The sequence below is a fragment of the Phyllostomus discolor genome, chromosome 15 (genome assembly GCF_004126475.2).
Source record: "Phyllostomus discolor isolate MPI-MPIP mPhyDis1 chromosome 15, mPhyDis1.pri.v3, whole genome shotgun sequence".
Taxonomy (NCBI): Eukaryota; Metazoa; Chordata; class Mammalia; order Chiroptera; family Phyllostomidae; genus Phyllostomus; species Phyllostomus discolor.
Window position 1 is genome coordinate 10,093,143 of NC_040917.2, and position 474,095 is coordinate 10,567,237.

The window sequence follows — 474,095 nt, forward strand, 5'->3', positions numbered from 1 at the left end:
TCTGTTTCTTTTTCTGAAATACGGTACCCCAGACTGGGCAGAGGGGGAAGGAAGGACTGTATGTTTGTGGGTATTTTAAAGGACTTCGGGATCTCAATGAAGACATTAGGTTATTACTCTTAAGTTTGTGTAACTCTTTAAACAAATAATCCCTTCCCCTTTCACCCATCTCTGGCATTGAGAGACATCTTTCCCTGGTGGCGGGCAAGGTGAACCTAGTATGGGGTGGGAGACCCCCAGACCACAAGTGTGGGTCCCTTCGGTAATGGTGTATCTTTCAACACCATTGAATGAAATAATACTTGGTACATAATAAATACTCAGGGGGTCTGTCTATGTGTCGGCAGGGGAAGCTGACACATAGACAGACCCCCGCCCTCACCCCGGGTCTGTCCTGGAACAAGGGCGCATCCAGGAATCAGCCAATGAAGGCACAAATAAGTGGAACAACAAACTGATGTCTCCTTCTCTCTCTCTAAAATAAATGAAGTTAAAAAAAAAGAATTGAAACTTATTCCATCATTTCAGAAAGAGTTTACCATGTTAAAAGTGTAGTTAACTTTCACTGAGTATTTATTATGTACCAAGTACTAGTTCATTCAATAGTCAAAATAACACTCTGTGGGTATTACCACCCACGTATGACAAAAGATGGTGGGGGCTTAAAGAGGCGGTGTCACATGTCCAAGGACAGCCAGACAGTAAAAGCCAGGGCCAGAGTGCAAACGCCTGTCGTCGGCCTGGATTCGGAGCCCGCGTCCAAGGGACCATACTGGTGGCCTGCCCGTGAGACCTGACGTGAAGCCTGCCACACGTGTGAGTCAGTGCGGATAGGTGCAGGAGATGAGATTATTCCGCGAGTTAAGGGCAAGGCAGGGAGCCCAGCCATAGATCCTTCCCATGGGCCAGAAGTTTAGAAATTCTCTGACTCCTACAATACTTGTGAAATGAGGTAATTGCCCAAACACAGTCAGGAGATCCCCAGGGTTTATCATCACAAAAAAGGTCAACTCGAGGTGCCCACCCATGTGAACGCTGTCCAGGACAACAAGGGCCGGCTTCCACCCACGGATAGAATCATCCGCCCCTGGAGTCGGAGGGGGAGGGACAGGGTCAGATGGGGGGCAGAGTGGTAGGGGCACCACCTAGTCCTTCTTACAGGACACGCCTGAGGCCCTCTGGCCTCAACCCAGGGCTCCCTGGGATACAATAAAACAATAGGGAAATTTTTTCCCAATTAAACAAAAATTAAATTAAGAGAGAACATTCTCAACTTTCAAATTCCTCTCATAAAGTGTTCCTGAAACTGGAACATCTCCTACCTCTTGTGTGCTAAGAGGCACAGAGAACAAAGCCAATGGAAAGGAGAGTAATTGAATACACGGACAGCATCGTCAGCAGCGGATTATGCTCGTTTAAATAGTTTAGTTTTATGTGTTCCTCTGCTTATGATTTCATAACAGATACTTAAAATACAGGCATGCCCTCTGACTGTGCTTTTACTCCCAGCTCACACACGGGGATTAAAAACGGGGGGGGGGGGGTGTTGATAAAGAGGAAGAAACACCGGCTGCAGCGGTGACTCGTCGCTGCCAGGGACCCAGCCTCACCGCCGACGATCAGCTGTGTGGCTCCTCGAAGTCACTTTGCCTCTCGCAGCTTTGGTCCCCTCGCTGTAGAATGAGGGTCAATGGTGCCCACCTGGTCACGTTGTTGCGAAGATCCAGGTGGATGAGGAAGGCACCTGGACCAGGAGCAGGTGCTCAAAGGTGGCTCTGGAGATCACTGTCTTCCAGAGTGGCCCAGAGAGAAAACGGCTCTGCGATTTTCGGTTGCTAGCGACCGGAGTACGTTTGATGAAGCCTGCCACGGGCATTGTTGCCGTCCATATTTGAGCAGATTTTTATGACTCTTCAGAGGAAGGGTCTTTTCTTCTGCCTACGGAAGGGATGTGACAGGACGTGAAATCCACATCTCCACTCGCTGTTCTTCACGTTGCCATCACCATCCAGACATCATGACATTATTCTGGGGAGCTGAGGCTGTGTGTGGGTACACTCAAGGTCAAGCTCACGGTGGCTTCTAAGAACACAAGTCTGTTTTTCACTCATTTTATACGACCAAGGTGGAAGGGCGGGGCTTCTGTTTTGCAGAAACAGAGGAGGCAATCTGTGCACTGGCTTTGAAACCTTCTCCCTTGAGGAAATACACGGCTCTTCCACCCACACGTCACAGGCCAAGCCAGTCCCATGGTCCCACTTCACCTGAGAAAGGGCGGGGGTGCAGCCCCCTGAGCCTGGGCAGCTGGAGCCAGACACACCTGATGAACAGTGCTTACGACCGCCAGAGTCACCCCTCGCTCCGGAGCGCCTCCCTCTACGGAGCATCTGTCCGTGGCAGCCACCAAGCCCACACAGGGTTGCAGGACTGACCTCAGCAAGGGCCAGCCAGTTGGTTGAAGGGGCTGGGGTGGGCAGGGGAAGCTGACACACAGATAAATCTGATAACACATAGTCACTGTTTTACCACTTGAAAGGCAGTAAGGAGGCACGTCAGATACCAGATACGCCTGGGAAGGAGTGTTACAGGGTCTGCACGTCGAGACGACTTTAGGGAGAAGGAACCTGAAATAGTCATAAAGAAAGCTCAGCACTAAGGAGACTGTGAGAAGAAGGAAGAATGCTCTAGGCTGGGGAGCAGTGGGGCAAGGCTCAGAGACAGACGTTGCCAATGCATTCTGATGGCTGGGCGCAAACCCATGACTGTAGATCAGGTTGCGAAAAGTAAAACCATAAGGTTTCTAGAACGTGACATCAGAGAATGTCTCCACGACTCTGAGGCAGAGGCAGACACAGGAAGCACCACTACTGGTAGAGAAGATAAAGAAATTGAACTGTATTATTGAACTATTTTAATTATGCTTGGCTGCTGTTGATCAAAATACCCCTTTAAAAGAATGAAGGCAGCTGCCACATGTGAGAAGAAAGCTTATACGGAAAATCTGTATAAGGGGCCCTTCTGATCCAAATGAAAAGAACAGAGAAGTCGGCAAACCATCTGAGTAAGCAGCTCGCAAATGAGATTATCCAAATACCCAACAGACACATGGAAAGGTCCTAAACCTTATTAACCAGGTGGGAAATTCAGAAGAAAGCTGTAATGAGGTACCACCTCACCACCGAGAGAATAGTTAGTGAAATACTAAAAAAAAGACCGACAATGCCCGAAACGGGTGAAGCTATGGCGTAACAGGAACATTCCTATAGGGCTGGGGGGAGTATGGGTGGGGTGACCCACCCTGGAGAACTGTTCATCGGGCACGGAACACCCATTCACCCCGTGACCCAGCAATTCTGCCACCCCCTGCCAAACGTCGCCCTTGGCATCCATTGCAACAGTTGAAACCAGAAAGAACCCAAACGTCCCTACAAAGGAAAGATCCCTACAAACGATGAACATATGCTGGGTGCAATGACAAACGTAATGTGGAGCAGGAGAGGCCAGGACCAGCAGCACATACCGTACGATTTCATTTATCTAAAGGTTCAAGTGGGCAAAAGTAACCCAGGGTGTTAGAGGGGAGGACAGCGACAGTGGCTCCTTTTGGAAATAAGTAGCCCCACCCTGGGGGTGAGGGGGGGGACGAGGCAGTCGGGGGCCCGCTTCTCACGCTTCTTCGCCTTCTGTTCTGTGTGCAACACCTGGGTGGGGTCACCATGTGAAATGCATGGGCTGTGTACACTTACGGCTTGTGCATTTTTCGAGTGGACCTGCTTTATGTCAACCAAAGTTTTAAAAAAGGAAGAGGTGAACTTCAAGAAGTGTGTGTATATGTAACCACATACATTCGTGATGTATTTTCAATGTTCATGTAACAGGGTGCAGCCAAAAGGGGAGCCCCAAATAGGGACTTGTAACAGGGTCCAGAAGAGCTTGGAGATGATTGGCTCCTCACCACAGGGCCACACCTGCCCGGGATGCTGGCAGCTGTGGCCAGTTGTGGGAGGAGCCGGAAATGGGGCTGCAGAGGAAGATCGGTGCTGGGGTTTGAATGGAGGTGCAGCAGCCATTGGGCGTCTCTCTTTTTGGGGACCACGCATCTGTTTAGGACCATGTAGCTTTGGTGTCTTGGTTGGGACCATGTGGCTTGGGTGAGAGTCAGGACCACAAGGCTTTGGAAATGCTGCCTTTTGCCACGTGGAGGGTGCCGGGAGGACTGTGTGCATTTGTGGAGAACTTCAGTTTGTATAATTTCAAATAAATAATAAATTCCTTTCCTTTTCACTGATCTCTGGCATTAAGAGATGTCTCTCCTCAGGTGGTGGGCAAAACGAACCCAGTAGGTGGGGAGGAATCCCTGGAGGAAAAGGGGGGTCTTTTATATCGTTTAGCACCCCCATGTCTGTTCTGTAACATTCATATGTAGAGAAGTCACGCTTTTCATAGCCACCCCTCCCCACCACCACACACAGAGCACACAACGAGTTTGTGCATGATCTCATTTAAAAAATGCTATTAAATGTCCCGGTTTGATTCCCTCTGGGAAGGTAGGGCCAAGGCCAGTAGTGCATCTCCCAGCATCTCAGCGCCACCGCATTGCCGCCAGAGCCTGCAGAAGCGGACTGCTCACAGCGACCACGTGAGCAGAGCATCGCTGCTCCCCTTTCCACGCTGGGCAACCGGAGGCTCAGCGACCCCTCAGGGCCTGGCACAGACCCGGGCTGGCGGTCACCCCTCCCCTGTGCTTTTTGTCGGGGGCCCACTGCCTCTCCTTGGGCACCAGGAGCGCCCTTCCTGGGAATATTTGTGTACTCACACACAACAGCTGGGTTTACAGGTAATGGGATGTGGCTGTCGAAGCTGTCCCTTGGTGTGTGAGGAGGGGAGAGGGCACTCGGCCACTCTGAAGTAAGGGACACGGTCTCTCCTTTCTCGGCAGCCCCCCTGCCAGGCCCACACGGGTGGGTTGAGCAAATATTTCAGGAAGGTGCTCCTTTGGGTTTCGTTGTCTTTTTTTTTCTTTTTCGTTTGCGTTGGGTGCTACGTGGCAGAACCTGAAGCGTCCCACCCCAGAGTTCGAGCTGGAAGCCCCCGAGCAGATTTCTCCCTCTCGCAGCGCTCAGTGCACGCCCTCCTCCCCCCACATCTGAACCCTCTGAACTGGACAAGCCCACATTCCTTTTAGGTGAGCCAGCAAGTTCCAAAGGATGAAAACAGTGTGTAACAAATGTGCTAGCGTGTTTGGAACATGGTTTGTACTTGAAGGAACGCAGGAGGGCGAGGCTTTCAAGGCCAATCTTTGCCTGGAGAGAAGACCTGCCTTCCGTCACGCTCTGAGATGCCTCCGTTCAGTCCCGTACAGATGGGCACTGGTTTTTGCTTTCAGGAGGAAATGTCACTGCAGGGAAGGGAGGGGGCAGTCCTCCCTGCCCTCTTACTTCCGTCCCGTGTGCCTCCAGGGGCCAGCCTAGGTGTGGCCTCCAGCCCCAGTCTCGTTCCTCCCTCTGAATCCCTTACTGTCTGTGCATTTCCTTTGATACTTGCTCATGTAAGTTTTTGTGTTGCATCTGCTTATCTCCCAAAGGAGATTGTGAGCTACTAGAGCACTCACAAATTTGAAATTAACACAGCGCCACAAACATTTAGTGACTAGATTAATGTTTATATGGGTTGTATAATTGCACGCATGTCAAATAAAATTTGAAAATCCTAAGTAGGATGCTTTTGGCTGCAAGAAACAGAAAACTTTGACTCGAATGTCTTCATCGATTAGAGATGTAGGATCTCATGTGACAAGATGTCTCAAAGTGGGGCAGCTCTAAGCTTGGCTTATCTGGTAACTCAGTAATATCTTGGGGGGCCAGGGACCTTCCTTTTCCTGCTCTACTCTCTTCTACAGGTTGGCTTTGTCTCCAGGACAATGACCCTCATGGTGGTAACATGGCTGCATAGTTCCAGGCATCTCATCAAAACCCACAATGTCCAGAAGGAAAAGGGCTACCTTTTCCTTGCATACTTTTTAGTTGTATACAAATCTTTTCCAGGAGTCCCTTAGCAAACTTTCTCTCACTTGCTTTCTCTCCTTGGCCAGAACTTGCCCATCCTAAAACAATCAGCAAGGGAGATGGATTGCTGTGGCTCGTTTGTAGACTGGAATTTAGGATTTGCCCTCAGCCTTGGACAAGGTCACCTTCCCAGAGTGGGGAGGCCTGCACAGACCTGTGGTTCTGTTAGCAAAGGAGATGGGGCACCCTTAGGGATAAGGCACAACAGTGCCTGCCCCCGGAGGCCTGGAGGATGCACAGTAAAACAAATCCTGGCTACACTTTAAAACAGGCTCCCAGAGAACCTGCCTGTGGACTTCCAGGGGTTTGAAGAACCCTGATGTCACAGGGAGAACATGGCCCTCGCAGCCAGGAACAAGGGTCAGTGTTCGAACCCTGTCCCATCCTAACTCCAGCCGGCACCCCCCACAGGGAATTAAAAGAGATAAAAGCACTTGTGGAAGCTCCTCATGAGTTGCTGGGGCTTACCGAACACTGATTTTCTTGCTGAGACTGCGTGCCTCACCTCTTGCTGCGAGGAGAAGGCCACCTGGTCATGCTTTGAGGTTCCCCTGCCCCCATGTCACAGATCTCCCCCATCAGTCCCAGGCTCGACTGGACTAGCCGCCTGGGGCCCATGCATGAAGATGGTGGGTGGCATGCCATCAGATTCAAGGACATCCCCATCTGGGGAGAGGGCTCAGGCTGCTGCTAAAGTCTTCTAGGGAAGCTCTGTATTTTCAAAGTGACACGACAAAGCCCCTCTCGCCCACAGAACAGGAAACTCCGCACCATCCATTCTCACCCTGCATGTCTGAAGGGTGGGACATTGGAGAAAAGCTTCACGAAAATGCAGCAGCTTAAGAGGAAGGCGTCTGGGTCACCCCATACCTTGAACGCAGCCCTTGGTCCTCAGTCCACAGCTGGCTCCTCTTTTCCCACTGGCCGGTGGCTCTGCGGGGACAGAGGCCGGTCTTTCTCTGCTCGTTCTTCTCAGCATCCCCCGCCTTTGAGAGGCCAGGGACAGGGAGGTCAGAACATGAGGCAGAAAGTGAATGTTTTCCATGTTAATATTTATTAAAAGTAACACACATACATAACAGGAAATAAAGAGGTTATCAATAATGTTTTCTATACTTAAGATTAATATAAGAAATACTTATTTTACAATTAGTTTCCATTATCTTCCCCCCCCCCCGCCCATGTATCATGTTTTATCTGCTAAAGATTTTTAGGCTCTTCCTTTCACTTCAACATATTTGTATAATAATTTTGCCTTACTCCAAATAATTGGAAGATTGAAAGCCCCTTCCTTCCTTCCTTCCTTCCTTCCTTCCTTCCTTCCTTCCTTCCTTCCTTCCTTCCTTCCTTCCTTCCTTCCTTCCTTCCTGTTTTTAAAGTGCTGTCTCCTATTCAAAGTGCTCTTATTTTTAGTTTCAAGTTGTTAACTCCTGACTCCTTTGGACTCCATGGTGCCAAGAGTGGACTCCCATGGTCTGATGAACTTGACCTCACCCTCACCCAACTTGCTGATCGGAGGGAAGGCTCCTTCTCAGGGTCTGTCCTGGCACACAGGGGTGTCCAGCTTGAGCTTCCCCTGAGACATCTTCGCCCCAAAGACCTGTTGAGTCTGCTCCCCGCTGTCAGAGGCTGAGGGGCAGTTCAGAGGCGAACCCCACTGTCTTCAGTTTCCAGTCCTCGTCCCTAACTGTCACTGTACAAATGCTTTCCCACTCTTGCCTTCTTCTTAACCTCTTTCCTACCTCCCAGCCATGTGCACTTTTAGCGTCCTCGATGGGAGCCAGTGGACACTGAAGCAAAAATTCTGAAAAGAGAAAAACGGAAGCAAATTCACATATACAAAAATAACAGGTTTAGGGGAGGGATTTGTGCCCATTTGTGCTCCTTGAGCTTAAGTAGCACGTGGATTCCAAGAGCCAGCGTGCACCAGACTTGGCTGTGTAAACAGAATGGCGTGGCGGCAGGTCTAGGTGGGGGGAGGAGGGAAGAAGCAAAGGGGGTCTCACTTAGAGAAGCACTACAGCCCCTCCGCCGGAGGGAGCCGGGCTATTGGAGCGGACTTCCTCACCGACTGCTCGGCGCATCTCTGATGGCTTCCAGGAAACACAGCTGTGTGGGTTTTCCATAATTGATGATGCTTCAGGGTACCACTTCCCGGCCCCGGCCTGGGCCTCGCTCCTTCTCTCAGCCCGGGTCACCGACTCCTTTTAGTGAGCGCGAGAAGACCTTCTGGGCAGGGCATTCCTCGGGGACTGTGGTACTGCTTGGGTCTTTGGCCTCACGTTTCGTTCAGATCAGCGGCTGAAGTCATGGGTAACGGACCAGAGATGCGTCTTCTGTCGGGTCCCAGACAGCAGCTTTCAGACCTGCGTCCCATCCCGGCATGTAGTAATGTCTCAGCTCCCAGCCCCGCCACCCAGGTGGCCGAAGGAGAATCCTCCTCTTCACCCAGGAGGCGTGGGCACGCGTTTGCTGCCTGAGCTGATGGGAATCGGAGCCAAAGCAGGTGCCGAGGCAAGGAGCTCAGGAAACAGAACTTCAGCCTTCATCAGCGTCTTCTTCCTCCGGGCGCTCCTGCCCTCCCTGCCCCGCCCAGGCGCTCTGCTTTCCGATCAGCCATCTCTCCCACATCCTGGGAACAAAACCACAGCCTTGGGGAATCGCACTGAAGCCTGAGAACATAACTCCTGACAGGTTGGGGGTGTGACTGTTAGTTACAACAGGCCACGTCTCTATCACACGATTCACCCTTGAATTTCATTTTACATTTTTCCTTCAGTTTCTCATGTGTGTGTCTTATCTCCACAACTACGTGTTAAGATCCCGGAGGGCAGGGACTGGGCTTATCCTTCACATGCCCCCCACCTCCACCCTGCACCCTGCACCCCAGCTCTGGTCCGGAGCTGACCGCAGGTGTTTGCAAAGACTGGCTGTTCGCCTGAAAAACTATCTTGCATTTCACTGGAGCTTAACAAATGATCAAATAAACATAGAAATATCTTTTCTCTGGCATAACCTTTCCACAACCCACAACCTCCACTGCATTTAAGAAACTTCTTCCTGTTGAGATAAAGGGGAGAGGCCCAGCCTCACCAGATGTTCAATCTTAAGTGTTCGGAGGAAGGGGAACCACTTGCTAACGTACAGGGGTGATCATTATCACCTCTAATTGAGCCCACTTAGTAAGAGGACACTTAAAAAAAATCAAAACGCAAGAGCAAGGTTCAAAATGTTCTCCGGCTTCCCCAGGGGAACGGTTGTTCTTAGACACACTTGGGGTCCCTTTCACAGTTAGACCTGCACCCGGCACGCAGGGGCCGGAGCTGGCGGCCGAGAGAAGAGCTGAGACGCGCCAGCCTCCGCCCGCGAGTTCCTTCTTACACGGTGGCGCTGAGGGTGGGACGTGAGCCTTAACTTACCAATGCAGCTGTCATTTTCTACTTCTGTCATTGTCACTGCGATCGCGGTGATCTGGAAGGTGATTTTCACTCTGGCTTTGAATGCTTTGCGGTTTGTTTTCTCCAAAATCCCTCAGAGTTTCATCAATAATTCATGACCCATTAACATGTTAAGGACCCCTCACCATTACTTATTAATCTAACATTGCAAACGATGGCCTGTCCTGGGGGCAGCGGTGGCAGCATCCCTGTTGCGGGCCGTCACTGGGCTCCAGGAAGTGAGAGGCAGCACGTGCTCTGCCTCCCCATTGCCCCATTGCCCTGGCGTCTTTCTTACACAGCAAGCTGAGCTTTGGGAACTGCAGCCGGGAAAGCATGAGGCTGTGTCTCAGTTCAGCCTGGCCTGTACTCCAAAAAAAAAAACACTGCACATTTAGGTCTGAGCCTGGAATTGTCAATTTATGAACTTCCACTATATTCTAAAATCTTTTCATTTTAATTTGTTTATTTATTAATTTGAGAGAGAGAGAGAGAGGCATCATTTTGTTGTTCCACTCATTGATGCGTTCGTTGGTTGCTTCTTTTATGTGCCCCGACCGGGAATCAAACCTACAACCTTGGCATATCAGGACAACCGTCTAACCATCTGAGCTACCCAGCCAGGGCATTGGTAAAGACCAAAATCTTATGAATTGGGTAGGAGAAGAGCTCCTGCTCTACGATCCCCATGAACGCAGCCACGGTTGTGTACTTAGCGGAAGGACCACCAACATGGGCGAACTCCTCCTCTCGGACAAGGAACTCGGGCCTCCAGATCCAGGTACACACGGTTGCTTCCTGTGAAAGTGGTTCTGGACTGAGGAGGCTTTAACTCTTCTTCCCAAACCCTGTCTGTGTGTGAGAGCTGCCACTGACGAGGCCAGTGCCCTTGGGGTTCTTTCCCAGGTGTCTGGCTGGGATGTCGCAGGATCTCATTAATGACCCAAACGCCCAGCTTCCTTCCTGCCAGGCACGTAAACCTTGAGGACACCCTTCTCTGCTCCCACAGCATCTGATTTTTCTAGTCCGTTTGGCAAAGTGGTCTTCATTCCCCGAGTTGCTTGCATTACAGCCGCCTTGATGAGGTGGTCCCCAGGGTCCACCTTTGCTTTTCCATCTGTAGTTCTCTTGGGTCTTTGGACCTAGCGCCTTCAGGTAGAGCTAAGCGCTGTGTGCAGAGGAAGATGGAGGAAGAAAGCGGGAAGGAAGTCCATCTCAACCGGGGCCACAGGTCACCCTGCAAGTGCGCCCAGGGCCATCTCTCTGCCACCCACAGAGATAGTCCCCTGATTCTCTGACCCCAAAAGGAAAAGAAAATGAGGTTTTCTAGATGGAAACTTGTCCTTCAACACAAGAAACCAGTTACCTGTTCCATGAGGCTCTAGAATCTTTCTGCTTGGGCCTAGTACTGTGGCTCAGGCACAGACAAGCAAATGACCCACCCTCAGCCAGCTGTGGCTTCCTCTTGTTGGAGGATGAACATAATGAGGGTTCTTATTGCCCCAGGATCACTAGGAGACATGAATGAAACAACATACTGGAAGCACTTAGGGCCAGACATAAAGCACTCAATAATTAATACCCAAGATTCCAAGTCATTAGTTCCAATTAAGCTTTTGTGTAGTAGTTGAAATTTTCTGCACAATTTCTATGCCCTTATCCCTATTGGTGAGTAAGGGTACACGTGTGAGCATCACCTAGACACATGTGAGCATCACCCAGACAGGTGTGAGCATTACCCAGACAGGTGTGAGCATTACCCAGACAGGTATGAACACTATCAGACACATGTGAGCATCACCCAGACAGGTGTGAGCATTACCCAGACAGGTGTGAACGTTCACCAGACAGGTGTGAGCATCACCCAAACCAGTTAGGAAGATAATTCGTTGTTATCATTCTCCTAACACAGTCCAAAGCCCAAACAAATGGAGGTGGGATCACTCCCTCCCCCTGTGGAAGTGATAGTCCCCGAGAAGCTCTGCTGGGAGGCCAAGTCGTGCATTTTGTGGGAGAGGGAGGAAGCAGGGTCACCCGTGTACACAGGGCAGGCCTGCTGGAGGCAGGGGTATGGGGTGGGGGTGGGGTGATGTAGAAGCCTGGTGCCCTTCCTCTTTGGAGTCAGAAAAGGTCCAGCGTGAGGTGCAGTCTCAGAGCCTGAGTCTGAGTCACCGAGGGGACTCAGCAAGTGCCACGGCCCCACTCCACTCAGCCTTGGGCATGCGCTGTCTCTAGCAGGGCAGGAAGGGCACCGAGGCTTGGCGGGCTCCGGGTGGGCTGAGGCCATGGCCCTTCCTCTGGGCTCCTCCCTGCCCCCCCATGGATTCTGGGACCCCTCCCTGATGTCCTAAGCCACCAGCCGGGGCCCTGCTTTCAGAAGGCAGACCAGGAGCCCCACCCACCCTGGCTTATCTTGATTCACATTCCACTTGGTGCTGTGAGCCCCATGGAACTTGGAGGGAGGGGCCACGGGGCTGCATCAAATTGGCAGGCTCCCCCAGGCTCAGCGGTGCAGCTGCCCTTGTGGGAGCTTTCGTCAGCCTGTGTCTCATCTGCTGCCCTCTCCCCTTCACTGCCTGCGGGCTCTTATGGTACTGAGCATGTGACTCGGGCTGAGTCACAGAGCACCGAGTGGTCCCCGTGAGTGAGTTGGGGTGTGATCCTTGGGAGTCAAATCATCTGCTGGGACGTTGCCTCGGTGAAGCCTTGGGGAGCGGCAGAGCCTCGGGTGTCACAGCTGGCTGCCGTTCCTGCAAGGTGCTCGCTCCCACTCGCCTTCCTTTCGCCCTGCGCTACAGCCTCCTGGTCCGACACACCGACACATCGACACAAGGAGAGTCGGCAGTTGCACGTGTTGAGAAGCAGAGACGAGACACAGAAACTGACAAAAGAATTGGCCCGTGGCACGCAGTGTCGGGATGTGTTGGCTTTTGACCACAGCTGCGTGCAGGCCGTTGGGTTGTGAAGCCCGGCCCCTGGCACGTCCTGGGCTTGGTCCTCCGTCTTCGGTGTTTGACACGAGCCCCACTGCTGTGCCTTATCCTGGCCATGGTCCGATAGATTGGTGGCTTGAGAGAAAACTGGACTCAGATGCCCAGCCTTCCTCCTGTCTCCCTCCTAAGGGCTAATTGTGTCCCTCTGAAATGAATCCAAACATTGAAGCCGAACCCCCAGTACCTCTGAATGAGACTACGTTTGGAGACAGGGCCTTGAGAGAGCTAATTAAGTTAAAATGAAGTCACTGGGGTGGGCCCTACCCGATATGCCTGGTGTCCTTATGAGAAGAGGAGATTAGGACACAGACAAGCACAGAGGGAAGACGGGTGTGAGGACACAGGGAGAAGACGACCATGGACAAGCCGAGGAGAGGGGCTCGGAGGAAGGCCGCCCAACGCTGTCAATCCCTGATCTACGGCAGCTTGATCTAGGAAACAGATGCATTCCTCCTAAGTGAAACTGGGAGATACCTGACACGTGTAAGGAAGGGTTAAAATGTTTTCAAAGGAACGTTTGGTAAGTCATTTTCTTTTGGGTCCTTACGACAACCCTAGGAGATAGCGTGCCTGTGGGACAGATGGAGGAACTGAGGTTTGGGAGTGTGGTGCAGGCACTTGCTGTGCGGGCAGTGACTAGAGGGGCTGGGGGACCGAGCCAGCCCACCCTCCTCTGTTAGCTGGCTCTCTCTCGTCCGTTCCCTTTCATGAAGAAACCCACTCAGTGCGAAAATCCTGGGCATCTGTTCTCTCCACAGGTCACTATGGGGACAGGGAATGTTTACAGGAATATCCTGTAAGGGCTGGAGCCCTACTGCTTTTTATTCTGTACATTTTTGCCTGAATCCATTGTTCTCTCTGCTTGTGGACCTGTGTCACAGCTGGAAATCTCCGTGGTGATGGAAATGAACATGCAGAACACGCATTCATAAAGACCAGGTGTCCGCGACCACAGCCCCTCCGGGACAGACAGGGGCATCAAAGCTGCGTCTCGCGTGGCAAGTCAAGTGTGAGAGGCTGGATGGGAGCGTTAAGATGCCTGTGCACTTGGGGATGCTGGGGAAGCGTGTTATGGGCACCTGGAAGAGATGGACCTGCCGAGACGTGATTCACGTAACTGGACCACCCACTTGCTCTGGGGCGTCGAAGCTTTAAGGACAAATACTGCCTGCTTTATTCCACCCAAGTAGTATTCCCCAATCTGCAGGTTTTATGCATGATTTTGCAAAACAGCTTTATGGATGCACAATGAACAAAATAATATGCTCATATTTAAATGTACAATTGGGGACTTTTGACTTTGTGTGCACGTGGGAAACTCTCACCGTGAAATCAAGACCCTGAACATACCCATCGGGCCCTGTGTCCTCAAACCCTTCGTAATGCCTCCTTCCTGCCCCCCGCCCTCCGACTCCTTCCCAGGCCATCAATCACCGATTTGTTTTTCGTCACTATACCTTAGTTTGCATTTTTTAGGATTTCACAGAGATGGAATCACACTATAGGTATCTTTAGTCCTGTCTTCTTTCACTTAGGACGATTACTTTGACAGTCACCCACACTTTTGCACATATAACTAGCTTAACCCTTGGATTGCTATGTAGTATTTCCGCTGTCTGGAAATGCCTTAATTTGTCTATCCATTCATCTGCTAAACACTTCTGCGTTGTTTCCTGCTTGGAGTTAGTACAACGAACCTGCTACAAATATTCATGTTCAAGTCTGCGTGAGGATAGATGCCTCGCATCTGTAGGGTAAAATACTCAGTGGAATGGCTGGAGCCAATAGTGGGTGTAGAGTTAACTTTAATAAGCTGTCAGGCTAGTTTCCGAGTAGTTGTGCCATTTTTCTATTCCTGCCAGCAGTGGAAGAGAGTTCCAGTTGTCCACATCCTTGCCAGCACTTAGTATGGCTCGTGTTTGCGATGACAGCCCCCATAGTAGGTGTGTAGTGACTTCTCATTGTGGCTTTACTTGCTTCTCCCTAATGACTAATGACGTTGAGCATTTCTCCCTGTGCTGATTTTGCCATCTGTATATCTTCCTCGGTAAGATGTGTTTAAATTTGTTGCCCATTTTTAAAAATTGGATCATTTGTCTTTTTGTAATTGAGTTTTGTGTTCATGATACATCTCAGATCCAAGTCCTTTGTGTAATGAGTGTTTTGTATTTAATTGAGTATAATATATAGACAAGGAAGGCTTATGGAGAAGAGCTGAACCACACTGTGAAGTGAAATATGCACCATTTATTCAATTATTATTGTGGGTATGAATGATGCACGCAAACGCTGCAAATAGCCCAGAGATGGATCACTCATGGGCTGGAGGGAATCTCCCCGGGTTGGCCTGTCCGGGTCTCCTTTATCTCCTTCCTCTGGTCTCAGGCCTTTTCTGTTTCCACTCTCCCCTCTGACTAACGCGTCAGGCAAATCACCTGCAGGATCAGAACCACCAGATAGTCATCTTAGTCTTTCAGGCAGAGGCTGCATTAGCCACCTCCCTGCGACCCTGGCTCTTCCTGCCAGCTGAGGTCAAGGAGGGTCAGCTGTGTGGGGACATCTGTGTTCTCCTCACTGAGCCAGGGTGACGGCTTTTCTAGGTTCTCCCAACTTTCCGCAGGAAAAGACCAATGTTTTGGTTGTGTGTTACCTTAGAGACTTGTCCCCCTGATTAAAATGTAAGCCTCCCTTTGCTACTAAATGCCCCTTCGTGGTGGCGCCAGCAGGGAGGTCACTGCTTCAGCCCCTCTTCTCAGTAGGGCAGCATTGTCTCTCTGGGCCTGATAGGTGGCATGTCATGAAATGCACTGGTTGTCTGTCGCTCCCCAGGAAAACACAGGCCTTATGAGGGCAGACACTTGGCCTATTTTGTCTATGGTCGTATTCTTCAGCCTTAGAATAGGGCCCGGCACATAGGAGAGGCTCGGTGTGTTTGTTGAATGAATGAATGAACAGAGTGCCTAGCCCTGACTGGTGAATGCAGGGCTGAGAATGAGAACTGTTTCCACTAAGACCACCGGCTAATAATATAGACAGTAGATGCAGACCCCGGACATGCCTGCCGGGCAAGGGGACATTGCAGCGGATGCAGGAGGGAGCTTCCCTGGGGGCATTCTGCTGGGCCCCGATGCGGGAAGAGCCCCGCTCCCGCCTGAAGGGGTCAGAGAGACTTCATGGAGCCGGAGACGCTGAGATTAGCAGCAGTTTTCGACACACACCAACTAGGGCGGAGCAGGAGACGCCTGTGAGTGGGAGGAGCCCCGCAGATGGCCCAGATCCGCCCCCTGCCCCCCCGCCCCAGATCTTGGGGAGCTGCCTCTCATGCCTGCGGAGTCAGCCATGGTTTTTCTCTCCGCCGCTACTTTCCCTGGCGTCTCCCCCGCGTGGTGAGTTACAAGTGAACTCTTCTTAAAACACCCAAAGTAATGGGGAAATTGCAAAGGATATTGAGAGAGCTTATAAACTCATGAAAAGGTTACCCTTATGGTGAGTTTTAAGAATCCTGTAAATCTCGTGCTTTTCTGTGGTCCCCTTCTGAGCCCCTGCCTTCCCACTTCTCTGTCTGCCTGACGCCTCCCCTCGAGTTGCTCCCTGTGTCTCCACTCAGCAGGGAACCCGCCCTGCTGGGACCCCCTGTTCCCCGGCCAAGGTCCTCTTCACCACTGGCCAAAACTCCCACTGGTTCCTGATTGGCCCGAGCCCACCCTCTGTCGGGTCCACACAGCTCGCTTAGTCTCTCTTTTTAACAATTTTTAAAAACTTTGTTGGTTTGTTTATTTATTTATAGAGAGAGGGAGAGAAACATTGATGTGAGAGAGAAACATCAGTTCCCTCTGGTAGGGCACCCTGACTGGGGGCGGAACCCGAAACCCAGGTGTGTGCCGGGACCAGGATTGAACTGGCGACCTTTCGGTTTGCAGGATGACGCCCAGCCCACTGAGCCACACTGGTCAGGGCTCTCGCCTCGTCTCCTCACAATGCTTTTTCTGCCGGGCCATTTCCCTGCTCACAAGCTATGTCCCAGAAGGGTGGGAAAACCAGCTCTTTTACGGTCTCACCTGAGTCTTCTCACACACACACACACACACACACACACACACTGGCCTGAAAGCAGTGTGAGACAGTGAGCACTGTGGTTTCACTCTGTGCTTACAGCCTAGGTGTAGGAGGATGCGCCACTTAAGAAATAATCATCCAATGAAAAAATGTCAAACGGTGGCAATGCCTTCAATGACCTTGACAAAGGGCACTGTAGAAGATGATTATGAGATTAGTACAAGAGACCATATTTAAACTGGGGGGTAAGAAGAGGGAACACTTTTTCTGAGGCAGTGCCATTTACCTTCAGCTGGAGGATGAGGAAAAACCAGCCAGGGAAGGTCGCAGGGACTAAGGGGAGAGAGGTGCAAGCCCCAAGGCGGGAGACCTTGGCATGTGGAGGAACGACAGAAACCTGGGTGGTGGGGGGTGTGGTCAGTTTCCAAAGAGACTGGAAAGAGAAGCCTGGGTGAGGACCACACCAAGCCTTCCGGACTGTGCTGGGAGTTACGGATCCTGCTCTCTGCTGGAGGGACGTGACTGGGAGCCGAGACTCTTAGCAGGCGCCTGCAGCAAGGGAGGGAGAGCAGAGGTTGGCCCCAGTGGGGGGGCAGGAGATAGGCAGACGAGATGCCTTTGATGTGGCATCAACAGGACAAGTAGGACGGGGCTTAGGTGCAGAGGGGGTGGAAAACGATGTCGAGGAGGCCCCCGGTGTCAGACTGGTGAAAGGTGTCGTTTCCAGAGTGTGGAAGAGAGGGAGGGAGGAGCACGTCTGTGGGGCACGGTCCTCAGCTCAAGCTTCGGGCAGAGGAAAGCTGAAGGGAGCGTTCCAGCTCTACCCCCGATGCCTTAGTTACCTCAGACCTCCAGTTCTGAGATCTGAACTCTCTATCCAGCGTATCTGTGTGCTCTCTCCCAAACAAGATAAAATGCCCTGGGAAGCAGGCCACGGGTCTGACAGTCCTTCAATCGCTCGTGCCGTCTCATCTGTGCCATGCAGTGGGCACTCTGCGTGCCCCTCAGTGCCCACGACTGCGGGACCCAGGAAGAAACGACCTTGTCATTCACCCTGATGAACACTCCCCGGGCTTCCTCAGCATCGACAAACCGAGCAGCCGTTCCGTGCTTGCTGTCAAGAACAGATGCTCGTTCTGGCTGATACGGTGCTGGAGGGGTACGAAGGAAATGTCACAGGTGATCTCTCCCTGAACCCACTCCTCACTCCAAAACCACAAGTTCTGTCTTTTGCACATGGTTTGAATTTGCCATTGAGACAAACCAACTTCATCCAATTAAAACAAACCTCGGGAGAAATCAGGCCACACAGCCAGTGGTGGGACAGTGGTAGCTGAAACGGGTCGCCCGGTTGTGCATGGTAACACCTCACCCTACGGAAGTTAGTGCCGTGGGGGAAGGGAGAACAGCTGGCCCCAGCCAGACAGCGGGGTTCAGTGAAACCTGGGGGGAGCTCTGCGGGAAGTTCCACAGCTGACAGACTTCTGCAGGGAGTGGATTCGCCAGCAATTTCACGAATGAGCCTCACACAAAAAGATACAGCAAGTGCCTCTTTTCACCTGCCCCAGGGCTGCTCCTCGTGGGCAACCCCTTCCTTCCCCCTGAGAGCTGAGCGTCGAGAAGTTTCTGTTTCACTAACCACCGTGTGGGCACCTGAGGGAAGACCCTGTCCACCTCCCAGGGCCAGATAACCCACGGCTTCAGGAGTCCCTCCGCCTCCCTCCCCGCTGAGGCGGACGCCTAAGGCCCTTTAGCAAGGCTTCCTGTGGCGTGGCCGGCCAGATGGCCCGTGTCCAGTCGCTGGTCTCATAGCAGTGTGACCAGCTCCTCCCGTCTAAAAACTTCTGCAGCATCCTTGGTGTTCTGGTTTATTCCTTCACCCATCACTCAGCTGCTTTACCTTCCACACCCTGGCAGAGAGGACTGGATCCCACCTGCAAGGGGTGGTTCTAATGCAGAGAAAAGATTTCAAGACAGATGTGAGAACACAAGAAAAATCACAGCGATTTAAACAAAATAACTAGTAGAGATTTGTTATTGCAATCACATTCTTCATTTTTTTAAAAAAGTCCTCACCCAAGGATGTGTTTATTGATTTTAGAGAGCAAGAGAGCAAGGAAGGGTGTGGGGAGGAGAGAGAGAGAGAGAGAGAGAGAGAGAGAGAGACGTTGATGTGGGAGAGGAACATTGAATGTGCCCTGACTGGGAATCGAACCCCTAACCTTTCGGTGTACAACAACGCTCCAACCAACTGAGCCACTTGGCCAGGGTGCAATCACATTCTTCACTTGAACCTGTGCCTGGCCGGGGAGCAGCCGCAATCAGCCAGCCGAGCACGAACTGGGTCACGAGACAGAGAGGCTTTCCCAGGGGACTGGCCGCCCAGTCCCAGCGCCCAGCGCTCTGCCCCGCCCTCTTTGGTCCACCCAGTTCCGAGGGCTTTGACAGCAGCCCGGCTGCTCCAGGCGTCTAACGTGACCCCAGTGAAAGCCATCTCCTTCATAACCGGGGAAACGGGGAAGGCAGCGTTTGTCTTAGTGTCTCATCTGGTTTTCTCAGGGGATGTGGGGGAAATTATTATTTCAAATGGTCAATGGGCAAACACGTGGGTGAAGAGACTGGGCAAGGGATGCGGGCAAGGCGCAGGGCAGGCTGGGCTCAGCACAGGAGGGCTGCTGGGGCTCGCCCCTGGGGACCCCACCCTGGGTCAGCGGCCCTGGGGGGAGTGTGTTAAGATGTAGGTTTGATCACTAGTCAGGTACGGTGAGGCCAACAAATCAGGACATGACCGCCACCAAACGGGGAGCTTGTTACTCAGTTTCCAAGAGGATGAGGTGCCCCATGTCATGGGGGAAGGGGCCGCACCGGGAAGCCCCAGGGTTGGTGGGGAGGCAGAGGAAGTGAGGGGGCAATGAGGGCACGAGGCTTTGCTGTGGTTTTCACAGGAAGGAAGGGTGAAGCAGGGCCAGCAGACTGAGGACCGGTTGGTGGGAATAATTTCAGGGCTCCAGGGCACAGAGCTGTCCCTGGTTGTCTTGTCCCCGGCCCTGGGTGATGAGGGTAGGGGGCACAGTGGCTCTGAGAGTGAGAGCCCAACGAAGGGGGGTGGGGCTGGTTTGCCTTTGACAGGTGTGCTCTCAGGTGAGTTGTGTCTCCAGAACTGTCCAACCTGAGGACGGGCAGTCCCTCCAGGCGCAACAAGGCCCCAAGAAGTCACAGCATCAGAAGAGAAATAAGACACGCTTAACAGTGAGAGGCAGGCTCTTTGATGAAGCTTCTGGGATAAAATATGAACTGACCAAAACTTTACTGAAAATCCTAAGTCAACCAGCTTTTGCATCTGAAATTTGCATTTAGCATGTTTCTTCCTTCCCTTTTGTTTCTCCTTAACGTGCAGAAATCCCGTGGTTAGGAGCCCAGGAAAACCATGACGAAGTTCTCTGTTGGCATTGTTGCTGGCACAAAAGAGAGAAATGACCCCACGTGGGTTTTCGTGCATCCTGAAATCTGTCCCAGTTCCACAGCGGCACATAGAGAGGCGCTAACCTGTCACCATGTGCCTCCACCCCACCCAGAAGCGCTGTGCATCCACACTTCCCAGGCATCCCCGCGGCTCGGGATTGACCGGTCCATCTGGTCAGTGTTACCGCCTCCTCAGCTACACCACGTCACACCTTTCTGAAAGAGTGAGCAAGTCACGGCTCCAACAGGCGTGACAGCGTGAGGCAGAGTGTCACTGAGGCTTTGCAGTGTACCCTAATGGGACAGCCCCGCCGTGGGTCATGTCTGTATAGGATTGCTTCCCTGAGGACACTCCCTCCCAGCTCCCATCCTGTCCTTTTCCTGCAGGGCGGAGGAGCTCCACAAATCCCGGGATTGTGTATCCTGGCTTCTTTGCTAAATAAATACTGGAGTCTAATAGCAGACCCTTGCTTGGTCTCACTTTGCAGGCAGAGGTGACAACCCACATTCAAAACTGCAGCCAGCACTTCCCACAGTAGCAACGTCGCACCGCCCGGCCCACACTCGTGGAAGGCTGTGAGGCAAAACACACGCCCGTGGGGGTCATGAAGGGTCTGGGCATGCGCACTGTAAGCATCGCCTTCCCCACTGTGTGGCCGGAAAGATAGCGGATAGAGGCCCTTGTCCGCCCCAAAGAAATAAGCCTGCATTTCATCTCTCCCTGTGCTCCCCACCCAGCCCCTCCCAGTCGGCGGCCAGATGGGCCCTGATGAATGTCATCCCATTATCAACGGTCCCCCACTGTGAACAAACCTCAACCCATTCTATTCTCTGGTTGATGCATTTTCAGTAAGTGTGATGATTAAACAAACAAGTTAATGGGAGTGTAAGAATCTGAGTGAGTTCATTGGAAACGTCTGTGGATAGATATGGTTGAAGTACATTCTGTGAAGAGAGGTGCCGAGGCACCGAAGATGAAGAGCGAGGATGAAGGGGGCCCAGCACAGACACCCCTACCCGGGTCAGAGTTCTCGCCTGGAGCTGGGCCATCGCAGGGACCCACACCGCATCTACCGCACAGTCATCTGGGGCGCACCCGGGAGAGTGGTCAGACATGCCCCCGGCACCCTGGTCCACGTGTGCGCTCACTTCAGGTTGTGGTCCCTGCCCGATCCTGGGCCCAGGTCAGAACTCTTGTCCCCTGGTCTCTGTGCCCTGTCAGTGCTGGGCCCAGTGCACTTGCTGTCAGTCGCCTTCCTCGTCTCATGCTCTCGCCCTGGAGGCGGCCATAAAACTCTCTTAAATTGTCACTTTTTCTATGTCCACACTGCCTTCTCTTGCTGGCTCTGTGCTGTATGATCCTGTCTATTATTGCTCTCCAAATTTTCAATGTCTTCCCCAGTACCCGCTTTCTTTACTATCCCAAGTTCTACCTCGGACCATTCTTCTGCTTAGAAGGGACACTAGCCTAACTCGGTCCGCTCAGCTCAGCATGGCTCTGCTCTGTCCCCATACGCTTTCTGAGAGGCACCGGACAACAGGGCATCCTTGGATCCCTAGCCCACCCCTGGAGGCTCCTCCGTCCAAGGTGGCTGGTGAGGACGACGCTGCATCTGGAGAGAATGACCCATGATCCCTCCTCTTCCTTCTCTGCAGTGCCACTGTGTGAGCGACCGTTGCTCTGTGTGGATGAAGGGGGCCGGGTGAAAACGTGTGTTCCTTCAGGCTTCCCGACCACGGCACACACTGTGTCCTCCGCCAGCAATGCCCCCTTTCAGGTCTTTATTTAAGACTTGGATCCTCTTGACGGTTTAAGTTCTGTTTCATTTTGATACCCAGCTAATATCTCACCTACTGTGCGCAGACAATCTCTCCACCTCCTCTGTGGCCCCATAAGAACTTGTCGATGCTCCTAGGCCCTCTGGGTCTGCCTCGACTGTCATTGTGCGTGGGTCCCCATCTCGTTCACTAATCTGTGAGGGCCTCCAGGCCATCCTGTCTCCATTGCTCCGCTTCCCCAGGGCCTTCCCCGGTGCCCTGAATACCCGAGTCCTCAACTGCTGTGTGTGGGGCCCATGGATGGGGACAGAGAAAGCAATGGTATCAGCGGTGTGTGTGTGTGTGTTTGGGGTAGTAAAGAAAGAGAAACTTGACTCCCCTGTGCCCCTGTTTTCTCATCTGTAAAGTAGGTGTGATGATGACGATATGTATGTTTATGTTGTGAGGGAGGCTGTGAGAATTAAGTGAGTTAATATCCATAAAGCACTTAAATCCCTGCCTGGAAATGGCTCCTATAAATGATCCGTAAATGTTAGCCGTCATTTTCTTAGTGAGAGGAGCCAGCTTTGACTGCTCACCGTGATGAGGAGAGGAAAGTAGTGTGGCATCTCAAAACTCTAAGGCTCACCTACCGACGTTTCAATATTTGTTTTTCAAACCCTAGTGAGCCCTGCCCTCCCACTCTCCTGTTCTCCAATGGTGAAGGGATCAAACGTGGGCTGGGGTGAGCTGGGGGTTGGGGTAAGAGTAAAACAGAATCAGAATAGCAACAAAGCTGTTTGGGCAGCCCCTGAGTCATAGAATACTCGGTACTTGTTAATTTGTTCCAGGACATGGGACAAGTGCGGAAACGGATGAAGCATTTTCTCTTGCAGGGTGGTGTTGTAACTCATACACGTTCTAGTGTGTGTGACCAGTCCCGAGCAAGCGCTGGGTGCTGAAACATTTGTTCCTCATCGAAATGCAGTGAGTACAGGGTTCGACGAGTTCTGAAGCTGACGAGTACCGGGGTGTGACCGTACGCAGAACAAGGCATAGTAGGAAATGAGCCAAGAGAGACCTAATGGCTCTAAATATAATTCTGCACATATAGTCATTCCATCCTAGAAAAACAACAAAGGTTTTATTTATCTTACCAGCAGCCTTGGAAGTAAGCAAACTTGTAAAACAAACAAAGCAAAAAAATTTTTTTAAGATAGAAAAGAACCCCAGAACAACCCAAAAGTCAACCTTGACCTGGACTAAGAAGTATTTTTACATTATTTACAAAGCTATTCTTACTTTCATAATAAAATATGTATTATATGTCATGTCTTATTTTATAGGTAGAAATGTACATAAATGGTTATATGGGTCATGAATATGCATGGGTAATGGTTTTCATAATGGTCTCTTACCATCACATCATTTTATTTATTTATTTTTTATTAATTTTTTAAAAATTCACTTTGCTATTACAGAGAACCTGCAAGTCATTGCATATTTGTATTATTTTTTCATTATTCCTATACTTTTATTTATTTATTCTTTAAATGAGATGCGTAAGGTTTTTTTTAAGATTTTATTTATTTATTTTTAGAGAGAGGGAAGGGAGGGAGAAAGAGAGAGAAAAGAGAAACATCAATGTGCGGTTGCTGGGGGCCACGGCCTGCAACCCAGGCATGTGCCCTGACTGGGAATCAAACCTGTGACACTTTGGTTCGCAGCCAGCCTGCGTTCAATCCACTGAGCTACGCCAGCCAGGGCCCATCACATCATTTTAAATGGACATCGGAACTGGGCACATTATAGAACCCTGCACCCAGTTCCAGGTCATCCATCTGCAAGAGCTGATGCTCAGGGAGTAGATGGCCCCAAGCCTGGGAGAAGCATAAGCAGAAAGCAGCCAGTTTCTGAACAACTCCAGCTTGGATTTTCACTCTTTTGGGTCTCAGTTGCTCAGTGTCTGTGTGTGGCTCAGATGCGGGGGTGTGCAAAGTGACCAGGACAGAGCCAGATCGTGGGTGTTGCAAAAAACGCCTTGCATTGTGTCATGCCTGCCACCAATGAGTCCCTGGGGTAGCTGGAGGGGCAGGGTGCAATTAACCCTGACCCAGATTTATGGTTGGGGTTGGGGAGAAGGAAGTGGCCGTCATTCTGCCACCACGAGCAGCAGGCCTTTCAAACCTCGGAGCACACAGCTGCGTCCCAGAGGTCTGCAGGCTCCCTGCTGCCTGTGTGGATTTACTCCCTTGGAAAGGAGCCGCCCCCCTCCGGATCCTGTGTGTGCCTCTGCGGCTGAACCCGATTCGGGGGTCCTGTGACTACTTCTTGATCCCTTGAAAGAAGAAGTCTTTGGACTCTTTCTGCAGTTTAAACAAGGTTAACCACAGTTTGATGTCCCCAAGCCAGAGAGAAGTGCGTGTCTGAAATGTTCCATGTTTGAGGATGTTTTCTTTGGAAAGGTCTGAGCCGGCAAGGAATTGTTTTTGGAAAACCTCCCTCGGCGAGGAGGCGGTAAGAACTGTAGCTACAAAACCCTCTTGCAATTTTTACAATTGTGGTATATATATATATATATATAACATATAAATTTACCATTTTAACCATTTTAAACTGTACAGCTCAGTGGCATTTACGTTATTGTACAACCGTCACCTGCCATCCATTTCCAGAATGCGTTCATCTTGCAAAACTGAAACTCTGTCCCCATTGAACACCAGTTCCCCGTGTTCTCCCCCACCCTAGCCCCTGGCAACCACCCTTCCACTGTCTGTCTCTGGGTTGGACTCCTCTCGGTACCTCATGTGAGTGGAACCCTCCAGAATCTGTCCTTGTGTGACTGGCTCATTTCACTCAGCACAATGTCCTCAAGGTTCATCCATGTTGTAGCATGTGTCAGAATTTCCTGTCTTACAAACCTGAATAATATTCCATTGTACAGGTGGAACACATTTTGTCTATCCATTTATTCATCAGTGGACATTGGGGTCACTTCTCTGGCACTTTTAAATGAGATATTTCCTACTAGCATTTCCTTTCAAATACAAATTTCAGTACATTTTATTCCCACAGCCCTTAATATATGCCAGCAAAACGATGGTTTTCTTTTGTTTTGATAAAAAAAACATTAAAACCCAAAATGGGTTAGTAATTGGATTAATACTTTTCAATGGCTTAAGGCCTTTGATTTTTACATCGAAACCAACTCAGGAATCCCTCCCCTCACTTCTGCCCCCAGCGGCTGCATGGAGGGTGGGGCATGATGGAGACCGGAGTCCACCGGGATGTTTTTAAAGAGGCAGGTAAGGTGGGAGAGGGGCCGGCCCAGGATGTGCATGGGTTGAGAAGGGAGCAGGGGCAAATCTGAGGGGAGCTTCGGGACTAAGACGTCGGTTGGTAGTGGGAGTGAGGGGGACCAGAGAATCCAAGGTGGCTCAGGTGGGCACCAGGAGCCAGGTATTCCGGATGATCAGGAGTGCATCAAAGAGTGTGAGGTCAAGGGGGCTCTTCCCGAGTCTCCAAGCGAAGCGCATGCCTCATGCAGCACACAGCCCCGGGGCTTTTAGACCAAATCAAATAACTGGATTTTGTGGCTTCCATTTCCCTAAGAGCTTTTTCTTTTTTCCTGGCTATATCCTTGTGTTGTGCTGTTTTTGAAATGGTGGAATTAACAAATACTTGTCAGTGGGTCAGGGTACTTACTCTGTCTGTACATTACCACCGCTTAGACTGCACCACACAGTCTGTCTGCAAATCCATCCTAGATGATCCATTTACTTTATATACGACTATTTGTAATACAACACTGCGTAGAATTTTCTCCTTTGACAATGCAAGTGTCCCGGGAGTGAAGGCATTACTATGAAACTAATGATGCTAAGTCTCCAACCTCCCTCACTTTCTCCAATCCTTTCCAGGGCCCCGAAAAGGGACCTAGCAGTTTCGTAGTCATAATTCTTTTCTTTTTTAAAATGAAGGTCCCCTGAGTTTATATGCTTTAAGTCCTTCAAAATCTAGACGTGCCCTGTCTGTGAGTCAGGGCTGAGCTGGAAACCAGGAGCCTGAGTCACCTTTGCCCAAGGGTTTTGAAAGGTTTTTCCATCTGACAAATGGGAGAACGTTTGTCATTAAGTCAACGGTTCCATTTACGGCCGACCAGCTACCCACCCTCCATACCCCCAGGCCCCTTTCCAGATCTTTTCCACTCTTTATGGAACGTTTTTGCAAATAGGTTTGCTGAGCAAAAATGAAAACACAGCACCAGTGTAACAGATGACTGTCTCAGTTGAGAGGAGAGTCTGTGGTTGGATTTTAAAACTCGGCTTAATTTTTCCCGAAGTCACCCCGATTCTAGTGGTCTCCCCCACCTCGCCTGGAAAAGCAGCACCCCCCCCCCGGGCGGGGCCACATGTGTGCCGCTGGCAGTCGCAGAGACGTGAGGATGAATCAGATCATTCCATTTACAGAGAAATTGGGTTCTGAGCAGCAAACCGATGGATAATCCATGTGCATTTTTAATGTCCTTTCCTCCCTTTTAACACGTCCTTCCACCCAGACCCACTCCTCTGAACAAAGGGAAACAAAAGCCCCTTCCCCAGCCCGGCTGGTTGTCTCCCAGCAGTTGGGCTCTTCAGGGGAGCAGGAGGAGCAGCTGGCAGAGACAGGCTGGGATGGGGGAGGGAGGCTAAGCTCTCCCCCCAAGGGGCGGGGGCTGGATTTTGGTGACAGATCACCATCATCACTGCCCACACGGAGAAGGAAGGGCAAACAATAAAAATCTATTTTTTGATGAATAAAACATGGCCAGATTCACTTGGGGAAAGGGAAATAGCGAGGGAGTCCTCTGTGGGTTTGCGGACTGATGTGTTTCTCTTGCACAGGTCTCTGGATTGCTCTGAGTTGCCCGGTGATATGAGACCCTGGTGCTGAGTTTTAGAGTTGGGGTGGTGCTTCCCCAATGTTAACTACCACGGAGCCCAAGAGCCATTTGGGGAAGGATTTTGTACTTTTCTAGATCCAAAAACTGAACAGCCTGGGCTGGTGTGGCTCAGTGTATTGAGCGTAAGCCTGCGAACCAAAGGGTCACTGGTTGGATTCTCAGTCAGGACACATGCCTGGGTTGCAGGCCAGGTCCCCAGTAGGGGATGGGTGAGAGGTAAACACAGATTAATTTTTCTCTCTCTCTTTCCCCTTGCCTTCCCCCCTCTAAAAATAAATAAATAAAATCTAAAAAAACATACAATAAAAAAACAAAAACAAAAATTGAACATAGTTTCTTAGGAAAAATAACATTCAACTTTGTGTTATAATTTTGAAACTTTTAATTAAAATATAAGATACATAAAGTACACAGATCATAAATACACAGTTTGATATACACTCACAAAGTCAGCACAGCAGAGAAACCAGAACAGTACACAGAAAAGTGACTCAGAGAGGGAACCTAGAGCCCTCCCCTGGCCCTCTCCACTCATTTCTTGCCCCCTCACCACCCAGCCCAACGTACCCATGACCCTGACTTTAATACCTCAGAGTAGTTTTGCTTTTTCTTCATTTTTATCCAAATGAACCATGTTATGGACATTCTTATTTCTAATGTGTTGTGCTCATACTGTATTTGTGAGACTCCTCTGTTTTGCATATCACAGGAGCTTAGCCTTTTTCGTGCGTGTATAGTATTCCACGGATGAACACAACGTGATTTACTTTTCCATTCTGCTGTTGATGGCAATGTGAATCGTTTCAAGTCCTGCTACAAACATTTTGTCCATGTCTTCTGGGACATAAATGAGCATTTTGGAGGGATGGTCCTAGGAGTGAGATGATCGGATCACAGGGCAGATCTACATCAGCTTTAGTAAACACGAAAATCAACCAAACCAACTTGTTTTTCAATAGGTTTTTCCAACAGTTCTGAAGTATAGCACTTTTTGACTATGAAGGAAATACAAAGAAAGAGAGGAGAGAGAGAGAGAGGGGGGAGACGTAGCCCCACCCTCCCAAACTTACAATCTGGTCAAGGGACCTGCTGTGAAAGAGTGAAGAAATAGTACAACTCATTTGCCTGGGCACCACATTGAGGTTATTGATGCCAAGCACCATAAGGCCAAAATCACAGGTGGAGGAGAACACCCAGGCCTCTTTCCCCAACGGCAGCAGGAAAACTATCTTTGCAGGGAAGTACAGGCATGGGTTTATTGAGTCATCCCTTTTCTGATAGCTACTCTGTAACCCCCAAAGGGGCTTGCTCTTGTACCCACTCTTTCTCTGTAGCCACCTCGCCTCTTTGCCTTTAATTCTCACGCCATCATCAGATGGCCACAATACCTACGGATGAGGTAATATAGCATAGAAAACCAATGATAATATAGAGATTTCTCATTATGGAAAGCTCAGCCAAGTTTTTTGAATCTATCTTCCTCCCCCAAACAATCCATATTTTAATATTCAAAACATCCCTTTATCAACATGGAATAACTGACCGAATAGGAAAGACCCAGCAGACCAAAGCCTCTGGTGACAGGGAACTCAGAGCCCTAAGGGGAGTGCCGAGGCCACTTTGGCCCATGGTTCTTTGCCAAGGCAGCTATGCTGGGCCTGTGGATTTGGAAGCTTTAAAGCATGAGAAGCCAGAAGTGAAGGTTCAGAACTGACCCAGGTGGGCAGGCTAACAGGCCACTTCCTCCACACAGACTGGGACTTCAGAGATCCATAGCTTCAGGGTAAAGGTGAGCCAGAAGTAAAACCACCCCGGCTTTCCACCTCTCAGAGACTGCAGGTAACATTGCCTTGGTGCCAAGCAGAACTCAAGGAAAAAGAAAAGGAAAGGGAAAGCAGTGAACCGCCCTTCAGAAGTCTGATGGCAAGTTGACTCTCACAAAGAAACGCATCATAACCTCATGCTGCCTGGGTGGTACAGGAAACCTCCAGCCACGAGTTTATTTTCATGAGGTTCCAGGCTGGTAATGCCTGGGAGGCTCCTGGGAGAGTCAACCACAAATCCTTTCTGTATAAATGTTTCCTCCACGTGGGCCTGTAAGCACTTTTACAGGAAAAATGAGCAGCACACAGTCAGAAATAACTAGTCACACAGGGAAGGAAGGCATCATAAGAAAAAAAAAACAAGCAAAACAACAAACAGAACAAATGTGCCTTTACTATTTGGATATTGGAATTACCAGACAAAGATGATTAAACAACTATGCTCCCTGTATATAAAGAAGTGAAACAGACTTGAACATATCTGAAGGCAACAGTAATCTATAAAAGCTGACCCAGCATATTTGAAAAAGAACCAAATGGAATTTCTAGCAATAAAAATAAAATGCCTAAGATTTAGAATTCCTTTGGTGGGTTTAATAGAAGATTAACACAATTAAAGAGGGAGTGATTCGATTTCATAACTGAGATACCTCAAGGCGCATCATTATTTTGTGAACAAAAAAGACAAAATGTCACCAACTAAACAGTGGCATTCCCTTCACCTCTTAGAATTTTAAATTTATTCTTACTGAAAGTGCTCTTTTAGACTTATTTTGTTTAACAAATCTATACTGACAGATCCCATTTTGTGTAGCCATAGAAAGGAAAATCTGATTGAAATAATCTGGTTATAAATGTTCCTAAAACTCCTCTGCAGTCAGGATCTGATTCTTCTAGGTCCTTATAACTCAGTCCTTGACTGTGGGTTTCCCAAGCTCCTGATGCAGCATTTCTTATAAAGTGTTTCCAGGATCTTCCTCCAAGCCCTTAAGACCCACCCCCTTTTCTTCTTCTGGTGCTTCCATGACCTTACCAGGAATGATCAATTCATAAAAGGCTTTTCACTGAAGTTCAATTCTGTGCAAAGGTTTTAGATGACGACTGAGACTCCTATTCCTTCCCCGAGTCACCTTGCCCGTTGTCTGGAACATAGAAGATCTTCAGTGGTCCCGTCCTACCGCCAGCAGTACCCGTCCCATTCACACCTAGACAGACAGTGGTTATAAAACACCATCAGTCATAACAAAGTCCCATTCCAGGATGTTAAAATGTGAAAAGAGTATGAATCTCAAAGAGGATAAAATATGGTGGATGGAGGAGCTGTTAGAGGCCAGACTGTGGGTTTGGGGACCCTTTTGCTTTATATTCCCACCTCCCTTTCTCACCTCCATGGCTCCCCTGGACCTGGGCTGAGCCCTGGGCACTCTGAGCAGAAGCTGTGTCCACTGTGTGGAGGAAACCCAGCCTTTCCTCTCCTCCCTCGCTCTCTCCCACACCTCCTCTTGCTTCTCTTGCTGTGGCTCCTTGCCATCTGAGCTCCCTGCTGTTGCCACTGCCCAAGCCTCATCTCTTGCTCTCGTGGGTGATGCTCCTTTCCATTTTCTCAGCAGACCTCCTGCCCCTTGGGAAGCTTCACTAATGCCTTAGTACCGACGACAAGACTTAATGCCTAGACACAGGTTTCATGAAGCGATAGTCACACATGGAGCGCCTTTGAGCCAACAAGTATTTCTGAAATTTCTGCTCTTGGGCCCTGTGAACGGAGGTTCTAAGGGGACCATCAGGAGCTCAGTTGCCTGGACCTTGTCCTCCAGGAATGGTGGTTAGAGTGTGTCCTTGACCATGAGAACAGTGCATGATGGCCTAACAGGGCTTTGTGAAGTCCTAGTGAAATGTTTGAAATACATGTACATGTTAATACTACATCTGGTAGGTCAGAGCAAAACAATTCATAACTGCATTTCTGCTGACATTTTTGCTCCCTCACCACTGATCTAGACTTCATTTTGTTGTTTTTTTTTTTTAAACAACAGGACAGTTTATCTTCTTATCTTATTACAGATCCTATAGAACTAGGATTCAAAGTGAGACTCCTTTATATAGAATTATACATAAATTGTGAGGATTTTTTTACACGTCATTCACACATCATTTCCATTCAACCAAAGTTATTAAAGAGTTTCATTCATAACTGGGGAGGGGAAACATAGGTTTCCCATTGGCCTGTCCTTTCACGAATAGAACATTTATTTGTAAACTCTCTCAAGGCAGCTTTCTTAGCTGTGAGCTCACTCGGTGTTTGATGGTTTTGCATGAATGCAAGTCTTAAGGTTTGTGCATTCTTTTCTGACTCCTGCTGTAACACATTTTCTCAAACCTGGTGGCTTAAACAATATAAATGATTACTTGCAGTCCCAGAGGTCAGGATCTGACACAGTTCTCACCAAGCTAAAATCAAGGTGTCACCAGAGCTGCATTCCTTCTGGGGGCTCTCGGGGACACTCCATTTCCTAGCCTTTTCCAGCATCTAGAGGCCACCGGCATTTCTTTGCTTGTGGTCCCCTTCCTCCACCCTCAAATCCAGCACTGTCTTATCTCTCTGATTTTTCTTCTGTTGGTTCATCTCCCTCTTCACTTTTTTTTTTAAAGATTTTATTTATTTTAGAGAGGGGAAAGGAGGGAGAAAGAGAGAGAGAGAATCAATGTGTGGTTGCCTCTCACATGGCCCCCACTGGGGACCTGGCCTGCAACCCAGGCATGTGTCCTGACTGGGAATAGAACCTGCGATGCTTTGGTTCACAGCCCGCACTCAGTCCACTGAGCTACGCCAGCCAGGGCTTCCCCTCTTCACTTTTAATGACTTTTGTGATTACACTGGGCCCACCCAGACAGGCCAAGATACTCTTCCATCTTAAGGTCACTTCATCAGCAACCTTAATACCATCTGCAAATGGAATTCCCCTTTGCCCCGGAACAGAACATACCAGTATTCACGGGTCCTAGGGGTCAGGATGTGGGTTTCTGTGGGGTCATTATTCCGCCTCCTTCCGTCTGGATACCGTGCAAGCAAACTGGCAGACCGTAAAGAAGGGAGCCTTGACCTGAACTGCTTCCTGACCCAGGCACCACGCGTGGGGAAGAACTGGGCCTGGAGAACCTACGTGAGTGAGAGTGACAGGAGTCGTAGCTGTCAGTGGTCTTTGTTGGCGACAAGAGTGCCAAGGCCCTATTGGCCCCAGAACATTTCTATCACCAACAGATGTACCAGCTAAATGTGGCTTATACTTTCAGCATAGGTTAGCATTTCAAGCATTTTTTTTCTGTGCTTGCAATGACTATTTTTTTTATTATATTTGATTGTTTATGCTATTTCAGTTGTCCCCATTTTTTTCCCTTTGCCTGCCTCTATCCAGCCCCACACCAGGCAATCCCATGTGGTTGTTCGCATCAATGGCTCATGCATCCATGCTCTTTGGCTCATCCCGGCACCTCCTTTCATCCATTCCCCCCACACCCTCCTCTCTGACAGCTGTTGTGGGGGGTTCCCCCTGGATCTCAAAAGGAGGTAAATATTAGGATTAGTGGGAATTTTTGGAACTGGGGAGGTGGCAAAGTTTATAAGCTCTCTTTTATCATTCAAATTCTGTGTAAGTCCAGCAACTTACCAAAATCACCTTGGGCCTCCATGCCATCCTATTCAACGTAGAGCGAAAATGGCATATCCATTTTATTCTCTGTATAACCATGGCTAGCTGCAGAGGAGCACAATGCACCCCCTCGCTAGTTTAAGCAGAGAAGACTTTCTAAGTTTAAATGGCTTACCCAAATCACTGGGGAGAGCTGAGGAAACAGCCTGGGGGTTACACTCTAGGATGAGCCCCAAAATTGTACTGCAGAACTGGCCACCTGAGTGGCTGCTGTTGCTACCGCTTTTTGGGGGTGTTGCTCACTGAACCAGGATGCCACCCCCAGAGCTGCTGTTTCCGGAGCTACCCACCTGGGCTTCAGGGGAAAACTGCCTCCAGGAAATCAGAATGCTGCGTGGGCCACGGCTGCGAACTATACGACCATGACCTTTCAGCTACCATCTTGCATCTCAGAGTTGCCTGCCTTGTGTCCATTCTCTTGCCTTAGGTAACTCAGCTCTGAAGTCGGGCCTTCCAGGAAAGACTTCGCTTGAACAACCCCATCCCATCGGGAGCCTGTAGTCTGGGAAGTGTGGGGTTGAGCTTTCTAGGGCCTGGGCAGAGGCAAGCTCTCTAGGAGAGCTGGGAGAGATGCTGAGGAATGGGCCCATGCCACCCATCGTCACCATCAGTGAGAGGATGGAGGAGATTTAGTCCCTGGAGGCTGGAAAGGACCGCCATGGGAGGTGATTTCCTGGCCTGTCGATCACCAGTTGGAGTCTGCCTCATCCTTTTCCCACCTTCAACATCTCCTGGGCTCCTGTTGGTGCCGTGTTTCGGCTGGCCTTGTTTTAGCTGAACAGATTCACTCTCTGCAGCTCTACGGCTTGCCCCTGGGAATTGCACACATATTTTGCCTGTGCACGACTCTCTTTTCTTCTGTCCTTCAGGAAAGATACACCAGCGTAGAAATACACCATGGCACCAGTCCAGACGGGACAGCATGACAAAATGGCTGCCACCGCCGCTGGCTGGCTCGAGGGAATGGGGATAATGACGAGTGCAAACAGTGGAGCGTGCCAGCGGAGGCTGTCTTGTAGCAAGTAGTCTCCCGCGACATGGGAAAGAAGAGGCTGGGAAAAGCCCAGCTGTGGGCACTTGCCATTTGCTGCTGCTAGCTCCTGCCATATACCCAGGGTGCAGTGAACGCAGTTTTCTGTAAACAACCCTTCCTGCTTGCTTTTCCGATGGCCTTCCCTGTGGCTGAGAGTCACCTGTAAGGCTTCCCCCACCTGTCAGGCTTAGGCCCATTTGCCACGTTGCAAAAGGGTCGCCAAATTCCTCACCAGTGAGAGAGGACACCCTGGCATCCCTAGAATGCTACTTTTACTTGCACATGCTTACCAGCAAGACCCTCAGCCGATCTCCCCTGACCAAGGTCAAAGATGGGTGATAAATAGGCAGATGAAGGACAGATATGGTAGATATAGATACATATGACATGAGAGATAAAGATGAAAGCTAGGTAGGTAGACAGATAGATGATGGATGGATGGATGGACAGACAGATAGATAATGCATAGACATCATGGCACCAGTCCTCCAGGGAGCCTAAGCATTCACATACATGCTCACCATCACGCATCATTTCATACCTCAAAGCTTTCCTCTCTGGCCCCCAACAGGGTCCTCCGCTCATCAGCTGCCAGAGTCATCAGGGACCATGCAGGGATGCTGCAGCCCTTTCTCCCCAGTTAGTGCCCTCTTGGGGCCCCTTCTGAGTGTTCCCGAAACTGAAGAACCTCCAGGGCACCGAAAGACACAACATCTCCTTCTAGTCTCTCGGCCCCAGGGGGGGCTGTGCGCCATGCGAGAGTGAGGAGATGCCCCCTTTCTCAACTCTGTCACACGGTCTCATCGGAGCCCTGCATCAAGGTGGCCCGCACCCAGACTCTTGCAAGACCTTCCTGAAAACAGCCCACTTCACACTGCCTGTAGCTCCTCTTTCCAGGACTCTAACGGTGCCCTGGGCACAGGTGAGCTCTCCGCCAGGGGTACTGGTCCCCAAGTCTTTCTCCGCCAGCGCCCTCCCATCAACTCCGGCCAACCCACCTGCAGGCATGCGCACCTGTGAGTGGCGTGTTGAGCGTGATTGTGTGCTAACATGTTGGGAAGCCCACTTCAGGCTTATTTGGAAGCCCCTTATTCGCTTAGATGGAGGAAATCAAGAGACTGAAGACTCTTGGCAAGCTGGGGGAGCCAGGAACAGCTGTAGAGGGGCTGTGGGGAAGAGCTCACCTTAAATGACAATAGTCTCCAACCGTGCCAAATGACATCGCCACACTCCTAGGTTCCTACTCTTTGGAATATCTTTTCTGAACCCCAAACAAGACCCATGGTCTAGTCCTGGGACCATGACACGTGGGGACTCAGGCCCTGAGTTTGGGCCTGTAGGCCCAAAGGGGTCAGGAGTGTTTCCAGCACCAGCTTGACCCCGAGCCCCCAGGGTGGGTGAGAGGACCACCGCACCTCTGCCGGTCCCACTATGCCAGAGGACTGGCCACTTGGTCAGAGTGGAAGGGAGGGGTCCATCCAGGAGAAACTGACACCGAGCCGTGCTCACATGCCATTGAGAGCATGGTGCCACCTGAGATAATGGGGCAAGAAAGACCAGGTGCGAACAGGAGTATTTGCTTGCCCACGCAGGGTTTTTTTTTTTAATTTTTCTGGGAGGCTACATGAAACATGAAGCCCAGCGTAAATCTCAAGTGTGGTGTGAGTACATGAACCGAGGGAAAGTTCTAGAGCTGATGTTGTAAGGCCTTTGCTCTTGCCGCCTGTAGGGGCCTGGGATGGACCAGGCCCTTCTAATGTGCAGACCTAACCTGTGAACCAGCTCCCATGGTTGTCTGGCCCGGCCCGGCCTCCACCCACACCTCACAGGCCACGGCAGTGGAGAGGGGCAGAGCCACCCACTGGGGCAACACCTTGCACAGGCCTGTTGGGAATCTACGATGCTGTGTAAAGGCTTTAGACCATGCGTAGCAAATGCTTGGAGCCAGCAGGCAGGACAAACACACAGAATGGCTAAGAAAACATCTCTCAACTGTTTTTTTTTTTTTTGGCTGATTTTTGCTGCTTGTTCTGTGTGGACGCTTGGAGACGAGGCCACAGATCAAGCAGAGCTAGTGACCCAGGCTTCGGACACAACCCTGTCATTCTTTCCCAAGTCCAAATCCAGACTTTACAAAAAAGCAAGAAAACCCAGCTTCTTTGTGTCCTGAGAGGAGAAATTCTCAATACGAACTGTTTGGGGTTTTCAGTTTTTATTTTTTCCTGGAGGCAGAGGATGGGGCAGGCTGTGTTATACACGAAGTCACACAAAGTCATCCTATCTACTTGCAGCAGCCTAGCAAAATATAATAGGATTTCAGTAACTGGTGTGTATCGCCTGGATGCCTGAGCCTCCCTAAAGTGAGAACACGGTAATGTTAGGGAGGCAAAGAAACAAACTCCTATTTCAATGACAACAATAGTCTCCCAAGTCAAAGCAACCCTCACATTCTGGATTGCCAGAACGTTCTCTTTCTCTGCACCCTCCTAGTCCCATGGACAATTTTTATAGCTTAGCTAGATGTTGACCAGAATTGTCATATATAGTCATGACCCTTTTATGCGAACTGGTTTCTCATCAGGAAAGGGGTCGTTCATCACTTCAGGAACCTGGTCAGTGGTCTCCCCGGTGACTCGTACTGTTAGATAGTGATCTCGTGCCCCCCCCGCCCCACGCATGAAAACAGCCTGACTGCTAGGAGGAGGCCAATCCCCACCCTACAGGGTCTGGGCCCTCAGTGCCCAAGTGGGGTGCCAGCAGACAGAACCCACAGAGTCCAGAGAAGCCTCTGTCTTTGTGGAACCAAGTCGGCCACGCCCACCGCACCGCCCGCCCGCCCAGGAGTGTCCTTGAGGACGAGGACACCACGGAGCAATGACGGCAGAGTGACTTTTAAATCAGGCGTCTATTTGCATTAATGATAGCTCAGGAGGTAGCGGAGAGCTGCGTGAGGCAGCTGTTTTGGAAGCAGAAAGAAAGTGGGCTCCTTGGGCTGGCGGCCAACGGCCCTGCATAATGATCCTTACCCCCCGCCCCAGGGGCTGAAGCCGAGGAGAGTTGGCCTGTGCACCCAAGATCCACAGTGCTCGTTTTCACTCCTGTGTGTTTTCTAAATCTTCCACAGTGAGCATGTCTTTCTTTTCCTTTCACCCTGAATCGGCCCGAGTTCTGGATCACGGGAGGGTCAGGCGGCTGGAGTATCCCAGAGTGGGTGACCCTGTGGGGACAGGTGGCATGCCTACCTCCAGCCAGTTTAGTCCCAGAGCCCGTGGGGGTGTGCCTCCCCCCACCTTTCATCAGACCCCAAGGGTGGACGTCCAGAAGCTGCTGCTTCACCTTTGCAAGCCGGACTCGCTCTAGCTCAATGGCCCCCAGAAGCACTTCCACAGACTCTGGCCTCAGGGCCTTTGCACCAGCCCCTCCCTCCTTCCTCTGCTCCGGCTGGTCCTCCCCAGGTACTTACAAGCTCCCGCCCTCCCCTGCAGGCTCCCCCGCAGCGAGGCCTTCCTGACGCCCTGCCCCCACCTCCACGCCTCATCCCACCTCCTCTTATATTTCTCTCTAGCACTTAGGCCACCTCACACCCTCTCCAGTTGCCATTGCTGTTTTACCCCCACCAGACAGCGGTCTCCCGGAGGGGAGGGATTTGGGTCTGTCTTCTGCACCGCTTCCCCCAGAGTCTGCACTCGGAGGAAAATCTGTTTCTGTGCAGAGAGATTCAACTGCATATTCTGCTTCTCCATCCAGCCTTCAGTCACACCACGTTTCTTATTTCCATGTATGTATTGAACACTTTATGAACCAGAAAAAACATCTATAAACATGTATAACAGTCTCACTGGGCAGAGCGCTCTCATGGTTTGTGGTAGTCCAACTCCTCTTCACGTTTCGGTCTAGAGCCCCTGAGGAGTGATTACAACTATGAATTGCCTCCCCAGGAAAAAAAAGTGTGCTCATACCTCAACGCATGTTTCCCCACCCAATTTCAGGGAGGTCCCAGACCCCTCCTGCCCTGGAGACTGTGAACCCAGGCTTCAGATCAGGGACCCTTGTCCCCTCACGTCATTCCTCCCCAACACAGACACCTCAGGACTGGTGGGGATATCAGTAAAATGATGTCTCCATCTTTGTGTTGAATGGCCTGCCACTGTGCCTACCTCAGTTACCCACTGCGGGAATTTCCCACAATCCTCCTGCCTGCCCGCCCCACCCTGTTGGAAGTATAAACATGCAACCTAGCTATGTTTCCTCGAAACAACCTGGAAATAATAGCATCTGTTACGGACTAAATGCCTGTGCCCCCTAAAATTCATGTGTTGAAGCCCTACCTCCCCCCCGAAGTGTAACTGTATTTGGAGATAAGGCATCTGAGGATGTGACAAAGGTTAAATGAGGTCACCAGGTGGGGCCCTGATCCAATAGGGCTGGTGTCCTCATGAGAAGAGGAAGTGACACTGGTGCTCTCTGCCACGTGGAGAAGCAGGGAGAAGGCGGTCACCTACAAGCCAGAAAGAGCGCCCTCCCGAGGAACCAACCATACTTGACCTTGATCTTGGACCTCCAGCTTCTGGAACTGCAAGAAAATGAATTTCCATTGGTTAAGCCATCCAGCCTGTGGTCTTTGGTTACAGCCCCCAAGCTGATTAATACAGCATCCTAGACCTCAGAGAGTATTTATTTGCTACCTCCAAGTTTGATAACAAGGAAACTGAGGCCCTTTCAAAAGAAGGCATTTTAAACGCAAAGCTAAAGCCATCTCAGCAGACCGGTGAAGGAAGGGGGCTTTTTGTCTGGAGGTCTGGAAGTCCCCTGGGAAAAAAAAAGCTCTAAAGGGTAGAGTTTGTTCAGGAGGCCTGAGTGCCGCCGAGGGGGCACCCCATGCTCCTCAGACACCCTTGTGCCCGCTCCAAAGACTCTGTCCAAACAGGGCGGCCGAGGTTAAAATAGGGACAGCAAGGTCGCCAAGGTCTGAAGCCAGACACAGTGCAGGTTTCCACAGATTGGTGGTTTGCCGGAGGAGGGGAGTGGGGATGGGGTGGGAGCAATGGATGAGTTGATTTTGTTTAAATAAATTGCATAAAAGCAGCTAAATAACTTTTTAAATGAAAAGCAAGAAGCACCGTGAGACACACCTGGGGTATGGGGTCCCTCAGCGTGTGGGGCACCCTCCCCTGGGGCAGGTGCCGCAGGAGGGGAGATGGATGCGGTAGGCAGCCAGGACACAGCGTTAGCCAGCACGTGGGAGGCCTGGGAGGGGCCTACGGCTGCACCTGGGGCTGAGCCAGCCAGCAGGCAATCCGCGGGAGCAGCTGAGCCCAAAAGGATCTCATCTGCTGAGATTCTGCTCCCCAGGAGGGAAGGATGGTGTCTGACAACCCCCTTGCTTCCTTCCGCACCTGCATCAGCTTCAGAAACCGGCCGTGTATGCACAAGCCTGCGCCATCCTCCGCTGCACAAAACGCAGACGCGGCAGGGAGGCGAAGTCTAGGCTCTTCCGTGACAGACTGGAAACCGGGCCAACCGGCACCCTTTCAGGAAGGTGGGTGGTAAATAAACACACATGTGAAGAGAAAGAAAAGGAATTTCTATTGTCCGAACACCCCCACGCCCAGCAAGTTAGAGTCACAGCAGAACTTCAGGGAGGATGACTCCCTTTTGCAGAAGAGCGGGCTTGGGGCTCCCCTGAGGATGGACACCTGCTCACTGCCCTCCAGCTGTGCCGAGGTCCCTCCTCTTCCTCTCACCTGCTCTTTCCCGGCCTCCGCTTCCTGGGCGCCCACTGCCCATGACCCCTTGCTGTCAGGGCCACGCCCCACCGTTTACTGGACACCTTGGAGCAGTTGCAGATGAACTTTTCGTTGCCAGATGTGGTTTTTAATGGAATTTACTGGGGTGACATTGGTTAATAACATTATATACAGGGTTCAGGTGTGTAATTCTAAATACATCATCTGTATATCACATTGCGTGTTCCCCATCCCACGCCAGATGCAATTTTTGAGGCTCTCTCCTTGAAAGCTCCTTCACTTCCCATTCAGTCCTCTCGCCTGCTGCCTCTGCTCTTACCTGCAGCGCAGTGTGAGTTCTTTATCACACATCCTTGGCCCTCTTTTCCTTCTCCCCTCTTCTGTCTCCTTGGTGATCTCACCCACTCCAGACGCTTCTCTCTCACAGCCAGGGCCTCCCAGCGGACCTCCCTGGGGTGAACATCCCTCCCAAGTTGGGGGTCTGCATTTTTGGCCATTTGAACATCATTTATATACATCCCCTAGTCACTGTCCAGCGTGTCTTTTCCAGGTATTTGACTCAAGAGCTTGGTACTTTGAAAAACCCCCTTTATTCTGAAGCAATACAGTGTGGGGCAAGAGTAGGTTTACAGTTGTTCATTTGGAAAATAATGCAATAATGAATAAATAATAATACAAGAATAAAGTCCTTGCTTCCCAGGCTCACAACTGGAAGTCTACTTCTGCCCCGTCCTGTATTGTACTCCTTTTATATCCCAAAGGAATCAGTTTCCAAGTTCTCATTCATTGTCCTTGTGACTCTGCCTTCAAAAACCTCTGGCCAGAAATCTCACTTCTGACCGTGTCAGAGTAAACAAACAGGAATCCGGGCCAAATATTTGGAACAGCTGTCTTCAGACCCGGGCCAACAGGCAGGAGAAAGGCTGTGGGTCTCTGGTGGAGGGGAGGCTGATGGGCTGCCCAGCTTTCTGTCTGAAGGCACTTCCTGCCCACAGCTGATGGGAAGGATCCAAGGAGAGATGAGACCTCAAGAGATCAGAATATAAAGCAGTTAGGGTGGCTCTAAGTTGTGGGGGCAAGGGATAAGGACAGGAGGGAGTGACAGAGAAAGAGTCTGTCCATTTGTTACTGAGCAGTAATCAGAGAAAATGTAGAAAGAACTTCATGAACAAGGCTGAGAATCCCAAGGGTGCTGTAAACTGAGTTCACCCAGGCCAGGACGTACTGAAACCCCGGCCAGACAGAGAGGAGAGATTTGTTAATCCCAGAAGGTTGCCAGGGACCTGCTGGTCCCTGTTTCTGAATCAATTGAGTTAAATGCACAGTTTTTCACATAACGTGTTGCTAATACATTGGTAAAGACTTTTTTTTACATCTTTGTCCAGTTTCGGCATTGGGGTGATGCTGGGTTGGCAACACTCCCTCCTCCTTTGTTTTTAGAAAGAATTTGTGTAGGCTTGGTTAATACTTCTCCCTTAAATGTCTAATACAATCCAACTTGGAAGCCTTCTGGGTCTGGAGTTTTCTTTATGGGAAGGTTTAATTCTAAATTCAACTCCTTTACTAGATAGAGGTATATTAAGTATTTTCATTTTTTCTTTTTTAAAATATATTTTATGGATTATGCTATTACAGTTGTCCCATTTCCCCCCTTTACTCCCCTTTACCCTGAACACCCCTCTCCCACCCACATTCCCCCACTTTAGTTCATGTCCATGTGTCTTACATATAAGTTCTTTGGCTTCTACTTTTCCCATACTATTCTTACCCTCCTCCTGTCTATTTTCTGCCTACCTTCTATGCTGCTTATTCTATGTCCCTTTTCCCCCTCTCCCCCTCCCACTCCCCACTGATAACCCTCCATGGGATCTCCATTTCTGTGGTTCTGATCCTGTTCTAGTCGTTTGCTTATTTTGTTTTGTTTTAGGTATGGTTGTTAGTAATTTTGAGTTTGCTGTTATTTTACTGTGCATATTTTTGATCTTTTTTTCTTAAATAAATCCCTTTAACATTTCATATAATAAGGGCTTAGTGATGATGAATTCCTTCAACTTGATCTTATCTGAGAAGCACTTTATCTGCCCTTCCATTCTAAATGAAAGCTTTGCTGGATAGAGCAGTCTTGGATGTAGGTCCTTGCCTTTCATGACTTGAAATACTTCTTTCCAGCCCCTTCTTCCCTGCAAGATCTCTTTTGAGAAATCAGCTGACAGTCTTATGGGCACTCCTTTGTAGGTAACTGTCTCTTTTTCTCTTGCTGCTTCCAAGATTCTCTCCTTATCTGTAATATTGGGTAATGTAATTATGATGTGCCTTGGTGTATTTCTCTTTGGGTCCAACTTCTTTGGGACTCTCTGAGCTTCCTGGACTTCCTAGAAGTCTGTTTCCTTTGCCAGAATGGGGAAGTTCTCCTTTATTATTTGTTCAAATAAGTTTTCAAATTGTTGCTCTTCCTCGTCTACTTCTGGCACCCCTATAATTCAAATATTGGAATGTTTAAAGATGTCTTGGAGGTTCCTAAGCCTCTCCTCATTTTTTTGAATTCTTGTTTCTTCATTTTTTCTGATTGGGTGTTTCTTTCTTCCTTCTGGTCTACTCCATTGATTTGAGTCCCAGTTTCCTTCCCATCACTATTGATTCCCTGTCCATTTTCCTTTATTTCACTTAGCATAATCTTCATTTTTTCATCTAATTTGTGACCAAATTCAACCAATTCTGTGAGCATCCTGATTACCCAGTGTTTTGAACTGTGCATCTGATAGGTTGGCTATCTCTTCATCGCTTAGTTGTATTTTTTCTGGAGCTTTGATCTGTTTTTCTGTTTGGGCCATTTTTTTGCCTTGATATGTCTGTTATGTAGTAAGGGGCGGAGCCTTAGGTGTTCACCAAAGTGGGGTAACCCGAGTCACTGGGTTGTGACGTTGTATGTCGGGGAGGGGTCCAAGGGGGAATCATGGCACTTGCTCCGCTCTCTGCCGGATTTCAGTCACTTCCCCCACTTCCCACAAGCCAGTTGGGCCCTCCTGGTGCTGATTCCCGGGTGGGTGGGCTTGTGTATGTTCTAGGCCCCTGTGGGTCTTTCCAACGAACTCTCCCGTGAGGCTGGGAATTCGAGCTCCCCCTTTGTTTCACCTGGTTTATCTGCACTCGAATGTAGGGCCGCCCATCCGCCTGCTGCCGCCTTGTGCGCCCCGCTCCACAGTCCGCTGCCTTGCCGGGTCCTCCAGTCACCACCCAGCTGTGAGTCCTCTCTGCCCAGCTGCCCGACTGTGCCCTTCCTGTCGGTCTGAATGAATGGGTCCTCCTTAGCTCCTTGGTTGTCTGACTTCCATACAGTTTGATTTTCCATCAGTTCTGGTTGTTTTTTGTTTTTTAAATTGTTGTTCTTCTTCTTTTGGTTGTGTGAGGAGGCACAGTGTATCTACCTATGCCTCCATCTTGGCCAGAAGTCCCACTTTTTCTTTTCGCAGCTTTGGTACTATGTCATCTTTCTAAGAATTGTTTATTTTGTTGAAGTGGTTGAATTTATTGGTGTAAGTTGTTCATATTATTCTCCTGGTATTCTTTCCTGAATTTTTTTTCTCTCTCAGTTACAGATGACATACGCTATTATATAACTAATATATATGATCCCTCCGATAGGTCCAGGGCCCACCTGGCACCACACCTAGTTGCTGAAACATTATTGACCACATTCCTATACTGTACTTTACATCCCCATAACTATTCTGTAACTACCAATTTGTACTTCTTAATCCCTTCCCTTCTTTCACCCAGCCCCCAACCCCCTCCCATCTGGCAATCATTAAGATGTTCTCTGCATCTTCAAGTGTGTCTGCGTGCGTGCGTGCACACACATAGATTAACACAGAGAGAAAGTGTCAGCAGGATGTGCCTAATCTATTAAAAGTGAGATATCTGGGTGGCGAAAATATAGCATTTTATCATGTTTTTATTTTTAACTGAAAAGACTTATTTAAAACACACACACACTAGCTCGTATGAAAAATAGCATGGTTGGGTACTGGGGAGGGCTCTGCTACACACAGTTGCTCAAAGATCTGGCTTCTTTCATCTTGGGATACCACCCCCCCGCCCCCCCCCCCAACACCTGGCCTTCCAGGTTATAGCAGAAGGGGTTTTGAAGGAAGGAGTCTGGTTTATGGGCCAGACTTTTCTAATAATGAAAGGTTATTTTTTCAAAAAAAGGTTTTTATTCTGACCATGCTCCTGTGTTCTTTCAGTTAGTCCCCAGTTCATGCCCTCACTCCACCTTTCTCAGATACTGTGGTAGACCCCTGCCCTTAGCATTGACCCGCCCATCCTCCTCCTACAGATCGCTATCATATTAATTACTACTCCTAAAACGGAAGTGCTGATTGGGCGATTCCTGTGTTGAACGTATTTCAGGGGTTCCTGCCTACACTGTGAAGTCCTCACTTAACAGCCTGATGGGCTCAGAACCGGGTCCCAGCCCACATCTCTAAGCTCAGCAACTGGTGTCCCCTGTGCTCTGCTTGGCCTGCTCACCACCTGACTCCAGCTTTCCCGGCCTCTGCTCACAGCCTTGCTGGGACACCACCCCGGCAGCTGAAATCCCACCTGCCTTCCCATGCCCACCTCCATTTCCCCCATGCCCCACCCCATAAACGCCTTCCTCTGAAGTCTATTTATAAGGTCTAGTGTCAACAGTAATGTGTACGGTCCATCCCCCTCCTCGGTTTCAACCTTTTTGGAAGCAGAAATTCTTATTTAGCTTTTTATCATTCTCAGAACTGGTTTCATCTCTTGCATCGAGCAGTTCTATAAAATATTACATAAATAAATGAACACACACAATAAATGATGTCATTTATTGGCTACCCTCACTCAAACATTTTATTCAGGGCCTAAAATAAGGACCTGAAGGATATCCAATTGTACTTTTTTGCTAAAAGAGGTAGCATGTACCCCCCTTCCTCACACATTTTTCTGAAACTAAGATCAATTAAATGAGTGTGGACGATATTCTGTAATCCACAGTGAAGGGTCCGTATCAACATCAGGCTCAGAAGACACATTTATTTCTCTCCTTCGGAGACTGCGCTCGGAGCACCCGGCGGATGAGGTGGAGCAGCCGGGCTCTCAGTCACGTCCCTTGTAACCACGGTGCTGCTGCGCTGCCTCGCCTCAGCCTTGCAGTCCCCTCAGCTTCAGAGATTAGGGCTCACAGGGGCACGGAAGGAGCCCGGCCTCAGTCACAAAGGGCTCTTTTTCCTATGGAGCGGATTGAGAAAGTGGACCTGCAGGGATGCACTGGTGGCAGGAGTTGCAGGGGGTGTGTGTGTGTGGGGGCACTAAAATAAAAACTCTTAACCCCAGTCAGGCAAATACAATCTCTCTGAGTTTCCTTTGGGGTGGGTTGGGGGGAGCTCAGACTCACCTCCTGGAGTTGTGGCTACACTCAGTATGAATTCCAGACAATTATCCAGCACATTCTGCCCACAGGGCCAGACCTGCAGAGACAAAGGGGGTAACTGCCCCCCATCTACCTACCCAGCCGGGACTCCAGGGCAGGGCCAGGTATCTTGATGGGTAACGCCGCATTAGGAAGTAGGGCGGCCACCTGAGGTAGGCACTGAGTGACGACCACTTTGCAGATGGGAACAGACCTAGAGAGGTACTGTCAGGGGCTGACTGGTGTCCCCCCTCAAACCCAGTACCTGAGCACTTGACTGTGTTTGGAGACGGAGTCTTTAAAGAGGCAACTAAGGTAAAATGAGGCCCCGAGAATGGGCCCTAATCCGACCTGACCGGTGTCCTCATAAGAAGAGGAGATTAGGACACAGACATGCACAAAGGGATGACCATGTGAGGACACAGGGAGGAGATGGCCATCAACACTCCAAGGTGACAGTCCACAGAGGAAACCAACCCTGCCAACATCTTCATCTTGAACTTCCAGCTGCAGAAGGGTAGGGAAATCCGTTTCTGCGGTGCAGCACGCCCAGCCCCAGCAGACTCGCTCAGGACTGAACACTGGGGAGCTGAGAAAGGGCCTGGCCTCTGCCCTGCACCCTAGCTTTTCCCTGCCAAAACCCCTGGGTGGTAACTCGGGAGGTGTGGCCCTGCTCCTGTGGCTTTAAGAAACTCCCAAGAGGTCTTGTAAAGATGGGCATAAGACTGCCTCTCTAGGCTCCTTTCTTCTGAGAATAAGCTCAGTAGGTCAAGAGACAAAGGAAAGCCCAGGGGACATATGGGAGGAGACACTTCCATCCTCCTCTTGTGTCTGGGGCTGCACCAGCTGTGACTGCTCTGGCCCATCTTGGTCCCTATGTATCTCACACTGCCTGTAGGGGACTTACTCTTCCAAGTCTCGCCCCTACCATGCAGGGAAGCCTGGCCTGGCCTCCCCATGTCTGAGACTGGCCAAGAAGGATGACTGATTGTCACATTCCATTAGTTGCACATTTCACTCTTGCAATCAAATGAAAGCCCCGGATGAACAGTCCACACATACAATACGCCCCCAGGTGACGATGCGTGTCAAAGTTTGAGAAGCCCTGTCCTAGAAAATGTGCGTGTTCTTTTATCCCAGCTCGTTCCCAACCACTGAGAGAGATGCTGAGCAGCACACTTCAATAATACAGTCCTCCCGCCCCCTCTGGCCCTGAGAAGCGGCTCAGTGACATTGTCCCACGCCGTAAACTCTCAGACTTTCTTCAGTGGATTTTCTTCCACTGGGAAACCTTCAGCTGAGGTTTCTAAGGGTCCTTCGGCTGACTCTCAGAGCCTGGTCTCCAGCAGCAGCAGCCGTTTCTGAGGAACAAAGTGTGCAGACACCAAGAAGACACCCTGTCCTTTGTGTGGCTTATGATGTCATTGGACAGAAGACAGAACACACGGGAATACAGGGACAGCGCAGTGTCGGCCAGGACCGGGGGGGAGTCTTAGACTACAAAAGCTCCCTGAGGGGAGCGGGAAGTCCAAGGACAAAGCAGTCAGGGCAAGTTCAAGGAGAAGACAATTAGCCACCCAGGTCAATGTCATGGCCCTGGGAATACTTTCTTACAGAGACAAGGAGAGACAAAGGGGTCTCCTTCTGCCCCGCCACCCTGACCACCTTGAGTCATGCATTGCCTCTTAGTTTCAGCTTTTGATAAGAAAAAAATTCACCCACACCCCTAGAGAAAGCTTAAAATACTTAACATTCTCATCGTCACTTGGTATCCCCACAGCATGCTTTCCTTTGAGTTTTGCAACTACTGTGAGTGGACGGGAATGTCGTAAGGAAAGAAATGCCATACGGCAGAGGAAAGCTATGGTGTAGGATGATGTGCGGCTCAGGACTCCAGGGCACAGAGCTCACACCCACGTCACTGTCTGGTTCTCTGTCTCACCAGCCCCGGATCCTGCTCAGCAGTCCCCGTGGGAAGTCGTGGGACTCACCAATTCCAGGTTTCCCTAGGTGGCATTCTGAGATCAAGCAGAACTCTTCTTTTTTTAAGATTTTATTTATTTACTTTTCGTGTGGGGGACGAGAGAGAAAGAAAGGGAGAGAAACATCAGCGTGTGAGAGGTACATGATCAGTTGCTTCTCGCACACCCCCAGCTGGGGACCTGGCCTGCAACCCAGGCACGTGCCCTGATTGGGAATCGAACCGGCAAACTATCCGTTGGCAGGCCGGCCTGAGCCACACCAGCCAGGGCTCAAGTAGAACCCTGGCTACTTGAATTTGTCTGCTTCATACTTTGCGGTGCCCAGCTCCTCCGTCGTAGAGGAGAAGGGCTGTTTCCCCGCACAATCCCTAGCAACCGTTGGCAGGAGCAGCCAAGCTGAGGCAGCTCCATCGCCATCAATCATCATTATCATTCTTACCATCTTATCTTCATCCGGAGTAAAAGGGGCTGTATGCTCTGTACCAGCTGACTGACAGATCCATTTACACAATTGTCTAAACAGGACCGAAAGGAAAACACTCGTGAGCTTTGAACAGAACCAGAAAAACCACAGACTTCTTAAAATGAGCTGAGCTGCTGATTTTCTTCTTAAAATGTGGAGTTAAGGCTGCAACGACTGGGTAGGGATGGCATATGGCGTGATACGGAGGGGTCCCCAGTGGGACGCCCTGGGGTCATAGTGATGAGAGTGTGAGTTTCTCTCTCCATTGTCTTTCAACTTATTCTTCCAGACCCAGATGTCTTTGATTTCTCACACCCATCATTTGCACATGAATGGAGAGTCTGGGCAGCAGGGTGACCTACATTAGACACACCCAGGCTAACACAAGGACGGGTAGGACTCACAACAATTCGGAGGAGAGGGTGAGATTACAAGTCATACAATGATGAGTTCTTCACTACTCATCGTGAAACTTCCTCAGCAACTTCCAATCCCAGGAATTAGGTAGAACTCTTCAAAACGAGGGTATGTTCCCCCTTCAGGGCAGTGAAGGGGGAAATCAAGGCACGGAGAGAGGAGGAGGTGTGTTCAAACTCTCAATGAAAGACACATTTGCGGGGGTCTCACGCCTTAGAATCCACCTGGTAGTGGTAACCTCAGTAGGCAGCTCACTGGGTGAGTAGCAGTCTGGCTTCTTGGGTGCGGAAATTTATCACAAGTTCATGAGTAGCTCACAGAAGCCCTAGGAAGGCCATGCATCTAAGAACACGGCCCAAAAATACAGCACAGAACCCCACTAGGGAAGCCCCTTCTGAGCTTTTAAAGAGGCAAAGATAGGTGGGACCTTGGACGGAATCATCTCTTTCAAGGAAATGACTCAGGTGCCCCATCCTTTACTCCAGTGCTCCAGTCTGGACCACTCATTGTCCCCAAGGATTTGGGGCCCAAACCGCCCCACAAATTTTGTCTCTTGTTTTTGTCGCTCTTAACTTGATTATTTTCTGTATGATCAAGCCTGGCCATGTCTGCCAACATCACCCCGGTCATATACCCATGCCGGGAGTGCTTTGTGTGTGCTTCTCTGAGGTCCTCCAGGGTCCCTCCAGTGCTCCAGCCCGAACTTCCCCAGTCACATGGCTGCTCCCATTGTCCCTCCTTTTTGACAAAACCCAGGTGAGTCCTCAGAGTCCTGCTCTTGGGACTATCGGTTCTTACTGTAATTTCTCTCAAATAACATGTCTCCAAAAATAACCTGCCTAGAAAAAAAAAAGGGGTCATTTAGAGCCTAGGATTACTTGGCTGCAATAGTCTGGGATTTAAACCAGAGGCAGGCAGGTGAGCTTCAGGTGCACAGGTAAGTTTCACAGTTGCACAGGTACAGCTACAGAACCCACGGCTGAAAACGACCTGACCTAACTCATGGTGGAGGCGCACAAACATCTTTTCTCCTACCTTTAAGTTCTTCTGGCTGGGCTGCGAATCAGATTCACAGGAGAAAAGTGTCCAAAGTTTATTATACAGACGTGCATTCGGGGATGTCATAATGAGACCCCGCCCCCCCAAAGAGATTGGGCAGTTGCAGCTTATACGCCAACCTGGAACTAAGGAGGACAGAGATCAGGTATTTAGACTGGAACATAAGCAGTTCACAAGTAGCCAAGAAAGAGCAGAACACCTGGTTTTAAAAAAACCCTGCTAAGCAACCGAGCAGCAATGGGACAGAGGGAAGAGACGGGCTTTGCCAGATTTCCTCCTGTCTGGCTCACACGTGCTAAAGCGAACATCCTAAGGTTGTTCTGCTAAGGTTCCTTCCTGAAGCCAGTTTTTCTATCTGAATCTTTTTAGGCGGAAAAGGGGGGAGCTAACAAACCCTTTCTGAGTCTTGCGTTTCTTCATAGCCAGCTTAAAATCAATCTCTCAAAAACCACTGGGGGTGGCAAGACTTCGGTCTCTTTCATTATGGATGTAAGGAACGCCCAAACCTGTAGAGAATTTTTGCAAGAGTTTATTTGAGTCAAACAGAGGCTACGCCGGGATCTCAACAGATGGAGAGACGTGCTTCCAAGAAATGACAGTTTGCAGCATTTGGAATTAAGGAGGGAACGTAAGGAAGGTTCCAGGGAGGTGGGAGGAAGCTACTGCCTTATTTCACTGAGCATCCTATCCTCCAAGTTCATGTACGCTGTGCCATGCGTCTGGGTGGCCTCCATGAATAGCGCTGCTGTTAACATGGTGAACAAGGGTCTCCAGACCCTGCTTTTGATTCCTTTGAGTCTGCACCCAGAAGCGGAATTGCTGGATTGCAGGGAATTTTCTGAGGAACTGCCATACTCGTTTCTACAGTGGCTGCACCATTTTACACTCCCACCAGCAAAACACCAGGGTTCCGGTTTCTCCACTTCCTCCTGACACTTGTCAGTGCCTGTTTTTTTTTTTTAGATTTTATTTATTTATTTTTAGGGAGGGAAGGGAGGGAGATAGAGTTAGAGAGAGAGATAGAGATAGAGAGAGAGAGAAATATCAATGTGCGGGCTGGGGGTTATGGCCTGCAACCCAGGAATGTACCCTGGCTGGGAATCGAACCTGGGACACTTGGGTTCCCAGCCCGCGCTCAATCCACTGAGCTACGCCAGCCAGGGTCACTGCCTATTTTTTATATGGGGGGGGGGGTAGTTTAATTTTATTTTTTGTTCTTGTTTGTTTGATAGCAGCCATCCTCGTGTGTATAAGCCTCCTTTAAAGCAGGAAACATTTAACATTATACAAAATATATGAAGTTAAATTGCAAGTGTTAACATTTTTCAAAAACGGTATCTTTTTAACAGTTTGAAGTTTGTGGAATACTTTAAGATACATTAACTGATCTTTATCTTCACAACCATAAAACAGGGCTGGTCCTTATCCCATGTTACAGATGAGGAAACTGAGGATCCTTGAAGGAAACTAACAGAGGAGACACCGCTGAGATCTGAATCCTTTCTCCTCCGTGTTTCTTACAGGGTGCGTTATCACAATGTTTGATGGGTTTCAGAATTACTTCCCTGTACCTGAACTTCAGCCTCAGAGACCTTCAGGCTTCAGTGGGTCCTTCTGTCTCCCACCCCAAAGCTCCCTTCTGTCTTCACCCCCTTCCCCAGGTGCCTGCAGAATGGGCGGGACTCAGGCTTCAGAGGAGGCTGATGGGACTTGCCAACTGTGTGGCCTCAGACACGACCCCGTGTCCCCTTAGCGGCAGAATTAGGGTAACGAAAGCTTCTCTGAAGGACACCTGAGGCCAGGAGATGTCAGTGCCCCACTGCCGTGTGGTGTGTCCTCGCTGGCATGGTGCCTGGTCCAGCCCCAACCAGGAACGGAGTGGCTTTGCTCTGCCCGCAGAAATCACGTACTTGGGCAGACCTGAGCCTCTGCCCTGGGGGCTCGGCCTGGAGGTGACCCCCACGAGTCACCACAACTTCTGCTTGTCTCTCGAGTGCTCCTCAACCTCCCCCTGCCCACCCTCATCCACACCATAGAAATCCCAACGAGCCGGCACAGAACGGCTCCGCTACCGGATATCCTGTCTAGGCCCCCACCCCCAGTCCTGTGCCGCAGACACGAGTGCCAGGGCTGGAGAGCCAGACCCACGCGTGTGACCCTGTGGTCCACGCATCCTCTTCTGCTCTTACAACCAGGTGGCCTCAGGCAGGCCCCTGAACCCTCCCAGGCTGTGGGGAGGATCGCGCGGCATACTGTTTGGAGAGTGCTCTGTACCACCCTGTACAGCCTTGCACAACCTCAGCGGTTATTGCAGAGGATCCAGGCTGGAATCCCTATGCAGGCGACAATGCTTTCCCCGGGGTCATGGTCTCTCCAAGAGGGTCTGTGCGAAGTACAGAGGGAACTCCCCACCAGCGCTGCTCAGACACTGCTTTCGGGGCTGGCCGCGTGTGCAGACTGAGAACATGGGCCAGACCCCCGGTCAGCTCTATTTTTCCAAGGCGCAGAGAGTACAAATACCCAAAACCACATTTGTGCAATCGTATACACAGCCTCAGACATGGAAACGTGTATATTCGAGCCATCTGTTAAATCCCGATTCGCTAAGCAGGAGCTCATGAAGATGCCTGGACCATATGTAATTTTATAGCTGTTTTCCCTCAAATGCTCAGACTTCAACACTCCCGGGAATGTTTTCCCTGCTGACCCGGCCCCTGGGGTGTGGGTGGGGGCGGCAGTGAGTTCAGCGAGCCCCAGCCAGCGGGTCAGAGCTGTGCGCATGCTCCGGACCTCTGAGTGTTCCCGGTTCTTATCAGGAGCAACTGGTACCTCTCTCCCCACGTAAACAGTCAGGGAGAGGGAAGGAAGAAGCCTTAAATATTTGCTTTCCTTTAGAAGACCACCTACAAACTGTTGTTGAGACCCGGCAGGCAAAATAATCTGTCATGATTCCAGCGCCGGGCGAATATAAACACCTAGAGTGTTTTGCAGGGAGCAGGGGGTTCCAGATGTTTTCACAGGTTTCCTGGGGGAGAGGAGGGGGTGTTGCCTTGCTCTACTTCTCCTGGTCGCCCCCTGTTCTTCTTCTTCTTCTCTTTTTTTCTTCTTTTCCTTGGTGAAATACTTGACCCAAGATAGTTTGGATTAGAGATGGTATATGTGAACCAGAGGAGAAGGTGGCTCTTGCCACAAAGCTGGGTCCCTTTTCTTTTCCCATAAAGGACACCCATGCTGAAATGGTGGCCCGCAGGCTTCAGGAGGCTGTCAGAGAGAGAAGTCCCACTGACTCAGTCTCCACGAGTCACCTGCGGCCCGGTGGGTGAGCCGTGGATGTGGGAGTGGGGTCCTGGGGAGCCCCCGAACCAGAGCCCCCCTCATGCTGCACCAGGAGTTCAGGTCACACTGTGACCCCAGGGCAGAGACGACTCACTGGGAACCATTTCACAACGTGGATATGTGTTCCTTGTTGCCCATGGCGTTTCCCTCTTGCTCTCTGGCGTGGCCTGGCACAGTGGGAGGGCTGGGTGCTCAGGGGGCTGGGTGGTGGGGAGCGGGGGAGTGGGGTGCCAGGGGTGGGGGTCTGCAGGTAAGGGTCTGGGGAGCTGGGGGATGGAGGGCTAGGAAGTCGGGGGGTGGGTGCAGCCCCTGAGGAGGCTGCTTCAGGCGAGGTTCTCAGAATTTGGGGTGTTAGTTTCCTCAGCTTTAAAGTGTGAGGTGTGTGTGTGGAGTCTTGCAGTTTCTCCCCACCCTTTCCCTGTAGGAGTCCCGGAGAGCTTTCACAGAGGCAGCGCTGCAGAAGGTAGCCCTCTTCTAATCGTGGGACGGCCAGTGACTCCCGGAGCAGGAAAGGGGGAAGTGACCTGTGTGCTCTGTTTTAGACCAGCTGCCCTGCAGGCTGCCCTGCAGTCGAGGTGCGGTCAGGGTCCCCCTTGGCCAGCCGTGAGGGGCTGTGGGAAGGGGAGGCCTCTGTCAGGCGACCGGGGCACAGATCACCCAGTGGGGGTGGGGGGTGGCGGGCAGGGCAGGGTCCTGCCCGGCCTGGCCTGGTCTGGGTTGGCAACCCCACCCCGTGTCCTCCCTCCTTGGGTCCAGAGCCCCGAGCAGCCTCCTCCTCTGGTGATTTCCCAGGAACCTGCCCCGACAGCGGCCCGTGACGGGGGCCTGGTCCCGGCAGTGCGCTCTGCCCAGGCACGTCACCCCTGCGAGGCCACCTTGGGACCTAAGAGCTTCACTTGTGGATGCTGCTGAGGCCGTGACACCTCGACTTTCTTCACGTCCCCCGACACCCCTGGGAGGCAGGAGCGAGTAAAGGTTATCACGCTCTGAGCCTCAGTTTCTCAGTGTTAACAACTAAATTATTTCGCATTAAAAGCGTGATGGTAAAACGGACCTTTTAGAGTGGGCTATGATAGGGAAGAGGTTAGCAGGGTCTGGCACCTGCAAAGTACTTGTTCAATGTTAACAAGGAAAACCCACCAGCCCCGAGAACAACTAAAAAGCACTTGTAGATCTCAGCGTTTTTAAGAGAACTTGGTCCGAGTTTCTCATTTTACCAGCTCACCACCTCCATGGTGCAATTATGGGTTTGGTTGGGTTTTATCCCAAAATCCAAACCCCGGGTCTGTGATTAAGTTGTTAAGAAGGGTTTAAACATGAGGAATAGGGTTGGAATACAGTGAGCTCATGGAGGGTTTTAGGTTCCTGTCCATCTTCCCCCACCGCAGGGGACTCCCCTGTAATCCAGCCCCACCCCCATGCCCAGGGCCGGCTGAGTGACTATGGGGGAGGGGGGTGCAGAGGGCCAAGGGCAGAGCTGGCCCGGCCAGCCTCCCTTGGCAGGGCTGGGACACGGGCTGGGACACGGGCTGGCACGGCTCTTCCTGCACGCTGCTTGCTCGGGGACAGCCTCACACCTTCGGGCGGACCCGAGTTTGCGTTCCTGAGCTCGGCCCTGGGGAGCACGTTTGACCAGCAGAACTCCCTAACCAGGAGCACAGATGCTGCTCGGACCACCTGCGGGACGCGGGTCCCCCTTCGAGCCACCACGGTGTCTTGCGCACACCTGAGCCCCTGCACTTGCCCTGGCCACAGCGCTGGGGGGTAACTCCCTCTTCATGTGAGCTCCTTAAAGAAGGAATCTGGCCTCCCTGAGCATGCAAACCCCGGGCTCTGGCAGAGCACTGGGCATACCAGAGGGACTCGTGAGATAGCTGCTGCGTGGAGAAATGACTGGAGGATTAATACGTGCAGCCCCATCTCCTCCTCGAGCTGCAACTGCCTGCTCGTGCTGCTGTCTCCTGTGTTAGCAGACGGAGCCCGTGAGAGCAGGGAGGTCTGACTGTCTTTGCCCCTCCTGTGCCCAGACGGCCGGCCCGAGGCACTTGTTCTGGCTACTCTGGTATTTGGACAACTTCCAGCCACCCTTTGTCTGAGATCCTAACAGCCAGGGACCACCTCAGGGGAGGCTGGGCAGGCAGTGCTGGGCAGTCCAGACTCACTCGCCTCACACCTGACTTCCCACTTTGGAGGGACCTGCCAACAAATCCAGGGCTCAGCGTAAGGGGTGGGGGAGCCACAAGGCAGGTGTGCGCCCCTCGTGGGGGCTGTTCCCTGGTGGTGCGTGTGCACACACTGGGGAAGGGAGTGGGGCTTTCAGGTGGCTGGGGGGATGAAGTGTCAGCACAGAGCAGGCGTGACAAACAGGACAGTGGGGCCTGAGAGAGAGCCAGCTGGCTGCCGGGCAATAATAAGTGCAGATCAAAATCCGGGGCTCAGACCCTCACGAAGCTCCTGTCCAGGCCCCCGCACGGAGCCCTCTGAGCTTTGCTCTGTGACTCTCTTACTCTTTGATCAAAAGGAAAGAAACACATTAAAAACAAAGTGAAAGCTTCTGTGCTCCATCAGCTTTTAGGGAAACCATGCAGTCACCCGCAGGAGTCAGAGGACTTTCTCCTCCAGGACCAAGGCGAACTTGGGGTTCGCGACAGTCATCTTGCTACAGAAATGTGTGGCCTGAACCTTTGTCTGCTGGAGACTTCACATGGTAAACCGATTGGAAGACTGAGCCTGGAGTCTAAGCCCTGGTCCATGGTGACTCAGTTTCCTCCCCTAGAAAGCAACCGACCCCTTGCTCCATGAGGCAGCACCATCCCACAGAACTTTCTGGGGTGAGCGAAAGGTCCTAGATCTGGGCTGCCCAGTGAGGTCACCTTGTCACATGGGACTGGAAAGGTGGCTAGGGCGACAGAGGACCTAATTTTTAATTAAGTTGATTAGTATTTAAGTGAGCATTTAATTAACTGGCCCGTGTCCCTCTAAGGTCTAATCTGGCTCTGACATTACGTCCCTTCCCACAAGTCCACCCTTTCTCTTGTTCTCACAACCATCTCCTCCACGGAGTGATAACTGGGCTTATTCATTCGATGGGGCCTGTAGCTCTAGGACCAGGGTCAGGACGGGCAGCGAGTGCTGTCAGAGAGACAGTTCCCTTTGAAAGTCAAGGACAGCGCTGAAAAGGATGCCCTGGACATTAACGCCACAAGCCCACCAACTCCCCTTTTTGATGATGCTGAGATGACCCCAAATTGTAAATCAAGGTCAGCTCTCAGGTGGATCCGGGCAAGAGCATGCTTTCATTATCTTCTTCCTTCTGCGGACACCCTCCTGCCTGCTCCTTGGGATCTGTACTGATGCTCCTGATTATAGACGCTGTGCCAAGACAGATGGCTTCCTAGGACAGACAGCTTCAGGACGGCAGGGCTGCCAGGATGCCCAGAGGACCCAGAACGCCAGCAGGCTCAGTGAGAGCAGGAGAGCAGGGCTAAGCCCACGTACTCCTGCACCCAGGGCCCTGCGTGGCCAGCTCAGACCTTGCTGTACTTCCACCTGCTTGGCCAGCACCAGTGACTGATTTATGAATCCAGAACCGAGGCAAGAATGCAGTTAGCTGACTTCCCTGCCTTATCAGTCTAGCAGGCAACCAGGGTAATGGGGCTGAATCCAAATTGCTTGATGAGGCTTTTGTGGTTGTTCTTACTACTTACTACTGACTCCTGTATCAGAAAGCCCTGTGGGGAGAGCCACACTCCCAGCAGACTCTGCTCTATGGGATTCGAGAGATCGCACAGAGGGAGGCGGCGTGAACATCATGGAGCAAGCACGTGACAGCACGCCACGTCAGTGCAAAGCTCAGGTGCGTGGTGTGCAGAAGCAGTCGGATTGGAGCGTGTGTTGGGGCAGGTAGCCAGGACACACCTGTTCTTCTCTGCATTGACAATTCCTCTCGGCACATGTTTTTTCTCTCCCAGCTGCTCTAGAAGGAAGAAAAGTGCAGCAATAGCGCCTCTGCTTCATGGGCCAAATGGGGTCTGATGCGGGTCTGGACGTTGTGAGTGCCGGATGCACACAGACTGCAGGGGGCCTGGCAGCTGGAATCTGCCTATCTTGCTGCCCCACACAACGCCTGCTTCTGGGCACCGCTGCCTTCCCCCACCCCCCAAGCAAGCCACACACCTGAGTGGTGGGTCCACTGTGGAGGAATGGGGTCGCCTTATCTCATTGCCTCTATTCAGTGAGTCCTGTGTTGCATTACAGAGACAGAGGGGAAGGGATCCCTGGTCCTTGGGGTGACACAGCTACTCTCAGGCCCAGAGGTCACTGACGCCTCCATGTGACTCCTTATGTCACTCACAGCTGGCCCAAAATGGGACTGAGGCGGAATTTGGAGAACCCTGCCTAGATGTCTAGCCATCAGCAGTTGTCAACTTTGTTACTCCACCGAGCACTGCTCGTAGCTTGCTTAGAGGCAAAACAGAACATACAACACCTACGCTCCAATGAAAGGTTCAGCTATTTCCAGAAGCAACAATAAAGGTCGATAAGCTAGATGACTCTGTCCCTGAAGACCACTATTTTCTGAAGACCGCTATTTCCTATAAGACCCCCAAGTATAGCCCATGCCGATTCACCGGCTCACATTAATCCCTCACTGGTTTTTCACTATGTCTGTCTTTTCTACCTGCCCAGGCCACCCGCTCTGGAATATCCGCTGTTGTTAGTGGTGGCCACAGCTTTCTTGACTCAGGTGCCTGTGGCAATGACGATCACTCCAATCAATGAACAGTGAGCGATGAAAGAGGAGCTGGGGGAGGGGGCTGGTCAAGCCGCAAGAGACTCTCGCTGCTCCGGATCCCCAGGCACAGGGAGGGATGACTGTCGCATACGTGTGACCGTCAGGACTGGCTTCGTTAACTGCCCCAGAAGCACATAAAACCTCAGGGCCCCTGCTTGAAAGGCAGGATAAAACTGCTGTTGACTATAATGAAACACAGTAGTCCCCCCATCCAAGGTTTCCCTTTCCGCCGTTTCAGTTACTCACGCTCAACCTCGGCCTGAAAATATTAAATGGCAAATTCCAGAAATAAACAATTCACACATTTCCAACGGCATGCCATTCTGAGCAGTGTGGCGAAATCGCGCTCCATGCCACCCACCCAGGACATAAATCCTCCCTTTGTCCAGCATCTGCACGTTGCACGTGCCATACAAAAAGGTATTTTGAGGGAGAGACAGCATTCACATAACTTTCATTGCAGTATATTGTTATGATTGTTTTATTTTATTAGTAGTCTTTGTTGTTAACCTCTTCCTATGCCTAATTTAGAAATTAAACTTTATCAGAGGAAGGTATGTATAGGAAAAACCATAGTCTATATAGAGGGGTCAGTAAAATCTGTGGTTTTAGGCATCCACTGAGGGTCTTGGAATGCATCTGCCATAGATAAAAGGGGGCGTTACTTACAATAGCCAAAAGGTAGAAACAACCCAATGTCCGCTGGTGCATGAATGAATGAATGAATGAATGAATACAATGTGATGGATATGTTCAATGGAGTGCTATTTCCCTTAAAGAAGAAGGAAACTCTGACATTCTACTGACAGAAGACACCTAGGAGCCCAGTTCAGACACAAAAACTAGAACGGTGGGTGCCAGGGGCTGGGGAAGGGGGATGGGGAGTTAGCATTTAACAGGGACAGAGGTTGAGTTTGGGAAAATGGAAAAGTTCCAGAGATGGGTGGGGGGGATGGCTGCACAACAATGTGAATGTCCTTAATGTTACCAAACGGTACCCTTACAAATAGTCAAAAGGTAAATTTTACACGTATGCTTTACCACAATTCTTCAAAAGTAAATAATTTAAAAAATATCTTCCATTTTTGCTAACAGTGACCGATATGATTGATTCCTGTGTGCCAGCTGGGTGCTTCTCCATGCGGTCTACCCGTGTTACTTTGTTTAATTTCCATAATAACCTTATGAAGCCAGTGCTGTCTTCCTGTCTACTGTTCAAGATAAGAAAGCAGAGGCACAGAAAAGGTTAGTATCCAAGGTCACGGAGCTTGTTGGTGGTGGTGGATGTGAGGTTCGAGCCCAGGCAATATGATTCCAGATTCCTCATTTTTAGCCACTGTGCAATAGTACTTCTAAAATGAATGAGCAATGAGTATGTTATACATTATTGTTGATTTGATTGTCATCTTGTGATGGTCAGTCAGTTGCTTTGCAACTCTCTCCTTGAATATAAAACTGGAATTCAGACCTCCTTCAGGTAGCTGCAGCCTTTCTCCACAAAGCTGTAGTAGGCGGTGGCATAGCCCGATCCGAGTGAAATGATCTCCCAAATAAAGGGTGAGTCCCAGGCTTGCCCGCTCAGAAGGTCTTTTAAGATTGCCTTCCATGACATTCAAAGTCTCATTTGTTCCAATGTCAACTCTATTACTTACTGGCTGTGTGACCTTGGACAAGTACTTTGACTTCTCTGAGCTCCTGCTTCCTTATTTAAATAAATGGAGATCATAACGCTTTTCTTGCGGGATTGCTGTGTGACTCAGATGTCCTGAGCCCTCATTGGCCTGTGGATATAAATACAATCACATCAACATTAATGTGCAAACATCACTGGCTCAGGGCCCCGCCAGCGCATCAGACAACCCAAGCTCTGAATTCATTGCACAGTCACCAGAGACTGAATATCACAGTATGACACGCACACACAGGGGATCTATAAAGCCATATGTATGCTAAGTAGATTGTAGCTATTATTTTTATTGCTTTAAAAATAGCACATCAGGTCAAGGTGGAATAATGTCTATATTAACAATTTTCTGACTAATCCTCACCCATTTTGAAGAGGGAAATTAGGGGAGCCATCTTTGAATTGCAATATGCATATTCCTGGGGGAAAAGGAAGACTTTCCAAGCACTACATAAGCATGGAATCATTTTAAAGGTCTCTAATTTTTCAGACTCCCAATTTCCATAAGGACTCTCCCTTAAAATGGATCTGCCTGAGAGTGTGCCTGTAGGGGAGGCGGGGTCCTCTTTTTCCACCACCCGACACAAAGCCACCACCCTTCCACCATCTTATCATGGTGCACTGTTCCCAAGGAACATAAGCTTCCTAGGCACCCAGGAGACCATTTAAGGGAATGGCTGTGAAGGCTGGGTGATGGAGTGAGGGGAGCATGCAATTCTTTTCTTTCCGAACACAATTGAAAGAGGATCTTATCCTGTATGCTCATAGGTCACTAAACATAATTTTGATGGGTTAAGTTATTATGTAATCATTGGCATGTAACTCAGAAAGAGTGCAAAGAATTGAGGGAAATTTCCAATTCCATTGTCATCCATTTATACGATCAGCGTTTGTTTCTCTTTACTTGTATCAAGAAGAAGCTTAGGAATAGATTTAATGCTGAACTGTGCCTCATTCTAATGTAGCATCATGCGTGGATATCTGTACTAATAATTTTTTAGATGTTCTAATCTTTTATTAAGAAAAATATTTTGAATTAAATTTTAATATCATGTTTTATTTATGTTTGTCAAGATGTGTGCTCTGTTATTGTGTTGATCAATTATAACAAGAATGCAATCTAGAAGAGAAAACCATTTAACCAACAGAGCTTCATGGTCACCAGGATTATTAAAATCTTTACATTTCAATGTATATACATTTGTCAGAGAGCTATGGTAGGATGATTAATAAATTATTATAATTTTTAGGATTGGAATTACAATATGTTTGGGAAACTAAATAGAAATAGACAAAAAGAAAAGTAAGCCGTGTAAAATTTCCAACTACTGAATAAAATTTGGTCATGTATCCATGAAGGTATCGGGTATTGGGGATTATCTAAGAACTGTGATTACACTGGACTCCTTGAAAAGAAAGATGTAATAGGTGTATTTTCAAATAACATTCACAATATATTGAAAACCTCCTTTTGACCACTTAAGTGTAGGTGAAAAGCTTTGGACAGCAACTCAAAAATATGTGAGGGAGTTCAAAATGTCATGGAAAAAAAAAAGATAAGGAATATGTGAGGAAAAAATTTGAAAACCATTGACCATTCATGACCCAGCAAATGACCCGAGAAGGATAGAATTGAATTTGCATTTAGTCCATCTTTACTGTGAAAAGATAAACTGGAGCATATTAACATGTTTAAGAGTTTCTTTTAGCAAAAATTGATTAGAATCAAGCAGTGCCAAACCAGAAATGGTTAAGCGCATTCCGCCAACAGGATCTAGGGGCAAGACTTCCATAGAGAAGGTGCGGAAGCAGAGAAAGGAAATATTTGATTAGCTACAGCTTAAAGCCCGGTTGTCTATATGCGATTGGTTGTCCTTAGGTTTTGATTTAATCACCTTTCAGGCTTAGATTTTAGTTTGCTTAGTAAGCTGCCGTAGCATTAGACTCACATTAGTCTAATGGCCTCCTTGTTTAATTAATTTTACACTCCCCATGGCCCCCGGCCAAGGAAATGTGCCAGGAAGCCTGGTCGGGCCTCCGAACAGTGCTTGGAGTGTGTGTGTGTGTCATGGTGTGTGTGTGTGTGTGTTGGGGGTTGTTGGGAGGTGTGTGTGAGTGTGTGTTGGGGAAGGATTACATGTTAGTCTGTGTGCCTGTGTGTTGGCGTGTGTGTATGGAGCGTTGAGAGGTGTGTGTAAGAGTGTGTATGAGTGTGTGCTGGTCAACGTGCCAGTGTGTGGTCGGGGAGTTGCCATCTTGTACTATGGCCATAAGTCTCCCCGCACCAGGCCCCCTGGCCCGCTCTGCTCCTGGACGACCCTCATGTCTCACCCACGTGCAGATCAGACCCCGGCTGATGTCTGACTTCCAGTGTCACCTCCGGTTGTCAGGTCTGAACGTGGCAGGGGAAGGGAGGATGACATGAAAATAAGGCTTTGGGAATTGTTTCATCATCACATCACAACTGCTGAGGAGAACCGTGGCTTCCCTTATGGTGAAAGCAGGAAAGTATAAAAATATCAAAGTGAGGAAAGAGTTCTAAACTATGATGCTGTCTTTAAACCACTTTGGTTTAATAGCACCTCGCGAAAAAACACGACGACCGTGCAAGCTGTCTCAAGCATCAAGGAGCACGGGAACCCAAGAGTGTCCTCCTACATATGGCTGAAGCCCCGGCAGGGCAACTGTATCTTTAAATCCTCCTCAGACTAACTGAGTCAAGAGCAGCATTCCTTGTGGAAGAGAGTAGAAAGAACCACCCAAGGAATTTAAAAGCCTAACAAGAAATCCTTTAAATTAGCAAGGGGCTGTTACAACTGTGTAGTTGATGTCTCAGCAAATTTTATTCTTACCTCCAACCCCTGTCACCGGGGTGGAGAGGAGCTGTCCTTTGCTACAGACTTCAGGAAGGAAGGAGGCCAGCCACAGATGGCATCTGTGCTGGGACAGCAGCTCCCCCCGCGCGCTGCCTGCATGGCCACCGCAAGGACATCCGAGAAACCCGCGACACAGGACAGGCCAAGTCGAGTTTTTAACATCACAAAAGGGTTCTCTGCTTTACAAGGGGTCCCAGGACAGTTTATTTCAATGGAGAGTTCCTGGCTAATACTCCCTTTACATTCCAGTTTTTAAGACAGGAGAACCATAATTAGAAATTAAATGCTGACTACACGTAGGAAAGTATTCATTCCATGAGATGGAAATTCCTTGAAACGCTCGGTTTTATTACTGCAGTGGAGAACAGTGCAATCAAGAATGGTGTTCTCAAGCCCCGGCTGGCGTAGCTCAGTGGATTGAGCGCGTGCTGCGAACCAAAGTGTCGCAGGTTCAATTCCCAGTCAGGGTACATGTCTGGATTGCAGGCCACAGCCCCCAGCAACTGCACATTGATGTTTCTCTCTCTCTCTTTCTTCCTTCCTTCCCTCTCTAAAAATAAATAAATTAAAAAAAAGAATGGTGTTCTCATATTTTAACCAATACATGCAGAATTTAATCTATAGCCATGTATTACTATATAAATAAATTGCATATACCAGAAGGTTTAAAGATTTTATAATCTAAACACTGACTACCAAAATGTTTTCCACATTAAATGACAAAAGTGTAAAACTGGAATCCTCGCTCATTGCAAATTCTTCCAAGTCTGTTACGTAGAAAGGTCTTCAGTGAAAGAAGGTCATGTGAGTTATATGACAAAAGTCCGATCAGACATTCGGCTGTGACTATGGCAGAAGACGGGTCACATGGACACAAAAGCACACATCGCTGCTGACCCTAAAAGAAAAAATAGAAAGTTCCTCTGCTGCATGTACACAGCTTCTGCTTACAAAATATCCATGAAGAGTAAAACCCCTGCGACCCAGTTTTGTAAACTAGATGAAACCCACCGCTGCTCAGTGTGAACCGCTGGCTCCTCGGTGGAGATCACATCATTAAAAGACGGTGGTGAGGGCACAGGATGAAACAGTGAGTTTTAAGATGATTACAAAGAAGGCCAATAGATCTGCCAGGAAAGGAATCGCAGTCCGACATTTAGCCCCGAGGGGCAAGGGTACGGGCAGGCCGCGCAGGGCGGTCCGGACTTCTGTAAGAAGGGGGTGCGCAGCTCCCACCCAAATCCCGCTTTGCCACGTTCACATCTGCCCCTTCCTCGCGCCTGCCGTCCAGGGGAACACGGGCACCTTGGGTCAGGCAGCAAGAGCCAACTGCCCAGGCTTCCCCCAGTATAACCAGAGCCTGAGCCAGCTAATATAAAATCCAGAAAAAGGTGCTTTTCCCACGATAGTGCAGTTTTATTAAAATAAGAGTGTATGTATCTACAAGAGCAACGACTGGGAGCTTTCCTATGTTTTACAGCAAATGCATACCTCAGGAGTCTAAAGGTAATGGGGGGAAACAGAAATACTATCCCGCCACTCTGACACATACTCAGAAGGTAGGTATTTCTTGGTTTAAAAAATGTAATTGAGCCCCTGCTCCTGGCGACCTGGCCATTTTAATGCGCTGGCTGGTTGTTGTATAGCTGCGGGAAAATCCCTTCAGAGTTGTAGGACTCCATAAAAGGCTGGTTTCTCATTCGTGAGAGACCCCGGGAGGAACAGCTGGGAAAGGGGGGAGAAGGAGGGAAATAGGGGGAACAACAGTGCGAAGGCTCAGCTCCTGAGTGAGCTGGGAGCGATCTGGCAGATTCTGGGGCAATCCGAAAAAAGATTCTCGTCTTTCTCAGAAGTGTTATCTCAACATGGACCGAAGTGCTATCTTTCCAGCTTCGTAGAAAGGCAGCCTCGCACCGTGGGAAACACGCAGGCGCTGGAAGGGTGCGCCCCGCGCCCCAGCGTGAGGACAGGGTGAATTTCTTGACACCTGATGCAGTTTCCCCAGCTGATAAGTGGGAGCCATAGCCATCCCTCCGCCTTGGCCCGTGGGGAGGATGACATGAAACAACACTCTTTTCATGTTTAGCACAGGACCTGGCCAACAGTAAACACAGTCTGTGGCCGCTGCTATTAATAGATGTTGTTATTAATAGGAACATGCCCCTGCTAATCTTCACCTGTTATTTGTTATTCTTTCATATGTGCGTGGTTTCAGTTCATTTGCTTTTCACTTACTCTCTGTTCTATTAGTTGCCTTCCTGCCTGTCCCAACTGTCCTTTGGACCTGCACGTTTTTCAGCAGGCAAGAGAAGGGTTCTCACCCCAGGCGAGCTCCTCTCTTCGGGAGGTCCCGCTGAGAGCAGTTTATCAGGGGAGGGTGCGACTCTCTCACCCCAGGCTCTGTGCCTTGAAACTGACATGAGTCACCCACTGCAAGCACTTAACGGGAAAGGATGTTGTCACCCAGCTTTGCATTTTCCCATCAAGTTCAAAAACGTCCTTCGGAGGAAAGAAGCCTTTCCTTTAATGGTCATTTCAAAACCTTTGGACAAAATAGTCCTACAAATAGGAACCAAACAAACAAACAAAATGTCATTCTGTAGACACAGCCTGGAGAGCTAGCTGTCTATGACACTGTGAAGTTTGAATGGTGTCTATGGGTAGTAGGAAGCTATAGGGGGTTTTGCCCAGGGATCGGTGTGATCTGTCTCATGGGTGGGAAGGCAGGGGACCTAAGGGGGGAGCTGTGAGGAGCTGCAGCCACACAGCAGAGGCTGCCAAGGGCCCCACGTGCAGGCAGGATCTGAGGCTTCATAGGCAAATTCTACCGAACACTTAAAGGAGAATCATACCCAGGCTTCTCCAACTATTCCACAAAATTGAAGGGGAGGGAAAGCTTTCAACTCATTGTATCAGGCCAGTATTATCCTGATACAAAAACCAGATAAAGACCTTATAAAAATGAATAAAATTATAAAACTATAGGCTCATACCCCTGATGAACATAGCTGCAAAAGTTCTTAGTGAAATACTAGCAAACTGAATTGAGCAATACATTAAAAGATAATATGCCGTGATCAAGTGGGATTTATTCCAGGGATGCAAGAATGGTTCAATAACCGCAAAATAGTTAATGTGATACATCACATCAACAAAACCAAAGATAAAAATTATAATAATCTCAATAAATGCACAAAAAGCCTTTGACAAAATTCAACAATCATTTATGGTAAAAACTCTCAACGAAGTGGGTATATGAGGAACTTACTTTATCATGATAAAGGTGTAGCATTATACTCAATGGTGAAAAGCTGAAATCTTTTCCTTTAATATCAGGAACTAGACAAAGATGTTCACTCTAATCACTATTATTAATTGTGGTTATTGGGAATCCAAACCATAGCAATCAGAGAAGAAAAAAAATGGAAGACATCCAAATTGGAAAGAAAGAAGTATGACTGTCACTATTTGCTGGTGGCATAATGTAATCATAGAACACCCTAAAGAATTCATCAAGAAATAGACTTAATAAACAAAGTCAGTAAAGTAATAGGTTACAAATTTGATATACAGAAATCCATCATGTTTCTATACACTAATAACAAATGAGTAGAAGGAGAAACTAAGAAAGCAATCCCATTTACAACTGCATGAAAAAGAACAAGATAGGAATACATTTAAACAAAAAGGTGAAAGACCTCTGTAAACTATAAAACATTGAAGAAATAAAGTGAAGAAGGCAAGAATAAATGGAAGGATATACCATGCTCATTGAAATGATTAATATTGTTAAAATATCCATACTATCTAAAGCAATATGCAGATTCAATTCAATCCCTGTGAAAATACCAGTGTCAATCCTCTTGAAACTAGACTCAGTAATCCTCAGATTTATACAGAATCACAGAAGACCATGAATAGCCAAAGAAATCTTGAGGAAGAAGAACAAAGTTGGAGGTATTATGCTTCCTGATTTCAAACTATTACAAAGCTATAATAATCAAAACAGCATGGTTCTGGCAGAAAAACAGACATATAGATCAATGGAACAGAAATAAACCAGAAATAAGCCCTTACATATATGGTCAAATAATTTACAATGAAGGAAACAAGAATATACAATGGAGAGTTAACAGTCACTTCAAGAAGTGGTGTTTGGAAAACTGGACAGATATATGCAAACAAATAAAACTGGACCACTCTTTTAGACCACATACAAAAATAAACTCAAAATGTAAGACTTGAAACCATGAAACTCATGGAAAAAAAACATAGGTAGTAAACTATTTGACATTAGTCTTACAACATTTTTTGGATATGTTCCTTTGAGCAAGGGAAACAACAGCAAAAATAAACAAATGGAACTTCATCATACTAAAAAATCTTCTACAGTAAAGAAAACCATAAAAAATGCAACAATCTACCGAATAAGAGAAGATATTCATAAATGATATATCCAAGAAGGAATTGATATCCAAAATATATAAGGAACTCATACAACTCAATAACATAAAAATAAACAATCTGATAATAAAATGGGTGGAGGAGAGACATGAAGAGATGTTTCTCCAAAGAAGACATACAGATGGCCAGCGGACATATGAGAAGATTCTCATCCTCACTAATCATCAGGAAGATGCAAGTTAAACTACAAAAAACCCTCATAGGCACAGACCAGAGTATGGTGGTTACCAGAGGGAAGGAAGGTTGGGGGAGGTAGAAAAGGGCAAAGGGGGGGCAAATAGTGATGGAAGGAGACTTGACTTTGGGTGGGGAGCACAATACAATATACAGATGATGCATTATAGAATTGTACACCTGAAACCCATGTAATTTTATTAACCAATGTCATATCCATAGACTCAATACATTTTTTAAAAGTCAACAAATAAAATGTGTTGGCAAAGAGGAAAAGGGAGCCCTTGTGCACTGTTGCTGGACTGCAAATGGGTGCAACCACTGCGGACAACCATATGGAGTCTCCGCAAAAAAACTAAAAATAAAACTAGCATATGATCCAGCAATTCCACCTCTGGGAATTTATCTGAAGAAATCCAAAACACTGCTTAGGAAAGATAGCTGCTCCACCATGCTCATTGGAGTATTATTTATGACAGCCAATATATGGAAGCAACCCATATGTTCATTGATGGATGACTGGATGAAGAAGATATGGTACATACACACAATGGAATACCATTCAGCAATAAGGAAGAATGAAACCCTGCCATTGACAGCAACATGGGTAAACCTAGAGGGTAGTTCATTAAGAGAAAAAAGTCAGACAGAGAAAAGACAAAAGCAGCACGATTTCACTCACAGGTGGACTTTTAAAAAAATCAAAAACAAACAAACAAACAAACAAACAAACAAAACAAAACCTAAGCAGAGTCATGAGGAGAATACCGGGCCAGCGGTATCCATCGCGGCTGCGGATGCTCGTTGAAACATGAGAAAAACATACACACAGACAACCGAGTCCTGTGGGGAAATAGGTACGAAACTGCCACTCTCTCTAGTGGAGAGCGCCCCGTTCCCCCACCCGAGCAGGCTTTTATTGGGTTCATTTACACAGGAATTCAGGTAAAGTTCATTAATCATTGCCAGGAAGTAAGGATCAAACAATAGATAACAAAGAACTCTGAGGGCTTATTTTGAGTCAGGGTCAGATAGCTAAAGAGCTGTAAAACTTTGAGGAACAAACTTACTTCTTGTTTGGACCCTTATCATTTAATTGAGTGCATTCTAAACAAAGGATTTTACATATTCTTTCTCAGGCCTGACCACCCGGGGAACCCGCCCTTTCCAGCACAGGGCTGCACCACCCTCTGTCATTGTTTCAGGCTTGGGTGGAGCAAGGGAAGTAAGGCAGCCAAGAGATCAGGAGATTTTCACACAGACAATGAGGACTCAGGTTTTGTCAAAGCCGAGGGGTGAGGGTCCATCACCCCCTTTTGCCGTAGTCCCCAAAGTCCTTCCTTGGGGGCCTCCCACATGATCGTGCCTGTCTTAGGTCATTCCCCCCTTGGGGAATCTTACCCATCATTGGCTAACTGACCAAGCATTGGGGGCCAGTTATGGGTGAAGTAAAAGGAGCAGAAGTGACGCTCCTGCCAGGGAGATACACTTTTGTCTCCTCAGTGGCTTATGGTCCCAAGGCCTCTCATCTAGCCTTAGCCTTGGCAGGGGTTACAGCTTCTGATACCAGGCAGGGCGGTTCCCAACAGAGTCATAGAAACAAAGAAGAAATGGACGGTTGCCACAGAGGAGGGGTGGGTGAAAAGGTGAAGGGGAACATAATCAATAATAGTGTGATCACTTCGCACAGTGACAGGCGGTTCCTGGATGAAGTGCGGTGAGCACAGTGGAAGACATGGAAACGTCGAATTGCTATGCTGCACACCTGCACCTAATATAATATGGTATGCCAACTACACTATAATAACAATACAAGTGATAAACATATTTTTAGTTGGGGAGAAGGCTGTATACTCTTATAGTATGGGTGCTTTTTGTAAGCATGAAGAAAAGATTAGACATATATGATTACATACAAATGACAGTTTTTTTTATGATTAAAAAATGTAAACTGAGATAATGGTAAAAATTATTCTACTGGGAAAATACTTTCAATACTTAGCGTAGGAAACTGTTTAGAATGTCTCATATTCAAGGAATTCTACAAATTCAGAAGAAAAAAACAAGCTCACTGAGAAAGCGGTGAGAAGACACACAGATTTCCCACAGAGGGATCCAAAAGGTCAGCAACTGTAGGAAAAGATGTTCAACTTTGCTGATAGTCAGGAAAGTGTAAAATAAAGTGACGTGACAATGTAAAATAGTGTGGCAATGGAAGATAAAATAACGTTAAAATATGCAACTGCCGTTTAAAAAAGAACAAAACAGTAACATCTAACACTTTCAAGAATGCAAGAAACAGGTAGTGGGCCACAGTGCTAGGGGTGTGGGGATTACTCCAGCTTGGGAAAGTAATACATCAATCACTGTTTTTTTTAAAAAGATTTTATTTATTTATTTATTTTTAGAGAGGGAAGGGAGGGAGAAAGAGAGAGAGAGAAACATCAATGTGTGGTCGCTGGGGGTCATGGCCTGCAAACCCAGGCATGTACCCTGACTGGGAATCGAACCTGCGACACTTTGGTTCGCAGCCCGCGCTCAATCCACTGAGCTACACCAGCCAGGGCTCAATCACTGTTTTTAAAATTGCCTATATGCTCTTACAGATCTATCTCATTTTTTATGAGCCTATTCTACAGAAATAAAAACACCAATATATAAGTATACACACATGATACTAAAGACAGCATTTCTAACAGTCGCAAACCAACCAGTGAACATGGACTAGACTCAGGCCTGACACTGTAAGGGGAGAAAGGTTTGGAAGCTGGGTCCATTGTTGGGAACAAGGAAATTAAGAACTAAATTTAACCTTAATAGACAAGAACCACATTGCAGCTAAAAGGAAATGATAAGGGAGACACAGGGCAGTTAAGCAAACATCCCGTGTCTAGCAGACGCTCTCCCCTGGATAGGCTAGATAAGCAATGCTGTGTAGTTTTTAATGAGAAAATAGAAAACTAGCTAGCTAGAGCCAGGAGATGACTAGGTTAATGAACAAACAGCCCGCCTTCCCGCCTTATGCAAGAATGCTTGGTTTGAAATTCCTGCGCGTGGTCTTTGTAAGCGAATTGCTAACTGCCACGTCTGCTTCTGTATAACGCTTGCTTGCCTGCCCCTATATAAGAACATAGTTGTAAGCGCTTGGGGCGGCTCTCGTTTGCAGCTCCTTGTGGGCACTGTGTCGCTGGACACTTTGAGAGTTCGCCCCTGCGCAGGTTAAACTTGGCCAATAAAATAACACCTTTGAATCCCTGAAAGTCTCCGATGCTCATTCCTCGAGGATATTGAATGCAACATCCATCTGCACCATGAAATCATAGATGACTTTTAAAGAGACCTCGGTAGTGGGTAGTGCCATATATTAACCTGGATGTCGTGATAGGAGGGGAAAGCATTTGCAGAGTAATCTATACAGCACTATTTCGTTTCTGTAAAAGTGCACAATATGACTTTTTCTCTGTATGCGCATCTGTGTTTGTGGGATGATGGAGAAGAAGTGGCCTGATAGACAGCAGTGCTGTCACTTGTGCGATTTTAAGATTCACAAATCAAATGTATTCCAAAGGAGACAGTCTTTCTCACACCTTTCCCAGATTCTCAGGCCCCGTTCTGTTTGAGCAGGTGGACGCGGAGCCTTGGAGACTGCATTCTGACGAGACGCTCAGGTGACCTTGGTGTGGTGGCACAGACCACCCCGACCACCCCTGTGGAGGCGCTACAGGACACATTCCCTGTGACAGTGTGGGCAACACAGGAGGGAAGACAGAGAGCTGGCACTGGGGGGTTTATGCCAGGAGGTTCGGAGACGTTCCCAAAGGTAGACAAAGAATTCAGGGAGTTCAGGTGAAATGAAGAACCTGGGGAGAGACCATGGGGTGCTGGCTGCGCTCATGATGGGGTCTGCACTCCAGCAAAGCCGCAGGTTGTGGGTCTCACCCCAGCACCAACAGGGCCAGAGAAAGCACACAGTGCCTTCTTCTCCCCAGAGAGGGTGAGGCCGGGAGTTGGGGCAGGTGACTGCGCATCTCCCCGGGCGTGATGGGCCCAGATGGTGATTTGTGGCATGCAGTATCAGGAACCCAAATTAAGTCAGATTTCTCCCCGCACCTCCCTTTATTAAGTGCTGGATGCTGTACAGAACATTTCTAATCTGTCAACAACTTCTTGAGGGAAATGTTACTATACCCACTTCCAGACAAGAAAACGGAGGTTTAGGAAATTGGAGAGCTTTGCCCAGGGTTCCTTCCATGTTTGTTGGGTGAGTGGCAGCACTAGAACTGGCATCTCCACCCCACTCCCTAGCCCCCACCCCTCCACCCCCACGGTAGCTCAGCTTTTCTCTGCCACCACCGCAGAGGGTCAGGGAAGGAGCTGCCCGACCAGCCCAGAACCCCAGGACCTGGGAGAAGGAGCCCAGTGGGTAATCACAGCCACTTGTCTGTCTCCAGGCACAATGAACAGACTGGTCTCAGCCCCTCAGACTGAGCTGGTGGGACTTTGGCTCTTTCTGGCACCTTCCTTTCTCAGCCTGCTCCCCGAAGCTTTGTTGCCCCCACTGACACACCTGGTCACCTTTCTGATTCACTTTCAGATGCAGAGCAAAGCAGGGGTGAGGGCAGCGAGCCAGGCTCCTCCCTATGTTGGGAACCGCCCTGACTGGTTTCAGAAGCTGAAACCCCCGCCTAGGCTAAGGCTAAGGGAACGCCCTTGGAACCGTAAGTCAGCAAGGAGACAAAAGCTTATCTCCCTGGCAGGAATGCTGCTTCTGCTGCTTTATTCATAACTGAACCCCCAAAAGCTTGGTCGGTTAGCCAAAGACGGGTAAGATTCCCCAAGGGGGGAACGACTTAAGACAGGCATGATCACTTTGGGAGGCCCCCCAAAAGAAGGACTTGGGGGGCTGCAGCAAAAGGGGGTGATGGACCCTTGCTCCTCGGCTTTGACATAGCCTGAGTTCTCGTCGACTGGGAGAAAATCTCCTTATCTCTTGGTTGCCTTAATTCCCTTGCTCCACCTAAGCCTGAAACAATGACAGGGTGGTGCAGCTCTGTGCTGAAAAGGGCGGATTCCCCGGGTGATCAGGCCTAAGAAAGAATATGTAAATTACTGTGAAGCCTGCTTTGTTTAGAATGCTCTCAGTTGAATGAGAGGGGTCCAAGGAGGAAGTTAGTTTGTTCCTCAAAGTCTTACAGCTCTTTGACCCCGACTCAAAATAGACTGGCAGAGTTCCTTGTTTTCTATAGTTCCTTACTTCCCCCTAATGAGTACTGTACTTTACCTGAATTATTATGCAAAATGAGCCTAATAAAAGCAGGTAGGGACGGTAAATCGGCGCGCCCCCCACTAGAGGGGATGGCCATTTCGTCCCTACTTCCCCAGAGAAACTAGTTTGTCTCTGTGCAAGTTTTTTCTCGTGTGTTTTCAGCGAGCCATCCGCAGCGTTCCATGGTCACTGCTGGCCGGTGACCCCCGCATCATCCCTAGAGCCCCAGGGCCAGCTGGGAGCTTTACAGTTAGACCAGAAAAGTGGGTCGGTCGGTCCTCTCCGCTCTCCTCTCCTCCCCTCCTGCTGGGACAGTAGTGTCCCTTTTCCCTGTCTGTCCTCAGCCCATCCTTTGGGCAGACGGTGGCCCGGGCTCCAGGCCCCCAGCTCAGACACGAGTGCTGAGAGGAGTTGGGGCCAGGAGCTGGCTGGTGAGGGCTCGCCCAGGACCACGGTGTGAGGACCCGAATCTCCTGTGAAAGGAAGGTCTGAGGTGGGGAGAGCAAAGCCGAAGTGTGTTCATCTTCTGTCCTTTCATTCACCGAGTGCCTGCTCCGCGCCAGCCCTCTCAGTTCCAGGGACACACCGTCAGCCGAGAGGGTTCCCTGCAGAATCCCGGAGGAGTTTTGTTCACTCTGCGTCCCCAGCATGGGGAACAATGGGTGACACGTGCAGGCTCTCAGAAATCATCTGTCGAGGAAAGGAACAACAGGCCTGGCCCCAGCCCTTCTGACATAGTCTGGAGAAGCAGACGCCAAATGAGTTCACCGTACAACCGACCAGCCCTGATTGCGGGAACGGTTGTGAAGGATTGTGAAGTTCAGGAAGAACTTGCAATAATTTTGGAAAGCTGGAAAAATGCTTTCCTTGAGTTAGGTTTACGTTTTGGAGTGCTCTGTTTCAACGTGGGGAACTTTTTTATTTTTTTCAAAATTAGAATTAAGTCTTAGGCAGAATTGCTGCTGTAGAAAGGAAAAATAAATTCTTGGTGGTGGCAAGAACAAAACACAGAAAAACAAAGCAAAATAGGGTGTGTCGTGTGTGTATGTTTGACCATCCCAGCCTCCACATCTGCCCAGAGGAAGGGTCCATGGGCTTCTTCAACGGCATCCCTTGGGGGTTGCGTATCAGGTGTTTACCATCCATAACTCGGCCCCTCCCCTTCGAGCTATGGAACACTTGACAAGCCTTTAGGCTGGGATGCTCTAAAGTGTCACTCCTCCCTTGCCCTCATTCCCTAGTCCCACAGTATGGTCAGAGGCTGTCTCACCCAGTCCCTGTTGACCCCAGGCATCGGACCATTTTCCGCTGGGGTCGTTCCTCCCTACAGGACGGGCTTAGCTGTCTTCCTCTTGCCCCACGAGCCCCCTGTGAAGAGCAGCTGTCTTCCATGGCTTGATTGCCCGAGGATCTTGGTAGGTCCTTGATCATTGAAAAAAAAATGAGCAGTAGCCCTGGCTGGTGTGGCTCAGTGGATTGAGCGCAGGCCTGCAAACCATGTCAGGGCACACGCCCGGGTTGTGGGCCAAGTACCCTGTAGGGGGCGCTCTAGAGGCAGCCACACATCAATGTTTCTCTCCCTCTCTTTCTCCTTCCCTTCCCCTCTCAAAATAAACAAATAAATGAAATCTTTAAAAAAATAAGCAGCAGATGGTGGCCTCAGTGAGAGGCAACACATTTTGCAGCAAGAAGACCTCACACCTCAGACTGTTTTGCAAAACTGTAATCTTGATCAAGTAACTTAACCTTCCTAAATCTCTGTTTCCCCATCTGCAAACTAGGACTGATAATGGTGTCAACCTGACCTGGTTGTTGCGGGGCAAGAACAAGTGAGATCATGTATCTAGGGCTGTCCAAACTTTTGGCGCCTCCGGGCCACACTGGAAGAAGAATGTGGTCTTGGGCCACACATTCAATACACTGCGGCATGTCATCACACACAAAAAACCTCATAATGTTTTAAGTAAATTTATGATTTTGCGTTGGGCTGCATTCATAGCTACCCTGGGCCGCAGGTTGGACACCCCTGAAAGAGCCCAGGAATGAGGGGAGACCGTGGCGATGACCTGTGGGAGCCTGCCCACCTCACCCCCTGCCAGCAACGCCCAGCCCGGGGTCCCAGGAGAAGGCTGAGATCGCCTCTTTTCCAAGCGCCTCCTTTCCTGGGGAAGTGTCTGCCTGGGAGGCCTCTGCACGTGTGGCTTAGTCCTTTGCCATTGCCATGAAAAAGCATCATAGATCGAATGGCTTAAAAACAGCAGAAGTGTGTTCCTCACAGTCCTGGAGGCTGCGAGTCCAAGATCCAGGCAGCAGCATGGCTGGGCGAGGGTCTTCTTCCTGGGTCATTGTGGGAGCCTCCTCACTGTGGTCACGTGGTGGAAGGGGTGAGGGTGCACTGTGGGTGCTCTTTTAGAAGGGCACCAATCCCACCCTCACACCCTAGTCACCTCCCACAGGCACCGCCTCCAAACACCATCATCCTTGGGGATCAGACTCCAACATACGAATATGGAGGGACCCAACATTCAGACCCCAGTGGTGTGAATGGATGAAAACAAACAAGACAATGGAAGTGACTGGCAAAGTTTGGCCCAGGGCGCCAAGCCCAGTCTGGGACCCTCCCCGAGTGTGGCTTCCTGAGGCTGGGGGTGGAGGCCAGACCAGCGTTTTTGTCCAGTTAGAGCTTCGCTGCCGCTCGGAGAATCCTTTAAACTCTTGAGTGAAAGCAACTGGGTTTCTTCCTGCCCAGGATCCTAGAACCCTGAGCCCACAGGACACGCCTACTTTTAAATCTCCGAACAAAAGCGCACAGACTGTTTATACCTGCGGGAGGGTGACCAGAACCACCCCTTCCCTCTGACGGTGGATACGCTTCAGGTGATTGTCCCTGGGTTCTGTTCTCAGAGGCCAAGAGCATGAGTCACTGACCCATGAGGAAATGTTGGCTCCTAGTCAAAGCAAACAGAAGCCTGATTCACAGATACAGGTAAGAAGTGAAGGGAAAAGAAACAACCACAGCTAAGAAGCCAAAAGCAGCGGCTCCACCCTCTAGCTGGGGCTGGGCTCTGTCACCGTAGCCCTTGCCAGGGCTGCTGGCCGCCACCCAGGCCCAGTACAGCAATGGCACGAGGCCTTTGGACTGTGTGTGATGTAATCCCCACAGCTCAGCAGCTCGCTAGAGGAATGGCGAAACTGCTGGTTATGAGCAGATAAGCGGAGGGTATGACGGGTGTCCCGGCCCGTGATCCCCACCCCCGACTTCCAGCTCTGGAGCTGGCACCTGCTTTTCCGTCTGCTCATCTCTCCTACCTGGTGATGATCATCCTTCCAGAGCACAACTCACAGCGGAAGTTGACACCCAAGTCCACCTCCCTGCATTCAGCTCTTCATCTATGGATACAGAGCCGAATCCATAACTGCAGCCTCCCCAGAGGCCGGAGGAGTCTCTCCCCACCCCTCGTGAGACACGAACAGGCAGGAGGCCTGGCCCGGCCCAGCCCGGTGGGTGCTGCCACCTTCACTCCAGGGTGATGGCGCTGTCGGGGGGCCCAGCACCCCCAAAGAGACCAGAACAACAGCCACAAGACCCAGAGGCTGGAGGCCAGCATCAGACCCCAGGTCCCCTCACCTCTCGGGCCCCTCAAATTCTCCAGTGTAAAATGGGCAAGTGGACCTGACCCCCCACGATGCCTGAGAGGGGGCACCAAGGAGAAGGCAGTCTGTGAGGGCTCTGGGGTGGGGCCAGACCCATTGCTGCTGAGCCCCTAAACCCTCCTGCCCCGCAGCCCCAATGTCAGGGCTGCCCTGGGCAGGCATCGGAAGAGGAGTCACCCCTGCAGAGCACTCAGCCAGTCTCAGTGAAGCCCTGCGGGTCAGCCAGACAGAAGATGGGGTTTGGCCTCACGCTGGGGAGTAACGTAGACAGTGGTTTATGTTCTGTGGGAAGTTTCACTGCTTTTGATGAGAGGCTTTGCGGGAATTCCTACACTCGAACGTACTGGATCCTCGACCCCGCAATAAGCCATGGTGAGGTGGCACCTGAGTAACTCAGAAATGCAGCCTCTCACTCAGGCGGCATGGGAAGCGTCGGGCACTCACAAGCCACCAATCCGTTTTCATTCAGGAAAATACACAAACACACCATGCCCAGCAATTTCAAGAGCTGCCTCTTCAGGGTTAAAGTGGTGGGTGTCTACACCAGTCTTGACCACTTTTTCCTTTCTCTAGTCGCCACGGCTTCCACTATATACAAAATAAACTTGGGCCTGGAAACGCGGGCTCATCATTTTCTGTTCTAAACAGGTGGAAGCTTCTCACTGCTGCTGTGTGGTCCTGGCACCCCCACCACCCCCACCAGTTAAAAACAAATAAAAACAGAAACAGCCCTCGCCCCCCCCAACACCAAATAAAACACCACATGTCTTCGTTGGCCCAGTCACCCCGTCCGACACGGGCGAGTGACGGCTGTCGACACCTGGGCCTCCTGGATGCTGGGTAACCGGAGCAGACCCCAGGCCGCCCGGCCGGGCCGCGCTATAAATACACTGAAACCCGAGGAATGAATGCAGGTCTTATTCTCAGCGTATTCTTCCACGGCCTTGATCTGCACTCTGGTTCATTAAAATGCTTAAGTCACCCTGTGGATCAGGGACCTTCGAACGACAGAATGCTCTCAGGGGCTGTGAGAAGATACGGAAGAAATGTTTTAAAAACTGCGTTCCTGCCCCGAGGAGTCTCCCTTCCAAGGAGCAGAGTAAACGTAAACAGGTTCTCTGCGGTGACGTGCAGGAAGGAATGCAAAGTCGCCGAGGTGAGCAACCTGCCCAGCCGTGGGGATCCACGAAGATCGTGGCCAGGGGACTCGCCGGAAACGTGGTCGGGTAGTAAATCCATCACAGGTCATCAAATAAGATCACAGGTGGTTGGCTTCCAGACAGTCCGGTCAGCACAGGTCACATCCTCCAGCGTGACTAGTAGGTGCAGGCACCCAGATGGAGGAGGTGGCAGCAGGTTGCTTGAGAGTAAAGTGCAGGAAAGGGACATCCCGGAAGACGAGCCACGTGGAAGGACCTCTCCATGTGGACCGTCGCCACCCACGCACACATCTGTCCATGAACACACGAGCACCTGTGCTGGCCAGGGCCCTCCCCCTGCACCCCTTCCTGCGGCGAAGGCTGGCCGGCTGTGACGGGCAGGCCGGAACCCACCCACCCACCCAGCCGCATTGGAACAAGAGTGTTTTGGGGCCAAGTGAAGGAATGTTTATAGGATAATAGAGGCTGGAGGGGAAAACACATAAAATAACGGGACTTGGGAGAGTTTGATTTAGAAAAAAACTTAATTGATGACACAAAACTTGTAGAATTTTGGCCTCATTGTCTTGGGATCTTTCCAATCCAGCCTAAACAGCAGTACGCACAGAGCATGCTGCCATAAGAGCAGAGGGATAAGGTGAGTATTCGTGAATGTTCGTTGATTAAAGTCATTGTTTTCCATCAAATTCAACAAAATCTGTAGGTGAAACAGCTGGACACTATAGATATGTTCAAATACTACTTCCCTAAAATGGTCAGAGATGCCACCAGCTTTCCACCCACCTCCCAACTCCCACTTCTAGTTCTTCTAGCAGCCTTAAAAGCAAAGGAAACAAAGACAATAAATAGCTCCTGGCAGACCAAAGAGCCAGCTCTGGTGTTTGGAGCCTGGTGCTGAGCATTCAGAAGAACCACGGGGCCCACATTTCACGGCACTGTGATAAATACCCTGGGCTCTTCTCCCAGAGCTCTCGCAGCTGGCTTCCTACAGCCTCCCTTCCCCGCAGGTGAGCTTAGCTTCTGCGCTCCCCATGGGTATGGGTACCCCAGGCCGACCCCCCAGCATCAGCTCCTGCAGGGAGGGGGGCTGTGCCCTCGGGAGGCAGCCTCTTCCTGCCTTTGTAAGGTGTTGCTTCAGACACTCAAGGGTGTCTCAGTCAAGGCAGCTGTCTCTTGCCCTGTCTGGGCTGCCGTGTTCTGAAACAGGCTGGCCAAGAAGCAATATACTTATAAATGTCTCACGGGGCCCTGTAAGCTTGCCAACTGCAAGAAAATACAACAATATTGTAACAGGCTAGCTAGCCAACAGGGGTCCTGGGACTTTTATATTAGGACTCCAGGACTAATCCTGTCAAAACTAGCACAGGGTAGAACAATATTTAGCCAGGGAAAACTGCTGGGAGATGCTAGTGTGTGGTCCTCTGTTTATTAGAAGGGGATCGAAGGGCCGGCTAATAATGATTTCTCGGGTTATTAGGCTGGCCCCGGGGTTTGGGGAGGAGAGGGCGGTTCAGAGAATGTTTACCTTCCATGGAGCAATTCCTGATGCATTCCAAGAAAAACCCCATTACTGCTCTCACACCCCCAGAAGCTGGGCCGCACATTTACGGGGCTCTTTCAGGCACTCGCTTTGCAGAAGGCCAAACGAGGTTTCCCATATAACACATTATTTTTATTCTTATAGCTGTGGGGTTGGCAGCTGTTTCTGTATCATCTGCCAAGAACCTGAGCTTTCTCCCTGAAGCCCGAGAGGGAGGCCAGCTGGGAGGGGCCGTGGCCTGCCCCTGACCCTGGCAATGGCCCCTGCAGATGGAGTCCACTCTGAGCGCTGGAGGCTGGGGCCAACTCTCCGAATGTGACCCTCGAGTCCAGGTAAGTCCGATGGGAACTCTGACCACTGCGCCCTCCACCTCCTTTTCCACGTTTTCTCCTCTCCATGTCACGTGCTTGCATGCTCTGAACACACACACGTGTGCACGCACCCATGTGTACATGCACTCACACAAGCAAACACACCTGTGTGCACACACGTGCTCGCACGAGCACACGCACAGCCCCCTGGGAAAACGGCAGGGGCAGGCACGCATGCGCGGAGCCAGAAGGTGGAAGCGGAGCGGTGGGCTGGGTGCAGGAAGTCGTGTTTCCGGGCAGCTCACGTGGAGATCTGGGTCGGGGGACGTCAGAATCCCAGCGCCACCCCCGGCCAGCTCCATAGTGCTGGGGTCGGGACTTAATCCGAGGCCTACTTTCTTTTTCTCTAGAATGAGGATAACGCTGTCTACTCAAGATATTTTTGTTTTTCAGAATTAAATGAAATGATACATACTAAAGTTTCTTGTAAGTCGAAATGCCATGAGGAGTCCTATAGCAACAAAGAAAAAAGAAAATGTATACCTCTCTATGTACACCTATCAAAATGCTCACTTATTTTGAATCGAGGGCAAAAAGTTAATTAAAGCTCTATGATTAAAAACCATGACTCCATCTACAGCCACAGCGTTGTCATGGTCATCATCACCTGTGTTCCTCGCCTGCCGGGGAAGACGGGACTACCCAGGCCTGGGGGCCCGGGGCTGATTGGTAGCTGCTGTTCCACAGCACATTAACAGAATTATAAGACTAGTAACTTACACTTTTATTTACAGTTTTGATAATTTGTTCATCATGGATTTGTTGCATTGAGTTCCAAGTGTTGCACTGAAATATTATTCACTGGGGCTACTGAGCTCTTTGGGGCTCTTTGAATTTTGCAGGGGTGGTGCGGGGGTGGGGGCACACTGTGTCCCTTGCTTCCCCAGCTCCAGCCCCAGGAAACTGGAAATAGACGTTACCCATTGTTGCCATTGGTGGGTCCTCTGTGCGCTCCTGGCCAAGCCGCTGTACCTTGCCTCCCTGTGTGCCCGATCTAGAACACAATAGAGCTACTGTGAAGGCTCTAAAAGGAGTCATGAAGCTGGTCCTTGATGTCAAGGACCCTTCAGTCTGGGGAGCCAACCCGATACAGTCTGGGGACAGTCTGTGTTGCTGAGTGACACGAGACAGTGTGGCACATCCTGTTGTTCTAAGTTCTGTAGGAATCGGAATAGGAGGAAGACTTTCAGGAGCCATGACCCCTCTGCAAAGGATTCATCCATGTGAACCTTAAGTGAAATAAAAATTTGCACTAGCACAAAAAAGACGAGAGCCATTTCCAACAGAGGAACATTGCATGGGTCGGGATGGTGCATGTCCCCCCTTCCTTTCATCTGGCTCGTGGGGCAACTCTCAGTTCCGAGTAACCGGGTTACGCAGACCCTATGGGAGTCGTAGCTCTCTCTCTGAAGAAGGGCTCAGATCCTCCTCCCTCCCCCATTGCTCCTAAAAACGCACAGCACCTGACGATCGTTTTTGACCATTTTGGCCATTTCAGCACCAAACTTTAAAATGGGCCTTAATGACATATTTATCCACATCACCCCATACAGAAATTCAAGGTCATCAGGAACAAAGGAAGCCCGAGGAACTGTCACAGGGCAAAGGAGCCTGAGGTGTCCTGGACGGCATACTGGCACAGAATAAGGGCATCTGATGGAAACCAAGGAGATGTGAATGGAGAACAGACTTTAGCTAATGATGTGTCAATATTCATTCATCAGCACTGTACTAATGTAAGGCGTTAATAACAGAGTGAACTGTTGGGCACAGGAGGGCCCCAAAACTATTCTAAAATAAAAGGTTAATGAGAGCGAGGTCTTTATGGCACAGTCAGATTAGAATCAGGAAGAGAGATAAAGATAAAAATCTGAAGATGTCGAAGGTCAAAGTCACTTGAGTGGCAGGTTCTTTTCGGAATGTCCTCAAAGGGGCAGCCCTTGAGAGGGCCCGTGGGTAGGTGCTGAATTCTGATAAAAAGGTCGGAGGAGGGGTCCAGAGGGCTCAGGGTTCCTTCAGCCAATCAAACCTCCCGTTGGTCACGGCAGCCTGGGCGTCCGGCGCTGAGAGAGACTCATATGAACATCTTCCGGGCAGAGGCACCAGGCACCAGACGGAATCACGCTCCAGGTGGCTCGGGCTTGCTCTGCCTGCTGGGCCTCATCCTGGGTAGCTCTGTGGTCGGGGCCACCGTGGCCAGGTGCTGCACAAGAAGCTGGGACTCCAGGCCCATCCTTGTCTGTCCAGTGGCTCTCCTATGGCAGTCTGGACGCCCGTTCATCAGTCTACTGCTGTCTCTGTCACCCAGTCCCAAAGCAGAAATGGTGCCCAGAGGATGAGAGTGATGAAGGTAACAGTGTGGTCCAGGGAAGTTCTGCAGACACACGGTCCCAGCCCTGCTTCTGGGCCCCTTGTATTCAGCTGCTCTTGGGAAACTGAGGCCAGTGTGGAGAATGAAACACAGAAGGTCTTCTTGTTTTGCACACACTTGCACGCTTGTGCACACACGCACCCACTGCCAGGCCCAGCACTCTCGGTGAACAGGATCAGACAAGCAGGAGAGTCCTGTGAGCCCACAGTCCCCTCAGGGGGCTGCCTTCCTCCCCCCACAGAGGGTCAGCCCTTCTGGGCTCTGCTCAGACTTCCAACCCCAGGTCAGATAATGGCGCATCCCCTGCATTTGCCTCCTCATGTTCAAAACCATAGAGGAACCGCAGAGCTCTGTCCTTCTGATGTCTTGTGTTTCTGCCGCCTGCCTAGGAGAATTCCTGCATGCCACACCAGGCAGTGCGACCTCGGGAGCAGTCAGAGAAGGGGACGGTGATCTGTGTGGGCACAGAGTCCTGTGAAATGGTGACTTCACAGCAGCAGGACCGAGACCAGCCACCTCACTCAGCAGGGAGCCTGGCCAGGGGCCCATGCATGCTTTGCTGATCTAGGTGCAGACAGCCAGCTGAACTGTCCCCAAAGCAGGCACTTTGGGCGCCATGTGGTCAAAACCCACGGAACTGCATTCATTGGGCCCCGGCCTGGCTCCGTCAGGGCCCCACCTCCTCATTTTGGGGACACAGTCTCAACATCTTGGTGTTGGTGGCTCAGTGTCCTTGCTGTCACCCAGCGCCTGCCTCCCACGCCTTCCAGGTCTGTCTCCAGCGCTAAACAAAGCCTTCCTTGCTGACTTCCCAGATCATCTGATCCTTCATTTCTCTAGCCTGGCTCCGCTGTCCGTGAGCATGTCACATATAGAATTGCCACCACTTTGGTAAACTGCTGCGGACACCCTGCGTTACCACCACCCCTTAAAGAGCAGCACTCTGTTCTCAAGCGCAGTCTGGGGTTCAGAAAGAAATGAATGGCAAGCTGTTTGATCTATCTGTTTCCAACTTTTTCCTGTCTGACATTATTGGGTAAAAATTTCATTAGGGGTTTCAATGCTTCTCTAGCTCTATCAGTCCTTCTACATGTATTGCCTAGCATTTCTCTGCAAAGGAGAGCTTTCCTTTATCAACGGAAGCTACTTGGCCAGCAGCACGGGCCAAACGAACCAGTGCTGTGCTTTAATGACCTTCAGATAAGATGTTGATCCTTTGCTGCAGCAAATAGAGAAAGTGGAGGACCTCCCTGCCCCCACCTCGGATCATTATGAGTTCACAGATCTCCATTTCAGAGTCAAATAATTAAAGCCCAGCGGAAGCTTCCTTTTTCAATGTTATGTAGCTGATAAGTGACAGAGTTAGGACATCCTATGCCCAGTCTTATACTCAGACCCAGCTCCTAACTATCATATTCTCCTGCTTCCCTACGATCTGTGGTTTGTTAAAGTTTCCAAACACTCATTTGGAAAGCACAGACTCCTGCAGCTCCCTCGGTCCCTCCCGGATTCAGACACTCAGTTAGCGTTGCTTGGTGGTTTCTGCCTGTCCTGGGATTTGACTTGCTCTTCATCATCCTTCTCCTCTTCTCTGTTTTCAAGATTGTTCTGGCTCACAGAGACAGTAGTGGCAACACGGAAACTGAGGGACTCTGTTTTTCTTGCTAGCATTACTGTTCTTCCCCAAGCGGTGGCCTGCCCCTTTGTCATTCATCTTTTTTTCTATAAACAAAGCTATAAACGTCACACATGCAGTCCAGAGAGCTCCGAGAACTTCCAGATGAAACACATTTTCTTCTTCCTTTTTCCTGTTATTCTTATCCGAATATTCTCCACTGCAACCCCACCAGCGGTTTTGTGTTTTTTCCGAGCCCCGAACTCCTTTTCTCTTCTCTATTCTGTTTAATTTTTTGAAGCAGGTATATCTTCCCTATTTGGCTCACTTCATCCTATCTACTTTGTCTTATGTAGAAGCTAGGACCCTATCTCATTCTATATCTGAACATAAGATACACTACCTCCCAAATCAATAAAGTCAATTTACGTATTTGTGGGTTAAATGAACTTTTATATTAACTGACATAAACCTATCATTTAGAACATTGGTATTAAGTGAGAGCCAACAATTTTGTCCTCATTGATCACGTGTTAGGGAGGGCATTAAGTGCTTTACTTGTAGGATCTTTTTTTATCCTTGTGACAACCATCTAAGGTGGGCATTTCATCATCTTCCTGTCACCGATGAGGAAGCCGGGGTTCAAAAGTCTAACAAGCGACCCATGTCAGTGAGTGGCGGAGCCAGCATTCTAAGCCAGACCTGTGACCTAGGAGCCTACACTTCCCTCCGCTCTCTGTGACACTCGGAACCCCTCTGCCACTTGGCATACGCCAGCCAGCGAAGGCGTGGCTTTGACCTCAGGTCACTCATGTGCACGACTGTTGCATGACTTCTGAGAAGCAGGCTCCCACTTTCAGGTATGATGGAGAACCCTGGGGCAGATCAATGTTCCTTCCAAAAATAAAAGCTGGGTAAAAAATGTTTAAATAAGTCCCCGTGCATCAGAGAGCCACCGAAGCAAACAGGAAGAGAGGGTACTAATTCCAAGGACAAAAGAACCATGAAGAAGTGGGCAGACTTTGTGTCGCTGTGCCAGCTCTTGGGGCACGGGCCGAGTCTGAGAAGCAGGGCCCGCCAGGCCGGAGGTTGTCGCTGAGGACAGAGGCTCAGCAGAGCCTGGGGACTTGCTGTGCACACTCGAAGGACCCAGTATTTCCATGAGAATGAAGGGGCGAAGAAGTGGATTTATCCCGTTGCCAGGTTTTCTCTCAAGGAATTTCTCGAAATCTAAAGTTAGGCAGAAGAGCAGGTTAGAAGTAAGCAGAAACCCAGGGAGATGGCCTGGATGTCCACTGAGCTCTTATCCCCACCAAAAGCCTGGGCAGTGCTCAGAACACAAACCTCGAAGACATCGGAAGGGGGAGAAAGGAAAATAGGCTGGGGGCCTCGGGGCCTGGCGAATGACAGGGTGCGGAATTCTCTAGGCGTGCTTATCGGTTTGGGTCTGCTTGCCTTACAGACCCAGCCCTGGGGCTGAAGAGGCCAGAACCCTGGAAGCTGCCGTGGGTACAGGCCCGCAGAAGGGTTGACACAAGCTTGCTGTCTTTGGCCCAAGGGCCAGGCAAGGGCAGCCTAGTAAAACAGAAGACTTAAAAAAAAGATTTTATTTATTTATTTTTGAGAAAGGAGAAGGGAAGGTGAAAGAGAGGAAGAGAAATATTTGCATGAGAGAGAAACATTGATCAGTTGCCTCTCGCATGTGACCCGACCAGGAATTCAACCAGCAACCTAGGCACATGCCCTGACTGGGAATCGAACTGGTGACCTCTCACTTTGCTGAACAATGCAGCCACACCGGTCTGGGCAAGACAGGAAACTTATAGGCAATAAATGTCCTGGTCCAGCCAAGCACTGAGGAAAAGACTGTGGTCTCACCCCCACCCACACCAGGCAAGGCCGAGGGAGGAGCCTAGACTTCCGCCCTCATCATGTCAACACAAGGTCCCAACACCCCTCAGGAGAGTGTCAAAGAAGGCCAAGTTCAGGGCTAGGATCTCTCATCCACGCCGGCTGTTGGGAAGCCTCCTTCCCCTCAGTGTGGCTGGAGACCACGTGGGGAGCCTGGACTTCCAGCCCCACCAGCAGTATTGAGGCAGAACCCTCTTCCCCGGCCCGAGCAAAGCCAGGGAAAAGAGCAGGTTTAGGGAGACCCACAGCCTCATAATAGGAAACCATGTAGGTTTCCACAGAAAATACCTGGTCATACTGACAACCAGGATGATTTCAAACTGAATGAAAACAAGGCAGTCCCTAGATGCCAGCCTGGAGATGAGAGATGCTCGCGGGGTCTGACGAAGACTTTAAAACAGCCGTGATGGAGTGCTTTAATAAAGCACGGCAGTGCGAATGCACTTACTGCTCCCCAAGTGTCCATTTCCTGGCGGTTAAGATGGTGAATTTTCTGTTATCTGTACCTTATCACAGTTAGCAAACTTTTAAGTGTGTCAACAAGCAATTATGAACTCGCTCGAAAGCAGTTTTGTAAAAGCCTCAGCAACAGAAGATGGAAGGGAGACGCAAATGGATATTTTCAAACTGAAAATACAATAACCGAAATGAAAAGCTCAGAAAACAGGCTCAAAAGGAATGGAATGAGGAATGAATCACTGAACTGGAAGGCAGACCATAAACACAAAATACTCGATCTTCACAGGACAGAAAATAGACTGAAAAAAAAAATGAACAGACCCCTCAGAGACTTATAACAAAATATCTAATGTTCACGTCATTGGAGTCCTGGAAGGGAAGACAGAGAGGGCAGGGCTGAAAAGGCACTCAGAAAAAACAAAGGCTGAAAGCTGAGCAAACTTCAAACTAGATAAACCTAAAGAAACCCATTCCGAGACATCTCCAATCAGAAACGAGGGAGGCCAGGAGGAAGTGGCACATTATTTTTCAAATGCTGGAAGAAAAGGACTGTCAAACTAGAATTGCGCCCATCAGATTTCCCCTTCAGGATTGAAGGGAAAATCGTGACACTCTCAGATGAAGGAAAACGGAGAGGATTGGTCGCCAGTACACCTACCCTAAAAGAATGGCTAGAGAAAGTTCTCCAGACAGAAAGAAAAGAAAAGTAGAACCCTTAAAACACCAGGAAGGAAGAAAGAACATGGCAAGTAAAAATATTAGCACCTACAACAGACTTCCCCCTTCCCTTGAGTTTTCTAAATCATGTTTAACAGTTGAATAACAACAACAAAAATAAAACAGCAAACTTACGCTTTAATGCATCAATAGCTACAATAAATTCAAATTGTCTCAATATACCTATGAAAAGACAGAGATGAACAGAATGGATTTAAAAACAAGAGCTGGTGTAAGATGCCTAAAAGAAATTCACTTTTAATACAGGTACACCTCAGAGATATTGCAGGTTCAGTCCAGGCCACGGCAATCAAGCAAAATTACAATAAAGTTGTAATCTTTTGGCTGATGAATCTTGTGCCTTCCACGTGTAAAAACGCAGCATCTGCAAAGCACAGTAAACAAGGTGTGCCTGTATAACTGTATAGCTTGAAAGTTAAAGAATAAAAAAAAGATAATCGTATAAACATGAATCAAAGGAAAGCAGGAGTGGCTATATTAATATCAGATAAAGGGGACCGCAGAGCGAATGAAATGGCCAGAGGCAGAGAGGGATGTGATATAATGATGACAAGGTTGGTCCACCAGGGAGACAGAGTGATTCCAAACGTAAATGCCCTAAAACAGCAGAGGGGCAACTGATGGGACAAAAAGGAGGAACATACCTGGCTGGTGTGGCCCAGTGGATTGAATGCCATCCTGTGAACCAAAGGGTCACTGGTTCGATTCCCAGTCAGGGCACATGCCTGGGTTGTGGGCCAGCACCCCAGTAGGGGTTATACAAGAGGCAATCACACATTGATGTTTCTCTCCCTCTCTTTTTCCCTCCCTTCCCCTCTCTCTAAAAATAAATAAATGAAATCTTTTTTAAGAAAGGAGGAACAGACAAACCCACACTTATAACTGAAGACTTTGATATCCCTCTCTCAGTGGTTGTTAGAACAATTCAATGGAATGTCGGCAAGAATACAGAAGAACTCAACCACACTATCCATCAAAAGGATCTTTTATAAGTGACAGTTATTGACTCTCCTTTCAATATCAGAAGACACATCCCTCCCAGGTGCCATGCAATATCTACCATGATAAGCTGGACCCTGAGCCATAGAATAAGCCTCAGACGATTTGTAAGAATTGAAATCTTACAGAGTGTTTTCTAACCACAATGGAATCCAACTGGGGACAGAAGCAATAACAGGAATCTCCTCACACGCTTGGAAACTAAACACACTTCTCAATACAAATGGAAATTAAAAATTGTGGGGCACAGCTACAGCAGTACCTAGAAGGACATTTGTAGCACAAAACATATACATTAGTAAAGAAGAAACGTCTCAAATCAATCATCTAGGCTCCCATGGTAAAAGCTAGAAAGAAAAAGGCAAAATAAGTGTGAAGCCAGCAGAAAAGGGAAACAGCAAAGATTAGAACCAAAGGCCATGGAACTAAAACCAGAAAAAATAACAGGGAACATAAATGAAACAACAAGCTAGTTCTTTGATAAGATCAATAACATGGACAAACCTCTCATAAACTGACAAAGAAAAAAACAGAGAAGACACAGACTACCTTCTATCAAGGAGGAAATAGGGGAGACCACTGCAGGCCCCGCAGACACCAGGAATGGAGCAAGAAAATCCTATGACCACTCTACACACACAAATTTGACAGCTTAATAAAATGGACTAATTCCTCAGAAAATACAAACTGCCATAACTCATCCAATATGGAATAGCTAATGTGAATGACCCCGTAAATATTAAGGAAATTAAACTCATGATTTAAAATCTCCTAAAGAAGAAATCTCTAGGTCCATATGGTTTCTGTAGAGAATCCTGCTAAAGCTTTCCAACTGCATGAAATTTTTTTCCAGGAAGTGGAAAAGGAAGGAACACTTCTGAATTCATTTTCCGAAGCTAATATTATCCAGGCTCATAATCAGACAAAGGTGGTACAAAGGAAACTACACAGTAATATTCCTTATGAGTATAGGAGCAAAAATCCTTCACAGATATTAGCAAATAGAACTTTTAAAACTCCACAATTGAAAACGAACAGTCCGGTCAGAAGATGGGCAAAACGCATGAGGAACAGCGAGGCTGAGCTGCGAGACTGACTGGTTTTGCCCAAAGGGCTCTGGGCAGGAGTCACCGCCAGGCAGACGGAGGAGTTAAGGGGTGCAGTGAGCTTCCCTGTGGTCTTCCCTCCCCCTTCCCGGGAGCCCTGCATGGAGACGGTGGCGCCAACAAGGGGCGGTGGCCTCGGTCTCGGATCCACTGCATGGAGGAGAGATTCTCTGGTGAGTTCGTTGCCTCGCATCCCACAAACAAGAGGCAAAACCTCGGTGTGTTAGAGGCTGCAATTTCTGGAATTATTGGTTACGGCGACCATAACCTGTTCTGTGTGACAAATGCAGTAGGTGAACTATAGTGGAACAGCTTAATACCTAATTCACGTGGCTTACGTCTCGCTATCATCGAGCAACGATGTGGCTTCCAGTTGTTCCTGTGTGTAATCCAGGACGCTGCAGGGACTGGCTTTGTTTCTGTGCTCACTTCGCTCGGGATTTTCTTGGAGTAGGGTAGGGGTGAGGATTGTTTCCCAGAATATTTCTGAAAGCGGTATTATGGGATGAAAGAAAAGAAAGGTTTCTATTATTCTGTATAGTAGTGCCTTTCTTAGCATCTGCTATACAAAATTCGGCCATCATAACGTTGATGAATGAATCATTTCTAATGCTTGCCACTACCAATCTTGCCAGCTTTCACTAGTACCATGGTTTTGGCAAAAAGAACGGGCACAAAGGGATTCTTTCCTAATACTTCAGTTTGCATGGTGTCGGTGAGAAGTGAAATGAAGCGTCTCTTCGTGTGTTTGTCTACTAATTGTGATTCTTCTCTTCTGAAGTCTAGAACAGAGGCATTTGTAATTGAGGAACAACACAGTGGCTTTGTCTGGTTGAAGCTCTTTCTTTGTTTCCTCCCGAAATAGCATCCATTACACTGAGAGGTGAAAATATACCATCACTTTCCCTGACTGCGGCTCCTTGTACGGAACAAACTCAGCTCAGCTGACAAGAGCTGTAACTAACTCTTGCAAGCTGAGATTCTCGAATGTGCTTTCATTCTGTTCATCCAAATGTTTAATTAATTTCGGTGATGATTAATTAATAAACCCCATTTTTTTTGCCATCTGGAATCAGCTCCCTCTCTACCTCCTGACTGTATTGTTTCTCCAGTTCAGTTCAGAACTTAGTGAATGCACGTGCCCCCTTTTCGTATGGTCTTTCTGCTTTTCTTTTTGGATGAGTAGTGTTTCAGGAAACTCAGGTCAGGAAAATTGCTGGTTCTAGAGGAAGCCTGGGAGAATTCGCCTTAGTTTTCTGTATCAGTGCTACAAACTTCTGTTGCATTTATTGGCTTCGTTTGTCTATAGAGCCTAGCAAGTTGTTCACTAGCAACTTGGATAAAACACCCCAAAACTCAGAATAACAATTGGGCTTTTCGGGTCTGGCCACCGCGGCCTTTCACAGTTCCCTTCTGAACACAGCGCTGGACACTCTTATCATGGGAAAGGGCTCACCCTCCTAAGGTGGCCCCTCCTCTGGCGGCCCTGCGTGTCCCTGGCTGTGCTGTCCCCTTGGCCCTGGCTGCCCTTTCCCAGCTTTTCCACCTGAGAGTTCCTCTCCTCTGCTCTCGCCATGTCGGTGTGTCTGTGGAGGCTCCTCTGCCACCTCGGGCAAGAGCTCGTCAGTCTCTCGCCACGTCTCCTCCGCAGGACGCGTCATCACGGTCACACCTTCCTCACGGCACAGCTCTGTCCCCGTTCGGATTCGGAGTCCTCCAAAGCATCTCCCTCTCTCTCTCTCTCTCTCTCTCTCTCTCTCTCTCTCTCTCTCTGTCTCTTTGTTCCCAGTATGCACTGCAGTGGAGAGGAAGACGCCGTTGTTCAGTGAGCAGCACCAGGTCAAACCATTTAGCAGCGCTTTCTCCTTCCAGCGACTGACTGGGCCCCACGCTGTCCCTGAGTGGACATCTGAAGGGGAGCTGGAGCGGCTCCTTTGAGCAGAAGCATCCAGATGAGCATCATAAAGCCCAGGGGCACATTGTAAGTGCTGGGATTCAGGGCTTGGCGTTCCAGACCCGGTGGAGTCTTCGCTCCAGCCACCTCCCTCACTCACCATGACCTAGGGCTGTGAAATACTCTCAGTATACATGGGGCAGGGGTCAGCCCACGTCCAAGCACATGGGTTTACAGTTAACTAGTGTTGGACATGGGAGCCCAGAATGCTTAATGGATAAAACACAGTCTTTGCAATAAATGATGCTGGGAAGACTGAACATTCACATGTAAGAGAATAAAACTGAGCCCCTATCCTATACCATTCACAAACATTAACTCAAAATGACTAAAGGCTTAAATGTAAGACTGGAAACCATAAAGCTCCTAGAAGAAAACACAGGACAAAGCTCCTTGACATTAGTCTTGATGATGGTTTTTTTGGGCACGACACCCAAAGCAAAGGCAATAATGAACAAGTGGGGTGACAGCAAACTAAAAAGCTTCTTCACAGCAAGGAAAACCATCGGCAAAATGAAAAGACAGCCTACAGAATGAGAAAACACATTTGTAAACCTCGTATCTGATCAGGGCTTGATATCCAAAATATCTGAAGAACTCACACAACTCAATAGCAAAAACAAATGATCCAATTTAAAAAGTGGGCAAGGTACCCGAGTAGACATTTTTCCTAAGAAGACATACAGATGGACAGCAGGTACACGAAGAGGTGCTCAGCATCCCTAGTCACTGGGGAAATGCACACAAAACCACAATGAGATTATCACCTCACACCTCTTAGAATAGCTATTATCAAAAACACGAGATAACAAATGCTGGTGAGGATGGGGAGAAAAGGGGACTCTTGTGCACATGGAAAACAGTATGGAGGGTCCTTAAAAAATCAAAACTAGAACAAACCATAGGATGCAGCAATTCCACTTCTGGGAATATGTCCAAAGACAATGAAAACACTAGGTCCAAGACATGTCTGCACCCTCACATGCATAGTAGCATTGTTTACAATAGCCAAGCCGTGGAAACAGCCTAAGTGTCCATCAACATGGATGGCTGGATTAAAACGCTGAGATGTATTCACAGTGGAATTTTGCTCAGCCATAAAAAAGAGGGAAAGCCTACCACTGAAGGCATTATGCTAAGGGTTGTAAGTCAGAGAGAAAAGGACAGGCACTATACAGTATGAGCTCACTTGTATGTAGAGTCTAACTCCAAGATAAAAGAGATCAGATTTGCGGTTGTTGTGGGTGGGGGTTGGGATAGGGAATCGGATGAAGAACAAATTTCCAGTTTTAAGCTAAATAAGTACTGGGGATGGAATGTACAACATAATGACTACACTTGACACTGCTGTATATGGTATATTTGAAAGCTGTCAAGACCCTGGCTGGGTAGCTCAGGTGGTTAGAGTGTTGGCCCACTACACTAAGGTTGCCAGTTCGATCCCCAGTCAGGGCACATAAAATAATCAACCAATGAATGCATAAACAAGTGGAACAACAAATAGACATTTCTCTCTCTCTCATTCTCTTTCTCCCTCTCTTCCTTCCTCTCTCCCTCCCTTTGTGTCTCTCTCTAAAAATAAAAAAAAGAGGTGTCAGCAGAGTAAAGAATTCTCATCACAAGGAAAAAAACGTTTCATTTTTCTTTTTGTATCTGTATGAGATGGTGAATGTCAGCTACACTTAACGTGGTAACCGTCTCACAACATCTGTAAGTTAAATCATTATGCTGTAAACCTTAAAATTCTGTAGTGTTGTATATCAGTTATATCTCAATAAAACTGGGGAAAGAAGTGTTCATTCCAGGATTGGGCTGATTCTACCCCAGGTGGTAATCCTTACAAATTTCGAAGAGCTTTCTAAAAGGTAAGGCTGATCTTCCATAGGCATACCTTGGAACACGTAATTGCTCTTTTCAGTTAAAATTACACGTGTTGTAGGACTTTGAAAAGCTGGAGTGTTTCTCTCCAATGAACCTGGTTGAGAGCCTTGTTGCAACACTTGCACAGCCCGAGGCAGCTCCACGTGACCCACATGTGGGCGGGGCTTTCATTCGGGGAAGGTCCCCGTGCTGTGGGCCGGCCCCGCTGTTCGCTGTTCGAAGGGGACAGGTGCGGACTGCGGCTCAGTCGAGCTCCTTAACTGCTTGGACTCCCAGGAAGACTATCGGCGATGGAAGGTGGACTGGAGGAAGGCAAGCAGGAAAAAGGGCGACATTTAACCCCTTTGCAGGGTCAATGTGAAGGTCATTTTCTTATGAGCAAATCACCATGAGAGATCCAAGTGTCAAAAATGATTTAACATCCTTGCATAGTGTCATCAAAAATCCCCCCCCCCCCCCCCCCCGTTACAAGGTGAAATCTTCACTTCGATGTTGATGAAGACACTGCCTTCCAGAGGCCCCTCCTCCCGCCCCCCAAAGGGGCCTGCAAAGCACAAACCTGTCTCCTAGCCTAAGGGAGGAACCTGGGTTCTGTGGCTTCTATCTCATCCTGTGGTCGGGTTTTGACAGCTCCAGTCATTGGAAGTGAGGCTTCCAGGAGCCTTCCACTGGAAATGGGGTATGTTAAGTTCCAGACAGTTCAGGTTGTAACAGGGTGCAGCCAAGAGGGGGCCGCAAACAGGGACTTGTAACAGGGTCCAGGAGAGCTTGGAGGTGATTGGCTCTACACCACAGGGCCACACCAGCCGGGAATGCTGGCAGCTGTGGCCAGTTGTGGGAGGAGCTGGAAATGAGCCCGCAGAGGAAGATTGATGCTAGAATTTAAACGGAGGCACGGCAGCCATTGGGTGTCTCTCTTTTTGGGACCACGTGTCTATTTAGTACCAGGAGGCTTGGGTGAGAGTCAGGACCACGAGGCTTTGGAAGTGCTGCCTTTTGCCACGTGGAGGGTGCTGTGAGGACTGTATGCGTTTGTGGAGAACTTTAGTTTGCATTATTTCAAATAAATAATAAATTCCTTTCCTTTTCACTGATCTCTGGCATTAAGAGATGTCTGTCCTCAGGCAGTGGGCAAAACAAACCCAGTAGGTGGGGAGGAACCCCCGGAGAAAAAGGGGGAGTCTTTTATATTGTTCAGCAACCTCCTCCAGTCTGTTCCATAATAAGGTCAATATTATGGACCATTACTCCATGCTTTTGCTTAAAGATGAGTGAGAATTAGTAAGTAATGTCCTTCCACCAGGAAGTTCCCAGAACACAGGGTGCAAGGGGCGTTCAGAGCCCTCCCAGCCGGGGACTCATGTGAGTCAGCTTCATTGTGTCTCTTCCACGGTGGACTTCGGGTTCTCAAACATCTGTGGCCTGAAACATTTGTGTCATGGTAGGGGGAGAACACATTCTTTTTTAAATTTTCACCTGAAATATACTTAGTGATGAGAGGGAGAGAGAGAGAGAGAGAGAGAGAGAGAGAGAGAGAGACAGAGAGAGAGAGAGAGAGAAACATAGATGTGAGAGAGAAACATCAATTGGTTGCCTCCCGAATGCACCGTAACAGGGATCGAACCCAGGACCTTTTGGCGTATGGGTCGATGCTCCAACCAATCGAGCCACCTGGCCAGGGCCAGCACATTTAAAGAAATATAAGAGCTGAGATGAGGAAACTTTACAAAAGTAACAAAACATTTTCAAGTTCGCTGGCAGCAGAATGTTCAGTTAGCAAAAATAGCTCTAAGGGGCAGGGCCCAAGAGAACAATGAAGTGACGAAAGAGCACGGACCGCGTGTGGGAGAATCTGAGGACAGGACAGACTTGAACATTCAAGGCCCTAACTGTGTCGCTGTTCGAATCTCAGACGTTTGAATACCGGGAAGAAAATTAATCTAGCCTCCGGTTCACATTAGCAAAAGGCCACATGCAGGGGTCCGACCACCCTAAGAAGAGGGTCCCCTGTCTCCCCACCCTGTCTCGCTGCCACATTCTTCCCTCACGCTGCATCTCAGGCCCCACCACACCAGCTGTGACCCACACCTGCCATAAATAGCTCATCTCCCTCTGGAGTCCCCAGGGACCTTCAGACATTACTCAAGCCAGCGTCTTAGCTTCCTTCCCGCCTCCTGCTTGGGCTGAGTGGGAAAAGGACTCCCCAGGGCGAGGGCACCCTCGGGGGTTTTGCTGCTCATTCCAGGAAAACCACTTTCCCATCTAGCAGCGAGTCCAGCTCGCAAAGAAGGAGCAAGTCATGAGCTGGCAGGCTTTCCTCCCGGGAGGTGGCTGCAACGTCATTCAACTTGAACCCACTTCTCCGTGACACAAGGATGAGAAGTACTGTTGGCTTTGATTTCCAGAGAGTTTAGAGAGAGCTGGGAGGTTTTGGGGCCAAGAGTCTCTTAGCAAGAGGGGAAACACAAAAGTGGCTTGGACACTTTCACGGTGTTGATCAGAGAGGCCAGCTTCACCATAACAAAGAGGCACAGAGGGAACGGGCCGGCACAGCCAGGCGAGTCCAAGCCAGTAGGGGCTCTGCCCAGCCCTGCTCTAGGGTGATCCCTCCCTTTGGAGCACGACGGTGTAGGGAGAGGAGAAAGGGATTAAGCGGTCCTTTTGTTACAGGCAGACGAGAAGACCAGGGCTGAGGGGGAGGAGACCAGAATTTCAGAGTTTCCAAATTTTTTTCATTGTAAGATGCCATCCAAGCCTGGATCCTAGACTCACATCCACAGGTACCTTCTGAGAGGCCCAGGGCCATTTCCCCAAACCCTTGCTGCTCCCCACGAACCATCCCACCCTGCCCCCCACCTCAGAGGGCACTGCCATTTGTCTCATGGGCCCCATGCGGCCGGAAACTCACTGGGTGTCTCTGCTGTCCTGGGCTCACCATTTCGTAAAATGCCGCTCCTTCGTGGCGGATGGTGTTGGACAAGGCTGCCTGTCAGCTCCCTCGCTGCTGTCATCTGTGGACCTTCTGGTCCCTCAGCCCTGCCTGAAGACTTTGGCACCTGACTCACAGTCATCCTGTCCCTCTCCACCTGGTACCAGCCTCCCCTTTGCTGCTGTTATCCTCGGTGACTTTGCCATGTGTGTGTGATGACTCAGATTCTTGACCATCGAATCCTCACCTCCACATAACAGATGCCCAGATGCCCACGTAACATGGACATTGTGGCCTCGTGGGCAGCTCCACCTCCTAGCTTCAGGTGCCCTGCTCCCTCCCCCTCGTCCTCCCGTCTCCCTCTCCCTTCCTAACTGGCTTAGATGCCACGCCCATTCCCTGCAAACGTCTCCGACCCTCCGCCCTCTGTAGCCTCTCCTGGGGGTGAGCGATCACAGTGGGCTTCTCGGAGCTTAGCCCGAGGCTGCTGGGGGAATTACGCAGCCTCTGGAGCTGCTGTTTCCCTGCAGGCACGGGAGAACCGAACTTGCTGCTAGTCTCTTGGCTGCCCTGCACCTGTTCCTGCCCTGAAAACAGAGGTAAGGCCTGCACCTGTGGCAGCTGGGAGAAAACCCCTGAGAGAATGGTCCAGATGCGAGCTCGGACGTCACCAAGCCTCTGAATGAAAGGCAGCCCCTGTTCCTCAGCTGGAATCCTGACGGCTTGCCACATTTTCTTCAGATGTACACATTTCAAGCGGATGCAGGGATCTCTTTAAATTCACTGTCATCTGTCTCACTTGAGTCCTCATTCAACAATAAATACCTGTTTATTGGGCCTGCAAAACGACTCTGAATGATCTCCCCGCTTTCCTTCCCAGCCCAGGCTACGCGATGCCAGGATTGACCGCTGACCCTAACTGGCATTCCTCCTTCCTCTGTGTCGTTCGGAGGCCAGCAGAGCCCTCCTCCCGAAGTGTGAGCTGACCCCTATGACTCCCCTGCTTAAAACTCAATTGTTGTTCATTGCCTTTAGGTGGAGTCCAAACATCCTTCTTTTCCTCTGCCCCTTTTGCTTTTCTGTGACGTGAAAGTAATAGCACTTGACCTGCATGGAGACAGGAAGCTGGGTCCTGTAATTTCTTGACATTCCTTCTGGCTCTGAAGGGATGCCCTTCCTTTCCCTTCCAATCACAGGTGGGAAGACGTCCCTCTAGGTGGGTCTTTGTATCTTTCCCCCTCTCTTGTGCTGTCCTCCCCCTCCTCCTTTTCTTTCTCAGCCTCTTCCACTCCATTTTCAGCCAACTATCTTCCTTGCACTCTTTCCAGAGGGGCCTCCTTCAGTGCCTCACTCATCAGTCCAGCAAATGTCATTGGTTAAGTATAGACGCTTGCAGAGCTAGGCTGAGGAATTGGTGGGGCCTTTCCATTTTGCCCAGCACTGTGGTAAAAACTTTACATGTGTTATTCCTTTCAATTCCCACAAGGACAGTATCTTTCTTTATGAAAAGAATAATATAATCCACACATTATAGATGAGAACACTGAGGCTGAGCTCAGTGAAGTGACGCGCTTGAGGTCAACAGGTCAGTGAGTCGCCACCACGGTGATGCACCGAGCTCCGTATTTATTGAGTTTCTGCACGCAGAGGCTGTGCACTGGTGGTGGGCCCTGCCAGTTACCTAGCCTCTCGTGTCTGGCGGAACAGAACCCAGCAGTATCAGTGAAACACTGCTTCAGTCTTTAGTTTCCTTTCTTATCAGAAGGCGTAGTAGTCAGAGGTTTCCATAGAAACAGAACCAATAGGAGATATTTATGTGTATATTTAGGAAGAGATTTGTTTTAAGGAATTGGCTCACTTGATTGTGAGACCTGGTAAGTTTGAAATCGATAGGATAGGCCAGTGGGTCAGAAATTCTAACAGGAGTCGATGTTTCTGTTAGAAGGCTACCTGGGGACAAAATTCTTCTTTTCTAGGGGGACCTCAGTCTTTTCTCTGAATGTCTTCAACTGATTGGATGAGGCCCACCCACTTTGTGTAGGGTAATCTGCTTTACTCCAAGTCCACTGCTTTAAGTGTTTATCTCATTGAAAAGGTACCTTCCTGGGGATGTCTAGATGAGTGCTTGTAGCTGACACATGAAATTACCCATCACAAAAGGTTGAAAATAAAATGAAAACAAATCTCTGGGAGCCCGAAGTGGCAGGACAGCACTTTGGGCAGAGTCGAAACACAGAAGCACCTTCAGTGATGCCCTGCACTCAGGCCTGCTCTCTCCCTTGTCCTGCTGAATCACAACAACGTCCTAGCACCCATGTGCTCATTGGGTGGTTGACGGCCTCTTCCCAAATTAGGCATGCCTTCCCTCGAGCAGTACCTACCACCTGGCACAGGAGTGCTCATGGGTCAGCCTATGGATGTTTGGCATGAGCCCCATTCCAAAAAACACCTATGGCTCAGAGGTACAGTTCAACAAACGACTCTAGAATCAATAGCTATAATTACACGACATTCTGTTAGCTTCTGGTAAGTCTACCTCTTGCTTCTTTGAATCAAGTTAGGGAATGACAAGGTGGTATTGGGATGGTGGAAGCATCTGGAGAAGCAAAAAGAGAAAAAATTCTAAGATACCAAGCCACCTCAGCTAGCTCCTGCTAGTTAAATGGGTACGTGTTGGTCCTACTCCAGGTATGGATAACTGAGATGAGCAGGGTTATTGACAGATTATTTCATTTTCTTCCTGCCCACCATTGGCTTGGAATTTGGGGAACATTCTGAGCCTGCTTCTTAGAAGCTGTCTGTCCCATACAGGACACAGCTTTGTCTAGAAAAAGCTTACTTTATCTTCTGTTGGGATCAGGTTCAACTGTGTATGATAGAAAACTTAAACAATAGTGGCCTAAACACACAATGATGTATTCTACCACGTAAAGGAACTCTGGATAAGGCAGCCTAAAGCTCTTCTTCCATCCTCAGCACTTGGCTGCCAACATCAGGGTGATTACAAGGCCCAGCATGGCTGCTGGGACTCCAGACACCAAATCCACCTTTGGAAAAAAAGACGAAAAGTAAGAAGAATAGAAGTCTTCTTTAGATTTCTGGCCCTCTTTAAGAAGCCTTCTCGAAGGCCTTCTCAACAACTTTCACTTAGGATGTGCTGGTGAGAACATAGTCACATGACCATCACTAGCTGCAAGGCAGGATGGGTATATCATCATCCCGACTGATACAGGAGTTGTTTCAATAAAAACAACAGTAGACATGGATGGATGTTGGGGAGCAGCGACTGGCAGCCTCAGCCATACTTTCCTCCCTTCATTCACCGCCCACAAACCCTACCTCCCAGTCCCACGACACTACGTTTATTTCCACACCTCAAACCGTCCCATGACTGAAATACTATGGATGAAACAATATGATGCCAGACATTTGCCAACCAATGAACACCCAAGGCTGCAGGTTGGTGTACTGGGTGAGTGTACAGAGGACACAAGAAGCAGTTGATCCTTGTTGAATCTGGATGGCAGACACATGGAGCTGTGTCTGACTACTCTAGTTTTATGTGTGCTTGAAATTTTCCATGATACATAGTTGTTATAAAAAACATACACTCGCCATGTTGTCTTACGTTGTGCACATGCCCACACTTCACGCTGCTGTGCTCCGTGAGGGCTGAGTCCCTCTCTCTTTTTGCACACCTTTTACCTCACAACGAGAGCCTCATACCTATTCATTCAACGAATGAACGGATGCTCTTTCTCCTTTCTGAAAAACCTCATCCCCCATCTTGTCTGGCTGAAATCCTTCATCCTCTAGAGCCCAACACAAATGCCACCTCATCCACACAGGCTCACCTCATGCGGCAACCTAACACCGAGTTACCTGCTCCTTCCTCTTTGGCCCCCGGGCATATGACCTCATTGTTCTGGCATTTATCACACGGGTGGTCATTAGTAAGTCATTGGATCATCACTGGCCATCACTGGGTTGTCATATTTAAATTCATTAGCTACTGTGTGTCTGTTTCCCCAACAAGTGAATTCTTGAAGGACAAACACCATTTCTTAGCCATTGTATGCCTCCTTTGGCCAGCACAGTGTCTGGTCTACACGGAAGCCTCTGATAAATGCCTGGATCGGACACAAAATCTAAGATGTATTCGGGCTTTAAAGTTAGTCCAATCTGCGAACACAATGCATTCCTATTTACAGTGAAATTTAGAATTATAGTGTAGGGCCCGGAGGCTTTGCTTACTCAGTTCCAGACACTGCAATGAGGCTGAGAGTCAATCACCAAAAGGAAAAGGAAAGAGCATGTAAGAGAGAGGCAGTCAGCCAAGAAAGGCCAACCAAAAGGGAGAAAAGGGCTCTTAGAGTTCTGGGAACGGACAGCGTCAGGAAAAAGCACAGAGTAAAGACAGAGAGAGATGGAGCCGGCCGTGGGTAAATGATCTTTTTATTGTTTCAGGGAACACTTTATGCCTGAGCGTTCCAGGAAAAAGCATCAGCGAGACTGAAAGGGATATTGATGTCCGGCTGGCCACTTAGCAGTTTCACAGCCCACGCTGCACCTTCCAGGAAGTGGTGTCTCTCCGTGTCATCCGCAGCACCGCTGGTCTGGGGCCCTGATTTTGTGACCATGACCTCCTTAGAGCTTCGCACAGATACTAGCCTTCTGTGAGAGAGACTCAAACAGGTTCATTCTTCTTAGGGACGTCCTGTGTCCTAAGCAATCTTCTGTGGCTTACCCCAAGTGTCTGTGGTTAAGACTCTTGGATGGGCAAAGGAAGAAAAAATGGAGATTAAGCCCTGGCTGGCATAGCTCAGTGGATTGAGCACTGGCTGGGAACCAAAGTGTCCCAGGTTCGATTCCCAGCCAGGGTACATTCCTGGGTTGCAGGCCATAACCCCCAGCAACTGCACATTGATCTCTCTCTCTCTCTCTCTCTCTCTCTCTCCCTCCCTCCCTTCCCTCTCTAAAATGAATAAATAAAATCTTTAAAAAAAGAAAAAAAAAAGAAAAAATGGAGATTAGCCAGAAGCCCAGCCTGTGTTTATGCAATGAAGCCCATTGCCCAGCTCCTTGCTTGAACCCTCTTTCCTCCCCACCAAAGATGAAGAAAAACTAACTTCTGCAGTAGGTCTGGCTTTCCTGACTCTGGGTGGCACTCAGGACACTGGGGGATGAAGGAGGTCCCAGGCAGGGAGGTGAGTGCCCACGCGGGTATGGAGGTGAGGAATGGAAGGGGAAAGAAGAGTGAGGAATAGGGGTGTTGGTGTGGCCCACTTTGCAGCTGGCCCGGGTAGAACTGGCCTGAGGAGCAATGACACAAAATGACTTCCGGTGTGGGAGACGGGTGTGGGAGAAGCACCCACCATCCTGGAGATATTTCCACCCCTCACTTCTCTCTCATCCTCTAACCCTCGGTGGCGATGCTTTCAGACCTCCAGGAGGAAAATGACTGTTATTGTGGTGGCTGTGGACATTCACTGTCGCAGGCAGCCCTGGGGCAGGTGCCTGACTCAGCTCACAAACAGGTGACCTCGCAGGGGCAGCCTTGATGAGCCAGAAAAGAAGGAGGCGCCGTAAAGCCACCTGCCTCTCGGTTATAAAGGCCTTTTCGCTTCTCCATGTCAAAACTCACTGCTCTGCTTTGGGAAAGAACCCACGTTCTTCATGTGTCTGTCCCTGAGGGCAACTCATGAAAAACACAGTGAGTTCAATTAGCTCCTGACCCTGAACTTGAGGAGAGAGGGCTGTTCACTGCGACAGGGCCACATTGTCGGGGCACATGGCTCGCCACTCCCAGTGCAGGTCTCGGTGGATTTGTTCAGGATGAGAAGGCAAACTGGAGGATGGAGATGGAGCAGTATGCAAATGCACATCGTTTCTCCTCCCCATTAAGCAGTCTCTTCATGTCTTTCGTTCCTCCCAGTGCAGCCCACATCAAGCTGTGGTGCTAACCGCCTTGTTTTTACTCTGAGCAACAGAAAGCTGCGTTTGGGGGGAGCAGCCACGGTGAGGGGAGCAGGGAGGCCAGCCCTGTGCTCTGATCACAGGGTGGCCCAGGTCCAAAGTCAGGGCAGCCCTGAGCCGAGGTGCAACAAACACAGTTCAAAGTGTTCTTTGCTGTGTGGACATGAGGGGCAGGGGTGAACGGGGACGGGGGGAAGCTGCTTGACTGTGATGATAACCTCATGGGGCAAAAGTCGCCCTGCACTGATAGAGAAAAGGGTATCAAAGCCATTTCTTGATGGGGTTCTCTTGGCACGAAACAGAGCCGTGTTGCACAATCCACTTCAATTCCTCAGGGCAGGCGAGGTCTGAGCCTTGGCTCGCTGGCTCCCTGTCTCAAGGGAGAAGGTGTTTACTCCACTTCAAAGCCAAAGTCACAAAGCCTGGTCTGAGGGACAAACTGGTGAGGTGGCTCACTGCGGTCCCCGAGGCCCAGAGGCTGGTGGGCAGGTGTGAGAATGTGGGACAGCTGTTTTCCCTTCTGAAAATGAAGATTCATGCCTCATCGGTAGATGTTCCATTTGTCCTGATAAGCAAACGACATGTCACATGTAGAGAATGATCCCTAAGTTGGGTATCCGGAAGCTTTTTCCCTTTGCCCAATCATCTCTGGAGGTCTCCTTTATGGTGCACGAGGCAGTGAAGTCCATGAAGCCCTAATGACAAGGCCATCAGCCCAGTGCATTACTCTGAAGCCCAGCTGCACCCCCCCTTCTCAAATGGAACTCTAGAATTGGAGAAGAGGAGAGAGGGGGTCCTTTATTGGCCCAAAGATCACAGAGAACAGAGGTTTGGGTCAGACCAGGCACCGTGATCTGCTGGCAGGTGACTCTGCCCCAAGGGAGGGTGTGGTGTCTGTGGCGCAGGACCTCCCAGCGTGAGCGTGGGCTTGAACCCTTTTCTTTTGCTTGCATGTGACTGTGAGCAGGCTATTACACACCCTAAGCCTAAATGTCTTCTTTTGAAAAAAGAGGCAGTAAGAGGGTCTGCATATAGGATTGTGGGGGCAGTTACTGGAACAATGACGTGCATGTAACCAAATGATACGGGGCCTCTTCTCGCCTTCCTTCTCCTTGTGACCGTCTCAACAGGGTGTCACAGACAAGGAAAACACACACTCTCACACCTGTGAAGAGGGCCTGTCCTTATAGTCCTCCATAACCTGAGTTTCTTCCTCTCTTAACATCTGCCCCATCTGTGGTCTCTCTTTGCACAGCTCTTGTCTCAAACTCCCCTTTTCCCGCCAATGAAAGAACAGATCAAAGGGGTCAAGAATTGCTGCAGGCTGACCATACAGATCAAGCCAGAGGAGATGGTTTGTTGGGAGGTAGGGAAGGTATAGATAAAAAATGGAAAGATTTTAAAAGTATGAACAATACAAAACTCGTAGGGCTGGTGATTGTGGATGGAGTCAAATATACAATTGCTTATTATTCATGCATTCTGTATTCGCGAATTTGCCTACTTGCGAAATCTTATTTGTAACCCCAACATCGACACTCGCTGTGGTCGTTCAAAGACAAGGGCACGGTGGTGGGAAATTTGAATCTGAAGACACTCTGCATTCTTGTCTCAGCTTGAGGACAGTAAACTGTCATGCTTGTCACAGTCTGTTTAGTACCATAGTTTATGCATTTTTGTGCTTCATGCTGGTGATTTAACTATTTAAAACAGCCCCCAAGTGGAGGGCCGACATGATGTGTAGTGTTTCTAAGCACAAGAAGGCTGCCATGTGCTTTATGTAGAAAATGTATCCTTCATTCAGGCTTGAGTTATAGAGCTGTTATTTGGTGCTAATGAACCCACAATGTACAGGGGTGGACAAATGTAGGTTTACAATAGTCTGTAAGGAAAATAATACAGTAATTAACACATAATAGTATGAGAATAAACTCTGTTTCATGTACTCACAACTGTAAACCTACTTTTGTCCTATGCTGTATATTAAATGAGGCGTCTTCAGCCCTGACCAGTGTGGTTCAGTAGGTTGGGTGTCATTCTGCAAAGCAAAGTGTCACTGGTTAGATTACCGGTCAGGGCACGTGCGTGGGTTGTGTGTTTGGTCCCCAGTCAGGGCGCACTCGAGAGGCAACTGATCGGCGTTTCTCAGGTCAATGTTTTCTCCCTCTCTTTCTCTCTCACTTCCCCTCTCTCAAAAAAGAAATAACTCCTTAACATTTGTTTTGGGAAAAAAAAAATAAGATGTCTTTAAATAGAAATGCACACAATACAAGATTATGTATGAATCATTTGACCAAAATGTTGTGACGGGAGAGCCTAACTCTATATTTCCCTAGGAGCAACGGGTCTGGGTTTGCAAATTCAGCGTTCACGGCGACTTCACAGCACATCGCTGCGAATGATGAAGATTGGCTGTGACTCCCTCCCAGGCTGCTGGCCTGAAGAACTGGGGGGACTGAGGTGTCATTTGCTGATCCAGAGGCCCCATCTGGGGAGAATGTGATTACTGGGCAGGAAACAAAAAACCCTGGAGCCTTCCTCTTCTCCTGCGCATTGTTTTGATATCACGAGCTACGGCTGGACAGGTGTCACTCTATCTTGTGACCTTACCTGAATCCACTAAATCAGAAGACCATTCAAGGCACTTCATTCGGTCCAGTATTCCATATAGTTGCTCCTGTGTTTCCTGTGCATTCTGAAATTTAGCCCACTCCTTTCCTAAACTGTGAAGTCCTTATGGGCATGGTACAAAGAACCTATTTCCGACACAGTATTCGTCACATAGTGGAAGACTACTGAATGCGTTAATGCTTTCACGTTTATATAAAATTACTCCCATGCAACAGTTTTATGCCGATGCTCACTGCTTCCTTCTTCACAGTTGCCTCCTCTGGCCTCTGGCACCCCTGCTCCCCCTGCCCACTGTGACTACAGTAACTGTCTCTCCTCATTCTCCTTCACTGATTTATGTTGGCATTGCTGAGATGCCAACCTTCAGTCTTTCTTCCCTTTCTTCTACCCCGTTTACAACCCCCTTGCAGAGTGATTTTGGCCATTCCGCTCTGTGCTCGGCTTCCAAACACACTTCCCTGCCTCTTCTGAAGGCGTTCCCCTCTGCCCACTGGGGATCGCTGCACAGATATCCCGACAGACCCTTCGTGCCTAACATGTCAAAAGCCATTTTCTTCTCTTTTTCCTTTGCTTATTCATCTGGACAGGCAGGGCCCCTGGGCTGAGGTCTTGAAGCTGACGCAGGGCACAGGGAAGTGGAGGACCAAGCCCGGCAGGAGCTGGAGTTCTCAAAGTCAAGGGCACCCAATGTCAGTATCCAGAGGGGACTTGAAATGGAACTTCCATTCAAAAGGGCTCTGTGGAAATGCAGAAGCCAGATGTGAGACCCCAACCAGCACCACAAAACAGGCTCGGAGGAAGAGGCTTCCGGGAGGGAGGCTGCCCGTGGAACCAATGTGCAGAAGCAAAGATGTCACTTTGGATAACATCCACTCCTACGTTTCCTTCTTCCTTTCACTCAGCTGTCCCAGCTAGAAACCTCAAAGTCATTCTTGACCTGCCCCTTGCCTGTAGCCACACCGGTTAGTGGTCCTGTTGAGGGGAGCTTCTGGGACCTCCCCCCAGTGTTTTCACCCTGTCCCTGGGGCCTCTGGTCTGAAGCACTTGCAAGGCCTCCAGAGCAAACCCAGTGTCTGCAGCCTCTCTCCACATCCATCACTCCCAACCTGCCACCAACATTCATCAGTGGCCTTTTCAACTCTAGGATAAAATCTGAACCCCTGAGCAGGACACCTGAAGTCCTACACACACATGCCAACCCTCGTTTGTCCTCAGCCTAGTCTGCTGCCGATCACTCTTGCTTTAAACCCAGTCCTGCCCGGACATGGGAGGCCCTCAACACACTGCATCACACCTTGGAACATACGTATGGTCTTGCGTTTTCTACCTGCAAATTCTGGCTCACCTTTCAGAACTCTTTCTGACGCCACTTCCTTCCCGAGGGCCTTCTGGCCAGTCCCCGTTTTCTGGGCTCCTGTGTTGCTCCACACTCACCTTTTTGATCACGTACCCCAATATTCCGGGATGCCCGTTTCCACACCCACACCCCCCAAAACAGATGATCTTTCCCTCTGCAACCTTCCCATCTGCTGCTCATGCCCAGGAGGGAGGGTTTGTGTGCCAGGGACAGGGAGAGGGTACAGCTTAAGTGCCCAAGAGCTGGGCCCTGGACTGTTGGGCTCCATGACTTACTAGCTGTCTGCCCTGCCCACTCCCCCACCACCCCCCAGTCCCGGGCTGTTGCTTGTTTCTGCCCGGTGTTAACTGGTGCAGAGCCCTTTAGAGCTGTGCCAGGGTTAGGGCTCACGGGGCATGCGGGGTCTGTGCTGGGCTCTCATTCTCTCCCACAGACCTGGGGCCAGATTTTCTGGTCTCCCCCTACCAACTGCAGTTCCTACCCGCCTTTCCAACCTCCAAATGAACCCTGATTAGAGTAGAAATCAGATCATTTTCAACTCCAGTTTGATTTCCTCGTACAGACATTTCCTTGACCTGACATGCTAGTCCGTGAACTGAAGGCAGCCTGCCCCACATTCAGGCCCCGCATGTACACCCGCTTCCGTCTTATCCTCCGGGTAACACTGACAGCAGTGAAAATGATGGTCCACCTTGCTGCCAGGATTCTCGGGTGACTCATAGGAGTGAAAGAAATTCCAAGACTAATTCAAATGAATTCATTACCTCAGTATTTTACATATTTTTATGTTGGGCAATATGAAATTGTGGTTCTTTGACCATTCTGACCTACAAAAAGACAGATTCTTCTGGTCCAAGTTAATATTTAAACCACTGAGGGAATGCCTACTGATGCAGATGGGCTGGGGAAAGCGTTGGTGCCCAGGAAAACAAATAAGAGTTCTCTTTGGAGGGAGCTCTCTTTCCTTTGGGGAAATCCCTAAATAAAAAGCTTGATGAAATCCCTTAAGAGGAGATTGCCCTTAATGGGAAGACTAAAGGGAGCTGAAGCTGCTCCGCGTAAGCAAACTGGGAAGTTCTTCAGGTTTTTTGTTTGGTTTTTATTTTTTTTCTCTGTTGTCTCAAACAGAGGTGGTTCACCCTTTGTTGGAGGGAGAGTAAGATGAGGGAAGGCGAGGCCCCAGGAGAGCAGACCCTGGTGCTAAGGAAGAGAATGAAGAGCAACGGTCCTCAGTGCGGCACTTGGCCTGGGAATATCCAGAACAGAAATGCCCCAAGGCCAGTGTGAAGGTGAATCTCTCTCTCCGCCATCTCCACCCAGAGCCCGAGTTACTTACTGGCCTTGTGTTAGCGGTGTTTGGAGAATGTCCGGGCCAGAGCACACGTGCACTGGAGCAGAAAGGAAGGACCCCCTGGGGTCAGGAGAGGAGGGGAGGGGCTCTGGCCCAAACCACCTCTTGAACAGAGGTGACGGGGGCACACCCAAATGCAGGCATCCCGTGGGGCCTCTCGGAAGTATTGCACAGCTGGGCAGGCGTCGGTGGTCCTGCAGTTTCAAGTGTGGGACTGGAAGTCTGGAGGATTGGGGGGCACGAGGGACCCTTCATTCTGAGGGCCCTCCACGTCATGTGCACCCTCACGGCTGACTGTCCACATGAACACTCCTTTGCTCTTTCAAGAAACTCTTGCCCTGGAAAGTGAAAGTTCCAAGTAACTGTGTTCTAGGAGCTTCCTAGAAAAATCCATTCAAAGGAACATCACGTGGTCATCCGTAGATAGCATCGGTGGCTGTTTTATACCCTATCCCCTTGACTCAAAACCCTCACGGTGCTGTCCGCGCTCGCCAATCCTAAACTCGAAACTCTCGTGTCCTGAACTTTACCCAGTCTGAACTAACCCTCCAACCCTGCTGCACTGAGAGACCATCTTGCCCTGGCTGGTGTAGCTCAGTGGATTGAGCACAGGCCTGGGAACCAAAGTGTTGCTGGTTCCATTCCCAGTCAGGGCAGAAGCCTGGGTTGCGGGCCAGGTCCTCAGTAGGGGGCATGTGAGAGGCAACCACACATTGATGTTTCTCTCCCTCTCTTACTCCTTCCCTTCCCCCCCCCTCTAAAAATAAATACATAAAACCTTAAAAAAAAAAAGAAAGACCACCTTAAACCCACTGACAAAGCCTCATAAATGCTCTGACTTTGATACGTATTCTGAGATGCTATTAAAACAATCAAGGTCAAGCTGTCCTTGACCATGATGAGCCATGGACATCGCTTATCAGCAGGTTATGCAGTGGAATTTATTCAGAAGAGCTGTGGCGGGTGTTGGGGGTACAAAGTCAACAAAAACTCATCACAAGTACGCGATTCAATAATTTATCGTGATTCTTAAAACACAATTGTGGTAAGTACAACAACAACAAAAGGAAATGCAGAGTCCCAAACAGGCGCTGCTGGACCCATCTCGTGGAAGCAGGGGCGTGTGGAGGAGCCACAAGGGCGGAATCTGCCCAAGAAGCCAGCGAGGCTGGAGCTCAGCCCCATGCTTCGCCACATCACTCACTTTTCGTGGTGGGGCAGGGCCGGGTCTCAGGCTTCCTTAATAGGGGCCTGAACTTATGAACTGAGAGAAGTGCACCCTGGCCCACAGTGAAGGGATTTCAGAAGCCAGCTGTGCACAGCAGCACCTTAAGTGGGACAAGGCGAGGGCAGGGGCGGGGATGGGCACTGATGGGAAGTCAGACGGCAGACGGGAAAGAGGACTGGAGGTGAGCCATCGGGAAGTGTGGGGAAGACGTACTCCAGAGCCCTTGCTGACGTGGCTCAGTTGCTTGGAGTATAGTCTCACACACCGAAGGGTTGGGGGTTCAATTTCTGGTCAGTGCACATACCCAGGTTGCGGGTTCAATCCCCGGTTGGGTTGCTTATGGGAGGCAACCAATTGATGCTTCTCTCTCACACCGATGTTTCTCTCCCCCCTTCTTCTCTCTCTAAAGTCAACATATTTTTAAAAATTATTTTAAAATATATTTTATTGATTGTGCTATTACAGTTGTCCCATTCCCCCCTTCACTCCACTCCACCCTGCACACCCTCTCCCATGCACATTCCCCCCACGTTAGTTCATGTCTATGTGTCATACTTATAGGTTCTTTAGTTTTTACATTTCCCATATTATTCTTACCCTCCCCCTGTTTATTTTCTACCTACCATCCATGCTACTTATTCTCTGTACCTTTTCCCCTTCTCTCCTCCTTCCACTCCCCTGTTGCTAACCCTTCATGTGATCTTCATTTCTGTGGTTCTGTTCCTGTTCTAGTTGTTTGCTTAGTTTGTTTTCGTTTTAGGTGTGGTTGTTAATAATTGTGAGGTTGCTGTCATTTTACTGTGCATATTTTTTATCTTCTTTTTCTTAGAGAAGTCCCTTTAACATTTCATTATAATAAGGGCTTGGTGATGATAAACTTTAACTTGACCTTATCTGAGAAGCACTTTATCTACCCTTCCATTCTAAATGAAAGCTTTGCTGCATAGAGCAGTCTTGGATGTAGGTCCTTGCCTTTCATGACTTGGAATACATCTTTCCAGCCCCTTCTTGCCTGTAAGGTTTCTTTTGAGAAATCAGCTGACAGTCTTATGGGCACTCCTTTGTAGGTAACTCTCTCCTTTTGTATTGCTGCTTCCAAGAGTCTTTCCTTATCTTTAATATTGAGTAATGTAATTATGATGTGCCTTGGTGTGTTCCTCCTTGGGTCCAAGTTCTCTGGGACTCTCTGAGCTTCCTGGGCTTCCTGGAAGTCTATTTCCTTTGCCAGAATGGGGAAGTTCTCCTTCATTATTTGTTCATGTAAGTTTTCAATTTGTTGGTCTTCCTCTTCTCCTTCTGGTACCCCTATAATTCAGATGTTGGAATGTTTAAAGATGTCCTAAGCCTCTTCTCATTTTTTTGAATTCTTGTTTCTTCATTCTTTTCTGATTGGGTGTTTCTTTCTTCCTTCTGGTCCACTCCATTGATTTGAGTCCCAGTTTCCTTCCCATCACTATTGATTCCCTGTCCATTTTCCTTTATTTCACTTAGCCTGGCTTAGCCTTCATTTTTTCATCTAATTTGCAACCAAATTCAACCAATTCTGTGAGCATCTCGATTATCAGTGTTTTGAACTGTGCATCTGATAAATTGGTTATCTCTTCATTGCTTAGTTGTATTTTTTCTGGGGCTCTGATCTGCTCTTTCATTTGGGGCTTTTTTTTTGTCTTGATGTGCTTGTTATGCAGTGAGGGGCAGAGCCTTAGGTGTTTAACCCAGTGGCTGGGTTGTGATGCTGTATGTGGGGGAGGGGTCTGAGAGGGAACAATGGTGCTTGCTCTTCTCTCTGCCGAATTTCAGTCACTTCTCCCACTTCCCCCAAGCAAACTGGGCCCTTCTGGTGCTGATTCCCATGTGGGTGGGCTTGTGTATGTTCTACAACCCCATGGGTCTCTCCAACAAACTCTCCTGTGAGGCTGGGAGTCTCTCCCGGCACCTCAACCCCACAGTGTTTTCAATTGGTGTTTTGAGGTTTTATTTCCCCGCACTGTGGCCCTGGGTTGTGCAGTCCGTCTCGTTCCCCAGTTTCACCTGGTTTATTAGTGCACGAATGTGGGAACATCAGGTCTGCCAGCCGCCTTGTGCACTGCGCTTCTCCACAATCCACCGCCTCACTGGATCTGCCTTGCACCCCCGGGGTCCGCCAGCCACCACTTGGCCACCTGACTGGCCCCTCCTACTGGTCTGTATGAGTGTATCTACTTAAACTCCTTGGTTGTCAGACTTCCATACAGTTCAATTTTCTGTTGGTACTGGTTGTTTTTTGTTTATAAATTGTCCTTATTTTGGTTGTGCGAGGAGGCACAGTGTGTCTACCTAGCCTCCATCTTGGCCAGAAGTCGTTTTAAATTATTCTGAAAAACGTAATCCAGAGACCTGGTTGGGGGAATGAATGACTGAGGAGAGTCGTTCTCGAAGACAAGTGAGGAGCCTGTCCAGTCCTTCAGAGAAGACTTCACAGAATCCTGAACTGGCTGGTGCCGTGGGAGGAGGACTCTTGAAGAGGAGACAGACTTGAGGATACAGTGCAAGTGCCTCCTGCTGTCCTGTGATAAGACGTGGGAAGACAAGGGCAAGGGAGAGAGTGTTTTTTTAAGGGACCTTAAGTCAGGTCTAGATTCCAGACTCCAGACAATTATAAAGGTAGTGCCGGGTGCCCTGGAACATGAGAGGTAGTCATCGCTATGGCATACCACTCACCCCACCACATACTTACACGTGTAAATAACACTCACACCCCCTCTACAGAGTAAGCACATATATGAACAAGCCCACTGGCAAGATGAGGAGTTTAACAGCTTCTCCAGCAAAAAGCAGCAAAATTGGACTTTACACCCACAGAGATTTGGGACGCTCCTGGCTGTGGTGCTACCCGGCTCTGAGTGGGCAGGGGGAGGGGGAGTTAGGGCAGATCGTAAATCCCCAGAACAGTGCACAAGTGAAGTGCCAGCTCTCCAGCAGGGAAAGGCAGGAAAACAGAGCTGTGAGCTGACCCTTATGCACCTCCCCTCCCCCGCAGGGGTAAAAGAAGTGGGAGAAAATGTAATTCTTTCCTCTCCTCTATCCCCACCCTTCATCGGCAGGACGGGACTGAGGGAGCTATCTCACTCCTTAGGAATTAGATCCTTAAAAGGGCCCCCAAACTGGGCAGCATTATTGAGCGCTTATCCCGGGTGACTCATCGGGGCTCTAGGACAGTCAAAGTCCGAGGTGCTGAATGCTAATTTGTTGAACTTTTGAGCTTTGAAATGAATGACAATACATCATCATCCCTATGGAGGCGATCTTCCAAATGTCTGTCTACACACACTCTCACACACACACACACACACACATACATGCATGCACACACTTGCACACATACCTCAAGAATTCTGGGAGTAATGATCAGAGGCCAAGAAGTCTCCTGGCCTCTGGGAGGAGCTGGCTTCTCTCTCTGAAATGTAAGTTTTGTTCAGGATTTCTACCCAGCCCCTTGCTTTCCTCTCCTGGGGACATTGGGTCTTCAGGCAATTGCTGGATGAGCAGGGCCTGCCCGAAAGCAGATGTCCCAGGCCACCGTCAGTAATGCGTGACATTTAGGCACAGCTAATGCCTCCCAAAGAACAGGGAACCAACAGCGTTGGAGCCCAGTGAGGATAAAACCAAAAAATCCAAATTTCCCTTCGTACCCTTCTATGCCACTTAAATCACAACACAGAGGCTCGCTTAGAACTAGACAGGGGCTCTCTTGAGGGGTCTCGTTCTATTTTATCCCATCTACTTAAGCAGTGGCTTCTCCCAGGACTGTAGGGGCATGGAGAGCCGCTCACAGCTCACCTGGCCCGGCCCGGGCCCAGCAGGCTGCATCCCCAGAGAGCTGACATTCTTAACAAGTACAGCAGCTCACCTGATCAGGTTATTTGACACAGAAGAGGAGAGAAACTTCTGAGACACAGTAGGCTTTCTGTGGAGATAAAGAGCCTTTTGTGCTTTGTGATCTGACTCCAATTTGGTAAGTGTTTTTGCCTCAGCCTACAAGTGACCTCTAAGAGGAGCTGACGTTTGCACAGGCCCACCTTGTCAATGTCAACAGCTTCCCCCCGTTTTAAAACACAGCCTCAGATTGTATCTTCTAGCCACCTGGCTGCTGACTATGACATTGCCCAATTAAGGAGTCACTTGTCGAGAGCCCCACCAAAGGCAGGGCCCTACATCCCTTGAAGGGGACTCAGGGCACAGGAGCAGGGTCCAGTGACACGCAGCTAGTAGCTAAGAACCCCTTCTTCCCACCCCACCCCCTCTTGCCGGGACATCCCGATCTGACCCCCAGACATTCAGGGCTGGTTTTCCGTGTCCTTGTCTAAGTCTCTGCTCCGTCTTGGCCTCCCCGCTTGCATTGGACATACCCGTGCAACCGTACAAATGGACTTGCTTCCTTTCTCGTTGTTTTGCCTTTGTTATCACCCCGCTTGCCTCATCCCATGCCCCTTTGGCTCCTACTTAATGCCCAGCTCCTTAGAGCCGGCCACCCGACCTGGTCCTCAGCCTGGAGGGATTCAGCACTTCCTTACACACCAAACACCCCTTAACTGGATTCCCCCCGAATCTTCACCCACAAAGGCGGGAGGAGATCTTTCAAAACACGGTTTAACCTAGTAAGCGATTTTTCCCGGGTTTGCTTAGAGTAGAATGCTCCACAGTGAGGACCACAGAACAAAGCACCGGGGTTTCCTTGCATGCCTATGAAAAATGCAGATTCCTGGGCCCCGCTCCAGACTTCCTGAGTCAGCGCTCTTTGGAGGTGGAGCCAAGAAAACTGCATTTGTGCAACCGCACGTGGCGTGTCCGACACCTACGGAAGTCTGGGGACAGGCAGGGCGAAGCGCAGGGGAGACCGCGTCTCGGGAAGCCTGCCGTGTTGAGGGAGTGGAAAGCATACGGAGCCGAAGCGGACAGCAGTTCCTGCTGTTTCCCCAGCGGAGAAACTGGGGGGCCCTTCCGTGCCTCAGGGCTCCCAACTCCATGGTCTCTGGCCTCCAAGTCGTAGCTGGTGGCCGGCCTAGGTGTGTGATTGTCTGCTGCTGAGAGAGAATTGTTTCCCATACATCCTTTACTCATTCACCCCAACACTTATCAACTGCCTATTGTTTGTGAGCTCCTGCCTCCCTCAGGGCATGTGTCCTAGAGCAAAAAAAGGGGGGGGATTAGAGTTTCTCTTGTCAAAACTTCTCATTTTATAGAGAAAACCCCCCAGAAGTCCAGGAAAGGAAATGACTTACCCCCAGTCCTATAACCCTAGGGACAGATTGGGTCTTGTGGCTTCTGGGACTGGGAAGTAGGAGTGGTTTAGAATCGGGCTTGTGACTCGGAAACCAGGATTTAAAACCAGGCTTTGGCAATAAACTTGGTATCTAAAAGCCTCCATACCTCAGTTTTGTCATCTGTGACCGGGGCAGGAACATAGCTGTAATGTGTCACAGTTTGCAGGAGTGTTAATGAGCACACGTACCTGAGAGTGAACTTCGATCAGCGTCATCATCCCGGATCAGCGCAGGGCCCAGAGGGCACCTGGCTCTCAGCTCCCTGCCTGTGCCCACTCACAGCTGGGCCCTAATTATAATTCACGCCTTTCTCGAGTGCAGAGCCAAACCCAGACCCGCACCCAGGCTCACCGTGGAATCCGACTACCACTATCCCACTAAGACTGGGCGTCTGGAGCACACTGAGGCCAAGAACCCGTTTCTGCGTCTGCCTGGAAAACAACGTCAAGAATCAGAGGATGAGCCCTGGCCAGTGTGGCTCAGTCGGCTGGAGCATCATCCAATACACCGAAAAGTTGTGGGCTCCGCCCCAGTCCAGGCACAGACAATCCCTGGTCCGGGCGTGTAGGAGAGGCAATTGATCAATGTTTCTCTCTCTCTCCACCCCCCCCAATCCCTCCCTTCCTTTCTCTCTAAAAGCAATGAAAAAATGTCCTCTAGTGAGGATTAAAAAAAATTGAGGGATGAGTTCATATCCCGAACATTGCTTTTCTCTCTCTCATTGCTCCCATGTTGCAGATGAAGAAGAACCCTTTGAACTGCTGATGAGTTGTCAATCCAATCTTCCTTTTTACTGGACATCTGCAGAAAACTAGCAAGTTTTTTTTTCCCTGGGAGGTGAGCCTCAGAGATTCATAGCTGAATTTCTGTGTCTGGTTCTAACCATATCCACGCCAGGCTAACGTTATTCACATAGGCAGAGAAGCCAGAGGTGACAGATAAGGCCACCGCAGCCCAGCCCTCTGAGAGACAGGCTGGCAGGAGACGGTTCTCAGGGGCAGGGGCCCTGGGCATCGGGGCTGGTCACACAGCCCGGGAGGCTTTGCACCTGGTGCCTGCCACCCAGCCCCACACAGACACAGGACCTGCAGGGGTAGCCTGGCTTAGGCCAGCCTCTGGCATCTAAACACACAGAATTCGGATCGCTGGCTGAACACAGACAGCCCTTAGCATAGAACCTAAAGTCAGAGAGCAAGGGAGAAGCACAGGATGACCTTGAGAGACTCTCATTTGGGCTGAAAGCCGCTGAGCAGACAAAGAAAGTGTGAATTTCGAGATCAACACGAGAGCCCCCAGCCTGTCTGCCTGGGGGCCGGATCAGAGCCATCCAGGCTGGGGCTGGAGGTGCGTCAGGTGCATGGGCGCGAGGCTCTGTGATTGGGCCCCCAAGCTGGCACAACTGCATGTCCCGCAGGTGGCTAGCAAATTTGAACCAGTAGACACCAAAATCAGGCAATTCCATTCAAAGTACCCCCCATTGAAATATTGCATGTTTTTTACCTGAACTAGCTGGAATCACTTACACAATCACCGTATGCCACTACTTAACGACCTCCGGGTATAGGTAGCACTTTCGGCTACTGACTTATCTAAGCGACTCGTCCCCAGGAACTCAATGATTCTGGAAGAAGAAAGACGGGGCCTCCAGGAAGTGCAGGTGCACCTCGCCGAGGCAAGTGTGGCCCCGCTTCTCGTGTGGCCCTAACCCTTGACCGGCCCCAGGGTGTCATCCGTCCGTGGTGAAAGTCGTCAGGGCTTCTGGCTCACACACGAGACGTCTCCCCTGTCTGCGGGCTGGGGCGCAGCTGCTCTGACAGCAGCAAAACCTTAATGTTACTGACATTTTCAATTTCCGTTCTTATCAAAGCCACACATGCCCGTGGTTTTTATGTTTAAAGGGCTTCAGGGGCCCTGCGATGAGGAAGGGGGTCTCTGGGCACCTTCCCCTCACCACTGAGCCCCAACCCCCAGAGGTGGCTCTTGTAGGTCTTCTTCTGGAACTTACCTCTGTTGCTTCAAATGAGGCACTTACGTAGCTTTTTACATTTTTACAACTTTCAATGTCACTTACTGACTTCCTTTTGCACAGGACTGGACTCTGGCTGTCTTTGCCCCGCCCCCCAACCCGCCTTCACTCCCACCTGAACTCCCGCGGCCCCATCCTAAGATAGCTACATCACAGCTTGGGGCCCAATCAGCACTTAATGGTTATGTTATTCACAACCACGTCACCATAGCTCAAGGCTGGGCCCTGTAATACACCATGGTTACATTTCATTTCTAGTGCAACAGACTGTTTTTTGGAGATAATAAGTATACTCTTTCTGTTTGCATAGTTTTCTATCTATCTAACACTTATTCTTAATCGAATTCTCCAAAAAAAGTTACAAAATTCCTCTTATGTAGACAAAAACATTAGGTAATATATCTGTTTTTTTGTTTCTTTGGCAATATCCCCCTGTAGCCTTCTGTTTTTGTGGACTGTCCAGAGGGGCAGCTCTGCAGCCCGGCTCCACGCACCTGCGCACCTTCCACGCAACGTGGAGAATTCAGAGATTCCCAGTGGCTCTCTCTTCTGTGGGATCCCCTGTTTCTTGAATCCCAAATCATTTGTCTTGGTTTGCTTCTTCTTTGGATTTTCTCAAGAAAGGGTACATGGGAAATACATACTTTTGAGAGCTTGCCTATCCGAAGTTGCCTTCAGAATATCACCTGCCTGTACCCCAGGGGACTGTACCCAGAATTCTAGGACAGGAACCAGCAGGTTAATGACGAGCTCCTCTGTTTCTCAGCTTCCACCGGGACAGCTGGACACTCCAGTGGCATCTGAATTCTCACTCTCTCGATGGAAACTTCAATTTCCCCCGCAGGCAGTGTTAGCATCTTCACTCTGTCCTCAGCCCTGAAATGACCTGCCGATGTGCCTGGTGGAGGGTGTTTCTCCTTAGTTGTGTGTGCCGGGCACAGGGCACACCCAATGCCCGTCTTTCAGATCTGAGCTTACACAACATCTTTGACAAACTCTTCTGTCCATTTCCTTCATTCTCACGTGGAATTGAGTAGGATGTGGGGCCCGCAGATGGATCACGGTCTCTTCTTATCTTTTTCACTTATTTTATTTTTTTGTATGTTTATCCCCCAGAGCAGGTATCTTTAGATGTCCCTGTCTGTGACTAGCCAGTTCTGGATGAGTGACGGATGAATGGCGATGGTCTGAAGTTCACGTCCCTCGTGGAGGAACAGGAGGCTCACCCCACTCGGACAGTCCAAGAGACACCTGTTGGCAGGTAGTGATCAGAGATGTCACGGGCTCCTCCCGCGCAGGAGAACATCCCCCACACAGGCCCAGAAGGGAAGTGGTCTCCTCTCAAACCCTTCCCCACGCGCTGTGCACACCTCCCGCTGAGACAGCTTCCAAGGCCAGGGTTGGAAAGAGAGACAAATGTCGTTATACTCGCAGAGCAGGCTAACAACAGTCCTTTTCTCAGTGTTCTTATTAATCAAAGCACAGGGCAGTGCCCGCCTCTTGGTTCTTCTCTGGATGGTACTCCTGTCAAGAGCACTTCCTGGCTCCCTCCGTTTCTCCTGATTTTGCTGAACATTCCAGTTGGTGAGTCCACGAGCAGGCAGGGTCCTGGGGAGAGAAGGCGCTGGACCCGCCTCAGGAGACAGGTGGGCCAGACCCTTCTCAACTCAGGAGCAAGAGCAGCAATCCAAGCCCCACCACACCTCGCCCCCTCCAGGGGGCGGGCCCAGGCCTCCCGCCCCGCCTGCCTCCTTCATGGGTTGTTGTCAGGAATTTCAATGAAATAATTTATGTAAGTAAATATGCTCTCTCTCTCTCTTTTGGTGAGAGATTATTTCCTTTTTTAAACTTTTTGAAGTGCAACCTATGTATAAAAATGTACACAACTTGCAGTGACGTAATTCCAAGTGGACAGGCTCTTGTGATGCCCCCTTCCCCACCAGAGTCAGAAACAGGACAACACCAGGACCCCACATTCAGCCTTAGGCCATCTCCCCACCACAAGCCTCACTGATAACTGCTCTCTGATACCACAGGTCAGTTTTGCCTAGTTTTTCCTCATAGTAAATAAATCACATAGCATACTGAAATCTTCTGGGTCTGGATTCTTTTGCTCAGCACTGTATTGGTGAGATCCACCCATGCTGTTGTGCAAAGCTGTCACTCTGCGCGATTTTCAACTGTAAAGCAATAGACAAAAATAGGCTTTCACTGTGCAATTCAAATGCCATTTGGAGCAATCCTGTCTTCTGCTTGTCTTAAAAGCTACCAACAGAGCGAAGAGTTATTTGTATTTGAAACACATCCACATAATGGATCTGAAATCCTTCCTTTTATGAAAAAGAAATGACACGGGATCCATAATGTGTCTATTTTCTTCATAGCCTGTCAAATCCGCTGGTGTCTAATGGCTTTTGTCTGAGTGTCTTCTCTGCGGGCTCCATCGCCACAGGTATCAGGGAGACACACCCCTTTTGGAGGTAGACCCCCGCCCCCTTGCCACCAAAGAAGCATCCTCTGATTACCCTAAGATCAGGGAGCAGAACAATGGCAGTATCCAATCATAGATGTTGTTTTTATCTACATTTGTGCATTATGTAAATTAGCAAGGCCATGCTGTCCATGTCCAAGGGAAATACGAACAATTACACTGAATGAGAACAGGGTTACTACTTGCTCACACAAGAGCCTATCATCCAGCATAATTATGAGATCACTAAAATGAATGAAACTTACTTAGCTAATGAAATAGCCCGTGGCCTGGATCACATACCAATGAAATTCATTAACTTCTAATGGAGGAAGGAGGGAAGCCAAATTGAATTGTATATGTTAACGTTTTCTCAAGCAGAGCAAAATCAAGCCAAGGCAACGACAAGAAACAGAGACATTTGGAAGCTTAGCAGACTGCCAGTGTTTCTTCTCTCTTTGTCCTCACATCACGCACTGTGCCCGATCTTTGTTCAAAGTCTGATTCCCCATTGACAGAGACCCCACGGGGGCTCTTCGAATCTCTGCAGAGGGGACCATGGTTATCACCTACGCAGCAGTTCATGAGAATAGCAGCTCTTCAGCAGAGGAGGCAGCTGGCTGAACACAGGTCCGGGATGCTGTGTCCGTACCCCCTGGGGGGACCACGCAGGACAATCCCCACTCTTGTGCCGGGCACAGGTCCCTTCGTGATCCAATTCCTACTCCCCTTCTACCACAGTGGCTGTGGAAGTGCATGCACCCTGACGGCGAAGGAACCGACTCAATGACTTCCTTTCATGGAGCAGAAATCCCAATCGGTGGCAGCATCGGAGGAAATGAGAACACAGTGACACTGATTAGAAAGCTGACACTGGAAAACATGACACTGTCTCCAGGGGCACAGCAAGCACACGCTTGGCTGCCCGGCCCCACAGACGGTGATGTCACCCGGCAGATGCAACAGGGCCATTTGCAAACACGAAACTGGCTCCCAGCCCAGCCACTAATTCATCGAAGGCACAAGCGCCTCTGGGAGCCACTCAAGGGCGAGGTTGCTTCGAGAGGAGGAGAAGTAGAGATAAGGACGACGAAGTGCTTCAGAAAAAAAAAAATCAGATGAGAGAGAAAGAAAACAGCCCTCCTGGAGGCGTCTGTTACAAAGCAACACCTACACAGTCACCTCAGGGAAGCCACTTTCTCACCTGTCTCAAGAACAGATCGTATGTGATAGAAGAAGAATGCGTGTTGGAGTTAAACTTCACGAGTTGCAGCTCACTTTTTAAAAATGACTTTTGATTGTTTTGCGTACCAGAGTGCCAGTGGTAATGTGAGTGAGTGTGAAGAACGCCTCTCATAGGGTGGCTTCTAAGCAGTCTTTGCCATTCCTCCCTGAGCAGCTCCATTGGATTCCTCTTCCTAGAACAAGGCAGCCCCCACCCAACACTCCCTCTCTACTGGCACAACGCAAGCCCCTCCGCTGAGTCCCTTAGGACCCTGCACAATCAGCACCACCTCCCTCCAGCTTCCTCTTACTCTCTACTTCCCAGCTAAACTTCCCAGGGGGTCCCTCACGGTGTCCCTGCAGAGCACACTTGGTCTGGTGCTCGCTCAGTTCTGTCCTCCTCCCCTCCTCGGTTCTGTTGAATCCTGATGACCCATCACACTGCGCACAGGCTCTCTGGCCAGTGCGCCCCTGTGGCTGGGCAGACTTGGCGGGAGAAGGGACTTTGTGTTCTGGGAAGCAGACTGGACCAAGGCACATGCTCATCCAGGGTGTGCAGAGGGAAAATCCAAATCCTAGCCCTGGCCGGTGTGGCTCCGTGGGCTGGGTGTGCTCCCACAAAGTGCAAGGTTGGTGATTTGATTCCCGGTCAGGGCACGTTCTTGGGTTGCAGGTTCTAGCCCTGGTCTGGACGCATACGAGAGGCGACTGATGGATGTTTCTCTCTCATATCAATGTTTCTCTCCCTCTTTTCTCCTTCCCTTTCCCCTTCTCTAGAAATAAAGAAACACAATCTTTAAAAGGAAATCCAAACCCTAGCCTATGAGGACCCCAAGGGCGGAGGAACCCGAGAAGTGGCACCGAGCCTCAGACCCAAAGGGCAGAGGGGTACACACCCCACACACATTGGGGGGCGGCGGCCTCCGTCCCCTCCCATGGGGGGTAGCTATGGCCATGAGGCTGGCATCGGCCAACGAAATGAGAGTGGAGTGACAATTCTGAACAGTGTCATCTCTCTTTGCCGTTTTCCTTTGTTTCGAGGAACCTTAGCATGTGCCATTTGACTTGGATTCCTTTCTCCCTCTAATCGCAGTTGACACATTTATGGGTCACTCCTGGCCACAAGCTATTATCCAGACTTCTCACTTTTTTAGTGATCTCACAGTGGTGCCAAGGGACAGTGTCCATGCGGCAAACAGCTCTGAGATCTCGGGGGGATTTTGTCATGGGAAATGACATGTGCCTCTTTTTGTTTAATTTAAATAAACTTTTACTTTAGAATACTATTCATCTTACAAAAAAGTTGCAAGGAGAGTTTGCCGAGTCTCCACATAGTCCTCCGATTTCTTCTATTGTTAACGTCTTACATTAACGTGCCCCATTTGTCATAACTAAGGAGCCAGCCTTGGTGTGTTACTGTAAACTAAATGCCACATGCTCGTAGGATTTCACTCGCTTTCCCCTAGTGTCCTCTTCTCTCCCGGGGTCCCATGCCCAAAGCCACATTTGGTTGTCCTGACTCATTTGTCCTCCTCTGGGCTATGACCTGTTCTCAGATTTCCCTTGTTTTTGACAATCTTGACAGGTTTGAAGAGTCCCCATCAGGAATTTTGTAGAATGTGCTTTAATCTGGGTCTGTCTGGTGTTTCTGTCATGGTCAGAGTGGGACTGTGGGCTTTGTGAGGAGGACCAGAGAGGTGAAGCGCCCTACTCATCACACCGTATCAAGGCTACGTGCCACCAATGTGACTTATCATTGATGAGGGTCGTTACCTGGCTGGTGCAGTGTTAGCCAGACTTCTCCACTGTGAAGTTACTTTTTCTCCCCTTTCTACACCCTTAGGAGGGAGTCACTGAGCATGGCACACCTCCTTGAGGGAGGAGTATTTATATATAGTATTTGCAATTCTTCTACACAAGAGCGTGGTGTCTTGTCCCTTGTGCCACTGGAATGGAAGTTCTGGGTGCCAGGGCAGGTATTGCCATGTTCTCTCTTCCCACTGCTGGGAGGACCATTAATGGTGGCTCCATAGCCAGGACCCAAAGGGAGGACAATGATGGCATGGAGCAGTGGCCCTGGCTGATCTACGACAATATGTAATGTGAGCAAGAAATGGACCTTTATGTTCTAGGCTGTTGAGGTTTGGCGGGGAAGGTGTTATGGCACAATCACTGGGTGTTTTCCTCCTCAGAGAAGGATCAGGTGAGGTTGGAGCTAATGGGTAGGAGTCTGGAAGGATGGGCGGTACACCAACTAGTGGCTGAAGACTGGCCAGGACGGTGCAGGTCTGCTAGGTCGGGATATGACTATGTATTTTGGGGGCCAGATAGCACTGAAACCCCCACCAGAGGGTGAAGCTTTCCCTTCTGGATCTCTCCTAACCACTGCAATGCACACGGGTTTTGTCGTTCTCCAAATCTCATATCAAACTGTCACCTCCCCCGACCCATAACCAACTTCTGTACATGGTGTAGCCATCTGCCCCTTAGGATTTTCTCTTTGATATCTCAGTATTGTGGATTAATTGCTTTCATGACCAATCGCTTCTAAAGATTCTACAACACTGCGTTACATTGATCCTCAATTTGTCATTCTTGTGGCACCTTCTCTAGCTCAGACCTTCGTCACCTTCTGTCTGGACCACTGTGATAGATCCGAATTAACCTCTCGGTCCCCCTTCACCCTTCCCTTTTTTACTTCCAGGTATCTGTGTCTAAATCAAAGACTAGAACAATTATTTCTACTGTGTCAACTACCGCCTTCTTGGTCTACCAGGCACAGTCTTGCACGATCTGGTGCCAGTCTTCTGTCCAGCCGCATCTCCTGTTAGTTCTCCAGCCCAGCCCACACTGCTGACGTGCCTGATGGACTCATTTCCCAAGTCCTCTCCTTTCTCTATAAAAGTGTCCCTCTGCCTGTCCACCTCCCCCCCACCCCCCGTTCTCCTTCTCCAAAGGCAACTTCTGGTGCCCTTCCAGTCTGGGCTCAAGTGCCATCTCTTCTGTGAGATATTTAGTGACTCCTCTTCCATTCCAGACAGAATGAATCGTTTCCTCCTCCTTTTCCAATTTAGAGAAACTGTATTCATCCTTTGAGGTTTGATTCAAAACTCATCTTTTAGTAACAGTTCTCTCTTTTTTCCACCCTGCCTTCCCTTTCTCCTCCCCCCCCATCACTTTCTTTCTAACTTGCCATAAAAAAATAAGTCGAGTCCTGTACTTGTAGTAGGAATACAACAACGAAGACATGGCCCTTGTTCTCAAGCTGTATCCGGTCTATCACAGGGGACAGACACATAACCAGGTAAGAGCCGGCTCCTGTCAGAAGGAACCATCAGCCTCCCTGGGTGCTCTGTCCCTTCTCGGCCTTGACCTTCAGGGGGATGCTGCAGGCATGTTAGACTTTTAACTAAATCTCTGGTGCACAAAACAAAAACAAGACTTTTTCCTTTACACTTAAATTCAAACCAATGTGGAAGTGAGAAGTTGCAGTACAAAACTGTTGGGTTTTTGTCCCAATGTTAATACGGTCGCAGGTTTTAGCCTGTGCTTTCAATGACGGCACGTGCATGACTTCAGTAGTTGGGCCCGTGACTTCAGCTGCATCATGCGTGAACTGTGTAGACGTCATGTAGGCGCCCTGCTGTTTGATCTGGTAAAACATAGGGGGTCATAGGTCTCTTGGGTATCATAGCTCTCTCGAAAGTATCTGTAGAGACAAGTTTGGACACAGTCACCTCATGACGCGACAGACCGATGGCGATGCTCTTTGCTGACGCTTGTGCTGCCAGCTGCTGCTCGGCAGACTGTGGCAGGCAGAGGACCAGACCCTCCAGCCAGCCTCTCCCTTGGCCACCAGCCCCCAGAGGTTCTGCTTGCAACAGTCCCGTTTTCTCTGGGGCACTAACCTCGCTCCCACGTGGGCCGCAAAGCCGAGTGGCAGCTGCATAATTCTGGGGGCTGTTAAGACACATGTCCTTCCTGACTCTTTTGCCGGGTCCCCACAGAATCCAGGCTGGGTTTTGGTCTCAGCACAACCACATTCTAGCAGGTCACGGCACCTTTGGGGTGCTGGAGGGGGTGTAACACAACAGCTGTCCCCAAATACGTGTTGCCTCAGCCTCAGGGGCCACTTGCTCTCTGAGGGCTCCTGTGGTGGGTGCTGAGTGACAGCTCAGCCTCTAAAAGGAGGCTCCTGAAAGGCTGAAGTTCAATGTGGACTTTCTCATGTCTCTGTGGGAGCCAGTCTCACGAAGCTGCTTGAGAATGGAAGCGAGGGAAGAGAATCTGCTGAAATGTCGAAGGTTCGCCAATTGTTTATGTAGGATGATTGACACCCGCCATTAACAGAAGGGTGAGTGGGCGTCATGCCTGTGTGGAGAACCTTCCTGTCCGGTCGTGGTGCAGTTTCGGTGGGGAAATCCTTGGGCCGCTGGCAAGGACCTGCCGCAGGACAGGATGTCCACCTACAGGGGAAACCGAGGACAGGGAGGCTCTGGCCTGTTTTTGGATCAAACGAGCGTGAAAGATGAAAGACCATTCATGAGACAGAAATCAATGGTGCTTCTGCAGAAGCGAGTAGCGCAAGTTGAAAATTCTGAGTCAGTCAGTCCCTAAACTTCCCACGGATGCAGGAAGGAAGTTTAAGCTGATCTTATCAAAGCCATAAAGGGCAGGCTGGCCGCGCTGTCTCTGGGGAACACCTGCTCATAGAAAGAAAGTGCCTGCTGATTAATGGAGGGGGGGGCGGAGGGGAGGGAAGGACAGCGAAGAGGACTAGCAAGTACACAAAGGAAAATCCTGGAGCACAAATACCAAAATGTTGGGTAATAAAACTACAATGATTTTTTTTCTCTTTTCTAGTTTTTCTCAATATTCTTATAATGAGAATATATTAATTTTATGATTTTAAAGTATTAAAATAGCCCTGGCCGAGTGGCTCAGCTGGTTGGAGTATCATTCCATACACTGAGATATTTCAGGTTTGCTCCCTGGTCAGGGATCCCGGGGCGGGTGCATGCAGAAGGCAACCGACTGATGTTTCTCTCATGCACCAACTCTCTCTCTCTCTCTCTCTCACTCTCTCTCTCTCTCTCTCTCTCTCTCTCTCTGTCTCCCTTCCTATCTGTCTAGAAAAAAAAATCAACAAATATATCCTCAGACAAGGATCTTAAAAAATTCAAAAGCATTAACATAAGCTGTTGTGTTTTCATGTTTTATTTATGATTTTAAAATTCCTATGCTATTTTCTTGTTGAGGCCATTACAAGCCGTCGTTAACGGCGGTTTCCACACACAGCGTCTTCCTAAGCCACGACTCATTGTGCCCCCACCCCTCCACCGCAGCCGCACGGTCGGTAATCGCTTTTCCACTGTTTCTTCTGCATTAAATCCTGTGCTCGGCACAGCGTTTCTGGGATAAAGGTCCCCAGTGAATAAGTGCCTGAGGAGCGGTCCATCTTTGTCAGTTGATGGTATCGTGCTATGTTTAAACTATGGCATACTTGTGGTTGGAGGCTAAGGTTCATTGTTAAAAAGTTAATTGTTATTGCGGCAATAAGAGATAAGTCTGTCTCCTCGGGAGAGACTAATTGACTTGGGAAATTTCAGGGAGAACAGATCGGAGAGGGAGCACATTGATCTCTGTGTGACTTTCTGTATCAAGCGGAACAAGTTCTTGGAGGGCAAGGCTGCCCTGAATTGAGTATCCCGCTGGCATTCCTGGAGAGGTTGCATAATAAATTCTTTTCTTGGCAACAACCAACGGGCTCTTATGGCAGAAACTCATGTTCATCAGCTTCATTATTTTCTCTATTTTGTACTGTCTGAATCTTCTTTTTTTCCCATTTTCTTCTTTCTCTTTAATCTTTAAAAGTTTTTTTATTATTATTTAATCCTTATGCAAGGATATATTGATTGATTTTTTTTAGTAAATTCTTTTTTAAAAAAGATTTTATTTATTTTTAGAGAGCTGGGAAGGGAAGGGAGAAAGAGAGGGAGAGAAACATCAATGTGCGGTTGCCTCACACGTGCCTCCACTGGGGACCTGGCCTGCAACCCAGGCACATGCCCGACTGGGAATTGAACCAGCAAGTCTTTGGTTCGCAGGCCTGCACTCAATCCACTGAGCTACACTACACCCACCAGGGTTATTTGTTGATTTTAGAGAGAGAGGAAGAGAGAGAGAGAGAGAGGGAGGGGGGGGAGAGAGAGAGAAACATGGATGAGAGAGAGAAACATCAATTGGCTGCCTCCCACATGCACCCCGACCGGTGATAAAAACCAGCAACCTAAGTATGTGCCCTGACTGGGGATCAAACCCACACACCAAAAGGTGTGTGGGACAATGTGCCAACCAACTTAGCCACCCACCCAGGGCAGTCTTTAATGGGCTTTGATTAGTGAAAAGACCACTCACCGAACCGCTCATGCATCAGAGTGAGAGACTTTCTGTCTTCCTGGAGAAACCCACATCAACCGAGGGCATGGCCCACTGTGCTTTTCATGGCCCTTCCTCCGTGTTTGTGCAGAAGCTGCACAAGGAACAGCCGAGCCCAGGGATCTCAAGACACAATTTTCTGTACCAAGGTTTGGTGAAAACTACAGATCTATTAACTTCCCATTGAATTTGCTTAAGATGAAAACTCCTAAGCCTATGGAAATCAAAGCTGAAAAGAAGTGGCTGGGGGTTATCTTAAAATTATAAAGAAAAGGCACCATGGAGGGGTCACAACTTCAGCTCCTTGTACGGTGGAAGAAATTACAGCCCAAAGAAGTTTAAGTCATCCTCCACATGCGTAGAGGTCAGTGGCAGAGGCAGGACAAGACCCCGGGAAATCTGGAATAAATACCAGGGCTCCCCTGAGCTGTACCAGGCAGTGCTTCACCAGGGCATCGCCCCAGGGCAATCACTGTCGTGTAACTCCCACGAGTGGGCACGCTACAAAGTGATAGGGACAGAAAGGCAAGCAGAGGCCTCAGCAGCGGGAGCTCGTGCAGAAGAGCAGTAACAGATGGCTAAAGTCCGTGTCGCATCCCGGGGCATAACCACGGATGAAAGTGCCTTTAGGGCAGGAGGGGGCACACCACCAGCCTGTTCCGTAAAGCGATTCTTTTGCTTTGGGAAACTGGTTGAGCCTAGTTTCAGTTTTGTGTGGAACAGGCTGCTGATGGTGATAGTTTTCACACAAGGGTTTTTAAAGGGTTTTACATACTCTGGGCTCTAAATGATTGTATTTGTCCAAATACAGCAGAATTCTGTCCCTGTTGCTGGAAATGGAATCATCCAAAGTCTGTCTCATCCTGCTGTCTGCATGCCCAGCAAGGTGACAATTTTCACTCATTTTAAGCATGTACTCCCCACCCCCACAAAGAAGGAAGATTCAATAGAGTGTTTAGGCAACGTATTTGTGTCAACCATTGGAAGGGTCAGGCCCTACTTAAAATAATACAGGTGGGAAACCCCTTTTATCTCCGGAAGTCCTGGCTGCTAGACCTGTTGCGTTCCCCACCTAGATGATAATATATACGATCCACCTCTCTCTCTCTCTCTCTTTTTAAATACTTTATTTATTTATTTATTTTTAGAGGGTGGGGAGAAGGAGAGAGGGAAACATCAACGTGTGGTTGCCTCTTGCATGCCCCAACTTGGGGTTGGGGGCCCAACCTGGCCCATGACCCAGGCATGTGCCGTGACTGGGAATAGAACCGGCGACCTCTTGGTTCACAGGCCAGGGCTCAGTCTGCTGAGCCACACCAGCCCGGGCTGATCCGGTTCTTTTTATCCAGGATGGACACACCAGTCCTTGCAGCCTCAGAGCCTCCCTTTCCTGAATGAATCCACCTGGCAGGTCCCAGTGAACACACCTCCCAGTGTTCACACCTGTGCGACAGCCTCCCCCTTCTACCCACGTAGTCTGTGAACTGGGCTTTGGGGCTTGCTTTGAGCCATGGACATTCACCGGCAAGGGACAAACTGGCTTGATAAGCCCTTGCATGCTGGAGCGTTTTCTTGGCACACTCACCTGTGCAAGTCCATCTCCATGCTGCAAAGAAATTCTGGCTGGACTTGGACACAGTGGGAGAGGCCAGAGTTTCTTCCAAGTTCATCCTAGTTGAGCTCCTCTACCTCCATATGACGTCAGCAGAGCTGCCCGGCTGGGCCCAGTCGACCCACGGGATCCAAAGGGAAAAAAAGCAGCTATTGTTTTGAGCCACGAAATGATGGGGTAGCTAGTTATAAAGAAATAGATCATTGAACTAGGGCGTCTCTGCTGGAGATTTTATAAGCCCCCTCTACACCTTCCATAAAGAGCAGAAAGGGAAAAGGGAAATTCAGTCTTAAAATACTCGCGCTGAACAATGATGCTGCTCAGGAAGTCTCCTGCTTAGCAAATTAGTCTTTTTGTTTCACTCTCTTAGCTAAATGAGGATAATAGCCAACAATCTAATGCACGCCTGCCATGGCTGGTGTGAAGTTAGGAGAAGTGCTGTATTTATTTATTCGTGTGTGTCGCAACTTGGTCTCCAGAGGAGATTTACACAGGTTGGGACAACAAGTGAAATGGTTTTCATGCTCAGTAAGTGAATGTGGCTGGTAAATTTTAGATGTCACGATGTTTCCCAAAACGGTTTCTCCTCTTGTAAACTCTCTCTCTTCCCCAGTCACCTCTAGCAACATTTTTACGAGAAAATTTTTTGTTGTTTTACCTAAACACTTGTTGACCTAATCCATAAGCGATCCTCTTCTTTTTACATTTTGAAATAGAACCACTAGATTTTCAGCAGCACCAGATCAGTTTTGGGGTGGGGGTGGTGAAGGTGAGGTCACCTCAATTAGGGGTCTGGTGACCGGTCACACAGGAGGCTGTCTAGCTTTGGGTGAGCTCTCTGCAACACCGGGCCAATTAAAAAATCTACTGAAGACAATAACTACTCACCTGATGGCCCCACCCCCATGCTTATCCTTCAGCTTCCGAAATAAAGTGACAAAGGAGGTAAACTGTGTGGATCAAATAAATGCACTGAAAATCCACTTATCCATGACTAACTGGTTTAGATCATTAATGGGTAATAAAAGTTCGTGTACAGTCATCTTAGTTATGCAGTCTGGTCAGAAATTTTATTCCAGAATGGAAGTTAGAACCCAGGAGGATCAGGGAGAGAAAAGAGGCATGGAGAAAGAGGACCCGAGTGGAGGGACAAGTTTAGGGTTTCGGGGTGATGTTTGTATGTGATTTTTCTGTATTTTAATCAAGAAAAGCTTTAATAAATAAGTGAGTCAAGCCAAAGTATTTCTGCTGTCATTGGTACAGGCGATGACATTTTCAACATCAGAGTTCAAAGTCCCTAACAAGAAGTAGCCTAATGAAGAATGTTTCTCCATCTTCTTCGAAACCAGGCAAAGACACAAAATATTCACATCCGCATTTTTAATACACTTGCTCCCCAGTGTAGACAAGGTCCTAATCAGGAGCCACTGTGCTCACGGAACATGAGAAAGTGATGTTGTGGGAAGGGAGACACGAGTAGTTGGTATGATCACTGCATTCTCTCCTCGTAGGGACCTTCCTGAGATGCCAAGTCAGAGTCAAGCTGTTTATAATGTCTTGAAGAATAAGGAGGGACAGGAGATTTGGCTCTTTAATGATATCAAGATAAGACATGATTTCATCCATCTCACAATGGACTTGTTTTTGCCAATGAGACCAGAAATACTCAAAGTCATTGACTGCTACCCCAGTGGCTCTCACCTCACTGGGGGTGACCTGGCACATCTGTCCCTGTTCAGCCAGCAAAGCCAAGAGGGACCCTGGCAACATGGGCCCAGGATTCCTCCGTATTCCCACGTCTGTCGCTTCTGGCTGCTGTGTGGTAGCCGCTGCATGAGGCTGTGACCGTAGGCAGATGATCACCAAGCCCTGTTGACCTTGGAGCCAGTCTGTCTCGTTAGGACAGTTTGCCCAGCTCCGCTCTGTGTCTATCTGATCATTTGCCGTGGGTGTGAAGGGGACACTTGAATTCACATTCCTGAACAACCTCTTCACCCTTAGCCTCCCACCGTCGAGGGCAGTAGATGATCGTACCCCTGACAAAGGTATGTACACACTTCCACAGACACACGCAGTCTCATGTACACACCTACACATACAATCTCTCTCACACACAAGTGCGCATGCGCACACCTATACACAGGACTATCTATTGGTTTTCAGTTTTGTTTTGCTCTTGCTAACTGTGTTTGGCAGGAAGAAGGCAGTTGTTCTCCATGTGTGAATTAATGGAGAGGAGAGAAAAACAGAAGGAAAATCCAGTGCACAGGAGTGTCCTGGGTCCCCTCTGCATAGCAGAATCACACAGAGAGGACCCTCTCTGGAGTTAGGTAGGCAGAGAAGTCTGAAGCAAGCTGCAAGTGATGGCTTTTGAGAGAGAGAGAGAGACAGAGAGAGAATATGAATGTGTCATTTTGCAGAAAGAGACTGGCAGAAGCACCCAAGTCTGCTGGGGCATTGGAAACACTTCTCAGAGGAAGTGACATTAAACCTGAGATCTAGACGGAGGGGCTTACTGTGCAGCCACGTGGGAGAAAGAGCTTCCTTATTCTGGGAATAAAGTGTACCGAAGTCCAGGGACGTGGGTGTGCAGGGTGCATTTGGAAGAGCTAGGTAGAACAGAAGTAGGACATTAAAGGCAAACAGGAAGTAAGATCCAGAGCAAGAAAATCTTTGCAGGCCCTGCAAACAGAAACTTAGATTTCCTTCTTCAGGCCTGTGGTTGCCCAGCTGGGGTCTGCAACCCCCTGGGAAGCTGTGGCGTTAATGATACATGTGAGAATTGACAGGAGCACCAAGCATTGCTTGCGGAAGGATGTCACTCACACATACTCCAATTTTTCAATTATACGTAGATGCTTTTGTGATTAACTTAATATCAACTGAAAGCATTCCCAAACATAACATAAAATGAAAATTATTTTCCAATTCTCAAAGGCTTTTACTATTATCTCAACTAATGGGACGGTACAATTACAGGTGCCTTTTTCTCATTATGTATTTTAGTGGAAATAGTCAAAGCACAATTCCTATCCTGTGGGATCTGCCAAATTTGGAGGCATTATAAGATGTTTGGAAGTCAAAGTTAGGGGCAATGGAGAACCGTTGAACATTTTTGAGAAGTGAAGTGACCGAGAACTTCCAAACAAACAAACAAACAAACAAACACTGTTGGCAGTTTGGAGGAGACATGAGGAAGGCCGGAGAAAGATGAGGTGCACCGGAATTCCCGCTGTGGTGGGGCTAAGGAGGAGAAGGACAGTGAGGACAACGCCCAGCCGTGGGACCCAGTAATCAGAGGTGAGCATGCAGGACAGGAAGTCCAGGCTGATGACAGAGCTCTGGTTTGGACACCAGCACAGCTGTCGGGGTGTGTCCCGAGCACTCCCTCGGAAAAAGAGCCCTCAGGGACACAGGAGGCCGGTGCTGGGGAGCAAGGAGCCGACCTCGGGGCAAACACTGTGGCCTGCAGAAGGAACGGCCCCCAAAGACGTCTATGTCCTATGCCTGTGACTAAGTGGGATACATGGCAAAGAGGAATTAAGGCTGGGGACGGAATAACGATTTCTAACCTGCTGACCTGGACGTGGGGGATCAGCCTGAACGCCGTGGGTGGCCCAGTGCAATAATAAGGGTTCTTAGCTATGGAAGAGGACAAAGAGGTGTTACGGAGCTTCCCTGTGAGAAAGACTTGACCAGCTACTGTTGGTGGTGGGGGGTGGGTGAGGATCAGGAGCCAAGGGATGTAGGTGGGCCCTAGAGCTGGAAGAAGCAAGAAAACGGACCCGCTCCCAAGCCTCCAGAAAGGAACACAACTCTGTCATCACCTTGATTTTAGCCCAACGCCACCCATAAAACAAAGCCAACTAAGTATTCCATCACCAAAAGGCTTTATGTGGGGGGAAAAGAAAGGACCGCAATCCAGTACAGGCAGCCGTGGTGAGCACCACGTGCACACACTGACCCGGGGGAAGAGGAAGTTCAGGGAGGGACCGGTACAAGCCTGGAGCTCTGCTGTGAACACCGGGTTCTTCCTGTAGGGCTCTCAGGAGGACCATGGAGTGATAGCTCCTCCCACAGGTCCTGGCTCCTCCCACAGGTCCTGGCCCCTCCCACAGGTTCTGGCTCCTCCCACAGACCTTCTAGATTTCTGTCCCAGTTAAGGTCTCTGTGGTACACTTTATCACCAGTGAGACCCACTTTGGATTTCTCACCTCCAGAACTATAAGGTAAAGAAATTTGTGTCCTTTTAAACCGTTATGTTTGCAGTAATTTCTTGTTGCAGTGATAGGAAACTGACAGAGCAAGTTCAATTCTAAGTACCTGCAGGACATTCAGGAGAATTAGTGGAAATGTGAGATGCTGCTCCAGGATGCATCTTTTTAGAGATAAACCTCTGGCTCCCGACCACATGCCTCTTTCATATGCAAACTGTGTCTCTTCAAGACTTGGCTTTATTAAGATTATGCATTTTATGGGGGATGAGGCAACTGCGGTTGGGTGAGTCAGACTAATAAACAATGACGAAAATGGCTCCAGATTCACAAAACCCAGAGACGCTGGTCGGAAGCAAGAACTTCTTGCATGAAAGGAGGGGAGGGAAACCCCAGCTGAGATCTCTGAGAAGACACGGAGATCTCCTGACTTCCACACCATCCTCACTTTGCTGCCTGGCCCCCACTCCCCAAATCGCCTTTGTCTGCTAAACCCAGTAGCTAAATCCAATCCACCGTCTGCCTGCGGGATTAGCACAGAGTTCCTCCTCAGGGCAGGTGGCCCGCGCAGTCCCACCAGCTCAAACTGCAGCATCGATTCCAGAGCCAGACTGTGGACTCACTAGAGCAATTTATATTATTTTGCTCTTGTTTTATAAAGATGAGCAGAAATGAAAAAAATGAGTGTATTATTATCCATAAAAAACCAAATGCCTCATAAAATTTGATGGAGTTGAAGATGAAAGCCACTGGGGGCCAATAGCAAGTTGCTCAACTGGCTGTCCTGCTGGGACAGAAATGAACAGAACCCGGCAACAAGACCAGCCAGAGTGGACATTTACTGAGCACTCACGGTGCACAGGCACTTTGTAATCCCACCCGCCCGCTGGGGCAGGTGCCATGCTCATTCCCTTACAGATCTGAAAGTGTAGACATGGAGAGGTGGAGAGGTTAAGCAGCTGAAGCAATCACAGCTGGTAAGAGGCACGGCAGGGATTCGAACTCCAACAGCTTGACTCAGAGTCCTGGCTCTGTCCTCCCCTTCCTCCCCTTTGCCACCACCCCATCCCTCCCTGATGTCACGGTCTCCCTGACCTCATTCTCTCCCTCCCCTCCTCTGCTCCCCAACCTCATTGCCTCCCTGGTGTCATCCCCTCCCCCCCATGTCATCTCCTGCTCCCTGCCCCTGCATTCCTGTCCTGTCCACACTGGCTTCCGGGACATGTCAGACATTTCTCTGCCTCAGGACCTTTGCACCTGCTACTCCTTTCAGAAAACTGTCTCCTATATACTTCTTATTCCCTCACCTCCTCCAGGTCATCTACACACCCCCATGAAGCACTCTGAGACTTCTTCTGGAGGGCCAGGGCCCTCTGTCAGTGTGTCCTGAGAAGGCCTGTCTGGGATGTGGCAGGCAGGGTTGGGGCTGGGTGAGGAGAAACCTCCAGGTGCCCGTGGGCTGGGATCAGGCTGCCCCGAGGAGGTCAGTGAGGGCAAGCTGGCTCTTCCCACTTCCAGGCACAAGCAGGTGGGTTGTAGTTGCTCCATGAACAGTATTCCAGCGCGTTGTGCTTGCATTTGCACTGGATATGAAAGTCGCGCCGGCCTCAGAGGCACTGCAGGGAATAAGGTGGGTGGACCCATCCTTGACTAGGACGACCAGGAGCACGGTCCACCCCCGTGAGGCTGGAGGGTGGAAACAGGCTAACACTGGCCCCTCAGAATGGTCCTGCCCCTGGGCCCACATTCCCTGCAGCCCTTGGTAGAGGGCTGCATCTGGGTGGCGAGACGACAAGACTGACCACGAGAACCTGAGAATGAACACACACACAACATGAGGGCGTCTCCCAGCGCTGCTGGCGATGGCGCATGCGCCTTGTGCCCTGCTGGTCTTCCCTGCGAAGACGGGAGGGCTGGTGGAGCCTTTGACCTCTAATCCCCTCCGCAGCCGGTAGAAACCTTGGACAATTACTCACAGATACAGATGTTTACCCACGCATCACTGTTTACACACGAGGAAACTGAGGCTCAGCCCCAGCGATCTGTCCGTCTCATCCCACATCACGTGCTCCTCTGAGCCTGGGCTCCGGACTCCCGGCTCCAGGAACAGCGCCCCGCCCTCATACTGGGCCACCGGCCCACAGCCCATCACAGATGAAGAGCCAGACAGTTCCTATATCAGGTTGTGACCCCCGAATTCTCAAAACCCCACACTGAGTGAGCGTTTAATGCCGGTTGGGGCTGCATTCCCCAAACGCCCCTGGGGGTCATGCAGGATGCTTCCTGGCCGGCCTGCTTCTCCGTGTGGCCGAGCTTTTACTCCCTCCCAGTGAAACCCTTTTGGAGGAAAGGCAAATGCAGTTGCAGCCGCAGGTCAGACTTTATTTCACGCCACCTCACGTACAGCACCGGCAAGGACAACGCTCTGCTCACTGTCGTGACACTTGAACCGTGACAGGACAGCTTGGTAAGGCACCAGGTGACGACACTCTGGGGAGAAGGCTTGCCCTCGTGTACAAGACCCGGGCGGTTCCTCTTAAGTCTGTGAAGCATAGAGAACCTCCCAAAGGTTCGTGTCCACACACACGGTGAAGGGATACAAGACAGTTTTGGAATATATTGCATTTTTAAACCTTAGCCAGCCTACCCTGGAGGAGGTGAGCTACAGTGGCGTTTTCTGAAGCACAACTCTACTACAATCTTCTCTGCGACACCAAGCTTCGAGCTGAACAACACGTGAGCTTTGGAGTATGGCAGCTCTATATTTAACGCAAGCACAACTTTTCAAAGCTTTCCGCCCACATCTTTTTTCAAAGAGAAATACGAATGGAGGAACCCTTCGAGATGATCAACCGTACCTCTAGTATTCCCCAACATGCTGCAATGCACTGAAAACTGTTGCGTTTAAACGTCAAAATACCTCCCCCCGCCCCCCCCCCTCCCCCCGGGAGCTCTCAGAACTGGGCCGCACCAGTCTTCCGTAACCACTTCCCACCAGGCCACGCCCCCTCCCCAAAGGCAGAAGTTGACAAAGCCCCGCCCAGGGGGACCCAGGGCAGCCCCCACAGGCTACTGTTTGCATACAACTTCAAGTTTCGTGTTCCGGCTTCAAAATTAATTTGCACTGGACTCCCTGACATTTGCTTCAATGTAAAATCCTGTTTAAAATGACTCATCAGTCAAGTAAACTACCTCTGCACACCGGGGCAGCCAGGGCCTCGCCCGGGAAGGTGGCTTCCCACAGATAGGGGAGCCAGGCACCTGAACACAGAACGTATCTCCTTAGGTCCTTCGGGGAAACTTCCACCAATACAGACATTTCATTCACTCAGGTTATAACTAAACGCTTCAGGAAATTATGGATGCTGTCCATGTATTGAAGGATGCATAGTAATGAACAGTCTATGCATTTGCATTTTTAAACAAAGAAATTAGTTAATTTTATTTACTAACAGAAATAATAAGAAGCCCCTAGCCTAAAAATGTAACCTAATCTTTTACTTTTTTTTTCTATGGAAAAACACAAGTTGGCTTTTTTTTTTTTTTTAACATAAAACACAACACAAGGCCCACAGATAAAACTCTTCTGTCCCTAGGTTGGTTTTGGTGAATCTGCTTCACCCATGGCACGCTTGGCATTGCCATTCAATGGGCTAGGCTACCTTTTGGTATCTCAGAAGTACACCCGTGGTGGGGCGATTTCATCGTCCAGAAGATTAAGCCCTAAAAACTGCCACCTTGAAGAATGTGGATGTTGCACACATATGTGGTTTGCTGACCGCCTCCAAGTGACGACGCGGCACCTTGCGGGTGCTGCGGCCCCTGCACGCACCCCGCTTGGGGGCTGCAGCAGATGCCCCGACCCCTCTGACCCACTGCACTGCTCTCTTCCCTGTCACCTCCCTGTAAGACTGTGGACTCAACTGGTTGTTTCAACAGAGTTTAAAACAGGTTCTGAGAGATGTTCATGTTTTGTTTTAAGATGGTCTCAAAAATGTGTTCAGATACCCTGAAAGTCACTGCGTGTGATCAAAAACAAATCTGTTCCAAAAAGTGTCGACCAGAAGAGGAAGCCGCGGGCCCCTCGATCTGTGTTTGTGGCCATGCCTTTCCCCCCCATTCACTGTCTGAACGTCCGAATCGGCAGCGAATACAGCCATATGCATGTATGTGTGTGTGCGTGTGCACAAGCACGTTTGGGCTACTTAAAGAAAAAGGTGCATGCTGTGTCCCACAAACATTCGCTGTAGGCTTTTGAAGAGGGCTCACACCCTTGCAGAAGGGACAGCGTACGGATGGAAGTTTGGAAACAATTTGGACAGGTGCTCCCTAATGCCTGGGCAATTTGGTGCGTGTGGACTAACTGCTGACATCCATTTTGATTTCGAGATGAATCACTCCCTAAAGAAAATGTGTCTGCTACCGGCTACCACTTGCTTTAGTCCACACGAGGTACAGGCTATGTTTACACAGCATCAGCAGAAATGGTCTCAGAATGGAAAAATCCCACTAAACAATGTTTTCCTTTTGGTCTACACAGTGCTACAGAGTGAGTGGGTTGGTTGTGTTGGTTATTTTTAAATCTTCAGCAACCGAATATTAGCAGAGTGACTGCTTTGAGGTTTCGTAGGCAGAGGTCTCTCATTTTTTTCTGATTTTTGTTCCTTAAAAAAAAGAATAAAAAGTATGGAGTTTCAAAGCTAAGAGTGGTTCTCCGGATAGCCGGCCTATGATCAAGAGAGAGCTAACGAGACCACTGCATTCTGTACGTGATCACGCAGCAAAATTTCAGTCTTCACACCCAGATTTGAGGTGTCTTTCTCCTACTAGATATAAATCAACCCAAAGGTCTAGAGCTCTAAATCTTCAACATTATGAAAAATGCTTAACTTACTTCAAAAATGCGTTGCATATGAGTCTCATCCCTAAGCTCAGACAAACAACAAGGAAAATCAAAGGCAAGAAAGAATACATACATGGAGAGGCCCCCCCGCCCCGGGATACCCACACAGGTTCTCTAAACAGGTTGCACACCGTACAGGGAGTCCTCGAAGCTAATATAGCTCCTAATATCGATTTCATCTGAAAAGTCTTTCTGGGTCCCCTGCCAGCATCATACGAAACAGCAATACTTCTTCCACCAGGACTTGGAGAGGTTTTTCATTTTGTCCGGAGTCCTGCTTTTGGACTTCTTTGGCTGTTGCTGTGTGTCCGAGTACTGAATGCCAGCCACAATGGCCGCGTCAAAGACCTCTTTGAGGTTTTTCTGAGTCAAGGCCGAGCACTCGATGTAGGAGGCGGCTTTGATCTCCTCGGCGCACAGCTTCGCCGCTTCTTCGGGCACCGGTTTCTCTTTGCACTTGTCCAGCTCGATGAGGACTTTGACATCTTCGCGGAGATCCGACTGCGTTCCGACGAGGATGATGGGGGCCTTGGGGCAGTGGCGCCGGATCTCGGGCACCCACTTCTCCGTGACGTTCTGGAAGGAGGAGGGGCTGACCACACTGAAGCACAGCAGGAAGATGTCCGTGTTGGTGTAGCAGAGAGGCCGGAGCCTGTCAAACTCATCCTGCAACCAAAGCACCCAAAGGGATTTTAAAAACGCATCTCATTGGCAGAAAGAACAGCTTAAGTTTTTTTTGTGAAAAGGCCTGGCAGGTAATAGAAAACCCACTGGGTATGGAAAGAACAGCCCGTGTCTTAGAAGGGACCCTGCTGTGCTCACCTAAGTGGGGCCCACGCTGCACGATGTACAAAAGCTGCACGTGTGTTCAAGTGTCTGTCAATGCATGTGACCTCCTTGTAACTTACCATGGAAAACGTACTTAGATGGATTTTAGAGATAAACTTTCAGGCCAGAGTAACTGAGCTATGCTTCTGAAACGTAGACAGTGTGTCCATGCAGATCCCCAAGATTCCTACCGACCCCGGGGAGACCCAGTCTATAAACACGGCTCCTCTCCGTGCAAATCCAGCCCTGCCCACTCTCGCGGCAGCAGTGAGCCAGGCCGGCTTCCTGCCAGCTGCACTGTGCCTACCGGGCCCGCACTGCACAGAGGCCAGAGCTAACCAGACCCGAGGACAGACCCCGAGCAGGGGCTGAGGACCCTGGCTCTGACAGCTCGAAGAACCTGTGCCTCCCAACATCATTTACGGTATTGGTTAATACAGCCTCGTTTTTGCCTGATACACCCTTTCTCCTTGCCTTGTCATCTCTTTCCCCCTCCTTCCTTCCCCTTCTGTTACTTCTTGTGCTCTGGTCTCTCTGCCAACACCACACACAGCTTTATCTTCCTAAAGCCTCCACTCACGGTGCTTTGGGAAGACACAGGGCCAGAGAGAGGGAGAGCCCACCTGCCCGGAGGGTACAGAGACCCAGACGGAATAGGTCAGAGGTAGTTCTGCGGAGTAGCCGTCACACTCCTGCAGACGTCCTCTTAGGGGAGTCCGTGCTGGACCCCAGGCACCGGGCAGGGCCAGGGACTCGGCTGGGGACACACACACATGGCCTGAGCTCCGGCAGAAATACGTGGCTCCCAATCAGGGTATTTTCATATCTAATATAGTTCCCAGTGGTACTATATTCAGCTAATGGAAAGCCTCCACTCGATTCTCTTGTGGGAAAATATTTACATCATCCCATTCCTATTTAAAATTTCTACCTGTGGGTACCAACGATCCTCAGGTGTGACGTGGCAGATAATTTCCCAGTGGCAAGGGAAAGTTCAGGGCACACTCCGATTATGTACAAACTACGCTTCACGTGCCCATTATTCCGCGTGCAATTTTTTCTAAGCGTAAAGGAAACGTGGGCGTGTTTTATGGGAACCCACTTTCTTCGCCTGAGGCTTGTTATTGCCACTGCAGCGCAACCACCACCCCACAATACTAAAGTCGACCGGCTGATGGGATCAGGAGTGACTGTGGCATTTCGGAACGCCACTGCCCCTCGTCAGCCTTCCAGAAGCAAGAGTCAGAAAAGAAGGACTTGGGTTTCTCGGTGCCAACTTTGTGCTGAAAGAACAAACACAGAAACTCCAGCAGGTAGATGACGGCCCGGCCTGGCAGCCCTATTCATGAAACGTCTCTCTGTTCTCCGGGGCCTCGAAGGAAGGAGCATAAAACCGAGCCCCGGGTGAGGTCAGCTCCCTCGGGCAGCTGCACCAGCGCACCTCGGGGAGGCCGTCACCCTTTGCCGGGCTGGAATCTGAGGTTGTGTTACCCATAAAAAGAAAGCAGGCCCAGGGGCCAGGCCTTCCGACAGGGCTTTGGAAATCTGGCTGCCCAGACCTCTTCAGGTTCTGAGGGGTTCGGGAAGCGAAGCAGAAATGAAGCCCTCCTGCTCACTGCCCGACCAGACACCTTAGTTAGATATTTGCTGGAATAAACACGCAGATGCGCGCTGAGACCAATGGCCAAGTGCCCTCCCGCCCGGGCATCTGCATGCCTGGGCCAGGTCTGCCAGGAGGATCTGGTTCGGGGGTAGGCGGGCAGGGAGCGGGAGAGTAGTGTCGGTCAAGCTGCAGTCTGATTTTTTATTATTTTTTTTCAGTATAAAGATTTTCCCAAGTGCCTCATGGGTCAAAAGGCTGAAGAATTTTCAGCTCCAATTGGCAACGCCACAATGAAGTGGTCTTATTACGGTGATACCCCTTTCTCTCATACCAAAGGCGGATTTCTCAAAGTGCGCAGTCTCCGATCAATTTTCACTTGGTGAGACTGTGAGTGCAGCATTAAAAACTCCTTTTAACATCTTATAGACTCACGTGCCCTCCCTCCCAAGAAAACCCAAAGGTGCAAGAAGCAACGTTAGTGATTTATCCAGCCAGGGGAGCTGTGTTCTTGCTCTGAGCTTCTCTGTGAAAGCTGCCCTGGGGCCCCAGGTGCTCACATTCTGCCTGTGCTCACATTCTGCCGCAGGGGGAAGTGGAGATGGCTTGAGTCACTGCAAACCAGGACGCTATCAGGAGGACTGCCTGGAGGAGGGGAGTTCCACTGGCTGAGTCAACACTAAGTCAATGTGGCTGGAGTCAAATCAAGTTCCTTAAAAGGTAGTTTTTCAGCTCTGGCGTAAGGACTTAGACAAGGATCGTGGCCAGCTTTGCTAATAGTCAAAACCAACACTGATTGATACTTGGGAGCAGGAAAAAAAAATAACCTTTATCTTTTCAGCTGTGTATTTTTCATAGGGAGTTTTTAGAGTTGGTTTTCTACAAATCTTTAGATAGTAGCTTCATTCATTCTGTAATCGGATATACTTTGCTAACCAGCACATCAAGCAAGAAATATACTAAATTGCAATGAAAACATTGCTGGGAGATGAGAAAAATTAATTCCAAATAACCCAAAGCTTACCCACTTAGCACCCAAACTCTAATCTTTAAATACAAACATCTTTCATGAAAATATTTCTAAAATGATTCTTGCGTTTCTCTGACTTTTAAACAGCCCATGATAAGAAAAAAAATCACTCTTCCTTGAAAATTCAGGATCATTTCTACAGTTTTTCTTTTTTTCCTAGTAAAAGCCCTATTCCGTTTTCCCAACTGCTCTGAGGTTTTCCTCCTGGATCCACCCGTCCCACACCTCCAGCCAACGTCGCTTTCCTATTTACATAACTTCTCTGATTTCTTTCACAAGTTCCACGAACTGGTTCATCTTCCCTACAGACTGTAAGTGTGCTGAGGGACATGCCCATGACTAAGTCTGTGTCCTCAGAACCTACCAAGGCATTCATTTATGGTGATCACGCCCTACTGTGTGCCAGATGTGTGCAGACACCAGGGGTGCACCCCTGCCCAGGAGAACCAGCGCATCACAGGTGATGGGCTGGGTGTGCACAGCGCTGCTTGGCTTGACCCTAAAGGGCCCCTGATAACCATGTCTTTTGGTTTCTTGTGTTTTTCTATCTTCCGGTTTATTCCTAATTACTAGGCTATTACTATTATTCCCAGGCAAGAAGTTGCCCCTTCTTGCTTCAGCGGGGAGGCCACTATTTATTGGTTTATTTCTGCTCCTGGTGAAAGGGAAGCTGCCGTGCTCCAGGGCTGGGGTAAGGCCACAACAACAAGGGAGGCTGGGTGACCACTCAGGATGCTGTGGCCACCGCCAAGGCATTCAGCTGCGGAACCGGGCTGCCCGGGATGTGTTGCCTTCAGGTTTGATAAACAAAGCTCCGAATCGGCTGCCCCAGAGTCAGTGGGGGCGCAGTGTGGCAGCCCCGGCTTGGCTGAGGCCCGGGGCACACGCGAAGCCAACTTCTCAAAAGCTAATGGTCATGGGACAACAGCCCGGAAAGTGAGGCAGGAAATTTACCTGCCTCCAAAGCAGCCACCGGCACTTTCCCTGGCTCTCAGGCATTTGTAATAACCTACAGTGTCACTCAGGCAGACTCAAGAGAGGGCAGCGGGTTCTACGGAGAACAGAAACGTCAGTGACTGGGGCTCCGTGCTGGGGGTGGGGGTGGGGGTGTTGGGTGATGACGGGCCCTGGGGCTCTTGGGACTTGACTTCACTCCCGTGTCCTCCCTGTCACTCCCTGGCTGCCTGGTCCAAGCGCCTGGCCCTCGAAACAAGAATCAAATATTCACTGTGTGAGAGACTGCGCTCCAGCTCAGTGATTCGGCCAGCTCAGGACGGCTCCGACCCCCACATCTCTACTTCAGGGGACAGCCAGCAGTAGCCCCTGGGAGCCAAACCACAGTGCAGGAAAGGAGCTGGTAACACTTACTGACAGAAGCTCCCTCTGTTTCTTGAGTAAATGTCTTAAACATTTGTCTTCCTGACCTTTCATAAATTGAGTAGAAGGTATTACCAACTTACTTGGAGCAATGATTACAAAGCATCATTGATAGCTTTTTAATGAAAACCAGAAACTAAATAAGATCAGAAACTCTTGTGAGATAAGAACTGCTCTTGACCTACTTTCCTGCCCCTGCCAAGCTGGCCACACCCCATTTTATGAGTGTGGGGCAGCTTCCCCCCACCCCAGCCCGGGAGAGAGGGGCCAGTGGCGGGGGCGGGGCTGCTTCATCTGGCTGCAGAACTACCCAGTTATTGAGGAAGGTGGTCTGGAGACCTTTCCAAGGCCGTCCCCTTTCCCGACAGTGCACAGCGACGTGATACTGACCTGTCCTGCAGTGTCACAGAGCTGGAGTCTCACCGGCCGCCCATCCACAGACACCACAGCTTAAAAACAAGACCAAAACCACGGTCAGGGGCATGTCTCTTCGTCACTCTCCAAAGAGCAATAGTTGCAGCCTGCACCAGCATTCTCACCCAGAACCCTCCCGATCCTAATCTGGGGAGGTAGGAACTTGCTTAAAACAAGGAGGCATTTTTGTAAACCCGTCTCCAGGGCTGACAATCCCCCCCACCCCGCCACCGCTACAGATGAGGCAGCAAATCCCCGCGCCTTTGATGGGCCCCAGGAGGGCCTGGGTTTGCCTCCTGGTGCAGAAGATTTATTTTCCTGCCGCACTAGTTTCAAAAGACCTGAAAACAACCCCGGTGAGGGGAAGGGGGTGGTAAGTGGGAACCAGCCTTTCGGCTTTAAATCAGTGGAAAACCTCACACACGATTGTTTTCCCTTGGGAAACACGCCGAGACTTCAGGGTTTATCATAAAATTGTAGCTTGTTTTGAGAGCATGTGCAAACACTGGCTGCCTGCATTGTCCTGTTTATAAAAGAGGGCACTGCTTATCTCTCCGTGTCCGCTCGAAGCGGGGATTAAGGAAAGGAAGGGGAGAAGAAAGCAGGCATGCCCACCTCTCCACCGGGAGGGGGTCTTTGGGGAGGGACCCGCATGGGGCCTGGCTTGGAAGGTCCTACTTGAATTAAACAGTCAGTTCTGTCTCAATATAACTTTCTAGATTGTTTATGCGTATTTATACTAGTCAGTGGAACAAAAAAAAAGGTAGGAAAACAATGCTATTTACGTGGGAACCCCATCAGCATAGCACAGCTTATCCAGGTAACTTCCAGATGGAAGAAACAAGTCCTTGCTGTTATGACTTTCTAAGAGATGGAATAGCATGTGTGTGTGTGTGTGTGTGTGTGTGTGTGAGAGAGAGAGAGAGAGAGAGAGATTCACACTAGCTTCCGTGGGATTTTAACTTTTTCGTAGATTTCAAAAAAGACCTGAAAAATCAAGATAAAGGATTCTTTTATCTTTGTGTCCACCAAACCAAATGAAATAGCACCCCGGATATAAGAGCTTCAAATAGCTCGAAGAGATAGTGAAAGATACTAAGAATCAGAACCAGCCAAGGGAGGCAGGGGAAGTGGGGGCAGCCGGGTAGTGGAGGGGGACTCAGAAGAAAGAAATCACGTTTACTCTGCAGGCTTAATCCGAACCTGCGCCTTCACTAGGGCCGATAGTACTATTTCCACTAAATCAACTATTTTTTTGCTGTCTCCGCGGCTCTTTAAAGCGGAGAAGCCCTTTCGAGAGGAGTCGTATAAAGGAAAGGGACTGACACTAAAGGCCACAGGTAATGGCACCTGCGCGTCACCTTCCTTGTGAAACTCAGCAGCAGCGCCAGCGTACGTCGACCTGACGCAACTTTCTCTCCGAAGCGAACTGACCAGGCAACCTGAACTCGACCTGTTTGATTCCCGCTCTGCCCTTTTTCTCTGGCTCAGGCTCTGACTCCCGTTCCCACCCCCTCGGGCTCTGGTTTTAGGGTTCTCCATTCTCTCCACGCTCGCCGGGCCCCCGAGGCTCGGGGGCTGTCCCGCACTCGGCACTTGGTCCGATCGATTCCCAGATGGAGCCGGGCCCGCGGTTCGGCAGCCCCCTGGCGTCCTCCGGACCATCGCGCCGCCCTCCCTCCTCTCCCCACGGGGTCGGTCAGCACCGCGTCCGCGGACGGTGGCCCCGCGCCCTCCCCGCCAGCCCCCGCCCCCCGGGCCCGCTCACCCGAGAAGTTGTCGAAGGCGGTGGGGATGTACTCGGTGGGGTAGCCGTTGGTGGTGTAGCTCACCACCAGGCTGGTCTTGCCCACCGCGCCGTCGCCGACCAGCACGCACTTGATGCCGCGCCCTTCCGCGCCGCCCGCGCGCCCCCGGCCCCCAGACGCCCCGGGCCCGCGCCCCCCACGCCCCCCGCGCTCCCGGCGGGGCGGCACAGGCGGCGCCTCGCAGCGGCCGGGGAATGCGGGGTCCCCCTGCTGTGGGGGCATCGGTCCGAGCTCTTGGATGTGCAGGCGCGGGCGAGCAGGGCCCGGCACAAACGCCCCTCCGTCCCGGAGCCCACCGGGAAGGAGGAGCTGTCACCGACCGCTGCGGGCGCGTCCCCCGCCCCCGAAAGCCGCGGTTCCAGGCCGCTCGGCTCGCAGACAAAGGCGGCGGGGGAGGATCGCGGTCAGTGCTCTGGCGTAGCCACCCGGCTCTGCTCCGCGCGATCGGAGGACTGCGGGCCGAGCGCTGTGGAGCCTGAGAGCTCTGTCTCCTCCCGGCTTTCCGGCGACACGACGCGTGGGGGGCGGGAGGGGAGGGGAAGGAGGCGGGTCTGGCTCGCAGGCTCAGTCCCCGCGCCGAGGCCACAGCGCCCCCCTCCTGCACGCCGGGGGCCTGCACCCGCTCCGGAGGCGGTGCCGCGCCTGGCAGGCGGAGACCGCTGGCGCTGACTCGTGGGACTCGGAACACCCGCTCCCGGGACGGACTCCACCCCGCGAATACTGCTCCCGGGTGCGGCGCTTGAAGGAGCCGCGCTGTCTGAAGGCAGGTTTCTCCTCCCCTGCACGCGAGAGCCACACCACCTCTGGACTGACCCGGGTGGTTCCGCCTCACTGCGCCCACGTGGGCGGGAAGCTTGAGGTTCCTCCTGTTACCTCCGCCGCTCATCCCCCTCGCCCCCACCTCCGCTTCCCTATCAGAGCCCGGGCTGCGGGGTCCGTCACGGGCCACAGCGCTCTAACTAAGGTGGGGGGTGGGGTGGGATGAACTCAGTGTCTGGTGGGAACATGTGGTCTGAAGGAGACGGAATTAACAAGCAACTAAAAAAAAAAGTCCATCGTGTAATTTTGTTTTAAAAGTCATCGTGTGATTTTTTTCTTCTAAAATAATGTATTCTTTTGGGGAGCAAAGGATGGCAAGTTCATTGTTCATGCATATTTGACTTCCTCTTTCCCAGGCCATAAAACAGTACATTTCTTTATGGCCCCAATTCCTCCATTGACCTAAATGCAATGTGGTGACAATATTATCTGGAAAGAAAAAAGTCCATTTCTGTTTGACGACTTCCTGTCTACCTCCTCTTACATGTAGGCGACAGTCCATTCAGAAAACAGGGACACTTCTCCGAGCCTGGTTGAGACACAAAGTCTCCTGGGCCGGGTGCCAAAGGAGACTTTACACGGAGGAGACGCATTGCAAAATTACAGAATTGAAGAAGGGGTCAAAGGGTGTGCAGCAAGGGCAGTTTGAGGAGGTGTTCAAGGGGCATACAGTTTCAGTTGTGCAAAATAACATTTGGCGATTTACTGTATAATAATGGGGCTGTAGTTAACTGTGGTATAGTGTATCCTTGAAATTTGCTAGCAGGGTAGATCTTAAGTGTTTTCAATACACACACACACACACACACACACACACACGAGGAGATGTGAGGTGCTGGGTATGTGAATTACCTGGATTGGGGTGAATGTTTCACAGTACATACACATGTGAAATCATCAAGTGGTACATCTTAAATATATGCAGCTTTGAATTGTCAACTGTACCTCAGTGAAGTGGTGGGGGGAGTGCAGTTGAAAGGTGTAGAAAAGATCAGTTTTATCAAGGTGTGTCACGCAGTTTATTAAAATGTTTCCTTGTGGAATTTTTGAAGTTTGTATTGTTTGTGTAAATTTTGTAGCTTGTTATGATGTAGTTCTCCTTTTTAATATATATACATATATATATATATATATATTTGTACCTAATTTTCCATTCTTAAGTTTTTATTCTGTCTATTACAGGATTCCCCCAAATTTGATAAGCTTCAGGATCTACACACTTTAGTTCTACATCTCCTCTGGCCAGGTGTTAAGTTCGTGTTCTTGCTTTATTTTCTTCTTTAGATGCTGTGCTTTTTATGTTGAATTTCATCCCATCCCCACTCATTCGGGTTCATCTTTCTACATTCGATTTCATCACCCCCCTGCAGCCTTCTCCAAAATGCCCAGAGCTCATGCTCCCCCGATTTATAGTAATCTTCTGCGAGCCACGGAGGAAAGCGGACCTCACGCTGCCCTGCGTGGCAGCTCCTTCAAGTCCAGAGTGGGGAGGTGGCCTGGAAGAGCAGAGTGCCAACCGCAGAGGTTCCTCGGGGGCCGGGTTGTGTTCACCCCTATAACCCACCCCTGGAATCGTGCGGGGCAAATAGTAGTAGGGTGCTGTTTTTATTTTTAGGCATTTCTAAAATATGTTTAGAATGCATGAATGAAGTTGGACTACTTCTTACAGCAATTAATCCTCAACACCACTCTGCTCTCTTTTAAGATGTATTACATGATAATGTCTGGTGAAGATGGCAGAGTAGGTACAGGCTGTGCTCACCTCCTCCCAGAACCACACCGAAAGTACAGCTAGATTATAGAGCGATCACCCTCGAGAGCTCTGTGAAGACAGCTGAACGGAGCTCCTACAGCTAAGGATATGAAGAGGAAGCACGCGGAGGCTGGTAGGAGGGGCGGACATGCAAAACAGGCGGGTCCCACACCCACACGTAGCAAGCAGTTCAGAATCAGGAGTGTGAACTCCTCTGTGGAGGTCCCTCCTCAGGAATGAGGGGTTCCAGCCCCAACCAGACTGGGGAGCTGTGGGGAGTCCTCTCCCTATGCCAGGAAGAGGGCTCCCCACAACATCTGGCATCAAAAATCAGTAGGGATTCCATCCAGGTGAGCTGGAGGGCTTCTGGAAACCCAGGTGTCCTCTTAAAGGTCCCACACACAGACTCACTGGCTCACAAACACTCACCCTAAGCCCTGGCAAAGAGACATCAGCTCAAAAGGCACCAAAGACATAAGAGGGAGAAACTGAATTGTGTGGCTTCAAGACAAGGACTGGAGAGGCAGCCACCACTGTTCCTGGGTTGAGCCTTCTCACCGTACAACCTGCAGGCACAGGAAAGCTCCAGATCTGAGTCTGCCCACCCTGGTGGCAACCTGAGACCCCGCCCCACCCACCTGGTGCACCCCCTGCCTCTCTTTCAGGGGCCCTTCCTCGCAGGCAGCTGGCCTCAGCCCGTGCAGACTTCCCTAAAACTCTCAAAGGTTCACAGGCCCCAGGCAGGCAGTGGCCAGCCTTGGCGTGCCCTTTGCTTCTTGCTGAGTGGCTGCAGGCCTGGCACTGGCGGCTGCTGACCTCAGCTCACGGTATGGCCTCTCTCATGTGCCTTCAGAGCCAGCACAGGCAGCTACCAGCCATGAATTGCCTCGTAGCTCCTGACACGTGGCCCACACCCAGCACAGGCAGCGGCTGAACTTGGACTACACCCGCGCCCCTCCCAAGGAGCCCCAGAACCAACACACCCAGCGCCTGGCTTCCCCGAGTGCTGTGTTTGAGACTCACTGATAAGCTAAAAGTCCTTGTGCAGACATTACTTTCTCTTGTGCACGCGTCTGCTTTATTAGTAAGCAGAGCCCTTAGAGGGCTCTTCCCTAGTCCTCAGGTTCAGGTTCATCTTCATCTTGACTAATCCGGAAGCAAGGACGTTCACAAGTGTCCTTGTCAGGTGCAACCACACAGAGCCAACCACGAAGACTGTTCTCCGCCAGGCATTTCCTGGTAAGCGACTTCCAGTATCTTTTCGAGAACTGTTTCTCGGAAACCACTGTGCTTTTGTTCCTGAAGCATTCCATGGGAACAACAGTCCTAAGGTTCCCGGTTTTTTCCGTTGATTTTGACCTATTCCCATAAACACCGTTCAAGTTCTCTGGCATCAAAAGTTCCATCTCCTACCGAGGGAGCGAGGTCCAAGCCGACGGCCAGGTTCTCCACTTCGGCTCCTTGACCTTCGGCGCCGTGAAAGGTGGTCTGCGTGGTCAGAGAGCTCAGGGCCTGGCTTCCCACCACCACCGAGTGCCACCAGTTAGCTCCTCAAAAGGCACGCCCGTCGGGTGGCAGCGGAGCTCATCCGCTGTGGCTGTGGTCAGTCCTCACAACCGGTCAGCCTGGGGGTCAACCCCACCCACCGACGACGCACCTACCACAATTCAGGCTTGACTTCGACAGGAGGGCACGCACGACCCACCCAAGGGACGATTCTAGAGCACTCTCACAGTAAGACTTAGACATGACGTGGTTGAGCAGAATCCTATCTCTACAAATCTTTCCCATGCCGTGAACTGGTACTGCGCGTCACTGACGTCTCCAGCGTTTGTTGTGAATTTGTGTATCATTGTCCACAAGGGCTATTTGTAGGCATTTTAGTATTTTTAACAAACTGAATGGGTCCCGCAGTGTTATTACAAAAGAGGCCATCAGCAATAGATTTGTGAGCTCCTGGAGAAAAATGAAAGCTGGAGCTAGGGCCCTTGGAGGGGCGCGGTCAGTTCGTGCACGAGATGGGGCGCTGGAGTCGCTGCTGACGTTGAAATCAGATGCCGGGCAAGGTGGCGGGGCTACCCGGCTGGCCCCTTTCCCTGCATCAGTCTCGGTTTCTTTTCCTCTTTCAACCCCCCTGCTCTGGGTGTTCCCAGCTGTTGCAGCTCTGCCACCCCTTTTGGATGAGACAGGCCGCTTCCTGCTTTGCTCCCCCGCCCCCTGCCACCCCTGCCCCAGCTGTTCTGACCCTTCTGATGGAAAAGCCTCCTTGGAGGCAACAGATACGCTTCCAACTTCCAACCCTTCCAACCCCGGCACACATCCCAGAGACTCCCCAGGCCCAACATTTTCCAGCCGCCCAAACCCTTGCAGACGATAAGAACTCTTTAGAGACCCCTTGTAGCTATTGCAACACCATGACCTTCTGTAATTTGTCAGCCACCCTACGAAGATAAGAACTGGCCACATAATCATTTCCCAACAACTGTGACCACCCCGGCCAGCAATTAGGAAATGACAGGACTCTCCTACTCCCTTCCAGAAACGGCAGCCATCTCTCTTTTCTCCATCTTTCCAGTTAAGGGCAGGGACGCACCCACCATCCTTCAATGGGAGGACAAAGGAGTTTCCACATCCCTTGAGTTGTCCGAATCCATCACTGGGTTTGCGATGGCAGCAAAACACTTTGAATGCACGTGTACACGTCTGAATGCCTTGCAAAGCAGCCTGAGTCCCTCTCTGAGAAGAAATAGTGTCTCAGAAGGCCCATTTTCTGTCATATGCATCCTGGAACAATGTCTTAGAAGGGGAGCACTGCTTCTGCACATTGAAGGAAATCGCGACCTTGGCTTTGCTTCGGAAGGGAAGGAGTCCAGTTGTCAGCTGCGTTACCGAATAGAGGGATCCGACTCCTGAACTTAGCGTGACTAAGCAAGAATGAGGGAGATCCGCACAGACATGCTTGGAGCCGACACCAAGGAGTTCAGAGTGCTAGTAAGAGAGAAAATATTTGCAAAATAACCATAGTCCAAGACAGGGTATGATGGGTACTGGGATGTGCAAAGTGCAATCAAAAGTCAGAAGATGCCTGCCGTGGTCGGTGGCTCAGTGGGTTGGAGCGTTGACCCGTGCACCAAAGGGTCTCGGGTTCGATTCCTGGTTAGGGCACACCCTTAGAGTGTGGGTTTGATCCCCAGTTGGGGCACGTACGGGAGGCAACTGATCAATGTTTCTTTCTCTCTCCCTTTCTCTTTCTCTAAAATCAGTGAAAGCAAATCCTCAGTTGAGGATTTGAAAAGAAAGTCAGAGGATGCCCGAGAGCAGTCTTCTGGATGGGGAAATCTGAGCATCCTTCCTTCAGACAGGTGAGCAGACTGCTCAAAACCAAACCTGTGTTCCCAGAAGACCCTGCGGGCGAGGCTTTATCAGCAGGCTGGCGAACCGGCAGGGAGCCTCATGTTCCAGGGAAAGTTTAGCAAGGGGAAGAGTAAGTCATAAGTGAACATAAGTCACAGCAGAGATGGCGCCAATTCTGCATGAGCCTGGGAGCCCCTGGAAGTGATTGGTTAGTAACATTATCTGACTCAAGCTCCCAGGATCCCCCGGGGCTGTGGATGAAAAGCCACTGTCAGGGCAAGGGGAGCAGGGAGACCAGTTAAGAGATGAAGGAGATGAAGGTTCCTGGCCAGAGAGGGAAGGGACTCGACCAGGAGTAGCAGAGGTGGCGGTGAGAAGAAGTTGGGTGTAGGACACGCCTTGAAGGTGGAGCCAGCACCACCCACCTGGTGCGTTGGGTCTTGGGTTTCGGGATATGTGAGGAGGCAAGCCAATTCCAAGGATCATGGCATGACAAACCAAAATTGTCGTTAATTGGGATAAGGAAAATTCCAGCAAGTCGCAGGTTCTGGGAGGAAGACTAGATATTCAGTTTGTTACACAGGAAGTTGAAGTGGCCTGTGAGGTGTCCACAAGGAAATATTGGGGAGACAGTTGAATATATACACGTAAGCCCGGAGTTCAGAAAAGGGTGCGGGTCAGAGATGTGAGGTAGCGTTTCATCAGCTCGTGCACGAAGGGTGAAAGGGGGTTAGGTGACCGGGCGAGGAGTGTAGACGAGGAAGAGGAGAGACCCATGGGTGAACTCTCGGACTCCAATGTTAAGTGAAAAAGACATTTAAAAGCTAGAAATGGGCACACAATGCCATACACAGATCAAGCATCATTGAAAGGCACACCCACGACCTATATGCCCCTAGGGGCCAGTGTCACCCCAATACACTTAATACAAATAGAAAGCTAGAAATACGAAGTAAAGCCAAATGTCAGAGGCTGGGCAGGGAGAAATGGAAACGTAGCAGCCAAATGCACCACCTGTATGAGTAAGAGCTACCTTATCAGGTGCCTACCGCCTGACCGCACAGTTGGCCATCTGGCCCCTTTTGAATCTGAAGCAATCCTTGTGTCCTTTGTTTACAAGGTGGCCAATAATGAACCCGATATGGCACTGTGGCTACCCTACTTACAGACCGATTGCCTCACTGGTTTCTGGGGCCGGGTTGAGTTTCAGTGAGGGGGCGATAGCCAAGGGTGCGACAAAGGAAGTCGGGGCGGCTCTGGGGGTGTGTCCTCGGTGCATGGCCCTGAACCAAACAGTTGGTTTTCTTTGTCCATCACACCCACTGGGCCTGGACACTGAGCTGGCTGGGTCGGTAAACAGACCGGCCCGAGGTTGTTTTGCCTGACAAAGCCCACGTGTGTTCCAAGCTTACTAGAACGAAAGAGCTCTACTTCTACTAGCCGTGAAACGCCAATCATCAATTTCCTTTTAAGAGTACATACTAAAACGTTTTATTTATGACCAGTGTGTCTGAGGAAGAAAAACGTTCTCTCGGATCCTCTGAATTACCTGCAACGCTCTGATAGTTACTGATTTGGGAGCCCAGGGCACGATTAAATTCTCACAGCCCGTGGTGGGAGTCCAGGGGCAGAGAGGACGTGGAGGGAGCAGAGGGCTGCTCTGCAACCCGAAAAAGACTACGAAGAGGATTGTGGGGTGGGAGGTGGGAAGAGGCGGGGTATAACGTGACTTCATTACAGGGAAGCGCTAGTTACTGCTTCTTTATTTCCCTGGATCATATTCTGTTGGCAGCGGGGGCCAGGAGGTGGCTCCCCAGTCAGGCGAGCTCACACCCGAGCCTGCTAGTGCCACACGTTGGGGCGAGTCATTGTCCTTCTCTAGCCTCAGCTCCCCTCGTTTGCAAAATGAGTGGATCGGTTTGCTGGGGCTGTCATAACAAAACATCACTGACTGGGGGCTTAACAACGGATGTTTCTCTTCTCACCATTCTGGAGGACAGAAATCCAAGGTCAAGGCGTCAGTAGGCTTGATTCCTTCCCAGCCTCTCTTCTTGACATTTAGATGGCCATTTTCTCCCTCTTTCCTCCATGGTCTTTCTCTGCCCATGGCTGTGTCCTAACCTCCTCTTCTTATAAGGACACCAGTCGTAGTGAATTAGGGCCACTCTAATGAGCTCACTGTAACTTATCTCTTTATGGACCCTATCTCCAAATACTGTGGCATTCTGAGGTCCTAGAGGTTAGGACTTTAGTACACGAATTTTGGGAGGCACAATTCAGCCCATAACAATGTGGACAATGCTACTTATAGAGTATTGCATTTTGTTGGTGTTACATATTGAGAATGTATTTAATGTTATATATATATACACACACATATATAAAAAACAATATATATTACCTATTGATAATTATGGTATATCTAATAATTCAAATTCTGTTTTTAAATGTTCATTTATGTCCAGACAAAAACATTTTTGCTTAAGTGCCCATAGTCTAATTCTTATGATTACAACATGAGGTTAATATAGATGTTTACAAAAAAGTACTTTGTCTAACTTATTTTTTAAATTACAGAGATAGTATAATGTAATTTTCTTTGGGGTTATTTCAGGTAAGCTTAGGAACAACAAAGACTCTTATCAAAAGAACCAACAACCGCTTAGGGTCAGGAGAGAGAGCTACTGACTTCAGGAGAAGTTAAGGTAAACCGTTTTAGGAGATGGGACCCAAAGGGCATACACAGACTGGCCAACTTGAACTTAGCTGCAGTTTTACCATGTGTCAACTGTGTGACTTTCATCCCCATCCATGGTCAGCTCTCTGCTCCTTGACGGGTGTGGTAACATCCTCCAGAAACAGAATACTGTGGCAACGACTACTGGAAAACACATACTGTTATAAGTTGAAAAAATGTGTTTCTTCTCCAGAGAACCAAGACACAAACTGAATGGTCAATACACATAAGAATGGATACATGAGAGGACAGACGGATGGATGGACAGACGCATGGGGAAACAAAATAACAAAAGAACACGTGAAGACGTTGTTTTTAGTCTCACTTGATCTTCACTCTAGCCAAATATTGACTTGGCTGGTGAAGCCAACGGGAAATCTCGCCCTTCCTCCTGCTGCCCTCACTTGCTTCCTCAAGGTGCTCTGGAGTCCATGCTATTAAAGGTCACATTTCTGTGTCAAAGCCACGCTGCCTTCTGTTCTACCAGCCACGTGGCTGAAGATGGTTTGGGTTGGCATGGCCACCACGTCTGGTGGGGTTGTCACTGCCTCTGAAAAACCTGTTTCCCCATCTGGTGAAAGACCAGGTCCCTCCCACGGTAAACATCCAGGGTCATCCAGGGTCACCCGCAGTGTGGATGTCCCCGGGGCATGTCCCAGGCAGAGATGTTTACATCACTTAATGACCATCCTAATCCTTCCAGTTCCCACCTTATTCTCTAAGTTTCCAGATGAAAAGGGCAGTTTTCTATCATCTCCCGGACATTCTACATCTGCATAGCTACTCTGCATATTCCTCCTTTCTCTGCTTTCCCAAAGGTCCCTCAGATTCTGGGCCCCTGACTGTCTAATACTTATCCCAACCCATTTCTTTTTTTTAAATATATTTTATTAATTATGCTATTACAGTTGTCCCATTTTCCCCCTTCACTCCCCTCCACCCTGTACACCCTCTCCCACCCATATCCCCCCCCTTTAGTCATGTCCATGTGTCATACTTATAAGTTCTTTAGCTTCTACATTTCCCGTACTATTCTTACCCTCCCCCTACCTATTTTCAACCTACCATCTATGCTACTTATTCTCTGTACCTTTTCCCCCTCTCTCCTCCTCCCACTCCCCTGTTGCTACCCCTCCATGTGATCTCCATTTCTGTGGTTCTGTTCCTGTTCTAGTTGTTTGCTTAGTTTTTTTTGGTTTTGCTTTAGGTGTGGTTGTTAATAATTGTGAGTTTGCTGTCCTTTTACTAGACATGATTTTTCTTTATCTTCTTTTCTTAGATAAGTCCCTTTAACATTTCATAAAATAAGGGCTTGGTGATGATGAACTCCTTTAACTTGACCTTATCTGATAAGCACTTTATCTGCCCTTCCATTCTGAATGAAAGCTTTGCTGGATAGAGCAATCTGGGTTATAGGTCCTTATCTTTCATGACTTGGAATATTTCTTTCTAGCCCCTTCTTGCCTGTAAGGTCTCTTTTGAGAAATCAGCTGACAGTCTGATGGGAACTCCTTTGTAGGTTACTGTCCCCTTATCTCTTGCTGCTTCTAGGATTCTCTCCTTTGTTTTTACCTTGGCTAATGTAATTATGATGTGCCTTGGTGTGTTTCTTCTTGGGTCCAACTTCTTTGGGGCTCTCTGAGCTTCCTGGATTTCCTGGAAGTCTATTTCCTTTGCCAGAATGGGGAAGTTCTCCTTTATTATTTGTTCAAATACGTGCTCAATCTGTTGCTTTTCCTCTTCCCCTTCTGGTACCCTTATAATTCGGATGTTGGAACGTTTAAAGATGTCCTGGAGGTTCCTAAGTTTCTCCTTGTTTTTTTGAATTCTTATTTCTTCATTCTTTCCTGTTTGTTTTTTTTTTTCTTCCTTCTGGTCCACTCTATTGTTTTGAGTCCCAGTTTCCTTCCCATCACTATTGGTTCTCCGTGCATCTTCTTTCATCTCTTTTATGGTAACCTGCATTTTTTCATGTAATTTGCGCCCAAAATCAACCAATTCTGTGAGCTTCCTGATCACCAGTGTTTTGAACTGTGCATCTGATAGGTTAGCTATTTCTTAGTCACTCAAAAGGATGAGTTCTGGGGCACTGATTTGTTCTTCTATTTGAGCCATCTCTCTCTCTCTCTCTCTCTTTTTTTTTTGATCTGGTCGCTCCTGTTATGGTGAGGGGCAGAGCCTTAGGTGTTCACCGGGGCTGGGCACCCCAGTTGCTAGATTGTGATGTTGTATGTGGGGGCAGGGGCAGGAGGGAACAATGGTGGCAGCCCCGCTCTCCTGGGATCTCAGTCCCTTCCCTGGCATCATGGACTGCACACTCCGCCCTGGTCCACAATTGCAGCCTCACTGGGTCCGCCAGCTGCCGCTTGCGTACTCGGGGTCTACCCGCTGCGATCTTGCGTGCCCTGGATGGCTTACGCACTCCCAGTTGCCTTAGGCGCCCAGCTCACCCTGCACTCCGTGCACCACGACCTGCGCCCAGCTGCTCCTCTCCGCTCCTCCTACTGGTCTGGATGAACGGGTCTACTTCACCTTCTTGGCTGTCCAACTTCCATTCAGATAAATTCTGTCAGTTCTGGGTGTCATTCTTCCTCTAAATTGTTGTTGTTCTAATCTTGGTTGTGCATGGAGGTACGGTGCGTCCACCTATGCCTCCATCTTGCTGAAAGTCCCCCTATCCCAACCCATTTCTTCATTCAGTGGATAAGGCAGTTCTTACCTTTAATGAATTGCAGCTTTTTCTATACAATTCAAGGCCGACATCGGGCATAAGCATTTCAGGTGGCCAGTCCCAATGATCCCACCTCCTGGTAGTCATACCCTGTGTAGTCCCCCTCCCATACCCAGTAGGGGTGACTCATATTCTCAGTAAGATAGTGCAGGAAAAATGGATTGTGACTTCTGTCACAAAGCCAGTTACAATGACACGAGAACTGTGAAACACACCTGTGGAGAGGCCCACGTGGCCGAGAACTGAAGACGCCTGCACGTGAGTGAGTTGTCTGGAAGCCAAGCCTTCCAAAAACGGCAGCCCTGGCCAACACCCTGATTACAGTCTCGTAAACCAGAACCACCCAACGCAGCTGCTTCCTCATTTCTTCTTGTGCAACCTGGGAAGTAATACATGTTGTTTTAAGCCTCTGTGTTCTGGGTTAATTTGTTAGGTGGCAGGCCATGGAGGACTCCTCCACCTCCAAAGCGGCTGAAAACCTTAGTAGTGGATTCTATCTGTCCTTGTGCATCATCCTAATATCGTCCCCTCAGGTCTGGAAGCAAATTCCCAGCTCTCCCTGTTTCAAAGCTCTCTTTCCTCTTCACCTGTCTACCAGAAACCAAGGGATGGACAAGCGTTGTTTGTAGAGGCTGAGGGGACCCAGGGTGTGGTCCTCTCACTTTCCCAGATTCTCACTGTGCTTTCTAGTTTAAGCATTCCCAAGAGGATGATCTTCTAGAACCCTACTTTTTAATAACAGAAGTATCATTACCGTAACAGCCAATATTCTATATAGAGAATTAGCACAGACATATTTTTTACAAAGGAAGTTAACCAGGTGAAATGATCTGCATGTATGTCCTATACGACACTCAGGCACGACACCAATGAGGGACACAGAATTACCCTGAGTGGCTGGGTTCCAGGGTGTTGTGTTTGGTCCGAGAACACAGGACTGGGTTCTACTGAGACGGGACTAAAACTCTACTCACATGAACTGAGATGTCTGCTCACCAACCACGCATCATCTCTGATAAGATCATTCCATGAAAGTTGATCCTCAACTTTTTGTTACTACAAGGTGCCAGAAGGCATGCCTCCAGCCTGTCTGTAATACCCCCGCCTGGACAGGGGTTTCTTTTTTTTTTTAATTCTTTTTTGAAAAGATTTTATTTATTTATTTATTTTTAGAGAGGGAAGGGAGGGAGAAAGAGAGAGAGAGAGAAACATCAATGTGCGGTTGCTGGGGGTGATGGCCTGCAACCCAGGCATGTGCCCTGACTGGGAATTGAACTGGTGATCCCTTGGTTCACAGCCCACGCTCAATCCACTGAGCTATGCCAGCTGGGGCTAGACAGTGGTTTCTCACAGTGATGGGTTGGGGCGGTAGGTGGAGGATAATGCCCTACTCCCCATCCTATCTACACCCCCTCTACAGTAGAGCTAAATATACACGAAGGGGGTGAGGAGTTCACAGGTGACTTGGATAGTCTTCCTGACATCTAAGAACCTCTACACTATAAAGTGATGCCAACACGCCCTAGGGGCCCAGAAGCAGAGAGGGCTCACTTTGGTTCTGGGGAGTCTGTTGCTTATGAAGAGTTTGTGCTCTGACACTTCCTGGCTCCATCCTCGCAGAGGGCTCTGTTCTTTCTGGCACCCAGCTGGTAGACACGCAGGGTTATTACAGAAACAAACAGCCATTCCGGGCACCCTTTCAAAGCAGATATCAAAAAGGTTCTTTTAGATGGTTTTAAAGATCTGATTTTTTTTCTTCTAAAATACTGCTGAAAAAAGGGGGCATGACAAGGCTAACCCTTCGCTTTGGTTCCTTCCGGCTCTGTCATCCTCTCCGACAGCATGTCCTCAGCGCAACCCTTGGGGTGGACCGTCGCCCATCCTTTCCAGGACGCCTGTAGGGGTGCCCGCTGGTTCCAGGCTTCCTAGTCCCTGGATAAGAAGACAAAGATGAGCTCATTCATTCAAAGATGAAACTAAGGAGAACTGGAATGTTTGCCCAAATACCACTGAGGCCCTCCCTCTCTCTTACGTTGGATTTCAGGCTGCCCCCGGGTGAGAGAACTTAGATTGAACCGAGAAAGCGAATCCACATTTTTGTGTGCAATTGCGACTATTCTCCACTAGTCTGGAATGCAAAATGTATACGTAAATACAGACAGACCTAAGGTTTCTTTAACACATGCTTGTCGAATGCCAACTCTGTGGCGCCCACTGCATTAAGTGCTGGGAACAAAGCAACCCATGCCCTCCTTTCTCATGAGGATTACAGACAATGAACAGACGAACAATAGTAAAAGTACAAATTTTGTTACGTGTGATGAAAGAACAATACATGACGACCGTGAGCTGCCTGAGGGGAGGTCATGGCTTCCTTGTTTACAGCTGCTTCCCCAGTCCCTGGAATCGTGCCCATCACTAGTAGGAACTTAACACGCATAGAATGATTTGATGAGTTTATATGGTCACCGTGAGAAATTATAATAAAGAGGCCACTTCAATTGTGGGAAGTCAGGGAAAGGCATAGAAACACCAGTGGGAAAGATTAGCAGAAATTATCCACAGGCAATAAGTGGGTGCAGAGAAGCATTCCAGGAAGAAAACAAAATGGGCTGTTTCAAAAGTCTACTCTTTTATAAGCTAAAAATCACAAATCACTATGGAGCAATTTCCATGGTAAATATTCACACATCAAATAGTGTAACAAAACCCCACCTTGTAAAGCAACAATTATGAGCTGAAAAGCATAGATAAAAACACATTAATAATGGGAAACTTTAAAGCACCACTCAGAACAAGGCAGATTTAATGAGACAAAATAATGAAAATGTAAAAGAGCTAAACAACATAATAAGGTATAACAGCTAAATAATAAACCTTTCACTCTAACGTTAGAAAATACGACTCCTTCTCAGGGTGTAAGGATTGTTCACAAGGGGGAATCTTACAGCAGGTCACAAAGAAGACGTCAGCGAGTCACTAAAGTAGAAATGTTACATGCTGAGATAGGTCGGGTCTGGAGAACTGATAGGATGTCACTTATGTGTGGCATCTAAAAAACCCAAATCTATAAAAAGCAATAAAATGGTGGTGACCAGGGAATGGGGTGATAAGAGTGATAGTATTTAAGTAAAACTTGTCATGGATAGTGAAGAAGCCACAGAGGTCTAATGCAAAATATAACAAATACAGGCAATATTGTGCATTGTAACTACATGATGTGATCAATGTTGCTACAATAGTCATCATCTTACAGCATGTAAATATATCAAGTTAGCATTCTGTATACCTTAAGTTTACACAACGTTACACATCAAATTTATTCAATTAAAAAATGAATCAATTGTAAAATACAAGGGTTGTTTTGAGTGTTCTTATACACAAGATCCGCTTTAAGAAGAGCTGAAAGATGCCCAGCTAATGGGGAAGAACGCATTCCTAACCGAGCATGTCCGCTGAGGAGGGCTGAATCATGGGCACTGCTGGTAGCTGACAAAGTGAGTGTGTAAGCTGTAAGCGTGCAAACGAAGGACTTGTAAACCTGGTAAGTGACCAACAAGCTTGCATGTGTGAGTAGAACAACCAAAGTATCAGTGACACTCTAGTCAATACCCAAAGTGTACTGGGAAAAACCTAAGATGTTCATTGTCTGAAGACTGTCACAAGAAGGGGCCCTCAGAAAGACCAATTTTAAAGAAATTGAGCTGAGGCTTGAGCAGCTTCCATAGATACTGCAAAATCGTTTATAAAATTTTAGCATTGCCCTGGCTGGCGTAGCTCAGTGGATTGAGCACAGGCTGTGAACCAAAGTGTCACAGGTTCGATTCCCAGTCAGGGCACATGCCTGGGTTGCAGGCCATGACCCCCAGAAACCACACATTGATGTTTCTCTCTCTCTCTCTTTCTCCCTCCCTTCCCTCTCTAAAAAATAAATAAAGTCTTTAAAAAAAATTTAACATCCATCCCGGGTAAAAACACATGAAAATAGAAATTCACGAACACCTTCTTAATCATAGACGGGTAGATATAAATGTAGATCTTCATCATGAAAGGCCTACAGCCAGTATCTTGCTGAGAAAAATGCCAGAGCGCCTGAGGCATTTCCGGGTTAGGAACAAGGTAAGGGTGGTCCACTGTCACCTCTTTCAACAACGTGTTGGAGGTCCCAGCCGTGCAGTTAGGCCAGAGAAATCAATAACAGATTGTCGAGATAAGGATTGAAAAGAAGCAAAACCATGTTGAATTGCAGAGGATAAGATCCTGTACCTGTAAAATTTCAGATAATCAATGATAAAAACGAATTCAAAATAATTCAGTAGAGCAACAGGATATAACCCTAACATATACACATCATTAGCTTTTATACACACAAACACAACCAGTCAGCTGAGAAAATGTTAGAGAAACCCCATTTACAATAGCAACACAAAAGATAAAATACCCAGGAACGGCTTCAACCAAAAGATGTGCAAACCCACACGAGAAAGACTTCCTCAAACTTCTGAAGGACACAAAAGTAGGCCTGAAGATACGACGACACACCCGTTGTCCTTTGGAAAGATGACTCCATTCATGGAGATGCAGTTCTTCCCGAGTTACTTTAGTGATAAAAATAAAAGACTTTTTCCGTAAAGCAATTTTTGGTAAGATAACACCGATAAAAATACTAGCAAGGTTTTCGTTGTTGTATGGAGTGAGACAAGCTCATGCTGAACCTCACATGGAAGAATAAATGTGTAAGAACAGACAGGAGCCCAGTTTTTAAAAATGTCCATGGGGATTACCTCTGCCAAATATTAAAATACACGCTAAAGCCCCTAGAATTAAAACAATGTATTACTGGTATATGAGTAGACAGACCAAAGAGTAGAATAGAATAGAAAAGCCCAGGAATGGACTAGACCCTTATACATAAGGGACCTAGGATATGTGAGATGTGGTATCTGATGTTACTGAGGCAAAAAAGGGGGGAGTTAATAAACGGTGCTAAGACAACTGGATAGTCTTTTAGAAAAAGATGAAATTAGATCCATATCTTATACCACACACAGGAATAAATTCCAAATGAATGGCGGGATTGAAGAAACCACACCAATACTGGAATAGATTACGCATGAACGCCTCTTTAACCTGGGCACAGGGGAAAGTACTAACCCAATAACTGCTAAATATAATATTTGGAACATGTGCCCTCAGGCTAATGTGAAAGGGGTTTCTTTAACTATGAATCAAAATCTAGATGGAATAACAAGTAAAGAATGACCAATTTAACACATAAAATAAATAAATAAAAACTCTAGAATGGAATTTAAACACCCAAGCAAAAATAAAGTTAAAATATAACTGTCAATCTGGGAAAAAATATTTCTAATATATATCACTATTAAAAGGCTTCTGTGTGTATAAAACACACTTAAAAAAGTAAGGGAATGAACCTTGGCTGGTGTGGCTCAGTGGATTGGGTGCCAGATTGTGAACCAGAGGGTTGTGGGTTCAATTCCCAGTCAGGGCACATGCCTGAGTTGCAGGCCAGGTCCCTAATAGGGGGTGCTCAAGAGGCAACCACACAATGATGTTTTTCTCCCTCTCTTTCTCCCTCCCTTCCCTTCTAAAAATAAATAAATAAAATATTTTTTAAAAATAAATAAAGGAATGAAAAAATTAAAAACCTGAACAAAATTGCAAACAATATGAGTTTGGCGGTTTATAAAGATATAAATTTGGTCCTGAAATATACAAAAAGAAAAGTGCAAACCCAAAACTAAACTGAGATCCACATGAAAGGGTGAAAAGGACATATAATATACCCACTAACCAAACACTAATGAAAAGAAAGCAGACTTCAGAACAAGGAAAATTACCAGGGATAAAAAGGCACAATATAGAAGTCAACGCTTGACTTCTGGTCAAGATGGCTGAGTCCATAATTACCCTAAAATTACAACTCAGTTATAGAACAACCATCATTGAGAACTGGTCTGAACTTGCATCGTAACTCCCATTCGGTGGCCCCAAGCCTGGCATAAAGCAGTGTCACGTCTTGGCCTGGAGCGTAGCTTGAACTAAGTGGCCACAAGCCTGGTACAAGTGGTGGCTGGCCTCTGCTTGCATTTATGAAGATGGGGAGGCAGTCAAAATGAGGAGACAAAGAAACAGGTATCAAATGAAAAAATGGACAAAACTACATAAAAAGAAGTGAATGAAATGGAAACAAGCAATCGACCAGATATGGAGTTCAAAACACCGGTTATAAGGATGAGCAGTGAACTTAGGGAAAGAATAGGTAAATTCAGGGAGAGGTTAAACAAAGAGATAAACAAACAAAAAAAAACATAAAAAGAGGGAAAAAGTCTAAAAACCAGCCAGTCAGAAATGAAGAATACACAAAGGAAATGGAGAATACACTAGAAGGAGTCAACAGCAGATTAGATGAGTGAGAGGATTGAATCAGCAATCTAGGAGACAAGGTAACAGGAAGCAGTCAATCAGAAGAGCAAACAGAAATAGGAATTCAAAACCATAAGGACAGTTTATAGGGCTTCTGGGACAACATCAAGTGCACCAACATTCACATCACAGGAGCATCAGAAGGAGAAGAAAGAGGAAAAGGGATTAAGAACCTACTAGAGAAAAATAACGACTGAAAACTCCCCTAACCAAGCAGAGGACATGGACATACATGTCCAGGAAGCACAGAAATTCCCAGACAAGACAAACCCAAAGGGCCCACATTGAGACACGTCGCAATGGAAATACCAAAGATCAAAAACAAAGAATCTTAAAAGAAGCGAGAGAAAAACAGTTACTCACGTACAAAGAATTTCCCATCGGACTATTAGCTGGTTTCTTAAAAAACAAAACCAAAAGCTTTGCATACCAGAAGGGAATGTCATGAAATAGTCCAGGTGATAAAAAACAGAGTCTTATGATCAAGATTTATATACACAGCAAGGCTATCATTTAGAATCAAAGAAGAGATAAACAGTTTCCCAGACAACAAAATACTAAAGGAGTTCATCACCACTAAACCAGTATTACGAGAAATGTTAAACGACTTCTCTAAGTAGAAAAGAAAAAAAAATCAAAAACATGACTAGGAAAATATAGGAAAGAAAAAAATTCTCCCTGACAAGGGCAAACACTTAGTAAAAACAGTGGATCAACCAACTACATATAAAGCTAGTACAACGGTAAAAAGACAAAAATGGGAAAATTATTTGTAATAATAGCAATCAACTGAAGGATGCACACATACACACAAGATGTAAATAAGAAGGACAAAAACATCCCTGAGTGCTGTGGTTCAGTTGGTTGGGCGTCGTCCTGCAAAGCGAAAGTCCGCCAATTTGATTCCCGGTCGGGACATGTGCCTGGGTTGCTGGTTTGGTCCCCGGCTAAAGCACCTACAGGAGGCAACCAACTGATGTTTCTCTTCCTCTCTCTCCCTCCCTCCCCCTCTCTCTAGAAATGAGTAAATAAAATAAAAAAAAAAATAAAATGAACTACTATAAATAAACGAATGATCTTTAAGACATATAAAAGACATAAAGAAAAAAGAACCCAAACATAACATTACAGAGAGTCATCAACATACAAGAAAAGAACAGATACCATAATGTTTCATTCGTAGGCAGAATCTAAAAATCAAAATACACAAACAAAACAGCAACAAACTCACAGACACAGAAGACAAGTGGACGGTTGCCAGGGGGAGGGGCTTTGAGGGCTGGGTGAAACCATTGTCGGGACTGAGCAGTGCAGACTGGCAGCTAGAAAACAGTCACGGGGTGTAAACCACAGCTGGGAACATAGTAACACTGTAGTAACTACGTGTGGCACCAGGTGGGCCCTGGACTTAGCAGGGTGATCTCTTCATTAGGCATGTAAATGTCTAAGCAATTCAGTATACAATGGAAACTAAAACAATATTGTATGTCGACTGTAATTGAAAACTAAATTAATTAAAAATTTTTAAATCTCCAAACATCTAAAAATAATCTAATAAAAATGTATAAGACTTTGACACAAAAACATATAAAAATTATTTCGAGGAGTGAATGGAAACTTCACGAATGGAGAGGAATGGTGTGTGCCGTGTGGAAGGTTTGCAAGCGTCAGTGTGGAGAAGACCAAACTTGTCCAGAGGGGACGCAACCTCAGTTGACATCCGGTAGTGTCCGTGGGTGTGCAGGCATTTAAAAGTGTGTAAGAGACAAAGACAACTGAGAAAAGGTGGGCGAGGAGGAAGAGATGGTTGTGTGGACATCAATGCAGACGGATGTCTCAGAGACACAGCAAAAACACCACCGGCACCAGCGCATGCGCGGACCAGCTGCCGGACCCGCGCGGAGGTTCCAGAAACAGGCCTGTGGGCTCCCGGGACCTGGATGGAGGATCAGAGGCAATTTAATGAATGATCTTTTCATTAAATAGTGCTGGCTCAATTACACAGTAATAAGCAGGGAATTAAACTTGATCCCTACTCAAATCATACACGAGTATGTCACTGCTGGAGAATTACAGACCCAAACGTGAAAAGTAAAACACTACTGGTTTTTGGAACATACGACATGAGACTATTTCCATGACTTTGGGACAGGAAATAATTTCTTTGAGGATACAAAAGGCACCAATCACTAAGGGAAAGATTTACAATTTGGACTAAATTAAAAGTCAGAATGCCTGAACATCCAACAATAGCAGTAAGAGAATTAAATGACCAGTAAAGAGAGAATACATTGGAATTACGTATCTGACAAAGGAGGACAATAAGAAAAGACAAAGTAATAGAAAAGGGAACAGGATGATCATTTCACAAGAGCACGTTCAAATGGCCCATAAATGTATGGAAACATGCTGAATTTCAACTGTTACTGAAGAAATGCCAAGTTAAAACCACAATACTTCTATAAAAAACAAAAAAGCCAGCACTGGCAAGAATGCGGAAAAACTAAAACCCTCAGACGTTACTGGTGGGGTTATAAGTTGGCACAACCACGTCTGAGAAATGGTTTGGGAGAATCTTTGAGAGTGGAGCACATAGATTCCCTCGGACCCGGGAACGCAGCCCCAGGTGTGCCCAAGAGAAGTGCATGCACGTGCACGCCCAGAGACACAGGCGAGAGTGTCCGCGCAACAGTATTGGGGGTGTGGCTTAGAGCAGGAAATGGCCTGGACCCCTAAGGCCCATCACCGTGGAATGGAGACATTAACCGGGGTGTGTTCCGAGAGCAAGGCAAGTAAACGGACAACTGAAAAGCACGAATGAACCCCACCAACATAACGTCGGGCTAAAGAAAACAGGCACAGAAGAGCGCATGCTGTGCGAGGCCATTTCAGCAGAGCTGAAGATCAGACAGAACCCATCTGCGGTTTCAGAAGTTGGGTTAGTGGTTTTCCACGGGACAGTGGCCGGGAGGGCGCTCCGGGAGAACTCATAACGTGCTAGTTCTGGGTCCAGGTGGTGGGCACAGGGTGTGGTGTTTGTTTCTTTGTGTGCTTTTAACCCTCACCTGAGGATATGTTTACTGATTTTAGAGAGAGGGGGAGAGGAGAGAGGGACAGGGAAACCGATGTGAGAAACACAGATCGGTTGCCTCCCACGCGCGCTACACTGGGAATCGATCCCACAACCTGAGTATGTGCCCTGACCCAGGATCAAACCTGCAACCCTTTGGTGTGCAGACGATGCTCCAACCAACTGAGCCGCCCGGCCGAGGCCGGGGTGTGGTTTTGTACCAATTTGTCACACTCTACACTGGAAGCTTTTTGCAATTTAGGCACATGTATTTCAATCACGGTTTTTTTAATCAAGTAAAAATGAAATCGGAAGTTGAGACCACCCTGGTCATTTGGGGTCCTCGGTGCCACCTGAGCAAAAAGCAGAGAATAAGCCGAGGTGACTGACGGATCACCAGGTGGAAACCCTGCCACCAACACTCACCGGGGTGACGAGCACCAAGGTTGAAAGCCAGCCTCTTCCCCGGGTGCCCTTTAGACACCCTGGCCTGTAGTACTTACTGGCCAGCGGGAAACTGCAGCCCCACAGGAAAGACCGGCCACTAAAAAAGGGCCACATAGGAGTGAAGGTTTGGGGTCACACCACCTGGGAGAAACCCTGACCCCCTGCAGCGATGGCAGAGCTGAGTTACAGAAATGGTGCATCCAGGTGGTTTTGATTGATTAGCTCCTCCCACTGCTGCATTCTAAACCTCGCTGTGCATCCCATCTCTCCAGGGAATGCATCTCCTTCTCCTATTTTTCTTGATAGCTTCTGACTTAGCTAGCAGGTCAGGCTGACCCAGCCTCAGTTCTGCCTTCAGATTTAAGCGATAAAGTTAAATTTGCACTAACCAAAGTGATTTTCTAAAAATGAAAAACCATTCTATCGAGACGCAGGCCCTACAATTCTTGCTCCTTTTTCTAGAAGAACATTTCGTCAATGCAAGTGGGTGCAGTGATTTCCAGTCCCTTGAGCTGAAAGAGCTCCTTTAACATGTGTGTGTTGTGTGCACATGGGTACACACGTGTGCCCGCTTCCACTTGCCTGACTCTCACACAGTTGCAGTCTTGCCTTTGGTGTGCATTCACTGGTGATCGCTCTGTGAAAGTGGAAAATACCAAGTTCAAGGTGACTTTTTCTGTCTCTTCATCTCCCCTGTTGTCATATTTCTAAATTTATGTTTTCCACGTTGCACAGCAACAATAAAACTTATCACCTGTCTGTGTCTTGAGAAAAAGACTAGAGCACATCCATCCTGGCAATGAGGAAGAAAGAAGTCACCATAGAATGTTCCAGAAGAAGGCAGACAGGGATGGCAAGTGGCAATTCTTGTTGCCTGTGAGCCAGTTGCTGCCGCAGCGTTTTCCTAAGGCTGGACCCATCCCGAGGGAGTGGCCCTAGCGGGTAAGAGCCCACGTTCTCTCTCTGGTTTTTGTTTCATGTGTGTGTGTAGTTTCTGCATCTGTGAAATGTGGAAGGCAATAAAAGTACTGAAATCCTGAGGCTATGGTAAGAGTAAAGGGATTAAAACATGCATAGTGCTAGACCATGCCTGGCACCTAGAAAGCACTTTATAATCATTTACATAAATAAAAATACAGTCCTGGAGCAAGACAAACGGCTTAGGGTTACTAACAGCATGACCTTCTAAGTGTCACTTAACCGCTGTAAAATCAGGACCAAAAAATAGTACCTATCTTGCAATGTTTTCATGAAAGTTAGACAGGTTGTCGGTTATTAAATCTTGGCAAATGAGCACACACCCACATTTAAGATCCTCTGAACTGTATCCCCGCTTGATTTTGGCTCTGCGGGGTAATGCTGCCCTCTGCTGGACAGCTATGCATATTTTTTTAAAAATTGCTATTGCTCTTGCTCCCTAAGTCCTCATCTTACCAAGCGGTGAGCCAATCGCCTTCAACAAGGTTGTTTTCTCTGAACGCATTTCTTCGGCTGCTGGAATCAAACATGGTTTCGATTAGCTGTAATCATCAGCTGTAAACGGCTTTCCTCACTTGGCGAACAAATGGGCCACTCGGCACCTTACTTGGGTTGCAGCCCAACTTCCAAGTTTTATTTGTACGAAGAATATCAGCTGTGTTGAGATATTCCTGTTTGCATTTTCCAACTTTCCTGATCATTGGCTTCCTCTGAGTGGAGGACGTTGTGTGAGCCCCTAGTCTCGTGATGCTGGTCAATGTGATTTGTTCATAGAGTTTTATTCATAAGCGCTGGGATTCAGGTTTCACGTAATGTTCCCATGCTACCAAATATTATTCTTTTTAAAAAATTTCTCTCAGTCATTTATAGAAGTAACAGCCACATGCAAAAACAGGTGCTGGTCCCATTGGGGCTGCAATCCATGACGGGCAGACCCCCCCGGTCCACAGTTACCCTTTGGGGTTCGCCTGTTCTGAGGGGACCAGACTGGGAGTTACACGGAGATGATGGGGACGCTCTCCCTGCGCAGCTCCAGCCGGGAGGGTGGCACTCCTCTCTGTCGTTACCCCAGGCAGCACGGTGTCTCACTCAGCTTCGGGCCACCCCTTCTTTCACTTCTAGGGCGAATTTCACCCCACAGGGCAAGGACCCAATATATGTTCAGAATTTCTTCATCGATGTTCGTAAGGGAAATTGCTCTGCAGTTTCTTTTCTTGTGGCATTTTTGTCTGGCTTTGATGTCAGGACGATGCTGGACTCGTAGGATGAGTTGGGATGTGGCTCCTCCTCTTTAGGTTTTTGGAAGACTTCGAGAAAGATGGGTGTCGATTCTCTAAAAGTTTGGTAGAACGCCCCAGGGAAGCCATCAGATTCAGAGCTTTCCTTTGCCAGGAGGTTTTTGATTTCTGACCCAATCTCATTACCAGTGACAGGTGCATTCATATTTTTTTGTGATTCAGAATTAGTAGGATTTCTCTTCCTAGGAATTTGTCTGTTTCATCTAGGTTATCCAATCTGTTGGCATACCCTTGTTCGCAGGATTCTCTTATCACCCTTTTTATTTCCATGTGATGGACTGTCCTTCAGTTCTGATTTTAGTAATTCGAGTGGCCTTTGTTTCTTATTTGGTATAGATATAGGTGTGTCCATTTTGTTAATCTTTTTGAAGAACTAATTTTGGGGTTTTCTCTATCATTTGTTTATTCTCTATTTTATTTATCTCAGCTCTTATCTTCCTTATTTTCTTCTTTATGCTGCTTTGGGTGTAATTTGTTCTTTTTCTCTTTTTGTTCTTCTTGTTCTTTTTCAGTTGTAAAGTTAGGATGTTTATTTGACATCCTTGGAACTTGTTTTAATGTAAGCCTTTAAAGCTACAAGGCTTTCCCCTTTACACTGTTTTCACTGTGCCCCATAAGCTTGCTTTGTTGTATTTTTATTTTCATTAAGCTTTGACTATTTTTATTTCCCTTGTGATTTTTTTTACTTGATTCATTAGTTGCTTGAGAGTGTGTTGTTTAATCCCAGAGTTATATCAATTTTCCAGTTTTGTGTATGGTATTGGTTTCTAACTTGATTCTGTTGTGGTCAGAGAAGACTCTTTGTATGATATGTATCTCTTTTAATCTATTAAGGAGACAATTTGTGACCTAACATCCGGTCTATTGTGGAAAATGTCCTATGTCCACTTGAGAACATGTATGCTGTCGTCGGGTAGAATGTTCTGCATATATTTGCTAGAACAGTTGATTTAATGTGCTGTTCAAGCTGTCCATTCTATGTCCTTCCTTAACCTCTGTCTGGTTGCTCTCTCTGCTATGGACAGCGTAGTGAAGTCTCCAGTGACTACTGTAGAATTATCCCTGTCTAATCAGTTCCCTCAATGTTCGTTTCACAGATTTTGATGTGCTATAATTATAAATGCTTATAATGGTTATATCTTCTTGCTGTATTGAATCTTTTACTAAAATATAATGTCTTTCTTTGTCTAACGTAAGTTTTAAAATTTAACATCTACTTTGTTTGGTATTAGGATAGTCACCCCTGCTCTCTTCTTGCTATTTATACAAAATATCTTTTTCCATTCTTTCAGTTTCAACGTATTTGCCTCTTTGGATCCAAAGTGAGGCTCTTGCAGACAGCATAGATGTGGGTCCTAATTTTTTAAATCCATTCTGCCAATCTCTGCCTTTTTTATTGAGGTTACATTGGCTTACAATGCCCTGGAAGGTTCAGGTATGGGACGTTGTACCTTGACATCTGTATACACGACAGTACGCTCCTCAACGGACTAGTTTTCATTTGTTACCAAACCACTGACTCCTTTATCTACTTTGCCGTCTCCCCACCCTCTCCCCCTCTGACAACCACCATTACGTTGACTGCAGATTTTCTTGGTTTGTTTTGTTTGTTCCTGTTTTTATTCCAGATAGATGGACAAAGGAAGAAAGGGAGACAGAGACAGAGTGTGGGAAAAAAGATAGACAAACACACGGGGACAGACCCTCAGAGACAGCGCCACAGAGACGGAGATAAAAATGGTAGTAGGTTGCAGGAAAAGGGGAGGTGGACAGAGGAGCAGTATTAGTGAGCTCGTTCTGCCTGGGAAGGCAAACATTGTTTCCACAACCGGGAAATAAGCTTTGTATACCAGGAAGACAACCAAAGAAAAAAATGGTTATTTGATTATTCATTGTAGTTCCTGTATTCTTTCAAACGTGAAGGCCAAAGCTCAGTTCTTTGGAAACAATTTGCCTTTGAATGAGATCACCACTAGGGGGTGCGGTTGACACGTGGCTTTCGCCTTTCCCGGTTTAAATGCCAAAGGCTTGAGCCCGGCAGCGCCCGGCAGTCTCTGGGTCCCAGCTGCTGGGCTCCCCGCGGTCGGTGAGACAGCGCACTGCGGAGCCCGAAGCGGAGCCCGCGGGGGGCTCTGGGGTGGCGGCCCGCGGGAGGCAGCTCGGTGGTTGCGTGTGCTCGGAGCAGGGCTGCGGGCGCGCCCGCGTCCTGGAACAAGGCCCCGGGGTCCTCGGTGTTGCTAATAACAGTGCTGGTAGCTGGTAGGCATTGCTGTGGCCTAAAGGCCCCCACATGGACAAATGACTGGGGTCGAGCACACTCCTGCCACCTAGTCTGGCATTTGGGGTTCGCACCAGCAATGAAGGTCATTTGGCTTCACCTAGTAATCCTGACTCACATCCGCCACACAGGACCGTATCTACATTTTGGAAGCTACTCCTCGTCAAAGAAGAGAGGTGACCTTCGATGAACATTTTAATATAGAACCATCCTCTGGAGGTGGGTTTGGTCACTTGGAAGTGCGAGATGGGGCATTTCGTTTCTCTCCGCTCCTGGATGGATTCTGCGGTGTGAAACCCACCCATTAATCAGATCCACAGGGGCGTACGTTCACGTGGATTGGGTTTAGTTCCGATGAAGCACGTTAAGGACTGGAACTTCGAGCAAATATTTATTTATTCCAGCTCCAGCCTTTACCTAACCAGGAGGCGTTATAAACCCCACGCCAGGGTGCCAGTTTGAGCTCTCAGGCGCTGATGGAATAGTACGCTCTAGTCGGCTGGGACGACAAATACAAGCAAAGCCTGGCCAAACAGTGGTCTGTATATCGACAACTGAAGCTACTCCGGAAGCGAAATTTATTTGAGATTTCTAAATTATATCAGATGGAGCACGCCAAGGAATGCCAGAGAAGCTCTGTTGCACTCTAGGAGGGAAGCAATTCTATTGAAAGTGTCCAGGCCGGGTTTTCCAGCACCGTGGTCAAGGACGAAATGCTTGAAACAGGAGACGGAGTGATGCGACTGTGGGCGAGGAAGGCAGCCGGCTGGCGCGTTTAGAATGCTCTTCACTTCCTCTGTGGAGCCTCCCTGCACAGGCTCCGCCTTCTTTGCCATAGCAACGTGTGCATCAGTAATGCCTTAGTCTGTAACGGTGTCCAAAACTGGGCACACCCTTGGGATGGAAGGCACTGTAAAGAAAATAAGTAAGTAGGACTGTTTGAACAACTCACTAAAGCTCGGGGAACGATGATCGGCATTACATCAGGGACTGCCTTGGTCCCTTTCATTATTTCTATTTCAGTACGAGTGAAACAGCCCCAAGGAAAGGTCGTGGCTTGCAAAACTGCTTTTACTAAAACGGGATTTCAAGAAGCGTTTGGTTCTCCTCATTAGGAGCTGTTCTCGCTGCGGGACTAGGAGAAGGCTGCAGACCTGGAGGACTTGCCGGAGGAACTGGGCGGGGCTCCCCAAAGACTTGCAGCTGCTCCACCGCCTCCCGCTGCGTTGGAGACCATCGCAGAGGGTTGCAAAGCCTCTGGTGGCAAACAGACCTCAGTTCCATGGAATTTCCTTTGACAGGACCTTGCGCAGCCACAGGCAAAGAAAACACTTAATAGCACCTTCAAAAACGAGTAGCTACCCTTTCAAACAGGTGCACGAGTGCCCTGATCAGGCCCCGGAAGACAGAGTGGCGGAGGAGATTCCCTGTGACATTGAGGTCAGGGGCGAGGAGATACGGCTCGAGCTTCCATACCTGTCCACTTTTCATCTTCCACTAAAGGTGACATTAATTATTCAGTGAGTGTGTGTTAGATAGGACAAGGGTCTTTAGATCTGGGCACTTCTTACTAAATGCTGTTCTTGCTAAACATTAAAGTGTAGCAGACCAGCTGTAGACACGATGCGATGCATTTGACGGGAACCCAACCAGAGAAGCGTAGCCAACTGCAAAGAGGAAATCAATGTGTAATGGACCAGATAGCGTGTATAAGCAACGGCTGAGGCTCCCTCCCCCAGGCAGGAGCTTTGGGAATGAATCTCCTGTTTCCTTTACTTGTTGCAAGGAAATGCAACTACCTCGCAACAGCCATGTCCTGTTCTTGAATAGAACATTCCAAGAGGTGAACCCCTTGAGTTCAGTAGCATACATAGGCAGCCTGCAGAGCACCCCTATTTTCAGCCACCAGCCCTGTTCTCTTAAATCAAAACTAGGAAGGCTTTCGTTTTTCGATAACCTAATGTAATGGGGAAGTTTTCATGATCTCAATAGTCTATATGTGTTCAACCAACCAAGGAACTTACCCTATTCATTAAAAAAAAAAAAAATCATCTATTACCTGGTGTCCTATAAACAAAGCCTCAATTAAACACCTCATTCGAAGAGGGGAGTCTGTGGGAGGAGCCAGGCGGGGGGCTGCCTGGTGGTCTTAGCAACAGGAATCTGATCTAGGTTCACACCGCTGTCGATATTTTGATCACACAATAGACTTAAAATTAAGATCTTTCTTTATATTCCTTTTATATTTTTTCCTCTGAATTTAGTTTGTTTTGTAAGCCAGCCATTTTACCATTTCATTTTCTTTCATAAATATAAGTGATTAATTTACCACACATATTTCCACACTGGGCATTTGCACTGGAGGTTGTCAAAATATGATAGTCACTAGCTTAAGTGCCAGTTAAGACCCAGAGTTATGCTCCATCCGTCTGTTTCTTCCTAACCGGTTTCTATGCCATCACCTTTTAATTACTGCATCCTTTGTCTTTGTTTTCTGTGAGAAGTAGATGCTGTGACTGATCACCTTTAAGTCATATGTTGTCTTAGTTATACTAGAAAATTTCATGATTCTGGGATGTATGTACCATTGTTGGTTATGACCTAACACTTGAAAAAGACAAAAACTTCTAGGAATCCTTTGAAATTTCCCAAATTTGGCCATATTCAGTGACAGCCCATTCCTCCTCCTGAACAAAGAGTCATTTAGTTCATTTTTAAGAAGGCCTGTGATTGTGCTTATTTTCCAGTGTGTCTCTTCACCAGACGTGTTTTATATTGGTTTTATGAAAAGATCATTTAGCTTCTTTTGTATTAGTTTATCTTATAGCATATGGTCACCAAGGTTGAGTTAGAGGAAAATTCCTAAGAAACTGTATAAGCTTTTAAATAGCTTCTTATGTGGGACAATACATTTTTCCAGTTCTTACCAAGAGTAACAACTATTTTTTATAAACTGCCCTTTTGACCTTATGTTTTTTATGTAATATAAACAGTTTAGAAAAATGATTTAAAAATTCACTTTGTTAGACTTTTGATATTACTTCATACTGTGCAAACTTTACTAAATCAAGATTAAAGGCCTACGTGACAGGTTTCTTTGTGTCTACATTAGCAGCTTTGCATATGAATATGCTGTGATGGAAATGTGCACTATAGCCCTGGCTGGCGTAGCTCAGTGGATGGAGTGTGGGCTGGGAACCAAAGTGTCCCAGGTTCGATTCCCAGCCAGGGTACATGCATGGGTTGCAGGCCATAACCCCCAGCAACCACACATTGATGTTTCTCTCTCTCTCTCTCTCTCTCTCTCTCCCTTCCCTCTCAAAATAAATTAAAAAAATATTTAAAATAAAAAAAGAAATGTGCACTATAACTCATTGTACAGACCTTGGGGATATGCACACAAGCATTCTGCCCTCTTTGATTATTGCATTTGGTTTATGATAATTTTTTCACTGATACTTGTTCTAAATCACTACACAAATCTTATAGTAAAGTATACATTGTTACATGATTCTTTGATCATGTTATTTATCACACTTAGGTTTTGGATCTTAACATACATATTGGAAAGAAATCCATTAACTGAATTTTAACTGATACAAACACACAGAATACTACCCCTGAGTTCAGACAGCCATTTTTTGTTTTCTTTTGTTTGATTGTTTGTGGGTTTGTTTACCCATTTCTTCCATTTATCTCACTTTAATGGATTTTCAGAATTATAGTGTCAAAGTTGCATGACAATGGGTTCTTATTCTACGCCGAGATATGGTTTCAAAAACAATGAAGACATCTGAGGCAGATGAGTTCAGTGGGACAACTTCATGGGCAGGAAGAGCCTCCAGCGTGGCCACAAGGGGGCGTCCACAGCATCCCAAATGCATTCCTTTAAAGGGACTCTTTGACACCCAAACACTTCTTTGGGTGGTGGCCCGAAGTTTCACACACATTGCTTAGGAGAGAAACCAAGGGTATTCCTTCTGACCCCTGTAGTGTTCCTGACATGCACAGCCTGCTTCTGTTTGGTGGGTGTGCTGTTTCTTGGCCAGAAAGGCCTTGAATCTTCTGGTCCTAGAAATAGTAGGAAGTGCAGAGACTTATCTTCTGTCAACTCCAGGGTTGTATCAAAAAGCTGCATAGTGTTGTTAGATTACATCAGAAACTTCAGTGAGAAAAGAGTTGTGAGGAAAAGTACAGACTCACCAACACTCCAGTATCTGCTTCTGCTCTAACTGTGCTGTTTCTCGTTTCTGTGTTCTTCCCTAGAATGCTTCCCAAAAGGAAAATCAAAGCAGAAATACCTAAAGTAGGGATGAAAAAGACAATAGAAAGGATTAATGAAATAAACAACTGGTTCTTTGAAAAGGTAAATATAAAAGGGACAAACCTTTAGCAAGACTCTCCAAGGAGAAAAGAAAGAAGACTCAAATAAATAAAATAAAAAATGAAAGAGAACTTACAACAGATACCACAGAAATGCAAAGATTATATGAGAATACTCTAAAAGGTCATACACCACCAAACCGGGCAACCTAGAAGAGGGAAATTTATGCAGCTTTTCTAGACTGAATCATGGACAATGAGAAAACCTGAGTGGGCCCGTTACTAGTGAGGAAATTAAAAAAGTGACCCAAGTCCCCCCAGAACAGAAGCCCAGGATGGGGTGGTTTTACTACTGATTTCCACAAAACATTCAAAGGAGATGGAATGCGTATCCTCAAATTCTCCCAAAACATTGAAGAGAAGGCAGTGCTTCCTAACTCATTTAAGCACCACCCTGATGTCAAAACCAGGCAAGAACATCACACACAAAAAGGAAATTATAGGCCAAGATCTCTGATGAACTGAGATGCAAAAATCCACACCAAAAATATGAGCAAACCAAATACAACAATGCATTAAAGGGCATATACACCACCATCAGGTGGGACTCATTCCAGTGACGCAGGGGTGGTTCCACATTTGCCAATCAATCAATCAATCAATCAATCAATGTGGTACCCCACATTAACAAAGTGAAAAAATAAATTATACGATTACCTCAGTAGATCCAGAAAAAAGCACTTGACAAGATAGAACACCCATTTGTGATGAAATATCTCTCAATAAATGGACCTAGAAGGAAAGTGCTTCCACAGGATAAATCCACCCATGACAAAACCAAAGGCATCATCACACTCAACGGTGAAAAACTGAAGGCTTTTTGTCTAAGACCAGGACTAAGACCAGGGCGCCCATGCTCACTAGTTTTACTCAACATTGTGCTGGAGGTTCTAGTCAGAGAAATTAGGCAAGAAAAAGAAATGAGAGGCATTCAAATTAGAAATGAAGAAATGAAACTGTCATTCATTATTTGCAGATGATTTTACATACAGAAAACCATGACTCCATGAAAACTATTAGAAACAATAAGCAAATACAGTAAAGTTGCAGGATATAAAACCAATATACAAAAATGTGTTGCATTTCTATATCCTAGCAACAAACGGAGAAAGAGAAAGGAAGAAAACAACCATTCACAATCTCAACAAAAGAATAAAATACCTAGAAATATTTTAGAAAGTGAAAGACCTGTACATTGAAAACCATAAGGCACTACTGAAAGAAATGAAAGACAAAAAATAATAGAAAGCTATTATGTGTTCATTGATTTGAAGAATTAATATTATTAAACTGTTTATATTACCTAAAGCAATATATAGATGAGTGAAATACCTATCAAAATTCAAATGGCACTTGTTTCTCAGAAATAAAACAAAACCCCCACAAATATATATGGGGCCACAAACACTCTGAATAGTCAAAGCAATCCTGAAAGGAAAACAAACAAACAATGAACACCCAAAACCAGAAATATTATACTTCTCAACTTCAAACTATACTGCAAAGCTGTACGAATCAAAACGATATGGTATTGGCCAAAAACAAACAAACAAACAAACATGCAGAGCAATGGAACAGAATTGAAAGCCTGGAAATAAACACACACACACATATAGAAGGAACCAATTTATGAAAAAGGAGCCAAGAATATTCAAAGGTGAAAGAAAACTCCTTTTAATAAAGGGTGTTGGGAAAGCTGGATAGCTATATGAAAAAGGGTGAAAAACTAGACCACTGTCTTAACACCATATACAAAAATTAACTCACAATGTAAGATTCGAAACAATAAAATCCATAGAGGAAGACATAGGCACTAAGCTTCTGGACAGTGGTTTGGTGGTGTTTTTGTGAACTTGACTGTAAATGCAAGGGGAAACAAAAGCAAAAATATACAAATGGGGCTGCATCAAACTAAAAGTCTCCTGCATAGCAAAAGAATCTACCTACAACACAAAGAGGCAACCAACTGAATGGGAGAAGCTATTTGCAAGTGATACTTTCGTTAAGTGGCTATATCCAAAATATATAAAGAACTCTTACCACTCAACAGAAACAATACCAACAATAAACCCAAACAATTCGATTTTTAAAAAGTGGGCAGAGGATCTGAATGGTCATTTTTTTCCCCCAAGGAAGACATGCAGATGGTTAACAAGCATTTGAAAATATGTTCCACATCACTAATGATCAGGGAGATGCAAATCAAAACCACGAGGAGATACCACCTCACACCTGTTAGAATGGGCATTACCAAGAAGACGAGAAACAACCGGGGGTTAGAGGAGTGGAAATCGGACCCCTCGTGCCCTGTGGCTGCTACTGTGAACGCGTGTAGCTCCTGTGGAAAACAGCATGGAGGTTCCTCAGAAAGTTTAGAATAGGACCACCGTACAATCCAGAAGTTCCTCTTCTGGGTATTTATCTGAAGAATATAAAATTACTAACTCAAAAAATATATGTGCACCCTATGTTCATTGAAGCATTATTTACAGTAGCCAAGATACATAAACAATGTATGTTTATGTATAGGTGAATATGTACCCCATTCACCTATGGACAGGTGAATGGGGTACATATTTACAATGGAATACTATTCAGCTGTAATAAATAAAAATTGCCATTTTTAACAGTATTGATGGATCTTGAGTGTGTTGTGATAAGTGAAATAAATCAGAAGGAAAAGAACAAAAACCACATAATTTTACTCCTATAAGGAATGTAAAACAAGAAAGTAAGAAGCTAACAAAATAAAATAAAAACAAACTCACAGAGACAACGTAGTGGTGCTTAGCAGAGGGGAAGGGGGTTGGGGGAGGGTGAAATGGGTAAAGGGGGTGAACTCTGTGATAATAGAAGGAAACTAGGCTTCCCGTGGAGAGCACAGAATAGGGCACACAGATTTCAAATTGTCATGTTGTTAGCCAATGTTACCTCCCTAGTAAACAAACAAACAAAACTCTACTTGAAAAATTAGGAAGTCATTTGCTGAGGTAGAGGAAATGTGGTCAAAGCATGGACCTTTAAAAAACAACAACAAAAACTAACTCTTAACGTTTCTCATGTACGAACTTTGCTTTCCCTTCTGTATTACGAGTTCATTTGTTGCACATCTGGAACCATCGCTACTTTCTAGAAAGAGTGTACAAGCACTGGCCTCCTTTCCAAAGTCAATGTGCACACTCCGTGTCTGAGCATCATCATGCCGCGACATGGTCCCCAGTCCTCTCCACTTTTCACCTCTGCCCCTTCCTCTTCGGCCACCGATCACCTGCTGCAACAATTCCCACCCCCTCTTTGGCCGCATTCCTCTCCGTGCCCTTTTCTCGGCAGCCCCTGCTTCCTATGGACCTGACTCGTTTGGCATCGGGGCGCATTTCTGACCCTCCAGCCTCCCACACCCGGCTCCAGCTTGGTGCTGCCCCAGCCCATCTTCTGACTGCTCGCTTTGTTTCCCTCGCCCACTCCCAGACGCCAGCCCCTGGGTTTCACTGACTTCCCTGCTCAGAACTGCCTCCCACTAACATTCATAAACCTCCTTACCATGACTGCTGACATCACTTTCCCAGCAGGGCGTGCTGGTCTGCCAGCGACCCCACGGGTGTGCAGGTCTTCCTGTCACACTCGCTCGTTCCTGTCCCTTTCGTAGCGGCTCACTTGTCTTCCGTGAAGATTGTATTTGGAACCTGAAATTTTGGAGGGGTACTTTAAGAAAGTAATCAGAAGCCCTGGCTGGGTAGCTCAGTTGGTCAGACTGTCATTCCAATGCACCAAAGTTCTGGGTTCAATCCCAGGTCAGGGCACGTGCAAGAATCAACCAATGAACGCGTCAATAAGTGGAACAACAAATCTCTCTCTCCCCTTGCCTTCCTCTCTGTGTAAAATCAATCAATAAAAAAAAATCAGAGAAACTGCAGCATATTACAGACTAATTACATACTACATAAACATGCATAACATTTATTTCTAAGTAAATTCCGTGAACACATGAGCAGGAGTGACACTACAGCCTGGGGAGCACATGGATCAGTGACGGCAGCACCACCCTTGTTTCTCACACAGGCGGGAAGCTGACAGCATTGCTATTGCATTGTAGTGACTACTGTGATCAGAGGTGTTTGAACGTTTTAATAAGGCTTCCAGACCGACATTTTAAAAACTGCTTTTATTACAGACAAGAACAGCTTGTTCTTCGACTTCTTGAGTAGTTTCGTTCTCTGGAGTAGGTAAGAGTTGAATTGAATGGAATTGTGTATGCCTTTAAAACTCTGTGAGAGCGAATACTATTATTGTATCCTTTTCGACTGTAGTGGTTACCAAACTAGCTTTTGGAGGAAACGCTTGTCATCTACTTGCTGCAATAAAACTTCATGTGGTTCCCCCATGCTGAAATTCTCTCTGTCAAAATTCCCTGTGATTAGATATAACTAATACACAAATATTAATACTGATCAATAGAAATGACCAGCTTTGGTCCCGTTGCAAACAAAGGTCATAGGGAAGGCTGCCCAGTCCCTCTTCAGAATCACAGCTGGCAGTCTGGGAAAAGATGAAGGCTAAATGAACAGCGCACTACCTCCTGCAAAGGTCCAAAGGGTGCCCTTTGTCCCGACGGGGAAAGAGGAGTGCAAAGAAAATTCGGAGGTTCAAGGTCTTCACTTCGTGTTCCCCAAACATTAGCATGCTCTCCAATCTCGCTAATTTTCCATTGCATTTACACTGTGTCGTTTATTCTCAGGGTTAAGAGTCTTTCCTTTCTCTGTGTCTTTGTCTTCCTGCCACATTCTTAGTGTGAACTTGCTAGAGACAGGGACCGTGGAGTCTATCCTCTATGCCTGTCGCTTCTGCATTAGTGCAATGTCAATGGGACGTAATTTATTCAACAAATATTTGCTGCATATCTACTATTACGTGAGGGACACATAGAGATAGGACCGTAAACAAGACGAGGTCCCGCCCGCTTCTCTCACAGAGAACTGACACCTGGTCGAAGAGAAACAAGTGCCACACAAGGCCATGAGCGCGATCCTTGAAGCCAGGAGTAGAGGTCCCAGGGTGCATTTGGAGGCACCTGAGCTGGTTGTGAAGTGTCCAGGATGAGCTCTCGGGTCAAGTGGCTTCTAACCGGCAATCCAAGGGGAGTGGGACTTAGCACAATCATCAAGGGTTGGGGAAAGCAGAGAAGTTTTCGGGACAGTCCCAACTGATCTCGCGTGGTGAAACAGAGCAAAGCACATTGAAGGAACAGTAACCACTGCGATGTACTTGGAGTTCATGGCGGTGGGGGGATTGGAGACTGGGATGGAGGTCCAGAGATGAGCAAAGCCTAAGAGATGCAAGAAGAAGTTTGGTCTTGCATCTTAGGATAATGCTGGGGTAGTGAAGGGCTCTGGGCAGGTGTGTGGCCTGCTCATGGCTGGGATTTGGAAAGGTCTTCTGACTGCACTGTGGAGAGATGGAGGGGGGAGGCTCAGCGCCAGGGCAGCCATTGGAGGGACAGCAGGAGGGCGGTCACCAGGTAGTGGTGGGGCATGGAGACAAGAGGTCGCCTTTGTCCTCGCTGGGCATGCAGAGGAACTGGAAAGGAATCGGTGGGTGAGCGTGTGTGAGGGATGTGGGGGAAAAAGGATTAAGCGGGCACCCATGGTTCTAGTACAGTCAACCGAATGCAGGCTAATGAATCTAGAGGTTCTTAAGGTATCAACCAGACATGTTTGTATGGACGGGGAAGCGATTAAAAAGGCAAATTCTGCAGCCCCACTCCGGACCAAGTGAATGAGGAACTTGGGGGTGGAGACCGGTGATCTGTATTTTTTTTCCTTTTTTTATTGTTATTCAAGTACAGTTTTCTGCCTTCCCCTCCCCCAGCCCAACACCCCAGCAGACTTCTAGGTGATTCCAATTCATAATCAAGTTTTGAAAACCAGTGTTTTAGCTGATAGGCCCTCAAACTACAGGGTCCAGCATAAATAACACCCCTTGCTTTATTGCAAAATCTTTTATTACAAAATCATAAGCATGCAATTCTGAAACACACCAATATCACATTCAAGCACATTGCATGACATTTTAGGTGCAATGTTCAAATTAAATCTATAAATTATTACACTCATATTATTCCTCCACCAACCACACTCAGGCAGGCCTTACTTCCGCCACACCAAGTGTTTTGCCCAGTACCCTAGAAGTGTGCATCAGTCCCACATTTTAAATTTTACAGCTAAAAGTTTTCTCTATAAGTATAAGTAGTTGCTAAAGATTGAATTTCCAACATATTAATGTGTCTTCTCAGTACATTCAAAGGGATAAAAACACTCTAGCAATTTGGTACCCAGCATTACACACTAAAAAAGTGAAGGAGCTCCTTACTATTCAACAACTATAAATTTTATAATTTACTTTTATATCTTAGACATTTATATCCTTTTAATTTCCCTTACTGGATTTTATATTACATTCTAATAGTCAACTTACCATACTTGTCTGCAACAAAAATATGAAAGTAATAAAATATTGTTTAGTTATAATTATTTTAGTACATAATTCATAGAAACAACTTAACTGTTTTTATCATTTTGATAATAACTATTAAGCATAAAACATAAACTATTTTTGAAATACATTTCCTAATGAGATGAATAGGGTTTTATCAATTCAGTTCATCTATCTGTGGGTGAATATTACATGCTAACAAAATTACACAAGCTTCAGCATCAATCAGATTCAAATTTTCTTTTTATTCATGTAAATATATATTTTTAAAGATTTTATTTATTTATTTTCAGAGAGGGAAGGGAGGAGAGAGAGAGAGAGAGAGAAAACATCAATGTGCGGTTGCTGGGGGTCATGGCCTGCAACCCAGGCATGTACCCTGACTGGGAATTCGAACCTGCCACACTTTGGCTCGCAGCCCACGCTCAATCCACTGAGCTATGCCAGCCAGGGCTTTCATGTAAATATTTTTTTAAAAAACCTAAACACTGTTTATATTGTAAGTAGAGGAAATGAAAATAGTTTTATTATAGCAATTCTACTTAATTCTCTTTACTCCTTCCAGGATACGTGCCAAAATATCATAGAATCATCCATCATCAAAAATATTCAATGGTCTTGGTCCGCCACCCCCCTGCATTTTCCGTGAAAGCAAAGAAGTAGAAATGAACTGGCATGCAATAAGACGGGCTGCTCAGTCTCTGGACTTATCAGAGTTTTTCGTGAGAGACTGAATGTACGTACACACGGACAATGACCAAACCGTATGTGACAGCAGGAATCTGACCCTTGGCCAGCCCAGGAAGAGCCCTCACCTCATCCCTGCAGGAACTGGCCCGGAATAGTCAGCAGTCAGAGCCTCCGCTTCTCTGTACTCGCTCCCTCGTTGTGTTTTTAATTCAGGACCCACCAGAGAAAGGCAGGCGAGCTCCTGAACCCGGTCACATAAGACGCTCACCTCCAGCTTCCCCATGTCAACAACCTCCAACGGGGGCACAGCTAAAGTCTTCCTTTTCATTTTTTTTTTCACTGTTAAGTTCTCCTGCTCCTCTGCCTGCCTGTAAGTCACCAAGCGCCAGTGATGGTGGCTGAGTCCCCTGCTAGTGCAAGTTCTGGGTAAAGAGCCTATTTGTTCTCACATGGGTGTTGGATTAGTCAGGGATCTCAGAAGAAACGGACCAAGGGATACGTGTGGATATATAGACAGGGACTAATTGTGAGGGATTGGCTCCTGCAGTTCTGGAAGCTCAGTCCCACCCCCGCCACCTGCACGCTGGAGATCCCCAGAGCCCCGGGGCCACTCGGATAAGTTTCAGCCACACCCAAGGGCTGACACGGGAGCAGGGATGTCCGTGGCCGGAGCGCTGTGGATGTCCCAGTTCAAACAGAGAGCGGGGACTCACCCTCCTCTGCCTTCTTGTCCCATTCTCACGCTCAGAGGCTTGGAGGATGCCCTCCGCCCCCCACAGTGGTGAGGGCGACCTTTTTTACTCCATCTGCCGATTCGGGTCTAATCTCTTCCTGAAACACCCTTACAGACGCTGGATGTCGTACCTTACCAGTTACCCACCAGCCCAGCCGGGTTGACAGATGAGATTAACGAGCACAGGTATTCCTCGTTCTGGGATGAAAAGCCCTGCAAGTATTATGTCCCTTGGGTCTACCGTGCCATTTAAGCTCCGCATTTCCCTACTGACTTTGTGTTTGGATGATCTGTCTGCTGCTGTGAGTGGGGTGTGTGGGTCCCCTATGATAGTTGGGCTTTTGTCAGTTTCTCCCTCTAGTTCTGTTAGTAGTTGCTGTATGTGTTTTGGTGCTCCCCAGGTGGGTGCACATATGGTAATGTGTTACGTCTTCTTGATGTATCATGCCCTTTATCAGTCAGTATACAGCATCTGTCTTTGTTTATTGTTGCCTTTTCCAGCCGTACCTGCCATTTGCTCGGAGAATTATTTTCCTCCTTTTCACTTTGAGTCTCTGATTGTCCTTGCAGCTAATTTGTGTCTCCTGAAGGCTGCCTATAGCTGGGTTTTGTTTTTTATTCATCTGCTGTTCTGTGCCTTTTAATTGGTGAATCCAGTCCATCTGCACTTAGGGTGATTATTGATAATGAGGATTTGTTATAGGCACTTAGTCTTTTGTTTTCCGGCAGCTCTGTGTCTCCATTATTCTTCTTCCCTCGTGTTTCTGTCTGTTGTGTTAGTTTGGTGGTACTCAATGGTTTTTTTCCCCTCCATTTCCTCTCTTTTGTGTTAGCATGTGTCTCCATTCTAGATTTTCTTTCTGATCAACCATTTGGTTTGTGCAAACAAAGTTCCATATGTACCATAGATCTTTTCTTCTGATTGCATCTGTGCAAATTCAGTCCTTTCTCTCCTCTCCTTTAACGTTTTTGTTCTAAAAAATTATCTCTTTATATGCTATACATTCATTTCCAAGTTGCAGTAGCTGTTGTCTGCTTTCTTAATTGCTTTCACCTCCTTTAACCTCTATGTTATATTTAAGTGTTTAATATCCTGATCTCACGAGAGTTGCGATTTCTTGCCTCTGTCTGCCTGTTAGTCATCTTACTCTCAGTTTTGCTCTTTTTGTCTCTTTGTTTCTGGTAGAAGAGCACCTTTCAGCATTTATTGTAACGCACGTCTTGTGGTGGTGAATTCCCTTAGCTTCTGCGTGTCTGGAAGAACCTTTATTTCTCTCTTGTATGTAATGAATAACTTTTCTGGATTATTCTTGGCTGGTGATTTTTATCTCTCATTAATTTCAGTATTTGATTCTACTCTCTCCTAGCTTGTAAAGTTTCTGCTGAAAACTCGGATGTTCATCTAATAGAGCTTGCTTTCTAGGTTAAGAACTTCTCTGGCTGCCTAGGGAATTCTCTCTCTGTCATTCATTTTTGACAGCTTTAATACAATGTGCTCTAGAGAAGGACTTTTAGGATCAAGGTAATTAGGTGTTCCATTAGCTTCTTGGATTCGAGGACTCAGTCCTTTGTATAGGGTTGGGAGGTTCTTATTGATTACTTGTTTGAATAGGCTGCTCTGTTCCCACCTCCCTCTCTTCTTTTTCTGATATACCCATTATTCTTTTTTTACAAAATAATTTCTTACCTGATATTTTTTAAATTATATTTTATTGATGAAGCTATTACAGGTGTCCCAGTTTTTCCCCTTTTGACCCCTCCACTCAGCACCCCACCCCCCCCACTGCCTCAGCCAACACCCCACACCTTTGTTTGTGCCCACGGGTCATGCATGTGAATTCTTTCGCTACTCCAGTTCCTGTGCGGTACTTTACATCCCGTGGCTGTTCTGTGACTACCTATTGGTGCTTAATCCTCTCACCCATTATGCTTGTATATTGCTCTTTTTCTAATGGTGTCAGATAGTGCTCATAGAGTTTTTTCTATTTCTTTGTTACTCTTGATTCTCTCTCTTCTTCCCCCTGAATTATTTTTTCTTTGTTATTTTTCATTGCATTTTATCCATTGCCATTCAGTCCCCACCTACCTTCTCCCCCCTCCGCAAGCATCACACTGTTGTCTATATGCATGAGTTCTTTTTCCTTTGTGCAGTTATTTCTAGATTTATGTGCTCAACATTACCGATTCTTTCCTCCATCCAGTCTGCTCTATAGCCTAAGCTTGCCAGTTCATTCTTTTTTTTAAAAAAGATTTTATTTATTTATTTTTAGAGAGGGAAGGGAGGGAGATAGAGAGAGAGAGAAACATCAATGTGCGGTTGCTGGGGGTCATGGCCTGCAACCCAGGCATGTACCCTGACTGGGAATCGAACCTGCCACACTTTGGTTCCCAGCCCGTGCTCAATCTACTGAGCTACACTAGCCAGGGCCTGCCAGTTCATTCTTTATCTCATTTATTGAGTTTTTCAGCTCCAGAATTTCTGTTTGATTCTTTTTTTGTTGGGTTTCTTGTGTTGCTATTGTTTTCTTTTTGGTGGGGGTGCTGGGGGTAGAACCCAGGACCCTGTGCACGGTTTGCTTCTTTTTATAGTTTAATGAGTTAGGTAAAGAACCCCTTTTGTTTGTTGATTTTGTTTCTGAGCTCTTTGAATTCTCCTCTGAGTTTTCTTGAACCTCACGGAGGTTATTTTACAACTGGAATCTTGAATGCTACTGTCATTGAACTCACAGTCTTCCATGTCTTCAAGTTTATTTTTTGGAGATTTAAAATTTTTTCTTTCTGAGCTTCATTATTAGTGTGGTTATTTACTGCACTTAATGGAGTATTTTTCTGCCTGGGCATTTGTGTGAATGAAAAAAAATGTTTTAAGTAGTTGATCGTTCACTGGTTAGCAGGTTGGTAGGTAGAAGTCTTTCTTACTCCAGTAGGTGGCGCTGAAGCACAAGCTGTATTTCCCCTTACCCGCACTACTGGGACTCCCAGGATCTGTGTGCGGAGGCTATGCCTTGGCTGTGGAAAATGCCCCATGTGCCCCAAAGAGGTGGGCATCCCCTTTATGACCCCTTTGACTCGGTTTCTCGGCACCACCCCTGTGGTTGGATGTGGCTGGCAGTGGGTCTCGTGGCCTCTGTGTTCCCAGTGACACCTTCCTGTGGCCAGAAGCTCCACGCAGAGCCGCAGTGTCTGAGTTTCCAGCTGCTCCTACCAGGCTGCACCGTGATAGGTCGGGTGAGTGGGTTCATGCATCTGTGGCTCTCTTCTTTCTAGTGGCTTTAGTCTCAATGAGTACGGAGCACTTTGGCTTGAAAGCTGTTTTCCAGCCCTTTCTCCATCTGCTGAGTGAGGACTCTTCTGCTGGTTGGGCCACAGGAGGAGGGGGTGGGCAGGATCCTGCCTCTGTGGAAACCTTTGTCCTGTGATGGTGAGGTGTGGAATGCTGCCACCCTTTGCCCTACTTCTCTGCCCTTGACCCTGGGCTCAGCCTCATTGTGTGCTGGCCACCCAGGTTCAGTTGCTGTCTCTGCCCTTCTGGTTCTCCCAGTGAGGGCTGCACCTTGACCCTTCACTGCCGTGGCTGCTGTGAGCACCAGATTGCATCTGCATCTTCTGTCTCTGTCCCCGCCCCCCCCGCACCCTGATCTATCTCCCCTCGTCACATTGCAGATTTTAATTTGTTTACTTTCTTTTTTAAGCTTTTCTTTATATATATATATATATGTGTGTGTGTGTGTGTGTGTGTGTATGTATTTAAAGATTTTATTTATTTATTTTTAGAGGGAGAAGGGAGGGAGAAAGAGAGAGAGAGAGAGAAACATCAATGTGTGGTTGCTGGGAGCTGTGGCCTGCAACCCAGGCATGTGCCCTGACTGGGAATCGAACCTGCAATGCTTTGGTTCACAGCCCACGCTCACTCCACTGAGCTACGCCACCCAGGAATTTGTTTACTTTTCAAGAGCGGGGAAGGGAGGGAGAGAGGGAGAGGAACACCAATGTGTGAGAGATACATTGATCAATTGCCTCTCATATGCCCCTAACTCAGGACCTGGGCCGTAATCCAGGCATGTGCCCTGACTGGGAATCAAACCTGCAACCTTTTGGTTCTCAGGCTGGTGCTCAGTCCACTGAGCCACACCAGCCAGTGCTCCCCTTTTCGCTTTGACACTCTCACTTCCAGGTGTCTGAATGCACAGATCACTCAGGTGTGTTTGTGTGGTGAGCAGGGAATCCTTCATTGAATTGTAGCTGTCCACCTTATTGTAACTTTAAGGGGAGGGACCTGCAGAAAGTGTATTCTGGGGAACCTCCCAGCTGCAGGAAGATCTGGAGTACTAGGATGGACTCATGTCTGCCCCGTGTTCTGCTGGGTCGTTCTTGAATAAGCATCCTTTCCCTGCAGTGGACTCAAAGTTCAGTCAGCCTGGATTTTCTGATGTGGAGGCCTGGGTTTGCTACCTCAGGGCTCAGTCGCTTCTAACTCCCACTCCGAGGCTGCAGTAGGTAAAATCCAGCATTTAGGAGCAGTAAAACCCTGGACCAATCAGAAAAGCACTCACCCCTTGGCACTCATTTAAGGGTGGCATACCATTGCTTGGCTCATACCCTCGCTGCATAAATAATTACAAGGGCCAGATAGTTCTTAAAAGATAGTAGGTTGTTAATACTGCATTCTGTGATATTGAAAATAGGTAATAAATGGAAATATAAAATATTAAGAGGCTTCCCAGGAACTCAGATGCTGTAAAAGGAAGGTCACAGATTCTGAGGCATGAAACTACCTTATCAGATGCTTTTACCAACAAGCTACCCGGCCTTCTAATCCTGATTCACACATTTGCCTCTGCCCAGGTAGTTTTTTTAAGATTTTATTTATTTATTTTTAGAGAGGGAAGGGGGAGAGAGAGAGATCAATGTGCGGTTGCTGGGGGTCATGGCCTGCAACCCAAGCATGTACCCTGACTGAGAATCGAACCTGCGACACTTTGGTTCTCAGCCTGCGCTCAATCCACTGAGCTATGCCAGCCAGGGCTTGCCCAGATAGTTTTATCACACATTGTGCTTGCTTGGATCCTTCTCACCTCCATCCTTGCAGATTCTAAGAGTTGCTTCTTGGAGAGATTTTCCCAGATCATCACTTTAAAATAAGTTATTCCCATTTAGACAAAGCACTTGTGCTTAACCTCCAAGTTGTCCTGATTACAATTTTGAATCACAGTTTATTGATTTGTTCATTGCTTGGGGGAAGGGAATACATCTGTTTTAATCACCGCTCTGTAGTACCTGCCTGCCCATACACTGCTCAGCACTTAAAGAATCTCACTGAGTCTTAGTCACATGTGCAGTACGTCAGAGGGAGAAACACTTTGTACCTGTATGACGTGGTGAATGTGAACTAAACTTACTGCACTAACCATTTCACAACATACACTTACGCCAAACTGTTATGCTGTACACCTTAACCTTTTATAGTGTTTTGTGTTGATTACATCTCAATAAAACTGAGCAAGATAAATGGAAATAAATTAAAAGTAAAAAAAAAAAAGAAAACCATAAGGATTTAAGGAATGCCTTTCAAACCCACTTTGAAGTTCCTTTAATAATTGTGGGGCAATTATTTAAAGTAGGTTTACGGTTGCGAATGCCTAAAGCACAGAGTTTATTTACTCTTGTGTTTTATTGATTAACTATTATATTATTTTCCATACCGACAACTGTGAACCTACTTCTGCCGCACCCTGCATCGAAGGGAGTTGCCTCTTTCTGGGAGTCGACACCTGCTGAAGACCAGCAGGTGGCTGAGTTCATAGGTCACGCCCTGACCTGCCCTCGTCAACCCCGCAGCTGAGACTGAGCCACTTGGAAGCTCTCTGACCCGTCACTTCCTCAAGTCCATAATGCCGTTGTCTTGTTGGAGACAGGTTAGGACATCCAGGGCTTTTCTCTCCAGGCAGCTCTCGTTAAATAACTTCAGAAAATGTAAAGAAGTAACACTCAACTGCTCGTTGTTTTTGTGTGTGTGTGTGTGTGTGTGTGTGTGTGTGTGTGTGTACCTCCCTTAAAAGAAGTCCTGGAGCTTTGATGGGGCTGAGAAAGAAATGCCTAGATGCTGTTTCCTCACCTGGGACGCATCCAGAAGATGAGACGAGCACTTAGCCCTGAAGGGCTGGACCAGACTTGAATGCTGTACCGCAGACAAGGAAAGGCAGGCTTTCAAATTAGTTTTCCTCGCCTGCCTCCCTGATCTCTGCAGGAGGAAGGGTTTGGAGTGTTGTGGTAGATGCTCATAAATTAATTCCTAGCAAGCAAGTCATGCAATGCTTTGCCCCCAAACTCTGCTGGCAGCCGTTTCTGTCCTATGACAGTAAAAACTAGTCATGTTCTCAAAGGTGAAATTATCCACTGCCCCAGGGAGCATCCCGAGGTCAGGTGTACAGAGCTGAAGCTCCGCCACAGGTGAGTGCAATCAGCTGGCCCCCCAACACATTTCCCCACCCTTCTGAGAAAAAGGAAGCCAACTCCTCCCTGAAACTGTTGCTTTGTGTTGAAAAACAACAGCCCCTCCAACAAGCAACCATTACTCAATGAAGTGTAAATTACCTGAGGGCAATTCTCTTGTGACCATGTGAGTTTCAAACTTCCTTTGGATTCATTTCTGATCAAAATGAATTCCTTTTAATTTCTGGGTGGAAGTGCAAAGATTGTACGTGGGGGTGTCCAACCCAAGGCCCATTGGGACGCATGCAGCCCAGGATGGCTAGGAATGTGGCCCAACACAAAATTGTAAATTAAACCTGTTTTTCGCTCATCAGTTTTTGCTAGTGTTTGTGTATTTAATGTGTGGCCCAAGACAGCTCTCCCTCCACTGTGGCCCAGAGATGCCCAGAGGTTGGACACCCCTGCGCCATCTGCTTCATAACGATCAGGCAACCCCTAAAATAAAACATTTATTTTCTCTTCACCTTTTTTGGCTTTTTTCCATATTGTGACAACTAGCCAAATTGACTCTTGCATACTAAGAGAAAATGCTGATACTTAGAATTCAATATAAAAGCGTATTTTAAAATATATAAGCAGGATTTTAGGGAGCTGTATGATTTAGATCAATATTAAGATCATCTTCTGTACCATACATGGACAAACTAATGTCTGTTAGGAAAAACGTGTGTGTGTATATATGCATGTTACTGGCGGTATCTTGACTTAATGAAAATCCACATTTGGCCTCATTCTTGTGAGCGGCCCTTATGTTAGCAGCGAAGGCAGAGAAAGGATGGCTACAGCTGAGTTGTCTGGAAAACCTAAGGTGAAGAAGGCTGCATCGTTCAAAGAGAAGCCATTCACTGCGCGTGGCTAGGGAGCAAGTGCAATGCGACCAGTCTGGATGAACGGAGGTGTTACTATAAAATTCACCCAGTCTCTCAAACATTTAGTATGTAAAAGAAAAAATGCAAGGTATCTCCTTAATTTTTACTGATGGGTTGTTGAACTATTTGAGATATTTTAATTTCATCTGCTTCTTTTTGCCTTTTTGATGTGTCTACTGGGAAATTTGAAATTATGGATGAGGCTTGTATCACATTCCTACTGGAGAGTGCCACTCTCAGGCTAAAATTGGGTTCCTCCAAGCTGACTTCTCATTGGCTCTGTCTTTAGAAGGCTTTTTGTTGCTTCTTCCCACAATGCACTAACGTGTACTACACGGTTTAAAAGGATTATACCGAGGTACATTATAAGCTGACTCACAGCGGGCTGTTTCAGATCATTCTGAACGGTTGACAACTTACTTAGGAGTCCCAGGAATGTTCCTTTCAGGTATGTCAGACAAACTGAACAATAGCTTGAGGCTTGGCTAGAACTAAATGGTAAAGATTTGTTCAAGGGTCTTAGAGTTTGTAAACTGGAAACCCAGCTAAGCAAAAGAACCCAGAGTGTTCTGAAAAGGAAAGAAAAATTAAGAACTCATATTGGTGGGAACCACCCTGACTGGTATCAGAAGCTGAAACCCCCGCCTAGGCTAAGGCTAAGGGAACGCCCTTGGAACCGTAAGCCAGCAAGGAGACAAAAGCTTATCTCCCTGGCAGGAATGCTGCTTCTGCTGCTTTATTCATAACTGAACCCCAAAAAAGCTTGGTCGGTTAGCCAAAGACGGGTAAGATTCCCCACGGGGGGAACGACCTAAGACAGGCACGATCACTTTCGGAGGCCCCCCAAAAGAAGGACTTGGGGGGCTGTAGTAAAAGGGGGTGATGGACCCTCACTCCTCGGCTTTGACATAGCCTGAGTTCTCATCGTCAGGGGGGAAAATCTCCTTATTGCCTTAGTTCCCTTGCTCCAGCTAAGCCTGAAACAATGACAGGGTGGTGCAGCTCTGTGCTGGAAAGGGCGGATTCCCTGGGTGATCAGGCCTAAGAAAGAACATGTAAATTACTGTGAAGCCTGCTTTGTTTAGAATGCTCTCAGTTGAATGAGAGGGGTCCAAGGAGGAAGTTAGTTTGTTCCTCAAAGTCTTACAGCTCTTTGACCCCAACTCAATAGACCCTCAGACTTCCTTGTTTTCTATAGTTCCTTACTTCCCCCTAATGAGTACTGTACTTTACCTGAATTATTATGCAAAATGAGCCCAATAAAAGCAGGTATGGATGGCAAATCGGCGTGCTCCCCACTAGGGGGGGTGGACATTTTGTCCCTACTTCCCCACAGAAACTAGTTTGTCTCTGTGCATGTTTTTTCTCGCGTGTTTTCGACAAGCCATCCACAGCGTTCCGTGATCACTGCTGGCCGGTGACCCATGTGCAACACATATAGTAGCAAAAAAGAAGAAAAAAGTGCATTCTTAAGAATAATCAGGCCCTGGCTGGAGTAGCTCAGTGGATTGAGTGCGGGCTGCGAACCAAAGTGTTGCAGGTTTGATTCCCAGTTAGGGGACATGCCTGGGTTGCAGGCCATGAACCCCTAGCAACTGCACATTGATGTTTCTCTCTCTCTCTTTCTCCCTCCCTTCCCTCTCTAAAAAATAAATAAATAAAATCTTTTAAAAAAGAAAGAATTATCAGCCCTGCCTCCCTTGCCCTAAGGCTGGCCCAGGATGGCATTCATCAGATGTCAGGCGGTCTGGATGCTGGAAGCAAGGTGGGCTGGGTAACGGACGTCAGGTGGTCTGGATACGTGAGTCCTTTGGGGGGCAATCACAGGGTTACCTGGAGGCCTAGTGTATGTCCAGGTGTTGATGCAGGACATGAAAGTGCAAGAGTTTAAGTTTTCAGGTGACTTAGGACAAGAATAGAATTCTTTCCTCAAGTCTCAACCTTCACGATGTGAACAGTTACAGCAGCTTAGTTCAAGTGACTCCACGCATCTCTGTCTTCACTCCTTCCTCGGGCAGAGAGGCCTCCTTCACTTAGAAAAGAAGGGCATGTCCACAGACTCAACACCAGAACTCTTTAGCTTTGCAAGAGATTTCCTTGTGACATAAGAACAAAATACACGTTTTCGTTTCTCCCGCTGTTTCTCGGTTGCAAATAACCCCCAAACCTCCAGGCCAGCGTGTGATGCAAACTGAGGCGTGCTTGCCTGTCCCGGAGGGAAGTTTGTATTCCATCTGTGGCAGGGAGGGGCATGCGCCATCCAGGACTCTCCACCTTTAACTTTGTTCTGATATGGGAACAAATCTGCAGTGCATTCTCTGTTGCTTGGGGAAGTGGTATTTGACTTCGTTTTCTATTTTGTAAACATTTTATTACCAAATGTGACATTGGGGATACAATGGAAGACGATGTTAATAATTGAACTTGTTTGTAATATCTGTGTCAGCAGAGCTCTGGCAATTCTCTGCTGGTTATCGTAACGTTTCCGGTAGGAACAAGGGCTTTTTATAGTGTTCTCAAGTGTGTGGAGGGTTGTGATATTTATACAGATGCATCGTTTGACGGAATATAAATGCCAGAGAAACCATGATTCCTCAGTGAAGATAATTGGTACTATAGATAAAGTATTTAAACCTGATTTGTCCTGGTGGGTCCTGCTTTCAAGTTTCTGACTGAGCTTGGTTAAGTGAGAAATAGAATTTTGAAAGAACCTTTACCTTCCACTCATTCAGTGGACATGCATTGCCTGTGGGCTCTGGTGAGGTGCTTCATGATAAAGCGGTGTCGCGAATACAGCATTGTTGACATTTTGGGCTGGATCCTTCTTAGGTTGGCGGGGCGGGGGCTGTCAAATGCATTATGTTTAGCGGCCACCCTGGTGTCACTAGCCTCCCCCCTCTCCTTCTGACAACCAGAAATATCTCCAGACAGTGCCACCACACTTCCCATGGTGAGCAAACTCTTTGCCCCAGATGAGAAGCATTGATGACAAGGAGGGAGAATCATGGGAGTTTGAGGTGGCGGTGGGGGAAGCATGGGATCAGCAGGAGGGATGGGAAACGTGAATGGGTTTGGGAGACATTGAGGAGGAAGAATAGAGAAATCTCTGTGACTAGCGAAACGTGGGGACTTGGGGAGAGGGGGATGGCAGCCACAAGCCCCGCTCGGGCAACTGCAGTGACTGCGGTGCTTCCACGGGAGGAAAGATCGCAGGAGGGTGCGGTGTGCAAGAGAAGGTGAGTTCACTCTCAGACACGTGGGGTGTGAGGAGGGGGCGGGACGAACTGGATCCCTGAAATGCAATCTGATGGTTTTGCTGGAGATTCTCAAACGGTCCACCAAGGTTAAGCAGAGAAGTTAAAAAACAAGATTCAAAAACATTTCAGTATTGAGAGATACTGAATTGAGACGGTGGAGGGGAGCTGAGAGAAGAGAAAAAGAAAGGACGAGTAATTCAGACAAATAGGCAGGTAAGAGTGAAAAGAGGAAATTGCCTATTCATTTAGTGTTTATTGAGCGCCAATAACCATTACATGGTTTTAATTTCAAAGAAGCTGGAAACTTAACACAGTTCTTGCAACTCAATTTCTTACTCAACCTTTTAGCATAAAAAATTTCAAACATACAGAAGAGTTGAAAGGATGTTACAGCAACACCCACAGATCTGTCACCTAAATGATGTAATTAATATTTTACTATAATTGCTCGATTACAAATCTGTCCATAATATCTTCCATCCATTGAGGCATCTTATTCATCTGATGCATTTTAGAGTTAGATTCAGAAATCAGTACATGTACTCCAACTGGGTCCACATATATATATTATGAACTGGCATTCAACATTTGTCTAAAGTTTGCCAATCCAGTTTTTTAAAATATTATATTTAAAGTCCATATCCAATTCTCTCGGCTGGAAAATAGGTAGCGCCACGTTTTATTTTATATATAGTTTTTGTGACCTTTTTGGGACGCTCATACTGAAGACTCTGGCCAACAATAATGCTAGGTCAGACCCTTGGACACAGAGGCCGGCCATCGGCATGTTTCCCTTCTGTATCCTGGGACCTCGTATGTCGCTGGGCACAAATCTGGATCTCTAATTATTTGTTAAATGTGTTTTTGCCACAGGATGTTCTTTCTTGGTTGAATGGAGTTAAGCTCAAGTCACACCCCAGGCGTTTGGGGATGACTAACTGCCAAGGAATGCTTTGCAAACTTTTGCAGTTTGCCTCCGAGATGCCCTTACCAGTCCCTCAAGGACTAAACCTTGTGTGGTGTTTGTTATAAAGAATTTGGATGTAAATTTGTAGGTTCAGGTATTGCCTTTGCTGTTCCATGACACTTGGGAGTTTCACATAATCCTTTGCATGTAATAGAGCTTTGTCAGCCGTGACCTGGTACACAGATGCCATCTATTGTTTCGCTCTCAAAGGATGTGAACAAATCCAGCGGTTTTCTCTCTGCTTTCCTTCTTGCTTGCCTCCCTTTTTCCTTCTCTTCTTTGTCTCCGGAACTTGTAGAGTGTGTATCACAGAAGAAAACAGTAAGGACACAAATAGTGCAGAATCCAAGATGTCCTGTGAAAGAGCAAAAATCAAGATGCACCTCCGTGCTGTCTCAGTACAGGACGCAGCAGAACATGCTAACAGCCTCAGACGGAGTGTGCCCTTGGAGGAGCCTGGATTCGAGAAGAGAGCAGTCTTGTGAAAGACGTGAAACAAAGGCTTTTCAAGCAGTCCGGAATTGCTCAGAGACTGGAGTATACCCTGGCAAGTTATTAAACTCGATTTCTCGGAACTCTTTACCCAGAGGGGTCACCTGAGGACAGCTGGCCACCTGCCCTTAGGTTGTCTATCTTAAAGAAAGTACTTAGAAAAAAGGCTAGTAATTAATTATCGCTATATATGCTTTAACATGACTTACAGGACCATTAATTTTTTTTTATTAAAATAGTTAAGGGGGGGGGTTTGAAATATTGGTCCACAAATATGCAAAGAAACATTTGTTTGCTGCGTGTAACTTGCTCCTGTGGGCTCACTTTAAACACACTAACTTGCTGGATAGTTATTCCATAATTTCAAGTGGTTAACAATGAAGTTCTTTTTGTAACATATTTTTAAAAATTATTTTATTGTTGTTCAATTACAGTTCTCTGCATTTTCCTCCCACCACTCCCCCCACCACCCCAGCCAAACCCACCTCCCCCCCTTGCTTCCACCCTCCCCCTTGGTTCTGTCCTTGTGTCCTTTATAGTAGTTCCTGAAAACCCTTCCCCCCACTGTCCCCTCCCACCTCTCCTCTGGTTACTGTCAGATTGTTCTTAATTTCAGTGTCTCTGCTTATATTTTGCTTGCTGTTTTCTTTTGTGGATTAAATTCTAACTTCCATCCTTGGAACATGGTTGTGTAATGTGACTTTAATCTTATTTTAATTTACTGCCCGGAACTTAAAAAAAATACCGATGATGTTTAAAAATGCTTCTTAAATATAGGTAATTAAATTTCCCAAGTAGTGAAAATAGCAACAAGATTGACCATGAGGGAAAGTTGAATATTAATACGGAAGCCAGAATGTTAACAAACTTGATTACAGTGAACTGTCGCTAGCTTCTGAAAAGCAGCTGAGGACAAAGTTTGCCTTCAGGGCTCTGCTTGGGAAAGTGGTGATTTATCGCCTGACATCTGATTTCATGTGTGTGTGCCAACGGCGCCGCCTTTCTTCCTCCTTTTTATAGGGGGGGACAAAAGGGACGTGTTTAATATTGATGAGTTTGACCTCCTGGGAATTATAGTATATGCACCCTTTTAAAATACAAAGTCTGTCTTATTTATATGGTAAACACAGAATTTTGGAGCTTAGCATTTTAATCAACTCTAATCTCCCGGTATTTTGTGGTTCCTCCGCCTCGCCATTCTGTTAAAAAAAAAAAAAAAAAAGAAGTTAAAATGAATTGCAAGCTAATATTCTCCTGCGGAGTGCAAGGTCTACGTAACCCTTCCTAAACCATATGCTCAAGTACATAAGTGTTAAGGGAAATGAATTATTAAAGAAGAGTTCATTCATCCCACAAATAATTATTGACAAGCCACGCTTCCGAAAGCAGGTGTGTGAGTGGGTGGGTGTATAAATTGAAATTTGGCTTCAGTGTTTTTCCTTGTTTCAACTTTCCCTTTCTGCTTAACTTTTCTCGTGGCCTGTCGCGGAGCTTTGAAGTTCTGTGCGCACCTTCCAGCTCACGAGCTCTCGGGGAGGGTGCACAGCACGCAACCCGCCCCGGAGATCCCAGTCTCGGAGACAGAGGAAACGTTTTTCGCGCCCGGCCCGGGGCGAGGAGCCCGGCGTGGGCCCGGCGGGCGGCGGCGGCGGGCGGGGAGCCAGGCCCGGCTGCGTCCCGCGCAGCCATTGGCTGGCGCCGCGCGCTGCACTGAGCATGTTCGCGCCTCGCGGGTCCCGGGCTGCAGTCGCCGACGCAGCCGCCGCGCGCATTGTGCAAGCGGCTGCAGAAGAGAGCGCGGCCGGTGGGGCTCGCGTTGGCCTCCCTTCCCAGCGGCTCGCCCGGCAGCCTGACTGGCCTGGGAGACTCCCCCGCGCCCGGGCCGGGGGCCCGGAGGGCCGCGATGGCCTGAGTGTCCGAGGCGCGGCGGCGCAGCGGCCGGTGTGCGTGCGACATGGGGAACCAGGATGGGAAGCTCAAGAGGAGCGCAGGTGATGCCTCCCACGAAGGCGGCGGCGGCGCGGAGGATGCTGTTGGGCCCAGGGATGCGGAGGCCACAAAGAAGGGGAGCGGGAGCAAGAAGGCGCCGGGCCGGCACGGCAAGGGGGGCGGCGGCGGCGGCGGCGGCGGGGAACCCGGCAAGAAGAAGAGCAAGTCGGAGTCCAGAGCCTCGGTGTTCTCCAACCTCAGGATCAGGAAGAACCTGTCCAAGGGGAAAGGCGCCGGCGGCTCCCGCGAGAATGTGCTGGACTCCCAGGCCCTGCAGACCGGCGAGCTGGACAGCGCTCCCTCCCTGATCACCAAGACCCCGGACCTCAGCCTGTCCGCGGACGAAACCGGCCTGTCGGATACCGAGGGTGCCGACCCTTTTGAGGTGACCCGTCCGGGTGGCCCGAAGCCGGCGGAGGCTGGGGTTGGGGGCCAGGCTGTGGCCGAGGATTTGGAAACTGCGGCAGGGGCGCAGGATGGACAAAGGACCAGTTCCGGCTCGGACACAGACATCTACAGCTTCCACTCGGCTACGGAGCAAGAGGATTTGCTCTCAGACATCCAGCAGGCGATCCGCCTGCAGCACCTCCACGGCGCCCAGGAGCCGGCGGTGTCCCCCGTCGCCACCTCCCCACAGCCCGGGGCCTTCCTGGGCCTGGACCGATTCCTGCTGGGGACGAGCAGCGTGGCTAGGGAGGCCCCGGGCAGTCCCGACACAGAGCCGCCGCTGTCAGCGCTCTCTGACCTGCCCGAGAGCCCGGGCGCTGAGCTCCCGGTGCCCGAGCCACCGCCGCCCCCCAGCGGCCGCCGAGCCTCGGAGGCGCCCGTCCTGCCGGTGGCTCAGCCCACGGCCATGGACTCACCACCCTCGTCCACCGTCTTCCAGTTTCCCGAAGCCGGGCCCGGAGAGGGTGCGGCCAGATCCCCTGTGCAGAGGGCTGGGGACACGGATGAGGAAGGCGAGGAGGATGCTTTTGAGGATGCTCCCCGCGGCTCCCCGGGGGAGGAGTGGGGCCTGGCGGTGGAAAAGGCCTCGCAGGGGCTGGGGGGAGAGCCGGAGGAGGAGGGGGCGCGAGGGCCCTGCGCTCCGGCGGCCGCCTCCCTGCCCGGCAGCCCGGCGCCCAGCCCGCGCTGCTCCAAGCCCTACCCGCTCATCACCCCCTGCTACATCAAGACCACCACCCGGCAGCTCAGCTCGCCCAATCACTCCCCGTCGCAGTCCCCCGACCAGAGCCCCAGGATCAAGAGGCGGCTGGAGTCCTCCGTGAGCCGGGGACCCAGAGCTGCCCTCGCCTCCGCGGCCGCCCCGGCCAAGAAGCACCGGGCCGACGGCAGCCTCGCGGGTGGCCTGAGCCGCTCTGCGGACTGGACGGAGGAGCTGGACGCTGATGCGCCCCGGGCGGGAGGCTCGGCGCACTTGCTGGAGCGCGGGGCGGCCGCCGACGGTGGGACGCCCCCGGCGACGGCGGCCAAGGCGTCGGGGGCGCAGGCGGCCGCGGACGGCTTCCAGAACGTGTTCACGGGTGAGCTCGCCCCACCGCCGGGTCGCAGGTCGCAGGTCGCCTGCCCGTTAGGCCCTCCCCCTGCCACCCACCCTCTGGGGCTCAGAAAATCCTTGACCTGCTCCTGGCCCGTCCCTTCTTCGTAAGCATTCACTCCACGTCCGGCTCACCCACTCGGTGAAATCTTGGTTCCTTGCGTGTCAAAGGGACCAAGTCAGTCGCGTCTGTCCCAAGTCATCTCACGAAAGGGCTGCTCTGTCCATTCCTCCAAAGTATCTGTTGTTCTCTGTCCATTTCAACCAGACAGACAAACTTTTTTTCCCATCGTTAGCTGACCCATCATTCTCTTTCCTTCCTCGTCCCCACCCACAGCATTACCAACAAACACACAAACAAACAAACAAAATCGCTCACGGCCCTTTGAAGGGTCAGTGTGGAGAAATAAACCAGGTGTTCTCACTGCTGTGATAGGTTTTCGTATCTATGCGTGAGTAATAGTTTCTATCTCGCTGCAATCCTAACTAGCAGACTGCTTAGCGAAGTTCCTCCTGCTTTGTGATGCCATCCAGTCGAATGCGTACTACTAGGAAATTAATGAATCATGCAAGAGAAATATTAGGGGGAATTTTCATTTCCCTAATATTCTGGTTCCAGGGTCCTCAAAACAGGGTGTAGGGCGGAGCTAGGGAAGGTGGGAAGGCCCACAGCACACGGTTCTCCAGCGGGTACCTCCCCTTTGAGTCTGCTGTAGACTTTTTAGGCTCCAGAAAGCCCAACGAACGGGTTAGTTTGCTGCGGTGAATGCCTGGTAGCACCATGAGGTTATCCTTTCTTCCAGGCTTGTACACACCAAGGACTTAGCTTCAGAGCCTGCTGTAGGGGTGTCAGTTGGCTTCATGCCTCCTACCTTCTCTTACTTATTAAATGAAATAGGGAGTGTAAGAATTCAAAGAGCAGGAAAATAAGGAGAACTTGTGCAAGTACTGATAGGTTTGGGGTGGATATTTCAATCATTTAGCTTTTCAAAGTGTAATTGGAAAAGCTGAAGTCATCTGTTGAATTGCTTTAATAAATAGGTTATAAAATATTGCTTAGATGACATTTCTCAGTGAGCGTGGCTACTTCTTAGCTCGCTAAATGATGTTAATATTTTTGAATTTTATTGATTGGCCACATTTTTATTTTAATGTATGGGCTACCTTTTATTTTACGTTTATTGATTCTTATACTTAAGTGTAATATTTTACATGCTTTCTCTCTCCCTCTCCTTTTTACTTCTTTTCATTTCTTCTTTTTATTGTGTAGGTTAAATTAAAAGAAATATTTCTAGTCTAATCCCTATTAGGTACATTGTAAACAAACAAAACCTCCCCAAAGACCATTTTTGAAGGAAGATTGGAAATTTCTGGAGTTGATTCTTGTGAATTTAATGTTGGTGAGAAATCATGTATTCTCTCTGTATTTAGGTAACATTCTTTTCTTTTATTAGTGTTCCAAGTCCTTTATTTATTTCACATTTTTTATTGTTGTTCAAGTATAGTTGTGTCCATTTTCCCCCCACCATTCCCTCCCACCCCAGCCATCCCCACTTCCCACCCTTGATCCTACCCCCTTTGGTTTGTCCACATGTCTTTTATACATGTTCCTGAAAACCCTTCCCCTCTTTACCCCCAGTATCCCCTCCCACCTCCCCATATTATTTTTCTAAAAGTGAGAACGGCACCATAATTAAAACTATCATTCATTAATATTAACTGTTGCTCTTTCTAATAACATCAGATTTTGTAAATATAGGCATTTCATTCATTTAACAAATATATATATATGTGTACGCACACACGGCAGCCATCTGTACCAGGCTTTACACACACACACACACACACACACACACACACACAATGGTTCTACCTTCCCAAGGCTCACATAGGAGCACTTAGGGATGGATATGCAGCACCATCCATGCTCTGGGAATGTCAAGGATGCAGTGACGTATCCCCTTGGCAGGGGCTAAGGGAAGCAGACTTCCTGGGAAGATTGGTCGGAGTCCTGGAGGTAATAGGACACCAAATAGGTCGAAGTTTTGCTTCCCTAAAGGATAAAAAGTATACTCTTAGAACTTGCATTTTATGCTAAGTACTTCCAAATTTGCCATCTGGGACTCTGTTAAAGGGATCTGCTCAGGAAGTACCTGGGTTTTGTTGACCTCTCTCTAGGCAGAACGTCTGACTACTGTGCAGTTAATTGTTTTACTATGGACATCACCTACTTTGTATTTGATGGATGGAGATACTTGGTCAGTGACCAGTACATACTTACCCAGCAGCTTCCATGTGTTTTTATCACTCAACTCACTTTCTTTCCAAAAAAGAAAAAAACCCACAACAAAGAATCAGTCGGTTTCACCTAATCTTGTAACTGGTGGGGGTACGGGGATAGAGACAGAGATGCAATAACTTCCTTAAGGTCAGACTGTGATTCATTCCGAGCCAGAGCCGGAAATAGAAGCTGCCTTGACTGGTTCCTGTCTGAGTGTCCTTTCCTTGCTTATGACTCATTTTTGGATGTTCACCACTCTAAGACACCATAGGCATCACATTTTTAAAAAATATGATAGAATTGAAGGCCTTCACTTCTGAGATTTTTTTTTATTTTAATCATTGTTCAAGTATAGTTTTCTTCCCCCTACTCCCATTCCAGCCCACCCACCCAACCCTCCCCCTTCCCCCCATTATCCCCCACCCCTAGTTTTTGTCCATGTGTCCTCCAAATTTGTTCCTGTAATCCCTACCCATTCCCCCCTGAAATTCCCTCTTCTCTCCCCTCTGGCCCCTGTCAGACTATCCCCTATTTCAGTGTCTTTGGTTATATTTTGCTTGTTTCTTTGTTTTGCTGTTTAGGTTCCTGTTAAAGGTGAGATCATATGGTATTTGTCTTTCACTGCCTGGCTTGTTTCACTTAGCATAATGCTTTCCAGCTCCATCCAAGCTGTTGCAAAGGGTAGGAGCTCCTTCTTTCTTTCTGCTGCATAGAATTCCACTGTGTAAATGTACCATAGTTTTTTGATCCATTCATTTACTGATGGGCATCTAGGTTGCTTCCAGCACCTAGCTATTGTAAATTGTGCTGCTATGAACATCGGGGTGCAAAGGTTCTTTTGTATTGGTGTTTTAGTGTTCTTAGGATAGAGTCCCAGCAATGGAATTTCTGGGTCAAAAGGCAGATCCATTTTTAGTTTTCTGAGGAAGTTCCATACTGCTTTCCATAGTGGTTGTACCAGTCTGCAGTCCCACCAACAGTGCATTAGGGACCCCCTTTCTCCACATCCTCTCCAACACTTGTTGTTTGTTGCTTTGTTTATGATGGCCATTCTGACTGGTGTGAAGTGGTATCTCATCGTGGTTTTAATCTGCATCTCTCTGATGGCTAGCGATATTGAGCATCGCTTCATGTGTCTTTGGATTTTCTGTATGTCCTCCTTGGAGAAGTGTCTGTTCAAGTCCTTTGCCCGTTTTTTAATTGGATTCCTTGTCTTCTTAGAGTGGAGTTGTGTAAGTTCTTTATATATTTTGGAGATTAAACCCTTGTCTGAGGTATCATTGGCAAATATGTTTTCCCATACAGTTGGCTTCTGAGATTTTTCTAGTTGCTGTTTTGAAGTTTTTGCACGGCTGACCACGTGGCCATACCCGGGCAGGATAAGAGGCGATGGTTGGTGAGAGTGAGCTGCACTTTCTCCAGGCAGCCCGCTTGGAAGCTGTTCTTGTGGTGGTAGAATGATCCCGATTGACCCGGGCCCCTGATTCTCAGCTGTTGTCTGTTTTCTTGTCATCTGTCATCGCATTTGGTTCTTCGCCATCCTTGAGGATTTTATGGGCGTCTTGGAAATTACCAGAGGCCCAGGGAGCACCAGCCTTGTCCGCAGGGAAATTGTTTTTTGGCCTTCATTTTGCCTGTCTTTCAGTCAATTAGTTGCCAGCTGCCTTTGAAGCAGGTGATCATTAGCACTCTACATTTCCATAAACATCTTTTATTTTTAAACCATAAAATGAGGGTTGTCAGCTCTGCAGGAAGGAACAGATGTTTTTTGCTTTTCACTGACTTGCAAACGTAGGGAGAAAATTCAAGGGAAAGCGATCTCTGTGGCATGTTTGTATTTGTTTGCTATGTATGTTTGGTACATAAAAAACATTTAGCAATGATGGAGACCAAAACTTTCCCTTTTTTTAGCTGTTAGAGAACCGATGACATCTTAGGCCACTGCATTGAAATATTTCACAGTTAATGTGAAATACATCTTTTACTGTGTGGGGGAGAAAAAAAATTGCTTGTGAAGTTTGAGAGGCTCCTTTGCACACAAAGTCTAACAGAAGCTTGGGAAGAGAATTTTGCAGTTCATGAACATTTAGACATGGAAGTTGTTAACTTTTGTAATGCTAAATCACTTTTTAAAAAAGATTTTATTTATTTATTTTTAGAGAGGGAAGGGAGGGAGAGAGAGAGAGAAACATCAATGTGCGGTTGCTGGGGGTCATGGCCTGCAACCCAGGCATGTGCCCTGACTGGGAATCGAACCTGCGACACTTTGGTTCACAGCCAGCGCTCAATCCACTGAGCTACACCAGCCAGGGCTGCTAAGTCACTTTTGATAGCAATTCAAAGTCAATTAGGTGCTTATCTGTCTTTTAAAAAAAAATCATGGAATAACACTTTGGTCTATTTTAAAGGGATTTGTGTCATCTTCAGGCTCACCCTTGCCACATCCCGGGAAACGACCTGTGACACCCTAACAGGTGTGGGAGTGTGTCCCGCTGGCTCCAGCAGCTCGTTTCAGAGTTTCTGTATCGGTGTAGTTTGCATGAATCCTTCCTTACGGTCAGCTACGTGTTCCTAGAGCTATCTTTAGCCTCTCCCCCCTCCACTCCATCACGTCTAATTTGATTTTTCTGATCAATTTGTCAGTGGTTTCTAAGTCCAGTAATTAGGATATTAGCTATATTCACTACACTTCTCTTAAACGCTGGGCTCTGTGTTGCTGCATTATATAATTATCTCTAATCATCACCCCGGTCTCGAAGTAGAGCTTTTTATCCTTTTTTTTTCTTTTCCCATTGAGCAAACTGAGGGTCAGGCAAGTGAAGCAACTTGTCTAGGGGCATGAAGCTACTAAATGGCCCATGTAGGAAACTCATGCAGAAAACCATAGTGGCTGTTAACGCGTATAAAATAAAACCACAGCCTCATCGCGTTTTTGGATGACTAGCTGGTTAATAAAGGGTCTGGGCTTTAGAATTTGGATTGCGCGATTCCCATGTTGGCTTTTCTAAAGGTTATTATCTTGAGTTTTATATGAATAAGATTTATATGAGTAAGATTCATATAGCTTATTAATTATTAAGCTGAATATTTAAAGGCCAGAAGAGGCCTTATTTCCAGCAGTAGCATTGGACAGACTGCAGATGCCCACTCAATGTCCAGTAAATGAATGAAGATCAGAACTCATCGTGATACACGTGCAAGGCACCTGTCCTGCTGTAATGGGAATGCCGGAGGAAGGCTGCTGTTTCCCCTATGTCTTGCCTTACTAGGCTCCGTATATCAAAACAGAATTTAACAACATAGGCTGGGCTCAGAATCACTGGTCTTAAATCGTTTCAGTTTGGTCTGAACCATCCTTTCTCATTTTTTGTTTTGACTGTGGCTTGGATTGAAGTCAAGTACCCCAGTAGCTTCGGTGATGGGTTTTAATTACTGCTTTATGAGCAGAGGACTGGCCTAGTTTTAAGTGCATTTAGGCAGTTGGATATAAGCCACGTGTATCTGAAATTGAGCAGGAGCTTTCTGAGCTGCGTCTCCTTCTGATTCTATTAAAAAGGTGCTGAACATACACAGTTGGGTGAGGGTAGCGCTAGTAGTTAGACTTAACTACTATTATTGTAGGTGAATTTGCATCCTAGGTTTGCTGTTTAGTTAAGTGACTCGCAAGTAATTTTTTCTCAATGTATGAGAAGTTTCACATTAATAATGTTAAGATTAACTGAAATTCTGTCTATACAGTGTCTACAACTCTGCCTGAGTACTCTTTGCTTTCGTGTCCCAGTTCATTGTTTTAATAAACTTCATTGTTCAAAGTGGTCAGAACCAAATTACTAAAACAAAATAAAACAACCATGATATTGTGTACACATATTTGGCAGGCCTTAATTAAATAGCTGAGAATTAATATTTCTAGTCACTAGATTTTTTGCACATTACTTTATACATCATGTTTTCTTTCTTTTTTTCCATTTTCTATGATTGTGAGCCTGTTGGCCACTTTATCAGAAATTTTGGTTTACTTTCAGGTTTGAATAAGACAAGCATCTGGTGGGGGTGTGGCTATGTGATGGGGGCGGGGCTGAGGGTGGGGACGAGGAGGCCAGAGCGCACAGCCTCAGCATTGTGTTGCGCTCAGCATCTGGCTACAAACATCTGACTTTGCAGCCTTAACCTCCCACGGTTTCCTTCATAAACCTTCTACGTCAGTCAAGTTCATCTGCTGACTGTTCTCTGAACATGCATTTCAGTGTTCTGACTCTGTGCCTTTGTCTCGCAGTTTTTACCCTCTTGGAACGCCCTGCTTGCCTCCGTTGATTTAGCACCTGAAAAGGGCTGGTTAAATTGCCATTTCTTCTTCTGTATCTTGTCCAGCTGGACCTCACTGGCCGTCACCTCCATGCCTCTGCACCTGCTGTCTGTATCACCTTTTTTACGTACCTCTTGGGTTTAGGGGTTCTTTTGGTCTTCTCTCTCCCCTCCTTGGCTTGTCCTGGCTTCTTGCCTGCTTGCCTGCTCCTGTTCATTCACCATCCTCTTTTCTACCAACCGGTCCATAAATATCTCCTCTGTGTCTGCTATGTGCCAGCCACTATGATGGGCATTGAGCTACCTGAGGTCTCTGGAAATACTCGCGCTCTGTTTTTTTAAACAGTCAAGTTGGGTCTCTCGGCTTTCTGCTAGTAACTAAAACTGATTGAATTTAAACTAGAAAATTACTAGGTTGGGTGGTTGAAATGAACTATTTCCATGGAGGTGGGATTGAATCACTGGTGAAAGTTCAGTGCTACTTTGATGGAACTTCTGTTAAAAGAACGTCTATTCCTGTTGTTGTCAGTCGATCTTAAAATAGCAACAATAATGTAGTAACTTTGAGGGGTTTTTTTAAAGATGGTTCATCTTTTTTTAAAAATGTATGTATTTATTTTTAGAGAGGGAAGGGAGGGAGAAAGAGAGAGAGAGAGAAACATCAATGTGTGGTTGCTGGGGGCCGTGGCCTGCAACCCAGGCATGTGCCCTGACTGGGAATCGAACCTGCGATGCTTTGGTTTGCAGCCCATGCTCAATCCACTGAGCTACGCCAACCAAGGCTAAACTTTGAGTTTTTAAATGTAAATTTTATTGGTAATGAAAAAGAGGTAGAGGAAATAGAAAAACTTCTATTACTCTGCTCACTCCTGCTTTTGCATTACAGGTAATAACCTGATGTTAATGAAATTCAGCACTAAGGGAACACTAGCAAGACGCAAATAAGTACTGCCTTGTGACTTGGTAGTTACTGGATATAATTTTAGTAACTCAAAACTTTCTAAGGATTTTTATCTTAATATAAGTACACGGAAACTATGACTTCTAATCAATTTGAAATGGTCATAAAGCAAGCTATGATAACATCAAATTGTGAGAGCAAATAGTAACAGTTACTGGGTGAGAGCAGAGGATGCTAACCACGCCAGAGTGTTGCTGCCCTTTGAGGTCTGCTCCGCTGTGGGCGAGGCAGAGGGAAACATTTACGTCTTCCCCCTTTCCAAGGATGTAGGTGGATGCGTCGAGTGCCTAGGAAAATGACTGCTATTCTTCTGTGACCTGGTCAGTGTCCATTATACCCTGGACTCCCTGGAAACTTTATTATTTGTTGCACCAGAGATGCCAGGGACTGAAAGTGGTCCTTTTATTTGCAGGGGTAATGGATAATTTTTTTGAGAAAATCAAGCCTTTATTGTGTTTTAAAATCATGCCTAAAGATGCTTGAGCATGACTCAGTGGGCTCTCTTTTCATACTCTAAGAAGGGTTCTTTGTTCTCCTGTTCAGTGATATAGTGGACATGTATGGAAAACTATTCTCCGTCATTTAAATTGTTGCTTTACATAAATACATGGGGAAGACTGCCCTTGTCGGTAAATTAGGAGCAGCGCTATGGCACTAGACACGTTGAGAAGTCTTTCCATCTGCTTGCCTTTTAAAGTATGTTGTTGATGCGGGCCGAGGCCATTGTTTCTGTGCTGGGCGCCCCTGAGTCACATACGAAGGGTTCATCTTGTTTGGGACACTATATCTGAGTCTCTGTCAACCTGGCTGATGCCATTAGCCCCGATCTGATGATTTCCTGAGACCCCCACCCCATGCAACCTGATGGCCCACCCAAGCTACTTCCAGTGGCTTTTCCATACAGATGGCCTGTTTTGGTTCATGCGGCAGACTGTCCTGAACTCGCTCAAAGGTTCACAAACCCCAAACAAACAGCATCTGGCCTCGGCGTCCCCGGTACTTCTTGCTAACCTGGCATTAGTGGCATCTGGCCTCAGTTCACAGCTTAGCCTCTCCAAGGCACCTCCAAGCCCATCACAGATCACTTAGTAGCTCATACCAAAGGTGGCCCTGGGCAGAGCACAGGCAGCAGCTGACTGGGGCCTACAGTAGAGGCCCTCCCAAGAGACTCCGGAACCGACATATCCAGTGGCTAGCTGCAGACCACACTAGAACAGCACCCACCATCTCCACAAATAACACATGCAAGGGGCAGATTCTGCAGGCAACAGAGCCCAGCCAAAGTGAATCCTGTTACATACAGTCAGCCCCTGCACGACAGCTCCTCCACTGTAGTCATGGCCAGTCCTCACAGCCAGTCAGCTTGAGGGTCAACCCCACCCTCTGATGTGCCAACAGCAATGAAAGCTTGACTACAATAGGAGGGCACATGCAACCCATATGAGGCACACACCTGGAGCTCCTATGCCCCACAGGCCACATATTATATAAGGCTACTCTGCCAAGACTGGAAGACATAGCAGCAGCTACATCTAATTCAAACAGGGGGCTACCAAAGTGAGGAGAAAAAGAAACATGTACCAAATGAAAGCATGGAACAAACTCCACAAAAGGACGACACAGAGTGGAGGCAAGCAATCTACCAGATGTAGAGTTCAAAACACTCGTTCCAAGCATGCTCAGTGCGCTCAGTGAGGACTTCAACAAAAAGAGAGGGAACGTGAGAATGGAGATGGAATGACATCAGAAAGAACCAGTCAGAAATGAAGAACACCATGACCAAAATGAAGAATATGTTCAAGAGGGAATCAAGAGCAGGTTAGATGAAAAAGAGGACGGAATCCACTTTGGATTCCAGTGGATTTGGAAGACAAGGTAGCAGCAAACACTCAATTAGAACAGCAGAAAGAAAAAAGGAATCCAAAAAAATGAGGATATTTTAAGGGGCCTCTGAAACTACATCAAGCATGCCAATATTTGCATCCTAGGGGCCCCAGAATGAGAAGAAAGGTGAAGGAATTGTTGCAGAAAACTTTCTTAACTTGGCAATGGAAATATACAAATTCAGAAAGTAGAAAGAGCCCCAAACAAGGTGAATCCTCAAACAAGATGAACCCCCAAAAGGCCCACACCAAGACACATAGTAATTAAAGTGCCAAAAGTTAAAGACAGAAAGAAGATCTTAAAACCAGCAAGAGAAAAGCAACTAGTTACCTAAGGGGAGCTCCCATAAGACTGTCCATTGATATCTCAACAGACACTCGCAGGCCAGACGGGATTGGCACAAAATATTCAAAGAAATGAAAAGAAAGGACCTACAACCAAGAGTGCTCAGCAAAGCTACTCTTTAGAATTGAAGGGCAGGTAAAGAGCTTCTCAGAGAAGACCAAGTTAAAGGAGTTCATCCCCATCAGAGCAGTATTATAAGACATGTTTAAAGGACTTATTGAAGAAGAAGAAGAAAAGGTAAAAATATAAATAATAAAATGACAACAACTACATATAGAGGAACAATTACTTTCAGTGTAAATGGATTCAGTGCTCCAATCAAAGCACGCAGCGGAGCTGGATGGAAAAGAACACGAGAGCCTCTCACATGCTGCCTACAAGAGACTCACTTTGGGGTGAAGAACACTCACAGACTGAAAGTAAGGGGATGTGGAAAGTTACTTCATGAAAATAGAAATAAAGAAACTACGGGGCAGCAATACTCACACCAGACAAAACAGACTTTAAAACAAAAGCTATAATAAGAGACAGAGAAGGACCCAGCAATTCCACTTCTGAGTATTTCACTGAAGAACCCAAAACACTATATTGATAAGGCATATACATCTGTATGTTCATTGCAGCATTATTGACATAGTCAAGATATGGAAGCAACCTAAATGTCCACCAATAGATGAGTGGATAAAGAAGATGTGGTACATATAAGGGGGGGCGCAAAACCCCAGAATTATCTTCTGGAGGGTGAACCCCTGGTAGTACAGGCTTCTCCTGCTAGATGAGTGTTCTAGGAATCCATCTGTATCCGTGTACCAGCTGGTGTTGTTGTGAGAGGTGGCGTTTGGCTCCAGTGAATGTTTTTTCGAAGACTCTTCTAACTCGTTTGCCCATTTCATGCTGGGTGATTTATGAGTGCACCTGTCCACGTCATGCTGAGTGTTCAGCAGTTTTTGACCCCAACCAGCATGACCCCTGTGTCCATCCTCCCTATTCACCTGATCTTGCTCCAAGTAACTTTGTTTCATTTCTCTCAGGTGAAAAAAGTCCTCAGAGGGAAATGTTTTGCCAGTGTGGAAGAGGTGAAACAAAAAATGGCAGATGCACTAAAAGGCGTCAAAATTGACAAGTTCAAAAACTGTTTTGAATAGTGGAAAAATGTCTCGATAGGTGTATTGCATCAAGTGGAGAGTACTTTGAAGGTGACTGAAGTTTAAACATGTGAGAATAAATATGGTTTTTTTATCATTGAACTCCAGGGTTTTTTTTTTAGTTTTGTCTTGTATATGGGATATTACTTAGCTATGAAAAAATGAAGAAATCTTGCCATCTGCAACAACATGGATGGACCTAGAGGGTATTATCCTAAGTGAAATAAGTCAGACAGAAAGACATCATATTTGCAATCTCAAAAACAAAATAAACAAAACAACAAACTCATAGATACAGAGAACAGTTTGAGGGTTTCCAGATGGGAGGGTTGGGTGAAAAAGGTAAAGGATTGAGAAGCACAAAAATGGTAGTTACAAAATAGTCACAGGGACAGAAACTGTAGTATAGGGAATATAGTCAGTAGTATTGTAATAACTATCTATGGTTTCAGCTGGGTACTAGGTTTATCATGGTGACCAGTTCTTAAGTTATATAAACACCTAATTACTATGTTGTATGCCTGAAACTAATATAATATTGTGTGTCAATTCTAATTGAAAAAATTAAAAAAAATTAAAAACATAAAGTATCTTATTGATTTTTTGGAAGACAGGGCCATACTCTCTTGCTTCTTCTTAGGACCCTAGTTTCCCAGGTTGCAAACTGAATGCAGTCTCGCTGGGAAGCTGGTTCCTCCAAGTCTCATCCAACCCTGCAATTTTATAGAAGCAATGCTTCCAGCAATGACCCTTTCTCCTAATAGTGATATCCTGCATATTTCGATCTTCTCTTTGCTATTATAGCTGGAGAAAACCCCAATTCGGGAGGACCCATTTGTACCATGGGTGAAGATGCTTTGCATATCTGTAATGAGAGCAGCGACGTTTTGACCTGGAGAGTCTGATTAATGGTTCATAAATGCCAAAGGGGATCTGTGTTGGTCGGACTGCCTTAATCTGATGTGAACTCAGTTCTTTGTGTTTTTTAACATTAAGGTAGTAACTGTGTGTGGTGAGTGTGTCATTGAACCTCAGTATGTGAGTTTATCAGCCTGCGTGCACTGGCCAAAAGAAATGCACAAGAAGGGGTTTGTAGCAGAGAAACGAGTTTGTTATTTTAGAACTGGCCAGTGCAGAGAACATTCGAGCCCATGTTCTGAAAGCCCTGACTCCCCATTGGCATGTAGGTAACAGCTTTTATAGGGCACAATCACATGACATGGTGGGGTGGGGGTTGGGCCCACGTTAGGAGCTGACTTATTGGAGGTGAGGTAAGAGTAATACATTATTGCTCAGGTCTTGAGGACAGTTCAGAGGTCTCTTCTGTAGAGACCCTCTGCCCAGCCTCATGGGGAAGTAGCCAGGGGGTTGGTGCACCTTAGGGCTCAGTGGCTGAAACATAACTTAGGTTCAGGTGTTGTGTTTAGCTTGCCAGAGGTCTGACCCAGTGACCACTATCGACCACTAGGTCTGGGCTGTTGTCTTTTGCTGCCTCTGGGGTTAACGATTATCAAGGAGAAAGGCTAGGGCTCTGGTGTGGAGAGAGACAGATTGAGAGAGAGAGAGAGAAAGAGAGCGAGAGCGCGTGATTTCCAAAGCTAGAGTCACAAATCAAATCAAAATCAAGAAGTCTCTTGGTTTCAAGTTGAACTGTTGGCCTGTTTCATGGTAATATGCTAGGGCCCAGCAGAAGTAAGGCCTGCTTGAGCATTGTTGGTAGGGTAATGGTGTGCGTGTAATAACATAGTTTTAATTTGAACATTTCACCTCAAAGGTCATGTGGTGTGCTTCCGTGTGATATTGCTGTGTTACAGGATTACATGCTTATGATTTTACAGTAAGAGATTTTGTAATAAAAAGGGGTGTTATTTGTGCTGGACCCTGTATGGAGGGGAAAAGCGGTGTTGTACAATGTGTGACCCAAGGGTTTAGTGTATATGAGGTGTTTCTTTTTTTTTAAGGATTTTTAAAATTTATTTATTTTTAGAGAGGGAGGGGAGGGGGAGAGAGAGAGAGAGAGAAAAAAAAAACATCAATGTGCGGTTGCTGGGGGTCATGGCCTGCAACCCAGGCATGTACCCTGACTGGGAATCAAACCTGCGACACTTTGGTTCGCAGCCCGCGCTCAATCCACTGAGCTATGCCAGACAGGGTATGAGGTGTTTCTAATACTGACAACAAATACATTGAGCAAATCCTTTTACATTTATTATCTACGATGTAAGTCAGCTGTTCTTGGATGGATTATACTTTGCATTTTTCCTTTTAGTTTAAACTGCTCAACTGAAGTAGTACGTTTAATTATCTTTTTTTCCAGTAAACGTTAGCATATTGGTTTTTGTTATGTTTTCAATTTTCCCTATTATAAATGCTTACTCAAATAATTTTTATGAGTTTATGATATTCCATTTAGAAGTTTTCACCAATATTAAAGATTTCTTAGACGCTAGAAGGTTAAAAGGTTGTAAGAGCCTGGTAGGTTTTTTCCTTTTTAAAAAAGTTTCCTTGGCTTTAAACAAGCAAAGCTTGTTTAGGCTCATTAAGGAGCAAATGGACTATCATAGAACTATTTTTGGATCCCATATAAATGCATTCGAATGCTCTGTGCAGTTTTGTAAACAATGAGTCTCTTCTGTCTTTCCACACAAGTTTTATCTTTTAAGAGAGTAATAAAAGTAATGGAGATAGGCTTTTGTGCCTCATTTTTAACCTATATACTTGTAGATAATTGGCCCCTTCCTCATCCTCCCTCTTCCTGGTTTTTAAAGCTGTAGACAAAGCTCTGCCTCTTTGGGGTGGTGAGGTTGAGCACAGGGATTCTCTACGGGAGGTACTGCATTTTGCAACCAGCCAAGATGTTGTGCAAGCCCATTCTCTGTCACTGTCCCTGCGGAGCTCTTCAGTGGCTTTGAGGGCATAAAATGTTTGGATAGTGCCCCGGCACTTTATTTCAGGCTGTGCGGTTTGATCTGTCCCTATTTTGGTCTTCAGAAAATCGGAAAGTGTGTCGACTCTGTGGGATCCGGGATATAGGCCTGAGTAAGAACTGCGAAGATTTAGGTGGAGAGACATCTGGGCTGAAAATGTGCTATAAGTGACAAGTGATTCTGGGACGCCTCTCAGGTCTGACTTGGATCATTTCTCTAAGGAGCCTCATTTGAGTCTAAATTGACAGATCATTTTTGTTCCCGTATGCTTTGGGATAACAGAAGCTAGGGAATGTGGCGTTAAGTTTAACTTTAGGCCAAACCAAGGCTGAGTCACCAATTAAGTTCCTTCTGTTTGTGCCTTCTTGGTTTCATTGCCAACTAAGGTTACCTGTAGACCTCTGGGTCTGTCTCTGTAGCCCAGTCTCTCACCTGGGCACCGGGCACATCGTCCTTACATGCCATGAGCCTAGGAGAGTCACTGTGTCTAAACTATACTCATTATTTTCCCCACCCTCTACGTGTTACAGGTACAAGTTCATGTACCTGATGCTTCAAAAAAAAGGGCCAATATTCAACACATTAGAGTGTGGAGTAAGAAAAAGTTTACTGATTGAGAAGACCTAGCTCAAGAAGATGGGGATACCTTCTGGCTTCTGCAAATCTGTCTTAAGAGACCCCAGAATTTATGAGTCAAGGGAAGGGAGGAGGAGAGAGGCAGGAGGTGAGTCTGGACCTTGGACAGCTGGGCCTCTGAGGAGATCCAAGGAAGGGCACAACATTCCTAAATCTCTTTGGTCCTGGTAGGTTCCTTGACCCTTGCGGATCTGAGTCTGGTTCTGGAGATTCCTGGAAATCTTTGAAAAACAGTCATTTCTTTGTGTGCATTTCTTACCTCTTAGGAGAGGGGATCTTTACAAGGGGCTGCTTAAGCCTCTAGCAAACTTCCTATAGTCAGTTAGCACATTTATAGCTGGCACTGTTAGCCTGAAGGTCATCAGAGAGAGCAAGCATTTCGCTCTGTTATGTAATCACTTTCCTTCCAGGTTTTCCAATAAAGACATTGCTGTCCAGCCTCGCCATCTTCCTAATTCTTCTACCCTTCTCATACTTGAACTTGACATCAATTAGTCTTTCCATTCTCTTGATTCTTAAATATAGGGTGGGGCAAAAGTGGCTTTACAGTTGTTCATATGGACAGTAGTATAATAATTAGTAAGTAATACAAGAATAAACTGTTTTATGTACTTGGAACTGTAAACCTACTTTTGCCCCACCCTGTATTTCTTTTTTTTTAAGTATTATTTTAATTAATTAATTAATTAATTTATTTATTTTTAGAGAGGGAAGGGAGGGAAATAGAGAGAGAGAGAGAGAGAGAAACATCAATGTGTGGTTGCTGGGGGTCATGGCCTGCAACCCAGGCATGTACCCTGACTGGGAATCGAACCTGAGATACTTTGGTTCGCAGCCTGCGCTCAATCCACTGAGCTACGCCAGCCAGCGTGCCCCACCCTGTATTTCTTTACTAAGTCTTCCTATTTCTGTTTCCATTGCTTCTGCATTTCTAGGAACAGATCACTCAACATTGAGATTTTATACCTTCTCCCTGCCCACAGTAGGGCTCTTCTCCAATAATTCCTTGCAAGGCAAGAGAGTAAACTATCTAAAATGCAAAGATGAACTAGACACTTCCAGATTAGAAGCATTTCAGTGATTCCTTATTGCCCTGAGGTTAAATACACACACACACACAACATACGATATATAAAAAAATTATATGTATTTGTCAAATTCTTTGCTTCTTACTGCTCTGTAATATTCCAGAGAGTAAGAACTTTGCTTGGTTGTGCAACACCAGGGGGCGCTGTTCACGTTTATTCTTTGTGAGTACTGCACACCCCCCCAACCCCGCCCCCCACTCCCCGAGTCCTTTAATGTGGCGGGTGTGGACATTGCTCACTTTCCATTTTAGCATTTGCTCCGGGATGAACCGGAGGCAACACTCCGATGAGGAACCCCGCCCTGTGTGAGAATTTCTCTCGGATGTATACTCAGCACCGAGACTGCTGGGTCATAAAATGGAGATTTTCTTAATTTACCTATTAGCACAAAATGTTTTCCCCAGTTTGTACTCTATTAACATAAAACATCAGTATTTATCTACATTTTGCAATTTTACCAAGCCGGTGTGGGAAGTGATACCTCCTCGTTTTTACTGTTTGCTTTGTATTTTATCTGTTACTAAAGCCTTTGAGAAAACCTTCGTGTATTTTTAGCCGTTTGGTTTTACCCATCTTTGAGTTGCTTGTTCATATTCTTTTACCTTTTTCTACGAGGTTTACTGATTTTTCTTGTTTATTCACACGGGTTCCTTGCGCGGTCCTGGTATGATTCTATTACCTGTGGTAGGGGTGTGATGGATTGCCATCAGTCCTCGCTCTGGCCCTCTTTCCCTGTGCTGGAAACTAATGTGAAAGTGACATTTCCCAGAGGCCCTTGCAGGCTATGTATCAGTTGTGGTTCAGGTTCGGTGAGTGTGGGCCAGGTTTGGGAGACCCACACAAGACCCAGGACTAACGTCCGTTGTCTGCCCTTGCAAGTCCAGCTGAAGAACCACCCGCTTCTGCTGGGGCAGGTCCCAGGGACCCAGTGTCCAGGCAGCGGTTCCCTGAGACCGGGGTGGGGCGTGGCGCTTCCCTGCAGCTGAGTGGCGGGGCACAGCTCTGGGCGGGCTGGAACACTGAACCTTCGGGAACCTTCGGGGATGAGGCCTCCTGATCGTGGCCGTGGGTGTGTGCACTCGAGCCCAGGACCTTAGCTCAGAGAACAGGCAGCTACTTCTTTGGTGGCCTCGTTCCACACTGTGGCTTGGTGAGTAGTTTCTAGAATGTTTTTCTTCAGCCCTTCCAAGATTCTATAAAATAAGTGATAACCCACAGTGAGAATCCGCAGTGGATTCAGTTCTATGGAATCAGTGAAATCGTAACGTATAGAATCAGCTTTAGATATCGTAAGTATCTTCCCCAAGCCTTTGGTCTCTCTAGCGCCCCCTTGAGTATACGGTATCATGTAGGCATTTGGTTTTGTTTTACCTCCTGTAGTGAGCCCATGTTTTCAACACCATCTATCAAATAGGTTTTACTTATTATTTTTTTAAATTTTAAATTTTACCTTTTAATCCTCACTTGAGGATGTATTTATTGATTTTGAGAGAGAGAGGGAAACATCAACATGAGAGAGAAACACTGATCAGTTGCCTCTTGCATGCACCCTGACCGGGCATAGAACGTGCAACCTAAGTGTGTGCCCTGGTGGGAATCGAACCTGTGACCTTTCTGTGAGCAGGGCGATGCTCCAACCAACTGAGCCACACCAAGCAGGGCAAGTAAGTTTTTTAATACTTGGCCTTATTGTGATATTTTGCTGTAAATAATGTCAAGCACATTATTTACTGGTCTTCTAGAAATTCTCAGTGTGTCCGGTGGCAAAAATGCATCAAATATGAGTCCGATTCACCACACAGAGCAGTCAACTTCTTCAAAACAAGGATCAAGAAACGCTACTGAAGGACTCAGATAGGAAGCTAGCAAATGTGCACCCAGTTGGCACGTGTTGTATACAGGTCAAAACATCTCAGTATTCCTTCCTTGCCTGGAACTTTGACCCTGCCAATGTGCTCAGAGGAAGGGAGCTTCCAACAGCAGTGTCTAAGTCAGTACTATTTATAGGTTCACTGGGTTCTGATTACTCCAGAGGGGACAGAGCTTTGTCCTCCTTTTCCACTGAATCCCTTCATACGCTGTGGTCAGCTTCTCCGCAGCTGGGCCCCGGGGCTGAGTTATCTTCGTGTGTTCTGTGTCGTGTGTTTTAATGATTTGTCCAGTTATCTGTCTTTTCTGGAGACAGCCCTAGATATCTATACCAGCAAGCATCTCCCCCTTACTGTAAAACTTGCAGCATTTTGGATCTGAAACTAGACATGTTACGTTCTATTTGATTGTAATTAGCCTTATCTGATTTTTTTCTTGTTCATCTAGGACAGGTCATCAATATATGATGACACCTATATGTGATATGTCTGTATTTGCTGACGTGAAACTTAGGCAATTACCATTACTGTCTAATTCTGCATGTGCTCGTCAACAACCTCATTTCTTCTTCTTATTTCAATAGATAGGTAATATGGGATTCAGGGGAAGTTTATTAGATAGATGTGTCTGAGCCATAACATCAGAAAAAGTGTAACATAATGGGACTTCTGTTTAATTGTCATTGTGCACAAGATATGTAGCTTGGAAGAAAGAAAAACTTACGTTGATGCCTTTCAAATATCGCACTTATACTCTTTTCATCCTTCAACTGAAAGAAATACACAAAGGGAGAAAAATCAATGATGTGTTGGCAAACTCTAAAATCTATACTTTTTAAACAGAGGATTATAAGTGAATGATACTCTAGGACATGATCCTATAGGAATGATACAATAAAACAATGCAACACTCACACTCTGTCCTCTTCTGTGTGTGACCTGGGATATATTACTGAAATATTGGGGTCTTGGTTTCTTTACAGGCAAGATTAGAGGATTGAGTGAAATAATCACTAAGGTTTCTTCTGGCTCTAAAATACAGAACATGGAGGGTTGTCACTGACTAAATAACAACAAGTTACTATTATTTGGGTTCAATAAAAACAGAAAGTTACGTGCCTCATCAAAGCTAGTGGGAAGTGTGTTGTCCGCGTGGGAAGGTTCTAGTGTTGATGGTTTCTCCTCCTGTTGGAAGCTTTGTCGTCTCCAGAAAATGGAGAAAGAGCCAGATCTCTGCTTTATGGCCAGTTCTTAGCCAGTACTTTGCATCTCTTCTACAAGAGCACCTGCCAACATTTCCCTCATTACTATATTATCATTTATTAAACACAGGGAGCATGTTTTCTTCGTGATTGTGGACCTTGGATGTTCTTTGGCAAATGATAGACTCCTAAGTGCTTTGTTATATCTTATCTTGGCCGCCTTCTCCCCTCCCCCTGATTCCACTAAGGATGTTTAATTAAGATAGCATGTTCCAAGTAGCCTGCATTTTAAAAATGTTCCCTCTTGAATGCTGGTCATTGTGACTAGATTGTTAGTCCCCGCAGAGCACAGACCGCGTGGTCTATTTCTTTTAAATTTCAATACAGAATGTTGGTCAGAAGCTTTTCCCAAAGTTGCTGGCCCACGCAGAGGTGGAAGATCCTTGGAATAAAAATGAGGAGAGCGGCGTGTGCACCCAGTTTCGGCTCCGCCACTTTCCGCTCAGGGAGGTGCCAGAACCCATTCATTCCTCAGTTCGTGTCTTTGAGATTGTGATGATTAATCCTTGCTGGGCTTCACAAAGCCGACAATAGGTGTGGAAATGACTTGACTTTGTGTAGTTTTGTCCAAAGGGGAGCTTTTCTAGTTTTCATAGTGTCACTGCTCATCCACCCAACAGAACTCCAGTGCAGGCACGGGCGAGTGTACTTCTTGCATGTGCAAGAGGGTCACTGCATTCATTGTGATGGTAGATTGTCCTCACACAGCGTCCCTCTGGCTGCTCTTGCCAGGTTTATCTTGCCCTGTGATTTCTGCTTGGCAGTGCGGAAGGGGCGTTTATAGGCAGTGCAGGACTGCCAAGCTGATTCTACGTGATGAAAGTAATGCTCTTTATTTTTATTTTTTAAAATATTTATTTATTTATTTATTTTTAGAGAGGGAAGGGAGGGAGAAAGAGAGAGAGAGAGAGAAACATCAATGTGCGGTTGCTGGGGGCCATGGCCTGCAACCCAGGCATATGCCCTGACTGGGAATTGAACCTGTGATGCTTTGGTTCGCAGCCCACACTCAATCCACTGAGCTACGCCAGCCAGGGAGGTAATGCTCTTTATTAACAAGGGTATGTAAGTGTGCCTGGGAGACAGGGTTAGTATGGAAATAACTGGAGAATATTATTGATTAGTAAGTTCCCTTACTGGCATTGGATGCATATTATTTTTAACATGAATTTAATAAATTTAGTAAACCAGCGAAAGCTTTAAAAAACCAAAATATAAAATAGGAATCATAGTAAGCAGAGTCTTAAATATTATATTACCTTAGTGAAATAATTAAAATCTATTGCATATAAAAATGCCTTAGCTAAAGATATTTTAATTTGTGTTTGCCTTGCTTATTTTACTTTTTCAAGTGCTTTTACAATCATACTTTTTCTAATGCTTTTAGACTATGGATACATAGTGATGATTTTATCATTTACTTATGATTTTCTTCCTTTTTGTTGAACCAAAATTTTATGTATCCCATTTCCAAGTACCAAGCCCTTGAGCCATACCTTGATAAAAATAATAACAGGTGACGATTTTGGGGCCCCATGTTAAACCTGTGTCAACCGATGGCCATTGGGGGCAGTTGAAAGCCAACAGGAGTCCCCCACTGGGGGTGTGGTGAAGAAGGAAACGTCACTCAGTGCAAACAGCACTGAGTGTGATGTAGCAGCGCCGTGAGACCCACATGGCTGTAGACCAGCTCAGTAGTGTTTCAGTTCCATTAGGAAGCAGCATGGCTGTGGAACAGCATGGCTGTGCGGTGGCCCTGGGGCACAGTGGCACTGCGGGGAGGCAGCTGTCAGGCGAGCCCTCTCTCTAGCTAGACAGCTCCGCTCTGCTCTGCATGTTCCGCCCCACTTTGCATGGGCCTGCTCTGTCCTGCCCTGGTCTGCTTCGCCCTCTTCTGGAGAGCGGAAATCCAGCCTCCCGTTTTCGGTGGAAAGGGAACGTGCACTCCCTGAGCCAGAGGGGAGCTGACTTTTATAGACAGAAGTCCCCACCCCTGGCCCCTGATTGGTCTATCCTCATGCAAATGTTATTCAAATATAATCCTCATGCAAATGAAGTCCAAATCCCAACAGTCTGATCGGTCCAAAAAGCACTGCCCTGATTGGTTAGATTGGAGCCATTCTGACTGGTTGGTGAAGATACTGATGGGGATATAACTGCAGAACTCTGATTGGATGGGGAAAGCCTCAGTCCTATTGGTTGAAATGCAATTCCAGGAACTCCTAGATTAGTTAGGGCTGGCTCGGATGGCAGGAACGGAGTTCAGTGCAGAGGCAGGCAGTTCAGGGCAGGCTTCTCTCTGGGGTGTGGTTTGCATGAGAGCCCCCCCCCACCCCACCCCCGTTTAGAAATGCCCACTAGGCTCTGCTTTTAAATTTGAGCCCAGGTAGCCCTTCTCTTTGGGTCTCTTTTTCACTCAAGGTTCACTTCTGTTATAAGCTTATTTCACTTTATCCTCACAACAATCCTAGAAGGTAATGGGGACAATTATTTCTAGTTACAGATGAGAAAACTGAGGCCCAAGAGAGGTTGAATAACTTGACTATGGCCGTAGCTATGGCAATGTAAGAATGTCCGAACCTGTAGAGGATTTTTATGAAAATTTATTTGAGCCCAACAGTATACACCTAAAAGCAAGATCTCCACAGACTGAGAAAATGCTTCTTAGAATAGCCGTCTGCAGCTTCTATTTTTGTATGTAGAATGGAGGGAATGGAAGGCAGATTATAGGAAGGCGGGAGGAAGCAAGGTGGGAACTGGATTGCAGGATGGCTTCAGCCATCTGAAGCTGATACTATTTTTAGTGCAATCTCTCCATTTCTGTAGGCACTTGCAAGTTGAGGGCCCACACGGATTAGACTCTGACCACTGTAGGGCTTGTGAACCTTGGAGATGTGATTACCCACGTGAATTTTAATGTTTCTTGAGTCAATTTTTAAAAAGCTGCAATTAAAAGCAGTCACATAGGAACAGCTCAGATGAAGTCAGGAACTTCTACCTAAAGCAGGTCAGTTTGGCTTCTGAGAGAAAGCTCCCCTGAGTTCATCCAATGAGAAGCAGGGAGCTGGTGGAGCAAAGCGGCCCAGCTGGGACCGAGCAGGGAGTCTGGGTCGGTGGGGTGGGCCAGGGTGGGCTTCCTTTGAACCCTGCTGACTAGGCCAAGGCAGTGCCAATGTCAGAATGTCCAAGCCCATAGAGAATTTTTATAAAAATATATTTGAGTCCAACAGAGAATACATCTGGGAGCAAGCTCTCAACAGACTGAGGGGGAATGCTTCCAAGAAATTACAGTTTGCAGCTTCTTGTATGCATTTGGAATTGAGGAGGGCATGCGAGGAAGATTGCATGGAGGTGGGAGAAAGCAAAGCAGGGGTCAGATGACCCAAGGGTTAACGAGGCTGTGTGGTCTCTTGAGGGTGGTCACGCTTTAGAGGGAGGTGTGTGCCAGGGGGCAGTTCAAAGACATGTTAACCTAGGCGCTTCCATCATTCCGTTCTCTCGGTGAGTCCAAGGTACATCCAGCCCTGAGATCCGAGGAGCAGGTGGACCTGGGCCCTCTGAGGTCCTCGGCCACTTCTCTTCTCTTGTCCCTTTTAGAGCGATAATAACAAAACAAGTCTGGACTCTATTAGGCTTCTGAGGTGCATAGGAGAGGTTTTTGAGTTTCTCTCTGTCACCTTTGTCTCCAGGGTGGCTGTTCTCGCTGGTCAGCTCCCTCCTGCCCCCCTGTCTCCTCTTCTCCGCCCCTCCCCGTCATTGTCACTCCCCTGACATTCCCTAAGCAAGTGATGGTGACTCACTGCTTCCTAGGAAGGAGGCTTGCCAGGGACATCCCAAATCTTGGGGCCCTTCTTTAGACAGGAGGAGATGTGCGCCCCCTAACGTGGCCCACCCTCTTTTGGAGCGGGAGGTATTTGGGGGGATGGGAGGGAAAACCAGAGCTGCCCTTTCTCATGTGGTAGCCCAGGCCTCTCCTTCTGCGTGAGTTGGAGAGGCCGCTCTCTGCACACGACAGTAGCCGTGGCAACTGTGCTGCCGCTCCCTGGCTGTGTTTACCCGTGTCCTCTCCTGCGGGAGAGCTCGGAGGCAGGTGACCTGTCAGCGCCGCCTTCTAATCGCCGTTCCCTCTGCAGGGCGGACTCTGCTGGAGAAGCTGTTCAGCCAGCAGGAGAACGGACCTCCGGAAGAGGCGGAGAAGTTTTGCTCCCGCATCCTCGCCATGGGTCTTCTCCTTCCCTTCAGCGACTGCTTCAGGGAGCCGTGCGGTCAGAACGCCCAGTCGAGCTCGGCTCCCTTCGACGTAAGTAGGACTCGCGGCTGTGCCGGAGGCAGAAGGCTGTCGTCGGAACGGCACTTGAGCCCTGTGTCGGCCCAACCGCCCCATCACTGAAACACCAGCATGCCATGCGAGCCTTCCTCCCCCGCCCCCCAAAGGCTCAGGGTGTCTGTTTCTATGCTTGCCTTTTCCACTGGGGTATTCCTTCTTTATTTTGTTTTTCAATTACAGTTTCCATTGAACATCCTTTTGGATTAGTTTCAGGTGTATGGCATAGTGGTTAGACAATTACAAAGTTTACAAAGTGATCCCCCTGGTATTTGCAATACCCATCTGGCACCATACATGGTATTACAATATTGTTGACTATACTATTCCCTGTGCTGTATTTGACGTCCCTGTGACTATTTTGTAACTACCAGTTTGGACCCCCTCCCCAATCTGTACTTCTTAATCCCTTCACCTTATACACCCAGCCTCCCAACCCCCCTCCTCCCTCTGACAACCATCAGTCTGTTCTCTGTGTCTGTGAGTCTGTTCCTGTTTTGTTTGTTCATTTGTTTTGCTCTTTAGATTCCACATATAAGTGAAATCATATGGTATTTGTCCTTCTCTCCCCGACTTAAATGTTTCACTTAGCATAATGCCCTCTAGGTCCATCCCTGTTGTTGCAAATGCTAAGATTTCTAGGGTATTCTTTATTGTATTCTTTATTTGCTAACCCCCCTTTGCTTAACAACTGAGCACTCCTGACAGTTAGCAAGCCTGTTTTAATCAGTGATGATTTAAAGTGGCTCCGATCAGTATTTCTGACTCTGCCGGGCATAGGCATTCCTTCAGAAGCAGCTCCGCAGGGCAAGAGATTCGGTCCCAGGGGGCTGCAGGTCTCCATGGGCCCTCGAGTGCTATTGCATTGCATCTGCTACTCCTGTACGTATAAAGTATTGACATGAGGCAGCACTGTCTGCTTTCTCCCCCAGCTCCCCGTCACCAAGAGAGGTAATACTGCGGAACAGTAATTCAAAAGGCATATGCACAATTCATAATGAATATCAGCATAGTTGGACTGGATTGTCATTTTCAAGCCAGAATGTTACTAACCTTTCTCAGGTATGTGGTGTATGTACGGCATTGGTTGGGATGAGTATATGGATTTCTCATAAGAGGTTAAAGATCCGGTTGGCCCACGTGTGCGGAGGTATCACGAGGCGGAGTTCTCTGGTAGATGGGTTGTAGTTCTGTTGCTTCCTCCTGTACCCCCTACTCTTGCAGACCTCTTCAGAATGTATGTGCTTTTGATCAAGGGGTGAAATAATGATGAGTTTTGAAAGACAATGAAAATGAGTCCTGTCTGAGATCAAGATGCAACGTAAATAATAAAATGCCTCTATGTGCCTGTTTTCCTTCTTTCTCTTCTTTCCCCATTACAGCCTGTGGTCTTCTGACTCTCCCTTCAGTATTAGCAAAATAAATCACATTAAATAATTGGGAGACCTTGTTGATAGCATAGGTAATACTATGAAGGAAATAAACCCAAGTAATAAGACATGAAAGAGGATTTCCCAGGATGTGCTGTGACTTTTGAAGCTTCCTTCTTAAGACTTACCTATTTATGTATTTTTTTTAATGTCATGGCAGCTAATCACTACAAGGTAGACCTTTTTCTTCTGTGGGAAGAATCGGATAGTTTAAGTTTTTTCTTTCCTTCTCTTTGTCTTTTGTGAGAGTTGTGTCTTATTCCTAAGAGACAGGACCCAGGGAGCGTGGTGGGCTAAAAGTGTTGCAGAGCTGTGTTCTAGAAGATGTATCAATTTGCAAGTTGGAATGAAAGTAAATATGGTGCAAACAAAGGCAAACAGTACCTATGTCTAATGCTTGCTTTTTGATTAAAACGGTTCCCAAGTTGACTGCACATTTCTCCTTTAAACACCAGAAGTACAGCATTGTTATTCATTAAATGCAGAATTGGAATAAACTGAAAAGAGTAAGATAATTCTAATTTTTTTCTATTCACTGAACTGGCTGCTGCTTATCCCCTCCCTGCGCCATCCTTATGTGTTAGAGACTAATAATTCCTCCCAGCCTTGTCATTTTGGAGGGCAGCAGCCTGGCACAGAGAGCAAAAAGCAAACAAAATCCCTTAATATGCTAGGAGATAATTTCCTCAGAACGAGCAATTTTTCCCACCACTTTATGATTGTATTTTCTTCTTACTTTATTCATTGCTATCTCCCTGCACCCCTCGCCAAACTGCATACAAAACAATTACAGAATTAAAGGTGCTCTACTAAGAAACATTATTCCATAGACTTCAACAGCACCCCAGTAACAGAACCATGCATTTATTTCATGTATGGTCTAGATTTTCTTCAAAACTCAGAAGAGGTACCACTACAGGGGGGTATGCAGACTGAGATATTAGTGGGGGAATGATAAGGAGTGCACTTATCTGTGGAGAGAGGTTTCTGATAATTAGTCTCTCTGCTGAGTTCTAGAAAATCGCTGGGGAGGATTGCTAACCAACGGTTCCCTTGGGGACAGTTGCCCTTTGAGATGGGTCACCCTTTGGGAATAAGCTCATGCTGGTTACTGTTGCCACCCCTGACTTGGCGCCCTTCTCTAAGAACATCTGCCCCCTCTCCCCTCCGCCTTTCCCCTCTCTGTTCCCACATGTGGTCAGAGAAGTAGAGTTTGATTGGGGATGTTACTGATGCAGTTTATGGGTCAGCCTCCTTCAGTCCACCCTTTCGATTTCATCAGAGTTTTTATACATTCATAGAGCCTCATATTTTTCCTTAGAAATGCTATCCAAAAGGAAGTCACATTTTTCTTACATGTTACCTTAAAGTTTCAAGAATACACAAAGGCCAAGAGCTTTGAGTGACTATGTTAATTCATTCGCAGATGTTTTTCAAATGCATTCTGCAGGCCAGGCAGTGCTTTAGGCTCCAGACACATGTTAGTGAACAAGAGAAATAAGATTCTTGTTTTTCCAAAATTTATATTCTTTGCATGGTGGGAAGAGACATTAACACACACACACACACACACACAACTAGAAGCATAGGTAATAGTATGAAGGAATTAGACCCAAGTGGCATTGTAGAATGGAGGGGGTTGGGGCGGGGTGAATGTAGAGGGAAGCCTTGTGCAGGAGTCATGAGATGAGGTCTAAGGGAGGGTCATCCTAGTGTCAAGTTCAAGTGTCAAGTTCAAAGGGCCTGGGGAGGGCACAAGCATGGCCTAGGCAAGGCACAGACTGAGGGCCTGTGGAGATGAAGCTTCATGAGAGGAGGACGGAAAGGATTTAGGAGACATGCAAGGAGTGTTGCCTTGGAATAGTGAATGCCATGCAGGGCAAATTGGCTTTTTACAAACATGTGGGAGCTTTGGGAAGGTTTTATGCAGGAGAAGAACCTATTCTGCATTTCACATGGATTGCATAGCCCGGCCTTTGAGTAGTAAAGTATAGGAGGCAGATGCAGAAGCTGGACCACCAGGTGGGGTATTGTAGTAGTTGAGCGAGAGATGGTGGCGAGAGGTTGGAGTAGGGTGGTGGTGAGGGAGATGGAGCAGAGGCAGTGGGTGTGGGGTGGATTCTGGAGGCAGAGCTGGTGGCCCTTCTGGCGGGTTAGACCAGGGGCAATGGGAATAGGAAATCAAAGATGACTTCTTGGTTTGGGGATTTAAGTAGTTGGGTGGATGGTTATGTCGTTTACAGAGATGGAGAAGACAGATAAGTTTTAGGGGGAAAATGTTTTAAGGACAGAAGTGGTGCTCATTAAATACTTTCCTTGAATACAATTCTTTTTATTTAGAAAACTGACACCTAACCTATTACCGGACAAATGTTGGAGTCTGATTTTTGCCGAGTGGAATGTCATGGACTTTCTTAGCTGATCAAAGTTAAGGCCATGGTGCTCATAGTCATGTCAGCCATCCACAGGGCTGCCAGCCCTTTTCATGGCCGTGTCTTCACAAACCAGAAAGAAAGAGTGAGCTTCAAGTGCCTAATAGGGTTGTCTACAGTCATTTTCCCGTTTCCGTTCCTAATCTGGGGACCTAGGAACTCTCAACCGACTTCTTATTCTCAGTCTTCTCACGTTTGCCTTTTGCTTTTTTGTTTGTTTGTTTCTGCTGTAGAATTCAAAGGATTCTTAGATTCCTAGGATTCTAAGCTAGAACACTTCTACAGCTAGCAAGAGAAAACACAGCGTATTTCTGCTTGTGACTTGGCAGATTGTATTGTTGAGGGGAAGATCATCGTGATTCCTTGTGGCCTGTGGACAGATGTTTTTCTTCTGGAACCCATTTTAGTCATTTGTCTGACAGGTGGGGGGGAAAATCTCTCCTGAAAATTTTGCTCCAGTCTCCAACTTCTCAGAAACAGCTAAGCCTTTGCTTGGGACAGTCACAGAACTGGAGGTTCTGGGTCCCTGCCCTGTCCCCTGTGAGCAAAGTGCCCAGCCTGTTGCCAACCGCAGACCCGGCTCGTTGCCTGTTAGTGGTGAATGGAGGTTGTTTTGCAAGAACAAGTCCAGTGTATGGCCCTTTAAGATCTCTTTTCCTTTGAATGCCTTTGTGCATATTGTGACCCCTTTTCCTGGGTCATACTCATCAGCAGCTGTTTTCCAGCAAACCACAGTTATCTGACATAATTGTTGATGATGCACGAGCAAGCTCTTCTAGGATTTCTTCTGTCATAACTATGTCGGATATCATATTATTGCTTTACAGGCAAAAAATAAAGCAAGCTTACTTGACTCAAGGATTTTGGCAGGAGTGTACAGTTATACCTACGCAGTCCTGTATGAGTGATCTTAAGTGTCTTTTTCATAGAATGTTTTAGGATGCACATTTCTGGATGCTGGATCTTTTTTAGTTTGGCAGGTCTGTTGATTTTGCTAAATAAGTAGTGATCTCTGTTCTCATGGGCAGGAGCTCCTTGGTGTGTATTTAAATGGACGTAGATTTGGATGGGGTTATTAGTGAAGCTAAAATGAAGGTTCAGTCCAAAAAGGAATAAAAGAAACAGGATCTTGAACCTGTTGAGAGATAAGTCAGTAATGATAACCAACAGCAGCCACTAACAGAAAACTGACGAAATGTACTCTCTTCATTGTTACCAATAGTCAGAAGGAAGACTCAAGTGAACATACAGAATCAATTATTTAATTGGAATTAATTATTTTTCAGAGCAGGAAGAGTACTAGATGCTATTTAGTCAAACTCACATAAATCTTTTTCTGAGAAGCAATAAAATCTATGACATCTTTCAGCTCTAAGAGAATAAACATGTTTATTTGCTTATTTTTATTTTTGAAACATCGTTTACAGTATTAACTCTCAGAAGTGGTTTTTCTTCTAAATTAAAATTATACTCACTTTGCAGACCAGGTTTTGAAATTATTTTAGCTGAATATTCCTTTTTCTTATAAACATTTCTCTAATCTCAACACAGAGACCACTAGTAAAATGCAAGATTTTACTCACCAAAATTCATTTTGTAGCCATGTTTTACATCGATTTCACTAGCCAGGTAACCATTGCATGAATCCATGATAAGGAGGGTAACAGAAGGAAGGATACTTTTTCTTTGGACAGATACTTTTCCAAGGAAGATATACAGGTGGCCAACAGAGATGAGAAGATACTCAGCATCTCTAGTTATTAGGGACATGCATCAAAACCACAATGAAAGAGCACTTCCCATCTGTTAGAGCGGCTGTTATTAACAAGATGAGAAATAACAAGTGTTGGAGAGGTTGTGGAGAAAAGGGAACCCCTATACACTGTTGCTGGGAATCTAAATTCGTGTGGCCACTGTGGAAAACAGTATGGAGGTTCCTTTAAAAAAATAAAGAATAGTACGACTATATGATCCAGCAATTCCTCTTCTGGAGATTTACCCTAAAACTATGAAAACGCTTATTTGTAGAGAGATGTGTACTGCTAGGTTCACTGCAGCATTATTTGCAATGACCAAGAGGTGGGAAGAACCTAAGTGTCTGTTGACAGATTAATAGATAAAGACAATGGAGCACCCCTCAGCCATTGAGAGGGGAAATATCGCCAACTGTGAAAACATGGATGGGTCATGAGTGTATTATTCTAAGTGAAATAAGTAAGATGGAAAAGGACAAAAACCATGAGATTTCATTTGGATGTGGATAGAAAACAAAGAGTAAAAATCAGGATGACAAAACAAACAAAAACTCATTGGTACAGACAACAGCATGTTAGTTACCAGAAGGGAAAGGGGTTGGGGGCAAGACAACGTGGGTAAGAGGGTCAAATACAAGGTCATGGAAGAAGCTAGACTTCAGATGGTGAGCACACAATCGAGAATGCCAATGTTGAGTTTTAATCTTGTGTTCAATCTTGAGTTTTAATCTTGATTATACCTGAAAATCGTATAATGTTATTAACCAACTCCACTAAATTTAGTAACTGAACAATTCCAGAGAGGACCTATTATACTGATTCTGAAATCCATTCTGTGGGGTGGAAGGCCTGATGTCCCTCAAATTGAGGAGCTCAGCGTATTGGCTGGGACTCCGAGGCCCACAGGGCTGTGGGGGAGGCAGTGCTGGGGGAGGAGGTGTAGGGGGTGGGGGGAGACTCAGGCCCGTGTGACAAGGCCCTTGATGAGTGTATGGCTGAGGCCATCAGCCAGTGCCTGTGACGACGAGGAGGGACAGATGATGACAGGGCTGGATGACGGGGGCTTCAGAGGCAGAGAGGATTTTACACCGGGTGGGCTTGGAATATTCTCTAGATGATTGTGGGGTCTGGATTATGAGGCCATGAGAGGAATTGGGACAGTCCCCTTGCAGTTCAGCCATCACTTGCCTGGATATGGAATTGATCTTCTGTTTATATACAAATTTTAAAAAATTGTCTATTCTATTACAGTTGTCTCAATCTCCCCCCCGCCCCCTTTGCCCTCCTCTGGAATTGGTCTTTTAAATGACCTTCTTAGGTCTGTCTGTTACTGGTCTCCTGCCCAGTCTCCTGACTCTGGCCTTGTGGGTTCTCTGTCCGAGGCCATGGTCCTCTCCAGGGTATATTTGGCAAGGTCTGAAGATGGTTTTGTTTATCATAAGTGGTGGTGGTGGGGGGGTGCAGCTGGCATCTAATGGGTAAAGGCCAGGGATGCTTCCAAATGTTCTATAAGACATTCCTCCCCTTCCTCAACAAAGCTTTAGGCAGTAGAAAATGTCCATAGTTGAGAAAGCCCTGTGGTGTGCATTTTACATAAAGCCTCCAGAGAAACACCAGTTCCTTGGACCTCCGTGATCTTCCTCCTGCCCTTTGATGCTTGCTTGTCCAGCGCAAGACCCACATCCCTCTCTGGGCCCCCAAACGCATCCTTCAGCTGCTGAAACGCTGTCGGTTCCCCCCCCCCCCCCCCCCCCCGCCCCCGGGGCTCTGCGGGTACTTCCTGCTTCTGCTCCCACCTGTTCATTCCGGTAAAGTGTGTTAACCTAAGCAGAGAGGTAAACTGCGGCAAACTTGAATGACCAGAAATTGAGTTCATTTGGAAATAGCTGAGGAATTGCAATTTCTGGCAGTGCATGCTGTAGCAAGGTGCAGGAGCGTCTCTTGAGGCTGTAGTTGGGAGGGAGTCTTTGGCCTGGGAATTTTCTCTGTGGACCTCTGCTTCTGGGCTTATTGCCATTTCTTCTTAGTCTGTTTGCTACTTGCAATTTTACTGCTCTGGTGATCATGTTCGTGCCCCGCCCCCACTGCCCTCCCTCCCCAGACCTTTTTGGGTGGAGTGGAATGTGAATGGAGAGAGTAGGAAACACTAGGAGTGAGGTAAGTGCAAATTGTCAAGGTGAATCCATCCAGCCTGCGTGGTGTCATGGCCACGACCACTCCACAGTGACGACACGCTGTCCCTGGTGCTGAGAAGCGTAACTCACTCATCTGTAGCTTTAGTTCTCTCTGTTTGTGTGTGTGAATGTTTGGAGAATGTGGCATGGATGGATGAAAATGCTACTTTCTGTAACTCCTCCCCAAGGAATATGGACGTCAGTCTCACGCAGAGCTCCTAAGACGGGGGGGGGGGGGGGTTGACCAGAAAGGGCGAGAGGCTGGTTCGCCCCACGGCGTTGCCCGTCTCTTTCATGGGCCTCACCGCAGGGAATAAGTCAGGTTTTCTTGGTTGGACACGTCTCGTGGGATAAACGTTATTGAAGGGAACAATCAATAAATGCAAACACAAAGAACTCTCTCTACTATTCTTAGTTCCAAGGGGCATTTTCATCCAATTTTTTTATCTATAAAATAGATTTTTTTTTTTTGCCTAAAGAACACCTAAGTGGCTATGCAGCAAGGAGTGCCAACTTGGTGTCTTTCTCTGCAGACTTCTCACTTCTGCGGTTTTCAGCCCAGCTGCCCTGTATCAGTGACCCGTCTCCACCACAGGACCGAGTGCGGTGGGTCACATTATGTCTGGAAGGCTCTCCATATGTATTTCAAAAATTGTTATTTCTCCGGACCCCATCACATTTGTTATTATCCCTGCGATGTATAGTAATTTGTCCCAGGTCACTGCTGAGTGAATGGTTTCCAAAGTGCTATAAAAATCAGGAGGAAAAACTAACCCCCTAAGGTCTTGGTTGGGTGATGGTCGTTCAGCCCAAGTGTGACTGGATCCTGTAGTAGTTGGTACCCAAGTTTTTGTGCACAGGAGTTTAAGCATGTGTGTTTTGAGATCATTTTATTTCCCAATTTAATATGTGACTCAGTGCATTTCTAATATGTGCTGCTTTTCACATATTTGGTTTTCGAAGCCCGAAGAGGTGATTTCCTCCCCATTATTCTGAATTCCAGAGGACTGTTGCAGAAGTAGGGTTCTGATGGTAATTTCCTCGCCACCGAGTTTTCTGAGCTTAGAAGAAATGCTACCAGTACTTTGTGGATTTTAGAAAAATCCCCAACCATAAAGTTGATGGAAGTGTAGAAAAATTGATTTTTATTTTTTACTGATTTATTGTGTATTCTATTCTAGTTGTCCCCATTTCTTTTCTTCCCTTTTGCCCACCCCACCCAGCCCACCCCTCTCGCCCACGCTCACTCCCTGTCCGTTGTCCGCGTCCCCATGTCACTCACGCGTGTTCTGCGACCAGAAGTCCCTTCCCCTTCCTTCCCCCATTCCCCCGTCCCGCCTCCCCGCCCTACAGCTATCATTCTCTTCCTGGAAAAATTGCTTTTTAAAAACACATTACTTACTGGCAGTCACACTGCTCAGGGCCTTGCCATCTCTTCTCCTTTGTGGTATGTTTTGTCTTTCACAACTGGAACCTTTCATTCGGCCAACAGTGCCCGGCGACTCAGAATTCGTGTTGCATTTATATGATGGACTTTTTATTGAAATGGGCGACTCTGCCCAGCTTGTCTCGTCATGACTTTTCTGATCCTTCTCCTGAAGGTGCGTTGAATACTAATTAGTGCTTTTTCTATGACTTGCATTTCTGGTGGCCTTCCTGGTCTTTGGTTAAGGGCCAGGAGTGGGATAGAATTGTGAGTCTTGGGCTGAATGACCATCACCCAACCAAGACCTTAGGGGGTTAGTTTTTCCTCCTGATTTTTATAGCACTTTGGAAACCTGGCAGAATTATTCCCTTTTTATTATCTTTATCATCTAGAGCAGGGGTTGGCAGAGTTTTCCAAGGTTAGCCAGCTAGAAGGTATTTTAGGCCTTAGTAAATATTTTATGGTCTCTGTCATTGCTACCCAACTCCGCCGTTGCGGTGTGACGGCAGACGTAGACAGTGTGTGAGGAATAAGCATGGATGTGTGTTCTGGCTGAACTCAGTTACGGACAGAGGCAGCCGGCTGGACTTGGCCTGTGGGCTCTAGTTTGCTGACCCCAGGTCTGTACTCAGGTGAGGTCTGTAAAAAGTGAATTGATTGTGCAAGTTTGACTTTGCTTTCTGTCCCTAACCACGTGTGGTCACCTGTCAGTCACAATTCACTGAATGTTTCCATGAAAAATGCAGACACTCTCCTGTGCTTATTTGCTTACTGTCAAAAGGATAAACAGACACAGTAGCCCAGTATTTTTTTAAATTTATTGATTTTCAGAGAGAGCCAGAGAGAGAGAGAGAGATTGATTGATTGATTTGTTATTCCACTTATTCATGCATTCATTAGTTGATTCTTGTATGTGCCCTGACCGGGGATCAAACCTACAACCTTATTGTATTGGGACGGCACTCTAACCAACTGAGCTACCCGGCCAGGGCGTGGCCCAGTATTTACTGGGGGTGATAGAAGAGTTCTGAGCTGTTTAGTGGTCGTCATGACCTGGAGCGTAGAGGCTCAGCATGAGGAGGCAAGGGCAGAGGGGGTGTCTTAAGACAAGATGCTAGATGGCACTCAGGGCCATTTATGAAGGCTTCTTGAAGAAGGGCTTAGGAATTGGGGTTCAATCTTGATGGCATTAGGAGCCACCAGAGGGTTTTAGGGGAAAGGGTGTGATGTGATCAGATTCATGTTTTAAAGAGGACATCGGGGTGTTCATGGAGCATGGATTGAAGGGTGTCTGTGGGTATGGTTTGGAGGCTGGAAGATTCTGAGGAAGATGTTGCAATAACCTGGGGGCAGGGAGATGGGTGTTGGAAATCGTGCCTGCAACTACGTAGGCGGAAATGCGGAATGAAAAGAGTGTAATTCTAACGATGCCTAGATTAGTGGTTGGCAAGCCCCAGCGGCTATTGGAATCACCTGAAGGACTTGCTAAACCACACATCGCTGGGCTGCACCCACAGACTTTCTGATCCTTTGGGTCTCAGGTGGGGCTGGAGAACTTGGGTTTCCAGCCAGTTCCTGGTAATGGCGACGCTGCTGGTCTGGGACCACACTTTGAGGAGCGCTGCTTTGGAAGATGGAAGCGTAAAGAGTCAGGGACCCGTTGGATTGCACAAAGGTGGGGGCCGGGAGGGCAGACACAAGGGTAGGCCCAGATTTCTCGCGAACGGGTAGAGGGTGGCACTTTGTGCTGTGTGTAATGCACTGGAGGAGCAAGTTGAAAAGATGGTTCAATTTAGGTTTCACTGAACCCGAGTGTGTACTGAAGGATAGTTAAAGTGATTGGTTATCAGTGTCTAGGGGTTGGGGTCCTCGATGTTGGGAACATCGAGGACTTCAGCGGGTAGATGCTACCTGAGGCTGCAGGGTGAGAAGCGAGAAGCTCCTGACATACGGGTGAACATTTACGCATTGAACGGGGGGCAGGGGGGAGCTGCAGGGAGAGTCAGAGAGGCAGAACAGAAAAGAGGAAGATTAAAAATAAAGTGATATAAGGGTCCCTTTGCGAAGAGGTCAAGTAAGAGTAAGGCTGGAAAGCAGCACTGACTTTACCAAACATTAGTGTGAATAACTCTGTGGAGAGGGATCCGAGTGGGCGCCGTGGCACTGAGGGTTGGGTGGGAGGGTGAGGGTGCCTGTGGAGAGGTTGGGGGGGGGGCCAGGAGGGTGTGTGCTCTGCTCCAGAGGTGTTGTGTCAGGGAAAAGAAACCTAGAGGTGGGGTACAGGTGGGGAATGAAAGCTCATTCCTGCTTTTCTTTCTTTTTCCTCACCTCCTTTTTTTTTTAAGCATGGGGAGGGAGTTAGGACACATGCAGGTGCTGATGGCTGAGGGAGAGAAGGAAATGTTGAAAATTTGGGAGAGAAGGAGAGTTGATCATGGCTGGTCCTGAGGAAGCTGGAAGGGGCGGATGCACAGCACAGGTGGGGGATGGGCCCGGGACAGGGGTAGGAACACCTGTGCGAACACAAACGTAGGGAAGAAGGATCCAGGCAAGAGGCGGGCTCTTTCAGGTGGATGATGGAAGTTGAGGGGGTGCTGCTGGCTCCCTTAGCCTCACTCACCTTCTACATTGGGGTGGTGAGGCCAGGGTTTAAAAACTGGGAGGCGCTTCCTGGCTGCTGCAGAAATGGGGCTGGGAACTGAACAGAAGATGCAGGGGCACCTGTGGGAGGGCAGGTCGGATGGGGAAGGTAATGGCTCTGTCCCAGCACTCGGGGGTGGCAGAAGCAGAACATTGCACTGGTCTGATGTTGGCGTTTTGCCTAGGTGGGGGCATCGTGATGGTTAATGAGAGTGATCGTTGAGGACGTTGTTGGTGGAGAGGCGGAAGGAGTGGGCTACACAGGTAGAAGACAACACCAGAGAGAGGGGGTGGAAGGAGTCGGGGAGTCAGGATGCTCAAGGCTAGAGGAGGAGAAGCTTCAGGTAGGGTGACTTTGTGTATCTTTTGACAGGTAAAGTGGTTTGTGGTGGTGACGTGGTAGAGAGTGTGGCCAGGTGAATGGACTGATGCCCGTAAGGTTAAGGTGAGTTCGGGGTCAGGGTAGTTCATTCACAGAGCTGCGGTGCCATCCAACGTTATGATGAAGGGTAGACTTAATTTGGGAACAATTCAGAAGGGGGCCTTTAATTGACGATAAATGGGTCGATGTAGAATGATAACTCATGCACGGAGTGAACCATATGCATTTACAATGCAAGCAGAAAGAAGGAGTTGCCTGTGCAATACCGACCATTACAATCTAGGTGGTTCTATTTTAATCTCAGTCCTTTCTTAGCAGGAAGCTGGGCAAAACCTTCAGCCAGGTCTGGCTGGGAGATACATGTCTGTTCTTGGTGTGCGTGTATCCACTTCACGCTCCTCACTGCCTCCTTTGTGAATTATTGGCTGGTCCTGGGTCCCATTCCAGCCTGTGACCAGTCTGCTGGGCATCGTCAGTTCCTTCCATTGGTGCCTCTATTTCTTAAAGATTGTCTTAGTACTTAAAACACACTATGGTTACTACATCCCAGACACTGTCCTAAGGACTTTACAAATATTCATTCATTTAATCTTCATAACAACTCTGATGAGATGGATTTTACCCTCATTTTACAGAATGATGAACTTGAAGTACCGGGAAAGTATGCCCATGCTCTCTCTTGCTTACAGTTCATTTATCAGCACAAAACCTTCAAAAACCTTTTGCACAGAGGTGGGCAAAAGCAGGTGTACAAGTGCATCGTGACGTTGCTTTTAGTTAACGATGCCGTTGTAACACCCATAACCCTCATGGCTTTTCCATAGAAACACCTGTGTTTCTGCAGTCCCGGCTGCCTCTGACACGAACTCGTCATGGCACAGAATACATCAATGCACAAGGCCCTTTCCTTCCTTCGGGTGCATATTCTGTAAAATGGTCACTAGGGTGTTGTTTCAGTGGGGATGCTTTTTCCCCTGTGCTTTATTCTTTGTGATGTTTACAGGATTTTGTGTGCAGAACAGACTGACGTACAGCAGCTTGTAGGTTAAATGTTTTGGGAACAGCATCTCCCACTTAACAGAAGTTACTGATTTGTGATACTTCGGGTTTGAGTTACCCAGCATGCTCCCAGGCTACGGGAAGGATTTTCCCGTTTCTTTCTGCTGTTTCAAGCCTTGTATCTGCGCCTCGTCCACACCTAATCGATTTTCTGCTTTGCAATGGGACAGTAAAATGTCAAAGCTGGAGAAGTCCTTGACAGTGATTTCATTGAGTCCAGGTCTCTCAGGGTGACAGATGTGGCCCGGAGGCTCAGAGAGGTGCAGTGACTTATCTGTGGCAGAGATGGTTTCGACAGAGCCAGCACCTTAGTCTCCTGACATGCCGGCCCATGTGCTCTCCCGCGGGCCACGCTGCCTCTGCTAGGGAAGGCGAAGCTCCTTCCACTGAGATGCATTCTGACCTTCCTCATGCTCTTGGTGGTAATGGTCCCCGTGCCTTCATTAACAGTAGCTGGGTAATGAGCATTTGTTTAACGAATAGCGTTATTTCCAAGTCAGGTGAATGTTAGGAAGAATCTTGGATGTTTGTAGAGGTCACTGAAAAAGATGCTGGTGATCCAGTGTACAAGGGACTCCAAGATGGAAGACAACCTGAGAGGACACTGGAGCTTAGGGTCAGCACCTGAGAAGGCTGCCCAACAAGAGAACGCCGCCTGAGGAGTGAGGGTCCGAGAGTGCACCTTAAGTGTCGTGGGGAAGCAAAGACCTCACATATGAGAAGTTTTCCGCGATGCTTCCTGTGGAAAACCTGGTGTCAGCACGTCCCGTGGGGGCAGGCCCAGTTTGGTGAGAGATGGAAAGGCACGGACCTCGGGTGTGGATCGGAAATGTGTTCGTGCCACTGCTGTCTTTCAGGTTGGGAGGGAGTCCGCATGTCAGCCTGTGTGTGAGAAAAGTGACATAGTTACTGTTGTTTCCGATACTCAGATCTCAAGGTTCCCGTCGGCCATGTTTGAAGACCCTCTTGGAAAGAAGTACCAAAGGCATAGTCAGAATAGAACTCTGAGGTTAGAGCTAGAATAACGGAACTGCTCAGAATCTGAAAATTGCATCATATTGTAAATATTGATTGTATGTGGATTGTGTGTATTTATTGAAGCTGGATGGGGAAGAGGACTTATGAACAAATGAAGAGCGATTCTCCTGGGATCACTGATGTGGTGGAGGGAAGCATTTTTTTAGTATTATATTAAAATGCAACCAATACACACTACACGATGAGGTGTTTTCCAGATTGGAAATAGATGACAAGCAGAAGCCAAGCTGAGGTTCCCGGTGGAAATCCTGTTAAGTGCCTGAGAATGCTCCAACTCTTGACATAGTATCTGGCCAGGAGGGGCACTCGGGAGGCAGGGTCTGAGATCCTCGCGGGAAATCACGGAGCTCTTTGAGGTGCTGGCTGATGGTGACCTCCGATTTCTCACTTTCCCCCGGGTGCAAACTGTGAAACAGAGACACTGGCCTGTGTGTGCTGCTTTTCAAAGTAGTTTTAAAAAGTAGACACTCAGGCATCTAATGTCTGATTGCTACCTAATAAAAATGTCGCTCTCCATATAGGCTGTATTGAGTTGATATTTAAGAACTTGCCCCCAAATTAAGTGGCCAACGATCTGATAGCAGGATAGCGTTATTGCAATTGGCAACTGCTATAGGGTGCATCCTTTATTTTAATTTAGTTTGTTTCCAGTATGTGACTTTCGTTGCAAGTACATCCTTAAAAATGGTGTCTCAACAAAGCAGGGATTTCGCACTCCTTTCGGAGACAGGCAGCGAGGACCCGCTGGTGGGCGCTGTTTGCCTCAGTGTTGGCGGGAAGACGGGAGAGAGCGCGCATCCCGTGGGGCACGCAGGTCAGTGACACCCTTGGGTCCGCTTGGGGCCCTCCAGTCTAGTGGTGGGAACAGAGGAGAGAGTCAGAAAATTGGACCGTACTTCTTGTTTCTGTGACAACGCCGTCATATTCGGTTTGTGCAGGCGGTGTGTAGCTCTGAGGGTCCTTGTAACAAAGCCAGATTGATTCCTAACCTTAACATTTCTCTGCATGTTTTTGAGAAAAGAAAAACAGTCCTCGGCAACAGTGTGGAAAGCTGAAAGTGGTCTTGGGTCCTTATATTCAACATCAGGGACGCTTTTTCCTCCCTTTAAACAATATATTTCCCCAGAGTCTGCCTTCTGGATTAGCTTTTCACAGCGCCATTAACCACAAAAATACCGCTAGCAGCCAGCATTTGCCTCTGCTTACTAAAGGCCAAGCACTGTGCTAATCAGTGTTTGACTTATCACTGCCACTGATTCATTTAACTTAACTGATTTATTTATTTAGTTAACCCTACTTCTGTTTTCTGGCGTGAATGCTGAGACTAGGAGAGGGTCGCGTGCCCTGTCAGACAGTTTTGTAAGGGCAGGGACGGAATCAGCTCCCAAGAAAGCTGACTCCATAGCTTGTGCCTTCGCTTCACCCTCCACGCCAATCCACAGCTGTGCCCTGTGGGTTCAAAGGTTCATCTGGAAACTCTGGCCTTGTCTCTTTCCTGCTGGTAAGCCCCGCATCTGGCTCCTGTGGCTGGTGGCTCCTGACTGGTCTCCTGGTTCCATCCCTGCCCTCCCCAGTTCCTTCTCCACACAAGGGCGATCGTGTGTCACTTGCCGAGATGCTCTGCCCTTGGATAACACCATGGCCTACCAGGCCCTCTGTCGCTTAGCTGCCTCCTGGCTGTGTCTGTAGCTTCATCCGCTGTTCCTCTCCTCCACATCATTTGCTACCAGGGGAGCTTTCTAAATTTCTAACTAATTCTTGGGCTCTAGTTCCGGAGAGTCTGGTCGACTAGGTCTGAGGTTGCTCTCTGGATGCTGGGGTTTTTGATCACCAGGTGTGGGAAAGCCTCGTTCTAGAAAACGTGTTCTGTGAATATGAGTTGTGGCTTAGATGTGGAGGCTTTTTTCTTTAACTCTGAGGAGGTCCTGTCCTCGAATTCTCAAGGGTCTGAGCTCCACTGCTGTGCTAGAACTAAGCTTAATGATGGAACACTTTTTCCCCGGCTACTCATTAAGCCTTTGGTTTACTTGTGTGCAACTGAGAAACTGCTGGGGGAAAAGGGGAGAGGGAGGGGCGGGGGTGGGGAGGGGCGGGGGTGGAGAGAGAGAGAGAGAAGAGAGAGAGAGAAGAAAGAGGAGAGAGAGAGAGAGAAGAGATACTGAGATTGAGTTAGTCTCCAGGTAGTTAACAGAATCTTCAGGGAAGCTAATGCTCCCTTTCATTTCTTAGGGGAACTTTCTCTGTTTCATTGTTTCATTGTTCTTGTTTGAAACACTTGAGAAATATAAGATGCAGACATTCAGACTTGGAAAGTAACTGAATAAAACCCCATCTTAAAAATATATTAAATTTAACCTCATATGATATTTGCTGTACCATCAGGCAAACATCCCCAGGTGATTTTCTTCCTTTCGCTTCTTCCTTTATGTCTTTATTGGCATGTTCTTTTGAAATGGCTTTTGAAGTACTAAGGGTTGTAGACCGTTGAAATGATAGATTTTAAGAATAGGATAAAAGCAAAGTTTCAAATAACCCTGTAGAAAAACCTTAAAACCTTCTCAATAATCTTGCTTATAGGGTCTGCATTCGACATCAAGAACTTACTATGGAATGCATGTATGGATATAGATAAAATTATTTTTCTAGATTTATTTTTACAGATATTTTAATATTCTATCTCTCTCTGCTCTTAAAAGAGATATTTTTAATACTCTGCATTCTCTACTCTTATCACACAGACCAAATGTTTCTGATTTTATCTGTAAGCTATTTACATGCACATCACATGTCTGCATAAACTGAGCAAGGTACTGTTAACCTGACATCATTTCCTTTCTTTATCCCGTTGGTCCATGAATTTCTGCCACTGTGATTTATTCCATCGCAGTGTTGATTTTTATCCCCACATTTTTGCCGAAGAATATATTACGTTGGCATTTCTTCTTGGCCTGTCTCTAAGCTCAGCATACATGCAAATATAGCAACCGAGGTGCTGCATTTTCGTCAAAAATAGAACGCCTCAGCCCCTTTTCGTCATCTCTTCTCATTCATGCCCAGGGACCCAAGCAGGAAGTGTTTCGCTCTGCCCTCTGCTGGTTACTTTAAATTAGGGAAGGAAAATCCTCTGGAGTCGTATTAATTTCCTTCCTAGTTTACAGAGTGGTGTGGAAGACAATTCCAACAACACAAAATCCATTGTAATGCTTTTTACTTAAAAAAATTATTTTTATGGAACTTACAGCAGGGACGTTGGGCAACAGCATCCTACAGGTCTCAGGAGTCCAGTTCCGTAGCTCGTCATCCGCACCCCGAGCTTCTGTGCTCCCACCCAGGCCACATCTCCCCCCACCACCGTGCAGCCCCCCTTCCCTCTGGCCACCACCAGCCTGTTGTCTGTCTATGAGGTGCTGTTTTTTTTTTTTCTGAATCCCTTCACCCTTTTCACGCAGCTCCCCAACCCCTCTCTGTACCTACGAGCCTGTTTCTGTTTTGTTAGCTTATCTTGTTCATGAGATTCCACCAATAAGTGAAATCATACGGTGTATGTCTTTCTCTCACTGGCTTATTTCACTTAGCGTAATATTGTCCAGGTGGAGCTATGCTGTCACAAAAGGTAAGATTTCCTTCTTTAAGAAACTTTTTTTTACAGCTGAGGGGTGTTCCGTTGTGTGAATGAACCGCGGCATTTGTGTCTGCTCACCTACTCACGGGCACGTGGGCTGCTTCCAGATCTTGGCGATTGTAGGTATCACTGCAGCGAATATGGGGGGGCTCGTATTCCTTCCAATCAGTGTTTCAGGTTTCTTCAGATAAATACCCAGAAGTGCAATTGCTGGGTCATAAGGCAGTTCCATTTTTAATTTTTGAAGTAATTCCATGCTGTTTCCACAGCGGCTGCACCAGCCTTCACTCCCACCACAGGGCCCCAGGGTTTCCCTTTTCGCCAGCACTTGGTTTGCTGATTTATTGACGATGTCATTCCAGCAGGTGTGAGGTGCCAGCTCACTGTGATTGTAATTTGCATTCTCTGATGATTAGTGATGATGAGCGCCTTTTCGTATGTCTATTGGCCACCTGTAATTTTCACTTAGAAATTTTTTAAAATCCAAGAGAAATGGAAGAAAAGCTAATGTTCAAGAAAATAGCACTTTGGTTTATTTCTTTGAGTACACATGAAGACAAATACATACATAGTTAAGGTTACAATTGTATTAGAGAAAATAATCAAAACGTTTTAAAATGCTGGTATAGATAAAGTTAAAGGATTTTCTTGGACATTTCTGACAGCATTTAGTTAAAGCTTTTGGTAACTCCCTTGAGTTTTAGGTTAAAAGAACACAACTTCCCTTATAGAGATTTTTCATTAAGCTAATTGGCTAAACAATGATCTCCTTTAGCTAAAAAAATAAATCTCATTGAAATATTTCTTTACTTTAAGGATTTGCACAAAATGTTATAAAGAAGTGTCTGCAAGACATAAAGGTCATGGAATGCTTGTAGGTAGGATGGGCTACAAGTTCAAGTTCACAGCTACAATGTACACGCCACTGTCCCCTCCATGTAATCAAGCCGACGCCGACACATAAGTGCTGATGGAACACAGTCTCTTCTGCCCCCAGGAGGAAAACGGCCGTCGATGAAACAAGTCCTCAGTAAACCCCATGTTCTCCGTAGCTGTGACAAGCAGCAGTGTCTCATAAGCTCCAGGAACATTTTACAAAACAAGACCAAGCAAAGCACAAGAAAGGCACGCCTTGCTCAGACCCTTTGCTGATTCACGGCTTTCCTTAGGTCCATTTGAGATTGAATGATAGTTTGAGACTAAAACCCTGGCTAAGGAGTACTGAGCTTGGTTGATGAGAACGGATTCTGTTTCCAACTCTGTTACTAATTATGCAGCCTCCCCGGTACAAAGAAGTGCAACTCAGGGCTCTCTAATGACCATTTGCATAACAATAGTCAACCACTTTTTGAGTCCTTACTTTGCTAAGGATTTGAAATTTTACTTGATTTTTATAACACCCCTGGGAAGCATTAGGGTGTCTATTTAGAGAGAGGGGAGACCGGACATTGTAATTAGCAGAGAAGGTTCCCATCTACTGTCGACCTCCGAAATGCCTGCTCTTGAACCGTTGTGGCCTGTTAGGCAGAGGTCTTTGAGTCTGTTTTAGAATGATCCTTACAGGCTGTGAGTACAGGCATCTTGGGATGTCAGCATATCCCACACATGGCCAAGGGCAAAGGCAAAAAAAAATACTACCAGGAGCCTTTCCTTTGTCAATCGCTTCAGAAAAAAAGCAGTGTGTAGTTGAAACAAGGCAGCTAGTAAACTGTCTTCCCGCTGGGACTATACATGGATACAGTGTGGATACATTTGTTGGTTTTCTAAGTCCCAATTGTTACTTTAGTATAAGTGCTTGGTCGTTAGAAATGGCTTGTCCGGAGTCACTGCTTTATTTTGTTGAGTTGTATTTGAGTTCTGCAGACCCAGGCGCTGTTTGTGAAGGCGGGCCTTGATGCCGGTGGTGCTGGCAATAGCTGTAGCCACTGCGGCAGCACACTGTACTGGTTACTGAGTCAGCTTCCCCCCTGAGCACCCTCCAGGGCTGCCCAGCCTGCCGTGTGGACCTCATGCGGCCCAGGGTGGCTGTGAATGTGGCCCAATGCAAAACTGTAAATTTACTTAAACCATTGCAAGATTTTTTTTTGTGATGACATGTTGCAGTGTATTTAATGTGTGGCCCAGGACAACTCTGCTTCTTCTAGGGTGGCCCAGAGACGCCAAAAGGTTGGACACCCCCCCAAGAGCCTCTTGAGTCTGTGAGCAGCAGAGCTCATGATAGATCCTCTCCTTCCTTCCGGCTTCCGTCTGTGCTGCTGGCGCTTGGTGACAAATTTTAAGGCCGAGCCTTTATTTTAGCTTCTCTTCCTGTGGGAAGAGACTCAATAGGCAGCTGTAATACATGTGCTCTGTATGTGTTTTTCTGGAGCAAATGATCAAACCTCACCTTTAGCTAACGCCTTGGGGGAAATGTAAGCTCTGGTCTGGATTTGGAAGGAGGGGATGCCTTGGAGGAAATCTAAGCTCTGGTCCGGACTCGGACGGAGGGGGTCCTGCAGAGTCCTGGATGCCGTCTATTGCCGGACTTCCTTCTGGTTGGGGGAGCTTCTGTATGGGCATTCAGATACTGTCCCCCTCGGCTTGAGCTCTGTTGGTGTCTGGTTTTAAGAGTGCATTGCTACTGAGTGTAAATCTGGGGCTCACCAGCAGAGCTGTGCAGTGCCGACCCTGGGGCCGACGGACTTTCGAACGTGACAGGGGCCCGGGTTCGCCCTGCTCTCAGCACTCCTTCCTTCCCGTGGCTCTTGTCGCCAGGGGCTCTGGCTTACAGTTCACAACCTGTCCCCGCTTCATCTAAGTGGGACCTGACTCCCTCTCTTCTCCAGGCCCAGACTGAAGGTGCGTGCTCTTCTCCAGCCTGCTGAATCCAATGAGCTCATTTTAAAAAACAAGTTCACCCCACCTCAACATATTTCTTTTACTTCTTTCCTTAACTCACACTTGGCCTTCTTTCATCCGACCATTGTTTTTGAAATCCACTCCTTTGTTGCTGTTCCCTTAGGATCTTCTAATCCCATAGTGCAGGAGCCAGGGTGGGTGGGTGTGGGTTCCAGCAGTGATGTCGTGCGGTAACTTTCTGCAACTCCTCTCCTCCGGGCCTGCTCCCATGTGACTGGGGTCCTCAGCACAATGGCCCTGTGTCCTGTGCCTGCTTCCGGTGTGAGCGGAGGGTCAGGCACGCATAGCACCCCTGGAAACTAACGTCCCGCTAGAGCATCGATTTAGGGACTTCTTTTTCTGGAACGCTGTCTGCTTTCCTCTGCAGATCTGTGTAGAGATAAGCTTGCTGCTGTCGGGTCGTTTTTCAGCCTTTGGACTTTCTGGGGTTTCTGCCTTACTCCTCACCCCTCCTCTTCTCCTCGATTGGCCTCAGCAATCACCAGAGGGAGCCACAGAACAGTCACCATGAGGTCTACTGAGTTTTTTAAAAATTTCATCCGAGGATATGTTTATTGCTTTTAGAGAGAGAAGGGGCGGGGGGAGAGAGAGAAAGGAAGACATTGATTGGTCTATTGGTTGCCTACTATAGGTTCCCTGGCCAGCGATTGAACCTGCAGCCTAGGTACATGCTCTGATCTGGGATCGAACCCACAAACTTTTGCAACCTTTTAGTGCACAGAACCACGCTCCAACCAACCGAACCACTCAGCTAGGGCCCACGGAACCTTTAGGAGGCCCAGCCTGAGCCGCCTGCCTCCTCTTTCCTGCCCCACTGCCTCATGGGCCCCTCCCCCTTGCAGACGCCTCACTTCTTTTCCGCAATGGCAGCCGTCCAGCCTACTCACCCCGAGCTGGGACCCTTTCTGATTTTACCGGGAAGTTTGCAGTTTTACGGGAACTTCCTCAATATGAACTAACTCTTCTTGCAAAATTTTTGAAAAAAGTTGCTTCCACTTTTCTACCACTAGTTTTTTCCTTTATGATCCCATTTCCATTCCCATCATGTTATTGAAGATATTTCTTTTTTTTCTTTAAGATTTTATTTATTTTTAGAGAGGGAAGGGAAGGAGATAGGGAGAGAGAGAAACATCAATGTGTGGTTGCTGGGGGCTGTGGCCTGCAACCCAGGCATGTGCCCTGACTGGAATCGAACCGGCGACCCTTTGGTTCACAGGCCGGTGCTCAGTCCACTATGCCACACCAGCCAGAGCTCATGTCCTATTTTTAACAAGAGTTGCCCTTTCCTGCTTCTGTCTGTCCGTTGTCTTGATCACATTTTTGTATCCTTTTGTCCCTTTGTTTCAGGCAGAAGAGCACCCTTGGTCATTTCTTACAACATAGGCTTGTGGCAATCAATCCCCTCAGCCTCTATAGTCTGGAAAAACCTTTATCTCTTCCTATCTGAAGGGCAACTTTGCTGGATCTATTACTCTTGGCTGGTGATTTCTCTCTTTCAATAATTTGAAGATTTTATTCGACTCTCCTCTAGCTTGTGGGGTTTCTCCTGAAAAAAAAAAAAAAAAATCCAGTGAGACTCTAATGGGGTTTTGTTTACAGGCTACTGTCGTCTCTTTCCCAGCTGCCTGGAGACTTCTCTGTCATTCATTTTTGACGGCTTTAACAACGTGCTTTGGAGAAGGCCTTTTTGGGTCGAGATGATTGGGTATTCTGTTAGCTTCTCGGATGTCAGGATCCAGGTCCTTCCATGGGTTTGTGGAGGTTTTGTTGGTTATTTGTGTGGATAAAGCTGCCTGCTCCCTTCTGCTCTGTTTTGTCTTGTAGACTCACTGTTCTTATACCGCTCTCTCTGATGGCGTAGGGAAGTTCTCGTAGAGTTCTTTCTTTCTTTTTTGAAAATTCTCAATGGTCTCTCTTCTTCTGCCTGAGTCATTTCTAGATTTCTCCTTCTTCAAAAAAAGATTTTATTGATTTATTCTTAGAGAGAGGGAAGTGGAGAGAGAAAGAGAGGGGCAGAAACATCGATGTGAAAGGGAAACATTGGCTGGTTGCCTCTCATTATGCTCCGACCAGGGATGGAGCCCTCAGTCGACCCAGGCACGTGCCCTGACCGGGAATCGAACCGGCGACCTTTGGCTTGGTGGAACAGCACGCAGTCAGTGGAGCCACACAGGTCAGGGCTAGATTTCTGTCTCTACTATCCCCAGTTCTTTCCTTCGTCCGGTTGCTCTGTTTCCCAAGCTCACTAGTATCACGTTTATTGCGTTTTTCAGCTTCAGGATGTGTCTCTTTTTTGTACTTTCAATCGTTTTGGTGAAGTACTCCTTAATGTTTGTTGTTTCTGTTTTTGAGCTTGTTGAATTGCTTTCCTGAGTTTTCTTGAACCCCACTGAGGTTTTTTCAGAACTGCAATCTTGAATACTCTGTCTTATAAATGAAATCTTCCATGTCCTTCAGTTTATTCTCGGGAGAGTTTTCATTTTGTTTTCTGAATTCCCTTGTTACCTTGGTTATCTACTGTTTTTGATGGAGTATTTCTCTGCCTGGGCATTTGCAGGGAGAAAGTCTTGTTTTCTAAGTGTTTGACACTTTACTCTAGCAGGTGGATTAGTAGAGGTCTTTCACTTTCCAGGAGGTGGTGCCCAAGCACGAGTTTTTATTTTCTCTTACCTGCACTCCTGGGGCTGCTGGCATCTCTGTAGGGTGGCATCGCTTGGCTGTGAAAAATGCCCTGTATCGGCTGAGGAGGGGACCATCCCCTTTACAACCCGGTGGCCTCAGTCTGGAGGCCACCACCCCGGTGAGTTGGAAGGGGCAGCCTCTGAGCTCCCTGGCCTGTGCATTTGCGGTGCTGCCTTCCTGCAGCCAGAAGCCACCAGCAGAGCCACGCTGTCTGAACCGATCCAGCTGCCTCTGCCAGGTGGCGCCAAGACGGCCGGTGAAGGGGTGGGCAGGGGGAAGCGGGTTTGCGTGTCCACAGCTCTTTCTCTCCAATGGGATTAGTCACAATGAGCTTCTGATTGACGTAGGCTGGGAAGTTTTGAAGCCCTTTCTACATCTATCATATGAGGATTCTTTTGTTCGGCAGGGGCACGGGAAGATGGGGTGGGCGAGCTCCGGTACCCGCAGACTCTCGGCCCAGCCTCACTGTGTGCTGGCCACCCGGCCTGGGTCACTGCCTTTGCCTGTCCGGTTAGCCCAGTGGAGGCGCTCCCCGACACCTTGACACTTTCCTGTAGTCTGGGGCCACGGTGAGCACTGGGAGGCTTGCGTGCGGCCTCCATCTCTGTTCTTCCCGCCCCTTCTGGGTGCCCATTTTGCTCGGGCACGCCACAACTCAGAGGTCTCCATGCGCAGATCTCGCAGGCTGTTTGCGCGATGAGCAGAGAACCCTGTGATGAATGGCAGCTGGCCCATCTTGTTGGACCTCGGAGGGGAGGAGCCTGAGGTCTTCTCATGCCCCCAGATGGCTGACGTCACACTCGGGAGGTGTTTTTATCGGGTAATTTTCATTCGTCCTCGCACATATTTTGATGAACAATCAGTCCATAAAGGGAATTCCTTAAGCTACGTTATAATATAAAAAATGCTGACCATCTGGATGCAGGCACGTCAAACCGAATCGGGTGCCTTTCTTAAATAGTGGCTACAACTTCGGACTTTTATGAATGTACATCGCTGAAAGGAGGCCGGCGGCGAGAAGGAAACATTCAGCTACTTTGAGGCAGATCAAAAACCGTCTGTTTTGATATCCAAAGCATCACTGCAATTTTATTTTAGGATACTTTCCTGTATTGATTACCTTCAATGTATTGATTATGGATTCATGGAAGACACAAGCTCTCCAGGGGAGTTTCCTTTTAGTTCACCCATGTTGCAGCAGCTGCATTTGCAAGAGACGTGCTGGCGAGGTGCTGAGTCAGGAGACGCGTCCCAGTAATGGATACAGCTAAGTCTCTGAGCAGAGACCATGAACTGCTTCAAAGCAGGGACATTATTTTTTTAACCCTTTCAGCAGCAGCAGCAGCAGGCTGGAGCCAGCCCCAGGATGGTGAGAGAACTAATCCACGTTCGCGGGGAGCAAATAGAAGAGGTTTGTCAGAACCTTCATCCAAAGAAGACAAAGCAACATGTTTTGACCGAGAAGACGAAACTGGGAGCATCTGCAAGTTATTAGGAACCACGGAGCAAGTGATATATGGGTCAGATTATAGAGGCAACTGTTAATGATCTGAGTAAATCATATCCAGGGGAAATGAGAAGGAAAATAAGATTTAGAAAAAAACCAAAATATTTAGTTTTGTACTCAAGGAGGCTTTTGTACAGCTTTCGAAAAAGTGGCAGAACAATAGATATTTTCAATTTAAGTTTACTTACTCTTTTAAAAAACGTTTCACTTTTCCAGTTCCATGGGGAAATAATTGACAGACATCACTGTGTGAGTTTAAGGCGTACAACATGATGGTTAGATTTACATATATTTGCAATGATTACCACAATAGCTTTCATTAACAACCATCATCTTACAGATATACAATAAAAACAAATAAACTTATCCTTGTGGTGAGAATTCCAAGAGTGTTTACTCTTATTGTACTTGCTGACTTCTAGAAAATGAAAGCTGAAAATACTTTTTTCACGCTAGAAGACACGTAACTATCGACTGTAATAAAACTGAAGACTTACCTAACACTGTGCATTGTTTACCAGGTCAAACTTTGTTTTCCCTTACGCTGCTGTACTTTATAAAGCCAGTCCTTTATAGGATGGTCGTCTTCTGAGGCTGTGGGAAGGTGGATGGCTGGGTCACACTTCCCAGTGTATCCAGCGTGAAGCAGCCACTCACAGTGAATTGGCCCTGAGAACTGAAGCGTGTGTGGGGGCAGTGAGTAATCTGTGGGAGGGGGTCGCTTCATTCATGTGGTGCCGTCTTAGTCCACCAGGCATGAGCTTCATGCTTTCCTTCACTGCAGTAATAGCTTTTGCACTGTTACACTGTATGATTTATTTTTATCTTTTCCTGAAGAGTTATAATAGACAGTCCTCCTGAATGTGAAAGTAGTGCATTAGTATAATATCTACTATTGTTAGTAACTGTGGGTGGTGCTATTATCGAACCCTTACTAGAGCCGGAGACACTGGGATTTCAGAAATTACCTCGTCTTCCATGTCACAGAGGGAAAGCCGTGGTTCAGGGAGATGACTTGTTCAAACCTAAGACCAGCAAGTAGGGACTGAACTAACTTTTTTTTAAGATTTTTATTTATTTATTTATTTTTAGAGAGGGAAAGGAGGGAGATAGAGAGAGAGAGAACATCAATGTGCGGTGGCTGGGGGTCATGGCCTGCAACCCAGGCATGTTCGACTGGGAATCGAACCTGCGACACTTTGGTTGCAGCCTGTGCTCAATCCACTGAGCTATGCTAGCCAGGGCCTGGGACTGAACTAACTTTTAAAACTTCAAAAGTATCCTCTTAATTGCTTCAAGATTCTACCTCTTCTATTCTTTCATCTGGATAATGCTAGAAAATGTCTTAAAAATTTAATACGGCCAAATGATATTCAGCTTTGATTTTAAAAAATGTGGTTTTTAAGGTCTGAGAGTATAAGCTCCATATTAAAGGAAAGCATATATGTTTAGTGGGATGTAGGGGAAACCTGGCTTTCTTTTCCTACATTTGCTGTGACCTTGTGTAGTCAGCTGGCCTTCCTTAGGTATGATGTTCAGAGCATTATCAATGTTACTTAATGATATTTTTCTCAATGCCACCAACAAGGTTGTTCAGATGTATTTCTCCCTAATGTGTCATGAGGAAAGAGACATTTTAGACTTGAGGAATAAGGTGTCAAATTGAACAGAAATGGACTTGTAAATGTAGGTCAAATACTTTTAAAAATCACATAACTGCACCTCTGTCTCATGACCACATTTGATCTGTCTACTGAGAGGATGTCCCCACGGTCCGGGCCAGCTGTCCCGTGAGGGCACTGTGTGACCAGCGCACCCGTCAGTAACTGGTGAATTATTACTTAACTTTCTTCTGAACCCCTAATGCACCCCATTTGCCCACATTCTCTTACACCATCTAGTTGAGGAAATCATAGGCCAAATATTGATAACTTATGGGTTTCAATCCAGACTAACATCTCTTGAGAACCGAGCTAATTAATGGCACATTTGTGTATTTAATATTGTATGTCTTATTATCCTTTGGATTCTTAATTCTTTTTCTCATTCTTCTGTAATTACCCAAAATTCCCCAACCAAGCCCTGTGTTTGTGGTGCATGGCAAAGAGAACCCACGTGATAATTTTTCCCCAGCTGATTTCATCAGTATTTGGATCAATAGTACTGAAAGCGTGGCTAATAACATCCTCTATAAAGATAACCAGAGGAAAGAGAGAAGTTGAACGTATGTCAGATGAAGGTCGCATTTTGTCTCTGGAGGTGAGAGCCTGGTGGTGGGTCTTTATCCCACTGTGCGTTAGTGTATCGTTGCACAGAAATGGGAGTGCTTCGTTAGTAGTCCCTGTAGTACGACTTAGTATCTGGATAGTTTGAGCATTTTTACTGCATTTTTAAAAATTATGTTAAATGCTAATAGCTTTTGAATTTTTAAAAAGATTTATTTATTTATTTTTAGAGTGGGGAAGGGAGGAAGAAAGAGAGAGAGAGAGAAACATCAATGTGCGGTTGCTGGGGGCCGTGGCCTGCAACCCAGGCATGTGCCCTGACTGGGAATCGAACCTGCCAACCTTTGGTTTGCAGCCTGCACTGCTCAATCCACTGAGCTACGCCAGCCAGGGGTTGTTTTTTACTGCAATTTTTTTAAAAAAGATTATCATGGCCATTTTAAGTCCTTTCAATATAAATTGTGGAATCAGTTTGCCGTATCCAACTAAAATGCATGTGGGAAGGCTGTTTAGATTTGGCAAAGGAAACCAAACTGAGCTGGATCGTAAAACAGAGCCAGGAATGTGGCCAGTGGAAGACATTATCCTAGAACCCCCAAACCCACGGCAGGTGGGCCATATACTCATTTCAGATTTTCTGATAGACAAATCCCAAAGCAAAGACAACGGTCCCTAAGGACTCAGAAAAGCACAAATAAACTCAAAATGCCATCTAAGTCTTTAATTCTTCAGATGAAGCTTGGATGTTCTAAAGTCAGAAATAAACTAGCCTTCTGCCACCCCAACACTGTGTAGTGGGCGGGAGGTTTTCAGCAGTCCTCCTTCAGGGCTCCTAGGTCATCTTCTGGTCTTCCTTCAGGTCCCAGCCAAGCACAATTCAGTTGAAGCAGTTCCAGGCCAGGATCAGCAGGTGGCGGTAAAGAGCCCTCTGCTGGTGGCCACAGGTTTTTCCCTGTGCATTCTGGGGGTAGATTTCAGAGTATCTGTAAAGAAATGGGTGAACTGCATGCTTTTAGGCATTTTTTTAAAAAAAACCCATTTTTTCCCTCAGGCAAACTTTTGAGGTTTGATGGGAGGTTGAGCTTCTTGGGTCGTCTGGGATATAGTTACTATATTTTACCCCTCAAATGTAGATTCCCTGGCCTCTGAGCTGGGGCAGTTCTGGCTGCTTACTGGGAAGTGGGAAACCCCAGCTGAGATTTATTCCCATGAGTATGCACATCCCGTCTCCATTCACTGATGAGTCCGTCATAGGAACGGCCAAGAGCAGGGCAACAGTCCTGTCAGGGAGTAGTTGTGACTTTGTTTTATCGCACAGACCAACGGGCTGTGGAATGTTCTTGCGGATAGCACTCTCAGAAGGACGTTAAATGCCTGCAGGTGGTACCCAGACCCTCCCCCTGGCTGTAACAGTCTCAGTGAAGAGCTCTCAGAATGCCTAACTGTGAGCGTTAGTGTTTTCTAGTGGGCCCTTGAGAATAAGTGTTTGCATACTGCAGTGCTGAGTTATTTGAGGGATTATTATTTATAACTCAGTTGATAAAGATGAGAGAATACTTGTTGAAAGTAACATGTTTTCTTTTTATTTTGTGGTTTGTTTACGCCAATTTTAAGTTGTGATTTTTTAAAAAGATTTTATTTATTTTAGAGAGAGGGGAAGGGAAGGAGAGAACATTGATGTGCCAGAGGTACATCAATCGGTTGCCTCTCATAAGCCCCCTCCTGGGGGCCTGGCCTGCAACCCATGCATGTGCCCTGACTGAGAATCGAACCACAGACCTTTTGGTTCGCAGGCTGGCACTCAATCCACTGAGCCACACCAGCCAGGGCTGACATTGTGATTTTAAATCTCCCTGTATGCCTTTGCAGAAAGCCTGTATTTGTTTTTTTAACAGGAATAAATTGGCCACTTCAAACAAAGTCAAAACAGGCCTTCAGAATTTTTTTTTCTTAAAGATTTTATTTATTTATTTTTAGGGAGGGAAGGGAGGGAGAAAGAGAGAGAGAGAGAGAGAGAAAGAGAGAGAGGGAGAGAGACATTAATGTGTGGTTGCTGGGGGCCATGGCCTGCAACCCAGGCATGTGCCCTTACTGAGAATTGAACCCGCAACACTTTGGTTTGCAGCCCGCGCTCAATTCACTGAGCTACGCCAGCCAGGGAAGGCCTTCAGAATTTAAGGGAGTGGCGTGTTGCTATGGGAAACACGTCTCAGTTTGAACTGAGATACAAAGCTACGATTTGATTTGTTAAAAGACCACTTTTATTGACCTTGACTCTTATAGTTAGTTCTTCACTACTCACTGTGTGTCTGTCATAATACCCTAAAGACAACAAGGGGATACAGGACATGGTAACTGGTGGCAAGGAGCTTGTATACACCACTTGGGGAAAATACCAGAGGCATTCCCTAAATGTTAAACAGCGACAGAGATGCCAGAGAGAGAGAGCCGTGCCCGGACAGTTGAGGCCATGCTGCAGGGTTCGTTGGGTGCAAAGTGCAGTGACGGTGAGCGCCCAGGCAGGAAACCCCGCTGCTCTCATGGCATTCTGGATTGAGAGCACTCGTCCTATCAGGGAACATGTTATTCACTCTGGAATCTGAATGAGCAGTTTTCCAAGGCCTTTCCAGGGCCTCAGAGCAGCCTCCTCCGTGAGATTTCCACTCCGCGCCTTGGCAGTAGGTGCACTGCCCAGACTCCTCGCTCTGCCCAGACCCTGCCGGTCTGCGGCTGCGAGGGCCTTGCTCGGCCAGCAGATCGCCGTCCAGTTCTTTCGGTCTTGGCAGCCTCGTTTCCTTCTTCATGGTTTCCCTCCCAGACAGTCCCCAGTCTGCACCCCAGATAGGTGGGTTTCCTGGGCCTTTTGTGTGGAAGGAAGGCCAGGAAGTGGTTCTGTCCTGGGATGCCCAAGGACAGCGTGTCCTTGGACTTTGCCTGAAGTGTTTAAACAGATTTTAAAGGGACAGCATGTTCAAATGGATGAAAGAGGCCCGTCCAAGAAGCTCTCCTGTGAAGTGTCTGGATACTCGGATTTCATAGTTCCCTGCGGGCCCACGTGGTGTCTGTACTTCCAAAGAAACATTTCCATTTCTCCGTGAAAAAGAAGTTGAGACAAGCCTGGTTAAGAAATGGAATGACCATGTGAAAGAATGTGTGTTAAAACTGTGTACTGAATAGGATTTAGTGTTTTATATATATACTGGGGTGGGCAGAAGTAGGTTTACAGTTGTAATACACATACATAATACAATAATGAGTAAATAATACAAGAATAAACTCTGTGTCACGTCCTCCCGACTGTAAACCGCCCCCGTACCCACACATTACACACATATATTTACGTGAGAAATGATGTCGCCATGTATCCGTCAAGACGACGTCATGTCTGTGATCGCATTAATGGCTTTACACTTTTCTTTATTTTTAAATGCAGCAAGATCAACTTTACACCTGGGCTGCCGTGAGTCAGCCCACGCACTCGCTGGACGACACGGAAGGGCAGTTCCCCAGGCGAGCCCCGTCTGTCCGGCCACCACCCGACGTGCCTGGCGAAGAACGCAGGCCCGAGCATGCTGAAACAGGTAGGCCCCCTGGCGACCGTGGACGTTCTGACCGTGTGTGACAGCGTGTGACGGCATGTGATGGTGTGCTCCCTGGGTGGTAGTGAGTTTGCGTTTCTCTTCAAGGTATTTCTCAGATCATCATCTGCAGGTGACAGGGGACATCCCCAGGAGGCTTGTGAAACAGAAAATTCTCATGCTCCACCGTCCAGGCTGCTGAGTCGGAATTCATTCTGGGGGTCGGGACCCTGGAGCTGTCCGGTTACTGCTGTGTCTACTGAAGGGGGAGATCCCCGGCGTGCAGCTGCAGCCGCCCCCCGAGACTCAGTGTTCACCTGGGGAACTGTAGCTCCCAACAGCGACACCGTGTGAGAGACAGGATGTAGGAGACATTGGCTCTGAGTGTCTTAACACAGAGTGGAATCGATCGAGGGCCAAGACAGACTTCCTTATGCACAGGTCTTCGGAGATGAGGGGATTCTAACTTAACACCTGAAGACAAATGCAGCACCTGAAGGCACATTTCGTTTCAGAAGGAAAAGCACAGAACTGAAAGCACTGATCCCATTAAATACACTGCTCTATTGGTTTACATTAAAAATTAATTCCCAGTAGGAAGTGGCTAGGTGTTGATATACAGTTGTGCATATGGTGATGTTTCAGTCAATGACGGACCACGTGTAGAGCGGTAGGATTGAGAGGTTCCCATCCCAGAGTGATGCTGTAGCCGTGAGAAAGCTGCCATGCAGCCCTTGCGTTACCACTTGTGGGCGGCGATGGTGGCGGAAGCGAACCTGTTGTGCCACCTCCTGTGTCCAAGTACAGCCCGTACAGTTGTGTACAGTACACCGTACTTGAGCATAACAACTGTTATGAGTTTCTGTTTGCTACCGCACTATACTATTTATCATCATTTAGTTATTTAATTTTCTATTAATTTGATTGGGGTGACACATAAATTTCAGGTGCACGACTTTATGATATGTCTGCAGAGTCCCTTGTGCGCTCGCCGCCTGACGTCTGGTCTTCTGTCACCATATACTTGACCCTCTTTGTGCGTTTTGTCCTGGCCCCACCCTGTCCCCCTCTGGTAACCACCCTTCTATTGTCTGTATCTGTGAGATTTTTGTAAAAATTTATTTTGTTGCTTTTTGTTTAATACCCCACATATGAATGAAATCGTACAGTTTTTGTTCTCTTTTGTCTGACTCATTTCACTTAGCAAAGTAACCTCAAGATCCATCCATGTTGTCACAAATGAGAACACCTCACCTTTTTAACGGCTGAGTAGTATTCCATTGTATCTGCGTACTGCATCTTCATCCAGTCATCCACTGAATTATGTTTGGGTTGTTTCCATTATTTTGGCTATTGTAAATAATGCTTCACTGAACACAGGGGTGCGTGTATCTTCATCAGTTAGTGTCTTCAAATTGTTGGGTGGATACTCAGAAGAGGAATTGCTAGGTCATATGGTAGGCTTGGAAAGTTCTAATCAATTATTATTTTGAGTAGGTTCTCGGTTCTCTTTTCCCTGTTTTCTACTTCTGGTATACCTACCATCCTTAGGTTGCTCTTTCTAATGTAGTCAGATAGTTCTCACAGTGTTTTTTTTCATTTAGTTCTATTCTCTCTCTTCTTTCTCTTGGGTCATTTCTGTATTTCTGTCTTCAAGTTCGCTAATTCTCTCTTGCATTTGGACTTCTTTATTCCCAGTGCTCTCCAAAGCATCCCTCATGGCACTTATTGAGCTCTTCAGCTCCAGAATTTCTTTCATTTTTATATTTTCAGTACCTGTAAGTACTCTCTATGTTCATTAATTTTATTCCTGAGCTCTTTGAACTGCCTTTCTGAGTTTTCTTATATTCAATATATGTTTAAGTTTTTAAGTTTCTTCATAACTGCGATTTTGAATTCTCTGTCTTTTCAGTTGGTCTTCCATGACTTTGGTTTCTGGAGACTTCATTTCATTTCTGTGTTCCAAAGCTACCTTGCTTGTTCATGGTGTCTGATGGATTGTCTACTTGTCCATGCATTTGAGATACTGACTTCTGGTTTATCTACCGTTTTGCTCTCAACGAATCAGCAGGTTGATAGGTAGGGTACTTTCTTCTGCTTTTCATTAAATAGTGTTGTAGTGCATTTTTTTTTGTTTTCTCTTACCTGGGCTCTTTGTGCCTCTGGGTTTGTGGTGGAGCTGCATCGCTTCAGTGAGGGAAAGTGCCACATAACCCCTGGGATGATTGGTGTCCCTTTTGTGACCAGTGACCTTGATTATGGTGGCAGAGTTGGGTGCAGGGTGGAGAACTGGTGTTGCAGTTCCAAGAGAGCTGCCTCCATTTCCTGTGGTGGTTTTGACTTGACTAGGCTCTTTGGGGTGTGTTGTGGGTGGAGGAGGCAAGACTGCTGTCTGTGGCTCCACCCCTTCCTGTCATGGCTGTGGAAGACACTGCTGGTTGTTTACAGCTTCCCAGCCAGCTCCCCCTGGTCCTGCCAGGATAGGGAGGTGGTGTGGGCAGTCACCTTTCCAGGAGTAAAACTGCTTCTGCCCCTCTTATGGTGGAGGCTACAGAGTGGGGGCTGCAGCTCAGCTTCCGTCACTACTGCCCGGGTAGTCTCCTAAACCCATCTGTGGCCGCCATCCCTGGTCTCACCCCACTTCTCTGCTTGTCCCAATAGGCCCTCCTCAGACGTCCTGATGCGTGCATCTTCCTGACACACTTGTGTGTTGGATACAGGGTCCTTGGTTGAGTGATAGTTGTCTGACTTATTGTAAATGTAAGGGGAGAAACAGTGGAGTCTTCTCTGTCGGCCATGATGCCGAAGCCCCTTGTCATTATTTATGTGCTTTTTTCTACTTACAGGAAACATCTTTGCTGTGAAGCAGTGTGCTGAGTTACACTGGCTGCAGTCTCGTGCATCTCCCGTGACTGTGCGTCTTGAATGCATTGTTTTCTCTCGTGCCTGATTTAACCTTGTGTTGTTTTGTGCGGTGACGTGCTTTATGGGCTCGTAACCTGCGAGCAGTAGCCTGGACCACACAGCCTAGGCGTGCAGTGGGCTGTGCCACCTGGGTTTGTGTAGTTCTCTCTGTGATAGCACAACGATGAAAGCACTTAACCACGTGTTTCTCAGAATGTGTCCCTGTGGTTAAGTGGCACATGGCTGTAGTAGGATTGATCAGTTGCCCTGAGAGTTCTTTTAATAGTGGTTCCTGTCTTGTGTTTTACATCACTGGTTAGGCTGATATCTTCATTTCCTCTTCCCTGGGGTGTCTATCTTTCTCAACTTTTCCAACTGAAACATTTATATTATCATCTAAAATTTTAGGGCATTTAAAAAACACCTGTGAAACTGTGTTTGAAAGTTAATCAGGGGTCATCGGAATTCTAGTTTGGTGAATGATGATTGTTGGAATTGATACTAGGAAGTTTGCCATCTAATTTTTATCATTGTTGGATGTAGTTTGTAAAATGCCAGAGCAAATCATATTTAACGTAATAATTTGCCTCCTTTTAAAATATGCGTTCTTGAAGAGGACGATGGAGGTAAGTAACAATAATTCCCCACGGTGCCTTGTTTCACTCCAGCTGGTCCGTCACCAATGGCAGCAGCGATAGACCGTTCTTTGTTCCATGTGCTTGTGGCGCTGTCTGCACGTTTCCTGCTGTGACCCCGTGGGGCGTTCTCACTCTGGGGGGGCCACACCGCCCAGCCAGTTGTAAGAGCGAGAATGTTTATAATACAGTGAAAAACTTGTCTAGAGCCTACGGCTTTTAAAAAAATATACCCATTGCAAACTTTGCTAACATTTATTTATTACTAGATACCCTGCTGGGCAGTGCACTTAACAACTTCTTGCTGCACACTGTTGTGTGGCGACGTCATGGTTGACACTGCCACTGTGTGTGACAGGGAGACCCTTTCCGTGTTCATGTAAAGTGAAAGAGTCCAATCATTTTTTTCAAAGAGGAAAGACTAGCAGTTCTATTTTAGAAAGTGGGGAACTTTTATTTTAGCCTTTTTTTTTGGGGGGGGGAGGTTATCTAGCTCGTCCTAATAGTGTTTACTATTTCGCATGTCCAGCTAATTCAGATTCGTGGTGCTGCCTCTTCTGCTTTTCTTGTAGATCTCGCTTTAATTTTTTCATGATTCCTTCTGTGAAAGAGGCTTTTCTTCTCCTCCTCCTATTGACCGAGGTACCGGCCCTCCTCTGCAGGCATCTGCAGTGCAGAGGCCAAGGCGAGGCCTTGGGGTCCTCCCGCTGGTGAGCACAGGAGGGCTGCAGGTTCCCGTGCATCTTCCCCTCCCATCCTGATCCCCTACAGCGGGCCTTGTCTCCACAGAAGAGCCCGGGGTGTTAAAATCGACCTTCTGTAGAGTATAGAATGCCGCCTGGAAGGTTAAGGCTAGCTGGACAGGAAATAAGGGCGCGACATGCTCCAAAAACTGGTGGCAGAAACCGTTCCTAAGAAGAAATCCTTTTCATGTGTCTTGTTTCCTCTTCATCTTTTCTCTCCAGTTACCTTTATTTGTACAATGCAACCCTCCCCCAGGATTGTCCTTTTTTCTGGAGTCTCACAGCATTATATCTGTATATTACTAATATCTCTATTATTTGAATTTTTATGTGTTGTAGTTTGTCTGCTTATCCCTATCTGCCGTCTTTGTAGATTCCAACATTTCCACACCTTTGGACACATAGAATATACTTAAACATTTGAGTGAATAAATGAACATTTCTTTTGAAAAAGACCTAAGTAATAAATTATCTCTTCAGCACATGAATACAAACATTTTAGGGAGAGTTTTGTGCGTCCAATACAAACTCTCTGAGGCATCCTGTGGAACATTTTAGAGGCTCAAAACTAAGTTTCAAAGGTTATTCAATAGCTTTACACAAAATCAAAGAAATGATTCACTTTAGTTTTCAAATTTATGGAGAACAAGAGCTAGATGTCCAGATGTGAGCAGGGACTTGATTATTCTTGCTGCATCTTTGGGAAATTGCATCCCTTATCTTGCTTTGAAAATATGAATGGCCAAGAGAGTGAACGTAGGAATGATTTTTGAGAAAGGCAATTTGGGCACAGGAAATTCTGGAGAAAAATATATGGACAGAGAGCCGGCAGAAGCATGGCAGAATCTATTTGTGTAAAAATTCTAAAAAGTATATTTACATGCTGGCTGAAAGAACTGGAACCCAACTTTGCTCCAAAAAAAAAAAAAAAAAAAGGTTGGAGCCGCTTATAAATATCTAAGGTGTGGAAAGGATTACACATGAAAACAGATCAAACGGAAAGGAATTTCGGCTGGAACAATAAAAGGAAGCTGAGGTTAGCTAACACATTGAAATGTATTTCAGAAAGACCTGCCGTTTCCTTTTTTTTTAAAGATTTTATTTATTTATTTTTAGAGAGGGAAGGGAGGGAGATAGAGAGAGAGAGAGAGAAACATCAATGTGCGGTTGCTGGGAGTCATGGCCTGCAACCCAGGCATGTGCCCTGACTGGGAATCGAACTTGTGACACTTTGGTTCGCAGCCCGCGCTCAATCCACTGAGCTACGCCAGCCAGGGGGACCTGCCGTTTTCAAAGGTGGTTGGAAACGTACCCCTCAGATTTAGAGAAGAAGGTGAAGTGGGAACCATTAATTCTGTATCATCTCCTGCACCCACGAGACTGAGAGCAACAGTCTCTCAGAGAAGCACTGTTGTGGCCTCTCCTATTGTAAAGAGGTGTTTCTGGTGGGCCCTAAGAAAAGGGATTCCGTGCGGTGTAGTGCAAACACAGTGTCATCGGCTCACGCCCAGGTGAGGTCCAACTACTTTAACACTCGTTCAGCTGAGACCACGCAGAAGTTCCACGAGGGGCCGGGGGAGGGCTCCAGAGCGTTCTGTGTCTGGACATCGCTCTTGACCGAGCGGTAAATGTACCAGAACAGCTTGACTGGGTCTCCTATATGTCAGTCTCCATTTTCTTTTTTGTTTTTATTTTTTTGGGAAATCTGCCTCCATTTCCCCCGTACATATGAGAGGTAAGTGTGTGTGTAGATATTTTTGTTGGTAATAAGGGGCAGGTCTGCACTGTGCAATAGTCCATACGCAGAGCAGAGCGCTGGCCCTTTTAGGAAGCTTACATGTTCAGCCCTGCCCTCACTTGTGGAAGGACCCGGTGTACTAGAAGTAAGAACATCTACCATCCGTGAGGCAGCTAAGCATAAGTCATGCCATTTAAATGAAGTTTAATGAATTATCTTTCAATTAAATTGACTACATTTAAGTAGAGTTGATGTATACCATTAAAGAAGCTTTAATTTAATAAGGCTATAGATTAGTGCATTTTAACTGAAACTGCGAGTGTTAGAAACTACTTAATTCACTTTTGGAAGGACTATTTTGTGTATGTTAAAGGGTCTATTTGAATTATTTTTCAGTCAAAGCAGAGGGACATAGCTTACTAATTTTTTTTTGCTATCCTCTCTCTGCAAATGTAAAATTCCCCCAAGTGCATTTTGTTTTATGAACCATAATCTTATTTTGTGATGACGGATCATTTCTGAAATGTATTTGGAATTGCGAGAAGACCAGATTTTAGGTTATGCTTGGATTTTGTGAGCTAACTTGAACGGAATGGAACCTTTAAAAATTTGTCTGGAATGTTCTTTCCCCAACTGTGCTTCAAAGTAATGTTTTCTAAAAAACAGTCTGGTTTCTCATTCTTAAGAAGAGTGAGCGCAGTTGGCAGTTTTCAACGTGCCCTTGAGAGAGCGCTCACCGGTTCCTCTGTAAACACAAGCGCCCCAGTGGATGAATATTTCATGGGGATGGTCTGGCAGGCCCAGAACAGAGTAGAAGGTGGTTCCCCAATGCACCCTGGGTCCTGGGAGGGCAGTGCTGGTGCCACGTGCCACCGAGTTTGGATCAGGAGTGATCGTTCTAAGGAGGATGTTTGCACTGAGCGGATTTCTCAAGTACACCTGCCAAGGGCCTGTTTGACTGGAGCCAGCTCAGTGGCCAGCAATTCCTCCAAAAACTACAACTAGATATACCGTGTGATCCAGCAATCCCACTTCTGGGTATTTACCCAAGGAAACGAGACCACTAATTTGAAAAGATATATGTACCCCCGTGCTCATTGCAGCATTATTTACTGCAGCCAACATACGGAAGCAAGCGAGTGTTCACCACTGGCAAATGGATAAAGATGTGCTATGTGTTCAGAGTGGAATACTGTGCAGCAGTGAAAAAGAATGAAATCTTGCCATTTGCAACACCATGGATGGACCTAGAGGGTATCATACTAAATGAAATGTCAGACAGAGAAAGACAATTACCATATGGTTTCACTTATATGTGGAAAACAAGACAAAACAAGCAAAGCAAGCACAGACTCATAGAAACAGAGACCAAAGGGGTGGTTACCAAAAGGGAGGGCGTGAAGAGATGGGTGGGAAGGGGAATTTAGTCCATAATATCGTGATGAACTTACGCAGCGACAGATGATTGCCAGAAATAGTGGGGTGATCACACGGTAAAACAGAAAAATGTTGGGTCACTCATATACCTAGTATAAGGGTCCATACCAGCTACTCTTACATGAAAAAGTAAAAAGTTGTAAACACAGAAACAGAGAGAGAGAAAAGGAGAAGACAAAACAGAAGGCAGTTTACTTGCCCTGTGCTCCACGTGCTGTCTCTCTGCACACACCGTGCTCGCCTTCTCGGGCTCCTCCCTCCCCGGCTCTCCCCTGCGCCCTCCCTTTCTCGCTCCTTCTCACGTTTATTCTCTGTCATCTTCCTTCTTCACAATCATTTCTCCTTCTGCTCCTCACTGTTCTCTGTCATCGTTCCGTGGTTTTTAGTGCAGTTATCCTGTGCGTCTTGTTCATCTCCAATCCTGCACCCTCCAAACGCCTGCATCTCAGCTTGGGGGTTTGAAGAGAGTATCTTGATACATTTCCCTTAGATGTGGTAACACACTGATTCAAGGGGATAAAAAGCCTAGTGGAAGGGATCGGGATGGGAGAATTAATTCAATTCTGCTCACCATCAAATGAACTGAGAGTTCAGGTGTAGTGTTCAGAATACTGGCTGATGCATCTCAGTAGCTGACTGTCCAGGTAAACGGCACACATTCTTATGTACTGTCAGAGCCCAGAAGTTTGCTTTTTGGGGCAGGCAGTCATGTCTGGGACTATAGAAAAAACCTAGGAAATGTATGCATTTGTAAAGTGAACAACTATTTGTCTTCTACCAGTTCTATCTAAATAGCGAAAAGAGTAAGAGAATTTTCTCCGTCGATGCAAAGCCCCAGAATCTCATCTTGGGTCTGTAGTCTTTGGGGAGTGGGGGGTTGGTGATGCCTAAGAGCAGAAAACAAAAGTGTTCCAGAGTTTGCTTTAATACTAACTGTTGACTTGCTTTGTTGGTGAAGATATTCATTGGAAATTGGCTAACTGGGGTGTTAAGGTCAGAGTACAGATCTGTGAGCTAAGAGAGAAGAGGTCCGTTGGGATGAACTCAGTGGAATGTAGTATTGGGAAGATGGTTGTGTTTCAAGGCTACTTGTTGATACTCTATCACCACAGTGACATCCGTTGGTGATTAATTCATGCTATTCTCAATGATTTCTTCTAAACGGCGTACCCTTAGCCGAGGGGCAGGGAGTAGCTAATGGCAAGTGGTATCTACGTTGTCTGTTATCAAATTCCCTCTCCTCCCTCCTCACGTCACCCACTCTTTGTGGTGGCACCCACTTTCATGGTTGGGTCATCCTCTTGATCACTTCTTTTGTTCCCTCCTACAATACTCTTATTGTAAACACCTACTGTGTGCCGGGTCCTATTCTAGAAGCAGGGGATACAATGAGGAAGAAAGTGCCCCCTAGCTTACAAAGAAAACCCTATCCCTTAGGTTTTCAGCATGAAGTATTGGCAGTCTCATAAATCCCAGAGGGATGGGCCAGAGGATCAAAATCCCTTATTACTCAATGCCTCTTGGTGACAGTGTTCATCATCCCTCACTGAAATCGGAAGGTAATTTGTCAATAATCATATAAGCCACCCAAGATCCCATCCCTCAAGATTGGTGAGCTGTGTTCCATCATTGTGCAGACTCAGCTAAGTGAATAATCTAAAAGGTGAATTTCTTAGCAAGTATTTTTCTGGCACAAAATAGAAACTAGCCGTTGAGAAAAGTAATTATGATTATGTGTCAAGAAGGGCACAGGCCTATTCCAATTCTAAAAGTAACTAATGACATGAGTGGTGGTCACCATATACGAGTCTTGTCCAGAAGATGCCCAGCCATGTAATATGACAAATAGAGACATTCGTTGAAGAAGATACAAGATACAAAAACACTGTACATAGGACAATGACACCTCCATCCCCTTCAAGGTAGGACCTCACACAGTCCTCCCAATCACCATATAGTGCCCATTGTATTTTCCTGAATCTCTTTGACGATCTGAAATCTCTTCCCTTTCAAAGGTGATTTTAGTTTTAGGAAAAGCCAGAATTTGCAGGGCACCAAATCGGGGTGGTAGCGGGGCTGAGTCATCTGGGTGATTTGACCTTTCATCAAAAAACTCTGCATGAGACGTGATGCATGGGGAGCGTGTTGTCGAGATGAAGCTGTCAATCACTAGTTGCCCACAGCTGTGGTCTTCTGAATCATCTGAATAGTTTCTGTGGAGGAATGTTCAAGCTTAATGCAAAATTTGATGCAGATTTGTTGCTCTCCTTGCACAGTCATTTTGAATGCAATGGCCACATGGTACACATGCTCACTCTACAGTGTCTACCACCCCCACTGACTGGTACAGTGAAGTCATCATTATTCACGCATGCACATTCCGGTTCACTCCCCTTGGCTGCCAGGCTACATCAGTGTCACCCAAACTGTTCTTGTTATTTTAACAATGGCCGGACTTTTCCTGGATAGATCTCATATGTGTTTCGTATATTGAAAATCGGTCCTATTCTCACTATACATACGAAAAGTACAATTGGAAGATAAACTGGGTGTTTTGGGTACTTATGGTTAAAGATTTTAGTTCATTTTGTTTTCTGATTGAAGAGAGTGGAACATTTGTTCTTTAATATATTGACTGTCATCTTCCTTTCCAACCCAGAATCCCAACCTGCTGTTTCGGAAACTCTGAAAAACTGTTCAGACGCTGTTCAGCAGGTAAGAAGATCTTATTAGGATGTCAAATCCCTTTCTCTCTTGTTTGTTTTAAAATTGTGACAGGCCCTGGCTTCTTTTTATCTGTCCAGCTAGCCAGGCTGCACTTGCTTGGTTCACTCAGTCTGCCGGGGGATTCAGCCTGGCAAGAAGGGGTGTTTTCTTCATTTAGACTTTGCGCAGAAAATCAGCCTTGAAGTGGAACTGAGAACAAGCTTTGCAGAAGCTGCATCATTCTCTATCCAGCCAGAGCCGGGCCTCCAACATCTGGGTCCTACAGGGCACGGTGGCCCCTCCAGGAGCCGGCCTGTGGACATGGGCTTGACCTGACTCATATTCACGTGGGTGTGACTTTTAAAAAAGTCCATCAGAGGTTTTCTAAAATCAAATAATATTCTTAAGTTGCTTTGGTAGATGAAACAGTAGCAAGCGTCTGCTTAATTTTAATGGTAACTTTTTTTCTGTTACTAAAAAGACACATTTTATGTTTTTTTTCCTTGTACCAGAAAGGACTTAAGACTAAAAAAAAAAAAATCTTTGAGAAAGGAAATGCTTATATAGAATAATAATTGTGGATAGCAATTGCTCTTTTGGACATAGAACCATTTAAAAATTTTTATTTATACATTCTCCCAAGTATGCTTTTGAAAGTAACTTAGGGTTAGAAATTATAAAGAATTACTAAGTAAGAAGAGTGTCTATTCTCTTGAGTGGGAAACAAGAACACTCATGCCTGAGTTCTAGGCTAAGTTCTGTATGTAGTTAGCATGTGCAATGTAACAGGCTCTTTGGGGCAAAGTGTTCTGCTCTGTAAAATTAAAGAATCTCACAAGTTTTGAGAATTTTCCAAGTATAAAATGATTTCCCTTAAAAAAAAAAAAAAAAAAAAAAAAAGCAGTCCTGAATCATACATGAAGGTAGTGCTCCCCCTGGAGGATAGCTAAGAATATAACATCGGGGCCAGGAAGTTCATGTTGTAGTTCACTGTTGCTTTTCAAAAACTAGGTTAAACCATTATTGTAAGAGGAAAGATATCCTAAAGCATAGTGTCATAAAACAGGTTTTCCCAGTGTTTTTTCCCTTTTTTGTTGTCATGTGGTGGACTCGGCTGATGGTTATTTAGTTGGCCTTGTAGTGATTAGCCGATGTGAAGAAGATGAAGAAAGAAAAAGAGGTAAAGAGAAATAAAGTTTGAAATAATGAGGAAAAGTAGTGCCCTCAAAATATAATTGTTTTTCAGCTTAAAAAGTTTTTGGTGGGGGGGGCACAACTAAATTGTGATTTGAGATCCTGTATTAGATGCTTCTAAATTCTTATTTCCAAGGCATATATTACTAAATTCTTTGTTGCATGAGGTTTGTCCAGAAAGTATCCAACCATGCGCTATGAGAAATAGAGACTTTATTTATTTATTTATTTATTTATTTATTTCTAGAGAGGGAAGGGAGGGAGATAGAGAGAGAGAGAGAGAGAGAAACATCAATGTGCAGTTGCCGGGGGCCGTGGCCTGCAACCCAGGCATGTGCCCTGACTGGGAATTGAACCTGTGACACTGATTCACAGCCCAAGCTCAATCCACTGAGCTATGCCAGCCAGGGCAGAAATAGAGACATTTATTGATGAAGATACAAGATTCAAGAAACATTGTATGTAGGACAATGATGCCCCAGTCCCCTTCAAAGTAGGCACCTTGGGACCTCACAGAGTTCTCCAAATTACCGTCAGCTGCCCCATCATATTTTCCTGAATCTCACTGATGGTCTGAAATCTCTTCCCTTTCAAAGGTGATTTGAGCTTTGGGAAAAGCCAGAAATCACAGGGCACCAAATCTGGACTGTAGACGGGCTGAATCACCTAGGTGATTGGATGTTTCACCAAAAAACTCTGCAGGAATCGTTATTGGGAGAACCTGTAATAGTGATGAAGCTGCCAATCACCAGTTGCCCATAGCTGTGGCCTTTTGAATCACTGAGTAAGTTCTGTGGAGGAATGTTCAAGCTTAGTGCAAAATCGGATGCAGATCCGTGGCTCTACTCACTCAGTCACATTTTGAATGTGATGGCTACACAGTGCACGTGCTCACTCAACAGCATCTACCGCCCCCACTGACTGGTACAGTGAAGTCGTCCTTGTTCACACATGTGCATTCCAGTCCACTCTCCTTGGCTGCCAGGTTACATGGATGTCACGCAAACCGTCCTCATTATATTAACAATGGCTGGGCTTTTTCTGGACAGAACTCATTTATGATAGTGCCAAAGAAAACCTGGACAAGCAATCTGTACTATCAATAACGATAAAACATATACAACATTGCTCTATACATTAAGATTCCAGCTGTAATATGATACTTATATATATATCTCCATGTGTATAAAACTGTAGTGACTTCCTGTTTTTGTTGAGCTGTGACCCATGGCCAAATATATTGTAATAAGCAGAAAACTCCAGGAGCTGAGTGATTTTAAAAATTTGATGTTACAGCGTAGACACCAAAGGTTCAAATCGATTGATTTAAGCATCGTACCTCCTTTTCTTGCTGTCACCGAAGTGGCCAGAAGCCAGGAAATACAATGAGTGAATTGAGGGGTAAAATATTTGTAAGCAAGTGCTTAACTGAGGTTAAGCACTCAACAACGACATTATCTACTTTTGGAGTTATTGGCCCCTTGGTCATAAGTTTATTTTATGGGCCAGTTCTTTCTTAGGTGACGTGCGTGTTTTGTGAGAGTAACTGGCCACACAAGTGATGCAGGAAATGAAAATCAATGACCAATCTACTGTATACCCCATCTTATTACATTTAGCAATTCTTATGACAATTCTTTCAGGTAACTATTATCATTTATATTTACCCGATGAAGAAAATCATGTTTATAGAAGTTAACTTGCTTGATTTCTACAAAATAGATAAAGGGTAGGAGGGAGGATTTGAACATAGTTCTGTTTGGTTTTATACATCATGTTCTCTCCACTATGATAAAAACTACACTTTCACATGGGTAATTGGACAATTACCCTCTTTAATCCTGTCTCATGCCGAACCTGCCAGGTGGATGAGATAAGAAGTTTATTTTAAAAGTTATTATATTACATTTCAACTGTACCGCTTATAAGAATCAGGTATCAAAATACATTTTAGAGGCAAAGAGACTCATTAGTTCCCCTACGCATTTTGAACTTTTACTATCCTTTGATGTGCTTCACTACTGTTTTAAAAATAAAATCACGACTTTCTTTTCCATGCAATTCACCTTGCTATTTTTCTTCTTCGCCGCTAGATGGCAGGTCTGTATCTCTGTAAACCACCACTGCGGAGGGAAGGAGTGGCGTTCATGCACTCGGCTCGGCTAGGGGTGAATACAGAGGTTTCCAGGTCCCTCCGAGGCTGCCTCGTTTCTCCGCGGTAGTGATGCTGATCCCCGGGTCTGCTTAGTCAGAGGCAGCGGCGGGGCTGGGAGGCGCCCTCTACGTTTTTCTTCAGCTGGGAGTGCAGGCACCTGTTCCCTCCATCTGAGCACCCTGGAATGCACTGAATGAGTTTTGACTTGTACCCTCTCCCTGTAGCTAATAATTCTGAGAGCCCTGTATCCCTAGAAAAAGCACATGACTCAGAAAGCCTTTTCTCAACTACGGGGAGTGGAAGCCTGCGGGGCTGCCAGGCAGTCTGATGCTTAAAGCAAATGCAGCTGACGGACCCGAAAGAAGGAACCGGCTCCGCTGGGCCCCGGCTCCCGCCCAGTCCCAGCTCCGGCCCCTGGCCCCGGCCATGCTTCGTGGGCGGGTGGCCCTATGGAATTAGGGAGTTGTAAAATGAAACCGCATTCTTTAGACCTCAATTGCTGATCATTGCCATTTCAAGTAATATGCTCTGAAAATCTTCTGTCTAAAGAATTATTTTACAAAACTGAAATAGGATGGTCCTTCCACTGAGTTTTTTATTCTTTGGTATTCGAAATACTATTTAAACTGGAAATACCTTTACATTCTATAAATATATAAATAGCCAAATATCATTTATATTTTTTCTAATAATACTTGCTTCTCATTAAAGATTAATATATGGTAGAGAGGCTGGTTACCACTCAGTTTTATAATTTATTTGCTTTTGAAATTATTATGTTCTGAAGTACTTTCCTAAGACTCTTGATATTTTTTTTCTAATGTAAATGGACTAGTTGATAGGTAAATATAATAAAATTTGATCGTTTAAAACACTAGCTTTGGGTAAGAAGTAATAATATATCAGGCAGTTGAAAGTCGGCTCTCTAGACATGACAAAGTATATTAATAGTGAATGGCCATGTACGTTACAAAATCCTGCATAATAAAAACAAATACAGCAATATCAGCCCTCTTGCCCCGTTATGTTGTATAGTTTATATGCAGATAAATTATCGAACATCAGAAAAATGTTTAGGATTCGAGATAACTGGCAAACTCCTATCTCAGTCCAGTTTTAATTTCCTTTCAAGTTGGCTTAAAACTCTCCCCTTAGAGTCCTGCTCTGACTGGTCTTCCTGGGGCTTCTTCCTTGATGCCCCACTTACTTGCACACTTAGCTGAGAAGTTGAGTATTCCTTTCCATTGGCTCTCCATAAAGTATCTGGTATAGTGGTCTTTGAACAGTGATCACTCAGTATGATGTATTATTAGTTTCAGAAACATCTTTATTTAGCGACAGATCAAGGAAACGGGTGTGAATCGTGTGGTGTAACACAGCAGACGGTACACGTGAGGCAGGGCTGGGCGTGACGTTTGTTTGGAGGATAAGACGCATTTTCAACGTAAGGAAAAAGTAGGGTGATTGATTCGCAATGATGTATGTCAATTATACCTCAATTAAAAATGAAATAAACGTTTAGCGACGATAGCTAAGCAGCCCCAAAATGGAAGTGAGTTACTAAGGAGAAAGGAAAACTTGGAAATTGTTGGTGCAGAGATGAGAGATGGAAGACCCAGAACTTGGTGGACTCTCTGAGTATGCAGACAGAGAGGACAGTAGGCCAGGGACACCCTTGGCAGTCACTACAAATTTGGTACCCTATCCCCCCCCACCCCCCAAAAATCCAACAAGGGAACAGAAAAGGACATGGTCAGGAGAGGAGGTAAAACTAGAGAAGCCAGCCGGGGGTGGAGAGGGTTTTGCGAAGGAAGGAGAGATGGCTAGCCTCCGAGTCCTTGCGAAGACGGAGGTCGGAGCGAATTGGGCGGTAAGGAGGGAATGACACGGGTGGTCCCCGCACGAGCAATTCCAGCCGAGCGAAACGGGGGTCGGAGGCAGCCGCTCTAGTCTTCTCGTTCCTCATTCATTCCACTTCATGTGTTCCCAGCTTTGTCCTTCATGACGTTTTTTACGGGGTTCGTGTTAGAGAATAGTGGGGTGAAACACCCAGCTGCACTGTGCATCCATAGGCCACTAATGAAAGTAGAACTGTGATGAACTAGTGTTCCCCTTGCACGCCCTGGGACAATTAAAGAATGTATTGCTTTAAGGTACGGTACAGGATGTTGCCACACTTTAGCCCAAAGAACTAAGGGGAAAACGGAGAAGATATGAAGGAGGCATGAAGGCTGTTTATTTCCATTGTGGGAGACTCTTTCCCCAGACACATCGTTTATTACTTCCACTGTTGTTATTTGCTAATGAGGGCCGACTGGGACCATCAGTCAGATGATCAGTTACGATGTCAGAAAAGAGATGCTGGAAATGATACTGGCTATTCTGATTTCTAACTTACCCTGCCGCCCTTCACTGCCCATTTCTCGTCTATGGGATGGAGGGACCAGGAGAGGGTTGTCATCTTCATTCCAGCTCAAAAATATTACCACTTCAATGATTCATCCTCTGTTTCATTGTAAGGATTCTGGAGATGCCATTTGTAGTCTCTCTGTGTGAAACTTTCCCCCCTCATAGTAAATTCTACTTTAAGGAATCCTAGGTAAGTTACTTAACACTTACCCATATTTTCCCATCGTCCCTTCTTTCTTGAAATTCCCTTTCAGACTTGAAATTGATTGTGCTTTGTATTTGTATATGATCTCATTTATTTAAAATCTGGATTTCCTTTCCTTTAGTGTCACATATAACGTGTGCTGTTTTATGGAAAACTCTGGAATGCTGTTGGTTCGTTCCAAAACCTTGGAATGTTTTAGAATTCAAAATATGACAAATAGAGAATTCATACACTTCTGTGAGAAGAGTAGGATTCATATTTTACAAACATCTAGAGGTATTCTAACTTGCCAGTAACGTGGCCTTAGAGTTTGGCAGAACCTGACCATCTGAGTAGGGTAGAAAATTAATTACGTATCTCATTAGCATTTACAAAATCAATTCTCACAGCGTTAACTTGCCAATAAGCGGTTTCTTTATTCTAGGCTCTGAAAGTATCCTGCTTACATAATATAATAAAGTCTCAAAGATGAACAAATTAACTTTTCAGCAAGAGCTTTGCCTGAGTGTATCTTGGCCTCCTTTCTGACTGTTAGCCTTAATGTTATGGTAATGTTTTCTTTTCGTAGGAATCAGATCATCTTGTGTTTAGAAAAATCGTTTGGGTGAACATTTTATTTTTGAATGGCAACTTGCATTTTGCGAAATGCAAATGTTCAAACAGTTTGTGAGAACTCACCATCACCACCCACATATACGATTACCCAGGAATGGAGGAATTTTGGCTGACTTGTTTAAGTGTGAGTTGTGCAGCCAAAGCGGATGGCAGCCTCCACCACTTATAATGGTTTAGAGGTTTGGAGTAATACTTTTAAATACAAATAATATTAAAACTGGCAACATACAAGGCATATTATATCCTGTGTTGACTGACTATGCTACATTTACGTCTCCTCCATATGTAAGGATGTGCCCGTTAATATAAATTCTGTACCAAATCACAAAGATCACTTTTTTCCTTTTGTCCTTTCAAAACCTCACTTATTTTCATTTTCATAATGAGAATTACCAGCACGGGGTAAAACTCACACAATTACTGGAAATTCTGAGAGTGTCTTTGAAAACTGGAGAAGAAAAACAAAAGCACATTTCTCTAATGTGTTAAGTCCTGGAGAATCTGATAGGCATCTGCCTAGCTGTACCCTGAAGAGATGGAAGATTAAGTACCAGGCACAGGCCACAGGGGCCCAGGCTCCCAACCTGAGGTCTTTCCGTGGACACCAGGGTGCCTGGCAGGCTCTTGGAGATTAAACCGGCTCCGTCTGTGGGTGGGCCCTGAGGGCATGATGTCAGCCGAAATGGCCTGAGAATAGACAGCCTTTTTTTCTTGATAATAACTAATATTTACCATGCACATTTTTTATAAACCTCTGAAAAAAATGACACATAACCTGTGCAGAAATCAGCTCTTACCGCTGACAGGCGACACAGCTTTCTGCAGAGTGCTGTGGAGATAAGGCCTCTGCAACTGTAAACTGGCCTCTCAGGGAGCCAGCCGGCCCTTGTCTGATTGGCCCTGGATAAGGAAGGCCAGATAAGATTCTTTGAAGACTCTTAACTGCATTTAGAACCAAAAATCCTGCATACATTGGGCTATTCTGTAAGAATGGAGGGCCAGCCTTCCTTTCCAGGCTAGTCCGTTAAGATCTGAGATGAACTTAAATGCTGTTTGTCCCCGGAATGGAAAAAAAGGTGGGTTGTCATGTTGACGGAGGGCTGCGGTTTTGCAGGTAAAGATAGGGGCACAGAGAGGAATAGAGACATGAGCAAATTGTGTTTTTGTTGTCTGCAGTCGGAATGACGTATGAAGCAAACAGTCTCACCTCAGCTTTCTTCCCTGTGTTTTCAGTATAGAATAATTGTCTCTATAAAAAGAATTTTCTATAAAAACTCCAGCCTTTTTTGCTTTTGCAATCAGCTTATTATCATCTTCATGAATTCTTCGACTTGACCAGCTCCTTGGTGTCACAAGGCTAGCATTGCCATCTTTGTTATAGATTCAGTTTGGGAATTTCATTTTCTTATCTATATCCTCTGCCATTTCTTAGTGCTAGTTCTTACTGCATATGGCAGGTGAAAACCTATGAAGCTTACGGAATATGTCAACTCTCTCAACTTTTTACTATCTAACTGCCCTCAATGACCACTTTATTCAAAAAGTGAGTAAACTACATAACAACAATATACTCCGACAAATAGACCACTTATAAAATTAGGTACAACTCCAAATTCCTGTCCATTTAGCACAGTCTATCTGTTATTTCCCACCATGGTTTAGATGGGGCAGTGTCAGCTTATGAGTTATTTGTGGGAGTTTTAAACCACAATGAGATGCAATGAAAGGCGAAATTGTTCATCTTGCAGAAGTTGTAGAGTTACGTGAAGTCAGGGAGAACCTGAATCACGTGGAAAGTGATGCATGAGTACCGGACAGAGTTAATTTGTTAAGGACAATGATATGGCAGACACGTTAAAAAATTAATTTGCATATCAAAGAATTGTCAGAGGCCACTGGGGAAATTGATGAAGTTCTCAAAAGCTACAAAAATTGACCATCTTTTCATAAAAGATGTCATATATCATGACATTACGTTATATAATTTTGTTGGAACATCTGCATCGATGAAAATTAATGAGTCATTTTAATTCTGACAATTTGTTCTGGTTTACCATTTTAATTAAAGTTTTAGAATAAAGTGTGGTAGTTACTTAATTTTTAATATTCTTTTAGGGAAAGATAATCCTTTTCCCATGATTTTTAAGAAGTTCTATTGTGCATTTATTTTATGCCACACTTACTCCCAGGCTACAAGTTTTTGTTCCTCATTTAAAAAAAGACTAAAAAAATTTTTTTAGAAAGAGGGCAAGGAGGGGAGAAGGATAGGGAGAGAAACATTGATGGGATTGCCTCTTGTATGCACCCCAGCCAGGACCAAACCCTCAACCCAGGCACGTGCCCTAACTGGGAACTGAAGTGGAGACCTTTCACTTGGCAGGACGATGCCCAACCAACCCACTGAGCCACACCGATCAGGGCTGTTTCTCGTTTTTCTTGAGATATATTTTCATCTCTCCAGTCTCTCTCTGACTTAGAAACAAGCCTGCTGTTTACAGTAAGGATCACCTCAGTGTTGCAAGGGCAGCTCACGTGTGGGTCTAGCTGACCTTGAGTGCTGCCAGTCAGTCCGGCAGCGCGTGCTGGGGCTTTCGCTTACCTGGAAGTGCTCAGTGACCAGAGAATCTACATGTCACTCCTTCGGTTCAGCATTGCCCTCCGCAGTTTTTAAGCACGTGCCGCAAAAAACCTAGCACTCCCTCTGGGCAGTTGATTCTGTGTGCAGCCTGCACACACCTGCCAGCTCCAGCATTGCGACAAGGTGCCGGCACACACTGCTTCTGTAAAGTGACATCTTTCAGATACGTGGTGGCTTTTCCCATGTACATTCCCTTGATGGCAGTTTCGTGAATGTTCTTCAAGTGAACGTGAATATTTGAACCTCTTGCTTTGCATGAGGGTAGTGTGTTTTCTGGGTCAAGTCAATTGCGAGTCGTTTTTACAGCTCCCCACAGGCTGCTTGCAGAAAGAGCCTTTTTTCTCTATAATTGATTCCGAAACATCAGCGCATGGTTCTACCAGTCAGTCTTTGTTGAAGGAACCAGAAACCATGGTAGATATAATCAACAGAAAGGCTTACTGTATAAAATTTTTTTTTCCCTGTGGAAAATTTAGAAGGTCTGAAAGATCTACTTCTAGGCTGAAGCCTTTCAAAAGAATCATATTCAACTAATATACTAGGAAGGCTAAAACCAATTAGTCTTCCACTTGACATTGGCGAGCCGACGCTGGAATGGTATTTCAGAGCAGTGTCAAGTTCAGCAGTGCTGGTCACTCACAGGACAGCGAAGGCACATGGCAATATTGCCCCAACCTGTTTCCACCTCCAAAATCTCTGTGCGGCTGCATCTAATTGGATGAACCCGGCTACAGAGGAATCCATACCTGTAGTTTTTCTTCCCACTTCTTTCCACAGAAGGAGAGGGAGCTGGAGGTTGGGACAGCCAACCCAAAGTAACTGCTAAATTGTCTTAAGTGGATTCCACCTGAGAAGTCTTTTTCCGCTCCGGGCCGTCAGCTCAGTTGGTTGGAATGTCACCCTGTACACCAAAAGGTTGCGGGTTTGACCCCCTGTTGGGGTGTGTGTGGGAACATCCTAGTAGCAAACGTTACTAGGCAGGAAGGAGAGAGGTGATCCTGAGAGAGAAAATCCTTCCTCAGGATTTTCCCCCCTATTCTCAGGGGTCTGCTTGTCTTCAGGGATAGCATTTAAAGACAGGACAAGCACAGGCTGTAGGATTTTTTGGTAATGTGTGTAAACCCCTTGGACATTCAAAGGTGGAGAGATATTTCCGACCTTTATGGAAATTGACAAACAAATGCATTTTACTTCTCTCTTTTTTTTTTGATATTTGGAGATGTCTTGTTTTGTATTTTAACTACGCCTTTGCTGCCCTTCAGGAAGTTGTAGACATGAAGTCCGAGGGACAGGCGACCGTGATTCAGCAGCTGGAGCAGACCATCGAGGACCTGAGGACCAAAATCGCCCAACTGGAGAAGCAGTACCCTGCCGTGGACACGGGCGTGGCCAGCGGCCGGCCTGGTGTGCAGAACGGAGTGGCGCCCTCGGACGAGGTCTGCCTGGAAGCTCTCAGGTTAGGACACACGGACGTACAGCCTCAGAGGATTTTACGGGCGCAGTCGATCCAGACGTCCCCCACGGAGGAAGGGGGGCTCCCGGCGCTGCCTTCTGTGACTGCGCTGCCAGAGCCCCCCTCCTGGCCACCGGGGGCTGAGAGCGGAGTCGCGGCTGTGCCACCCCTGCCTGCGGGACCTCAGACAAAATTCTGTTCGGAGATTTCTTTGATTGTGTCTCCAAGGCAAATATCAGTGCAACTGAACGCACATCAGTCCACCCAGCCTCCGCCACCGCCACCCCTGCCGCGGCCGGACGGTCAGGCACAGGCCGTGCCCGGGCCTTCCCAGCCTTCCTTTCAGACTCAGCTTGACACCAGCCACGAACAGTCTGTGTCATCGCCCTTTGAGGACAGCCCAAACGTCCCACCCCCGCCACCTCTGCCTTGCACTGGGTCTTCCAGCTCCATGCCTGGCCTCGTGGTGCCTCCCCCCGCCCCCTCCCCTCAGTACCGCGGTCCCTTCACCTCCGTCTATGCCCAGTACAGAGATGCTGCCACCCCCTCCCCCACCTTTGCCCGGTGAGGGGATACCTCCTCCCCCTCCTCTTCCTGGAGTGGGAATACCTCCTCCCCCTCCTCTTCCCGGAGTGGGGGTGCCCCCTCCCCCACCCCTTCCTGGAATGGGGATACCCCCTCCCCCTCCTCTTCCTGGAATGGGTGTACCTCCTCCCCCACCTCTTCCCAGTGTGGGAATACCTCCTCCCCCACCTCTTCCCGGAATGGGGATACCCCCTCCCCCACCTCTTCCCGGAATGGGGGTGCCTCCTCCCCCACCTCTTCCCGGAATGGGGGTACCACCTCCTCCACCTCTTCCCGGAATGGGGGTGCCTCCTCCCCCACCTCTTCCCGGAATGGGGGTACCACCTCCTCCACCCCTTCCTGGAATGGGGATACCTCCTCCCCCACCTCTTCCCGGAGTGGGGATACCCCCACCTCCTCCTTTGCCAGGTGGGGGCATTCCACCTGCTCCGGCTCCTCCTCCCGGTCCTGGAACAGGCGTCCCTGCACCCCCACCCCCAACCCCCACCCCCACCCCCACCCCCACCCGCCCTGCTTCCTGGATCAGGCCCTCCACTCCCCCAGCAAGTTGCGGGTGGCACTTTACCAGCACCACAAGTGTGTGGATTTCTTCCCCCTCCGATGCCGACGGGCTGGTTTGGCTTAGGGATGCACCAGGACAAAGCAAGTAGGAAGCAGCCCATAGAGCCTTGTCGCCCGATGAAGCCTCTGTACTGGACGCGAATTCAGCTGCACAGTAAAAGGTAACGCGGCCGGGAGCTCCCCTTTGCCAAGCTGGTCAGTGCAAGGGAAGCCTTTTCCTTTACAACCTGGGAGAATCACAGTTTAATGTGTTTTTAAGTGCTGCTCTAAAATATTCAGTGAAACAAGCTGTTATTTAAAATTTCACTTTTCTCTAGAAGAATCAAGAGGATAAAACAAGCGACATGTATGTATCAATGCATAAGATGTTCACGGATATCTGTCTAAGTGTCACAGGTGGGCACAGGTAACCAGGTTCTTAGTGATCGGGACAAAGAATTGAACCGAACACCCAGAGTTCATAGAAGAGAACACGGGAGCAGGCCAACTCCAAGCAGAGATTGAACTCATGGGCTGGAGGGACTCTATTCTTATAGGGTGGATCCTTCCTGGCTAGTTTGGTGGGCTTTTACTGCGCATGTACAAGTAGTTGTGTTACTTTAAAGCTACTGCGCATGTGGTCTCCCATGATTTTCCCTGATTGGCTACCAGAGAAGAGGGTCCCACACTGCTACCAAATTGACCCCCATTTCTCCTGGGGTCCCCCTGTATTAGGTTCACCTTTCCCTTTGCCAGAGAATTATAGCTCTCCATGTTAGGGATTGGTGAAAAGGAAAGGAATTATTTATTCAAGTTACACAGCCTTAAGAGTAATGACTTAATGTCTTCGTCAAAATCCCAAAGTCCCTTAAAACACCCACAAACACACACAGTCCTTCCTTCTCCCTCTGCCCTGTCTGGGGTACCGTATCTCAGGGAAAGAAATAGAAGTCCATGGCTCAGGCAGCTCCCAGTTCTTCCTAGTAATCTGTGCTCGGCTGGTAGGCCTTCCTCGGTTCCCAGCACTGTGTGGCCGGAATCTCCAGCTAAAGCCGAGTGGTGGTTCTTTGCTGAAGCCGCGTGGTGGTTCTCTGCTAAAGCTGAGTGGTGATTCCTCTCATGGCTGTGTGTGGGGGGTGGTTCCCCCTGTGCCAAAAGTGCTAGGTCCTCCTTACATGGCTGCAGCCACGTGCTTCTCTCCACTGCCACAGCCAAGTGGCTCCCTCCTTACATGGCTGCAGAAGTCTCCACTCAGCCAAAACCGCATGGTTCTCTCCTCAGTGGCTGCCAAGTCTGGGTTTAAATATCCTTCCAGCTTTACTGGGCTCCATCATGAGTCTGCGCAGAGGTGGCCCCATGTCGCGGAGCCAATCATCTCCAAGCTCTCATGCAGGTGCTGTAACTCGGGGGAGTTGCCTCCCAGCTACATCTTGGGGGGAAGTTCCTTCCATCCCCCTGGCTCAGAGCGCTGGCCACAGCTATTTAACATATCTATGCAACCAGTTAAAGGTTATAGATATGTTAAATGACCACGCCAGAGGTTAGCTGCAAAGGTTAGTTGCTATGCAAAACAGCTCTCAATGGCCTGGCTCCATGTGTCTCTTCCCCCAACTCACACCTGTGGTGGAGGGTGAAGACATCCTATATATCTTTCTAATATTTCCTGGACATCTTGAGTTCTGAACCCCATTACAAATCCTTCTTTTGGAGACCCTCTGGCTGCACCCTCCTACATAAGTAGTTATCTTTTAAAGGTAGAAGAATATACAGGGTCCGGCAGAAGTAACACCTGCTTGAGTGTGGTTGGTAGGGTAATAATATGGGTGTAATAATTTATAGTTTTGAACATTTCACCTAACATGCCATGTGGCATGCTTGAGTGTGATATTGCTGTGTTACAGAAATACATGCTTATGATTTTGTAATAAACGAGGAGTGTTATTTGTGCTGGACTCTGTAAATATTTTAAACTTTTTTTTTAGCACGCATGCCTTACTGCCCAGTAGCAGAACCTCACCCTGACAATAGCTTATAAATGTAAATCAAATCCTTGGGCAAACGGAGTCTCGAGGGTGGTGTTTGCACCTTTTCGAAGGCACAGTCTTGTGTTACTATGGCATTTTGTTTGCAGGTGTCTTTCTCTGCACAGATGTGTCAGACAAAAACACACATGTCCACACCCTAGATGTGAAACAGTTTTGCTTTGAGAATTCTATGCCACTTTTACAGAAGGTTGGCGGCACAGTGTGAAGTCTTACAATCGTAGCTGTGAATGGTATTTATGAAAGAATACTTCCCCCCTGGGCGCCCTGGTGCCATGGTACTTATCCACGCATTGTCCGTGGGTCGTGTCCCCTGATCCCTGGGACAGTGCTCTGAGGAGTGGCTGTGGGATGTGCCGGTGAGACCAAAGAACATGCCCTGTTCATGGTTTTTTGAATTTTGTCTGTGTGATGTGGTATGGATTTAGAAGCAGGGTATTCATTGGGGTTGCTCTCATTTCTCATATTAATATTTTCTTTCTCTCTCTTTTTAAAAGATTTTATTTATTTTCAGAGGGGAAGGGAGGAAGAAAGAGAGGGAGAGGAATGTCAGCCTGTGGCTGCTTCTCATGTGCCCCCTACTGGGGACCTGGCCCGCAACCCAGGCATGTGCCCCAACTGGGAATCGAACCAGCTACCCCTTGCTTTGCAGGCTGGCACTCAACCCACTGAGCCACACCAGTCAGGGCAATATGTTTTTCTCTTTACTGAATCATATTGGAGGGAAGAATCTATATACTTACTTCTAACTTCGTCGCTCATTTTCTGTGTGGTCACTGTTTACCTGTGTGTGTTGATGAATCATTTTAAACCATGCCCCAAAATAAGTTTATCCAGGTATATTATATGAAGTTATTTTGCTGCTGTTGTTGTTTCTGCATGGATCTCCCCTCTGTAGGTGGCATTACCTGAACCTGTAGTTACTGTGAAGTCAGGTGACACCGGTGTGATGGGAAGTGTAGGAAGATGAAAACTGCATGATCATAAATGATTTCTTTTTCACGCATAAATAATGTACAGGGCTGATGAGTCTGGTTGAGATTGTGAGATAGCAAACATTTCCTGCCTTCATCTTCCACACTGAGAGGTTTTTCTTTTTTTTATGTTTTTTTAAAGATTTTATTTATTTATTTTTAGAGAGGGAAGGGAGGGAGAAAGATAGAGCGAGAGAGAGAGAGAGAGAGAGGGAGAGAAACATCAATGTGCGGTTGCTGGGGTTCGTGACCTGCAACCCAGGCATGTTCCCTGACTGGGAATCGAACCTGTGATACTTTGGTTCGCAGCCCGCGCTCAATCCACTGAGCTACGCCAGCCAGGGCTTTCTTTTATGTTTTTATACACTGCCTTGATAGTGGAGAATTCCTGGAAATGATTATTTCCGGGCAAAGGTTTCATCCCATATTGATGACATTTTAACTTCCTTGTCAAGTTGATAGAAGAAGTGATGGTCTTAAAGGAAAGGAGTATCCTTTCCCTTTTCTCCTTCCTCCCCACTGCTTGCCTCTCTGTTCCTCCCTCCAATGCCCCTTCCTTCCTGTCTTCTCATCCTTTTCTCCTCCCCGCCCTCCTTCTCTTCCCTTCTTCCTTCGTGTTGATGCTGAACCATGCTCTCTCATGGTTCCGTTTGATGGTTTTTTTTTCACTTGGTGTTCTGCTTAACTTTAGAGACTCCAGTGCTTCGCTTATTTGGGAAAAAATTGAAGAGCCATCCATAGATTGCCATGAATTTGAGGAATTATTTTCGAAAACTGCTATGAAGGAAAGGAAGAAACCTATTTCCGACACCATCACGAAGACCAAGGCTAAACAAGTGAGTACGTGTGTGTTTCCTAAAATCCGACGATGTTTTGAGTACCAGTGTGATCTTTCATTAGGAAAAAACTTTGAAATCATTTCCTGGGCTGGATGAAGTCCACAGCCCTTAGGCAGATATGAGAGGTTGGAAGTAGATAACATGGGGACAGAGGAGAGTATCCCAAATAGATCAACAAAGAATCATCACCAAGTGATAATCTCAGCGATTACTTGTTTCCGGAATTACTTGTCTAGAAATACGCTGTCATTTGCTTGAAATCAGTCTGAGATGCACTGTTGTGGATGGAAAGAGGGGAAAGAGTGGGCTGAGAGAGACAAGCCAGAAGGCCAGTAGTTTGTAACCGATGGTGGGCTTGGTATGTTGCTATATCGTAACTGCAGTGGATGCTCTGTGGAACCCAGCGACACAGCCCCACTGTATTTGACACAGGGAAGAAAATCCTGTGTCCAGTTCCAGCCTCTCCATTCTATTCTGCCCAGTCCTTTGATCTGTCCCGGGACACGTGAGTCATGAAAGGAAAGAGCAGTCAGTGCCTTGGGAGAAAAACATCCCCAAGCAGCATTTTCATCGGGTCCGCCCAGTGGACTCGATCATGAGATGATGTTGCAAATTTCTCAAGACAGGCATTCAGGAAAGTAGAGTGAAACCCTGTAATAATGAGCCGCAGATAGAAAGTGTTGCTCTTGGTGCCCGTCTTTTACCCTAAATAGGGAGTGGCTACATTTCTTAACATTTTTGAGGGGCAGGGAAATGCACAGAGACAAGAGAATGGCAAGCAGCTCGGTCTTTGGGGGTCACTGAGGGAGAGACAGGAAGCCCCAAGTGTCCAGTGTTGCCCTGGAGCAGTCTGTCCTGATGAAAGGTACTTGACGGGATGATCCTTAAATGTTGGCCTCTGACCTGGAAGTGGTACCTAGATGTGTGACCCAGAGTTGTTCCCACTGACATGTCTTTCTGAGCAGACAGCTCCCACCAGACAGACAGACAGGAGTGGGTTGGATTGGAAAGGGACAGCTGGGAGCCCTGGAACTTCTAGTGAGTGGGTGGGCAGGCTCTCCCCAGGCCTTCTGTTAACCTGATCATGATGCAAACCCAAACGCTGGGCGGGTGGAATTTTCCGAACCACTCGATTGCATTGCAGCTGGTGGCTGGTGACCTGAGGTCGGTGGCTCTGGTAAATTAGACCGCACCTGGCACTTGGGAGGCACTGAATAAATATTTGTTTAACAAGCAAACCCGCTGACCCAGGGAGGAAGGCTTTATAAAAATCAGTGACTATGCGCAGTGAAGGTAAAAACCCAGAAAATCATTCATCTCCTAATAATCAGTTTGGCCGACGTGGCAGTGTGAAGGGGAGTAAAGGTAAATGGAAAACCTCATGTTCTCTGGCAGAGGTAAATATTTCAAAAACCATTTCCTCGGTACACTGGCATATAGCGCACTCAGGATGCGTCATTCCTCTCTTCTCACGGATGGTATCAGGGATGGACACTCTGTCTGGGAAGGAGTTTGGGAGGAGGGCGTGGCAGCCACGGTTGGCACTCGATGAATGAATGGATGAGACACGGGATGTCTCTTGTCCAGGGACCAGATACTCAGGAAAGCAAGCCGCACCCTTCCCACCTCCCATCACCACTTTATTCTTCTAAGTGAACACGGAAAAGGAAAATGCCTCATGTTTTGCTCGAAACTCTAGGATTTCCTAATTTATTTGATATAGTATTCAGGTTTGAGCCGACTAAAATAAGGTACGGCCCTGGCTGGGTAGCTCAGGTGGTTAACATGCCCTCCCAACATGCTGAGGTCGCAGGGTGGATCCTCGTGCAGGGTGCATAGAAGAATCAACCAATGAATTAAAAAAAAAAGCAGAACAGCGAATTGATGTTTCTCTGTCTCTCTCTCCCCCCCTTTCTTTCTCTCTGTAAAAACCAATTAATCAGTTTTAAAAAAATAGGGTTTATATCTAACTCATCAAAATTCAAATCCAGCTAGTTTGGCATGAGCTGGGCTCTTTGCCTGTGAACTCTGCCCCTGTACTTAACTTCCTCAGAACGCCATCGCCTCACTCCTTCATTGAGACATTTCATAAATGGGCATCTCACGACCTGTGGGTCGGGGACTTGGCCAATGGGATCATTTACACTGTTGATGGCGATGCTACCGTTCGCCCTCTGCGTCAGGCAGGGTTGAGGCGCCGTCTGCACGGTGGCTCCAGATGAGCTTGTAAAGCAGCTTCTTGGCCTGGGTATTTGTGTTGGGCTCTGCGTTTCAGGCCTGTGTCTGGAGGGATAAAGTATGTTTCCCTGTATGCTGGAGAGGGGAGAAATCTACTTGCAAGTGATATATTGCCAAAGAAACCGACTTTTATGGAACGGCATTGTATTTGGAGGAAAACCCTATCCGTTCCATCTACTTGAGACATTTAACATTTTGTTTCAGGAAAATGTATTCTCAGGATGCATGCAAATCGTTCCGCCTTTTATGGGAAAGGCACACTGATTGTATGTGCAGACATTTTGGTACCTCATGATTCATTTCCAGTGAAACGAATAGCCATCAATGCTGTGGCATATGTTTTAAGGAGGTATTTAAAGTGATTTTTAAATTCGCTGGAAGCTAGAAATTCTGTTTTTCTTTAAATGTCTAAAAATAGGCAAATAATTCTTCTGTGATCTGTCTTCTTGAAAGCTAGGCAGTGGTCAAACACAATGGTATTTGACAAGGTGCCTGTGCAGTTTTTACTCTATCAGAAAAGACTTTTCATTGTGATACTTGGACGATTCCTTAGCTGTGCACTTTGCCTTCTGACTTAAAGAGAAAGAGGGTTATTCTGTGGACACCTAAACAGGTACTACTCATCGATATCTTGTATTTCTAAGTGTTTTTTCCTCCAAAAAATATATCATAAAGCATTTTACTCTTTTCACGAATCATGTATTTAAGTTCTGTGATGACTTCTCAGATTACCCTCCTTTATTTGGAATTACATTAAAAACACAAGGAGATTAGTTGAGAAGGTAAATGGGAGTTTATCAGAATAGGATGTGTCCTAGTTCTCACCAAGTGAGTTTGACGCTTACACATCAGAATTAAATATCAACCTGATACCTTAACACAACAGCAACCACTCCATCCCTTAAGGAATCAAGAGGAAAATTGAAAATAGTCTCCTGTGAGGTCAGTGTTTCAACATCAATTCCCATACAAACGTGCTGATTTTTAAGGAATACTCAAGAGCTAGCAAACACTCAGCCAGATCTGCCCTTTATTGCCAGGGTCACTGAGTGGTTATTAACACTGCTAATGACTCTTTACCTTAGGATTTTTCTGTGTTTGAAGAAAGGCTAAGTTTACCCCAAGCAGTAGCAGCATCAGCAGCAATACTAGTTATAATCAGGGTAATTACAAAGATAATAGTAATAATATCCATGGAAGCCACAAGCCATACATTGTCTTTATTTATCATATGTCACTCATTATTTTTGGTCCCTTATACTACCTTCTTTTTATGAAATTCTTTTTACATTTACTATTTTTAAAAATTATTTTATTTTATTTTTAAAGATTTATTTATTTACTTATTTTTAGAGAGGGGAAGGGAGGAAGGGAGAGAAACATCGATGTGTGGTTGCTTCTCGTGCACCCCCTACTGGGGACCTGGCCTGCAATCCAGGCATGGGCCTTAGACTGAGAATCAAACTGGTGACTCCTTGATTCACAGGCTGGCACTCAATCCACTGAGCCACACCAGCCAGGGCCATTTTACTATTCTGATTGATGATTTCCGCTGTTGTGTTTCCCAGATCACTAATCTGCTCTTCATATTAACAGATTTGTTGTCGATTCCTTGTAGTGTATTTTTCACTGCGTTGATTGATTCTTCACCTATGATTAGTTCTTGGTTATATTTTCCAACTCTCTATGGAGATGCTCTCTGAGTCCCTCGATTCTCCTCTCCAGATTGTTGAGCATCCTTATGGTCCATTCTTTGAAATCTTTATCAGGTGAATTACTTCATCTTCATTTCATCAGAGTCATTTTCCTTCATTTGAGACATATTCGTCTGTCTTCCCACTTTGTTTGACTTCCTGTGTTTGCTCCTGTGAATTAAATGAAATGGTTCTCTCTCTTGAACTTGAAAAAGTTGTCTCATATAGAAGTGGCCTCTGTGTAGGAGGTGCCTGGTGGTTTGGCAGGTTGGCGGGAGTCAGGGTGGACATGGGCGTTGCCAGTGGAGCATCCTTGCTCGCAGTGTCCTGGGGTGTCTTGGCCAGCGGGAGCTGGTTTGGGGCCAACCTGGTATGCTAGTAGTTGTGGCAGCTACCTGTTGTTCCAGCTGCCTACAGAATATGTATTTTCTGTAGAGGATTTGAATTTGCATTGATTTCCATACACTTTCAGTAGTTACGTGACTATAGTGATACTTAAGAAATTGTATGTGGAGACATTTTTAAAGGCTTTTCCATATTCTAACAGATTTTTACAAGTACGTAAATGGTGATGCCACAAACTCGACATTCGCTCAGTTAAACAAAACTTCATCTGAGTAATGTGAGCTGCAGGCGTATGAGTTTCTGTGAGCAGCAACAATGAAGACCGTTGCTTTGTGTGGCAGGTAGATGGGGCTGGAGATGTACCACCCCTGATGTTAAATCACCCCAAATGCCATGGGAGGATAGTTTTGATTCACCCCAGGACAGAAAAGGAACCATCTTTGTAAAATATGCCTTAAGTGTATCGTGTCTAGTCATGTTTTAAAAATCAGTAGGGCAGCCTACTACCCACAGCATAAATCTGCACACAGAAGTTAACAACAGAATAAGAAGAAACTGTGTTGCTTTTTAAATACATACCTGATATTTGTGCCTCTATTTAATGCCACATAAATGAACCTCTTCTTGGGTTCCTTCTGTTCCGTTGAAAGGCTTTACCCGCGGGGTGGGGGAGAAAAACAATTCATGACAGTTAAATATTTCTTGGGCTCCATTCAGCCTCTGGAAGTCTGATTAGGAAAATAGATATTTGAATCTGCTACTTATTATAAGGGGAGGTAATAAAAGGAATTCTGAGAATTCCCGTTTAGTCCAGATGCAATTGTTAAGGAATTAAGACATTTGTTATCCTGTTCAATCTTTCCACTGTGTTTGTTTAACCTGACCTGTAAAAAAGGCCCCTTTTTGCTGTTTTGTAAAAAGTCTTCCTAACAATGGGGAAAGAAGCATTTATGATTCCAATGTTCCTCTCAGGGCACGCATCACGTAATGCCTCCCAGTATTCGTACACGAAATAGTCATTGCCGTCCGAAGAATTCCCCCTGGTCTGTGGGGGCTTTGGGGCGACGTGCGTGCTGTGGTCCAAACAGTGTTTGCTCCAAGCAGTGATTGGCCCGAACAGGAAACATGGGGTGTGTGTTTTACTTGTGCTTCTCCGTTTTACTTTTCTTTATTGCAAATATTTATTTGTAAATTAGAAATGTTTTACCACAATGGATAGATAACCTACGTTATAATCTAAGTAGTGGAAGTTTAATTTTTTCATATTGGTGTGAATTTTTCCAGTTGTTGCCGGCAAGGGTGAATGTCAGTTGATTTGGAGAGTTATGTCCAGTCTTTTAGACCGAAGACAATAATGTCTGAAGCATCAAATATCTTATAATAATACAATTTAGATTTGTTTGGGGAATACATAATAAACATTTGGTGCTTTGTAACTTTTAGTATAGCATCTGTTTTTAATAGACTACATTCCTATTGCAAGCCTTAAAAATATATTTACATAGAAAACCACATCAAAATACAAAGCTATAATTAGACAAACATAGGTTTTGCGGAATCTGGATTTGTTTTAGATGTTAAAAGATTTATTATTTTTTGAAGATGCTATTCCTATAACTATTTGTGGAACATACCCAATCAATTCAAATAATGCAACAGTAATAACCTCTCTTTTAAAAATTTTTTCAGCCAGAATATTGTTTTTATACTTCTAAGTATATGGCTTAAAAATAAAACTTAATGGCATCATAAAAAGGAAGTATAATTACACTAATGATTTTTGACCTTGGTAGATTATATTAAGAAAATTATATTTGATTAATTGCACACTGGAATTGCACAAAATTCAGTCATGATGCTGAAGGTTAATTCTTTTGGACTTTATATTTATGTATTGATGTATTCTGTTGGGCTATATATATACAAAAAGGGGCAGTGATTTTTAATAGCTCTGATGTCCTGTTTATCATGACCCATAGACATCAAAGAAAGGGTTGTTTGGAAAGTTCCTTCAAGATTCATTACCTTATTCTGATCATCTTCATAAACTAAAACTTATTCTTGCAAAACCATAAGGAAAGGTTTTTGCTTGTTGATGGAATCTCAGTTCTTTTTTTTAAGGTTTTATTTATTTATTTTTAGAGAGGGAAGGGAGGGAGAAAGAGACAGAGAGAGAAACATCAATGTGCGGTTGCTGGGGGTCATGGCCTGTGACCCAGGCATGTACCCTGACTGGGAATCGAACCTGCGACACTTTGGTTCACAGCCCGTGCTCAATCCACTGAGCTATGCCAGCCAGGGCTGGAATCTCAGTTCTATTTGGAGCAGAGGGTGAGAGCATGTTTTCTCAATTCTGCTGCTATGGATGGAGCAGCTAGCTACTCAGAGAGCCCTGTGACACCAAATGGAAGAGGGACCCCGACTACTTCCGGTGTCGCACCCCTTTTGGGGTCTGATGGGAGCTGGGTTATCCCTGTCAGCAGAGAGTACGGGCAAAGAAGAGAAGCTCTATTCCAGGTATAGCACAGAGGTTTCTAGAGGGCTAATTATTACAGAACATCCTACAACAGACACTATTTCAATAATTAATTCTGTCGGGGTAAGTGCTGTGGGTCATCGGGACTTGGGTAGAGCATGTTGGCTGGACTCAGGGGGAGGCTATATGAAGGAGATGAGATTTAAACTGAGCCTTGAGTAGTTTATTTTGTTTGCATATGTGGAGAGGATTAGGGAAGAATTTTGAAAATAACAGCGCGTGCATCGATTCCCTCGCATCACGTTTAAAAGCACAATAAATCAGTCAGTGTCGTAGCCGGCTTCTCCAGTGTCCTGGAGGCTGCTGTCCGAGGGTTCAGGAATGTGAGTACAGGTCGTTGCTACTCATTCCCGTGGCTGAATGTGTTCCCTGCTCATCCTCCTAGAAAACGTCTCTACTTTTGTTACTAGGCAGAAGAGTAAGAACTGAATCTAGGTATATTAGACCTGAAGTTGAGTTTGATTACTTGGTACTACATAGGGGCATGTATGTTCCTTTACCATGGACAGCAACAGGAGTTTGGTTTATCCCACAGCACAGGGGAATTGTATTCCTTATGGCACTTGCGTGGTGAGTGAGCGCCTACCTCTTGCTTGTGGGAAGGGATACTGGTGGCACTAGTTAGCTTGTTCACAGGGTGCCTCCGTGTGACCTGAGCTGAAAAATGGCTCCAATTTTTTGAGAACGCACATTTAAGACTTAGAAGAAAAATTAATGTTCTTAGGTATGTAAGAACATTATATGTCTTATTATATGTCTCTAATTTTTCTTTTCACTTTAAATGCTTTAAAGTTAAACCAAAATATAAACTTCTTTTCTTTTTCAAAGTTGTGTTTATAATGAAAATTTTCTGACATTTTTGCTTAATTTTTGGTTAAATGTTAATACATGAATTTTAAAAAATTGTAGAATTTGTATGTTGAAACTGTCCGAAGTACTTCAACAACTTTGGAGGCGGGCCTTCCAGATCAACAGAACAAGCAACTGGGCATGTCCTCCTCCCAGGAAAGCAACAATGTAACTGGTGGAAATTATAATAAAAAAGCATTTATTTAAAAAAAAATCTACTGGAACTCAGTAAGATCAGTGAGTCTATGGCATTTGAACCAGGACCCTCTCTAGCACCAACTGACCCAACTGTGTGTGGTGGTAACTCTCCCCTAGGCTTGTGCCACCAAGAAGACTGGGGTCCCTCTCCTTGCAGCTCCATCTCTATGGCTATGGCTTTATCCTAGAAGAGGCGGATGCTGGCATTCCTAATTTCCCCAGTCCCTGACTGCAGAAGCTGTGTTTCAGACAACCACGGAGAGCTAAGGACTAAGGATGCAGGCAGTGAAGGGCCCCCCACGGATCGCGGTCAACTCTGGGTGTCAGGAAGGCTGTGTACCTCGTACACTGCACACACCCAGGAACAATCAGAGAAAGACATGGGGCACCTTGAAAGCATTCCCCAAACCTCACAGACTCATTAAAGTCAAGTGGAAGCTTCACTGGCCCAAGAGTCTTCCACATACTTTTGTCCAGACTTTTACTGACCAGTATTCTACTTTGACCCAGGGACAACTCCTAAGCCAGGCTTAAAAATAGCATCAGTCTTTTCTGGCAGCCTGGAAGCTGTGTGCCTGCCAAGGCTAGACCCTCTTGGGAGAAATTAGGGAAAGTCTACGTTACTAGTTCTTGGCTAGATGTGGGAAAAAATTCTGTAAATTCCCTCTAAGGCATGACCTTCCTGCCCTCCCCACAAAATGGTAAAGCCCCAAGTAGTTAAGAGGACTGAGGCACAGTCCTTGACCAATAAGAGGCTCATGGCCACCCAGGGGTGACTCCTAAATTGCCAGACTAAGAGATAAGAACACACTGGGAGAGTGCATGCAGGCGCATCACATCGCACACTGTAGCAGTAACAGACTTCGCTGGACCGGTCTAGCTGTTGCTAAGCACATCAGCAAACAATGAGAAGAGTAAGCTCTGGAGCAAGGGCGGGGGAATCCAGGTCAAGAGTTGGGACAATATGCTTTCTGCAATGTCTGCTTTTCGGTAAAATAAATGAGAGATAGAAAAGAAACGTGTATGACTCATACAGGAAAGCAAATAAACAAAAACATTATTCAAGGAGCTCCTATATCGTACTTACAGACATACATTTCAAAGCACCCATTCTAAAGATCTCCAATGAATTAAAGAAAACTACTTCTTAGAAATAAAAGAAGGTCTGATGACAAGGTCATAGCACATTGATAATATCAGTAAAGAGAGAAATTATTTAAAAATTATGGAGTTGAAAAGTAAAATAACCAAAATGAAAACAAAACTCTAGTTTTTTTTACAATTTGTTTTGGTGGCAGAAAAAAAACGATCAACAAATTTGAAGATAAATCAGTAGAGACTACGAGAAAAAGAAAATGTTGAACTCAGAAAAATGTGGATACCATTAAGTGACCGGTGTATATGAAATGTGAATACCAGAAGAAGAGATACTGTACAAAAGGCAGAAGCATGTTTGAAGTTATCATGGCTGAAAACTCCACAAATTGGATGAAAAACATTAATATATACATTTAAGTTCAGTGAACTTTAAGTAGGTAAACATGAAGAGATCCACACCTATTTATATTTTCATCAAAATGTTGAAAGTCAAAGATAAAAGGAAAGATCTTGAAAGCAGTAAGAGAAAAACAACTCATTACATAAAAGAAAACCCCCAACATATTAACAGCAGACTTAGAATTAACAGAGGCCAAGGGGCAATGGGATGTCATGTTCAAATGCTGAAAGTGACAGTCATTCACTAAACATATGTAGCAAAACAGTGTTTCAGAAGCGAAGGTGAAATAAAGGCGTTCTCAGAAAATCAAAAACCAAGAGAATTTGTTGCTAGGATACAGGTCTTCAAGAAATATTGGAGGAAGTTCTTCAGGCTGAAAATAAATGACATTCGCACAGCGATACAAAATCACGTGCACAAAAAAGAGCTCCGATACACACATCATTTTATCTACAAAAAGATAATATAACTGAATGTTTCTTCTTTCTGTGTTTGACTGACTTCAAAAGCAACTGCATAGAACAATTGTAATAATGTATTTGAGAGCAACCAGGCAAAGGAGACTGGTGTAAACAAAGCTGTATTAGAGGAAGGAAGTTACGTCATGTGATAATTTAGACCTGTAGGAAGAAATGAAGACAACAACAAAGGATAAATAAAAAGGTTAATATAACAAACTAAAAAAATATACTTTTCCCAGCCCTGGCTGGCGTAGCTCAGTGGGTTGAGTGCGGGCTGTGAACCAAACTGTTGCAGGTTCGATTCCCAGTCAGGCCACATACCTGGGTTGCAGGCCACGGCCCCCAGCAACCGCACATTGATGTTTTTCTCTCTCTCTTTCTCCCTCTCTTCCCTCTAAAAATAAATAAAATCTTTAAAAATATATATACTTTTCCCCTCTGTCAACTTCTTTAAAAGACATAAGATTATATAAACTGATAATTATAGCACATTGCACCATATGTAGATGATACACAGTGTGCTTAACAGTAATAGCACAGAAAGGTGGGAAGCGGATGGAGCTGTAGAGAAGTAAGGTTTCTATGTTTCTGGAATTAAGTCAGTATAAATCTGAAATAGATTCTGGTAAATTGACACGCATTGTCATCCCTAGAGCAACCACAATGAAAACTCAACTATAAAATTAAATAAAAGGTAATTAAATATTCAGTTAATGCCTTTAATATAATTTTGGTACAAAAGGCAGTTAAAGAGGAATAGGAGAACACAAAAAGACATAGCGTAGACAGAAAACAAAGTGAAAAATAGCAGATGTAACTTCAACCATGTTAATAATAATATTAAATGTTATTCAAAAGGCAGACATTGTCAGATTAGGTTAAAAAAATCCAAGTATAGTATTATGAGACAAACTTCAGATTCAAGGATATAAATTAGTTGAAAGTAAAAAAAAATTAAAATAGAACAACCTTAAACAACCATAAAAGAGCTGGACTAGCTATGCTATCAGACAAAATAAATTTTTAAAAATGTTAGTGTAGATAAAGAGTAACATTCCATAGTAATAAGAGTGTTAGTTCCCTGGGATGGACCATATGGTAGGCAACAAAACAAGCCTTAACTAATTTACAACTGTTGAAAACCCAAGTATGGTTTCTCATCATAATGGAGTTAAATGAGAAATAAAAAACAAAGAAATTTGGAGAACTCACCGATATGTATCTATGAAATAGCACATTTCTAAATAACAAGTGATTTACAGAAGAAATCACAAGAAAAAAATAGAAAATAGTTTGAAATGAATATGAATGAAATGGAAACTTAGGGTATGCAACCAAATCAGTGCTCAAATTTATAACTGTAAATACTTGTATTAAAAGTTATAAAAATTCTGAAATCAGTAATCTAACCTTCCACCTTTGGAAACTAAAGAAACAGGGCAAATGAAACTGAAGGCAAGTAGAAAGAAAGAATTAGTGAACCCTAGAGTGGAAATAAATGAAATAGAACATAGAAAAAAATTGAGAAAATCAGTGAAACCAGAAGTTGGTTCTGTGAGAAGATGAGCAAAACTGACAAACCTTTAGACAGACTGACCCAGGGAAGAAGAATGGAAGATTTTCAAATGGCTGAAGTCAGGAATGAAGGAAGGTGCACCACTCCTGACCTTAGAGAAATAAACAAAGGAATATGATGAAGCATGGTATGCCAGCACATTAGATGACTTAGATGAAATGGATAAATTCTTTTAAAAAAACTGACTTAAAAAGAGGCAGAAAATCTGAATAGGCTTATAGAAACTAAGGAGACTTCCTTAGTAAAAAAAAAAAAATCCAGCCAACTAACCAAATAAAACTACTCACAATAAAAAGCTCAGTCCCAGATGACTCCATTGGGGAATTCTACCAAAGATTCAGAGAAGAATTACCACTGATCATTCATAAAATCTTCCAAAAAATGGGAGGGACCACATCTCATCTCATCCTGTGAGGCCACCTTGATACCACAACCAAACTCATCATAAGAACAGAAAGCTATAGACTAATGTCCTTTATGAATATAGACACAAAAATCCTCACCAAATACTATCAAAGTGAATCCAGCAACATACACAAAAGATTATACACTAGGGCCAATTGGGATTTATTCTAGGAATGTAATGTTTTAGATATGAAAATCAATTGATGTTACATAAAATAAAATAAAGGAGCAAAGCCATGTAGACATCTCAATAGCTGCAGAAAGAGCAGTTGACAAAACCCTACACCCTTTCATGACAAAAAATGCCCAACAGACTGGGGATAGAAGGGAACTTCTCTAAAATGGACAGAAGCGCCTGTGAAAACCCTACAACTCGCATCAGAGACCGAATGCTCTTCCCCTAAGATCAGGAGGAAGATGATGATGTCTCTTCTCACCACTTCTTTTCAACAATACGCTGGAGGAGCTAGTCAGGGCAGCTAGGCAAGAAGAAGAATAAATGGTACCTAACTGGGAAGAAGTAAAAGTGTCTTGCATTTTGCAGATGATGTGGTCTTATATGTTAAAATTTCTAGACACTAGCAATTAACATTGGGAAAATGTGATTAGAAAAACAATTCCCATTATAATAGCATCAGAAAGATAAAGACTACTTGGGTATAAATTGAACAAAAGAAGCGTAAGACTTACACAATCGGAAGATGTTGAAGGAAATGAAAGAAGATCTCAATCCAGGTAACAACATGCCATGTGCATAGATTAAAAAACTTGTTGTTAAGGTGGCCATACTCACTAAACTGTCCTGCAGATTCAGTCAGATTCTAGCAACATCCAAACTGCCTGTTTTACAAAAGAAATTGAAGCAGTAACCAAAAAACTCCCAACACACAAAAGCCATGGACTAGATGGTTTCACAGGAGAATTCTACAAAGCATTTAAGGAAGAGCTAACCCCTATCCTTCACAGACTATTCCAAAAATCCTAAAAGATGGGAGTCTCCCAAACTCTTTTTATGAGGCCAACATCATCCTAATTCCAAAACCAGATAAAGACACAACAAAGAAAGAAAACTTCAGGCCAATATCACTGATGAACATTGACGCTAAAATCCTCAACAAGATACTGGCAAACCGCATCCAACAATACATTAAAAAGATCATACACCATGACCAAGTGGGATTCATTCCAGGGGTGCAAGGATGGTTCAATATTCGCAAATCAGTGAATGTAATACATCACATAAACAAAAGCAAAGACAAAAACCACATGATCATATCAACTGATGCAGAAAAAGCATTTGATAAGGTACAGCACACATTCATGATAAAAACACTCAGCAAAGTGGGAATAGAGGGAGCATTCCTCAACAAAATAAAGGCCATATATGAGAGACCTACAGCCAACATCATTCTCAATGGGCAAAAATTAAAATCTTTTCCACTAAGATCACAAACAAGACAAGGCTGTCCACTTTCACCACTTCTATTCAATATAGTACTGGAAGTTTTAGCCACAGCAATCAGACAAGAAAAAGAAATAAAAGGCATCCAGATCAGAAAGGAGGAAACAAAACTGTCACTGTTTGCAGATGACATGACAGTATACATAGAAAATCCTATAGACTCCACCAAAAAACTGCTTGACCTAATAAATGAATTTGGCAAAACAGTGGGATACAAAGTCAATATCCAGAAATCAGAGGCATTTCTGTACACCAACAATGAAACAGCAGAAGCAGAGATCAAAGAAAAAAATCCCATTGAAATAGCAACAAGAAAAATAAAATATCCAGGAATAAACCAAACTGCCTGTTTTTCCCCAGATATTGACAAGCTGTTGTTGAAAATTTGCATGAAAATACAAGGGACCTAGAATAATCAAAACAATCACAACAAAATAGAGTTGGGGGACTTACAGCAATCAAGACAGTGTGGTACTGGCATATGGACAGATGTAATTGGTCAGTGGAGTGGAATTAAGAGTTTGGAATAAGTCTTTCCTTTTATGGTTTATTAATTTTTGACAATGGTGTGAAGACAGCTTAAGAGCAAAGGAAAAGTCGTTTCAAAATATGGCTCTGAAACACTGTATACTCACATATAAAAATGAATTTGTACCTCTACCTCATACGGTGAACAAAGTTAACATAGTCTTGAATGTAAGAGCTAAAATAATAGCACTCAGAAGAAAACATAGGAATGAGTCTTCCTGACCTTAGATTAAGCAGTGGTTTCTTAGATATGACTGCAAAAGCACATAAGAGAAAAGAAAAAAGATAGGTAAGTTGGACAACATCAAGATGAACATTATTTGTGGTGCAAAAAACACTATCAAAAACATAAAGACCCACAGAATTGGAGAAAATATATGCAAATCATATATCTGATTATGGGTTAATATTCTGAACATATAATGAACTCTTACAACTCAACAACGAAAGAGCCTGATTGAGAAATGAACAAAGAATATGAGTAGACATTTCTCCAAAGACACCACTAGTTACTAAGCACATGAAGAGATGCCCAACATTGTTAGCATTAGGGAAGTGAAAACCGAAAGCACAATCTCACACCACTGTGCACGTTGCCTGGAAACGGCAGCTCTTATGCACTGGCTGGTGGGCATGAAAAACACGGAAACAAATATTTTTCTGGTAGCTTTAGTTACCCATAAAGAATAATCATGACATCAGACTATAATATTCCAGAAAAGTATTTTTTCAAGCTTAATAACATTTAAGATGCACTTTTTCCCACCCTGAAAATATATTCTCAGCCCTGGCTGGCATAGCTCAGTGGTTTGAGTGTGGGCTGCGAATCAAAGTATTGCAGGTTCGATTCCCAGCCAGGGGACATGCCTGGGTTGCAGGCCACGGCCCCCAGCAACCACACATTGATATTTCTCTCTCTCTCTCTTTCTCCCTCCCTTCCCTCTCTAAAAATAAATAAATAAATCTCAAAAAAAATATATATATTGTCAAAAGTGCAAGCTTTTTTTAAACCTACAGAACAACATAGTTTTATAGGCTTTAGGGGTTCCATTAACTTCTGAAGGAGAAATGTATATCTTTTATCTTTGCTTTTGATGAAAAGACTTAAGATACATGGACTGTGATTTTTCTCTTTAGGAGTACAGGCCCTGGACATAGAACCAAACTCCTTGAGAAACCCCACTTGACTGTTCTTGAACAGAATCACCAGCATCGCCCAGAAAATAGATTTGCTGTTTGTGAAGGTTATGTCCACTGTTGGTTTCACTTTGACTGTAAACTGGTTTATTGCCTTTTTCAGTGAAAGCTTCAAAGAATTTTTGCTCTCTCAAATCCTCATATGTGAAAGAGAACCGAAAGCAAATCTAAGAGCCTCTGTGTTGTTTTAATGTACATACGGAACAGACGCGTGTGGCCGAGGAGATTTGCATTATTGGACCTAAATGCAAGGGCACAAATTAACTGTGGCCCATTCTGGCCCTCTCCAGCTCCCTGGCTCTCTTCCTGTCTCAAATGTACCGTTTCTCTTGGGAACTGACCTCACTCAGAGCGAAGACCAAAAACTGTGGATTTTTTGGTGGTGTAGTGAATGATGCCCCCATAGAAGATGCAAGACTGAATTGACTGCTAATCATAATACCATTGTGCTGTTTTATGTATGTTTAGCCTCAAAAAAAACAACACAACAACACCCCACACAAAAAAGAATCTTGAGTTTGGTGGTCGTATTGAACTGTTTTATATGACATTGTGTCAGGATTAAAAATTAATGACTTGCCTATCCTTCCAGGATGGATACGTTTTCGCCAGGGTAGGAAAAGAGACATAAAAAAAATCACATTTTAGGATACATTTTAAGAAAATCTAGTAGAAACCTTGCTATCTAAAACTTATTGGGAAAGAAAATGTCAGGGGTATAAATGAGCTTGGCGTGAGAGCGGAAAGAAACATGAGCAAGAAAAAGCTACGGTCAGCTAAGGCTGGCCAGAGTATTTGGCAAATTCATTCATTCATTCATTCATTCTCTCTCTCCCCCTCCCTCCCTCCCTCTCCTTCTCTCTCTGTTTTTCTGTGTAGCTACAAAAATCACTGTGTTCTGAGATGAATGTTAGCAGGGATGTAAGCAAGGTTTTTCTTCAACGGATCCATTTGGCAATCTTTATGTGTAGTTTTGTGTGTTCTTCCACATCGACTCTGTCATTACATGTCTTCATAAAGCAGAAACAGGTCATTCTTTATCGTTTCTTGACTCTGTGCATAATACAAAATAACTTATTTTTTTAGTACTTTTATATGTCATCTTTTACGTGAGGCCCTTTTTATTAAAGTTCTGTGTACTTTAATCAATTACTATTGTAAGTAAAGTTTTTCATAATTAGGATGGAATCTCTCCTGCTTTTTTCTAGCGCCAGACAATCGGAACTAGCATGTTTTTGAAGCGCCACTAGAAGCTAGAATTGGAGTTGAGATCCACCTGACGCTCCATGCTTTTTAAATGATCGGCCTCTCTTTTACGACCTAGATCCACAGGTCTCCATAAAAACTGGCTTTGAGCCAGTCTATACCCTTTGAATTGGCAAGAAAAGACAGAAGTCACATTTTGTTTTCTTTGAAAGTAGGGTTGCAGTGTTTCCCCGCTAAAGCCAGACAGACGTGGCTGGTTTTTTTGTAAGTAAACACTTCTGTAAAAACTTCCTTTTGAATATCACTGCACAGGAAACAGGTAGACAACTGTCATCCTCAAAACAAAATAAAAACGCTCATTGAGACTGTCTTTTGGTGTTCTCTATTAAGTCTTTCTTTAAAGATTTTATTTATTTATTTTTAGAGAGGGAAGGGAGGGAGAAAGAGAGAGAGAGAGAAACATCAATGTGGGGTTGCTGGGGGCCGTGACCTGCAACCCAGGCATGTGCCCTGGCTGGGAATTGAACCCGCGACACTTTGGTTCGCAGCCTGCGCTCAATCCACTGAGCTACGCCAGCCAGGGCCCTATTAAGTCTTTTTAAAGCAAAAACAATACAAAGCAGCCAAATAAAAGACCCAAACAAACTTCCCCTTCTGAAAATTAGAAATATTTCCCCACTTTTCTATCAGGTATGGAAAAAGCGCGGTCTTATTTCAAAAGCTCATCCTTATAAAACAGACATGAAGAAAATGCGCCAACAGCAGGGTGCTTCGTTTATTCTGAATGTTTTGGTGATGCAGAAATTGAAACGGGGAGGGAACAAGTGCCAATGTGACAGATACAGCATTCATTAAAAAAAATAAAATAAGCAACATCTACTCTTGGCTGAATTGGAATAGTCAGTATAATCAGGAGGCAAACACAGCTTCTGCATAGAAATGCAAAGGCAGAGAAGTGTGAGGCACTGAGCTGTTCAGGCCGGAGTGCCGTCGGAGGGTCTCGGCGTGGTCACGGTGTTGACGTGAAATAATAAGGGAACTGATGTGGTGGTTTGCCTTTTCCGACTGAAGACATTGTTTATTGAGAGATTTTTCTTCCTTAACAGAATAAAGCCCTATGTGAGGGGATTCTCTCTGGTGTTATGTTATTTCACCGATGTCTTCGAGGACCAGAAATAGTGGTTAGCGGTGGAGTCCTCCTGGAAATTTACCAGGTCTTCCTCATTCGTCTGAGTTTCTTCTTTTAAAAATGCTTCTGTTCTCCAAAGCTTTTCTGGGTGCTTCTTGAATTCATTTATACGCACTGCTTCGTTTTCTTCCTGGTAACGTGTTCCATGTTTCCTTCCCTTTTGCAGGAAACATTGTTACCTGTATCTGGGTTTAGCACAAGCACCCTAACATCCACGTTACTGCATCTCTCCCATTTGCTCATTCTCTTACCTAATCGGAAATCACGCCACACTTTGGAATGAAAGGCCTGCTTTTAAAAATCTTTTTCGTATATTTATAAACTTTTTTTTTTAGCCAGGCCACTAAGATTTTAATGTTTCTAGAGGAATGAGTACAGCTCTTTTCACTGTACTTAAAATTTCACACTGCTCAATAATCTGTACTTCCTACATTCCAGGTTGAGATACAAGTAGCGTTCCAAGGACTGCAAGCAACATTGCACACAGCATTATAGAATGGATGTTTAACACTTGGCTCCTACCACACAGTAATTTGTTGTTTGTTCTTGGTCTGCCCTCTTTCTTCTTAATCCAACTTCACAAGTCATGCTTGCCATTCTTGGACATGCTAACATGGCTTTAGAGATTTCACTGCCCTGTTTTAATAACCGTCCCATTCCTTGCTCATAATAGCCTACTATAGGGTTTTCTGTTGGCTGGGCCACCCAGGGCTGTATTGAATATGTTATTGTCATCATTGTGTGGCCTCGCTGTTCTGCTTATGTATTTACTGTATCTTTTCTGCATCTCCTTACACAAATATTGTAATTTTAAAGTGTGAGCATTATAAATTTGCAGTGGTTTAGGTACTGCCCATGTTTCTTTTACTCATTCAACTTTCACAGGCACTTCATAAACTCAAGTTCCTAGAAAAGTATCGAATATGGGTCTATCTTCCTTTTATGTTTCCTTTGCAAAACATGGGAAACCGTGACTCCCGCTAAGATTATTTTCTTGATTTTTCTAACTACACAGAAATCATTGAAGGGATTACCGTAGCATCTTTACGAAGACTCATGCTAAGGTTCACAGAAAGGCTGACATTTGAAAAGATGTTGCTTGTTCTGAAAAATTCAATAAAGTAATCTTAGGGGGAAATGGGATCCAGACTCACTCACTACTGAGGGGTAATACCACACTCTTGCATTCCTCTTCTTTCTGTATTCTCATACAAAGAAGCAGAAGCAGGGAGCAGGTCTTCAACATCACACATTGGTCTCTCCCCCACCCTGACAACCCAAGTAGGCCATTCCGATGATCTGGAAAGTGGACACGGGCTTCGGACATTTACTACGGTACCTGTTAGTGGCAGTCTGAGTCGTTTGTAGTTCCTTTCAAGTCTGGGGCCCATGTGGGTCAGCCTTTCTCCTGGATGAAAGAGATGTGGGCAGGGGTAGAATCGCTGCAGTGCATGAGTTCATTCACCCCTGGATCCTTTTAATGAATAAGATACTTGAAACAGCCCTGGCTGGCATGGCTCAGTGGATTGAGCTCAGGCTGCGAACCAGGCATCATAGGTTCGATTCCCAGTCAGGGCACATGCCTGGGTTGCAGGCCACAGCCCCCAGCAACCGCACATTGATGTTTCTCTCTCTCTTTCTCACTCCCTTCCTCTCTAAAAGTAAATGAATAAAATCTTAAAGAAAAAGATATTTGAAACAAATTGATAGCTGTGATTCATGATTTTTCATTCATTTCAGTCAGACTGTCCTTTAGCCCATAGTGTCAGCTAGGTAGTTTAGGGGGCACGTGAGGGGAAAAAAGGCAGAAAAAATTCAAATGAGTGATTGAATTTTTTTTTGCATTGACAACCTCCCCTGGTGACACTCCTCTCTCCCCCATCCCCTCACCCTGGTCCTTTCCTTACCTTCTTCCTGAGGACCCCTGAAAAGAGGAGTCAAAGGGGAGGAGGGCGAGAGAAATTTCACACATTGAAATTTTACAGGGCAGAGCCTCTGTTGGAGAAGACATCAAGTACGTAGAGACCTTCCAGAAAAGGGCCAGCCAGTGTGGAAGAAAGGGGGAGAGGCTGTGGAAGGGAGAGTGCTCTGAGCGCTGTATGTGAAGATGCCAACTGGTGTCTCTTTCAGCCCAGATCTGCTTTGAGTTTGCATGTCTGTTTTTTCCCCCTTACCACAAATAGACATATGTCACGCTTGTCATAATTGTGCTGTTGGAGAAGAATCATATGACTTCTGCTTTCGGAGATGTATAAAAACTTTCTCTTGTTTCCCAAAAGCTATGGGTGTATCGATCTCTCCACGGGTTAGTTATAATTGGAAATGGTGTTGAGTCAGATGAGTATAATACCTCTGTTCCCTGCGGTCCTTCTGAGGAAATAAGGGGCTATTCGATTCTTGACTAGCTGGCTTATTGCGCAGTCCTGTTTCACCAAAGCAACTATGCAAACTCGAACCATTCTCTTTCCTGCCTCTACTCGAGTTGCCAGTTTTCTGGCTTCTAGTTCAAAAATTGGAAAGGGAGAAAACGAGGATGCCTGAGATATTGCAATAAATCAGCCTGAGATATTGCAATAAATCAAGAATGACACCTTACTGTCCTGGGATAACCCCATAGACAGAGCCCGGATGTCATTCTTGCATGATTATAAATAGAGAGACTTCTAGGCCATATCCATCAGAGATGAAGTTACAGAGTTTCAAAAAAAAATTGCTGTGATAGGCACGTGCTTTTTCTTTGAAAAACATCTTTTCATTCAGATCAGTTACTGGCTTGTTAAATATGTAATTGTGTACCAGTGAACCCTCAGGATTTTCCAGTGTTCAGATGGTTGAAGTTAACCGATACCTCTCAGAATAAGGATCCATTGGCACTTTCATCCCCTTTCCCCAGGTATCACAGTTGGGATGGCAAAAAGAATTGCACTCCAAAAGTCTGCGAACTTATTCATAGCCATTCCTGATTATTCATATATTTTCTCTCTCTTTCTTTAAGATTTTATTTATTTATTTTTAGACAGAGGGGAAAGGAGGGAGAAAGAGAAGGAGAGAAACATGAATGTGCGTAGCCTCTCACAAGCCCCCACGCATGGGACCAGGCCCGCAACCCAGGCATGTACCCTGAATGGGAATTGAACCAGCGGCCCTTTGGTTCACAGGCCAGTGCTCAATCCACTCAGCTACACCAGCCAGGGCCCATATATTCTCTTTTTAAAATATACTTTAGGGTATTTATGTCTACTATATTATGTGTGCAGTCCCTCTCCTTCCTGCCTAGGAGATTGTTTTTGGTCTAGAATGAACTTGTTCTTGCCGTGGATGGCCATAAAGAAGGTGGGTTCGTCATGCACACCCAAGCAGATGTGGTCCACGAGTCATCTACTATGAGAGGTGTGAGCTTCTGTTGAGAATTAAAGCTTTTTTGCACGGCTTCAGTTCTTGGCATTCTCTTACTTCCATTAATAGAAGAGTTGATTTTTTTCCAGGTGGTTATCTGAAAATGGATTTTTCTCTCCCTGCACTAGCATTCACCATTCTCTTAGAATAGAAGCGGTAGCTTCAGAGAGTCTGGGAGATACTGAACCGTGTACTGCAGGCCCCTAACATAGTAAGGCATCCATGGTATGGGATCGTTACCAGTGTTAAAGGCGGTGTTTTCTAATAATCACAGTTTTTGAAAATGCCATTGAGAAATTGAGCTGTTCTAGGGATTTCTCTCCCTCCCCCAGGGTCTTTATTTTCCACTTCTTTGCTACTTTGGAAGTGCCTTTAGAAAGTTGAAAGGGACTTTTCCTTCCCATGCCTTCTAAAATTTAATATTGCTTCCACCAAGAGTAGCGGAGGGTAGGAAGGATGTGATCTTTCAGACAAACAGATTAGACAGGGAAGTGGTTAGGATTTGGATCTGGGGTCCTCAGGTTATATCATAAAACCTCTTATATCATAAAACAACCACAAGAAATGATTTGAAGGCTGTTTTTTTTAAAAAAGATTTTATTTATTTATTTTTAGAGAGGGAAGGGAGGGAGAAAGAGAGAGAGAAACATCAATGTGCAGTTGCTGGGGGTCATGGCCTGCAACCCAGGCATGTGCCATGGCTGGGAATTGAACCTGCGACACTTTGGTTCGCAGCCTGCACTCAGTCCACTGAGCTACGCCAGCCAGGGCTGGGCTTTCTTTTATAAGAGTGAATGCATCTATTTTACTACTGATGATTTCTGTTGATGGATGCTTCTTGAGCGGATCATTAACAGGTGTTGTTAGATGAGTTGCCACCAACTTCAGAACTGTTCAGAGATTTTTACAAGAGCCCTTCACTGTTGTTCAGTCTTGGCTCAGCTGTGCACATCAGCTGCTGGAGCCCTAGTTCACCCCTGTGATGGACCATGTAATTTCATGTATCTGATCCCTCCCATTATCAGTTTCCTGCCCTGGGCAATTGTTACCATGCATTTTGTTTATTGTTCTGCATTTCCAGTGTCTTTCCCTTCTTTGGAGTTTTAGAAATAGACCAATTCAGTCCTCCAGCTGGCCTTTTTATCTTGGGATGGAATCGCTTACAGACCGGGACACATGGCTTCCCCTCCTATTGAGTCATTGTGCAGAAACAAAAGGGAATTTCATAGAAGCAGTATGATAACCAGAGGTCCCATGTGGTGTTCGTTCTCTCCCAGACCATTTGTTGACTGCTAAGTCTGTGGGAGGCACTGAGCCCAGTGCTTTGGCTTTGTGGGGTGGGGTAGGGAGACTGCGGAATGAGACTGGGCCATGAGAAAAGGTCAGCGTTCCGTTATCCATGTAGAATTCTGGAGGATACTCGCATCTCTTTGCTTTCTTGCTGCCCCAAATCGAAGAGAGTAGTGGTGAGCTGGGAGAAACCAACTTTCATGATCCCAAATAGCATCTGATTCTGAAATTGCTTTCACTTGACTTGTGAATGAATCTTTTAGAAAAGATGATTTAGTTTGCTATTATTTTGATCTGACTTAGTTTGTCTTCTGCGAAGGTATTACCCATGGATTCTAGGCATGGTCTAGCATGAAGTGGCTGGGCAAATCCAACCCAGAAATAAACGTTGGCCACAGTGCTTTCCAAGGATGCTCGTATTCTTATAGATCATTCAACACTGTTTTTAATGGAACATCTTTATGCAGCTGACCATAGTGTTGACATGATTTAGCTACCTGTTGGAAATGTATTCAATAATTATATATATTTAAGAGTTATTCAGTAGTCATGTTTTTTAAATAAACATCTTTATGCAACGGACTATAGTACTGACACACTTTAGCTGTCTGTTAGAACTTTCTTCAGTAGTTATATTTATGTCTAACACTGTGTGTTTCTGTGCTCACTGCTTCTAAATTCTCAGCCTGTGATCATGGAGAAAGGGACTAAAACTCATTTGGTGAATATCAAACTTCCTTAAATGTAGCCGTCCTTCCTGTGTGTGTTTCTGTAGACGTTGTATTGGAGATCATCGATGTGTGTAACAGTTTTTAAAACACATGATTGATTTAGAGACTCCTGGGTGATTTTGCTCTGAGGTGTATAGTAATTTTATTCCAACTATGTTTGTAAATCTCTAAGAAAATGATTGAGAAGCATGAAGTTTTATTTGTTCATTTCCCTAGTTCGTACCAAAGTTTCACAGTTCCAGGAGTTTTGCTCTCAGGTGTGTATACACAAGGGAAATCAGTTCACGTGTCTGGGAAAATATGTGTGCGGGACTGCTTGGAGTAGCACTGGTTGTTACAGGTCTAAACTGAAAACACTCCAAATATCCATCATGATTAGAATGGCAGAATAAATTGTGTTATACCTATACAGTAAAATAGTATACAGAAATGAAAAATAATCATCTACACAAAGGCAAATATGAACAGTATGAACCCATTCACATGATGTTCAAGATCAAGCAACGGAATCTATGGCAGTCAGAATGGGGCTTTGAGGGGCTGTATTGATAGGACAGAGGTATGAATGGGGCCTTCGAGAGTGCTAGTAATGTTACATATAGGGACCTAAGTGATGGTTACAACCATATATACATATGTGAAAATTAATTAAACTGCTTACTTGCATTAATTAAACTACTACTTACTTCTTCGCTTTACTATAGTTGTAATTCAATAACAGTCTTTACAATTTGTTTTAAAAAGTAACCACTTTAGAAAAACTATGTACTAGAAAGCAAAACACTAACTTTATGCTCTGGGACAAAAGACTTAAAGATGTCCTTAGGTATGTGAATAATGAATGATTGGACTCCTGTTTGATGAGAATGTGACCGAATTATCTGGTGCAGCGTTAAGGTTCTTTAAATGCGACTGTTGAGGAAAGGAAAATGCGAGGCCCACGATCCTCGAAAATGGTGCCATGACAAGAAAAGGCTATTTGTCTTTTAAAGACTTAAAGTCACATATTGAAACTTTTATTCTCTAAAAATGAGCATCATAAATTAGATCACTGACAAGTCCATGTTTGTTTCTCTTTTATTTCCAAACTCTAGGAGGTCTGTGGAAAATCCACCAGTTGCTTAGTCAGTATGTCATTTCCAGAAATAGACTGGACACTTGCAAGAAAGCTGGAATTGTGTTCCCCCAAGGGGTAGGATCAAAAGCAATTTTCACCCTTGTATCTCTTCACGGTGCTACAAGCACCACGCTCTTCAGTGGGGAGAGCCAGAAACCAAGCTTGTCCCTAGAGAAGGGCCCAAGAGAAATGCCGCTCTGTGGGCCGCGGGGCAGGCAGGGCGGAATGCCGGAACCCGCCTCACGCTGGATAACTGAGTGATCAAAAGTGTGTTGTGCAATTCGGGTCAATAAACTTCGGCTAGGTGGCCATTCATTTCCTGAATATTTAATTTCTTCCTTATAACATTGGCATTTTTGAAAATCAAAAATTAACGCTGGTATTTCATTGTATCATAACTACAAAGGATGGGAGCTATTTTGGATGTTGTTTATTTTTCATATTTTCCCTGAAATTGTGTAATGACTAAGGCAGAATATTCAGACAGGGATTTCAATCTAAGGTTTGCTTTTCAGCTAGCAATTTGAAGAATGAATGTGTTCTCCTTATTGTTTCATCCATCTTGAATCGTGTATGATAACGCAGTCTATGGAGGAATAGTGAGGAAACTGAGGCACAAGGTGTGAGGTTCCTGGAGATGTGTGCTGTTCATATGGAAGGGTAGAGGTGGTGCCTGGGAGTGGCTCCGAGTGTGAACTCAGTGCGTATGTGGCCTTGAACAAGCCACGTTAGCTGTAAAATGTGGACGGTAATGCTCACTACCTCATTTGCTTCTTTGCAGTGATTTAAGAGAATCCATAGTATAAAGCCCCTTATTTTATGTGCCAAGTAACGTTCTCGCAAAACACAGTTGTCATAGAAAAATAATAATACAAGTGAATATGGTCTCAATAAGAATCTTACTCATTTGAGATCGCCAGTAACCTTGTTTACTTTATCTGTATTGCATCTTTTATTTGTGATCATTAACATTACTCATCAGAATATGCCGGTGTTTCTATTCCATAGACATGTTTGATACCTAAATAATTTTAGCAATATTTTGAGACATTGCTTCTTATCATAGCCTGTAAGTGATCCCAGTGGATTTTAAATGCTGAAAACATAATGTTAAAATTGTAGTTAGGACACATATCTAAACCCGGATTTTGAGAAGGAATGCTGAAGAGAGAAATACAGCAGAGAACGCTTGCATGCTAGCTATCGGGTGGATGAAACACTGTTTTCTGAGCACCAAGACATTGGAGATGGTGACAGATGGAATTATATCTTGCATACATGTATCCTACATGACAAACCTGGCAACATGCTATGTGCCAAGTCTATGAAAGAGAAGATTGTGTGTTGTTGTTTGAAATCCAAAGACTTCAAACATCTCTGCGTGTTTCCTCTGTGCTTGTGAAGTGGAGAGAGACGGGTATTTATGATAGTTTGTTTTAATTAGAAAAACATTTTATTTTTAAGAGCTTAGCGGTGTTTATTTTCAAGTTTTTATTCCATGTTATTGTAAGATTTTTGAAAACGAAATGTGAAATTCGGAAATTCAACCGATCAGAATAAAATTTTTATTGAAATAGAACCTAATGTCATTTTTTTTCTTCATCTGTTTATGATCACTTTAGATTTTTTATTGGTTTTGTTTTGTTAGTTCTGATCATCCTAACTGCCTCAGTGTAGTCTGAGAAAGAAGTTCATATGTTAAGTATAGAACTGAATTTCTAATTCTTTTAAACTGATCCCTTTAAGTAAAAATACCAACAAGCTCAGTATTTTTTCTTTTTTTTGTTAGTGGATTTTTTGGGTGTATTTGGTGCTCTGTTGTGTAAAGGATGCTGGGAGACGGGTGTGTGGGGTAGGGTGGGGTAGCTAAGGGGCTTGGAGTAGGGGGACAAGTGAGCCTTGGGGACAGGCAGAGAGGCATGGAAATTCCAGCCTGGTCCCCTGTGGTCCTGTGTCTTTTGGCAATTTACCATTCTTAGCCTGGCTTTCTTCTGTGAATCAACACACAACAGTTGTTATTTTGGCAGGTGTGATTTGAGCATATATATACACCAAGCTAATAGGCTGGTTAATGACTTTCTTCAGCTTGAATTTATTGCAAACGTGCCTGTGACTTCGCTCCGTTTTGAGAGCATGCATATTACTAAGGCACAGAAGGGCCAAACCATTGGCTGGGTGAATGGGTGAACGTGACTGACTTCCTAGGCGAGGTAGGTATCGCCTTCTATCTGAGAGCGCCTTCCTGAAAATAAGGGACGGCACGTGTTTCTCAGAGTTCATCACATCACCTTTATGTGCCACGTATCTGCTTTTTTTAAAGTGGCGTGTTTTGGGTCTGATTTGATTTCTGATGCAAGAATGAGATATCACGGTGCGTCGAAGGGCAAAAGATGGGACAGGCAGGTATGATCAAAAAACCGTGGAGAGCCGGATGGACAGGTTTCATTTGGTGAGAAAATGTCCCGCAGACTTATTTGCACGCACTTGAAGTTCATGCTTCTAATTAGTTGGGACAGCCTGGGATAGGGAGCCAGGAAACCCGCGTCAAGATCTTGGGCTAAACGAGAATAAAAGTAGGAATCACGAAGATGGTGCCAGGAGAGGTTCACCCATTCAGTCGAGAAATGACACTCAGATCTGTTAGAACCAAGAGACACAGCTTTTTAAAGTGAAGTCAAAAAATCGTATTAAGACAACCAAGTGGGGGAGATTGACAGGCTGGGAGGGCACCCGCAAACAGACTCGTCCCTAGTAACCTTACCAAACTCCACACCTGTCCGGCTCCTTCTGCAGCTGGCTCAGACTCAAAGGCAGTTCTGGCCGAGCAAGGTAGCTCCTACGTTTGCCAAGAGGGTCTTTGGGGACCAAGTTAAGAAGCAGGCAGACCTTTATCAGAACAGACTGTATTTTCTGTCCGGGGCTGACTTCTAGCTTCTTAATCAGTGAGAGATGTCAAGTATCTCCCCAATCAGCAAACTACCTGTTTTGTTTCCCAGACTGTGCTGAGGCTGCCCACGTAGACAGGATGGTCTGGTGCCACCCAGATGGCCTGGAGATAGCACTCCTGGGTATGGTCAGTGTCAGTGCCTCCTTAGGTCTGCAGAGCCCGGGAATGTGGTGGGAGGGCTGTGAGGCGGCCGCCCTGCCCCGAGGCTTAACAGCGATGGGAATGGGAGAAGGTGATAGTGTAAATAAGACACTGTCCCCTTGTCTTGTGTGGGTGGATTAAAAAAAAAAAAAAAAAGGCAGCGATGAAACAGCCCTGATAACCTCTTGCTCTGCAAAATCCCATGCAAGCATTCTTGTACTTTTGAGTGTAGAGTAGTGAAGATTTAAGATGTTTGCTGTTTTCATGAACTAGGATCAGGCAGTACCAAGAAGGCTCTCAGTTCCCAGTTCTCATTGGATTAAAAATCTAGAGGTGACCCTATCTCTCCAAAGGAAAAATGTTTGAACCCAAATCAGAGCTGCGTGATGACTGACAGTGTGTATGTTTAAAGAGATCTGAGAGAAGCAGCAATCTGTAAATTCACTACATGGTGCGGATTGATCATTGTGTGGGTGGTTCTCTCTCACTCTAGAATTTACCAGACTTTACTGGGTTTATTTGTTAGCAGTTTTTTTTTATTGATTGTCTTCCTGTTGGTGGAATAAGCTCAGAGGCTTTTACAGCACTATAAAATACAAGTGCAGTTATTGGATTACTAAATTCACACCAACACCTTGCATTTGCAAGATGTTTTATGCTTTAAAAATATCTTATATTACATATGGGATTGTCTCAAGTTGTGGGCATATTGCATATGGATTATAATTATATTCTACAGATAGGGGAATTGAGCGTCATTGGTTAAAGAACTTGTCTAAAGTTACGTAGCTGCTAAATTAGGCAAAGGCACGGGCCAAAATATAGATCTCTTACCTCCCCGAAGGTCAGGTCGTTGGAAATTCTGAGTCTGGGAATTATACCCCGTCTGTATCCCCTTCCACCCTTAAGCCCCTTGTTTGGTTTGGTTTCACCATTTCATATTTGCTCATATTCTCCTGTTACTTTCTCATTAGAGTATCCTTGGCTGTTTTTTGCATCGGGTTCTCTTCGAGCGCCTTGTACACCACTTGATACACTGCTCGTGCTCTACTCTCTGTGCGAGAAACAGCGATTTTTACGTGGTATAATTCTGCTTTGGAATGTACTTCGACCTAATCTCTGTAGCGACTCTTCTTACCTCACCCTGCTCAGAGGAGGATTTGCCTTATTGCATCTGGCCACTTATCCCTCTGATCTAATATTCAGTTTCCAGCAAAGCTGCATGTATGTGCCAAGCCATTTCAGAGGGAAGCGGTGTACTCTTCATGGCTGGGAATTAGGAAACAAACCCTTGTTGTGATTCGGTATTTAGACCATGAACAGGTTATGTAGCGTCTTTCTTCAGTGCGTGCCTTTACTCGATGGTAAGAAACCCTGAGTTCTCTGTTTATTGACTACTTAATGTAAAGCCCTTTGATGTATTAGCTTAATTATCTAGTATTCCTCATGACAAATAAAATGCATACGTTTTGAAGGTTCTAAATTAATAACAAGCATCATAGTTGACTGATTAACTAATTAAATGTGGTTTTGCTTCCTTATATTATACATATAGTTCACACCAGCTTTCTACTATGTTTTGACATGACGGAGACAAGTTATATAAATTCTTATCTTTCCGCTCTCCACTTGAGTTTACTTGTGAGAATTACAGCTCAGTCACTACTTGAACACTTCCTTGTCACTGATTCCCAGGTCTGCATCAGCATTAGCTGTGGAGGGGTTTTTTTTTTTTAAGCCTATGCTAGGACTCCACCCTAGAGAAAAATTACTTTTCAGAGTGGAGAGTAGGAAGGTGATTCTGATGTTTAACCAAGGGTGGGAATTGATTTTTGAAGGTTATGTGGGGGAGGAAGGCTTCGGAGGTGAGCGGAGTGACTTAGACAGGGCCCACGTTTTCTGCAGACATCTGTTGAATGCCTACAATGTCTCCATCATTGTGCTGGGGAGTGGGGTGCGCAACCAGCTAGTCTCTGTCTAGTGGCGCGTGTGTTATACTTCAGTGAGAAGTACCCCAATGATTGTGGTGTAGTGTGCATATTACATTGGACCATGTAGAGTATTAAGAAGAGGTCCTAATTCAGCCCTTCTAAGACTCATGTGGGAGGTGGGGGAGGTTTGTCCAGGAAAAGCATCCCAGAGGGGTGATACCTGAACCTTCTTGTCCAGGGAACAGTCAGAGTTTATCCTTTTGACGATGGAAACTAGCGCAGAAAAACCATGGGTCATTAGATGTTTGCTAGAGAGGAATGACTGGATGGAAGCGGCATTATAGGATGCTGGCCGGAGAACGGGGCTGGGATCCTGGAATTGTGATTGGAGGCGGTTGGACAGACGATGATGAGTTTCTTGTTTTTTTCATCTTTTGTGCATTTACCCCAATGCCTAGCAGAATGCCTGTGCTTAGTGGATGTTTTAGTTAAAATGTACTTTGGCTGCCTCTACTGCGACTTACGGAAGATACAAAGTTAACGGCCCCTTTCATGGCGGGGTCTGGGCAGGTAAGTATCCAGGGCGGTAGAGTGGCTGTCTTCCAACAGGTTGTCCAGGGATTCATTTCCTGGCTCTTTTGGGGCTTGGACCACCAGGGTGTGGGGTGGGGAGGATGGCTCACCTCCCCACTCTTGCGTGGAGCCCGAGAGCAGAAGGAAAGAGGAGTGGAAGGGCTGCCTCCATTCCCCTGTCTGTCACTCACTCACCGAGGTGTGAAGTTGGCAGTGAAAAATGTTGCTGTAGCTGGCGGACCACGTACCCAGCTAAAACTCTGAAGTTCTACGGCTAAAAGGATGAGCAGGACTTTGTGGTGTATGTTCTTAAACGTGGGTCCTGCTACAGAGTTCCTTAGTTCTGTGCTTAGAATTTGGTCACATGGCGTGCAAGGAGGAGGAGGGGCTTCCACACAGGAGTGTGCAGGAGGTAACAAAGACTCAGAATAGTGGCTCAGAACTGTGGGCCGGCCATACAATGTACATAGGTGAGGGCCTTCGAAAGGCTGTGGGTGTGCTTGTTAGACTTGCAGAGAAAAGCAAGACATAAAAACAAAACAAAAAGCAACTGGAGACAGTGCTTATGGGTTAGGCGGTAGGAAATGGAAGAGAGAAACCAGGGAAGTAATTGGAAAAGTAATGATCTAAAGACGCTGGAAAATATTGTTTCCTGAGGCAGGAAGATAAATGGATGAAATAGTATTGTAGAAAGGATGAAAGTTAAAGAGGACAAAAAAAAAGGATGTAGGAATATGTATGAGGAGAGAAAACTGACTGTTAAACAGGACAAAGAAATTTAGCTACGATTTATAGCTTGCTGACATCAGGCTGCATTCCGAGCGTCAGACCCAGTGGGACAGTCTGCAGAAGGCACCTGGCCTGCTGCAGGAGGAAGTTGTTAAGAAGACCATTTAAAGAGGAAGGGTTCCATTAACCGTGTGGCAGTAGGTCCACAAAACTCTTGGTGGTGGTGCGTCTGAGGGATGATATTTTGATGGATTGTTTGTTTTCTATTATTTTGATGCTGAAATCGACACTTATGGAAACAAAGATCAGGAGTGATTTCCTTAAACAGTAAAAGGCATTATTTTTATTTCTTAATAAAGCTTTTAATAAGGCTTAGTTCTTAATAAAGCTTTTTAGATTTTCACTTTTAATTACAATTTAATAAAGCTTTTTTTTTGGTTAATTTTATTATCGAGAAGTAGTGTGAACCCCATTTAGTTAATAGGGAAGTTCAAGTCTCTTCTGAAAGGAAAGGATTTTGAATATGGAGTGTTTTAATTTTCCAGCATATTGTGGTATGATGGGAAGAAGAATCTTTCTAAAGTCACTCAGGACTTCCGTTTCTGGCACCTGCGTCACACCATTTCTCTCAACATACTTCTGACATGTTTTGCTTATGCTACTAGGGGACAAATTTGGCATGTGGCGTGTACGTTTTTTTTTTAATGACCTGGATGTGAGGCCTGATCAACAGCCAAGGAAGGGACTTTGACACAGATGCTGTGTTGATCTTCCTTTATTTTTGAACTTCAAAACAAAAAGGAATTCTAGGTCCAAGCTCCATGGGTTCAGTAATTTGTCTGAAATTGTTAGATCTTCTTGTAATGCCAAATAGAAATATAATGAAAACTACATATTAATTTTTAAATGTTTAGTAGCTCTATAGAAAGCATAAGGAAACAGTTGAAATGAATATTAATATATTATATTTAATATAGAATATCAAATAGAGTGTCATTGAAACACATACTCAGGATAAAAAAATCAGTGAGCTATTTTGCATTCTCGAACAAAACCCAATTTTTTAAGTCTGTGCATATTTGAAAGGCCTCCAGTATTAGAAAGCTCAGTTTTAAAGTATCCATCAATTCTGTCTTTTGTTCTCTGCTGATTTTAATGTTGACACTAGTCTGTTGCTTACAGATCTACACTGGGGAGTTCATTCAGGATTTCTCCCTCATGTTAACTGTGGGAGTGGCACTGGGCATTACTGCTAATGGGGCATCTTTTGTGAATTAGTTTTATATTGTTTTACTTGTTTTGGACTGTCAGGCAGTAAAACAAGTGACTGGGATCTCGTGGCCTTTCTTTCCTTTCCAAAGTACTTGGCTTTCCATCCGGACCTGAGATTTCTTGATTCTATTGAAAATCACTGGTGGGCAGATCAAAGCTTTTCGTACCCTTTACATTTTCTTTCAGTGAGCCGATGCCGGCTGACAGCCACCGTGTACCCCGCTGCGGTGCTTTCCAGGCTGTCACTGAAGGGAGGCTGGTCTTGGTGGAGGGGAGGCATCATCACTGTGCTCTCTCCCTAGATTTAGGTGCGCCTTTGTAAAAAAAAATACATTTTTAATTGCATTTCATGGTGGCAATTAGGTTGTTGTTCCTTGCTGTTATCCTTCTGATAAATTATCGAATCTTTAAAAAAATTACGTATCTGGAGGAATAAGGAATGATTGTTTCTTTTCATGTTTTTTACCACTTAGTTCTTTTTTAAAATATTAATTCAGAGGTAAAACAGGAAGAGTTTCCCTAAGATGCTAAAATCACTGCTGTTAATTTGTTTTTCTTTAAGGTAAAAAGCAGTTTTTTTTTTTTTTTAATGTGTTTTTCTACACCCCCTTGCTTATGTTTCCACACATTAATTTTTTCCTTGATTTATTTTAGAGGGATAGCTGTAATTTTTTTTAAAGATTTTATTTATTTATTTTTAGAGAGGGAAGGGAGGGAGAAAGAGAGAGAGAGAGAAACATCAATGTGCAGTTGCTGGGGGTCATGGCCTGCAACCCAGGCATGTGCCCTGACTGGGAATCGAACCTGTGACACTTTGGTTCGCAGCCCGCGCACAATCCACTGAGCTATGCCAGCCAGGGCGGATATCTGTAATTTAAAATGGCTTAAAGCAGCTCTAATATTAAATTTGAGGCTCTTCCTAGGATGCAGTGGGCCAGAGGCAGCAAAGCAGAACGACCTTTAACCCCTGACCCCTGGGATCCTCAGCCTCCCCAGGAGCCCGGGAGCCCTGAGGCTGTAGGGGAAGGCATGGGGAATGATGAGTGCATTTTTGGTTAAAGTCTCCGTTACCACTCTGGGTTTGCTTTCCCAGTGCCTCGGTCTGTTCAGGGTGCTCTAGTAGAATTTACCCTGGACTTGGTGGTTTATGAACAATCGAGATTTGTTTCTCACCGTATGGTGGCCGAGAAGTCCAAGATCAAGGTGCTGGCAAACTCAGTGTCTGGCGAGGGCCTTCTTCCTGGTTCGTCGACATCTCCTTGGTTACTGTGTTCTGTAGTCTGCAAGGGGCACGGGGGCTCTTTGTGGCCTTTTTACAAGGGAACAAACCCCATTCATGCGGGTTCCACCCTTATGACAGTCACCAACAAAGGTGCCACCTCCCAATACCATCATGTCGGGCATGAGGTTTCAACATATCCACTTTGGGTGACACAGACATTTGGTCTGGAACCCCTCAGGACTGCCCTTTGTGCCCGGAGGAGTGCTGTGCCCTAGTGCCCTCCAACTGTCCTAGAGAAGGGCCGGTTTTTAAATCCCCAGTCCATTACTTTATGATACTTTTATAAAATGGAAGTATATTAATGGAAAAATGAAAATAGAGAAACCCCCCCCCAAAAGATGTACCAATCTAGATTCAACAGATAAAACATTTACCCATCATGTTGCCGTGACATTTCTAACACTCTCAGTTTCTGTATGTGTTTGTTGCTGAATGGGCGGGTAACACACAGGACGTGGCACAGGCCCATGTGTCATTCACAGCTGGAGGTGGGAGCAGCCCTCCTCACCTGTGTAATTCTCCTAGCACCCCCTCCGTGAAGTGTGGCCTCCATTTTATAGGTCAGCACCCAGAGATCAGAGCGGCTAAGTAGGGTGCCAAGGGCATGCCCGTGCTGGAGCTGGATTCCAACCGGAGCTGCAGCTCCTCTACGGGGGTCTTTGTTAGGATCGGGGGAAGGGATCACTCCCCCTGAACTGGCTGGCTTCCCACCTTCACTCTGTAGAACACGTCATAGGATGAACTGTTCTGGGATGTGGCCCTGTTCCGACTTACCTGTGCTCTCCCGGCCTCCCTGTGCTAGGAGGGGAGCGGAGTGGGCAGAGGAAGGCAGGTAAGTGAAGCCTAAGAAAGCGGGACTCGAGGTAGTGAAGATGGCTAGTTTTCGGTATTTCTAAGGCAAGTTGCACTCAACCTTAAGCTTTTGGAGAATCTATTAATTTAATTACTGTGTACTGTCCTGGGACTCCCATTATTAGAATTTCCATGCATAGTCAGTCATGGAATGGAAGGCCAAGATAAATAGAAAAATAAATTAATATTTCATGATCTCCACAAATACTTTCAGTAGGTCCTCAAAATCCTTGCTGTTTCTATCGCCATACTTCTGCTGTGAGTTCCCAGAATTGGCTTTATTCATAAATTAAATGAAGCAATAAAAACATATACAGTAGAAATAAGACCAAGGCTATCTCCCTGATGCAGTATTCTTTCGGACCATAATTTAGTTAATGTTAATTTTAACCATATTTGTATTTATGCTGCATCAGGTTTAACTATATATCAGGTTTCTGAAAGTTTTGGCTGGGGCTGTATGTATGATTTTATTCTCTTCCATGGCCTAATACTGTATCTGTTCAAAGCAAATGGGTGTGATTGGCCAGGTAGGGTTCCAGGGAAGATCATGAAAAAATGTTTGCAATCACTAGACTATGATTCTGAACTATTAAGAGTCTGCGTTTCTTAGGAAAATAACCACAGGAGGAAGGAAAAATAATTAATTCGCTTATAGAATTAAGCTCAGTGATGAAAAGTTGACAGGTATTTGACTTTTGAGAAAACGTTTAAAATGCTTTTGTGAGTATTTTACTTTTTGTAGCTATTATTATTGAAGTCAATACACTATTTGCTAGGTGTATTTCTAAGAGTGACAAGTGCATTATTATGCTGAATATCTACAACAGCCTTTTGAAGTCAATGCTGTGTTTTTATTTCTTTAGATGAGAAAACTTAGGCTCATTATTCTAAGTTTTGAGAGTCAAAACCTATGTATGTGTAATTTCTTTTGAGGGAGCCCCGCCTCTTGTAGGGTGTCACCCCTTTTCCCAGGAGGCTTCCGGAGACAACCGGGAGTTCCTGTGGTTGGTCCTCGTGAAAGTATTTTGTGTTTTTCTCCACCCCTATCCCTGCCGGGGAACCAAGAATGCCGTTATTGCTGCTGGGAATATTGTTTCATGCTGTGCGTTTGTGTGGCAGCTGGGCACAATTATTCTATTCGTTTCCCGATGGACCCAACTTAAACCAAAAAGGAAGACGAGGCCCACATCTGTGATAGCTGTTAGAACAGCTGTCCCTTCTGGTAACTGAACCATAGCCTTTTTCCCCCTTTCCGCCAGCGTTTTTCTGAGTGGGTTTCTAACAAAACGCTGAGGGTAGATAGAAATTGCTGCCCTTCACAAGACTGGGATACGGGGTAATCGTCTCCTAAGCAGGACTTACCAGGGTGTGTTAGTGTTTGGAAGATGCAGCTTACATGTCTGTTTCCCAGCTGCATGCCCACCTCTGTTGTAGGGGAGCATTTCGTGGTGCTGTGTGACCCTTCAAGACTCTCTGGAGAGCACGGTGGAGACTGAGCCGACACAGCCCTTTGGAGCTGATGCTCACATCCCTCTATTAGTTGGCTGGCATGTGGGCCAGACGCAGAGTGAGAGGGCCTGCCAGTGAACTAGTGAGCTTTCTAAACGACCTGAAGACAAGCACTTTCCTCCTGCGTGGTCGGCCTGATCTGATCTAACAGGTTCTCTACGTGTGTACCTCATTTGCCCTGGTGGCCAGTTTGAATGCCCCACGTTAAGAAAGGGAACTCTTTCTAAATTTCCGGCTGCAAGGTATCACATGTGTAGTCGTTATTTTACAGAGACCTCGCTGATTTCCTAAACTATTAGATATTATGCTTGTTGGCAGTTCAGGCTCTTAAAAGACCGTTAAAGAGCATGACATTGAGGGCAGTGGTGTCTGCTGGGGAGAGATGGCGGGTTTTGAAGTTTCGGGACATAAAACCCCAAAGCTCTTTGCAAACCATTTTTGAATACTTCAATTAATGATGTTATGTGTTCTTCATTTAAGATTCAGAATAACGTGTTATTAAGCATATCCCTGGAGTTCAAATTAACATTTCCCCCCTTTCTTTCTTGAGCAGGTTGTCAAGTTATTAAGCAACAAAAGGTCACAAGCAGTTGGAATATTAATGTCTAGCCTCCATTTAGATATGAAAGACATACAACATGGTGAGTAGAAACATCAAAATTCAGCTTTTGAATACTAACATTTGGGCTGAAGAGTATGATGTTTGGTGGTAAAATTATTTCAGAGTTTGTGTGTGTGTTGAGGTTAGCATATTTCCTGTAAGTGCTACCCAAGTTTCTTCCACAACGGAAGACTTTTCTGTCATTTCTCTGTCTTGCTAAGAGCCTGGTTCTCCTGTGACGTATTTAGGCTGCATTAACAGATATTTAAATTTTAATTCTTTACAAGTACTAGTCCCACTGTGCTCCATTACTCGTTAGACTGGATCTAAAGTACTTGCTTCTGGATGCCAGGTTCGAAGAGTGACGGATGAGCAGTAGAAACGGGCAGAGGGGGAGGGGGGTTGTTGGGTGTATCTCGGCCACTGAAGACACCTGGAGAGGAGAGTCCACAGGAGAGAAAAAGATGGTGAGACTCGAGTCAAGGGTTCGATGAACTAACATAAAGAAGAGGGAGTAAACCTAAAATTTTCTAGTAGATCAGCTTCAATCAGTTGGCAGAGTTACAAGAGAGCATGTTTTGTTTGTTGTTTCTGCTGACGAGAGATATCGAATAGAAGACAGAACTGCCATATTAAGTGATTAAATGAAAACTCAAAACTCTAAGCCCTGGCTGGCATAGCTCAGTGGATTGAGCACGGGCTATGAACCAAAGTATCACAGGTTCGATTCCCAGTCAGGGTACATGCCTGGGTTGCAGGCCACGGCCCCCAGCAACCGCACATTGATGTTTCTCTCTCTCTCTCTTTCTCCCTCCCTTCCCTCTCTAAAAATAAATAAATAAAATCTTAAAAAAAAGAAAACTCAAAACTCTTCAGGAGGCTGACTGAGCCTTTCTCTCAGATGTTTCTGAAGCATTGGATGGGGGGGTCATGCCGTCCTGGTCCCCCATTCCAAGATACTCTGAGATGCTGAAAGAATCACTGAAGCTGATTATTATGCATAACTTTCCAGGGTGAAGAACTGGTCTCTCTTCTTTCAGTTACTTGGGACAACTACAGTGTACACCACTGGCTTTTCTACACATAGACGGATTGAATTATTTTTTTTTCTAATAACCATCAAAGATAGTTTCAAAGTATTCTTGCCTACTTATATTATTGTTCCTGGTCCAGACACATGGAAGCAGTAATATGCATGACCTCTTGTTATTTCTTTTATGTTGTTGCTTTCATTTATGTCTTCAGCCAGGCTTATGCAATATTTTTTACATTTGGAATCAGGATGATTTTTTAACATTTTTTTTAGTGGCTTCAGAGTCAGTATTTTAGTACTTGAGTTCTACCCTACAATTGACAGACATTCCTTGGTCTTATCCTCTGATCACATTTTTACTGAGAGATATTGCCCAAAGGTGAATGGAGGAATTAAATTTATATTCGGAAGGTCTCCTGTAAGCTGTCCAGAGCCTTAGAATAGATTTAAAGCAGATTGAATTCTCCAATGGAATGCCAGTTTACCTATTAAAAAAACGTGGTTTCAAGTAGAACGCAGACCTTATAAATCACGAAAACCTTTAACTGGCTTTCTAGCTTACCCCTTTATGAATGTGGATTCTATTTGTAAGGCTTAAAATACTGTGTGGAATAATCCGTAAATAGCACATGCCTGGTGTGCCTTGTCCATTGATGAGTAACTCTTCATCACGATTTCAGTTTTCATGAAACTGTTTTGATGGCGAGGAGACTTCCTCAGGCTGAGGAAGTGTTCGGGGTGGTGGTCATCGAACAGGCGTCGAGAAGTACTTGGCGTTTCCAAAGCTGGCAGATGCGGCCCGGTGAAGTCACAGAGCGCAATCTGAAAATAATGATCTGGTCCTTCCTTCGGTGAAATATTCAACCCCGGTCGAGTTAATAATGAGAACCGTATGAACAAAGGAGCCTGCCTAACATCTGTGTCTGTGGTCACGCCAGCGAGAGTTCATTGAAAAATTTGCAAGCTTAACATGGGACGCTAACAATAACGTAACATGGATGGCGGGAGTGGAGGGGTCACACAGCATTAGGCATAAACGTTATCCTATTAGGATGTAAAGGGATTGCTTGAGTCGCTTTGAAACCCCGAACACAGTTTTCTAAAAAAAGGGTTGCCTTGAAAGTTTAAAGGAGCCAGCAGTGTGGCTTTGAGTGGGTAGAGCCTCGTTCTGCCTCAGTATCTTGTATGGAATCAGGCCTTAAGTGTGTGAATCTCTTGTGGCCTGGAGCATAAACTTGACTTCAGGATAGGCCTCCACTGAGAAATCCACAGAAGCATAAATGTCGTTGATTCTGGCTGGTGAAGCAACCACAGAATGTATCCAGACCTCCAATGTGATCTTACTGAAGAGCGAACGAAGACCTTTCAGTGGTCAGGTTTCTGCGTCAAGGTCACAGCGCTCTTTAGTGGAAGAGACTGAACGTCCATCCAACCCGTCCTGTTCTTTGCATTCAGATGAGATGCTTCCCTAAGACTGTGCCTTTCCTACAGCCAGCACTGGTACCTGTAGAACAAGATGCGCGGAATATTGTCTTCAAAACAGCAGGCCTTACTTTCTCTCTGTCTCTTCTTCCCCATTAAAACTCTGGGAAACTTAGGGTTGAGCTGACTTCGTAATGTTTCTGTTTTAAAGTGCCCTGTGAGAGTCATTAGTGGGAAGGTTTGGATTATAGTTGCCAAAGGTCTAATTGTGGTCTTGCCACTACATCCACTGAGCACCAAGTCACACCCAGACTTGAAGGGACACACAGGTTATTTCCTGCCATAGCACATGTGGAGCCCTGGCTGGTGTGGCTCAGGGAACTGAGTGCTGGCCTGTGAACCAAAGGGTCGTTGGTTCGATTCCCAGCCTAGGGTACATGCCTGGGTTGCGGGCCGGGTCCCCAGAAGGCAGGGGTGTGAGAGGCAACCACACACTGATGTCTCTCTCCCATTCTTTCTCCCTCCCTTCCCCTCTCTAAAAATAAATGCATTAAAAAAATAGCACATGTGGAGTCCTCAATGTCACATATAGTGGAAGGATCAGTCTCTTGATTAAATTTATTACTTCGACAAATGCAAGCAAGGCAGCCCAGACTAATGAATTCTCTGTGTGTGTGTACATGCGCAAAGGTTACAATGACGGCCTGAGCTGCAGGAATACAGTTGCAAATATGCCTGGTAACTTCTAGATTATTATGCAGGTTATGACGATTTTCAGTGGGAAGGCTGGAACTAGGGTGTACCACCTCTGAAAAACCCCACTCCGGTGGTTTTGAATAAAGCCTGGGATGAAAGTGCCTTCCAGAGAGGATTTGCACTAGTTTGTGCTGGAGCTTGGGGGCACTGTGGGGTCTGGCATCCTCTTAAATCAATCTCAGGAGGTCCCTCCAGGCGCTAATGGCTCGTCCACTGATGAGCTGGCATTCCTGAGTCCCAGCTTATTGTCAGGGGTGTCTGTACTTCTGTTGGCCCCGAGCTTTAAGATTTGTTGCTGGTCCCACAAAGCTGTCAGTAGAAAGCTCAGATTTGTTGAGAGGGATAAATACTCCCCCGGCCAAAGTGGTTCCTCAGCTAGTTCATTTTCCCACTTTCTCTCCTCTCTTGTTTAGCATGGTGATTCCCATCCTATGAGCTCTCTGATGCCTTTAAGACATTTTACAAATATATTTTTATCCAACATCTTTAACTGTTCTCAATGGGAAGATTGAGTCAAGTCATCTGGACCTATTCATAGAAATAGGTATTATGAGATTACCTTACCGCTTTGTAGTTTAGTTTTGTCAAAGTAGGTTGAAATTTCTGCACAACATTTTGTACATACTTCAGGGGTCAGTATGGTATTCACAACTTGGTAGAGACAGTAGCAGCGACTAAAGAATTTTAAATCTTGTAAGGCTCAGCTTTAACGCCCCCAGTGTCCCTACTGTGTAGACTATCCACACAGTTTATCATTCATACTAGAATAATTCTGAGAGTAGAAGGTGCTGCTATGAATAATATTGCCAAAGGTCTAACAGTGCAACAGTGCCCCGGCAACAGTGCAAAGTGGGAATTTCACAGGCACGTGGGTAGTCGAGGGACCGGACCCCACTTCTGGATCAAGTGGAAGTCACTTTCTAATTCTCCTTAATGAACAACTATTTATTAAAAATATCTGCTGGGTTCTGGCTGGTGTGGCTCAGTGGGTTGGAGTGTCATTCCATAACTGAAAGATTGAGGGTTTGATCCCTGTTCTTTTTACCTTGTTTCTGTCTAAACCCAGCTGGTGTTGTGGGCCCATGGGCAACGGGTGCCAAAGTATGTCCTTGTTGAAATTTCTTGCTGTTTAAACTTGGTTTATTAAAAGCATGTGCCTTGAAGTTAAATGATATCATGACACAAACGTCTAGTATTCCATCAGCAATATAGTGGATAGGGTTAATAAAATTATGGTTGTTTTTCTTCATCTCTAGGCCTAATAATTGTTTCCTCGCTTTTTATTTTTTAAAAATGCGGTTACAGCCCTGGCTGGCGTAGCTCAGTGGATTGAGTGCGGGCTGCAAACCAAAGTGTCGCAGGTTCGATTCCCAGTCAGGGCACATGCCTGGGTTGCAGGCCATGACGCCCAGCAACTGCACATTGATGTTTCTCTCTCTTTCTCTATCTCCCTCCCTTCCCTCTCTAAAAATAAGTAAATTTAAAAAATCTTTAAAAAAAAGGAAAAAAAAATAAAAAATGCAGTTATGGATGTCTTACAAGGACTGTATGACATGCATTCCGATTTACATCGGCGGGTCCGGAGAAGTCTGCCCACGCGTGGCTCCTCACAGGCACCCGCTTCACACTGCTGTTCTCTAGTCCCGGACTCCTCAGAGGGGCTCAGAGCCGGGGAGCCTCACCCAGCTTAGGGAGAGATCACCTACGGTGTCAGGTACTTAAAAAGAGAATTGGTTTTGGCAAGCTGGGTGTATATTCGAATATCTTTCTTAATAAAATCTCTTTATTAGCCTCTCAAGAAATGGAATTGAGTATTTGTTAGTAGCGTGTGTAAACTGGCCCAGAGGAATATTTGTGAATAGTGTGTGTGCAACAGTCCAGAAGAAGGGAGTGGATTTTCATTGCAGTGGGGAAAATTGAGGCTGGTGGGTGTAGCCTGCCCGGGGCTTTCGCTTGCTGGGAACAGACTGTGCGTGCAGCCCATTGGATTCCCGGTTCGGTGTTCTCCGCAGTGCGGCCTCCTGTCTCAGAATGAGGCCCCGTGTTACCTCATAAAATGAGAGTCTGCACCATGTGCAAAAACAACTGGCGAAAGGGTGTCATGCTTTCGGCCACATGTTTTGTTTTGTTTTGTTTTTATAGAGTTTTGAAAACATTAAAAATACATAAATCGATCAAAATTCATTTATCTTGCTTTGAGTGTCATTTAATACAAATCCCAAGTTGGCTCACTGACTCTGTTCCTCAGAGAAACGAAATGGATTTTGTTGTTACCTCAGTGAATTAAACAAAGAAGGCTTTAAAATATATTGTAAAACACTTTAAAACCAATTAATTGATGGAGTTGCCTGTTCTTGCTTGAACCAAACAAACATGGACACATTTTTTTTTTAATGGAAAAAGCAGTCTGGGCTAAGCCTGCACTGAAGCAGGTCATGGTCACCCCTGAAAAGCCTGGGGCGTGTGGAACTTCCTGCATCTCTTATCTGGGTCACCAGTTGCTCGGGGAGGATAGAGGGAAGCACTGAATGTCACCCTGGCACGGCCTTTGGGGCTGCTTACTCTCACTTTGTATTCACTCCCTAAGTGGAGGAGGCTTTTCTTCCCCAGGTCTCTCTAGCATCTACACTGCGCTGGGTCTTCCCGCTCCTCCCAGGTGCGGTCTAGCAGAGATGGAGGGCATGAGCTCCAGGCCACGCTGCTTGGATTTGGTTATGGACTGAATGTTTATCCCGCCCTCCCAAATGCATGTATTGAAGTCCTAAGCCCCAGTATGAGGGTACTGAGCGATGAAAGCTTTTGGGAGGTCATCAGGTTTATACGTGGGGTCCTGAGGGTGGGGTCCCCTGATGGGATTAGCATCCTTATAAGAAGAGGAAACAAGAGCCTTTACTGTCCCCACCTCTGAGGCTGGGAGAACTAAATTCCTCTTCGGTAAACCGCCTGACTGTGGCCCTTTGTTATGGCAGCTCAAAGGAACATGGTGTTCGAATCCAGCTCTGCCGCTGGTTAGCTGAGTCGACGACCCCTGCAAATTTCTTCTATCCCTGTTCCTCAGTTTCCTCATTAGTCAAAAGGTTGTCAAGTGAGTCATTTCCTGGAAAGGGGTGTGCATGCACACGCATCCAGAGAAATACACACGCCATATTAAGTACTCAGTATCAGTCATCCATGTGTGTTCTTTGGAAAGTGACCATGTTAATTGCCTTCGGAGGGGTTTGAAGCTTTGAGCCTGGCCGACCAGTGAGGAGAGAGGACTTCAAGTTTTATTCCTCCTTTTCTTGGTCTGAACAGGTTCTCCTGCAAGCCTTTGCTGTGTGGTAAGCGAAATAGAATGCAGAAACTGTTGGTTCCGATGGAGTTGAAGGGTAAGATGAGATGGAATATAGGAGTTTAAGTTCAAGGGGAACGTATCTGAGGCAGATGTTATTGCTTGGGTTTTCTGTCCGTGTTCCTGAAACGCTGAGTTAGTACAGGGCTGTGTCCGTTTCTGTTCTCTGAATGGTGATAAATAGGTGAATTATTTATACTAGCCGCTCTTAGAAGTCGAGCCTGGCTATGTCTTTGGACTATGCTTTATCTGCAACAAGAACAATTTGTTTTGGAAACTTGAGAGGCCAGGGCCTCCCATAATTATGTGGTTTCTTAATCACTGTCCCTGGGCTGTGGGAGTCGGCCGCATTCCACATTCGTCACTCACTGTTGGCTCTGGGTGGCATGTGACAGTAGCGGCGAGGAGTTTGGCTTTGCTGGCAAAATGAATCTTGGTGAGAGACACGAGTAGGACATAAGCAGAGAGGTGGACAGATGCTTGTGTGCATTGCTTTGATGTGATTTTCCTGACGGTTAAACTGGCTTCTCGCTATGCGTGTAAAGTGTAAGGATACTTCTCTGAGACTCGGTAAATAGCCTTTCTAGACTGGAGGAACTGTGAGGCTGTTTTATGGGAACTCTGCCTGGGGTAGTTTGACAGTCTGCACACGGAACAGTTCTGTCGGCCTGCCGCGCTGTCCCTGAGTCATGCTTTTCTGATGAAATCTACCAAAGGGGTTGTAGATGACAACCCCTTCAGGTCTTTGTCATAGAGTTTCCGGTTCCATTCTAGGAAACACAAGCTTTTTCGCTCGCCTGTTAATTACCATAGGAACGTTTATCCACAACCATTTGTTTATTTTTGTAATATCCTCAAACATTGGGATCAGTGTGGGCACTGTTGGCTTTTTTCCCTGGTGCCTGCTTTCCGTATGAAGCTCATGTCTGCAAGGCTCACTTAGAAGTCGCTTCATGTCCCCCTTGTTTTAAATGTGTTCTTCGCGTGGGGTATGGAATTTTAAGACCAGTTCATTGTGTTTATTGTGTTTATTGAGACGTTCAAAATGTAGTCAGTGCTGATGAGGGGGTAGTGAATTGTTTTCACTGAAATGCAAAGTCACTTAGAATTAGAAGACAGCAGGCTCTGTGTGGCCCTTCCATCCATCGCATCCTTGTCGTGGAGAAACGTTCATGTGATATGGGTACACTTCCGTTAAAGCCTACTCTCAGTTTTCCCTGGCTGATATGGCTCAGTGGATTGAGCACTGGCCTGCAAACCAAAGGGCTGCCAGTTCCATTCCCAGTCAGGGCACATGCCTGTGTTGTGGGCCAGGTTCCAAGTAGGGGGCACGCGGGAAGCCACCACACACTGGTGTTTCCCTCCCTCTCTTCCTCCCTCCCTTCCCCTTTCTCTAAAAATAAATAAATAAAATCTTTAACAAAAAAAAAAGAAAAATTGAACATCACAGTGTGTTTTAATATAAAATATGAATTCGTGACTTGGAGTTTCTTATAAAAAAAGACCTCATAAATCATGTTTAGCCACACATAGATTATTAAATCAAAGCAAAATGAATAAGTTTTTCATTGCAGAGTTAGCAAAAAAACATGGTGAAACTCAGCTTATATTTTTATGATGTGATTCCAAAGTTGGACTTTTTGATTATACTTTTACGGGAAGGAGAAACATAATACCTGAGGCCGATCTACAGCTGTGAGCTTTGGGGGAGGGTATTTTTGTTTCTTCATTGCACTTACCCCCTGAATTATGTATCAAGTATTCGTTTGCGTGTTTATTTTTGCCGCTCTCCCCAAATCCCCACTGGAAGGTAAGCTCTGTGAAGCCTGGAGACACCGCCCCCTGCAGGTGGGCACCAGATACTCCTCCCTGTGATGCTGGGTCTGTCCTTTATGGTCACTGAGTGATTGTGAAAGGAGTTGCCCAGGCCCACCTGGGGCATGCGTGGGGGCGGGCAGTCCACATTTCAATGCAGACACTTAGGTGAGCACATAGTCATATCAGCTTTGATCTTTGAATGACTGTGTGAAAAAGATATGATTTTTTAAAAAGATTTTATTTATTTATCTTTTAGAGAAGGAAGGGAGGGAGAAAGAGAGAGAGAGAGAGAGAAACATCAATGTGCGGTTGCTGGGGGCCATGGCCTGCAACCCAGGCATGTGCCCTGACTGGGAATCGAACCTGCGACACTTTGGTTCGCAGCCTGAGCTCAATCCACTGAGCTACGCCAGCCAGGGCTAAAGATATGATTTTTGTCAAAATATTCCTCTTGCATAATTGTTGGGAGGAGTGGAAATTTGACACTTATTTGGGGAAAAACAAAGACCCATCAATAACTAGAATCATGGTTGTATTTCGGAATTGAAGTCCTTATGCATTAAGTTGTCAGATAATTTCTTAATTGAGCACAGCGTTCAAATAAATTATCTGCAAAGTTTAATGCTAAGATTTTATGATTTTAAGTTTAAGACGATCCAGTTGTTGATAATAACACTACTACTAATAACCGACTCAGAGAGTCATTACTATAGGACCTGCAATAACTCCAGGAGGTAGGTGATGTTATTGTCCCTGTCATAGGGATGAAAACACTGAGGCATGGAACAGCTAAAGAAAGTTAAGCAGCAAGTGGGGCAGGGGCTGTGATTTGAACACAGGGTCTGGATGAGGCTGCTCTCCATACTCCCCAAGCACACTCAGTGTTAATCATTGTAACAGTGACTTAAGCTCGCACAAATGGTGCCTGATGTTTTTTCATCCATGGTTCATTACTCTAAGCCAGTCTCCTGGCTAGCGACTCTATTGGCTCTTCACAACACTGACCCCCAATGTTGGCCAATCAGCTCGAGTTACCATTTGTGTTGTGTGTGTTGGGGGTGGGGAGGGTAGGCAGTCCAGACACAGAGAGAGAAGAGGACTCTGGTGAAAGAGGTTACTCCAGGGATACTGGAGAGTTTGCTTTAAAATTCCTTCTGGTGCTCCCTCTCCTGTCCGCTGTCACTCCTGTGATTGGGGGGATGCTCGGAGGTGCTTCACCAGACACAGCTGCAGAGGGGAGGGCTCCTCTTTGTGGCCAACTTCTGTGCCAGTTAGAGGGACAAGGAGGAGGATGCACTCGGAGACCTCGATCACCTTAGTAACATATTTTCGTGAGTGGCGGAAGGTATTAGAGTGACCAATTTTACTGTTGTAAAATTGGCCTATTTTTTTAAAGATTTTATTTATTTATTTTTAGAGAGGGAAGGGAGGGAGATAGAAAGAGAGAGAGAAACATCAGTGTGTGGTTGCTGGGGGTCATGGCCTGCAACCCAGGCATGTACCCTGGCTGGGAATCGAACCTGTGACACTTTGGTTCGCAGCCCGCACTCAATCCACTGAGCTATGCCAGCCAGGGCTAAATTGGCCTATTTTTTAAGTTTCACTTACCACTTTGTAAACAGGCCTTGGGGATCCAGTTGTCACTGTAGCAGGGCGCTGTGACCTGGCACCCAAAGGTCAGAGGTCATTGTCTTGGCCATAATCTCCGGAATGCAATATTCCTATTCTCAGCTGCACTGAGCGGAAGGCCTGGGTGTCACAAAGAATTGACATATCCTCAATATGTCAGTATGCTAGTTTTCTAGCATCTGCGACATTCTTGAGTAGTAACTTCAGAATACTCAGTGAAAGGTCTAAAGTGTTGAAATAAGATGTAGTCTGGGGAGTTAACTTTTAGTCTCAGCCTTGAACTGTTCATTCTGTGCCAAAAAAGAATTCTGGAAGACAGCTCGCATCTTCCTCAGTTGTAGCCTGGCAAGTGAATCTACGTCCTATCCTTTCTCCTCAGTAGAAAGAGGGAAATAGGAAGGAGATGTGGGATTTTCTGGGAACTCTAGTAACAGGGAACCGCTTCTTGCTGAACAGTGAGCATCATGGTTTCAGTTGGGACTACCTTGCTAAGTGCTTTGGCGAAGTATTTTAGTTATGAGCAGCCCATTCCCCTACACAGGTACGTTCAGATGGACTTTGTACATCTTGAAAGAAAGGAGCAAACATGAATACTAATGGATCTTCATGTGTGGGAATTGTGAAACTTGAAGTATGGGTTATTTTTAATGGTCGACTTTTTCATGGCATTCTTTATACAAAGGAGCAGCTAAGGAAAAGGCATTAAAATTTTTTTTTTGTGATGACGGAAGGAGGTTCCTGCTCAGTCAAGGCAATAGGCATGGGACTGTGGAGAAAGTTCTTGAATTGTAGTTCATTTCTTTGGATGGGGTATTTAAGAATCATGTATTATTTGTAGAATACCCTCAACTTGAGCTGTCATTTCTATCCAGTGGTGGGGCGGAGGAGGGATGAGACTTGGAACTTACATGATGGAACAGATGTGCAGTGGAAATTCATGGTGTCCAAGGTAGGTTCCGAGCCCACCCGTGCATCCATGGAACGCTTTTCTAAGTCCTGCCCATCCTCTGTTTTACTGTTTGTGCGTGTTGGCAGTGACACAAGGGTATCGGGAAGCTCCAACAGTAAAAATGGCTTTTCATTTCAAGGACGATAAGTCAGGAGAAGGATGAATGCATCTTACTCAACCAAACAAAACTCTGTGGTGTGTTGTAGCTGCACGAGAGCTGAAAGTCACTGGATACTTCAAGTAACGAAGGAGGAAGGAAGGGGGCTTGGGAGGAGCAAAGCCGACCGATCCTCTCCTTGTCAAGGCGGCGTGGAGCAGCGGGCGGGCACTGAACTCTACACAGTGGAGCCGGAGGACAGGACTGTGGGTGGAGGGAGAAGGCACCCCCCCCCCCCGGCCCCCCACCCCGCAGGGAGCTTTCCATTCACCTGGTAGCTCTCCGCGTTTCATTAGGCTCAACAGCCTGAGTGGCTGAGTTAGAATAGGGGCCATTCTGTCTCATCTTTGAAAAAAAACTTCTGTTGTATTTAGAAGCCACTTTTTCTTCATTAAAATGATGGCAGAGAAATCCTAATGTTTGAGACTCCTCCATGTGTTTAACCACTGACCCCTCATTCCTCTGGACAATGACATGTTAGACTAATCTCTGTCCACGTCTGTACATTGAAAGGAAACAGAGAAAAACCTCCATTAACTGAACAAATGACAAAGTGTGACTTAATATACACAGAAACCAGTGCATTGCATTTTTGCGCGTATTAACCACGTGTTGAGTTAAGTAAACCATAAAACTGGTCCAAGGGGATCATGATGATTACTGTGGTGGTTCTTTAGATTTGTCATATTTTCTAGAAATTTTGGAAAAGTAGTCAGTCACGAGGCAAGTCGTTAGTCAGCCGTCTCTGTAATGCAATGGAAAGAATCAGCCGTAACATGCCAAGTTTTTACATGTAAACTCTGATCTTCTAAGTTCTTCTGTAAGAACTTTTATGTGACAAGTTCACAACTTGGTTGTCTTTATTTCTGATGCATTTTTAACGTCTTGGTTCCTTCCCCTCCTTCAGCCTGATTACCAATATATAAATGCTAATGTAAAATATACTAAGGAAGCTATGTAAGTGCTTGTTTAGATGAAATATTTTAAAAGGGGAATTAAAAAAAAACATAATTACAATCATGGTGTTTGAGTTTGTAAATTCAAGCTTTCTGTTTTGTGTTTCTTTCAAAGTCAGACATGTTTGTATAGAATTATGCCAAAAAAAAAGTATGATTAGTATCTGTATGAAAGTTATTTTGGCATAAGGCATTTAAAAGTTCTGACAGGTTCCGTACTTATGAAACAATATACATGCTTACATGAACAATAATATTTAATACTATTGCCCCTGTAAAATATGCATTAGAAAATAGTGGCAAGCGTGACCCCCCAAAGTTAGGGCACTACTTCTAGGGAGACTCACTGAGCTCTATTTTACAAGAGCGTAAATGCTTACCGAAGCAAGAAGGTGAAGTCCCTTATGCCCAATAAAGGACATTTTGCAGTGCTGGTTTACGGAAAACATTCAACAGACAGTGGATGTTTTATACAAAGTACAGTGCGTTGTTTGAAACTATTTGCCCATCTATACACTGTGCTTAAAATAAACACTATCTGGGAATATGCCAGTCGTTTTTCTCTGCCCCCTTTGTTCCACACCCTCGATTTTGTCACCTGCCAAAGTCAAATAAACTTTATCTAAACAGTTGAGATAAGCCCAGAGTTGTACCAGTATGGTCAAATCAACAAAGCCCTCCAAAACCAGAAATGAAACACAATATCACTAGATTAAACAGTCTACAATGGCAATCGTGTTTGCATTTGAAGATTTTCTTCCAAAAGGATTACAGTCTTGGTATCCATTTTCTTCCCCCTGCCTAGACAAGGAGGCGACGCACTGACTCAAACAAAATGCATTTGTTCTCCAACAATTTAACTTGTACAGCTCTTATAAACAAGGCCCATAGGTGTATGCAGCCTCCCGACTTAATCAGTAACATGTCGTTAACCTTGTATAAGCAAGTTCGCTTGAGATGTACCAGCGGCGGATTGGCTGGGAGATTTATTTTTTTTTCCAACGGAAGGCCCTTTTTTATATATAGCCCAAGTACAAAATCTACGGAATCCTGGTATTTCAACGTCTGTCTCCACTTTATAACAAAACCCCGCCAGATGAAGCTGCCTGAAAAGTGGAGCTAGTATAAGTGAATGTGATTTCTAAATTGTAGGATATTATAAAAGTGCAATTATTATCTCTCTAGGATGCAGAACATTTTAATTGTTTGCTAATAAAGTGTAAACTCGACAAGGGCAGGAAGTGTGTGTTTCAGGTTTGCACTGTATCCCCAGGGCTGAGAAGTCGAGTGTCTGGGGCACTTAGAACTCTGAATACTCTTTCAATGAGTGAATGGATGAATGGATGGATGGATGGATGGATGGATGGATAACGTGTTCAGGAGTTACTCTGTTTTCTTTGTAGAGGCACACAAATGTTTTGTAGTTATTGCATCCACTGCTGATATTTAAAAGCGTGTTGATGAAATGAATAGATTTTGACACACGGTTAAACGGTTCCCTTTCAATGTCACACTGCTTAATTGGCAACTTTTTATTTGTATGTGATGACAAGTGTCATTACGTCTCTGAGTGTCACTTTTAAAAAAGAATACCTCTCAAGTAATACGGCATTTGTGCGTGTCTTGACCTTAGAGTGATTTGTCTACACTGCCTCCTGGTTGGAAAATAACCCATTTCCCACCGCTGTTTAAGCACATTTTCATGTGCTTTCTAGTTCAGCCTCCGGTGCGGATGGCAATTAGTTAGTTTGACACCAATGTGCTGTCCCTTGTATTTTTTAGGGGAAAACAATAATATGCAACATGCATATTTATTTTCTGATTTAAATTTTGTAAGAGCAATTCAATCTATAAAGGCATGTATGATATTTAGACATTTAGAGAGAACCAAGAACCTTCTGTTTTTGAGCGCCTGCTCTGGCAAGGGTTTTAACGGAGGAATTACCTCTAATCCTGTCCGTAGTCGTTTGAGGGAGGTATTGACACTATCATTATATCCGAGTTTCACACGCGAGCAAGCAGACTCAGAGGCGGCCTCGTCTCTCCGAGAGACGCGCACTAGATGGTTGCACGCTCGTGTTTTAAATTCAGGTCTGTGAGTCCACAAGCATGAGGTCTAAAGTTTTAAATAATTTTGGAGAAAAGCAAGACTTCTGAGCTATTCAGGTCAATTAAAACTTCTCAATAAAAAGATTAGTGTAAAAACTGGGAACTTGAATGAGCAGTAATAAAGAGCAGTAATAAAATTTAGAAGTCTTATGAACATAGGGAATGAAACGCCACGATTTTCATTGGGAACCAAGAGAAGAATACTATCATGCACTTAGAACTAGTACAAAGTAATACTGAATGCAAATGGTAATCGGAAAAAAAAAGAATGTTATTGGTATATGTGCCATTTAATTCATTATGGTCTTTGGATCATTGAGAATTACTTGAAATATTATGCAAGAACGTGTGTGTTTCCCACGTATGTTAAAAGCGTGTAGCAAGATGTCTTCCGGCAGGTCCCCCACAGCGTGGGCATGTCTGTGTTGTGTGTGTGTGTGTGTGTGTGTGTGTGTGTGTGTGATGAGCCACATCCCCAGGTGCTCAAGCATGTTTGGTGGTAGGAGGTGCTGGGATTACCAGTGTATGCTTCCTTTCATCTTTTCATCAGTGTGAAATGTCCAGGTGGCTATGGTGGCAAGCATCTTTCTCTCTCTGAGAAATGTTCCTTGTAAGACATTGTTGGAGCCCTAGCTGGCATAGCTCAGTGGATTGAGCGCGGACTGCGAACAAAAGCATCACAGGTTCGATTCCCAGTCAGGGCACATGCCTGGGTTGCAGGCCACGGCCCCCAGCAAGCACACATGGTGTTTTTCTCTCTCTCTTTCTCCCTCCCTTCCCTGTCTAAAAATAAATAAATAAAATCTTAAAAAAAAAGACATTGTTGGATATATTCCGTTAAGCCAACCAAAACAAACACAATTTAAAAAATTGGCCTTTAAAATTTGCTTTACCTCTAGGACATGTTGTTAAGTAACACATTTTGATGGTTTTTAAAGTGACTCCCAAGGTGTGCAGGGTTTCAGGTGGGGACTGCCAGAGCAGTATGTCCTTACTAAGGAATGCTCTAGGTTTCTTGGCTCCATTGTCATGAAATTGCACAGGGCATGCACTCAGCAAAGGTTTCTGTGCTTTCCTGAATATCAAATAAAAATTGAGGGATGATCATTCTAGGCATTTGTACCGAACTGTTTATTTCTTTCTTTTACCTTTGTATATCTTCCTGGTGGGAGAACTAAGGCAGTACTAGGAACTCCTGAATGAGTAAGAACTAACCATTGGCATGGACCACAGGTTATAGATGTGTAGGAGAAAGAGGGACCATCTTTCTCTAGAAATATGTATTTTTTTTACTTTTTCTTCCTCAGTTCTTTCCTTCATTATTGTGCAGTGGTTACGCTAATGTAGTTCTGTTTGCAGAAGATCTTGTTGCCCTTGCCAGTCTTTGGCCTTTGCTTTCTCAGGTGTTGCTGCCTGCAGGGATGCATGGGGCCACTAATGCAAAGACGTCACTTGCGGTGTCTCTTTCTTACGGTTAGCTGTTAGGGCTCCTCTCCCAAGGTTCAGTCACGACTTTTGTTTTTCACACTGTAAGCTTTGTTAGTTTTCTGCTATAGGTGGTAGAACACTCTGGTGTGGGCCGATGATATTTAAGACAAGATCTCTGCTTATCACGCTTTTAAAAATCCCCTTGGAGGGACAGAACACATGCTTATATACAAAAGAAGGAATGTCTGAAATGTGTCCGGTGACTTGTATTTATGTTAAAGGGTGGAGTTGAGAAGCCAGCAAGGTCTGGCTACCATGTGCCATGGTAGGTAGGTAGGTAGGTAGGGAGGGAGGGAGTGTTTCAGTGATTACCTAGACCAGAGCTCGAAATTGCTATTTTGTTAAAGATAGTAGTTTGTCCTCATTATTCACACTTTTCAGCCTCAGCTTCATTGTAGGTGACCATGGAAAACTGCTTTGGCCAGTGAGACAGAAGTAGAAGTCTGCAAAGAACTAATAATTAAGAGTTATGGCACATACTTTCTTGTGGGTATTTTTCCTCCTTCATTTTCCCTGGAATGTAAAAGTGATGGATGGAGCTGTGGCAGCTTTTTTTGCTATATGAGTAAAAGACATTTCAAGACCATTAACATTTTGGGGATATTAACCTTTTATTTTAGCCCCTAAATTAATGCCAACCTACTTAGGGTTTCTTTGCCATTATGTACTCAGATATTCTTCTTGCAGCTGAAAACAATTTTCAACCAGTACAAATATATTTAACAGTTTTGCCATATTGTCAAGTGAGTCATTGTCAAGAATTGATTCATGTATCAAATATTTGAACTGTGAACTATTTCACACCTCAACTAAAGGGCTGACATCACTCCCTACATTAGCCTAAAATGAGGCAACCTTTTAAGTTGTGGGGAGGACTAAGTTATAAACAAGCACGAGTGGATCATTTCCCCCTGTGTTCCTGTGTCCTTCATTTCACTTCCTGATAAATGAGAGACTTTGGAAATCAGCTCATATTTATCTTCAGTTCTACCAGAATATATTCTTTTCAGAAATCTCCCTCCATTCTCCAACTGTCCCCACCTTAAACTGAACACCCTTGCATTTCTTCATCCACCGATGTAGTTGTTACTCAATATTTTATTGTTTTGTTTTTAAAGTCTAGAGACAACCACAGTTTTACTTGGGTAAGGAGAGGAGAATAGTTCTATTGTTAGAGAAAGGCTTATAAGAGAAGATACGCTGAAAATGTTTCTAAATTGTGATCTCCCTTCTAGTTTAAGAGTCCTTGAAATGTTTAAGAGCCTTTTGTGGGGATTTGGCAAAAATATCATGAGTGAGTTCTGTGAACATAGGGACACCAGGGCCAGGGCTTTGGCTGGGCCAGCGCGTGGGCCAGGTGCCTTGTGTCCGGCAGAACTGTGGTCAGAGGAGCCATGTGGCTCTGGAGTTTCTGTTGCTGGACTCACCGGCATCTATTTTCTCAGTAGCTGCTCAAATTTGATTGTTTTTATTCTCCTAGAACTTCTAATATTGTGATTTTGGCCTTCCACAACTGGTCTCATTTTCTTAACTTTCCCTCCTCTTTTTCTTTTTGATCTACTTTTGGGAAATTCCTTCGCATCTATTTTTCATGCCTTCTATTCAGTTTCCCTGTTTTTGTTACCGTGTTTTTGTGTTTGAGGACCGTTTTTTCCAGTCGGGGTGTTGTCACCATCCGGTAGTAGTTGGGAGCGTCTGGGAACAGGGTGGTGGCAATCAGTGGTGAGATGAAGTCATATCTGCATGTATTTGGGCTGTAGAGCTAACAGTGTTGACAATGTATTGGGTGTGGAATGTGAGAGAAAGAACGGCCTTAAGGACGGCCCGGCTCAGCCCCTGATAGGTGGAGTCTTCACGTGAGGCAGGGGAGAGTGGGCGCACAGTGGGTCTGCCTGGGAGGCTTCCAGGTCTACACGCTGCTGGTTTAAGAAGAAGGTTTTAGGCTGCAGAGGAAAATGTGGGAGGATTTCACGCCCCCATGAGACCGGATGAAGTCACCAAGGGTGTGAGTGTGGACAGAGGTGAGAAGAGACATAGGATTCAGCCCCAGGGCACTCCAGAAATGAGGTGGGGAGGGAAGGAGCTAGCAAAAGAGACCGAGGAGTGGGGGAAGTAGGAGGAAAAGAAGAGTCATATCCTGAGAGCCCAATTAAACACGTGTCAAGAGGAAGGGACTATTAGCTGGGCCAGATGCTGCCAGGGACTGAGAAGTGTGCGTTTGGAAAGCACAGGACTGAGATTGCTGGTGACTCAGGAATCACAGCAGAAGCTCGATGGGTGGGAATAAGGTGCAAAGGGCAGAGGAGATTGTGGAGGCAGCGGGTGATGAAAACCCTTTGGAGGGTATAGAGGAGCTTTACTGATGTTTTTTCCTTCTGATTTTTGGTCTGTGTTGGAGGCTTTCTGCAAAAGATTCGATGGTTGACTATTTTGGCTTAAAAGTGGGAGAGGCAAAGGCCGATGAGAAACTAGGGGGCCCTTTGTCAGGTCTTTTAACTTTGAGTTCAATGAAGCATTATCTGGGTGCGTTATCTGTTGGGCAGCCAGCAAAATCTTTGTCTTTTGTTCTTGCCTCATAGTCACGGGGTTATTAGATTCCCCGAGACATCCCATTTCTGGGATGACCAAGGTAGTAATGGTCTGTCTGGCAGTGCTCTGGTCCCTGGGGTGGCGAAGACTCGGGCTGGCTGGCAGTGGAGGTTCTATATTCAACAGTCCCACAGATGGTACCCTCAGTTGGACAGGTACCTGGTGCTGCCCATCCTTGACTTCCGGTTGGTTCTCAGTGTTCCCGAGGACAGCTGTGGAGTCATCGTTTTGGGGCAGCTGAATCAGGTACAACCGGCTTCCAGATGTGGTTGCTATCATCGCCTCTTTTCTCTTTCAGTCTTTGTGAATTCTGTTTTGAAAAAAATCTGTTTACTGTATAGTTTTAGTGGGACTTTAGGACAGAGCAGAGACAGACCGCGTATTTAGTCTGCCGTCTTAACCAAAGACGCTTCCCATCAAAACATACACACCGCGGTTCAAATCAAGTGGAGCGCTTTGAAAGTCAGGTGATGCTATGAGGACTTGGGCCATCAGCAGACAGTCATTCTACTTTGAGGATCTTTCCCACCCACTGCTTCCATGCCCCTCCCGTTTGCACATGCTCTCCCTCGTGTTCATGTTGTAATTATTTGTTGATGTCTTTCCACTCATGCTATTGGAGCTCCTCTAGGGCACATGTGCCCTATCCTGAAAGTGTTTTATATTGCATTTACAAAAGAGATAACAAATATTGTCAGATCAATTGAATAGCAACTACTTCCCCCCAGAAGGTGAAAATTTTTTTTATCTCACTGAAGTATCGAGTACGATAGATACTAACTTCCAAAATATTCTTTCTCTCGACTTGAAGCTATAATGACAAGCTGCTTTTTCAATTCTTTCAAGAGATCTCTTAGGAAATTTTTGTTCTTCATGGCTCAGATATGATGACAAGCCTGGCACTGCATGAAATGAGAGATGTTTCTGATCTCTGTTACTTCAGATGAGTTTCTACTCAAACAAAGATCTTCGCTTCTCAGCAATTTGCAAGGCGAACTTCATGTTAGCGTCTCCTGCGGCTTCTGAATTGCAAGGGGGGTGAAGATGGTTTCTGGAAGCCCTCGCACTCTTCCTTGCCCCGCCGGTGAGGAGAGGGCATGAACTGTAAATACGGGCTGATTTGCACTCATTTTGTGTTTAAGCTTCTGCGGACGCCGTTCCCTTCCCGTGTACCTTCACCAAAATTAGTGCTGACGGCTCCCCTGTGGCTCCTTGTTTAGTTTCCCACGTTGCTGTCAGTGCAGCCGAAACTGTCACTGTCCTTTTTACCGAGAATGTTTTCAGACGCGCTTTGTCTAGAAATCTCTCAATCAAGATACCGATTTGGAGAGATACTAGTGAAATGTTTTTCACATGTGAATGTTGAAGGCGGGCTTAGTAACGATAACGATGATGACCCATTTTTCCTGTGTTTGCTGTGGGCCTGGCGCTCCTTCCAGGAGTTTGACTTGTATGATTTACTCTCCTGCTACCCCGCATTGGGCGGGTACTCTTCTTCTTAGGTGCATTTTGCAGGTGAGGAAGGCGAGACGCCCTAGGTTATACTGGTAACAAGAGGTGGAGACGCTCGACTTCAGAGCCCACTGTGTACCACTGCCTTCCCGGGCTGTTGGGCAGAGGATGGTAGGATATCATGCTTTTTTTTCAAGATTTTATTTATTTATTTTTAGGGAGGGAGGGAGAGAGAGAGAGAGGGAGAGAGAGAGAGAGAGAGAGAAACATCAATGTGTGGTTGCTGGGGGTCATGGCCTGCAACCCAGGCATGTACCCTGACTGGGAATCGAACCTCCGACACTTTGGTTCACAGCCCGCACTCAATCCACTGAGCTACGCCAGCCAGGGCGATATCATGCATTTTTACGTCTGTTTTATGTTTTGAACTATGAAGTTAGCTAGAGTGAAGTTGGTTGTTCACGAAAGGGTGACCTCAAGGAATGTGTCGTTTGTTTAGTAAAGGTGGTTCATTCTCAGGAATACTCACCTCAGCCTATTTGAACCTTGACCGTGGAACAAAGATGTTTCATGTTTGTGAGATGTGAGATGTATAAAGATGTGAGATGATACACGTTTGTTGTTTTAAGCCCCTAAGCTTTAGTGTAATTTGCTCTGCAGAAATGGATAACTCCTACTCTTGGTCATAAATACCATTGGGTCTTCTACCTTCGGGGATCTCCACCTCCAGTTTAGCAAGTGACACCAGAGGGAAGAGGGATTAAGGCAAGAGACCACAGTGCCTGGGCTGAGTGTTCAGGGCCGACGGAGGGAAGGGGCCCTGAGGCTGCTCTGGTCCTGTCCCATCGCAGGAACCCCAGATTGAAAACAAATCAAGACTGGAGTAGGTCGGGCGCTAACAGAGAATGTTCCGTGACTTACAATGTTGCGTTCCACAAGAGTGATCGTGTCATACTGAATCACACCAATCAACTGAACTCCTTTTCTGGCTACTCACAGTATGTGGAACATTTACAACTTTGACTAATACTTTGTGAACTTTTGTTTTACACGAGTTTCTTTTAACACAAGTTCTTCAAGTATGGCCCTGGCCCTTCTGGCCCGTTCTTTAATGAGAACACAGATGCGGGATTCTGTTTCTCATGGAGACAGTGAGACGTACGTTATGTGGCACTCTAGTCTGTGGGTGATTTAATGTTAGAATAGGAAGCATGACTGATACACCAAGGTTGTGGTTCAATCTCTGGTCAGGGCACTTGCAAGAATCAACTGATGAATACATAGCTAAGTGGAACAACAAATTGATGTATGTTTCTCTCCCTTTCTTTCCCCTTTCCTCTCTCTCTCTCTCAAATCAGTAAAAAATTAAGCAGCATGTCCCACATTTCCGGTGTTAAGGAAGGTGGCTATGGAGAGTACTGTAGCAGCAAAGCCCAGATGTCCAGGGAATGCGAGGTGGACGCACGCCTGTCGCCTGCTTGTGGGCCTGTGTGCACAGTGTCATGTGTGCGGCACATACACAGCTGTCACGTGTGTGGGTCTCTAACCCCTGGTTGTTTTGGATTGCTCTTTATGGAACTCTTTTTATGGAACGCAACATTTCAAAGTCAAAAGGAAAGAGATTGGTTGGTTTGAATATTTTATTTTGAGACATTTTTTAATATCCTAGGTTGAATCGACTATTTGAGTGTTAGGTAGGCTATGTCACTCTGCATTTTGTAACAATATGGTTTAATGAAAAAGGCGTTGGATCTCAGCGAGTGGGTACCCGTAGAGTTCATGCAAAAAAAAAAGCTATTTATGTTTGCAAGTTTTGCTGACTGAAGGCAAATGTTTAATTCTGAGCCTAATTTCAGTCTAGCACATTCTCAGCTCTGCCTCTAGTTTCTAACCCATGTGCTCACAGATAGTATACATTTTAAAATTAATTACCTAAATTATTCCAAGGCTTCTTCAATGATCCTTTTTTTTACTGTAAAATGGCTTATTCTATCCACGTGATCAACATTTGCTAAAGAAGTTATTGTCCCACTTGATAAAGCCTCAGAGAAGCTCAGTGTCTTCATCAAAGACACACAGCGTGTTGACCGAAAAGCCAGAAAGAGTCCTGTATTCTTCTTCTTCCTTATCACATCCTTGGCTTCGTCAAAAACTTTTAGGCTAAAAAATATAAAATTGCTGTCTGTTTAATCCCGGAGTGAATATTAACACGTGATCATTCACAAGTTTTTGGAGAAAGTATGAAAATCTCCATGTGTTTTAATCCTGGAAAGTTAGACTACTTTACAAATAAATGAATCACCTTTTTAATGTGCATTTAAAAAATCAAAGTTTTTGCCCTGGCTGGTGTAGCTCAGTGGATTGAGTGCAGGCTGCAAACCAAGGGATCACTGGTTCGATTCCCAGTCAGGGCACATGCCTGGGTTGTGGGCCAGGTCCCCAGTGGGGGCACGTGAGAGGCAACCATACATTGATGTTTCTCTCCCTCTCTTTCTTCCTCCCTTCCTTCTCTCTAAAAATAAATAAGTAAAATCTTAAAAAAATAATCAAAGTTTTCTATCAACACCTTCTTCGTCCTTGCACCCTTCCACCTAAAACAGAACAGATACTCCTGGCTTAATTAAAACAGCTTTATAGCCCTGGCTGGCGTAGCTCAGTGGATTGAGCCGCGGGCTGCGAACCAAAGTGTCGCAGGTTCAATTCCCAGTCAGGGTACATGCCTGGGTTGCAAGCCATGACCCCCAGCAACTGCACATTGATGTTTCTCTCTCTCTCTCTCTTTCTCCCTCCCTTCCCTCTCTAAAAATAAATAAATCTTAAAAAAATTATTAAAAAAACAGCTTTATACACCTGCAGGGGGATGGATGGGTGGGAATGTGCTGGATCCCAGACGGTGGTGGGTGTTCCTGAGTTTTCCAGAGCCACGGGTAGGAAGTGAGTGTGAAATCTTTGGCCTCTCATCAAAAGTATAATCACATTAGCCTGTACTTGACTATTAGAGAATAAACTAATATGAATGAAAGATTCATGACTGACTTTTGAATTTATTTATGTTCTGCAATCGAAGTCTAATGCTTGGTAGTTTAAATATTGAGTACAAAAGAAAGAGGATAATTAAACACCCCATGGTGGTTTCTCAGGCTGTATGCTTAGTTCCCATAGTTTTTCCCTCAGGTTAAGAGTGCCAGCCCTCGAATTTTTCGCTTTGGTATGTGAGGGCACTAAAATACAAACAGAAAAGAAAGAAACCTTGTGAAGTTTGGGTTGGATAATAAGGCGCATGAAGGACTATTAACCAACCACCTGCCAGATCCTCTTACTTGTTACAGCCTTCGGTCCCCACAAAAATCAAAACAGTGCCAATGTTTTCTACAGTTCCCTTCCCTGCTCTCCCCACAAAGAAACCAAAAACTTGTCAAGTTAAGGAACGTGAAGTAAAGGAGCAGCAAACACAAATGTGAATTTAAACCCAGTTCACTTTGATTCCGTGGTCTACGTTTCTTCCATTTCAGCAAACTATTTCATGAAAATCGTATTCCCTTTTGAGGGGATAGAGGGACTCTCTCGTCTTGATAGAATCTCAATCTTCAGGTGTCCCCTTAAAGAAAGTTGAAATATTGAAAACCTGAGATTTCTGAATGTCTTTTTTCTTGAATCCCTTGCCACCTGAAAAAATTTTACACACGTACATATTTATATAAGTCCCTTACCATGGCTGTAAGTAGAAATCTGTGTTGGGCGGTCCCTACCCATAACCAGTTGTTTGCAGCTTTGCAGGGCTGGGTAACTGAGCATGTCCACCTCCAATAGCTCCCTTTCCAAAGCATTGGCACTCAAATAACTGTCAACTAGTGTAGTGAGCTAGGAGAGTCGCTGAGTTGTAAGAAACCTCTTATATTTGTTGATTGCATGAATGCACACGTTATATTATTTCCTTGATTTTGGAATTTTAACAGTTAAAACTGTACCACCTACCTCATCACAGATTTTAAAGGAGGGAGGGCCAGGAAGACACCACCAAAAATTTAGTCACATGGATTTTAGTCTGAATCCTGATTCCTAAAATATTAAAATGTGCTTTTTATACCAAGGCAATATAGCACCCCAACACCCTTAACTTTCCCCAAATTACATCTTTTACCTTTACTTCCCATCTAGAACTCTATCATTGCTTTATTCATCTGCCAGCAGCTAATCTTCCTTATTTCCAGCTACCTAAACATGACTCTATTGTTTCTTTAATACCACTGAATCTCACTGAATTATGTCTGCATCTCTCAAGTGTAAAGCCAACTATAGGGAAATTGTATGGAGTTGCTTTCTATTGAGGTTTTCTGTGGATGATTAAAAAAACAAGGTTTCATGGGTTAGGAACTTGTGGATTTGCTTAGGGCCATATATCCATGGTTAGGACTGTATGACATTTATTTAGATATTCTTCAGTAGCTGGTACTGCCTGAGTTTAAAAGGTGAGAAGCCTTGGTAGATTCACAAGTAAGGTTGCATGTGGGGAAAACTTGTAGGATTTTTTTTAAAGATTTTATTTATTTATTTATAGAGAGGGAAGGCAGGGAGAGAGAGAGAGAGAGAGAGAGAGAAACATCAATGTGCAGTTGCTGGGGGTCATGGCCTGCAACCCAGGCATGTACCCTGACTGGGAATCGAACCCGCGACACTGGTTCACAGCCCGCGCTCAATCCACTGAGCTACACCAGCCAGGGCAACTTGTAGGATTAATATTATGTTTTAAAATGATGGATAAAGTCAGAAGACAAGTGTATCTTTTATAAGTTTTCACTTGAGTATGAATGATTTTATTGTGTTTCTTTTTCTTGTTCCGAGAATGAAATTGTACGCTAAGGTGACTACTAGCATTTCTTGTATAGTTTTCCCCATCAATCTCTTTCTGTATTGCCAGAGGAATGCAGAAATACTGGATTATTAGCTAATGAATTTTGAAATAAGACCTTTGGGTTCACTCTAAGATTTTCTTTAAGGGGTAGACTCCGTTCAAATCCAAAGGGAGTAATTTCATACAGGAACTTGCTAATGGTATTTGGGTTTTAGGCATTTTGTTACATCATTTATAGCCACATGACTTCCAGTGAAAGTCATCTGTTAATCACTTTTATTTCATTTTTCAAAATACTGTTAAAGTTAGTTGGGCTGTGTTTTCACTACTTTGAAACATTAGTCGGTCATATGTTTGCCTTATGTGGTCTAAAGAGTGAAAAGTCTTGTCTGCGAATCCTAATCAAATTCTTAGATTGATATTTGAGACCTGATTTTTTGGAAATGGAGATAGCGGAATATTATTAGGGTCGAAGTATCATATTCCACTTGCTATAATATTTGTGGGTGAATCATGGGCTCAGTTCCCAGCTCCAAGCAGAAAAGCTAAATTAGCCTGGTTAGCATGCTCACCCATCGTATGTTTCAACTTCCCACTTGTCTTTCTTAATTCTTTCTTGGGAGTTTGCCCGAGTCAACTAGAACACGGCTCGTGTACTTGAAACTTTGAGAGGAAAGACGATGTAAAATGCCCCGGTTACCGAAAAACACACAACCAAGTTGTGATGACTCACGTTGTGAGTTTTCTTCGAAAATCTGTAATCCCACAAGAGCGTCACTGGCTACCCAGCACATACCTGATCATGGCAAATTCACCTCACTTCTGACTAACATGTATGTAGGTAACACAGAATGCCTTCACTTTACCTATGTCCAAACTCAGCTACAAAGCACACTGACTCCAAAATCCCATACAATTCTCAGGCCAAAGAATGCATTTAAGAACATACCCCCAATGTTTGATTTTTTGATTCCGTTTCTCCCTTGTATAAGCATGGGTAGTTTGTATATTAAAAGTGGATTTTTAAGAATGCATCTCTGCTAATCTCAATACTGCAAGCCAAGAATTACCTTTTTAGTATAACCATTTTAAAATTATAACAGGAAATGCATCTCTCATTGTATAAAAAGTCCACCAGTTGAACGATTAGAATGAACCTTTGTCGTATGTCTTTAGATACATAGGCAGATGTGTGCTGTGGAAAACTAGCATGGGAAAGTAGCAGGAGTGATTTGCCTGATTTTCTGTATTCAGCACAGTTTTCAAATTCAGGCAGTTGGTTCTTGGAAGACACTCACATTTATCTTTGCCATTTGACTGGGCCATATTCGTGAGATGTTGTATTTGCGGAGCAAATGGCAGCTCTGACCCTTAACCTCTGCCCCCACTGAAAGTCCTTGCACATGGTCTTTGTGGTGGAGCAAGTGAATGCATGGAAGTTAGAGGCCCACACCCACTGACCGCTGGCCATGAACCCTGGCTATTGTAGAGATGGTCATTGCTGCTCAGGATAGCCAGACACCTGTTCACAGCTGGCTCGTGCTAATGAACTTATATTCTTTCATCTTCTTTTTTTTTTTTCACAGCTGTTGTGAACTTGGACAATTCTGTGGTTGATCTGGAGACTCTGCAAGCTCTCTATGAGAATGTGAGTAATAGAAGGAATTTTAAGTGTGAGTATATAATACATACGCAATACTTGTCACTGTGCGCATCTAGGCTCGTTGCTTTAAGAAGGAAATTTAATCTGAGTGTACTGAATGTATGTAAGTATAGATTTGTTAGAACGTTTTCTAGGAACTTATTGGACAAGCGTGTGGTTCATAGTTTTAAAGGTTGTGATTCAAAGCATGCTGCATGTGAGTTCATTCACATTCCCTCCTTTTAGCTATAAAATAGGGAATACTTCTGTGGGGGTTCATTTGAGCTGAGTATTGTTCCGTGCACTGATGCGTTTAACCTTCTCATGGAAACTGTAGGTAGGCACCTTTATTTTCTCTGTTTTACACAGAGGAAATCTAGGCATGGAGAGGCTAGAGGACTCGCTCCAGGTCACATAGCTGGCATTGTGCCGTAGTTGGGATTCAGTTCTCTTTGGCTGCCTCTCTCTAGACTCCCATAGTTTATCCCACTGAGTGGCAGGGCACTCTGGCTTCCTTTTTAAGAGTAGGCAGCAATGGTGGAAGGCATCAGAGGAGAATGACCATGGCATGGTGTTGTCCAGGCCTTTGGAAAGGGTGGTCTGTTCAGTGATGTATGAGACAGTTTTACCTGGGACATGGCATTAAATAGCACTGATTCACCCCATAAAGCAATTCTCTCTTCAGTGCTTCTGATGATGTCTGTGAGAGGCTCGGGATGGCCCTGTTTTCACTCTCATAACGTTGGGTTCTTTTTTCATTGTGTTTCTGGTCTCGCCTGTGCTCCCCCTGGCTTTTAAGTTTCTCGTGCTCTTTGGGGGCATGGCCTTAGTTGGTCCTTGACTTTTTCTCAGCCAAGTCAAAGAATCCTGGCCGTGGGAGACACATGGAGACAAGATGCAGACTGTCTTCCCTGAACACTCCGTGGGGACAGTGTATTCAACCTGCGTGTCTACCCTTGGCTCTGGTACTTTTAAATATGTGTATATATGGTTTCCCCTGTGAGATCGACACCTTGTTAAGAGAAAAGATCTCTCATGGTGCATTCTCCTCGTGCACTGCACAGAATCTGTCAATCAACCTTAGAGTTGCTACCCAGTCAGTGAGCACAGGCTGTCAGACTGCATCATTAATGAAGGCTGAGAGGGAACGTTTGAATGGTTTATTATGTAGTTTTTGCTTCATGGTGGGAAACTGGAAAAAATTAAATTGGGTATTCAGTATATTAAGAAGCCAGTGAAATGGTTATTTAAAATGTAATCATTTAGAGATACAAAGAATTCTCATTTCTCTTGAATCTTATACTAACCCTTTCCCAACCAGGAGAGTCGTATGGAAGAAATGAGGAAATAACAGGTAAAATAATGTCTTCAGCAAAGCATAGTGATGTATGATGCTGGTGTATATGTAACTATTTTTCTTGTGCATGTATTATACTGGGGTTGGCAAAAATAGGTTCACAGCTGCAAGGACACAAAACAGTTTATTTTTGTATTATTATTTATTATTGTATTATTTATTTATATTACAAATGGAAGCCTACTTTTGCCTACCCCTGTATAAACATCTACACATGTGCTTATGTATATACATAATATGCATGTGTGTGTGTATTATGTAAAGACATATGAAGGCCTTATTTTAATCTGGTACATTCAGGTGCAGAAATGTATACTGAAACAAATGCAGACATTTAAGGACAACTATAGTTATGATGGAACATTCATTGGCAGTGGTCTAGAGTATTTTATTTGGGAGTTATTAGCCTTTCACAGTAAGTTAGTGTCACAAAGCATAAACTTCTGATTCTGAACAAACTAGACAGCTACCCACAACTTGGGTCTTCCCAGCCTCGTGCTCCTTGAAAATAGAGAAGTGGAGTTGCTGAGTCACGTGGTAGATCTAACTTTTAGCTTTTTAAACTCTCCATGCAGTTTTCCATAGTGGCTGCACCAACAGTACACAGGGGTTCCCTTTTCTCCACATCCTCACTAACACATGTTATTTGTTGACTTTTTGATGATAGCCATATTCAGACTGGTGTAAAATAGACTGCTATACATATATATGGGTATATATTAATCTCATGGTAACCACAAAGCAAAACCGGTGTAAAACACAAAAATAAAGAGAAAGGAACCTAAACACAGAAGAAAACCAGCAAATCAAAAGCGGTCAAGAGAAGAAAACAACCAAAAAATTAAGAAAAGGGCAATAAGAACATACTGATCAATAATAACCTTAAATGTAAACAGACTGGATATTCCAATCAAAAGACATAAGGTAGCAGAATGAATTAAAAAAAAGACCCATTTATACTATCTACAAGAGACTCACTTCACATTGAAAGAAAGACACCACTGAAAGAAAAGGGGTGGAAAAAGATATTCCATGAAAATAGAAGTGAAAAGAAAGCTGGAGTAGCAGTGGTTCTATCAGACAAAATAGACTTTAAAACACAGAATGTAAAAAGTGACAAAGAAGACATTATAGAATGATCAAGAGATCCATCCAAGAAGATGCTATAACAATTGTAAATACGAACATACCCAATATAGGAGCATTTACTTATATAAAGCAAATATTAATGCATATAGATGCAGGTATTTACAGCAGTACAGTAATGGTAGGGGACCACCTCAATGCAAAATCATCCACACAGATAATTAGTAAGGAAATGACAGCCTTAAATGCCACATTACACCAGATCAACTTAATTGATTCATTGCATTCTTGCATTTCATTCCCAAAATGCAAGATACACATTTTTCTCAATTACACTTTGTTTTTGATGTCACATTTTGTATCTTTTTGTTTTGTATATCCCATCTGTTTATTCTATAGTACTTATAGTTAAGATTGCTATTGTTATGTTTTAACCTCCATATAACCTTTTTAAGTGATTGATTCACTGTGTTTATTATATATTTGCCCTTACCAGTGAGCTTCCCCCCCCCCCTGTATTTTATTTCTGGTTATAGCCTTTTCAATTCTTTATAAAGAAGACCCTTTAAAATTTTTGTAAAACCTGTTTAGTGATGGTAAATTCCTTTAGTTTTTGCTTGTTTAAGAAACTCTTCATCCCTCCTTCAATTCCAAATGATAACATTTCCAGATACGGTATTATAGGGTGTAGGCTACTTTCTTTCAGCACTTTAAATGTTTCCTGTCACTCCTTTCTGGCCTATAAAGTTGCTGCTGAGAAATCAGGTGATGGCTTTAAGGGGTTGTCCTTGTATGTGACTTGCTGTTTCCTTCTTGCTGCCTTCAAGATTGTCTCTTTATCCTTAACTTTGGCCATTTTAATTAAAATATGTCTTGGTGTGGGCCCGTTTGGGTTTATTTTGTTTGGAACTCTCTGTGCTTTTGTACCTGGGTGTCTGTTTTCTTATCCAGACTAGGAAAATTTTTAGCTATTTCTTCAAATATGCTTTTTGGCTCATTCTCTCTCTCTACTCTCCTTCTGGAATCTCAACAATGCAAATGTTAAGAGTGCTTGATGTTGTCACAGAGGTCCCTTATACAGCCCTAATTTTTAAAACTTTTTTTTTTGTTGTCCTGACTATGTGATTTTCACTATTCTTACTTTCAGGTAACTAATTTATTCTTCTCTATTAATTGATCCACTGCTGATTTCTTCTAATACATTCTTCATTTTAGTTATCGTAATGTTTACTTTGATTGCTTTTTATTATATTTTCTAACTCTTTTTTGAAGTGGTCTCAGTTGCCCTATTCTACTCTCAAGTTTGTTGAGAATCCTTATGACCATTTCTTTGAATTCTTTATCAGGCATATTGTTTATCTCCATTTCATTAGAGTTTTTCTGCAGAGTTTTTTCTTGTTGTCATTTGGAACATGTTCTTCTGTTTCCCCATTTTATTTGACTGTCTGTGTTTGTTCCTATGATTTAGATGAATTAGCTCTCTCTCCCCATTTAGAAAAAGTGACCTCTGTAGACTGTGTGATGGATGGTTTGGGCAGACCAGTTGTAGTCAGGGTGGGTATGTGCATAGCCTGGGTTGCAGCCCAGCCAGAATGAGTGAGTTTCCTGTGTGCCCTTCTGGTCTGGGTGGGGCTGCTTGACATGCATGTGGTTTTCCTTGTTTCTTAATTGTTGCAGGAGCCCAGGCTGGGCAAGGCTGTGCTGAGTGCACATGTTAATAGCTCCCTCCTAGTTCTGTACTTTCTCAGCCTTGGGGTAGCCCTATGAATTTTAGATTTCTTTTTTTATTTTATAAAAACAAAAACAAAAACAAAAACAAACCCAGTGTGATTTTGGTAGAGATGGCAGTGAACCTGCGGATTGTTTTGGGTAGTATCAACATCCCAACAACATTAAATCTTTTCATTCATATACACAAAATGTCCTTCTATTTCTTTGTGTCATCTTTAATTTTGTGTCAATATTTTACAGTTTTTAGTATACAAGTCTTTCACTTCCTTAATTAAGCTTATGCCTAAGTATTTTTTATGTTATTGTAAATGGGATTGCCCTCAAACTTCACTGGATTAATTTATTAGTTTTAGCAGGTTTTTGTATGGTTGTTAGGGTTTTCTATGTGTAAAATCATATTATGATAAAGCAGATACAATTTTACTTTTTCTCTTTCTGACTTGTGTCCCTTCTCTCCCCTCTCCTTCCCTTTCTTCCTAATTATACATCTAATACTGTATTGAACAGAAGTGTTAAGAGTGGGCATCATTACCTTGTTCCTGATCTTAGTGTAAAAGCTTTCAGTGCTTCACCATTGAGTATATTTGCTGTGTACCTGTCATATATGGCCTTTGTTATGTTGACTAACATCCCTCTGTTGCTAGTTTATTGAGAGTTTTTATAATGAAGGGACATTGAATTTTATCAAATGCTTGTGATGACACACAATTTTATCCTTCATTTTGTTATTGAGATGCATCACATTAATTGATTTTTATATATTGATCTATCCTTGCACCCCAGATTTAAATCTGTTTGAATTCAGTTTGCTAGTATTTTGTTGAGGATTTTTACATCTAATGCTTATCAGGGATATTGGCCTGTAGGTTTCTTTACTTGTAGTATCTTTGTCTGGCTTTGGTATTAGGGTAATGCTGGCCTCATGAAATGTGTTTGGAAGTATTTCTTCCTCTTCAGGTTTTTGGAAGAATTTGAGAAGGATTGGCATTAATTCTGTTTTAAATGTTTGGGAGAATTTTCCAGTAAAGCCATCTGGTCATGGGCTTTTATTTGTTGGGAGGTTTTTGATTACTCATTTATTCTTCTTAGTCATTACAGGAGTGTTCAGATTTTCTTTTTCTTTTTGATTTAGTCTTAGTAGGTTACATGTTCCTAAGAATTTATCCTTTTTAAATAAGTTATGCATTTTGTTGGCTTATAATTTTTTATGGTTGTCTCTTTTGATCTGTTTTATTTTGTGGCATTAGTTGTTACAACTCTTTCATTTCTGATTGTATTTATTTGTACATTTTTTCTTCATTATTCTAAGGGTTGTCAATTTTATCTTTAAAAAAACAACTCTTAGTTTTATTGATTTTTTCCTTTTGTTTTTCTATTCTATTTCATTTATTTCTGTTCTAATTTTTGTTAGTATACTTCTGTTTGCTAAGTTCAGTTGTTTCCTAAAGATGTTTCCTAACTTCTGATTTCTTCTTTGACCCATTGGTTATTCAAAAGTGTGTTGCCTAATTCCCACCTCTTTGTGAAATGTTCAGTTTACCTTTAGCTATTGATTTCTAGTTTCATGTAATTTCATTAGCAGAGATACTTGGTAAGATTTTAGTTTTTTTCAATTTGTAAAAACTTATTTTGTGAACCCTAACATGTGATCTATCCTGGAGAATAGTTTGCATGTGCTTGAGATGAATGTTTACTTTATTATTGTTGGGTTAAAGATTCTGTATTTGTCTGTCTGGTCCATTTGATTTACAGCGTTAATCATGTCCATGGTTTCTTTGTTGATTTTATGTCTTCTTGTTTGATTTATTATTGAAAATGAGATGTTGAAGTCTCCTACTGTTATACTCATGTGCTGCACACTGGTGTTTTGGTCAACACCCGAGCTCATATTACAGAGGTCCCGTGAGATTCTAATGGAGCTGAAAAATTTCTGTCACTAGTGATGTCATAACTTTGTAGCACAGCACATCACCCCGTGTTCGTGGTGATGCTCATGTAAATAAACCTATTGGGCTGCAAGTTGTACAGTCCAGTGCACTTGATAATGATAATAAATGTCTGTGTTAACGGTTTGTGTATTTACTATATTTCCATTGTTCTCATAGAGTGTACTCTTTCTAACTTAAAAAAGATTGCTGTAGAACAGCACATTGTGTTATCCCAACAGCAGCCTCAAGCATCTTGGGTTCACCGTGTCTCTTGGTTGCATTGTTTTTCTTGTGCTGGACTTAGTAACATGCTGTGCAGGCTTTTGTAGCCCAGGAGCAACAGGCTGGACCACGCAGTCTAGGTGTGCGGTAGGCTGTACCACCTAGGTTTGTGTAAGGGCACTCGGCAATTACACAACGAGAAAATCACCTACTGATGTGTTTCTCAGAACATACCCCTACCATTTTGTTGGCACATGACAGTATTGCATTTCTGTCTTTCTTTCCTTGCAGAGCTATCAATGTTTGCTTTATGTGTTTAGGTGCTCTGATATTGGGTGCACATGTTATATCTCACTAACTGACCCACTTTTATCATTATCTGATGACCTTCTTTGTCTCTTACTGATAGATTTGGACTTAAAGTCTGTTGCGTCTGATACAAGTGTAACGGCCTCTGCACACTGGGTTACTGTTTGCAGGGAACTGAATGCCTTTTTGCATTCACTTACTTTTAGTCCATGTGTATCGTTACATCTAAAGGCGAATCTCTTGTACACAGTATACGGGTAATTTTTTTTTAAGGCCATTTAGGTACTCTGTGCCTTTGGATTGGTGAGCTTGTCATTTACTTAAAGTAATTTTAGGCAGGAAAGTATTTATTGCCATTTGTAAAACTCTTTTCAGTTTTTCTTATAGTTTTTTCTTTTTCTCTCTGTCTCTTCTTATGTTTCATTGTTTCTTAGGGGTTTGTGGAAGGTATTCACATACTATAATTCTTTTCTCATTTTCTTTTGTGTATCATTAATTATTATATTTTATATTTCTAATGCTTTGACTTTTATGCTAGAATTAAAAGTGATTTTCCTACCACTGTTTCAGTGCTGCAATATTCTCTATTTGCCTAAGTATTCGTCTTTATCAATGAGTTTTATACTTTCTTATGTAGTATGTTGTTGTTGGGTGTCTTTTCATTGGAAGTTGAAATGCCTTTAGTATTTCTGTGAGACATTTCAAGTGATAAGAAACTCACTGTTTCTTATCTGAAACTGTTGTCTCTCGAGAAAAGTTTCTATTGCTCCTTTATTTTTGAAGGTCAGTTTTGTTGAGTATAGTTTTTGCTCTTACAGTTAAAACTGTTCAAGTTAAAAGTAAAGCTCTCAGAGTGATCATATATGCTTAATTAAATGGTAATTATCAGGTCGGGTGGTGTTTTCAACTGAATTCTTTCTTCATTAAATTATTAGTGTAGTGACCGCAATAGTATAATATAGTTCGGAGAATGTTACCATTGGTGCAGTTCAAATAAACTCAGACTTTCAGAAAGATATGTGTTATATAATGCCAAGGAAAGTATCTATGATATACTTATACCTTAATATTGTTACTGTTTTACTTTTTACACAATTATTGAATATATAGCTCTTTTATGTGTATTTTCCCACTTATAGTTTTTAGCATAAGAATTATTACATGAAAATGTCATCCAAGTATTTTAGGGCACTTAGTCTAATAATTGTATATGAACCATTGCTATAATAATTCATTACAATTTAAAGTCCTTACACAGCATTTTCTAGCACAGACACATTTACATATTTTTAAGCTCTTCTGTGCTATACAAGAAAAAAATCAATTTGAGGAAAATGGTGATGGCCCAATGTGATGATAGAATTTTTTAATATTACTTAAAAGATGGCATTTTCAGGACGAAGTGCAGGAAATGAGGACACCTGCATGTGGACACCTCACCGACGACATTCTGCCTGGGGTGCAGGCAGGCCTGAGGTATCTGAGGGACAGCAGGAGGGCCCGGAGGAAGCGGTGCCAGGGAGGGGCATGTACTCGGACACGTAGGGAAGGGACCAGCCCTGCTGGAGCCTTCAAGCATCTGTATGATTTTGACCAACTCTGAGTAAAATGGGAAGTTAACATGGGGCTTAGATCAGAAGGTTCATGTTTTAGAAGGAACGCTGTGACTACTGAAGACTAGAGCATGGACAGGCAAGGTGGAAGGAACGTCAGAGACTGCTAGGAGTGAGAAGTGACAATGGCTTGGGCCATTGTGGAAGCAGTGGAGCTGGAGAGAAGGTTTGGGAAATAGTCTGAACAATAGGTCCATAGAATTTGCAAGTAGTTTGCATATGCACTGTGAGAAAACAACTGAGGGCGATCCCAAGGACTTTGGCCAGAGCGATGGGAACAGCAGGGCGCCATGAACTGGTATGTGGAAGTGATGGGAAAAATCTTCCTTGGTCAAGCTCAGTTCCAGTTATCCACTCATCCAATCAATATGTGGAGGTAGGAGCTTTGACCAGAAAGTGGGACGTGGGTCTCCGAGTGTTATTAGGAGGCTCTGGTCTATCAATCTGGTTCCAATCGAGGTACAGGAACTACAGAATAATGTAAACAAGGACACAAGGATATAATGAGTGACTTCTCTGTGATGGGAGCATGCAAGGATGTGAAGATAACTGACTGGTACCCTAAGGCTGAGGGAGACTCATCGAGGAAAGATAAACTTGGGAGGGGGCTCCTAAGGGAAAGAGTCCCTGAGGCCGGCCACTGTGCAGCTCTTCCTGGAGAAGGTGTAGCTACAGGCCCCTGGCTTGCCGGGGCCACAGCCTGTCCCCAGTCCTTTGGCATCTGCAAACAAACTTCCGGGCAGCAGGTGTGCCGCTGCTGGCTTGCAGGGGTCACGGCGCTGCATGGAGCATGGAGCCCACCACATAGAGTGACCATGTGGACAGGGACCAGAAAACAAGCCACAGGGTACAGGTGAGCAATGGCTGGTACAGGTGTACAGCGCACAGTGTCCGTATAAGGAATGTGGGAGTCACTGGGCCTAGGCTAGGACTTCAAGGCTGCCGTGAGGTTCTGCATATTCTAGGGGTACTGCTGTGGCTGTGACAGAGGACCCCCAGATGTCCTCACGCAGCCACACTTCTGAGTCACCGTGTAGCAGGAGGAAGAAGCAGCATATAATTGCACACCACAAGCAGGGAGCAGAGCCCCCTTGCTCCTTCAGTGTCCCTCCAGCACCTCCTCCTGGCAGAGCCTTGCATTGCGTTCACTATAAAGGAAGAAATTCAAGAGCCCGTCCATTACCTACCTGGTAGAGGTTCAATGGGGCACATTGGGCGCCGGGAGTCGGTAACTAGCTCAAGCCGCAGGGAAGAGAGAGGACTGGGGAAGTTTGCCTTTATCTGGCATGGAATTCCCAGGTAATTTATCACCCCATATCGTGTGAGTGTGGCCCCTGTGAAGGCACCTCCAGAAGGAAAAAAGTGACATGTACATGCTTGGACTTGGCTTGAGTTCTCCTTGGAAAGGTTTCAAACTTGATTGTGTTGGCATAACTATAGTTACTCACTTCAGGTCTGAAACAGTGTTTGAAAGGTATAGGACTGGAATCTTAATTCTGCCTCCCTCGTTTAATAATAGTATTTGAGGGAACATTTAAGTTGTTCTATCTAGAAAATTTTGTCTAGAAAAAAGAAAGTGGAGTGTCATGTTTAAACTCAGTTCTTTGTTATGAGGTATACGAGGAATAATCTATTTAGCATTCCACTACTTCTCCTGGAGGATGAAACAACGTAACTAACCTGAAACCTTTCCCATAAATGCATGCTTTCTTTTTTGGCCATATGCTTAAATATCATTGGGCTGTTTTAAAGTAGTTGTATTTGATCTCTGCGAAACAGATGGAAGTATTTGTTATACAAACCTTATTTAGAATATAATCTTTTTTTTTCTCTCCTAATTGCATCTGTTTGGCAGGGAGCTTTCTCTTCTAGATGTGAATGAATTTTGGGCAGTCTCCAAATCTAAACACACCCTAATTTCAAAAAGCACAATCCTGAGGGCCCGATTCCTGTTTACTGAGGAATCAAACCCTAGGGAAACTACATAGTTACTAAATACAGTACAAACTTCTACGTTTTCAAAACCCTAAGTTTTCATAAACGTTATAGTTTATTCAGGGTTGTTGACTACTATTGAGTTCAGATAGTGGAGGCTCTTTATAAGTAGTATATAACATATACAATAGTTAGTTAAATATATCTTTTGCTTCTGATTTTTAATATACATATACTCTCTATATATGGCACAGTGAGTTTGTAAGTGGGTGGGAAGTGATGGGCTGGGGAATGGGGGAGTAGTTGAGATCAATTCCTTTTTTTTTTAGTGTGTTGAATGATTAACATCAAATCAAAAATATGTCTTTAAAAATGTCCATGTATAACAAGTAGTTGAGTTGTGTTTTTCAGATAATAGTCCAATTCTTCCTTTATTTTATATTTAAGAACAAACAAAAATATCTTAAATATTAAAATAAAACTAAACCCTGGAAGTGAATCCTATTAGAAGTTCAGTTGAAGAAAAAAAAATTTTTAAAGGATTGGAAGGGAAAAAAAATCCACACCCCTTTGGAATGAAACAGCTCTAATCCAGTTAGAAGGAGGAAAAAAAAAAACAGGTAGGGTTGAAAGAATGAGAGGTTTAAATTTACACCTCCCAGGATTAGATTTCACAGGCATCCTTTATGGTTTTAGTAACCTTTACTTAGGATGCAGTTGAGGTACCATAAGCCTTAATCCGGGAGAAGGATAGGATGCATGTCACACGATAGCACCCTCACAAGTGCACACCGTATTACATTAAGGACAATGAACACAATTAACCATCTGTGTCCCCGTAACTTCCTAGAGGTATTTCACTGATTCATATTTTAAGCAGCATGTAGTGATTAGCCTCCTCGAGCAAATGTGAACGGAGTATTGACTTTTTTTCCAGGTAGCTGTTCTAAAAGGATCATACTCCCCTGTCTCATTGTTCTATTGAGCTGGTTCGTGGAATCCCTGCGAATAAGCTTATTTGCAACTCTAAATGTGCTTAAGGTGAATTTCAGAATTAAAAATGAAAAGCTTTAGATCTTGAATCACTTACAGATTGACTCCGTAGCCTTAATAAAAACCAGGAATTACATTTCTTTCTTGTACATCGAGGATGTGATGCCGCCTGCCAAGTCGCAGAATCACTGGCTGATTCTCACAGCTCTGCTCCTTTTAGATAAAGCAGCTAGCTATCTGTAGTGCATTCCTGGAAAATGCAAGTTAAAAGGATTAACACTGCTGCACTGGACATAGGAGGAAATAAATACCACATGATGGCTCGTGTACATTTTTCATCTTGTTTTAATATGAGATTGTAATTTGGTGATATTCAAAAGGTTGACTTATTGGAGAACCGTTAACGTTTCTATGTTCACCATTGGCTTGTGCAGTTGATGGCTGTTTGCTCCACGCAGGTAGGTTCTCGGAGCACTCGTTTTTCACATGTGTTTTTCGTTTTGCATGGTCTGGCTGTGCGAAACTACGGACTCTCCGCTGCACCGTCTTGCAGCAAGCTCCCAGCCGCGTGCCCTCCAGCCACCTGGCCTCTCTGCTTCTCAGAATCTCCCAGATCCCACCCCTGGAACAGGAGCACTGACAAAAGCTGTTCATTCAGAGAGGAAATTTCTACTTACCGTCTCCTCCTCCTGAACATCACTGACCCTCTGGTTCTCATTCCCTCCTTCCTTAGGAATTCTTCTCTGTCCTGGATTCTCCTGTTACAGACCCTTAAACACCTTACCTTCAGAGCACTCAGCCGAGATGGTCCATGCATACGCACTGTTCTTTATTCTCCTCCTTTCCAATATCACAAAAGTTCTTTTTTTCCTCAGTGTTATATTGCCTTGGGACGTAGTAAGCAGCACAAAAATTATTGACCAAATGAATGCAAACAGTTATTTATGGTATATAACACTAGCCTGGACAAGTTCTCTTGAGCAGAATACCTTTTAAAATATCAACATTTTGATCATTATTTTTTTATTTATTGGGGTGACATTGGTTAATAAAATTATATAGGTTTCAGGTGTACAGTTCTATAATCCATCACCACCCCAAGTCAAATCTCCTCCCATCACCATCACTTTAATGATGGCATATGCTTTGAGGACAAAAGAGTAACTGTGATCAGATGTTCCACAAAGTTAAATCTGAGGACTAGTTTTGACTTTTACACTTGAACCAAGGACTCTGGCTCTCTTATCATCGCATCAGAAAGCTGAGTGGCTGACTGTATATTGGGGTAACAGAATCTGTTACCCCACGCTAAGTTATTGAGCAGCTTTCCCCAGCGTTTACCTATTTGCACATCAAGATTACTGTCTTCCGTATCGGTGAGGGAAGGAGGCTTACAGGGAGATTGGGTTGAAAACTCTACAGCACCTCTCCCTGCTCCTGATCCCCTTCCCCCAGCCAAATGTTCATCTTGTTTTAAATTGCTAGATCCCATACGGAAATGAACCCCTGAAATTTACTATGTCATGTAATATTGCAACATTTACTTTTTAGGTTCTTTAGGCTACCACTGTTACCAGCTAACCTTTCCTTTTGGAATTTCCTCACTAAGTGAGCTGTCTACAGAAGGATGAGTCATCCTGGATGTGTGCCCGTCAGACCAGGCCATTAATTTTCAGTCCTGTGCATCCAGTGCTTCCTTATTCTAACAGATATTCATAAGGTTTTCTTTACCATCCTGAAAAGAAATTGATGGGTAATTCAATCTACATATATAACTGAAATCATATAATGTCTGCAGTATAATATAAAGTAGAAATCACAAAGTAATATATAATATCATATTATCCATTTAGTTATGTAAATGCTTAGAAATGATTGAGCCAGAAGATATAACGAAGTAGACAGGTATTTGTCCTTTTATTATAATCACCTTGAAATGCACTACAGTAGCTGAAAGTGGCTTAATAGAATTTTCCAAAATGGCAAACACTTGGTAGAGTTGAAACATGTTTTTTGAAAGATATGTCTGATGACTCCATTTCTAAAAATCCCATGTGCATCAAGGTATAGTATTTAATATTTAACTAAATGTTTAAAATAATGTATAAAATTATAGTCTATATTAATACCCTGCGAAATACTTCATGCTGATGTTTTCTTTTCCAACTTATGTTTTCGTACATAGTACACATTTAGGTGACGTGCTGGTTCCCACCCCCTGCTCCCAGGAGGAGAAAATACTTCTGTTGGGCAGCTAACAGATGCATAAGTATTTAATTATTGTATGAGAATTCAAGTGCTAACTTTTAACTGAACAATAATCGAACACAAAATCTAAGGGACTTTAAGTCCCATCCCCTAAAAAGACCATAAAGCTGAGGTGTTTGGGGGAGAGGAGGTGTGGCATCCATCTGTAGCTGGCAGGGGGAGCACAAATGGTCACGGACTGTGTAACCTGCAGGTTGTCACCACTGATCAACACCAAAAGGAGTCCCCACTTTGGGGTGCATGAGGGAGGAGAGACTTTATTCAGTACAAATAGCTCAGTTGTGGAAGAGCTCAGCTGTGGAACAGCCTAACTGTGACATAGCATGGCTGGGAGACAGCTCCATAGTGAGCGCGATTATGAAGCAGCACGGCTGTGGAAGAGCGCAGGCCAGGTGGCTCAGGTGAGGCCGTTTCGGTGTCACAGCCCAGCTTTGGTGAGGCAGCTCTGTGCTGCTCCGGTGTTCCAGCTCAGGCTGGGGAAGTGCCATCTCCCAGGGAAACTGAAGGTGTGCTCCAGTGAAACGGGTGAAACTGGGAATAAATAGGGAAGAGTTCTTGTCTCCAGTTCTTGATTGGTCTGTTTTCATGCAAATGAGGTCTCCAAGTCCTCTGGTTTGATTGATCCAGAAAAACACTGTTCCTATGGGTCACAATGGAGCCACTCTGATTGGTCAGTGCAAATGCAAATGAGGATATAGTTGCACGACTCCAGTAGGACAGGGTTAGTCTTAGTCCTGTCAGCTGATAAAAGATCCTAGGAACTCGCTTACAAGGGTTGACTCAGATGGGGCAGGGGGCACATTACTGCTTTGCCCTGAAGCACAGAGACCCTGCGAGGCCCCTGCTTAGCAATGATGACTAGATGCTGTTTATAAACTTGAGCCCAGTTAGCCTCCAGGAGCCTTTCTTAACAGGCCCATTCATTCTCAGGGTCCGCACATGGAGCGGTGCCTGTGCCAGATTTCACACTTCCCTGAGAAATTCTGGTCCAACTACTGACCTACTAAAAATGATAGGCCTGTCTTTAATACGCATTGACCTGAACCTAAGAGATATCCAAGTTTTCTACTGTTTGGAAAGGGAGGAGGGGAGAAAGGTAAAGATCTGCTACTATTGCTGTCCTCAAATTATTTATAAAGTAGGTGGAGAATAAAATCTTTTTTTTTAAAGATTTTATTTATTTTTAGATTGGGAAGGAAGAGAGAGAGAGAGAGAGAGAAACATCAATGTGCGGTTGCTGGGGGTTATGTCCTGCAACCCAGGCATGTACCCTGGCTGGGAATCGAACCTGGGGCACTTTGGTTCCCAGCCCGCGCTCCATCCACTGAGCTACGCCAGCCAGGGCTAGAATAAAATCTTAATACATGAAATTGTTTTTGGAATGACTTTTATGTGGGCTTAACTCTAGCCTTGATCCCTGCTGCTGTTTTTTTCTTGTATTTTAGTTCTAAATGTAAACTTTGTTTGATAATGAAAACACTTGTTCGCTTCTCCCTTCAATGTAGTTTCTTTGAGTCCTTGAGGGGGTCTCCCCTCAAAAGAACATGAATTGCACATCCTTGTGTGTGGTGTGAAATTGTGAATTAGCACCCAGTCTGTCCTTACGAGCCATTTGTTACATTAATTCTTCTGTGACCTGCCTCTTATTTCATTAACACGCCATTTAGCCTGGTAGAGTACAGCGAGTATTTCTTGCCCATTTTCTCTTTAATAACTAACTAACTACTCAGCTCTCCTGGGAGGACAGTGTCTTCTGACGCATGCGTACTAAACATGTCCCAGTAATTTTCCATGATGGCAGGCAAGCCCTAGAGAGATGGTGCAGTTGGCTAGCAACCGTGATAAATTATTCCATCCTGACGCCATAAATGTTCACTCTACCTCCTTGAAATGCCTGTATTCTGCTGATGCTAGAGGGATGGACTTATGCCTAGGAATATTATAGTTCATGTAGAAGGCTTTCAGGTTCGGCCTGTGTGTGGTCATATCACCTAGAGATTTTTCAGTCGTGCTAAATATTGATTGTTGTTATAAGTACATGCTAAGAGCCTTGGTTTTTCCTAAAGGTGGGTCGGGACTTGAAATTATGCATGAAGAGTAAATAGCATTTGATGTGTTTGGCATATTAGCTTGAGAGGGTTGTCACCTTCCCTCCTTGATGCCCATGATTGCAACAACTAAAATTTAATGTGCAATGAAACAATTAAAGGAATAGTCAATTCTTTTAAGGATGTAAAACTCCTATCAAACATATTTAGGAAGTTGAATGATTCCAGATGGTATCTCATGTGTATTTGGCTCTGATTTTTTTTTGTTGTTTATTTGCATGTTTGCCAATATATGGTTAAGTACTCAAGATTTTAGGTCCCCAAAGAGCCGTTCAGCCCTTCGACATACAACTTCAGTTTGCTATGTGTGTGCGGCCGCTATTTTGCAAATCCCCCTCAGCCCTTTGCATTTAAAGATAGCTCGGTTTATTGTACCTGGCAAAGAACAATCTGGGGGCTACGAGATGTGAATGTGTGCGCCCTAAAAAGTGGATTTCTTGAACAGCTAGTTTTCAAGATTAGAGGAAGTATGTGTTCACAAATAGTTTATAGACCACCCATAAACTCTTGGATGTGTCATGTTCAGGAGAATCTTTTAAATTGTTTTTCACAAAATGCAAAAGCATTTCCCCTTAAAATAGCTAAGAAATTCCCAACATAGTCAACGCTGTTTCATCCATAATGTTCCATACATACAGATTTTTCCCCCAATCAAATGATGGCTGTCAAGTATGTAAGTAAATAATTGCACGTGATTAGTGCTAGGATAGAGTTCCGCGGAAAAAGCAGGATAGCTGCTGAAGACCCAACAGGTCTTGGGGGAGCTGGGATAATCTCCATAGTTAGGCGATACTTAGAGTTGTTCTCCTGTGGTAGAAGGTGATATGTTTGAGGGAAGAGTTGAGATGTTCCCAGAAGGTGGAGCAGTTTGATCAAGGGTCTAGACGTGAAAAACTATCATGTATTTTGGGTGAGAGTTCCTGTCTCTGGAAATTCATACACAGGGGAATTGGAGTTGATGCTGGGGTGGGGGGTGATCAGGATTTGTTGTTGTTGTTATTGAGTTGTAGGAGTTCCTCATATATTTTGAAATCAACCCCTATAGGATATATTCTTTGTGAATATACAAGGGCGAGCAAAAGTAGGTTTACAGTTTATATGGAAAACAGTACAATAATTAATAAATGATACAAGAATAAACTCTGTTCTGTGTGCTCACAACTGTAAACCTCGTTTTGCCTCATGCTGTACTATCCCGTTCACTTGGTTGCCTGTGAAGGCATCCGCTCCAGGACTTTTGTTTGGGGGGAGTTTTTTGATTACTGATTCAATTTTGTTAGTAGTTATCAGTCTGTTCAGATTTTCTCCTTCTTCCTGATTCGCTCTTGGTAGATTGGATATTTCTAAAAATCTATCCATTTCTTCCTGGTTGTCCTGTTAGTTGGCATATAATTGCTTGTAGTGTTTTCTTATAATCCTTTGTATGTCTGTGGTATCAGTTGTCACTTTCACTTCTGATTTCATTTATTTGGGGCCTCTTGCTTTTTTCCTTAATGAATCTGGGTAAGCAATCATCAATTTTGTTTATCTTTTAAGGAATCAGCTCCTGCTTTAATCCCTTTAACAGGATTCTTCTAATGCTGGTTTGGTGGTGAGGGATTCCTTTGACTTTTTCTTGTTTTAGAAATTCTGTCTTTCCTTTGATTCTAAGTAATGGCCTTGCTGGGTAGAGCAATCCTGGTTGTAGGTATTTGCTTTCCATGATGTTGAATATTTCACGCACTCCCTTCTGGAATGCAAAGTTTCCATTCAGAAACTAGCTGATAATCTAGCAGAAACTAGCTATACAAGGCAGCTCCCTTGTACAGAACTAATTGCTTTTCTTTTGCTGCTTTTGAGATTCTCTCTTTGTCTTTAACCTTTGGCATTTTAATTATGGTGCATCTTGCTGTGGGCCTCTTTGGGTTCATTTGATTTGGTACTCTCTGTTCTTCCTGGACTTGTATGTCTACCTCCTTTACCAGCTTAGGTACATTTCCAGTCATTATTGCTTCAATCCCTCTGTCTCTCTTCTCCTTCTGGTACTCCTATGATGTAAATGTTGGTATGATTGGTGTTGTCCCAGAAGTTTCTTAAACTGTCATCATTTCTTAAAATTATTTTTTCTCTTTTTCTTTTTGCTGTTTTGTGTGGTGGAGCCTTTGGAAGAGGTTCGGACCCGGTGGGTGAGTTCATTGTGGCAGGGTGTCAGAAAATCACAGCCTGGGGAAACAGCATCAGCCAGGGTAACGGAGAGCTCAGATTTGGCACCTGCCTGTGCTGTCCTGGCTGTGCGGAGGGGGGCCTCCACAGAGGAACAGTGGCACCTGCCAGCACTTCTGTCCCTGGAGAGAGGTGATCTGACCCCTGTCCCTCTATCCCTTGCCCTTAAGTTACTCAAGTTAGTTCCCCCCATATGCCCTTGGTGCTCTTTGGGCTGCTGTCCTTTTGCCAGAGTTGAGAGCGAGTATGTTTGTGAACAAGTGAATCTATGTGTAGCCTTGTAAGAGCATAGCCTTAGTCTCCAGCAGCCCCCTTTCCTTCCTGGATGCAATCCCCACTGGCTTTCACAGCCACATGTTGTGGGGTCTCCTGTTCCTGCTCTGGTGCCCAGGTCTGGGGGGGTCCAGGGTGGGTCCGGGCCCCTCACTCAACAGGGAACATGCACAGTGGAGCTATCGCTCCCAATCTTAATTGCCACACTGTGGTTTTGGAACCCATTCATCCTGCATCACTACCCAACCTACCAGCCTTGATGTGGCTTCTTCTCTAAATCCTTAGTTATAGGAGTTTTTCTCAGCTAATCTTCCGTTCTAATGGGCAGTGGTTCTGTAAGTTGTAATTTTGATGTGGCCATAGGAAGACATGAACACAGCCTTTACCTACTCTACCATCTTGAGCAGAAGCCAAAAAAATCCTTGTTTTACAAGAGACTAAAAGATTTAGTCTTATAAGGGATGTTTGACTGAAAAGGATGTGAGACTGGGAGGGGGAAAGTTTATTATTTGAATGTTTGGAACTTGGAAATTTCTTTATTAATTGATGTGTAAACATGTAGCTACTTTGCCCTTATCTTTGGCCATAGGAAGAATCAACCTATTTTAACAAATGACTCCCATCACCATGAATATGGTAGTGCGATCATTAGCATCCTCTTCATATATAGAGAGTTGCACATAGGTTTAAAAAGCTGTGGAAGAGGATGAATATGCAAGAGTTATGCAAATAAGAGTGGTGTTATGAACAACTTACTATGTTGTATGGTGGGTCGAAGTCTCACATGGATCTTTTTATCCCTGGTGTCTGGTGTAATGCTTAGTAAATAATAGACCTTCAAATGCATGGATGAATGAATCCCTGAAATTCATCTTTTTGAAAGCCTGACCCTGTTGAGTACCTTAAACTTGTGGACCAGAGAAGAACAGTTGAGACTAAATTTACTTAGAAGGCCCAGCAGAGCAGACATCATCCAGACGATTGCTGGGACAAGTTTGACATACAGTGTGTGGTTGCTGATAAGAATGAGAGTTTGTGTCCTTCGAAGGTGGCAAATAATGGACTTTTGCTTGATCCTTCATGTTTTGCAAGAAGGAAGTCAAGACGTTGGGATAGAAACAGTTGGTCATGGAGTATTAATGAATAGTGGAAACGTGCATATTTGGTTAATGGTGCTTAAAAAAAACCTGTTATGTTTCAGGCCTACTTGTTGTGTATACCATTATATTCTTAAGTATTCCTGCACATGACTAGAGTGATGGGTGCACGAGAGGGTTGTGGTGAATGAAGGTAAAGATGAGTGAAAGTGGGTGTACCTTTTCTGGGCACAGCTTCCTTCCTTCCTTCCTTTCCTCTTTGTGTCCTGCCATGGAAAGGACTAATTTTACTATGTGCATCCACAGCTATCTATCTTGGAGCTCAAATGACCTCAAAAGGACCTCCACGATACTCTAAGGATGCTGAGAAACAGTTGGCATTATCTGCATATCATCGTTCTCAGTATTTCTTATATTGTCCTGTTATTAGTATCCTGCCTCTTATCACCTCTGTCTTCTACCTTGACTTGGGAGGCCTTCTTTGTTGCTATTTAATTACTGATTTAGTTTTTTCTATGAAAAAATGACCACTAACTATACATCATAAATTATATTTATCTGGGGCTCGTTCTTATGAGTGGTAACTATAAGTAAATGATGTGGTGTTTACTCTCCTAAAATTCATGGGCAAGGCCACAAGGAGAAGAAAAAAGTAAGCTTACTGCCCTGGCCAGTGCAGCTCAGTTAGCTGGAGCTTCATCCCGTGCACCAAGAGGCTGCGGGTTTGATCCCTGGACAGGGCATGTGTGGGAGGCGACCAATGGATGTTTCTCTTTAGCAGCAATGTTTCTCTCCCTCCCTCTCCCTCCCTCCCTTCCTCTATCTCTAAAATCAATAAATGCACTTTTAAAGGATGTTTCAAAGAACCACGTAATTGCAATTCTAAATGAAGGGTCTAAATTTCTAAGGTTTTGGAGTAGCTTAACTTATTTACACTAAATGCACCCCCTTTATTTCTTTATATCCTTTTGTTCTGTCATATTCCCAAAGCAAAATTTATCAAGCCCATGGAAGATTCACTGATCTGTCATCAAATCCTCTTCCCCTGTTAAAAGATGCTTCCTTTGAGCAACTTCGTTAATCTCATCAGCCGAAAACCTCCATTTCTCGAAACCAGTGACTACAAAACAGAACATAGCTTTGTTAGATGAAATATAGAGTCTCTAGAAATCTATTAGGTTCTGTCCTCTACAGCAACTCTTGGTCGAACTACTTTTCTGTCCAAACAAAAAAATAACACTGAAAAGTTCTTAAGTCCTGAGGGCTGGACTGTAATTCAAGTTATGCTAGTTTCTTCACACCTGTCAATGCATTTAGAAAAAGGTAGTATTTGATTGCTTTGCAACATGTTTGTGAATTATAAAAAAGGTAAGATTACAGATAAAAATCCTCCAAATCCTCCATAAAGAAGAATAGATTTGCGATTCTCCAAGTCTATTAAGTCTTCTACCTTCAATTAAAAATGCAGAAGATCCTCTCTATAAAGAAACAAATTTAGAATGACACATTTTTAGCTTGATTTCATAAAGCATTGAAAGAAAACACTTTTAGGAAGAGAAGAAGCCTGGGACTTTTTTTGTATCAAAAAGAAAATTCAGCAAAAAGGATCAAAACCTTTTATTTTTGTTCCATGACTTAATTCAATTGCACTTTTCTTTCCCCTAAGAAAAAAATAGCCATAAACAATGTTCGCAATAGTTAAATATAAGTATTTTTCTCTTTTAACAATCTTATAACAACCTTAGAATCAACTCATTTCCAAATTTAATTGATTCCTTTATAAGAAATACCACTTTAAAATGAAATTCTTGCATTCTGGAGAGTATTATAAACAGCCAAAAAGCGAGAGAAGGCCATATTGTTTTAAAACATGCTCGAATAAGTAAATGTTTGGCCAGATCGCTGATAGTCAATAACATTTTTGGGAAGATTTCGAGATGCTCTGGTTTTCATTAAGCATATTTACACTTTAATGCCTCATGAGTGAAGTCAAGCTTTACTATAGAGCAATGCTAGGAAATATGAAAATGTGTATAGTTTCGCTGTATTAAGATCACCATTATCTAAGAGATTCAGTCGACCTGATTTTGAAAATCAGCTTGGCTTTTGATTTGCAGAGGGCACAGTCAGACGAACTGGAAAAAATTGAAAAGCACGGCCGGTCCTCCAAAGACAAGGAAAACGCCAAGTCTCTGGACAAGCCCGAACAGTAAGCACGCCTTAAACCTCTGCAGGGGGGCATCCAGGGGGCTAGGGGTGGGCTCCCTCCACTCGGAAAGTTCCGTGTCTTCTGTTCATAGTTGTTATGAATGATATAAGGTTGAACGTCTGTTTATATGTTATGATTTCCCTCTTAACGTGGCGTTATTTCCTTAGGTTTCTTTATGAGCTGTCCCTCATCCCCAACTTTTCCGAGCGAGTCTTTTGCATCCTGTTCCAGTCCACATTTTCAGAGAGCATTTGCTCAATTCGTCGCAAACTGGAGTTGCTGCAGAAGTTATGTGAGGTGGGTGGTGATGTACAGAGAGCCGAAGCTTGGATTCTGACACATAATTGGGTACAGGCATGTTCATATATTCTAAGTGCTCATAAAATTTGAAGCGTAGCGGACCTACAGAAGAGACCATACTGTGTTTGAGGTTCCAGAACAAAGCAGGTGTGCAGGCATGCGCACTGGTCCGCAGGGGACCCCTGTGCCCGAATGTGGTCATCGCTGATGGACCTCTGGAGACTTTTGTCCCTTCTGCTTTTGTCAGAGCAGAACCTTCACTGTTCACGGTCCTCTCATACCACACATCATACTTCCAACTTAATGCAATTTCAGGGCATTCTCTTTCCTTTCCTTCGTATTTGGAAGGGTCTCTCAATAAAACGTGCATGACTCCAACCAAATGATTCAGGAACAGCTGTGTGGTTCCACAGACGATCAGCATTCTCCTGAAAACAAAGACTAAATTCTTGGCAGAAATGAGCAATAGTGACACTTAAAACAGTTTGTCACAAATCAGTAGAACCATTTCTTCTCATTCTGGCAAATTATTTTGAAAAGCTGTGAGTAGTTATCGAAGACACATTTTCAGAGGAAGTGACCTGCGAAGTCAGGTTAAACTTTGTGTTTTGGAGAAATAAGTATGAATTTTTCAGGGATAAATCTAAATTTGGACATGAATACTTATAACCGTGTTTTAGTTTACCACAATGATGCCAAAACTGTGTGTTGCCCCACGATGACAGCAATGACATTATTTTGTAGTAGTTGTCATGGTACAGTCTTTTATTTGTTTCTTAGAAATGGCCTAGATTTTTTCACTTTGGAAACACTGCTCTTTAAATATAATAATGAACAACAATAAAGTTTGGATATGACCCAAAACGATCAGCATAACATGGGTATCAGCCACGAACTTAACGATACATCAACCAAAACGCTGTATAACAGAAATTGCTCTTCATTCTGTTTGACAGACGTTGAAAAATGGCCCCGGGGTGATGCAGGTTCTGGGCCTGGTTCTGGCCTTCGGCAACTACATGAATGGTGGGAACAAGACTCGGGGGCAGGCGGATGGCTTTGGATTGGACATTCTCCCGAAGCTCAAAGACGTCAAGAGCAGTGTAAGTATTTTGCACGAGTGAATGTGGGCGCGTGGAGGGTTTGTCGTCTTGTTTAGGAATAAGCCTGCCTATAATCCAGCTGCAATAAATATTTCTTTAAATTCCAAGGTCCAAAGTTTCTTTGTGTTCTGAACTAGGTAAAAGTCATGGCCATTAGATATTTGTGATTTAGTGAATAGTAATGTTTCCTAAAGTGAGTGGTTTTGAGTTCTATGTGTAGTGAATAATTAAGTAGATAATATTTTAAAATAAAAATAATTTTTTTCATTCTACTGTGCTAATATTTACCTTTTTGGACCCTGAGGACTAATTAATTTCCATAAATTAGACAGTATATCCATTGCTTTCTTTTTCCCCTCCATTTTAAGCAAAACAAAGATGAGTAAAAATAATTTGTAAATAAAAGATGATTGTTTTTCTACATATTCATCTCTTTGATGCTGGCATGTATCGGAACACCTGAGTCATTTTACAGCCTAACTACTTTTTGGTCCCACTTCGATAGTTGTGTTTCCTTAAAATTATCATCTAAGAGACGATGAGAGTGTCAGTACAAATACAAGTTTAGGGAAACAACCGTGGTGGTAAGAGTCGAAGTCTGAGACTGTGAACTTTGAAAATAGAAGAATTCTGTTTCTCTGATAAGAGAGTGTCCACACAGACCTCTCTAATGAAGGAAATCACGAAGAGGTTTTTATACTATTGAACGTAAGTAAACAATTGGCCTATAGAGGTGAAAATACATCAAATTGTTCTTCCTAGGTAATGAACTAAATCTCCCCCCTAAGAAAGAGGCGCTGCCCGTTTTTTTCTGTTGGCCAGCAATGTGTTTATTCAGTCACATGTCCATGCAGACACATGCTGTGTGTTTCCAAAATTGAGGAAGACAGAGTCCCTTCTTGGAACACCAACAACATATAAGTTTTTTGATGTTCATGGGCTGTATATGTTCAAATGCTATTGTATTTGTATGATGTGTACTTTCACAGGGACCTTCAGTATGTCAACCTTCTAAATTACATTTCTCAAAAACCAAAGCTCTCTGAACACGTGGTAGTTCCTGAATAGTCCTTAGCAACTGCTTGTTGGATTGAAACAGTAACTTTTGAAAATAACATAGGAATATATGTGACATTGACCTAACGTTTGATTTATAAAAATGTATCTGGCCCTGACTGGTGTGGATCAGCTGGTTGGGCATCGACCCACAAACCGAAAGGTTGCTGATTCAGTTCCCGTTCAAGGTACGTGGCAGGGTTGCGGGTTTTGTCCCTGGTTGGGGCACATACAAGAATCAACCAATAACTGCATAAATAAGTGGAACGAAAAATCATGTTTCTTTCTCATGTTGAAGTTTCTCTTCTTCCCTTTCTCCCTCGCCTCCCCCTCTCTCTAAAAATAAATAAATAAAACCTAAAACAAATGTATCTGAAGTGATTTTCATAATCATTTATATATAAACAAAGGATTTATTTTATTTGGTTGACATATGTTATCCAATTCCCCAGTAAGTGAAATCTGATTCATTTAAATCATTGAGGAGTAATCTAGATAAAAATTAAACAACCATTCAGGGAGCAGTTTTTACAAAAGAAATTCACTTGTGTTCTCACAAACGCTGTGCAACCTCTTCCTGATGTGGTTCTTTTTCTGTAAAATGAATATAAGTGTCCTCTTTAATACCATCTGTAAACCTGCCTGCTACTCAGGGCCCTCAGACTTTTTGCTCAGCATGCTATCAGCAGGCATTTAATAAATGTCTTGTTAATTGTTTCAAATACTGCTAACTGTGTCACCGATTTATAGCTTAGAAAAGTAAAAGGAGGTCAAATAGCTTACATTATTTCACAAGCAAATTTTGTTTCTAATAAGTATATTTTATTAATATTAATATTGCTATGTATTGCTGTGTAATAGATATTACATTTTTAGTAATCATTACTACCACTACTGCTACTACATATTACTATGAAGGTTGTCTCTAACAGGTGTGTTACCATATCATGTCAAGCTCATTTATAAAGGGATGTTATTCTTTCTATAAATATGGGGAAAGTTATGGTTAGGCTGACCATTCTAGGGAATGTAGTTAGTATCCTAGGGATTTTTTTTTATTTTAATTTTTTAAATTTATTTATTTTTAGAGAGGGAAGGGAGGAAGAGAGAGAGAGAGAGAAACATCAATGTGCAGCTGCTGGGGGCCGTGGCCTGCAGCCCAGGCATGTGCCCTGACTGGGAATTGAACCTGTGATGCTTTGGTTCGCAGCCCGTGCTCAATCCACTGAGCTACGCCAGCCAGGGCTAATTTTAATTTTTTTTTATTATTAACGTTCGAACACAGTTGTCTCCATTTTCCCACCACCACTTTCTCCCACCCTTCCCACCCCCACCCTCCATCCCACCCCCCTTTGGCTTTGTCCATGGGTCCTTTATACATGTTCACTATATAAATATATGTTTGGTCTTGCACATTCAGATGATCTAGTACAAACTTGGAGCCATGCAAAAAACATAATTAAAAAAAGAATGCTTCATAAAGACAGCAGTTTCACCTCTTAATAACAAAAGATAAAGATCAGTAAACGGACTTCCTGATGGAGGGGAGGGAAAGCAGGAAAGCGTTTGTAGCTGACACTCCGCCCTGCACCAGCTACGCCTGGCTCTCGGAGCCAAGATGGGAGCCCTGGGAAAAACGGGGTCCTCGGGGCCATCCTTAGGTGCAGTCCCTGACGTCGTTTGAAATAGACAATTTCACTTTCCATCCCAAGTGTTCTCATCTGTACATGCTGAGTTTCCGGAGTTTATTTTATTGAACACTTGCATCTTTAATAATTTTCAAAAAATGCATTTTGACTGACTTTGGTTTTTCTGCCTAGGACAATAGCAGAAGCCTTTTGTCATACATTGTCTCCTATTATCTTCGGAATTTTGACGAGGTAAGATGAGTTTTGTGTATCGGTACATTTTGGTATTCTTTATTGTTGAGCGATTGGGCCTTGTTTGTTCTCGTTGTTTTGCCATTGCCGCTATTGTGTGATCCTTCGTATTAATGCTGATTTGTTGAAAAATTATGTGTTTCCTGCTGATCAGGATGCCGGAAAAGAACAGTGTGTTTTCCCGTTACCGGAACCCCAGGACCTTTTCCAGGCCTCCCAGATGAAGTTTGAAGATTTTCAAAAAGATCTCAGAAAACTAAAGAAAGACTTGAAAGGTAACTTACAACCTTAGGGAAACTCATGCTCGTTATTTGTGCTTTTTTTTTTTTTTTGGCCTTTAAACCCGAATGATATTTATGGAAAGGGAAAAGTTGCTCACAACATATTGGTGAACATGTGTGTAAAATTACATACGCAAGGGTCGATGTTTTTTTAAAGAGAGAAGACAAACTTTTCAGTGTTCTTGGACGGAATGTCTTTCACAGGCTTGTAGGATTAAAAATTACTTGGCGTGTCAAGGAAATCCTATTCCTTTGTTATGTAAAAAGCGATGTGTATTAGAAATTTAGTTTTGGAAAAATCTTGGTTATTTGAATCGCAGTCTTTTTCATCAGGAGGAAATTTGATTGTCTTGTTTTTCCTTTATAGCCAAGAACATTTGTACATTTATCTTGTCATTGTGAAAGGATGATGAGTCCTTCCCAGCCCTCCCTTCGTGTACTTGCCCAGGATTTTGAGGCTTGTAAACTTTCCTGGGAACAAAATATCTTCCTTCACATATTTTGTCAAAAAGCACATGCGTGTATGTTTTATTGTTAGTTGAGAAGCCTTACATCAAACCATTTTGAAGAGAGTCTAAGGTTCTTCAGATTTCTAAACTAGAAGTAACATTTACACAAAGGCAAACAGTTTATACTTTTAAAATTATTTCTGGCCCTGGCTGGTGTGGCTCAGTGGATTGAGGCCCGGCCTGCAAACCGAAAGGTCGCGGGTTCAGTTCCCAGTCAGGGCACATGCCTGGGTTGCTGGCCAATGTTTCTCTTCCTCTTTCTCTCTCTCTTCCCTTCTCTCTAAAAATAAATAAATAAAATCTCTAAAAAATTATTTCTGTAAGTAAAATCCCTTTTATTCCCTGTTCACGAGGTTCCTTATTAGTATGGGGCCAAGGACACCTCAGCTATCAATTTAAACCTCCATCTATTGGGTTGGCCAAAAAGTTTGTTTTTTTTCCATACAATGGGTCTAGTAGTGCTTAGTTGTCTTTAGCTTCATTTGAAACAGTTTCGTTAGATTGCATTGTGACAGCTGTCATATCAGCGTGCATTTTTTAAAAAAACTTATCAAAATTGTTGAGTTTTTGTGCAGCCATTTTAATATTGAAGATGGAAGAAGATACACAACATTTTCAGTGCACTGTGCTTTATTGTTTCAAGAAAGGTAAAAATGCAGCTGAAATGCAAAAAAAAGGTGTGTGCAGTGTATGGAGAAGGTGCTGTGATTGGTCATATGTGTCAAAAGTGGTTTGCAAAGTTTCTTGGTACTATTACCATTTTGGCCAAATAATTCTTTGCTGCAGAGCTGTCTTATCCATTGGAAGATGTTTCGCAGCACCCCTGGCCTCTACCCACTAGAAGCCAGTTGCGAGAGATAGCCAACATACTCAAAATACCAAAATCAACAAAATTATTGGTGAAAATGAAAAATGTGGCTTTTATTTTATGGAAAAAACTAAATGGACTTTTTGGCCAACCCAATAACTCTATTAAGCACAGACAGGGAGTGAATAAATTTACATGAGATTTTCATTTGATGTGTTACTGCAGGAAAATTACTCCTGTCCGGAAACCAAAAAGATGATGTAACTTTTTAAGTGATTCCACCCCCGTTTTGAAATGCTGATCCATATTGATCTATATGGATCAGAATCAGCACAGTAACATTACATAGTTTGCTTGTAGTGCCTGAACACTCAGCGACATTTGTAACGACCCTGAGCATACTGCGCATTTGTGGTGTTGGGGACACTCCCCCATGTGGGTGGTCATTTCCTGAACCCAAGGACGACTTCCTTGTTTTAAAAATAAATAAAATTATGTTATGTTTGTAGAACACTGTTACTATGGATTTAAGCATGATTCTTAAAAACAAGAAAAAACAAACTATTCATATATACTATTTAGCATGCTTCGAAATTATAGCAGGTATATTGGCTTATTGGTTGGCTAGCATTTCTGGGGTATCGGAAATAGTTCACACTTTGATCAATGATTCAGTCTTGTAAAGCAGCATTTTCTAGTTTACAGGCTGTTTCATAAAGGAGAAGAATAGTCATCTTACTGCTAGGGGATTTATGTTGGCCAAAGGTTGGAATGTTACTGCATTTATTTTCATACCTATGTGCTTTCTTGTAATCATTATTAAATATACACGTAGCCATGAAAACAGCACATTCTCACAAGACTTAGATAGAGCTAAACAGAGAACTCACAGACCCCACGTGATGGGTTTGAAAAGGACCAGTAAACACTCCATTGTCCTATTTCCTATTGTGCATCAGTCTTCCCAAGCAATGCAGTGGCTACAGACGGTGTATCTTAGTGATGTTTGAGCGCTTCAGAGGGGTAAGATGGTAATGATTTTAATTCGAAGGGCTTACTCTTTATGTGTAATGAGGCAGACTTCTCTGAAAGGTCTATTTCCTCAACTAGCACCTAAGCATTTCCTTACCATAGTATTTTCTCGTGTGTGTGAACAGTTTGTGACGATTTGATGTCCTAGAAATGGTGTGTTTTCATGACTGAGTAAATATAAAGAATTCACTGTATTCTCTGAAAGAAGGGTTAGCAGTTCTCCAATGTATTTGACCAAGGATCACTGGTTTTTCACAGAATATCTGGTTGGTTCTCTAGTTGGTGGAGCACATTTCAAGAAGCGCAGGCCTGGTTCCATGTTAGTAATGGAAACGTGGTGCTTGTCTCTGACAAGCTTACAGCGAAGGTGGGGGAACGAAACTCCAGTTCATGATAATGCGGTTATATCCTGCTGTTCTCGTGCAATGTGAACAGCTTGAGCTATTTACAAGGCTGAGGCATCCTTTAAACACTGACACAAAGCATAATTTAATCATACCTCTTATTTTTTTTTTTTTTTGGTTTTCCAAAATTTGAGATTTTGTATAGAAAAGAAGATGTTTTGTAACACAAGGAAGGAAATCTTGCGAGCCAAAACTTAATTAAATTCAATTTCTGGGAAGGATTCAGCATGAATGTAGCATTTCCTACCTACAAGGCATAAAATGAAACTGCCTCATGTCCCTTTTTGGAATGAGATGGGTCTAAATAAATGTGATACGTGCAAACATTGGACTAAATGGGAGTCAAATGGGAGATGACTGTATTATGTTATTTTGTATAATTAGTTTAAAATAATGTGTATTTTGGTAAGTGTAGTCTAGTAAAAATGATTCCTTCTAAGTGATTGAATTAGGTGATTCATTTAGGAGAGGTCGAGCCCTGGCTGGATGGCTAAGTTGGTTGGAGTGTTATCCCGTACACCAAAAGGTTGTGGGTTCGATTCCTGTTTAGGGCACATACCTAGGTTGCAGGGATCAAAGATCCCTGGTCAGGGTGCTACAGGAGGCAACTGATTGATGTTTCTCTTTCACATCAGTGTTTTTCTCTCTCTGTCTTCCTCGCCCAGCCCTCCCTCCCAGTTCCTCTGTCTCCAAAATCAGGGAATGTATCTTCAGGTGAGGATTAAAATCATTAGAAAAAGAATCAAATATCCTGTCCACACTTTGTCAGAAGCAAGTTGTCTTAAGAAGATTTTAAAAAAATGAGATGGTATACGTAAAGAATTTATCTCCATACTTTCCATTTGATAAATATCCAGTAAATACTGCCTATTAATAATAAGGAAAAAATGGAATGACTAGTATGATTAGTTAGATAAAGAGATAAGAAAAGCCATTAAGGCACTCATTTTCTGTTGGAATCATTTCTTCTGCCTCAGTTTAGAGGCTTGCCTTATGTTTAAGGAAAAGACTGAGAAGTGGTGTATGATGGCTCAGACGTTTTCATAAGACAACTGAATCTCATGTTAACCCTGTAAGAGCAGAGCATCCACTGCGCTTGGTTTCTCTGCTTGTTCCCGAGATTCCCACAGGCTGCCCCTGGCTCTCGGGGCTCAGCGACATGTGGCTTGTTAAGCAACCTGATCTGCTTTTGATCTCTTCTGGCTGTCGGCAGCCTTGCATGATGAAGTCATGCCGAAGGATGATTTCTGGTCCAGGGCCTTCCTTGGGTAGAAACTGTAGCACTTGCCACATGACTTCAATCAACTCAGCACGTACTGAGCATTGGGTAATTAAGTTACCGGAACTGGGTGAGAATGTTTTCATGCAAATTCTTCCCTGTATCCTCTGTGCCTCCCCTCACCTCAGGTGCCTGACTCGAAAATGTTTAAAATTAATGAACTCTATCTTCAGGTTGGAGTAATTTCAGTATCCAGAGATATGGAAAACCGAGTCTTTCAAATTGTCTGTATTGATTTATTTGTGTTTATGCCAACTATTTTTACAATTGTAAATATCTGATATTTATTTTTTGTTTGAAGAAAGAAAAATGACGTTATAAACTCAGTTCAAATGCAACCAATATCTTCTTTTAAAATAAGTTTTTACTACAATTTAAAAATGAATATCAGTTCTGCATGGAAGATTAGAGAATACTGAAAATCATCATGTAGGAAATATATTATAATCCTGCAGCCCAATGGTAAATAACCTTAATATTTTGGTATATTTTTATCTGGTGTATGTGTGTTGCACATGTATGAATTACACCATTTGAGCTACAATGCGTATAATTTTTGTAATTTTTGTTCATTCATATATTCTTTGCCTTATAGTTGGATAATTTAATCTATCTACATGTGCATCATGTCTTCCTTTTTTTTTTATTGTCTTGACAAATTGTTCTGTGTTCTCTCCCTGACTCTTCCAGTATATTTGGGAAGCTATAGATAATGTTTCTATTAATTTGTTGGCTGGTCTTCCATGTTGACATATTTTTGGTAATTTATGTAATTATATAACATGCTGTACATTAATTCGTATATTTATCTTCCCAAATAAGATAGTTATTTTAGAACATTCTGACTAATAATTAAACTACTTTTCATCTTTCTTCTAGTGGTTTTTCAAGGTTTTAGTCCTATTATTTTTCTTTTAAAAATTACTGGTAATTTGTATTCATTAGGTAATAATATTTGTCAGTGTATTTAATCAATCCTTATGCTAACATTATTACATCCTATTTTTACCCTTCTCATTTAGTTGTTGCCTCCATGAGGGTTGGGGCATGTTAAACCGTTAGTTCAAAAATGATGAAAAAAATTTCTCCCTCATTTTTGAATGATTATTTTGCTGGGTCAAGTATTCTGGGTCAACTTATTTTTCATTAATATTTTGAAGGGAACTTATTTTTCTTCTGCCATCTCTTATCACTGATAAGTCTGTTCTCAACCTAATTGTTATTCTTTTATGAATAATCTGTCTTCTCTCTTTGGTGACTTTTATAATTTTTTAATTATTTTTTTCCATCTTTGGCTTAGCTTTAATATGTTTAGTATAGGTTTATTTAATTTATTTATTTGTTACTTTTCTATGTACTTAGTAAGAACTTCCAACTTAAAAACTAGTGTCTTTTAATATCTTAAGAATTCTTGGTAATTATCTATTCATGTATTCATTACTTTTCTCCTCTTTTTTGAAACTCATTTTAGATGTACATGAAAGCTGCTTAGTCTAACCCTCCATGTCTCCTAACTTCTCTTTCCTATTTAACAATCCACCCTTTTTGCTATGATCTCCATGCATTTCTCAACATTGCCTTCCAGTTCATTAATTCTCTCTTTGATTCTGTCCAACCTGGTGTTTATATTATCAATGCGGCTATTTCTAAGTCATGATAATTATTTTGTTTCCAGGATTTTTAGTATGTTTTTTACCATACCATTTTTACCATTAAATGAATTTTTGTTCTTTTTTTGCATATTATTTTTCTTTTATCTTTTTGAAATTTACAAAAATATATTAAAGTCCTTTTTGCATTTTCTGTAGCGTTTGTTTCATCTGAAATGACCCATCTTTTATTTGTTAATACTTATGAGATGTCATCCTACTCATTAATTTTCATTGTAGTATTAGAATGTTGATTAGGAACAGCTGTTAGAGAGCTGAATGAGGCCTCCTTTGTAAATAAAGCACAGTGGGAACAAAGCCGTACATACCCAAGCATTTCTGCAGCATCTGTGATTGCTTTTGCGTTACCATTGAAGACTTCAAGAGCTGTGACAGAAACTGTCTATCAATCTGCCTGTCTTTTGCTCTCTCCTTTCTCCTAACTCCCCAAATCCTGCACTTCCTTGGTTTTTCCATTGCATTGACTTGGCCTCCTTTGGCCAGAACCAAATCTTGGATCAGCAGCCTGGGCTCCTGCCCTGTGGGCATAGTATGTCCATTGCAGAGTCAGTCTTCAGGTTAGTGAAGGACTTGACTCAGATCGTGCCTGGATATCCGTGTTTGCCTGCTCTTGCTGCCCCAGCTGCACAGGGGCTGTCGCTGTTTTCACCCTCCTTTCCTGCTTGGGGAGCCACGTCAGCTCTGGGTTTTCAGTAGGGAGACCGGTTCCATTCCCTGCCTTGTGACTCTCCCACCAGCAGTCTCTGCGTAAGCCAAGACCTCTACCTCCCTTCCACACGCACATTCAGTCACCTCTCACTCGGGCACTGCTTATTAACTTGGGTTTCTCTACCAGTTCTGGTCCAAGGAGATGGTAATTTTTTTAAAGTATATTGTGTCTGTTTGGTTTTCTTGTTTCATGCCCTCGTTCATTGCTATGTGTTTTCAACAGAAGGAAGTCTCAGCCTATTAATTAATTTATCATTCTGGTTGCCTAGACATCTGTATTCACTTTTATATATGTTTTTCCCACTGAAAATTTTAATGACATTTCTCAGGTCTCTTAATATACTTTAAAAACATTTAAGATGGTTTCATAATAATCTCTTATAGTTGTGCCATAATTTAATGAATAATTTGATTCTTGTAAGAAATAACTTTCACCAGTTTTTCTACTCTTCAGAATTATTGTGTTGAACATTCTTATTTATAACCTTTGTACTATATTTCTTATTACTTCCTTAATATAGATTTTTAGAATTATAATTACTGGATTAGAGGCAGTGAACAATTTTTTTCAGATTCTTGATATTTCCTACCAAAATGCTTTCTAGAAAGGCAACTTAACTATTTAATGGGTTGGTTATCTCATAAAATAGGATAGAATAATAAAATTTATGAAATTTGGATCAGTAAGGAATCAGAGATATTATAATCTAATAATGATCATTCAACCAATATTTATCAAATCACTAGAAAATACAAAATTAAAACATGAACTATAGCTCATAGACTAATGAGAAGACCAGTGGTTGTAGGTATGCATATATTTATGCATATGTATACTGCTATATGGTATAACAAGTATTTTTTAGTTATATAAATAAGATACTGTAGAAACAGAGTAGGTAATGATTAGATATAGTTGGGAAGTTATATTTAAAATGGACTTTGAAAGATCAGGAAAGTTGTGTGCAGGAGAAAGAAAAGGAGAATTTCCAGCATGGGAAAGAACATGAGCATAGTCACCAGTGTTGCTACTATTTGGACTTGGACCGTCTGTTGATCCATGAGGCCAGGGTGTCTCAGGTTTAAATCTAAGGGATACAAAATATTCATATATGAGGTTTGGCTCATCACCACAATTCATAACTAAGGTCAGAATTGTACAGACGTATGGTCTGGAAAAAAAACCCATACCCATAATTTTGGTATGTCTTTTGCTATGCTTCACCCACTTACAGTGAGTTCCATAGTCCATTTTCTGCTAAATTGAGAATTACTATTCCCTACTGAAAGTCCAAGATCATCCTTAGGGTAAAAGTGATGCAACTGAAAAATTCCTATTCTAAGATATATTGTATTTAGAAAATAGGTAAGAACAAGAATCTTTCAAATTACAGTGTGCTTTAGCATGGCTTATGAAAGAGTGGAAGGGGTGCTGATAGAATCATTCTTGTCAAGCTCTATTTTTTCTTTTATATGGCATTTCTACATGAACCGGTCTTCTATTGCATTATGTATATCTGCCTAATGTACATTTAATTTTTTTAATTTATTCATTTTAGAGAGAGAAGAAGAAACATCAATTTGTTGTTCCACTTATTTATGCATTCATTGGTTGATTCTTGTGTGTGCCCTGACCAGGGATCAAACCCACAACCTTGGTCTATCACGATGATGCTCTAAACAACTGAGCTATTTGGCCAGTGCTGTAATGTACATTTTTTCAGGGAGTCTATCAAATTTTCATTATCCTCATATTCTCATCTAAAACAGTGGAGCTACCTTTTCAATGCATGCACTTCTCCTTGTTGGGATTTCTTTTCCATCAAGCATGTCTACAAAGTACTGCACCTGGTCTGTTTAAGTCAGCAAAGTTTAGCCAAATATGTGTCGTCCTTCAAGGTGGTGCAACTCAGAATTGACATTTACTGAGCACCTTTTATTGTCAAGATATGTTGCTTGATGCTTGGAGGGAAAACATACAAACAGATAATTGCACTAAAATATAGTAAACCTGATGCTTCAGTTACGACATATGGATACTTTACCAGTGAGAAAATCTATTGAAGACAATTTTAGCAGGAGAATCATCCAGTTCAATGGCATAAGATGAGTGCATTCTTGGAATTGTGAGCAACCTTTCGTGACTCAAATACAGGCTGAGTGCAGGGCACTAGAAAGTGATAAAACCACAGGGACATGCACCAACCAGATCCCGAAAGTCAACTTAGCCCTGCTGGGCAGGAAGACTACATGGATGAGGGGTGTGTGTGTGTGTGTGTGTGTGTGTGTGTGTGTGGAAAAGGTGGGAAGGAGAATGAAGGGTGGGAAGGGAGGCATCTCAGGCAGAACAAAAGTCTAAATGCTCCTGCATTCTTGGACATTTCAGTATGAAATAGGAGAGTTCACATAGTAAAGTTTATACACTGTATAAGGACATTACATTTTATTCTAAATGCAACATCCAGCCACTGAAGAATTGTATTTAGGAAACTGGAGTGATAGTGATTTATGTTTTGAAAATACTGCTGGTAAGCAATATTTTCTGGTAAGCATAGAACATGGGAGACTTAGGAAGGAACTTTAATAAAAGATAGTCATGATTTTGATGCAGAAGGAGGAAACATAGGAGATGGAAGGAACTAAACATATGTTTCTAATTTTTAGGGTAGTGAGGGTGGTATAAAGTCATTATTTAGATTTTTCTGTATACAAGGTAATATGTAAGTACTTTTTTAAAAGATTTTATTTATTTATTTTTAGAGAGGGAAGGGAGGGATAAAGAGAGAGAGAGAGAGAGAGAGAGACATCAATGTGCAGGCTGGGGGTCATGGCCTGCAACCCAGGCATGTACCCTGACTGGGAATCGAACTTGTGACACTGTAAGTACTTCTTTAAAAAATTGCATCACATCATAAATTACATCTAGTCAATACTATGTTGGCTACTGTAATGTTTTTCTGTTTGAGATGCTTACATTTCTTTACATAAGCTTTGGAAAAAAAGTTTTTCTTTAAGATATTTTCTTTCCAGAGTCAATAAGCTTCCAGTATCTTACTTCTCATTGATCTTCCCTCCCACAGACAATATGTATGGTGCATGTACTGGCTTCCAATGACCATTTCTCAAGACTCTTAGACTTTTCATTAATTCAGTAGTAACTTTGTCTTGTGGATGGGAGAGTTAATGAGAAGAAAATCATGCCAGTAGTCATTTAATTCTAAGATTTGATGCCATTTGCTCATTCTAGAAAAAAATAGTAAAGTTGTACTTTCTCATTTTCACCAATCACATACTTTTCTGACCCACCTGCCTTGTAAAAACCATAGTCAATTAGAGATGATTAGATCTCTGACATTTCAATTTAAGATTTATTTTATAAATTCATGATTGTGTTACAAAGTACATTGTGCAAAAATGTGTTTTTTTAGTGCAATAGCCAACTTAGATTCATTCCAAGCCATAAGATACTATTTCTCACGGAGACCCAGTATAAGCAAATTATCACCTGAAAGCATGATTTTCAAATACATAGTACACAGTCACCATGGGATTAAAGCCATTTACAGTTACTCTCCATGTGAATGTTTCATTCTCCATGACTGAGGTCCTGCAGTGACTTCATTTTTCATTTTCAATTGGCAAATGCCAACTGATCCTTCTATACCCAGCTAAAATGACTCCTCTCCAGTGACACTGTCCGCATGAACTTGCTGTGTAAGGGACGTTGGTAAAGGTGGACTACCTAAGTGGGGGTTTGTGGAGGCACATGCAAACATATTAAAAGTTAAAGTGTAAATGCCAATGGCTTTTCAAATTACACCCAAAATCAGGACCCATTTTCCAGTGGGAACACCTGAGAGACTTTTGTTCCTCCTATCCTCTAGCTAGAGTTTTCTTTTCATTTGGGAGCCTAACTCATACTTTCCAATATCAGCTCTTGGACACAATACAGAATCTTTTTGGATTAGGAAGGTCTTTAAATTAAACAAAAGCCTACATGATTGGAATTACTCAGTTACGCCAACAGCCTTTAACAGTATTTAACAAAAATATTTGAATTTAACTGTAACACAATTTTCCAAGACCTCTATCTTATGTTATGTTTTTAATAATGTTGCTAAATGACCCGTCAAGTTTACGAGATTTCAGTATTTGGTATTTTTCAAAAAATAAAATTCACATAGTCACATACCAATTTTAAAGGTGATAAGTAATGGCCAGGAAGATGTTATGCACCAAGATGCACGACAGATAAGAGAAGAATGGGGTTCAATCTTATAAATTTCCTTATTCAATGTATTTGTATACATTATTGAGTATATAAGTGTATATGTAAGAAGTATACACATCTAAGTACATGCAAACTCTAGGAATTTACCTTTTCTTTTTATAGTTATCCAATAGGTGTTTCCTTCTGAATATAATGAATAAAGTGACAGCCATCCACAAATAATTTACAGAGTACATATCACATTGAAGAGCTTTAGTAATTTGTATTGGGATTTGGTGCTCTTGGCTTGAGGTTTACATGCGACCCACCACTGGACGCTTTATATCCACATTAAGGAAAGTCAGGGTCATCAGCATAGTTGAAAGTATGTTTTCTCCCACACAAAGTCTTAGTGCTTCCTCTCTATTTCAAACACGAGGCACACAGAAGTGAACGCACGGTCCTTGACTTCAGGGAATACAAATTATAGTCAGAGATAAATACATATAAACAAATAAATGCAATAAGGCAGTATCACTGACAGCTGTCATTTTTTGAGAGTGTCTTAAAAGTTAGTTTGCTCAGTGCTTGATGCTCAGGTGCCCTGCCTTCATCACCCCAATTTCCACTCAAGGAAGTTGGGGCTCAAATAATTTCAGGACTAGCTCAAGATCACATAGCTATTCGTAGAACCAAACTTGAATCCAGATCTATTTTATTGAAATCTTTCCTTTTACTTTACTTCACTCACACGTGTCCAGTAGAATAGGGAGATACAAAGTCCAACAGATGATCGGCCCTCCTGGCTTAGGGTGATAGTTGAACCTTGCTGCAGTAGTTGTGTGTGGATTGGTAAGTCCAAGCTCAACAATTGATCATAAATGGTAAAAATATTTCAGGTGGATGAATAGCACGTATAAAGCATGGGGAAATTTCAATATACGTGATATTTTCCAAATTAATAAGAAGTTCACATTGACGGGAGAAACCAATTGGGTTTTCCATTTATTCCACTGATACTTGTTGAATGCCTGTTGCCTGCTAGGAAATGTTTTAAGTACTAGCAAAAAAAAAAAAGTGGAGTGAGTAAATAAAGATGAGTGTTTTTATCTGCCCTCAAAGAGAGTGGAATTAGGTGACTCACTAAAGATCCAAACTATCTGTGGTGGACTTATTTTTTTTTTTTTACTTTTTAGTTATACAAGTAATTATGTGCATCTTTCTGAAATATTTTGAAAGCAAACTCCAGTTATGTCATTCCACAAGGGTACACTGGAGAGAGAGAGCGAGGGGGGGAGAGAGAGAGAGAGAGGGAGGGGGAGAGAGGGAGAGAGGGAGAGAGAGGGAGGGAGATAGAGGGAGAGGGGTGGGGGGGAGAGAGAAAGAGAGTGGGGGGAGAGAGAGAGACCTGCTAGTTATACAGTTGAAAATTATAATAATTAGAGCAGCTTAGTAAGGAAAAAACTGCCTGGGAGAGGTATGAGTGTCCATCACTAGAAACAATCAGATACATGACAAGCACGTTGTGCGGCCTTCTGGAAGGAGGATGGAAATAAGGCAGTGTTGCCAGTAAATGACCTGAGAGTTTTTTTGGATCTAAAATTCTGCTTGGTTCACCGTGAGTACAGGAAAATCTATATGGAAAAGGAAAAAGATAGAAGAAATAGAAAAGAATAGTTTTTGCTTGCATTTGCATTAAGAATACAGTTTATGTGAATGGGCCAGGGACATTTATAAAATTAAATGAAATTTAATACAGTTTATGTGAATGGGCCAGGGACATTTATAAAATTAAGTGAAATTTAATTAAAAATATTATTTTTCCTTATTAAAATATTTTATCCTAACTTTTTTTTTTATCTGCTGTACATTTTTTTGTTTAAAAGTTACTAAGTAAAAATGAAGACCTGGAAAAATGGTGGCCCATTCTGAAAGACTTTGTCATGGTTAATCTGCAGTCCAACCCTGCTTCCCTAACCAGCAAAGTTACCCTTTGAGGCACCGGATCCATTGGATTAACTTTTGTATGTGTCTAGTGGTGGGGTGTTCTTACAGCTTCATAGACCTCCAAGTGTGGTATAGCATCATGAAGGGAAGGACAATTTTTACTTCCATTTTCTAATGAAAAGTGGCAAATTAAATTGTCACTAATTGTCAACATATTAATCTGTCTCGTCTCAGGCTTTTAAGGCTCTTGAAAGTCAGACCAGGTTGGAGAGGGAATTCTGCCCCCTTCCCCATGCTGGCCTAAGCTACTAGACACTGGGCTACTGGTATTTTCCTTTTCTCATTGGGATTGAAAAATAATGAAAAACTATGTGGAATAAGGCAAGCTCCCTGAGGGCAGGGGTTTTTTTCACAGCAGCTCTGTTCCTGGCAGTTGTCACAGGGTCTAGAATAGGACCTTGAATGCAGTAGGGGGTCAGTCAATGTCTATCTCGTACAGGAATAGATTGGAGAGCAGTTAGAAACTGCTCAGAGACCTTTGGGAATACCTCTTCCTGTGATTTTGCCAGAAGGAACTCACTAAAGTGATAGAAGGGGTAAGAAATCTACCCTATCTCCTTTAATTGATGTACTTGTCCCCCTTTATATACTAATTTATATGCTTTTAGAAAACTCCCCCCTGGCTGGCGTAGCTCAGTGGATTGAGCGCGGGCTGGGAACCAAAGTGTCCCAGGTTCGATTCCCAGCCAGGGTACATGCCTGGGTTGCAGGCCATAACCCCCAGCAACTGCACATTGATGTTTCTCTCCTTTCTCTCTCTCTCTCTCTCTCTCTCTCCCTCCCTCCCTTCCCTCCCTAAAAATAAATAAATAAAATTAAAAATACTCCCCAAATTAGAGTATTATTAGGTATATCTTCACAATACATCAATAGACATCAATAAACGCGGTATTTCCAGCTACATTGGGCTGTCATTGTGACATGTGCCAAAGAAAGCTGACTGCTAGTGTCTTCTCATCAGTCCCTCTCTTCGCCATGTTTCTGACAAGTAGCGCCCCGTTTTCTGAGTAGTCCTGGTGAGGAAGTGCTCACCACCTCACGAGGCTGGTTACTCCACTGTGAGCATTCCCCCAACATTAGCCATTCCCTGTACTTAGAACGGAAATCTCTTCCTCTAACTTCTGCGGGTTTAGGCTCCGCCTTCCTTGGAATCAACATGGAGTGAGGTCCACACCCTCTTGTCTCTGGGACCACGCTTCAGCTCTTTGAAAGCAGCTCTGTGATGTCATCTCTGTCTTCTCCAAGCTAGACTATACCTGGTTTCATGCAAACTATAGCATCAATAGTTATTATTTTTATGCCCCTACATATATATATATATATATATATATATATATATATATATATCCAAGTTTGGTTACAAGGATTTTCCACCTAGTTTAGCTGATCGTCACACTAATATTGAAGATTTTATTAAACCTGTTAGATAAGAAAACAAAGATCCCAAGAGGTTTGATCATGTACCCCAAATCATGAGGGTCATTCAGTGGGAGAGCAAACTGGAATTTAAACCGTATCTGTTAGATTCCAAAACCTGGAATGTGATTTCTACTTCACTGGCTATTTATCCAGCCACTAACCTACCCGACAACAAAAATTCAGGCAGTAGGAATGCAAATGGGAATTAGACTGCCTCTCCCTAAACTGCTCGGCCTAGAGGGGCAGAAGACACAATTACACATGACTTTAATACAGTGTGGTCGTTGTTACTGAACCCCATCTCATCCACTTACGTGCTGTGTCACTCGGCCAGTCTCTTTGTACTTCAGTTTCCTCTGATGTAAAGCAAGAGCAGTGTAACTCATGTCCTTCAAAGGGTCTGTGGAGCAGTGTCTGGGCGAACACATGTAAAGTAGCCATGGAGAGGCCTTGGCGCATAAAAATAAGTGGTATCTTTAAGTCTGTGTGCTCACGATGCTGTGGGACCATGAAGGAGGGACAGCCAATCCTTCCGGGAGACAGGTGGCAGGGAATGGCAACAAGGGGGAATACTTTTTAGGGGCAGTTGTGACTGAGGTCAGGCGTGAGTGCTAGTGGGAATTGGTGAGTTAAAGGGTGGGAGGAAGGAGAGAAGCACTTCGGGAGTGGAGCCAGCATGAACAAGGGGGTGGCGATGACCCCCCGGGCACTGAGTCTGTGAAAACTGTCAGTAGAGGCAGACGGTTTGAAAGCTTGGTGAGCCCTAGATTGTGGGAAGTGCTGTACTCCCTATGAAGGCTTTGAAATTGTTGCCCTATTCAGGATGTGGCATGCGGGCAGAGGTCATTGGGCAGTTTTACACAATGGCTCTGATCTCCTCTGGGCAGCATGTCAAGCTACGAGAAGGAGCAAGGGTCGGTGGAGGATGCGAGACAGGAAGCCCAGTTAAGAGGTTGTAACGGTAGCCCCGGTAAAAGCAGTGAGGACATTTGTATCAGAATAGAGCAGGGATGGAGAGGCTAGGTCTGCTTAAGAAGCATTTAGGAGGTGAAACCCACAGGATGTTGGGAGGAAGAGAGGGAGACAAAAATAACGCCCCTGGTTTGGTTTGAGTTATTTAGGTTGGATGATGGTACCACCAACAGATGAAGCATAGAATCGTGGCAGTAGCAAGTCTACAGAAGGCAGCGATGAGTTCTGTCTTGAAAGGGCTGAGTGCTTGGGATCTGCAGAAGTTTAACAGATGACTCTGAAGCTATGAAATCCCTGGGCTAGGGATGTGGCCTGGACAGTCACCAGCAAGTGAGAGACTGCTCAGGAGAGGGGGAGTGCAGGGAAGATGGGTGGGGAGAGCCCTAGGCATGCGTGCCTGGTTTTACATGTTCCCGCACCGAACTGGGTTTTCCGTTTGATGGGGGGAGTGTGTGAACAAAATCCAGCCCTCCCGTCTTCTCACGCTTAGAAAAGCTAATGACCCGGAGGAGAAAGAACAGGGAAATAGGGTTTTACAAGATACAGAACATATTTGAAAGAGTGCAGTGACAAAGTTCCCTTGAGGAACCGGCAGCTTTGCCTTAAGAATTGCGGAGGGAACGTTTCCCTGAGTCAGACACGTGTGCACCTGTCCTAGGCTGTGTCCTTCAGATACATGCTGCTCAATGTTGAGTTATTTTTCTTCAGGCTGAGGTTGCTCACTATCACCATAGTGGTCGAAAATTCATCAGACATGTCCTTAGAAATATTTTTTAAACTAACCCCGGGGAGCTCTCTAGGCTACCAAGGCACTGACGATGGCACAGCCTGGGAAGAGTGTGCCCTTGAGAGTCGGCTTGGGCTCTCGCCTGTGAGCCTGCTGCTTGGTGTCTGTGGCCCCGGGAGCGAAGGGGCGCCCTCTCTGAGCCTTCATTTCTGCAGCCGCGACGAGCTCATAATGTCCCCTTGACTGACTTGTTCTAAACATGAAGTTAAATAATAGGTGGAAAGGAACGAGGCTCCGTATTTATTGGTTGCTCTCCTAACATTAGCACCACAGTTCTTGGTTCTTTTTCAGAAATGTGGACTTTCACTGGGGATAAACTTGTATTAGAAGTCAGATGATGATGGTGGTGGTGGTGATGATGATGGTGGTGGTGACAAGAAATAACAACTGTGTGCCAGGCACTCTTTGAACACTTTCCATCTATTAACTGATTGGATCCTCATAACAACCCTGAGAGGCAATGCCGGCGTCACACCCACTCTCCAGATGAGACTGAGGCTCAGAGGTTAAGTGGACACGCTTTGGAAGTGAATGAACTGGAGTCACTGATTCTTAAGGATTTACCATCCTCTCGATTGAAACCTTGATTGTGGGCTTCTCATGTCAGTATTTGGATGCTTCCAGTGTATATGTAGAACACAGGTCAATTACTGTGGGGAACAAGACACGCTGACATTAGCGAGTGAGGTTTCAACGTTGTTTTACTGCTCCGTCGCAGCGTTGTAAACAGTGTCTCTCTGATTGCAGCCTGCGAGGTGGAAGCCGGGAAGGTGTACCAGGTATCCTCGATGGAGCACATCCAGCCCTTCAAAGAAAACATGGAGCGGTTTATTGTTCAAGGTAAATCCTGCGGCGACATTTCTCCTTTCCCTCCCGTGTCAGCAGAGGGGGAGAAGGCATTTCAAGACAAACATACACATTGGTTTAAAAGGGATGGACATCCTAGAAAAATAAAGTATGTTTAATCATGAGTCATACCGTTGTGAGAGACTAGCAATTTGCTAAACATGCTATTTTGTGAATAATATTCATTATTACCATTTCTCTCTAATGACAGTAAATATAGTAGATATTGGTGAAAATGGCTCTGAAATATTCTTCTAGGTTTTAGCTCTGCTTATGACCTCAGTTCAATCTGGTCCTGAAACGAACTACATTGATGTTTTTCAGATCTTCAAAACGTTATATGCTGCTTTGTAAAGGATGTATACATTCCTCTCAATACTTTTTTTAAAGATCTATTTATTTATTTACTTTAAGAGAGGGAAAGGAGGGAGAAAGAGAGAGAGAGAGAGAAACATGAATGTGCAGTTGCTGGGGGCCGTGGCCTGCAACCCTGGCATGTACCCTGGCTGGGAATTGAACCTGGGATACTTTGGTTCGCAGCCCGCGCTCAATCCACTGAGCTACGCCAGCCAGGGTCAATACTTAACACCATTTTTTCCCAAGGAGCCTTGGGGGAGGGGAATAAATGGTGATGGGCAAAAATAAAATTTAAAAAAACCTTTACCAATATTATCTCATTGGCTTTTCCTATCTTCCTTTGAGTTAAGCAGATATGAAAAACCTCAGAAGATATTAAAGAAACAGCTTGTGTAAAGAGAAAAAATTCTATTAAAATCTGGCTATTTGAAATCATTGAAACTTATTTTTTCCACGCATTCACTACTCAGAACATTTCGCTTTTGGAATGTCCCATCTCTTCTGTAGCTCAGATCAGACTTGTGTCAGGCAGTGCTTGGCGACAGTTCTCGCCGCTCGGGAACTCCTGTGGAGCCTGGCACGGCCTGAGACCGAGGCTGAGTGCCACTCTGTCCCCTCTCAGGCTGTGGCTTTCCAGGTTGTTCAAGTGTCATTACTGATGTTTGAAATGAATGAGACGTGCTGGCATTTAATTAAACCTTAAGTACAGCTCTTTGTTTTAGGTGGGGAAACACTATTCCATCATTGAATATAATCACGAAGATTGAAACGGAACATGAAACATGAAACGCAATATGAAATAGATCAATAAATCAAAGCGCTTGTCATTTCCAAATTTTCAGGCCCTCATGACTTCTAGTGGCAAATACATTCACTGGTTCCCAAATAGTCCTTTGACTGAACTCAAATTCCTGTAGTAACACATTAGAGGGCCCTGTAAACTCACTCCACTCTTAACGGTGAATAAAAATGAGCCTTGCTTTTTCCATTCAGTGTGGTTTTAGGATCAAGAACGTGTAATTTTAGGAAACGATGTAGGTAAAAAAAATGGATTTTTTTTTGTTTGTGGGAAGGAAAGAGCCCTTAATTCTATATCTCATTTAAAAAATCAAACAATTTGCTGGATTTCATATCTGAAATGTTGATGTGTGACACCCATATAGTTGTTCATATGATGTCTGGTTTATTATATAATATTGTGCATCTATATTTTGGAAACAAGGCATTGAGATTTCTTTTATGCCTTAGCTCATTTTTTGAATGAAGAGCAAAGTTATATTTTGAAACTCAGATGGAATTTCTAGATGTGGGATTAGACATCATATAAGAGACATCATTATTGTGTGGATGTGGTCACCTAGGAAGAGAAGAAAGGTAGCCCCGGGGTGGAATTCTGGAGCGGGGGAACACTTCCATGATGGACACAGAAGCCCCACAGGGGACGTATTTAGATACGTCAGAAAAAACTAAGAGAGGCTGTTGGCGTAATGACAGCCAGAGTCAGGGAGAGTTTCAGAGAGGAGGGAGTCATTCTAGCGGTACCTGTTTATGGGTGGAACATTCTGAGGGTTTGGCATGGGCAAAAATCAATTTTGTGAGCTTTTAATATTGAAGAAAAGCAAGGAAGTGGAAGGACACCACTCTGCCACAAGTTTAGAAGGTGTTGTGGGACAACTGTATCCGATATCCGATGCACACGTGTTTCACTGTGTAATCAAAGTCACTGTGGTTTAGCTGTCTCTACTTGTGCCCGCGTATATGATGATTTTAGTTGTGTGCATGTGTTATGAAGAAACCTAACTGGTTATCTCTAGATGGGGATTATTTATTTGTAGTTTTTGTTAGATTTTCTCTGTGCTTCTTTTTCTGAAGTTGCTGATGAAAGGAGGTGAGGAAGATGAGACAAAGGAGACCACTAGGGAACATCGTGCTTTGCTAACATTTCTCTCGAAACTTGGCACACTCCCTCCTCCTCTGCCCCTTTCCCTCTGAATCCAAGTTGCACTGTGGACAGAGTGTCCATAGGAAAACCATCCCGCTGCGCTTTCAAGGACCTCAGATGCAGCAGGCTGCCTCTGTGTGAGCGCCTGCGCACACTGAGGTTGCCGGTGCAGAAATAGGAGCTGGTTCTCTGTCAGCCTTCACAGCCTTTTTACTCAGAGGATGTATTTTGATAAGTGTATGTTTTAAAACTTCTGCTTAACCTTTTTTTTTTGGTTGAATGGCAAATTTTTGAGAAAGGTAAAGGTAGCTTCATTCATACTAGTTAATAGTCACTATTGTGATTTTATACATCAGATATGCCTAATAAGATATCATTAGCCTCACTGCCTGTAAGTAACTTTAGCCCCTCTTTTTTTCTTTTTTTTTAAAGTTTTTTGAAGATTGTATTTATTTATTTTTAGAGAGGGAAGGGAGGGAGAAAGAGAGAGAGAAACATTAATGTGCGGTTGCTGGGGGCCATGGCCTGCAACCCAGGCATGTGCCCTGACTGGGAATCGAACCTGTGATGCTTTGGTTCACAGCCTGCGCTCAATCCACTGAGCTACACCAGCCAGGGCAACCCCTCTTTTTTTAAACATTTCTTCCTTGGATGAAATATGGTAAATTGTAGCTGAACTAGAGAAATAGAACCAAGATAAAATGCATAAATATGTAATCACATGCATACAATTAAAAAGATGTTGAGACCTCTCTTAAATAAACAACCTTTAGTATTGGTAATTCTGCACGTGAGCATGAAGAGACACGGGAAGCAGGGGTATCGACTGTAGCAAAGATGAAGAAGTCTGCTGGGAGCATCTTCTCTTGGAAACGGTACCCATGCAGCTTTGTAAGCCGTGATCCACGTTCAGAGGGAGCATATCTGGTGCTTTATTTCTTCTTTTCTGAAAATATTGTGAGAACTTCTTTTAGGGATGATAAAAGATAAAATAAACTTGACTTTTCAAAGTAATCTTTCATGGACCATTTAACATTGAAAGAGGAACATAATTGTCTTTTAAACAAACAGCCATTTCCTTGGTATCAGCACAATAGCAACAGTGACAGTATCAGGCACTAATGAAGAGTTAGCCAAAGCCCATCTGTACTCCACAGGATGGTGATTTCATGAGTCCTTAGGGCTCTGAGCAGCCACGGTTGCCCTGCTTTACCACAAGGAAGCAGAGGCTCGGAGGGCTCAGTACTTGACTAAAATCACGTGATAGACGGCAAAGTCATGCTGGAACCAAGACCTTTTATAAGAGGTGGCAGCTACAGTTTATTTTTAAAATTGTTAAAACATAGTTAGGGACTCCAAGAGGTGGTGAATAAGGCAGTGTGTGATGTCACGTGGTTGACACTATAATGAAGATGAAACCCATGTAAGGTCGTCGATGAAACTCACGTCACTGATATCAGAACAAGAAAACGGGGAGACTATTGTATTTTTGCAATACACATGCTGACACCACGCACCGGACAGACATACTGATACGTGGTGATTCCATTTCGGATTCCACCACACCCTTCCTGTCACTCCTAAGTAATCTTTCATGGACCATTTAAACACATTCAAGAAGCATGTGTTTGAAGTGATCACCCCTTCTATATCACCACTTCTGTTGGAGAGTTACACTTCCCACTGCTGTGTTCATTCCTTCTGCAAGGGCTGATGAGAAATGGTCCAAGACCCCTGAGGGGTGATCGGAGTCAATTACACATGAGCACTGCCAGCTGCCTCCCGCATATTTCTGCTCGGATGTCCCCACTGACACCTCACACTGTACATTCCACACTGGATCCTCAGCACCCAGTCAGTACTCACAGACCTCAAATAAGTCCTCATTTCACAGAGGCATGAATGGAATTCTCCCATGTGGTCATCTAAGAAAGAAGCTTTGGCCTCTTTATTTTTTAGTGAATGAGTGAAAGAAATAATATTTGAATAATACCTCTGTTATAAAATTCAGGTGTATAATGGGATGTAAGTCTATTGGCATTACTCTTCTCTATTTTAACTCCATTTATATTTCATTTCTATCTTTCCAAATATGAGCATATTAATATGCACATACAAATTTGTGTTTTCATATATTTTGCTGGTGAATATGGCCTCTATGTATTGTTTTTGCCTGTTTCATTTTTATTATGAAATATTTTACATTTATGTGTTTTATATTTTATATGTATGCAACATATCAACTATTTGGTGAAATATAAAATAGTATAAAGTTATTTTATATGTATACAACATATACATGTATATGTACAGAACATATAAGTTTGCATGTTTTATAGTCATTTTATGTATGACACAAAAATAAATACATTTTGTTATTCTTTATATTCTCACTGTTCACTGTAACTGTGTTCTATAAACTTGCCACAAACATTGAATTAGCGACATTGCTCCCAGGAGCAAATACAGGGTTAGGTTTCTTCAAGTCTCTGGTCACATTTTCATCTCATTTTCATCATTCGATCAGTATATTGCCTTGTATGCATGTCCATATTTGAAGATACCTTATTTGGTCTGCATTGTTGATTCGTTAACTTTGAACGCACAGCCAGCAGTGCTATAACCCACACCTGGATGGAGTTCACCTAACGTGTGTTTTCTCCATCAAGCACTCAGAGCCGTGTTCTTCCGAGCATTGGGCAGCACCGCAGCCATTTTAGAAACAAATTACACACACAGAAAGCACAAAGGTGCTAAAACATGGGTCACCATAGACCCTGAAAGGGACGCTTATTTACAACAGGAGAGCGGAAACAGGAAGTGAGAGCCTGGTCTTGCTAGCTTCAGCGGGCAGAGTGCTTGTCAGGCGACTCAGATGTTCCACTGTCGGCACATGTTCACGACAACTGCAAAAGCGCTGTGAGTATTGGTTTTGGAGTTCAAATGCATTTTAGTAAGTAGGCCAATTCAGAAGCGCAGATCCCATGAATAATGAGGGTGAACTGTACACTCGAAAGGCATATCTGTGTTATATATAAAATCAATACGGTTACGTATGTGTATAGATATTCTAACCTAAATGAGAGCTAAAGAATTGTAATGAAGTGAACAGCCACACACACTCTGCTCACGGAGTAGAACCTGATCGGCATGCCCAGCTCTTCTGCCTCTCCTTCCTCCTTCGCATGCCCGCGTTCTCCCCAGGCGTGACTGCTGACCCGAATTGCCCATTTATCACTTTATGCTATCTTTTGAAGAAATTATTTTATCCTTTCCTTGACCCCACCATCGCCCCTTTGGCAACCATCAGCTTGTGCTCGATACCTGTGGCTCGCTTTCTGTTTTGTTTATTTATTTGTTTTGTTCTGTTTTAGGTTCTATATATAAGTGAAGTCACGTGGTTTTTGTCTTTGATTTATTTCACTCAACCCATGTTGTCACAGATGGCAAGATTTCATTCCTTTTTTTTTTTTACCGCGGAACAAACTATAACTACTATAACTATAACTACAAATACAAATACAAATATAAACATTCCAATTCTATATTCACATTCTTTTTATCCATTTGTCTACTGATGGACACCTAGGTGGTTTCATTATCCTGGCTGTTGTAAATAATGCTGCAATAAATATAGGGGTGCAGATAGCTTTTCCAATTAGTGTTTTGCTTTCTTCCAATAAACACCCAAACTGAAATTTCTGGGCTGCATAGCAGCTCTATTTTGAATTTCTTGAGGAACTTCCACACTGATTTCCATGGTGGCTGCACCAATTTACAATCCTACCAATGGCGTAGGAGGGCTCCCTTTCCGTCACGCCCCCACCAGCAGTTATTTATTGATTTATTGATGACTGTCATTCTGACGGGTGTGAGGTGACTTCCCATTGTGGTTTGGATTTGCATTTCTCTGATGATTGGTGATGCGGAGCATCTTTTCATACGCTTGTTGAACATCTGTATGTCTTCTGGAGAAATCTGTTTTCAGGTCCTCTGCCCATTTTGTTAATTGGACCATTTGTTTTCTTCATACTAAGTTGTATGAGTACCTTAAATATTTTGGATGTTAACCCTTTGTCAGGTATATTATTTGTGAATATCTGTTTCCGTTCAGTAGGTTGTCTTTTTGTTTTGCTAGTGGTTTGCTTTATTGTAAAACTTGAAGAAAAATATTTTAAGGTTTATATAGTCCCATTTGCTTATTTTTCTTTTGTCTCTCTTGCCCAAGGAGACATCCAAAAAATATTACTAAGAGTGATGTCAAAGGGTTTACTGCATATGTTTACTTCTGGAAATGTTGTAGTTTGGGGTCTTACATTGAAGTCTTTAATTCATTTTGAGTTTATTCTTGTATATGGTATAAGAAAGTGGTCTAGTTTCATGTTTTTTTGTATCTGTGCAGTTTTGCCATCACTACTTATTGAAGAGACTGTTTTTACCCCATTGTATACTCTAGCCTCCTTTGTTATAAATTGATTGGCCATATAGGCGTGGGTTTATTTCTGGGCTCTCTATTCTGTTCCATTGCTCTAGATATGTTTTTATGCCAGCAAGATACTGTTTTGATTATTGTAGCTTTGTAATAGAGTTTGAAATTTGGGCATGTGATAACTCCTAGTTTATTCTTTCTTAAAATCCCTTTGCTATATTGCAGGGTCTGTTGTGGTTCCATACAAATTTTAGGATTTGTGGTTTTAGCTCTGAGAAGAATGCCACTGGTCTTTTAATAGGGGTTGTATTGAATCTGTATATTGCTTCAGGTAGTCTGAATATTTTAACAATATTAAATCCTTTCAAATCATGAACATTTTATAACCTTCCACTTATTTGTATCTTCTTCAGTTTCTTTCTTTATTGTCATAGTTTTCAGAGTACAGATCTTTTACTTCCTTGGCTAAATTCATTACTAGATATTTTGTGCTTTTGATGCAATTTTAAAGTGATTTCTTAATTCCTTCGTCTGATCATTCATTATTGGTATATAGAAATACAATATATTTCTGAATATTAATTTTACATCCTTCAACTTTACTGACTTCATTTATTAGTTCTAGTAGATGTTTGGTGGAGTCTTTGGGGTTTACTATACATAGTATCTGTCATTTGCAAATAAAGAGAGTTTACCTCCTTCTTTCTGGTTTGATGCCTTTTATTTCTTTTTCTTTTCTGATTGGTAGGACTTCCAAAACTATCTTGAATAGAAGTGGTCGAAGTAGGCATCCTTGTCTTGTTTCTTATCTGAGAGGAAAAGCTTTCAACTTTTCACCATTAAGCATGATATTAGCCATGGGTTTGTGATATATAGACTTTCTTTTTCTTTGAGGTATGTTTCTTCCATACCCGCTTTGTTCAGTGGTTTTAACATATTGTAAAATGATGTTGAATTTTGTCAAATGCATTTTCTGTATCTATTAAGATGATGATATGATTTTTGTCCTTTTTTGTTGTTGTTAATGTGATAGATTTATGGATGTTGAACTGTCCATGCATCCCTGGAATAAATCTCATTTGATCATTTAATGCATTTTTCTGGTTTGCTAATATTTTGTTGAGAAATTTTACATCAGTGTTCATTAAGGATATTAGCATTTAATTTTATTTTCTTGTACTGTTTTTTTTCTGATCTTGGTATCAGGGTAAATACTGTCTTCATAGAGTTAGTTCAGAAGCATTTCCTTCTCTTTGATTTTTTTGAAATAGTTTAAGAACTCTAGGTATTAGTTTTTTAAATGTTTGGTAGAATTCACTTGTTAAACTGTCTGGTCCTAGAGTTTTATTTGTTGGGAGTTTTTTTATTACTGCTTTAACTTCCTTGCTAGTAATTTCTATTTCTTCCTGGTTCAGAGTTGGAAGGTTATAGGCTTCTAGGAATTTATCTGTTTCTTTTAGGTTGTCAAATTTGTTGTTATATTGTTCATAACAACATTTGTTGTTATAGTTATTCATGGAATTCTTTAATGATTCTTTGTATTTCCATAGTGTTGGTTCTAACCTCTCTTCTTTCATTTTAGTTATTTGGGCTCCCTTTTCTTCTTGATGAGTTTGGCTAAAGGTTTGTCAATTTTGTTATCTTTTCAAAATACCAGCTCTTAGTTCCATTGATCTATTTTTTTTGTTTTTTGAATTTCTACTTTATCTATTTCCTCTCTGATCTTTATACTTTCTCTATAGTTTTGCCAAAAATATAAATTGTAAACATTTTATTAGTTTTGCAAGTTTATGAACTTCATATAAGAGGAATTGTAACTGAACTCTTCTGTGACTTGCTTTTATCCCCACCGAACATTGTTCTTGAGATTCTTTCATGTTTATGCATATGCCTGTATTTTGTTAATATTGACTTCATTGTAGGTACTTACCACACTGCAATTTATTTCTCCTATTTTCCCCTTTTGTTTAGCTAAAAGGAAAAATACTCCTAGTGTACATGCCTGTTCTTCTTTTATAGTACAAACCCGGGAGAACAAAGATTTGATGGGTCATAGGGTTTATGAACCTTTTGCCTCGCGGGAAAGACAAATTGTTTAATAGTGATTTGTTGCAATCTACACTTATACCAATAGAATTTCAGTGTGTCAAATTCTTGACAGCATTTGGTTCTTAGATTGACCATATCTGTTATGTAAAATAGTATTCCCCCCAAACCCTAATAAACTGTGAGCATAAAGAAAACAATAGTATTCTATTATGGTTTTAATCTGCATTTTTCTGATTATTTATGGAAACGTGTATTTTCATATGTTTATAGTTATTTCCTCTTCTGTGAAGTACCTGTTGAGTCTTTTGACTCATTAATTTGTCTTCTAGTTACTGAAAAATTAGGAATTTTTATATATTCAGGGTATTAAAACATAGTTAAATTATTATTTTTTAAAATCTGATTTAATTAATGTCACTATGATTTTTTAAAGATTTTATTTATTTATTTTTAGAGAGGGAAGGGAGGGAGAAAGAGAGAGAGAGAGAAACATCAATGTGCAGTTACTGGGGGCCGTGGCCCACAACCCAAGCATGTGCCCTGACTGGGAATCGAACCCCACGATGCTTTGGTTCGCAGTCTGCGCTCAATTCACTGAGCTACGCCAGCCAGGGCTAAAACACAGTTAAATTATTACAAACACTTTTCCCACTTTGGACCTTATCTTTTCATTTTTATTACATTGACAATTGATAAACAGAAGTTCTGTATTTCTGTGTAACAAATTTTATCAACCTTTTTCTTGATGGTAATAACTTTTGCCTTATTTAGGAAATCCTTTCCTACTATAAGTTTGTAAAGACACTGCCCTATGTTTTCCTATAAACATGTCTTGGTTTTGTTTTTACATTTAATTCTTCAATATCTCTGATTTTATATATGTAAATATTAGATTTTTATATATAGTCTGCAAAAATGAAATTTATTTATTATTTTTTAAAGATTTTATTTATTTATTTTTAGAGAGGGAAGGGAGGGAGAAAGAGAGAGAGAGAAACATCAATGTGCGGTTGCTGGGGGCCATGGCCTGCAACCCAGGCATGTACCCTGACTGAGAATCGAACCTGCGACACTTTGGTTTGCAGCCCAAGCTCAATCCACTGAGCTACACCAGCCAGGGCAAAAATTTATTTTTTTACATAAGTGTTGTTTTAGATGTTTAGTACCATGTAATGGATATGCCATCCTTTCTATTCTAAAATGCCATGCCATTTCTATCATTTATAAATTTTTAATATATGTAAGTATGGTTTTTCCTTTACTTTTGCTTCAGCCTATTTCTATTATTTATTCTCAGAACAAAACCTGTCACACTTTCTTATTTCATGTAGCCTCCTAGTAAGTTTTGAAATGTGGTGAGATTAAATTCTTGCCTCCTTTAGTAGAGTTATGCCTCTTCTTGGTAATTTATTTTTCTGTGTCTAATTAATTCTTCTATATTCTCATTTTGAAATCAAGTTATCAAGTCATACCAAAAAATATTACTAGAAGTTGGACACAGTTACATAGCGTCTGTGGATCAGCTTCGGAATAACTGACATTTTTATGATAGAAACTGACAATTTATTCATGCTTCCTTTAATGTCTGTCTAAATAATCTTACAAGTTTTTATTAAGGTCCTCAGATAATTTTTATAGTAATACCCCTAAAGACCGTATTTCTTACCCTAATACATTTTGTGAATTACATTTGCTATTACTCTTTGAAGATGTATAAAATTCAAATAACCATTGTATAAATCTGTTACATCCTAGAAACTTGCTGAGCTCTCTTATTAATATAGTAGTAATTAGTGGATTTTTAAGAAGTTTTCTTTTTGGGCATCAGTGCAGATACTGAATGTTTTATTTCTTAGGATTTTTTTTCCTTCTATTTCTTTCTCTGGCTGCATTGCACTGACTGGTACCTTCAGGATAACGTAGACAGGCAGCGTGGGGATGTTTTATTGCAAACGAGCATGACTGGAAGAATGTAAAGAATTATTTTAGCCGTTTTTGTAAACAAATTACCACAGATTGATTTTTAGATATTCTTCTTATTCAGTTTCCCCCCGTACTATTTTTAAAATTATGTTCCATGTCTTTATTCTTTTAACATATGTCTTTGATATCCTAACACAATTTTTTCACAATATAAGGTTTAAAGCACGAGAAGTCTTTAGAAGACTTTAACTCTAACCTCACCTGTTTATACCCTATACCATTCTTTGCCAGTGTTTTAAAATTATCGTGCTTTGTTTTTTTTATAACCAATACCATTTTCTTTACTCACCATACCTTTATCTTATGCGGTCCTTCTGCGATGATTTTTTTTTTTCTTTCTGAAGTACATTCCTTAAAAGTTGCTTGGTGTGAAACTCTGGATTGAAAATCTCTCTTTTTTTTTTTTTTCCTTCTGTGTGAAAATATACATCAGGCTTGTTTTGGGGAGATAGATTTGCTAATTATAAAACCCTGGGTTGCGAGTAAATTCCTTTCAGCAGTCTGGCTGCCTGGGGCCCTTCCTTACCTTCCTGCACCGCCTTGGCAGCCCTGCCGCGCTCCCATCTTTGTTTTGTTTCTAAACTAGATTTCTCTCAGACTGTTTTATGTTTTTCTATTGCTATTTCTATTATTTGTCTTGGCGCGACATCAGAGGGCACTGCCAACCAAGAACTATTTTCAAATCGCTTCTTGCCTTGTGTTCTAGGGTCGCTGACTGCAGACTGGGGCTCCCTCCGTGCAGCGCCATCGCCCACCGGGGGTGATGGGTTCCCACGGGAGAAGGGGTCCCCTTTCGTCCAGGGCCGCAGATGAGGAGGACACGTCTCCTCAGTGCCTCTCCTAGTGGCATGGGGCTTTTCAGTTTTCTCTTCATTGAGGGAGTGTCTCTCTGGGCACCCGGGGGGATCCTAGGCCTGTTCAGATTTTCCCGTATGGCTTTTCAAAGGACAGTTTTAGGATGCCCCCAAGGCAGCGCTGCTGACTCCTTCTGGAGTCTTGTTCCTGTTTGTTTTTACTGCTTCAGAGAATTTCCTTTATTTTCTAGCCAGCTCGGTCATGCATTAAGTTTTCTTTTATCCAGTACCTTCATGCACTTTGTTGTGAAGCTTTTTGATGTCTACCTCTTAGTATGGATGAAAATAGAGGCCTCTGTTGGATGTTTTCAGTGACAATGGTTCCAAGATAATTGTGTATCTTGATGCTTCTTCTTAATGACTTTGTAGTATTCCATCGTAAAAATGCACCAAAACTTACTTGCTTATTTACTTATAAACCGTCTGTCCTAAGTCAGATATTCAGAAAGCACCTTGACCTAGGAGAGGGGTCACCTGGCCTGGTGGCAAATGGTCCCATCTTGTGCCAGAACTGCTAGGTGGAGAGTGGCTTCTTGGAGCCTTGTTGGAGCATGATTATTAGGATTCAGTTGGATTCTTGAATTTTGAAGAGTAATTATTGATGTCTGCTATGGGATGGGGGAAGTTGAGTAGTAGCAAGTATTTTTCCTCCAATATTTCTTTTATTCCCTCCATGAGAAATAACTTATATCTTATATAAAAATATGATACAAATACAAAATATGTATAAAATTTGAAGAATTTTATTCTATATTCAAGGAAAAGTCAATATAAACTAACTTTTATGGGAAAAATTCCACTTCTTTTGATGTAGTTTTGAAAGCTTTAGTAATAAGATGTTTTAGCTGGGACAAACGGCTAAAATCATGGTGTCACCTCGTTTCACTTCTTCTGCAGACTCGGGGCAGATCCATTTCCTGGCCTTTCCCAGATTCTAGAGGTTTTTCAAAGTCCCTGACTTAGGGCCTCCTCACAGCTTCAAGGTCAGCAATGACTGATAGGGTCTCATATTCTATTATTTTGATACTGACTTTCTTGCCTCCCTCTTTCACTTACAAGAATCCTGTGATTTCTTTGGGCCAATATAGATAATGTATGATGAGCTCATTTCAAGGTCAGCTGATTGGCAACATTAACTCAATATGTGGCCTTAATTTTTTTTACCATGCAACATATTCACAGATTCTGAGAATTAGGACATGAATGTCTTTGGAAGGGCATTGTTCTGTCTAGCACAAAATCTTTGTTAATTTTTCTGTGTGCTCCTTGTTATAAAGTGTGTTCCTCTCACATCTCTTTGGCGGTTTTTAAAATTTCTTGTTTATTGCTGGTTTTTAATATTTTGATTATAATGTGCATGTGTATTTATCTTGTTTGAAATTACCTGATCTCTTAGACTTGGGAGTTTGTAGTTTTTGTCAGATTTGGAGAACTTTTGGCCATTTTTCCTTCATTTATTTTTCTGCCTTAACTCATTTTTTTCTAATACTCCAACTATACATATACTGGATCATTTACTATTGTTCAAGGTCATTAAGCTTTGATTAATTGTTTTGGTCTTTTCCTCTGTATTCTTCAGTCAGAATAGATCCTGTTGTTATCTTCAAGTTCATTCATTGTTCTTAGTTTCTAAAATGTCTTTCCTTATGTTATTTTTATAATCATGCCAATTTTTATTTGCAATTCAAGTACATTTTCGGGTCAGATACTATATTTTTTTATCTCTACAAGGTCCAGTGGGTTCTTAGTTTTTATATCTTCCATGGTCATAAACTGCATGTTTGTGCCCCCCCCAAATTTCTATGTTGAAACCCTGCCCCTCAATGTGATGATAGGAAGAGGTAAGGCCTTTGGGATGTTAATGAGGTCATTGGATGGATCCCTCATGATGGGATTAGTGTTCTTCTGTAAGGAGACACGGGAGCTTGCCTCTCTCTCCACTCTACACGGTGTGACAATACAACCAGAAGTTGGCCATCCGCCAGTGCGGAAGAAGGTCCGCCCCAGATTCCCGACCCCGCTGGCGCCCTGACCTGAGACTGGCAGCCTCCAGAGCCGTGAGAAATGAGCCTTTGTTACTTAAGCCAAACCATATATGGTATTTTGTTACAGCGTCCTGAGCAGACTAAGACGTACATTTTCCTCTTCATTATGTTCATTTTTTAAAAATACTTAAGCATGGTTCTATAAGAGCTGCTTTAGTTTCAATGGTCTTATTTGCTGGTTCATCTCTTGTCATTCCTGGGTCTGCTTTTATTGACTTATTCATCTTCTAGTAATGGATTACATTTTCCTGATACCCGGTTGGTCGATTTTCCATTAAATGCGAGGCTCTCTGATTGTTATGTTGTTCAGTTGTGGATTTTATGTAGACTCATAAAGAATATTTGGCTTTGTGTGGGCAGACACTTTGAATTACTTGCGATTCCATTGGATACTTTAAGATGTGTTTTGAACTTTTCTGGGACTAATCTGGAGTTCCCTTTATACCAATCCAGGTCCTGCCAAAATGGCTCTTACCCTCCCCGCACTGGGGTGTCCAATAATTATCCTTTCCTCGGTGGCCCACAACAGCTCTCCCCACTGGCTCTTCAGACTTCAGATTGCTCTTGGCCCTGTACGAACTTGGGGAGTTGTTCAGTTCATAGTTCCACGGTCGTTCTTGACTTTGACTTACAGAGTTTCATGCTATATATGGGCTGGCTAATATTCAGCAAAAGGTCAGCGACCTCCAAAGCTGTTTTCTCTCTGGAACTGTGCGTCCCACACTCAGCCCCCTCAGTGTCCTTGAACTCCTCTTTCTTCTTCAGCTCAGTAGGACGAGTTGGCTGATTGGGGTTTCCCTCCTAGGTAGGGCCCTTGGTTGGGAAGGTGCCTTCAGCCAGAGATTCAGGAAGTCCGTAGGACTCAACCCATTTGTGCACCTTCTTTCACAGATCAGGGTCCTGCGCTGCTCATTGCCCAGTATGTGAAAACTGTTGTTTCATATATTTCATCCAGTTTCTGGTTGATTACAGCAGGAGGGAAGTTTGGTTTTTGTTCATAAAGTCTAAAGGGGAAATCTCTTTCCATTGGTTTGGAGGGAATGCGGTTCAGCCTCCTCTGCTTTGCTTGTTAGAAAGTCACACCGTGATGAGCCAGACCCACCCCTGTGCACAGACAGCTCTTGGGCCGACTATTTCCCGTTATATTCTCCGCCTGGGCTTCCTTACATTTTTCCTTCTTGACATCCTGGGCTGCGGTGCCCTTTTGCCCCTGCACCAGTTTTCCTGCTGTTTGTTATTTAAATGGCCTCTTAAGTCTCTAGTTCTTTTTTCAATTGATTAAGACTTGTTCACTATTTTAGTCCCAGCTCAATAGATTCCTCTGTCCTTTTCTTACTAACTTCTCTCCCATTAGGTAAATGTTTCTCTCAAGTGTGCTTACCACACATTTGGAAGTATGGCTTTGGAGCTGGATTGCATGAGTTTGAATCCTCTCTCATTCCCTTAGTATTTTTGGAACCTTGGGCAAGTTATTTAATGGCTAATTTTCTCCTTGTAAAATAGGAATAATTGTAGTGCCTTTTTTATAGAGTTTTATTATTGTGGGTTATTAAATGTGAATGATTAGAATAGCAATATAAATATTTATATTAACATTCCCATTAAAATACAACAGGGCCTTGAATAATGTAATTTCATTCAATATCATTTTGTTAGAGTGCCAATGATAGGCCTTATGAATGAACGTTTGTTTATGTCAGACGCCGAATGGTAACATTGGTTTCATTATATGTTGCTTGACTTAAAGTTGATTACATCGAGTGAAGACTTACTGTATCTCTCTAATGATTATTTCCACATCTCCCTCCTCAGTCTTAATGTTGTCTTGGAGGGAAGACTATGTAGTATTTATCTATCTGTAGGCCCTTAACAGAGTTCCAAAACATATGGAAACTCAATGTTTGGTTGAAATATTATCACATTAAATTATGTAGTTTTCGTTTCTAGGATTGGAATGCCCTAGCTTACCTGCTATAATTCAAGCATTGTTTTGGCAAGTAAGTTAGGACAAGAAAGCACCTGGGAAAAGATTTTCTGGTTTTCAGATTTGTATTTCAAACAGTTTCGTGTTTGGATCATTTGAATCTACAGTAGAGAATTAATTGGTATCACACTTAATATTGAAAGCTTGGTCTTAAAACATGTACTTGCATATTTCTAGTTAAAGGGACATAGAGACTTTTGTTTCATCTTAATTGAAGTTCAGCATGGAATTAGCAAGAAGGTGTGCTTGGTGTATCTTCTTCAGTAAGGAAGTTGTTACTTGGTAAAGAAAAAAGAAAGCAATCGACCTAAATATGTCTTTGTTTTTATGCTGCAGTAGTGAAAGTCCATGAGAGATTTTCTTAACCTGTAGGTGGCAAAGTGAATAGGTTTGGGGTATGACTGATATAAAAAATTAGGTGGAGTAAATAATTTTCCATTTGAAAATCACTTTTACTTGATGCCTACAGAATGTAAAACTCATGCATACACATCGTGTTTTCCCACGTCTTCTGCACTTTGAGTTTACAGTGATGATTTAAGAAGGAATGTTACTGCGGGCCACTTCAATATGTACATCACACTAGGTGATAATAGCACAAGGCTTTCTTGTATTTTACGTTTAGGCAGAAGGCACATACATCAAATTTTTGAGGGAAGCATTGCTGACATTGTTGTGTGTGTTTCTTGAGGTTTTTTTTATAGCAAGCACCCATGTTTTATGTTTATATATACCTATATTTCCAAGGACACAGATGGTATATGATCTTATACACAAGGTTGAAGTAACTAACCCTTGGTCGTGAATTATTTGCAAAGAGTAAGTTGCAATGTTATACTTGCAGATCTTGGCTTTCTTCCTCTACAGCATTTGTTTTATTGTTCTGAGGACATTTGCAGCATCAACAAAAGACTGCTCTGAGACTTAGGGTCTTTTTAATTTAATTTTATTTTACTCATTTGCTATCTAAAGAAAGAAATCCTGATATTCACTCTCTGTCTGGCCATGTATAAAGTACCGACATTTACTGGACTTCAAGCTTATTGTCAAAGAAGCAGTGTGTCAAAAATCTCAAAACCAAAGCAATATATCTGCAGTGAAATGACAACTTCACATGACTCAGAAGAAAGGCACTGCGTATGTCTAAAAAATAACTCATACTGGCTGCACTTAAAAGCAACTGAGATGCACATTCATAGATAATTATAAACAAAAACTAGTTAACACTTTAAATAAAAAAGATAAATAGCAAGAAGATTTAGAGCCTAGACAAGCAGATGAAAGGGTTCGCAGTTGCCTTCCATCTGATACTACTCAGAGGCGACTCTGTCTCCAATTACCTGGGAAGATGTGGTATTCCCTCTTGAAAGCTGGAGATCAGAAAGGGCGTCCCTTCCGTGCCTCTGCTTACTCACGGCTGTTTGGAGCCAGTTCAGCCAAAATACTTCACATCGCAAATGAGCCTGGAGCCAGACAAGTGACGGCAGACACTCATCATTGGGTCAAAATAGTAACTTAGTAGGACAGCAACCGCCAGCAAATATTTGTGGCGACAGAGATTTGGGGAGGAAGTGTTCATGCCGTTGGGGAAGACGTGCTACATGCCAAAGTGCTGGAACGGAATGGTGAAATCACTATTTTTAACCAGTTGCTTGTTGAGGGGCCTGGGACTGTCCGTGCCAACAGTCGCTGGCAGAACTGAGCCTGAAAGGTGATCTTCTGCCCTAACCCTAAAATAAATATGTAGATGAAAACAAAAATTAACCAAATAAGCAGTGGCGGCCTCCAAAAAGTTTCAGTGTCCTTTTTATTATATGGTTTCAACCACAGGCTTCCTCTGCCTCAAATTTCAGATCTCTAGCTCCTAAGATTTTGGGGGAACAGGGGAACCATCCCTCTAGTAGTTGCAATATTCGGATTAATGTCTAAGACTCCCTTTGCCTCTGGGGTGCAGGAATTGATTGACTAGCTTCTTCCAGGTTCATTATTTCTAGATGCCCATCAGTAAATGAATGGATCGAAAAACTATGATACATTTGGCCCTGGCTGGCATAGCTCAGTGGATTGAGTGCGGGCTGTGAACCAAAGTGTCGCAGGTTCGATTCCCAGCCAGGGTACATGCCTGGGTTGCAGGCTGTGACCCCCAGCAACTACACATTGATGTTTCTCTCTATCTCTCTCTCTCCCTTCCCTCTCTAAAATAAATAGATACATAAATAAATAAATAAATAAATAAATAAATAAAATCTATTAAAAAAACCTATGATACATTTACACAATGGAATTCTATGCAGCAGAAAGAAAGAAGGAGCTCCTACCCTTTGCAACAGCATGGATGCAACTGAAAAGCATCATGCTAAGCGAAATAAGCCAGGCAGTGAGAGACAAATACCATAAGATCTCACCTTTAACAGGAACCTAAACAACAAAACAAAGAAACAAGCAAAATATAACCAAAGACACTGAAATAGAGGACAGGCTGACAGTGACCAGAGGGGAGAGGAGAGGGAATTTCAGGGGAATTTCAGGGGAAAAGAGGAAGGGTTTACAGGAACAAGTGTAAAGGACACATGGACAAAAACTAGGGGAGGGGGTGGAAATGGGAGGGAGGAGGGGAGGGGTGGGTGGGTTGGGATGGGAGTAAACAATAGAAAATTGTACTGTAACAACAATTAAAATAAAATTTAAAGAAAAAGGTTCATTATTTCTTCAATTTTATATTTAATTTCTGTTCACATGAGTTATTGATATTCTCTGGACTAGTCAGTACAAACTACTTTTTAACTTTACCCTCTTTTTAAATTTTTCTTATATTTTATTCTTCAAGGACACTTTACATTCAGTATTGCTTTGTACTAGTTTCAGGGGTACAGCATAGTGGTTAGTCAATCACATACTTTACAAAGTGGTCTCCCCAGTATTTCTAGTACCCACGTGGCACCACACATAACTGTTACAATACATATTACTGACTGCTTTTCCTGTGCTGTACTTAACCCCCCTGTGTCTTCTGAAAGCCACATTACTCTTTCCTCCCGTCTAGAGCCAGTAGGAAATGGCTTTGTTTCACCATCTTGTTTTCTTTCTTGTCTCCTCCTCCTCAAACTGTTGTCAGTATATCCAGTCTCAGAACATTCTCTTGCTGTTGAACCTCAAACATCAAGATACGCATAGTTACCCACGTGTATGGCGTACAAATGGTATTCTGTAGAAGAACATTGCAGGCTCTTCAAAAGTCGCTTTATCTTTTGGATTTTGGTGGTTTCTTCCTAAATTTACAGATGACACTGTTGTCACCCTTACAGCAATTTCATTTACTGCTGTGTCTCTCAAAAACAAAAAAAAAGAAAAAAAGGACTAAGAAACTTTTACCCTCTGCTTCTACTGTAAGCTTTGGGAGTTCTTTTAGGCCTATGAAAACCACAACACACACAAAATAAATAGGTACTGAAAACAGAAAAGATATTCAGTCAATATAGTTTAGACTTATTCCTTGATTTGGTAAAGGTCTATTGTGCTATTTCTTGGCCTTTAATGTCTTTGTGTTGTTGTAAGGAGGCAGCCTTGGAGGAGGGTGCAAACCCTGTTCTGGATCTGGATTCTGTCTACAGTAGAATTAAGGTACTTGTTACTAGTGTCGCAGGTTCAATTCCCAGTCAGGGTACATGCCTGGGTTGCAGGCCATGACCCTCAGCAACCGCACATCGATGTTTCTCTCTCTCTCTCTCTCTCTCTCTTTCTCCCTCCCTTCCCTCTAAATATAAAAATAAATAAAACAAAAAGGGTTTCAATGTATTTTAAAAAAAAGATACTTGTTACTCCTACAGTGAAAAACTTTTTTACATGCAAAAGTAACACATACCACTTCTTTTTTATAGTCATCGTAATGTGAAGAGGAGAGGAAAGACAGGAAGATTATTACTAGGCATCCACTGGTTTAGGTAGGCACATCTTGGAGATATTGTGGGTTCAGTTCCCGACCACCGCAATATAGTCAGAATTACAGAAAAGCAAGTCGTAATCCTTTTGGTTTCCCAGTGCATATAAAACTTATACCTGCTCTGTGCTCTAGTCTATTGTATTATTGCAATTGTATTATGTCTGAAAAACAGTGTGCATGCTGCAACTAAAACTATTTTATTGATAAATTTAAAAATGCTAACTCTCCTCTGAGCCTGCTGGAAGGTGGTGCCGACAGACTGCTTGATGTGGGGTCGCTGCAAGCCTTCGATCTGTGACAAACACAGTGTTGGTGACATGCAGCAAAGCAAAACCCAGTAAAACAAGATATGCCTGTACCTTATTTACTCTTCCTGAAAAATTACTACCCTGCTTTAATGATCAAGAAACGTTATTAAATAAAAATGATTATCAAAGTTATTAAAATCTGCCACAACTTACCGGCTGATCTAGAAGTCACACCGGGGTCGGTGTGACTTTGAGTCCCATATTCTAACCCCAAACACGGGCCTTGGTGGGCTTGGAATCTGAGAGGCGGAGTGTTAAGGGTGCCTCGCTGAGGAAGCGTAGCTTTTCTGGATGAGGGGTGGGAGAGACCGTTGTTCCTGGAGATCTGGGGCCAGGCGGGCCTGCCCTTGTCACTGGGCTTCTCTGTTGAAGGTGACCAGGCTTTCTGAGAGGCTGTGGCACAGAGAGCCTTTGTGGATGGGGTGACAACTTTGAAAACCTCCACAAAGCAAGACTTGTGCCTCTTTGTCTATTTTAAATGCTGTTTAGCTTTCGGATCGTTACCAACATCGGAAAAAACAAAAGGCTGCTTGCTATCTATGTTCTTGAAAGAATGGGAGAATAAAATAAAAAAGAAAGAAAAAGAAAATACTTGTGATTGAAAAAACAGAAAGAAAGCCCTGGCTGGCGTAGCTCAGTGGATTGAGCGCGGGCTGCGAACCAAAGTATCACAGATTCGATTCCCAGCCAGGGTACGTGCCTGGGTTGCAGGCCATAACCCCCAGCAACCGTACATTAATGTTTCTCTCTCTCTCTCTCTCTGTATCTCCTTCCCTTCCCTCTCTAAAAATAAATAAATAAATAAAATCTTAAAAAAAAAAGAATGGGAGAATGATCTTACTTGAAGAAGCAAGTTAGAATCTTCTCTATCTTCTCACATAGTTTATTCAGACTATTTTATGATAATACAGATGACTGATGGCCAATTATAACTACTAGGAAACTCACTAAATGTCACGCTGGCTTTCAAAACTGGTCACAAAGCTGCATGTGCCATGAGAAATTAACTGAATACCCCTTATATTTCTTAAAATATAAGTCAGAGAATAAAATAATTAAAAGGATTTACATATGGAAAATAATCTCATTTTTTATGTCATCTGCAGTAAAATCTCAAGAAGCTGTGAATATCACACGAATGGCCTAAGTTTCTTTCAAACTGAAAACCACAGTTGATCTAAGATTTCCGTCACTGCGTGCATTTTGCCTGGGGACTCACTAAAGAAATGGTGGAGTTAGGCTTATTGTATTCCTCAAGTGTCTCAATTTCCACTAACTGATTTACATTTTATCTTAGTAAGTTTCATCCTCACTAACTGACAAAATCAGCTCCTGCCATTTGTCACTCAGTTCACGTTGTAAGTGCGTTTATAACAACTGTGATGACAAAGTGTCGATGCTGCGTGAAGCTTTGTGTGCACACTTTACATTTGGAAGATGGTACCTCGCTCTCAGAAAACTGACTTGCACCCCAGCTTCTCAGGAAGTCTTTATTTCTAAGAGTGCCGTACAAAGACAAATCTGTTCGACTCCGTGATTTTTTGATTCTCCTCCAAGAGTTGAAATGTGCCCTCGAATGCACTTTCCTTGATCTAGCATTTGCCTATTTATGAAAGTTCATTACAGTTCGAATACACATATCCCCTTAGCTTCAAAATCCTGTAAAAATCATGGATAATAGAACATTTTAAAGTATTCTTTGCTATCCCAAGTTGGTTTTATGATGGTACTATGGCTATTAGGTTTAGGAAGGGGGTCTGTTTTTATGGTTTATTCCTCTGATAAAAAATCAGTCTCCAGAGGGAGGGGAAGGGTCATCAAGGAACATGGACAAAGGACCCGTGGACAAAAACAGTGGGGCAGGGGGAGGACTAAATGTGGCAGGTTGGGGTGTGTAGGGCAGGGGAGAATAATGGGGGGAAAGTGGGGATGACTGCAACTGAACAACAATAAAAACTTCAATCTTCTGCCACTTTGGATTAAAGGGTTTTTTTCAGCTAAACTTGCTCATACAGTGAAACAAGCTTCTTTATTACACATCAAAAGGAACCATTATGAACAAGGAAAACTCATTTTATTCTATTCACCACATTTTAGGGGCTTATGTTTTTTGAAAAGCGGTAAGCATATGCTTTCCTTATTTGCATATAATACTGTAATAAAATAGCAGCTGATATAATTATGTCTTATATCACTTTAAGAATTTCAAGGGCTTGAAGTGCAACATTTTGAAAGGACATTTATTTAGTCCCTGCTAATTACTGGGGACACTGTACTAAATATTTTATGCATTAACAGATTAATCTATTTGTCTAGTATTACATAGTTAATTTGAGGGCCTCGAAGAGGATTAGAACACAGATCTCTGGCATTTCATTCCAGTGTGTTCTAAATTTCATAAATCCTTCATTTGAGTCTTTTAAAATAGTCCAGAAATGTTCTTTAATCTTAGTCTTAAATCTCTGTATTTTACAAAAGAAAAAAAAACACGCAAAGACAATCAGAAGACTATCCTTCCTAAAAATGGTATGCATTGTTGTGCCTTAAAGAAATTTTATGTGGCTCCATAATTGCTTCTGGAAGCAAACCATTTGCATACGTCAGCCCAGGGCAGATTGCATAAGACAATCTGTTCTGTTGGAGCTTTTTTGAAGTATAATTATGGAACATGTATTCTATTTTTCAGTATGGCTAATGATTGCCTGGTAAGTTTATGTCAACAATGTAAAGTACAAAAAGGGGAAGGGAGGGCGGTACAAAAAAAACAGCCCAGAGGATCCCTTTTAAATTCTTAGAGTCCTGGCGAAGAGGGACAGCGTGACACTCGATGATGGCTTTGCAGATCCTGCACAGACCTTTGAGCAAACACTGTCTTGAGATTGTAAACCATTAACCAGCCCAAGCTGCGCGATTGTGTTTAAAGTAGTGATGGAGACGCTTTGACAATCCCCAAATGACCATGGGTTTGCCTCTATGTATAGGTCCAACTTTTTATAATTAATTTGCTCTGTTCTCCTTTGTCTTCTAATTTCTCCCGATGGCCACAAGTGTGACCCAAAGGGATATGCTTACCAAAAGACAACTTCTACCTGGCTGGCATAGCTCAGTGGATTGAGCGCGGGCTGGGAACCAAAGTGTCCCAGGTTCGATTCCCAGCCAGGGCACATGCCTGGGTTGCAGGCCATAACCCCCAGCAACCGCACATCGATGTCTCCCTCTCTCCCTCTCTCTCTCTCCCCCCTTTCCCTCTCTAAAAATAAATAAATAAAATCTTAAAAAAAAAAAGACAACTTCTGCTTTCGCTAGTCCAGGTTTTTTTTTTTATTGTTTTAACTTTTTGTCTAGAGCTCAAGTGATTTTCAAAATGTGCCACAAACCATCAGGGAAGGATGAAATCAGTGTAGGGGGGTACAATTAACATTTTAAAATGTACTAGAGCAGACTAAAAATATTAGACAGCATTGCATGAAGTAAGAGTATTTTTTAAACGTTTGGGTCAAAAATCCTTATGTGTACGTGTGCGGAGAAGTAACACATAAGTTTCCAGAATGCTTACTGGTCAAGAATGTGATGGTCCCTGCCAGGCTTACTAATGTGATGGAGTCCTCTGTTGTTGTAAATAATCTGAAGACAGCGATGTAATCTCTTTTCCCAGTTTGCTCTGTGGGGTTGTGTCTGGTTACCGTTCTTTGCTTTGGGACAAAATAATAGCAAATGAATGGGTACACGATCGCCTTCCCACTTTCAATTAACGGAAAATGGTAGTGTCCTAACTCGCACCTTTGTAGAAATAGCCCCCCATCTGCTCCCCTGGGGTGTGGGAGCACTTCTGGGGAAGGTCACATGCCATTTCTATTTCGTGTTTTTACCTTTGCTTGAAAGAATTATTTTCAACTGATTTTTGGTATTTAATGTTTGACCAGTGCAATAGATATGCTTATGAAATCAGCTAGTGCTTTATTTTCTCAGGGGAATGAGACTGACTTAAAGGAATTACGTAGCAAAAAGAAATTACTTAGAATCTAAAAATTGGAATGGGTGATATATTTCATTTTATCTGTGTCAATACAATAGTATAAGCTTCACAAAAATTAAATATAATCTGTTCAACTATATCTATTCATGTATTTAAGCTTCTGACTAGAGTACTTTGGAATTAATAACAAATTATAACATATTTTGTATTATTAGGACCATATTGCTTGAATGAGTATAACTATTTATAATTCATCTTTTTACTTTTTTGTATTTTCAGCTAAAATTGACCAGGAGGCAGAGGAGAACTCACTAACAGAGACTCATAAATGGTGAGAAATTAAATACTTTTCTTTAATATTCCTTTTCAGAATAGGCTCATAAAGCACTTAGTATGTTTTATCTCAAGGAACCAATCATTAACTCCATTTTTACTCTCAAGCGTAGAAGAAAAAGAAAGTAATATAATGGGCTTTAATTCCACCTTGAATTTCTGAACTTCATTTTTGTGAGTCTCAATGATGTTTAATCCTGTTAAGTCTCAAATGATTGTGAATAGTTTAACACCTTCCCTTTTGAAGAGGATTTAGGAGTGGGGAAGTACAAGAAAAAGGGAGGCAGCAGGAATATGTTCTAAGAAAAAAAGGGGAAGAGTTTGGTTATAGGAAACAATTGCATTTCCACATTCAGAAGTAGAGCCAGCCCAGGTGGGAAGCTTTGGGCTTCGCTTGTCTACACCTCCGCTTCCAGAGCACAGGTTTGCGGTCACAGGGGAGCACAGGAAAGTATCTCAGGAAGCTCCCTGCTTCTCTGCCTCAATTTTCTTCTCTTCTTTTTCTCTCTCTATCCGTTAGGGCTCACCAGGAAACAAAACCAATAGGATGTATATGCATGCATCCGTGTGTGTATGTTGGTGTGTGTGTACGTGCGGGGGGTCGTAGGGAGAGAGGTGTTAAGGAATGGCTCAGGGCAGCCTGGAGATTATGGCTGGAGTGGATGTTATAATCTTCGGTCTGAAAGCATTATAGAGACAAAAGTCCTTCCTACTGGGGGGACCACAGTTTTTTTTTTCCTTAAGGCCCTCAGTTGATTGGATGGGCCCATCAACATTATGGAGGGTAATCTGCTTTTTCTCAAAGCCTACTGATATACACATTAATCGCATCTAAAAAATGCCTTCACAACAACATCTACACTGTTTGACTCAGAACTAGTTACCGTAGCCTAGCCAGGTTAACACATCAAATTAACCATCGCACCCTCTCAACAAATATGGTTACTCTCTAGGGAATATTTAGGTTAAAGTAATTCTTTAAATTACTAATAAGTAATTTTTCCATTACTTATTAGGCCAGATCCTGTATAGCCTATGAACAGATATCACATAGATTGTAGTGGTTGATGTGCTATACGGATGTGCTCAACCAACTGGTAGAAAGAATTAACCTGTTTCTATGAAAAACAGAAACTGAGCTGAAGACCTTGAATTATAGCAAATAGTTGCTGGAAAGCAATGCTAGCTAATAACCAAATTGTTAGTAAAAGAGCAATATTTTACAATACAACAGTTACCTCTGACATTCAAACATAAAAATAAGGATAATGGGCCCTATGACACATTCCCCGGAGACATCGGTCTCGATGCCATCTTTGCAGCCGCCCTGCCTGACGGGCACAGCACAGTCAGCAGGAGCTGTGTGGGGCGGGGTTGCTGTGTGGGGCTGTGTGGTCCACCACCTTTCCAGTCGGAGTCACGCCTCACATGTGATAGCTCTGCAATTTCAGAGCAGTACCATAACCCCAGGATAACTTGGTAGGTCAGAACTAAGTACTTAGCAATCAATAGGTGTTAATTGCTATATTATTTTTACTTTAGCATCATAGCCGGAAATTACAAAATGTTTGATGATAGGAGTAGAAACCAGTGTCCGATTGTGGACTCTGGCCATGTGTTTATTTGTTCATTTCATGTTCTTTGCCGTCTGCGTCGAATGCGGTACTGGGCAGCCTGGCCGGGTTGCGGAGCATAGAGTTTGGTATCAGCCCTGTATTTCTGCACCTGCTCCAAACTGCTGCCATCGTTGCTCCAGGGAGTCACCGTGATGTTTTAAGTCTGTGTCCTGATGTCTGTGTGCAATAAGAGAAACAACGCCCGTATTGTTAGTTAGTGGAGATAAGTTCCCAATAGTTAAATGTAAAAGTATGTATGTAGAAACACCCACCTCATTTAGGCTGCTCAGAATCTGCTTCCATCGTATTTACCAAAATACTTGAGCTTGGGGGACCGACTTCCAGAATGAACTTGCTTCCTAAGGAGCAACCGTTTAACTGGAGAAAATTATATATATACCACTCATTTGACATTTCTAGAAAATGTTCTAAGGGCTTCCAGCAAATGGAGAATCATTCATTCAAGAAAACCTGCTCAATCTTAGTAAGAACCACAAGAGTCTGCAGCACGTGAACCCCCAGCCCATCCTTTCCAGCACTTTCCTTACGGAAACAACCCCACCAGCTCCCGTCCAAGCAAGGCTTCTTCTCCCGAGCTCCCAGTCTCTGGCCATCATTCCTCCCTGAGTCAGCAGGCTGCCGGCTTCGGTCATCCCTCCAACTGCAGCCTATTTAGAAGTTCTATTCCAGACCAATGATGTAGAGTCGACGGGCTTCCTTCCTCAACCCAGCCCCCTCTTGCAGGGTGGAACTCCTCTCCAGGTGTGCCAGACCAAGAATATTGGACCCCAAAGTTTCTGTCCCAGCTGGCTGTTAAGGGCACATTGCCCATCAGGAAGGGTATAAGCCAAGAAGACTGGGTTCTGCCCTCCTCAGCTCCTGCTTATGGAGCAGGTGTCTCAGTCTTGGAGAGGTGGGCCGCTTTGCCACGTTCAGCTTTAGCTCTAGCTCTGGGCATGGCCAGTTCTGCCCAGGGGTCTGCAGCTCTCTCTGAAGGGACTTTGGGTTTGTTTGGAACAGAGGAGAAGTCCACACCAAAAGGCTTTGTGGACAGCAATGATGGTCTCGGTGAAGAGACATGAAGAGGGTACCATCAGCTCCAGGATACAAACAGCAAAAGCAAAATGGTCAAACGGAAGTTTAACAGAGATAACCAGGGAAGGAGAAAGCCAAGAAGCGTCCTCCTGGGGTGACAGTGCACCCTGGGAGCTGGGAAGGCCATGCACTAGTGAACTGGGCTGCAGTCAGGAGCAGTCAGACCTGCATGGGGCAGGTTCAGAAACATTCCCCAAGCTGCATGCAGGTCCGTCAACGAAACGGCCCAGACCTGCTTGGTCCTGGGGGCTTCTGTACAACCTTGACTGACCAATGGCTGAACAATATGCTCTTCTGATGCAGGGGCAGCTTCTGGGAAGCTGGGCTTTAAAATAAAACCACATACATTTCTGGCTGCTGGGAAGACTGCGTCTCCCTACCCGCAGTCTATAGGAGAGACACAGAATAGTGACATGGTAGCACCAGCAGCAGCTGAATGCACCGCTTCTCCTGGGATTATGTGCTTGAGTAGACAAGAGCTCATTCCTGACCTGCGGGGCGGTTTCACTCTGCCAGGCTGGCTGGCTCCTGTCAAGCAGTGGAGGGAAAGGTGGATTCGACCCAGATTCTAGAAGTCAGGTCTCCTTCCCAGCTATGAGGCCTTGGCCGTTTATCTATCTATTTTTATTGATTGATTGGAGAAAAAGATGAAGGGGGAGAGAATGAGAGTGGGAGAGAGAGAGAGAGACATTGATTTGTTGTTCCACTTATTTATGCATTCATTGGTTGATTCTTATATGTTCCCTGACTAGGGATTGAACCAACAACTTTGGCATGTTGTAACGAAGCTCTAACCAGCTGAGCTACCCAGCCGGGGTGGGACCTTGGCCATTTATAAACCACCCACCCCGACCCCCAGCAGTATGTCACCAAATGCTCTATCTTCATAAACGCCTGTGGAACCCAAAGCCCTGGGCTTTGACAGAGTTCCTCTTTGTGCTTGGATTGGCTAAAAATTCCTTAACTCACCCCCAAACCCCTCCAAATAAAAACAAACTTAAAAGGAAGTGCACACACACTCTCACTTTCTATTTGATTTCCAAATATTTGAGTTGTCTCAGCTAGGCCCCGAGGGAGAGGAGAGCCAGGAACAGGCACCCGGGCCCATATCTTCTCAGTCTTTCATTCTGCGTTTGATTTGGACTTTATCGTAAACTATTATTATGGTCTATGTATCATATTATTAAGTCAGCTGAAATCCATTTTGGAGGGAGGGTGGTATGGAAGCCAACTGATTCTACTTGGTCTGCGTGCTTAAGTGCCAGCAGAGGGGACCTTCCCCGGTTTCCAACCTTTTGACCTTTTCCCTTTGGCAAGGTGGCAAGGACACAAGGACATTTTAGTTGTTTGAATATACTGGAAGCACCCTAATCAAAAAAATGTTCTTGCAAGGTAGTTTTTATCTCAAGTGATGCTGTTGCAACTCAAGACATTTTAGTACTTGTAAGACCCGGTTGACAAATTAGTGACGAATGTGTGTGTGTGCTTTAATTCTTAGATCTGGTGCAAAGACATTTACAAATAATTGTGACAGCCGTGGTGGGCTGTAAGTGTCTTTAGGGTCATACAGGCACTGAACAACCTTTTCGAGACCAAAAGAGGTTTCCCAAAGGTTTTGAGGCAGCTCAGTGTTCTTCGTGCTCACTGGGTTACTCGGAAGGAGGCCGCTGGTGTGGCGGGCAGGGAGTTCGGTGGGGTGAAGAGCGTGGCGTGCCTGCGCCTCAGCCTCCTCCTTGGTAAATGGAATGTAACTCCGTCCTCCCTCCCATCTCCTAGGGCTGTGGGAACACCAGACTTCATTCTTTGCTGTCAGCAGAGCTTCCTCAGGTGCGGCTAGTTGAGGCCTTGCTAGAGAGGCATACTCGTGCGGAAATGTTTGGGAAACTACACAAATTCACATTGTCCACTTTCTTTGGAAAGGAATAGTAACCGTTTGTCTTTATGATCGAGTCATTTCTTTAAAGCCTTGGTTCACTTCTTGATCCATTTAAAACGGGTAGGGGTAGCCCTGGCCAGTTGTTTGGAGCGTCGTCGTGTACACTAGAAGGTCGGGGGTTCGATCCCCAGTCAAGGCGTGTACAGGAGGCAACTGATCAATGTCTCTCTCTCATCAGTAAACATATCCTTGGGTAAAGTTCAAGTGCACTTTCATCAAAAAACTAATGAGAACTTTTTAAAGAAGAATTCCTTTCTATAGTAGAATATTGTGTTTTTCAGGTTATTTCGTGATTTCCTAACTAAAAAACATATTCAAAAGAAACAGTGGATTGTATATATATGTGTATTTTTTATTTAAATAATGCATTTTTAACCAAATATACATTTTAATCGAGTCAGATCTTTTTCCATATTCCACTTGTTAGCATAATAGTTTTATGTGCTAATTGTGTCTGTTTACTCACACATTTTTGCTATTAATCTGAGAAGTGGGACTTGGAGCTTGTTTTGCCTAGCCAAAGACATACAGCTGTGGATGACTACTTTGAGCTCTTTCATTCTCCCGGAAAGGAGGGCGACTGGGCAGATGGTCCCGAACCACACCCACAACCCAGAGCAAACTGGGGGGGATGTGTTCTCATCTGCGGATGCTCTCGCCGGGCAGCCGACCCGGCATGTCAGAGCCCAAGGCAGATCCCCGCTGGTCTGGTTCAGGCTGGCTGCACCCCCGCCGTCCGTGTGTATTTCAGCCTCTGCTTTTAGTCTATGTTGAATTAGCATACGTGCTTTCTCCAGTTGTGGAAGAGTATCATCAGACCAAATAGGACTGTTTTCATTTTCCCACAGAGTTGCTCAGAGTCTGTGTCAGCTCACAGGCAGAGAGTGCAGAAATGTTGGATTTGTCCAGTAAATGGTCATTTCTTTATATCCACATTTAAGAGTAATGAGAAAGGGAGTTACAAAATTGACTTCTGACGCCCAGAGGTTCTTATTTATAAATTGTGGCTAGCTGCATCTTTTTCTTAGAATTTCTTCTGTTTCTTTCTTTAAATTCCACAGGTAAAACCCACATTTTGTAGTGAAACTGACTTTTGAGATAGAAAAAGAAGAGATTTAATTTTGATGTGACTAAAGCTGATAAAATGACTAAGCATAAATTTTGGATGATCTAATGTAATAGTTATTTCATAGAAATATCTCTGTCAGTTAACTCAGGTGATGTTACAGATAAAGGAAATCAGTCTGACAAAGGTATAACAGCTTGATACATTTTCTGTGAGTAATGAAGAACAAGTTTTTTGTACCACTTCTATTATTTTAAAAGAACTTTAATTTTTCTAGGAAGTTTGTGGATTTTCCTACAGATTAAAACATTGGTTCAAACATGTTCGTGTATTTCAACAAGACATACACTCTTGAAATTTTTTTCCTTTATAAAACTTTGTTTTTAAAATATGTTTCAGAATGGAAGTCTTTTTAAAAAACTTTTTTCCAGGAGCTAAAGACAACGAAATGATTAGAATGTAACTAATCCTTTAATCAGAAGACAATAATAAATTTGTTAAAGAAAGAAGCAATTACCACAATCATACTAACAGAATTAATAAAGTAATGTTATTTATTTGGGCATATGCTGTGATAAATGTTTGTGTACTTTTACAATATACTTAATGTATCTCATAGTATCAATTTTCTTTTAACTTTTAGAAAGAATACATTAATTCTCCCCTCTCTTCCATTTAATTAAAATAACAGCAGAAGCAACTTCAAACAACCACTAGTAAAAGGCAAGAACTAGTAATGGAAGAAAGCACATTTGTAAAAGAATTTTAAATCACACATTTTAAAAAATAAATGCTCCTTCTGCGTGTAATATTGCTTGAGTGGTATTTAACCAAAGCCAAGACTGCATAACAAATGAGTTGCAATGGAAAATTTATCTTTCATGCAAAATGAAGGCAAAATCAAGGGAAGGAACAAAGGAATGTTGATTTCCAATTGTTTCACATAGTATGTAACTGTTCATTTGTCATGCGAGAGAAAATATTTAATCAGTCCTGAAATGATGCACACATACTTTATCATGTTTAGTGACTTTTAGAGTGTCCGTTTGTAAAGTGTTTATCCAAGGAATGGACTTCTGGAACATGGATAAAATGAAAAGTGAAATGTTTAGTCCATAATAGACATATTTTCCAGAATCCCTCTGAGTAACTATCCGGAGATGAATACAAAGACGGCAGGTCTGTGTTTATCTGGCCGGTGCTGGCGGCCCAGGCTGGCTCCAGCCTGGTATTAAAGCTGAAGTGACACGGAATGTCTCCTCAGAACCCCCAAACAATTACCTCACTCTCTTCGCCATATCGATAAAGTAAAACAAAGTTGAAGTTTGTTATTTTCCCATTCGGATTTCTTGGTTAACTACTTTGACTCCCTCCCCAGGAGAGTGAGCCCTGGGAGGCCTAAGGGAGGAGGGCCGGGGTGGGGAGCTGTGCTTCCCACCTTCCGCCTCCACGCCGTGTGGTGAATCTGCGGGACAGCACTTGCAAAGGGATTCTCTCTTCTGCAGCTGCATCATTTTAATTTGTATGAAATCCGTGGACTTTCCACAGTGTGGGACCCACTGATACACCCTTTACAGAGTGGCTGGCCTGTGTCAGCTATAAAAAATCTTCTTAGATGTGGTCCTCTGAAATATTTTACACGTAGCTTCTGTGTATTCTGAATAGAAGGACTTCAGGACCTTCTGCTTCAGAGAATTTGGTATGTTTCCTTTCAGTCTGGGTTGGTAGTTGTAAAGGAAAAAGATACATCCAAGAATTTCAGTGCTTCTGCAAAGTTTTGTTGTAAAAGTGGAAACCTTTTTCTCTGTTGTATAGTCTTTAGGTGGCCCAAGGTTGTTCGCCTTCCTTCTCTTACTCCTCCCCCAAGTAACATCAGCCCATCTGGCTAAGGCCAAGGTCAGGTTCCTACTCTTGCTCACAGAGTCCCCTAAGGAGAAACATTGGCATATTTGCAATGGAAATATGTTTTAAGTCCTTTGGTAATACTGTGGTATGGAAATTTGTACCTATACTGATTTTTGAAGAAGGAAGAATCTGATTGGCTTACCCTAGAATAATGTGAGTAGATGCAAACAGAAAGCTTTTAAAAATTGTCAAACCATATTGTACATCATTTGGCCCACTAAAATTTCCCGAATGGATTAGGGATTATTTTTAAATATCATGAAAATATATACTTACCCAGTAATTCATTCAGTCTTTTTTTGTTTGTTTGTTTTTGTTGGTAGTCTTTACATGTTTGACAATAACAGCACGAGTATCTGGGGGAAATTTATGAATTGATCAAAATTCTTTGATTCAAAGATATTAAAATCAAGTTAAAGAGAATGAGAATATTTGACGTACTTTTCAACATTGAGCTAAAAACTCTATGAGAAACTAGTCCGGAAGATTCTTGCCTTTGACTTCCAGTCAAGAATTCACCAGAAGAGCATGAAATAAACAAGACAGTAAGAAATCAGAAAATCATTTGTGTAAAAAGTGACCTAGAAATAGGATACAATAAAAACAGTACATGTATTTTTTGTTTGTTTTATCCTAGGATGTGGTAAGGTTGTATGATATTACATGTTCTTCTTGATGACCTGAAACTTAGACAACACCCTTTTGAATCGGATGGTGATTTCAAGCATTCAGTGACTGCTGAGAAAGCGTAGTTGCTTTCACCGATAATACAGATACTCTGCAATCACTTATTTAGGGGACTTAAAATGTAGACCCATTAAAAGTAAGACCCAGAAAATTATTGCCTCCACTATTCACTCCAACTATAAGTCAGTGTGCTGAGTGTCGCAGGTTCGATTCCCAGCCAGGGTACATGCCTGGGTTGCAGGCCATGACCCCCAGCAACCACACATTGATTTTTCTCTCTCTCTCTCTCTTTCAACTTTATTTGAAATATGTGATTTATCAGCTCTGCTATTTAAGTGGCCTAGCCATGTTTCCAGATACAGGCTTACAGAATTTCAGCCTCCTTTTAAAAGCAACCTCTCTAAAAATAAATAAATAAAATCTTTTAAAAAAAGTCAGTGTGCTGGTTAACCAAAAGGAAAAAGATCAAACCCCCCCTGAACCTCCAAATGTACCCCTGAACCTGAGCTGCTCTTGCTTCTCCTGGAGGCTCTCCGAGCCTGCAGTGATGTCTCAGGAGAAACAGTGTCTTGTAGGCTGACAGACATATTTTTTTAAGATTTTATTTCTTTTTAGAGAGGGAAGGGAAGGAGATAGAGATAGAGAGAGAGAGAGAAACATCAATGTGAGGTTGCTGGGGGCCGTGGCCTGCAACTCAGGCATGTGCCCTGACTGGGAATAGAACCTGCAACACTTTGGTTCGCAGCCCGCGCTCAATCCACTGAGCTACGCCAGCCAGGGCTTACAGACATATTTTTAAAATCTGTATTAAGGACTTTTTCAATTTCTCCCCTTACCTATGAACATAAATTGTAGGTCTGCTTTTTTTAAAAACTCATGCAACTTATCTCTCCTTGTTGCTTTTAGTTATATGCCCTATGTTCCTGGTTAGATAAGGAGAAATTAAGATAATATTCCAAACCTCTCAACTTTATTTGAAATATGTGATTTATCAGCTCTGCTATTTAAGTGGCCTAGCCATGTTTCCAGATACAGGCTTACAGAATTTCAGCCTCCTTTTAAAAGCAACCTCTCTATATTTTCATAGGCTATTTTACATGTCCATACTGTTGAAAGTGCTGTTCATATGCAGTGCCTATAGAAAATATCAGCTTCTGTTTAAAAGGGCCATGAGAATGAAGTTCTAATAACATGCACACGCAGTTATTCAGAATTGCAGTATTCACGTGAACTTCATAAATTATCATTCATTGTAGTAGTTTAATAAAAATGCACAGATAAAAAGGAGGACGAGTAGCAAGAGGTTAAATAGTGATAAATGATTGGTTCATTAAACCTGCAGTTGTAAAGAATGACTTCAGACAGTGGCAGTTTTTCATGACCTATTATATAGTTCAAGGTTCACATGTACTAGGAGTATAAGGAACTCCATAGCTAAGTCACTTTTTATGTGAATATGTTTTTTAAAAATCAATAACCACAAATAGAATGTTTTTTTTAAATCAGTAACCACAGATAACCACAAAATACTACTGTTTTGACAAAAATTAAAAAAACTAAGTTTAAAAAGAAAACTAAATGTAAAAATCAAGAACTTGATAGCTCAAATATAATGTTTAACATTTAATGTAGAATGAATTCAGTGACTGTAATTACAAGGTTTCTAGGACAATGGGTGAAGATAGGCTATTCTGTCTCTCATATAACTGCACAAATTAGAAAACATAAAAGAAGGTTTGCAGCTAGCTGATATAAAAATAGAAGTATAAGTGTAGAAAGATATTGGCATTTAAAAGTATTAGTTCTTGCCCTGGCTGGTGTAGCTCAGTGGATTGAGTGCGGGCTGTGAACCAAAGCATCGCAGGTTCGATTCCCAGTCAGGGCACATGCCTGAGTTGCAGGCCATGGCCCCCAGCAACCGCACATTGATGTTTCTCTCTTTCTCCTTCCCTCACTCTCTAAAAATAAATAAATAAATAAAATCTTTAAAAATATATTAGTTCTTTTTAAAAGTTTATCTTTCAATTACAGTTGACATCGTATCAGTTTCAGGTGAACAGCACAGTAGTTAGATAATTATATAAAAATTTTTATCTTTTAATTCCATCTTTAAAAAGACATTCTGAGGTCCCAGCTCAGAAGTAAAAAATTACTATTAACATTTTCTGTTCGGAGTTTCTCACTGGATGAATCTAGTAAGCCAAACCATTGCCAGCCAATGACAGGCCGGCAGGTGAAGACATTTGGAAATAATGAAACCAGGTCCTCGAATCCAGAGGGGCAAATCAGCTTCAGGATGATGAGGTTCTGCTAGAGGAAGATCTAGATTTCAGCCTCAGGTTGTCATCCAAATAAACCACAAAAGGATTAGATAAATAAACATTAAAATTGAAACTTCAGAAGCAAATATTAAGACATATTTATAGGGTGTAGAATGGGAAGGAGCTTTGCAAGCACAAAGTGACAGAATAACGTTTATTTCTATTTTTGCTACTTATTTCTAGGCGATTCATTGTTGGTGTTCTAGTAATAAATCCCTTAGGGTATATAGTAGTCAAGTTAGTTTCAGGAAGTTTTTCGATTCTGCTGTTATCTCCTCGTATTGTTCCACACGCATGTTGCCTCTGTAATTCATTTCACTTTTTAGTCATTTTTTATTTCTCTCAAAGTTATAAATGTAGACATAGTTGAAAAAGTCAGAACCATAAGGCTCGTAACAAAAACAGCAGCCTCTTGCCCCCTCCTTTCCAAATCCTATTTATGTGTCCCTTAGCCATTTCTTCTGACATTGTCTGCCGCCTCTGTCAACAGTGTCCTTCCTTGCATGGGACCACCCGAGGAGATCCTGTCCACAGATGATCAGCGGCCTAAGACTAAACCCATGATAGATACCACGTCTGAGGTGCTACTAGAGAGAAAGGGACGTCATGGAAAGGGAAGTCACCTCAAGGCAGTAAGAAGTAAAATGAGACTATCATGACAGTCTGGGTGAAGCAAAGGCAACAGAAAATCCCCAAAATGATGATGATGTACAGCTAAGAACAAACTCTGTATGTTTCAGTAATGGGAAAACGGTTTGCAGCCTTATCAAAAATAGTTTTATCTTAGATTTGACCCAGTGTGAGTAAGTGGGTCAAAGGCAACATGGCAGTGGGCTGAAGGAGATAGAGACGCAGGAACTCAGAGGGTGGGCTGCTTTCTCTAGAAGGACAGAGAGAGTGACTGGATGGAATATAGAGGGAAGTGTGTGGTCAGTGTTTCAAATCGCTTCTGATGGCTGCACCTGAAGATACAGCTGCAGTAAAAGCCACAGCTGGAGAGAAAATCTTCATTTTAGGACAGACAGTGATTACAGCCACAAAGCAGAAGAAAGCTGCGATCCATTGCTGGTGGCAGTGAGGAGGTTAGAACCATGGAAGGTGTGCAGTTGTAAGTGGTGTCATGAACTTCAGAAAAGGTGCAGCTCCGTCATGGTGAAACCGTGGTCAGGAGGGGCGTCGGAGGACAAAAAATAGTGAGACTCCCTTTCTGGACTCCCTGAATTTGGGAGGATAAGAGACAGGGAAATGTAAGGATTCACTAAACAACATCATGGAGAACAGGGTGTCGTCTCATGAAAGCCATGCTTTTATTAAGAAAAATAACAACGAATCATATTGGAAGAATGAAGTATGAGGTTATAAATATGTCTCTGCAACCCCCCACGCAAGCAGGAATTCAGAGGGCTTAAGAACGGAGTTTGTAGGGCCGATGGGGGTGCCTAGGTCCAAGGAGAACAGCGGGAGTTGAGTTGGGAGGGGCTTGTGCTTAGGAAGACAGGCGTGCCTGTGCATAAGGAAGGGTAGCGTGGAGGCTCCTCACAGTACCTGGGGAGATGGGTGGCCGAATCATTTTAATGGTGAATGTGAACAGGTTGCCACAGTTCATGCGTTCATCCCGCACTGCCGTAGCTCATCGCTGCAGCTTGGCCTCTTGGATTTGTTAGGCTTAAACGGCTGGTAGAGCTAAGTTCTGATTGGCATTATGTAGAGAAAAAGGACACATTTTCCTTGAGTGACAAAGACTTGGAGAACAGAAAGTTGAAAAAAGAGGGTGTCTTCAGGCTGAATAACCCAACAGAGGAAGGCTGTCACAGTGGCCCAGGGGCGTATGTCACTTTATGAGTGATATCTCCTTGCTGACATTTGTCCACGTGTCCAAAAAGCATACAAGGTAGGCTCTATAGATATGGACCAAAGATGCAATAATATTTATGTTTCAAACTGCATTAGCGTCTTCAAACATGTTAGGATGCTTAAGAATCTAATTAGTTTGCAGATAGGGTAGCTCTTGTATTCCAGCTCAACAACTGGCGTGAGGCCCTTCGCTCACTCTTAGGAAAAAGGCATTCCACTCAGTGTGGCAATGCTATGCAGTGTGGACATGCCAGGAATATCTTACAAATAGTACTGGGCTAGTGAAGCAGAGATTTATCCAGGCACTGGAAGTACATTTTTAAAATGCCAGATAATGTCATTTTTCCAGCGTCTGATCTCTGAATGGACCTCACAGAGAAATGGAGGTTTCCATTAGACACGATTGTGGTGAGTCACTACCACCCTCCTGCTAAAGAGAGTTCTGTAATGGTTCTCATTGCTGTTGTCACAAAAACGAAGAGCTAATCTTCTGTGCTTATTGTATCTGCATCTAAGATGAGGAATGGGAGGGCTTTGGGGACCGTAGTCAGTCCTTACAATATTCTTATGAGGACGGGGTGGGGTAGTTTGTAATGCCCATTATACAGAGGAAGGCATGGAGTGCATTTTATTTCTGCTAAATTATTTCCCCCGCCTCAGAGAGAGAGGCAGCCCTGAGCCGAGAATGGAATTCAAGCCACCTTAAATGTCAAGCATCAGGTGTCTATTGTGCAACTGTAGGGTTCCGTCATGAAATTTTAAAGTGAAATGAATGAAATACTGGTATTTGTGGGGGTGCTCTTACTCCTATTTAATTCTGCCAAATAATACTTTATAACTCATTCCTTGTCATGTTTCTACCGCTCAATAATCATTGTCAGGATAAAAGTAGCAATGTAGGTTAAAATACTTTCTAAATGATCTGGTAAGATATACATATTAATACGAGACATTTATGATGGTTTTATAAGTGTATGTAGCTCAGGGAGAAATCAGACAAAAGTAACAGGGACGGTGTTTTTGTGCTCGTAGCAGCCTGGCATTTTGATTCTGTGCCAGGAGGGCCTTGCATCTCAAAGGGGAGCCCACGTGTCTGTTACAGGTTTGTTGTTACTATGAGGCTCATATAGAACAATCTGTGTATACAGCGGTGTGTTTTAAGTAGATGATCATTTAAATTTCAGTGCATTCTATAAGCCCCACATTTTTACTGTCCCAGCCAGTGTGTTGTAATTTTGACAAGTTACATAATTTTATTGTATCTATCCCCTTCCTAACTGTTGTAAATATAAATGATTTACCACTCTTGATTTTTAACCTTTATTCTAGCTTTATAAGTGGTTATTCTACTACCTTTACTGTGTGTTTGCCTTTACCTGGAAGAGTTTTTTCTTCACATATTTTCTTATTTCTACTTATGTTTTCTTCTTTATTGCTTAAAGAAGTCCCTTTAACATTCCCCATAAGGCTGGTTGGGTGGTCATGTGTTCCTTTAGCTTGCGCTTCCTTGGGGAAACTATCTCCCTTCAATTCTGAATGGTGACCTTGTTGGACAGAGTATTCCTGATTGTTGGTTCTCCCCTTAATCAGTTTGCATGTGTCAAGTCATTCTCTTCTGGCCTGCAAAGTTCCTACTGAAATGTCAGCTGATGGTGCTCTGGGGGGTTCCCTCCTGGATGACTAGTTTCTTTCCTCTTGATGTTTTTAAGATCCTCTCTTTACCTTTAATTTTTTTTTAAAGATTTTATTTATTTTATTTTTAGAGAGGGAAGAGAGGGAGAAAGAGAGAGAGAGAGAGAGAGAAACATCAATGTGCGGTTGCTGGGGGCCGTGGCCTGCAACCCAGGCATGTGCCCTGGCTGGGAATCGAACCTGGGACACTTTGGTTCACAGCCTGTGCTCAATCCACTGAGTTACTCCAGCCGGGGTACCTTTAATTTTTGACATTTTAATTGTAATATGTCTTGGTGTGAACCGGTTTGAGTGCATGTTTTTCGAGACTCTCTGCGCATCCTAAACCTGGATACCTGTTTTTCCCCCAGTTAGGGAAGTTTTCAGCTATTGTTCCTTCAACTATGTTTCATGCTCCTTTCTTTCTTCTCCACCTGGGACCCCTCGAATACAAACATTAGTATGCTTGATGTTGTCACACATATTATCTCCATCATTTAAAAAAAAATTGTAATCCTCACTTGAGGATACATTTATTGATTTTGGAGAGAGCAGGGGGAGGAGAAAGGCAGGAAAAGAAAGAGAGAGAGAAACGCCCTGTATACCTGTATACACCCTGACTGGGGATTGAACCCATAACCTAAGTATGTGTCCTGACCAGGAATCGAACCTGCAACCTTTTCACATATAGGACAATGCTCCAATCAATTGAGCCACCCAGCCTGGGCAGCAAATTTTATGTTCTGTACATACAAATTTAGAGTCACTCTATCTTCCTAGTAAACTAAATCTTGTTATCAATCCTATCCTTTTCCCTGATAATGTTTTCTGCCTAAATTTCTATTTTGTCTGATAATAATATATGTCTATATCAGCTTTTTCTGATTATTATTTCTTCATTATGGCACTTCCACCATTTCACTTTCAAACTTTCTATGTCTGTATGGGCAAAGAAACCAGTTTAGGGGTAATTCCTACTGCCCTGGCGTATCGCCATCCCGACTGTGCACTCGGAGAGTGGGTGACCGGCCACTGGGTGGGGCCATGGGCCCAGTAGGGCCACTGCGAACTGTATACAAGTGTGTTAGCCTGGATTCCTTATTACCGTACCCTGTAAGCCCCCACCCTGGTGGAGGTGGCAGGGATGAGACTGTGGGTGTCTATGCAGACCCTGTGTCCCGCAGTCCCCTGAATGTGGTGATATTTCCCTCTGTCTACTCTGCAGTTGACAGTGATGGCTGCAGGCCCCTTGGGGATGGACCGAGGGAATCATTACTATACACTTGCCATGGCGTTGCAGGGTTTTTCCTCACACAGACCCAACCACCCCTTTGGTAGGTGGGTTCTGGATCTGAACTTGGCTCCATTCTGGGAGCTGAGCAAGGGATCTTAACTTTTTATTGAAGCAACTACCTTTATCCTCCTTTTCCTCTATCCTTGCCTTTTTCTTCGGTTGTAGATATTAAGCAATTCCCTTGTTATTTGCCCTTAAGGATGTCGTGATCTACTGACTTCTCCACGTTTCCTGTGGGCCACACCCCCTTGCCTTGTCAGTTACTATGGACATTATGGTCCCCAGGCTCCTGACTCCCAGACTCCTGCCACCACAGACAGTTCATTCTTGCAGCTCCTTGGATGTATGCTGTTTGTACCCTTAACTGATCTGACATTCCTGTAGCTGGGTTATGCTGGGATGGCACCTTAGTAATCATCTTAGCAGCCCATAGAGAAGCTGGGGTGGCTCCTGAGGGGCCGTTTATTGCTTTGTCTGGTGTCTTCTAGCCCGGGGGAAGCACCAGCCTTACTAGAGAAGAGTGTGCTATTTCTACACATGCTCAAGAGTGTCAGCGCTCCATAGGTGTGACGCTCAGATGTCTCTATCCCTTGTTTCAGGATGCCAGGTTTTCCAGCCACGGCTCTGACTTTAGCTTAGCAGGCTTGTTTCCGCCAAGCATTCAGACGTCGCTGGAGCTCTGCGGCTCTGATTGGTGGAGCTTCTTTGTGTTGCTTAGCTGTTTCTGTCATCGCACCGCAGGACATAGCGGCCTCTTTCCAAGCGACCAAGGAGGCCCTCGAGCAACGTTTCACTGCTTCTTCACGCCCATGCTTTCTCGTGATCCCTCAGCAGAGGGTCAGTCCAGCTTAGCAAGAGCCAGTCAGCCCCACTGTCTACGCAGCATTGTCCTCACTGTGTTTTCAGCAGTCACAATCATCACACTTGCAAGGACATCACTGTCCCCCAGGACACTTTCTCAGGCTAACTCTGGTGATGTCTTTAGCAGCTCCTGGCCTCCGCTGTGCCCAGGGTCTGTCGGTGCCCCACATGCCACTGAGGACAGTGGCATGATAAGTGAATGTGCCCAGAGCCCCTTCTCACTGCTTGTCTTCTCAGGTCCCTTAGGGCTCTCCTTGTGTTACTTCAGGTTTCCGAGCAGCAGGTGCCAATGCTGGATTTATTGGGGAAAAAGTGGGAAGGGAGCCAGAAGCAACTGGGACAGCTGTTAGCCCTGGACACAGGTCCATCCACCATGGAGGAGAGGGCAGGGAGAAAAAGCCTCGGGCTGCAGGGCAGTTACAAGAAGGCCTTGGCAAGGCTGATGGGAAGGTGTGGAGACAAAGTCACCCTTTATTGGGAGCCTTGTGTCTCCAAGACTTGCACCTGTGTCAGTGTCCCTGTGGCACTCACTTGCTAGCAGGGAGCAACCTGGGACTTTCTGAAAGCGAAGGGGTTGACTTCAGAGCAAAGCAGCTGGAGCCCTTGGCCATTTCTGTTCTCTGCAGTTGGAAATCTGGGTGTTTGCAAAGACGCCTACTCATGGCTGCCGCAGAAACGATCCACTCATTTCTCTTATTTTTAATCCCTTTCATTAACAAATATTAATGTATTTACTATCTTTGCTCCTTTCTGAAACAATATAACAACGTCAAATTATTCATGTTTTCTCACCACCATTCCACAAGTAGTCAATCAATGTTTTAGGGCTGACTTTAGTTTTTTTCTTTTTTTTTTTTTTTAAAAGATGTGACAACTGTGCTTAGGTTTCTTTGTGTTTGTTTATTTTTTCCATATTGACATTCCATTGTTCTGGCACCATTTGTTCAGAAGATTGTCCTTTCTCCATTGAGTTGCCTTTGTTCCTTTGTCAAAAATCGGTCACCTATGTTTGTGTCAGTCTACCTCAGGGCACTAGGCTGTTTCTTGGATTTCTGTGTCTGCTTTTCCCCAACCCCATGCCGTCCTGATTGCTGTAGCTTTATGGCAAGTTTGCAGCTGGGTAATGTGAGGTCTTCAGCTTTGATTGGCTTCTTCAGTGTGGTGATGCCTGTTCCAGGTCCTTTGCCTCCACATATAAACTTCAAAATCAGTTTGTCAATATTCACAAAATAAGAGTTAGCAATTTGATTGGGATTACAAGGATCAGATCAAGTTGGGAGGAACTGGCATCTTTATGATATTGACTATTCCTAATGTACATGAATATGAGAGATATTCATCTCATTTATTTATCAACAGCTCATTTATTTACATCTTCTTTGAATTTTGTATCAGACTTGTTGGTTTTTCTCACATAGATCATATATAATACCTAAGTAGTTCATGATTTTGTGCTACAGTGATGCATATGTGTGTGTGTATATAATTTAATTTCAGACTTTAGTTGTTCAATGTTGCGGTATAGGAGTGCAATTGTTTTGTATATTGACCTCTGTATTTCAACATGTTTTACTTGTTTATTAGTTCCAGGAGATATTTTGTAGATTCCTTGGCATTTTCTACATACAAATATTCATCTGCAAATAAAGACAGACTTGTATCTTCCTCTCCCATCTGTATACCTTTTATTTCCTGTTCTTGTCTTATTGCATTGGCTAAGACTCAGTATGATGTTAAAAGGGAGTGGTGGAGAGGATTCCCTTCCTCGTCCATCCTAGGAGGACCGCACTCAGTCTGACATCATTTAAGTATCATGTTCGCTGTGGGTGCTTTCGTAGATGGACCTTATCAAGTCAAGTCAGTTCTCAATTCCTAGTTTGCTTAGAGTTTTTATGGTGGTAGATTTTTTGTCAAGTGCTTTTTTTTCACATCAATTGATAACATCATATTACTTTTTTCTTTAGCTTGTTCAGATGGTAGATTAAATTGTTTTATTTGAATATTAACCCCATTTTGCATAACTAGAATAAACCACACTTGGTCGATTTTTTTATTCATGTTGAATTCTCTTTGGTAATATTTGGTTGGGAATTTTTGCATCTATGTTCAAGAGTAATATTGGCCTGAATATTTTCTTTCTTGTAACGTCTTTACATTGTTTTGGTGTAAGCTAATGCTGGTCTCATAGAATGAGTTAGAAACTGTTTCTTCTGCTTCTATTTTCTGGAAGAGATTGTGGAGAAATGTTCCCATTTCTCCTATAAAATTTGGGTAAAATTTGTCAGGGTAACCACCTAGGCCTGGTGGTTTCTTTTTTGGAAGGTTATTAGTTATTGACTTAATTTCTTTAATAGTTGTAGGTGTCTTAGTTTATGTATTTTTCCTGTGACAGTTTTGGTAGTTTGTGTCTTTCAAAGAATTTAACTATTTTATCTAAATTATCACATCTGTGGGCATAGAATTATTTGCAATATATCTGTAGATGTCCATGGTATTAATAGTGATAATGCTGCTTTTATTTTTTATATTACTAATGTGTGTGTCCTGTCTCTCTCTCTCCCTCTCATGCATGTATGACCATAGCTTCTACTTCTAAGATCTTAGTTATGTCTTCTTTTCTTCTTCCCTCTCTGTGTGTCTCTGTCCTAATCTGGTCTCATAAGGACATCAGTTATATTGGATTAGAGCCTATCCATATAGCCTCGTTTTACCTCAGTCCCCTCCCTCCCCTCCTCCCCCCTCCCTTCCTCCTCCCTCCCTCCCTCCCTTCCTTCCTCCCTCCCTCCCTCCTTCCCTCCCTTCCTTCCTTCCCACCTTCCTCCCTTTCTTCCTTCCTTCTTCCCTCCCTCCCTTCCTCCTTCCCTTCTTCCTTCCCTTCTTCCTTTCTTTCCTTCCTTCCTTCTTCCCTTCCCCCCTTCCTCCCTCCCTCCCTCCTTTCCTCCCTTCCTCCTTTCCTCCCTTCCTTCCTTCCTTCCTTCCTTCCTTCTTCCCTTCCTTCCTCCCTTCCTTCCATGTGAGCATACATTATTTTTTCATTTCTTTTTTCCCTATAGTTACCTTGGCTAGAAATTAATCAAAACTTTCTCAATCTCTAAAATAAAAAACACTTTTTGGTTTTGCTAATTTTCTCTAGTTTTTTTCTGTTTCCAATTGCATTTATTTCTGCTCTAATTTGTATTATTTATTTTCTTCTGTTTGCTTAAGACTTAAATTGAACTTTTTACATTAGTTCTCTAAGATGAACCTTGTGTTATTGATCTGAAAGAACTTTCTTTTTTTTCTAATATGAACACTTTATGCTATACGTTTTCATCTAATTTCTGCCTTATCTATATCCTTCAATGTTGATATATCACATTTGCAGCTCAAAAATTTTCTAATTTCCCTTGAGAGGTTCTTTTTAATCTATGAATTCTTTTTAAATGATTTGGACATTTTTCTGTTAATCTTTCTGTTATTGATTTCTAATTCAATTCCATTGTGGTCGGAGAGCGTGCTTTGCCTGATTTCATTTCCTTTCTCTCTTTCCCTGACCCCCACATAATTGTGACATAGCGCAGGACTTCTATATAAATTAAAACCGATGTCAGTGTGTCAGTCTCAGAGGGGACCACAGGCGGGCCCCAGCGCGGGCTAACCACCCTTGCTGTTTCCCCCTCCTCGTCTGTGCAGTCCGCCTCACTTCACTGAAGAACGTTGGCAGGCGCTCCTGCCAGAAGAATCCCTTCCCCGCCGTGGTGTTGATGAGAAGTCCTTAGCTTCGACAACGCGCCGTGCTTGTGTAAGATGCTGGTGTTCCGAGAGGCTGGGTGAAAGCTGTATGGGAATTCTGTGTCTTATCTCTTCAACGTCTCCCTAAATCTAAAATGAATAGAAAGTGAAGCTCCGGAGTAGATAAACCAAAGATTCCATAGTTGGGACTTTTATGAAGGGTAAATCAAAATGATGTATTTCATTCCATTTGTATCAGTTTGACCTAAAGGAATTAAAAAAAACCAACAACAACTCTGTTAATGATTTCTTATTTTCAAGTTCAGATAAGCAGCACAGTAATGGTTCCATTCTTTAAGGGCATAGGATGAAAATTACTACAAGTTACAGGTTTAGGTCATGGATCCCTGGCCTAAAAATAGTGGGAAAATAGTGGAAGGGTGGTCTGTGAAGCTAGTTTCCACAATGAGTGAGGACACAGAAGCATTGAATTATAAACCAGCTCTCCATAAATAATGGCATCTTTCAGTGAGTCTAAATAGCTGAGGGGAATATTTTGAATGAAGGAATCTGTATATGCTTTTGTATCTGGAGAATAAGCCAATAATAAGAGATTTTAGATGCTGGAAGCAAGAGACGATGGATTGGATACTTCCCTAGAGAAAGTAGTTGTGGCTAGGATAATCCTGCTTAGGTGAATAGCTTAGTACTGATTTACAGGCGATGAATGGTTTTCCCCCCTTGGACATGAAGGTGCAATGGTGAGGTTATATAGAGAGAGTAAGTGTTAGAGTGGTGAAAAATTAAGGAAATTGGTAAAGTGAGATTTTGTTGTCTGGATCCTAATTTTAGGGATCGGTACAAGTCTCAATTTAGATGGTCTCTTCAGGGCCAAATCATGCCTGAAAATGTGTCATTTGGATTTTTAAGCTTCTCTTTTATGATTTATATGAGCTGATCGTTGTTCTTATGCTGAGTTACCTCCCCCACCTCCCCCCCCGGAACAGTTGACTATTTTGAGATCACAAGTACCCTGGAAGTGGAAACACATTTCTTCATTTTAAGAAAAGAAGTACCAGTTTGTGCTCTTTCCAATCTGAATTCCTGTGTTTTTCTGTTGTTGGGAGCAAAATGGTTGGTCTAAGTGTTATTCTTTGTGCTTTTTAGAAGATGTGGAAGACCCCCTCAAAGTCCTTTTAGTAACGAGCGAGAGGATTTACTCTTCCTTGCTGGAGTAATAAAATGTGTTATACTTCATATAAGTATCTCCGGGGGTGTAGGAAGAAAGTGGAAATGAAGATGATGATTTAAGATACCAAAAACTTCAGTTATTTGTAGAAGGCTTTCACTGAAAATAGATCTTCCTCTTGAGACTTCAGTTTGTTCTGAAGAATAATATTGCAAAACCCAACATTGCACAATAAAAATGGCAAACGCAAGGGGAGATTTATGATGATGACCCTTGGCAGTTCATCGCAGCCGCTCTGCTCTCCGGGCCTCACATTCAATACTGCGATGCTTTATGTCCTCGGTGCTGACTATATGAGCTAAATGAACTCACACATAAGTAATTCTTGGTGTGTCTAAGCTCTCATTTAGTACCTGCTTCTTTTCCCTAAACTCCAGTAGGATGATGATATTGAGGGAAAAAAGGAGGGACAGTCACAGAGGAAACAGGACAGAAGTCCCCCCAAGTCTCCTCAGAACAGCTGAAAGGTCCCTTGGGTTGTCGAGTGTGTCTAAGAAACTACCTTCTCAGACCCTTCGCTTCCTCCCACCAAATATGGCAATATCTCAGAAAAGCCGGAAACGCCCTTGGCAGTTGAGCCAGGGAGGGAGGTCTTTGGTCCCAAGCCTCGTTGGTATTAGCATTAGAGAGAAATTAGCAATTGGCCTGAGCCTGTCTGCACAGAGCTTGGAGATGCAGCAGAACATCAGAACAACTCAGATCTGAACTGTGGCATTAGCTGCCCTGATAACTACAGCTATAGTTGTGGTGGGAGGACGGGGAAGCGGAATTAAACGGATTTCCTTCTTTCAGCAGACCTCCTGGCTTAGCTGATGCCAGTGATATGTGTGCTCAATAGGTGCCAGAAAGCTGCCTATGTGTGTGTGTCTATCCATGTGCACGAAGCACAGGTCATGGGGCATGGAACAGTCATGCGAAATGGGGTCGAGAATAAAGGATGTATCTGTTGTCACCGTTTACCTCTTATGTGATACCAGGGGAAAAAGATATGTTTTTTTTCTTTGTACATAAATGAAGTGAGAGGAATTCTCTTGGCTGGAGTTACTGTAAACTTTCTTTTGAGCCAAGGGAGATAAGTAAGGAGGAGAGGGTAAGGGTGGCTAACCCGCTGTGGGGCTGGCCTGCTGTCCCCAAGGGGACTGACATACTGACATCAGTTGTGTAATCTCGTAATATGTGGGGGGATGGGGAAAAGAGAAAGGTATTGCTCTCCTTAATCATTCGCTACGGAGAGTGAGCCAGGTCTTTTTACTCTCTGTGAGCACACACAGAAGACTCAGGAGGAATCTTTCATGCCACCGTCACCAGTGATAAGTGATAAGAACCATTCCTTAGCAGTCTTATTATGTACCTGGCAACTCCATAAACCACGTTACATACCTGGTCTCATTGAAGCCCCAGGATAATCTGATTAGGTAGGAAGCATTGTCATTCTCGTTTTAGAAATGAGGTAACAAGCCCTGGCTGGTGTGGCTTAGTGGATTGAGTGCCGGCCAATGAACTCAAGGTAACGGTTTGATTCCCAGTCAGGACACATGCCTGGGTTGCAGGCCAGGTCCCCAGTTGGGGGCATGGGAGAGGCAACTGGTGGATGTATCTCTCACACATCAATGTTTTTCTCCCTCTCTTGCTCCCTCCCTTTCCATCTCTAAAAATAAATGAACAAAATCTTTTTTACAAATTAAAAAAAAAAAAGAAATGAGGTGATGAAACTTAACCAAAGTTAATTAGGTCACCATAGGTCCAGTGTGGGTGGAGCTAGAACGAAATCTTGGTGTTTCAGGTTCAAAGTCTTTGACCTTAAGACCTCAAACCTCAGGCTACAGAGAAGCCTAACAGATTTCTCTTACTACAGTGTTCCCAGAAACCGAAATTTTTGTCCCTAGAAATGTCTAATGTAGTTATTCAGTGGAAATCATTTTTAAGCAAATATTTAGCCCACAATTCCTGTATGCCAGACACAGTTTGGGTGCTGGGAATAAAGCAATGAACCTAAAAGATAAAAATACCTCATAAAGGACAAATTATAGCAGAGGAAGACAAACGATAAGCAGGTAGAAAAAAATCTCTAGTATTTCCGATGGCAGGGGGCGCTATGGAGAAAAACCAAGCAGGAATATTAGGGGAATCTAGCGTTGTGATTTTACTCTGGCTTTTCGTGGAAAAACTTGCCAAGGAAATATCTGAGCAGAGATCAGAAGAGGTGGAGGCACCCACGTGGATTCCTGGGTGAAGAATATTCCAGGTAGATGAAGAACAAGGTACAGAATCAGAATGTCACCCCCTGCAAGGCCAGAATGATAGGAGCAAGAAGCCAGTGGGTCATGATAGGGGATGATGCCTCTAATTGAGGCCAGAAGTCTCTTTGACATCGGTTGGTAAAAAGGGAAGTAATAGTACCGATGATCCTGACGATCAGCCCGTGTTTGTATCACTCACCCCAGATTGCTTCTGTGGGTACATCCTTTTTCCTATAACCAGGATCATTTCTGGAGCGACCTGCCACACATCAGAAAGTCCTGTTTTCTGTGGTTTCAGATGTGCTTTCAGGTCGTTGGAGAGCACCAGCCTGAACCTTGCCATGCAGAGTTCACCGTTCTTGAGGCATATACTCGAGAGCAGAGCAGTTACTTTTATGGGGATGCGGTTCTGAGCACAGCGGTCAATGTCTGGCAGCCTGCAAACTGAGACAGAGCACAGTGAATTGCTTGGAATAGCAATTGTATTTTTTAATTACAGTGATTGGGGTGACATTGGTTAGTAAGATTATATAGGTTTCCATTCTGTGGTGCGTCATCTGTACATTGTATTGTGTGCCCATTGCCCAAAGTCAAATCTTCTTCCGTCACCATATGTGTGAACCCCTCACCCCTCCCCTCAGGTGATCACCATACTGTTGTCTGTGTCTGTGAGTTTTTGTTTGTTTTTCTTGTTTGTTCATTTGTTGCTTTCCATTTTATATCCCACATATGAGTGACATTGTGTGGTTCTTAGCTTTTTCTGTCTGAGGTATTTCGCTTAAGCATAGTATTCTCAAGATTGCATTTTTCTTTATCCGCGCCTTGCCCTTTGTGATGCCTGGCATACCCGCTCGCTGATGAGGTACATAATAGTGGCAGTGTCCTCATCTGCGACTTCAACAGAGTAGGTGCCGACAGCAGGGCTAGGCTTAAATTCATGGTTTTCTGTGGTGCTCAACCAAGGCTGAATCCTGTGCATAGACAGGAAATAATGGATAGTATTAACAGGCAATGTACTATTTGTAAAATGTCTCATTTGCAAGAACATGCTTCTCCCTACAGATCATTACTTGTGGCAAGAAAATGCTATTTTAGGATGATTACTAGGACCTTTTTGGTTGTAATAAAAACCAAGTTCTGAGTCATTATGTGTACCGTTTCCAACGGCTGCCTTAAAAACAGATGAGAAGTTAAAAAGAATACAATTCTCATTGTGCGATGTGTCTACTTTTCAAATAAGGAGATCAAAGCTATTTTAATGATCTGTGTAACATAATTTGTAGTCAAACACAGTCTCCAGTAGAGATCTTTCAAGCAACGTTCTAGCCTTTAGAAAATATTTCTAGAATGCCATTTTAAAAGACCATTATAGCCATTACTTTTTTGTATGAACCTTGTACGTGTGCATATTTGTAACTTAACACATTCTTTATTATGAAAATTTTAAACATGTGCAAAGGTAAAAAGGATGTGCAGTGTGACCATTGCAGATCACAATCTGGGTTATAGTATTGTTCATTTTTATTGAACTAGTTTTGAAACTAGGCTTTTCAGTGGACAGAACTAGAATAAAAGAATACATTATTCTTTATGCTGACGCTTCCAATTCAGATTTAGGACAGAGTTAATGGTAAGATTTGATCTTCTATAGTTTTTTACATGTTGAGAATCCTCATTTGCTAATGCATGTATCAGTGTCTCTTCTGCCACGTTGATTTTCGGAATCTCATTCTGTAGTAGGTCCTCAATAATTGACCATTAAAACAATATTCCTTGAATTATTTCATACTGAAAACAGTTTTCCGTATCCTTCACACTCGAAAGTCAGTTTGCTTGGCTATAAATATTTAGCTCACACTTTGTGTCTTCAGTATCTTAAATATGTTATTGCATTGTCTTCCCACTTAGCGTATTATCTAAATGTTTGATAGTAAGATTTGTTTCCTTTATAGGGATCTTGGTGGGGTTTTCTTGTTTGTTTTAGGGCTTTTTTGCATAATGAACAATTTTTTTCCTTATTATTTTTGCATATAGTAGTTTTACTAGAATATGTTTCAGGTTTGATTATCGGAACACACCTTCAACATGTAGTTTTAGATATTTCTTTCTTTCTTTTTTTTTCAGAAAAATGTTCTTCAGTCATATTATTAAATGTATTCTATTTCATGGCTTTGGTTGGTTTTTGTAGGGACTTGTATAATACACATGGAATTTGTGTCCTATGTTTGGAACTTTCTCTCAAATGTTTTTTAAAAATTTCTCTTTGATTTTCTTTCATGTTGTCTTCTATTTCTGTTAAGAAACTGTGTTGGTCTTATTAGCTCTTCTGTTCCTCAGTTTGGCCTTTATATGGGAAGTATTTTCAATTTTATGTTCTTTACTAAATTCTGTCACTTTGTTTCTGAGTTTTTATCTGATTTCAAATTGCATTTCATTGCAGCCTCTTTCATTTTGTTAATTTCTTTTAGTGCATTTTAAATATTAGCCCACAGTTCCCATCCATTGCATAGACACAGGTCTCTGGCACATTCTCATTGGTCTGGAGAGCCGTTATATTATTCCTGTTTGTTTGTTTGTTTGTTTGTTTGTTTTTTGTAATAATTTTGACTTCATCTTTCTCCTTCTCATGTCTTTTTTGTCCCTTCTTTCTGGTTCTCTACTTTTTCTCTCTTTGTTTTCCTTCTCTATTTGTTAGTGACTTTATTGGGGTGACACTGGTTAATAAAACCACGCAGGTATCAAGTGCACAACTGTGTGGATATCAGTCTGCACACTGTGGTGTGCCCTCACCACCCACGGAGGCGTAACTTGTGTGCAATAAAACGTACATCTAAGTTCTGTGAGCCCGCTGTTGCCGCCTCCTGTACCGATGGTGCTACCCATGGGTTTTTGCGCTGCCTGTGGTTTGCATTACCTGCTTGCATTTTGAGGTTTGTGGGGATATTGGACACCGTGTTTTTGTGGCTGTTTTTCTATGAGCTTTGATTTGAGTATCTTAGTAGCTCTCTCTATGGGTGGGGATTCGGGGAAATCCCACACAGTCCTGCGCTGAAGCCGGGTTTTCGGAACTCCGTGGCTTCTCTTGCTGGCGTTGTGAGCAGCACGTGTGGACAGTTCAATGTTTGTAGTGGAAAAGCGCGATGCTCATCTTTTACAGAAACGGGCTTCAGAGCATCTAGATGAGAGGGTTCTCTGGCGTTGTCTCTTGCTGTGACGTCTGCATTTTCTTAGTGCTACAGCTGCAGCTCTTTTCACCACTGGCTCCTAGTGTCCCGGGGTTATTTCAGGAGAGCCTCACAGAAGAGCCTGTGTAGTGAGGAAAGTGTCAGGTAGGACATCTGCCCTTTTCAGTGATCCTGTTTTGCCGTATGGTGGATGGCACCCACCTGGCTTCGCATTTATCCAAAGGGGATAATTCAGAAAGGATGGAACCCCTCCCTACCCTCTGTCACCTAAGTGGGTACCTCTCATGTCACATAAATGACTTAGCTGAATGCTGATTAACGTAGAACTGAAAAGGCCTCTGGAATTCAAAGTAGCTCGATAATTTGTAGAAATGACTGCCCTCTTATTTGCTTGGTTGTTTCTGAAAAGTGCTTATACTGTATTCTGGGCATGAATACAGGTGGCTGAACACAGTTAGGACAGCACTCTTCTGATAATTCTTTACTCTCCTGTTACCCTGCTGGGTGACACTTGGTCTTTTCCCACGGACACTCCCAGAGAAATGGCCGTGGGCTTAGGTTCTCTTCCGTGAGAATCACACTCTTAGTCAGTCTCACACATTGACCCATTTGTCTTACAAATTCATCAAGTTTTTCACCAAGAGCACTTTTAGTGAAAACGGGCTTGCGTCCTATGAAGTTAACACATGCATTGCTATTCCAGCTTGTAACTGGCAAGGTGCTCCTCATCCAGTCTTCATAGCACCCTTCCGAGAGCAGGTGCATCTCTTCTTCACAGGCGAAGACACGAAGCTCAAAAGTTGTTACTTCCTTAAAACGATGTGGGCAGTTTTTGTCAAAAGCCAAGAGGAAATTATTGATTAATTAGAATAATTATTACTATCTTAGGAAGCCCCTCTGCATGCCAATAACTCAAAAATATCTATAGGAAACACGATCACCTGTGTGTCTATTAATAAATCAGCCCCATTTAAATTAGTTACAACTTAGAGAAAAACTTTAGGAAATAAATATATATATTTTTGAATGTGTAGTATGTATGTAGTATAAAGTAATATGCAATATTAAATAAATGTACCTTATGTTAAAACAGTCAACAAACACTGTGGAAATGTATTTATTTTTCCATTGACCTTCAGAACAATTGCTATGGTACCCTGGTGTGCGGGTGAGAAAGCTGAGCCACAGTGGTGTTCAATGGTTTGCTCACACAGCTAGTCCAAGAGCCAGGATTCACGATCCTGTGTCTTCTTATTCTAGTCTTATATTCTTTCCTTTACACCTGCTACCTTGTGACGGGACCCCCAAAATGTTTTAAGGCGGCTGAATGAACCAGCTGTTACAATGTAGAGAGCTGCCCACGTAGCCAGGCCTGGTCTGTAATAACCAATTTTATAAAGCATAATTACTAGAGAAATGATGAAAAAGACCAAAAGGAGAGTCCAAAGATCTCAGACCTCAATTCAGCCATATGGGTCCTAAATAGTCTTTGGGCATATAAGGGAAAAGACTGGGTTTCCCAGGAGCGAAGTGTGTGTATACTTTATCAGTTTTTGTAAAATACGACCCAGATATGTGTTGGACTGTGTATGCTCTCTGCCATCCACTCCCCTGGCAGTCTTCCTGTCATCAACACATTCTGCGACACATTCTAATGTCGTTACCATGACTCGTGCCAGCCAAATTCTTGCACACCATATCCGCTCCACGGCCCGACTCTTTCTCAGGATTCAAGGACTCTACTGGGTCCTTCTCCTACTAGGAGAACTAGAAAGAAATATATAATTTCTGCAAGCCACATGTTTGATCCAATCGGCCCTGTCATCTGTCCCCAGAATGGAAAGGCTGGTTCCCCTGGCCGCCTTGCTGCTCAGAGACGGCCACAAGGCAAAAATATGCAGAGCGAACCAGCCGCACACGGTAACCCGCAGTCAGGGTGGCTGGGAGTTCTCATTCTGTGTGTGGTGCTCAGCCTCTGTTACCTTCTAAACGAATCATCTTATACATCTCATTTTTTTAAATTAATTATTTTTATCTCACTGGAGGATATTTTTTTTCATTGCCTTTAGAGAAAGGAGATGGGGAGTAAGGGGGGGGGTTGAGAGAGAGAGAGAGAGAGAGAGAGAGAGAGAGAGAAAGAGAGAGAGAGAGAGAGAAAGAGAAACAGCATTGATTGGCTGTCTTTCGTACATGCCCCAAGATCGCATCCACAACCTGGGCGTGTGCCCTGACTGGGAATCAAACCTGCGACCCTTCTATCCGTGGGACGATGCTCCAACCAACTGAGCTGCCTGACCCGGGCTACACATCACAGTTTTCAGGCCCATCTCAGTGAGATACATTTTTCCTGGCAGGGATCTGAAGTCGGCTACATGGCAAGCTGAATACACGCGTGGGTAGTGTCCCTGTGTGTACGTGTGTCCACACTTTAAACAAACAGCATCCTATGGCGAAATCAAATTGCCTTCAACATTTTTACTTCAGATTAAATCAGACTTGAGTTGTCTGTGGCAGAAATAGTGCTGGCCTTAGGGCCAAGAGGGGAAAAAAGAAGAAGGGGACTGGGGTTGTCGGAATGCCACTTCTTTTTGCAGTGACTCTAGCCACACGCAGCACAGCTGCCATGACACTGTCAGCTTTATCGGCCCAGGCCCTTTCCAAGGCATTGTGCATGGGGATGGAAGACTTTTGTTAAGTCGTAAACCTATCCTTTACCCCTGGTATGTTCCTTGTCAAATACCCCTTTGAAACTCTCCTGAGCTTAATGCAGCTGTAATACGAAGTAGCCTCTGAGTGGCATCTTCTGGACACCATGGGTCTGCTGTCACAGGCAGCGGCCACACCGTGGCCACTCACTGTCTGGAGACTTCATCGGCATCTCCTGGGACTTTTGCTTTTTCCTCTAGCAACATAGGAAGCCAAATGGCATATAAGTAACAACATATAGTATACATATATTAGCTCAGGGGAAATGGCCAATATTTTATTTGTTCAGAGTGGAGAAAGAAAGTGTAGACCTCCCACTCCCAGTATGTCTCCACTGGACCACCAGTTCATTTCTGAACCATGTTGGACACACAATGATTACCAATAGATTTGGACCAGGGAGCATTCTCAGTATGTGGAGGGTTTTGTCAGTTGCCACTACCTGTATCCAAAACCCTAACACGAAACCATCAGAGAACTACCGTTGGTGCCTGAAGAGTTTGTGTCCTCTTGGTAATAATAACCGTGCATGAATGAAATCAGCATTTGGATGGGGAAGGAATGTCCCATATTGGAAAGCAATCATCGTTTTTACACTCTGTGTGTGCTTTGACAGCTTTCTGGAGACCACAGCCTATTTCTTCATGAAACCAAAAATTGGAGAGAAGGAGGTGTCCCCGAATGTTTTTTTCAGTATCTGGCATGAATTCAGCTCGGACTTTAAAGACTTTTGGAAGAAAGAGAACAAACTCATTCTGCAAGAGAGGTAGGCTTTTTGCATTTGTACGATGGCATTTTGAGACGGGTGTTTTATTAGGTGTGATACCACGAGGGTTGCCAACTTTTATAGCCTGAACGGACAATTAGCTGGGCCTCGACCTGGGGTACCGGGTCTAAGGGGGTGCTGAGACTTGGCAGAACTCAGAGTTTGGGTAAGAGCATCGGCACAGAGGCTGTGGTGCTACCAAGAACGGCGGGGTGATGGTTTGCCAGGACAACCGTCTGGTAAAACAACTTTTCTGATGAGGAAACAAGACAAAAGCAGACCGTGTAACAGGAGTGGAGCAACCCTGGGGAGGTGATAAGCCCACTCGCCTCCAGAGACCCACAGCGGAGAATAGAAAGGTAAGAAGAATCAGTTTGGTCTGGTTTTTGCTCAGTTCGCGGGATAGTGTCAAAATTTCACTGTTTGTGTAAGAGTTTCTTCCAGATGTTACCGAGAAACAGATGAACAATATATTTTTTTTAAAGAGCTTTCAAGATTCTTGTCGAATTATATCACAGTTCCTAAAGCAAAATCTTTTCAGGAACGAAGGGAAATGTCTCCTCTTAAGCATTGAGCTAGAGTCCCTGTCGCTGTGATTATGCAGTTCCATAGAAGCGTATTACATGCTCATTCGGGAAGGAAGCTCCCCCTCCCAGGACAGCATTCCCAAATGGCTGGTTCTAGTAGGAAAATGGAAAGGAAACATAATCTACACTGTAAACCGAACACTGATATTGAAACCACTTAGTCTACTTTCCAGCATCTTCGCGTTGGCAATGACTTTGCCTTAGATCTTTAGAAAATGTCCATCCTAAGAGACTTGGCTCACCCTGACACTGCATTCCACAGTGTTCTGCTGATTATCTTCATTTTGGTCTTGCTTGTATGCAAAACCAGATCATCCACTCCATTTGCATTTGCCAGCCGATGCTGGTGTATCCTTAAATCAGGTGGAATTAATTGCTAAGATCTGTGGACCGTGCACACTCGGCCTGCCTTGTGCTAACTGATGGAATTACTCAGACCCCACAACTTTATCATAGAAGCTTTGCCTCTGTGGGTGTAGATGGAAAAGCAGAGCAGTTTGAAAAGGAGGAAAACATTGGAAACATCCTCCCTAGAGATTATGAGCTTATTCTACTTGAAAATGCACCGTAGAGGTGAACGTGAAAGATCATGTCAGTTAAAAGTCAACCAAGGCAGGTAAGATAGAACAGAGAATTGCTTAAAAATAAGCACACTTGAATTGTTCATTTACTTCAGACCTAGCTGTAGGTTATCAATTTTTTACCAAGCAAGGCTTGCTCAGTTTAGAAAATTATAAGAAGGAAGCTTTTTTTTCTCGGCACATCCCATACGACTTTCATTCATGACCCTCACTGGATTCCCATGAGCCTCTCTTCCTCTCTAGCCTAAACTTGTCCTCCCAGAAAAGGGCCTGAAAAGCATTCACACGAAGGTACAAAACCGAAAGATTCATATGTTCCCCTTACACAGTCACAATATTTGGGATTCGAGTCTGAGGGTGAAGGTGGTGAGAAATTAGGCATCAAGGGGAGGCCGATGAACCTGTCATTGGGAGTGGCTGTTCTGATCAGGAGAGTGCATGGCGCAGAAGGCTGGCATCATGCGGGGGAGACCCCAGGGGTCCTGGGACGGGAACACAGGTCGACACTCTAATCTCTGTGACTGCGCATGCCAGCACATAGCAGCTGAGATGCCACCTTGGAGGAAATGTGGAAACTGACTAGTTCAGGGGCACAGGCCCCGTGAGGCAGTTATGTCTGTGCGTAACACTAGCGATAACAATCTCACATCGATATTTTGTGCATTCGACATGACCAGAACTTGCTTTTCTTCACTCTCGAAGTATCTCATAACATCAAACAAACACCTCCCCCTTCTTTTGTACTTTACCCTGTGCTGTCATGTCCTAGAAATAAAATATACTACGGGCCTTTTGAGTCACACTTGCTGGCTTGCCTTCCATTCTGGCAGAGCCGTGCGCTGGCAGATTCCACGCACTCTCCACTGCAGACTTCTCGTTCTTCTAAATCAGTTCGTTTCAACAAAGGGCTAAGGAGGAACACGCGGAAGGTGAGAGTGCGCTCCTTTGCCCTTTGACGTCCGAAATACATCATGTCTCCGGGCAAATAGGCCGCTTGGAAGAGCAAGACCGCCAGTCGGAATCGTTTGCAGAAAACCACGGTCCCTTTCCTTCATGCAAAGCCAGCTGTACAGTTTCCAGGGAACGGAGCAAAGTGGAAATGCTGGGCCCCTTGTTCAAAAATTGGTAACAGTTTCAACATGGCAAGTCATTCAACAGCGTGTAAAGCCCTTCTGAGAGTGGGGCCCTGTGTGATTGCATGTGTGCACACCCATGGAGCGACCTTGCTTAGTGCACGCTTTACGTCAGACAGGAATGCATCCAGTGGCCTGGGACCGTGGTGGGGAGCATGGGTGTGGCCCGTTAAGGGTGTGGTCAGTGAGGAGGGTTAACCCTCTGGGATAGTCACTGTTTGTGTGAGTAGAACCAGAAGTAGAAATGTAAGGATCCGGCACAAATATCACTGCTTTTTTATTACAAAATCGTAAGCATGTCATTCTGTCACATAACAACATCACACTCAAGCACACCATGTGACATTTCAGGTGAAATGTTCAAACTGAAACTGTAAATGATTACACCCATGTTGTTAGCCTATCGGCCACACTCAGGCAGGCCTTACTTCTGCCGGACCCTGCAGTCACTTAGAATAGCACGCTGTTTCCCAGTGCGCCTGTCCCCTCCTCTGTGTCCCTGCAGTACTTACTCTCCGCATACTGTGTTACTGGTTACTCCCGTATTGCCTAGTGACGTGTCTGTTTTTATGTGATACCATAACTTAACATTTGACATTTGCCTTGATCTTTATTTCCCAATGTCTTCCCTTCTGGTACAGTTGTTACAGCGCTAAGCCACGGTGCCTCTCCCTTCTTAGTGTCTCCGTAAACATTTGCTGATTGGACTGGTTGCATCATTGTATCTAACAGATGTGGAAATTAGAACTCAGATTAGTAAAGTAGTGAAAGTGGGGTTTTTGGGTTTTTTTGGCATAGCAAGTTTATTATTGAATTACCGTTGTACTAAATGATCGTTTGATTATTATTAAATAATAAAATTATGATTATTTACTTGGAACCTGCCCGAGCACAGGCTCTGGCTGCAGGCTGTAAGGGTAGTCAGCTGCGTGTCTGCATTTCTCCCTCACTGTCTGTCTTTTTGGATGTCCTCACTCCTCCTCCTCCTCCTTTCCCCCCTCTGCTCTTCCTCTCTCTCCTCCTCTCTCCCCCCTCCCTGCTGTCCTCTGTAGTGTAGCTTAATCTCCAAGCCAGGCTGTTCCTTTCAAGGGTGGACCCTTGGCCATCGGTCACAGCCCTGGCTTCCACTCTCACAACCCAGAAGGAGAGAACACACTTCACCATCTAGAAAATGCCAGGAAGTCACTTCAGATGAGTTGCACCCATCTGCGGATCCACGGCGGCCTAAGGCACGGGCACCGTGGTTAGCTGAGCAGCTGATAGTCCGGATTCTGCGCCAGAGGGGCCAGTCATCCTGATTGACAGCTCCCTTCCCAGCAGAATCGTTGGAGTTAGGGAAAAGCACTTTTCTATAAAAAGTAAACAATAATCTACTACCCCTGACTTATTAAGCCTTTAAAAGTAACCCGATGGTTGAATGGTGTGGTTGAAATTTCCCTAATTAAGTTTTCCTTGCTCTAATTTGGAATTTTTCATTGAATAAGGTATTTAAAGTTTTAAATATTGCATGCATTTTTCTTACCCCATTGTTGCTAATTGGTGTCTGGTTATAAAATGATAGTAATGTATTTTCTGGCTTTGTCCTAATGATCCATATGGCTGAGTAGATATATTTCCTGAAATGGTGAATTTGTATACTTCTATGTTGAAAAGGCAGGCTGTCTTGCTAATTGATGTGGTTTGAAAAACATGAGGATTGTTGAGTTACGTCTTCTACTTACTAGCTATAGTCATGAAAAGTCACACTTCCTAACCTGCGAAATGGAGCTAGGAATACCTGTCTTGCAGTGTTGTTGCTGGAGTAAAAGCACTGTCTACATGCTAGATGCTCACTGGCTGTTCCCCATCATTTGACATAAATGATACCCTGGCCATGACTACCTGCCCCCAAGATGACATAACATAGTGTGATCAGGCACGTTAAGTATCGTAGGAACATATTCTGGAAATACAAGGTATTGTTGTGACTGAGTTCCTTTCTCGGTTCGGTAAAATGTCTTGATTCTGATTCTGAGGATAAACTTTTGTTGGAAAACGTTAAAGCAGGCTATTTCCCCCTATTATTTTTTTATTATACTCTAGGAAGGAACTCCTGTTTTGGTGCTTTAGACAACTGACCCTTTGTTTTTTACACGAATCAGAAAAGACATTTTTTCCCATATACTTGGAACCAGGCATTTTCAATTGTTAATAAGAAATCATACCAAAACAAATGCAGACTTGTTATCACTGAGCAGCACAGAACATAGGAAAAATAAAAGATTTTATTTATTTATTTTTAGAGAGGGAAGGGAGGGCGGGGAGAGAGAGAGAGAGAGAGAGAGAGAAAGAAATATCAATGTGTGGTTGCTGGGCCTGGAACCCAGGCATGTGCCCTGACTAGGAATCGAACCTGCGACACTTCGGTTCACAGCCCACGAACTACACCACTGAGCTACGCCAGCCAGGGTGGAAAAATAATTTTTTAAACAAATTTCAGCTTGACTACCTCCAGAAGGCAGCGGGATAGACTAACATTTACTCTGCCAGCGGGGAAGGGAATGGACAGGCCTCATCTCTTCCTTTCAGGAAGACGTTGGCCACTAATGAGGCCCCTTGGAGCTGGGACAGCAAGAGCCATATCACTCAGAGTCAAAGAGCACAGATTGATTGAGCATACACGTGGTTTTTGATCCCATTGAAAGGATTATGGCCCCGGGAGAAGACAGTGGGAACCCAGAGCAGCTTCTCACTTTTGCTCTCTTGCAAGCTGAACTCGGTATCCAGGCAGAGCCTTTGGCTATATAACTGCATAAAGTTATTTGTAATTATAGTCTCCTTCCATGTGGGGTGTTTACTAGGCACAGGGGACACTCAAGTTTATTCGATGAAGGTTGTGTCTCCTTAAACTAAGGCTCTAGCGCTGATACGGTGTAATGTGCAGTGGGGGAAACTGGGGCTGGGGGATGACGGATCCCGCCCGGAGAAACTCTGACAAGGAGCTTGGAGCTAGAAGAGGATTTTCACAAGCAATCCCGACAGATAAGGGCATTCTAGACCAGAAAATCTGGCTCTGGCAACGGAGACTCAAGCCCCGTTGGGTGTAGTGTGGTCTACCACGATTTCATTTCTGTGTTGGCTGAAGACATTTGAATTTAATAGATCAATTGTGACATCCGTAAGAGTTATGTTTAAAGTGATGTCTAACTTAATTTGCTGGTTTGTTTTACTTTGAGACAGGTAGTCTTTGATGAACCAGGAGAAAGGATAGCTGCTCTTCTATTTAATTGCACAAACATGTGGCAATCAAGTCTGGTTTCAGCCCAGCTGAAATCTGTAATTAGAGGAAAAGAATCTGAATGCTTGGCGTCGGGAGGTTATGCATGAATTTGGAGATCACCACTTGTCACGGGAGCCTTTCTGTTTCCACAATTTGTATTCCACTGAGTTGGAAATTCAGATTTCACATGGTGTTGTCCGAGGAGGAGGAAGTAGAAGAAGTGGCCGCTTTCAAAGCAACTGCAAATAAATCCAAAGAACAGAAATAAGGGAAGAAGCTTTATCATGTGACAGTGTGTTTGTTGGGCCCCTAAGTGAGGGTTGCCTCATGCCCCGTGACTTAGCTTTGTTGCATTGCATCAGTCAATTCATTTGGCCATCCACTTGCCTCTTTACTTCAGGCATCAATTTCTGGAGAAGGGACCCTGAAAAAAATCCTTTTGCTAGTTCCAACTTCTGGTAGGGAAAGCTTCGGCAAGGGAGTTGACACACAAGATAGAATAGTGGCGACTGGAGTCTGAGAATGTGTAGGGAAAGTGACTGCATTTACTAAAGGTGTAATTAATATGCATTAAGGCATAACAGGTAATCATTTACTAGCTCATTCAACAACTGTTAATGTGCTACTGTGTGACAGGCACATTTCCTGGCCATGTGGATCTTACTCCCTAGTGAGAGAAGCAGACAATAAAAAAGTAAACACAGTTTTAAATTATGAGTTGAAATTAGTACTATGACAAAAATAAACAGTGAGCCATATTTGCAGGGGAAAAAAGCAGAAGAGGTTAATTTGCAGTGGGTGGTCAGAGAGTGGCTTTCTGAAGGGGTAACAACATTTGCGTTGACACCTAAAGAATTCAGCAGAACCGGGTGGCGAGGGACCGAAGGGATACAATGAGCCTGGTAGGCAGAGACGTAGGAAGTCCAAGACAACGTGGTAGAAAAGATTGCATGCACGCAAGGAAGGTGATGGTCATGAGATGAGTTTGATGGAAAAGGCAGGCCCCTGATCATTCAGGCCCCTGTAGGTCATGGTAAGAAATTGACTTTTATTGTGCATGCAGTTGAAAGTCATCAAAGGTTGTTTTTTTTAAGGGAATAACCTAATGTGATTCATGTAATGAAAAGATGGTTGGCCCAAGTTGGCCCAAGGGAGTGGTAGTGGTGTTGAGGAACGAGTTAGGAACCCACTGCGGTAGCCCAAGTGAGAGACGAGAGGCTTTGGACTGGGGCAGAGGCAGCAGGGAGGACCGGAAGTGGGTGTGTTGGGTGTATACGTTGGAGGCAGACGTACAGAAATGTGCTGTTCACTGGCCCTGGCTGGGCCAGGTCCGGAGGTCAGAAAATTCTAAGTCTCAACTCAGGTCCCGAAAGCTCATGTTAACCAGCATGTTAGATCAAGAACACAAACTCCCCCTTTCTTCACCCAAAAAGCCAAGGTTAGGGAAAGATTGGAAACTCTGGATATCAGGAAATTCACTTTTCTACAACTGATGTTCTCCAAGAATTATATAATATCCTAAAGTTTAAATTAGGTGGAAAAGATTCTTGCATTTATATCTCTATCTTGCCATGTTCCAAGAGATGTTCTTTAAACTCTGGAAAAATCCTTTCTCCAAAGCTTTATCTTTAAAATAAAAGAAACTCCCCCTTACAGGTTCTGGTTCAAGCTCCCCAAAGGAGAATCTGAACCAAGAGCCAAGAAAACAGCCAGTCCAAAGGTCCTTTGACTTTGGAAAGCATATAACCACTGTTGCACTTTCTAGTGAGTTTGCAGAGGCTTGTAGAGGCACCTGAGCAGCTATTAATGTCCCTTGAGCATTTGCTGAAAATGTTCTTTGGTATCTTAGAAAAGTTTATAGCAGAACTGTTTTGCATCAAAATAAACTCCACAGAGTGAAGATATTTAAAATTACCTCTCGAAACATAACAGTAGGTAGCTTGTATGGGCTGGAAACAAGTTCCTATACATGCTGTCCCTTTGTAAGCAAAATGTTACTTTTAAGCAGTGAAGTTAGGTTTCTTTAGGATAAGATCAAAGAGTGGAATGGTTATGATCAGTCAGAGGAGGAGGACCAGATCTGTCTAATTTGTGTAATGCCAAATGAACAAATTCTTAGGTTTGTGTGGGCTTCCGCTACAGCCTGGATTTCTAAGAGAGTGAAAAACGTACCAAGTCAGAGGCTCCCCGCAGTACATTTCCATCTCAGATTCTCCATGCCAACTCTGAGCCCTTGGGCGGAGGAATTCCACCAGCCGAGAATCCTTCCTCCCGCTCTGTTCGGGACCCCACCCTCAGACAGCGCCCCTCCTGCCATCCATGGGAGAGAAGCTTTAGAGAAACGAAACATGTTTTTTTCTGCACTTAAAAAAACGTGGGATCCCAGGTAATGGCAAACATTAGACAAAGACACGTCGGTAGTTATTGCATTTGACAAGAACAATTAGCTCACTTGGTTTTGCCTGCTGAAGTCTGGTTAAGATTTAGAAGCCACTGTGATAAGGCATCACATTCAATTTTAGAAGGGATCGTTCGTGAAAGCTTGTGCTGAGTGTGTACGTGCATTGGCCGCTGGGGGTACGTGGAGGGAACCAGGAAAGGAGAATGGTCCTGAGGCAGGTTAAGGATGTGCATTTCAATGTAGGATATAAAAAGAGAACAAGGTAGTGTTGGTGTGTCTTGGGGTGGGGGGTTAGAGTGTGGTCCTAAGAAAGGAAGTAGAATGGCCACTAAGCACCTGAACTGATGCTCCACATCATTAGCTACCAGGTAAATGCAAATCTAACCACAGTGAGATATATTACACACCCACTAGGATGCCTGTACGTCATGCACCGCACCGTGGAATGGTGGGTAATGTTCTGAGAAATGCATTGTTAGGTGATTTCGTCATTATGCCAACATCGCGAACACTACCACTTATACTTATAGATGGTGTAGCCTACAGCACATCTGTGCTACACGGTATGGCCCGTTGCCCCTAGGTTACAACCCTGCACAGCATGTTAGTATACAAAACAACACGAGATTAATTCAAGCAGAGAGACAACAATGCCATCCAGAGATGCAGTAAACAGGAGAGCGTGTGGCTGTTGGCCACGTAGCACACACAGCATGATGTTTACCGCAAACTGCTTTTCTGTAGGTGGAGAGAGTACACTGTGAAATAGCGATAAAAGGTACAGTACAGTAAATGCATGAATCACTGATGTAATTGTTTATCATTGTCATTAAGTGCTTGGGACTGTACACAGTGTATTATACCAGGGGGCCCAGCAATTCCCTCCTAGATACATACCAAAGCATCGGGAAAACACACGTCCACACAAACACTTGTGCGCATGCGTTCACAGCGGCATTATTCATAATACCCGAAACACTGGGAGCAATGCAATGTCCATCAAAGGATGGTGGATAAACGAAATAAGGCATATCCATACAGTGGAAGAGTATTTGGTAATAAAAAGGAATATAGCTCTAATATGTACTATAACATAGATGAACCTTGAAAATATTAGGCTAAGTGAAAGAAGACAGTCACAAAGGACTATATGTTGAATGATTTGATTTATATGAATGTCCAGAATTGGCAGATACTTGGTGGGCAAAAGTAGGTTTACAGTTGTTCGTATGGAAAAATACATAATACAAGAGTAAAACTCCGTGCTTCAGGTACTCACCACTGTAAACCTACTTTTGCCCACCCCTATGTATAGGATCCAAAAGTACATCCTTTGCCCCCACGTCAATGCACATCTAACCCTTGTTAGGAGGTGGGGGGAGAGGGGAGTGACTACTAACGAAGCTTCTTTTGGGGAGAATGGCATGTTCTCAAATTAGATGGTGGCACAACCCTGTGGCAATATTTTTTAAAACTGGAATCGTCCTCTTTCAATGGACATATTTTATAGTATGAGAACAACATCTCAATAGAGCTATTTAAAAAAAAAAGGAGAGTTCTCACATTAGGGTTCTGAGACCACAGAGGGCCACACCTGGGTGTACTGACCCCATTTAGTCACCTGGTGAGACTGTCCATGGCTTCGAAATCCTGCCCGGTTCCCTGTGCTCCTGCCTCGCACGCCCCCGACTTGTCCCCTGTGCTCCGATAGCTTTGCTCAAGCGTAGTGAATCTCTTCCCCACCAGCATGAATATTCACTAAATCAAAATCTGAGAGAGAGATCTGCTGGCAAAAACTGTAAAAAAAAAATAAAAAAGAAAAGAAAGAAAAAGAAAAAGAAATTGCACTTCTTCCACAGTCAGAGAGACCTCCGTGGGTTTGGAGAGCTGGTCAATTCGAGCAGCCGGCTCTGCAGGATGACATGAGTCAGCGCCTTCCCTGTGTGAACCCGGTTCAGGAAAGCAGAAGTCAGTCGTGTTACAAACACTACGGAACTTCATCTGTTGCGAAATAAACATCTTTCAAACCTAATCGGATTGTCCAAGTTTTCTTAAGTTGTGTTTCTAATGGAGAAGAGATAAATGCTTAGAAGAGTGAATGTAATAATGGTCAACACAAATAAAATGCAAGGGAAAGAAATTTGACCGCAGTTGCTATGGGGTAAAGCTCCACGTTTTTCCTCTGTTGAATAAACCCATCCATCCTCTCCCCAGAATGTCCCACCTGGCTTTGGGGTCCCCAGCCCCTCCTTGCCTTTCTGGGTGCTCGCTCAGGACCCTACTCCACAGGCTTCTGAGCTGCTGCTTGGGAGTTTCCTCTGCTGGTCATAAACTTAGTCAGACTTAGAAACTTGAAATATGGTCATGAGAGGAATTTTGAACCTATGGAAAGGAGACTTTGTTTTTTGAGGCAGACAGTAATAGAGATAAACTTTTTATGTGGTGCTTCCTAGTGTATAATAAGATTAGTTCAATGAAGATTAACCATGCTGAAGAATTACGGTGTGGTCTTTGATACTGGATTCCAGTAAATGCGTGTCCATCAGTTGAATAACTATCAAGGCAACTTAGTTTCCTGGGGCTTGGGTTTTTTTGTTTATAGGGAAAACTGTTTACAATTTATTCCTCCTTGAAATGACCTTTAAATTATTGTCATCATCATCATTTAAATTATGTATGCATAATATTTCTCAAATGCATATTATAAAAATCATTTCAAGTTTTAATACTCTTCGAGTGTTAGGAGCTGTGATTTTGCAAATTTTAATAGTAAAGGCATGGCAGAGCCCAAAAAAGAAAATCACATTATACCTAATATAATTCCTAAAATGATGTAAGACTCTTTTTGCAATTCAGGCTTTCTAATTATAGCTATATAACATTATTAATATGTAGATACACCAGAGGTTTGTCTGCTCACTCTTTTTGAATATTGCCTTATGTGAATCCTCTGAGCATTTTAATTTTATTTTATTGCATTTTGACTTATCATGCATTTGTTTTCTGAGTAGGAGACTGTAACAGAATACTTAGGATCCCTGATACTCTGAATATCTTTCTAAAGTTTGAAAACTTGACTTAATCAACTTCATCTGTCATTTTATCTTGTTGTGCAATGTTAAACATTCTCTAAATAATCCATCAGCTTTGTCTCTATTTTGTCCCGCATAGCCCTGGCCATGCTCCCCCTCCAATTGATTACAAAGTGTGCCCCTTAGACTGGCACCGAGTGTCACACTCCGTATCTAGATCAAAGGCAGTGTTCCTGGCCAACTTGTCTCCACAGCTCATTGATCTCTCTCTGGAGAAAGGCTGGTATGTCTCCTTACAGATTCCTCCCTTGAATGATTTAAAACTTGATGCTGAGCTATATAAAGTCCTGTCCGGATAGCTGTGTCTTACAGAGTGAGGGTCACACTGAAAGGCACCGCCATGCCTGTGTTCGCAAAAAGGGCGTGCTGTCCTCTTCCTGCGGGAGCTACGTCCGCCATTGCCTCCTGCATCGCACAGGATTAGCCAGCCCGGCCACGTGCAAACCAAGGCTCAGAGGAGAAGGAAGGGGTCCTTGTGCTAGCCTGCCCTCAGACAGTAGGCTTGCCCTATCCTTTGGAGAATTAGGCAGATCCAAGCTTTCTGGCTTTTTAAAAGGAAGTCCCTAGTCGTTTTCAGAAAGCACTAGTGTTGATGAGGACAGAATTTTGGTGGTGTCCGTGGAGATTGTGATTGTTTGACTTTGAGCAGAATCAACCAAGGTCGTGAAGTCACCACCATCACCTGATGGGCTTCATCAGGTTCTTCTGGCCCTGGAGTGGGTCTGGACATGATCTGGGGGATGAGGTGATTGAAAACTGGGAGAGGAAGGAAGGATTCGGCATTAGAGAGGTCTGCTGGCTTGCTCGCTGAGAAGGCCCTGCCCCCTGGTTCCATCAACCTGAAGACAACCCTCGTCTCCACCACACTGGGGCCCTGGGGCAGTAGAAGAAGAAAGGACACGTGATTTCATATCTCATCCTAAGCTTGTGTAGAGCCCAATAGGGAGACATGAGACAAGGGCCACGTTGTTGTTGTTTTTTAATAAATAAAATAACCGATAGGCATATTAATGAATTAGCCTTTTACATTTAAGCCCTGTTAAAATTTCACTGTTGTTTTATGGTAGGAGCATCAAAGGTGGTCTGCATATACCATCACTTTGAAAAAGGATAAAACTTAAAGTTAGGTTAAATTATATAGATATTTGCTGTTTCTCAAAAGAATGTATTGATACTTAGACCATGTAGGCAGTGTGATATTGTGGTTTGTCATGAGAAAATAGACATTTGGTCTTTGATCTCACTCCCGGCACAGAGCTCCTAAAACCCTTCCTCAGTGAAAGAGCAGCAAAGGTGCATTTGCTTATCTTAATGAGGGGACTTCTAAAAGCCTCTAGGTCACCTTACGGTGGGCCAGTGGGACCAGCACTGTGATGAGGAGATGGGAACTTCCGGTCCCAATGTCCTGATCCCTGAGGAGGAGCGAGGTTCTGGGCCAATCCCCAGTGACCGAAGATTCAATTGGTCTTGGCCATGTAGGGAAGCCTCCATAAAACATAAAAATAAAAACCCAAAGAATGGGGTTCAAGGAACTTCCAGACTGTGGACACATGGAGATTCGGGGAGAGTGGTGCACTCAGAGGGCATGGGAGCCCCGTACCCCTTCCCACTGACCTGGCCCTGTGCATCTCTTCTGGCTGTCTGTCCCTGGGTTATGTCCTCTTATAATAAACTAGTGATCCAGTAAGTAAGCTGCTGGAGTCCTGTGAGCCATTCTACCAAGGTAATCAAACTTGAGGAGGGTGTCATTGGAACCTCCTAGCTCTAGCCAGCTGATCAGGTGACAACCTTGGCTTGCAGTTGGAGTCTTAAGTGAGCTGGGGCATCGTGTGGGACTGAGCCCCGAGCCTGGGGGATCTGATGCCGTCTCCCACCAGATGATGCCAGAATCAGGTTAATTGTTTGGTGGTGTGGGAAAAACACATGTGGGAATTGGTGTCAGAATCAGAGACATTCATTTGGAATTTAAAATCGCCAGAAGTAGAAGTTTGCATGGGAGAATTGCCAGTCCTTTAAGCTTTAATTTGTCACAAAAGTGTATGGAGAGCCGTCTCGAAGGTTTGTTGGATGAGGAAAAGGGGAGAAAGTAGGAGCGCTAACTCTCATCTTTAAAATATTCTAATTATGATTATAAATGTACATAATCCATATTCTACAAAAAAATAAAGCACATCAGAAATAAAAGCATATTTACAGTAGTTCTGAATTTTATGAGATGGAATTATTTTTAAAAATTAACCTCTTTGTTCAAATTCCTATGGCCTAGGGGTGAACATTTTTGGAAAGTTTGATAAAATTCCATTTGGCCACTTTAAAGTGTTCCAAGTTTGTGGGGGAGGTAAATAAGATGAGAAATAGTTGGAAAAAAGTGTATTTCATCAGTTAAGAGAATTTAAGATGCTCGCAGATAACTCAAGAAACTTCCACTATAAAAGTCAGTCTAGACATGGGAAATCGTGTATCCTTAAATTCATGTTTTGTTTTTGAGAACAGAAGTACTCTTAATTCTGCACTGATCTTGTCCATGGATTTATTTTCTACAGCTTCTGACTTTCCTAAGTTTTTATTTTACGAAGGCAAGATGAACTAGGAAATAGAGTACTGCAACGAGAACTTGAGGCTGGATTGTGTTGATGGCAAATTAGAGAAGAAGGTGTGACTGCATTTTTTTAATATCATGAATGGATGGATGGATGGATGGATGGGTGGATGGATGGGTGGATGGATGGGTGGGTGAGTGGATGGATGGATGAAGAGTTATTCCCAATCACACATAACCATTCAGAAAAAAAATGCAAATACAAGTATAAGTGAACATGACATTATTCTGAGGCAAGCTTATTATTAATAAAGAAAGAGAAAAGGATCCACAACCACTTGCCCACTGATGACCTACTGCCATGTCCCAAACATTCAGAAAGAACCAAGGACCAGGCACAGCTGCTCACCTTTATGGAGGTGAGAACATGATCACCAGAAAGCTGGTGGGTCACAGTGAAAAGGGGCAAAAACATTCTGACCTTCATAAAGTATAAATTGTACTATTCATGAGTAGTTATTCAAAACCAGTTTTCTAATCGTGCTGATCAAAGAAAATCTAACAATTAAGGGCTCACTTCCAAATCCCCAATTGTTCGTGGCCATTTTCTATTTTCTGCCTGAGGATTTCATGACTTCTGTAGTCCCGGAGTTGAATGGGCTTCACAAACTTGGGGGAAATGATTACAGTAGATGCAGTTTTATTTCTATTTTTATAGTCCAGAGCCATAACCGCATGTCTACAGTTTGGTGATCCAAAATCCTCTGAACCCAAAAGTGGTTCCGAAGTGTGTGGCAGCCTGAGCCCACTCGGGGCTGTCTGTGGTCTCTCCCTTCCCACTCAGTGTGACTGTCCGCACGTTCACAACACAAATTGTAACGTGCTTGATTACTGCACGCTGTGTCCAACCCTACCGTAGTGCTAGATACCATTTTCTGTGTGCAATGAGAACAGTTCTGATTTCCATAATCCATCGGGCCCCCAAGGTTTTGGGTAAAGGATTAGAGAATGAACGGATATCTGGCCGAGTGAACCCTATACTCACTGGCCCGAATCCTACCCTCCCTAGATCCACACAAATAAATCCGGTCCTTGTCTGGGTGTCCGGGTGTTTGGGGTTATCTGTGAAAATGCTCTCAGGTTTTCCATTGCCAAGTCTTTTATTGCTCTAGAATCCCTTTGGAGTTCCTTGATTCCTTTAGCTTCCCACTCAGCCCTGACCGCACCCTTCGGAATTTCAGCCACGCCTTCCTTGAAGCCATGTCAACGCAGCAGATCACTCTTTCCGCTGTTCCCGGTATCAGCAAGGCCATGCCCTTCACCTTTGTTGCTCTGAGAGAAACTTTGCAAGCTGGGCTATTTAAAAAACCAGCTTTCATCCCTGGCTGGCGTAGCTCAGTGGATTGAGCACAGACTGCGAACCAAAGTGTTGCAGGTTCGATTCCCAGTCAGGGTACATACCTGGATTGCAGGCCATGGCCCCTAGCAACTGCACATTGATGTTTCTCTCTCTCTCTCTCTCTCTCCCTCCCTTCCCTCTCTACAAATAACTAAACAAAATCTTTGTGAAAAAAAACAAAACAGCTTTCTCCCACCTAAGGTAGACTGTCTAAGAAACGGCTGTTCTGAGAAAAATCCCGGGACCCGTGAGAGGAATGGAAAATCAAGACTGCTTTCGTCCAACTTTTCCTTTTTATTTATAATCATTCCTCAGAGTGCCTTCTTCCACCCTCTTTCAACCCCGAACACCACCTCTGCATTCTTTGATGTGAATTTATGAAATCACACACATGCTTTGCTGAGGCCACTCAACAAGTATTAAGTAGCTACTATATAGCAAAGATCTCATTAACAAAACCCAATCCTTGCCTCTGCAGCTTACATTACAGTAAGGAGAAACTGATTAACAATAACCATCCACTGGGTGCTGGCGTGGGACCCGACATAAAAATAAAGTGGGACAAAGGGAAGAGAGTTGTAGGAGGTGACAGTGTCTCGTCTATAAGGTCACCAGGAAGCGTCTCTCCGAGAAGTCAGGTGCGGCAGGGACCTAACGGAAGTTGGGGAATAAACCAACGGATGTATAAAGGTGGAATATTCCAGACAGGGGGCGGTGAGTGCAGAGCCTGAGGAAGGAGTGTTTAAAGGGAGGTCCGAGTGGTTGGAACAGAGTGAGCCAGAGGAGAGAGGAGGAGGATGAGTGCAGAGCAGGGGATGCTGGGGCCAGACGGGGCAGCCCAGCGGACCAGGTGGGGAAAGGGCTTCAGAGAGGCGGGCGCAGAGGAAGAACCATGGCAAATGCTGCCCCTGCCTGTGTGAAGGGGATGAGAGCTGAGAGCTGACCTTGGCATCGGGGGACCTGGAGGAGCCAGTGACACCCACCAGCACAGTCTCTAGCCAGTGCTTAGACGCTGGACGGGGGAGGAGCAGAGAAAGCAGGCACGGTGCCTATAGGCACGTCTTCTGAGGACCTGGCACTTCTCAAGGGTCACAGAAAAGGCCTGGCTGGAGGGGAAAGTGGGCTAAGGAATTTTCCTGTTTCAGTGCTGGGATAAACAACATGTTTTCGTGCCATTAGGAATAACCCGGCAGAGGAAAAATTGTGACCCCTGTTCTCCCTTAATTGTGTGTTTGTCCTTGATCCCATTCCTGCCTCGTATCTCCCGCATCTCCCTCCTTAATTAAGCCGTTCTTCCTCTTACATAATTCTAAGCCCTTGTGCTCTAAATAGCTCTGTTTTACTCTTTTATGAGTTTTACAGGGAGGAAATATGATCAACTCTGTATAAACTAATTCCTACGTCTAAAAGCCCTTGAACTCCCCACCAAAAACATCTCTCTAAAAGCATAGGATCTCAGCTATTCATCCATACTGTCTTTGCCAGAGGGGTGTCAAAATAGAAACCATAGTGTAAGTAACCAACGATGCTTAATTTGATATCTCACTAGCTATAATCAAAAACTTTTCTGACCTACATGTAAAATAAAAATTGCTGAGATTCGGAAAATACCCTAACGCAGGTGGAAATAGTAAATAGTAATAGTAAATAGTAAAATGTAGTAAAGGTAAATAAAAAAAGGACATTGGCATGAAAAATGTCCATTGTAGTAACCAGCACTATTTTCCTGTAATAATATATGAACTTTGCCGTCACATGTGATTTTATAATGGTTTTGGCCATCACGCATGAGAAGATCATCTTTACTGTCCTAAGTCTGTGCAACTGAGGACTGTCATTTCACCATTGTATCAAGAACAGCTAGAACATAGCCATTCTTACAGGGCTTTTTAAAAAAAAGCAATTCAGCTGAGCTACTTCTGTAAATTCCACCTAAATCCGCATCTAATATTGAATAAAAATTGTCACTGCTACGTGATCTAGGAGAAAAACAAACATTTGCCCCCCTAAATCAGAGATTTAAATTAGCAGTGAAAAAACACGTTGATCAGGAGCTTAGAATTTCTAACATATACGTGAGCATAAATATTCCTATTAAAGTGACTATTAAAGGCCTATCAACGAAGCATTTTTAAAAGTTCTAACCAGCACATTCTAGATTTTTCATCGTTTTCCTGCTACCACGTGAAATTCCTGTGGGAGATTATGGAAGAAGATTACTCTTGGTTTGACAGAATATAATTCAGGCTCTTTGTTTACACAATGGAATGTGAACTCGGCTGTTTACTCATCCGGTCCGTGGAGCAAATTTTTTCCCCTCCCTCGCCAGCTCGGAATTGCCTGTATTTCCAACACTGGCCACCTACTCACTGCTGTTCCGTTGCAACCATTGTGATCTGAGATAATCGAAGGGATATGCCGGCTGTCCTCCAGTTTTCAGAGTTGCATCCCTCTATCCGATTAGACACTAAAAAGCCAACAGCACATCCTCCAAGTCCATGCTGACGTTCTCTCCCCAGGCATGCCTTCACAGAGTCCAAGTTTAAACAGTAATCTCAGCTTATATGGAGGACTTGTGTTTTTAAAGAAGGCCACTGCAGAAACGTCTCTGCCTTCTGTATTTTTAGATTTGTGCGGACTACGTTCCACGTTTCTTACTTAGAGAACTACGTCAAAAAACTCCTCCGAAGAACTGGAGTCAAGACACTGTGGTGGTAGCTGTGTTTTCTCTGGACAGTCTGACCTGCTTTCCTTTGTCAGAGATGGTCGCTGCACCCCATTGTGTCCCTGGCACTGCTGTTCCCTGAACAGAGTCCCGAACTTGCCAGTTACAGTTCTTCTCCCCGGCGTTGGACAGAACACGTGACTGTTGTTTCTAAATAACTTCTTCTCCGAAACCATTTTAAACGGCCACAATTTATATGTTCTGAGTTTGTTTGTTTGTTTTTAGAGAGGGAAGGGAGGGGGAGAGAGAGAGAGAGAAAGAGAGAAATATCAATGTGTGGTTGCTGGGGGCCGTGGCCTGCAACCCAGGCATGTACCCTGGCTGGGAATCGAACCTGCAACACTTTGGTTCGCAGCCCGAGCTCAATCCACTGAGCTACGCCAGCCAGGGCATGTTCTGAGTTTTAAAAGATTTAGAATCAAATACTTCGAAATAAATAGAAATAAAAATAATAAACACTATAATGTAATGAATGTATATATAAATATGAATATATACTGAATATATAAGTGTGACCTAAGGCAAATGTAAATATATAAATGTAAATGAGTATATGAACATAAATAAATAGGAAGGGGAGGTATTGATGGTTGTCTGTTTTGTCTTCCCTGGGCATTTGCACTGTGAGAGTCGGTGTGGTTCAAGTTAGAGCTGCGGAGGTCCAATGTCTGTGTTTACGTGCATTTGAACCCCAGACCTGCCACAAATTGGTGTGTGACCCCAAGCAAGTCATCTGACCACTTTAAGTTTCTGTTTCCTCACTGGAGAGCTGGGTAACAACAGTACCTCCTGGGGTTTTCACAAGATTCAAGGAAAATAGAATCTGTAAACCCTCTCAGCCCAGTGCTCGGCACGTAGTTCTCAGTGAGTGTTAGCTGCCGCTCTGATGCGCCCGGCACTCTGCTGGGCTTGGGGTATGGAGAGGAAAGATGTCCCCTTCTCTGCCTTCAAGGACCTAACACTCTAGTGTCTTTCAAGATTCTCATTTTGTGGAAGCTTTCGAAAGAGGAAGAGATACTGAACTTGGGAAATAAATTTAAGATGATCTGTCCCATGATTTTGTACCTTTTCTAGTGGGAGGGGTTTGGAAAGGGTGCAGACTCTGAAGTCAACCGGATACGGATTTTCTCCTTCATTCTTCTACTGTGTGGCCTCAAGGACCTCTTTGAGTCTCAGGCTCCTTGTCCCTGAAATAGCGTCACGGCGTCTCCCACGCTCGACTGCCAGGTTTTGAATAAGACGGTGCCCGGGAAATCGCCACTGTGTAGGGGGCACCCCACTGGCTCGCTGCAGATATTCATGTTCTTCAAATGAAAAAGGCCGGTCAGTTTTTGAACATGTGTGATTGCTAGGACAGTTTTCTCTGGTCTCAGGTTAAAACAGCTTTTATAATAAATTCTGCCAATTGGTTGTGCTCTGAACCTCTTCCACGTGGTGCTTTTTAAAACAGGAGTGTAACCACACTGAAGTCACCCTTTGTCTTCCTTGGGCGTATTTGATTGTCGTGAATTCATCCTGTCGTGTAGCCACCCTTTCTCTACCTACTCTGTACACATCCAATTAGAGACTCTTTAACTGCTTTGTTGATATGAAGACATATTACATCCATGTAATGTATCTTTTCCGCTAACCTAGGAGTTAATACAAGTGAAACAAGTCTGACACAATTTCACGGGGAATCCTACAGGCCACTCGTGTTTCATACAGTGTATGCAAAATTAGCTTTTCTGTAAGACGGAAGAAAGTGAATATGATAACCTAGAGTTTTCCATAGCTTTATATTTTATGTGTAATTATCCAAACCAAATTGTTATTTATGGATGGAATTGCAACAGTAAATTGGTAAATTCCATGTTCAAATCAAATCAGAGCCCACACAGTTTACTCAGAATGTGAATGGAACATCCAGATTTGTTGCTGAAGAGTTCACCAGAAGAAGGGGGCAAAAAAAAAAAAAAAAAGAGAGAGAGAGAGAACGAGAGATTTAGATCTCAGCTCTAGTTATTTACCCAAATTTACCCCTGCAATAGTTTAGCTTCATTTGGATAGCCCTATTCATTGTGATTCATTCATCGAGTCAGTTATTTTTCAAACACCTGGTGAACACTTGTGTGAGGCTTATTATTCTTGGTAACATACAAGTGAATATACATGATCCCTACTCCCAAGGAGCTTCCGGTTCAACAAGGCAGAGAGACGGGGAGACGAGCAGCCGCGCCACTTGCAGCAGCCTGGGGGATCTAGACCGTGTGATGCTGAGTGAAACGCACTGGGCACAGAAAGGCAAACACTGTATGAAACCAACAAAACCGAAACAGACTCATGGAAACAGAGACCAAAGGGTTGGTTACTGGAAGGGAAGGGGGTGGAGAAAAAGGGGGAGGGGAATTTAATCAATAACATTGTGATAAGTTTACATAGTGACAGATGATACTGGAAGTAGTGGGGTGATCCCATTGTATGATATAAAAATGCCAAATCAGCCCTGACTGGTGTAGCTCAGTGGATTGAGTGTGGGCCTGCGAACCAAGTGTCGCTGGTTCAATTCCCCATCAGGGCACATACCTGGGTTGCAGGCCAGGTCTCTAGTAGGGGGCGTGCGAGAGACAACCACACATTGATATTTCTCTCCCTCTCTTTTTCTCTCCCTTGCCCTCTGTCTAAAAATAAATAAATAAAATCTTTAAAAAAATGTCGAATCACCATACTGGACACCTGAAACTAATATAATCAATATAAGATTATATACTAACTATACTTGAATAAAATATACAATTGAAAATGTAAAATAAAAATTTGAATGAAATTACGCAAAAGCAAGCCTGCCATGGTCAAATGTACTCTCTGTAGAAAGGTGGTTGTGAGATGAACTTGAAGGACCTGTGGGACGAGGAGAGAAGGGTGGGCAGACCCAGGGGAACAGATGCACACAGGCCTCCCACGGGGTGGGGGGCAGTGTGGTTCGGTCCAGGGAACACTGCAGACAGCAAGGAGAAGTTAGGTTGGTCGGCAATGGCCTTGAATACCTCACTTACCTGCCTAAGGAACTTAAACAATTTTTTCTTGGCCAATGAACACATGCATCAGATGATTCCCGTGCTGAGGGCATTTGTGAAGGGTGGATTACACCTACGCAGGAAGCAGCAGTGGTCCAGGTGACAGGAGGAGGAGGTTTGAAAAGAAAAAAAATCAGGGACAATGGAATTACAGATGTTGCGACAGCTTTTAAAACCATTACAAAGGAGTAATTAATCACAGAACTCGTTAACTATGTGCACATGCACGGAGGGGTGATGGAGAGGGAGGGAAGGCATTCAGAGGGTGAGTGGCTGTGTTCTGCACCGAGGCCCGGGTGAGTGAGAGGGTAGCAGTGTCCTCTAGGCCTGGGAGCAGCAGGAGGCGGGAGGAGGTCAGAGCCGCAAGGACGGATCTGAAAGTCTTCAGCGTAGAAATGATAGGCAGCGTCATCGAGTGGAGATTTTCCTACAAAATCGCAGTCTAGATCAGAGTCGAGATTAGGGCCCTGGGAGGAAAAATAACATTTGAGGGGAAGTTTAATAATTAAGAAGCAGCAAAATAAATTAAGAAAGCATCTCCAGAAAGATAGTTGGGAAACTCAGACATTCTCTTGAGGACCAAAGGGTAAGAGAATTAAAAGACTAGTTAACCTTTGAGTGATGAGCATGGGGGGACCTGGAAGCTGGTGGGTACGCCAGCTGGGAGAGTGCTGACAGCTCTTTGATTAGCAGAGAGGCTGATGGGAATGGTGTGTGTGTGTGTGTGTGTGTGTGTGTGTGTGTGTGTGATGAGAGCCTAACATAACCCAGCTTTCCTCATTTAAAGCCATTCCAAAACTGTGGGGAAAGGTGGTTTTCTGAGATAGTTTATCCATGAATTATAATGTTCTACCTTTATTGAATCTTACACACTCACTCATGAGCTCGAACGATAGGGAATTAATTTGTTTGGTTGAGTTTTCTTAAAATTTGTCTCGTTTCACCCATGTATGTCACCAAAAACCGTTTTCAGGAAATTCTGATGTCTGTCATCTCTGCTTATTGGCTTTGTGTTTGATACATATTTAGAGTTTTTAGGATATTAATATAGAACATGTGTCTCTAACTGTCATGGAACCCTACATTTTAGGCTAGGGGTATTCCTCAAAATTCAGCTCCTGCTGTTAACCACAGGGACAGGCTTGCGTCGCGTCTTACGGTGAAGTGCGTAGAATTCGAGGTCCTTGGGGCTTCCTGGCAAGTCCTTCTCCAGCTCTGAATGTCCGTTTTGGAGCCACAGTCCCGTCACATCAAGCAGCTCAAAGCTGAAAGGTGTTATTTTTTTTAAAAGCCTCGGTTTCCTTGTGTCAGGGGCTGCTTTGTGTCCATCCCGATGGCCCCCGTGAGCGTGGGAGGTGCAGATGCCATATTCGCTCTGAAAAAGTCAGAGACCGTCAGTGATGAAATTCGCAAATTCAACTCAGACCCAGAAATAGGTGCCCGAGGACACTGAAGTTCTTTTCACTTGAGATAATAAGTGACATTTTTGAGTGTCTCCATGGTAGTTTCAGGGGTTTTGTGGTTTTGTGTATATATTTTAAATCATTGAGGTTAAGACAGGAGAAAAGACAGAGCCAGGAGTGAAGTCCCCCAAATCACCTTTAAACCCCCAAGGTGCGGAATGCCTCCTCGGCCTCTACCTGGAGCGAGACCCACGGCTTCAAAGCCGGTGCTCCTACTCCTCCCCAGCCTCTGTCTACAATCTCTCCCCCGCCTCTCCGTCTCTCTCTTGGGTTAGAAAATGGTCAAGTTGTAGGCAAGCACGATGGTGTTGTTTTGCAGCAAAGCCTATTGCGAACTGCTGATAATGGTAGTTACGGCTACTCTTCGCTTCTTGTCAGAAGGACTGGCCCCCCCACTGTGTGAGGAACTCAGGCCCGAGACATCGCAGCGCTGGGCTGCACTTGAACCCCTCACGGCTGTAGACAGCAGTCATGCTCAGGCTTCTCCCAGCAAGCCGAGTTAGAGCCAGCAGGAAATGAATCCGTCTGCCACAGATACTTATTTAGACAAAATTATTAATGTTTTGTGGTGGAGAAGTGGCTCCGTTTCTCATTCGATTGACTGATGAGAGCGTATCTGTTTTCTTGATAAGACTGTGGCCAGCCTGCCTTTGCTCTAGAAGGGAGATAAAAATTATTCTGCCTGAAGGCTCCAGGGACATCTGGTTTCTTTTCTCTGTGTCTGTGCCAAAGAGTATCTCCCCGATTCATCTCAGAAACTGTCTTTAAACTTAATCACACTGAACTTTTTGTATATGTTTGCGGGACAATGAGTGGGTCTGGGCCCCTGGGAAGGAAAGTACCAAGAAAAATGCATCTTTATTAGGACAGAAATAAGAAGCCACACTCCTTGTTTAGAATAATCCTTAGTGCAAATTCACATAGCTGTGCTAAGGACGACATTTGAGAAAGTTTTCATTTTGAAAAATACCAAAATAAAGATAGTCATTGGAATTTAAATTAGTCAACAAATTGAGTGATAAAAAGTATTTTTCATTCTATCACCTACCCGTCTTCTCCATAATATAAACCTTAAATTAAAAATATTTTCAACAAAAGTATTTTTCATTTGATCACCTACCTCTATCTTCCCTATAATATTAGCCTTAATTTAAAAATATTCTCATTCTTTTAGACTCAAATTGTCCATGGTTAATAACTTATTTCTAGGCTTACTATCTTAAAACCAAGTAAAGCTGTTACAACTTAGAATATCTGTATGTAAGGAATAAAAACTCTACATTGACATGTTGATATTGAATTCGTTTCCTTTAGGTTACATATACAACTTTAGTTTTAAAGGGTACATTTAACACGAGAGTTTTTAAAAGTAAACTTAAGCTCTAATACTTAAAGGCGTTTTGTCTTCCTCTGGTCATTTCCGCCCTTTAAAACCACTGCCCCTGAGGGATGACCTCAGCTGTATTCCTCACAAAACGCTTCACTTCTTATCCTGAAGGTGGTTCCCTGTGGCATCACAGTCTCTGTGTCATTGTCATTGAATGGTGCCACGCCCCTTTACCTTGCGAAGCTTGAACTTCAGGTCTCACAGCCATCCCAGCATCACTTCCCACCTCTATGGACACACTGCTGCGTAGGCAGGTTGGCTGGTGCAATCTGACTCAGGGATGCCCTGTCTTGGCATCTCACACCCCTAGACACGTAGAACAGTAAAGCCCCGTGTATCTGTCCATCAGACTGCTGGCCCCGCCCCTCCCGCACAGCTGTGAACCCTGAAGTATGTGGGAACCGGGGAGAGAGGGGAAGCCCCGCGGCCGCTGACATTACTTACTGCCTCCAGGTCCGGGAAGTCTGCTCCTTTAGTGCGGACTGAACTCAGAGTCATGGCTCTAATTTGAGGCGCCTTTAGATCCTCGTTATCTGCTTCTCCCCTCTAAAGAAGATACAAATTGCTAAAAGGAGATAGGGGCTGCTGCATGCTGGTGCTAGCTGGCAGGGATCACAACCCGCTATCCAGGAATAAAGAGAAAACTTAAACAGCAGACACAGGGTGGACCAAGCATCGGGTCAACGTGTGGGCAGGCTGCTGTGTATATGTATCCCAGGAGGCCTTCGGGTGGCCCTGTGTGAGCACAGGACAACAGTGACATGTCGTGGCAATCACAGGTCATCATGTATAAGTTAAATCGTTCCATTTATTTAAGAAAGAGAAAAGTTCAACCTGAATCTAGTGTCACTAATGTAATGTATACTATCTATACTTCAATTTTCAAAAAGAGAAGAAAGTTTAATTTTTTTTTTCAAAAAGACATCATTCAAAATTGGTTTTACAAAGAGGGGTCCATGCGGGCAGCAAGTGTCCACTTTCTGGGCATTGCCCATGTTTTTGTCAGCCACTGCTGGGGCACAGCTTTGCGTATGACGAAAATTGTTTTGCTCACATTGGTCCCCTATTCTGTTTGCCAAATCTGATTGCATTTTTTTTCTATTTCCCATAATTAAATTAGTCCTCAAGAGATAGTGCCTTGTATTCGTTGATTACTGTTGGTCCTCCATTTATGAGACAAGTGCATACTTTTGCAACTTATTCATGAGAGTTTTGTTTCTGAAGGTTCAGAGACAGTGAAAGATATTACAGCGAAATTTACAGCCACGCTCTACCAGTTAGCACCCTCCCGTCGGAAAGGTAATGCCGCGTTTCTGGTCTTCTAGTCTCCGCTTTCTGCATTGCTGTCATTTCTCCAAAATCATGAAAAGAGCCGACGGAAGACTTTCCATTATCACGTGATTGGGTTTTGTTCGCATGTTCCTTCTGTTGTCTGGATGGCTGATTGGAAGTGGCAGTAAGTCTATCAAAGATGCCATCCAAGACTTCATACTTCCCTTTTTAGTTCTCAAAGAGGGTGAAGTGCCAACTAACACGTGCCCTGGCCGTCGCCCTTGCGTGAATGCGGCCACAATAAAAAGAACGCATCTTTGGGACTTGTGACTGAGAGCTACGTCTGTCTCAGCACGCCATCCATAGACCCCACGCAGATAGGGGTTAAAACTCAAGGACAGGCTCCATGTGGAAGCCGCAGGCTGAGTTTTTCAAACCAACGATGTTTTCTTCCCCCTTCGAGTAAACAGAACGTTGTATTTCTTTATAAATGACATATTGCCCCTCCTTTCCAAACAGAACATATCGGTCACTTCTGTTTATTATTGGAAATGTCATCACCGCCATTCCTTTTCACTTAAAACCTTTGATGTCTAGTTGTGAGATGAACATCTTTTTCCTGCTGCGTTTCAGGAGCTGGAGGCAGTGGCGAATGAGGGATGAGGCGGGAAGGGGAGAGGACAGAACACAGACAAGCCGTTACTCAATAGGCCTGAGCTCCTCGCTGACACCCTCACCGCCATCGCCCAGATGGAGAGAGAGGCCGAGGAGGAGACACTGAGATGGACAGCCGGCCTGGGCCCTCCACCCCAGCTTCTCCCTCCTTATTTTCCTTAACTCCTGCCGATGCTGGCAGTGCGCCTCCCCTCCGGGGACCCATTCTTTTTTTCCTGCCTAAAGTATGGAAAAAATGTCTTGTCATCAGAGTCCTGTTGAAATGAAATTGGCGCTCAGAAGAAGCAACGTTTGCGTGGGAGGGGCGGGACTCACAAAGTGCTGAAGTGAGCGGTTCCTCGTGGTGTGGGGCTGTGACCCCCATGCTTACAGTCTTTCTGTGAAGTGGAGAGGGGTGAGGAAATGTGGTTGTCCGGGGCTCAGAGTGGTCACCCAGTCCGGGATTTGGGGGCCATGCCCGGGTTCCAGAGAGCTGCCCCTCAAAGTGCGACCCGCAGGCCGCCTCCAGCAGATTACTCTGGGTGCTGCTTATAAGTGCATTTCCATGGGACTAAACCACAATATAGAAGAGTAGGCCTGGGATACTGAATTTCATGGTTTTTTGATTGATTTTTTTCAGAGAGAGAGTGGGAGAGAGAGAAAAAGAAACATCAATTTGTTGTTCTACTTAGGGATGCATTCACTGGTTGATTCTTATACGTGTCCTGACGGGGGATCGAACCAGCAACTTTGGGGCATTGGGACGACACTCTAACCAACTGAGGTAGCCAGCCAGGGCCCTGCAGAACTTCATTTTAATAAATTCCCAGTGACTCCTCTCCTAAATCTGAAAAGTAGCTGCTCCAGATTCTGATGGTCAGACTTCCCAGCTCCCCAGATCCCACGTGTATCTGGAGGTGCTCTCGCTCCAGGCACTGCCCAGCCGTCCTGCACGGGAGAAACTGAGTCAGAAACCGGGAGGCCAGCGGGAACATCGGCCTGTGAGTCGTGTGGGGATCCTGTGACAGTTCTTCATGTGCTGGCCTTTGTATTTATTCCTCCGCATACAGTGCTCCACTTTCACCCTCAGTACCATTCCCGCTTTCAAGAGACGTATGAAAAATTAGAATTTGTCTTTGAAACAAGGCTCGGCCATCCACCTGTCCCAGAATGATTCCCATAAGCCCTGCCCACCACCCCCATAAGTCACCTGCTCTGGGACACAGCTGGACCTCTACAGACAGAGGCGGCTGTGACAAGTGCACCATTGTAGTGTACTCGCTTATGTGTGTGTCTCTCCTACTAGACAGTGGGTTTAGTTGTCCCTGTAAAATCGAGCTGGTCCCAGGGCCTGACCTGGAGTTGCTTCTCCATAAATGATCATCACATCAATGGATGAGCTCGAAGATCTTGCGAGGGCTCATCCATGCGCATCCTTGCAGGTTGCCGTCACCTGTGCTGGGAGGAGTGGCTGCATTTGTTTTTGTGTAAAATCAGTATGTGTGTATGAGCCTCGGCTTCCTGGGATCCTCAGCAAAAAAAAAAATGGGTTTTAAGAATGAGATAAATAAGATAGTGAGAAAATGAAGTTGCTTTGGTGATCTAAATACTTGTGAAGTAGATGTTTATAAATGTCACACAAGGCTTTAAAAGTGCTCTGAGTAAATTTAAGAGGAGATCTACTGGATTTGGGCTAAGTGCTAAAAAAAAATAGTTTCCTTAATTCCCTGTCCAAATACCGCAACTTAAATTTACTGATAGTTGTTTCAGGGCAAATGGAGCCTCTGTAATCCTCGGTTTGTTACAAAGAAAATATTTTTGTCTTCAAATGTTTGGAGGGAGGATTAAAGGCAATTTATGATGGCCTGGGTAGAAAGTAATAAACGTGTTAACAATGGAGTGTCTTCTCAATTGTCATCATTTTCGGGAATTGCTAACAATATCAATCCTGTGGGCATTTTATGACCTAAAGGAATTACTTTCATTTGTCATACTGGAAGGTCATAACATCGACCTTGTGGCTCCTGTACTGGATTAATTGTTGCATTGTATTGCTTAAAAACAGGGATTCACTCAGCTATGTAGGAAATGAATTTTCTCATTAGCTCTTTTGCTCCAGGGCTCAAGAAATGTATTTATAATTTATTTCTTTGAGGAAATAGGCTTGAAGATCTATACGCAAAGTCTTTTATTATTACAATGTCCTGGCCCGTTTACATTCTTCAGAAATACTCTATTTTTACTTCCCAAGGAAAATTATCATAGCAAAATATAATTAACCCGAGAGGTCTCTTTCCTTCTTAGGGGACCTCCTTTTATTCATAGAATTCCAGTTTGTAGATTTCTTATGACATCTTGAAAGTGATCGTGGTAACTGTTGATCAAACTTGAAATTTTAGAAAAAAGTTCTTAAATCATGTTTATTGCTGCAAGAACTCTGTGCAGTAATAACAGTAATACTAGGGTATGTTATCGATCCCTCCTACCGCCCGAGGGGATACGGGGATCAGCGGTGTGAGGAGGGTACCCAACACCTCGTAGCAAAGCCAGGACTCCACTCAGAACTTCATCTCCAAGTGACACCCTCTTCTAGCCCTACCTTTGGCAAATTCAGTACGGTTTTCCTGGGAGTGCGTGTGTAAAAAGAAATCCTGGTAGTAGTAAAATGTTATGATCGCTTGCTCTCTGTTTTCTGTTTTCAATGAAATGATTGGTTCCCATGCTTGATGAAGTTTACGTTTTTAAAAACTGCCCAAGTAGTCATTGCAAATGACTGGCATGCATGAAGAGGTGTGATGTGGAGAGTGCATCTGAGGTCATTTTAAATAAACATTGGAGGGTTTTATCCAGAAAACTGGTAATTTAATTATTCTGGTGTTTCTGATCTGCATTATAGTGCCCATCCTACTTATGTAGGAGAGCCCTACTGAGTAGGCTCACCTGCAAATGGGGAATATTTCTTTACTTTTTTGTCTACAAGACTCCTTTAATACAGGATGAAATGTATGCATAAAAATGCTTGCCTGTGGTCCACTATTCCCTTCTACATCCTTTGATTTTAAGAACTCCTGGGTGAATTTGCCTCTAGCTCTAACATTCTGTGTTTTAAAATCACATGTCAGATAACATTGCTATGCATTCCTTTCTCCAGTAAATCAAATCCATAATGAGTTGAGCCTTGCTCACTGAGTGTAAGGTGGGTTGACACGGTCTCTGTGGGTCCTTGTTCAAACGCGTGTGTTTTCTCCCCGCCCAGAGTTAAAGAAGCCGAAGAGGCGTGTAGGCAGAAAAAGGGGAAATCGCTGTACAAAATAAAACCAAGACACGACTCTGGAATTGTAAGTATCTGACTTTTCTGTCCTTTAACCTGTGATTTTCTTTGGCTTTTCAATGCCATGTGGACAATCTATACAAACATACAGCATTTTAATTATTTCCCTGTTACATTTGAATAAATAATGAGCCTCTCACTTAAAGAATTTCCTCTCCCTGGTGCCTCTAATTAGGCCCGAAAGGCGAAAAGAATCCCAGTCCTCAGCATTGAAAGCTTAAGAATTAAGATAAACACTGAGTACTTATATGTGGATAGGGATGTATAGGTGGGATTTGGGGGTAACCTGTCACTTTCTTTATTACATACAGTCACGGCATGGGGCTGTGCTGGAACCCTGAGTGGCTGCTCTAAGTGCATCAGTGCCATTGGGATCTGAAGCATAGTGGGGAGTGCCAAGGGCAGAGCTGCCCCTTGGTGAGACCAGAGGGCTCAGACCCGGTCTGTACCCATACACGGCTGTGCACGGTTGGCTCTTCCTAGCTGTCAGTCAATAAGCAGAATTTAACCAGCTCTTCTCCGTTTCCCCCTGGCCCACTTCTTCCTTACAAACAACATGCCAAGGTTTGCACCCCGGGAGGGAAGCGCTTGGGCAAAAATGATGAGATTTTTCATGTCCCGCTGCCAGTGTTTTGTGGCGTATTTTGAGGGATTGGCACTTGGTGCCACAGAGTCAGTAAATGGTATTCTTTTAAGTGAAAAATTAGGTTAGGCTCTAAAATAGGAGGGTTTTGAATTAGATTAGTCTAGCACAGTCTAAATGGGAAAAGAATGAAAACAGCCCCAGTTTTTATATGATTCCATAGCTGTCTTTAGAAAAAGTTATGAGTTATGACTTTAGTTAAGAGCTGTTGTCCCTTAAGAAGTCCTGAACTGGATGGCTTCACAGGTGAGTTTTACCAGACATTTGAAGAACTAACTAACACCTCCCCTTCTCAAATTACTCCAAAAATTCAAGAGGAGGAATGGCTGGCAAGCTTATTTTACAAGGCCGCCATTATCCTGATTCCAAAATCACGCAAACGTTACCAAAAAAAAAAAAATTATTGGCCAATAGCTCTGATGAACATAGATGTAAAAATCCTCAACTAAATCTGAGCAAATTGAATTCAGCAGTACATTAAACATGTCATACACCATGATCTGATGGGATTTATTCCTAGGATGCAAGGTTGGTACGATAGTCACAAATCAATTCACACAATACACAACATAAACAGAAGGAAGGACTAAAATTCAGACACAAATAACATATAATCTCACATATATATAGAATCTAAAGAACAGAACAAATGAACAGACTTGTAACTACAGAGAACAAACTGGAGGAAGGGGTAGGGGGCTGGGTGAAAAAGGAGAAGGGATTAAGAAACACGAATTGACAGTTGTAAAATAGTCATGGGGATGTAAAGCACAGCATAGGAAATACAGGTAATAATGCTGTAACAGCTGTGTGTACTGCCCAGTGGGCGCTGGAAATACCAGAGGGATCACTTTGTAAATTGCATGATGGTCTAACCTCTATACTGTGCACCTGAAACTAATACAAAATCATATTAAATGTGAACTGTAATTGAAAAAGAAAACTTTAAAAAGACAGAATGGCATGACAATGAGTGCCTTGAACTATGAGCTCAGCACAATAACCAGCTAGCTGCCGAAGTAAATAAATAACCAAATGCGGACAATGAAAAAAATAAAAGCCGTTGCCCTATCAGTTTCTATGTGTCAGAATTATTCTTAACTTGTGACAAATAGTATATTATGGTTTACTTGATTTTCTGTCTTTTTGATTAAAGTACAAATTTAAAATGGATTGAATGAGGGGGAATAATTATTTAAGAGTTCACCTTAGTTCTGCTGTTAGAAGGATTGAAATGAAACAGCGATTCAATTTTTATATTAACGTGTTTGTCCATAAAACTGAGAATGAGGAGGCTGAGTTGGCACTCTTTTCCATCAATTAGAAACTTAAATTTTAAGAACTTTTTTTCCTCAGCAATATTGACTGGTTTGTCTTGGTGAAAATTCTAAAAGATGAAAATATATTCTACTTATATGCTTTTTCTTTATGGGCTGGTTGATCTCTAACCTTTCCCAGCGAATTGGATCCAAATGAAAAGGTCTTGTTTGGGCTACTCTGAACTCCATACATTTTTTAACTTCTTGTTTCTAACTATAACTCTTATCTGGTGCATTTATTTTCAGAAAGCAAAGATAAGCATGAAAACGTGAACACGGAAAAGCAGATGAGAATGAGTCTATCTCTAACCACTTACAACTCGTTCCGCTGACCTGAAGGCGGGAAGGAAACTACATCATTTTGATCATTTTTCGTCTTTACCTCTTGCATAATCTTTGTGTTTCTAGACAGTTCAGCAATGGTTGAATTTTACTGTACATTCATATAAAAGTGCAAAAGCAGTAGACCCGTGGAGAATTTGACACCTTTTCCTTTTTGTAAAAGTTTTTGGTATTCTGCCGATAGACCGAAACAGCATGTATAAGAGGCGGTGTCTGCGTTAATTCCAAACATGCTACACAGGTACCTAAAGTTGACCTTTGTGAGAATATCCCATATACAGCACAATTCTTTCCTTTCTACTGACAACCAGTACTCCACATCGCTGCATTTAGATTTATGGTTAAAATGTTATTTCTAGTGAATTCTGTCAGTTTCACATCTACGTATACATTTTCTATTCTAAAATTTAAGTACTATTTATGTGTCATAACTGAGGCTTTCCCAACTTTTGGAGTTGCTCTCCATAAATATATATTTGCGAAAGAAGATCATTTTTTAACTCATCAGATAATGGGTAGAAAAAAATAGCAGAAGGGAATCCCTTTCCTGTGAATCATTTAATATAGGCAGAAATCAGAGCTCTGTTTATTGAGGGCTTGTATCAGACTGTCGTTGGAGACCCTGCATAAAACTAATCTGTAGCAGAAGGAAGTGAAACTAAAGGCGTGCGTCTCTGTGACTTTGCCATTGCTTTGCACAAAGAAAATAGGACTCAATATTTTGAAGGAATTTAACTAAATGATGCTCATAAACTTGCCAAACCTGACTAATTTTTGGCCAGGGGGAAAAAAAAAGTAACTTCTTGGATAGATTGGCATCTACTTAGAACTTGTTAGTTAAACACACCTGCCTGGATATTTTGACATCAGATGCTGGGGTTGTCTCTGCGTGTTACAGCAGGTGATTAAAAGCCGCAAAATGAGGATGCAGTGATTCATTATCTGAAGGAGCCTAGGAAAGAATTTAGTGTATGTTGTGGGGGAAAAATTAAATCTCCTACTCTTCTGAGGATACTTAGAGTCAGCTTATGACGCACTGTGATGGTTTTAGCTGACATTAATAGGTGTGGTTTTTAAAGATTAATGATATTTGTTGGGGGTTATGGTGGTTAAAGGGGAGAATTTATTGCAAACCAGTTATGGAAAGCAACTCAAAAAGAGTATGTTCTGACTCATAACTCTGTATTTATGTAAAGTACGGTCATTTACCATTTAGTTTGTCATTTAAGTGCTAAGAATCAGCAGTGGGTTTTTTGATTGTAGTTTTGTAGTCTTCCTGTCTTCTTCACTCCCTCCGATGTGTATATTAATATTCTCCAATGAAAATATAGGGCATTTAACAAAGATCGCTATGTGCAATACTGTATTTAGTGTTTCTATTTCAATTTTTTTAGAATGTTAATTTATATGAAAATAAAATGAGTAATAAAAGAGTTGTGTCTCCTGTGTGTGTATCGCCTAAAGATACTTGCAAAACGAAGCCATCAAATTTAAAACTGGGAGGATAATAAGTTAGACCATCTGTGTTTGAGGGTTTTTAAACATTTTTATGTCAGGTTTAACAGTTGTTGGTAGTTAAATATTTGATAAATGCTTATTTTTAGAGAGAAAATAATTCTTCTGCTCCATGAAAACATATTTGGAGAAAGGTTGATGTTTTCCTAATGTAGTTTTTGAGGCAAAAAGTATTTTGCACTTGTGAACAACGGCCTATTAATGTTTGAGAACTCTTTTAGAAATTAGATGCAAACATTTATTTGAAACAGATTAAGTGGTGAAGTGCTATTCAAAGATAAAACACAGGAACAATTATGGGGCCAAGAGACGGAGTTCTGTCTTCACAGCGTACACTGGAAACTAAGCATGAGGCTAATGGAGAAACATGAAAAGTTTTTTTTCCATAAAAAAGCTTTGTTTTAGGCCTATTCTAATTTTAATATAATATAAAAAAGCACTCCTTTCATCACCTGCGTATTGGCTTACCATCTACTTTATGCCAAGACACGGTGCTAGTAATTGCATATTTAAACAGGAAAGGAACCGAATGTTATCAATGTTTGAGAGCACTTCCTCTCAAAGGAGCAATGTGAGACACTCGAGGAAGATTTATTGATTTAGTGAATAAAAAAAAATAAATGAGAGGAAGAGAAAGAAAAAGGCCAGGAGTTAAAGGGAATGAAAAATTGACAATATATGCGGAACATCCAGTTGGATACTTTGGTCAAGCTGGGGATGAAAAGAGTGGAAAGCAGTGATTACAGTTCATTGTAACAACCAATTCAGAAAGCAGAAGGAGCTAGATCTTGAGGGGTTGGTAGGAGCCAGGCAAGTGAAGCAGGGAGAGAAATGACAAATGGGGACGCAGCCCTCAGATGCCCACGGAAAGCATCCTTTCATTTAGGAGCTGTGTGTGACTGGTTCGGGTGAGGCAGAGGAAGCAGAGCATCATGGGGAAAGGATGGAGGAAGACGGTGCTTGGAGACATGGAAAGGGAATTTGTGGTAGAAACTAATGTCATTTTATTTTAGTTTGGGGTCAAGGGCACCTCAGAGTCACTGTGGAACAGTGGCACGGACCACCAGCGAGCTCATTTGGAGGGCAATATATTTTTTTAAGATATTTATGTATGTATGTATGTATGTATGTATGTATTTCTTAGAGGGGGAGGGAGGGAGAATGAGGGAGAGAAACATCGATGTGTGGCTGCGTCTTGTGCATCCCCTACTGGGCACCTCTCCCGCAACCCAGACATTGTGCCGTGGCTGGGGATCCAACCAGCGATCCTTTGGTTTGCAGGCCCGCCCTCAGTCCACTGAGCCACACGAGCCAGGGCATGAAGGGCAGGCTGAAAAGTTTCCAAATGGTTGTTCTCCAAATGTTTGGTGGGAAGGGGATGACGCCACATTTCTAAGAGAGGCAGCAGGGTGAGAAAGACCACGGAAAACAGAGGCAAAATGGCCTGCACACCTGCAGAAGAATGAACTCTACACACGTATGAGGAGGCGGGGTATGTGGTAGAGTGGGCGGTGAGGACAAACGATCAGGGGGGACTTGGTCCGTGAAGACTTCATTACTAAGAGACTTCAGATGGTAGCTTGTGAAGGTGAGAAGCCATTTGGAATGTCACGTGACCTACTTTGTTTTCCTTAGTGAAGCCCACTCTGGTCCCATTGAGGAGGACAGATGGGAGGAGCGTAAGCCTGGATGTCAGAGAGCTTTACACAGCCTATTGCAGTGTCAAACGCAGGAATGGGAATTACGTGAGGTCTTACTAGTGGAGACGGAGACTTGGAGCTGAGCAAAAGATACATTAAGGAGGTAAAACATATAAGGGAGACCTTTACATGTTTTCCCTCCTCTTGAACCCTTAGATGCGAGAAACAAGAAAGCAGATTGAATTAAAGGTGACAGTTGGTTTCTTGACTAGGTTATTTGGGGAAGAGTGACCCCGTGCATGAACAAAGGCGACACAGGGAAAACGCTTCCATCACATTTTGTATATATAGCAATGCTTCAGAGAAACCTTTTCTGATAAGCCTACCAAGAAGAGCAACCGCAAAGTTTTCATCCCCTTAATCAGCTCCATTTTCTTCACAGCACTTACCAGCATCTTATATAGTTATAAGGGTATTAGTCTATAGACTGTTGCCAACTCAGATGTAAATCCAGAGGGACATTTTTGCACCTAGGGTTCAATGGGTAACATTAGAAGCAATGTGGGACACTCAATGAAGATTTACTAATTTAGTGAATAAGTAAATGAGAGGAAGAGAGAGCAAAAGGTCAGGGGTTAAAGGGAATGAAAAATCCACATGTGCTGAACCTCCAGTTGGGTATTTCTAGTAAATGGAGGATATCGATCAGGAATTCATGAAAGAGGTTTGATTCTGGAAATTTTGAAGTAAGAGCCATCTGCATGCAGGCGGTCGTGGAAATCAAGTATGTGGCCAGGCTGAAAGTTCTCAAGAAAGTAGGAATCAGCCCTGGCTGGCGTAGCTCAGTGGATTGAGCACAGGCTGAGAACCAAAGTGTCGCAAGTTCGATTCCTAGTCAGGGTACATGCCTGGGTTGCAGGCCATGACCCCCAGCAACTGCACATTGATGTTTCTCTCTCTCTCTCTCCCTCCCTTCCCTCTCTAAGAATAAATAAATAAAATCTTTAAAAAAATTTTTAAAATAGAAAGTAGGAATCAGTTGTTTTTTTTTTTTAATGAAACCAAAACACTAACTGCAGTTGGGTTGAAACCAATGTTTAAAGGAGAAACAGAAATAGGGAGGTCACAAAAGAAATCTCAGGAAGATGAACCGGCAAATTAAAAGCTGGTGCCCTGGCTGGTGTGGCTCAGGGGATTGAGCGCTGGCCTGCAAACCAAAGGGTCGCAGGTGTGATTCCCAGTCAGGGCACATACTTGGGCAGAGAGCAAGGTCCCCAGTAGGGGGCGCGTGAGAGGCAACCACACATTGATGTTTCTCTCCCTTTCTTTTTCCCTCCCTTCCCCTCTCTCTCCCTCCCTGCCCCTCTCTCTAAAAATAATAATCTTTTTTAAAAAGCTGGCAGCCACAAAGAACTAAGATGACAGAAGTTGAAATAAACAGCACTTCAAAAAGAATCTCCACTAACACCTTCTAACTGCCCTTCAAACATAAATATATTATTATTGTAAATAATAAGTTTATAAAACACATGTAATGGCTTATTTAGTATTCTATTTAAAAATCTGCTGAAGAGAAGCAGTGTAGAAAAGAAGTTTAAAATGTGTTCTGGAGTTGCACTCCTGGTGTGGCTGAGTAAGCTTGTAACAGACCAGCCTTCCCACAAATAATAACCGTAAACTATAAAAAATAAAAAGCAACTACTTGGAGGTTCTGGGGAGGGGCCGTGAGAAAAGTAGGCAGAATCTCGGGTGAGAGGGGGTTGCACAAGACAGGAACGGTCTGGGGGCTGGGGGCGGTCTTTAGCAATGGGGTTGTGCCAGACAGCTAAAATCCCCAAACCAGAGGTCTTCTTGGTCAGAAGGCAGAGGGACAACATCCTTTTTTTTTTTTTAAATAAAGATTTTATTTAAGAGAGGGAGAAAGAGAGAGAGAAAGAAACATCAATGTGCAGTTGCTGGGGGCCGTGGCCTGCAACCCAGGCATGTGCCCTGACTGGGAATTGAACCTGCAATGCTTTGGTTCACAGCCCGAGCTCAATCCACTGAGCTATGCTAGCCAGGGCGGGACAACATCCTTAAAGCTGCAGGGAAAGGAGAGACCCTGTCAACCAGAATCCCATGCCTTATGAAAATATGCTTCAAGAATAAAAAAAGAATAAAGACACCTGGATATATGAGAAGACTGTGAGTAATTGTCATCAGCAGACCTGTACTACCAGAATGTTCAAGTTCTTCAAGTTCAAGGGAAATGACACCAAAGGAAAACAGGTTTTCAGGAAGGAATAACAGGCATCAGAAATGATAAATACCTAGGAAAATATAAAAGACTAGTTCTTTTGCCTTTATTTTATTAAACACTAACAGTTTAAAGCAAAAAATATATGCCATCATCTTGAAGGGTTTATAATGGATGCAAAAGTAATGCATAAAACTACTATAACAGTGACACAGGGAGGGGAAGAAATTGCAAAATATTTATATTTTCATGAAATGGCACCATATTAATTCCAAATAGACTGTGAGAAATTAAGGATGTATACCCTAACAGTATATAGTGTAACCCTCACTGCAATCTCTAGAAAGTTATGGGAAGGAGAATAGCTAAAAAGCTAACAGATAAATAAAGTGGAATCCAGAAGATATTTGAATAATTCAAAAGAATATGGGAAAAGGAGGATCAGGGATAACACAATTAGACAAGACAAAGGACAAACAGCTGGATAAGCATAACCATATGAATAATTACTTTAAATGTAAATGGACTAGACATTGTGTAAAAGGCAGAGATTATTAAACTATTTTTAAATGTATATTCTGTATTTTATTTTTTTATTTTTTAAAAGATTTTATTTATTTATTTTTTTAGAGAGGGAAGGGAGGGAGAAAGAGAGAGAGAGAAAAACATCAATGTGCGGTTGCTGGGGCCCATGGCCTGCAACCCAGGCATGTGCCCTGACCGGGAATCAAACCTGCGATGCTTTGGTTCGCAGCCCATGCTCATAGACTATTTTGAAAGGCAAGATTATGCTTTGTACAAAAACTCTTAAGCACAAATCAACATACTCATACATATGTATGAATTGGTAACAGCTTGAAAATAAATGAAATAAAAATGGACAGAATTAAGGAAGAAATAATTCCATAATCACAGCTGGTGCTTTGAACACTCCTTTCTCATCCACTAGTAGAACAACTAGAGAACCAACCAGTACGGGAAAGGAGAAAGGAAGGAGGGAGAGAAGAATCTCTCTCCAGGATAATAGGAGCCAGTCACACCCCATTTGTGGAGGGAAACCAAACCAAGTTCACTACCAGAGATGCAAGCCTAGAGTGGGGCTTACCTACTGTGAGAGTCACTAATAGAGAATAGCTTCACTGGCTGTCGTAGAATATGCAAACAAGCAGCGTGTGCTGGCAGGAGAGGGCAGAGAAAGCTCAGCAGGGCAGACGGGGCCCATGTCTACACCTGCAATATCTCCAATATCGCTGCCACTTGGGAGTCCGGTGCCACCAAAAAACAGCCTGGTTCTGGGCTGGGAATGGGTGGAAACCACAGAAAATGACTAGATATGGAGAGATCAGGTGAAAAAGAGCATGTCTACCCTCTCAAGACAAGTCCATAAAACACAATTCCCAAAGCACATGAGGGAAAAATGGTTGATAAGAAAAAATAAGTCAACTCAATAAGTGAAAATGAATTCACCTCTAAAAATTTACACAATAGGGAAAAATTTAGGTGACTTAATATTTAAACCCTGACAAAAACTTAAAGTACAGAATTATTGAAATAGGAAAAAAGTATATAAGCATGTAATTCCAGATGGACACATCAAAAGACCATTCATGATTTGGAAGATAGTGCTAAGGAATTCACTGAGATAATGTCCTAGAGAGAGAAAATGTTTTTAAATGTATAAAAGAAGCTAAGAGACAAAACAAAGAAACATGCAAAATATAGTCAAAGACACTGAAATAGAGGACAGGCTGACAGTGACCAGAGGGGAGAGAAGAGGGAATTTCAGGGAGAACAGGAAGGGTTTACAGGAACAAATATAAAGGACACATGGACAAAAACTAGGGGGGGGATGGAAATGGGAAGGAGGTGGGAAGGGATGGGTGGGTGGGCTGGAATGGGAGTAAAGGACAGAAAACTGTACTTGAGCAATGATTAAAATAAAATTAAATTAAAAAAAGAAGCTAAGAGAAATGCAATGGACTGAGAAACTCCTCTCTGAGAGGCATGTCCTACCTAAGAAGGACATGGAGGAGGAGGCAGAGAAGTACTTGAAGAAAAAATGGCTGAGAATTCCTGGAATTAAAGAAAGCCATAAACCCACTGCCTGAAAATGTATAACCAGTGCCAGGCAGGATAAATACAAGTACATTTGTACCTAGAAAAGTCAAAGTGTGTTTCTAGCCAGGGAAAAACAAAGTTCCAAAATCCCAGAAGGGACACACCCCTTGCAACGGAATGACAATGATTGTGAAAGCAGATTGCCTTCAGCAGCAACACATCAGCCAATCGTAAGTAGGAGCGTCAGAGTGTGTGAGAAAAAACAATGACTCGAGACCTTTATACCCAGTTGAAGTATCGTATCGTTGACATAGAAAGGGAGGTATGTGTGTTCAGACAGCACTAGAAGAGTTTACAACCCAGAAACCTCACTGAAGATTTGCTAAATCGCATATCCCAGCAAGGAAAACAAGATGGAGACAAAGAGATAAAGAAGGGTGAGATGTAAGACATTCCAGAAGACACAGAAATTTGTGACGGAGATTAACTCTAGTTTGTAAACAATAACAACTCTAACTTACATTGGTGTTTACAAAGGAGACTACGATTTTGATAATTACGAGTAAGAAAAATGCAGAGAATAATTCAAGCATGCTAAGGATTCATTTATTTAATTCAGGAAACATCTATAGCGTGGTTAGTATGGACCAGGCACTTTTGTGGCCTTTAGACGTAATAGACAAACAGAAAAATGTCTTGTCCTCGTGACAGACTTCCTAGTGGGGAAGACAAACCAAAATGTATCTCCAATAATGCCAGGTGCTCTGATAGTATAGGTAGGGTGACCAGTGTCAGAGCCCCCTTGAGAGTGCAAGGCGTACTGTCCCGCCAGGGAAACCTCCGTGAACCAGTGCTGTCTACATACAGACTCTCGTCTCTCTACGCATATGTGTGCTCTGTAAGCTTTTAGTGCAACGATGAAAAGAAGATAGTGTTACTGAATATGTTTAGGCTTTGTTACAAAAATATGAAATTAACTATAAGTTCAAATGTTAAGGGCATTCTTTAAGAGAACGGAAATAATTAAAAGCAAAAAGGGAATTTAAAAAATCAACTCAACTAAAGGCCAGAAAAGTCAGGAAAAACAAAGAGCAAATATGGTAAAGAAAGAAGTGACCGTGGCAGGGAGGTAGGAGGACTTGGGGAAGAAAAGGAATCCTTACTAACAAGCCCTGGAAATCCTGTGAGCCATTCTTTGTATTACACCAGCTTGTCATTAACATTTCCATTTGCCAGCCAATTAGCGAACTTAAACTTTCTGAAGGCTGTATTTTGGGGGTTTTGTTTCCCATGAAATACATCTTCAATTATATAATCAAAAGCAATAGGAAGAGGTTTAAGGTTTTAAAATGGTGTGATAAAAGGAGCACTCACTGAGGCCTTCTCCTCTCAGAAACCATCCCAGAGCAGCAAAGAGCACAAATGCAAACTTGAACTTTGATTAAAATTAGAGGTATCAGTCACTCAGACCACAAAATGTATGGAAGATCTTCCACGTGTGTGGGTCTGGGGGGAGGCAGAGGGAGGATGCTCATGGAGGCGGATTTCAGTGAAAGCCACTTGGGGTCTGCTTCTCCGAGGTGGGGTCACACCCTTAGGTCCTACCACAA

General features: G+C 44.7%; 2 protein-coding genes, 1 long non-coding RNA gene and 2 pseudogenes across 3 annotated transcripts; 2 read left to right on the forward strand and 3 right to left on the reverse strand.

The window, feature by feature from the left end:
• Window positions 1-113,293: 113,293 nt before the first annotated feature.
• Window positions 113,294-133,372, reverse strand: LOC118498352. Its single transcript, XR_004900852.1, has 4 exons — window positions 133,077-133,372; window positions 129,910-129,917; window positions 124,766-124,769; window positions 113,294-113,304 (listed from the first exon to the last, which is right to left on the reverse strand). It is a non-coding gene; the product is annotated as an uncharacterized LOC118498352 (long non-coding RNA).
• A 56-nt stretch (window positions 133,373-133,428) lies between these two features.
• RHOU (ras homolog family member U) lies at window positions 133,429-142,125 on the reverse strand. Its single transcript, XM_028531394.2, has 3 exons — window positions 141,415-142,125; window positions 139,623-139,681; window positions 133,429-135,063 (listed from the first exon to the last, which is right to left on the reverse strand). The coding sequence occupies exons 1-3, from the start codon at window positions 141,674-141,676 to the stop codon at window positions 134,608-134,610; spliced, it is 777 nt and encodes a 258-aa protein (XP_028387195.1). The 5' UTR covers window positions 141,677-142,125; the 3' UTR covers window positions 133,429-134,607.
• A 2,766-nt stretch (window positions 142,126-144,891) lies between these two features.
• Window positions 144,892-145,817, reverse strand: LOC114512454 (annotated as a pseudogene).
• Window positions 145,818-161,126: 15,309 nt separating this feature from the next.
• Window positions 161,127-169,459, forward strand: LOC114512455 (annotated as a pseudogene).
• A 24,024-nt stretch (window positions 169,460-193,483) lies between these two features.
• FMN2 (formin 2) lies at window positions 193,484-465,821 on the forward strand. Its single transcript, XM_036016163.1, is given in 20 exon segments — window positions 193,484-195,250; window positions 218,100-218,266; window positions 248,993-249,140; window positions 259,254-259,309; window positions 269,779-270,431; window positions 270,433-271,033; window positions 271,035-271,276; window positions 274,802-274,946; window positions 310,658-310,745; window positions 336,833-336,894; window positions 358,128-358,219; window positions 358,387-358,516; window positions 359,476-359,622; window positions 362,499-362,558; window positions 362,713-362,833; window positions 379,392-379,484; window positions 403,637-403,688; window positions 433,704-433,853; window positions 462,658-462,739; window positions 464,941-465,821. Coding segments are annotated over 20 exon segments (4,674 nt in total). The 5' UTR covers window positions 193,484-193,692; the 3' UTR covers window positions 464,968-465,821.
• Window positions 465,822-474,095: the final 8,274 nt, after the last annotated feature.

Bases quoted from the DNA above. Each gene is read 5' to 3' on its own strand.
- RHOU (XM_028531394.2), bottom strand. From the start codon at position 141,676: ATGCCCCCACAGCAGGGGGACCCCGCATTCCCCGGCCGCTGCGAGGCG. The intron at 139,682-141,414 runs GTGAGCGGGCCC...CTTGTTTTTAAG, and splicing joins CGCCTTCGACAACTTCTCGG to CTGTGGTGTCTGTGGATGGG. The intron at 135,064-139,622 runs GTCAGTATCACG...CTTTGGTTGCAG, and splicing joins TCTGTGACACTGCAGGACAG to GATGAGTTTGACAGGCTCCG.